Source organism: Pelodiscus sinensis, chromosome 2 (genome assembly GCF_052426305.1).
Source record: "Pelodiscus sinensis isolate ZL-2025 chromosome 2, ASM5242630v1, whole genome shotgun sequence".
NCBI lineage: Eukaryota > Metazoa > Chordata > Testudines > Trionychidae > Pelodiscus > Pelodiscus sinensis.
The window spans coordinates 132,587,128-133,163,843 of NC_143053.1; the positions used below are offsets into that span (position 1 = coordinate 132,587,128).

Below are 576,716 nucleotides of genomic sequence, written 5' to 3' on the forward strand. Positions count from 1 at the left end.
ACTGGGGTGGCTCTGCGGGCTCCTCTCCTGCAGCCCCCCGATTGACCCCCGTCCCCGGATGGCAGCCTGCGGCAAGTGCAGCCGGACTGATGGCCGAGTGCTGTGATGCGCCGAGTGTGGGCATTCAGAGCACTCCAAGACAGGACTGCTTTGCTGTCCCTCATCGAGTTAGACAAGCTAGCGGGGAACCCCTTAGAACTGTCTGTCCGGGGTGGGGGTTGGGTCCCTTTAAGCACAGCCCTTGGCTAGCCTGAGACAGCAGCTCCACGCTCTAAATCCTAATCTGATGCCCTGCCGGCACTGCTTCCGGCCATCCTTAACCTCGGTTCAGGGTCCACTCAATGTGGACATGCTAGTTTGAATTAGCAAAACGCTAATTTGAACTAGTTTTTAGGTCTAGATGCGTTAGTTCGAATTAGTGCTGTAGTGTAGACATACCATTATTTTCAAAAGATCCCCGTCTAAACTGACATTTTTCTATTGAAAAGCCATGTTTCAGAAAAAAATGCAGCCGCCATTATGCAAATGAAGCACGGGAAATTTAAATCCTGGCTTCATTTGCAATTTCAAAGTGTCTAATTTACATCCCTTTTCCGAGAAAAGGGATGTAATCTAGACACACTCTTAGGGTATGTCTACACTACAGCACTAATTCGAACAAAGCTAATTCGAACTAACGCATCCAGACTAAAAAACTAGTTCGAATTAGCGTTTTGCTAATTCCAACTAGCATGTCCACACGGAGTGGACCCTTAGCCGGGGTTAAGGATGGCCGGAAGCAGTGCTGGCAGGGCATCAGATGATGACTTAGAGCGTGGAGCTGCTGTCTCAGGCTAGCCGAGGGCTGTGCTTAAAGGGACCCGACCCCCACAGACAGTTCTCAGGGGTGCCCCACTTGCAAAGCAGTCCTGGCTTGGATTGCCCGGAGTACCCACACTGGGCACATCACAGCACCTGGCCATCGGCCCGGCTGCACTTGCCGCAGGCTGCCATCTGGGGAGAGGGGGCAATTGGGGGCCTGCAGGAGAGCTTCCACCCCCAGAAGCCCGAAGAGCCAGCCCAGTCCTCCCCATCGGGGGCTCGTACCCCATTCCTCCCTCACCTCCTTCCACTTACCCCTCCCTAGCCCCCCTTCCTGATGTACAAAATAAAGGACACGTGTGTTCAAAAATAGAATCTCTGTTTATTGAATAAAACTGGGGGAGACTGGGAAAAGGATGTGGGAGAGGGGAAGAGAGAGGGTGGAAGAGGGGAGGGCAACTACAATGATGAGGGGTTTGGAACAGGTCCCATATGAAGAGAGGCTAAAGAGACTGGGACTTTTCAGCTTAGAAAAGAGGAGATGGAGGCGGGATATGATAGAGGTCTATAAAAGCACGAGTGGGGTGAAGAGGGTGCATACAGAAAAGTTCTTCATTAGTTCCCATAATAGAAGGACTAGAGGACACCAAAGGAAAGGAATGGGTAGCAGGCTTCAAACTAACAACAGAAAGTTCTTCTTCACAAAGCAAATAGTCAATCTGTGGAACTCCTTGCTGCAGGAGGCTGTGAAGGTTAGAACTAGAACAGAGTTTAAAGAGAAGTGAGATCAAGTCATGGAGGTTGGGTCCATGGAGTGGTATTAGCCAGGGGGTAGGAGTGGTGTCCCTGCCCAAAGTTTGTGGAAGGCTGGAGAGGGATGGCACCAGACAAATGGCTTGGTCACTGTCTTCGGTCCATCCCCTCCAGGGTCCCTAGGGTTGGCCGCTGTCGGCAGACAGGCTACTGGGCTAGATGGACCTTTGGTCTGACCCACTATGGCCATTCTAAGCTCAGGGCTCAGGGTCGGGGGTCTCAGTGGACCACCTTGATTTTTATGCAAACCTGCTCCTGGGTGGCCAGGCTGGCAGCTCTCCTGCCCTAGACGACCACTTTCCTGTGCCTAGTGCGGAGGTCGTGGACGAGGTCCACGATGTCTGCACTGGACCAGGCGGGTGCCCGCCTCTTGTGGTCCTGGGCAAGCTCCCGGGAGCTGCCAGCCTGGTCCCAGGAAGAGGTGGAGGGCTGGGGGGCATCGGGTGGCTGTCTCGAGCAGTGCCAGGTGCAGGGTCTGCTGGCTGGGTGCTGGCAGGCTTGCACCTGGCACGGGCACCGTAGCCAGCTCTTGCCCCTTTAAGGAGTCCGGGGCCGGGAGGGGGGCAATAGAGTTTCCCTGGTGTTGGCCAGAGTGGCCACCAGGGAAAGCTGGGGAGGGCTAGCCTCCCACTAGTTCGAATTAAGTGGCTACACAGCCCTTAATTCGAACTAGTAAATTCGAACTAGGCGTTAGTCCTCGTAGAATGAGGTTTACCTAGTTCGAACTAAGCGCTCCACTCGTACGAAATAAGTTCGAACTAGCGGAGCGCTAGTGCAGCACCTATCAAAGTTAATTCGAACTAACTTCCGTTAGTTTGAATTAACTTTGTAGTGTAGACATACCCTTAGAGAACAGTGTAGCAGAAATGAAACATGCCCTTTTCACACCCACTCAGTAAGTAGTAAATACCCTATGAGCAGTAATTGAATTTGTCAGCAGTTTGGAGACTATTCACTTGCTGAACACACTCTACTGTGTCAGACTCACAGGGCTGAGAAGAATCAATCTGTCTTCTAGCCTGAATTGAGTCTGTTTTCAAATAATCTGTCTTTGCATTCCAGCAACTGCAATTTCTCTTTACACTGTGCTTGTGTGTTCACCTTTGAGCTGTTTAGTTTATAACCAGGGCAATAAAGTGCATTAGCATTGTTGTGCTCCTTATTACCTTTCCTTATTTTGATTTATAAAATTTGCCCTCACATTGAACTCATGTCACTAAGACGTGTAGATATGCACTACCAATGGAAACACATGCGGCTGGGCGTGGGCACTGTGGGAGCTCTGTTAATCAGCTGGGTAGCATTCAGTAATGGCCCAGGTGCTCCTCTTACAAGGGACACTGAATCAGGGCACTTTAGGCTTAGACTACTATCATTTTGTCCTCTATAATTTTAATTGTTTTGCCTTGGATCACAGATCTGCTAAGATCGATCTTGGACACTAATAATAAATACATCCTAAATCAAGATACATGTTTTAATTGTACCTATGGCTGCATGTGCCATAATTTTAAAAAAAAAATCCATAACTGTCTTTTATTAAGTCATTTACAAATAGCCAAGAGTCCCCAAACTTAGACTTTTTAAAAAATAAAAGTGGGTTACAATATTTTAATAGTGAAAGAAGATTTTGGTCATTTTAACCTTTTTTAAAGTTTAAACAATCCTTTTGGTACAGGGGACAATTAGATTTATGCATCAAGTGAGTTAGTTTACTATATATTTGAGAGAGTTTGTCTGTCCATCTGTGTGGATGTTTGTTCAAGAACTCCTCCTAAATGGTAAGAGCTGGGACCACCAACTTCGGTATATAACTTCCTCTTATAATTTAAGGCAGTGGTCACCAACCAGTAGATCGGGATCTACTGGTGGATCTTGGAGCTTTTGACAGGTGATCCTGAGAGGTTTGGCCGGTAGGCTGTCAAGTACTGGCTCTTCACTTACCCTTCTCAGTACTACTGCGCTGTTCCTGCCCTCTGCCTTGGAGCTGCCCCTCATTCTCAGGAGCCTCTTGCTTGCTGTGCAAGGCACAGGAAGAAGAGGAGGGTGTGCGGATGTCAAGGTGCCCCTCCCCCACTCTGTACCCCATCTCCACAGAGCAGAGAGGGGCAGGGATAGAGAGTTTGCTGGCTGCTTTTGGGAGTGGTAAGGGTGAGCCTGCCTTAGCCTCCTGCACCACCACCCAGAAGCCACCTGTGGTAAGTGATGCCAAGCTAGAGCCCACATTCCAAAACCCAGCCCCAGTCCTGAACTCCTCCCACACCCCAAACCCCTGCCCTAGGCCTGAGTTTCCCTGCACTCACACTCCTTCCCAGAGCCTGCACCCTGGACCCTCTCCTGCACCTCAACTCCCTGCCCCAGGCTCAGCTCAGAACCCTTCCCATACTCCAAATCCTTTAGCCTAAGATCAGAGTCTGCATCCCCCTCCCCTGCATCCCAGGCCTCTGCCCCCAGCCTGATAAAAGTGAGTACTGATGGGGGAAGAAAGGAGGATGGAGTGAGCAGGAGTGGGGCCTCAGAGAAGGGGCAGGAAGGAGGTGGGACAATGGTGTTTGGGTGTGAGGTAGATCCTGGATTGCACTTCAATTCAAAAAGTGATTTCATGCTTAAAAAGGTTGGAGACCACTGACTTAAGGCAAGGGTTTGGCTGTGCCAGGGCAATGGGATGTGCCTGGAATGGGACCGATTCTCATAAAACCATACAGAGGAGAGACAGAATCCTCAGCCAAGTGAAAGGGGCTGCCGGGGGCACCTCCCACTCTGGGCCAACCAAAGTCTCCCACCCCCAGGTGCCCTTTAGAGAGGAACATTGCTGGCTGTTCCCCTTTGTCAGGGAAGAAGGGGAAGTACACAGTTTGCTGCATTCCTCACTCTCCTCAGGGAGCTATGGGGGCAGATGAACCTGGACCTACCCCAGCTGAGGGACATGCACCCCTCCCCCAGTTGTGCCTGCTGGAGTTGCCGTTTCCATGGACAGGCACTTCTAATCTGGCACCAAGTTATTGTGGTGAGAGAGGGCTGAGGTTAGTCCTCTCTCCCCAGGGTAGCCTGCATACTGAACCCCTCATCTCAGCCCCACCCCAGGGCAGTGATTTAAATGAAGCATGGGCATTTTCATTTTATTTTCAAAAAAAAAAAACCCAAAACCCAAAACCCACACCCACAAATTGAGTTAAGGGCCTGAGAATTGAAGGGTAAATCTTCTAGTTTTATATATTTAAAAAGGCATCAGAGTCTGCTTATGTCTATGTAATGTATCGTCCTAGTGTTTTGTCATGATTATGAGGGTTAGCCAGCAGCCTGGGAATTAAGGGGTTAACTACACCTAGCTAGGTGGAGTGACCAGTAGGAATGTAGGTGGGACTTTTCCAACTGGGACAAAGGAATTTGGGTTTTTTTTCTTGTCTCCTTTTGTCTCTCTGAGAGAGTTCTCTGCAGCTACAGAGAGGGACAAGCATGTCTCTCCCTCTCCAAGACACCATTCTTCATTTTCTGTAAGTAGGGTAAAGTTTAGGTAGTTTTGTTAGGTTTTATTGTTTTAAGGATTGGGTATGGGATCTGAGATCTGGCACTGTTTAAAAGATGTTTTGGCTTTTCTTTGTAACTAAGTTCTAGGCCCATGGAGTTTCTCCATGAGTATATTTTGTTACCCTGCTATCTAGTCATTATGCTTGCAACAGGAATATTGTTGTAATAATAAAAGTTCTTTCTTTTCTTTATTAACCTGGCAGTGGTTAATTGTGTGCCTTGATTTTTATTTTAGGGGTAAGATTTCTCAAATGATCTTTCCCCTGATTTCTTTATCAACATTTGGGTGGTGGCAGCGGAAGTTTTATTCCCAAGATCTAGGTTTTTAAGATTTTGGGGGAAGTTTTATACCAAAGCCTGGTAGATAAGGCTTTGGGGTACACTTGCTGGCCCCCACTTCTGCATTTATCATGCCAGATTGGGGAAGGAGCCATGACACTAGTGTTTTAAACTTTGTCCTTTCTTACTTTAATCTCATCCTATTGTATATTATTGCCACTCATAGGCATCATGGGGCATGCCATGCTACTGTGGAAAGCCAAACTCAAGTGAACGAGGGTCTGTGTGGATGCATCTATTTGCTTACACAAATTTAACTGCATGATGGGGGCCATAAATGGGTACCCATTCTGCATAGAAAAACTACACACACATCCTTATACTGGTGAATAGCCCCATCAAGGTCACATATGTCAAGGAGACTGTTTAAGTCTTGGTAAGATTGGGGACATGGATTGTAAGCACTTTCCTTGTTACTGTGGTTCTGGAGAGCACTTGCATCTTCTCAGGGATGCTGATGTGGAGAACTCCCATAGGGTGCTTGATTGCCTCACCCAGGCCTCATCCCCACTCCACCCTTTTCCCAAGTCCCCACTGCTGTTCCATGGGTTCCTACATCCTCCCCCTGCCCCATTTAGTCTCCTTGCCTTCCAGCATCTCTTACCTACTCATGGGCTACATCTACACTGGCCCCTTCTCCGGAAGGGGCATGCTAATTTCCAACTTCAGAATAGGGAAATCCGCGGGGAAACTTTGAAGTAGGAATAAGAGATCCTCCAGAAAAGGGCTTTATTCCGGAGGATCGCGCCAGTCTAGATGCTTTTTTCCGGCTTTTCCCCAAGCCGGAAAAAAAGCGGCGGCCATGTTTATTTAAATCCCGCGGGGGATATTTAAATCCCCCGTGGATTTCCCTATTCTGAAGTTGGAAATTAGCATGCCCCTTCCGAAGAAGGGGCCAATGTAGATGTAACCATGATGAGCTGTTGAGCAGCAGGTGGGAGGTGCTAGAGCAGGGAGAGAGCTGGGTCCAGAAGGCCCACGGGATTGGCGCCTATGCAATGCATAATTAATATTGAGAATCAGAAAACTGGCCAGTCTAGCTTTATTGTTCAAGCTGAATGACATGCAAAACCCAAACAGCATAAATGACGAAAAGTAAATTACTGTTTTAAAAGCCTTTCAAGTTTAATAACTTCAGGTAACATTCATAACACAGGTCAATGTTACCACACAAAATACTCACACTCTAGCGGCACCTACCTTTACCTGTTCCTAGGGCTCAGATGTAACCTTTCCAATATAGGCACTCACCCTCACCTATCTGCAGGTTCAGGTATAACCTCACAGTCCGCACACACTGCAGTTTTGTGAGGATCTTTTGCCAGTGAAAGAGCCTTACACAGTAATATCCTACTTCATCTCTATTTATTAATTATCAATACCAGAATGCACACACCAAACATACAGTTCTCACCACTCCCAGTGAGACAGATGAACTTCTCTTGATGGCTAGTCAGAATCAGGTACATTGTGGGGGCAGGGGCTCAACACAGTGTCATCGGCATGGGGTTAAGGCCTGGAAGCTTTGATCTTGGAGCTGTGTCCTGGAGTTGATTCCCAAAGAACTTTATTGTAAAAAGAAAAGTTTCCAAGCCTGAGCGCTCCAACCTGCAGCAGACAGGGAGCTGGGCAAGACAGGCCAGACATAAGAAGTAAAGCCTGGTATGACACTATTTTAATTCAATTTAGATGGAATGGGATTACATGACTCCAAGTTTTACAGGTAATGGCTCTTCAGTCTGGCTGCAGAGGGAGGCTTTAGGCCAAGGCTACTCAACACGCAGTCCACGCCCATTTATTTGCAGCCTGCAGTGCAGTCTGGATTTATGTGGGGCTCAACACGCAACCCATGGGTGGGATTCTTTGAACATGGCCTCCACTGGGAACATGCTACACAATGGCGAGGCATCTCCCAGGCAGGGTGAGCATTGAAAGACACATGCTGATGGGCTGACTAGAACAGACAGGTACTGGGTGTCAGCATTTCTAACCCACCACTGAGGTGGTGCTGGGAGATCCAGGGTATTGTGGGAAGTGCTGGGTGTTTAGCCTTGCATTGTGGGCAGAGCCTGAGAGGTGCTAACTGGCTTAGACTGGCCACAGTTGGGTCTGGCGCCACAGCTGGGCAGCCCTGCTCTGTCCCACACAGAGCGACAGACTCCTGTGTGGGGACATCAGCCCTGCTGGGAATCCAGGATTGGGCTCCTGAGCACTTGTCCTTTTTTACTTCTTATGTCTGGCCTGACTCGCCCAGCTCCCTACCTGCTGCAGGTTGGAGCACTCAGGCTTGGAAACTTTTCTTTTTACAGTAAAATCACTCCAAGAAATGCACAACCTGAAGCTTCAAGCTAAACATCCAAAACACTGGTATCCAATTATCTTTGTAATAAGAAGCAGTTTGCTTGGTTTGTTAAAATTGTGAAGCCAAAACAAAAAAGTAGTCAATATAACAGTCTTTTGCTGATATGCATTTTAGTAGTTAAATTCCTGGACTGTCGTTGCTCATTAAAAGTGCTGTCATATAGGTGCAAATCAGGTAAATGTTGCATTTTATTAATATCAGCAGAACTGACTTACATGGGGCCTGCGTGTTGTATAGTCTTGCCTTAATACAAAGTCTTGTAGTCTTTGTATTCATGCCTTTCAAAGTGAAAGAAGCTATTTGCATATATATTTGCATGTATATGCAACCACACTTAAGTTGCAGCCCTTGGCATGTGCTGCGAGTATCACTGTGGCCCTTGGGGCTTTCAAAGTTGATTTGCCCTGCTTTAGGCCTTCCAATATGGCTACAGAAAAAACCATATTATTACAATATTACAACCTAGCCCTGCAATCAGCCACAGTGCCAACTCTGCCCATATATCTATACAAGCGAATTCATTAACGGAACCAACAACATAAGCTACCAAATCAGAGGATCATTTAATTGCACATCCAGTAATTTGATCTATGCCATCAAATACCAACAATGCCCCATTTCTATATATACTAGCCAATTAGCTCGTCATAAGATGGGATTTTCAGGTCTCTCCTCCACTTCGGTCTTCTCTCCTAAGTCTCCGGTCTCTCGCTCCGTCTCTCTCGCTCTCTCTCTCCTCCTCCTGCCTCCTTCTCTCTCTCTCAGCTCTCTTCCACCTCCTGCCTTTCTCTCTCTCTCTTTCTCTTTTCCTCCCCCTCCTGCCTCTCACTCGGGGGACCGCAGAGCCCAAACGGTCACTTGCGCCTCTTGCTCCCACGGGGCAGCCCGGCTGAGCGATGCAGAAGTCAACTGAGCACCACGGCGGGAGGTGAAGGAGGCAGGACAGTGACGTTCACGGCCAGGAGGTGGGGCCTGGAGCCGCTGTCACACCGCACGTCTCCGCCCCACCCCCTTCGCTTCCCACTATGGCGCTCGGCTGACTTCTGCACCTCTCAGCCTGGCTCCCGCGGGAGAGCAAGTGGTGCAAGGCACCATTTGGGCTCCCCCGTGGCAGCCCAGCTGAGCGGCGCAGAAGTCAGCCGAGCGCCATGGCGGGAGGCGAAGGACGTGACTCAGGCAACAGTGCTGCACAGAGGGAACAGCCAGGGAGGCAACAGCACCCCCCAGAGGGAACAGCCAGCATTTCAGGCAACAGCGCCCCCCAGAGGGAACAGCCAGCATTTCAGCGTTACAGACTTACAGACACTGGGCTACTATATATATGATTGGACAAACTGGACAGTCCCTATGGGAAAGAACCAATGGACACAAATCAGATATACGTAAAGGGAACATACAGAAACCTGTTGGGGAACACTTCAATCAACCTAATCACTCTTTAAATGATCTTCAAGTGGCTGTCTTGTCACAAGCCAAATACACAGAGAAGCATTGGAATTACAGTTCATCCACAAATTCAATTCTCACACTGATGGCCTCCCCAATCAAGATAACAGACGGCTGAGACATTCCCAACCTAACATTCAATGAAGGTGCCAACAGCTCTTTGTCTGTGTAGATTCTTGCATTACTACCCTTCCTCTCTTGGGGTATGTCTACACTATCCCCCTAGTTCGAACTAGGGGGGGTAATGTAGTCATATGGAGTTGCAAATGAACGAGGTGTACAGCTAGTTCGGATTAGGAAGCCTAATCCGAACTAGCTAGTCCGTGCCGCGTGTAGCCACGCGGCACGGGGTCCGACATAGCCGGCATTTAAAAATGGCGCCAGCCGGCTTTATGCAAATGAAGCCCGGGAAATTCAAATCCCGGGCTTCATTTGCAACTCCGTATGGCTACATTACCCCCCCTAGTTCGAACTAGGGGGTAGTGTAGACATACCCTAAGGGATGTGGGTGTGGGGACATCGGGGGGGAGTGGGTGTGGAGGGGGGTAGGAGGGACAGGGGGTGCAGAGGAAGTGGGAGGGGGAGCAGGGGTGGGAGGAGGAGCGAGAGCTGGGGCGGCTGCAGGGGCTGGAGCAGGAGGAGGCAGGAACCTGTCCACCAAGATCTGGAGGTGATCTCTGAGGGCATGGATCTGCTCCTCCAGCACCTCCAAGCTCCGCTGCCGCAGCCGCAGCCACAGCTGCAGCCACAGGTCCTCCCGGACCCAGTGGTCCTGGATGCAGATCTGGTGCTCCAGTAGGTGCCGCCGCTGGTAGTCCTCTAGGTTCCTGGTGCACCTGCTGGCCCGGGTGCGGGTGGCTGTTGCAGTTGGGGTGGTGCACCCTGCAGTCCCAGGTGCTGTGGCTGTGGTGAAACAAGAGCAGTGGTCAGTTCTCCGTGGGGACATGGTGGGTGAAACCCAGCCCCCCTCTGCAAGGTGAGGTCGGCGTTTGGGGAACAGGCCAGGGCCCCTGCATGACACCCAGCTGCTGCTCCATGGTGGGCAAAGCCCAGACGCATGGTCCCTGGGCTCCTTCTCCCCCCACACCCTCCATACACATAAGGGGAGCCCTCCCTGGCCTTGGAAGAAACAGCCAATGTGCTCTATGGGATTCCTCGGGGATCCTCAGTCCTGGGCAGGCTCCCTGCAGACTCCTGGCTCTCAGCGTCCTCCTCCTCCGTGTCCAGGACAGGTCCCTCTGCCCCGGGATCGATCACCACCCAGGAAGCATGGATGGCGTGAGCCCCCAGGATGCGGTCCAGGGCCTCAAAGTGGGGGCAGGCCTCCGGGTCGGCCCCTGGCTAGCAGGCCCTGGAGTAGGACTGCTGCAGGTCCTTGACCTTGCAGCAGACCTGCTTCTGAGTCCGCATGTGGCCTCTGGTGGCCAGGCTGTCAGCCATGCGGCTGTAGACGGCCGCATTCCTGTGGCTAGTGAGGAGATCGTGGACATTGGAGGCTTCCTCCCAAACCTCAATGAGGTCCACGATCTCCACACTAGACCAGGCGGGCCTCTTGCAGCCCCGGGCAGGCTCCTGGGAGCCATCAGCCTGGTCCCGGGAAGAGGTGGAGGGCTGGGTGGCAGCGGGTGGCTAGCTCATCCCGTGCCAGGTGCAGGGTCTGCTGGCTGGGTGCTGGCAGGCTTGCACCTGGCACGGGCACCGTAGCCAGCCCGTGCCCCTTTAAAGGCTCTGGGGCTGGGAGGGAGGCAGAAGAGTTTCCCTGGTTGTGCCCAGAGTGGCCACCAGGGAAAGCTGGGAAGGGCTAGCCTCCCACTAGTTCGAATTAAGTGACTACACAGCCCTTAATTCGAACTACTTAATTCGAACTAGGCATTAGTCCTCGTAGAATGAGGTTTACCTAGTTCGAATTAAGTTTGAACTAGCGGTTTGCATGTGTAGCGCCTATGAAAGTTAATTCAAACTAACGGCAGTTAGGTCGAATTAACTTTGTAGTGTAGACATATCCTAATTGCTATCCTATGATCCTTATTTGCTTCTTTTAACTATCCAGTCTTTAGGTGCTTATAGATAACCAGCTCTGCCTATTTGGTTTTCTCCTTGATATTTTCATGCCCTCTGCTCCATGTTTCCCACTCCCTTCCTTTTTTTTCCTTCCCCCTCCTCCCTTCTCTCCTATTTATTTTGAGTCTGCACATCTTAAATTCAAAACTCTGGTCATCTGAAGAAGTGGGCTGTGCCCACAAAAGCTCATGATATCATCTCCATGTCTATAGAGTACTACCAGACCATTTGTTGTTTTTTAAGTTTATCCTGTACAGACTAACTTAGCTACACCCAAAACATATTATTACAGTCAGGGCATTTTTAAAAGGCACTCTCATAGCAGATGCTCACCCCATTACATTCAGACAAAGGCCCAGGGGTGTGTGGATGCTATTTATACAGCTGTCGGTCCATGGACTGATTTGAGTCACCTGTCACCCTGAGGCAATGTGGCCTAATGGCTTACAGAGCAACACAGCCTAATGGCTAAAGTCTAAGGCATTGGGGCAGTAGCCCCACTGGGGCAGGAGAAGGCCCACCGTACTCCACTAGGCCTCAACACAGGGCCCTGTGAGTGGAGGAGTGATCCAACACAACACACTGAGTTCACTTGGGTGGGAGATACTGCTCACACACTCTCTCTGGGTCACTTCCTACCAGTTTTGGCATTGGGTTGATCCACATGTCTTCCAGGTCCTCAGGCTCAATGGCACCAGTCTCCCCTGGAGGCTCCACAAGGTCTGGAGGCTCATTGCAGTCTCCAGCTGCCAACATCTGGGTCTCTGGCTGAGTTCCCCCTGAAGCTCTTGTAGCAGATACTTTCCCTCTGGCAGTCTGAGCTAAGCTGCTCCCTTTTATACTGCCCCACCACTTGGATCATTCCCTGTCTGGCGGGAGGGGAAGAACTTCCTCTGCCCACAGGGTTTTGACCCCTCCTTTGCCAGTTCAGGGTATGCTCACCCCATCACAGAAACTTAGAGTAATAACACCAATATTTGCAAGGGAATTACTCTATTATGTTTTAATTACCTTTGTGTAATTAAAAGATAAATCAAAGTCTATCTTGAATGGTTGGGCAATACACTGGACAAGAAGTGTAGTTGGGAGCTATCCCAGATAAGGCAATGAATCATAGAATCATGGGGTTGGTAGACCTCAGGAGGTCATTGAGAGTCCAACCCTTTGCTAAAAGCAGTACCAATCCCAAATAAATCATCCCAGCCAGAATTAAAAAACCTCTAGGGATGGAAATTTCTCCACCTCCCTAGGTAACCCATTCCAGTGCTTCACACCCTCCTAGTGAAATAGTTTTTCCTAATATCCAACCTGGACCTCCCCCACTGTAACTTGAGACCATTGTTCCTTGTTCTGCCATCTGTCACTACTGTGAACAGCCTCTCTCCATCTTCTTTGGAACCTCCCTTCAGGGAGTTAAAGGCTGCCCTCAAATCCCCCCTCACTCTTCTGTAGGGATGTAAGCAAATGCTTATCAGATAGTTGACTAGTAACTCAGGGTATGTCTACACTACCCCGCTAGTTCGAACTAGCGGGGTAATGTATGCATACCGCACTTGCTAATGAAGCCCGGGATTTGAATTTCCCGGGCTTCATTAGCATAAGCGGGGAGCCGCCATTTTTAAATCCCCGCTGCTTCGAACCCCGTGTAGCGCGGCTACACGGGGCTCGAACTAGGTAGTTCGGACTAGGGTCCTATTCCGAACTACCGTTACTCCTCGTGAAACGAGGAGTACCGGTAGTTCGGAATAGGCACCCTAGTCCGAACTACCTAGTTCGAGCCCCGTGTAGCCGCGCTACACGGAGTTCGAAGCAGCGGGGATTTAAAAATGGCGGCTCCCCGCTTATGCTAATGAAGCCCGGGAAATTCAAATCCCGGGCTTCATTAGCAAGTGCGGTATGCATACATTACCCCGCTAGTTCGAACTAGCGGGGTAGTGTAGACATACCCCCTGCTAGTTGCTTCCCCCCTCCTCTTTGCTGCTTTTATCAGAGAGAGGCAGCAAAGTGGGGTGAGACCAGGAGCTGGTGCTGGGTGGAGCTTTCTTAAAAGCCAGTTCCTCTCCAGCACCATCTCCGCAGGGGAGGCAGAGGTGTAGCAGAGGACTGGGTGCGAGCTGGGAATCAGCTGGGAACCCCCTGCTGCACTTGTGCTTTTAAAATGCATTAAGAGCCACTCAGGGGTGCAGCAGGGGGGCTGAGGTACAAGTTGGGACAGTCGATTTCTGGCTTGTGCCCAGTCTCCCCTGCTGTGCTTCAATCTTTAAAATCTATTAAGAGCCTGGTGGCTCTTAATACATTTAAAAGGCAGTGTCTCCTAAGGCCAGGAGCTAACCCTGCTGCAGCTCTGCAGCTTCCCCCCTTATCAGCCAATCAACTAATTGATGGGAATTCCATCAACTAGTCGATTAGCTGATTAAACTCAATTTGCCGTCCCCACTCTTCTGCAGACTACAAAAGCTCAAATCTTTCATAAGTCATGTGCTCCAGCTCCAAAATAATTTTATTGCCCTCTGATGGACTTTGTCCAATGCGTCCACATCCCTTCTGTAACCTGCACAGGGAAACCCAACTGGATTTTGATTCCAAGTCAATGAAGTAGTTGTAGAGTTGCTCTAGAAAAGGCTACTTCAGTCTAGTGGCCTCTAAATTCTCTTTAACACAGCTCCTATCATAGATTTGCACAAGCATTTGCATTTTTGCCTCTTTCTGAGGCCTGCCTATCTAGGAGTGGCCCTACCTGTCCTGGTGCCCTACCCAGAACAGTACCAGCAGTTCACTGAGCTGAGGAAGGGGTGCAGCTGCTCCAAGAGGTGACTGCAGGGTGAGAGGGGACAGAAGGCAGCAGGGGGTGCCAGCTTCCCCAGATTGGATGGTCTGAATGTCATTTGTTGAAATGGCATCTAGTCCATCTGATCTGAGAAAGCTGGCAACCCTAGAGCAGGGCAGGGAGGTTCACCTGCAGCCTCACGGCAGCAGGCAGAAGACATGGGCAGTGGTGGGTAGCACAAATGTGGGCTGGCGGAGCAGAAGACGGCCATGCTGCTGTCTGGAGAGAAGCAGCACGTCAAGGGGAAAACACTGCTTCTCTTCAGCCACTGGTGAGTGGATGCCCACAGCTCCTCTGGAGTCCTCCAGCTTGGTCTGTAGAAGAAAAAGCATCAGAGACAGAACATCTCCAGATACTTAATGATGCTCTGTCTCCCACCCCCCTTCCTCTTTCTTTCTCCCCCCCGTCCCCTTCCCCTCTCCTATTTATTTTGAGTTTTCATATCCCCAACTCATAACTCCGGTCATTTGAAGAAGTGGGCTGTGCCCACGAAAGCTCATAATCCCATCTACATGTTTTGTTAGTCTATAAAGTGCTACCAGACCATTTGTTGTTTTTTTCAGTAACAGACTAACTCAGCTACCCCCTAAAGCTCAAACTACCCAAACTCTACAATATGTGGCATATTCGGAATGCTCATAGGACATGATCTGACGACAAAGGGTGCTGGGGTCAGCTGATCCCCGTCTAGACTACAGCACTGTGCTGACAATCAGCTGATTGGCACAGTGCGGCGGCCATTCTGATTTAAATCGCCGCTTCATTTTGCTATATCTAGTAAACTCATCTACATGGCTCCGTCGACGGAGCCATGTAGTCTAGACATGCCCCTAGTGACAGATGATGTGGGAAAAGCTGAAGTATTCAATGCTTTTTTTGCCTCTGTCTTCACAGAAAAGGTCAGCTCCCAGTCTACTGCACTAGGTAACACAGTATGGGAAGGAGGTGGGCAGCCGTTGGTAGAGAAAGTATAAGTTAAGAACTATTTAGAAAAGCTAAACATACACAAATCCAGGGTACTGAGGTGGTTGACAAATGTCATTGAGGAGCCTTTGGCCATTATCTTTGAAAACTCGTGGAGATTGGGAGAGATCCTGGATAAGGGGATGGATTGCACACTCAGCAAGTTTGCAGATGACACTAAGCTAAGGGGAGAGGTAGTTACGTTGGAGGGCAGGAACAGGGTCCAGAGTGACCTAGACAGATTAGAGGATTGGGCCACTACTACTTTCCCGCTTGTAACTATGCTTGGGATTCTTCCGTCCCAAGTGCAGGACTCTACACTTGTCCTTGTTGAACCTCATCAGATTTCTTGTGGCCCAATCCTCTAATTTGTCTAAGTCATTCTGTACCCTATCTCTGCCCTTAAGTGTATCTACCTCTACCCCTGGCTTAATGTCATCCGCAAACTTGCTGAGGTGCAATCCATCCCCTCATCCAGATCATTAATAAAGATATTGAACAAAACTGGTCCTAGAACCGAATCTTGGGGCACTCCGCTAGAAACCGACCGCCATCCTGACATCGAGCCATTGATCACTACCCGCTGGGCCCGGCCTTCTAGCCATCTTTCTATCCATCTTACTGTCCATGTATCCAATCCACAATCCCTTAACTTGTTGGCAAGAATATTGTGGGAGACCGTATCAAAAGCCTTGCTAAAGTCAAGGTATATCACATCCACTGACTTCTCCATGTCCACCGAGCCAGTTACCTCATCATAGAAGCTAATCAGATTGGTCAGGCATGACTTGCCCTTTGTGAATCCATGCTGACTATTCCTAATCACTTTCCTCTCATCCAAGTGCCTCAATATGGATTCCTTAAGGATCCCTTCCATGATTTTTCCAGGAACCGAGGTAAGACTGACCGGCCTATAGTTCCCTGGATCATCCTTCTTCCTTTTTTTGAAGATGGGCACTACATTTGCCTTTTTCCAGTCATCCGGATGTCTCCCTATCTCCACGACTTTTCAAAGATAATAGCCAAAGGCTCCACAATGACATTTGCCAACTCCCTCAGTACCCTCAGATGCACTAAGTCCGGACCCATGGATTTATGTAAGCTTAGCTTTTCTAAATAGTTCCTAACCTGTTCTTTACCCACCACGGGCTGTCCATCTTCATCCCATCTTGCGTCACTTGGGGCAGAAGTTCAGGAGCCGACCTTGTCCGTGAATACAGAGGCAAAGAAAGCATTGAGTACTTCAGCTTTCCCCACATCATCTGTCACTAGGTTACCTCCTTCATCCATTAGGGGCCGCACACCCTCTCTGATCACCTTCTTCTTGTTAACATGCCTGTAGAAACCTTTCTTGTTATCCTTCACATCCTTAGCCAGTCGCAATTCCATTTGCGCTTTCGCCTTCCTGATAACACCCCGGCATTCTCGAGCTATACCTTTAAACTCCTCCCTGCTCATTTGTCCAAGTTTCCACTCTTTGTAAGCTTCCTTTTTGTGCTTAAGTTCACCAAGGATTTCCCTTGTAAGCCAGTCCAGTCTCCTACCCTGTTTGCCTCTCTTGCTATGCGTCGGGATGGTTTCTTTTTGTGCCTTCAATAAGGCTTCTTTAAAATACTGCCAGCTGTCCTGGACTCCTTTCCCCTTCATGTTAACATCCCAGGGGATTCTGCCCATCAGATCTCTGAGGGCGTCAAAATCTGCTTTTTTGAAGTCCAAGGTGTGTATTTTACTACTCTCTTTTCTTCCTTTGGTCAGGATCCTGAAATCTACCATCTCATGATCACTGCTTCCTAGGTTGTCACCCACCTCCCCTTCCCCTATTAGTTCCTCCCTGTTTGTGAGCACAAGGTCAAGCTGCGCACGGCCCCTGGTCGGATCCTTCAGCACCTGTGTCAAGAAGTTATCCCCAACATTCTCCAAAAACTTCCTGGATTGCCTGTGTACTGCCGTATAGGTTTCCCAGCAGATGTCAGGGTGATTAAAGTCCCCCACGAGAACCAGGGCCTGCAATCTGGAAGCTTCGCTCAGTTGTCCGAAGAAAGCCTCATCTACCTCATCCCCCTGATTCGGTGGCCTGTAGCAAACACCAACCACAACATCACTGCTGTTGTTTGCTCCTTTAAACTTAACCCATAGACTCTCAACAGGTTTTTCTCCCTCTTTATACTGGAGTTCAGAGCAATCGTAGTGCTCTCTTACATATAGTGCAACTCCTCCTCCTTTTCTCCCCTGCCTGTTGTTCCTGAACAGTCTATACCCTTCTATGACAGCGCTCCAGTCATGCGAGTCATCCCACCAAGTCTCTGTTATCCCAATTAAATCATATTTCTTGGTCTGGGCCAAGGCCTCCAGTTCTTCCTGTTTGTTGCCCAGGCTTCTCGCGTTAGTGTACAAACACTTCAGGTAACCAGCTGATCGTCCTATCTTCTCCATTCGAAACATGGGTCCTCCTTTCTTGCCCCTTCCTCTCTGCATTTCTTCCCGGTATCCGACTTTCCCACTCCCCTCAGGGTTTTGGCCACCGTCCCCCGACGAACCTAGTGAACAGGTGATTGCTAACAGGGAGTTTTGAGAGGGAGTTCTCCAGGTGAAGGAGAAGCAGATACAGGACTCTTGAGGGAAGTGTGTTTTGTTATTGGGGCTTTCTTACTGTGTGCTGAGCTTGTGTTTGTTTGGTGTGTGGTGGTGGTGGTTTCTTTTTATTATTTATTTATTTATTTTTCTTTCCCTGTTTGAGTGAGGCTTTAGAGAGAGAGTTCTCCAGGTAGAGGAGAAGCAGATACAGGAGTCTTGAGGGAAGTGGGTGTTGTGTTTGGGGCTTTCTTGCTGTGTGCTGAGCTTGTGTTTGTGAGTGAGGGTTGGTGTGTGTTCTTTTTTGTTTGTTTGTTTATTTATTTATTTTCCCCTGTGTTTGAGAGTGAGGCTTTTCCCCTCCCTCCCCCCCTCCCCTTGATTGGTTGTGATTGGCAGGTGGAAACTGTTGGCTTTTAATTAAAGTTTGAATTCTAGAAGCCTCTGCTGATTGGCTGAGCCTTGGTAGGGGGAGGGGATTTATAAGGCAGTGGGCAAGCGACCAAGTGATTGCTAACAGGGAGTTTTGAGAGGGAGTTGGGAAGGGCGGGAGGTTCTCTTGCCTTTCTTTTTAAATCCCTTTTCCAGGACAGCAGCGATGGTTGGGGATGGGTCTGCTGTTGTTACCTGCACAGCGTGTGCCATGTTTGTCTTCCTCCCGGAAGAAAGAACGGATTTCATCTGCACCAAGTGCAAGCTGGTTGACATTTTGGAAGAAAAAATTAGAGGACTGGAGGCCCAAGTGTCGACCCTACGCTTGATCAGAGAGGATGAAGACTTCCTCGATAGAAGGCAGCATTTAATTCTTCAAGCACGGCAGGCAGAAGAGCCAGAGAGGGCAGTACGTGACCAAGAAGAGAGCTGGCAGCATGTAACTTCTAGAAGGGGAAAAAGGCCAGTACGGGAATCCCCCGATGCTATAGAGGTAAGCAATCGCTTTCAAGCTCTCTCCACAGGCTCTGCAGTGCTGAAAGCTCTGGAAGGGACCTCACAAGGAAGAAACCAGAAGGGAACACCATCTACTGGAAGGCATGGGATGCGTAGTCCTATGGATGGGGGTTCCACGGCCACCACCCCCAAAAGGAAACGATGGGTGGTGGTGGTCGGGGACTCCCTCCTAAGAGGGACTGAGCCATCCCTCTGCCGTCCGGACCTGGAATCTCGACAGGTGTGCTGCTTACCGGGAGCTCACATTCAGGATGTCACTGAGAGGCTTACCAAGCTGATCAAACCTTCGGATCGCTACCCCTTCCTGCTTCTCCACGTGGGAACTAATGATACGGCCAAGAATGATCTTGAGCGTGTTACTGCGGATTATGTAGTGCTAGGAAGAAGGATCCAAGAATTTGGAGCGCAAGTGGTATTCACCTCCATCCTCCCTGTTGAAGGGAAAGGACTGGGCAAGGATTGTTGAATTGAGGACGTAATGCGTAGTTGCGCAGATGATGTCGCAGAGAGGGCTTTGGTTTCTTTGACCATGGGACTCTGTTCTGGGCGCAAGGATTGTTAGGAAGAGATGGGATCCACCTAACGAAGAGAGGAAGGAGCATCTTCGCGGGCAGGCTTGCCAACCTAGTGAGCAAACCTAGATTTCATACCTGAGATCTCCTTAACATGTATACCTTAGCTCCAGAGGCAGTTCTTAATTAACAGTTTCCAGCCTTTGCCGCTGGGGCAGGGAGCTTGTTTATAAACAGGAGGTGGCAGGGTGATTAAGACAACAAATGGCTTGTCATTCAAGTAATTGAAGGATCATCAGATCAGCATGAAAACATTGCTGGGGCTATGTCTATACTATGTGTTTTTTCCGGGCTAAAAAAACTCCACCCCGTTCTGGGAACACATCTGCTTTTCCGCTTTTTTTTGCGGAAGAGCAGTCACGCTCTTTCGGAAATCCTATCTTCCTCCTCCCATGAGGAAGAAAAGTGCTTCCGAAAGAGGGGTTTTTTTCCAAAATTTGGCCCAGTGTAGACAGACCAAATTTCAGAAAAGCCTCTTCCAAAAAAAACTGTCAAAAAAGGTACGCAAATTGTGGAGTGGTGGAGTGCAATTTGCGTACCTTTTTCCAATAAAGCTCCATAGTGTAGATATAGTCTGGGTACTCCACTTAAACAACAGGGGGAAAAGAGTAGTAATAAATAATGCTGCAGGGATCTTTATTTGGACACTGCTGTAAAACTGCTCATAAATGTTCTTGAAAAGGGACAAAGATTGACGTGGCAAAACCTGCAGATGCTACAAAATTACTCAATAGTTAATCCAAAACTGACTGCAAAGGGATCTCCTAAAGCTGGGTGATTGGGCAACACAAGAGCAAATGGACTTCAGTGTTGATAAGTACAAAATAGTACATATGGGAAAACATAATTCTAACTATACATACAAAAATGATAGGGTCTAAAATAGCTGTTACCACTCCAAGGCTACGTCTACACTGGCATGATTTTCCGAAAATGTATTAACGGAAAAGTTTTCCGTTAAAAGCATTTTCGGAAAAGCGCATCTAGATTGGCAGGATGCTTTTCCGCAAAAGCACTTTTTGCGGAAAAGCGTCCGTGGTCAATCTAGACGCGGTTTTCCGCAAAAAAGCCCCGATCGCCATTTTCGCGATCGGGACTTTTTTGCGGAAAACAGTACTGTGCTGTCTACACTGGCCCTTTTGCACAAGTCTTTTGGAAAAAGACTTTTGCCCGAACGGGAGCAGCATAGTATTTACGGAAAAGCACTGACAATCTTACATGAGATCGTCAGTGCTTTTCCGGAAATTCAAGCGGCCAGTGTAGACAACTGGCGAATTTTTCCGGAAAAGCTGCTGATTTTCCAGAAAAACTTGCTAGTCTAGACACTGCCCAAGAGATTTTGGAGTCATTGTGGATAGTTCCCTGAAAATATCTGCTCAATGTGCATTGGCAGTTTCAAAAGATAGCAGAATAGTGAGAATCATTAGGAAAGGGATAGATAATAAGACAAAAAACATCACTTTGCCTCTGTATAAAGTCATGGTACATCTTGCATACCGCATGCGGAACTAGTCACCCTATCTAAATAACGATATATTGGGTTCGTAAAAGGGCAACAGAAGTTATTAGGGGTAAGGAGAAGCTTCTCTGTGAGGAGGGATTAACAAGACTGGGATTTTTTTCAGCTTGGAAAAGAGATTACTAAAGGGTGACGGGATGTATCAGAGGTCTAGAAAATCATGAATGGTATGGAAAAATAGAATAAGGCAATGTTATTCATTCCTTCACTATCATAATACAGGATGGTTACTGTGACGGACCCAGCGGGGTCCGCACTAGAGGCTGGGACGGGACTCCCCCTCCCGCCGGGGAAACCGCACGCCGCAAGCAGCGCGCCTACCAGCACCGCGGCCCCAGAGCCAGGGCAGCGGGAAGCCCAAGCCGGAGTGCCCCGCCGGAAGCGCGGGAGGGCGCGGACCGAGCCGAAGCGGCCAGCCCGCTCGCCCCGGCTTGCGGCCCCGATCCCAGCGTGGGCCCACGCCGGGGCGAGCGCGGGGGCGGCAGCGCCGTGCGGACGGGGCGGATCGCCCGGACGTCATTCCCCGGCGCCAATAAAGATGGCGGCCGGGCTGCTAGAGAAGGGGGTAGGAATGAGGAGGTGGTGGCCCTGGCTTCCGGGGACACCAAGTTCCCGGCCCCCCGGGCGACCTGGAAGGACGGCGTCGGCAACTGGCGGCTCGCCTGGGGACGGACCCAGAGACTCCGGCGCAGTGAGTGACCCTCGACCTGCCCCGTCACTGGGGCGGGCCAGCTTGGAGTGGAAGTAGCCCGAGGCAGGGCCCTTTTGGCGCCCGTGGGCGGATGCGTTGAGGGCTGCCGCCCCGTCCGCCGTGGAGGGCGACGTCTAGGCGCCAAGCTCCACTTAGGGCCTCGGGCTGGGACCCGGTGGTGAGGGAGGGCCCGGGTCCCCCACTCCCCCATCCTCCCTGTAACCCTCGAGAGTCAGGACCTGGGTGGACGGGACCACAGGAGGAACCACCCAAGGACCAGAACCCCCTCCCCCTTTCCCGACCACGCCAGAACCCGCCCCCTCTCCCGGGTGGGAGAAGGGGGCCCGGACTCGGGGTTCGCCGAACCCTCTCTGCCGTCAAGGGCCGGGAGGTGATCGCACCCTCAGCAGACCCTGCCGACGAACCCTGGGGCCAGGGACGAGGAGGGCAAACGAAGGCGGTGGGTCCGCAGAGCCCCGCCCCCCCCCCCGTGGCTCGGTGCGAAGTCAAAAGGGGGGGGGGGCGCGAGACGCTCGCACCCGTAAATCTGCCACAGTTACCCAATGAAATTTATAGGCAGCAGATTTAATACAAACATAACAAATTATTTCTTCATGGTCAATTTGTGGAACTCTTTGCCAGGAAATGGTGGAAAGTCCCAAACTATACAGGCAGTCCCCGACTTACGCGGATCCGACTTACGTCGGATCCGCAGTTACGAACGGGGGCTGCCCCAGAGTACACGGACTGCGGGACCTCGCGGTCCTGCCGCCCGTGTACTCTGGGGCTTTCTCTGCGTCTCCCTGGTCTGCAGAGGGGGGCAGCGAGGCAGCCCAGGCGCGCCTGGGCTGCTCCGCTGCCGGCTTCCCCGAGGCTTTGCAAAGCCGAGGGGGGGGGGCTCGGGCAGCAGGGCACCCCAGGCGCGCCTGGGCTGCTCCGCTGCTGGCTTCCCCACGGCTTTGCAAAGCCGAGGGGGGGGCTCGGGCAGCGAGGCAGCCCAGGCACGCCTGGGCTGCTCCACTGCCGGCTTCCCCGAGGCTTTGCAAAGTCGTGGGGGAAGCCGGCAGCGGGATAGCCCAGTCGCCCCGCGGCTGTCCCACTGCCGGTGTCCTCAGAGGCTTTGCTCCCCGTCTCCCTGGTCTGCTGGTCTCCAGCAGACCAGGGAGACGGGGAGCAAAGCCGCGGAGGACCCAGGTGGAGGGACCGCGGTGCGTCTCGGTCCGCCGCCCGTGTCTTCCTGGTCTGCTGGGGTGGGGGGGGGGGCGCAGCTAGTACGCCCCCCCCCCCCCAGCAGACTAGGTTTTTCTCCGGACGCCTGTGGCAGAGCAGCTGGGGTGCTGCCGGTTGGTCCCGCAGCGCTGCTCTGGGCGCTACTGGTCCAACCCAGCAGCACCCCAGCTGCTCTGGTCCTGATTCAGCCGCTGCTGGTCAGTTTCAGCAGCGGCTGAATCAGGACGCCTGGGGCAGAGCAGATGGGGTGCTGCTGGGTTGGTCCAGTAGTGCCGAGGAGCGGCGCTACTGGAGCAACCCAGCAGCACGCCAGCTGCTCTGCCCCATGCGTCCTGATTTAGCCGCTGCTGAAACTGACCAGCGCTGACTACAGGAAGCCCGAGGCAGAGTTGCTCTGCCCCAGGCTTCCTGGAATCAGCTATTGATCAGTTTCAGCAGCAGCTGACTTGGGGACGCTTGGGGTTCTTAAGTTGATTCTGTATGTAAGTCAGAACTGGCGGTCAGTTTCAGCAGCGGCTGAATCTGGACGCCAGTTCCGACTTAGATACAGATTCAACTTAAGAACAAACCTACAGTCCCTATCTTGTACGTAACCCGGGGACTGCCTGTAAAAGGATTCCAATAAGAACAAAATGAGTTAAAGGAAGCTAGTTCATCAAAGGCTAGTAGCCAGAATGGGCAGGGGTGATGTCCCTTGCTTCTGTTTGCCAGAAACGGGGAATGGGCGACAGGGAAAGGATCGTTTGATTGCCTCTTTTCATGCTTTCAGAAGCACCTGGCATTGACCACTGCTGGAGAACAGGATATTGGGCTAGATGGACCATTGGTCTGACCCAGTATGGCTATTCTGATGTTCTTATGTATTTGCCCCTACTGTAACCCACTAGACCCCACTCCTCTTTCAGAGATGAGACAGAGCCCAGCAGTCCTGACTGTATCTGTCTCAATCTCTCTCTGTAGAGTTAGTCAGAATATATATATAAAAATTGTAAAGCTAACCAGTGTCCCATTATTGTCTTGCCTGAGATGTCAGAATGTTAGTGTTAGAGCTAAGTGGCTCTAATTATTTTTCTTACATTTTATAGGAATTATATACAGTACTCCTGTCAGTTAGTTACTAAGTTATCTGCTAAAAACTCTAGAGTTTTCTAGTGCCCCTGGAAATAGGTGAGGAGTGTGTGTGGGGTGGGGGAGAAGGATAGATGGGGTTAGTCTCCCCCAGTTTATGGTTTGCTTGTACTGAGCATGCTCACTAATACTGCTGAAACTGTTGTCCTCAGTCTGCCCCCGATGCTCTCACTCTCTCCCCCACATACACAGGTCACCCCCACCCCAATCCGAAATGGTGTCCCTGCCTATTAAGTGTAACATTCCCCTGCCACTGTGCCATAACTGGGGAGGGGATCATTGCTGACACAGGCAAGCTGCATAAGGGCCAGGTCGGAAGCTGCAGTCACACTAAAGACCCTTCCTTGCTTTCCTTCTCACTCTCAGCAACAACATATCTTCCAGAATTACCACAGGCTGTAGAAAATGTGTGGGCACTAGTGATTATAGGGCCTCTCTGCAGTGTTGGCTCACCCCAAAAACCTGCTGACACAGCAGGAAGGCCCTACCACAATGAAATCCACTACCCCAGTAGTTAACTCACCGTTTTGGGAGTCTCATGTATTATGTGTGCTCACTCTGGGACAGCCAGGCAGTGATAGATACGTGATCAGTGCTTGTGCTTAAGAAGGATTGTGTCTGTGCTCTGTCTGGTGTTAACAATGGTCTCTCTGTAAAATGTAGTATTTGGGGTTCACAGATTTAACCTTAGGATCCCAGCCTTCCCCATTATCACCTGCTGATAGCCTGCACAGGGCAAGGAAGTTTCCTCAGAAGTAAAGATGACTTCATGTGTGAAGTTATGTTACCGGCTGCTGCTGAACAGAAAGAATTGGAGTGGAGGAACAAGGAAAGAAGGGAGCGCTGAGCTAGTAGCATTACAGCCATTGCTTGGCAACAAATATTTCTGATTTTCATCATCCAGTTGTCACCTCAAAGCAAGGCTGCTCCCTAGGGGAGCGCAGGGCCCAAGGCAACCTCCACTGCCCTAATCCTGCCCATGCTCTGCCTCTACTCCACTCCCCATTGCACCCTTCTGTGAAGCTTCCTCCTCTGAGCTACACAACCCAGAGTCTACTGCAAGATGGCAGCAGGGGCTGGGACCCTTCTGCACTCTACAGCAATGGGAGCCAGTGTACCCAGAAGCCGGCTCTGCTCCTCCATCCATCTCCCAACCTACTGCGTTCTGCTTTACCACAAAGATAGGGAGCAGAACCACCTTCCTCTCGCCTGTACCCCTCTGCTTCACTGAGTCCTGCATTGCTCAGGGGAGTGAATTGGGATGGGATGAGGACAGGGTCATTTCACTTCCTGCCGTTGTGGTCAGTGTGTCCTATACCAAGCCTCCAGGTAATCCCCTGGGCTGCCTTAGGCATTTCAGGCAGCCGCTATGAACGACCACTAACCATCCTGGGGAGGGAGTGGCTTTGCTCAAGGCTCCCCTGATCTTTATAGCCCCATGCTGTGCTCCTCTGATAGGCCTGGTCTCAGGCTGTTCAAACTCAGCCTGCAGGCACTGAGCCTCAGCAGTCAAGCCCTAAGCGTAGCTTTCACACTTCCCTTCACAAATATTACGGAGGGTACAGCACATGGCTATAACCAGGGCTCGCTGAACCACGGTGAGCCCCGCTTGCCAACCACGCTGTCCGGCGATCTGCACATGCACAGATTGTTCTGCGCATGCACAGATCACCTGAACCCAGCTCTTCCGGGCTGTAATCTACTCACCACAGGTGAGTAGATTACATAGTTTGTCGAGCCCTGGCTATAACTATAGCTATAACTATGTTGTCATAAACTAGGTCAGCTTCCCATACAAACATCACCAGTGAGCTTTTACATGGCCAAAATCACACTTCACAGTTATTCTGCACCTGCTTAGACTGTTGAACAGCTCCTTGCTTCTGTCAAGGCTCTCAGTATATGGCTTCATGAACCATGGCATTAAGGGCTAGGTGGGGTTTCCATCCAGACTGATATTCTGGTTCAGGAAGAAAGTCCCCTGCTTGCAGTTTCCTGAAAAGGCCAGTGCTCCAAAAGATGCCTGCATCATGCACCTTTCTGGACCTGACTGTGTCAATGTCTGTAAACTGCCCACTGTGAGGCACAACCCCCTGCAGAACCATGTAGAAATGCCCCCTTCTGATTAAAGTACACAGAGACTAAGTGGTCCAGTGCCAGAATTGGAATATGGATGCCATCTATCGCATCTCTGCTGATAGGGAAATCCATCTGCAAAGCCATCCACAATTTCACGCAGTCTTTCAGAGCAGGATGGACCATCGACACAAGTCCAGAGGTCTACTTTCCCACTTCACGCTGATTGGCAACAGATCAGTAGCTGTCTGGAGTAGCCAGCTTCCCCATGCGCTTCTCCACCAGCAGGACAGTTCTCATTCTTTGGTCATTGTGCAGCAGGGTGGGAGCTAACTCAGCATATTGTCCCATGAAAGTGGCTTTCCTCATCCAAAAGTTCTGCAGCCACCACTCATCATCTTCGGCTTGCCTGACAATGTGATCCCACTACTCGGTGCTTGTTTCATGAGCCCAAAAGAGGCATTTCACTGTGGTCAGCCCCTCTGTGATTGCCACAAGTAATCTTGTGTGCAGAGGCAATGCATGGGAGGCATGAGGGATCACGTATGCTCCCAAATGTGGTGGGTGGGGCCAGCTAGTAGCTGGTGGGGAAACTTGCAGGTCATAGGGTCAGTGCTAGCAGCTGGAGTCCGTCCCCCCCCAGCTCACTGGCATTGGAGGAGAAAGTGCAGCAAAGCGGCCCCAGCTCACATTGCTCTCCAGCTGCTCTGTTGCAGGAAGGGGGTGGGATTGCTCCTGCAACTTCCTGCAGGGAGTGGAGTGGCCAAAAAGCAGTGTGAGCTGGGGCTGCCTTGCTGCACTTTTCCTGCCTCTGCCAAGGAACATGGGGGTGGGAGTGGACTCCTACAGTTAGCGTCAGCCCCCCAATCCCATTAATTGCCTAGGCTACCTCAGTTGGGAGAAGAGGGGTTGTGGAAGAGGGCAGGGATGGGGCTCAGCAAGGATAGGGTCAGGCAGGAGGAGGGCAAAGGCGAGTGCAGGAAGTAGGGTCTGGATGGAGAGGGGTTGTCCCAGCCCTTCCCTGGGCTGGGCTGGGGAATGTGGCCAGTGCCCTGTCCCAGACCCCCCTTACCAGTCACTTCTGCTTTTGTGGTAGGTACTGTGTGAGCGAGGCAAGCGGTTTCTGACTCATTGTCATTCTGCAGCTTAAGGAATAACTCAACTGCCATTTGTGATGTGTTAATGAGACTTATCAGCATTTTTTTTTCAACCACTGTGGATCCATTCCTGCAGACTGAGAAGGCAGAGTGTGCAGCACAAAAGTTATTGAGAGATGGTGCCAAATGCAGATGGAAGCACAAGTGACTTTGGGATGCGAAGCGATGCACCGGAAGGCATTCGGTCAGGACTGAGGATGCTTTGCAACTCCCCCGCTTCACATTCCTGTCAGAATTTCATTTTTTATTTCTGTGCATTATGACACCAAGAATGTGAAACTTCAAATGAAGTTGAAAGGTAACTTTTTACATTTGTGTTGAATAAAAGAGGCCATGTTATTTTAAGCTTGTGTGGTAGTGTTTGTTGTGCACTTACATCTGAGTTTTGTTAAGGCGAGACCCACATTGTAGAGGCTCCTTTCTAGAAATACTTAGATGCTTGATTCTTCCCGACCTTTGCATCTTGCATAGTGATTTACAACAACATAAAGCAGGTGTAAAATGATACTAAATCAAAACAGTAACATTGTACATTCCCTGTGTACCAATGTAAAAGCTGCAGGAGATATAGGCCTAGAATACTCCAAAATGACTGATTCCCATGTTGAAATAAAACAATTTTAATATGTACTATTCTGTCCTGGAGGAATTCTGCAATTTTAGTATGGTGCCAAATTTGAGAACTATGCCTGTAAAATACTGAATACTAGAATACAGATAGGTAGTTGTGCATAGATAGTTTCATAAGGGCAGCTGTTGTATCTTGGTGAAGTAGATGCTGCATACAAACTTCTTAGACTTTAAGCGTTTGTTATATGCAAACCCCTACCCCCTCAAGGATGTATATCCTTTAAAACAGGTGTAAACCTGATCCCTAGTAGCTTTGATGGTAAACCTTCACAGTGGCTTTGTATTTCAAAATAAACAGACCCCTTTCACTAGGAACTAGGGGAGTAAGCTAGGCCTAGTATTTTTATCTCAAGTGTCTGTGTTTGTTGGTATTTGTGTTTACATTCTGAAAAGGCTTTTTTAAGCATCCAGGCGGGATTTAAAGTAAAGTGTCATTTCATGTCAATTCAACTGGTGATTGATAGGAATACACTAACAAGATCAAATATATATTTTATTTTTTCCTCTGACACGGCTCAAATGAAGCACAAAAATAGAAATACAAGAGAATTTAACAACCCTTAGCCAGCAGTGACAACACAAAATCCAGGTAGGTGTGAAATTCCATTATTGCATTACCAGGTAGGAAAGTGCACAAGAGCCCAAACAACTCCAAGTAAGCTCCTTGTGACCGCTACTAGCTTCATTTCTGGGTCCTAGGCGACACTAGCACTGCGGGTGCTTAATAAACAGCGACGTTCCTGAATCGCTTACTGAATACGGCTCCAAACAGCGTGGTTGGCGTTTGCGTCTCCCACGAGCTTGTTTCGTGTGTGCCTGCCTCACGGAGTCCCCGCAGGGGTGCAGATGAAGCCAGATGTCTTCACAACCAGGCCACAAATCAAAGCAGTGACCCCAATTGCCTGCGTTTCGCCCCATCCCTTGCCCCGTGTGGGCTGGTGAACGCGGCTCCTTCTCTCGGGACAAGCAACCGATTTGCTGTGCGTGTGTGTACGGAGGAGGAGCCCAGCGACGCCCAGGTGAGCTGGCTGGAGCGCGGCGGCCGCCCAGCCTGCGGGCAGAGGAGGGCTCATGCCGCCAGCCGCCCCGGGATTCCAAAGAGGCGCGGGGCTGGGATTGGCGGCGCCTCTCCTGTGGGGGCGGGGCCTGCCAATCCCCGGGGACTCTCCGCGAGTGACCCGAGCGGCCCTGCTGGCGCCTTGCGTAGGGAGCAGCCAGAGCGCGCGTGTCTCTTCGGCGCTCTCTGCAAGTCCTTGCAGGCGCTGCACGGCTGGGGGGCACTTACGCGGAGCAGACACGTGCTTCCCGGCGTCCGGAACCCCTCTCGCCTCCTTCTCTTGTATATTGTAGTTATTTGCTTCCCTCCCGGGGCTCCACGACAAGGCAGCAATGGGCCACCAAGGTTTCTGGCTCAGCCACTTGCCACGGATCTGAGCACTCTGGGGAGAGAAAGAGACAAAGGGCCTGTCTGAATGAATGTGCTCCTGACTTGCGGGAGAGGAAGGAGTCGAGAGGGGGCAAAAGTGATGGCAGCAAGAGCAGGGCTGTGAAAGCTGAAATTCCTCAGCCCTGCCGGGAGTACTCGCCCTGGCTACTCAGGGTTTGCAGCTCAGCCCTTTTGCTAGACTGACTTCCTCAAGTTGCATTCTCCACTTCAACAATGGATAACTTCTACGCAGAGGTGAGTACGGGGCGAGGGAGCGGAATGGGGGAGGGGGCAGGTCTTTGCGGTAGTGATCAGCTCTTTTTAAAGAGCAGGTTTCTGAGGTCTGTTCCCCTCCATTCTTCCCCGTCTGGCTCGCTTTGTTACAGGAACCCCTTAAAAAGGGAGGGCAGGTTTTTTCCAACTACTGTGCGACTAGCCCTTGAGCTGAAAGTTTTCTGCGTTTAGTATGGTTTAAGCACATTATTTTTGTAGTTTTGTGAGGCTGACACACTTTGGAGCATATCAAAAGAAAGTGAGATATATTTTTGCATATATAATTGAAACGCCAGTGGCTCAAATATTAAAGTATGACAAGCGGGATATAAAATATGAGTCTTGGCTGGTCTGCAGTGAGTGTGATTGCCTCTTCTCCACATTGTACTGTAGGTAAGTTTGCTTTGTGTGGCACACATACACACCGTACACTGTATTAGGTTAGCAAATAGTGAGACTTTTGACCCATTGACTGCATTTGTGAGCTAATGCTAGAAGAGTGCCGGTTTTGCAAGATCACCCTTGAAGAGAAAGCCCACTAAAACTTTAAACAAGGACGTGGCTAAATGCCTGGTTTCTCACGAAGAGGTCTGGTATTTCCTTTCAAAAACTTGTTGGCTTCCTGTGAGAGGGGTGCAGTAGTGACTGCAGGGGTCCGTGCACTCATTGCCAGACCAGAAGAGGGGCGGGGGGGGGGGGGGGGCAAAGGGGAAAGAGAAGGATTTATTCCACGTCTGTTTCCCCTGCTGACTTCCAATAACTAAGTCATAACATTGGCCAGACGTTGGTTATTTGTATTTTGGGATAATTGCAAACGATGCAGTTTTAAGATTGTGATTTATAATTCTGAGTTAGGTCAGTTGATGGTTGATATTAATTATGTTCTGATTAAAGTTCATCTAAGAACACTTTAAAAAAAGTATAATAAACATTATTGGGGGGGGGTTAGCCCCTGTCACAGAGGTGCTTAGAACTCACAGCTCTACTGAAGAAGTCAATGGGATTTGTGGATGCTCTGTACCTTTTGAAAATCTAGAGCTAATGTCCTAGTCCTGCACAGATCTACACATGTGGACATCTGCATTGCCGGTAGTGCCATCCAGATCCCTGGACTTGCTCACTGCATAAAGTAAGAACACATGAAATTCTTTACAAGATTGGGGGCCCAAGTGTGTTACTGATTGTTAACCGGTTTCACATTCACACGTATTTAGAGCAGATGTGGACTAGGTGATTTGATGTGGACTAGGTGATTTTGCCATTTGCAAAATAGTTTTGGTTGCTGTTTCTTTGACTGACTCTACAGATTTCAGTATTCTTGCACAGTACGGAAGTGGGTCTGGCCCACGAAAGCTCATCATCTAATAAACCATCTTGTTAGTCTTTAAAGTGCTACATTGTCCTGCATTTTACTTCTGTAGGTAATTTTATATTCAAAGGAGATTGTGTGTAACAGTTCTCCTAGCTTTTTTGTGTGTTGAGCATTGTACTTTTAGCACACTTGCAATGTCCCCACCATTAGAGTGCTTCTGTATCTTTGCCACAAAGAGAAAAATGAAATATATCTGAGGATAATAAGGAATAAAAGGATACAGCTTTGATCATCAGAATATCTTTTGGGCACTGCCACTGAGCAAAGGCTGGTAACTGAGGACTTTCTCAATACAATATATATTGAGTGACATGATTCTGTTTTTGGATAACTGGGATGGTATTAATAGAGAAAGGGGGAAGCTGTTACGTGTGATTAAAACAGGACCAAGTCTCCGGAAGTCTGGTTTCTATTCCTGGCTCAGCTGCCAATTTGCTCAGAGACCTTTTGGAAATCACTCTGCTTCTTTGTGGCTTGATTTCCCCCCCCCCCCCCCCACCATTCCATAAAAGAGCCTGCCCTTTTTACCTGTCAAAGGGGATATCTATACAGTGCATTATGACCTCAGAAGAAAGATGTTATGGAAGCATGAAATAGTATCATTATGAATGGTAAAACACAGTGTCTTCTCCTGAAATAGAAGGGAAAAGCAAATGGCTTGTATTTTAATATGGCTGAATGTAAACGTACACCTCCAAGGAACAAAGGAAGTAAATTGTACCTACAGGATGGGATACTCCATATTGAGAAGTATACCGGTGCAGAGGTGGACAAATACTGGCCTGTGGGCTGGATATGTCAGGGTTTGCCCCCACCACTATATTTATCTGCGCTTTCACAGGTATAGGCGATCATAGCTCCTGTTGCTCCATAGCTTTCTGCCACTCCCATTGGCTGGGAATAGTGATCCATGGTCAATGGGAGCAGCAATCACCAGTACCTGCGGAGGCACAGGTGAATATAGCGGCAGTGGCCTCCAGGGACTACTCTGTAGAACTGCTGCCATTTTATTGCTCACCCTTGATATGGGAAAACAGTCGTTACTTGCCTATAGTTATGCAGGGAGTCTCTGTTGTTGCTGGAAACAAGGCATGTTTATGTTACCTGCCAGATCGAGGGGCAGCGATTGATACAGCACAGGTCAATTTTTATCACATCTAATAAATGTCATTTGTCAACACCAGAAAAAGAAGTGTAGATGGAGTCAACAGGAGAGCATCTGCCATTGACTCACCACAGTGAAGATACTGTGGTAAGTAGCTCTAAGTACGTTGACTTCAACTACATTATTCATGTAGCTGAAGTTGCGTAACTTGGATCGATGGCCCACAGTAGTGTAGACTAGGGTAGAAACTGAATCCTCTGGCCTTGTCTAAACTAGAAAGTTGTATCACTTTAACTATACCAGTATTTCCTAGTGTTTGTGGCTATAGTTATTACTGATCATTTTTGTTGTATGGCTGTTCCAGTACAGGAATTGGAACAACTATATTGGTATAAACTTAAAAAACAAAAACTAGTCTGGTAGTACTTTATAGACTAACAAAACATGTAGATGGTATCATGAGCTTTCATGGGCACAGCCCACTTCTTCAGATGACCATATATTGGTATAAGCACAACTGCAGTAGGACTTCTACCAGTATAATTATTGCAGTTAAAAAAAAAAATCACACCGCTAACTGAAATAGTGATGTCAATAAAACTTCAGGTGTAGATTAATCTCTGTCTTCCAGTCCTGTGTTTTAGCCGCAAGACTGTCATGTCTTTATGAACTAGCATTTTCATGTTCCTGGTGCTGCTTCCCTTCCCAACAAAACTAAACAAAAAACGGATCTGTTTACCAACATTGTAATTAGTCAGATAAAAGAAGGTTTTATGTGGCACTGCATACAAAACACCTTCTATATGTAAGGCAATGTGCATTCTATAATGTGCCATAAGAGGGAAATTTTCATGGTGGTCTGGCAAGAATTGTGAGTGATAAATACTAAATAATATTGGTTTTTCTAAAGTGACTAGTCCCTTATCTTTTCAAAAGTTAAGAGTAAGCCTCTCTGTAACATATTTCAGTGTAACTTTGCCAAAATATCGTGAAGTCACCAGTCCTGACACAAAATACCCTTGTTAATCCCGAAGAAAAGAACTAATGGTATTTACTTGTCCATTAGCTGAAATTACTTGCCCCAGGCAACTGATTGAGTAAAATTATGCCAGGCTGCATTAGCATTTTAATGTATATTTATGTTAATTTGTAATTCCTAAATGTAACTTTGATGTGTCCTAAGAGCTTTTGCAACATGTTGATATTACTTTAAAAGATCAGTATATAGAGCACCTTGGCTTTAATCTATATCCAAAGTCCCACCCATAAGTATAAACATTTTTCTTTCTTTGAACTTGTGAATATGTAGGTTATATATTTAGCTCAACACATAGTAAAGTAGAAACACATTAAGGGCTTGATCCAGCTGCCACTGAGTTCTGCTGAAGTCATTTGAATGACCTGTTAGCTAAACTTGATTGAAGCAAACATTCTGTAAATGATACCTTTAGAGAATTTAATTGTCCCATTATATTAGTGCCCCATTGCACCATGTGAAAGAAAGGAGCTGTGTAAAAAAAGTGTTCATCTCAATAACAGCCCTGGCTCCGCTATGTTAACAGTATTTGCATTGAAATCAATGGAGTAAAAAACCGGAATGTGAATTAGGGATGTAAATGAGTAGTTGAGTCCAAGCTCCCTGGGGACAGAGGCTACTTCACATCCTGCAGACCCCCCCTCCACAGCCTCTGTCAACAGTAGCCCGGGCTGGGCTGGACAGAGGCTGCTTGGCAGCAGCCACTCCTACTTTCTCGCAGCAGCCTCTGCCATGAGGAGCTTAGACCCCTGTGGACAGGGTCTGCTGTCACACATGCTGCTGCTTCTCTGTGAGGCAGCAGCATGGGTTGGCAGGGGGCTACCCAGAAGTGGGGCTGGGAGTGCACTGGCTTGTCAGCCCTGCCCCCAGAAATTATAGAATAGTTGAGTAAAAAATAAAAATTCATGTGGTTACTCAACTATTCTGTTACCTGCTATCTAACATCTCTAAATAAAACCTAAATTAGTCCTATTTAAAAATAAAATTAGCGTGCACCTCATGATGCCTGCTTATTACCAAAGAAGCCTCTGTTTGTATTCTGAAAATATTTTAAGCCAGGTTATGCACAAAACTCTCCTTGTGGTATCATAGAATCATAGAACCATAGAGCTGGAAGAGACCTTAAAAGGACATCAAGTCCAACCCCCTGCCCTAGTCAGGACCAGTCCCAATTAAATCAACCCAGCCAGGGTTTTGTCAAGCGGAGACTTAAACATCTCTAGAGATGGAGACTCCACCACCTCCCTAGGTAACCCATTCCAGTGCTTCACCACCCCCCTAGTGAAATAGTTTTTCCTAATATCCAACCTGGACATCTCCCACTGCAACTAGAGACCATTGTTCCTTCTTCTGCCATCTGTCACTGCCTTGAACAGCCTTTCTCCAGTGTCTTTGAAACCTCCCTTCAGGAAGTTGAAGGCTGCTATCAAATCCCCCCTCACTCTTCTCTTCTTCAGACTAAGTAGACCTAACTCCCTCAGCCTCTCCTCGTAGGCCATATACTCCAGCCCCCTAATCATTTTGGTCGCCCTCCGCTGGACCCTCTCCAACGCATCCACATCCTTCCTATAATTGGGGGCCCAGAACTGGACACAGTACTCCAGATGTGGCCTCACCAGAGCTGAGTAAAGAGGAATAATCACATCTCTGAATTGACTGGCAATGCTCCTCTTAATGCAAGCTAATATGTCATTAGCCTTCTTGGCTACAAGGGCACACTGATGACTCATATCCAGCTTCTCATCCACTGTAATTCCCAGGTCCTTTTCTGCAGAACTGCTACTTAGCCATTCCATCCCCAGCCTGTAATAATGCTTGGGATTCTTCCGTCCCAAGTGCAGGACTCTACATTTGTCCTTGTTGAACCTCATCAGATTTCTTGTGGCCCAATCCGCCAATTTGTCTAAATCACTCTAGACTCTATCCCTGCCCTCCCTACCTCTCCCCCTAGCTTAGTGTCATCCGCAAACTTGCTCAGGGTGCAATCCATCCCCTCATCCTGGTCATTAATGAAAATGTTGAACAAAACCGTTCCCGGAACCGAACTTTGGGGCACTCCACTAGAAACCGACTGCCATCCTGACATTGAGCTGTTGATCACTACCCACTGGGCCCGACAGTCTAGCCAGCTTTCTATCCATATTACCGTCCATTTATCCACTGCATGCTCCCATAACTTGCTGGCAAGAATGTTGTGGGAGACCGTACCAAAAGCTTTGATAAAGTCAAGGTATATCACATCCACTGACTTCTCCATATCCACAGAGCCAGTTACCTCATCATAGAAGCTAATCAGATTGGTCAGGCACGACTTGCCCTTCATGAATCCATGCTGACTATTCTTGATCACCTTCCCCTCTTCCAAGTGCTTCAAAATGGATTCCTTAAGTATCCCCTCCATGATTTTTCCAGGGCCTGAGGTAAGACTGACTGGCCTATAGTTCCCTGGGTCATCCTTCTTCCCTTTTTTTTTTTGAAAATGGGCACTACATTTTCCTTTTTCCAATCATCCGGGATCTTTCCTGATCTCCACGAGTTTTCAGAGATAATGGCCAAAGGCTCCTCAATGACATTTGCCAACTCCCTCAGTACCCTTGGATGTATTAAGTCCGGCCCCTTAGATTTATGTACGTTAAGCTTTTCTAAATAGTTCCTATCTTGTTCTTTTGTAACCAAGGGCTGTCGACCTTCGTCCGATATTGCATCAATTAGTGCATTAGTTTGGGAGCTGACCTTGTCCGTGAAGACAGAGGCAAAGAAAGCATTAAGACAAGTACTTCACCTTTCCCCACTTTATCTGTCACAATGTTACCGCTCTCATCCAGTAGGAGCCCCACACCCTCTCTGATCACCTTCTTGCTAATATGCCTGTAGAAACCTTTCTTGTTATCCTTCATATCCCTTGCGAGTTGCAATTCCAATTGCACTTTTGCCTTCCTGATAACTCCCCTGCTTTCTTGAGCTATACATTTGTACCCCTCCCTAGTCATCTGTCCAAGTTTCCACTTTTTGTAAGCTCCCTTTTTGTGCTTAAGTTCACCAAGGATTTCCCCGGTAAGCCAATCCGGTCTCCTACCATATTTGCTTCTCTTGCTGCGCATTGGGATGGTTTCTTTCTGTGCCTTCAATAAGGCTTCTTTAAAATACTGCCAGCTCTCCTGGGCTCCTTTCCCCTTCATTTTAGCATTCCAGGGGATTCTGCCTATCGGGATTCTGCCCATCAGCTAGAATTGTTATAGGTTAGCTAACTGATATTATGGGAAAAATTTACCAGTGTTTGCATAAATTATTTTCATAAATGCCTAGATAATGATAGGTGCTAATTGTAACAAGCTTTTAATAAATTTTGTTACTTGTTGGTGTGAACACATCAAGCATTTGTCTAATTGTATTAATGCGCGTGTACATGCCTTAAAGAAAAAAACATTCTTGTTGGCACTTGTCTGTTTTAAATAAGATCTGGAATCCTGATGGTGAGTGTTAGGAAGTTTATGCCACTCAGCTGACATACTCACTACAAACTGATTTTTGGAGAGAAAAAGCTGAAGGCACTAAACTCACAATTGAGTTTCTGTTTCTTGCTGCCTACCTTCATTAGGCAGTGCTGTAACAAAACTCGTGTCTCGCCTTCTATAGAAGCCTTTTTTTCCAGGGGTTTATAATTCAGCTATTTAAAAATTGCTTCAGGGAGAAAATTAATCTAGAAAGTCTCTGTTCAGGAATCTTTTTCTTCTCCCCTTTCTAAAATCCGGTTAAAGTTATAGTTTAGTTATTTCTCTAAAGTTATATATATAATTAATTAAAAATTGATTTTAAAATACTTTTTCAAGCTAGTGGTTAACCTAAATTAAGACCTTGGTTTATTTTAACTTTCACTGCATAATCATCTCTGAGGTGTTGCTGTGTTAGTCTGTAACTGAAAAATTAAAAAAAAAAATGGCAGCACCTTGGAGACTACCAAAAATGTAGATACTATGTATATTAAAAATATGCTACTATTTTAATATTTTTAAAAACTGTCTAGCATCCTAAGGATAAGCAGATTCAGATTTTTTCATTTTTAATTCTTAATGGAGCCATTATGAGCCACTGAATAAGACAGCCCAAATATTTCTCATCCTATACAGTCAACTGGTTACACAGACTGGCTCAAGAAGAGACATTGTTATCTTTTAGCTGAAGTCTAAATCAGTGGTGGACAGTCTGCATCAAGGTTATTCGCTGGTCGACTGCAAGACACTTGGTTTGCATTGAGGATCTGTAGGAATGCAGGATCTAGTGTCTGTGGTTCATTGTTTCCAGCCAATGGGAGCTGTGGGAAGCGGCAGCCAGCACGTCCCAGTGACCTGTACTGCTTCTCACAGCTGGGAATGGGCAAACTGTGGCCACTTAGAGCTGTGAGGGGGCCATGGCTGCGGACGTGAAATGTCTTGCAGCTCACCAGAGTATAACTTAGATGGGCTTCAGGTTGCTCACTGCTGATGTAAACCTTGGGATTTCAATACAAGTTTTGCTCAAATAAGGAAAGTGGGTTGTAAGATATAATCATGGCGATGAAGGAACATAAGTAAATACTGTGTCTGCACAAAAATAGAGGAATTGGGTGAGGGGGCAAATAAAACTGCCTCCTGTAGCCCTGAAACTTGCAGGCCACATCACAAGGTTGCAGTTTTGAAAGCCATGTAGCAAGGTTGGAGAGGATGAGACTAGAAAATTTGATCTCCATTAGTATTCATCCCTTTTAATCCCATGAGGATGTTGCAATATAACGCTTGTAAATGCTCACCCAGTGCTCCTTCACATCATTTGAGATTCCTATTGGGTTGCATCTGAGGTTCTTGAGGGAGCTATGCTAGCATGGGGGCAGAGATACTCTGAAAACAGCTTTCCCCTTTGTCATGGTAGTTGCATGGGATTCCCTCAGGCTCACTAGAGCATTCTGTGCTCCTGAGCTATGTCTACACTCGCAGCTTCTTGTGCAAGTACGGCCGTTCTTGTGCAAGAATCTGCAGAGTGTCTACACTGCCTGCCCATTCTTGTGCAAGTAAATTTACAGTATGGCTTGGTAAGAGAGGGCTCCTTGTGCAAGAGCTATGCTCTTTTTTTAACAGGTGTAAGCCCTCTTGCGCAGGAGCTCTTGTGCAAGAGGGCAGTATGGACGCTCATCAGGGATTTCTTGTGCAAGAGATCCCTATGGCTAAAATGGCCTTCAGAGCTTTCTTGCGCAAGAGAGCATCCACACTGCCATGGGCGCTCTTGCGCAAAAGCACAGCTCGCACATGGCAGTGTGGACATTTTCTTGCGCAAGACTTCTTGCACAAGAACACTTGCGCAAGATGTTCTTAGAATCATAGAATACTAGGACTGGAAGGGATCTTGAGAGGTCATTGAGTCCAGTCCCCTGCCCTCATGGCAGGACCAAATACTGTCTGGACCATCCCTGATAGACATTTATCTAACCTACTCTTAAATATCTCCAGAGATGGGGATTCCACAACCTTCCTGGGCAATTTATTCTAGTGTTTGACTACCCTGACAGGAACTTTTTCCTAATGTCCAACCTAAACCTCCCTTGCTGCAGTTTAAGGCCATTGCTTCTTGTTCTATCCTCAGAGGCCAAGTTGAACAAGTTTTCTCCCTCCTCCTTATGATACCTTTTTAGATATCTGAAAACTGCTATCATATCCCCCTGAATCTTCTCTTTTCTAAACTAAACAAACCTAATTCCTTCAGCCTTCCCTCATAGGTCATGTTCTCTAGACATTTAATCATTCTTGTTGCTCTTCTCTGGACCCTCTCCAATTTTTCCACATCTTTCTTGAAATGTGGTGCCCAGAACTGGACACAATACTCCAATTGAGGCCTAACCAGCGAAGAGTAGAGCGTGTCTTGCTCACAACATGCCTATTAATGCATCCCAGAATCATGTTTGCCTTCTTTGTAACGGCATCACACTGCTGTCTCATATTCAACTTGTGGTCCACTATAATCCCTAGATCCCTTTCTTCCGTATTCCTTCCCAGACAGCCTCTTCCCATTCTGTATGTATGAAACTGATTGTTCCTTCCTAAGTGGAGCACTTTGCATTTGTCTTTATTAAACTTCATCCTATTTACCTCAGACCATTTCTCCAATTTGTCCAGGTCATTTTGAATTATGACCCTATCCTGCAGATTAGTCGCAACCCCTCCCTGCTTGGTATCATCTGCAAACTTAATAAGCATACTTTCTATACCAATATCTAAATCGTTGATGAAGATATTGAATAGAGCCGGTCCCAAAACAGACCCCTGCGGAACCCCACTTGTTATGCCTTTCCAGCAGGATTGTGATCCATTCATAACTACTCTCTGAGTATGGTTATCCAGTCAGTTATGCACCCACCTTATAGTAGCCCCATCTAAGTTGTATTTACCTAGTTTATTGATAAGAATGTCATGCGAGACCATATCAAACACCTTACTAAAGTCTAGGTATACCACATCTACCGCTTCTCCCTTATTCACAAGACTCGCTATCCTATTAAAGAAAGCTATCAGATTGGTTTGACATGATTTGTTCTTTACGAATCCATGCTGGCTGTTCTGTATCACCTTGCCACTTTCCAAGTGTTTACAGACAATTTCCTTAATTACTTGCTCCATTATCTTCCATGGCACAGAAGTTAAACTAACCGGTCTGTAGTTTCCGTGGTTGTCTAATTTCCCTTTTTATAGATGGGCACTATATTTGCCCTTTTCTAGTCCTCTGGAATCTCTCCTGTCTCCCATGATTTTCCAAAGATGATAGCTAGAGGCTCAGATAGAGGAGGTATTAGCTCCTTGAGTATTCTAGGATACATTTCATCAAGCCCTGGTGACTTGCAGGCATCTAACTTTTCTAGGTGATTTTTAACTTGTTCTTTTTTTATTTTACCTTCTAAAACTACCCCCTTCCCACTAGCATTCACTACGCTAGGCGTTCCTTCAGACTTCTCGGTGAAGACCGAAACAAAGAAGTCATTGAGCATCTCTGCCATTTCCAAGTTTCCTGTTATTGTTTCTCCCTCCTCACTGACCAGTGGGCCTACCCTCTCCTTGGTCTTCCTCTTGCTTCTAATGTATTTATAAAAAGTCTTCTTGTTTCCCTTTATTCTGGTAGCTAGTTTGAGCTCATTCTGTGCGGGTATGTCTACACTACCCCGCTAGTTTGAACTAGCGGGGTAATGTAGGCATACCGCACTTGCAAATGAAGCCCGGGATTTGAATTGCCCGGGCTTCATTTGCATGAGCGGGGCTCCGCCATTTTTAAATCCCCGCTCGTTCGAACCCTGTGCCGCGCGGCTACACGCGGCACGAACTAGGTAGTTCGAACTAGGCTTCCTAGTTCAAACTACCGTTACTCCTCATTCTACGAGGAGTAACGGTAGTTTGAACTAGGAAGCCTAGTTCGAACTACCTAGTTCGTGCCGCGTGTAGCCGCGCGGCACAGGGTTCGAACGAGCGGGGATTTAAAAATGGCGGAGCCCCGCTTATGCAAATGAAGCCCGGGAAATTCAAATCCCGGACTTCATTTGCAAGTGCGGTATGCCTACATTACCCTCCTAGTTCGAATTAGGAGGGTAGTGTAGATATACCCTGCCTTTGCCTTTCTAATCTTGCCCCTGCATTCCTGTGCTGTTTGCCTATATTCATCCTTTGTAATTTGTCCTACTTTCCATTTTTTATATGACTCCTTTTTATTTTTAGATCATGCTAGATCTCGTGGTTAAGCCAAGGCAGTCTTTTGCCATATTTTCTATCTTTCCGACACATCGGAATAGCTTGTTTTTGGGCCCTTAACAATGTCCCTTTGAAAAACTGCCAACTCTCCTCAGTTGTTTTTCCCCTCAGTCTCGATTCCCATGGGACCTTACCTATCAGCTCTCTGAGGTTACCAAAATCCGCCTTCCTGAAATCCATTGTCTCCATCTTGCTGTTCTCCCGTCTACCCTTCCTTAGAATTGTGAACTCTGATTTCATGATCACTTTCACCCAAGCTGCCTTCCACTTTCAAATTCTCAACCAGTTCCTCCCTATTTGTTAGGATCAAATCTAGATCAGCTTCCCCCGGTAGCATTTTCAACCTTCTGAAATAAAAAGTTGTCTCCAATGCAGTCCAAGAAATTACTGGTTAGTCTGTGCTCTGCTGTGTTATTTTCCCAACATATATCTTCTTGAGCACGAAGCTGCCAGTGTAGACAAAGCCCTGGTGTTTCTTCAGTGGCCTTGTGTGGCCACATCCCCCTTGAACACTTATGGGCTGGGGGGCAGAAAACACTGCGGCCTTCTCTCTTGAGAGACTGATGAGTAGGAGACTGAGAAACTTCACATGCATCAGGATGTATTTCCCTGATTATGCCAAATGGGTCCAAATTGTCACATAAATAGTCATATGTGGGTGCTGCAGCTTAGCAAGCCCAGGATGGATGTTTCCATCCTAGCTGTACAGAGGCAAACACAAACAGCAGCTGGGCTTTATCAGCTTTAACCTATGCCTTGAGCTGAGAAACTACTAAGCGGTAAACAATTGTAGTATAACTAGTGTAGGGAGTCCTGGGCCCAGTGAATCTCACCAGGGTCCTAGACCTCGGAGGGTACCCTGGATTTTCCTATCTGGAGCCACGTCCACTGTGGCCTGGTGCGAGGTGATGGAATGGGATTCCCTGCAGATTGAAGGGGGCGTAAGCATTTCTAAGTGCCTGTTACTCTCTCGTATGCATTTCTCTGTCTGTGCTTATTGATGGGTCACTTTGCAGTAGCTGTGTAACCATCTGGCAGTATTAAGCCTGTAATAGTAGTGAAATTAATAAATGCAACTATCCCTAATCGACTCTGTCTTGAAGCAAATCAATAATCCTGTTTGGCCATGGCCCCCTGAGTTGACAAACGTATACCATGTTTCCGTGACAGAAAAACAGGTGTGTTAACCAGATAGGCCCAATCCCTTGATATCCCCATGGCCATCAAGTTCTGTGGGGCTTACACATACAGAAAAGCTGCAACACTAAAACTCTGGAACAATATAATGCCAAGGGACTGTTTTCCCTAATTCTTGTAACTGCTTGGCCAGTTTTAGCCCCTACCCTATATTCAGATACTGCATGCACCCTAAAGGCATTGCTGCTGTCTGAAGGGGAAAATGCTCCCCAGTGCAGGAGCAGTGTACAACTGCTATATGCAATTCTACTTGGGCCCCATTGCAGACTTCTGGAGAGAGAATGACCTGAGGAATCTCCTGTGTGCTACATTGTAGAATAAATGTATGGCACGTCTTTGTGGCACATCTGTTTAGTTTCTGTTTAAAACTAACAATCAACAATACAGATTTCTCCAGTTTTGAGGGACATGTCCTGAATACAAATATCATATTATAATGTCAGAAAGGACAATTGATTGACCTTTTGTATAACACCGGTCATAGGATTTCCTTGAATTAATTCATGTTTCAACTAGAGTGTATATTTTAGAAAAACATCCAATCTTGATTTTAAAATTGTCAGTGACAGAGAATTCACCACAACATTTGCTAAACTGTTCTAATGGTTGGTTATCCTTGCTGCTAAAAATCTATGTCCAATGAGCCAATCAAATTAATCTTGTCTCTTGAAGCTATGCTCCCTTTAAATGATATCTTTAGAAATGCTGAAGACTATATAGGAAGGGGGACAAAATTTCTAAAATGTGGATAATGTCCTGGACCGCTCTGTATCTAAATGCTTTCCTTAGCATGGAAATACTTAAACTATCTTCTAGCTCGATATCATAGTATCAGATCTCTCTTTATCCTAAACTTCAAAAGGTTACCTCCTTAAATTTCAGAACACTGAAACTATTTAGCAGCTTTCCTGCAATAATGAAAATATTGTAAACCTGTTTTAACAGGGGGAGGGGAGTTGTCTGAAACAGAGCTATTGTTGGGTATTCTCGTCCATTTATTACCATATCTTTATTCTTACACTTCAGGGGTACTCAGAGTAAATTTTAACTACAGGCAGTCCCCCGGTTACGTACAAGATCGGGACTGTAGGTTTGTTCTTAAGTTGAATTTGTATGTAAGTCGGAACTGGTACATATTGTAGGGGAAACTCTAGCCAAACATTTCTCCAGAGCTCAGTTTTATTCTCCCACACCTCACTTCCCTCAGTCCTTTATTCTCAAGCTGAGGTGTCTGCTGAGAAAAGCTGCTCCGCGTCTCCCTGGTCTGCTGGGGGGGGGGGGGGCGCTAGCTTCGTGTCTCCCTGGTCTGCTGGGGGGACGCAGCTAGTGTGGGGTTGCCTCACCCCGTTTGTGTAGGGATCCGATGTAAGTCGGATCCATGTAACCCAGGGACTGCCTGTATATTTAATTCAGTCAAATATTAGAACAGAAAAACCAAATGGATACTAGTTCAGTGAAAATTACTGTCCTTGTGCCTACCCGTCCTATTGTGTATTGCCTCTTTACTGGCAAAATTCAGGGTAATGAGAAAACAGAAGAAAAATTTGTAGAAACTGTAACACACAAATTGTGATATTTCCATGGAATTTGAAATTGTGATCTGCTGTGGGAACAGCCTTGAATACTTTACAAGCAACTAAGTACATATGCAGCAGTGGCTACAATTAGTTGAAGGGTGGTATTACTTTTCCCCCAACAGTCTATTGATTCATAAAGTCTTCCTCATCTCCTGCCCCTTTCACCATGACTCCACCCAGAATTATGGCTCTGCTCCGACCACAAGTGGGAACTATGATTCAATAAGGAAAATACAGCTCTTGTGGCCAGTTTTATCTGCTGAATGTTTCCAGCCATTGAAACCTTCTCACAGAGTTCTACAAAAAGAAGAATACAGAATGTTAGTTTCTAATGCAATTATATCAACATCTGCTTAGGAATAGGCATTTAATAGTCACATATTTAAAAAAACACATACACATACTTAACAGGAACTGGGACTGTCTGTTTGTTTCATGGAACTACAGTAGTTTATACAGAAAACCAGAAGTATCAGTTTTCATGGAAACAACTTTTCAAAGTTAAATAATTTAAGAGCTTCATAAAAAACTATTAGGCTTTCACCAAGCATAAACCTAAGATTCAGCAACAATATTACAATGACAGAACAATCTATTGAAGGACTGACCTAATTAACATTGTAATTATGTGCCATTGTGGGGCAGCAACCCCACTGAAAGTCATGGAATTTGTCAGTGACACATACATACTGCTGTTGCACACATGGTTTTTGACAGCTGACTTTATTAAACTACACTGTTTTCAAGTGAGTTCTGCTAGCGTTGTAGAGAATGAAACAGACTTTTTGAGCTGTTTCCCCGTGTAGATAGACATTGAGTCTCTCACTTTCTAATCTACATTTTAAATGGATAACAAAATAATCATAAGACACATGTCACTGGTCAATAAATTGTACCTAATTTATTTTGCAAAATTACTAGTCTGTCTCTTTTTAAAATAAATAAGTTGCCTTATAAGAGTGGCCTCTTACATGTGCACCTCACTTAATATTTCTAAAGCAAATCTTTTCTGCCTTCTGGATAGAAAGAGCAATGAATATACTTGGCCCAGTTGCAGGACACTTAATTTTGAAAAATAGCTATTTTGGATTTGCTATATTTTCATCTGTGACCTACATTTCTTTAAAACAGATTATCACATAATGGAACTTTGAAACTGGCATTTAGCTATGTCTACAATGCAAGCAGTTGTGTACGTTGCAATTGTGCAAAAATACCCATGTTAGCTTTAATCAGGTAGCTCACTAAAAAGAGAAGCCAAGACCACAGCAGCATACTTCAGACTAGTAGGCAGCTTCAGTAGAAATCCAAGGGTCTGGGTAGACTTCACAGACCATGCTGCTGAATTCTCACTGCAATTTAAGTGAGCTAGCAAGATTAAAGATAGTTCAGGTACAATTACAGGAATTGCAAACAAACCTCACCTCCAGTTGCTCTCCCACCTAGTGGTATCTGCATTTTAGTTGTGTGTGTAATAAGTAAAATTATGGGTGATGGTCTTGAATGAAAGATCTAGATATTATACTTTACATGTATTTAATTTTGGTAATGTTCAAGTAGATAGACATATTAGAAGTCAGATGCTGGTGTCTATCAGAGGCAGCTGGTCCATGAGGGGAGCCAGTTTAAAAGCCAGCTCCCCTCGTGGACTGGCTGCCTGCCACCCCATGCTGCTGGCACTGATATAGAGGCAGCAGCCCCTGTCCATGGGGGTCCAAGCTCCCCACAGACAGAAGCTGCTGTGGGGGGTGGGAAGGAAGGCTGCTGTGAAGAAGCCTCTGTCTGTGGCAGTCCGATACTTCTATCGGAAGAGGCTTTTCCAAAATTTGTCTAGACTGTGCCAAAGTTTGGCAAAAAAGCTCTTTCGAAAGCCCCCTTCCTTATGAAATGAGGAATACAGGGATTTCTAAAAGAGCGCATTTGCTCTTCCTTAAAAAAAACAAACAAAAAAAAAAACGGAAGAGGAAATGTGTTCCCTGGACGTGGCAGTCTGGTGGGTTTGAGTCCTGCTCCCCCTTTGCTCACTCTAGGAAAAGCAGGTTAGCCAACACTGGCTAATAATCTCAAAGATTCATGGCATTTTAGAAAATGGTATATTTTACCAATGCCGTGTGCCATCTCTAACAGTCTTCCATCTCAAAATTTATTAGAGTTTAGTGATAGATTCCTCCTTGCAAATATAACTTGTAGTGAAATTGGAGGGATATTCTGTCTGCTTCTAACAGAGATGTCAGATTTCAGAAACATGATCTTCACCAACTGGTGATTCTTTCATTAGTGTTTTCCCCAAGTAATAAGCTCATTATAATTCACATCACCAGAAGGATTCTTCCAGTCACAGATGTATTCAGATGGGTACATAAATTGTAGCATAGTCTCCTTTATAAGTGTATTACATTTTTTGTCTGTCTTTCCTATGCCATCCCCCTGAAAGAACAAGGAAAGCAGGAGGGAGAGAAGCTTTGCGGCATATCCAAGGAGTGTAAGGGCTTGCGTACATTGGCAAGTTTTGTCACCAAATCCCCCTTTTTTTGTGATAAAACCCAGGGAGAGCATTCACATTGCAGCATGACAAAAGTAGCGAAAAACACCCAGTTTTGACAACAAAAAACTTCCATCTCAGTGAGGAATTTGTGTCTCTCCCTTGTCTATACTGTTGACATTCATGCATTGTGTACCACAGGAGCCTTTTTTTCCAGTTTTATTGAACTTCAGGGTGTTTACCTGCCCCAATGCTGATTAGCTACTCTGGACAGTGCTTTGAACTCAACTACTTGGCATCCAGGTAAACAGAAATGTTCCCCTCCCTCCTGTAAGCCCAGGGAGCTAGCTGGCTCAGGGTGTAGTGCACCTCCTAGCATCTTCTCAGGGAAACAGGGGTGGCTGTCACTCAAGACACTCCTGAATCCGTGCAGTCATAACTGTGAGTGATCCATAGGACCAGGGACACACACTGTCACATTTCTCAAGCCCTATGTGCTATGGGATATTGATTGAGGCCCCCTGCAATGCAGAGCCAAGAGAAAGGAACTCCAGAAGACTTACCGGAAGGTGAAGGATGCTAACTGCTGGTCTGGTGCTGGACCCAAAACGTCATTTTTATAAAGAACTGGATGCAATCCTGGGGACCCCACACCTGCAGGCAAGAACCCTGTGGATGCTTACCATAACACTGAGTTAGCAGAAACAGGACTTAACCCGGAGGCAGAAGTTCTTGATTAAGAAGTGGAAGCAAATGAGGTGGAGGGGCTCAGTGTAGGGACAACCAGTGTTGCAGGAATTGTTCTCAAGTCCCTGAGCGTCTGAGCAGCCTGGAGTCAGCCGGACTTCCCACTGGCCCTGGGCTGCATCCAGCATGCCAGCTTTGAAATGTGCAAGAGACCCTAGCGGGGGCTCTTGTTCATTTCAAAGAGGAAGCACCCACGTGGAGCTTGGGGTCAGTGTGGACTCAGAGTCCCCCACTAACCCCAGGCTCTGTGCGGTGCTGCTGATTTGAAATGCCACGTGGAGCCGGGATCAGCTGGGGACTCTGAGTCCGCGCTCGCTCTGAGTCCAAAGCTGGCTCGGAGTGCTTTGAAATGAAACTGAACCGGAGGAATATTTTGCAATTTGACCAGTTCCCCTTCACTGGGTAATGGAGTGGAATAGCACATCTTGACATGGGTTATTTATGTTGTGTAGAAAACAAAGCTAGCAGGATTGTGGAGTTCAGGTCAGGACAAATGGTAGATTCTCTTCTGGTCTTGTTTGTTTTGGGTTTTTTATGCTTAATGTAGATTGTAGTTTTGCTGTAGGTTTCATGTTTACCTACTCACTAGAGCTTTTTATTGATAGGCATGATTAACAGTTTGCTTGTGTTTTGAGATGTAGAACACATTTATTATTTTTGTTCATAGAGAAGGTCGGTTTGACTTTTATGGCAAAGCTGGCATTTCCGGTTTCTTTTCCAAGTGTAAACCAGGCAGAATATCTGATGAAGCAAGCTTTTGTTGTTTTAAAGTCTGAGAATCATAGTCTGCCATGTGATACTTAAGTCTGTTTTCAAGAATAAACAAGTCAAGGAGCTGTTTGTCTATGCTGCATAGCATAATTTTTGCAGCTGCCTTCTTTTATGTGGTATCTTTCTGTTTCCAATATTTTACACACTGAATAACACATGACAGGCAGTTCTTTAGGACACGGAAGTACAGGGAATGTGGAGGTTGTGTTTTTATCTTATTTCATTAAGTTATAAAGCAGTTGCAATAAAGAATGGTTTATTATTTATTTTTTAGATTGCAACAGTAAGGGCCAAATTCTCATCTCAGATGTGTCATTGTTTTGATGGAACAGCCACAGAATCTGCCTTGCTTATTCATGACCTAAGTCTTACACAAGATCCAGGGGGTATAGGTCAGACAGGCCCCACCCCTGCAAGAAGGTGTCGGCAAGATCGCTAAGGCACGCTAGCAGATTCCCTTGTCCATACCACCAGTGTCCAAACAAGTGGAAAGGAAGTGCTTTGTGCCACCAAGGATAATGACTATCTGTACAACCACCCACTCCTTAAGTCCCTTGTGGTAGAATCTGTGAATCACTGAGAACCCCAGGATCAGCCCTCCCCCATGCCAAAGAATAAAGACTTCAGACATCTAGACTTATTTGGGTGAAAATGTTATTGCCTGCCAGCTTCCAACTCCAGGTGGCAAACCAACAGGCTCTATTTGCCCAGTATGACCTCAATACGTGGCAGATGGGACATGTCCAAATCTGAGGCTTACTCCTGGAAGCATCCAGGAAAGAATTTAAGGCTGTGTCTCACAAGAGAGCCACTACAACTAAAGCTGCCCTGCAGACAGCATCAGATGTGGTGAACTTGATGGCACGGTCCATAGTGTCCACAATCTCCATGTGAAGGGCCTCTTGGCTGCTTTTGTGAAGCCTGCCCCCAGGGGCTCAGAATTCCATCCAGTATCTCCCTTTTGATGGCACCGCCCTGTTTGCAGAACAGATACTAAGTTGGATGGGCTCGACTCCTGCACAGCCCTAAAGACTTGGGGTTGTATGTACCAGGCTATGAGTGTAAAAAGTTTAAGCATCTGCTCCCACAGTGAAAAGGGCCATGTGCTCAGCAGGACCTGGCCCAGGGGCACCCAAAGCCTTTCTGCAGAAGGCTTGACCATCAATCCCAGTTCACTCCTCAGCCTTCCTCTACCCAGACCAAACCTTCTGGCAAGCATACCTTTTGCCCAGTTACAGAATTCTCAGGGCACATAGCAGCCATTCTGAATCCTCCCCATTTATTTGCTTCCCGCTTATGTCCCTTCTTTCTGGCCTGGGCCAGATATTACCTCAGGCTGTTGAATCCTGGTCACCATACAGGATGGCGATATATTTCAGCTGTCCTCTATTCCCCTATCCCTCTGCAAGGATCCCTCTCGCTAGCAGCTTCTCATGAACCAATGTCTCAATCCAGGACATCTGCTGTGCAGCAATGTGGTCCTCAGTGCATACCTTCATGCCCACTATGCGATCATGCGTTATGCTAGGAATGACATGAAGTTTAGTAGAGTGGTGGTGGTTTCTTGTTTTCACTATAAATATCCATTATCAAATTAATAGAGATTCAGGTGATTGTGAGTAAGAATGTTGGAAATGAATGGTTAGAAATAAAATAATCATAACATACTTTCTAGAGACCAAACTTAACTTAAACAGAAGTATTTCTTAAACAGAAGTATATCTCACCCAAAATTGCCAGGCCTAGATGTGATGCCCCATTGTTCATTTACTTTCTATCTAGATGAAGGATATCAGAATGCCTTTTTCAGGAAAAAATACTACAATGAAGCTTTGATATGTACCTAAACATAGGGTTTCCCGAAGTCGCTGCTCTTTTTCCTCCCTCCTCCCACCCCAAATAATAATTTCTGCTTGTTACCTTTATTTTGAATTTTTCATAGTCCTTCATTAGCATTTGGTTCAGACTGATAAGTGGAGGCCCACTGTGTACCACACCCTACTTAATTTACATATAAATAGACAAATGTTTTTGCCTAAACGAAAGTGTGTTTTTACCTTTCCTGGTGACCAGTCCTTAGACATGTACCTTAAGAATATAGCTTTCAGTGTACATACATCACTCATAAGAATTGCCATATAGAATGAGTTCAGTAGCCCCTCTAGCATGCTGTCCAGCAGTGGCAAGTACCAAGTGCTTTCAAAGAGAATCAACAAAACAGGGCAATTCTCAAGTGATCCATTTTGTTGTTTAGTTCCTGTTTCTGTCAGTCAAAGGTTTAAGGCAGTGGTGTGCAACCCATGGGTCGTGACCCCCCCAAGGGGGTTGCAGATGTCTTCCTGGGGGGCCTGACAACGGCTGGACCCAGCTCCCGGCTGCCCGGAGCTAAGCGCCGCGCTGCTCAAATTATCTTGGGGGTCGTGAGATGAGTATATGGGGATTGTGGTTGAAAAAAGGGTTGTGCACCACTGATCTAGTGCAGGGCTACTCACATGGCCCATTTGTTTGCAGCCTGTAGTGTGGGGTTTATGCGGGACTCAACATGAAGCCCACAAGTGGGATCCTTCAAACATGGTCTCCACTGGGAACAGGCTCCCAAATGGCGAGCCACTATAATAGTCTTCTGTTAATATGTGTTTTAGTAGTTAAATTCCTGGGCAGGCCATTGCATGTTAAAAGTGCTGTTATATGGGTGGAAATCAGATAATTATTGCATTTCATTAATATCAGCAGAACTGACGTATAAGGGGCCTGCGTGTTGAGTAGTCTTGCCTTAATCTTTGTATTCATCCCTGTCAGTGTGAAATGTGCAAATAGCTTCTATATGCAAACACACTTAAGTTGCGGCCCTCAGCATGTTCTGTGAGTATCATCGTGACCCCAGGGGCTTCCAAAGTTGAGGAACCCTGATCTAGGGAAAGGGGTAAACAGTGAGGTGGTAAAATTGTTCCCTTGTCTACATGTTTGTTGACCCCCTCAAAGACCTCTAATAGATTAGTAAGGCATGATTTCCCTTTACAGAAACTGTTGACTTTTCCCTAAGGCTGTGTCTACACTGCACCCCTTTTCTGGAAAAGGGATGCAGATTAGACCAGTCGGAATTGCAAATCTGCGGGGGATTTAAATATCCCCCACAGCATTTGCATGGCTGCCGCTTTTTTCCGGCTTGGAGATAAGCTGGAGAAAAGCGCCAGTCTAGACGCGATTCTCCAGAAAATAAGCCCTTTTCCGGAGGATTTCTTATTCCTACTTTCTGGAGCACCAGAGTAGGGAGGTATTTCAGTTTGGGGCCAGATCAGTGAGGAGGGTGCTGGAGGGTTTTTTTGCTTCTCACTTGTGTGGTTCCCAAGTGATTTTTGTGTGAGTCAGTGCCCCGGACTCAAAAAAGGCTCCTCAACCCAGCCATAAATAAAGACAATGTTGAAGGCTTGTGTGTTGGACGTAATATTTTACTTTGTTTAAAAATGAAGCCTGGTCAACAAGCTCCAAACTGGGGTCCATTCCCCATCTGGCTGCAGCATTATCCCACACCTGCACCCCTCTTCCACACACCAACCCTGAGCCCATCGTACACCTGAACCTCCTGCCTTGAGCTCCTCTTACCGCTACATCCCCAAATTCATGCATCCACCCACATCTCCAGTCCCTTGCCATAACACTTCTGCAGCCCCCACACATCCCAATCTTGTGCCCTAAGTCCATCATATACCACAGCCCAAACTCCTGCATCCCCACATCTCCTGTACCCTGCCATAAGATTGACAGAAGACAGCTTGAATGCATGCATGAAACTGGTCAAATCCAGCTATGGTGTAAACTTCAAAGAACTGTGCAAAAAGATGCAGCATCTGAAGTGTTTTTTAATAAAGTCTGTGAGTACAATGTTTCATTTGTGCTATCATTAGTAATCATGTCATTTATCAATAATATTAAATTGTATATTTTCAGTCATGCAAATGGGCATTCTCATATGGCTCTTTGTTGACCACTTGGTCTGAATTTTGATGTAGTTTGGCTCTTTAGTTTGAAAAGGTTGCCAACCCCTGGTTTAGGGACTCCTAGCATAGCCATTGACAGACTTACCCTCCATAAACTTTTAGCTATTCTTTTAACCCAGTTATACTTTTTTTGATCTTCACAACATCTTCTGACGAGTGACACAGGCTTAATTTGAAGGCTTAATTTCTTTTTTTTTTTTGAATAAATATTTCCTTTTGTTTGATTTAAACTTACTGCTTATTAATTTCATTGAGTGAATCCTGGCTCTCGTTTTCTGTTTGCTTATTCATGCTTTAGCAGACTTCTGTCATGTCCCCTTTAGTCATCTGAACAGTCCCAATCTTTTTAATGTCTTCTCATATGGAAGCTGTTCCATAACTCCCAATCATTTTTTTTTTTTGCCCTTTTCTGTACCTTTTCCATTGCTAATATACAGGCAGTCCCCGGGTTACATGGATCCGACTTACATCAGATCCCTACTTACAAACAGGGTGAGGCAACCCCGCACTGGCTGCTTCCCCCCAGCAGACCAGGGAGACACGAAGCTAGCGCGCCCCCCCCCCCAGCAGACCAGGGAGGCTTTTCTCAGCAGACACCTCAGCTTGAGAATAAAGGACTGAGGGAAGTGAGGTGTGGGAGAATAAAACTGAGCTCTGGAGAAATGTTTGGCTAGAGTTTCCCCTACAATATGTACCAGTTCCGACTTACATACAAATTCAACTTAAGAACAAACCTACAGTCCCTATCTTGTACGTAACCCGGGGACTGCCTGTATTGGTTTTTGAGATGTGGTGACCAGAACTGTACTCATTATTCAAAGTATGGGACTAGTATGGATTTATAAAGTGGCCATATAATATTTTCTTTCTTAATATCTATCCCTTTCCTTATGCTTCTGAACATTGTTAGCTTTTTGGCTGCTGCTGAACATTGAACAGATATGTTCAGAGAACTGTCCGTGGTGACTCCATGATCTCTTTCTTGAATAACAGCTAATTTAGATTCCATCATTTTGTAATTATAGTTTGGATTATATTTCCCAGTGTGCATTAGAGATGTTAAAATGTTTATTTCTTAAAAGTGTGTGTGCTACCTTGGGTAATTTAGTGTCATCTGCAAACTTTGCCACCTCACATTTTATCGCTTTTTCAAGATCATTTATGAATATGTTAAACAGAGCAAAGCCAACATGGTTTCTGTAAAGGAAATTATGTCTGTCTAATCTATTAGAGTTCTTTGAAGGGGTCAATAAACATGCGGACAAGGAGGATCCAGTAGATACAGTGTACTTAGATTTTCAGAAAGCCTTTGACAAGGTCCCTCACCAAAGGCTCTTAAGTTGTCAGGGGATAAGAGGGAAGGTCCTTTCATGGATTGATAACTGGCTAAAGACAGGAAACAAAGGGTAAGAATAAATGGTCAGTTTTCAGAGGTGGCAAGAGGTATATTCCCAAAGGGTCAGTCCTAGGACCAATCCTATTCAACTTATTAATAAATGATCTGGAGAAAGGGATAATCCGTGAGATGGCAAAGTTTGCAGACAATACTAAACTGCTCAAGGTAGTTAAGACCAAAGCAGCCTGTGTAGAACTTCAAAAATCTCACAAAACTAAGTGATTGGGCAACAAAATGGCAAATGAAATTGTATGTGGATAAATGTAAGGTAATGCATGCTGGAAAAAATAACCCCAATTATACATACAATATGATGGGGGACTAATTTAGCTACAGCTAATCAGGAAAGAGATCTTGGAGTCATCATGGATAGTTCTCTGAAGACATCCACGCAGTGTGCAGTGGCAGTAAAAACAAACAGGATGTTAGGAATCATTAAAAAAGGGATAGAGAATAAAAGGGATAGAGAATAATATGGAGAATATCTTATTGCCCTTCTATAAATCCATGGTATGCCCACATCTTGAATACTGCATACAGATATGGTTTCCTCATCTCAAAAAAGATATACTGGCATTAGAAAAGGTTCAGAGAAGGGCAACTAAAATGATTAGGGGTTTGGAACGGGTTTCATATGAGGAGAGATTAAAGAGATTAGGACTTTTCAGCTTGGACAAGAGGAGACTATTTTCTTATGTTGTTTTCAAGAGAGTGTTCATGCTGACAGAGCATAATTATACTCTGGGAGCGGGGGGGGGGAGGTAAATGTCTGTGAGCTAATGATATTAGAAGTGATAATTGGGGAAGCCATCTTTGTAATGGGTAAGGTAATTAGCATCTTTGTTGAGACCCCAGCGTAAAGTGTCAAATTTAAGCATGAATGACATGAATGAATGGCATTGTCTCAATGACTTGATTACTTGCATCCTGCTTCAAAGACATTTTAACACCAGACTTGAAAGAGAGACCTCTGAACCGTCATTCATGCTTAAATTTGACACTATCACCTCTAATATCATTAGCTCACAGACATTAACCTCCCCTCCTCATCCCCCCTTTGTTCTGAAATTTGATTTGTCCCCTGTGTGTGTGAACAGGCTTCTGTGAAAATTTCAGATACTTTGTAAGAATGAGATTTTGCATAAAGATATATAATTATTCATGCAATTGCAAAAAAGGGTATATTTATTGATATACAATTAATATACATTGTTATTTTATTTAGGAATCAATAAATAAAAAACAAAATATTAACAAAATAACCCCTTCATCTCCCCCAGAGCCAGGCACTCCCATATCACTGTTCTAACCCAGTCCCCCTCCACTCCCTCAGAGCCAGCCCCCCCCAATCTAATGCCTTCTCCCCTCCTTCAGAGCCAGGCACCCCCAACCTAATGCCTTCCCCTCCCCCAGAGCCAGGCACTCCCAGCCCCCCCAATCTAATGCCTTTCCCCTGTCCCACAGCCAGGCTTCACCTCACTCCAATGCCAGCACCCACCCATCTCCTCTTTCCCCCACCTATCCCATGCAGTCAGACCCTTCTCTCCATTCCCAGGAAGTTTTGAGAGTGCGGAGTTCCTGCCTTTCTCTCATGCAGATGGGACTCCTCCAAATCCTCCCTCCCCTCTGATCCCCCTCAGCCAATCATTCACTCTCTCCCTCCTTTCCTTCCCCCTTCCCCTCCCCCTCTTCTCAGCCACTTACTGTCTCCATATCTCACTTTTTACCTGTTCTAGCTGCTGCTGGGTTTCAAGCAGGCAGCTAGCTCTGCTTAGCTGCTTATTTGGTGAGAGGATACCCCACTTCCTGCTGGTCAGCTGAACTCCCTGCCTACATAGGTGCTTTGAACTTCTGAGCAGAGCTTAGAAAACAACTTTTCATTCATGCAATTTATAGGGAACATAGCTGCAACCCCTCCTAAAATAACGTGGCAACCCCCTGTTACTCCATTTTGGGTCAGAATGCCCAATTTGAGAAACATGGTCTCCCCATGTGCAATCTGTTCTCTTTTGTACTTTTAACCTACAGATTTCACAGGAGAGGACAAGATTTAATGGTCTGTGACAGAGTTTTCATGCTTGTGAATTTAGTAGGGCTCTACTTATCACCTTATGATCTTCTACATGTTTGCAATTATTTTCTCTTTTATCTTTCCAGGTACAGAAATTAAGCTCTGGTCTGTTAATCCCTGGGTTGTCCATATTTCCCACTTTGTAGATGGGAACTCCCATCTTCTATGACTTCTCAAAGATAATAGCTTATGGCTCCAAGATCTCTACAGTCAAGTCCTTGAGTATTTCAGGATGCATTTCATCAGGCTTGGTCTACGTAATTTTTATCATGTTCTTTCCCTATTTTAGCCTTTGATGCTATCTCATTTTCATTGGTGGTCATTATGTTAGGCATCCATTTGCCACCAACCATCTTGGTGAAAACTGAAATAAGGAAGTTATTAAGCACCTTTGCCATTTCCACATTTTCTGTTATTGTTCCTCCTCCACATTGAGCAATGGGGCTACCCTGTCCTTGGTCTTCCTCTTGTTTGTAATATATTTGTAGAATGTTTCTTGTTACCCTTTGTCTCTCTCTATTTTGAAATTGTTTTGTTCCTTAGTGTAGCGGCTTCCCGCTCATCACAGCGCCACCTGCCGTCGAGTTGGGGAATTAGCACTGCTGGCAGGTGGCCGGATCCCTTTCAGGACACTGCCCTCCGGCAATGTCAACAACAGCCTGAGCTTTTCCCCCTTCCGGGGGCTAATGGGTTTGTGATAGGCCGGTAGGCCTTCAGGAGGCGGCTCCTCTGCCTCCAGCACGGGGGGGAGAGGAGGGACGTGCCTGCCTCCCTGCATTACTGCGCCCTAAAATAGTAGGCGAGTCTCTCCCCGGCCTTCCTTCAGGTCCGGGCCATAGAGGAATAAGTCCACCACTTATCCGTCTGTCATTGCACAGTTATGGGCAGGGCATCCAGTATAGTCCTGCCTCATCAGGAGGTCCCGCCCAACGCATGGTCGGTCCCAGACACACCGTAGGTAAACCCGCGCCCTCGAGCAGGGCGGGCAACAAACACAGCAAATGGAGGCCAGGCCCTGAGGCGAGGCATGGCCGCAACCAGACACAAGTTTGTAGGAGCTCCTCATTCAGGAGCGGGCCCGGTAGGGCATCTGCAGCAGCGCTGAGGGGGAGACTGCCACCCGGTTAGGGGATGGCGGGGGGGGGGGGCATGCAGGCCCACCCATCTCACTGCGCCCCGGCCCAGGGCCCCTGAATGCAGCAATGCAGCTGCGACTGGCTCAGCAGGGCTCTGGCCCGTAACTTGCTGGCCGTGGGCCGCTCTCGGCCCGGGCTACCCCTGGGCCACTTCTTGTCTCCCCCTTCCCAGGTAGCTGTAGCTCCGTCAGGGAGTTGAGGCGCTGCTGTCCTCGCAGTGTCCAGCCGGCCCAATCCAGGGGTTAGAGCTCTGCAGCGTCCCGTGCCCTCCTCTGGCCCGGCGTTCCAGTACCCATCGGGGGTCCAGCTGGTCCACCAGGTCGGGCCCATCCTCTGGGTCCACGGGTGGTTCTGCTGGCAGGCTTGGCCTGGCCTCAGTAGCCCGGGTAGGGAAGCCTTGGCCAGCCTCCGTGGAGACAACTGAGGGTGGCCTAGCCTGGGTCTTAACCTCCCCAGGCAGGCGCTCCAGACAGGCCTCCAGCTCCTTCAGAGGCTGGCGACTGACTGAGCTCCCCGGCAGCCTTCTTATAGTCCTAGCCCCGCCCTTTGACTTCCGGTCAGGTGAGGGGGCAGGGCTAGGCCGGGCCCAAAATGGCTCCCGGAGGGGTTCCTCTGCCTCTGGCTTTGCCCGCCACCCTCCCATGATTTCCAAATAGGATGCTCCTGAGAAGGAGGAGAGGCAGCAAGGTGTAGGGGCTGCTCTGTTCCTTCTCCCCCCCACCCTGTTCCTGGTCCTACTGCCTGCACCAGCTGGAGCCCTCCCCACCCAGCTGCCTGCCTGCTCCCCTGGATGCTGCTGCTGCTCCTCCTCCTCATCACCACCAGCTGCTGCTGCCGCCTGAGAGGGGAGGGGGGGCTTTGCTGGCTGTCCCCCCCCCCCCCACCGCTCCAGAGAAGGAGGACCACCCCACCAGCACCACCACCTGGAGGCCTTCCCCTGCTGCTGCTGCACCCTGCTGAGGGGGAGAAGAGGAGATCGCCATTGAGAACTGTGGAGGGGGTTTGTTTAAAAAGACTGAGTTTTTTTCATCTGCCTCAGGGGTGGTGGTGAACTGAGCTATTAAAAGCGGGGCTGGGGGAGAGGCTCAGCTGCCCCCCCCTGCTGCCACCACCCCCAACACCCGCTCCACTACCCCTCACCACTTGGACTGTCTCTTCTCCCCCTTGCAGGGGATTGCTGCCCCGCCCTCCATCTGGGACTCTGCTGCAGCTCTCATGGGTGTGCTCCCTCCCTCCCCACCTCCTTGGACTTGGCCCCCCTCCTTCAGCTACATTTGGTTGGGGGGCCACCCTCACCCCTGGTCACCCACCCTACCCCAGCAGCTTGTGTCCTTCCCCATTGCCTGCCCCTCCCCTGCTAGCCTAGTTTTTCATTTCCCCTCCCTCCCCAGTCACTTACCCACCACACCCGTTCCCAAAGTCTGTTACCAGCCACGCCTCTACCCCAGCTAGCCCAATTGTGTGTGTGCCCCGCCCCCTCAGCTGCTGTTCCACTTCCATTTCATCCTCCCCCCCCAGCCGCCTGTCAGCCCTTGAGCACTGCCCGATGTGCCCTGTCCCCCCTGCCCCGAGCACTTGTGCCCCACCCCTCCCCTTTTAGTTAGCCCCCCTGTTCACTGCACTCCCCCAATGGCCCCATAGTCCCCCCCCCATTGTATCCCAGTGCAGCCGGGGAGCTGGCCCCCGCCCTGTACCCGTTACCTTGCCCCCCTGTCTGCCCTGCCAGCGCCCTCCTCCACTGTCTGCAGCCTTACAAGGAGGAGTGGTTGCTGGCCCCTCGGTGTCCCGTTTTTGTCCCGCCATTCCTGGTGCCCTCCCTCCCTGCAATATTCCCCCCCCCCGCCCAATCGCGCCCCCCCTTTTTTCCCCACGTCCCTCCCCCTACAATAGCGCCCTCCTCCTCTGCCACAGTCTCAGCAGGGAGGAGAGGCTGCTAAACGTCCCCCTTTCCTCAGTTGCCCTTCCCTGAAACCAGTGCCCTTCCTCTCTCCCCCTCCTTCCCCTTACTGACGCCCTCCTCCCCTGCCTGTTGTTCGGTGGGTAGGAGTGGTTAATTCTGCCATTTGAAAGCCCCTTCCCCCTTCATGATGGAGGAAGCCCCTGCCCTTGTCAGTCCCACGGTCCCCCTGTTGCCACCGGGCCTAAAGAATGCCGCGGCCGACCTCCCGATCCCAGGTCCAAGCTCCGCCGCTGCCACGGCTGATGCTCCCTCACATCTGGGAGCAACCACCACCTCAGCTGGGAAAAAGGGCGGCGGGAAGAAAAAGGTTAAAGGCCCGGCCCCAAAGGCCAAACCCCCCACGGTCGAGGCTGCCCCGTCCCCTGTGGCCCTATCATCTACCACTGCCCCTCCTTCCCCTGCTGTTCCCTCCACTAGCTCTGGGGGAAATTCAACCAAGGCCCTCAGAGCGTACGCCCAGGTGGCCGCTGCCGCCCCCTCACCTGCCGTGTCATCAGTCCCGACTGCTGCCTCCAGCTCCAGGTGGTGGAGAGGGGCCTGGTGGTGGGGGGCGTGCACGTGCCCCTCGAGCCATTGGAGGACCTGGGTGTACGGGTGGTTCTTTCCTCCGTCCCGCCCTTCCTCCCCGATGCCTCCCTGCTGCCTTCCCTCTCCACCCTGGGGAAACCCATTTCGATCATCAGCCCTCTCCCGTTGGGCTATAAGGACCCCGCCCTCCGCCACATATTATCGTTCCGCTGGCAGGTGCAATTGCAAATGCCGCCGGCGGCGCGTGGCGGGGTGGCACTAGAGGGGTCCTTTATGGTGCCCTACCAGGGGGCCCTCTACCGGGCCCACTATTCGACGGGTGAGGCATCTGGCGTCCCGTCTCGCTCCTCAGCACGGACTACAAGGTCGTAGCAAAAGCCATCTCGCCGCAACTGCGGTCCGTGCTGGCGGACGTGATCCATCCCGACCAGACCTACACCGTCCCGGGCCGTAGTATATTTGACAACCTGTATTTGGTCCGGGATCTCTTAGAGCTCGGGTGTAGGGACGGCTTGTCGTTCGCCCTCCTGTCCCTGGACCAGGAGAAGGCGTTCGACAGGATGGACCACGGGTATCTCCTGGGCACCCTGCAGGCCTTCGGCTTCGGGCCCCGGTTTGTGGGTTTTCTCCGGGTGCTGTACGCCCTCGCGGAGTGTTTGGTCAGGCTCAACTGGACCCTGACCGAGCCGGTCAGCTTCGGGTGGTGGGTACGTCAGGGGTGTCCACTGTCGGGCCAGCTGTACGCTCTGGCAATCGAGCCCTTCCTCTGTAGGAGGTTGACGGGGTTGGTGCTTCGGGAGCCGGAGCTGTGGCTGGTCCTGTCGGCGTATGCCGATGACGTGCTCCTCGTGGTCCAGGAACCGGGCAACCTGGCGCGGGTGGAGGCTTGCCGAGCCGTCTACTTGGCAGCCTCCTCCGCCCGGGTCAACTGGATCAAGAGCTCTGGCCTGGTGGTCGGGGACGGGTGGCGGGCCGGCTCCCTCCCACCTGCGCAGGGTCCGCTGCTGTATCTGGGCATCTATTTATCCGCCACGCATCCTTCTCCGCCGGAAAACTGGCAAGGTTTGGAGGTCAGGGTGGGTGAGCGGCTGCGGAGATGAACGGGACTGCTCTGGTGTCTCTCCCTTCGCGGGAGAGCGCTGGTGCTAAATCAGCTGGTCCTGTCCATGCTCTGGCACCGGCTCAACACCCTGCGCCCGGCCCCGGAGGTCTTGGGCAAGCTCCAGAGGGCAGCTTTGGGGTTCTTTTGGCCAGGACTGCACTGGGTCTCTGCAGGGGTCCTGTCCCTCCCCCTGGAGGAGGGGGGTCAGGGCCTGGTCTGCGTGCACAGCCAGGTCCGGACCTTCCGCCTCCAAGCCCTGCAGAGACTCCTCTTTAGTGCAGGTAGTCCGGCATGGGGCACCTTGGCGCGCACCTTCCTCCGCTGCCTCCGAGGGCTCCGATACGACCGGCAGCTCTTTTTTATCTACCCGAGGGGTCTTCCGCGAGACCTCTCAGAGCTGCCGGAATTCTACCAGGACCTCCTCCAGACCTGGAAGCTGTTTTCGGCGACCGGGTCCATTGTGGCCTCCGAGGGAGCAGACCTCCTCGCGGAGCCCCTGCTCCACAATCCAGCCTTCTGTGTGCAGTTGGCGGAATCTTCCTCGGTGCGCCTGAGTCTGATCCTGGCAGAAACCACCATGGTCGGAGACCTCCTGGACTACGACAGGGGGGACTGGGTGGACCCCCGAGCGCTCGCTTGGCTCATGGGGCTTTCCACTCCCTGAACCCTCCTGCGCCTACTCCAGGAGGTGAAGGCGGCTTTGCCGCGGCCCGCTCTCGACCTCCAACAGAGAGCCCTGTGAGAGAGGACGCCCCGCCCCTCCCTTCCTGCAAAGCCTCCGTCCCTTATTGTCGGGCCCCTGTTCCGCGGGCCCCCCCTGACCTCCCCATCCTTGGACTGGGGTGCAGAATCTGCAGCCGGTCTGTTTTCAAGCTGCGCCAACACAACATCTGTACACGCTCATGCTCCACACTTTGCATCTCCCCACCCTCGTGTCCTGCCCCGATACCAAGTGGCGGGACTACCTAAGACCCATAGAGAGTGGGGAACCCCGATGGGCCAGCGTCTATTCTGATCTAATCCCGCGGCCCATCAGGGACATCAGTTGGCGGCTCCTTCACGGAGCCGTGAGCACGGGCGTGTACTTGGCGCGGTTTACCCCAGTCCTGGACACCTGCCCGTTTTGCGACGGAGGGAGAACCTGGCGCACGTTTATCTGGAATGCGCCAGGTTGCAGCCCCTATTCTGGCTCCTCCAGAACCTCTTATTGAGGTTCTGGCAGCACTTTTCCCCTCACCTCTTCATTTATGCAGACCCTATCCGTGGCCCCACAAAGTCGCGAGACCTCCTCATCAACCTCCTCCTGGCTCTAGCGAAAGCCGCTATTTACAACACCAGGAGTAGGATGTTGGACGGGTGGTTTCTCTACGACTGTGGGGCCTATTTCCATTCCTCCCTAGCTTCATGTATCTGGGCAGAGTTCCTCTGGGCGGCGTCCACTGGCCCCATCGACAGCTTTGAGGAGCAGTGGGCACTGTCCGGGGTTCTCTGCTCGGTGTCCCCTTTTGGTTCCCTTATTTTAAACCTGTGACCTGCACTCCTTGCCCCTTTTGTCATTATTTGTCCCCCTGAATTAGTTGAAAGTGGGTCCAGCTATCCCTCCCGAAAGGCTGGGGAGGGGCTTTTAGGCGACCAGGTCCATTGTGGACCTTCCCACGATTTCAAATAGGACCCCACTACACTTGGCCTTTCAAATATTGTTCCTACGTACTTGTGTTATTTGTTTATATTCATCCTTTGCGATTTGACTAATTTCCACTTTTTTAGAACTTTTTTTAAATAATTTTTTTATATAATTGAAGATCTCCTGATGAAGCCAGGGTGCTCTCTTGTCATATTGCCTATCTTTCCTAGACAGTGGGATAGTCTGCTCTTGTGATAATGTCCCCTTGAAAAACTGCTAGTTGTCTTCTGTTGTTTTCCCCTGAGACTAGTTTCCCAAGGAAACTTGCCTACCAGCTCTACTATGGGCTTTGTTCACCTGTCCCTTTCGAACCCAGTTTAAAACTCTTCTCACTAGGTTAGCCAATCCGTATGCAAATATGCTCTTCCCCTTCCTTAATAGGTGAACCCCACCTCTGCAGTGCTTAGCAGATAAAAGCACTACTAATATAAAGTAATTGCTACATTTATTTAAAACAAAAACAAGGACGCACCTGGACTCATCAAAAACCGTAAGGAAGTTTTTGTAATATATAACTATATAGAAGAGGAAATATCCGGTTCATATTGAGATTAAGGCATTGAAATGGGATGTCAACAAACCTACATCCAGTTACTGACTTTGATACAGACCTCTGGTGTTATCATGACCGTGTACTTTAATCTCTGCCCGTTGGTTTACCCATCCATGTAATGGGGGATAACTGTTCTTTTCCTCCCCTATTTCTGTCTGTCGTCTTTATGCAAGATAAGTAAGCTCTTCTGGGCCTGTGCCATCACTTGCTGTGTTTTTTCATAGATCCTATCACAATAGTGCCCTGATTCTAACTGGGCTTCCTACATGCTTCTGCAATACAGCAAATAAAACAATTCTGATAATGGCTAAATCATTTTTGCAAATAGATCTACTGCTGTTACTTGTTGCAGTAACTACAGTTACAACAAAATTCCAACATGGTGGACACATGCTGTTCTCCGTTGGACATGATCTTGAATATAGAATGTTCCCTATGCAAATATATTTAGTTCTTAGATAAACACTGATCCCCCTTCCATTTAAGTTAATGGGAAGGCTCCAGTTGATTTCTGTAGTGCAGAAGCAGGTCCATCATCATGGCCATATAAAATGATAGTAGTGTGAATGAAGGGAAAGAATAGATTAAGAAACACTGTCAAACTCTTCAAGTTTTCAAAAGGTTATGAAAAGAGAAAATGTCTTTTATCCCTGGTAGGTGAAAGATTTTATATGCTACATGGGATTTTAAGTTATTTTGTTCTGCAGAAGGTGGGGGATGGCTGAACAAGCCATTATCCTACATTTAAATTATTTTTATTAGGTGCTTTTGGAAAGCAAGTCATGTTGTTTGAAATGGACTAGTGTTTTTGACTAGCAGTTAAGACAGGCTAATATGGAGCTGGCAACAGATGAGCATGGAGCTAATGAAAGGCTTATCTGTGACACAATATAAGCAGGTTTTGATAGCTCCTGCTGTTGCAGCCCGAAGAAGCACTTCAAAGACACCACATTTCACTGTGTTGCCATGGCAGTTTGATGGTTCATAGACTCCTAGAGCTCGAAAAGACCTCAGGAGGTCATCAAGTCCCGCCCCCTGCCCAAGGCAGGACCAATCCCAACTAAAAGACTGGTTAACAGTAGTGTGTACGATGCTTCTCAGTTTCTGTGTATCTGATGTAAATATTTGTGGAGCGTCTTGATTAATGTTTACAACAGCCTTTAATTGATGGCCAGTTAATTGCACTTAGCTAAAGGAAAAGGGGAATGAAACCTGCATAGATGTATCTTGTGTGTTTATAGGACATCACTCCTTCTAGGAAAATACATGTTTAGGAACATTGTTCATGAAAATTCCTTATTGTTCAGTGCTTAACGTTTCCTACTAACTTTCTCTGGAGGTGAAGAACAGGGATTTACCAGCTCACTAAGGTCTGTATTAATTTAGATGGAAAATATGTGCCAAAGGCATTGACATAGCTCAGAAAATAGAAGTTAGTAGGGTTGGGCTGGTGTTGTACTTGCTGTTGTTAAAGTCTGATCTTGTTTCCTAAGAAGACCAAAACAAAACACACACAAATGTGTGTGAAATGTGAAAAAATAGCAAAGATTTTAAAAATGCAGCTTCTGTCTTTGGTGTTGACTGTCACTTGCAGCTTCACTCCTGGGTGGGAAAACACAGGCAACAGTACACAGACATATCAACCACTCTGAGACATGATCAGCATTGCTTTAGCTGCTACTTCCTGAAGTAGCTCATAGCTAGGTTACAAAATACAGTCTTGGTTGACTAACAAATTCTTATCAGATAGAAAGAAAAAGGAGAGGCATAGAAAAGGGAGAAAAAAATAAGGTTGGGAAAGATGGCGATTGGAATTTAACCAAAGCTGATGGAGGTCGTGGTGTCGTCTGGGTCCACCGGGGATCAGGATATCTTTCAGTATTAAATGAAGAAGACCCAAGTGTCTGGAGATGGTGAGGGTGGCAGTCGTGGGGGTAAAGTTTGCACTCAAAATCAGTTATTCTCCCTAAGGAACCCCAACAGGAAGTGAGAGAGAGAATAGCCCATCCTGGTATTTTTGTGACTGCTGATAGGCCTAAGTAGCTGACACCCAATTTTGTCTCTCTTTTTTTTTTTTTTGGTTAGTCTTTAAAGTGGTACAGGACCATAGTTGTTTTTTTTAGTTACAGACTAACATGGCTATGCCTCTGAGACCCCCATTTTAATTAATTGATTTTTGTTTCCATGATCTTAACACAGTCCTTGAGTTACATTAGTGAACCTCTTTTGGAGGCTAATTCAATTGTTTTTTGTCTCGTTTTCACATCTTTTCCCATTAACACTTTGCTATGATAGGTTACTTCAACTGCTTAACATCTTAACTTACTTTCACTTTTTGCAGTTTAGTTTGCAATTAGAATATAACTGTAGGCACATTACCATAACAGACTTTGCCTTCATTAGGAAGATCTATATTTTTTTAAATGTTGAAAAATCCTAGTATTGACAAGGCAAGTTGTGGTTTAATGTACAGCTGGTTAAGGGAAAACCTAAGTTTTTCTTCGAGTTATATCCCCATGAGTGCACCACTATTGGTGTTGAGCTTGTCCCGGATCGGAGACTTTTACAGAAGTGATCAGTCGGGCTGTGAAGTTGCAAGAGGCACGTGGTGCTCCCGCCTTTGAAGTTAGTGTGTGCAGCCCAACTCCTCTCAGTTCCTTCTTCATCACCCTTGGCTGCAGACAGAGTTTCAGCCCCTCTCCTCCTCATGTCACTTCTGTGAAGCAAAAGAAATAAAATTAGATATTGCAGACGTTCCAGTTAGGTTTTCCATTGTTAAACAGTTGATAGTTAAAAAAACAAACAAAAAAACCCAAACCCATTCTCTTGCTTCAGCTTGTATCTAAACAGTTTACTCACTGCCATACAGTGGCAAGCTGTGACGAACCCTCCCAAACCCAAAGAAAGAAAAAAAAAAAAAAAAAAAAAAAGGGCGCTTTTACTTATAAATAAGAGCCACAGGAGTGGCATGACAGAGTCTGCCACTTGGTGAAATGCCAGGCTCTGGCTTCAAAAAACATGAGAAATGCTGGGACTCTATTCCAGCCTCTGATGGCCACAGTGAATGCTTATACTGCCTGGAGGAGTTTCATGTTTCACAAAAGTGCGTTCATTGTCGCAGCCTGATGGTGAGAACTTGTAAGGATAGAAAGCTCAGAATACTCATGCTGTCCTTTGACAAAGTCCCCCATCCACATAACGGGTGCAATAAAGGCTCAGACACAGCGTCCTTTTGGGAACCTCTCAAGCCCCTGATGGCAAAAAGTGCTTTAAAAAACAAAGCCCTCCCCATCCCGCTCCCTCCCATCGCTAATTAGCAAGGCAGATGAAACCAGGCACCTCGAGCATTCAAAAAGCACAAGCCTCCTCACTAAACAGGCTCAAAAACACATGCTAAAAAGCCTGCAAAGCCAGCTCCCTAGCCACTTAAAAGGGCACCTACTAAGGGCTCTGAATCAGCAAAGGTACTGGTGATATTCCTGGCACCATGTGAATCTCCAGAACCGAGAAAACACTAGACAAACCTCAACCCTCCTCTAATGGCGCAGACTGACCCTGGATCTCCCGGGGTTCCAATGGCACCCATGCCTTCACCACTGGTACCGGCAGACTTGGCACCAAGGCATAAACCACCACCGTTCCCCAACATGCAGCATCGGCAAAGTACACACTCCATCAATGATTGACAGGAGACCAAGAACCAGGTCCCTGAATGAATCTTTGGCACGGCATCACTTGCACTCCCCCCATCAATGAGAGGCTTTTTGCCCTCACCATGCTCACGTACTTTATCGCAGCTCAGTGCATACAAGGGGATACAAGGAGTCTGTTCTCTTCACAACACTCATCCCCAAAGAGAGCACATGCATCATACGGAGCACACAGACCATGACAATATCAATACGCCCCATGACACCCTCTCTGGCACTACTATCCTCAGCATCATAGCTACTGGTCCCCCTATCGTTATTGAGTGCCTTGACACAGCTCCACTGCCCCTCCCACACCAGTGCAGAGATTGCGGTCTTATACACACTTTAACCTCTCATGCTTTCCCACAGAGAGCATTGACCCTGAGGAAGAGCAGACTGAGGATGATCTCACCATCCGACAAGCAGACATGCCACCAAATGATAACTCCATGTTCTGCTCCTGATGAAGCAGTTAACCCAGATGATTCCTCACCAAGGGTGTGTCTAGACTGCAGGCTTCTTTCGAAAGAGCCTCTTTCGAAAGCATCTTTCGAAAGAGCCTCTTTCGAAAGATCGCGTCTAGACTGCAGGCGGATCTTTCGATAGAGGAAATCCGCTTTTTCGAAAGAGAGCACCCAGCGAGTCTGGATGCTCTCTTTCGAAGACAGCCTCTTTACATTGAAGAACGCCTTCCTTCGAAAGAAAAACTTTCGAAGGAAGGCGTTCTTCCTCGTGAAACGAGGTTTACTGCCATCGAAAGAAAAGCCGCGTTCTTTCGAAATAATTTCGAAAGAACGCGGCTTGAGTCTGGATGCAGGGGAAGTTCTTTCGAAAAAAGGGTACTTTTTTCGAAAGAACCCCTGAGTGTGGACACGGCCCTAGTGAGGACCTAAAACAATTTCAAGATTTGTTCAAAAGATTGGCTGTCAGTCAGGGGATTGTGATATCAGAAGCACAGGAGAAACATCACAAGCTTATAAAGAACCTCCAGCCCTCTACAAAATCCAAAATTGCACTGCCTCTAGATGAGGCAATACTTCAAGCAGCCCGTGGCAAGTAGATTTTAGCCCGGCGGGGCCGCGCAGCACAGTCAGCGCATACGCAGTGTGGTCTGCACATGTGCAGCGTGCATTTCCGCGTGGCTGGCGAGAGGGGCTCGCCACCGCTTGGCGAGCCCTGGACATAAGGATACAACTTTTGGTAGATAGCAGCAGCATTGACCATTTGACCAAACTCCATTCTGACCATGAAACCAACATCGAAGAGCACCAAGCACATGCTCTTCCATGACTCAGGCCTCTGGACAACAGGTTTCAGAAACTGGTCGAGGCTCTGCCCAGCCTCCCCTCCACACCAGTGCTAGGTGAATCCAACACTTGCACGCCTCCAACCACTTGCACGCTTCTTAAAACCATTAGGCAGCAATCTACCACAGGTAGGTGGGTTTTAGAAATCATCAGTTGTGGGTACTCTATCCCTTTCATATTGATCCCCTCCCAACCTCCTCACCCTCTCATGCCCTCTTCAGGGACCCTTCTCTTGAATTCTTGCTCTGCCAAGAAGTTAAACACCTTCTCTACACAGGAGCTATAGAATGGATCCCGAACAATACCAAGGGAGATGTTTCTACTCAAACTACTTTCTCATCAAAAACAGAACAAGGCCTTGGAGGCCTATTTTAGACATCTGACAACTAAATGAATACCTTCACCAGCAGTGCTTCAAAATGGTTACACTCGCCATGTTTATTTCTGCACTGGATGGGGGGATTGGTTTGCAGCCCTCAACCTCCAACATGCATACTTCCAAATCACAATACAACCGGCACACAGATGTTTCCTACACTTCACAGTAGCATCAGCAGCAATACAGAGTCCTTCCTTTCAGACTCTCCTCTGTCCCCAGAGTCTTCTCCCAGACTTTGACAATTTGCAGCAGCACACCTCTGATGAAAAGGCATCATAATCTTCCCTTATTTGGATGATTGCCTCAACCGAGGTCCCTCCCAACAGACTACAACGGACATAATCAGATTCACAAAGGCCTTCTTTCAGTCTCTAGGTTTCATTGTCAATGAACAAAAATCTACTCTTTGCCCTACACAATCCCTAGAGTTCATAGGGGCTCACATATATTCTATACCCACACGCGCCTATCTCCCCAATCAAAATTTTGAAACTATAAAAAGCCTGGTCACATTAATGACTTCCAGACCAACTGTTCCCATTGTAACCTATCTCAAACTCAGGGAGTATATGGCAGCTACCACATATGTTGTCCCGCATGTCAGACTGCGCTTTCAATGTTTTCAACACAGAATTGCCTCAGTCTATACACCAACAAGACACGTCGTCCACAGGCAAATTTCAGGGCATCAGAGGAGGACTTAGAGCGTGGAGATGCTGTCTCAGGCTAGCCGAGGGCTGTGCTTAAAGGGTCCCGACCCCCACCCCGGACAGACAGTTCTCAGGGGTGCCCCGCTTGCAAAGCAGTCCTGGCTTGGATTGCCCGGAGTACCCACACTGGGCACATCACAGCACTCAGCCATCAGACCGACTGCACTAGCCGCAGGCTGCCATCTGGGGAGAGGGAGCAATTGGGGGGCTGCAGGAGAACTTCCACCCCCAGAAGCCCGCAGAGCCAGCCCAGTCCTCCCCATCGGGGGCTCGTACCCCATTCCTCCCTCACCTTCTTCCACTTACCGTTTCCTAGCCCCTCTTCTTGGTGTACAAAATAAAGGACAATTGTGTTCAAAAATGGAATCTGTCTTTATTGAACAAAACTGGGGGAGACTGGGAAAAGGAGGTGGGAGAGGGGAAGAGAGAGGCTGGGAGAGGGGAGGGCAACTACAATGATCAGGGGTTGGGAACAGGTCCCATATGAAGAGAGGCTAAAGAGACTGGGACTTCTCAGCTTACAAAAGAGGAGACGGAGGGGGGACAGGATAGAGGTCTGTAAAAGCATGACTGGGGTGGAGAGGGTGCATATAGAAAAGTTCTTTATTAGTTCCCATAAAGAAGGACTAGAGGACACCAAAGGAAAGGAATGGGTAGCAGGATTCGAAGTAGTAACAGAAAGTTGTTCTTCACAAAGCAAAGAGTCAACTTGTGGAACTCCTTGCTGCAGGAGGCTGTGAAGGCTAGAACTAGAACAGAGTTTAAAGGGACGTGAGATCAAGTCATGGAGGTTGGGTCCATGGAGTGGTATTAGGCAAGGGGTAGGAGTGGTGTCCCTGCCCAAGGTTTGTGGAAGGCTGGAGAGGGATGGCACGAGACAAATGGCTTGGTCACTGTCTGCGGTCCATCCCCTTCAGGGTCCCTAGGGTTGGCCACTGTCGGCAGACAGGCTACTGGGCTAGATGGACCCAGGATGGCCATTGTAAGCTCAGGGCTCAGGGTCGGGGGTCTCAGTGGAGCCCTTTGATTCTCTTGCACACCTGCTCCTGGGTGGCCAGGCTGGCAGCTCTCCTGCCCTAGCCGACCACTTTCCTGTGCCTAGTGCGGAGATCGTGGACGAGGTTCACGATGTCCACACTAGCCCAGGCGGGTGCCCGCCTCTTGCGGTCCCGGGCAAGCTCCCAGGAGCCGCCAGCCTGGTCCCGGGAAGAGGGGGAGGGCTGGGGGGCATCGGATGGGTGGCTCGATCCGTGCCAGGTACAGGGTCTGCTGGCTGGGTGCTGGCAGGCTTGCACCTGGCACGGGCATCGTAGCCAGCCCGTGCCCCTTTAAGGGCTCCGGGGCCGGGAGGGGGGCAGACGAGTTTCCCTGGTGTTGGCCAGAGTGGCACCAGGGAAAGCTGGGGAGGGCTAGCCTCCCACTAGTTTGAATTAAGGGGCTACACACCCCTTAATTCGAACTAGTAAATTCGAACTAGGCTTAATCCTCGTGGAATGAGGATTACCTAGTTCGAACTAAGCGCTCCGTTAGTTCGAATTAAATTCGAACTAACAGAGCGCTAGTGTAGCGCCTATGAAAGTTAGTTCGAACTAATGTCCATTAGTTCGAACTAACTTTGTAGTGTAGACATACCCAAAGTCCTTACCTCTTTACAGTGGTCAACACAGGCACAAAACCTCTGCAGTGGGGCGCCCTTCCACCAAGATCAGCCACCCAAACAAATTACTATAGATGCATCACTGCCAGGTTGGGGTGTCCACTTCAGGCATAATATGCCCAAGGAAAGTGGTGCAGCAATGAGTCCAGGCTAGGGATGTAATAGTGTAGTTGATTAACCAGTGAGTAAAAGCTTATAGATTAATGCTATAGACTGCATGCATTCCCCTCTTCCCCCTTGCTAGTAAATTTTTTAGCAGGCTGGCCAGCAGCCTGGCTCAGTCCTGGCTTGTACTGGGTCCAGGATCTACCCCTGCATTTAAAGTGTTTTAGGAGGCAGGTGGACAGGCAGCCCAATTCAGTTCCAGCTCATGCCACATCCGGTAGCTCAGCCACTACCCTGGACAGGGACTGCTGCCACCCTGCGCTGCTGCCTCTATATTCAGTTAACCAATATTTAACATTTCTAGTCAAGGCTCCAAATCAACCTGCTCGAGCTTTGAGCAGTTCACAATGTGTGTAAGTACTTCCTTCCTTCCACATATCTAGGGATCCTTGGTACATATCCTCGGTACATATCCTCAGTGCATATCCTCACTGACAATATGAGCACAACGTTCTATATCGACTGCCAAGGGGGCACCAGGCCTTTTCCCTATGTGCAGAGATGTTTCAGTTCTGGAATTGGTGTATCCACCACAACATAGCCATTACGGTGGCATACCTACCTGGGGACAAGAATACCATGGCCAATACCCTCAGCCACCACTTTGTCACAGAGCATGAACGGAAACTGTACAATCAAGTCACCCACGATCTATTTCAATGTTGGGGTTGACAGCAGATAGACCTCTTTGCAACCAGCTAAAATTCCAAATGCCCTCAATCCTGTTTGAGAGTGGGCATCAGGCACAACTCATTGAGAGACACAATGCTATTCCCATGGGATAGTCACCTGCTACATGCCTTTCCTTCAATCCCTCTCATCCCCAGAGTTCTCTGGAAGATAGATACAGACAGAGAGGGCCCATGTAATTCTAATAGCCCCAAGGCTGGCCTCGGCAGATGTCTTTACCAACTGCCTCTATGACCTCCCAGACCTCCTAGAGCAAGAGTGTGATCCTTCACCCCAGCTATAAACACTGCACCTGACAGCATTGTACCTATCTTGTTCTTCTTGCAAGCACTGTTACTCTGCTTCCAAGTAAGAATGGTACAACTTCATAGCAGAAGACAAGCTACATGTAATACTTACCTGTACAAATGGCAATGATTTTCACAGTGGTGCACCCAGAAGGGAGTCCAACCATCTATGGCTCTGCTACATTTCATCCTGGAATACATCACGCACCTGAAACAACAAAATTTAGCTCTTTCATCACTCGGAGTGCACCTGGCTGCAATCATGGCCTTTCAACCTCCTATAGAAGAATTCTCCATATATGCCCACCCCATCCCTAAGAGGTTTTGGAAGGGCCTACCGCACCTTCACTCACCACATGCACCCATACCTCCCATGTGGGATTTAGAACTGGTCCTCCACTCACTCACAAACCGTGACTTCGAGCCAATGGCAATTTCATCACTTACCTTTCTCACCATGAAAAGGCTGTTCCTGTTGGCAGTCAAGTCTGCAAGGAGGGTTAGTGAACTCGTAGCTCTCACATCTTCACCTCCATATACAACCTTTCACAAACATAAAGTTAGTCTATGGTCCCATTCCTCCTTCCTACCCAAAGTTGACCCCAAATTTCATATCAATGAATCCATAGTCCTTCCTATTTTCTATGCAAAACTGGGACGAAGCTATATTACACATGCTGGATGTGAGAAGGGCCATTGCCTTCTACTTAGACAGGATGCAGTCTTTTCGACTATCACAGAAACTGCTCATATCTATAGCTGAAAGGGAAAACCACTTTTTTCCCAGCGCGTATCAAAACTAATAACATCCTGTATTACCACTTGCTACACACTCCGGAATGGATGACTCCCAAAGCTCATTTTGCCAGACCAATGACAACATCAACGGCCTTCCTCAGGGAAATACGTCAAGCATCCACATGATCATCTAACCACACGTTCATGAAGCACTATGCAATTCCACCATGCTCGACAACGGACACCACAGTAGCAACGGCAGTCCTCTCTCCGGCCTGCAACAACTAGACTAATCCGACCTACCATCTAACTGGTCACTGCTATGCCAACAGTGGAGCTCCCATGGAGTTATCACTTGAAGATGACAGAGAAGTTACTCACTCTGTGCAATAATGATGGCTCTTTGAGGTGTGTGTCCCCATAGGTGCTCTGCTACCCATCCTCTTCTCTGCTTTTTTGGGCACTAACAACTTTCCAGGAGGTCATCAAAGAAGAAACCGAGAGGAGATGGGCTGCATGCACTAATTTCAAAGGTGGGAACACCATGCGCCTCTCGCGCCTGCGCAGCCCGACTGGACAGTACTCTAAAAGTCTCCGATCCGTGGCACCGGGACAAGCTCGACACCAACAGTGGAGCACCCACGGGGTCACACATCTGGTAGAACGATCGTTACCGCACAGAATGAGTCACTTCTCTATCTGTAAAGGGAACATACAGAAACCTGTTGGTGAACACTTTAATCTGCCTGGTCACTCATTAAGAGATCTTCAAGTTGCTGTTTTATTACAGGTCAATTCCACAAGCCAAATACACAGGGAAGGGTTGGTACTACAATTCATTCACAACTTTAATTCTCATGCCAATGGTCTGAATTGAGATACCGGATGGCTGGGACATTATCAACCAACCAAACAATGAAGGTGGCAATGGTTCTTTGCCTCTGTAGAATCTGGTGTTAGTACTCTTCCTCTCTAAGTGCAAACTAATGGTTCTTATCTGCTTCTTTTAACTATCTAGTCTTTAGGTGCTTATAGACTATCAGTTTTGCCTGTTAATACTGCTCGGCTTTCCCGTTGATATTTATATACTGTGGCCGGTTGGGGTAAGCCTCTAGGTTCTGCGCTTCTTGGTAGGGTTTTCTTCACGTGCCTCAGAGGCTTACAGTGTCCCTAACATTGCCACGAAGGAAAGGGTATCCTGTTTTCCGAGCTCTTTTCATCATAGGCAAGTCCAGGGTATGGGAGGTCAACCCCTACGTTAGACCACAGGGCCTCTCCTGTTTCTTGCAAGCAGCCCACCAGCTAGGAGGAGGTTGGGGGGATCCCGGTCCCACCCACTTGCTCCGGGTTCCGGCCTAGGCCCTATGCAGGGGGTAGACCCAGGTGGGCTGTGAGGCCTGGCTCTTGCCCCATTGAACAGTGGCTTCTCCCTGGGCTACTTCCCCAACCCCTCCCAAGTACCTCCTCCCAATGCCTTGGGTCAGGCTTTGTTGCAGGCTGTCTAGGGTCAGTCTCTTGTGCTGGGCTGCTCTGTTTGCCTTCACTTCTCTTCTGGTCCATCCCGCCACTCCTTCCCCTCGCCTTGCCTGAGAGAGGGTTATTTATGGTGCACTCATCAGCCTTAACTGGCCTCAGGTGTTCTGATTAGCCTTCCCTTCAGGCTGATGACACACAGGCTTCAGGCATTGAACTGCTCTGCCACAGTCTCTGGCAGCATATAATGGAAACATAAAACTGCATACCCAGCTCCCCGTGTATCTGCCTTCCACTAGACTTCAGCAGCCTCCTGTTCTCAGGCTGCCACACATCCTCCCCCCACCCCCTCAACACCTGGGGGTTGGGCAACTTGGGTCGTTAGGCAGTGCATGCGGGATAAACCATCGGCATTCCCTTGGTGGCTTCCTGCCCTATGTTGCACTTGGAACTGGTAGGGTTGGAGGGATATAAACCAGCGAGTCACCCTGGCATTTTTTCCTTATTTCGTTGCATCCACTGGAGTGGGGCATGGTTTGTTACTAAGGCAAACTTGTGTCCCAACAAGTAATATCGTAGTGCCTCCATGGCCCATTTTACGGCGAGGCATTCCCTCTCTACCACAGCGTACTTCTGTTCTCTAGGTAGCAATTTTCTGCTGAGGTACTGTATTGAGTGGTGTTTTTCCCCTACCATCTGGGATAAGACTGCCCCCAGCCCCACCTCAGATGCATTCGTTTGCAGGATAAAATCTGGGGCTATTAGTACCGGGTTGTTGCAGAGGGCTGACTGCAAATTGGTGAATGCCTTTTCTGCTGCATCCGACCAACTGATTACATCAGGGCTTCAAGCTTTTATTAGGTCTGTCAGAGGACTGGCTTGTGAAGAAAAATGTGGGATAATACGATGATAATACCCTATAACCCCTAAGAACGCCCATACCTGCTTTTTGCGTTTTGACTGGGGCCACTGTTGGATAGCTTCTAGCTTATTCAATTGGGGTTTCAACAGACCTTTCCCTATCATGTACCCAAGCTGCTTGGCTTCGGTAAATCCTACAGCACACTTCACTGGATTTACCGTGAGGCCAGCATGCCTGAAGGTCTCCAGTACTGCCTCTACCTTCTGTAGGTATGTCTCCCAGTCTGGGGTATGGATGACCACGTCATCTAGGTAGGCAGCTGCGTATTTGGTGTGGGGCCGCAGCAGCTTATCCATGAGTTGCTGGAATGTCGCTGGGGCCTCATGGAGGCCAAACGGGAGTACCGTGTAATAGAATAGACCTTCTGGGGTGGAGAATGCGGTTTTTTCTTTAGCATCTTCTGCTAGGGGAATTTGCCGATATCCCTTAGTTAGGTCTACTGTGGACAAATATCTGGAATCACCTAGCCACTAATTCATTGATGTGGGGAATAGGATAGGTGTCAAAGTGGGAGATCTCATTCAGTTGTCTGAAGTCGTTGCAGACATCGAGCACTCCAGTCATCTGAAGAAGTGGGTTGTGCCCACGAAAGTTCATGATACCATCTGCATGTTTTGTCAGTCATTAAAGTGCTACCAGACTATTTGTTGTTTTTTAAGTTTATCTTGTACAGACTAACTCGGCTACCCCTCCCCCCTCGACACTTTATTTTTTATCCTTAGCAAGTTTGTGTTAACTAACAAGCGCTGAAAACACAACTTGTTTTTAGTGAAGAGAAGGCCATAGAGGGAAGGGGGGAAGCCCTCCAGAAACATGCCCATGTCCAGGGGTGACTGATGAGGAAGGACACAAGGGGGAGGGGTGATGCTGGCTATGTGACCAGCATGCCCCCCCTTCCTCATGTGACTTCTCTCCATGCTGTCTCTAGCTCTAGGGAGGTATGGGATAAAGTCCCCTCCGCTGCAGGCACCGCCCCTGCCCCACCTCTTCTCTGCTCTGTCCTGACCCTGCATCTTTCCCCAAATCCCTCCTCCACGCGATGTGGGCTGGAGAATGGGGAGGGCCTGGTACTGGCAACAGGGGTTGTATCTCACCCACCCCCGTCCCTGAGCTCACCAGCAGCATATGGGGGAGTGGATTTTACATCCCTGCTTCCAGCTGGTGAGTGTTGTGTTAGTCCCACCCCTATCCCAAGTGACACAGCTGGGGGTGCGTGCGCACACACACACACACACACGGATCCATCCTGACACCCTAATTTTCAGACTCGGAGACAATGTTAAAACAGTCAACTTGAAAGTCTACTGGATTTTCTTGTGGCAATCAGTTTCATGAGTTTGTTGGTGGATGTAATATTGCTGGGTTAAAAAAGCTCTTTCCCTGTTGTATCCCCTTCTGATTTAACACACAATATCTCACTTCCAATCCATAGAGCCGCTCACCATCCAAACTATACTCACTGGTGTTTCCAGGATCCTGGGAGGAGGAGTATGCTGGATTGTCTTGCTTTCATGTTATCTTTTTTTGCTTATAGGGGTATTTAACAGGTCACTACACACGTACCATATTATCTCCCCTTTTGACTTTAGTGGAGATTACTCTGGATTTAGACCAGAATTAGAATCCAGGCCTCAGCAAAGTGTGTTGGATTACGAGTCATTACTTAGGGTATGTCTATGCTGGCAGTTATAGTACTGCTCACAGACCATATTTCACTTGTGAATGTTCACTGTTGTGTGCCCACAGTACCAGCACAGTAGCTTGGCCACACTTGCAGTGGCATTTGGAGTGATACACCCTGGGCACCTATCCTGCCAAAAACATCTTTCTCTTCTGTTGAGGCTTGTGGTAAGGCCAAGGGGTGTGTGTCACAGGGCATCCTGGGTCTTGTCCCAATGCTCTATGGTGCTTTGCTTTGTATCCTAGCAATCCCTGTGTTTGTCTAGCATTTGGCGCCATATTACAGCAGCTTTTGTGCTGTGCACTTTGCAGGAATGGATCCCAAGCTGAAGGAAACATTGATAGGCCTCACCAACACTCCAGGAATAGCAGTCGAGTTTTTCCTTAAACTACTAAGTGAGAAAGCGGAGTCTGACTCTGAGCTTGCCATGAGAAGTAGTGACAATGTAAGATTGCTTATGGTTTTCATGGAGGTGCTGACCACAGTGTAAATGCTGCCTTTGGACTTGTGATCCCACCACTCAGTGCTTGTTTCATATCATGCAAGCCTGGGATGACTAACAGTGGCTGCAGAGCTTTCGGATGAGGACAGCCATTTTCAGGAGACCGTGTGCTGAGCTCACCCTCACCCTCTGGCACAAGGAAATGTGAATGAGAGCTGCCCTGCCAGTGGAAAAGCACATGGCGATCACACGGCGGAAGCTGCCTGCTCCAGACAGCTACTGATCGGTTGGCAATCAGTTTGGAGTGGGAAAGTTGTCCGTTGGACTGGGGTTGAAGGAAGTGCACAGGGCCATTAATCACATCCTGCTCTGAAAGACTGTGACTCTGGGCAACATGCATGATGGAGGCAGGATCACTTGAAATTGTGGATGGCTTTGCACAAATGGACTTTCTTAACTGTAGAGGGGTGATAGGTGGAGTGCATATTTCAATTCTGGCACCAAACCACCTAATCTCTGAATACAAGCATGAGCTATGAGGGAAAGACTGAAAGAATTGGGTTTGTTGAGTTTGGAAAAGAGAAGACTAAGAGGGGACATGATAGCAGCTTTCAAGTATCTAAGTGGGTGTTACAAGGAGAAGGGAGAAAAATTGTTCTCCTTGACCTCTGATAGGACAAGAAACAGTGGGCTTACATTGCAACAAGGGGGGGGGGGGGTGTTGGTTGGACATTAGCAAAACCACTCTAACTGTCAGGGTGGATAAATACTGGAATACATTGACTAAGGAGGTTGTATAATCTCCATCATTGGCAGGGCTCGCCAAGTGGCGGTGAGCTGCACATGCGCTGACCGCAGCTGTGCCAACTTGTAATCTACTCGCCATGGGCGAGTAGATTACAGTAATTGTTGAGCCCTGCACAGACATTGGAGATAGACAGACATCTATGAGGAGCCTTCCCCAAGCTCCTACTGCTGTGACTGGCTACTCTCCTCTGACATAGAAAAAGCTCCTGACTGCATGCAGTGCATCCCAGTCATGGCCCCTTTTAGTCATGCATCTTGCTTTAGGTATCATAATTCTTACGGATGGAACAGAATTGCTGTGACTGAACAGATTCCTCTCCCCAAAAGCTGATGAAGAAGCTAGTGCATAGAGCAGGCACAGCCACCTAGAAAGAGGCTCTGAGAGCATTCCACGTGTGGCCGAATAAACCAGGAAGAGGACTTTCAGAATTTCCAAGGAGTATAAAGGGCGGGTTTGGTGATAGGTCACCTGAGAGGTGAGCAGTAGAGTTCAAAACAATGACCAGAGAGGCGAGAGCAGGCCTTGTGAAACATGTACCAGGGGCCAGTCACAGCACTGTAGTTCACCAGGGGTCCACTCTGGAACCTCAGCGCTGTAGGCACTGCACAGTAAGCTCTATGCTTCCTGAAGTTAGTGAACACTAAGTGGCTTGCCAGTGTGAACACTCTGGGAGTTAGTGTTGGAAATGTAGCTTGCCCGTATAGACAAGACCTCAGCTTCAGCATTCTACTCCGCTCAGCAGGGTTCAATTCAGGATAATGTTTGGTCTGGTAATGCCAATTGAATAGAGATGAGAATTGATTGTATGTGCATAGAACTTCATCAAAGCTCTTTGGTTGACAAAGCACTGTGTCACCTGAAACAAAAATGAGAGTGTGTTTTAAATCAGTTAAATGCCTTTTGCTATTTGAGGCATTCCACAGTTTAACCTTTCACCTCCGCTTCATAGTGTGTCTATCCTTCTACACTGCTTTGTGGTTTAGTACTGGATTATATATTGTAGTACAGAATGACACACACACACACACACTTAAAGAAATAAAGTTAGCAATATATTTTTTGTTCTTCTCCTGCCACAAGAACTATGCCCAGGAAGGTGTTCTTTGTCAGTTGCTGCAAGTCTACATGTAGCAGGGCCATAGCACTTGGAAATGTTTATAGCCTTACCATAGTGGACAAAGAAGGAAGTATGAGAATGAGTCACATCTCAAGGTGTGCCTAGAAGTGAGGAAATTCACATGCCTTTTTATATTGGAAGGTGAAGTGCAAATGTCTTTTTATTTAAAAAAGAACCCTTTTGCCAAGGGGGGGCGTACTGCTACATACCTTATAATGCTGTGAGTTGCTGAATAACTCTTTATCCTGATAATTGGGCTCTAGCCGGCTGTGTACAAATGATCCATGAAGACCCTACGGATGCAAACTAACAGTTTACACTTAAAACGCTTCATTGAACATACTGTGATGGGAGGGACTGTCCTGTCTGTGTAAATAATTCACTTCCCCAAGGGGCGATAGCCACATTGTAGGAAGAATTCTTCCATTGACCTAACACCATTTACACCAGTGGTTAGGTCAATTTAACTTCCTTGTTCAGGAGAGTGGATTTTTCACACCCCATGACAGCTATACTGACCTAATTTCCTAGTATAGACCAATTGCTTTGATGCATCTCTGCTCTGAAACTATTCAGTTCATTTTTAGTAAACAGGAGGCTAGTACAGGATAGAGCAAGGGTTGGCAAACTTTTTAAACCAAAGAGCCAAACTACATCAAAATTTAGAACAAGTGTCAACAAAGAGCCATATGAGAATGCCCATTTCATGACTGAAAATATACAACTTAATATTACTGATAGTTGACGATGATTAATAACAGTATAAATGAAACATTGTACTCTCAGACTTTATTTAATGGGATGGACTTCTGCTGCTGCATCTTTTTGAACAATTCTTTGACGTTTACATCATAACTGGTCAAATTCAACTTCATACATGCATTCAGGCTGTCTTCTGCCAGTCTTATGGCAGGGAGCTGCGGATGTGGCAGTGCAGGAGTCTGGGTTGAATGTGAGGGGTTCAGGAGTAAGGATGTGGGAGTGCATGAGTTTGGGGACATGGGAGTATGAGAGGCTCAGGGCAGGGGGTTTAGGTATATGGTAGGCTCAGGGTTGCCGTGTGGGGTGTGTGTGCAAGAGTTTTATGATGCTGCGGCCAAATGGGCGCTGGGCCCAATTGGGGGCTTGTTGGCCAGACTTCATTTTTTTAATGAAGTAAAACATTATGTCCAACACAAAAGTTTTCAACATTGTCTTTATTTATAGCAGGGGTGGGGAACCATTTTTGGGTTGGGGCTACATGAGTGAGAAGCAAAGAAAAAAAACCCTCCAAAACCCCCCCAACCACCACTGATGTGGTCCCAAACTGAAACACCTCACGCCCATGTATGGATGTAAGCGACTGCTCGACTATCTGATAAGCAAAAGCTTATTGGATAGTCAACAAATTAGTTGATTAGTAGCCCCCTCCCCCCACTGCCTGTATCACAGGGGTGCTGCAGCGGCGCTGACCCCAGGCTCCACATGGTGTTTCAATCTTTGTCGGTTTCTAGCAGAGTGCCCTAAGGTTCGGTTCTAGGACCGGTTTTGTTCAATAACTTTATTAATGACCTGGATGAAGGGATGGCTTGCACCCTCAGCAAGTTTGCGGATGACACTAAGCTAGGGGGAGAGGTAGATACGCTTAAGGGCAGAGATAGGGTCCAGAGTGAATTAGACAAATTGGCGGATTGGCCCACAAGAAATCTGATGAGGTTCAACAAGGACAAGTGTAGAGTCCTGCACTTGGGATGGAAGAATCTCAAGCATAGTTACAAGCTGGGGACCAACCAGTTAAGTAGTAGTTCTGCAGAAAAGGACCTGGGGGTTACAGTGGATGAGAAGCTGGATATGAGTCAACAGTGTGCCCTTGTAGCCAAGAAAGCTAATGGCATATTAGGTTGCATTAAGAGGAGCATTGCCAGCAGATCCAGTGATGTCATTATTCCCCTTTATTCGGCTTTGGTGAGGCCACATCTGGAGTATTGTGTCCAGTTCTGGGCCCCCCACTATAGAAAGGATGTGGACGCATTGGAGAGGGTCCAGCGGAGGGCAACCAAAGTGATTAGGGGGCTGGAGCATATGACTTATGAGGAGAGGCTGAGGGACTTGGGTCTGTTTAATCTGCAGAAGCGAAGAGTGAGGGGGGATTTGATAGCAGCCTTCAACTTCCTGAAGGGAGGTTCCAAAGAGGATGGAGAGAGGCTGTTCTCAGTAGTGACAGATGGCAGAACAAGGAGTAATGGTCTCAAGCTGTGGTGGGAGAGGTCCAGGTTGGATATTAGGAAAAACTATTTCACTAGGAGGGTGGAGTAGTGGAGTCTCCATTCCTAGAGGTGTTTAAGTCTCAGCTTGACAAAGCCCTGGCTGGGTTGATTTAGTTGGGATTGGTCCTGCCTAGTGCAGGGGGCTGGACTTGATGACTTTCTGAGGTCTCTTCCAGCCCTAGGATTCTATGATTCTAAGAGCCCCTGCTGGGGATCTTGCACACTAATCCTTATCGACTAATTGCATAGTTGATGGAAATCCCATTGACTATTTGATTAGTTAATTAATCAATATTTAAAATCCCTACTCTCATGCTGGGGGGATGGACAGGGAGGACTGAGGTTCAATGAGGGGGCTGGAGGCAAGTTGCCTGCCCAGGGAGCAGGGGCAGGAGTGGGCTGGGTACAGGGTGTCTGACCTGGAGGAATGGCCTCTCGCTGCTACCATGTGCCATGAAGGATTCGCAGGGGAGGCCTCCAGGAAGTGTTTCTAGGGGAAAGAAAATAGCACAGTGCTATTTTTGATTCTGCTTGTCTCTTGCGTGCTGGGGGAAGAGAAAAGGCAGTGCACAGAGTCATTTTTCACTCCGCTTGCTTCCTGCATGCCAGATCTGGTGGGAAGGCTTGGGGTTTTCTCTCTCTGCCCCTCCCCGTGCAGGAAGCAGGCACTGGCATTCCAATCTTGCAGGGGCTGTAAGACTCTAGCGCCAGTCCTGGCTCCCTGCTGCAGGAAGAGCCACATCTGGTTTCCTAATGAGCCATATTTGGCTCACGAGCTATAGGTTCCAATCCCTGGGATAGTCGCACTCCGGATTGCTGTAAACTACGTCTTCATCTAGAGAAGCCGATGGTGAATTTATACAGGGATAGAACTAGACTGAAAGCAACGCTGAATTACCAATTTCAGTCAACCCTATGTAGTTAGCTGGAGTGTTTGCCTGTAATAAGGTCAGGAGTGCTTTGAAATAAATCTTGTTATTGGGTTCCCTAGTGCGAGGTGTTATTGCAGAGGCAAGCAAAATCCTGTCTACAGGTTGGATCTGTCCTGCTAAACTTCTGAGTCTGGCCCATCACAGTACTCTGGGCTCCCAGTGTCCCTCAGCCGAGCAGGAACCTTAATCAGGTTTCCTGCCTGCCATGCCCCCACACGCAGCTCAAAGCAGCCAATTTCTGGGCCATGTGCAGTTCTGTGCTGTACGCCCCATGAGAGGTGGGGGCTTTGCATTCTACTTCTGGCTCCAGCATAATCCTTGCAGTTCCCAATGGTGGCTAATGGGGACTGCCTGCAGCATGCTTGCGGTGCAGGTATCATGCAAAGTCCTGGCACATGGCACAGAAACACACATGGCTCCAGCAGCCAGCTTTTTTGAGCTGTGTGTGGGGGCGCAACAGGCAGAAAGCCTGCCTGAGGGTCCCATTAAGCTGCTGTCTGGGAGCTGCCTAGGTAAGTGCTTCCCTGTCAGAGCCTTCACCTAGCACCCCACTCCTTCTCCTAGGTCATTACCCCTTCTTGCCCTCTGCCCCAGATCACTGCCCAAACCCTCAACAACCCTTCCTGCACTCCTGCCCCGGTCACAACTCCCTCTCAGACTCTGCACCGTCTCGTACAAGCTTCCCCTAGGTCAGAATCCTCTCCTGCATCCATACCTCCTGTCCTGACCTCACTTCCTTATTCTGAGCTCCCTTCTGCATCCAATCTCTATCCCAGATCCTGCCCCAGTAGCACAGAAGAATGCGGCCCTTAACCACTTATCAAATTCTTGGAGTGCCCTCCCCACATCAAAATTATTGCCCACTTCTATGTTAATACATCATTGCTTAATGATGAGCAAGTATAAAGAAGAATTAGTAACCATTATCTGTAACCTTGATAATAGACTCCCAATAAAAAAAATACTCATTAAGGTATACTTCCTGTTGGATACGTCATCTTACAGTGGTACATTTACAGAAAAATAAAAATACCATCTGCTAATAGAGTGTAGAGTTACCAAAAGGAAATGCTTTTGGTTGGCGGGAAAGGAGGGAGACTAAGCAAAAACAGGAGATTGCTTTTCAGAGGGCTGTGACCTTGAGGGATTGATTAGACTGAATGCAGTGTTTCAAAACCTCTTTCTCTCTTGGAATTTGTGCATACTGTTGGAAAGTTCATCGACAGTGATGAGGCTTTGCTGTAATAATCATTTTGTCACAGGTTGAAAGCTTGCAGAACGTGAACAGGGAAATATTTTGCACAAACCAAAATTCTCATTTTACCAAAGTTAAATCCATGAATGATTTAATTAAAATGTATCCTTAAAAGGTTTAATACACAGGAGACCATGTTGCATTGCTTATTTGTGTTTATTACAAATCTTGAGCCAGAATAATTACTTCCTTGCACATTGTGTTATTTACACCTGTGTAAATTGCTGCCAAATACCCTAAAGTCACTCAGCAAATCATTGGTAGGTCTGGGATTAGCCCTGATTCTCATGTTCTCTCCAATAAACCACATTCTTTCTCTCTCTACTTGACTGTTTAAATTAAAAGTGAGACCAAATCTTGAGATTCTTCGTTTAATATATTCATGAAGGTGCCATTCTCTCTGAGGACACGTGGATGTGAGTTGAATATTTTTTTGAGATCATGGTACAGTTAATTTTTTTTAAATATTGTACTTAATTTTTAACAACTCTTCAGAAATAACCAGTGACCAGTGTTCCCTCTAAGATTTTCCAACCCTGAGCCGAGTGAGTTTTGTCTTGTGCACCAATATTGAGTTCATGTCGTCTTGTAATGCGTGCCGCTGTGGCACCCAAGTTATAAATAAATATCTTATAAACCTCTTCCTTTTCCCTCTGCTGCCATGTCTCCCACCCTCCCCTTGCTCCATCTGCTCCTCTGGTGCTTGCTGCTGCTGCCCTCCCGTCCCCCTTCTCTGCTTTCCTGTCTCCTGCCCTTCTGACTCCCCTCAGCCCTTTGGGGACCTGTTCCTCTCCCCATCCTCCTTGATCCTTGCACCTGCCTTTCTCTTTCCCCTGTGCCCATCCGTTCTCTAGTCTCACTCTGATCATCAGTTGCTACCCTCCCCACCCCCTCTCCTAACACCTCCCTCTACCCATCTGCTCTGCCTCTCTCTTCTGGTGCCCATCCCTCCCCTCCACGTGACTGCCCTTCTGCATCACCTCTACAATCTCCCTGGCCCGTGCACCTTCCCTTACCCCTGCACCTTCCTGGTGCCTCTCCCTTCTCTCACTGCTCCTGCCCTGATTGGCCTCTTTCTCCCTAGTGCCCACCCCCTCATCACCCTCTGCCCTAGTTCTTCTAATGTCCCTCTCTGCCCTCACACATGACTTGTTCCATCAGAAAAGGGTGTGTGTGGATGCAGAATAGGGAGTTTTGTCGAAAAAAGAGGCCTCCAGGAAATAACACAGGTGTCTTGCTGGCCACTCCGTCCACACTCACCACAACTCTGTAGTTTCTGTTCCCTGACAGCTCTTAAAGCTGCAGACTCAGGAAGCCGGCCCTCACAGCTTCCAACGCAGCTGCCAGTGCCACCTGTCTGGGCAATATATCTCAGCCACAAGCCCCCCAAGAGCCTCCTGCATGTCCCAGGGAGCATGCACAGGGCTCCCAGAAGCCTGCCAGGAGCTGCAAGAGGCATGTGCCGTTCTGGTCTGGGGCGGATATCCTGGCACTCTTGGAGGTGTGGAGCAACGAGAAGAACCTCCAGGATTTCCACTCCAGATGGTGCAATGCCAGTATCTATGGCTGGCTGGGTGAGAGCCTGGTCACAAAGGGCTATACCAGAAGCCTGGAGCAGTTCTGCAGCAAGGTCAAGGAGCTGCGGCAGTCCTACGCCAGGACGAGGGAGTGCAGCTCACACTCCAGGGCAGGACCCCACTCCTGCCACTATTATGATGAACTGCATCCTGGGGGGTGGTGCAGCTCCTTCCCCACCCCTGGTGCTGGACTTGGGGAGAGCCCCAGGCGCCAGATGATCCAGGAGGACCTTATGAAGGAGCACACGTCCATTCTCTGGGACATGCAGCAGATGCTGGCCCAGAAGGTCTGGGACGATGTATAGTGGTGGACCCAGATGTGGACCGAGCTGCTGCAGCAGGATGCAACATGTGTGCAACTGTCCGGACTCTGATGACCTACCCGGCACCAGTCCCAGTCCCTGCTCCAGTCTCTGCCCCTCTTCCCATGCCTGACCCCGCTCCAGGCCCCCTCCTGCCGAGATCCCCCTATCCTCCCAGGACCCCCCCCACCCCTAAGGTCGCCGGAAACAAGGAAGAAGCACACGAGCCACGCACCATTCTCAGCCCCAGCTCTGAGCCTCCCCCCCCAAGGTTCTCAGCCCCCCCACCCCCTCCCCATTTCCAGGTTCCATCAAAAGCCCTATGGCAGTTGGGGAAATCCAAGGGGGGAAATCCGCGACAGTGGGGTTCAGGTCGCCTAGGTGGATGACCCTGCGCAGCAGGGTGGTGTTTTTATGGCCCTCACCACTTGCAGAAGGAGACAAACAAAAAAACCCCAGAGACTCAAAGGGAGTGCCCGAGCCCTTGGGAGGTTCCTTCCCCCTGCCCCCCCCCCCCAAAAAAAACCCCCAGCAGCCATCTCCTATGAACCCTTCCTCCCTCCCCTCCCTCCTCAGGGCAGTATGTGAGACTGCAGAAACTCCTGGGGATGGGGCTTCTTCCCCACCACCCCCAGTCTCCCCGCACCTCCAACCTCGCCCCCCATCTCCAGTAGTCTTCCCATCCTCCAGGGACTGCAGCCCGAGAGTGCTATACTTGCATGAGGAGGTCCCCAATGTCGACTTTCCCATGCTGAACTGGTTGTCCACAGAGTGGTAACTGTCTGGCGTGGCGAGCTTCTGGACAGCAATGGCAACCTACTTCTCTAGAGGGATGGTGGGTTGCATCTGGGTGTCATGTTGGTGGTGGGCAGGGGCGAGCCAGGCACACAGCTCCAGGAATGTCTCCTTCCTTATGTGGCAGTTGTGGAGCCACTGCTGATCATCCCATTGCTCCATCACAAGCCGGTCCCACCAATTGGAACTGGTGTCCAGCCTCTAAAAGTGTCATTCCACCACGGGGTGCCACTGCAAGGGCATTGCTCCTACACACAGGCAGAGGTTCTCAATGATGAGCTCAGGGTCAAACTCATGCAGGGCCAGGAAGGCAGCCTGCAGAAACTGCTGCAGAAATTGCAGCATGGCAGCGTGGGGCCATCATATGACCAGAGGCAGCTCCGGCTTCTTGGCAAGGAGTTCTGTGGTGTCCTGAAGCAGGGCAACCAGAGCACGCAGAGGAAATGCTTCGTTGTCCTTCAGAGGTAGGCAGGTAAGCAGAAGAACCTTAGAAATGGCTGTCCAGGGGAGCCTCTGTAAGCACGGGTCTTGGATAGCCTTAGGCAACAGCTACCGGAAGCAACTGCTGCTCTAATGCCCTACCTGAACTAGTTCCAGGTGGCCTGAAATGCGAGATAGAGTCCACACTGATTGGACTCTATCTTTTGAAATAGCACATCGCTATTTCATTGCGCTTTTTGTGCGTGGATGCTCTATTTTGAAATAAGATTTTCCAGAAGACATCTTGCAGTGTAGACGTATCCTGAGACTTTTGCTAACCTAAGTGCTATGCCTATATAGGTGACTTACACCAGTGGGAGCTAGGGATGTAAAATCCCGGTTAATCAGTTAACGGGTCATACCTTCAGTTTAATCGGTTAACCGATGAAGTGGGACCCTGGTTCTGCCCTTCCCATCCTGTACACTTCTGATTCTGGCCCTGGTCCCCCGGTGCAGGGAGTAACAGGCTCCTGGTCCCGGTTCTTCCCCAAATGGGGGTGCCAGCTCCTGACCCCCTACAGGGATGGAGTAGTCCTTTTCCCAGACTGCTCCCTGGTACTGGTTAAATAGTACCCGTTCACATCCCTAGTGGAAGCAAGATTTAGTGTAGAGTCTTAAGGTGCATCTATACTGCATCCTTAGCTTGGAATAAGATACGCAATTTGATCTACGCACTTTGATCTATGCAAATTGCATATCTTATTTTGATCTGATTTCAAAATAGCTTATTTTGAAATTTGGCACTATTTCACAATAATAGGCTGGTCCAAAAGAAACGGAATAGCTGTTTCAGGATATCTCCAGTATCCTGAAATAGCACTGCAGTCTAGAAGTACCCTCACAGAGTAGTGTAGATCAGGCATTGTTGATACATCACTGTAATTTCCAGTTATCGAAGTACAACAAAAGAGACAACAGATGGATATGAACTGACAGACCAGGGAATACAAGACACCAAGGAGAAAATGTCTAAATAGACACTGCAGACACAGGTTAGGGGAAGGGGTGGAACACATAAGAAGAGTGTTGATGGAAGGATAGTTCCTTGAGGTTTTTTCATTTTTCTGTAGTCCGTGGGTGGGTTTGAAAAAGGGTAGGGAGACAGGACAAGGGGGATAGATGGTAAAAGGGACAGGTGTGGAGGGAAGCTGAGAGAAAGCAACTGTGAGACAGGACAGGCAGATTTGGTGCGAACTGCTAATTAGCATAGGGCAAAAACAGGTTTTTTTGAGCTTTGACAGGAATGTCCAAAGGTCACAGTAATAGAAATGTAGCGCGGCACGGGGTTCGCACTAGCCGGCTTTTAAAAATGGCGGCGCCGGCTTTATGCTAATGAAGCCCGGGAAATTCAAATCCCGGGCTTCATTAGCAAGTTCGGTATGCATACATTACCACCCTAGTTCGAACTAGGGGGGTAGTGTAGACATACCCTAAGTTAGTTCGAATTAGCGCTGTAGTGTAGACATACCTTTGGAGAGAAGTGAGGGGGGCCAGGGAACAAGAAGAGGCAGTGGGTAAAAAATACCAAGGGGAAATCTATTAAAATAGTTTTGCAACCCACTTTGGGGTCCTAACCTAAAGTTTGAGAAACACAGATATCTGGTGATGTTAGTAATGTAAGCAAAACACATGTTTGTTAACAGTGTTCAACAGTATCCCCTTATTTTTATGATATTGGGAAATATAGTATTTCTAATACAAAGTACTCAGAAATCATGAGTTATGAGCCAAGAAATCCCGAGTTAAAATCATTTAAATGATTTTAAAAATCAGAAAGCTCTTTAAAATTTGAGGGTTTTTTTGCCTTTGATGTTCACACTTTTAAATTTATTCTCTGCATCCAGGAGGCTAAATTTTTTTTTTAAATGAAGAGATTCTCATGTAATCAGATATTTCCAGGAGCTGGCACATAAGGAAAATACCAAATATTGTTAGCCATATAGTAAAATCAGGAAAACGGGCAGTGTTAGGAATAGGAAGCTTTATTTGATTATAGTAATTGGCAGGGCTCACCGAACTGCAGCGAGCCCCGCTCGCCATCCGTGCTCTCCGGCAGTCTGCACATGCGCAGATCGTTCTGCTCATGCGCAGATCACCTGAACCCGGCTCTTTTGGGTTGCAATCTACTCGCCACGGGGAAGTAGATTGTATTATTTGTCGAGCCCTAGTAATTGGCAGAGATGGAGCTGTGGCTTTCTTACACTGGAAATACTGTTTTTGAATTTGCCTATCCTTTTGTGCAATGCAATGTATATTAAAAAAAAAAAAGCTTGTACTTCAGAAGTATATTATTGAGCCGAGTAGATGAGGGACAAACTTCACCAGTGTTGGGAAACTGTGTCTCTCACTCAAGCATACCTCTACTTTCAGATTCAGCACTGATATCGTGTATTGTGATGTTCAGGGCTCGACAAATAATGTAATCTACTCGATAATGTAATCTACTCACCCGTGGCGAGTAGATTACAACCCGGAAGAGCCGGCGCAGAGCAATCTGCACATGGCTGGCGAGCCCTGTTAGAGCTTCTTTTACCTATGCAAATCTTAGTCTGGCACACTCCACATATTAAGAAAATAGAATGTCTGGCAAATTATAGTTAAATAACAGAAGATTTTAGCTATAGCACGAAGTTACCCCAGCGTAACCTAAGAGGTGAATTAAGCTAAACAGACAAAAGATCATTTAATTCAAAATAAATGTGTCCATATAGACAAGTACCAATTTAACTAAACTGATTTGAAAATTGATTTTAAGTTGAATCGGTATGAATCCCATGCATAGCTGTGGGATATTATGTTTTATTTTGAAAAGTAAACCGTATAATATATCTCATTCAGTAGAAAAATGTTCAGAAACTGATGCAGCTTCCTAAGTAAATAGTATGTGCTTTCCACTCAAATCTTGAAGTGAGGTAATTTTCTTCATTGTTAAATCAGTTGAAAATAATTGGCTTAAAGCTGTTTGATCTTTGCCTTTTTCTGCAAAAAAAGTATTTAAAAATGAGACTATTTATCCCTTGCAAACTGAGAGATTCTCTTTGCAGAGGATTGTGTGCAAGCCTCATAAACAGCAAGACACATATTTATCCTGATTAGATCTCCAGTTGAACCTGGGGCCCATTGCCTCACTTTCATCTCTACAGCTCACATTCCATCTGTTGCATATTCTTGTCTACTCAGCCAGGTGGCAAGCAGAAGAATAAAACAAGTTGGGTGCTAGGAGATACTCTAGCTCTGTTGTGAAAAAGGTTGAGGTACTGCGGAGGAGCAGGGGTGAGAACAGGCAGGGCTTGGAGCATTGGGGTTTGCCCCACATCCTGTACCCCCGGGAATGGCCCTGTAAAAAGCTCAGTGTAGAATTGTCAAAAATGCCCACTAAATTTGGTTGCATTTGTTCTTAGATGTCTAACCTAATATACACCTGGAAACTAGGGATATTAGTGTATTGTTGTTTATGTGGGCTTATCAATTAATCTTAGCGACTACAAGCACAATTGCCCCCCATCAGCTGCCTCTGAATTAGAAGCAAAATGCAGGACAATGTAGCACTTTAAAGACTAACAAGATGGTTTATTAGATGATGAGCTTTCGTGGGCCAGACCCACTTCCTCAGATCAAATAGTGGAAGAAAGTAGTCACAACCATATATACCAAAGGATACAATTAAAAAAATGAACAAATATGAAAAGGACAAATCACATTGCAGAACAGAAGGGGGATGCGGGGGGGTGGGAAGGGGGAGGAAGGAAGGTAAGTGTCTGTGAATTGCTGATATTAAAGGTAGGGAGAGTGGGATGTTTGTGAGTTAATGGTATTACAGGTGATAATTGGGGAAACTGTCTTGGTAATGGGTGAGAAAGTTCAAAGACTTGTTAAGTCCTTGTTGGTAAGTGTCGAATTTTAACATGAATGACAGTTCAGAGGATTCCCTTTCAAGTGCAGATGTAAAAGGTCTTTGTAGCAGAATGCAGGTGGCTAAGTCATTTAGAGAGTGTCCTTTCTGGTTAAAGTGGCAAGAAACTGTTTTCTCTTTGTGATCTTGTCTGATATCTGTTTTGTGGGCATTAATCCTTTGGCGAAGTGTCTGAGATGTTTGTCCAATGTACATAGCAGACGGACACTTTCGGCACATGATAGCGTAGATTATATTTCTGGATGCGCAGGAATATGTGTTCTTGATCTCACTTGGTTAGGTCCAATAATGGTATCAGCAGAATGAATATGTGGACAAAGCTGGCAACGGGGTTTGTTGCAAGGGAAGGTACCAGGGTTGGTATTAGTGTGGTATGTCCTGTGGTGGTTGGTAAGAATCATCTTGAGGTTAGGTGGTTGTCTATAGGAGACTATGGGTCTGTCTCCCAGAGCCTCTTTGAGTATGGTATCCTGTTCCAATATAGGCTGTAGTTTATTGATAATGTGTTGGACAGGTTTAAGTTGGGGGTTGTAGGTGATGACAAGTGGTGTTCTATTGTTCTGAATTAGAAGCAGCAAGGGGCAATGCTGGCTCCCCATGTGTGCTGGCTCCCACAACAGCATGGTGGGGAGGGAGACAGACAGGCGTGGATACGCATGGAGAACCAGCTTTTAAGCCTGTTCTCTGCACATGCTGGCTCCACAGAACCGCCTGCCTGATATAGAGGCAGTAGTGGGGGGTATGTGGATGGGGGAGCTGTGTGTAACAGTGAAGGTTAATCGATGAGCTGTGTACGCATTTACACTTTTACATCCCTACTTGTAACTTGACCCAATTACAGTGGCATAATTTCTCTCTCTCTCTGATTTAGCATTTGTAGCCAAGTTATTATATGGTGTATAAACTAGAAGTTTCTCTGTGCCTCTGGCATATTAAGGCTGTTCCATTTTCTTTGCCAAGAATGAAAAAAAAAAGGGCACTTGGCAAATATAGCTTAAAGTATGTTCATCACCAGCCTTAATTTAAATATATATACCATTTTAATTACTATGTACGCAAAACACAATGTAACAATCCATGTCATTACTACAGACCAGAGGATGACAACTGTTCAGAAGTGGCATGCCAATATTTAACTTATTCACTTGTAAATACATATCTGTGTGCTGGAGGGAAGGGGGGCAGGAGCAGGCTGGGTATGGTGACCGTATTTTCTGAACCAGCTGCAGTTAGGGAGAATGGTTTAATTTAAATTATGAAACAGATTAAGCGTTTTAACTTTTTCATGTTAGTTTATCAAACTTCATTTTAAATAAAGTAAAATATTAATTTATGTCCAACATAAAAGGTTTCAATAGTTTATTTATGGCAGGGGTGGGGAACCTTTTTTGGGTCAGGAGCCACTGAGCCACAGAATAATTAGCTGGGGACTGTACAATTGTGAAGCAAAAAAACCTTCCTCTATAGATCCCTAACCCTCATTGATATGGTCCCCAAATAAGACACCTCACTCCTGGTGCTCCAGCCCCACAGGGTGAGGGAAAGGGACAGGGAGGACTGAGGTTCAGGGTTTCCCATAGGCCAGATTTACTTTTCTGGAGTTCCGGAGATAGTAGATTTTGTGGACCTCCTTAGGCTCTGGGGTGAGGACAGAAATGAGGGGTTCAATGTGCGGGACAGGACTGCCAGCAAATGCGATAGGAATGCAGGAGATGGAGTGTAGGAGGGGATGAGGAGAGAAGGGTCTGGAAGGGAGTTTGGGGGCTGGAGAGGGAGTGGGGTGGGAGTACGAGAGGGTTTTTGGGGGCGGGTGAAGGTTGGGGGAGTAACGCAGAAAAGGTGAGAGGGTGAGAATGCATCCAAATAGCTAGTTGGGGAGGGAAGCAAGTAGTGGGGAGTTAAGGGAAGTACAGCTTTTGAAAATAAAATTGTATCCCCCTTCACATCTTCCTTTTGCTCCAGCCTTGCTCCCTTCATTCCCATGATCCTCCCCCAGCCTGATCCCTTGCATCGCCCCATCCCCCTCAGTGCAACCCCTGCTTATCCTCCCTCGTCCTCTGCTCCTACCCCCGCATGCCTGGGCCCCCAGCATGCACACGGGCAGGGCAGCAGTGCTGGGACTTGCAGCCCCCTGGGAGCTAGAGTTGCCAGGTGTCTGGTATTTGCACTCTTTGTCTGGTAAAAATATCAGAGAATACCGGACATGTACAATGTCCGATATTCTCTGATTTTTTCCGGCTGTGCACTGGATGGAAGCCTGGCGTGGGTGGGGGGAGCGGCTGGAAGGCGGGGCCACGATTGGCGCTAGGAGCCTGTGATTGTGGAGAAGCCTGGCGGGGACAGGGGGTGGGGCTGGGCCATCAGCACTGGGAGCCTGTGATTGCGCAGAAGCCTGGTGGGGGTGGGGGCGGAGTGGCTGGGAGTCTGCCCCGCCAGGCTTCTGCGCAATCACAGGCTCCCAGCACCGATCATGGCACCGCCTCCCAGACTGTGAGTCCCACCTGGGAGACGGGGTTGCGATCGCCACTTATCCCGCGTTCCTTTTTTTTGCTCGACCAAAAAATACCTGGTGTCCGGTATTTTTTGGGAGACCATCTGTCAACCCTACTGGGAGCAGCACCGTGGCGAGGAGGGGCCTGGTGGGCAGAACAGAGTCACTTTCCTGCCTGGTCTGGCCCTTTGCTGGGGCTCACCTCTCACCTTCAGGCTGTTACTCTGGGGCTGGAGCACTGCTCTGGGCTAGTTCCAGTCTGATCCCCAGCTCGCTCTGGGTCTTCCCCCCTCTCCCCACCACTGTGCACCAGCCTTAAATTTAAAATGGGTGTTGTGCAGTGGGGGGATCTGGCGTGAGCTGGGAATCAGCTGTTCTAGCTCGTGCCTAGTCCCTGCCCACTGCGCTTCTGATTTTTGAATGTAATAAACTCTGGCAGGCTCCTAATCCATTTAAAAAGCAGAGGAGCAGTGTCTGGGACTGAGCACGAGCCAGGAATCAGCTGATTCCCAACTTGCATCTGGTCTCTGTCCCCCCCCTCCCCTCCGCCTCCTCGGCCCTCCATGGAGATGGTGCTGGGAGGAGCCAGCTAAAAAGCCAGCTCCCCCCGGTACCAGCTCCTGCTCTCTCCTTTCTTTGCTGACTCTATCAGAGGGGAGGGAAGGGACTAGTTGACTAGTCGCTTACATCCCTAATTCTGAAAAAAAATTATAATTTCACTTAACTTGAAATAAAAAAGTATTAGGTTCTAGTCATGTGAGTAATATCTGTAATGCAAATGTATGTTTCATTGCTTTGTTTTTCCAAATGCCATATTAGACAGCTTTTCAGTAACAAAGTTATCAGTTTTTCCCCTCTAAAAATAAGTTTGGAACAATAAACGACAGTATGTGCGTTCACCGGCTCCCTTCCTCATATGAGTCAGTTGTTTGAATACTAACATGAGACTGGCCAATAGAATGTGAGAATAATATCACAACTGATACAGAAGTGGGCTGTTGCTAGTCACCAGCATTGATTCATACCTGTCCAAAAGACCTTTGGAATACAGTAGTTTGTATTTCTGCTTTTTTCCTCTGGTAGGGTAAAATATTCCTTGTATAGACACGCACAACTTTTCCTTCACGCTCTTCCCCTGCCACCCCCTTCTCCTTCCCCTTTTCCTTCCCCCACACTTCAGCCTTGGGTGTTTTCTTTTTCTTATCATAGTAAGTGAGTACCCATGGTCTTGAAATTGTTATTCTGAATGGAGTTGCCAAAGATATTGGCAGACACCTACCCATTGTTCCTTAGGGTATGTCTACACTACTGCACTAATTCGAACTAACTTAATTCAAATTAGTTAATTCGAACTAGTGGACCCATTGAGTGGACCCTGAACCGAGGTTAAGGGTGGCCGGAAGCAGTGCCGGCAGGGCATCAGATTAGGACTTAGAGCGTGGAGCTGCTGTCTCAGGCTAGCCGAGGGCTGTGCTTAAAGAGTCCCGACCCCCACCCCGGACAGACAGTTCTCAGGGGTTCCCCGCTCGCTTATCTAACTCGATGACCGACAGCAAAGCAGTCCTGTCTTGGACTGCCCTGAATACCCACACTCGGCACATCACAGCACTCGGCCATCAGCCCAGCTGCACTTGCCGCAGGCTGTCATTCGGGGGGGGGGGAGTAAATCAGGGTGCTGCAGGAGAGCTTCCACCCCGAGGAGCCCACAGAGCCACCCCAGTCCTCCCCATCGGGAGCTCGTACCCCATTCCTCCCTCACCTCCTTCTACTTACCACTCCCGAGCCCCCCTTCCTGATGTACAAAATAAAGGACACGTGTGTTCAAAAATAGAAACTCTCTTTATTGAACAAAACTCGGGGAGACTGGGAAAAGGAGGTGGGAGAGGGGAAGAGAGAGGATGGGAGAGGGGAGGTGGAAACCTGGGAGGAGGGAGCTGGAAGGGGGAAGCCAGAGGAAGAAGGAGGAGGGGAAGTATCAAACTATGGTATGCCATATCTTCAGTACTGTGTGCAGATGTGATCTCCTCACCCCAGAAAAGATATTTTGGCCTTGGAAAGGGTTCCGAAAAGGGCAACTAAAATGATCAGGGGTTTGGAACAGGTCCCATATGAAGAGAGGCTAAAGAGACTGGGACTCTTCAGTATAGAAAAGAGGAGACTGAGGGGGGATATGATAGAGGTCTATAAAATCATGAGTGGTGTGGAGAGGGTGCATAAAGAAAAGTTCTTCATTAGTTCCCATAATAAAAGGACTAGAGGACACCAAATGAAATGAATGGATAGCAGGCTTCAAACTAATAACAGAAAGTTGTTCTTCACAAAGCAAATAGTCAACCTGTGGAACTCCTTGCTGCAGGAGGCTGTGAAGGCTAGAACTATAACAGAGTTTAAAGAGAAGTTAGATAAATTCATGGAGGTTGGGTCCATGGAGTGCTATTAGCCAGGGGGTAGAAATGGTGTCTCTGGCCTCTGTTTGTGGAAGGCTGGAGATGGATGTCACGAGACAAATGGCTTGGTCATTGTCTTCGGTCCATCCCCTCCAGGGTACCTAGTGTGGGCCGCTGTCATCAGAAAGGCTACTGGGCTAGATGGACCTTTGGTCTGACCCAGTACGACTGTTCTTATGTTTTTATGTTCTAAGCTTAGGGCTCAGGGTCGGGGTCTCACTGGACCACCTTGATTTTCATGCAAACCTGCTCCTGGGTGGCCAGGCTGGCAGCTATCTTGCCCTATATGGCCACTTTCCTGTGTCTAGTGTGGAGGTCATGGACGTTGGAGGCTTCCCCCCAAACCTGGATGAGGTCCACGATGTCCACACTAGACCAGGTGGGCTCCTGCCTCTTGCGGCCCCGGGCCGGCTCCTGGGAGCTGCCAGCCTGGTCCCGGGAAGAGGCGGAGGGCTGGGTGGCAGCGGGTGGCTGGTTCGTGTCGTGCCAGGTGCAGGGTCTGCTGGCTGGGTGCTGGCAGGCTTGCACCTGGCACGGGCACCGTAGCCAGATCGTGCCCCTTTAAGGGCTCCGGGGCCGAGAGGGGGGCAGAAGAGTTTCCCTGGTGGTACCCAGAGTGGCCACCAGGGAAAGCTGGGGAGGGCTAGCCTCCCACTAGTTCGAATTAAGTGGCTACACAGCCCTTAATTCGAACTACTTAATTCGAACTAGGCGTTAGTCCTCGTAGAATGAGGTTTATCTAGTTCGAATTAAGCGCTCCGCTAGTTCGAATTAAGTTCGAAATAGCAGTTTGCCTGTGTAGCGCCTATCAAAGTTAACTTTGTAGTGTAGACATACCCTCAGTCTCATCTAAAAATAATTCTAATTTAACTAACTTTCAAGTAGAAATATGCCCAAACACCTTAAATTATGCACACCTCTGGCAAGTTTTATTTAAAAACCTCTTTATTTAAAAAAATATAAACCACTGAGTTTTCTCTGTCACCAACCACTTCATATCATGGGCTATTCTATGCTAAGGTCTAAACCAGGGCTATTCAAGCTGGGGAGAGGAAGCAGGGATCAGGACACATGACCTTGGGACTGCAAACTAGTTTCAGAAGATTAGGGACATCCACCTTTTCTTTGTGTGTGTGTGTGGGTGTGTGTTCAGAACTTTTTTTAAATTTCTATTTGAGCATGATGCCATGGGATAGAAATTTTTGTGAAATATTTGTACGAATAAACAATATAGAGGTGCTGCTTCCAAAAGAATATGAGTTGTACTTAGTAAATGATTTTGACTGCATATGAATGAGTTACAAGTGTTACATACCTTTTTAAACCTGATTCCAAAATATTACTTTCTGAGTGTACCATATTTCGCCAGGTAATCTAAAAATACAATAGGCAGCATTGCAGGTTTGTGTTTGTAAGTCAGACAGTAATCCTTTCAGAGGAAATGACTAATCTGTAGTGTAAAGGATCATGGTCGTAGTTCACCATTGCATTACTCCAACAGTACATGGGTGTGACTTCAGTTGATTTCTGCAGAATCATGCTAACTAAAACTAGAGCAATCAGAGATGGATCAGGCTGTACAGTTGTATTTACATAACATAATTTGTGCTCAAAAGCTTCTTTCACAGCAGTGTTATCCGTTCACTTTCCTGACATTAAGCCTCACAGCACTGCTGTAACCTAGGAAGTATTCTCTGTATAGGCAGGGGAGAACCTGAAGTGGAGAGGATAATGAGATACCCAAAGGCATGCACACTAGGGTTGCCAGATGGTTTCAACAAAAATATCGGACACACTTGACATTACATCACAATCTACATTACATCTTATTTAGAAAATACCGGACACTTATATTTTCTCATTTATAGTTTCTCAATTTATTTCCTCAACAGAAAGCTCAAATACTGGACTCTCCGGTTCAAAACCGGACACCTGGCAACCCTAATGCACACAGATAGTTGCAGACGAGTTCATGCTCCCAATTCTCACCCCTGAATTGGCTCTCTTTAATGTATATTACATCTTAATTATGTATAAATGTGACCAGATTGTGTATTTCATTCACTGGGTTACTGCTAAATTACACATTGCCATGGGAAACTTGTGGAGTCTGTTTGTGTTAGGAGGCATAACCCTTCACAGATTTATAGCAGGATTAGGGGAAATATGTTTATTGCACTGTCCTTCAGGGAATATGGGTATGTCTACACTACAGCATTATTTTAAAATATCTAATTAAAATTAGTTATTTTGAAATAACGTGTATACACACAAAATGTATTTTGAAATAGCGTGTCCACACTGGGTGGATACTGAATTGCATTTAAGGCTGGCCAGAACCAAGTTCGGCAGGGCATCAGGTCAGGAGTTACTTTGTGTGGCTGCTGCCTGAGGTTATCTGAAGTTATCTTAGGTTACCTGTGCTTAAAGGGACCCCCCATGACAGCCAGTTCTCAGGTTTCCCTGCTTGCTTGCCTACCTCGATGCTCTGGTTGCCCTCACTTGGGACACTACAGTGCTCTGGTTACCCTCACTTGGGACACTACAGCACTCTGCAACATGGAGCAGGAGCTGCTGATGGGCACTCTGCTGCTTCTCTTTGACACGTTGCTGTAAGCCTGGCTGCACTTTCTGCAGGCTGCCATCCGAGAGGTCCATCGGGGGACTGTCAGTACGCAGGAGGCCCTGCGGGAGAGCTTCCACCCTGAGGAGCACTAAGAGCCTCCCTGGTCTGCCCCACTGGGGGCTTGTGCCTCATTCCTCCCTCACGTCCTTCCACTTACCCCTCCCTAACCCCCCTGATGTCAAATAAAATACATGTATTTTCATGAACACAACCTCTCTTTATTGAACAAAACTGGGGGGGGGGAATGAAACTCTGGTGAGACTGGGGAAAGGAAGAGGGAGAGGAGAAGAGAGAGGGTGAGAGAGGGGAGGGGGAAACTTGGGAAGAGGGAGCTGGAAGGGGGAAGCAAGAGGAAGAAGGGGGAGAGGAAGCTCAGGGCTCAGGGTTGGGGGTCTCGCTGGACCAACTTGATTTTCATGCAAACCGGCTCCTGGGTTTGCATGTGGCCTTTGGTGGCCAGGCTGGCAGCTATCCTGCCATAGATGGCTGCGTTCCACTGCCTAATGCGGAGATCATGGACGTGGGGGGCATCCCCCTCCAAACCTAAATAAGGTCCATGATCTCCACCCTGGATCAGGAAGGCGCCCTCCTTCTCCGGGCCCTGGCAGGCTCCTGGGAGCTGGCAGACTGCTCCTGGGGAGTGGTGGAGGGCTGGCTGCCAGTGGCTTGCTGGCTCATGTTTTGGGGCCACTGGGTCAGGGGCAGTGACTGCTGGCTCTGGGCTGGCAGGCTTGGAGCTGGCACAGGCACTGTGGCCAGAGTCTACCCATTTAAGGGCTCTGGGGAGAGGAAGGGAGAGGAATGTTCTTGGTTGAGGCCAGAATGGCCACCAGCGCACCCTGGGAAGGCTGGAGGCTCCCTATTTCGAAATAAGTGTCTATACAGCACTTATTTTGAAATTGAAATTGGCGTTATTCCTCGTGGAATGAGGTTTACCAATTTCGAAATAAGCCCTCTGCTATTTTGATTTAATTTGGAAATAACAGAATGGCTGTGTAGACTCTAGGGCAGGCATGTCCAAAGTCCGGCCCGCGGGCCAATTGTGGCCCGTGTTCCGGTTTAATACGGCCCCACAGGTAATTTGGCAATATCTATCTTTTAAGGCCCCCAACGAATCCATATGTATTGAGATGAATACATTGTAAAATCTCAGTTAATGTCAGTTGGTCTAAATCAGTTATAAATATATTTGGACACAACATGTATACTTGGTGTTATGTTCCTGTTCATATTTTTTGAACTTAAAAGTTGACAGACAACCTTTATTACCAATAATATGTAATGTACTTTACAATGTTCCTGACATATATTTCAGCTTCCTGGATTTTTTTTCATCTGGCCTTCAGATATGAAAGGCAGAGTGATTTAACACCTGGTTAGATTTGTCATCCATGTGACGAAATGAAAAGTATGCCGTTTGCAATAAACGTTGCATAAAATAGTTAATTTGCATTTAATTTTAATGGTTCAAAGAATGTCAGGCAAAATGGTCGGCCCTCACGCATGTTCACTTCATCAAATCTGGCCCTCTTTGAAAAAAGTTTGGACTCCCCTGCTCTAGGGGTATGTCTACACTACAGCACTAAATCGAACTAATTTAATTCGAATTAGTTAATTCGAACTAAGCAAATTCGAACTAGTGCATCTAGAACTAAAAACAAGTTTGAATTAGCGTTTTGCTAATTCGAACTAGCATGTCCACATTGAGTGGACCCTGAACTGAGGTTAAGGCTGGCCGGAAGCAGTGCCGGCAGGGCATCAGATTAGGACTTAGAGCGTGGAGCTGCTGTCTCAGGCTAGCCGAGGACTGTGCTTAAAGGGACCCGACCCCCACCCCCCACACACAGTTCTCAGGGGTTCCCCGCTCGCTTGTCTAACTCAGTGACGGACAGCAAAGCTGTCCTGGCTTGGAGTGCCCTGAATGCTCACACTCGGCACATCACAGCTCTTGGCCATCAGCCCGGCTGCACTTGCCGCAGGCTGTCATTCGGGGGGGGGGGGAGGGCTTCAATCGCGGGGCTGCAGGAGAGCTTCCACCCCGAGGAGCCCGCAGAGCCACTCTAGTCCTCCCCATCGGGGGCTCGTACCCCATTCCTCCCTCACCTCCTTCCACTTACCCCTCCCTAGCCCCCCTTCCTGATGTACAAAATAAAGGACACGTGTGTTCAAAAATAGAAACTCTCTTCATTGAACAAAACTCGGGGAGACTGGGAAAAGGAGGTGGGAGAAGGGAAGAGAGAGGATGGGAGAGGAGAGGAGGAAACCTGGGAGGAGGGAGCTGGAAGGGGGAAGCCAGGGGAAGAAGGAGGAGGGGACGTATCAAACTATGCCACGCCATATTTTCAGCACTGTGTACAGATGTGATCTCCTCACCCCAGAAAAGATATTTTGGCCTTGGAAAAGGTTCTGAAAAGGGCAACTAAAATGATCAGGGGTTTGGAACAGGTCTCATATGAAGAGAGGCTAAGGACACTGGGACTTTTCAGCTTAGAAAAGAGGAGACTGAGGGGGGATATGATAGAGGTCTATAAAAGCATGAGTGGTGTAGAGAGGGTGCATAAAGAAGAGTTCTTCATTAGTTCCCATAATAAAAGGACTAGAGGACACCAAATGAAATGAATGGGTAGCAGGCTTCAAACTAATAACAGAAAGTTGTTCTTCACAAAGCAAATAGTCAACCTGTGGAACTCCTTGCTGCAGGAGGCTGTGAAGGCTAGAACTATAACAGAGTTTAAAGAGAAGTTAGATAAATTCATGGAGGTTGGGTCCATGGAGTGCTATTAGCTAGGGGGTAGAAATGGTGTCTCTGGCCTCTGTTTGTGGAAGGCTGGAGATGGATGTCACGAGACAAATGGCTTGGTCATTGTCTTCGGTCCATCCCCTCCAGGGTACCTAGTGTGGCCCGCTGTCATCAGAAAGGCTACTGGGCTAGATGGATCTTTGGTCTGACCCAGTACGGCCATTCTTATTTTCTAAGCTCAGGGTCGGGGTCTCACTGGACCACCTTGATTTTCATGCAAACCTGCTCCTGGGTGGCCAGGCTGGCAGCTATCCTGCCCTAGACGGCCACTTTCCTGTGCCTAGTGCAGGGGTCGTGGACGTTGGAGGCTTCTCCCCAAACCTGGATGAGGTCTACGATCTCCACACTAGACCTGGCAGGCGCCCACCTCTTGCGGCCCTGGGCAGGCTCCTGGGAGCCGCCAGCCTGGTCCCGCGAAGAGGCGGAGGGCTGGGTGGCAGCAGGTGGCTGGTTCGTGCCGTGCCAGGTGCAGGGTCTGCTGGCTGGGTGCTGGCAGGCTTGCACCTGGCACGGGCACGGGCACCGTAGCCAGATCGTGCCCCTTTAAGGGCTCTGGGGCTGGGAGGGGGGCAGAAGAGTTTCCGTGGTGGTGCCCAGAGTGGCCACCAGGGCAAGTTGGGAAGGGCTAGCCTCCCACTAGTTCGAATTAAGTGGCTACACAGCCCTTAATTCGAACTACTTAATTCGAACTAGGCGTTAGTCCTCGTAGAATGAGGTTTACCTTGTTCGAATTAAGAACTCCGCTAGTTCGAATTAAGTTCGAACCAGCAGTTTCTATGTGTAGCGCCTATTAAAGGTAATTCGAACTAACATCTGTTAGTTCGAATTAACTTTGTAGTGTAGACATACCCTCGGATAGTTATTTCGAAATACCTTTGCTGTGTATACATACTCTATGCCGCTTTCTTTGTGTGGGCTATTTTGCAGTAGGGATGTAAAATCCTGTTTAATTGGTTAACTCAGGGGTTCTTAAACTTTGTGATACCGCGACCCCCTCAGGGGGTCAGGACCCACAGTTTGAGAAATGCAGGGTTAACTGGTTAAATATTATGTTTAACTGGTTAAACTGATTAATGGGTCTGTGCTTGAGCAGTTTCCCCCCCCACCCACACTGCTGTTGACCAGAGTTGTCCTGGCCAGCTTGCCATGGACAGGGACCACAGTGGACCAAGGGGGTGAGTGGCTGGAGTAGCCTCTGCCTGCTGTGTACCGTCTGGGCTGGGTCTGCCTTGGACAGGGACTGTGGTGGGCCCCATGGTGCTGGGAGAAGCTCCCTGCCTGCGGCAAGTGGGGAGCTGCTTCAGCCCCACCAGTAAGTCTCACTGATTTAGGGTAAGGGCTACCGGTTAACCATTCACATCCCTGCCTTGCAGGTCAGCACTGGTCCTGGGATATGGTCTGTTGATCTTCTTTCTTGCTCCCCTTTTGTAATTTTGACCTCTGGTGACAGAGAAAAGTCCCTTTTATTTTGTGGGTAAAGTGGACTGCAATTATGAATGGACCGTAGTGGGGAAAACACTGAGTGCTCTTATTTTCCTTGTGCCCTTGCTTAGGGCAAGCATAATCCAGGTGTGTGCCTATTACTATCTTGTCTCTGCGTACATGCAGTTTAAAGCAAACAAAACTATGAACGTTAAAACACCACACTTAGTCAATTGGAGAAAATAGGCATCCTTCCTATGCAGCAGCTGTCTGCTAATAACTGAATCATTTAAGCCAACAACCAGCTGCAAGTGTCAGTTGTATCTTTTGAGCTTCTGCTGTCTCACATCACAATGTGAACAGTCAAGATTGTTTCGATCCAAAGTGTGTGAGCCTGTATGAAAACAATAAGCATGTGTATGGGGAGGTGTGGTTTGAGGGAAGCTGGCTATGTGGGGTAGTCATGTTGGCAGAACCTGTTCTTGCTGATGGTAACTAATGTATTTATAGCAATTGTGTCTTTGGTAGTTAACATAAAAAGGCCTTTCTTTGTCTTTTGCATTTAGAGTGCTCCCATTTGTAGTAATGATGAGAAATATTGCTCAATGCCTGTTTTCTTCTAAGTGTGTCAGCACTCTTGAATCAGAATGAGCATAATTCTGATCTGTAGGAGAAAAATAACTTTGGGTGTGTCTAGACTACAGGGCTTTGTTGACAAAAGTGGCCTTTTGTGGACAAAACTATACCTGCGTCTACACTACTGTCGCGTTCTGTTGACAGTAAGTCAACAGAAAGCGGCATTATTGTCGACAGCAGTAAACATTCTATGAGGAATAACACCTTTGTTGACAGTTCTGTCTACAAAAGGGTGTGTGTGGACACAGGGAGCCAGTTTTGTCAACAAAAAAGGCCTCCAGGAAGAAGCCCTGGTGGACAGTCCATCTGCATGCCTGGCACCTCTGTTGTTCCTGTCGGTAGCCATCTTTTACAGGGATAGACACCCTGAAAGCCATTAGTGGCAGGAAACCAGCCACGGCACAGGGCCTTTCCTGTCCCACAGGATCACAGGCATGTCCCAGCCCCAAGACCGTCCTGGCCCTTCCAGGGTCCCTTCTGAGGACCCACCCAGGGGCTCCAAACGCTGGGTTCTTACATGGTTTGGGTCAGATATAAAGAACCTCCTGGAGGTGTGGTCCAAGGAGGAATTCTACAAGCCCTCCACACACACCATAGGAATGTGGAAATTTATAGCCGCATGGCCCAGGGACTGGCCAGGAGAGGGCACCCCCTCCGCATCCTATAGCAAGTGCTGGCCAAAGTTAGAGTTGCACCATGGGTATGTGAAGGCCCGAGATGAGAGCTCCCACTCTGGGGCAACCCCACACTACTGCCCATACTATGCGGAGCTGGCACACATTCTCAGCTGTGGGGAAGCCCGGACACTGCTGCGTCTTGTGCAGTCTGGGTTATCGGAGCCTGTGGTGAATGAACCAGAGCAGGAGCACGAGCAGTCCAGGGAATCTGGAGAGCGAGACCTGTTGCTGGAGGAGGAGGACGATGACAACACCGTGACCCTCACCCTGGAGTCGGTCACCCAGACCCCAGAGGCCTCCCACGTGTCTTCGGATGTCGGGGAAGAACCAGCAGGTGAGTGCTGTGAGGTTGTGCCACACACAGGGTGGGGGGAGGTGGGAGCACAGTGGGTGATGCACAAGAGAAATGTGTCATGCTCAGCCTGGACATCATGCAGCTGGCTGTACATGTGCAAACACGTGCAGTGGTAGAGTGTGACACATGGGTGTGCGTCATGTGGTGCCAGGAGCTATTTCCACAAAACACACGGGTGGGTTGGCAGTGTGAGGGGGCATATGGTACCACTGGCACTTTGGGACCCGTGTGATGCTCAGGCTGATGCCCAGCTCACGCATGGTGTTACTTTCAGAACCTCTGAGTCCCCTGTCTGAAGGAGAGTCCCTTACAGCGAGGGCATGCCCTCAGGAACAGCTGCTGCACGTGTGACTGATTGTCTCTTCCCCTTTTCCTCCACAGCCAGACCACCTGTGCAAGAAGGCTGCAGCACCCCAGCCCCACCTCCATCTCGGGGACACGGGAGCCTCAGGCACTGGCGTGCTTATACAGAGGTTCTGAAGACATGTGGTGACCCTGCAGGATCTCAACAAGACCCTGAAAGAGAGGACGGGGGCTCTGTGGCATGATCACCTGCTGGAAGAGCTTGTACATCAGTGCACTTCAATTTGTGCCACAATCCGTGAGGTCTGTGGCTTGCCTGCTCCTGTCCCTGGTACCGCTCCTCCAGCACGCCATGACCCTGCCCCACCAAACCCCCCTTCCCTACCACCACCCCTTCTCCCCTTGCTCCTCTCTCTCCCCAGCCCCCACTGTCCCTCGGCCCTCCTCTCCCCCAGCTCTCCCAGACCCAAGTGTGCCTCCCCTCTCCTGTCCAGCACTCTGTCAGTCGCCCCACCCGACACAGAGGCCATGGTGGTCCCCGCACATGAGGCGGCAGGAGATTGCGAGCAGGGAAGCACCATCCCACCTGAACCCCCTCCCCCCTCCAGGTTTTAAGCACCCCCACCACCCCAGTTACAGACAATGTTGGTTACTTAAGAAAATGTTTATTTTTGAATCAGAAACTGCTTTGAGAGAAAACTATGTACAATGAACAAAAGATTTTATTTCTAGATACTTTCAGTTAATGATATTGATAACAATAAAACAGAACTTATTCTTTTCAAACAAAACCTGGTGTTTATTATTTCTAGAAAGAGAGTCAGGGTGAGGGTTATGGAGGGAAAGTTGTATTGGGCCAGGGCCAAGCCCCCATAGAGGAGAGCCTCGGGAGGCTCAGTGGGCTCCTTCAGAGAATCGCTCCCTAAGGGCCTCCCGGATGCGAAGTCCAGACTGGTGAGCTTGGTGGATGGCAGCTGTCTGGGGCTGCTCAAATTGCCTCTCTGTGCCATCAGCACCTGTACCCCACCCTGGGAGGAAGGCCTCCCCTTTTCTCTCCTCAAGGCTATGGAGAACGCAACACGCGGCCACCACCTCAGGGATGTTGCGTTCCCCCATGTCTATCCGTGTGAGCAAGCAACGGAATCTCCCTTTTAAAAGTCTGAATGCACATTCCACCTGGATGCGAGCTTGGCTAAAATGAGCATTAATCTGCTCCTTGCTCGCATCCAGGTGGCTGGTATAGGGCTTCATCAGACACGGCATCAGGGGGTAGGTGGCATCAGCTACAATGCACACCGGCATGTGCACGTCCCCAAGGGAAAAGTCCCGATGCGGGAAAAATGATCCCGCCTGCAGCCTCCAGTAGAGGTTGGAGTTCCTGAAGATGCAGGCATCATGTGCCCGCCCTGACCACCCAACACAAATGTCGGTAAACTGTCTCCGGTGGTCAACCAGAGCCTTGAACACCATTGAAAAGTAGCCTTTCCTATTAAAGAATTGGGCTGCTCGATGGGGCAGTGCACAGATTGGGATGTGTGTCCCATTGAGCGCTCCTCCACAGTTCGGTAAGCCAAGGGCAGCGAAGCCGGCCATGATGGTGTCCAGGTCTCCCAGACGGACGAGCCTGTTCAGCAGCTCGGAATTGATGGCCATCACCACCTGCAGAAAGAGACAAATAGACAGACAAAACAAATGTTAGACAGGATGCCTGAGCCCTTGGGAGGAGAACACCCCCTACATGCCACCCCAAACACCCCGGGAATCCCCTCCTCAGGAACCCCCCCAGAGCAGCGCAGGGTGAGTGGCGGAGCTCCCTCCCACTCTCACTCCACCCCATCCCCCACTTCTCCTTGCCCTTTCCTGACAGTCCCACTTTTTCACCCCCCCCCCGGCAGTGACTGTCCCCCTAGAATGATGTACCTCCATCAAGACAGCCCCGAGAGTAGACCTACTTATGCCAAACTGGTGTCCCACGGAGCGATAGCTGTCAGGCGTTGTGACCTTCCAGAGGGCAATAGCAACCCTTTTTTCCAGGGGGATGGTGGGGCGCAGGTCTGTGTCCTGTCATTGGAGAGCAGGGGCGAGCCCGGCACACAGCTCCTGGAACGTGGCCTTCCACATCCAGAAGTTGCGGAGTTACTGCTGGTCGTCCCACAACTCCATAGCGAGCCGGTCCCACCATTCGGAGCTGGTGTCAAGCCTCCAAAAACGCCTTTCCAGGAAGAAGTTTGGAGGCAAGGGCATTGGTCCTGCATCCCGGGCAAAGCTTTCAAATCTCTGGTCTGGGTCCAGATGGGGAAGGAGCATCATGACTGCATCCTGCAGATGCAGCAGAACTTGCAGAATGATGGTGTGGGGCCATCGCCTGCCCAGGGGCAGCTGACAAAAAAAAAGGGATCAAAATGAGGAAAACCTCCAAAAAAACCCCAAACTGCTGTTGTGTCCCAGGAAGCAGGGCACTCACAAAAGCCTGTGAGTCTAGACGTACCCTTTCATGGGAATACTTTAGATAGATAGATAGTTTTTTACTTACCTCGTTATGTTAAGTTGGCTCTTATGGAAATGTTAACAGTGAGAGAAAATCTTGAAATAAATGCCTGTTATGCTGCAGTACTAAAGTTGGACATATGTAAATATTATGCAAACTACATAACTTTCAAGTGTCCAGAAACGTGGCTGTTACCATACAGGAAAATAAACTTTCCAGCCTCCCCCGAAAAAGCAAAATATAATTTACTCTCAAATCAACATTTCAGGGCCCTAATCCTGCCAGGGATAAACATACTTGAGCACTTGTAAGAGATGCCCAACACACCACAAAGTTGGGCTATTATAGAGCTTTAGGGCCTAATCCAAAACCCATTGAAGTCAGTTGGAGTCTTTCCATTTGTTGTCTCTGTGAGGTTTGGGTTAGATCAGGGGTGGGCAAAGGACCTCTGTGAGCTGGATCCAGTCCCCCAGGTGGGTTGATCTGGCCCACAGAGGTCCTGCTGCTCCCCTGCCCCCAGGCTAATCAGGGCCTAGGGATGGGGTTATGCACGGTGCTTAGAGTCAACCTTAGTGCCATGTGCCAGAGGGCAGGGAACAAGAGACTTCACTCTCCCCTGCCCCAGGCCAATCAGGGCTTGTGGGTGGGGGAAAGTGCACAAAATCAACTCCCACTCTGCTTCTGCCCTGCAAGGAGTACGTGGTGCTTAGAAGCGCCGTGCGCTCCTTGCAAGATGGAGGCAGGGCAGGAGGAGACTTCGCGTGCTCCCCTCACTTCCAAACCCTGATTGGCCTGGGAGTGGGAGGAGTGCATGAAGTCTCCCCCCACCCGCAGTCAACTGCCAGTTGCTGCTCAGGTGGTGGGTGACTCTTAAGCATGGTGCTCCCTTGCAGGGCGGGGGCAGACTTCGCATGCGGCCCCCTACCCCCGGGCACTGATCGAACTGGAGGCGGAGCACATGAAATCGCCTCCTGCCACCAGGGGCTCAGGCACCTAGAGTGAACTGCCAGCAGTTCAGAACAGCTGGCAGTTCTCTGTAGGGAGTGCAGGGGCTCCCCCACATCCCCAGACCAATCAGGGTCTGTGGTGAGGAAGCTCAAAGGTGTCCTGGTCCTGCCATTTCCCCCTGAGGTCCCGCCCCTTTCGGAGCAGCCCAAATTTTTGAAGTGGCCCCTGGTCAGAAATTATTGCCCACCACTGGGTTATATCTGACAGTTACTTAGGGCTTGTTTACAGCTGAAATTCAACAGCAGCACTGCTGCAATCTAACAACTGAGACACTGTCTACACTAACTGGACAGTGTCCGTGTAAGCAAATCCACTTCCCCTAAAGGTGGTAGCTAGGTCAATGAAAATGTTCTTCTGGCAACTTAGCGCAGTCTTTGTTCGTAGTGAGTTTGACCTGGCTTCCATTGCTCAGGGGTATGGATTTTTCACATCCCTGACCAACATAGATCCCTGGATTGACCTAACTTTTTAGTGTAGGTCTGTTCTAACTCTCCCTATCACCATCCTTTTGCTTTCCTTTGTCACACTCCCTTCTAATCCCCTCAAAATAAGGAGAGATGGAAATGTCTAAAATACTGTTGAATTAAAAGCTTCTGCAATAGTAGTGCTTTTAGGAAAGATTGAAAATGAATGCACAGTGGGTCTGCCATCTCTGAGAGAACATTTACATTGGGTGATAAACTTAAAACCGCTTTGATGTAACTTCATATAGTATATGTTAACCCATAAGGCATAGGACTCAACAATTTGCCTGCAGCTATTTTTGCTGACAATAAAGGGAGCATTGTAGTCTAAATCTCTCACAATTGCTTTTTTAGTAGAAATTGTCAAATGTTCATTGGACAATGATCTTACACCGTTCTCTTATTTGCTTACTTTGACTAGACTTTTGCTTTGTCTCTTGTGTTTGTTTCCAATGTACACCCACCTTTTAAAGTCTGAATTTGTTTGTTATAGGGATCACGGGTCTGGTTACGAGAAAATGGTCAGCGTTATCCAAGCACAGTACATTCCTGTGCAGAGGGAGTTGTTGTATTCAGAACAGATTATGGTCAGGTAAGAAGCAACTTAATCTTTTCTATCACTATTTAGAAAATAAAAGAGAGACCCTAAGTTTAAAAAAAATATATATAGTGTTAAGATGAATGATAAATAAAATTTGACTTTGGATAATTTGATATAAAAATGTTGCTGTTTTTAATATATCTTCTTGTTGGGTTGTTACACAAAGCTGAAGAAATGTTGTCAACATTTGTGATATTTAGAGCTTGATCTCCTTTGAAAGTTGTCCAGGTCTGTAAGGCTGAGCACCACTCACCTACAGAATGGGAGAGCCTCGTGATCTGAAGATTGTCAAAACAGGTGCAGTAATATCTGTACATTGATACCTCACAGCACAGAATCATCACTGATGCAATGCACACCTCTCAGAGTGGGAACAGGACTTGATGCTATAATTATTGCTTTCTGTGACTCCATTAATATCCTTCCCTTTTTATTTCCAGGGAATGCAGAGAGAATGGGGGCATAAATCCTGTTTTCCTACTCATCCCTGCTATCAGATACATTTCTGGCTGCTTAGAGGGATGGAAATTGATTAGTTTCTCTAATCTATTTGCTAAGGTGACCTTGCCTATGTCTGGTAATGTGAGAGCTCTTCTGATACAAGAACTTTATTGGCTTTGCATGAGACCTTCTAGAATTAGAGGAACTCACTCAAACCCTTGCAGTCAATGTGATCTGCATGCAAAACTTCAGATAGCTGCAAGGAGCGCTAGAATCACAGGTTAATACTCATTGCTGTAATCTGCAGGGGGTAGCCGAGTTAGTCTGTAACAGAAAAAAAAAAGAACAAATGGTCTGGTAGCACGTTATAGACTAATGAAACATGTAGATGGTATCATGAGCTTTCGTGGGCACAGTGTAGTTTACTTCTTCATGCTGAAGTCCACAGATCTGTTAAAATGGATACTTCAGTCTGCCTACAGTATGAGAGCAGAATCAGACCTAGCAGCAGAGGAATGTCTTGCATCTTGAAGTTCCTCCAGGCTTTTTGCTTCCATAGCAGCCAGCTCCGGACCTCAGCCAGGCCTCTTTGCTTCCCAGCTTTTCTGAGGAAATTCCAAACTGTATTTCTATTTTTAGACCAACAGTTCAGCTCTTTATTGTGTCTGACTCTCTGCCATAGGTTAGGGTTGCATAAGAACATAAGAGCGGCTATATTGGGTCAGACCAAAGGTCCATCTAGCCCAGTATCCTGTCTTCTGACAGTGGCCAATGCCAGATGCCCCAAAAGGAAATGAATGAACAGGTTATCCATCCACTGTTGCCTATTCCCAACTTCTGACAAACAGAGGCTAGGGATACCATTCCTACCCATCCTGGCTAATAGCCACTGAGTGACGTAACCTCCATGAATTTATCTATCTAGCTCTTTTGTGAAGCCTGTTAAAGCCCTGGTCTTCATAACATCATCTGGCAAAGAGTTCCACAGATTGAGCCTGCACAATGTGAAGAAAAACCTTCCTTTTATTTTAAAGGTGCTGCCTGTTAATTTCATTTGGTGATCCACTAGTTCTTATGGGAACAAGTAAATAATTTTTCCTTATTCACCCTCTCCATACCTATCATGATTTTATAGACCTCTATCCTATCCTCTCTTAGTCTCCTCTTTTCTAAGATTAAAAGTCCCAGTCTTTTTAATCTCGTCCTGTATCACCCGTTCTAAACCCCTAATAATTTTTGTTGCCCTTTCCTAAACTTTTTCCAATGCTAAGATATCTTTTTTGTGACGAGGTAACCATATCTATACACAGTACTCAAGATGTGGACGTACCATGGTTTTATATAGAGGCAATAGATATTCTCTGTCCCTTTTTTAATTATTCCTAATATTCTGCTAGCTTTTTTGACTGCCGCTACATATTGAATGGATATTTCCAGAGAACTATCCACAATGACTCCCAAATTTCTCTCTTAAGTGGTTATAGCTAAATTAGTCTCCATAATTTTGTATTTATAGTTGGGATTATTTTTTCCAATGTGCATTACTTTGCATTTATCAACATTAAAATTGATTTGCCATTTTGTTGCCCAAGCACCTACTTTTATGAAATCCTTTTGAAGCTCTTCACTGTCAGATTTTGCATTTGATTTTTGGGGAGATTGTTCCTTTAGTTCTGCTTCCCCTTTTACAGTGACTGGTGTACTTGCTGGGAGCGAGCTAGGTTGAAAAGGTTTGATTTAAAAGGAATGGCCTGTATTTCCTGTTCCTCTTTTTTCTGGGTGGGCCTCAGTCCTCTCTCTCCCAGCAGAAAAGTAGCCAGGCAGGATTGGACAAGAATTGTTTGTGTGGTAAGTAGTCTTCACATCTCTCTGTGAAGGCAGAAGAGCAGCATACCAAATTTAAGTTTGCTTCTGAATCTCTTTTAGGGTTGTCAGAGTGTAGCTGTTTAAACAGGTAACCAATAAGCAAGAGCTTATTGGTTACCCAAATGGCTACATGTGGCTGCTGGTGCAGCTCCTGGGGAGCTGCCTGCTGCCCTGAACTCCTGCCTCTGTATCAGGCTTCAAAGCTGGCTCCTGGGGAGCTGGCTGCTTCCCTGCATGTAATTGCTGAAGATTTCAGTGGTTACAGGGTTAATCGATTACACACATTTTAACATCCCTAATCCCTTTGTGCCTTTATGCCTCAAACTGAGACCTCCAGGAGAAGCACAGACCCCTATGGCTCATGGGAGTCACAAGGAAGAGAGAGGGAAAGAGCTTCTATGGAGCCCATCCTTGAGCCACAGGCCAGTACTTGTCTTGAGAGACCAGGTAGGAGCTCATGAGGCAGAAGGAAGCCAGTTTTGCTCACTTCTTCTGCTCTGAAACAGGATGACTGGGTGATGAGAAAAAATAAAACCAATTCTGTTCAACCTTCTCTTCTGAACAGAATGCAACAAGGGGCGCGTAATGAGTGCTGGGTTCTGCAGTTGACCCTCACACACAGTACAGCATGGTAGATCAGTGCAAAGATGATCAGGCCATAAAAACCTGAATCAAACATACAGAGTGCTACAGTTCCTGGAGTACTGGACTTGGGACAAACACAGTCATGTACCAGGGAAGTCAGTCATAGGCATGAGCTGAGAGCGCATGTTTTCCAGTTAAAGATCTCATCTCAGAAGAATGTTATCAGACGCTGAAGATTGCCAGAAAGGAATACAAATGGCTCTGCTCTCATAAGATCAATACTATGGTGACCCAGAATTCCTATGATATCTGTCCAGTAATTCTAAGTACCCCTGCTTCATTTCGCCTTGTTTTATCTGTTGACGGAGATCTAGAGTTGCCGGGTGTCTGGCATTGACCCAGACAGTCCGGTATTTTCGCCTCCTGACCAGTAAAAAAATTCAGAAAATACCAGACACCTAAAATGTCCAGTATTTTCTGATTTTTTTTCCCGGCCAAGAGGTGAAAATCCCAGTGCTTACCTGGTTCTTCAGGGGAGCTGTCTGGCCCGGAGCAGGAAGACAAGATGGCGGACGGCCACCAGCAGCTTGTTAGGGCCAAAAAGCCTCAAAGGCATTTCTTAAAGGAGCCATGCTGGGTTTTTTAAATTTATTTAATTTAATAACTCTCGGGGTCTTTTTTGGGGGGAGGGGCTCAACAACTTTGGTTTCTCCCTTTTTCTCAACAGATTTTTTTCCCTGGTGTTATATTTTTTTGAGGAGTGGTGGTGTTCAGTAATTTTGGTTAAACCATCTGGCAACCCTACAGAGATCACACTCTAGTTGTATGTGCCAGTTCTACAGCAGTGGAATGTGGAGAATCAGATATTCGTAATGGTAGTCAGGTTCTCTCAGGAAACATCTTTGCATTAGCTTGTTACTAAAAAGTAATAATTGTAGTAAGATTAGGGCCTAAAGCATAAGCCCATGCAGCACAGACCTGGTTTGAGGCCTGAGGTCTAGCTAACAATGGGCAAAACATGACTAACATAAAGCAAAGCTAAGCTGTGAGAAAAAGGCAGGCCCCAGCTCACAGAACTTGGCACGAACAGGGCTGAGAGTACAAAGCACTAATTGGTGCTAGGTACTGACTGCAGAACAAATTGGTATTGGTTATAAGTGGAAAGCACATGAAATCACTAGCACATTAAAAAAGAATTTGGTACCCTCTCCGCACAGATACAGACTCAGGTTCAAGAAAGGGTCTAAAATGTCCGAATGATGGATAGAGATGAACTAATCAAACTACGAGGTTCAGAGTGATGGGTGGTATCTAAGTAATGTCAGAGAGTGGTAACCTGACAACGTGAGAGGGTGGCAACCTGATACGTCAGCAGTGAGGTGTGACTTGTACATGTATATAAGGTGGTGTCTTGGGAGACAGCCTTTGAATGACCTAGGGGGCAGTGGGACCTCCCACTGATTGAGTCATTACATGTGGGTAGTGTTTGAGTAGAGTCTACTGAGAGCTATTACTGTACTTCGCTCTACAATAAACCTGGCCTGGCACCTTTGATTCTTATCTGGTTTGTGGTCTTTGGGGGCTCTCTTGGGGTCGGCTGTGGAGATTAAGTGCACAGATCAACATGGCACACACCACTCAGCACACATGCAAGCAGCCGTCTGGTTATCATCAATGGAGATCTGTGAGGACACCTCGGCAGTAAATCCTGACCAGCCCTCCCTGAAGAACTACATTAATAATAAAACAAAAGTATGTGTTAATATAAATGGACAGGCACATGGGTGTCCAGTTGGGTCGGAAATGGGAAGGACATGGACTATAATAACAGAGGAAAAGGAGGGACTAGACAGAACAGGGAGGCAAAATCAAATCAGTATTTTAGATACCTGTATACAAATGCAAGAAGTATGAGTAATAAACAGGAAGAACTGGAAGTCCAAATAAATAAACACAACTATGACATCATTGGTATCACAGAGACTTGGTGGGATAATAAACATGATTGGAGTATTTGTATAGAAAGGTACAGCTTACTCAGGAAGGATAGACGGGGTTAATAGGGAGGTGGTGTTGCCTTATATATTAAAAATGTATACACTTGGACTGAGATGGAGATGGATGTAGAAGATAGACGTGTTGAGAGTCTTTAGGTCAGGTTAAAAGGAGTTAAAAATGGGTAATGTCATGCTAGGGGTCTGTTAGGGTATGTTTACACTACCACCTTAGTTCGAACTAAGGTGGTTAATGTAGGCAACCGGAGTTGCAAATGAAGCCCGGGATTTGAATTTCCCGGGCTTCATTTGCATATTGCTGGGTGCCGCCATTTTTAAATGTCCGCTAGTTTGGACTCCGTGCCTGCGGCACGAACTAGGTAGTTCGGATTAGGCTTCCTATTCCAAACTACCGGAACACCTCGTAGGTGCTTAATGATTTCTTTGTTTCAGTCTTCACCAAGAAGTCTGATGAAAGAATGCCTAACATAGTGAATGCTAGTGGGAAGGAGATAGGTTTAGAAGATAAAATAAAAAAAGAACAAGTTAAAAATTTCTTAGAAAAGTTAGATGTCTGCAAGTCACCAGAGCCTAATGAAATGCATCCTATAATATTCAAGGAGCTGATAGAGGAGGTATCTGAGCCTTTAGCTATCCTCTTTGCAAAAAATCATGAAAGACGGGAGAGATTCCAGAAGTCTGGAAAAAGGCAAATATAGTGCCCATCTATAAAAAGGGAAATAAGAACAATCCAGGAAACTACAGACCAGTCAGTTTAACTTCTGTGCCAGGAAAGATAATGGAGCAAGTAATTAAGGTGGTAGGTTACAGCCAGCATGGATTTGTAAAGAATAAATCATGTCAAACCAATCTGATAGCTTTCTTTGATAAGAATACAAGTCTTGTGGATAATGGAGATGGATGTGGTATACCTAGTCTTTAGTAAGGCATTTGATACGGTCTTGCATGATCGTCTTATTGATAAGCTAGGCAAATACAATTTAGATGAGGCTGCTAAAAGGTGGGTGCATAACTGGCTGGATAACTGTTCTCAGAGAGTTGTTATTAATGGTTCACAATCCTGCTGGAAGGGCATAACAAGGGGGGTTCCACAGGGGTCTGTTTTGGGACCGGTTCTGTTCAATATCTTCACCAACGATATTGATGAATACACTTATTAAGCTTTGCAGTTGATACCAAGCTGGGAGGGATAGCAACTGCTTTGATGGATAGGGTCATAATTCAAAATGATCTGGACAAACTGGAGAAATGGTAAATAGGATGAAGTTTAATAAGGATAAATGCAAATAGGTAGAAGTTTAATAAGGATAAATGCAAGGTACTCCACATAGGAAGGAACAATCAGTTTTACACATACAGAATGGGAAGTGACTCTGTAGGAAGAAGTACTGCAAAAAGGGATCTAGGGGTAAGTGGTCTTCACATCTCTATCTCTGTGAAAGCAGAAGGGTAGCATGCCAAATGTAAGTTTGTTTCTGAATCCCTTTTAGGGTTGTCAGAGTGTAGCCAAACGGCTACATGCACCTCCTGGTCATAACGGACCACAAGCTAGATATGAGTCAACAGTGTGACGCTGTTGCACAATAAGCAAACGTGATCCTGAGTTGCATTAACAGGAAAGTTGTGAGCAAGACACGAGAAGTCATTCTTCCACTCTACTCTGTGCTGATTAGGCCTCAATTGGAGTATTGTGTCTAGTTCTGGGCACCACATTTCAAGAAAGATGTGGAGAAATTGGAGACAGTCCAGAGAAGAGCAACAAGAATGATTAAAGGTCTAGAGCACATGAGCTGTGAAGGAAGACTGAAAGAATTGGGCTTGTTTAGTTTAGAAGAGAGAAGACTGAGGGGGGACATGATAGCGGTTTTCATGTACTTAAAAGAGGAGGAGAAGTGAGAAAAATTGATCTCCTTGGCCTCTGAGGATAGGACAAGAAGCAATAGGCTTAAACTGCAGAAAGGAAGGTTTAGATTGGACATTAGGAAAAACTTCTTAACTGTCAGGGTGGTTAAACACTGGAATAAATTGCCTTGATGGTGGGTTGTGGAATCTCTATCATTGGAGATATTTAAGAGCAGATTAGCTAGACATCTATTAGGGATGGTCGGATGGTGTGTGGTCCTGCTGTGAGGGCAGGAAACTGGACTCAATGACCTCTCGAGGTCCCTTCCAGTCTAGTGTTCTATGATTTTTTGTGTTATCATAAGAAAACCCTTTATTTTTTGGCTTGTGTATACTGGTACTCGTGTTACGTTAGTTATTGAAGCTTCAGCTACACGAGTTAGTCTGCACAGGATAAACGTAAAAAACAACAAATGGTCTGGTAGCACTTTATAGACTAACAAAAGATGTAGATGGTTACTGAGTATAGCTAAAACATTAAATGTCAAGCTGTTTGCATGTTTGTTTCTTCCTTACTCTCTCTCTTTCTGTACTGATTTGAGATATCGAATATAGAAACAGTGCACAAAACATTTTTTCAAGCTATTTACCTTTGATTGTTCCTATTTGATCCATTTATGGAATATTGATCCATTCCGCTTTCCAACCCTTTGAAAATGTAAGGCTAGATCATCAGTTGATGCAAAATCTGTCACTGCATACAGACTGATATTCGAATCAGATCAACCAGAAAGGAGACCTCACGAGATGGGTGATTAAAGCACTGTAACTTTATTTGTGTTTATGGAATAAATTGATTGTCATGACATACACTAGCCATCTAGTTTAATCACCCTACAAATGAAAAATGTGCCCAGTACTACTTTTGTGAATTTGAACAATTGTTCTGTACATCTAATACCTGAAATGTAGTGGTGCTGTCTTTTCAGCATGTATGTATTGAAAGGCTGAACTGAACAGGACTTGAAGCAGGATTCATAGTATTAACTTTGTAAAATATGAATGATTCCATTTCCTCCAGGAGCCTCACAATTGATAGTAAATGGCCTGTCAGTGTTTTAATTGTTGTTTTAACAGGTTCTCTCACTTACAATAAGATGAAACCTAAGATGTGAACAACAACTTGTGGAACCATTAAGTAGCATTAGTATAAATAATATGGTTTACAGCTTTATTGGCTAGCATATAGTTAGTGGGATAAAGCAATTTACTACGCTGAGTAACCCTTGTGTTTTCTGAAGAATGCTTTGGGGCAGTACCACACCAGTTGACATTTAACATTTTGTTCTGAACAAGTACATTCTCATGCATCTATTTGAAATTTCCCCTTGGTGTGTTGTGTGCTATGTAATGTACCAAATATATGGCTTAAATTTTATGAGTTTGGAAACTAATTACTGAGCTCTTCAGAAAATTCCAAGCATGGTACTTTTGTCTATCAGCAAATTGTGGAAGCATTAAGATCTTTACTGAGCACAGAACTACGTTATTATTCTTGTTTGCTGGCAACTTTTCCATATCTGCTGCCCCATATCTACTGCCAGAACATGCAGGTATTGCCACACTGGTAGTTTTCAATTGTATATCTAGTCATGTGAATGGAATGTCAAGATGTAATGAGATAACACTAGAAGGCATGTTTCTTGTGGTTGTTCTTGCATCGTTGTTCATTCAAGAGGCTCATGTTACCTTAACACAGGGGTCTCCAACCTTTTTAAGCATGAGATCACGTTTTGAATTTAAGTGCAAAGCAGGATCCACGTCAAACCCAAACATCCTTGCCCTGCGTCCTTCCCACCCCTTCTCCAAGGCCCCACCCTGCTCACTCCCTCCTCCCTCCTCCCTTATTCTCACTCACTTTTATCACGCTGGGGTGCAGGGGTGTCATATAAAAAGCCATATGTAGGCCTTCAGGGTTTAAATTTGTTTTCTTTTAGGCCAGCCACGAGCCCTGCTTGCAAAAATACCAGGTGTTCTTTATCAGAAATCCTTCATCAGCCGCAATTCCCTATGCTTGCTGAAAGCCAAGTATGGGATAAATAACATGACCTTGGTTCTCAGCCCTGTGGGAACATCGAGAGTGGCATTGGGGCCAACTCGTGCACACTCAGTAAACAGATAAAGTATAAGCTCATTGTGAGTCCTGCTCTTCTGTGAGTCTCACCAGATCTCGAAGGGTGCCCTGGATCCCCCTAGCTGGAACCCCACCCTCATCTTCCCCAGCCAGCTCCCTGCCCCCAACCTCGCACCTCCCCGGTAGCCCTGCTTCCACCAGCCCCCCAATCTCCCCAGCCTGCCCTGATTCCCCCGTCCAGTTCTGCTTCCGGTGACCAGCTCTCCCCTCCTTCTCACCCCAGAATCCCCTGGCACCTTCCCTTGGCCCTGCACCCTCCTGGTGCCTCCCTTTGCCCTCTTTTTCCCTAATACCCACCCCCTCACCAGTCTCTGCCCATTCCCCTCCTGCCCCTCTGTGCCCTCTCACATGATTTGCTCCATCCTGACCTTCCTCTTGCCCAACCCTTCTCCTAGCACCTCCCCCTCCAGCCCCCAGTGCCCTTCCCCTCCCCTCTCCTCTCCTCCCACAGCATCACCCTGTTCCCCCTCCCACTGACACTTCCCCTCCTGCCCTTTCCCTCATGGTCTGCACTTGGCCCCCTGGCATTTGTCTCTCTCTCCTGCACCCCTGTCCCTTGGTGCCTTCCCCTCCCCTGCCCAAGCCCCTTCTCCTTCCAACCCTCCCCCACCCCTCCTCTCCTCCCCTCTCCTCTCTTCCCCTCCCCTCTCTTCTCCGCCGCTGCATGAGCCAGTTCCCCACTTTCTCCTTCCATGTTGCGGGGCCAGAGTCCGCACTCAGGCCCCGGAGGCCGAACCCGGAGCCAGCCAGGCCCCGCCATGTGCCTCCCGCGGGTTTCAAAACCCCGGGCCGTGACGTCACGTCACACCCTGGCGTCCTCCCCGCCCACGTGCAACGCCGCGCATGGGCAGCAGGCAGAGAGGAGGAGCCGCCCACGGCAGGGTCATCCGGGGCCAAGGGGAACACTCTGGGGGCGGGGTGGGAGGACGCGCGGGGAGGCTTATCCCTGAGCGGGAGTGTCAAAGTATTTGTGCAAGAAGCACTGAATTCTTACATTAGAACGTCAGTGCTCTTCCGCAAATTCAAGCGGCCAGTGTAGACAGCTGGCCAGTTTTTGCGCAAAATCTTGCCAGTCTAGATGCACCCTACATGTTGGGAGGGATAACACTGAATGACTTCTTAAAGGTATTCAGAAGATTCATGATTGAAGGGACAATTCTTTCTGAGACCAAATCAGTCGCACAGGGTTTTGACATTTCATCTGAGTTTTCCACCAACTTTAGCTTAACATCTCAATCTGATGCAGAAAGGCACTATCGAGTCCATTTTTTTTTGTTATTGTCTCCATCAAATTTGGTCTTACAGATTGATTTGAGTCACTGTGACAAATTTGTACCCTTTTTGGATCTTTTGGGGAGTTCAGAAAACTAAGCGATGAAGATCTGTATTCAGCAGCTGAACAATTTCAACAAAGGTAAAACAAAGAAATTTCAAGAGATTCTCTGTGACAAGATCATCTTCCTGAAATGTGTACATTCCACCAACTTTAAATCAGACTGCAAGCCAAGAGGACTGCTTCAAGAAATATTCAATTTGGGCCTGTAGACTGTATTTCCTAATATCACAATTGCATTTATATTTTTGTCAGTCTCCCTGCATCAGTGGCTTCAGGTGAATGTGTTAAAACAAGTGAAGAACTATCATCATTCTATGGTAGTTCAAGAGCGTTTGAATGGGCTTGCAATGCTTAACATTAATAGTGATGTTGCACGTAAATTAGATGTTTCTTCATTATAAGTGAGTTTTCACACAACAAAGCCAGAAAAGCATTCCTAAAATGAATGTTTTTGCTTGCAGTGGAAACTCACAATTGAAGTTACATTTTTAATATTACATGTTATTGGTATAATGACTTAATTGTTAATAAATAAATGTCTCAAATGTTCATTTTCATATATTGTTTTAGTTTTAGTATGACTCTGTGGGTGAGAAGTGAGATACTTTGGGGGGCCTGAGTCTGGGTCTGGGCTGGAGCCTCTAAACTCAAAGTGGCCCGGGTCTCTGTCATTCTCTGAGAGGGCCTGCTCATCAGTACCTTCATATGCCCACTTTTGAGGATAAAATATGGTATTTTCTCCTTTTAAAAAAAGCTTTTAGTTATCTAATGATAAAACAGGCATTTCCTTATCTCCACATTCTATACATTTTCATGTAGTTATGTGAGTTTATAAAATACTCAACTGAATGTGAAGTAAAACCTCAAATGCACTACTGTCACTGTAAGCTCCATTTGAAATGGGTCCCTTGGACACACTCAATAAAGAGTATGAATGGTTTTATTTATCAAGGTCCCACAAGAGATCACAAACAGCTGTTGAAGTTGGACCCTTTCCTGTCTATCCTTTTGCACTTATTCAGATAGCATGGATTTCACTCTTACTGTTATTACCACTTTGTTTTTTTACTACAGTAGTGCCTAAAATATCTGCTGAAGATCAGGACCCCATTGTGCTAGAAGCTGTACATGTCCATAATATGAAATTAGTCTCTGCCCTAAAGAGTTCAAATCTATATAGATAAGTCAAAGGGTAGGGAAGTAGATAAACTCAGACCTGTTGAGACCCAGTTTCGTGATTTAACCACAAGACCATCCTTCCTATTGTAATCAAGATCCTTCTCTAGTACTTGCATATCAAAGGGCTGGTCCATGTATAAAAGTGCCCAGAACCTTATATAAGCTATGTAACTGCATCATGGGGATTGAGTTTTTAGGTAGCTGTTCCTGTTTGTAGAAGTTATATAATGTATTTGAGAGGGATAGCTAGCAGTCCTTGTGAACAATCCCATGAAAAATATAGTTCCTGAACATCCCTTTTCTTTGCCTTCCTGAAAAACTGTCCTGTAAGTTTTTAACAAGACTTGACACAAGGTTGGGTCTAGACTTTGTTCTGGTATGAAGAAACTTGCACAGATTGTAAAAGCTGAAATGATTGCTACAAACCGATTAGCATTTCTGACTTTGAAATTGCATTCTCTTTGTCTACTAACAGAGTAACTTTTTAAATCAAAATAGATTCTAAATGGAACCAGCTGAGATATTATATCCCTAACGTGTAGGTTTTTAAAAACACAGATGGTAAATATCACTAGCAAAGACCTCCTCAGTCAGAACAACTTTCTTTGAATTCTCTTTACAGAGAAGTAATTCATAGTGTGATATTATTGTCAGCAAACAGGACATAGCTTAGTATCCTTGGCCTCAAATAAAAGGCACCTGTAAATGGTTTGGTCTGCGTTTTCTGTACATTTAACTTAACATGACTCTGCTGGAGTAACTTATGCACAACAAGAATGGTAAAACTACATATGTTCTGTGTTAAATACAACTCATATATGTTTTCAACAGGGGTTTGCACCTTCCTTTTTTCCTCCTCTGTCTGGAGGCTAGGAGATTATGAGCTCATCTCCTAGCTTCCAGGGGTTCTGGAACAGTTTGGGCAGTGGAAGTGCTGAGAGCCATTGAACCAAACTGTAAACCCTGTGTCTAAAGGAAACCACTTCAAGGCAGAAGGTGCTGCAAGAACCTCTGCACCTCTAGTTCTCCCATGTATGCTAACCTCCATGATGAGCTTATTCAGAGAGGTTAGATCTGAACTTTACTGAAAAATATGCTTGTCCATATACATCTAAATAGATAACATGTAAGTTAATTAAAACATATCCCCACAATGTTATGACAAGCATCCTGAGTCTTATTTTTGTATAAATACTCTTTCTGTGCCTCATGTCATCCAGTCTTGCATCATAATTTAGGCCCCTGTTCTACAAACCTGTACTACTTGGTGTACTATTAATACATAGAGTAATTCTTTTGGGTCAGATTCTGTCATCTATACTTCATGTGGCATACTCAATAGTGTAGGCAGAGCTGCGGGGGGATTGGGGGCTGTGGGGCTGGAGGGGAGGATGGGGTGGGCCTGGAGGAAGGGGGAAGGGAAGCAGCGCTGGCGGGGGAAGGGTAGTGTCCGGGGGGCCATGGGGCTGGCTGAACCGCCACGTCGGGAGGGAAAGGGGGGCGGGGCGCTGACGTACACGGCCAGGGGGTGTGGCCGTATACGTCAGCGTTACAGACTCACAGACAATGGGATACTATATATATGATAAGTGTTCAGTAAATAAACCATAAACCATATTTTATTTATTATTCAGTGTCACTGCTGAAGCATACACACAAAAAGTCTCTGCTTTTTAACACTCCCTCATGGTGTTCCTTTTTTCTGCAAACTTGCTTAGAAAATATACTTGGATACTTAGGTGATTTTTTTTTCTCAAAGCTACTTTTCTTAAATCTACTATAGGTTGAAACTTTCAGATCCAGGACTCTCTGGTCTGGCAACATCCATGGAAGCCTTGGTGGTCTTGGGGCTGAGCGCAGAGCTGGGAGACCAATGACGGGCACCAGAGGAGCCCTGTTGCCAAGAGGGTAGCCCTGTCCACTCTGCCAACGGATCCCAGGAGAGCCTGGAATCTGTCAGCAGAGGGGTGGAATTGATTTCCCCTCATCTGGCAAACTTGCTCATTTGTGGTTGGTCAGGTCCCAAGGGAGATCCAGCTTCTATATATTTGAGAGAGTTTGTCTGTTCAAGAACTTCTACTGAATGGTAAGAGCTAGGACTGCTAAATTTGGTATACAGCTTCCTCTTATTCTAACTTGAACAGCGTAAGGCTTTGGTTGTGCCACGAAAATGGAATTTGCTGGTATGGGTTTGCTTCTCATAAAAACATACAGAAAAGAGTCAGAATCCCCAGGGAGGTAAAAGGGGGGATGGTGTGTGTGTGGGGGGGTGTTGCCTCTTTCCCCATCCAGGACTGCCTCAGTCCTGAGACTCCCATCCCCCAGGTGTTCTTTAGAAAGGGTGTGGGGGGCTGAAACTCTCCCCCTCCCCACCCCCATTTAGATTTCTAAGGGGACATTGCTGGCTGTTTGCCTTTGAAAGGAAGCGGAAAAGGCACAGTCTGCTGCATTCCTCACTGTGGCTGGGGAGTGCAGGGGGCAGATGAGGCGTGCACTTTGCTCTCGCTCCCCTGACAGGAACAGGAAGGGGAAGAGCAAGCAGCCCTGGTATGAATCTTGGGGGGGACCTTTGCCTCCGGTCCTTCCTGTCCCCCCCCCACTATCCTTCTCATAGCCCCTCCAAATCCTCCAACCATTACTCCTGCACCCCCTGCATTCTCAGCGTCATGCCCTGAGGCCCTCAAAGACCCAAGCAAGGCTGGGTAAATGTGATAGTTTTGCATAAAGACTTGAGTTGTTATCACTTGTTATGATTTCTCCAGGATGCAATCATTATTATTATTATTATTATTATTATGTAATACTTTGCAGGACTATTGGCTCTCACCCCCTGTAGTTTTACAGAATCTCTCATATAGCAGATAACAGAGATTTCCAAATCAGTAGCTTATGGGGCTAATCTGCTTGTGTGTCTTTATATATAAAGGTTTATATTAAAGTAGCTTGGCTGTTACATATGGAGCATACAGACCTATGAGAAAGTAAGTATACATGTATCTGGGTTCTTTTATCCAGGTAGCAAACTTGGCTCAAATATGTTCAGGACCTCTCACTTAAATAGTTGATGAGCTAAAGCTTAAGATCCACGTATAATGTTTCAAAGCAGGTTGTCGTAGGGACTTTCCTAAGTTCCCACCCTTTTAAACTTCATAGATACAATTTGGAAAGAACAAAAGTAATCTGTTAGGATGGGAATAATAAATTGATACCTAACCACAAAAGGGCCATAGTAACTAACTTACGTGATGATAAGTTACAATCCTAACATACAGGAAAAGGACACTGAAAAATTAGTAAGAAGAAAATACAAATAAAGAAAAGGGGAAAAATACCCTACAGAATATGCAACAAACATAATAGAATCAGTGTTACATATTGTTGAAGTGGCACCCCAGCCCAGAGGCAGTAGAAGAAAGAGCTGTAGCTTGAAAGCTGCCAAAATAATGTCACTAGTAATAATGGGGAAGGTAATGTTAATGAGAAAAATAATGGTTAACACTTCAGGTTGTTCTAACAAGGGATGGCATGAGTATATAGAAGTGAAAATGTACATTCTGTACCATCCATATCATTAAGTTGGGTTGTTTCTGACTATGGATGTTAAAGCAGTTATTTGTTTAACCGTTTTCACTCTGGGCTCACCGTCTGGCCTGCTACATGGCTCTGCTGCAGTCCTGGGGCCCACCTCTGGTCCTGCTGACCCCTCTGAGGCTGGGGCTGCCCCTGCTTAATGGTTAACTGTTTTAACATCCCTATTTGTGACTGTGCTAAATGTATTAATAAACTATTTTTGTAAATATAAAGAGTTCCTATATTGTAAGTGTTGCAACGGTGCACATCAGGGTTCCAAATATACAATAATTTAAATAATACTGGGCCTAATATGGGAACAAGGACCTGTCAACCCTCAAAGTGATAACTAGGAATTTTTCAGTAATCTACATAATTGAATCATAATCTAAAAATCAGGCAACAGACACCATCTGGCTAAACACTGCAATGTTAGGACTAATTCTTCAATGAGTTGATATTGGATAATATATATAATAATTCCTGAGAATACTTGCAACAACTACTGCTGTGATTATTGGGATCTTGGTTTCTCAGAAGTAAGATATGGCAATATTAGGAGTGAAGGGAGGAAAAGCACAAACTCAGATTGTGTTTTCTGTACTCTGGTTTTACCTTGTGTAGAGTAATGACTACATCTGCATGCAGAATGTCAAAATTCAGTGTCTTTTATGCCAGACATCGTTGGTACCCTTATAAACAGCTAGGCTGTGTCTACACTGCACCCCTTTTCCGGAAAAGGGATGCAGATTAGACACATCGGAATAGCAAAATCTGCGGGAGATTTAAATATCCCCCGCGGCATTTGCATTTACATGGCTGCCGCTTTTTTCCGGCTTGGAGATAAGCCGGAGAAAAGCGCCAGTCTAGACGTGATTCTCCGGAAAATAAACCCTTTTCCGGAGGATCTTTTATTCCTACTTGAAAGGAATACTTGAAAAGGGGTGCAGTGTAGACACAGCCCTAATGACAGATGTTAACTTGAGTGATTTTTAGGGATGCATAGCTGTTTAACAATGGGTTAGAACATGTGTTGCTCAGTGAACAAGTGCTTGGCCAGTTTTTGTGCAGATATTTTAATGTTCTACAAACAGCCTTGCAGAGTATAAACGTGAAGTTGGCAATAAGCTTTTTAGGTCATCACTTCCCAGCTTGTGAGTCATGACATCTAAGGGGTCACCAGAAGTTGTTGGAGTGAAGTGGGCTGCGTGCATAGTCTGTGCTCCTTTGAGGCTGATTTGTTTTAAAAAGTTCAGTCCACAGATGCCAAAGGTACCTCATGGGGACTATTGTGCTGAATCTCATAGTGCCTCCTATCAAGCACACAGTGAACAGTTGCAAAAGATCCTGGGATTCAATTAGCACCCTAAAGTGAAACACAAAAAAGTCTGCATCCCCACTTCAGTACAAAGATTTGATAGACTGCTGCCATGAGCTCTTGTATTGCTAAAGCTTTCCTTACTTTTACAAATATATGTTTTAGAACACTTTCTGATATAATAATTCAAACTAAATTACACTTGCAGAATGAACAGATTATATTTTTGATTAATTATCCTTGCCTTTTGAGTACATTGTTTAATTACTTGCTAATTTGTACAATTCAGTAATTTGCAACTTGTGTTATAGATGTTCTCTTGTATATAAAAGCTAAAAAGAAAATGAAAACATTCAACACAGCCGTTACTTTAAAGAAAAATGTGATTCCTTTGTTTGCAGTTGAGCTGATACTAAAACTATCTAGTTACAGATTGAAAGACCAGACAACATGCATTGATGCTGTGTGCTTAGCACCAAGTGTGATGTTTTTACACACCAATATTAAGTCCTTGAAAGCCTGTTCAGGGCTAATTTAGTTCATAGAGGGTTTTATTTGGCCTTGCTCAAGACTAACCTAATGTTTAGAAAAACAAGCCGTGTTTGTTCATATCAAAGACTGAATGGAGCCATTACCACTAAGAAATACCAGTGGGGTTTTTTTAATTGCTCCCTCTCCAATGTGCTCATTCCTTCTTGTCCTAGTGGGCATTTATTGTAAAATGTGTAAAATATCATATGCTGAGTCATACTTTTGCCTTTTATTTTCCAAAGGCACAGTCTCTTGTTATTTGCCTTCTTTGCTCTCTTCAGGAATTTTTTTTTTTTTTACAAGACCACAAAGTTAAACTAATTGTTTCTTCAAGAATTATATTTTTAGCTTACTGAGTATTGTTAGGTACTATTTTTTGTAACTGCTGAAATTCATTGTTTTGGTATTTATTGCAGCTATCATTGTTGGAAAAATTAGTGTTTTAGTGTAGTATGAATTAAAGCTTTCCTCTCACCTCTGTGCAATGTAGAAATTGGTATTTTTAGTCCTGTGAGATGAGGCTACTTTTTTGTCTTGTAGAAATTCTTGACCTACTGTGTTCGCCATGATCTGTCTTGGCTATGTACACGGTTAAGATGTCAGTCTTTTCAGTTGCTTTCTGTAAAGAAAATCTAAACCATCTGTGCTTTTATTGTGCCTGCACTAAAGAGCAAAACTGCTTTTGTTTTAAGATTAAAGCAGATGTACACAGACTGCCATTTTAATTTCTTCTGTAAGGGTTACACTGTATCTCAGCTGTTAAAAAATGGAAGGGAATTCAGGCTACTTTGTTCATAAAAATGGAGTATTGTGATGAGTAAGCTTGTCAATTCAAATTTTTAGCAATGATTCCAAACTTCTTTGGATGTGGAACTGAGTTTATTGTTTGGTGTTACCAGTGCCTTGGGAACATATGGTTTGGGTTAAACAAAATATATATTACTTTGTCATTTTGCAACAAATAGATGTTTCATATTGCTCAGTTGAAGTGTTGTAACCATTCGTCAAATCCTGAGGTTCTTATTCAAATCAAAAGTCCTCTTGGCTTGTATGGGTATTTGCCGGAGTAAGAACTGAATAAAAATGTAAGGATCTCCAGTGGTTCATCCTGCAAATTTCTAATTGTAGGGGGACACTGAAGCTACTTTTTGAATAAAAACTCTTTATATGTGTCTGGGTTTGCAGGTGCACTTTAAAGACAAATGTGTAAAGAAACTAAATTAGGTAAGCTTTTTCTTGGGGTCATTTAATTGCATCAACTTTTCAAATGGATAAAAATATATTCTCTCCCCCTCAGAATAATTTGCACCAAACGTTGTACAATGACTATTGCAAGCTGCAGTGTTTTGAGCCACTGCTATAGAATGCTGTTGGTCTGTTGCACTGTCCTTTATTTAACCATTGACGCATGATGGAATACCACTACTATGTATGAAACAGGACTGGGGAAGACAACTACAAGAAATAGACTGAAGTTAAGGAAGCAGTTGTATGGCAGGAACTTAACCACCTGTAATCATATAAGGAGTAGCTGCTGTCCTATGAAAAAGGAGAGATCAACAATTCCTTTCAACATTCAGGCTGGGGTCTCCAATAATTGGCTGTTGAAAAGAATCTAATAGCAAGTATAAGAAAGTAAGAAACACTCTGGTAACATGTAATTTATACTTAGTCACTATATATTAGTGTCAGAGTGAGCCATATCATTTCATCTGTTTCTGTGCTATATCCTTTTGTTTTGTACATGGTTTCTCCATGTAGCTTCAATTAAAAAGTTCCAAACTCAATAATACTAATAGCCTGGTTTCAATTTTCTGAAGTTAATGGGTGAAGTTGCTGCTCTATTTTTCTAATCTCTAAGGGTATGTCTATACTAGCCCCAGAGTTCGAACTAGGGAGGCTAATGTAGGCATTCAAACTTGCAAATGAAGCCCGGGATTTAAATATCCTGGGCTTTATTTGCATGTTCCCGTCTAGTAGCCATTTTTAAATTCCACTAGTCCGAAGTAACTGCCCGCGGCTACATGCGGCAGTGAAACGGTAATTCGAACTAAGTCCTTAGTTCAAATTAACTGTTACTCCTCATGGAATGGAATGTAACTGTTAATTTGAACTAAGGACTTAGTTCGAATTACCATTTCACTGCCGTGTGTAGCCGCAGGCAGTTACTTAGGACTAGTGGAATTTAAAAATGGCGACCAGACGGGATATTTAAATCCCGGGCTTCATTTGCAACTTCGAATGCCTACATTAGCCTCCCTAGTTCAAACTAGGGGGCTAATGTAGACATACCCTAGGTTATTGGTTCAAATCCAACCAACTGGGTAGTTAAAAAAAAAATCTGTAAACAATCTCATCTGAGAGCTATTTGGGGCCTATGTAAATGAGTTGTTGATCTCAGTCCAGTCCTTACTGAACAACTAGCCAGGTAGTAAAAAACCAAAAAGGTATGGTCACAACTGGCATTCTTTGACACTACAGTTGGCAAGTTCATCAGATAGGCTAAATTAGAAAGTTTGGATATTGTCACCTCTTCTGTGCCTGGCTTGTGGATTAAAAATGGCATTGGTTTCCACTGTGGGCAAGAAAATGATTTCAAGAAAAATTAACTTTCTAGTGTTTCAAAAGAAAAAAGGAATAAAGAAACGTGGACATGACATGCACTTAACTTCTTTTCTACACAAATTAGCATATTTTGGTTATTTTAAACTTTTCTTTCAGGACTTCCAATAACATTAATATTCATTATGGTTAACATACATAGGTTTTTTTTCTTGAAACCCTCTCTCCTAGTTTTTGGAAAGAGAAAATCAAACACATTTTGTAATTTTAAATTTTGCTTTGAACTTATGGAAATATATATTGAATCATGGAAATGTTGTTTGCTAGCTGCAATAACTTCAGTAAGAAATATTCAAGTGAGAGGTAACATACGCTATTCATATGTATAGGTAAGCCCTAACTAAATACAGTAAAACTCCGATGGTCCGGCTTCTGATGGTCCAGCACTCCTGATGGTCTGGCACCATCAGGAACCTGGAAGTGCTCTGGGCAGCCGGACCATTGGAGCTGCTCTGCCCCGGGATTCCCCGATTCAGCCGCTGCTAAAACTGACCAGCGGCTGAATCGGGGAAGCCGGGGGCAGAGCAGCTGGAGTGCCGCCGGGTAGGTCCTGTAGCGCTGCCCCTCGGGGCTACGGGACCAAGCCGGCAGCACCCAAGCTGTCCCCGATTCAGCCGCTGCTGAAACTGACCAGCGGCTGACTCCAGGAAGCCAGAGGCAGAGCTGCTCTGCCCCAGCTTCCTGGAATCAGCCCTTGATCAGTTTCAGCAGCAGCTGACTTGGGGACACCTGGAGCAGAGCAGCTGGAGTGCTGCCGGTTGGTCCAGTAGCGCCGCTCCTCGGCGCTGCAGGACCAACCCAGCAGCACCCCAGCTGCTCTGCCCTAGGCGTCTGGATTCAGCCGCTGTTGAAACTGACCAGTGGCTGACTCCGGGAAGCTCGGGGCAGAGCAGCTCTGCCTCGGGCTTCTTGGAGTCAGCCGCTGATCAGTATCAGCAGCGGCTGACTTGGGGACACCTGGGGCAGAGCAGCTGGGGTGCTGCCGGGTTGGTCCAGTAGCGCCGAAGAGTGACCAACCCAGGTGTCCCCAAGAGCAGCTGGGGTGCTGCCGGGTTGATCTCGCAGCGCCAAGGGTTGGCGCTACCGGACCAACCTGGCAGCACTCCAGCTGCTCTGCTGCAGGCATCCCTGATTCAGCCGCTGCTGAAACAGACCAACAGCGGCTGAATCAGGGATGCCTGGGGCAGAGCCGGACTATCGGAAGGGGGTGTTATGAGGGGTCTAGGGTGGCATCCCCCCAACCCCACCCCGACCCCTCATAGCCCCCCCTTCCGATAGTCCGGCATATCTGATAATCCAGCACCCGCTGGGGCCTAAAGGTGCCGGATTGTTGGAATTTTACTGTACAAGTGTTTTGGAAAATTTCTAAAGTGATATTATATTATTTAAGGATATTAAACTACATCATGAATGAGAGGAATATCTGTGCAATATTTTTCCCCAAATCGCTATTGCAACGTGACAGTGAAGCTAGTTTGACATTATTATTTTAAGTGGGGTTTCACAGGGATCAGTTTTGGGACCAATTCTGACAATCTTGTCATATTCTAGTTCTAGTATTCTAGTTCTAGTATTCTATGATTCTACAATTCTATGATTCTACAATGTTAGGAAGAGATGGGATCCACCTAACGAAAAGAGGAAGGAGCATCTTCGCGGGCAGGCTTGCGAACCTAGTGAGGAGGGCTTTAAACTAGGTTCGTCGGGGGACGGTGACCAAAACCCTGAGGGGAGTGGGAAAGTCAGATACCGGGAAGAAATGCATAGAGCAAGGAGCGAGAAAGGAGGACCCCAGTTTCGAATGGAGAACATAGTGCAATCAACTGGTTACCTGAAGTGTTTGTACACTAATGCGAGAAGCCTGGGCAACAAGCAGGAAGAACTGGAGGCCCTGGCCCAGACCAAGAAATATGATTTAATTGGGATAACAGAGACTTGGTGGGATGACTCGCATGACTGGAGCGCTGTCATGGAAGGGTATAGATTGTTCAGGAAGAATAGGCAGGGGAGAAAAGGAGGAGGAGTTGCACTATATGTAAGAGAGCACTATGATTGCTCTGAACTCCAGTATAAAGAGGGAGAAAAACTTGTTGAAAGTCTATGGGTCAGGTTTAAAGGAGCAAACAGCAGTGATGTTGTGGTTGGTGTCTGCTACAGGCCACCAAACCAGGTGGATGAGGTAGATGAGGCTTTCTTCGGACAACTGAGCGAAGCTTCCAGATCGCAGGCCCTGGTTCTCATGGGGGACTTTAATCACCCTGACATCTGTTGGGAAACCTATACGGCAGTACACAGGCAATCCAGGAAGTTTTTGGAGAATGTTGGGGATAACTTCTTGGTACAAGTGCTGAAGGATCCGACCAGAGACCGTGCGCAGCTTGACCTTCTCCTCACAAACAGGGAGGAACTAATAGGGGACGTAGAGGTGGGTGACAACCTGGGAAGCAGTGATCATGAGATGGTAGATTTCAGGATCCTGACCAAAGGAAGGAAAGAGAGTAGTAAAATACACACCTTGGACTTCAAAAAAGCAGATTTTGACTCCCTCAGAGATCTGATGGAAAGAATCCCCTGGGATGTTAACATGAAGGGGAAAGGAGTCCAGGACAGTTGGCAGTATTTTAAAGAAGCCTTATTGAAGGCACAGAAAGAAACCATCCCGACGCGTAGCAAGAGAGGCAAACCTGGTAGGAGACCGGATTAGCTTACAGGGGAAATCCTTGGTGTACTTAAGCACAAAAAGGAAGCTTACAGAAAGTGGAAACTTGGACAAATGACTAGGGAGGAGTTTAAATGTATAGTTCGAGAATGCCGGGGGGTTATCAGGAAGGCGAAAGCGCAAATGGAATTGCGACTAGCTAAGGATGTAAAGGATAACAAGAAAGGTTTCTACAGGCATGTCAACAAGAAGAAGGTGATCAGAGAGGGTGTGCAGTCCCTAATGGATGAAGGAGGTAACCTAGTGACAGAGGATGTGGGGAAAGCTGAAGTACTCAATGCTTTCTTTGCCTCTGTATTCACGGACAAGGTCGGCTCCTGGACTTCTGTGCTAAGCGACGCAAGATGGGAAGAAGATGGACAGCCCTTGGTGGGTAAAGAACAGGTTAGGAAATATTTAGAAAAACTAAACGTACACAAATCCATGGGTCCAGACTTAATGCACCCAAGGGTACTGAAGGAGTTGGCAAATGTCATTGAGGAGCCTTTGGCCATTATCTTTGAAAAGTCGTGGAGATCGGGCGAAATCCCGGATGATTGGAAAAAGGCAAATGTAGTGCCCATCTTCAAAAAAGGGAAGAAGGACGATCCAGGGAACTATAGGCCGGTCAGTCTTACCTCGGTTCCTGGAAAAATCATGGAAGGGATCCTAAAGGAATCCATTTTGAGACACTTGAATGAGAGGAAAGTGATCAGGAATAGTCAGCATGGATTCACAAAGGGCAAGTCGTGCTTGACCAATCTGATTAGCTTCTATGATGAGGTAACTGGCTCAGTGGACATGGGAAAGTCAGTGGATATTATATACCTTGACTTTAGCAAGGCTTTTGATACGGTCTCCCACAATATTCTTGCCAGCAAGTTAAGGGAATGCGGATTGGATAAATGGACGGTAAGATGGATAGAAAGATGGCTAGAAGGCCGGGCCCAGCGGGTAGTGATCAATGGCTCGCTGTCAGGATGGTGGTCGGTTTCTAGTGGAGTACCCCAAGGTTCGGTTCTAGGACCAGTTTTGTTCAATATCTTTATTAATGACCTGGATGAGGGGATAGATTGCACCCTCAGCAAGTTTGCAGATGACACTAAGCTAGGGGGAGAGGTAGATACGCTTAAGGGCAGAGATAGGGTCCAGAGTGACTTAGACAAATTGGAGGATTGGGCCACTAGAAATCTCATGAGATTCAACAAAGACAAGTGTAGAGTCCTGCACTTGGGACGGAAGAATCCCAAGCATAGTTACAGGCTGGGGACCAACCAGTTAAGTAGTAGTTCTGCAGAAAAGGACCTGGGGGTTACAGTGGATGAGAAGCTAGATATGAGTCAACAGTGTGCCCTTGTAGCCAAGAAGGCTAATGGCATATTAGGATGCATTAAGAGGAGCATTGCCAGCAGATCCAGAGATGTCATTATTCCCCTTTATTCGGCTTTGGTGAGGCCACATCTGGAGTACTGTGTCCAGTTCTGGGCCCCCCACTACAAAAAGGATGCGGACGCATTGGAGAGGGTCCAGCGGAGGGCAACCAAAATGATTAGGGGTCTGGAGCATATGACCTACGAGGAGAGGCTGAGGGACTTGGGTCTGTTTAGTCTGCAGAAGCGAAGAGTAAGGGAGGACTTGATAGCAGCCTTCAACTTCCTGAAGGGAGGTTCCAAAGAGGATGGAGAGAGGCTGTTCTCAGTAGTGACAGATGGCAGAACAAGGAGCAGTGGTCTCAAGTTGTGGTGGGAGAGGTCCAGATTGGATATTAGGAAAAACTATTTTACTAGGAGGGTAGTGAAGCATTGGAATGGGTTACCTAGGGAAGTAGTGGAGTCTCCATCCCTAGAGGTGTTTAAGTCTCGGCTTGACTAAACCCTGGCCGGGTTGATTTAGATGGGATTGGTCCTGCCTAGAGCGGAGGGCTGGACTTGACGACCTTCTGAGGTCTCTTCCAGTTCTATGATTCTATGATAAGGGGATGGTTGGATGAAATAACATGATCTTGGTAACTAATTGACCATTCATTATAGGGAACTTTCTGGGTGTCTGGCTGGTGAGTCTTACCCACATGCTCAGGGTTTAGCTGATCGCCATATTTGGGGTCAGGAAGGAATTTTCCTCCAGGGTAGATTGGCAGAGGCCCTGGAGGTTTTTCGCCTTCCTCTGTAGCATTGGGCACAGATCACAGCTGAAGGACTCTCTGCATGTTGGGGCCTTCAAAGTATTTGAAGGCTTCAATATCTGAGACATAGGTGAGAGGATTATTCTAAGAGGGGTGGGCGAGATTCTGTGGCCTGCGCTGTGCAGGGGGTCAGACTAGATGATCATAATGGTCCCTTCTGACCTTAAAGTCTATGAGTCTATGAATTCCCAGTTTTTTCCCCTTACTTCAGCTATTTAACCCCAGTCTCCTTGCTCTGCCAGTCTCTGTTCCTTTCCTCAGCTTCTCATCCAATCTTCCTTCTCTGCAACTTTCAGGCCTTGTCTACACTACCACAGGCTGTTGAGCTAAGTTACACAATGTAATAAATAACATAGCTGAAGTCAATGTATTTAGGTCTGCTTACTATGGTAGATTGACAGCTGATGCTGTCCCATGTACTCCACTTGTTCTTTTAATTTTGGTGAAGTACTGGAGTTGATGTGAGAGCATTTGGTGGTCAGTTTGTGTATATACTAGATGATCCAGCTTGTAATGTAGACATGCCCCCAGTCACATAGCCTTGCCCATTTTCCCCATTCCCACCATCTTCCCTGGTTTCTAATGAAAAAGAGGACGGGGAGAATGACTGAACAGATTTTTTTCAAAATTATTGATCAGAAACTGCTTGGTTTGATGCATCCTGAACAGCAAGACACTTGCATTGAAACCCCCGCAAACTAAACAAATGGAAGTTACATTAAGCTCTTAGCCATTTAAGCTGCTTGAAGGAGCCAAAGTTGTTAGTTTCTTAAACTGCTTAAGAAACTGTAACAAAGTACTTCAGTTGCTGAAACCACTGTACAAATATTGGACATATCTATGCTTGAATGTTTAGTGTACATTAATAGGGTTGCCAGACAGTTTAACCAAAAATACTGAACCCCCTGCTCCCCCCCCCAAAAAAAAATACTGGGGGAAAAATTCTGTTGAGCGGGAAGGGGGAGACCAAAGTTGTTGAGCAAAAAAAAGGACCCTGAGAGTTATTAAGCAATAAATAAATACATACATACAAAATAAAACAGCATGGCCCCTTTAAATGCATGCAGAGTCAGGACAGGGAGAGGTTGAGTACTAAGACCCAGGGAAGGCATTGCTTCCCCTTGGTTGCTTTTTGCTGGTGGCCATCTTGTTTTCTTGGTCAAGCCAGAAAGCAGCTTCCCAGCAGAACCAGGTGTAAGCAGGGGGGCTGAGGTCCGGAGGCTGGGCCCGGTTGCTGAGTGTGTCGTAGGGTTGCCAGGTGTCTGGTATTTTCACCTCCTGGCAGGGGAAAAAACCCAGAGAATACTGGACATTTTAGGTGTCCAGTATTTTCAGATTTTTTTTTCCTGGACAGGAGGCAAAATACGGGACTGTCCAGGTCAGTACCGGACATCTGGCAACCCTGTAAGTTAGAATCATAGAACCATAGAGCTGGAAGAGACCTCAGAAGGTCATCAAGTCCAGCCCCCAGCTCTAGGCAGGACCAATCCCAACTAAATCAAACCCAGCCAGGGCTTTGTCAAGCTGAGACTTAAACTTAGCTGCTATAATAACTACAATAAATGTTTTGTTCAGAGTTGGATATCTAGGAAGTGGCTGGTTACCAACAGTTGAGCATTTTAAAACAACAACAACTAGCCAATCAAACTGCAACCCTAATTTCATTTTGGGTGGAGAAGAAAATATGGAAAATATTAGCACAAAGGCTCTCTATCTTGGAAATACTTAAATGGAAATGAGATTTATTATTAGGGTTGCCGGATGGTTTCAACAGAAATACTGGACACACTTGACATTACATCACAATCTATATTACATCTTATTTAGAAAATACCGGACATTTATATTTTCTCAATTTGCTTCTTGAACAGAAAGCTCAAATACTGGACTGTCTGGTTCAAAACTGGACATCTGGCAACCCTATATATTATGGAAGATTGGAATTCAGCCTTAAGTACTATATATAGATAGATAGATAGATAGATAGATAGATATAGATATATATATATAGATATAGAATTCAGTCCTAAAAATCAAGGTGCAAGCTGAGCCCCTCTACATACCACTGAGTAAATGGATATTGCTAGACCATGAAAAAGAGAGTTTAATCTTCCCCCATGATTGGTGTGATGCAGGTTTACAACCTGTGCTAAATTTGCATTCAGGCCTACTTGCATTAGGATTGGCTGGCACTGTAAAAACAATTTAGAAGCATAAGACAGACCTGCTAGGCCCAAGCCTACAAATTAACACAGCACTCACTTACTTGTGGTTCCATTCACAGAAGAATTGCAGGGTTGAGCCCTGTGTTTTCATTAAAACAGCAAGTCAAACAGTTAAGTTTGTAGCTGAAGTGGCAGGCGTCAGTTTAGTGCATATTTGGGACTTATACATCCTTTTGCAGGCTAGGTAGATCTAAGGGGCAGAATGCTATATGTTTCATGAGAAGACATAACTTTCATCATTCCTTTCATATTTAGTCCAAAGTACACTAGGATTTTTAACATTTTTGTAAGGGTTTGTGGAATTGAAATGCAGTCTAATTCTGGGTACTAATCTCATAGTTGAAGAATATCTCTGTTACAATTGAGCCCTGAACACTTGTATTTTTATTGAGTCTGTGCTTTCTTGGAAGCTAATTTAGATTATAATCTGGTGGGAATAAATAATTCCCTGAAGTCAGTTTTTGTTTAGCATTCCTAGTTTAGTGCTTAGTTACAACATGAATAATATAGGGTGTCTATCTATCCCTAGAATATTGACCTAGTTCTAAAATTATACACCTATCAAGTGTTTGTCTCCTGGGTGAGTAACAGTCTGCAGAGCACAATGAGTAAATATTTACATTCTAGTTCCCTCCTTTTTGTTAAAATAGTCTGTTTTTATGTATTACAATGAAAAGCACAGTGGGCATAAAAATTAGATTGATTTTTGTTTTTGTTTTGCTAGGGTGATGAATTTATTTAATAAAGGGCAATTTACACACGACATGTGTTTTTTTTTCCAAGTCCTGCTTTCATCCAATTTCACAGCAGTGTTGACAGATTTACTAGGAGGTGATGGACTTTCTCAAGGTCACAGAGTGGTTGATTAGAGAGAACTCCAGATCATGCTGGCTCCAGTACTATGCTTGCTTACTAAACCATATACCTTCCCTCCTCCACAAGTTATTGCAACAAGTAACCAGTGCTCTGCAGTTAATGTTTGTGATTAAACATTGTCTTGGACTGTATAACCCTTACCGAAGGGTTGGTAGGGTCCAAAATGGTTTCATTTGAAGTTGGAGAGAATTTTGAACATTATTTCAGTGGGATTTGGTCCTGAATTATCAAAAAGATGAAATTTTGGCAGCTTTAAATTAAAATAACCAAATGTAGCTTTTTAGATGAACCAAGTACATGTTTGTGGCTTTGATCTCATGACTCTTCTTCGAGTTTTTGTTCATGTGTATTCCAATTAGGTGAATATGTGTGTGTGTGTGTGCATGGTGTCCGGAAGATTTTCCCATAGCAGCATCCAGGTCAGCCTCGATGTCCCCGGGAGTTGCAGCTTTCTAGGGCCGGATATATAGCTCTGCTAACCATCCCCTCCTCAGTTCTTTCTTACCACCAGTGATGGCAGGTGGGAACCTGCCATAACTCTTGTTTGTGCCAGCGCTGCTTCTCTTAGCTTTAGTGTATACAGTTTCTAAGCTTCTTAGTAGTGTTATGTATAGTTACAGTTAGCTTTCATGGGGGGGTTTCTTCCCTCTCTGTTTCCTTAAAATCCATGGAGCAATGTCATCCTGCAGTCTCCAGGGTTTAAAAATTGTCAGGCCTATGCCAAGTGCATCCCAAAAAGTGACCCTCCCTCCTCCTGCCTGAGGAGCCTTTGTGTTGGTGAATGTCATTAAAGAGATTGCTGCTGTGTTTACCGTGAATTCTGTCCCAGGACATTATAGGACAGTGCAGCATCTCAAAGTGCTCCTAATGGAGGCAGCGTTGTGCCAACAGTTAGACCTGTGACGGGATGACTGGCTGACCTGATGCCAAGCACTTCTTCACCAGTGTGGAGTGCCCAGGCCCCGTCAGATCCGTCAACGCTGAAAAAGGACTCATCTCAGCACCACCATGGGTCCGCAAGAGGTACTTCTGAAAGGCATTGTTTGCGCTCAGCGGTGCCTCAGAAGTGCAAGAAGCCTGAAGGCAGAACTTTGTTTGAAGCCCAGGGAAGTCCAATCCCGAGATGGCCATGGTACCAATTCCCTGCAGAGGTGCGCATCAACCCCTACCTGAGAAGGGAGGTTGAATCCGCAGCATCAGGAATCTCTGGGCCTGGTAGATCAATCTCTTCCCCTTCCCTTGACATCAGTGGCTTTTGAGGTGGCAAGCAGCTTAATGCATTTCATGATGCTTTTCTCACCATCAAAAGGGAGAAAAGTCCATGGTAGCCTTAGTGCCAACCCATCCTCTGATGCAGTCCAGGGTAAAGCCTGCAATGATGTCCCGGCGAACCCCGTTGACAAGCGCACAGGCACTGTAGAATTCTGCCAGGCTGATCACCCAGTTCTCACCTAGAAGCTTTGTGTCTCCTTGGTCTGACCCAGTACGGCCATTGTAAGCTCAGGGCTCAGGGTCGGGGGTCTCAGTGGACCACCTTGATTTTCATGCACACCTGTTCCTGGGTGGCCAGGCTGGCAGCTCTCCTGCCCTAGACGGCCACTTTCCTGTGCCAGGTGCGGAGGTTGTGGACAAGGTCCACGATGTCCGCACTAGCCCAGGCGGGTGCTCCCGGGAGCCGCCAGCCTGGTCCCGGGAAGAGGGGGAGGGCTGGGGGGCATCGGGTGGCTGGCTCGAGCCGTGCCAGGTGCAGGGTCTCCTTTTTTGAGAAAGTAACAGATTTTTTAGATAAAGGAAATGCAGTGGATCTAATCTACCTTTATTTTAGTAAGGCATTTGATACAATACCACATGGGGAATTATTGGTTAAATTGGAAAAGATAGGGATTAATATGAAAGTTGAGAGGTGGATAAGCAACTGGTTAAAGGGGAGACTACAGCGGGTCATACTGAAAGGTGAACTGTCAGGTTGAAGGCAGGTTACTAGCGGAGTTCCTCAGGGATCAGTTTTGGTGCTAATTTTATTTAATCTTTTTATCGCTGACCTTGGCACCAAAAGTGGAAGTGTCCTGATAAAATTTGCGGATGATACAAAGTTGGGAGCTATTGCCAATTCAGAAAAGGATCGGATATCATACAGGAAGATCTGGATGATCTTGTAAATTGGAGTGATAGCAATAGGATGAAATTTAATAGTGAGAAGTGTAAGGTTATGCATTTAGGTACTAATAACAAGAATTTTAGTTATAAGCTGGGGACACATCAATTGGAAGTAACGGAGGAGGAGAAGGACCTCGGAGTCCTGGTTGATTATAGGATGACTATGAGCCTCCATTGTGACATGGCCGTGAAAAAGGCTAATACGGTCTTGGGATGTATTAGGCGAGGTATTTCCAGTAGGGATAAGGAGGTGTTAGTGACATTATACAAGGCATTGGTGAGACCCCATTTGGAATACTGTGTGCAGTTCTGGTCTCCCATGTTTAAGAAGGATGAATTCAAACTGGAACTGGTACAAAGAAGGGCCACTAGGATGATCCGAGGAATGGAAAATCTGTGGGTATGTCTACACTACCACCCTAGTTCGAACTAGGAGGGTAATGTAGGCATACGAACTTGCAAATGAAGCCCGGGATTTAAATATCCCAGGCTTCATTTGCATCTTGCCGGGCGCCGCCATTTTTAAATCCCCCTTAGTGCGGACTCCGCATGGCCCCAAACCTCCAAACCTATCTCCCTGGCTCTTGGCTACAACACTGGCCAGGTGGGCAGCCGCCTTATTCCAGGAGCTGCCGGCAAGCCGGGTGGAAGCGCTGGGCCAGGCAGCCCAGCTCCATCCCTTCCTCCCATAAAGATCTGCAGTCTGGCCAGGGGGCTCAGGGTAGAGGGTGCAGGATTCAGGCAGGAGGGAGCTCAAGCTGGGGATCTGAGAAATCGGGGAGGTGGCAGCTCCTCCCTGGGGAAAGGCTGGAGCCAGGCTGCCCATTGCTCCAGCGGTTCCTTGCTGGGGGTGGGCCCAGGACTGAGCTGTCCGGCCCCCCAGGAAGCTGCTCACTGAGGGTATGTCTACACTACCACCCTAGTTTGAACTAGGGTGGTTAATGTAGGCATTCGAAGTTGCAAATGAAGCCCGGGGATTTAAATATCCCGGGCTTCATTTGCATCTTGCCAGGCGCCGCCATTTTTAAATCCCCCTTAGTGCGGACTCCATGCCCACAGCTACACGCGGCACGGAGTAGGTAGTTCGAATTAGGCTTTCTAATTTGAACTACCGTTACACCTCGTGGCGGCACCAGCCCTGGCTGCTGGAGCTGCCACCGCCACCGCTGGAGCTGCCACCTCCCCAGCCAGGGCCGCTCCCTCTTGCCATGTGGCTCCTGCCTCCTGCCACATGGCTCTGGCGCAGCTGCCGCTCACCATGTGGCCCCGCCCACTGGGCAGCAGTATCCTGCCCACCGTAGCTGAAGCTGGGGCCAGGGAGGCTGGCCCGGCAAGGACAACCTCTCTGTGCCCCAGCTCCAGCCGGAGCAAAGGGGGGGTAGAGCAGCCGTTCACCGTCATGTGGCCCCAGCAGAATCTACCAGTCTGCTACCACCACCACTCACCTTCTGTTCCAGCAGGAAAGTGAGTGGTGGTGAGTGCTACTGCACACCTCAGCAGGTGAGGTGGGCAGGCCTGACATTTTTTGTGCGGGCCATGCCAGCGCGCAGCTTAGTGGGAACCTTTTACTTATCCTTTGTCTGCTAGTCAATCTCATGGGGCAGCTAACGTTCTTAGTTCTTGTGCAGCTTCAAATAGTTGCCTTTGTTTTTGTTTTTTCAAGTAACCTGAGAGAAGTCTGCTCCGTGATAAACAATATACAGACCTTCACCAAGGATGTGTTCAAAATTGGTAGCTTGCAATCCAGGCGGAATAGAAATTGGAGAGATGAGATTCATGGCTCTCCAGTAAGATGAACAGCATTATTTCTAGATGTATAGGATGGAAGTGGTAACGTCGTAAGATACAGAAATGTTATTTTAAGTGATTCGGTGGGTGTCAGTGGTTCTCTCCAACTCCCATATAATTGTGCTCATTACAAGTGAAGAACCTGGTTTTAGAAGCACAGAGATGCAAACAAAGAATTCCTTATAAAGTCATTTTCTCATATTGCAAGTTATTATTTGTATTGCCAGTTATGCTTGGCTCTAAGGGGCTTAGCCCCACTGTACCAGGCACTGTAGAAAGAGATGGTCCCTTCCCCAAAGAGCTTTCATATTAAGTAAGAGGTTACTGTGGTATGCCAAGGAATAAATGATGGGGTTTAAAGCTTTATTGGCATTCATTTGGGATGACCTGCATAATATGTTCATGGCTGCACCAATTGTGAGTTAGTCAATTGTCCTTACAATATGTTGCTAACACTAGTATTTCACACCGTGTCACCATGCACGCTGGAAGATCATATTGAATGAAGCCTGGCTTCTGTGGTTCACTAGCTTCATCACCGTGTGTAGTGTACAGCCAGGGTACTTAGGCATGTATCGGCTGTGCTTCCTTCATCTTTTACTCTAGCTCATTGATGGTGGTTAAAAATACCATTCTTAATTTTACAGTTGTGCGTATGTGCACACAGGCTCATACCGCAAGTCAAAACCAAGAGCTCTCTTCTTCCACAAGGGTTGAATTTCCTTAGTTGTTAGATTTGTTCAAAATAAGGTTGAGATAATCTACTATATGTGTGAGTTTGTGAGTGAGTATATCTGCCCATCTGTCTGTCTGCGCAAGAACTCCTCCGAAACGTAAGAGCCAGGGCCACCTCATTTGGTGTAGGCAGCTTCCTCTTACCTTAACTTAAAGCAAGGTCAGGGTTTGATTATGTGTGTATGTGTGGCGGGAACTGAAGCCTCCCCCATGTGTACGGGAGCGCATAAATGCATGAAACCACACAAAAGAGACAGAATCACAAGGCTGGTGAAAAGGGCTGGCTGGGGTGTCCCTCCCCCTGCCATCTGTGGATGCCCCAGTCACAAGCCTTCAGCCCCCCGCCCAGGGGCCCTTTAGAGAGGGCGGGAAGGGGGCTGCAGCCTCCCCCATCATTCGTAGGGGAACATTGCTGGCTGTTCCCCTGTGTAAGGGAGTGAGGGGAAGGGCACAGTTTGCTGCATTCCTTACTCTGCCTGGGGAGTGCAGGGGTCAGATGAACCTGAACCTGAACCTGAACCTGAACCTGCACCAGGTGGCAGGCATGCACCCCTCCCCCAGCTGTGCCCACTGGAGCTGCAGTGACCACGGAGAGGTGCTTCTCACCTGGCTCCAAGCTGCTGCGGTGAGTGAGTTCTGGGGAAAACCTCTCTCCCCAGGACAGCCCCACACCAGAGCAATGATTTACATGAAAAACAAAAAGTAATTGACCCAAGCAAGGCTTTCATAATGGGGAATTGGTGTCTTTCTCCCCAGTTCTGGAAGACTGCTCAAATGAGAAACAAACACAAATGGAGCGAAAGAGAGAAAATCATACCTTAGGGTATGTCATAGCTTAGGGTATGTCTATACTACAACGTTAATTCGAACTAACTTAGTTCGAATTAGTTAATTCGAACTAAGCTAATTCGAACTAACGGATCCAGACTAAAAAACTAGTTCGAATTAGCGTTTTGCTAATTCGAACTAGCATGTCCACATTAAGTGGACCCTGAACTGGGGTTAAGGATGGCCGGAAGCAGTGCCGGCAGGGCATCAGAGAAGAACTTAGAGCGTGGAGATGCTTTCTCAGGCTAGCCGGGGGCTGTGCTTAAAGGGTCCCGACCCCCACCCCGAACAGACAGTTCTCAGGGGTTCCCCGCTTGCAAAGCAGTCCTGGCTTGGATTGCCCGGAGTACCCACACTGGGCACATCACACCACTCGGCCATCAGACCGGCTGCACTTGCCGCAGGCTGCCATCTGGGGAGAGGGGACAATTGGGGGGCTGCAGGAGAGCTTCCACCCCCAGAAGCCCGCAGAGCCAGCCCAGTCCTCCCCATCGGGGGCTCGTACCCCATTCCTCCCTCACCTCCTTCCACTTACCCTTCCCTAGCCCCTCTTCTTGATGTACAAAATAAAGATAACGTGTCTTCCAAAATGGAATCTGTCTTTATTGAACAAAACTGGGGGAGACTGGGAAAAAGAGGTGGGAGAGGGGAAGAAAGAGGCTGGGAGAGGGGAGGGCAACGAAAATGATCAGGGGTTGGGAACAGGTCCCATATGAAGAGAAGCTAAAGAGCCTGGGACTTTTCAGCTTAGATAAGAGGAGACGGAGGGGGGACAGGATAGAGGTCTCTAAAAGCATGACTGGGGTGGAGAGGGTGCATACAGAAAAGTTCTTCATTAGTTCCCATAAAGAAGGACTAGAGGACACCAAAGGAAAGGAATGGGTAGCAGGCTTCAAACTAGTAACAGAAAGTTGTTCTTCACAAAGCAAAGAGTCAACCTGTGGAACTCCTTGCTGCAGGAGGCTGTGAAGGCTAGAACTAGAACAGAGTTTAAAGGGACGTGAGATCAAGTCATGGAGGCTGGGTCCATGGAGTGCTATTAGCCAGGGGGTAGGAGTGGTGTCCCTGCCCAAGGTTTGTGGAAGGCTGGAGAGGGATGGCATGAGACAAATGGCTTGGTCACTGTCTTCGGTCCATCCCCTCCAGGGTCCCTAGGGTTGGCTGCTGTCGGCAGACAGGCTACTGGGCTAGATGGACCTTTGGTCTGACCCAGGACGGCCATTGTAAGCTCAGGGCTCAGGGTCGGGGGGTCTCACTGGACCCCCTTGATTCTCATGCACACCTGCTCCTGGGTGGCCAGGCTGGCAGCTCTCCTGCCCTAGACGGCCACTTTCCTGTGCCTAGTGCGGAGATCGTGGATGAGGTCCACGATGTCTGTACTAGCCCAGGCAGGTGCCCGCCTCTTGCGGTCCCGGGCAAGCTTCCAGGAGCCGCCAGCCTGGTCCCGGGAAGAGGGGGAGGGCTGGGGGGCATCGGGTGGCTGGCTCGAGCCATGCCAGGTGCAGGGTCTGCTGGCTGGGTGCTGGCAGGCTAGCACCTGGCACGGGCACCGTAGCCAGCCCGTGCCCCTTTTAGGAGTCCGGGGCCGGGAGGGGGGCAGAAGAGTTTCCCTGTTGTTGGCCAGAGTGGCCACCAGGGAAAGCTGGGGAGGGCTAGCCTCCCACTAGTTCGAATTAAGGGGCTACCCACCCCTTAATTTGAACTAGCTAGTTCGAACTAGGCTTAATCCTCGTAAAATGAGGTTTTCCTAGTTCGAACTAAGCGCTCCGCTAGTTCGAATTAAATTCGAACTAACAGAGCGCTAGTGTAGCGCCTATGAACGTTAGTTCGAACTAACGTCCGTTAGTTCGAACTAACTTTGTAGTGTAGACATACCCTTATTTATTTAAAAAAAGAACCAAAAAAGGAGCTTTAAAAGAAACGCTTGAGCTTCTGTAAAAAGCTGAAAACAGCACACCAGCTCTAATGAGTTAGCTGACATTGCTTTATCCCTATTCTTAGAGGCATCATTTCTGTAGTCGTGAGTTGTTTGTGCTTGGAGGGTGTCGAACATGGTTTCACAGTCCCAGTGAAAAATATTCAGGCCAAATTTTTGCTATTATGAGACACACAGCTTAGTTTCATGCATGCTCAGGCCTGCCTCTTTGGCTCTTTCAGTAAAGATTTTTCCTACTTTGACTAAAAGTATAGAAATGAAAAGCAGCCTTTAATTACGCATGCTGTATAATACGTTCACATCCCTCCGTTGACAAAGGCTGGCCGTGTAGTGGCTGTTTAAAACAACAAGCTTGGCAGTGGGTGTGGTTCTTGCAAAAAGTCAGTGGAATCAGAAGACTTCTTACAAGAGCAAGAGTCGGGCATTAATTATTTCATAATCTCAGTCCTTCCCTATGCGCAGCGAGGTGCCCAGTGTGCAGACTGAAATGAGATGAAGTGGGCAGAGTGACACGAGGCAGCAGTGTTGCCAATCCTGGAGTGCTCTCTTGGTGAAAGCTGCAGCTGTTGGAGGAGTCTGCCTTCACTTGGGCTTGAATACATCTACTCTGCAGTGAAGATGCAGTTTTAAATCACTTCAGTGCTGATTGCCATCCAGGGGAATCCCACAGTTCTTCTTCAGGTGCTTGCTCATGTCCTTTGCACAGTAGGTGTGCATGCTCACCATAGGCACCGGTGCCAGATGTTGTTCCCTTAGCAGTACCGGGGGCAGCCAGGGGCTGCTCATCCCCATCCTAGAAAAAAGGGGACAAGGTGGTGGATGTGCACAGGCCTGTGTTGGGCAGTCTCTGTTGAGCTCACAGGGCCTGACTCAGAGTAGAGCATTTTGGTCCATTCCGTCCCTCCCTTCCCAGACATGAGCAGAACTCTGTCATATTCAGGTGCCCTCCATGCCAAAGGTCCTGCAGGCCACACAGGAGAGACTGTCTCTGCCAATTCCAGCATTCCAGGTCTCCATGGCTCCGCATTTCTGGGGCAAATCTGTGCTCAATACAGTGGGCTTCCCTCTGGGGCAGCATTGGACTCTGCAGAAGGAAAGTTTCTGGTGCCGCTTACCATCCTGTGATCACTGGGGCGGGCCAGCCCCCCTAACCCTCCTCTGACCATCGGGCTGGGTTTCAAGGCACAAGAGCTCATGGCATGGCTCACTGAAGCAGGAGTGCAGACTCAGAGGCACATCAAGTGAGAGAATATGCACTGTTGGGACACTAGACCATACATGCAACGTGGCATCCTTCAAGAGCACCTGTTTCCAGTTGACAGTCATTACAGGTATTGGTCGTGCTCTGCTTCACTGTCCAGTTTGCAGTCTTGGCACTGCTTGAAAAGTGCTAGGCATAGATCACTTGCCACAGGCTACTGTAGATTCACTGTCCATAGCCGTTCCAGAAGCAGCTGGGCTCAGAGGGAATCCAGATACTCAGTGCTGGATTTGTGGTGTTGGGCTCCCTGCCAGTGCTGGACCATCTCCTCCCAGTGGAACCTCCAGCATCAACGGCCCTGCAGCTGGTGCAATGGCACCAGGGTCCATCTCCATGGTATCACTGGCCTCTCTGGAGCTTCGTTCACCTGTTTCACATTATCCAGTCTGTAGCCAGGGTTTAGGACAAGCATTCCCAACTCCCAACACCATGCAGAGCCCTTGGTGGCAGTGTTTCCTTCAGCCCCAAAGTAGAGGTGTCACCAGCAGTGGTGCTCACGGTGTTTGGAGGGGCACCAGAATGGGACCCTCTTCCTTCTCATACCTGGGTGAGGCTGTCATGGCCCCCACTCCCTCCCATCCCACAGGACACCAAGGCCCACCAAGAATGACTGAAGAGGGTGGCCTTCACCCTCAACTTGGGGGCAGAAGAGCTAATGGAGTCCTCTGATACCCTACTCAACATACTATTGGCTGTGGCACCAGCAAGAATGGCCCTGCCACTCCATGTGGGATGACATGCATATCACATGTCATACCCCATCCTCCCTAAGCCCAATCTCAAAGCAGGGAGAACACAAGTGTTTTATCCCCTCCAAGCATCACAAACACTTGTGCTCCTGCACGGCCCTCAATTTCTTGGTGGTGGAGGCAGTGAACCACTGCGAGGCTCAGGGAGAAGCTGCAGTAAGCCCTAAAAATAAAGATACCAGGAGACTACCTCTTTGGTCAAAACATGTATTCATCTTTTAGTCTTCAGCGGAGAGTGTCAAACCATCAGGCACTTTTGGGGAAGTACAACTTCAGCTTGTGGCAGAAAATACCCAAGTTTGAGACCTCCCTCCTGGAGGCAGATAGAAAGGACTTTAAGGCACTCGTGGAGGAGGGACAGCCTACCGGTCTTCAGGATAGATTCAGGTTCTCTGCCCTGCTCTAATCGCCTTTCCCATTTTTTCCCAGAATCAGTGTCCGTGACCACAGTGGTCTTAGGTATCAATATGGTCTCCAGAGGTTACATCCTCCAATAATTCTCAACCCCTTCTACTTGCCCCCTCCTGTGCCTGTGCTGTGCCTTAGGCCTGATGGTGAGTGACAGAAAGTCCACATTAGTGGCAATAGAGAAGCTGAAGTTCATTGGTGTTGTACTGGATACCACACCTGCCACGGCATCTCTCCATAGGGAGAGGTTCCAGCCTCAGACAGATCTTGTCATGGGTGTTTCCTGGTTCTCAGTAACGATGCCAGAATGTGTCTGCACCTGTTGAGGCACTTTGTGGCATGCACTATGTCATCTGACATGCCAGACTCCATATATGTCCCCTGCAAATCTGGCTGGCATCAGTCTTGCAGCAGTTCAGAAATTGTCTGGACAAGGTCCTCACTGTCCCATGCATCCCTCTTCCATTGGTGGACAATTCCAGGGAATGTGCTACACAGAGTCCCATTCCAGAACTGTCCTCTTCCCGTCGTGCTGGTAGTGGATGCATCGGATCTCTGCTGGGGAGTCCATCTCAGCGATGCCAGGACTCAAGGCCTGTGGCCCCCAGAAGAGATGGGCCTGCATATCAGTGTCAAAGAACCCAGGACTGTGTATCTTATGTGCAAGACCTTCCACCCCTATCTAATCGGACATGTTTGCAACCAACCAAGGCAGAAGTGCCACTGCCCCTTGTTCCGTCCTAGGTGGGACCTGGGTGTGGGCTCTTTTTCAGACATTTTCCTTTTGTCATGGATGGGAGGTCTGCTCTCCACGTTTTCCCCATTTCTACTCATAAGCAAGGTCCTACAGAAAATCAAGAAAGACGAAGTCATGGTCACTATGATAGCTCTGGCATGGCACTGTCAACATTGTTTCGGGGCCCTCAGGAACCTGCAGTGCTCCACCATGGCTTCTACTGTTCCAACTTCTGTCCCAAGACCATGGCTGTCTCCTTCATCCCAACCTCATATCTCTTCACCTCACGACGTGAAAGCTCTGTGGTTGAACTTGGAGGAACAGGCCTGCTTGTAGGATATTTGCCAGGTCCTCCTCAAGAGCAGGAAACCCTCAACCCAACAAAGTTAGATGGGTAAATGGGCTAGGTTTGTGCATTAGGTGGTGTTACCACAGCATCTCCCTAACAAAGGTTCTGATCCAATCGATCTTGGATTACTTGCTTCATTTGAAGAATCAGGGTTTGGTGCATCCCTTCTTTAAGTCATTTCCAGCTTAAAGCATGAAGCATCATGGAGCATGGCGCATCAGGGAAGCACTCCCCTATGGGTGCTGCCCCAACACCCATCAGTGTGAAAACACTGAGGGCACAATAACAAGAGTGGGACTGTACTATCACACCCAGCCTAGAATAACTCAGTGGGCTTTTGCCTGTGGGCTCATTGCCCAGGTTAATCCTGCAATAATGTCATACTTCAGAGTCCCTCTGTTGGAATGGTATTGACAGGGGCCTTCAGAGCGGTGTGTGTGCGTGTGTGTGTGAGTATGGGGGGGGGAGGTGTAGTTTGGGAATTAATACTGCATAGAGATGAATGGGACAATTCAGACCTTTCTCAGCTATTCTGTCAGTCTGTCTGCAGACTCAGGCAACCATCATTACTTTGGTCATTTGGATAAGCTGAAAAAGCTGCAATCCTGAGGGCTAGAAATTTTCCAAATCAAAAGGTGAAATTTTGATGTAATCTACATTAGGGATGTTAGTTATTGGGTAACAGAATAGTCGACTAACTGCATGAATTCTGAGTGGTTAGTCAACTATTCTATAGTCCCCAGACATGGGGCCAGCATCCAGTGCAGTCCAACTCCCCTCCCGGGGTGCCAGCCAGGAGCCAGTACATGAGGGGAGCCAGTTTAAAAACCAGCCCCCTGCAGACAAAGGTTGCTGGTTGGGGTGAGGGAGAGGGGGAGGCTACCTCAAAGCAGCCTCTGTCTGCAGTGGCCAAGGCTAGCTGTGGACAGAGGCTGCTCCAGCAGCAGCCCCGGACCCCAAGGTCCCCTGGTGCCCCATCCCCCCCATGCTGCTGCCTCTGATAGAGGCAACAGCGGTCAGGGGCAGGCTACACTGCCGAGACTGTGCTGGGGGGAACGAGCTTGTAAGTTGGCTCCTCGCAGCAACAGCTCCTGCTTCTGCCCTCTGATACAGAGGCAGCAAGGAGTGGGAGGTGGGGTGGAATCCTAGTCATGCTTGATATTTGACACAGGGAAAAAACCCTATCTTGTCATAGACCCCACCTGTGTGTTTGAATGCTAAGGAATGGTAAAATGAGAACTAATTTGGACAGGTCTGAAAAAGAGAGATGTAGGACCCAAATGGATGCTCATCTGACACTGCCCAAACCCCTGGGCATGTCAGAGCAAATGATAGAAAACAGATAATTGAAAGGGGAGTTTATCCTTTGCTTTCAATGACATTTGGATTATGTCTTGATCATAGTTTAGTAAGGTGATGAACTGTGGTAGTAGTGGGAAGAACATCTGTATGCTTTTCTTGGCTGGCCCCTTTCCTAAAGGGCTGACTCATTGTTTCAGACAGGAAGTCAAGATAAGACTTTGCTTTGAAATAACATTCACCTTTGCCATTTCCTAAACAAAACCACCATAGTAACAGCATTATATGCCCAGATTAAAGTAACAGATTTTGGGAAAATGCCTTGATTCATATTTCGTATGTATCCGTGGTTGTGCTTGACAAATCCTTTAAAATGGTGCATGTGCAATCCCATAAAATATTTGCTTTCTTATAGGGACGTGAGTGACTTGTCAACTATCCAATAAGCAAATGCTTATCAGATAGTCAATATTCCAGACGACTCGTGGCTTCCCCCCCCTACTTTGCTGCCTCTATCAGAAAGAGGCAGCAAGGGGGAGGAGAAGGAGAGAGTGCTTCAAAGTGGCAGTGTTGCATGGAGTCCGGGGTCAGCTGGGGACTCAGCTGCCCTAGGCAGGTTGCTACACTTGAAAGGCAGAGGCGCCTTTATCAACTAATTGAATAGTTGATGCAGATTGCATGGACTATTCGATTAGCCAATTCATCTATATTTTACATTCCTACTTTCTTTATATGGTTATCCCTTAGGAATTCATCAGACTTGGGTCTTGAAATTATTTTTACTGTAGTTAGTTTCCATTGAGCAAGGTACAATACCACCTCAGATGGGGTATTTACATTCTTGTGGAGTTCCTGTTGGTGTTCCCCACTAGCCTAATGGGATTTTTGATCCCCAAATTAAATGTCTTAGCATGTAGTTAGCATTATAATAATCTGAAAATCTCAAAGTACAGTCATTCTGTGAAGGCAGTTAAAATATACTGCCCTACATGAAAAGGCAGCCGCAGTCATGGCTTTAGAAATTGTGACTCCAATCAAGGTTCAAACACCGTACCAGTGATTAAGAAGCTAACCAGTTTCCAATCTCTTGGTCTGAACAAAGGTGTGTAGTGATAGGTGTTACGAGTAGGAGCAGTTGCCAGAAGTGCATTTGTTTGTAGGGATGTAAAATCCTGTTTAATCAGTTAATCAGTTAAACATTATGTTTAACTGCTTAAATGGAGCAGCTCCATCTGGGCTGGCCCCTACCACTGTGGGCCCCTCTGGACTGGAGCAGCCCCCTGCCTGTGTCAGCTGTGGGGGCTGCTCCCACCCCCGCTGGTTAACGATAAAAGTTAAGCATCACTCGGTTAACATTCGCATCTCTAGTTGTTTGTTGTCAGTGCTATTGCAGAAGAGCATAAGATGCTAAACACAAACAAGGTGTATTTGATATAGTCAGTTTGACAAAATCTGATACGTTGCATTGAACGGTCCAATTCATAATTGTGTTTATATGAGGTACAAAGAACAGAGTCACTAAACTTGCTAAGAATGCAGTGACATTTATATGTACTGGTGCAGTTGCATAAGTCATTGTTTCTCAAATTTAGAAAAGCTGAACTCCCCTTCAGGAAAATGAATCCCCCTTATTTCTTTTTACATGAGACGATGAACAATAGCTATAGGGGAGGAATTGCAAGGGGTATGTGTGCTTTTTTGGTAAACGTGGATCACAATTTGTTTAGATATAAAGGAGTTTCAGAATAGTTATGCAATGAGTGTGCATAAAAGAGGTTAATGAAAACATTGAATGGAAACAGCGATTGGTAAAATGATTTTGTGATAACATACTAAAACGTACACAGTAACAAAGGTTTGATAGAAATTACCTTCTGGGATCATGGCAGGCAGTGCAGCCACCATGGTCCCCTGCTCCCTCAGTTACTTCTGCCTGCTCCTGCCCTACCTGTTTGGCAAGGCCAGTGTTGGACAAGTGCGGGCAGGGCTTCTAGCCAGCAGGGCTGGGCCCCGGCTGCTCCTCACAGGTGAGGGGTGGTATTCCCCACCCCTGCCACGCTGCCACCAGCCCACCCCTCCCATCCTCCTGCAACACAGCACTCTCCAAAATACTGGTTCTCAAACTTTTTGGCCTTTGGCCCACCTGGCTCAATGCAAACCTTTCTATGGACCACCAGTTGCTAATGAAAACTCTGTTAATGACATAATTATGCCCGAGCCATTTTGCTAGTGTGGCAGATTAGGGAGTATGGTTTAATTTAACCAGTAAGAAAGGAAATATTAATATAAATTATTAAACAGACTAGGTGCTTTAACTTTTTCATGTTAGTTTAACAAACTTCATTTTAAATAAAGTGAAATATTAATTTATGTCCACAAATGGTTCCCATGTTTTCTTTATGGCAGGTGGATGGGGGCTCAGGGCAGGGGGTTCAGGTGATGATGGGCTCAGTGTGTGTGTAGGGGGGAGGTGCACGAGTATTAAGGCAGGAGACTAGTAATGTGGGGGTGCATGAGTTTGGAGACATAGAGTATGAGGGGCTTCAGGTGTATGTTGTGCTCAGGGTTGGGATGTGGGGAGTGCAGGATCCTGACCAAAGGAAGAAAAGAGAGTAGTAAGATACACGCCTTGGACTTCGACTCCCTCAGAGACCTAATGGGCAGAATCCCCTGGGATGCTAACATGAAGGGGAAAGGAGCCCAGGACAGCTGGCAGTATTTTAAAGAAGCCTTATTGAAGGCACAGAAAGAAACCATCTCGACGCGTAGCAAGAGAGGCAAACGTGGTAGGAGACCGGATCGGCTTACCGGGGAAATCCTTGGTGAACTTAACCACAAAAAGGGAGCTTACAAGCCAATGGAAACTTGTACAGATGACTAGGGAGGAGCATAAATGTATAGCTCGGAATTGCAACTCACAAGGGATGTGAAGGATAACAAGAATGGTTTCTACAGGCATGTTAGCAAGAAGAAGGTGATCAGAGAGGGTGTAGGGCCCGTACTGGATGAGGGCAGTAACTTAGTGATAAATGTTGTGGGGAACGCTGAAGTACTCAATGCTTTCTTTGCCTCTGTCTTCACGGACAAGGTCAGCTTCCAGACTAATGCGCTAAGTGACGCAATGTGAGACAAAGGTGGACAGCCCTTGGTGGGGAAAGAACAGGTTAGTAACTATTTAGAGAAGCTAAAAGTACATACATCCATGGGTCTGGACTTAATACATCCAAGGGTATGGAGGGAGTTGGCAAATGTCATTGTGGAGCCTTTGGCCATTATCTTTGATAAATTGACAGTAAGATGGATATACAGCTGGCTGGAAGGTCGGACCCAGTGGGTAGTGATCAACGGCTCGATGTCAGGATGCAGGTCGGTTTCTAGTGGAGTGTCCCAAGGTTCGGTTCTGGGAATTGTTTTGTTCAACATCTTTATTAATGACCTGGATGAGGGGATGGATTGCACACTTAGCAAGTTTGCGGATGACACTAAGCTAGGGGGAGAGGTAGATACGCTGGAGGGCAGGGATAGAATCCAGAGTGACTTAGAAAAATTGGAGGATTGGGCCAAAAGAAATCTGAAGAGGTTTAACAAGGACAAGTGTAGAGTCCTGCACTTGGGATGGAAGAATCCCAAACTTTGTTAAAGGCTGGGGACGGAATGGCTAAGTAGAAGTTCTGTAGAAAAGGACCTGGGGATTACAGTGGATGAGAAGCTGGATATGAGTCATCAGTGTGCCCGTGTAGCCAAGAAGGCTAATGACATATTAGGTTGCATTAAGAGGAGCATTGCCTGTCGATCCAGAGATGTGATTATTCCTCTTTACTCAGCTCTGGTGAGGCCACATCTGGAGTATTGTGTCCAGTTCTGGGCTCCCAATTACAGTAAAGATGTGGATGCATTGGAGAGGCTCCAGCAGAGGGCAACCAAAATGATTAGGGGGCTGGAGCACATGACCCTACGAGGAGAGGCTGAGGGAGTTGGGTCTGTTTAGTCTGCAGAAGAGAAGAGTGAGGGGGGATTTGATAGCAGCCTTCAACTTCCTGAAGGGAGGTTCCAAAGAAGCTGGAAAAAGGCTGTTCTCAGTAGTGATGGATGGCAGAACAAGGAGCAATGGTCTCAAGTTGCAGTGGGAGAGGTCTAGGTTGGATATTAGGAAAAACTATTTCACTAGGAGGGTGGTGAAGCACTGGAATGGGTTACCTAGGGAAGTAGTGGAGTCTCCGTCCCTAGAGGTGTTTAAGTCTCGGCTTGACAAAGTCTTGGCTGGGTTGATTTACTTGGGATTGGTTCTGCCTTGAGCAGGGGTCTGGACTTGATGGCCTTTTAAGGTCTCTTCGAGCTCTATGGTTCTATGATTCTATGGGTGGGGAACCATTTTTGGGTTGGGCGCTACTGACCCACAGAACAATAAGTTGCAGACCACACCAGTGAGATGTGGGAAAAAAACCTCCATAAACCCCCAACCCTCACTGATATGGCCCCTAACTGAGACACTTCACTCCTCTGGTGCTCCAGCCCCACTGGGGGAGGGGAGGGACAGGGAGGACTGAGGTTCAGGGCTTCCCATAGAATCATAGGTTTGGAAGAGACTTCAGGAGATCAAGTCCAACCTCCTGCCTAAGCAGGACCAACCCTAGATTTAGTCTTCTGGGGTTTTAAGGTTAGTGGATTTTGTGGACCCCCGTAGGTTCTGAGGGTTGGGGAAAAATGGGGTGTGCATTCAGTGTGCAGGACAGGACTGCCAGTGAGAGGAATGGGGGAGAGGAAAGAGGTGGAATGTAGGAGGTTGTGAGGTCTGGATGGGAGATTGGGTGCAGGAACAGGGTGGGAAGGTGTCTGGCCTGGTGGAGGGAGTAAGGTGTCTGGCCTGGTGGAGGGAGCAAGAGAAAAGGGTAGGTGCTTTGTGTGGCCAGGAGGAAGGGTATAAGAGGAAGTGTGGGTGCAGGAGTGGGCTGGGGCCAGGGTATCTGGCCAGTGACCAGGGTTCAGGAGCAGGCTGGGGGTAGGTCTCTAGCCAGGGAGGAGGGTGCAGGGTCTCAGTAAGGGGCTTGAGTTTGTGGGGGTACAGGGGTCTTGGCGTTGAGGGATGGGGGAGCACTTACTCGCCTTCATGCCCTGTGCTAGTCCCAGGGATGGCCTCCCGCTGCTTCCATTGGCTGGATTTTGGCCAATGGGAGCAGCAGGAAAAATCTCCAGGCAGATGTCCACGCACTGCTGTTCCCCCTACCGGGGGTGGGGAAGAGTGCCTCTTCCCTGTGAGCCAAATTGCACAGCAAGGCTCAAGGCTTTTTCTCCCCTTCCCCTCTGCAAGAAGATGACACTGGCACTCCAACTTTATGCGGGGGATGGAAGAAGGGTGAGGCTGGAGCACCAGCACGGGATCCCCATTGCAGGGGGAAGAAGGGGAGCTGAGTTTGAGCCGCGGAGCCCCTACCACTTAATTGGGGCAGCACTGCTGGGGTAGGTGGGCATGGGGAGCCAGCTTAATAGCCAGCTCCTTGTGGGTACCGGCTCCGACTTCTCCACCCTTGCTGCCTCTGATACAGATGGGGCAAGATGAGGGGAAATGCATCTAGTCGTCAGGATTAATTGATAAGACCAGGCTTGTCGGTTAATCATGTAATTGTCTACATGTGGACACTCCTAGGTAATACAAATAATAAATATTCATAGAATCATAGAACACTAGAACTGGAAGGGACCTCAAGAGGTCATCAAGTCCAGTCCCCTGCCTTCACCGCAGGCCCAAGCACCATTCTAGAACATCCCTAATAGATGTTTGTCCCACCTGCTCTTAAATATCTCCAGAGATGGAGATTCCACAACCTCCCTAGGCAACTTATTCCAGTGTTTAACCACGATGTTTTTCCTAATGCCCAACCTAAACCTCCCTTGCTGCAGTTTAAGCCCATTGCTTCTTGTTCTGTCCTCAGAGGCCACGGAGTACAATATGTCTCCCTCCTCCTTATGACACCCTTTTAGATACTTGAAAACTGCTATCATGTCCCCCCTCAGTCTTCTCCTTTCCAAACTAAACAAGCCCAGTTCTTTCAGTCGTCCCTCATATCTCATGTTCACTAGACCTTTAATCATTCTTGTTGCTCTTCTCTGGACCTTTGCCAATTTCTTCACATCTTTCTTGAAATGTGGTGCCCAGAACTGATATGCAATTGAGGTCTAATCAGCACAGAGTAGAGCAGATGAATGACTTCTCGTGTCTTGCTCATAACACTCCTGCTAATGCATCGCAGGATCAGGTTTGCTTTTTTTGCAACAGTATCACACTGTTGACTCATATTTAGCTTGTGGTCCACTATGGCCCCTAGACCCTTTCCTGCAGTACTCCTTCTTAGACAGTCACTTCCCAATAATAATTGAGCATTTATATGCAAACACAATCTTCATTCACATATCTTTTTCAACTAATGTAATAGGTATTTTTTCCTATTGCAAGCCCTAATCTCCTAAGTAACACCTTCCGGTATTTCATTGCTAATTTTTATTGTTATGAGGGTCCAGTGCATCTTTGATAACTTTGACTTTATATTACATAAGCTTCTTATGTATGTACTTAAGTAATTTAGTCAGCACCCATGTATTATAGATTTTTCCTTTCAACTAAACCTCTTCCTTTCTTTGGTGATATATAGGGGACGAACTAGTTAACTATAAATCTGATTTGCCAATGTTCACATGTGAGGTACAGTCTTCTGTTGTTGCAGCTCTGGGAATGAAGTTGTTAATAACAAAGCTAAATTAATACTACATGTGCTATGGGATTGAAGTTAAGTGCTTCAGGGGCTAATCCACCTCCCTGGCAATGCTGCTGACTGGAATAAATCCAGGGGCCCACTGAAAAAAATTCTCTCAGAGGGTATGTCTAGACTACATGCCTCTGTCGTCAGAGGCATGTAGATTAGGCTACCCGGCATAGGGAAATGAAACCGTGATTTAAATAATCGTGGCTTCATTTAAATTAAAATGGCTGCCGCGCTCTGCCGACCAGCTGATGATCAGCTGTTTGTCGACAGATCGGGGCAGTCTGGATGCACTGCAGTCGACAAGGAAGCCTTTGTTGACCGGCGTAGGTATGCCTCGTGAAACCAGGTTTACCTGCACCGGTCGACAAAGGCTTCCTTGTCAACCACGGCGCGCCCAGACTGCCCCGATCTGCTGACAAACAGCTGATCATCAGCTGGTCGGCAGAGCGCATCAGCCATTTTAATTTAAATGAAGCTGCGATTACTTAAATCGCATCTTTATTTCCCTATGCCGGGTAGCCTAATCTACATGCCTCTGATGACAGAGGCATGTAGTCTAGACATACCCTGAGAGAGGAAAAAAGTGGAGAAGAAAGGAGGAGGAAAAAAAAACTGTAGTGGGGGGAGGAGGTAGGCAGGAGGGAAGTAGCATTTTGGCTGGAGTGGCAGAGGAATGATGACAGTGGGCATTTGTGGGATTAGTCACTGCAGTTGGAATAGCCAGCAAGGGAAAGAGGTGGGAAGGAAATTAGTAAATCAGGCTGGCTACAAGGTTCACTGTGTGAAATTGTCACATATACACTTCCAGGTAATGTAGGGCGATCCATGGTTATATAGTAACATGTTCATTAGTCCATAAGCATAGTCAGGAACTAGATCACAGTGGGATGGGACTTTTCTGACTTGGATTTTTCTCACATAGGTTCATTGAGTGTGTTTCATTTCCCTATATGACAGAGAAAGCCTGGGAGCTAGTGGCTGTCAGCACTCTCTTTTACATCAGCCAGTTAGCACTTGGCTCTGTATAGTGTGAAGTTCTCTTGGCACTATCTATTCAGTTATCTTCCAAGCTGTGCAGGCGGGTGTGACGTTTCTCACTTCATCAAGTCAGGGAAGGAGAAGCAAAATGCAGGACAATGTAGCACTTTAAAGACTAACAAGATGGTTTATTAGATGATGAGCTTTCGTGGGCCAGACCCACTTCCTCAGATCAAATAGTGGAAGAAAGTAGTCACAACCATATATACCAAAGGATACAATTTAAAAAAATGAACAAATATGAAAAGGACAAATCACATTGCAGAACAGAAGGAGGATGCGGGGGGGTGGGAAGGGGGAGGAAGGAAGGTAAGTGTCTGTGAATTGCTGATATTAAAGGTAGGGAGAGTGGGATGTTTGTGAGTTAATGGTATTACAGGTGATAATTGGGGAAACTGTCTTGATAATGGGTGAGAAAGTTCAAAGACTTGTTAAGTCCCTGGTGGTAAGTGTCGAATTTTAACATGAATGACAGTTCAGAGGATTCCCTTTCAAGTGCAGATGTAAAAGGTCTTTGTAGCAGAATGCAGGTGGCTAAGTCATTTAGAGAGTGTCCTTTCTGGTTAAAGTGGCAAGAAACTGTTTTCTCTTTGTGATCTTGTCTAATATCTGTTTTGTGGGCATTAATCCTTTGGCGAAGTGTCTGAGATGTTTGTCCAATGTACATAGCAGACGGACACTTTCGGCACATGATAGCGTAGATTATATTTCTGGATGCGCAGGAATATGTGTTCTTGATCTTATAACTCACTTGGTTAGGTCCAATAATGGTATCAGCAGAATGAATATGTGGACAAAGCTGGCAACGGGGTTTGTTGCAAGGGAAGGTACCAGGGTTGGTATTAGTGTGGTATGTCCTGTGGTGGTTGGTAAGAATCATCTTGAGGTTAGGTGGTTGTCTATAGGAGACTATGGGTCTGTCTCCCAGAGCCTCTTTGAGTATGGTATCCTGTTCCAATATAGGCTGTAGTTTCTTGATAATGTGTTGGACAGGTTTAAGTTGGGGGTTGTAGGTGATGACAAGTGGTGTTCTATTGTTGGTTTTCTTGGGTCTGTCTTGAAGTAGATGGTTTCTAGGTATTCGTCTGGCTCTTTCAATTTGCTTTTTTGTTTCTCTGGGTGGGTAGTTGAGATTTATAAATGCTTGGTAGAGATCCTGAAGCTTCTGGTCTCTGTCAGTGGGGTTAGAGCAGATGCGGTTGTATCGAAGGGCTTGGCTATAGACGATGGATCGTGTGGTGTGTTCTGGATGGGAGCTGGATGCATGTAGGTAACTGTATGAGTCAGTGGGTTTTCTGTAGAGAGTGGTGTCTAATTTTCCATTGTTGATTTGTACGGTGGTGTCCAGGAAGTGGATCTCTCGTGTAGAATGGTCCAGGCTGAGGTTGATGGTGGGGTGTAGGTTGTTGAAATCTCTGTGGAATATCTCCAGTGTTTCTTGGCCATGTGTCCAGATCATAAAGATGTCATCGATGTACCGTAGGTAGAGGAGGGGTGAAAGGGGACGGGAGTTGAGGAAACGTTGTTCTAGGTCAGCCATAAAGATGTTAGCATACTGTGGGGCCATGCGTGTACCCATGGCTGTGCCGCTGATCTGGAGGTATAAGTTGTTCTCAAACCGGAAATAATTGTGGGTGAGAACAAAGTTACATAGGTCTGCTATCAGGTTGGCAGTAGTGTCCTCTGGGATAGTGTTTCTAATTGCTTGTAATCCGTCTTCATGTGGGATGTTGGTATATAGAGCTTCTACATCCATGGTGGCAAGGATGGTATTATTGGGGAGGTTATCGATGTTTTGTAATTTCCTTAGGAAGTCAGTAGTGTCTCGGAGATAGCTGGGGGTATTGGTTACGAAGGGTTTGAGAAGAGTGTCTACATAGCTGGATAGACCAGTAGTGAGCGTGCCAATACCAGAGATGATGGGACGTCCGGGGTGCCCAGGTTTATGGATCTTGGGAAGTAGATAGAACAATCCTGGTCGGGGGTCAGAAGGTGATTCTGTGAGGATTTGTTCCCGAGTAGCTGTGGGGAGGCTTTTAAGGAGACAGTGTAGTTTCTTTTGGTAGTCCAAGGTGGGATCAGAGGGGAGAGGTTTGTAAAATGTGGTGTTCGAGAGTTGTCTGGTTGCCTCCTGGTTATAGTCGGCCTTATTCATAATGACCACAGCACCCCCTTTGTCAGCTGGTTTGATTACAATGTCCAGGTTGTTTTTGAGACTCTGGATGGCATGGTGTTCAGCGCGGCTAAGATTGTGTGTCGCTTGTTGTCGTTTGTGAATAATGTCAGTCTGTGCGTTGTTGCGGAAGCTGTGTATATAGAAATCCAGATTGTAATTCCGACCGTCAGGGGGAGTCCATATAGAATTATTTTTCCTTTGGTGTTGGTAGGGGGGATCTGGTAGATCAGATTGATGTTCAGTGGTGGTTTGGAGGCACCCACCAGTGCATCAGATTACTATGCTGCATGATCCCTTTGCACAGCTACTTTGATGCAGGATGCAATTCTCCCTAGCCAGTGTTTGATCAAGCAGGCAGTAAAACAGGTGTTTAATATTATGGTTTTGAGTCACAAATGACTGAAATACTGTGGGACTGGCTTATAACTAAAGATTTTGTCATGCCCATTTTTACTAAAAGTCATGCACAAGTCCCAGGCAATAAACAGAAATTCATGGGAGCTGTGACTTGTCCATGACTTTTAGTAAAAATAACAGGGATAGGAGGGTAATAGAGATGTAGCCGTGTTAGTCTGGTCTAGCTGAAATGAAAGACAGGACTATGTAGCACTTTAAAGACTAACAAGGTGGTTTATTAGGTGATGAACTTTTGTGGGCCAGACCCACTTCCTCAGATCTAATTGTGGAAGAAAATTGGCATGACCATATATACCAAAGGGATACAATCAAAAACAGTGAACACATATAAAAAGGACAAATCAAATTTCAGAACAGAAGAGGGGTGAGGGGGGGAGGTTAATGTCTGTGAGCTAATGATATTAGAGGTCATAATTGGGGAAGCTATCTTTGTAATGGGTAAGGTAATTAGCATCTTTGTTGAGACCCAGTCGTAAAGTATCAAATTTAAGCATAAATGACAGTTCAGAGGTTTCTCTTTGAAGTCTTGTGTTAAAATGTCTTTGAAGCAGGATGCAGGTAGTCAAGTCGTTGAGACAATGCTCTTTCTGGTTGAAATGGCAAGAAACTGTTTTTTCTTTGTGACACTGTCTGATATCTGTTTTGTGTGAATTGATTCTTTGGCGAAGTGTCTGAAACGTTTGTCCAATTTGCATAGCAGACGGACACTGTCGGCACAAGATGGCATAAATTATATTTCTGGATGAGCAGGAATATGTGTTCTTGATCTTATAACTGAATTGGTTAGGTCCAATAATGGTGTCAGCAGAGTAAATGTGTGGACAAAGCTGGCAACGGGGTTTGGTGCAAGGGAAAGTTCCAGGGTTGGTATTAGTGTGGTATGTCCTGTGGTTGTTGGTAAGAATCATCCTGAGGTTAGGTGGTTGTCTATAGGAGACTATGGCTCTGTCTCCCAGAGCCTCTCGGAGTGTAGTATCCTGTTCCAGTATAGGTTGCAGTTTATTGATAATGTGTTGGACGGGTTTAAGTTAGGGGCTATGTCGGGGGGTTCACACCCCAGTGTGCCTCAGTGCCCCCTGACTGTCCTCATCTAGCCCCTCTCAGGGCAAGTTACAGTCTGTACGGGTTGCTCATCATAGGCACAAAGCAGTATATAACTGGCCCTTTAAGCAAGGCCGAGTCCACAAAGCAGTTTATAACTGTTGTAGCAGGGCGCACCCCAGGTAGGGGGACCCGGGCCCACCCTACTCCACCGGGTCCCAGCCCAGGGCCCTGTGAGTGACTTGGTACCGGGTCACTCCCTCGGCGGCCGTCCCGCCGAAGCGCACCGAGGTTCTCGGGCCGGGAGGGGCGACTCCCGCTCCTGCCCTGAGCTACTTCCTACCTGGATCCCCGGGGTTCCTTCCCTGGACTTGCCCGGCTGGCTGCGATCTCCAGGCCGGCGTCCCCTCGATAGGCAGTCTCCGGTTGGCACCAACTTGCCTCCGCCTTCCTCCGGCCTCTCCTGGGGTCCCTGGCAACCGCTGAGGGAGAGCTCCCAGCTCCCGTCCCTCTCCTTCGGCTGTCTCCCTCCAAGGAGCTCCTGCTTCCCCTGCCGTCAGCCCTCCACTGGCCTCCCTAAGCAACCGGTGCTTCTCTATTTATACAGGCCAGCTGGGCTGTCACTCCCCTAATGGGTTCAGCTGGTTTCCACAAGCCAACTGGGCTGCCCTAGATAGTTGTCAGCTGGGCTTTTTCTGTCTAGCCCCAGCTCCAGGCCTGAGTCCTGGTCTTAAAGGGCCAGTGCAGGGCAGGCGCCCTGTCACAGGCTACAGGTGATGATTCTCGGAGATAGCTGGGAGTGTTGGTTGCGTAGGGTTTGAGAAGAGAGTCTACATAGCTGGATAATCCAGTAGTGAGCGTACTGATCCCTGAGATGATGAGACGCCCGGGGTGTCCAGTTTTATGGATTTTGGGAAGCAGATAGAACAATCCTGGTAGGGGTTCAGAAGGTGTTTCTATGTGGATTTGGTCCCGAATAGATGTAGGGAGTGCTTTAAGGAGACAGTGTAGTTTCTTTTGGTATTCTGAAGTGGGATCAGAGGAGAGAGGTCTGTAAAATGTGGTGTTGGAGAGTTGTCTGGTTGTCTCCTGCTTATAGTCCTATAGAACATTCCAGGAGGAGTAACAGATAATTTGAACTAAGGACTTAGTTCGAATTACCATTTAACTGCCATGTGTAGCCACAGGCAGTTAGTCCGGACTAGTGGCATTTAAAAATGGCGGCCGGACAGGAACATGCAAATAAAGCCCGGGATTTTTAAATCCTGGGCTTCATTTGCAAGTTCGAATGCCTACATTAGCCTCCCTAGTTTGAACTAGGGGGCTAGTGTAGACATACCCTTATAGACTGACAGACGTATTGGAGCATAAGCTTTGCTGGGCAAAGATCCACTTCGTCAGATGCATGAAGTGGAAATTTCCAGAAGCAGGTATAAATATGCAGGCAAGAATCAGGGTAGAGATAACGAGGTTAATTCAGTCAGGAGAGTGAGGCCCACTTCTAGCATCTGATGTGGAGGTGTGAACACCAAGAGAGGAGAAACTGCTTTTGTAATTGGCTAGCCATTCACAGTCTTTGTTTAATCCTGAGCTGATGGTGTCAAATTTGCAGATGAACTGCAGCTCAGCAGTTTCTCTCTGAAGTCTGGTCCGGAAGTTTTTTTGCAGCAGGATGGCTACTTTAAAATCTGCTATTGTGTGTCCAGGGAGATTGAAGTGTTCTCCTACAGGTTTTTGTATATCGACATTCCTAATACCTGATTTGTGTCCGTTTATTATTTTGCGTAGGGACTGTCCAGTTTGGCATAAGAAAAGAGTTCCAGTCAAGAGTAAGGTTAGAGATAACAAGGTCAATTCAGTCAGGGAGGATGAGACCCACTTCTAGCAGCTGATGTGGAGGTATGAATACCAAGAGAGGAGAAACTGCTTTTCTAGTTGGTGAGCCATTCACAGTCTTTGTTTAATCCTAAGGTATTTCTTTTGTTAATATCTCTTGAAGTGCCTTGCAAATTTCAATAGCATCAGTAATTTCACTGTAGTTTAAGGTTATGGATGATATGATGATGATGATGGGTGATCACTCATTGCTGGGTATAATCATCTTCCATAGGAACTGTGGACCCTCAGGTGGCTGATAAAGTCGATCCTTGAACTACAAGTTCAGATAAAGTGAGGACAGGTGTTTCCAGATACAGTAAGAGGATGTTGACCATGACTAGAAGCCAGTCTCCCCTTCCTCCTGCACTTCTTCTCTTCCTTAGCTTGTCGGCAGGCAAATTCAAAATGCAGCGAGCCATTGCGTAGGGCTTGTCTCCATTTTGAGTGATTCTGGGCTAGTGTCTCCCAAGTTTCAACTTCAATGTTGCACTTCTGTAAGTTATCCTTTAGGAAGTCCTTTCAAAGCTTCTGCTGTCTTTCCCACATTACGGTATTCTTCTTTCAGCTGAGAAAACAGGACCTGTTTTGGGAAGCGATGGTCTGGAATCTGAACAACGTGACCAGTCCAGCAAAGTTGCTATTGGATGATCATTGCCTCGATTGTCTTTACCTTTTCCAGAACATTAATGTTAGTGTTCCTGTCTTCATATTCAGTCTTCAAGATCTTGTGTAGGCAGCATTGGTGATACCTCTCAAGGACTTTCAAGTGATGTCTGTCAGTTGCCAGGTTTCAGACCCATACAATAGTGTTGTGAGAATGACAGCTTAATAGAAAAGAAGCTGGGTGTCTGTTCAAATGTTGTGATCTTCAAAAATTCTGTGCCATAAAGGATCAAAGGCCGCACTAGCATAGCCCAGATAATGTTGGATTTCTACATCAATTTCTGCCTTGGATGAAAGATAACATCCAAGGCAGAGAAAATGATGGACATTCTCCAGTGCCTCTCTGTTGATTTTAATAGATGGGGTGCATTGGAGAGTGCTGATAGAGCACTTTGGTCTTCTTGATGTTGAGACTCAGACCAAGACATGAGTAAGCATCAGCAAACATTCAAGATAGTCTGAAAATCTTTCTCAGAATGGGCAAAAACTGCATTGTCATCAGCATACTGAAGTTCCACGATAGATGTGGTGGAAGTCTTACTCTTAGCTTTTAGTCTGGTAAGCCTAAACAGCTTTCCATCCATTCTGTAGAAGGTTTCAGTGCCAGCAGGGAGCTTCCCAGCAATTAGGTAAAAAATGACGGCAATAAAGACCACAAACATAGTTGGGGTGATGTTACAGCCCAGTTTGACTCCTGTTTGTACTTTGAAAGGTTCACTCTGGAAGCCAGTGCTACTCAGAATAGTTGCTTTCATTTGGTCATGAAGCAACTTTAGAACATTGATGTATTTATCAGGACAGCCAGTCTTCAAAAGAACAGTCCAAAGGGCATGGTGATTTACTAAGTCAAAGGCTTTAGTTAAATCATGGTCAACAGCCTCCTGCTGTACCTGGAAACATTTGTTCTCTTTGTAATAGTACGTGTGGTTCAGGGATAGGCCGTTGTGCAGTTATCCTCCATCTGCTCTGCTGCTGAGGACTTCTTGAATCACACTTTGTCTGGAACCTCTCCCTTGACAGTTCTGCCATGGGCAATCCTAAAGGAGTACATGACTCCAGGAAGTGTTGTTCTCACTGTCATTGGAACACGCAAGCATCTCCACCACTACCAGGTGATGATCTATGGAGAGAAATATGGATATAGGCAGGGTTTGACAATTAGGGCAATCTACTCACCCGTGGCAAGTAGACTTTAGCCCGGCATGGCGCCGCAGCACAATCAGCACATGTGCAGCACAGTCTGTGCATGCGTAGGGTTCAGTATACCGAGCATATCTTCTCCATTCCTCTTTAATCCAATGTTGGATACTTTGGATGGGATACTTAAATAAATTAAGCCATTTTTGTTGTGCAGTTGGGCAAAGATTGAAACACCTTTCCTAACAAATTGTATTCACTGAGGGCAAGATTATCACTTGCCCTTTGCTATTCCAGACAATGGGCCTGAGGGCTCCAGCTCCTTTCCCGCAGTCTGGATCACCACTCTGAGCATTAGGGGAAGAGTCAGTGGATGGGGTGGACTCAGAGTGGGGACAGCCACTGGCTCCATCCACCCCCCATATATCTTATGTTGCTGGCTGAAGCTAGTGGAGGAAATGGGGGGAGAACTCCATTTTACATTTAAACTTAAAGTAAATTAAATTATGGATTACAACAGCATTGATTAAAGAATAATAAGTCTTGAGCCATAGCAGACTGTGTTTCATGAGGATCACATTGTTCCGTGTGGTACCATAAATGTTAATAGAATGGAAGTTGAAGGTCAGGTTACAAGTATGGGGGGGAGGGGAAGAGGGGAGGATAAGGAATCATGCCACAATGTTACAATGGTGTGTAATCTTATTGAAACAAACTTAAAGAACTTTTAAATTCTTCACTTACAGTTTGTTGTCTCCCCTTCGTTAAATTGTTTTGATTTCTAAGCACTGCTCTTCATCCTACATTTTAAGTATTTACATTTTATTTGATATAACTAGAAAAGATAAGAGCTGGAAAACAACTTTTTTTTTAATCTTTAGGTCCTTGAAGGACTTCTCCTTGGGATATTGCTTTCCATAACTTGTAACGTGAGCTCAGGGCCTCTGTTCCCCAATTGGATTTATGTATAGAATGGTTTTATAAGATTTATTACATTAAATCTTTTAACTTCTAAGCAGAAGGAAAACATGAATGACTACCCTCCAAATGGACCAACAACAGAGAATGCATACAGTTATTTTAAAGTGGATGTTCTGATTGTATGCATACAGTTATTTTAAAGTGGATGTTCTGGATTTTCCCTACATCATGTAATGATATAATATTCTCCAAATTTGCAGTATTAAGGCTGGAATTTTAAAAGAGGTCATCTAATTAAAAGCCATAACTTTATAAAATAATACAGACTTTACCTGAGTTTTCTTTAGAGTTTTAATAATTTTATAATCTAATTATCAGTTAGGCTTCATGTTTACTTTTTGTATCTCACGTAGGGGACTCATCCCACATGGAAAGTTAAACCCTAATAGTTATATCAGTATAGCTTCCTGTGTAGGACTGAGCCTCTGTGAGTGCTTTTTTCTGCTTTAAAACAGCTTCCAAACCAGCATAAGCTAAATCTAAAAGGACGCTCACATCAGGGTAAGAGTTTCTACATAGAAACTTATACAGGTATAACTATAACATTTTAAAAATATGCCCTTACTTTATAGTGGTATGACTTCCCATATACAGGCAGTCCCCGGGTTATGTACAAGATAGGGACTGTAGGTTTGTTCTTAAGTTGAATCTGTATGTAAGTCGGAACTGGCGTCCAGATTCAGCCGCTGCTGAAACTGACCGCCAGTTCTGACTTACATAAGGTATGTCTACACTACCCTCCTAGTTCGAACTAGGAGGGTAATGTATGCATACCGCACTTGCTAATGAAGCCCGGGATTTGAATTTCCCGGGCTTCATTAGCATAAGCGGGGAGCCGCCATTTTTAAATCTCCGCTGCTTCGAACCCCGTGCAGCGCGGCTACACGGGGCTCGAACTAGGTAGTTCGGACTAGGGTGCCTATTCCGAACTACCGGTACACCTCGTTTCACGAGGAGTAACGGTAGTTCGGAATAGGAACCTAGTCCGAACTACCTAGTTCGAGCCCCGTGTAGCCGCGCTGCACGGGGTTCGAAGCAGCGGGGATTTAAAAATGGCGGCTCCCCGCTTATGCTAATGAAGCCCGGGAAATTCAAATCCCGGGCTTCATTAGCAAGTGCGGTATGCATACATTACCCCGCTAGTTCGAACTAGCGGGGTAGTGTAGACATACCCATACAGATTCAACTTAAGAACCCCAAGCTTCCCCAAGTCAGCTGCTGCTGAAACTGATCAGTGGATGATTCCAGGAAGCCTGGAGCAGAGCAACTCTGCCTCGGGCTTCCTGTAGTCAGCGCTGGTCAGTTTCAGCAGCAGCTGACTTGGGGACGCCTGGGGCAGAGCAGCTGGGGTGCTGCTGGGTTGCTCCAGTAGCACCGCTCCTCGGCGCTACTGGACCAACCCAGCAGCACCCCAGCTGCTCTGCCCCAGGCGTCCTGATTCAGCCACTGCTGAAACTGACCAGCAGCGGCTGAATCAGGACCTGGGGCAGAGCAGCTGGGGTGCTGCCGGGTTGGTCCAGTAGTGCCCAGAGCGGGTGCTGCAGGACCAATCCACAGCACCCCAGCTACTCTGCTCCAGGGTCCAAAACAAAAGCCTGGTCTGCTGGGGGGGGGGACACACTATCCGCGCCCCCCCCCCAGCAGACCAGGGACACGGGGAGCAGAGCAGCAGCGGCAGCGGGGTGCCGCGCCTCTGAGGCTTTGCCCTGGCAAAGCCTCAGAGGCGCGGGACCCCCCTCCCCCCCGAGGCTGCGGCTTCAGTCCCGGTGCCTGTGGTCTGCTGGGGACCGTCCCCAGCAGACCACAGGCACCGGGTCTCAAGCGGCAGCCGCGGGGGGGGGGGGGGGGGGGGCGCGGCACCCCGCTGCCGCTGCTGCTCTGCTCCCCGTGTCCCTGGTCTGCTGAAGACGGCCAGGGCAAAGCCTCAGAAGCGCGGGAACCCACCCGGTGCCCCAGGTCTGCTGGAGACGGTCTCCAGCAGACCAGGGGCACCGGAGCAGCTTACGAACGGGGCTTTCTCGCCCCGGAGCTCGCAGGTAGCAATCTGCTACCTCGACCTCCGGGGCGAGAAAGCCCCGTTCGTAAGTGCGGATCCGACATAAGTCGGATCCGCGTAAGTCGGGGACTGCCTGTAAATGTGCCTTCAGTTTGGGCAATGAAAGGAAGGCCTGCCAGTTTAATTTTTGTTTATACTTGTAGTTAAATTCATTTTCTGGCTTCCATGTGTTAAAAAGATTCTGTAGGTCTTGGGTTGCATACACTTCAGGGAAGTGATTATTACCAAATGTTTCTGTAATAATAATTTCTGTAAAACCCATTTCTCCGCCCTACATCTCTTTGAATTTTAGATCTAAACTACAGTACTTTGTAAAAACCTTCTAATTGCACAAATTCATAACATTCAACTGAAAGTTCCTAAATAGACTTTGGTACTGATTTCTTGTACTTAGAATTTCAGTTATGCCACTGATAACACCATATATGTCACATGCATACTTAACAAAATAATATAGATTTACCTTTCAGATATGAGAAATTCTTGCCATTCGTGGTGGATGCATTTAGGATTGCCAGATGGTTGAAACAAAAATACCAAATATCCACCCTCACTCCCCTCCGCCAAAAAAAATAAAATAAAAATAACTCTGGGAAAAAATTCTGTTGAAGGAGAAAAAAAAGGGGGAGGACCAAAGTTGTTGAGCCAAAGGACTCCAAATAAAATAAAACAGCATTAAAAGCATGTCCCCTTTAAGAGTTAGTGCAGGGATAGAAACGGGATAGGTTGAGCACTAAGACCGGGGGAAAGCATTGCTTCCCTTAGGTATTTTGGCTGGCAGCCATTTTGTGTTGGCAGCTTTGGGGAACCAGGTAAGCATGGGGGCTGCGGTTGGGGGCCTGAGGGTGTTGGGAGCTAAGGGAGGGCTTGGTGGGAGGCCGGGCGCTGAGTGTTTGTAGGGTTGCCAGGTGTCTGGCATTTTCTCCTCCTGGCCAGGGAAAAATTCAGAAAATACCAGACATTTTAGGTGTCCAGTATTCTCTGAATTTTTTTACCACACAGGAGCCGAAAATACCAGACTGTCCGGGTGAATACTGGACACCTGGCAACCCAAAATGCATTCCCGGCACCACCGCAAATGACAAAATTCATAAATACTGGTAGCCACAGCTCCTGGCCCCTGCGGTAAGCTCTCTGTGGCACCTGAACTCATTGCGTGGACTGGGAGCTGCAGGGAACTCACTACTGCTGCAGGCAACCGTGGGGAGCCATAGTTAGTTCTCTGTGGCTCCCAGCCTCCGCCCCTTCCCCAGGCTAGGCCAGGAGACCCCCCGCAAATACATGGAACCACAAATAGCCATTCCAAGACTCCCAGAGGTCTCCTGTACACAGAAAGTTACAGCTTAAATAGATCAGAATGATAGCAAAGAAAAATTCAGTTCCTATATTTTATCCCACTTACAAATATTTCTGTATTTCCATACTGCAATCCAGATATGAAAAAACATTGGCATCCTAAATTAAGACAGCCTGTAATCTTGACATAACGCTATTCTACAGGCATTAGCCCACTGCCACCATAATAATAAACTATACCAACACATTAATAGCCTTGAAAACATATTTTTACTTAAATACTGTCACCAGCACTGGCACCCAAACTGGGAGGGAAATCAGAAGGCCATACCTCCCACGCCTTTTTAACAAAAGAAACCTAAGTGCAGAATTCATGTGCCTTGGGGATTATTTTTCCCGTCTGCAGAATCTGGTCTGCTGGGGAGATGCTAAAATTACACCTGTTGCCAACCAGGAGCTGCTGTCACAAATGAGAAGACAACTGGCTTACTTACTACCAAGTAGCCCACTGCAGAGAGGGAGGGACACTTTGGTCTTGTATTACGCACCCCACATGTACAGAGGTTCCAGTGCCATTGGTCAGCACCCTCAGGGCGCACAGTGCTGAATATTACCGTTAAATGATTAGTGGTGAAACAGTCATAAACAGGGTTACATTTAAATTGTACTTGTCTCCATTCAGTGGGATTGCTGGAGTGCTGCATCTGCACAGAATGAGATCCTACTAGTTAGTGCGTTTTTCCTGTCCCACACTCCATGTTGGGAGGCAGAAATGTAGCTGATTTGACTCAAAGCGAGTATAAATAAACATTAATAGAAAAAGTGAGTGTGTGGAGGTGGGATGCTATTAGCATGGCATGCAAATAACTGTGATGTCATCAGGAGGCAGAGCCTAAGCCCTTCCATTTTTTTTCCATGAAAATGATCGTGGTGGTAGGATAGTGGTCTCCATATAGTGATCTGGTTGTTTGATACCACATCATGCGGCAATATGGATGAAGAGAGAGAGAGTATACTCCAAAGTTTACCAGTTGAAACTTATCCTATGTCCCTGACATCCCAAATTTAGACTGTAGAAGTACCATAGTATTGGTCCTTTAGCATCTATACACTGAGGTTACATGTAGACTGCAAGCCTCTTTTGAAAGAGGCTTTTTTTGAAAAAGAGCATCTAGACAACCAGTACTTTTGAAAAAGGAAGCCACTTTTTCGAAAGAGCACCCAGGCAGTCGGATGCTCTCTTTCAAAAAAGCACAGTTTGCATTACATAGCGGCTTTTTTCAAAACAGCACTTTTGAAAAAAGGCATTATTCCTCATAAAACAAGGTTTTCCGTGGTTGAAAAAACTGCCACATTCTTTCAGTTTACTTTTGAAAGAACGCGGCAGCAGACTAGACGCAGGGGAAGTTTTTCCGAAAAAAGGTCATTTTTTTCGAAAAAACCCTGTATTCTAGACACACCCTGAGGGTACGTCTAGACTACAAGCCTCTTTTGAAAGAGGCTTTTTTGAAAGAATCTTTCGAAAAAGCCTCTTTCGAAGGAGAGCGTCTAGACTACAGCCAGTACTTTCGAAAAAGCAAGCACCCAAGCAGTCTGGATGCTATTTTTCGAAAAAGCACAGTTCACCTTCAATAGAGCACTTTTGAAAAAAGGCGTTATTCCTTATAAAATGAGGTTTTCTGCGATCGATTTACTTTCAAAAGAACGCAGCAGCAGTCTAGATGCAGGGGAAGTTTTTTCGAAAAAAGGCCACTTTAAAAAAAACCCAAAAACCCTGTAGTCTAGACACACCATGAGTTACTAGGAAATTCTGCTATAATCATATTTTTCTATTTGTTCTTTGTTTTAAGAGCTAACAAAAAAAGTCCTCACTATTTTTTTTTAAGATGAATCACTGCAAAATAAAGTGGTTCACTACATATAAAGAAATAGGGAGGGGCAAACTGGTGGAGAGTCTATATGTTCCTTTAAAAAGTATCTGAATTATTTTCTTTATAATGCTTTTGAGGGGTAGCCAAGTTAGTTTGTACAAAAAACAACAAATAGTCTTTAAAGTAGCACTTTAAAGACTAACAAAACATGTAGATGGTATTGTGAGCTTTTGTGAGCACAGACCACTTCTTCAGATGACCGGAGTGTTGGATGTGCCAATGGGCTGTGCCCACGAAAGTTCATGATACCATCTACATATTTTGTTAATCTTTAAAGTGCTACCAGATTATTTGTTGTTTTTTCTTTATAATGTAACACTTCAAATCCATGGCTTGTTTACTTGCTATAATTAATGAATTTATGACTAGATTAAAAAGGACACGATGACTTAAAATAGACAAATATTATATTACAAATGTCATGGATAGATATAATTCATAAATGCTTGTCTTCTAATAATGTCACAAGTCAGCCCTCATTTTCGGTCTTGAACATAAGGGGTTCTCAAACTTTTTCCTGGTCTTGCATGTCTTAAGAGTGTCACTTGTTGAATGCCCCCCTTAAGTACATAACATTCCTGCATTATAGTACAGGCAGTCCCCGACTTATGTGGATCCGACTTACGTTGGATCCGCACTTACGAACGGGGATTTTCTCGCCCTGGAGCTCGCGGGCGGCGGGACCGCCCAGAGCGCAGCGGTCCCGCCACCGCGTCCTCCGGGACGAGAAAAGCTGCTCCGGGTCTCCCTGGTGTGCTGGGGAGGACTCCGCCCCCCCCCCCAGCACAGCAGGGAGACAGGAGCAAAGCCGCAGAGGGGGCGGGACCTCTGCGCCTCTGCGGCTTTGCTCGGGTCTCCCTGGTCTGCTGGGGGGGAGGGGGCGCAGCTAGTGCGCTCCCCCCCAGCAGACCAGGCTTTTGTTGCGGGACGCCTGGGGTAGAGCAGCTGGGGTGTTGCCGGGTTGGTCCTGCGGGGACCTAGCCGGCAGCACCCCCGCTGTTCTGTCCCAGGAGTCCATATTCAGCCGCTGTTGAAACTGATCAGCGGCTGATTCCAGGAAGCCGGAGGCAGAGCAACTCTGCCTAGGGCTTCCTGTAGTCAGCCGCTGATCAGTTTCAGCAGCGGCTGAATCTGGAGCCAGTTCCGACTTACATACAAATTCAACTTAAGAACAAACATATAGCCCCTATCTTGTACGTAACCCGGGGACTGCCTGTAGTGGGTTATTTGGAAAGTCATTCTGAGGAAAATATAGGTATTGCTGTGGTAAACACAATCATGCCCATATCTTTGTACATTCCCTTGAAGTATTTGCATACCATAACTGGATTCCCTTTTCTAGCTGTCTTTTCCTTGGCTGACTATATTGAGGTCACAAAAACATTCTCTGTAGGATCTTGCTTCCACCTCCTCAATTATTTCCTGTGGTCTGTACTACTTCTAAAAGAGATGTATAATTTTCACACTGTACTCTCAGAACAGCATGTGACATTTCATGGGAGGCCTGGCAAATGGAAGGCTTGAGATGTCATAATCTTTTGAGTGGAGTTTTTTTTTTATGCACTGCACACTGATATGCTCTAAATGAAATCAGTGAAGCTTTATCATTGACTCAAAGTAAGTAAAGTTAGGCTAACAATGAGCATGCTTGAAAACCCTGTGGTGTTGGATTTCTAAACAGAAATGAGCCCAAAGGCTGAGGTGTAAGGCCATATGCTGTTATGTTGTGAGGAGATATGCCATGGCGCCCACGGGCACTGTGTTGGGGACCATTGAACTAGAACAAGCCCAAACTAGCTGGGCTGACCCCAGTGACCTAACTCAGTTACTATAACAACAAGATCTATATCTACAACCCAATACACAACACATGCCATTTCTCTTGCAAGCTCTGATGAAATCAGGGCATGTTGTCCACCATTTTAACCTCTCTTATCTTTATTCCCTCTTCTCCTCACTGCCTGTGTCACCCTCTTGCTATAGTTAACATTTATCAATGCATCTTAACAACAATTAGAATATTTAGCTTAGGGAGAGGTCTGTCTTAGTGGTCTGTATTTATCTGCTTTCAGTCATATTTTCTACCCTTCTCCAGGTTTGGCACTAACCAAATTTTCCTCCGATCCTCAGACTTATGTTCTCTCTTTTTTTAGCAATGTAATGGTATCTGGGGTTTGGCAGTGCCCTTCTAAATTCCTTTAGAACCCTGAAATGTTCCCACTGCTTTTTCTTTCACACTTTGTTCCCTCCTGACCATGGTTTAGAATTACCTTTCCTACTATGGTCAGGTCATTAGTCATCTTTATCTTTGCTTTATTTATGGTGCGTTTTACTTCTTCAGGCTAGTCATTAAGCATTTCATTGTCCTGCCAGGAGAGGGGTGCCCTTTTGTCCTTTAGGGGGACCTGTTTTCTTCCGGTGTATTTTCAGATAATTTGTTTCCCTTCTAGTTATTCTTCACTCTGTTCCCTGCTATTTTAACCTCTGATTTTCTTGCAAGATTGAACCTTCTAATTGAATTCCAGTATTGCTGCCTCTCCCTGGTAATTTTCAGACCTCTTACTTTTATTTTGCATACACTGTCTTCCTTAGCATTTAGTTAAATTGTATACATTCCGTATGTACAAATGATCTCCCTGGTATCTTGAGAGGAAATCATTTTTGCTGAATCCTCATTTTAAATCTTATTACAACCTTCCTGTGTGTTTTGTGTGACCCTCCCAATACCACTGCCCAGTTCACAGAGTGTGCCAGGTACTGTATTCTGCCAAAGTTTGTTGCTTTAAAGTAAAGAAATCTGCTTGTTGTTCATCCCTCTGTGTATTTGCATTAGTTCTGTAACTTATATTAGTGGTCTCCCCACCCCTTCCTGTGCTACAGTGTCTCACACTGCGACCTTTAGATTAGTCCCTGCAAGGTTTAAGTTGTTTTGGGTCCCCCCACCAATTTAATTCTTTTATTTGTTACTCCTGCTAATAGTGTTTGTGCTTAACTATTCAGGAACTTCTTGCTCACCTGTGTGAGGTGCCTAGATTTTGAGCAAAGATGAAGGAAATTGAAATCCCCTATCCTCCTTTTAGAAGTGAGTTTGCTTATTTTCATAGCTGGTGCTTGCTCTCTTCACATGACCCATACCTACAGGACATTAACCGAACACATACGCATGCCCACTCCCCAGACTCTCTCTCTATCCCTTCTTAGCCCTTCTTAACAGAACCCATTTTGTTTTCATTTCATCTCCTTCCTCTTTCATATAGGGTTACCAAATGGTTTAACCAAAAATACTGAACCCCCGCCCCCACGGCAAAAAAAGGAAAAACAGCCAAACACTGGGGAAGAGCAGAGTTGTTTGGGGAGGCGGGGGCGGGGGGGGGGGGGGAGGAGGACCCTGAGAGTTGTTAAGCAAAAAAAAAAAAAAAAAATTAAAAATAAAATAAAATAAAAAAAAAAAACAGTGTGGCCACTTTAAGAAATGTTTTTGAGGCTTTTTGGCCCTAAAAGGCTGCCGGCGGCCATCTGCCAGCTTGTCTTCCTGCTTCCTGAGGAACCATGTAAGCACCCAGCATTTTCACCTCCTGGCTGAGGAAAAAATCAGAAAATACTGGACATTTTAGGTGTCCAGGTCAATACCAGACACCTGGCAACCCTACTTCCATATTCTCTAATGAAGTTGCTCATTTCTCTTATAATGCTATTACTTTTCAGTCATTTCTGAGGGCCAAGTGGGAGGCAACAGCGCCACCCAGAGGGAACAGCCAGCGTTACAGAGTCACAGACATTGGGCTACTATATATATGATGGGCTGTGGCACTGCTTTGACTAATGTTATCTGTGGTCCCTCTGTAAAATATGGCAGTTTAATCTTCACAGATTTAAGGTTGGGATGCCAGCCTGCCTTGCTATTGCCAGGCAGGGCAAGAAAGCATCCTTGTAAATGTCAAGAGGACTTTTTGCCTGGTGTCATGATTCAGGCTGCTGTTGAAAAAGAAAGAATTGAGAGTGGCGGGACTGTGAGAGGAAGAATCACACGGAGCAGCTCTTAAACATGATTCAGCACCATGTGGTCACATTCCTGGTGCTGTAGCACTTCAGATGGAGCACCTGCAAACAGCCGTACCAGTGTCCCAAAACTGTTTTCCATACACACCTGTCATTGCTCAAACATTTTGACCACAGCCCTGTCCCCGGCTGGCACTCACCATACTCCATACCTTGCTCCTTTACTGTCCATCTCTGCAGACTCCCCAGGCATCCAGTGCACTGTCCCCCCATCTCTGTGCAGTTTAGCTCTGATGAACTGCATCTCCCATTGCACATCACATTTAATGTCAGGGTTGCATCTGAAACATGGACCAATACAAATCTGTACACTTTTTGGGGCTTCACCTCCTCTCTTCTTCTTCTTCTTTCTCTCTCAAAGTGCAGATGTGTCATGCTGTGTGTGTGTGTGTGTGTGTGTGTGTGTGTGTGTGTGTGTGTGTGTGTGTGTGTAGTCTATGGTCATAGGTTTTAATAATGAAATTCTAGTTTTTCAAAGCAATCTTTATTCCATTCCATCAAAGCACACCCCAGCAAAGTGACTATCATTTTAGCATTAAGTGTATCATATGGCCCAATCGCAATACAGGCAGTCCCCGACTTACGCGGATCCGACTTATGTCGGATCTGCACTTACGAACGGGGCTTTCTCGCCCCGGAGGTCGGGGCGAAAAAGCCCCATTCATAAGCTGCTCTGGTGCCCTGGTCTGCTGGAGACCGTCTCCAGCAGACCAGGGGCACCGGGCGGGTTCCCGCGCTTCTGAGGCTTTGCCAGAGCAAAGCCTCAGAAGCGCGGGGAACCGCCGCTGCTGCTGCTTCAGTCCGGGTGCCTGTGGTCTGCTGGGGACCGTCCCCAGCAGACCACAGGCACCGGGACTGAAGCTGCAGCCGTGGCTGGGTCCCGCGCCTCTGAGGCTTTGCCAGAGCAAAGCCTCAGAGGCGCGGCACCCCGCTGCCGCTGCGGCTCTGCTCCCCGTGTCCCTGGTCTGCTGGGGGGGGAGGGGGCGCAGCTAGTGTGCCCCCCCCCAGCAGACCAGGCTTTTGTTTTGGACCCTGGGGCAGAGCAGCTGGGGCGCTGCCGATTGGTCCTGCAGCGCCGCTCTGGGCACTACTGGACCAACCCGGCAGCACCCCAGCTGCTCTGCCCCAGGTCCTGATTCAGCCGCTGCTGGTCAGTTTCAGCAGCGGCTGAATCAGGACGCCTGGGGCAGAGCAGATGGGGTGCTGCTAGGTTGGTCCAGTAGCACCGAGGAGCGGCGCTACTGGAGCAACCCAGCAGCACCCCAGCTGCTCTGCCCCAGGCGTCCCCAAGTCAGCTTCTGCTGAAACTGACCAGCGCTGACTACAGGAAGCCCGAGGCAGAGTTGCTCTGCCCCGGGCTTTCTGGAATCACCTGCTGATCAGTTTCAGCAGCAGCTGACTTGGGGACGCCTGGGGTTCTTAAGTTGATTCTGTATGTAAGTCAGAACTGGCGGTCAGTTTCAGCAGCGGCTGAATCTGGACGCCAGTTCCAACTTACATACAGATTCAACTTAAGAACAAACCTACAGTCCCTATCTTGTACGTAACCCGGGGACTGCCTGTAACTCCCTAGAAATGCAGTGACTGCTCTCCTGTGCATGGGAACACATATTATTTACTTTCATCATCAAATTGCTGCCTCAAGGCATCCCTGATCCTTATAGCCCCTTGCTATGCTCTTCTGATAGCCCTGGTCTTGAGATCATTTTCACTCAGCTTCTAGGGTCTCAGTGGTCCAGCCCTGAGTGATGCTTTTGCCCCTCCGTTCACAAATATTATGGAGGGCATAGCACTTGGCTATAACCACAGGGATGTTGTCATCTGCCATTACAACTTCCTGAACAAACATCGCCAGCAGGCTTTTAAACAGCCCAAAGTACACTCCACAGTCATTCTACACTTGTTCAGCCTGTTACTGAAACACTCCTTGCTGCTGGCCAGGCTCCCCCATGTATGGCTTCATGAGCCACAGCATTAGGCAGGGTCTCCCAGGATAATGATGGGCATTTTGACTGCCCCCACAGTGATCATCTGGTCCAGGAAGAAAGTTTGCAACTTTCTGAATGGGCCTGTGTTTCAGAAGATGCATATGTCATGCATGTTTCCAAACCGGCCTGCATTAATGTCTGTGAAATGCCCATGGTGTTCTACAAATCCCTGGAGAACCATGGAGAAATACCTCTTCCAATTAATATACTCAAGCGAGGTAGTCTGGTGCCAGAATTAGAATGTGTGTGGCATCTATTCCCCTCCTCATTTGGGGAAGCCCATTTGTGGAAAGCCATTCACAGTTTCATGCATGTTGCCCATAGTCATGGTCTTTTGGAGCAGAATGCAATTAATGACCCTGCACAATTCTGTCAACATGTATCCAACAGTTGACTTTCCTGCTGCAGACTGATTGGCAGTGGATCAGTAGCTGTTTGACTAGGCAGCTTTCATAGTACAATCATTACATTCTTCTCCAACGGCAGGACAGTTCTCATGCTCGGGTTATTGTGCTGCAGGGTAGGGTGAGCTCATCACATGGTCCCATCTGAAAGTTCTGCAGCCCCTGCACGTCATCCCAGATTTACATCTTGATGCGATCCCACCACCATTCAGTGCTCATTTTGTGAGCTCAGAAGTGGTATTCTACTCTGTGAGTGCCATGAGAAATCTTGTATTGGAGCTTCTGCGTGTGGCGAGATCAGCGTCTGACTCCTCATCAACACTTTGTAGCTTAAGCAGTACTGTGACAGCCATTCATGATGTGTGAGTGAGACCTATCAGCATTTTTGTCATCAGTCGCGGATTCATTCTTGCAGACTGAGGAGGCAAAGTATGCAGCACAAAAGCCGTTGGTGGCACCAAATGTGGATGGAAGTTCAGGGGTTTCTATGCGCTATGGGACATTGGGACAGAACCCAAACTGCCCTGCAAACTCCCTCTCCTCCCATTCCCACAAGCCTGAGCAGCAGAAGAGGAATAGATGCTCAGAGTGCACTGCACTAAATGCTGCTGCAAGTGCTCCAAGTGTGGTCAGGTTATTGCACTTGCAGCTGACAGTGTGGACACTGGCTTCACTCTGTGAGTAGTGCAGTAATTGACAGTGCTTCATATCTTCCAGACATAGCCTCAATTTCTTCAGCAGTACAACCTATTTCTTCCTTGGTTCAGTTTTGGTCCCCTTCCTCCCTCTGTTTTTGTTGCAGAAATTACATGTTTGTTATAACCAGTAGTGGCAGGCTTCTGTTTTTACAGAGAGCGTTCCTATACTTCTGAACTTTACTGTACCTGTTCAGCTCCTCGCTAGAAGAAATCTGTTCAGTGTTTTTCTCTAGATAATGTTTGGTTTTAGAAACTTTACTGTTCCTGAGAAGACTTGTCATCTTGCACCGTATTGTTCCAATCTACAGTAACATGCAAATCAGAACCCATATAGGCAACTCTGAAATGTTCTCCGCTAGTTAGACTGACAGTTATCATAGTCCTTAAGTTAGAAGAAAATCTTTATTATTTCAGAAGGAAGGCTTTGAGGATTTTTTTATATACAACAGTATTAAAATTTCTGCATTATCGCAGTGTCTGGATCGCTCATCTTTTAAGGATGATTATATTACTGGTGAATAAAATTGCCAAGTAGAGTTGGCAACTTCTACAAAAATTATTTTTGATATAGTCTGCACCTTTTAGAAGTTAGCTACCAGGAATGTGAATTAAAAACGAAACAGGAAACTGAATTCTGAAATTATTGAATATCCTTGGTAATTGATTTTTTTTCTACAAGAACCAATATCAGGTGATTTGGATTCTACATGTAAATATCTTCCAGGCAGATGGATAGAACGACTGTATAGAAAATGCATGAACTCATTTAATGAGTAAATACTCAATACATTTTCATCACAGTCTAACACCTGCTCTGGCACCACATAGTATGCAAACCTGCACATTAATATTGGATTAATAACCTAATGTTATTGATCCTGGTCATAATGCACAATTGAAAGATTTAAATGATCATTGCCCATGAATGTTTATTTTGCTAGCCATGATTGAATCAATTTCTGACACTTGTTAATGCAAAACATGTTTCTTTCTCAGCGTAATTTCATTGAAATAAGTGGAGTTCCTTTGGGGAGAAATATGTCCTGGTTAATGAAGTCCCAAATACAGGAGACCCCTGCGATTCACAGAATTGCTATACATAGTACTGTAGATTCATGAGAGTCTCCCCTCCCTGTGGGGAAGAGGAACAGCGGAGGCTGAGAGCTGCGGAGAGCTCACCAGGGGGCCAGGAGCCATGGCTCCCCCTATTCACAAATTTTGCCATTCATGATCATGCCAAGAATGCATCCAACATGAATGCTGAGGATTTTGTGTAGTGCCGTGTGAAATGATGGGACTCCATTCACCCGAAATTGAACCACAGTTCTTTGACTACGCATTGGGTAGTAACCAGAGGATCAGTGTAGGTCTACAAGACTTTAGGTCTCCTGTAAATCCTCATAAGAGGTGTACATGGGACTAATTTGGTGCAGATGCTTTTTCTGATCCCCCTGAATTTCATCTCTCTGTCCAGGTTATCAGCTTGAACAGTACTTTCTTGTGTAACCATGAGACTTTAATGCACTGTTTTTCCTTCTTCAGGTATTCACTTACAAACAGAGTACAATCACACATCAGAAAGTTACAGCTATGCATCAAACAAGTGTGGAGAGTGTAGAAGACATGGCAGCACTTGTAGACCTCCACGAGGGCTCCATCATGCACAATTTATTCCAGCGATATCAACAAAATAAAATCTATGTAAGTTTGTTTTAAAACAAAAACTATGAAGTTTATCCTGCATTTAATAGCAATATTTTACACTGATTTAGCACCTCCCTCCCTTCCCCTGAGTTCTTCAGATTATATACATCAATATGATTTGAAATGCATCTGTCTATGAGGTAGAGGCTGACTTCCCACCTGAAGAAAATGGAAGGAAAGTTGGGTCAAGGGCTCCTGGGGAAATCCATGCAGTTTTTGAAATATATTGCAACAGATGAAGTTGACAAAAGATTTTCTGAGAGGACACAGTGGAACAATGCTTCTCTACCTACCAAGTCCTCACCTGGCCAGGATCTAGTTGAGGTGCTTCTTCTTTTCATCAGTATAGATAGGAAAGGGTGGTCATGACTCTGCACGTGGAGAATCCATGCCATAGAAATTGGGTGGTTTTAGGAGCTTACATCTATGGAAGCAGCTGGGATTTTTCTGAAAATCTGGCCATTAGTCTACATGGAGTTTTAATTTTTTTGACTTTATATTGCAGATTTCTATGGCTAATAGAGCTTAAATTTTACTTTTTCAGCATCGATGTTGATCGCAATCTAACATTATTGTGAGCAACATAATACAGAGAGCAATACTGTCTTGTAGGCTTTTTGAATGCTTGTTTTTCATTTTGTAATAAAGTAACGTGACATGCAGAAAATGTAATTTAACTTAAATTTTCTTTCCAGTTTTTTAGAAGTACCACTATAATGTTAATTTCTGCCAAGATGCATCTCTTATTTATAAATAGCTTGAATTTAAACAAACACAGAATTAAAAACCAAAGAGCCATTACCTTTAGGGATTTCATTATCCACTGTAAAGAAACACAAACGGGGACAAGGCTGTTTTTGTTCTTTTGCATGTTGCTGCTAAAGGGAGCATTTTAAATGGTGAGCATCTTAAGTGGTCAGCATCTTAAATTTTGAGCTTGTCTTTTTAAAAATTTGTTTTGTGAAGGCCTCATAATGTTTATGTCTTTTTCACAAAACAAATAATTTTGTCTAAAAAAAGATAAATCAATAAAAAAAACCCAATGCCGATGGCCCAGCAAACTTGAATAATTCTAAAGACTAATAAATTGATTAGAGTGTTACTCTAATCAGTTTGTTAGTCTTTAAAGTGCCACTGGACTTCTTGTTTTTGTTGAAACAGACTAGCACTGCTATGTCTCTGAAATGAAAAACTCTGTGTATGCAAGAGAAGTAGAAGAAAATAAGGAAATTCTTTTGAGTCTTCCTTGGGATTTATTAATTTTAAAAGAGTAAAAATAAATAATTGCCTAATCATTTCCCAGTGTGAATAGATGGGATGACATTTAGTTTCTGCTGAACTTTTGAGGAGGAAAAAAACCCTTGTGGAGAATCAAGAAATAGCTATATTTAAAGAGCTGTGTTCTAATTTGTTCCGTGTCTTGTGGAAACTCTTGGATTTCTAAATATTCTAATGAGCAGTACAGGATAAATTCTTAGACAGAATTGTGTACTGTTGCTGGTAATATAGCACCTTCATTTGCTAATGCTTTTCTTTCTCCCTACAGTATTGTTTATTTTACTGTTTTGGACCTAACTGTGTGTCTCAAAACTCAGGCTTATTCATAGACTCATAGACTTTAAGGTCAGAAGGGACCGTTATGATCATCTAGTATGACCCTCTGCACAATGCAGGCCACAGAATCTCAAATGCAGTTCAGTAAAATTTGTATTGAAGTAAATAACTTGGCATATATATGGAGCCAGGTTCTGATACAGGAAGTAGTGCTATTCCATCCCAGCTAGAGCACTGTTTTAGTGTTGAGGATAATGAGGTAATGGGATAAGGCCTTCAGGACTGGTGGCACTTCAGATAGCAAAACATGCAGCATGAAGTTCTTTGTTGTGTGGAATGGCCAGTCACAATGTGGACACTATATGCTTCATTAGCGACGAGGAGTCCTGTGGCACCTTATAGACTAACTGAAGTGTAGGAGCATAAGCTTTCGTGGGCAAAGACCCACTTCGTCAGATGCATGCATCTGACGAAGTGGGTCTTTGCCCACGAAAGCTTATGCTCCTACACTTCAGTTAGTCTATAAGGTGCCACAGGACTCCTCGTCGCTTTTGCAGATTCAGACTAACACGGCTACTCCTCTGATACTATATGCTTCATTGTAATTCTTGCTTTGGACTGGATTGTTCCTTGCACAGAACCAACAAGGAACATCCTCTTTACGTTTAAATTCTTTCTACAGGGGCCAGAGGAAGCCATAGCCTTCCTCCTCGTCCCTCCTCCCTCCTGGGTCAGGAAGGATATGGAACCATTAATGTGACTAGCCACTAGCTCAACGGTCAGCAATCTTTTCAAACCAAAGAGCCAAACTACGTCAAAATTCAGAACAAGTGGTCAACAAAGAGCTCTATAAGAATACCCATTTGCATGACCGAAAATATACAACGTAATATTATTGATAATTGACATAATGATTAATAATAGTACATATGAAACCTTGTACTCACAGACTTTAATGAGACTTCTGCTGCTGTATCTTTTCACATATTTGTTTCAAGTTTATATCATAACTGATCAATCCAGCTTCATGAATGCATTCAGGTTCTCTTCTGTCAGTTTTATGGCAGGGGGATAGGGATATGAGGGTGCAGGAGTTTGGGTTGGGTTGAATGAGAGGCTCAGGTCAGAGGGTTTGGATGTATGATGGGCTTAGGTTATAGGGTTGGGGTGTGGGTGGGGACAGGAGTGTTCTGCCAGGAGACTGGGGTCGTGGGGGTGCAGGAGTCTGGGGATGTGGTGCTATGAGGGGCTCAGGTATATGATGGGCTCAGGGCATAAAGTTTGGGGAGTGTGGAGGTGCAGGACTGTTATGCCAAGGAACTGGGGATATGGGGGTGCAAGTGTCTTGGTTGGGATGTATGAGGGGCTCAGGGTTGCCGTGTGGGGGGTGTGCAGGAATATTATGACACTGTGGCCAGATGGTGGCTGTGCTCCAAGAGAGGTCTTGTTGGCCAGGCTTAATTTTTAAATAAAGTAAAATATTATGTCCAACACAAAAGTTTTCAACATTGCCTTTATGGCAGGATGGGAAACTTTTTTTGGGTCGGGGGCCACTGAGTTTGGGTGAAGGAGGCAGTTGTGACCCAAGGCATGGGATTGGGGTACAGGAGCTTGGATTGTGAGCTAGGGCAGGAGGGGATTGTGATCTGTGGCATGGGATTAGAGTGCACAGTCTGGAAGGAGTTATGGGCTCAGGAGGGGGGGCACAGGTTTTGGGTTATGTGGAGTAGGCAGAGGGCTGGAGTGCTGGAGGCAGGCTCTGGCCAAGAGACTTAACAGTGAGACTCCAGCCCGCTCATGTTTCTTAGGAGTCTGCCCTTCTGGGGCCGGGAGCAACCATGAAGCACCACTCCCCCCTTCCCTCCGGGCTCACAGTATATGGAACACAAATGGCCTCGCAGCAGCTTTTCTGAGCAGGGTGTGGGGCAAGCAGGGGAGTCTATTTGGGGGCTCCCTGCTGCGTCCGTGGCTTGATTTGTTTTGCACAGGCTTGTTGTAGTGCCAGCGCGGGCTTCCTGCTGTGGGAGAAGTAAGAGGGGGCTGGGCTCAAGATTCAAAAGAGCCATATCTGGCTCCCTCACGAGCCAGAGGTTGCCAACCCCTGCACTAGCGTAAGAAGGTGGCTGGCTAATGAAAGTGTAATGCATTGTACAAAAGGGAAGAAGGACAATCCAGGGAACTACAGACCAGTCAGCCTTACCTCATTTCCTGGAAAAATCATGGTAGGAGATCTCCAAGGAATCCATTTTGAAGCCCTTGGAAGAGGGGAAAGTGATCAGGAATAGTGAAAATGGATTCACGAAGGACAAGTCGTGCCTGACCAATCTGATTAGTTTCTCTGATGAGGTAACTAGCTCTGTCGACATGGGGAAGTCAATGGATGTGATATACCTTGACTTTAGCAAAGCTTTTGATACGGTCTCCCACAATATTCTTGACAGCAAGTTAAGGGAGTATGGATCGGACAAATGGACTGTAAGATGGATGGAAAGCTGGCTAGACTGTTGGGCCCAATGAGTAGTGATTAATGCTCGATGTCAGGTTGGTGGTCGGTATCTAGCGGAGTGCTCCAAGGATCGGTTCTAGGGCTGGTTTTGTTGAACATCTTTATTAATGACCTGAATGAAGGGACGGATTGCACCCTCAGCAAGTTTGCAGATGACACTAAACTAGGGGGAGAGGTAGGTACATTGGAGGGCAGGGATAGAGTCCAGAGTGACCTAGATAGATTAGATGATTGGGCCACAAGAAATCGGATGAGGTTCAACAAGGACAAGTGTAGAGTCCTGGACTTGGGATGGAAGAATTCCAAGCATTGTTACAGGCTGGGGACTGACTGGCTAAGTAGCAGTTCTGCAGAAGAGGACCTGGGAGTTACAGTGGATGAGAAGCTGGACACGAGTCAACAGTGTGCCCTTGTAGCCAAGAAGGCTAATGGCATATTAGGTTGCATTAGGAGGAGCATTGCCAGCAGATCCAGAGAAGTGATTATTCCCCTTTATTTGGCTCTGGTCAGGCCACATCTGGAGTATTGTGCTCAGTTCTGGGCCCCCACTATAGAAAGGATGTGGACACATTGGAGAGGGTCCAGCGGAGGGCAACCAAAATGATTAGGGGTCTGGCGCTCATGACCTACGAGGAGAGGCTGTGGGATTTGGGCTTATTTAGTCTGCAGAAGAGAAGAGTGAGGGGGGATTTGATAGCAGCCTTCAACTTCCTGAAGGGAGGTTCCAAAGAAGATGGAGAGAGGCTGTTCTCAGTAGTGACGGATGGCAGAGCACGGTCTCAAGTTATAGTGGGGGAGGTCTAGGTTTGCTATTAGGAAAAACTATTTCACTAGGAGGGTAATGAAGCACTGGGATATGTTACCTAGGGAGGTGGTGGAGTATCCATCCCTAGAGATTTTTAAGTCTTGGCTTGACAAAGACCTGGCTGGGATGATTTAGTTGGGATTGGTCCTGCTCTGGGCAGGGGGCTGGACTCGATGACTTCCTGAGGTCTCTTCCAGCCCTATGGTTCTATGCAGGGCTTGACAAACTGCGGCCAGAGCTACTCACCAGCCCCGCACTGCGCATGCGCCACACTGGCACTGCGTATTCACGCAGCGCTTGTGAATGGGGCACATAGAGCGACCTGCTGAAATCTACTCGCCATGGGTGAATAGAATCAGCGGTTTGTTGAGCCCTGTTTCTGTGTGTGCAAATCAGCAAGGAATCGTGCCTCACTAAGCACCATCCTGTTTTTGGGCTGAGCTATCTCTGGACCACATCCTAGCTCAGGCCGTTCTGCAGATGCCACAGCCTGGCCTTTAGGTTGCAGATCTGTAGTTGAGTCTCTGCTAACTTTATTTCTCCTGTGGAAGAATGTGCATTCTGTATATTAATACAGTATCATTTAATGTATGTATCTTTTAAAAAGCATCAGAAAAATTATATTTAAAATAACACAAATATTATGATTTTAAAAACCTAAAACTTTCTGGCTCACATTGCAATGAGAATAGGAATTAGCTTGTTCCTCATAATAGTCAATGCAGTGTAATGGCATATATACTTGTTTGTTAAAATTTCCGGCTACGTCTACACTGGCCCCTTTTCCGGAAGGGGCATGTAAATTTCACCAGTCGTCGTAGGGAAATCCGCGGGGGATTTAAATATCCCCCGCGGCATTTAAATAAAAATGTCCGCCGCTTTTTTCCGGCTTTTAAAAAAGCCGGAAAAGAGCGTCTACACTGGCCCCAATCCTCCGGAAAAAGCGCCCTTTTCCGGAGGCTCTTATTCTTACTTTGATTTTTAAGTCTTGGCTTGACAAAGACCTGGCTGGGATGATTTAGTTGGGATTGGTCCTGCTCTGGGCAGGGGGCTGGACTCGATGACTTCCTGAGGTCTCTTCCAGCCCTATGGTTCTATGCAGGGCTTGACAAACTTACTTTGAAGTAAGAATAAGAGCCTCCGGAAAAGGGCGCTTTTTCCGGAGGATCGGGGCCAGTGTAGACGCTCTTTTCCGGCTTTTTTAAAAGCCGGAAAAAAGCGGCGGACATTTTTATTTAAATGCCACAGGGGATATTTAAATCCCCCGCGGATTTCCCTACGACGACTGGTGAAATTTACATGCCCCTTCCGGAAAAGGGGCCAGTGTAGACGTAGCCTCCATGTATGATGGGCGGGATCAGAGAGGAGTTATCACCTGATGTGCTGATCATATTACTAAACCTGCCTACCTGCACCACACCACCTGTCCTGCTGCGCCAGAAGCTCTGGTCTCCCCAAGGAGAAAACAGAGTTGGGGTCCCCAACAGAGCAACACTGATGCTGAAGCAGCTCAGTTCTGAGAGGGCTCAGTTATAGGGACTTGCCAGCACCCAAGAGCACAGCCCTCAAGAGGGACCAATCCCCAAATAAATCCATCTTACTCTATAGAAGTTTTACACAGAGATAGCTCATAAAGATGTTCGCTCTCTTTATCAATGAAAGAGAGAGATGCACGGCTATGTCTCTCCCCCAGGTAACAATTATTTACCCTGGGTTTGATGATAAACAAAAGTGTTTTTAGTAAGTATAAAATGTAGGATTTAAGTGACTGCAAGTGAAAACAGATCAAAGCAAGTTACTAAGCTAACATAAACAAAAGACTTCAATTAAGCCCAATACACTAAGATAAATTGTTACAGACCACAATTCTCATCCTAGTCTTTATTTCAGTTAAAATCCTTCAAACCAGAGCTGATCGTTGCTCTGGCTTGGCTCTTCTTCCTGTGTCATTACAGTTATTTGTTTTTGAGCTTTCTTCATGTATATCATTTTAGTGTGGGTGATGCAGTTTTCCAAAGCCAACTAAAGATGATGTTGATTGTGTCCTATTCCTTAAATTGAATGTCCACAGGGCAGGAACCTTTTATTTCATTCTCTCCATTCCCATGGAAAATTACCAGATTCAGGATGGATTCTAGCACCCGGTGGGATGGTCACTTGATTTTGTAGGACCAACCACAATTATGGCATACAGGAAAAACAAACCAATCATAAATTGTTACCGTGAGCCCCATAATGTCTTTCACTAGAAATTCTAGATTAATAAGCAGGATTATATTTCCTATTTCTAACTTCACATACAAAAATGATACATGCATACAAATAGAATATACACATTCAGGGGAATCACAGACTCTTGAATGATAGGTTACTTGCCCCGTTTTTCATAAAGCATATTCAAGTTGTGAATATTCATATTAAAAAAACCTATTTCCATAAAAATATGGCAATGAAGTGTCACACCATCTCTACATACCTAAGTGGGGGCATGACCTGAAACACACACTATTAATTTTTAAATTGTAGGTAGAAAGGCCTGTGAGGATTATCTGAAAAAGTACAAGGGAGAATAAATATAGATTTTGTCAGAAAAATGTTAACATTGTTGCTTTTCAATGAAAATATTTTAAATGTAGGTCTTTTCCCTTGATAGTTCATTTGTTGCAAACAAGTGTCCTTCTGTCTTGTATTAAAGCAATCTTATTCCTGTAGAGCAAACATAAGTAAACATCTGAAGATTTATGTCCATTTTCAGTTTGCATTTCACTTCAGTTAATTTTGCCTTTTATGCCTTTTTTTCTGGCATAATGATACCCTTATCCCTAGGCCTTCCATTCTCTCTCTCTAACAAATTTCTGTGAGACAACAAAGTGATGTCATCACAGCGTCTACAGGCTGTAGGGGGTAAAGCCCCGCCCTTTCTTCCCCAGGCCTTGTCCCTGGAGCTAAGCCCCACCCACTGCCAGCCCAGTCCTCTCCCGTAGCCTTGTGGAAAGCCAGGCCTGGTGTGCCATGGCCTCGGCCAGGGTGTGGTTAGGGTTAGGCCATGGACCTGGGGTGGCGGGGGGAGAGAGGGGAGAAAGGGCTCCAGCTGCCGAGGGTGGGAAGGGCATGGGGTTGGGGGGGGGGGAGAATGAGGAGTGGAGAAAGGGCCCAGGCTGATGCAGGGGGAGATGGGGAGGACATGAAGGAGAAGGGACCTGGGCTGGCACAGCTGGGGGTAGTGGAAGGGGGGGAGAAAGGGCCCTGGGCTGGCACAGCCGCAGCCCAGCCCAGCCCTCACCGGTAGCTGTGGGGGAGAGCCGGGGTTGCCTACCCCTGTGAGAGGAGGGTTGGCAAGCATAGTGAGCAGGGGGTGCAGACCCCTAGTTTTTTCATTATAAAGATATTTGCTATGCATGCTAAGGCTTCTTAGGCTTCTTATTGATTTGCTTAGCCTCAGCCGCCAACTCCAACAATGAAGACCAGTACAAAGTATAAGCCTTATTATTTTTTCCCTATTTCTGTTCAGGGAAATATTTCTGCCAAGCTTTGAAATACTTCTGCACTATCAAAAAGCCATCTAACTCTGTAGTCAATGTTCTGAAGCAACTACTGAGGTCCTGATTAAGGTTGGAAGAGATGATAATATCCATTCTAATTTGAGTTGAACCATTTTGATGTTTCAAATCAAAACTGAATATACTTATATTTGTTTTTTATTTAATGCCTTTTCTTGGACCTGCTCCCCTCCCTCCTTGGCTGAATTTCCACAAGGAAAATAAACATGTGCTATTCCTCTCTCACTTCCTGATTTGTTATAGACATGTCCCCAGCTGCTCCAGGCTCCCCGCAGTGCCTTTGCTTTTGCAATGTAGCAGGAGCCCAGCACTTGCTACATTTCAAAGGTAGAAGCACCACCAGTTCTCTGCTGTGCCCCTACCCCTTCTCCCCACGGAGACGATGCTGGAGGAGAACCGTCCGGCTCCTCCCTGCACCAGATCCTGCTCTCCCCCCTCCTTGCTGCCTCTCCCTGATAGAGGCAGCAAGCGTGGGAGGGGGGGAGTGGAGGGTGGGGGGAGGAAAGCGAATTGTCTAGTCACTAGTCAACTAGTCGCTTGCATGCATCCCTAGGAGGTACCCACCCTTTTAAATGATTGGTACAGGATTGTTACTTCAGTATTCAGGCCCTAAACTTAATACTAAAAGCAGGAAAACTGCTAATGCTCCTTCTTCATTTAGTCTACGTCTGCATTGGCAAGATTTTGCGCAAATACTTTTAACACAAGAGTTTTTGCGTTAAAGTATTTGCACAAGAGAGCGTCTACACTGGCATGTGCTTTTGCGCAAGAGATGTGCTTTTGCACAAAAGCATCCATGCCAGTGTAGACGCTTTCTTGCGCGAGAAAGCTCCGATGGCCATTTTAGCCATCGGGCTTTCTTGCGTAAGAAATTCATGTTGCCTGTCTACACTGGCCTCTTGCACAAGAACAGTTGCACAAGAGGGCTTATTCCTGAGCGGGAGCATCATAGTTCTTGCACAAGAAGCACTGATTTAACATATTAGAACATCAGTGTTCTTGAGCAAGAACTTCCCACCAGTGTAGATAGGCAGCATGTTTTTGCGCAAAAGTGGCCTCAGGGTGTATTTTGTTTTGGAGTAAGTTATCTAGGGAAAGGGACAATCTTTTTAGCTCTTCTGTAACCATTCTTGTGACATATTGCTCCATAGAAGTATGCTATAAGTTGTGCACTAAAAGAGGAGACATGAACTCCTCCTTATCTCTGGTGATAGGGAGCTTTGTAGTTCAGAGGTCTCCACGTAATGCATTCTTCTGACTGCTGAGAGTTGCATGTTGGGCTCCGTCTATTATAAATTTGCTGAGGGTGGTAGTCTTTTCTAGTATAGACGTGAGGAAGGGGTGGATGTTGAGGTAAGCAAGCCCTAGTCCATTTATGGAACTGAAGATTAGTAATTGTCCCTCAATTGGGAAATGCACAGGGAGGGTACATCTACACTACCACCCTAGTTTGAACTAGGGTGGTTAATGTAGGCATTCGAAGTTGCAAATGAAGCCCGGGATTTAAATATCGCAGGCTTCATTTGCATCTTGCCGGGCACCACCATTTTTAAATGCCCGTTAGTGCGGACTTCGTGCCCGCGGCTACATGCAGCATGGAGTAGGTAGTTCGAATTAGGCTTTCTAATTCGAACTACCGTTACTCCTCGTGGAACTTCGAATGCCTACATTAACCACCCTAGTTCAAACTAGGGTGGTAGTGTAGACATACCCGGAAGGAGTAGTGAACATGTGTCCCCTATCTCTCCTAGAAGGGAGGTGAATTGTCTTGTTAGATGAGCTGAAACTTAAATATGGCTTTTTCAGACAGATCCAAAGAGATCATGTAACAGTTGCCTACTCTGGCGGGGATGAAGGCATGAGTCACTATGACTAGGACTGCATTTGACAGGAAGAAGTACAGTGTTCTTGATAATCAAATATGGAAGGATATGTTTGTGGCTACTGAGGCATTTGTATAAAGAGTAAAACTCTGCATTAATGCATGACTTCAGTAACCAAAGAGCAGAAGTTTTGGGTAGAGTGAATAGTCATTTCTGTCATTAGTGTTGTCTGTGTACCCTTTGCAGATCTGAAGCCTTATGAGAAAGCATTTAGGCACCTATGGAGATTGTTTCCTCTCATCTTTTCCATGCATGTGCAGAATACATTTTTACATGCATTGAATGTGCAACACCAGTAGAAAAAACACCTAGACGTGGGCACTCTGCTAATCAGCTGGGTGGCATTTGAATCTCTCCTGAGTGGCTGCAGAAGCACACAGCTTATAGGGAACACTTGTGGAGGTCAGATGCTGTTGAGGTGATTATCTCTACTGACTTCATTACTTTGCCATGGGGAAAGCTGGGGTTAATTTCACGTGAGAAATCCAATTTTGTGTGAGCCTAAATATGAGGTCAAGACTCCTGTATTTGAAAGCTCAGATCACCACTCACAGTAGGTATGTGAATGGCCTTTAAAAATATCTAAATGCCAGTATCGACATCCAAATACTAAATATGAATATCACATTAAGGTGCCATGCTTGAAAATGTGACCTCTTTGGTGAAGGCAAAGCAGGAATTGAGACAGTCTTTTTAAAACCTAAGCCAGCGGTGGGCACATGATAAAACAGAGAGTTAAAGTATGTAATTTCTATTTCATTTGTATGTTGATTTCCAAAAATAGAAGTGTCAAGCAGTTCAGCGATGTTTAGTGGTTATTCTTGTTGCCATATCAAAGGGATAAATGTCCATAAGTGCAGTTCAGACTGCCATTCCTTGGGTCAGTTTCAGTTAATCACACATCCCAGAAGAGACTAGCTCAGTCTTGGGGAAGATGCTATAAACCACATCACTTGGAGAGTACTGCGGACAGGTCATTTAAATTATGGTGTTAGAGTTGCCACTGAAGGGAACTGCCTCTTTTTTTTTGTCCCAGCCAGTCAAGTGGTTAGTGACTGGTCCAAGCAAGCATATTTTGTAGAAATTGGAGTAAAGAAGTTTTTTTAAGTCAGAAAATATTTAAAAATAAAATTAATATTCATGCACATGTCCTCTTGTATACTTTATAAAGACTCTCAAAAGCTTCTACATTTCACTTATTTGCCATTTTAAACACAATCCATAAATGTGTTTGATTTTCCTTTTGAATTAAACTGTGAAGTAATAATTGGCTAGTTCTTGCTCTGAAATAACGATCTCTTTGAATTGTGCACGTTTGAAGACATTGGGAAAACTTGAGTAGCCTATTCTCGCTCACTTAAACAGTTGTTTTTAAAAAAAACATGCTTTTGATGCCCAGTATCAGGTGCTCATTCCATCACACGTTCATTGCCTTGGATTTGCAATTTTGAATCTGTGTTTCATTTCCTTAGCTCAGTTTACTCAGAGTGGGCTTTCCCCTGCCCCTTTTGCCGCAGCTAAGCAAGTGCCAAGCAGCAGTTTATCTATAATTGCTGCATGTTCTTATGTGAATAATGGGCTGAAGACTGTGAAAAAAGGTCAAATGGCCGCTGCAAATTTGGCAGACAGTCTGTAGTGGGTTTGGGAGGGCTAGGTGAACAAAATGGGTTATTTTCTAGTCCAAATTAAGATTGTAACCGCCTACAGGTGATTATAACCGTATGTTAGGGTGTGTGCGTGTATATAATTCTTTTACCAAGAACTTAGCTGCAAAGTGCTCCACCAGCCTCTTCCATATCAGAAAGGGACAGTGGTATCAGAGAACTCTATTTCCTTTATTTGCTCTTTTTGCCTCCACTCATTCTCCTATAGATGAGGAAGCAAACTTATAATAACCTGGGATGGGATAGCAAAAGCATTCTTAATTTTAAAAAGCTCTGAAACTGGGTATTAGTTCCTTTTTGATTCTTTGTTTGACTGAAAACATCTCAGAAACCGCACCAGAATCAGTACTACGTAATTGTCTTCAGAAAAGTGTATAAAATTGCTTCAGTCTTATTTAACTCTGCTTTCCTTTCATATTATTTCTTTTAGGTGTGTGTACTCTGCTGGTAATAATTATAGCATGTTTTTTCTCTTATTTAGTTTGTATGGGTACCCTGAAGGAACTGATTGATGTTTGTGCATAATAATCAATGCTGTCATAGAGCTGGAAGAGACCTCAGGAGGTCATCAAGTCCAACCGCTACCCAAAACAGGACCCAACCCCAACTAAATCAACCCAGCCAGGGCTTTGTCAACCCGGGATTTAAAAACATCTAGGGGTAGAGATTGCATCAACTTCCTAGCTAACCTATTCTAGTGTTTCACCACCTTCCTAGTGAAATAGTTTTTCCTAATATCCAACCTAGACCTCTCCCACTTTAATTTGAGACCATTGCTCCTTGTTCTGCCATCCGTCACTACTGTGAACAGCCTCTCTCAAGCTTCTTTGGAACCTCCCTGCTGGTAGTTGAAGGCTGCTATCAAATCCCCCCTCACTCTTCTCTTCTGCAGATTAAATAAACCCAAATCCCTCAGCCTCTCCTTGTGGGTCATGTGCTCCAGCCCCCTAATAATTTTTGTTGCCCTCTGCTGGACTTTCTCCAATGTGTCCACATCTTTTCTGTAACGGAGGCCCCAGAACTGGATGCATTACTCCAGCTGTGGCCTCGCCAGTGCCGAATAAAGGGGAATGATCACTTCTCTAAATTGGCTGGCAATGCTCCTTCTAATGCACCCCCAGTATGCGATTAGGCTTCTTGGCTAGAAGGGTGCACTGTTGACTCATATCCAACTTCTCATCCACTGTAATCCCCAGGTCCTTTTCTGTCGAACTGCTGCTTAGCCATTCAGTCCCCAGACTGTAACAATGCTTGGGATTCTTCCGCCCCAAGTGCAGGCCTCTGGAATTGTCCCTGTTGAACCTCATCTGATTTCTTTTGGCCCAATCCTCTAATTTGTCTAGGTCACTCTGGACCCTATCCCTGCCCTCCAAGATATCTATCTCTCCTCCTAGCTTAGTATCACAGTTGTTCTGTGCCATGCCAATGTGTCCAACAGGGCACTGATATCAATGCTTCTCCACCTGCTGGCCAATAAAACTAGAATTCCTTAGGTTGAGTTTAACTGAAGCACCAGTACTCTTCTCATCTCCTCTGGCATATGTACAAGTTTAAAAGAGATGTGGAGGTGAGGGAGAATGGGATGACATGGTCAAAAAAATAAGATGCCACTTTACAAAGCCAAAACCCTTAGGGTATGTCTACACTACAAAGTTAGTTCGAACTAACGGACGTTAGTTCGAACTAACTTTAATAGGCGCTACACTAGCGCTCCGCTAGTTCGAATTTGAATCGAACTAGCGGAGCGCTTAGTTTGAACTAGGTAAACCTCATTTTACGAGGATTAAGCCTAGTTCGAACTAGCTAGTTCGAATTAAGGGGTGTGTAGCCACTTAATTCAAACTAGTGGGAGGCTAGCCCTCCCCAGCTTTCCCTGGTGGCCACTCTGGCCAACACCAGGGAAACTCTATGCCCCCCTCCCGGCCCCGGACCCCTTAAAGGGGCACGGGCTGGCTACGGTGCCCGTGCCAGGTGCAAGCCTGCCAGCACCCAGCCAGCAGACCCTGCACCTGGCACGGCACAGAGCCACCCACCCGATGCCCCCCAGCCCACCCCCTCTTCCCGGGACCAGGCTGGCGGCTCCCGGGAGCTTGCCCTGGACCTCAAGAGGCGGGCACCTTCCTGGGCTAGTGCGGACATCGTGGACCTTGTCCACGATCTCCACATTAGGCACAGGAAAGTGGCCGTCTAGGGCAGGAGAGCTGCCAGCCTGGCCACCCAGGAGCAGGTGTGCATGAAAATCAAGGGGTCCACTGAGACCCCCGACCCTGAGCCCTGAGCTTACAATGGCTGTCCTGGGTCAGACCAAAGGTCCATCTAGCCCAGTAGCCTGTCTGCTGACAGCAGCCAACCCTAGGGACCCTGGAGGGGATGGACTGAAGACAGTGACCAAGCCATTTGTCTCATGCCATCCCTCTCCAGCCTTCCACAAACTTTGGGCAGGGACACCACTCCTACCCCCTGGCTAAGACCACTCCATGGACCCAACCTCCATGACTTGATCTCACTTCCCTTTAAACTCTGTTCTAGTTGTAGCCTTCACAGCCTCCTGCAGCAAGGAGTTCCGCAGGTTAACTATTTGCTTTGTCAAGAAAAACAACTTTCTCTTACTAGTTTCAAGCCTGCTACCCATTCCTTTCCTTTGGTGTCCTCTAGTCCTTCTTTATGGGAACTCAGGAAGAACTTTTCTGAATGCACCCTCTCCACCCAACCCCTGCTTTTAGAGACCTCTATCCTGTCCCCCCTCTGTCTCCTCTTTTCTAAGCTGAACAGTCCCAGTCTCTGTAGCCTTTCTTCATCTGGGACCTGTTCCCAACCCCTGATCATGTTAGTTGTCCTCCCTTCTCCCAGCCTTTCTCTTCCCCTCTCCCACCTCCTTTTCCTAGTCTCCCCCAGTTTTGTTCAATAAAGACAGAGTCAATGTTGGAAGAAACGTTATCTTTATTTTGTACATCAGGAAGGGGGGCTAGGGAAGGGTAAGTGGAAGGAGGTGAGGGAGGAATGGGGTACGAGCCCCCAGTGGGGAGGACTGGGCTGGCTCTGTGGGCTTCTGGGGGTGGAAGCTCTCCTGCAGCCCCCCAATTGCCCCCTCTCCCCAGATGGCAGCCTGCGGCAAGTGCAGCCGGTCTGATGGCCGAGTGCTGTGATGTGCCCAGTGTGGGTACTCCGGGCACTCCAAGCCAGGACTGCTTTGCAAACTGGGCACCCCTGAGAACTGTCTGTCCAGGGTGGGGGCTGGGACCCTTTAAGCACAACCCTCGGCTAGCCTGAGACAGCATCTCCACGCTCTAAGTCCTCCTCTGATGCCCTGCCGGCACTGCTTCCGGCCATCCTTAAGCCCTGTTCAGGGTCCACTCAATGTGGACTTGCTAGTTCGAATTAGCAAAACGCTAATTCGAACTAGTTTTTAGTTCTAGACGCGTTAGTTCGAATTAGCTTAGTTCGAATTAACTAGTTCGAACTAAGTTAGTTCAAATTAGCGCTGTAGTGTAGACATACCCTTAGCGATTTTATGCAAAAGTTTGGGATGCAAGCCTTTGCAATATGTGTAAACTGTCCAAACATAGTCCTATTGAAACACAGTCCACAATACACTAAAACCACATAAGCAATTTTTGTGCCAGTTCTTCACAAATCATCATAGCTCCATTGACTTTGGTGCAGCTGTGCCAGATTATACCAGCTGATGACATGACCCTTTGCCCCTTATCATTCTAAAATTAGTGTAATTAGGAGTAACTCTGTGAAAGCAAGTTTCATTGCTGTGAAACTCTCGTAGATGAAATGATAAACAATTATATGTTAACATCAGTTGCACCTGCACTTTTGTCAGTAATTTGCATTAGAAGTGATATGGCAGTTTTTCATGCACAAATTGGCCAGGTCATCAGTGCCCCAGAACAAATATCTAGAATGCAGTTAATTCCTTAGTCTAAACCCAATCAGACTTTGTCTTGGTCCAGTTATTTGTAAAATAAGATGCCGCATCCAAGCTAATATTTGTATACAGGCAGTCCCCGACTTACGCGGATCCGACTTATGTCGGATCCGCACTTACGAACAGGGCTTTCTCGCCCCGGAGGTCGAGGTGGCGGATTGCTACCTGCGAGCTCCGGGGCGAGAAAGCCCCGTTCGTAAGCTGCTCCGGTGCCCCTGGTCTGCTGGAGACCGTCCCCAGCAGACCACAGGCACCGGGACTGAAGCTGCAGCCACGGCGGGGTCCCGCGCCTCTAAGACTTTGCCAGAGCAAAGCCTCAGAGGCACGGCACCCCGCTGCCACTGCGGTTCTGCTCCCTGTGTCCATGGTCTGCTGGGGTGGGGGCGGCGCAGCTATTGTGCCCCCCCCCCCCAGCAGACCAGGCTTTTGTTTTGGACCCTGGGGCAGAGCAGCTGGGGCGCTGCCGATTGGTCCTGCAGCGTCGCTCTGGGCACTACTGGACCAACCCGGCAGCACCCCAGCTGCTCTGCCCCAGGTCCTGATTCAGCCGCTGCTGGTCAGTTTCAGCAGCGGCTGAATCAGGACGCCTGGGGCAGAGCAGATGGAGTGCTGCTGGGTTGGTCCAGTAGCACCGAGGAGCGGCGCTACTGGAGCAACCCAGCAGCACCCCAGCTGCTCTGCCCCAGGAGTCCCCAAGTCAGCTTCTGCTGAAACTGACCAGCGCTGACTACAGGAAGCCTGAGGCAGAGTTGCTCTGCCCGGGCTTCCTGGAATCACCTGCTGATCAGTTTCAGCAGCAGCTGACTTGGGGACGCCTGGGGTTCTTAAGTTGATTCTGTATGTAAGTCAGAACTGGCGGTCAGTTTCAGCAGCGGCTGAATCTGGACGCCAGTTCCGACTTACATACAGATTCAACTTAAGAACAAACCTACAGTCCCTATCTTGTACGTAACCCGGGGACTGCCTGTAGTTCCCCTCTGTTGGTATTTAGTGTCCTGTACTATTTCATATTAGTATTTTCTACACAGAGGGAACCAAATAGGATTACTCATTACTCATTAAGTAAACTGCTGTTTATCTGGTTTCTGCAGTTAAATCTCACATGCTATAGAAATTAGGACTCTACACTGATAAAGTGGATTGCATGGTTTGCATTTAGGTTTCTTCCATATCAGCACTGAGCTAAGATAATTGTTTCTGCCAGTTGTGTAGGTCTGTACTAACGAGAGATAGGGCATGTGGTAAAACATTGCATGAAGTATGCACAGAGATCAGTTTGCCTGGTTGGTGGGCATTTTGTGCACTTATATACCATGTAAACTTTTGAAAATGTACATCAGTGAACTCCTGTCACAAAGTATTTATTTCTCTTTGCATTTTCCATTCATTACTAGAAGTCAGGATCAGAAAATATTTTAAATCATTGTAGACAAAGATCTGTATAAATCAGTCTATTATATATTTGAGAGAGTGAGCAAGTGAGACAGATGTCTATCTGTTTGTTCAAGAACCCCTCCTAAACGTAAATTTGATATGCAGCTTCTTCTTATCATAACTTAAAACATAAGGGTATGGTTATTCCGGGGAGGAATGCATCTCTCTACCTTCCTCCTCCCTCTGATTCGTATGGGCACGAATAAAAGGAACACCTCCTAAATGGTAAGAGCTAGGACTACCAAGTTTGGTGTACAGCTTCCTCTTATTTAAAGCAAGGTAAGGGTTTGGTTGTACTGCATGGGAGGGGGAGGCTGAAGCTCTCCCCCATGAGTATTGGGACACAGAAAGCCATACAGAAAAGAGATTGAATCACCAGACAAGTGAAAGGGCTGGCTGGGGCAACCCTTACCTGTCTACCCCCAGCTGGGACTGCCCAAGCTTCTTCCCCCCCACTCCCTCTCTCGGGCACCTTTTAGGAAGGGTGTGGGGGGGGGGGGCTGCATGCCCCTTTCCCATTGGTACAGGAACATTGCTGACTGTCCCCTTTTATCAGGGAGGCAGGGGAAAGTGCACAGTTTTCTCCATTCCTCAATGTGATTGGGGAGCACAGGAGACAGACACACCTGCACCTGCCCCAGGCGGGGGACGTGCACCCCTCCCTTGACTGTGCCCACTGGAGCTGCAGTGGCAATGGAGAGGCTGCAGTGAGAGAGTGCAGGGGTTGCTCTCTCTCCCTCGGGCAGCCTGCATACTGAGCCCCTCATTCCTAGCCCCACCCCAGAGCAATGACTGAGTTAATTAATTAATAGAGAATAATGCCAGGAAAATCTTTTAGTGAATTTATAAATTGAATTCTAGTGCCATTTGCTTTAATGATCTCCATTTCTAGTGGTCATTCAGTTACATGTACCTTTATACTCCTCAAGGGGTGAAATAAATTTGAAAGATTTATCTAGAAGTACACTTGTGGGTTTTTTGGTTTTGTTTTTTTAATTTTCAAAGTAACATTGCACTTCTTTGAATGCCTTTTGGCAACAGGTAAATTGGACCCTTACCTAGATTAGTATAAAAATGTGTAGCTGAATTTATTCCACACTTGCTGTTGGTGATAAAGATTTTGCTACTTTGTACGTGTCTCTTTTGGGATGTATGCAGTTTTTTGTATCTATGTGTAGTAATTAATTTTGATAACTGGGTTACACTGTACCATTTAGAAAACAGAAGACAGACCATCTCATTTTTCCTTTCAAAATATTTTACTGATAATGATTGATCATTACAAGTTATGTCCATGTTGCATCCAAGAAGATCCACCTCACCATAATACTCAAGCATTTCATAAAGAATAATAATCACCTCTAAACACTCCTATGAGGAGGCAGGTATTGTTCTCATTTTACACATCGGGAATTGAGGCACATAAATATTCAGGCCTTATCTAAAACCCATTGGACCAACAGGAATCTTTCTGTTGAACTCAGGTTTTGGATTAAGCTGAAAGTGTCACAGGAAGTCTCTGACACAACTGGGAAATGAACCAAGTGTTCTAGTCTCAGTTCTGTGCCTTAGCAAAATGGTTATCTATCTGTCCTTCTTCATAAATACAATATTCCAAGTGCAATGCATGAGTGTGGCTCTCATTGGGAAGGAGGGAACTAGCAAAGGTTGTCCCTCATCTCTTCCATCCAATAGTGATGTATGACAAGAAGGCTTGTCTGCCCCCCACACAGCATCTGAATGCAAAGTCAGGATAATGGATTGGTATGAATAGTGTTTGCTTTTCATTCTTGTGCCATCAATTTTGTCCACTGTAATTTTGATTTCAATCTTCTCCCAATGGTTGCATTTCTGAGGCATTAGAAAAATGTTCATTGGACATGTGAATCTGGAACTCAAGTAATTCCATTAGGGTATGTCTACACTACAAAGTTAATTTGAAATAACAGCAGTTAAACTGCTATTTCGCAAACAATGGTTTTCGAAATAGTGGAGCCCTTATTTTGAATTTGGTAAACCTCATTCTACGAGGAATAACACCAAATTCGAAATAGCTAATTCGAAATAACTGCTGTGTAGACACTTATTTCGAATTAGGGGGCCTCCAGCCCTTCCCAGAGTGCCCTGGTGGCCACTCTGGGCACAACCAGGAAAACTTGTCTGCTCCCTCCCCAGCCCCAGAGCCCTTAAAGGGGCAGACTCTGGCCACAGTGCCTGTGCCAGTTGCAAGCCTGCCAGCACACAGCCAGCAGACCATGCACTTGGCACAGCATGAGCCAGCAACCCGCTGCCACCCAACCCTCCACCACTCCCTAGGACCAGGCGGGCGGCTCCCAAGAGCCTACCAGGGGGCGCAAAAGGCGGGCACCTTCCTGGTCTAGTGCGGAGATCGTGGACCTGATTGAGGTTTGGGGGGAAGCCGTCTACAGCCGCATGGCTGCCAACCTGGCCACCAGAGGCCACATGCGCAGCCAGGAGCAGGTGCGTAGCAAAATAAAAGAACTGCGGCAGGCCTATGCCAGGGCCTCCCAACCAAGGGCTGACCCGGAGGTCTGCCCACAGTTCGAGGCCCTGGACCACATCCTGGGGGGTCAGATGGTCTGTGCCCTCTTGGTCGTCATCGACCCCGGGGCAGAGGGCCCTGTCCCTGACACAGGAAGAGGAGGACGACGGCAGCCAGGAGCCTGCAGGGAGCATGCCCTGCACCCAGGACCCGCGAGCCAAACTGGAGAGCCTGTAAGCAGCCTCATCCATGGCCGGGGAGGCCTCCACATGTGAGTGACATCACGGTCCCCTTATGCGGGGCGGGGGAAGGGAGGGGAAGCCCAGGGATTGTGCGTGTCGACCTAGACGACCACGGAGCAGGCAGCAACTTGTGCCTCTGCTGTTCCATCCAGGATATGTGGCCCCAGCTGTGTGCCGTGCAGGGGCCCTGGCCTGTTCCCCACACACGTCTACGCATGAAGGCACATGATTCCTGACCCCGAGGAGAGTCAATGCACACTGCCCTCCCTCCAGACACCCCCTCTACACAGAGGCAGGGCACATCCCTGCCCCCAACACAACTATAGGCAGCACAGGGGCTGGGTTGCAGTCCTGGGCCAGCTCTCACTCCCAGGGATAGGACGTGATGGTGGGGAGACCTGCCGTCCTCGCCTTGCAGGGTTTCACCCACTGTGTCCCGAGGAAGAACTGACCACTTCTCTTATTTCACCACAGCCACAGCACCTGTGAGTGCAGGACACACCATCCCGCCTGGACCATCTACCCGCACCTGGGCCAGCAGGCGCACCCGCAACCTGGAGGAGTTCCAGAGGCAGCAGCTGCAGTTATAGGGACGGCAGGTCCACATCCAGGAGCAGTGGCTGCAAGAGGACCTGCAGCTCCGGGGGGAGAGCTTGAGGGAGTTGCGGGAGCAGGGCCGTGCCCTCCGCGAGCACTTGCAGGTCCTGGTAGACCAATTGCTGCCTCCTGCTGCTCCAGCCCCTGCTGCCGCCCCAGCTATCACTCCTCCTCCCATCCCTGCTCCCCCTTCCACTTCTTCCGCTCTCCCCCCCCCCATCCCTCCTGCCCCACCCTCCATACCCACTCCCCACCCCGGGAACGCCGAGGCCCCCGCACCCACAGTGCTGCGAGACAGGAGGGCTGGCAAGACCCCTGACTCTGAGCTTCCCCTCCCCCTTCCTCCCCTTGCCTCCCCCTTCCAGCTCCCTCCTCCCAGGTTTCCTTCCTCCCCTCTCCCACCCTCGTTCTACCCCCTTCTCCCAACCCAGTTATGTTAAATAAAGAGATTTTTTTGTGGCAACACAGGTATTTTAATATATATCTGGAAGTGGGGTTAGGAAGGGGAAAGGGGGTGGAATGTAAGGCACAGGGCCCCAGTGGAAGCTCTTCTGCAGGGCTTCCTGGATGCAGACAGCCCCCTGAAGGGCCTCCCGGCTGGCAGCCATGCAGGGCTGTGCATACTGGCCAGCCAGGCAGTCAGCCTCTGCAATCCAGGCTGGCAGGAAAGCCTCCCCCCTTCCTCTCACATAAATTGTGCAGCACACAGCACGCTGCCACCATGTGCGGAATATTGTGCTGGGAGAGGTCGAGGCGGGTGAGGAGGCATCTAAATCATGCTTTCAGTCGGCCAAAGGCCTCCTCGACTACAATGCGGGCCCTGCTGAGCCTCGCATTGAAGGCCTGCTAGGAACGGTTGAGGTTTCCTGTGTAGGGTTTCATCAGCCAGGGCTGTAGGGGGTAGGCCCCATCCCCGAGCAGGCACACTGACATGTCCACGTCCCCGACCCTGATGTAGTGGTCGGGGAAGAAGGTCCCTGGCACATGGAGGAGTTGCATACACCCGCGCGTCGTGTGCCTTGCCGGACCAGCCCACATTGATGTCCGTGAACTGGCCCTGGTGGTCAGACATAGCCTGCGGGATGACGGAGCAGCACCCTGTTGATGGCTTTGACCACCTGCAGAGAGACACACAAAACCGAGGGTCACTGGGGTGCCCTGGTGGCGTGGAGTGTTCGTTCCCCACCACTGCCCCGCGCCTCACTCCCAGGAGCGACTCCCGCTGCAATCCTGGCCACCGCGGGCTGTCTGTAGCGCAGCTGGGACAGACCGAACTCTCCTGGGGAGGACACTTACACCACCTCCCCGTTTTCCCTGGGACAGCCCATGTCCTCCTTGCAGCCCCCTCTCCTGGCCCAGTGGCCGGTGAGTGCCGTACCTGTATGAGCACCGCTCCGACGGTGGATCTCCCCATGCCGAATTGGTTCCCCACGGAGCAGTAGCTATTGGAGAACTTCCAGAGGGCGATGGCCACCCGCTTGTGGAGGGGAATGGCGGGTGGCCATTAAATAAGTTAATTTGAAATAGTGCTGTAGTGTAGACATACCCTTAGTTATACTCACAGTCCTCTAATTTTCTGAAGGTAGCATCTGTACGGCTAGCATAGTAGCAGATTTCACTGTTATTGGGCTGCCTAGTGAAGTCCATTGGTTCAATTTATTCATCCTTGTGCATGTGGAGATGGAATTGCTCAAGAACTGCTGTGAGTTCCTTTTTTATCAAATATATTTTCACCTTTCACCCTCAAAGGTTTTGATTATCCTTTAAAGTGAAGTAACTCATAGATGCAAACACTTCTTTCTCTTGTGGATTGTTACCAACAGTCTGAATAGCAAATGGAAGTCTGGAGGCTATTTTTCCAAACCTGGATTTTGAGTATATGATTCAGTGGAATTGTTTCCTATTGTTTAGAAGCTTGTCTTTGCTACATTCTAATTACTTATTCCAGCTATAGAAGAAACTGCTGTACTTCTGCAAGTATATGCTTGTATGATTAACCATTTATTTCAAAAATATTAAAAAAGGTAACACAGTAAAATTTGCAAAAGTGCCTAAGGTTCATCAATAGGATTTACTCTCCTGATTACCTACATCCCCTTTGAAAAAAGGGAGACGTGGCTCCAAAGTCTCTTAGGCACTTTTGAAAACTGTATCTACAGTATTTACCCTATTTACCCCAGTGAACGTTGTATCTTGTGAATCATTTAAAGTTGAACGCAACATACAAAGCTGAATGGGTCTAGCACATTAGACATCAAATGATGAAATATTTTTACATCATAAATGATAACCCTGATTACCTGTAATTTTGTAATAACTGTCCCTATCACATCCTTATGGCAGATTTTCATTCCAACATTGCACTTTCTTGACATCTTCCCTTGACATCAGTGGCAACTCTGTGAATGTGCCCTAAAAAGCAGAATAGAAGAATGGAGAGCTGCCATTCAGATCTGAGAGAAGAATTTTTCCCTTACTTGGTTGGCTATAATGCAAAAAATCTCACTGGGTGCTGTAGGTACCTGAACTGTTATCAACCATTGTTTGCTCCTTTCTATAATTGCATTGAAGCAGTGTTTAGGACCAGTTCATCTATACCACTGCCAGGAATGGAGTAATTCTACTATAGCAAAGCTTATTGTACTATTAGCTCAGAAGAACAGAGGAGTCTCAAGCAGCTTACACATGGGAACCCAAACTTTCAACTTGAGTGAATCTAGCCAAGACTCTGAACCTTTTGTGACTTATTGCCAATATGAATATTTTAGCCTTTTAACAGATAAGACAGTTCAGTGGCCCACATTATTTTTGGAGCTGCTTTAGTTTAGTCAACTGTCTGCTTTTTTTCCCATGATGGATGTGATTTGGACTATACTTCGATTGATTTGGGATTTTTATTTTTCCTTTTCATGGTCTGCATAAGGAAAGCAAAAAAATCCTCTTTTATAGAGGAAGTTTTAAAAGACTGAAGAAATATGAAGCATGTAAAAATCCTTGGGCGGGCCTACAAAATAATCTTAGACAAAATAAGAGCGCAGAACTTCAAACTTTACAGTGCTTGTGGAGTTCTCCAACTCTTTTCATTTATCATGTCTCAGAATGTATTTTCATTTGCATGGGACTTTTCTAGGTGGCCAAGAAGCTTCTTGGCCCTGGCCTACACTAGGAAGTTATTTCAAAATAACTCCCCTTAGTTCAGAATATCAAGTGGACCATCCACGCTACTAAGCCTGTTATTTCAAAATAACTAGCTGGTTATTTCGAAATAATAACTTCTGCTTGTCATGAGGAATAATGCTTTCTTCTTCGAAATTGTTATTTCAAAATAGTATTAATGTCAATGTTCAGCTGCTTCCATTTCAAAATAATTGGCCTCCAAAGACCTTTCACAGCTGCCTTTGTGGCCATTCTAGTCCACCCCTGACAACTCCACTGCTCCTCTTCTCCTGCAGACTTTTAAAGCTGCAGGCAGAAGGGAAAGGGCTTGTGGCACCAGGTGAGCCCTGCTAGCCCCATACCACGCAGCGCCCTTTGTTGGAGCCATGCCCGACCCCAGTGCACCCTCTGCGCCCTCCTACCATGCCCACTGCACCATCTGATGCCCCTGGCCAAGGCGAAAGAGTGCACTGGCCTGGACTGGTGCGGAGATCCTGGATCTCATCAAGGTCTGGGGGAAGGAGACGAACATCCAGGATCTCTGCACCAAGAGGTGCAACACCGAGGTTTACAGCTGGTTGCCTGCCAGCCTAATGGGCAAAGGGCATGGCAAGACCCTGGACCAGGCCCAAATGAAAATTAAGGTGCTCCGGCAGTCCGACACCAAGGCCAGGGAGCTAAGTTCCCACTCCGGGATGGCACCACACACCTACTGCCTTTATAAGCAGCTGGATACAATCCTGGGAGTGGGGGCTGGTCACCTCCCCCACGCCCTCCACGCCCTGTTGTTGATTCTGGCCAGGACACACGCAGTGTCAGCCTCCTTGTGAAGGAGGAGGAGGTGGTGGAGGAGCAGCAGGTTAGCTAGGACACTATGCCCACCATCCAGAAGGTCGTCATCGTCCTGGAGCTGGTGTTTTGTCGTCACCCTCCCTCCCCCTCTCCCCCGAACTCCCCTGGATGTCTCCCAGAGCTCGGACAAGGCTGGGGAAGTCAGATCAGGTGAGTTCCATCACTTACCCTACCTACATGTGGTGAGGGGCTGCATGCTCCTCATTTGGCGTTCTCAGCCTGGGGCTCGCACAACAGACTGTGTTTGTGAGTGCACATGGAATGCCAGTGTGGAGCACTCAGCCCCATGATCCTCTCACACAGGAACCCTTTGCTCCTTCTCACAAGGTTCTTGGAGAGCCTGCCTTACTCTGGCCTCTGTGGTGGGACTAGGGATGTTCAACTGTGTTTTATCAATTAATCGACTAGACGATGGAATTTCCATTGACTAGTCAATTAGTCTATAAGGTGAGAAACTGCAGGTTAGCTCCCAGCTGCCAGGCTCTTAATACATTTAAAAGGCTGAAGTGCAGCGGCAGGGACCAGGTCCAAGCCGGGCCAGCTGATTCCTGGCTCACACCTGGTCTCTGCCCCCACACTTCAGCCTTGCCTCGCGGCTCTTAATACATTTTAAAAGTGGGACTGGGCACAAGTCGGGAATCAGCCTGGTCCCCCGCTACACCTATGCCTTTAAACAGACAAAAACTGTGTCCCTCTAGGTTTTTGCACCATTTTGACTAATATTGAAAAACACACCCAGAATTAAAATGGGTTTTCAATTTTTTTTGTAGATAAATCCTTTGACTTATCTGCCGCTCTAATCTTTCCTGGTGTTGCTGAAGGACTTTTTTATGGGCTTCTGAAAATCTTACTAGATTGGAGCATGGTAGCTGAAGGAGTTGGGTGTTGGGTCTTTAAGAGAGGTTTCCTTTCTCCCGCATGTGGATTGGTCACTGAAATTAATTGTTAGCAAAAACAAAGAAACAAGCAATAAAAGGGTTTTAGAAACTAAATAAAAATCTCTTCCTCACATTTCACTTTCTTGACTTTTGTTCATCAGTCTTTATTGAGTCTTCTGAGCTACTCAGGAGATGAATTTCTAATCTAAAAAGATCTTTTGTTACAAATTAAAAAAATATATATAATTTACTCTTTCTGGCTCATAAAGAAGTAAAGCCAAGTTATCTTCTACTTTTCAGGCTACCTTTTAAGTTGACTGACTTCTTTTTGATTTATTAGTTCATTTTATTAACTATTGTTGTTTTATATTTATATTACAGTGGTACCAAAGCCTCCTATTAGGATTTGGGCTGCATTGTGCTACGTATTATTTTTGATTGTTTTATACCATTAACCACATTAAATAGATGCTTAGCAGCCATCTAAAAAGGATGAATTATTGTTCTTGTTTTTGTTACTTCTCACTGCACAGTTAAGCAGCAGTTCGACAGAAAAGGACCTGTGGAGGTCTAGGTTGGATATTAGGAAAAACTATTCCCCTAGGAGGGTGGTGAAGCACTGGAATGGGTTACCTAGGGAGGTGGTGGAATCTCCATCCTTAGAGGTTTTTAAGTCTCGGCTTGACAAAGCGCTGGCTGGGATGATTTAGTTGGGATTGGTCCTGCTTCTGGCAGGGGGCTGGACTCGATGACCTCCTGAGTCTCTTCAAGCCCTGTGATTCTGTGATATTCAGCAATTATGTGGGGTTCTGCAGTGGGAGGTAGAAATGTAATTGCATACTTGATTAGAAAGGCAAAGGCACAAAATGAGATCAAACTAGCTACAGGCATAAAGGGAAACAAGAAGACCTTTTATAAATACATTAGAAGCAAGAGGAAGACCAAGGACAAGGTAGGCCCACTGCTCAGTGAGGAGGGAGAAGCAGTAACAGGAAACTTGGAAATGGCGGAGCTGCTCAATGACTTCTTTGTTTCGGTCTTCACCGAGAAGTCTGGAGGTGTGCCTAACGTAGTGAATACAAGCAGAGAGAGGGTAAGTTTAGAAGATAGGATACACAAAGAACAAGTTAAAAATCACTTAGGAAAGTTAGATGTCAGCAAGTCACCAGGTCCTGATGAAATGCATCCCAGGATACTCAAGGAGCTGATAGAGGAGGTATCTGAGCCTTTAGCTATGATCTTTGAAAAATCATGGAAGACAGGGGAGATTCCAGAAGACTGGAAAAGGGCAAATATTGTGCCCATCTATAAAAAGGGGAATAAGAACAACCCAGGAAACTACAGACCGGTCAGTTTAACGTCTGTCCCAGGGAAGATAATGGAGCAGGTAATTAAGGAAATCATATGCAAACACTTGGAAGGTAATAAAGTGATAGGGAATAGCCAGCATGGGTTTGTGAAGAACAAGTCATGCCAAACTAATCTGATAGCTTTCTTTGATAGGATAACGAGCCTTGTGGATAAGGGAGAAGCGGTGGATGTCATATACCTAGACTTTAGTAAGGCATTTGATACGGTCTCGCATGATATTCTTATTGATAAACTAGGCAAATATAACTTAGATAGGGCCACGATAAGGTGGGTGCATAATTGGCTGGATAACCGTAGTCAGAGAGTTGTTGTTAATGGTGCTAAATCCTGCTGGAAAGAGATAACAAGTGGAGTTCCGCAAGGGTCTGTTTTGGGACCCATACTGTTCAATATCTTCATCAATGATGTAGATGTTGGGATAGAGAGTACGCTTATTAAGTTTGCAGATGATACCAAACTGGGTGGGGTTGCAACTTCTTTGGAGGATAGGGACATAATTCAAAATGACCTTAGCAAGTTAGAGAAATGGTCAGAGGTAAACAGGATGAAGTTTAATAAAGAGAAATGTAAAGTGCTCCACTTAGGAAGGAACAATCAGTTCCATACATACAAGATGGGAAGCGACTGTCTAGGAAGGAGCATGGCGGAAAGGGATCGAGGGGTCATAGTGGACCACAAGTTGAATGAGAGTCAACAGTGTGATGCTGTTGCAAAAAAAGCAAATATGATTCTAGGTTGTATCAACAGGTGTGTTGTAAGCAAAACTCGTGAAGTCATTCTGCCGCTCTACTCTGCACTAGTTAGGCCTCAGCTGGAGTACTGTGTCCAATTCTGGGCGCCACATTTCAAGAAAGATGTGGAGAAATTGGAAAGGGTACAGAGAACAGCGACAAGAATGATTAAAGGTCTAGAGAACATGACCTTTGAAGCCAGGCTTCATGAACTGGGCTTGTTTAGTTTGGAAAAAAGAAGATTAAGGAGGGACATGGTAGCGGTTTTCAAATATCTAAAAGGGTGTCACAAGGAGGAAGGAGAAAATTTGTTCCTCTTGGTTTCTGAGGACAGGACAAGGAGTAATGGGCTTAAAGTGCAGCAAGGGAGGTTTAGATTGGACATTAGGAAAAAATTCCTAACTGTCAGGGTGGTCAAATATTGGAATAAATTGCCAAGGGAGGTGGTGGAATCTCCCTCTCTGGAGATATTTAAGAATAGGTTAGATAGACATCTGTCAGGGATGGTGTAGACGGAGTTTGGTCCTGCCTTGAGGGCGGGGGGCTGGACTCGATGACCTCTCGAGGTCCCTTCCAGTCCTATGATTCTATGATTAACTGATAAACTCTTTATCAGAGGCAACAGCACAGGGCAACAGGCAGCTGGTCCACGAGGGGAGATGGCTCTCCTTGTAGACCAGTCCCGCCTGGCACCCCACACTGCTGCTTTTGATACAGAGTAAGCAGCGCAGAATGACAAGGGCTCCTCAGGAGTGGGGCTGGAGCTCACTGGCTGTTGGCCTCACCCTGGGGACTATAGAATAGTTGAGTAAAAGTTCATGAGGTTAATCGACTTTTCTATTAACTGATATTTAAAGTCTCTAATTTTTATCCCATCTCATAAAACCATGGATATTTCATTATCCATATCTAAGATTGTTTGAAACAATCTAAAATAATGCTCTCTCATAATTTGAAGCAATGAGTTCAACCAGCTAAATTAAAAATTTCCATTTTAAAAGCTTAAGGTTTATCTTTCCCTTTTCACTTAGGGTACGTCTAAACTACATGCCTCTGTCGGCAGAGGCATGTAGATTTGTTTGTTCAGCAAAGGTAAATGAAGCCGCGATTTAAATGATCGCGGCTTCATTTACATTTACATGGCTGCCGCCCTGAGCCGACAAACAGCTGATCAGCTGTTTGTCGGCTCGCCGCTAGTCTGGACGTTCCCCCTGTAGACATCAAAGCCCTTTGTCGGCAGCCCCGGTAAACCTCATTCCACGAGGAATAACGGGGCTGCCGACAAAGGGCTTTGATGTCGACAGGGGGAACGTCCAGACTAGCGGCGAGCCGACAAACAGCTGATCAGCTGTTTGTCGGCTCAGCGCTGCAGCCATGTAAATGTAAATGAAGCCGCGATCATTTAAATCGCGGCTTCATTTGCCTTTGCTGATCTGTCTAATCTACATGCCTCTGCTGACAGAGGCATGTAGTCTAGACACAGCCTAAATGTCCTTTGATCTTGTAGTTAGAAGATACAACATAAATAATATGCATTCCTTGTATATAATGCCTTTGTCTCTGTAATGTCCACTAACAGAGTCAAAGCAAAACAGAAGTACAGTGAAAGCTTTCTTATCCAGCTCTCATGGAGAATGGGGGATTGCTGGTTAAGTGAATTTGCCAAATAACAAAGCTTATTGCTCTGCTGACCCCCTAACAGCAGATCCTGCAGCTGGAGGCAGGCTGAGGGGGAAAAAGGCACCTACTGATGATTAGGGATGTTAGCGTGTAGTCATTCACACAATTAACCCATAAGCCCAATCTTAATGCTTAATCCTAATGACTACATGCACACGCACACGTGTGTCAGAGTCAGCAAGGGAAGGAGGCAGGAGCTGATGCCTGTATGGAGCCACTGCCCTCCTCCCGCCCCCGGTTGCCTTCCACAAAGGCAGCAACACGAGGGGGCAGGCGGGAGCCAAAGCTGGCACCCCATGAGCACGAGCTCCCACAGTGCCGTTTGCCCCCTTCCTCCTGCTGTCTCTGATGGAGGGGGAACAGCAGGGGGGCAGACCGGAGCTGGCTCATTCAGGAAGTCAGCTTTTTAAGACCAGACTTAGCGCAAGCCAGGACTGACCTGGGCTGTTGGCTTGCCTACTAAACAATTTACTGGTGGGGAGGATATGCATGTAGTCTGTAGCATTAACTGATAAACTTTTGCTTATCAGTTAATGGACTACACTATTACATCCCTAATAAAAATATGAGTATCAAGATCTCAGCTGCCCGGGCACAGGTCGAGGCTTAGTTTGGAGCAGGATTGATAACCTGTGTTCGGTCTATGGGGTTGTAGCCAGAAGATGCAGTCTGTACTAGGCTATGTCTAGACTGCAGGCTTCTTTCGAAAGAGGCTCTTTCGAAAGCATCTTTCGAAAGAGCCTCTTTCGAAAGAGAGCGTCTAGACTGCACGGAGAAATTTCGAAAAAGCGGCTTGCTTTTTCGAAAGAAAGCATCCAGTGAGTCTGGATGCTCTCTTTTGAAGAAGCCCTATTTACATTGAAGAACGCCTTCTTTCGAAAGAGGAACTTTCGAAAGAAGGCGTTCTTCCTCGTGAAATGAGGTTTACCGCCATCGAAAGAAAAGCTGCGTTCTTTTGAATTAATTTCGAAAGAACGCGGCTTGAGTCTGGACGCAGGGGAAGTTTTTTCGAAAAAAGGCTACTTTTTTCGAAAAAACCCCTGAGTCTGGACACAGCCCTAGTGTCACACCATAGGATCAAGTTAGAGTTGAGATTGATTGACCCAAAGCAGCTAGGAGCTAAATGAATCAGCTTAAGTAAGATTAGTAATGTAGAAATGTAGCCTGGATGGCATCAGGAACAGGCCAGGGCCAGAATAAGACAAGGTATCAGGAGCAGCATAGCAAGGTCTATTTGTAGTAGCAAATTAGGACACATCTACTTGCACAGGCAGTCTTTACTCCAGATGCTTTTCTTAGGACATAGAATCCTAGGGCTGGAAGAGACCTCAGGAGGTCATCAAGTCTAGCCCCCTGCCCAAAGCAGGACCAATCCCAACTAAATCAACCCAGCCAGGGCTTTGTCAAGCTGAGACTTAAAAACCTCTAGGGATGGGGACTCCACCACCTCCCTAGGTAACCCATTCCAGTGCTTCACCACCCTCCTAGTGAAATAGTACACTATCCTAGTGAAATAGTTTTTCCTAATATCCAACCTAGACCTCCCCCACTGTAACTTGACTTAGGATGCTTTTTACTGTATCTTGCCAATGCTGGATACAGTATAAAACCTTAGGGGATATTCTCCACAAAGAGAAGTTTCCTCTTTGGTTATTCCAAAATACTTGAGGGAATGCCACTAGGACATTACAGGGATGTTCATGCAATGCTGTGAATGACTAATGTTATTATCTTAGTTAGATTGTGCCTTTCCCCTAAATGTCACACGATTCCTAATGACTGATGCACAGAATGGGAATTTTTTTAAACCCCACAGATTATAAGTACACAGATGTGTAAAATATACACATAAGAATGATTGCTTTTCTAACTATGTATAATAAACCTGTAATAACATCAAGGGCTTTCTAGTGACATTAGAAAACAGAAGCTCAAGGCATCTGTATTGGGCCACTGTATAGAAGTAAAGACAGAAGGATTGAGGGGAAGGGAAATATGAGTACAAGAGAATAATGAAGAAGAAGAGCGGATACGAAGGGTATCTCTACACACATTTTAGGATGTGGCTGTGTAAAACTCAGGCAATGTAAACAGGGTTTGTCAGAACTTTTGCTGACAAAAAACATCCATCCACTTTAAGGGGTCTTTGCGTTGTCCTGCCAAAACACTGTTTACACTAGTATTAGCCATGGCAAAGCTTTTGTCTCTGGGGTTTAACAACTTGTGAATGACACAAGCTTTGTCTCTCAATTGCCAATGTAGACAAAGCCTAAGGGTATGTCTACACTAGGGATGTTAAAAAGTGCTTTTTTTTGTAAATGTGTAATTGCTGAAATTTTCAGTGGTTACACGTTTATATGGGAGGGAGCTCAGAGTTGGTTTTAAGGTTGTTCCTTATGCACTGACTCCTGTGTAGCCACCTGCCTTCCCACCCTGGCTGCTGCTTCTGTGTTAGAGGCAGCAGCATAGGGGGAGCATGTTTGCGGGGAATCTCCTTAAAAGCCAGCTCTTATCAGAGGCAGCAGTGCGGGACATCCTGCTCTAAGTGGGGAGGGACTTCTGTGTGACCATGAAGGTTAACCATTTAAATGTATACACTATCACATCCCTAGTCTACACTACCATGTTTTGTCGAGGAAACTTATATCGACATGTAAAAGTTGCCAAAAAAAGTTGCCAAACTGTGTGTAAACTTGCTCCCTCTATCAACAGATTGTATCTACATCTTTAGCTCCCCCATTGAAAGCAGGAGCAATGTACTGTGGGTATATGTGCCACAGTGCCTGGTAACACCATCTGTTGCTAGACCATAGAGCAGAGCACGGGGTATCTTGGGACCATGCAAAACATCCTGTCAGGCACCGTTTTTCATAGATTCATAGATTCATAGACTTTAAGGTCAGAAGGGACCATTATGATCATCTAGTCTGACCCCCTGCACAGTGCAGGCCACAGAATCTCACCACCCCTCCTAGAATAATCCTCTCACCTATATCTCCGATATTGAAGCCTTCAAATACTTTGAAGGTCCCAAGATGCAGAGAGTCCTCCAGCTGTGATCTGCACCCCATGCTACAGAGGAAGGCAAAAAATCTCCAGGGTCTCTGCCAATCTACTCTGGAGGAAAATTCCTTCCCGACCCCAAATATGGCGATCAGCTAAACCCTGAGCACGTGGGCAAGACTCATCAGCCAGACACCCAGAAATTCTCTATAGTAACTCCTATCATCCCTCCATTGACCTATTTCCCACTGAAAATGAATGGTCAATTAGTTACCAAGATCATATTCTCTCATCAACCCATCCCCTTATCATAGAATCATAGAACTGGAAGAAATCTCAGAAGGTCATCAAGTCCAGCCCCCCACTCTAGGCAGGACCAATCCCATCTAAATCAACCCGGCCAGGGCTTTGCCAAACCGAGACTTAAACACCTCTAGGGATGGAGACTCCACTACTTCTCTAGGTAACTCATTCCAGTGCTTCACCACCCTCCTAGTGAAATAGTTTTTCCTAATATCCAACCTGGACCTCTCCCACCACAACTTGAGACCATTGCTCCATGTTCTGCCATCTGTCACTACTGAAAACAGCCTTTCTCCATCCTCTTTGGAACCTCCCTTCAGGAAGTTGAAGGCTGCTATCAAATCCCCCCTCACTCTTCGCTTCTGCAGACTAAACAGACCTAACTCTCTCAGCCTCTCCTCATAAGTCATAAGCTCCAGCCCCCTAATCATTTTGGTTGCCCTCCGCTGGACCCTCTCCAATGCGTCCGCATCTTTTTTGTAGTGGGGGGCCCAGAACTGGACACAATACTCCAGATGTGGCCTTACCAATGCCGAATAAAGGGGAATAATGACATCTCTTGATCTGCTGGCAATGCTCCTCTTAATGCAACCTAAAGCCTTCTTGGCTACAAGGGCACACTGTTGACTCATATCCAGCTTCTCATCCACTGTGACCACCAAGTCCTTTTCTACAGAACTACTACTTAACTGCCAATCTTGGTCCCCAGCTTGTAACTATGCTTGGGATTCTTCCGTCCCAAGTGCAGGACTCTACATTTGTCCTTGTTGAACCTCATCAGATTTCTTGCTGCCCAATCCTCCAATTTGTCTAAGTCACTCTGGACCCTATCTCTGCCCTCCAGCATATCTACCTCTCCCCCTAGCTTAGTGTCATCCGCAAACTTGCTGAGGGTGCAATCCATCCCCTCATCCAGGTCATTAATAAAGATATTGAACAAAACCAGTCCTAAAACCAAACCTTGGGGTACTCTGCTAGAAACTGACCGCCATCCTGACATCGAGCCGTTGATCACTACCCGCTGGGCCCGGCCTTCTAGCCATCTTTCTATCCATCTTACCGTCCATTTATCCAATCCACATTTCCTTAACTTGCTGGCAAGGATATTGTGGGAGACCGTGTCAAAAGCCTTGCTAAAGTCAAGGTATATCATATCCACTGACTTTCCCATGTCCACCAAGCCAGTTACCTCATCATAGAAGCTAATCAGATTGGTCAGGCACGACTTGCCCTTTGTGAATGCATGCTGACTATTCCTAATCACTTTCCTCTCAGCCAAGTGTCTCAAAATAGATTCCTTAAGGATCTCTTCCATGATTTTTCCAAGAACCGAGGTAAGACTGACCGGCCTATAGTTCCCTGGATCGTCCTTCTTCCCTTTTTTGAAGATGGGCACTACATTTGCCTTTTTCCAATCATCCGGGATTTCTCCCGATCTCCACGACTTTTCAAAAATAATAGCCAAAGGCTCCTCAATGACAGTTGCCAACTCCCTCAGCACCCTCGGATGCATTAAGTCCGAACCCATGAACTTGTGTATGTTTAGCTTTTCTAAATAGTTCCTAACCTGTTCTTTACCCACCAAGGGCTGTCCATCTTCATCCCATCTTGTGTCACTTAGCCCAGAAGTCCAGGAGCCGACCTTGTCCGTGAATACAGAGGCAAAGAAAGCATTGAGTACTTCAGCTTTCCCTACATCATCTAGGTTACCTCCTTTAGCTATTAGGGGCTGCACACCCTCTCTGATCACCTTCTTCTTGTTAACATGCCTGTAGAAACCTTTCTTGTTATCCTTCACATCCTTAGCCAGTCGCAATTCCATTTGCGCTTTCGCCTTCCTGATAATCCCCCGGCATTCCTGAGCTGTACACTTAAACTCCTCCCTGGTTATTTGTCCAAGTTTCCACTTTTTGTAAGCTTCCTTTTTGTGCTTAAGTTCACCAAGGCTTTCCCCTGTAAGCCAATCCGGTCTCCTACCATGTTTGCCTCTCTTGCTACGCGTCGGGATGGTTTTGTTCAGGGGCTTCTGCTGTCCTTTCACGTCTTTTTTTACAACTGCCATTCTTCACTGTGCACTCTGGATTACAGTGAGCTTCAACATCCTGCTTGGTCACACAGGGCTTTGTGCAGCTCACAGAAACACAGCCAGCCTCCCACTTTTCCATGCCCTCATCCCTGCACACCACAAGCCATAACCGATTGTCCCTTGCTTCCCGGTCCCCAAAAGCGGTTGCTCAGACTGTCAGCAGTGGAGAACAGTTCCTGGCTGTCAGCAGGGGAGCTGACAAAGTTGCCGGGCACCTGGACCAGGTGGTGGGGCCCCAGCTCTGCACTCCTAGAAAGGGTGGGGCCTCAGGTGGAAAGGCCATGACTGGGAGCCAGCCCTCAGGGCCCTGCCCCCCAGTGTAGTGTAGCACTCAAGCATCGATTTAAAGGGCCCGGGGCTCTGATTGCCATTGCTGATGTCTCAGCAGTGGCAGATGGGAGACCTGAGTCCTTTTGAATCACTGGGCTTCTAGGGGCAACTGCCTCTTCCTCCTTCCCTCTTATCAGCAGGCCTGATTGCCAGAGACACTTGTCTACTCTGGAGGGAGACCCTGGTCCTTTTCTACCTCGGCCTCTTCATCTACAATTTTGTCCTCCATGTTATGTCCTCCATGCACTACCTCATGTCTCCAAAGTGTACAAGGGGCTCTTGGCTATGGAGGTGGAGTCACCGTTGAGTGAAGCACTGGCGCATCAGTTCGCTTCCTCAGCATTTCTCTCTTCTTTAATCTTTGCTCTGTACTGCAGCATGTCCTGCTCATGCCCCTTTTTACACAAGGACTGAGAAATGTGCCTGTAGGTTTTCTAGTTCCTACTGGTCACTCGCAGCTGAGACTTAACATACTGCTCGCCCCATATGCTGATCAGATCCAACAGCTTTGCAGCAGTCCAAGTGGGAGAGCGTTTAGTGCAATGGCCAGGCATGAGCTCCTGGGAAGACGTCATGAGACCATTGCATGATGAGCCAGCCTGTGGAGGAGCAGAGGAGTCCCGGTGCTCAAGCAGCAGGAAATGTGATTTACATTTCATGGGGCTTTCCAGCTGGGGTGACAGGGCAGTTGAGTTTTTAAAGTGATGACCAGAGAAGCTGATTGGAAATTGTGGGCAACTTCCTGGTGGCCAGAATCAGCGACAAAATGCCTCAAGGTGGCTACATTTCATGTTTGTTGACAACACAGGGAGGGGAAAAGAGAGCTGGAAGTTTTTTGTCGGGATATGTCTGTTTTACATGACAAAAGTTGTGTTGTAATGTGACTGTTCATGCAGTTTTGTCAACAAGACACTTCTCCTCAACAAAACTTGGATCAGTGTAAACCAGTGTTTCTTAAACTTTTTAAGACTGGGAACAAAAAACAATAATTTTTTTTATGAGAAACATGAAGGATTTTTATGTTGAGGGGGGAAAAAAAGTCTCCTGCCCCTTTAAGGGCAGCCATTTTGAATTCTGTTCTCCTTGGCACACCGGTATGCAACAGAACACAGTTTCAGAAACATTGGTGTAAACAAAGCCTAAGAAGAGCCTGAGATAAGGAACATGAGTACTATGGAGAGATGGGAGAGAATGGAGGAAAGAAGAAAATCTAAGGAAGTATAGCACAAACCTTGGGAAGAGGAAGCTTACGTTATTACATTTTATTAAATTGAGTCACATTTTCACAGCTTGTTAGAAAGGGACCAAAGAACCTGAAGTTATGCTGTTGGGGCCAATAGTGTGCGTGCTAGAGCAGCACTTTGGAACTTTTCCCAATTCAGGCATTGAATTAATGAGCTCCACGTAGCCTGTCACATCATGTAGGAAAAGTGGTCTGCTTGTGAAGTGCCTGTTGCAGAACTGGGGTTGTGCTATGCAAAAGATAAGTGTACCCCTCACCCCCAGTCCCCCCCCCCCAGCAATGATTTAAGTGAAGAAAAACAACATTTATTTGAGTTAAGGACTGAATAAAGTATAATAAATGAACCAGCTCCCCAGATGGGGTGAAATGCTCCTTCCTATTTTAGCTCAACTTTGAGGGGCCTGCTCATTGACAAGTGATCTCCGCTTAGCTCTGTTACTATGGAGAAGAGTATACCTATATGTGTCTATTTTGTGTGTTTGAAAGTATTCACACCACCATGGATAGGCTTAATTGCACTTGGAGTTGTGATGCACACTTCTTTCTGAAATATAGCCATTATAGCGTTATGCAAAATGTGAGGTAGACTTAGCAAACAGCAGTGATTTTTGTGCATGAGGGAGTTTTATGGTGTGAGTGAGTAAAAAGAGTATTTTTTGATACTTCACATCCTGTTTGCAACGTTAGGGAAGATAGATGTTATAAAAAGTTTGCCCTGAAAAATAGAGGAGTCAAAGGAAAAAAAAGACACCAAACGCTTTTTACACATGGAAGCTAATTTGTACTAAGATGAGGTTGTGAATTTAATATGCAATAGTTATTCTTACTTAATTTATGCGGACACACTTATTCTAGAACAAAAATGCCTTCTTCCTAATTAGCTTAATCCAAAATGGATTAAATTTATTAATTTAAAGAGCATCCACACAATCATTTAATCAGGAATTGTTATTCTGGAATTCCTTCTCTTAGCAAAGCCATAAGAATAGTTGAATGCTTGTTTTTGGGCTTGCTGACACTCTACGAGTAACTGCACCAGCATGTCAGTAACTGGCACAGCAAGAGATGCTTCTCTTCTAATATGGTTGTTTGATTTTGATGCAGCGAGCAGTTCAGTTCAGTTTTACAGCTGTTTTAGAGACCCATGTATATTCTGAAATATTAATAGATTAGATCAGGGCTACTCATCGTTGGAAGCCCCGGGGCCCACAAAGATACTCACAGCATATGCGGGCGACCGCAACTTAAGTATGGTTGCATATACATGCAAATATATATGCAAATATATTCAAATAGCTTCTTTCACACGGAATACAAAGTTTTAAGGCAAGATTACACAATACCTAGGCCCCCATTTAAGTTCTGCCTATATTAATAAAATGCAATATTGACCCAATGTCCACCCATATGACAGCACTTTTAATGAACAGTAACAGTCCAGGAATTTAACTACTAAAGTGCATATCAACAGAAGACCATTATATTGACTACTTTTTTGTTTTGGCTTCACAACAGTCCAGGAATTTAACTACTAAAATTACTAAATTTAACTATTAAAACACATATCATCATGTGTTCATCCAACAAGTGTTTCCTCTTCGTTGCCATTTTTAGTGCTTCTTATTAAAAAGAAAATTGTATACCAGTGTTTTGAGTGTTTAGCTTGAAGCTTCAAGTTGTGCGTTTTTGTAGTGATTTTACTCAGAAAACGTTTCCAAGTCAGAGCGCTCCAAACTTCAGCGGACAGGGAGCTGGGTGAGTCAGGGCGGACATGAGAGGCCCAGTCTTGGATTCCCAGCAGGGCTGACATCCCCACGTGGGAATCTATCGTTTCATGTGGGATGGAGGCAGGGCTGCCTGGCTGTGGCACTGGACCCAAATGTGGCCAATGTGAGCCAGTTGGCACTTCTGAGGTTCTGCCCGCAAGGCTTCCCATAATGCCCTGGCACTCCTGGCATCTCTTCCCTGGAAGCTAGAAATGCCAACACCCTGTACCCATTTGTTCCAGCCAGGCCGGCCGCTTGCATCTTTCAATGCTCAACCCCACCTGGGAGATGCCTTGCCATTGTGGAGTGTGTTCCTAGTGGAGGCCATGTTCAAAGGATCCCACCCATGGGCCATGTGTTGAGTCTCGTGTAAACCCAAACCCAGTGATTCTCAAACTTTTTGTCATGTGGACCACCAGGCTCAATGTAAACCTTTCCACGGACCACCAGTTGCTAATGGAAACTCATCATTAATTACATAATTATGCCCAAGCCATTTTGCTAGTGCTGCAGCTGGGGAAAATGGTTTAATTTAAATTATGAAACAGATTAAGCATTTTAACTTTCTTATGTTAGTTTATCAAATTTCATTTTAAATAAAATAAAATGTTAATTTATGTCCAACACAAAAGGTTTCAATTTTTTTTTATTTATGGCAGGTATAGAGATCTTTTGTGTGTCGGGGGCCACTGAACCACAGAAAAATAAGTTGGGGGCCACCCAAGTGAGAAGCAAAATAACTCCTTCAAAAAACCCCCAACCCTCACTGATGTGGTCCCCAACTGAGATACCTCACTTCTCTAGCGTTCCAGCACCAGAGAGAGAAGAGGAAGGGAAGGGACAGGGAGGACTGAGGTTCAGGGCTTTCCATAGGCCAAATTTACTTTTCTGGGGTTCTGGAGTTAGTGGATTGTATAGACCCTTCCTTAGGCTCTGGGATGGGGATAAGAACAAGGGGTTCAGTGTGCAGGTCAGAGCTGCCAATGATTGGGATAGGGATGGGGTATAGGGTCTGGGAGGGAGGTGAAATGCAGAAGGAGATGAGGGTGTAAGATCTGGGTGGGAGGTAGGGTGCAGAAGCAGGCTGGGAGTAGGGTGTCTTACTAGGGAGAGGGAGCAGGAGCAAGGGAGGGTGCAAGGAGCAACCGTGGATGCAGAAGCAGAGTGGAGGTAGGGTGTCTGGCCAGGAGGGAGGTGCAGGAGCAGACTGGTGGTAGTGTGTCTGACCACGGGCACTGAGATGGGAGCAAGGAGTGCCTAGGGCTAAAGCTGGGGGGGCAGAGTGGGTTCAGGGAGATGGGGGACAGGATGCCCCTGGGAACAGGGCTAGGGTCAAGGTGGTGCGGGGGGGGGGGTTCAGGGAAATGGAGAGGCAGAGGGCAAGGAGGCGGGGTGCGGTAAGGCAGGGGTGAGCAGGTAGGTGACCCCAGGGTGTCCAGCTCTGCAGGGGATGGCGTACTACGGGGTCCAGTCCATGGTGCTTTCGGGGGCCGAGCCGCTGTTCAGCTCCTCCCACCAGATTGAGTTTCCATGGGTGCAAAGCAGTGTTCCCTCTAACATTTTCTATCCTTGGGCGGGTTGAATTTTCTTGTGTGCACCACTAATACTGAGGTGGTGTGTCAATGTACACCACCAATACACACAAAACACACACACACAATATGGGGCCTATAAGGGTACTTGCAAGTAGGAATAAGAGATCCTCCGGAAAAGGGCTTTATTCCAGAGGACGCTCTGTCTAGACGCTCTTTTTCGGCTTTTCCCCAAGCCGGAAAAAAGCAGCGGCCATGTTTATTTAAATCCTCTGCGGATTTCCCTATTCTGACTTGCCTGCTTTGCATGCCTCTTCCGGAGAAGGGGCCAGTCTAGACGTAGCCTTACTGACTACAAAGGTGCTGTACAAAGATAGGGAATTAGCCTTCTTCCACCAGAGAAAAGTAGAAGCCCTAGAACAAATTAACATATGGCTTCAGGGTTTGTAGACATTTGCAGGTTTCAAAGAGCTTGCAAATAAGTCCTGCAGCACCTTAGTACTAGTCACTGTTCTTTTCAGCTACAGACTCTGAAACTGTTAATGGCTTAAGAAAGAAAAGATTCTTTATGCAAACTCTCACCTCACTGCAGGGATGCCAGCACTTAGTCACTCCCTCTTTCCCCCGCCTACCTCATGCAGTCAGCCCCTTTACCTCCCCCTGCCCAGCCCAGCCCAGGAGAATTGAAGAGACTTGAAGAGGGATTGAAAAGGGTCTCTGCCTCTTTTTCCTCTGCAGATGGGACTTTCCCCCATGCCAGTTATTTACTCCCTCCTTCCAGCCACTCATTCCCTGCCTAGCTGCTGATTGGCTTCCAAACAGTAGGCAGCATTTAGCTGCTGTTAACAGAGGCCAGTCCCCGGGGATCAGCTGATCTCGCTGCCCGCTGTGGGAGCTTTGAGTGGCTAAGACCGTGCAGCTTAAAGGGAACTTTAGTGCAAGGGCCCCACCTGTATCCTGCGTGTGCAGGGTCCTTAGTCCCAGCGCTGCCTCCTCTCACTGCTGCTGGCCAGCACATCCCAACCTGCTGCCTGCCCTGTGGGACCAACCTAGGGAGCGCTGCTCTTACCAAGGCGGCAGCGCTCCTCCACGTGTAACTTGCAGAGGAAGGGGGGAGTTTGCCTTACCTCCCTGCCTGTCGGCCGAGCTGCTTTTGCAGCCTCATAGCTGCGGCCAATCGCCAGGCAGTGGCAGTGGCAGCGGCAGTGGCATTGCTGGCTCCTCTGCATGGAGGAGGAAGGGTGAGCTCCTGCTGTGGACCCCACACTTTGAGAGCCACTGCCCAAACCGGGCCTTGAGCTGCAAACAAACAGATGGCATGTTGAGTAGCTGAGAGTTAGTTGAAATTTGCAAGGCAAGTAGAAATGTTTAACAGGCTGCTGCTTTGTCTTAAGCTTGATGTGCTAGTATCAGAGCAAGACACAGACAAAATACTGTATGCCTGTATCAGAGAGTGCCCCTGTCACATACTAGGCATTTGCAAAAGAGTAAGTTCTGTTTCTACTCCCAAAGAACTCCCTGTTCGTCCTTAACATACCCATATTTAACCCGGGGATACTGTTTTGTGTGCCTTTGCAGACGTATATTGGTTCCATTGTTGCCTCTGTGAACCCCTACAAAATCATTCCGGGACTGTATGACCACACTGCAGTAGAGCAATATAGCAAGCACCACGTGGGGGAAATTCCACCTCATATCTTTGCTGTCGCTAACGAGTGCTACCGCTGCCTATGGAAGCGTCATGACAACCAGTGTGTTCTCATCAGGTAAGTGTCTACTACATTCGTTATTACTGGTCCTACTGTTGAGCTTTAAAGGTAAATTGAAAATGAATGCTTGGAATGCAGGGGGGAAAGCACAGAGGAAGGGCATGCTTTGACCTGAGCCTTCGCCCTTAACCTCATTAATCATCAAGTCTGTGCAGATGTAGAATTATTACATGATCCTAATCTGCCTTCAAAAGATAAGGCATGTTTCTCATATATGCTCAGTGGTCATTTAAGGAAAAGAAGTCTGAACTCCACACACGTTGGGCTGCTCGCTTGCTTCCTTATTTCTCTCTAAATGTTTCACTTTCCTCATTGGTTTGTGCCTTACTGTGTAGCCTGATAATTTGTCATCATTAGTCTTGAAAATTGTATCCATAAAAAAAGACCTTTAGGGAACCTATAAATAATAAAATCTTCGAACTCGTTGACCATTTACTTCAGTGTAATGAATTGTTATGTGTCTCCTGTTGTTTAACCCAACTGTGTGTTAATTTGATGGAGATGCTCTGCTGTTTGTTACCGTTCAGAAGTACAGCTGGCACTTCAGTAGGGTACACAGTTCAACCCCTGCTTCCCCCTTCCTACGTGAAAGAAGTGAGCCCGCTCTTTCACCGAGGTAGATTACTTCTCCTGCTGACTGACAGGTTGGAAGGCAAAGCCAAGACTTCATTCCCTTTGCTTACCCATTCTCTGCATACCTACATAGAACGGGGAGCAGCAGCTTGGTAGCATCCATTTTCCCACTCCTCGGAGGGTTTAATGTGGTGGGGAGTCTGCTTTCAGGAGCAAGAGTCTCCTCAAACTGCCTTGGCTTATCACTGAGCCCTTTATTAATTAACCCTGAAAGCATTCTAATGTACATAAGTAGCTTATTCATCTTGTAGAGGAAAAAATGAAGGCATAGTTAAGTCAAAAGCCTTGTCTGGGATAATCTTTAAAGTTACATGGTAGCAGAGTTGGGATTAGAACCCTGGAGATTAATGTAAACTACTGATGTACCCCCCTCTGAAGCAGTATTTAAACTCACAAATCATTGGATTTCTTCCTCTCTCTTTCCTACCTTGTTCACTTTCTTAGAGGAAAATAATCTTTTGAAACAAAAATGACTCCTAGGCTAAGCCATGGGAGAGCTAGAATTGAAGCAGCAGTTATCTGATGTCATTTGAAAAGACAGGTCCCCCTTTCAGGATGGAAACTGGAAACAGATACTTATCATTCTTAATCCAAAAGAGAGGTTGCCTGGCCATTACCTGTGGGGAAGATGGTTCAGACAAGTAAAATACCCTAGGGCCTGACCATGGTCTCTGCAAACTAAAAGGTTACAGTTCTTGTGAGAGGGGATGTTTGAGTTTGAGAGAGCATCTTTTCTCCCTCCATGAAAGCCCTTCAACACGTGTGGGGCTCTCATATTCTAAGGTGCATTTCTGGGTTTAGATGGGAAGTGGTCTAGTGAAAGCCACTCGGTGTGTTAGCATTTCCCCCCGGTCAGCAGAAGTTTCCCTACGGAAGAGAATACTGATCAGCTGTGTTAGTTTTCTTGTGAAGGCCATGATATGGCTCATGTAGTTCAGAGCCATGCTCTTGCAGGAAATGTAAAATGGATTGAATTACACTGCATCTTAAATGTCACTAAAAATGTCTTAAATACCAACCCCATCATCTCCAAGCAAACACTGCCTAGTAATAGCACCAGTTTGGTTTACCGCATATTTCAAATGTGGGCAGAGAGAATCCCATTTCTTTTTTTAGACTCTGCATAATGACAGTGTAGTGTAAAGTCCAGATGGCACCTCTTAAAGCAATGATATACCAAAAGGTCTCCGTCGCTGTATATGAGGTCCCCACTTGAAGATGGCAGGCGAGAGGAAGCCACTGACGCTGCCCTTGGCACTGAGTCCTGACTTTGATGATAGGCCCAGGATGTCCAGAATGGTCCCAGCACAGGAACCTACCATTGCACAGAGCAAGATGCCTATGGTGCTCAGAGAGCACCCAATAGTGGTCCCAGGAGTGGAGCTGTGAAAGGAATGGTATTTTTACATTATTCACAATAATTATTTGGTCTCATAAAAGAGTTGGTAAAGTATAACTTACATGTTGTGTGTCATGTTGGCAGTAACTGGTTTGATGCCACAGATGGTAAAAACATTATAAGTCAATAGATTTAGCAATTTGAAAACTTCATACTCACTATTATCACCAATGTTTGTGACAAACCTGGTTAATTTACTTGTTCATCTGATTTCTAAACAAATGTGCCTCAAAACTGGTCTTTGTTTATTTGTTTGTGTTGAGTCTTTCTATTTTTCTTGTTCATCCCTCTAGCATTCTGTGCCTTAGGTCTAGCTGATGGTTTGGTTAACATATGGCCTGATAACCATGCAGATTTTTTAGAACAGGCATGCTACTGACCCATCTGTTTAAGACATGGACAGACTTCCTGTATAAGGAAACAATCAGAATCATGCCCAATTTTGATACTTCGTTGAGGTGCCCAGGAGTAACTTTGACTCCAGACCTGAGAATGGGATCATCGAGTCTGGGCTTATTGGACCCTCCAGTGCCGAGAGTCCTGAAGGAGGACCTGGACCTCCCATCCACTTCAGATACTTTTGAGGCCGCCAGGGGAGCTTATCCAAAAGATGGTACATACAGCACTGGTAATTACTGGCACACATACAGGCACTAGCCCCAGCTGTGGGGCGCTATTAGATGCCTATCCCAGAATCTACCTGGCCAGTGGCACTGCCAGCACCACAGCCCTCTCTCTCTCAGCACCAACTCTTGGGTTTATGCCAGCACTGGCTCCAGTTCTGCTCTGAGGCAAGCCAATCCTATTACAGTGCTGCTCTCCATCTCCTCGGCACTGTTCTCTGGCACTGTACCTCTGTGGTCCATCTCCGACTATATGTTAGAGTCGTAGTTCAAGTTGTTCTTCTACCATAGTGGCTGGTACTGTTCCCATTCCCGTTCACAGCACCGCTCCTGGGACTGCCATTGGGTGCTTCTTGCCCTTGTTCCTGTGCTGGGGCCATTCTGGACACCCCGGGCCTACCATCAAAGTCAAGACCCAGTGCCGAGGGAGGTGTCAGTGGCTTCCTCTCGCCTGCCATCTGCAAGTGGGGACCTCAGAGAGGACAAGGGCCAGGAGGACCTGGTTCCCAGGCCACCGTCGTCCTCTCTAGAAGATGCTGTTGTGGGCATGTCCTCCTCTTTTACTGCCTTTGATGCTAAGGCACATCAGGACCTTCTGAGGCAGGTGGCCCTCATATAATTGTGCCAACATAGGAGGTGATAGAAGATTCAGATCCAGTGATTAACATCCTGGCTTCTGAAGGTCTGTCAAGGGTGGCTTTGTCATTGATCAAGATTATACTCTCTACCATGAAGGTGGTGTGGTAGATCCTACCCTCTCTTTCACTGACAGGTAAAAGGGTTGAGAGACGCTACTTTGTTCACCAGCAGCGGTATGAACATTTGTTCACCCATCTCCCTCCAGGGTCACATATGGTCGACACAGTTAAACACAGGCAGTGGCAGGGACAGTCAGGGCCTGCCCAAAGAACAAAGAGGGAAAGAAGCTGGACCTCTTCAGCCGTAAGATGGATTTGATTGGGGGCTCCAGCTTCGCATATGAAATCAAAAGGCATTGTTGAGTTGATATACATAGAACTCATGGAGCACGTTAACAAATTCCAGGAGCTGCTCCCTGCAGATGTACCCCAAAAATTTGTTGCAGTCCTAGAAGACGGCAGAATGGTGGTCCACATGTCCTTCCAGGCAGCACTGGACTAGGCCAACTTGGCTACTAGAGCCATGACCTCTCCCATCAGGATGTAGCACACTGGATGGCTCCAAGTGTCTGGCTCCCCCAGAAGTCCAGAACATAATTCAGACGCTCCTGTTCAACAGTGTAGGTCTGTTCTCTGACAAAATTTACTCCAGGCTGAACAGTCTAAAAGACTCCCAGGTGACCCTAAAGTCACTCGACATTCACATGCCATTGCCTCAGCACAAGCTCTTTAGGCTAGGGATGTAAGTGACTAATTGACTAGTTGACTATCTGATAAGCTTATTGGATAGTTGACTAGTCTCTCGACTAGTTGCATCCCCTCCCTCCCCCCTCTTGCTGCCTCTATCAGCTCTTAATATATTTAAAAGGCTGGTGTGCAGTGTGGGGGAACCCAGTACGAGCTGGGAATCAGCTGTCCCCGATCGGGCCAGGTCCCCCCTGCTGCACTTCAGCTCTTAATACATTTGAAAGGCAGAGCTGCAGCGGGGTTAACTCCCAGGGCCGGGAGCCAACCGCGCTGCAGCTCCCTCGCTTATCGACTAATTGACTAGTCGATGAAAATTCCATTGACTAGTCGATTAGTTGATTAAATTTAACATCATCAGTTTAGGCCACAACCCCCCTTGCACTTCTTCACTGGTCCCCCTCATCAAGACTGTTCCTGCAGTCAGGGCATGAATTATCAACATAGACGGTCTTCACAGCCATTCTTAGGCTAGGGCCAGTGCCATTCCAAACTGCCCTCAGGCGGCACACCAAATTTTTGAAAGTGCTTCATCCTTGGGCTCTCTAGTTCTTTTCCTGAATCTGCTCTCTACCCCTTTTTGGAAATCACCTATCCCACTTCTGCTATGCTCATGCCCATATCACTATGGGCCACTGGGTCCTGAGCATGGTAAGGGTGGGATATTCCCTTCTCTCCCCACCCTATCAGCCCTCCAGCCTCAAGGAACCCTCTCACAAGCATCTCCTCAGTCAGGAGATGCAGTCGCTCCTCACAATGGTCCTGTTTACAATGAGAGACAGCAGGAAGTGTCACAGGTTCTGTTTAGAACAATAGCTGTAGCAGACGTGTTTCACATCCTGGTTGGACCACCTGCTTCTATGCATTCCCTTCCTTCCCACTAGTACATGGAGTCCTCAAAATTCAGAAGAACAAGGTAGACATCGTGCCTGCGTAGCCTTAGCAGCATTGGTTCACAATGTTGCTCAGCCTCTCAAAGTACACACCAATAGCGCTCTCACTCTACTCCAATGGTGGGGAAACTTTTTTGGGTTGGGGGCCACTTACCCACAGAAAAAGCTGTCAGGGGCCTCACCCAAGTGAGAAGCAAAAGGAAAAAACCCAATCAAAACAAATCCTCACTGACGTGGCCCCCAAACTGCAAATGAGAAGGACAGTCCCCTCATTCCCCTCACACACCAGTGTCTGGTGAAGCCCAGGCTAGTAGATTTTTGTGTGTTCCTGCCCTGAGGAGAGGTGGCAGAGGGCTGGAGTGTCAGCATAGGCTTCCCAATGCTGGGAGGGAACCCTGAGCCTCGGGGGCCAGATCCATGCTATCTGGGGGCTGCAGCCAGCTCTTGGGCCTTAGGTTCCCAGCCCTTGCTCTACCCCAACCTTCTTACCTGGAACCACAGCATACAAACCTCCAGTCCTTCCACCTCATGGCATGGAGACTCCCATGGCTGAATCAACTGGGATTTCAATGCTCTGACTTAGTTAGGGAGGTCTGGCTGGGTAGCAGAAAACCCTCCACTAAGGCAACATACTTAGACAAGTTGAAATATTTCTGACTCTGGTCCCTACTGATAGGCATTCACCCTTGTGAGGCAGCCTTGCCATTGGTGCTAGATTGTCTTTTGTACCTGAAGCACCAGAGACTGGCTCTTTTGTCCATCAAGTTCCACTTGACTGCCATGTTGACCTTCCATTCAGGGGTGGGAGATAGACCTCTTTCACCAACTCACTATACAGCACTTCCTCAAGGGGCTGGAAAGGTTATACCCCTAGGTTAAATACCCAATCCCTCAATCAGGTCTCAACCTGGCAGCCTGTCCCTTATATCCTATCTCTCTTGGAAGGTAGCCTTCCTAGTGGCCATAACCTCAGCCAGACGAGTCTCAGAGCTCTGAGCTCTCGCCTCTGAACCCCAGTGTCTCTCCTCATGGATCACATCCCACATCAGATCCTGTTATGACCTGGCCAAGGTTCCAGCTTCAGCCCTGACAGCTCACTCTACAAGGGCACATGCTTTCTCGGTGGTGTTCCTCACACAAGTTCCAATTCAGGACATTTGCAGAGCAGTGATGTGGTCCTCCACCCAGACCTTCACAGCGTACTACGCCATCACCCAGCAAGAAAGGGGCTGTGTGGCTTTCAGTAGAGCAGTTCTGTAGACAGTAGCACATTGTTCTCCAACCCCTTCTCCAAGTAAACTGTTTGGAAATCATCTATTGCAGTGGTCCCCAACCAATAGGCTGGAATCTACTGGTAGATCCTGAAGTGTCTGACAGGTGATCTTGACTGGTATGGCCAGGAGGCTGTCAAGTGCTGGAAAGTTAGCCCCTCTCCCCACTGCCATGCTGCTCCTGCCCTCTGCCTTGGAGCTGCCCCTGGGAGCCTCCTACTTATTGTGCAAGGAGGTTAGGTCCATCAATGGCTATTAGCCAGGATGGGTAGGAATGGTGTCCCTACCCTCTGTTTCTCTGGAGGGGGTGACAGGAGAGGGTTCACGTGAGGATTACCTGTTGTGTTCCCTACCTCTGGGGCATCTGATTTTGGCCACTATTGGCAGACAGGATACTGGGCTAGATGGACCTTTGGTCTGACCCAGTATGACAGTTCTTAGGTTCTTATGTGATGATGATGAGGCAGAGAAGGGGAGTGCTGATGTTAGGGTGTCCCTATCCCCTTCCCTGTACTCCATCTCCACAGAGTAGGGAGGGTAAAACCTCAGAGAAGGGGCTGGGAAGGAGGAGGGGCAAGGGTGTTTGGGTCTGAAGTAGATCCTGGATTGACTTCAAAGAGCGATGTTGGACTTAAAAAGGTTGGAGACCTCGGATGTATTGGAATGCACATGAGCAATCAAGCGAAGAAATAAAAACAGTTATCAACCTTTTGTAACTTTTATTCAAGATCTGCTGCTCCTGTCCATTCCAAATCCCACCCACCTCTCTTCTGTTGGAGTACTGGCAAGGAGGAACTGAGGGGTCGGAGGGTTGGCAGAGCCCTATATACCACACCATGCAGGTGCCACTCGTGGGGCTCCACGGCCAATGGGGACAGCTAACAGAAAAAACCTTCCAGTGATTGTGCACGTACCTATTGGAATGGATATGAGCAACATATCTCAAAGAGCAACAGTTACAAAGGTCAAGTACTGGAAAGTTAGCTAGGTTTTTTTAAGAGTAGGCATCACTTTTACAAAAAATACAAAAAAATGTTCTCAGGGCAATAATTTAAAAGAATCCAAGAAAATCAGTGCTAATTTCTGTGTTATAAAGTAATTTAATTTCTTTTGGGCGTGAGGCCCACCGAGCAGACTCATAGCAAGGGCTGTGACTTTTAAATGTGACTAGTATTTTTGAGTATCTCAGTTTTTGGGTGGAAGACTTGAGACCAAGTAGGGGCCTGATTTTCAGAGAGTGCTAAAGTCCCCCTACACAATAGTAGCCTCATATTGCTCCTTGCTGGCTGAGTATTGTGTAGCTCAGTGGTCTCCAACCTTTTTAAGCATGAGATCACTTTTTGAATTTAAATGCAATCCAGTATCCACCTCAAACCCAAACATCCTTGCCCTGCCTCCATCCTGCCCCTTCTCCAAGGCCCCGGCTCTGCTCACTGCATCCTTCTTCCCTCCCCATCTTCACTCATTTTTATCAGGCTGGTGCTGGATGGCTGAGGTGTGGGGGCGGGGGAAACAGACTCTGATCTTGGGCTAAAGGATCTGGAGTGTGTCAGGTGTTCTGAGCTGAGCCTGGGGCAGGAAGTAGAAGTGCAGGAGGGGGGTGCAGGGTGTTGGCTCTGGGAGGGAATTTGGGTGCAAGGGGACTCAGGGCTAGGGCAGAAGTTTGGGGTGTAAGAGGGGTTCAGGACTGGGGCCAGGGTTCGGAATGCAGGCTCCGGCTGGGCACCGCTTACCACAGGTGGCTTCTGGGTGGTGGTGCAGGGGACTAAGGCAGGTTTACCCCTACTCTGGCCCTGCACCACTCCCAAAAGCAGCCAGGAAACTGTCTTAATCCCTGCCCTCCACCCCTGCTCTGTGGAGATGTGGTATAGGGTGGAGGGAGGGGCACCCTGACATCAGCACCCCCTCTTCTTCTTCCTGTGCCCTGCACAGCAAGCAAGAGGCTCCCAGGGCTGGTGGTGGTGTGTGTGTATGTGGGGGGGTAGTTCCAAGGCAAAGGGCAGGAGCAACATGGAAGTGCTGAGAGGCGCATCTGAAGTGTCGGCATTTGACAGCCTCCCGGCCAAATCAGTCAGTATCACCTGTCAAAGGCTCCAAGATCCACCAGTAGATCCCGATTTACTGGTTGGTGACCACTGGTGTAGCTGAACACTCCCTGTCCCAGCTTCCTTCTCTGAGGCTAGTGTCCTCTGATTCCCAAACATCTTTCTGTGCTGGAGTTGTGACTTAATCCGGCAACCAAGTCACAGAACAATAAGTTCAAACTAAAAAGTCCCAACAAACGCAAACATTTTTCTGCTTTTCAGGGGCTTTGCTACCGCCTCTCTAGGGTCTATTCCCAACCCCTTTCTGGGCTACCTGTGAGAGTCTTTATGGCTGTTTATTCTAGACTACCCCAAACCCTGCAGACCCTGGCTCAGGACCTGCCCTAGAAGCCTGCCTCATTCCCTGTGCTTCCAGCATTCAGATTGGTCTTTATGGCCTTTTATAAGGCCCAGGTGAAGCAGGTAATTGATTATGTCCCAAGTGTGGCTGGACCCATAGCCCCTCAAAGGGACCAGTTATCCTGTGACACCTTCTGAAAATCAGATTCTATTAAAGTGTCTCATTTGGGTAACATAAAATTGAGGTGATCATAATTACTAGTCAATTTTAAATGCCTTGGCCATGCCTGAACTCTTATTTGCTTAGAATTTAAAGATGTGGGAGTGATTAATTTTGTCAATTTTATTAGCTCTGATGTCTGACAAAGGTAATGAAAAGGAGAACTCAGCTGCCATATGTCTGAATTAAGAGAGTTATGTTGCCTCCAAGAGGACCACAAAGGAAATCTTAGCAAATTCCATCTTGAAAGCTGTGATAAAAAACAAGTATTGTACACAGGTTAAGCTAAAATGAAGTGAGTTGTAAGCTTTTTGATCCTGGTGTATTGTTCTTCTTCATTGTTATGTTGTATCTAAAATTATAGGAGTTTAGAGCTGCATTAAAAAGCAGTTAGCACCATTTGTAATTGCCTAGGCATAAAGCACCCTCTAGCGGAGTTAATTAGTTTTACAATTTTTTGAAGGCATTCCTGTGAATATAATAGTTCAGAACATAATATTAAAACAGATGTGTGGGATTATATTTAAATACTATGAATGTTTCTCTGATTGGAGAATTAATGTGAGAAAATGGGCATGTAACGTTACCAGGATTAACTCACATTGGAAAATAAAACCCTGTATTTATTAATATATAGTCTTTAACTCATAACAGCCAGTGGAAGGCTGAGGAGGTGTTTTAAATGAGGTAGAAAAAAGACATAATTATGCAATCTCTGTTAATGCTCTATTATTGCATGATAATACTGAATGAAAATGATGCAGCTCCTAACATACCGATCTAATGCCATGCTGCAAACACTGCTCTCCAGTGTGCACAGCGTTCTGTGATTATCATGGAACTCCATTACTCCTTTGGAACTGGCGCTGTGTGAAATGCTCCTTGAGCTTTGCAAGGCTGAATATTACGGATGCAGTTTATATGCTTAAATCCTTAGGTAAACAGATGACTACGCTGAGACATGTTCATATTGCTTTATATTTTGTATTCATCTACACCTTATGTCACAGGATCATTTCATTCAAAACAATTAGCTATTATAATACAACAGACAGACTGCAAAAATATTAGGACAGTTTTTTTATTTTGATTAACATGTATGTCACTGTGGAAAGACAAACCACAGGCCTGGCACCCGGCCTGTGTAGCTGTACTGGACTCTAGGTATTTCTGTAGGGGTAGGAGAGGAATCCTCCCTTTTTCAGCTTGCAGGGAGTTCCTTAACTAGGAAAAGCGGTCGAGTTTAGGTCAGGCATAGGTAACACATGTTAGTTAAGACAGACCTAAACTTGATCTTTTTTCTAGTGCAGTGTAACCGGGTCCATTGCTCAGGGGTCCTGGGGCGCCCCCAGTTCACAAGCCCGAGCCTTGCTGGGTCCTGGGCTGCCCCTGCTCCCGGCCTCTATCTCACCGCTCCCACGGTCTTCTCCTCTTGGTCGGCTCCCCGAGCCCGCAGCTCCTGCCGTCCCTGGGATCACCGGCCTCCCGGCCTCCGACCGTCTGTCCAGCGTCTGCTGCCATCCCGGGCCCGCGCCGTCCCGTCCCGCTGCTCCCTGGCCCGGCCGCCCGCTTTGGCTGTTGGTATCCGGGCTCCGCGCGCCGTGCCGGCTCCTGCCGAGTCTTCCACGGGCTCTGTGGAGGAGGCTGAGAGCAGGACCTCTCCTGCTCTCTCCAGTCCTCCCCCCTCCCTGCTCCTCCCGGCCCCCTTTTGAATCCCCCGCTCGGCGTCCGGTCCGCCCCCCCGCTGGCCACCCTGCCGCCCCGGGGTCCTCGCGCCGGCTGGCTATCGCCCCAGCCGCCCTGCGCATGCGCGTCGGGCCCGCCGGTTTCCCCCGGCCCCTCTGCCGCCGCGCCGCGCCGGACTCCCGACGCCAGCTGCTCGTCCCGCTAGGGTGCGGGGCTTCAGCTCCAGGGGCCGAGAGTGCGGGGGTGAGTCCCCCCGTCACATGCAGATGTAAGGTAATACCATAGCTTGATTTTTAGTGGCCATATCCATGTGTATCCCTCTCCTCATATGTTAGTAGTTCTTATATTTTTTAAATTAGAAGCTTAAAAAAAAATCCCAAACCCTAAAACCATTGAAGAAATGGAAATAGCAAACCTGACATCACAATCCAATATCAGACTGTTTGCTTTATTATCAGCTGTTTATCTGAAACTCCTTTTGCTCAGCCTGAATATCAACATAAAACAAGCCATTCTTTGGACAGGTCCCAAGATTAAACTGTGAATTTGAAGAACCGTGTTTGTTGGGGGAGGGGGAGGGGGAGGGGGGGCTTAATTTCTTATCTCCATGTAAGTTATAAAGTCAAAAGACTGAACAGAGGAGTAGTGATTTAGCGTGTCAACTGAAGTGGTTCAGTCATTTCACATATGAAAGCCCTCGACATGAGAAGTCTATTTCTTTTACTGAGCCTCTGTCCCCGCAGTAGTCAAAAGTTCAGACTGGTTTGTCCTTCACAAAGCACTGCATCACAAGGAAAGATTAAAGATCTCCAAAATGCAGACCTCACAGACTTCTGTCAGACTTAATGTATATAGAGCACTGAATGTAATGAATTGGAACAGGCTTTGTGTTGAAAAATGCTTGGGTGAGAGGTAGTTGAAAGGTTGAGTGCACACTAACAAGAGTCTATTTCCATGATGATTTTATAATAGTGATCTATCACAACACAGTCTAACTATTTAAATAGTTGCAGTCATGCAAATGAATGGTAAGTTTGGAGTGCTTGGTGGTTTTTCATATTCTTTATTAATAATCATTGATTTATAAAACAACTTTCATTGTGTCAAAAAGCTGTAGAAAAAGCCGCAGCATAGTACCAATTATATTAGAAATAGGAAGGAAAAAACCTTTTTAATTCAAATGTAAAGGCACTTACTAGCTCAGTATAGCCAAATGCTGCTCCCAATTACTCTCTGTATAAATCCAGAGTGACTTTGGTAGAATTACTTCAGATTCATATTGGAGTGAGTTGGAACAGAATTTGGCCCATGCATAGGACAGAAATGGCAACTCTAATAATTAGTTGGAATGTGATCCATTGGCATAGCTCTGAGACCCAGATAACTGCAGTGAGGCCATGCTGGGGCAGGCAGAATATAGCCAGTAGGCCAGACCTTGCCTGCCAAGCATTTGGATCTGCCCAGTGAGACCCTCAGACAAGCTCCCTGCCTGCTGCAACCCATATGCAGTTGAAGTGGCAGGTTGCGGGGGCCAGTGTGTATGTCTCTGCATGGTGCTGCCTTGCTGGTAGGGAGATCTCTGCATGCTACCTCCACCCCCAGAGACACACACCCTGGCACCAGCAGCCAGCTGCTTGGGGCAGTGTGTGGGGCTATGGCAGCCAGGAAGCATATCTAATTATCCCACTGGACAATTGTCTTATCAAGACCAACTCGCAGGATGAGGTGATGGAACATGTGGCCTTAGCATGCAAAGTGTTCTGGATGCTGGATCTGAACCTCCGGACTCTCAAATCCACTCTAACTCCAACCCAACACGTAGAGTTTATAAGGACCTTGTTGGATTCAACGGCCAGGGTGTCGCTGCCAGGGAGGCACTTCCAGGCCCTCAGCCTCCTTGTCCAGGACCTCAAGCAATTCTCCACAGCCAGGACTTGCTTGAGGCTGCTAGGACACATGGCAGCATGCACATACATTGTGCAACATACCCACCTTTGCCTACAGCTTCTACAAGCCTGGCTGAGCAAGGATCGATTGCACAGAATAATATTCCTGCCATCTCATGTTCTGCAAGCACGTAGCTGTTGGCTACAGCACCAAATATTTTATGTGGTGATTCCCTTCTCCAGATGGAACCCCTCACAGTCCCTAGAATCATAGAACCATAGAGCTGGAAGAGACCTCAGGAGGTCATCAAGTCCAGCCCCCTGCTGTAGGCCGGACCAATCCCAACTAAATCAAACCCAGCCAGGGCTTTGTCAAGCCGTGACTTGAACACCTGTAGGGATGGAGACTCTACTACTTCCCTAGGTAACTCATTCCAGTGCTTCACCACCCTCCTAGTGAAATGGTTTTTCCTAATATCCAACCTGGACTTCTCACACCACAGCTTGAGACCATTGCTCCTTGTTCTGCCATCTGTCACTACTGAGAACAGCCTCTCTCCATCCTCTTTGGAACCTCTGTTCAGGAAGTTGAAGACTGCTATCAAATCCCCCCTCACTCTTCGCTTCTGCAGACTAAACAGACCCAACTCCCTCAGCCTCTCCTCATAAGTCATATGCTCCAGCCCCCTAATCATTTTGGTTGCCCTCTGCTGGACCCTCTCCAATGCGTCCACATCCTTTTTGTAGTGGGGGGCCCAGAACTGGACACAATACTCTAGATGTGGCCTCACCAAAGCCGAATAAAGGGGAATAATGACATCTCTGGATCTGCTGACAATGCTCCTCTTAATGCAACCTAATATGCCATTAGCCTTCTTGGCTACAAGGGCACACTGTTGACTCATATCCAGCTTCTCATCCACTGTAACCCCCAGGTCTTTTTCTGCAGAACTACTACTTAACTGGTTGGTCCCCAGCTTGTAACTAGGCTTGGGATTCTTCCATCCCAAGTGCAGGACTCTGTACTTGTCCTTGTTGAACCTCATCAGATTTCTTGTGGCCCAGTCCTCCAATTTGTCTAAGTCACTCTGGACCCTATCTCTGCCCTCAAGCATATCTACCTCTCCCCGTAGCTTAGTGTCATCCGCAAACTTGCTGAGGGTGCAATCCATCCCCTCATCCAGATCATTAATAAAGATATTGAACAAAACCAGTCCTAGAACCAAAACTTGGGGCACTCTGCTAGAAACCGACCGCCATCCTGACATTGAGCCATTTTCACTACCCGCTGGGCCTGGCCTTCTAGCCATCTTTCTATCCATCTTACTGTCCATTTATCCAATCCACATTCCCTTAACTTACTGGCAAGAATATTGTGGGAGACCATATCAAAAGCCTTGCTAAAGTCAAGGTATATCACATCCACTGACTTTCCCACGTCCACAGAGCCAATTACCTCATCATAGAAGCTAATCAGATTGGTCAGGCACGACTTGCCCTTTGTGAATCCATGCTGACTATTCCTAATCTCTTTCCTCTCTTCCAAGTGCCTCAAAATGGATTCCTTAAGGATCCCTTCCATGATTTTTCCAGGAACCGAGGTAAGACTGACCGGCCTATAGTTCCCTGGATCGTCCTTCTTCCCTTTTTTGAAGATGGGCACTACATTTGCCTTTTTCCAATCATCTGGGATTTCTCCCGATCTCCACAACTTTTCAAAGATAATGGCCAAAGGCTCCTCAATGACATTTGCCAACTCCCTCAGTACAATCGGATGCATTAAGTCCGAAACCATGGATTTGTGTATGTTTAGCTTTTCTAAATAGTTCCTAATCTGTTCTTTACCCACCAAGGGCTGTCCATCTTCATCCCATCTTGCGTCACTTAGTGCAGAATTCCAGGAGCCGTCCCTGTCCGTGAATACTGAGGCAAAGAAAGCATTGAGTACTTCAGCTTTCCTCACGTCGTCTGTCACTAGGTTACCTCCTTCATCCAGTAGGGGCTGCACACCCTCTCTGATCACCTTCTTCTTGTTAACATGCCTGTAGAAACCTTTCTTGTTATCCTTCACATCCTTAGCCAGTTGTAATTCCATTTGTGCTTTCGCCTTCCTGATAAACACCCCCCGGCATTCTCGAGCTATACATTTAATCCCCTCTCTGGTCATTTGTCCAAGTTTCTACTTTTTGTAAGCTTCCTTTTTGTGCTTAATTTCATGAAGACTTTCCCCTGTAAGCCAGTCCAGTCTCCTAACATGTTTGCCTCTCTTGCTATGCGTCTGGATGGTTTCTTTCTGTGCCTTCAATAAGGCTTCTTTAAAATACTGCCATCTGTCCTGGACTCCTTTCCCCTTCATGTTAGCATCCCAGGGGATTCTGCCCATCAGATCTCTGAGGGAATCAAAATCTGCTTTTTTGAAGTCCAAGGTGTGTATTTTACTATTCTCTTTTCTTCCTTTGGTCAGGAACCTGAAATCTGTCGTCTCATAATCACTGCTTCCCAGGTTGTCACCCACCTCCACTTCCCCTATTAGTTCCTCTCTGTTTGTGAGCAGAAGGTAAAGCTGCGCACGGCCCCTGGTTGGATCCTTCAGCACTTGTACCAAGAAGTTATCCCCAACATTCTCCAAAAACTTCCTGGATTGCCAGTGTATGCCATATTGGTTTCCCAACAGATGTCAGGGCGATTAAAGTCCCCCTCGAGTACCAGGGCCTGCGATCTGGAAGCTTCTCTCAGTTGTCCGAGGAAAGCCTCATCTACCTCATCCACCTGATTCGGGGGCCTGTAGCAGACACCAACCACAACATCACTGCTGTTGTTTGCTCCTTTAAACTTAACCCATAGACTCTCAACAGGTTTTTCTCCCTCTTTATACTGGAGTTCAGAGCAATCATAGTGCTCTCTTACATATAGTACAACTCCTCCTCCTTTCCTCCTCTGCCTGTTCTTCCTGCAGACCAGCTCAGCTACTCATTCTCTGGCCAAAAAAGGTGTCTCGGGGTGAACATTCTGTTACCCAGCTTCCAGAGGAGGAGCTGTCCCCAGTAGACCTGTTTGCAATGAGGGCAAGTGCCCAATGTATTGTTCCTTCCTGAGCAGCAGCCCGGAGTCCCTGTCAGATGCATTTTACTCCCCATGGACACCTCACACATTTTACACCTTTCTCCTGTTCCTCCTGATTCACGGAGTCCTTCTCAACAACGGGAAAGATAGGGCTTTGGTTATCCTCATAGTTCTGGGTGGCCCAGACAACATTGGTTCACCATGCTGCTGAGCCTCTGCAAAGAAATCCCACAATCCTTTCCTTCTGCAGGGGTCACATCACTCAGGACCATGTCAGGCTCTGTTACCCTAACCTGGAGTTCTTTTACCTAACAGCATAGATACTCTGTGGTTGAATCCTATGGAGCAGGGCTGGTCCATTCCAGTTCTGGAGATCCTCCTGGGAAGCAGAAAGTCATCTACCAGGGCTGCATATCCAGCCAAATGGAAACTTTTCTTCGTGGTACCAGCACAAGAATCTCTGGTCCCAAAGGTCCCCCATGTCTGTCATTCCAGACAGTCTCTTGTACTTAAGAGTCTCTTGTAAGGCAGGAGCAGGAAATAATATATTTACCTGCACCCCTGCAAACATGGGCAATTGCAGCTCTTGCTGGTTGTGGATCACCGTACCTAGCCAATGGAAGCTACAGAAAGAGGTGATGACTGGAACACTGCTTCCCACAGCTCCCATTGGCTGGGAATGGCGATCTGTGGCCAACAGGAGCTGCAATCGCCATACTCGTGGAGGCATGGGTAAATTTAGTGGTAGTGGCTTGCCAGGGGCTAACCCTGAGGAATTGGATCTGTCCCATGAGCTAGTATTTGCCTATCCCTGCAATAAGGGTCAGTGCTGGCCTCTCTAAGGGTTTATTTGGCAGCTGTTTCTGTATTCCATATAGAGAGTCGTGGTCCCATGGTAACCCATTTTCTCAAAGGGCTGGACAGACTATCCCCGCAGGTCAGACAGCCCATCTCCAGTGGGATTTGGACCTCATGCTCACTAAACTGATGGGACCCCCTCCCCCCTTTGAATCATTGGCCACCTGTCCCTTGTCATTCCTGTCATGGAAAGTAGTCTTTCTGGTAGCAGTAACCTGTGCCAGGTGGGTCTCTGGGCCCCAGGCACTCATGTAAGAACCCCAGTACACTGCCTTTTATAAGGGAAAAAATTATAGTTATGGCCACATCTGGCCTTTTTTCCTAAAGTGGCCTCCCATTTCCATATCAGCCAGACTCTCTGCCTGCCTATCATCTACCAAAGACTCCATGCCAGTGATGAGGGGGGCTGCTACGCTCCCTGGGCATTTGGCACGCACTCACGTTTTATATGGAAAAACAAAGCAGTTTGGCAAATCACCTCAACTCTTTTATTGCACTGGCAGAGAGGATGTAAGGTCTCCCTGTCTCCTCTCAATGATTCTCCTACTGGATCACATCCTGTTTCAGGATGTGTTACGACTTGATGAATGTGCCACACTTTCCTTTGACTGTCTTCTCTACCAGGGCCCTTCGTCAGTATTCCCTGAGAAAGTTCCAATTCAGGACATTTGCAGGGAAGCGATATGGTTGTCTGTACACACCTTCACGTCACACTACACCATCATGCAGCACACATGGGATGATGCAGCATTAGGCAGGGCGGTCCTCACTTTAGCCATAAGATGACGTTGGACCCCTCTTCTAAAGGGAACCTCTGGAAAGTCACCTATTTGAATGCACATGAGCAATCACTTGAGGAAAAAATGGTTACTTATCTTTCGTAACTGTTCTTCTTCGAGATGTGTTGCTCATGTCCATTCCACATCCTCCAGCCTCCCCTCTGTTGAAACATATTGGCAAGAAGGAACTGAGAGGGCAGGGGAGCGGCTGTGTCTTATTTGCACTGCCATAGCAATGCCACACTAGGGGGCTTAACAGATGACCCTACAGATATTGCTAAAGTAAAAACTTTCTGGAGACTGGGCATGCATGCACACACACACCTATTGGAATGGACATGAGCAACACTTCTCATACAGTAGTTACGAAAGATAAATAACTTGTTTTGTTTTTTTTAAAGAAGTAAGCTCAATTAAATTTTGCGTTAAATTATGCTCTGAAGCTGCTAACATGCAACATTATTGAAGGAAATGGGATTGAACAAAAAAGCAAAATGTGTCTCACTGTTTCTAGGTAAATGGCCTAGTAATGTAAATACGCTGTTTGTATCAGAACTGATTGTTTTTCAAGCATCAGTGTGTCTTTAACTGTATCACAAAGTCTCTGTATGTTTTACAGTTCTATTTTGGCACTAATTTTGCATACAACTTTACCAATTGGATAGTTGCTCTATGAGGTAATAGGTGTTTTAGATTCTATTTAAAATATAATATATATAAGGGTATGTCTACACATCAAAGTTATTTCGAAGTAATAGCTGTTATTTTGAAATAACTTTCCTAGTGTCTACACAAGCCAAACGCTATTTCAAAATTAATTCAAAATAATGGAGGACTTATTTCAAAATTGGTAAACCTCATTCCATGAGGAATAACGCCAATTTCAAAATTGCTATTTCGAAATAAGTGCTGTGTAGACACTTATAGGGGGCTTCCAGCCCTTCGTAGGGTGCCCTGGTGGCCACTCCGGCCTCAACAAAGAACACTCCTCTCCCTTCCCCGCTCCCCGGAGCCCTTAAAGGGGTAGACTGGCCACAGTGCCTGTGCCAGCTCCAAGCCTACCAGCCCAGAGCCAGCAGTCACTGCCCCTGACCCAGTGGCCCCAAAGCATAAGCCAGCAAGCCACTGACAGCCAGCCCTCCACCACTCCCCAGGAGCAGTCTGCCAGCTCCTGGGAGCCTGCCAGGGGCTGGAGAAGGCAGGTGCCTTCCTGGTCCAGGGCGGAGATCATGGACCTTATTCAGGTTCAGGAGCAGATTTGCATGAAAATCAAGTTGGTCTAGATCCCCAACCCTGAGCTTCCCCTCCCTCTTCTTCCCCTTGCTTCCCCCTTCTAGATCTCTCCTCCCAGGTTTTCCCCTCTCCTCTCCCATGCTGTCTCCTCCCCTCTCCTGCCTCCTTTCCCCAGTCTCACCAGAGTTTCATTTCCCCCCCCCACAGTTTTGTTAAATAAAGAGAGTTTGTGTTCATGAAAATACATGTATTTTATTTGACATCAGAAGGGGGGTTAGAGAGGGGTAAGTGGAAGGACGTGAGGGAGGAATGAGGCACAAGCCCCCAGTGGGGCAGACCAGGGAGGCTCTTAGTGCTCCTCAGGGTGGAAGCTCTCCCGCAGGGCCTCCTGGATACTGACAGCCTCCCAATGGACCTCCCAGATGGCAGCCTGCAGAAAGTGCAGCCAGGCTCGCAGCAACGCGTCCAAGAGAAGCACCAGAGTGCCCAGGGGCAGCTCTGGCTCCATGTTGCAGAGTTCTGTGGTATCCTGAGTGAGGGCAACCAGAGCACTCAGAGACAAAATGCTTTGCTGTCCCTCATCGAGGTAGGCAAGCAAGCAGGGAAAGCTGAGAACCGGCAGTCCAGGGGGGTCCCTTTAAGCACAGGCCTCAGATAGCCTCAGGCAGCAGCCACATGAAGTAACTCCTGACCTCATGCCCTGCCGGACCTGGTTCCGGCCGGCCTTAAATGTGATTCAGTATCAACTCAGTGTGGATGCGCTATTTCGAAATAACAAAACGCTGTTTCGAAATGCATTTTGTGTGTAGATACGTTATTTTGAAATAACTTATTTTGAATTAACTATTTCGAAATAAGCTATTTCAAAATAATGCTGCAGTGTAGACATACCCTAATAGTTTATATATAAAATAAAATGAGTGGAGATTAGGTAAAAGTATACTGAGTTGCTGTGGATTTATGCTGTTAGGATGATTAAGTTGAGAGTCTACCCCTGCATAAAAAATATTTATTTAAAAGAAACCTGTAGCAGTAGTCTCATCTTCATTATGAACAGTAATGATGATATCTAAGTATGCATTGCCAAACATGTGCCTATCTTACTGCCTATGCATTTACTAATGCGCTGTTTCACAGCAAGTAATCCCATGAATAACCATTCTGCAGCCTTACCCAGTCTCCCTTATGTGTGGGAAGACTCCTGGTTTTGGATTCACTTTACAACTGGTTTTAACATATCTGTTGGCACCTGACCATCTGGCCTTGTACTCTATTCCACTCTGAGATGGCTGCACTTCAGCGGTGGTGTATTATGTAATCTCTCTCTTGGTACCTCCCAGGAGTTGAAGGCGTGCTTGTCACATGTTAGTAAATTGAGATCCTGGCTGAAAGATGCTATAGAAGTGTAGAGCTATTATGAGTGTTGTACGAAGTTCCAATGTGACATTTACATTCTCATAGCATTTTAAATTTCACTCATTCAAATTGTCATGGTCTGACAGCCCTCACTAATCACTCCCTTCACTTTGACTTGTATGTGCCTTGATGTAGCCCAGACCAAGGAATTTTTTTTCAGAAACACTTTGGTGTGGGTTTTTTTTTCTTTTGTCTTTCAGTGGTGAAAGTGGTGCCGGTAAGACAGAAAGCACTAAGCTGATTCTCAAATTCTTATCCGCCATGAGCCAACATTCGCTGGAATTGTCCTGTAAAGAAAAGACCTCCTGTGTGGAGCAAGCGATTCTTGAGAGCAGGTACTATATGTTGTCATGCATGGCCTGTTGCACACAATACAGAACAACAGAGGTAGAACAACCATTGATGCTGAAGAGATTTAAAACTAGACTGCTGCACAAACACTGGAAAATGATCCTGTGCTGTCACTCAGGGAATAGACAGATGAACCACCATGTTTTTGCCTTCTCCAGTGTTTGTGGCTCTTGGGATATAAAATCTGTGTTGCTGGCATTTGTTGAACTAGGAGTTGTCGATTCACATTGCAGGTTTTTCCCACTGTTTTCCCACTGTTTTTTCTCCCCACATTCTTAGAATTTCATTATACACGGTGGCTGCATCTAGACTGGCAAGTTGCCAGCTGTCTACACTGGCCGCTTGAATTTCTGCAAGAACACTGACGATCTCATGTAAGATTATCAGTGTTCTTGAGGAAATACTATGCTGCTCCCATTCAGGCAAAAGCCCTCTTGCGCAAATGCTTTTGCGCAAGAGGGCCAGTGTAAACAACGCGGTATTGTTTTGCGCAAAAAAGCCCCGATTGCGAAAATGGCGATTGGGGCTTTCTTGCGCAAAACCGTGTCTAGATCGGCATGGATGCTTTTCCGCAAAAAGTGCTTTTGCGGAAAAGCGTCCGTGCCAATCTAGATGCTCTTTTCCGCAAATGCTTTTAACGGAAAAACTTTTCCGTTAAAAACATTTGCGGAAAATCATGCCAGTCTAGACGGAGCCTATGGGTTTTCCACTGTTTCCCAGCCTTAGAGCTCTAATTTTTTTTAAATCAAAACAAGTCAGGGGAGCTACATATATTCAAAATTTCTGTGTAATAAGCCCATTAAGAGTTTTGCTTTTTTCATTTTCCTTGTTCAGTAGAGAGGTGCTGCAGAAATAACTTTGGTATTTTTGTTTAGTGTTTATATTTATTTCTATTTGAAAAAACCTCCACATCTTTGTTTTACTGTAGTCTCAGTGATATTTACATGCTGGACAATAAATTAAAGTGAATTCAAAGTCAGTAAGTGTGGGGGAGAGTTACATGGTCGCTAATGGAATGGCTCTGTGCAATGAGTTGAAGCAGTTTTGTTCAAATTGGGCTTTTGTTTTCTAGGGGTTTTTTCATTTTTGCTTGGGACTGAATTGAGTGGATGGGAGTGAGGGAAGCCAACAGGAGGTGTGAAGGGGAGAACTGAATGGAGCAGAGAAATAAGTAAAATATATTATAAAAAAATTTGGCGGGCAAGAGAGAGGTTTGCGCGGCAGCTAAAGAGAAACAGGCAGTAATGATCTGCAGAGTTGCTGCAGGTAGCTTGATTAGATAATGAAAAATCAGGCCAGCTGATTTGAAAGATCTGCCCTTAAGCAAGTACCTTCCCCAAGCACTAAATTCATTCAACATCTTAACAAGTTGTGCACACAGCTAGACTATAAACAAATCTTCTGCTATTGCTTGTCACACATCTTCCCTGTCCCTTCCTACCTCTGTTTTGTGTTTCACCCTAAAGTAAGATTATATAAGCTCTTTAGGATGAGAACTGTCCCCTTATTTCCGGATGGCATACTGCATAATTGTATCCTGGTTTGACGGGGCCTTTTCTCTTTACTATAATGCAAACGCTAAACAAAAATTATAATATAGACCTTTTATAATAAATCTTATTTCAGTTTTGTATTTGGAGCTGAACATGGTTAATGCCTTTTTATTATTTAGTATTATGGCCACTTCACTACAGACATCCAGCCTGTGGTATAACTGAGTTGTTTCGAGCTATGGCAGTTATGGAGGACATGGACCATGGCTGAGGATAGTGTTAGAGCTGGGCTTTATGGAGATTATGCCTTTCCTCAAATGCTGGAGTGCAGTGCTCTTGTCAGTGACGTTCCTTTACAAGTTAATACTTTTGTTGTTCTCACTTATTTTCACAGCCCAATTATGGAAGCTTTTGGCAACGCGAAGACTGTTTACAACAACAACTCGAGCCGCTTTGGGAAATTTGTTCAACTGAACATCTGTCAGAAGGGAAACATCCAGGGAGGAAGAATTGTAGATTGTATCCTCTCTGCTTGCTGCGTGTCTTTGTAGTTCAGGGTGATATGCTCCCTTTAGCGCTTTGGTGGAGAATAGCAAGGGGCATACCAGCTTAGCCTGCCCCTCTGCTGATGCACAAAGATTCCAGGTTTAAAAAAAAACAAACCCTATCCTGAGTGACCTTGAAAAAGAAATCAGTTAGTCCAGATGCAGTGTGTGTGTCCATCTATCCATTCTGCTAACCAAATTCAAAATCATTAAACCATCTCATTTCTGGTATAATGACTAATGTGCGTGTTTTCTCGGAGTGAGTGAATAATGCCTTTTCATGGGAAAATCTCTGATTACCAGCTCTTCACCAGCCAGGTGAAAGTCATCCAAGGGCATAATAACCCAGGAAAGCCCAGTCCAGAGGTTCCATTTTATGAGAGATGTAGCCTCCAGTTGGTCACACTGCTTGCACTCAGCAGTGCTGGGCTATGCACCAGCTTCATATAGGATACGGAAGGTTGCAAATTGAGGAGTGTATTTAGAGAGCTGAAGTACCCATAAGCCCTACATAGGGGTGTTGTGTTGTGGTTGCTCTTTCTGCACTGTAACAAGATTATTGGCTGTGGAACAGCTGCATCTTGTCTGTGTGTTTTTTGAAGGGAGGAGGCAGTGATTCTGTCCCTACACGCTCAGCCTCCAAATCATGCCTAGGTCTTTGCACAAAAGTTACTTGTTTACATGTCAAGGTTAGTATCACTTCAAATCCTCATTTACTGCAGAACATGACAACACTTCAGTATGCCCTGTTGAAAAAGGCTTTGGGATTAGAAATGGCTGAATGTGTTAGTTATGGAAACTCCTCCTTTTGCTGTGCAAACAGGTGTAAAACATTAGATACAATGCTCTTTTTAGTCTCAAGTCAAACTATGAGAGAGTTATAAACAAATAGGTCTTTAACTTCACCATTTTATTCCTTGATGGATTACTTTGTTCCTCATGAAAGATTTATTAGAAAAAGTAAGTCAACATTTGCTGTCATTCAGTATTTTTGTTTTATTCATAGATTTTCTCAAATATTGCTGATGAATAGGTTCCCCTTAAAAATAATCCTCTAAATAGAAATCTTACTTGCTTTGACAGAACCGTGTGGTAAGGCAGAACCCTGGGGAGAGAAATTATCACATATTCTATGCACTATTGGCAGGGATAGAAGAGGAAGAGAAAGGTGAGTGGCAAAGCTCGTCTCACATTCCTGACACCAACTTTCAAAAGTGGTGGTGGTGGGAGGGTGCTTTTTAGCATAAGAATCCACCAGGCCACCTGGGATTTATTCCCAGCTCCTGCAAATTCACTCTGTGACCTGGGAATAGTTAGGAACAAACACGTATCACAGCATCCAGACTAAGTATCTTGGGTAGGCACTAGGAAAGTCAAAAGGGAAGAGAGGAGAAGGAATTGTACTCTCAGGCCTTTGTCCATGAAGACTAACTTCCTTGCAAGAAAAACAGCATTTGTGTAAAAATATCTAAGCTGTCTTACTGCCACCTTTTTCACCAGCTGTCTGTGTGCGATGCAGAGTACAGGTCATGGTGTTTCACAACTAGATAAAATGAAAATTATCCAATTAATGTGATACATTTTCTAATACTATAAACCAGTGGCTCAGCCTTTCTTTATTACTGTGTCCCTTTCAGGAGTTTGACTTGTCTACCCCCAAGTTTCACCTCATTTAAAATATACTTCTTTAAAGAATCAGACAGACATAAAAATACAGAATGTCACACAGAACACTGTTCCTGAAAAATTGCTTACTTTCCCATTTTTACCATGTAATTATAAAATTAGAGTATAAATATTTTACTTAATGTCAGTGTATAATATTTAAAGCAGTGTAGACAAGTTATTGTATGAAATGTTAGTTTGTACTGACTTTGCTAGTGCTTTTTATGTAGCTTGTAAAACTAGGCAAAAACCTACATGAGCTGATGTAACCCTCCTGGGAGACATCTGCGTACCCCAGGGATACATATTCCCCTGGCTGAGAATCACAACTATCAACCACTTGATTTTGTGTCCCTGCTCATGCATATTTCTAATAAATGAAACATGAACTAATTCTTTAACTCTTTAGGTTCTGACATGTTTTTTCTCTTTGCAGATGCATTTTACTTATCTCTACCAGAGCACTACCACTATTTGAATCAGTCTGGATGTATAGAAGATATGACAATCAATGACAAAGGCTCCTTCAAAGAAGTCATTGTGAGTTGTTTGATTGGTTCTTTATGATTCAAGGGTGATAAGATTCACATCTCTTTGCTTGATAGTGATACTGATGAAAGCTATCGTGATCTGCAGCTAACTAGGGTCCTAATCTTGCAGAAAGAGTTCATGGTCATGGCTATCTGCAGTCACTCTCAGTTCAGCATCACTCCACATGGGCATAAGGTGGCTTCTGCGTGGAGGGTCAGAATCTGCTATTGCTCAGAAGTGACTAGTTTTCTGTCATACACTTCACTATGATAGAGAGCATTTCTTTCCTTGTGTGCAATGCATGAAATCACTCTCCCACCATTCCTGGGAGTTGTCTGATTAAGAGAAATAATTAAATTGTGGGACAAAGAGGACAGTGGTGGAAGGCAATAATTCACCCAGCACGACTTACATAGAATTAACATTACAGTAGTTTATAACAAAGGATGTATTTATACCTAGGAGCAAATTACTCAGCACATGATGGCGGGGAAGGACTATTACAGAATAAATACAATATATGTATTTTTCTGTCATAGTAATACATATCCAAAATAGGACCCCACAGGATATAACAAGGGATGTACATAGACAGCAATGGAAGCATAAAGTGGCTTGTTTCACAGTTGGTTGAAAACCTGTATGTTTTCTGATTCATTCTCAGTTTTTAGACAAAATCAAACATTTATTCAGTTGCTTACCTAACTTATCCCAAGCATCCACTAGAGTACAGGGTAGCATTCCCATCCGATTGCATCTTGTGCAAGATTTTAGTATTTGGAATACACTAGATGGCTTTTTTCTTCATAACTATTGAATGTACAGTGCTGATTGTGATAAAAGGCTGATTGTGATAAAAGAGAAGCATCACTTTCTTATTTATCTGCTGCTTATCCTCCTGGGACCAGTTCATACAAAATTGTCAAATACTAGTACCAAGAAATCAGGAAGCAGCCTTTCTTTTATGAGAGTCTTAATGTTCTTACTAAAAGAAAACATTGTTTTACATAATCAATGTGCATATTTCTCCTGCTTTTCTCATTTTAAGGCTTCGTACACTTTCTGCATCATTTACTGAAATACAGAAATAGCAAATCCATGGTAGTATGTGGGCTTCTGCAGCTTTCCAGTGTCTTATAGCCATGTGTGTTTGGGGTAAAAAGGATGTGATGAAGATAATATGGAGTAATTGATCAAATATGATTATTAAATAGAATGCAACCACAGGTGAAATGGAAGCACTAACACTAGTAAAGGATTTCTCTTAACTTTCACATCCAAAATAGCTTCAGCAATTATCTGACTGACCATTGCCATAATGACCAATTTCTTTTCCTAGCACTGCCATCATTTTATTATGTGGCACGTATTCTGTGGGATTTAAAAATCAGTTAAAATGGTCAGGTGTAGCTTATTTAAAAGGTGCTTAGGTATGCATGTTTTTGCAGCTGTAAAACTACTAAAGTTTATTGGCAAAAATAATTTTGTGGAAGTGGGTGATACTGTCACTGCAGTCATATAGTTCAGGTTGATTAGTATGACATTTCATTTGCAGTAATCAGTGTGAGGCAGGTAGAGCATGAAATTAACTTACATTCTAAATAAAAAATGAAAAGTCCTGTGGCACCTTATAGACTAGCAGCTTTATTGGAGCATAACCTTTTGTGGGCAAAGACCCACTTTGTCAGATGTGTCATGTGGGGGACACAGTCTACCCTCTCATGCTGTGGCTGATGAAGCTGTACACCGGCCACCTGGACCCCAACAGGGACCAATTCAATGCCCACTTCTTTTGGCGCAAATGCAGGTGGAAGACGCCTGAAGGTGTAGTTCAGGTGCCTCCTGACCGATCTTGATGTTGGGGAGCACAACATCCTTGAAGTGGTCTCAGCCTGTCGTGGGGGGGCAGAAGCCAGCCGGGAAGGAAGAGCCATTGAGCAGCTGCGCACAGCTGCAATCTGCCAGGCCCATCAAGTGGGGGTACACATCCGGGAGACCCTGAGGGCGAAGTTCTCTCGAAGACCCTGGTAACTCTCCCCAGGGCCTCCCCACTAGGGGCCTGTGCCTTGCTCCACTATCCCTTTCCCACCACAACCTCTCCCTTCCCTGAACACTGAATAAACACCCCTGTTTTGATTTCAACATAACAAACTTTGTATTTTTCTTTCAATAAAATAAACTGGAGAGGACAGGGGCTGAGATCCTGAAGGGGGGACAGAGAAGGGGAGCTCAGGGCTGGGAGTGGCGTGGGGAGAGGTTGGAAGTGACACCTCAGGTCCGGGGTCCTTGGCAAATTTGAGGTTGGGTGGGGCTTGGGGCAACAGGCGGGTGAGCCGGAGGGGGGCTGGAGCAGGGTCAGGGATGGCAGGGAGAAGGAGCAGAGGCATCACTTGGGGGCTAGGAGGAAGGGGAATGGGCATAGCAGGGGGGCAGAGGAGTGCCATCAGTTCCCGCATGACGGCACACATATTATCGTCCTGCCGCATGAGCTGGTCCCACATGAGGGTCCGCAACTCTACGTCCTCCCGGGTCCTGTGTGTCAGAGTCTGCTGTGTGTCTCTCTGGACGCCCATATGCTGCTTCAAGAGGTGTTCGTAGACCCTTGGGCACTTTCGGGTCCCTCAGGCTCTGGCAGCTGGCTGCAGTGGCGTGAGTTGCCCCTCAGTCCTGGCTGGTCCAGCTGTGGAGAACACAAAGAGAGAGAGGTGGTCAGTCATCCATGCAGACACTGCCACAGAATCATAGAACTGGAAGACACCTCAGGAGGTCATCAAGTCCAGCTAAACTAAATCTCAACTAAGTCTCAACTAAATCAACCAAGCCAGGGCTTTGTCAAGCCGACACTTAAAAATCTCTAGGGACGGAGATTCCACCACCTCCCTAGGTAACCCATTCCAGTGCTTCATCCGTCCCCCCTCCAGTGAAATAGTTTTTTCTAATATCCAACCTAGACCTCTCCCACTGTAGCTTGAGACCATTGCTCCTTGTTCTGCCATCCATCACTACTGTGAACAGCCTCTCTCCATCGTCTCTGGAACCTCCCTTCAGGAAGTTGAAGGCTGCTATCAAATCTCCCCTCACTCTTCTTTTCTGCAGACTAAACAGACCCAAATCCCTCAGCCTCTCCTCATAAGTCAGAAGCTCCAGCCGCCTAATCATTTTGGTCGCTCGCCGCTGGACCCTTTCCAATCACCCACATCCTTTCTATAGTGGGGCCCCAGAACTGGACACAGTACTCCAGATGTGGCCTCACCAGAGCCAAAGAAAGGGGAATAATCACTTCTCTGGATCTACTGGCAATGCTCCTCCTAATGCACCCTAATAGCTCTCTTAGGTATGAGGGCACACTGTTGACTCACATCCACTGTGATCCCCAGGTCCTTTTCTGCAGAACTGCTCCTTAGCCAGTCGGTCCCCAGCCTGTAACAATGTTTGGGATTCTACCGTCCCAAGTGTAGGACTCTACACTTTTCCTTGTTAAACCTCTTCAGATTTCTTTTGGCCCAATCCTCTAATCTCTCCAGGTCACTCTGGACTCTGTCCCTGCCCTCCAGGGTATCTACCTCTCCCCTCGCTTAGTGTCATCCGCAAACTTGCTGAGGGTGCAATCCATCCCCTTATTCAGGTCATTAATAAAGACGTTGAACAAAACAAGTCCCAAAACCGAACCTTGGGGCACTCTGCTAGAAACCGACCGCCATCCTGACATCAAGCCATTGATCAGTACCGTTGGGCCTGACAGTCTAGCCAGCTTTCTATCCATCTTAGAGTCCATTTATCTAATCCATATTCCCTTAACTTGCTGTCAAGAATATTGTTGGAGACCGTATCAAAAGCCTTGCTAAAGTCAAGGTATATCACATCCACTGACTTCTCCATATCCACAGAGCCAGTTACCTCATTATAGAAGCTAATCAGATTGGTCAGGCATGACTTGCCCTTTGTGAATCCATGTTGACTATTCCTGATCACTTTCCCCTCTTTCAAGTGCTTCAAAATGGATTCCTTGAGGATCTCCTCCATGATTTTTCGGGGGACTGAGGTAAGGCTAACTGGTCTGTAGTTCCCTGGATTGTCCTTCCCTTTTTTTAAAGATGGGCACTACATTTGCCTTTTTCCAGTCATCCAAGATCTTTTCCGATCTCCACAAGTTTTCAAAGATAATGACCAAAGGCTCCGCAATGACATTTGCCAACTCCCTCAGTACCCTTGGATGCATTAAATCTGGACCCATGGATTTGTGTATGTCTAGCTTTTCTAAATAGTTCTTAACATGTTCTTTCCCCACCAAGGGCTGTCCACCTCCTTCCCATACTGCGTCGCCTAGTGCATTTGTCTGGGAGCTGACCTTGACTGTGAACACAGAGGCAAAGAAAGCATTGAGTACTTCAGCTTTTCCCACATCCTCTGCCACTAGGTTACTTCCCTCATCCAGTAAGGGCCCCACACCCTCTCTGATCACCCTCTTATTGCTAACATTCCTGTAGAAACATTTCTTGTTACCCTTTACATCCCTTGCTAGCTGCAATTCCAGTTGAGCTTTCGCCTTCCTGATAACTCCCCTGCATTCTCAAGCAATATATTTATACTCCTCCCTAGTCATCCTAGTCATCTATACTCCTCCCTAGTCATCCTAGTCATCTATACTCCTCCCTAGTCATCTGCCCAAGTTTCCACTTCGTGTAAGCTTCCTTTTTGTGTTTAAGCTCACCAACGATGTCCCCGGTAAGCCAAACTGGTCGCCTACTATATTTGCTTTTCTTGCTGCACATCGGGATGGTTTCTTTCTGTGCCTTTAATAAGGCTTCTTTAAAATACTGCCAGCTCTCCTGGACTCCTTTCCCCTTCATGTTAGCATCCCAGGGAATCCTGCCCATCAGTTCTCTGAGGGAGTCAGTCTGCTCTTCTGATATCCAGGGTATGTACAGTAATTCCTCATTTAACATGTGCCTGCTTAACACGTTTTCGTGATAGTACGATTTTTTTAAGGGAACATTTTTGAATTACACGACCGTCCCCTGAATAACACAATTTCCCCAGCCATCCTGTTGGTGGTGGCTGCGTGGGGCTTGCCCTGCCTCTCTGCAAAGCGGTGGAGGGTTCGCCGCTCGCTGTGCCATTCCCTTCTGACTCCTCCTCGCCGGATGCCTTGCCCCCTGTCCTCCGCCCCTGTTTACAGGCCAACGGCTGGGTTTCCCCAGCTGGCCCGTCGCTGGCAGCTGCGAGGGGCTTCCCCCGCCTCCTTGCAAAGCGGCGGAAGATTTGCCGCTCACTGCACTGTTTCTTGGTACACCCTCTTGCCAGACGCAGTGCGGGTCCCAGCAGACCCGTCACAGGGGCATACTCCCAACCCAATCCCCCTCCCCTCTCCTATGCTTCTCTTCCTCCAGAGACAAACACCTCCCCTCCCTGCTGTAACCCAGTCCCCTTTCTCCTCCAACCTTATGTCCCGGTCCCAACAGACACCACCACTTGAAACGCAACCCCCACCTTTTCCATTATTTTCAACTCGCATAACACGTTTTCACTTAACACGATCATTTTGTGAAACATATCTATAGTGTTAAATGAGGAATTGCTGTATTTTGCTACTCTCCTTTCTTCCTTCGGTCAGGATCCTGAAATCTACCATCTCATGATCACTGCTTCCCAGTTATCAGCCACCTCTACTTCCCCTGCTAGTTCCTCCCTGTTTGTGAGCAGCTGGTCAAGCTGCGCATGGCCCCTAATCAGCTCCTTCAGCACCTGTGTCAAGAAGTTATCCCCAACATTCTCAAAAAACTTCCTGGATTGTCTGTGTTCTGCTGTATGGGTCTCCCAATAGTCCTCGGGCCAGAGGAGGGGCACGTCCAGGGAGCAAGGCCATGTGTGGCCTTCACAGCACAGGGGCCCCGAGGTGCCCAGGGGGCCATGCTGGGGAGGGGGGCGGGCTGGAGCCTATAAATGCGGGAAGCTGGCTTTCAAGCAAGCTCGTCGTATGTGGCGGATCTGTAGAACCGTCAACCTCCTCCCTTGCTGCCTCGTACAGAGGCTGCGAGCGGGGAAGGCAGGAGCTGGTGCTGGGGGGAGCAGACTTAAAAGCCAGTTTCCGCACCAGCTCTGCAGTGCCCCGCCCCCCCCCATAGGCAGCAGCGCTGGGGAGGCTGCCATGAAGCAGCCTCTGTCCACAGCGGCCTGGGCTCGCTGTGGACAGAGCCTGGTCAGGAGCAGCAGACCATGTCTGCCGGGTGGTCCGAGCTCCCTGCAGAGAGATGCTGGTCTGGCCTCCCACTGAACAGCCTCTATCCAGTGAGCCTGGGCCTGCCACAGACAGGGACTGCTGTTGTGGACTAGCCTCTGTCCACAGGGAGCAGCAGTGCAGCATGTTGGGCCTCCCTGAGAGTGGGGCTGAAGCGCACTGGCTGCCAGCCCTACCTCTCAGGGACTATAGAATAGTGGTGAAACCACTAAGATTTCATGCAGATACATGACTATTCAATTAGCCAGTATCTAGCATCCCTCGAGGTGCCAGATGATTTCCTCTCCAGGCGGTTTTTTTGGTGGGGGGGTTTGTTGTAAAAGTTCTTCTCTGTTGGAATGGGGATCTGCAGTGTGAGCACGACACTTGCATTCCTAAGTGTTCTTGTCACATCTGTGATTACCGTGTCATGAACTTGATCCTATTAACAAAAATATCTTCAGCCTGTAGTCCCTTCAATAATTATGGCTGATAGGAGAAATTGGAATAAATTGGTTAACATTCTCAGGAACAAGTGGAGTTACTAGATGAAGTTTCATTAGTGTTATGCTAATGTCAAAATAGATCAGGGTTTCTCAGTCTGTGGCTCATGAACCAAAAGGCTGAAGTCATATGGTCATAGACTCAGAAGGTCATTGAGTCCAACCCCCTGCCCAAAGCAGGACCAATCCCAGTTTACTCATCCCAGGCAGGGCTTTGTCAAGCTGAGACTTACAAACCTCTAGGGATGGAGACTTCTTAGTGATTTACTCCAAAGGGGCTGGCTGGGTTCAGTTCTTCACTCCTGGTGTTGTGATTTCTGGGGTCGCAGTGCCACTTGTGTTGGACTGAGCAACCCCTCCATCATGATGGTGGGCAGGGTATGCAGCCACACCATTTGATTGAGTGGTACTATGATGCCCTTTGGCAACTCACAAATTCATTCACAATAGTTGGTGCTCCATGCCCCTTTTTAAGGGTGCAGGGTCAAAATGGATTGGTGCTGCCACCGGAAGAAACCCAGCCAATGTTGTAGAGCCGAAGTGGCAGGAGCTGCTGTTAAGGTGTAATGCAGTGTTTCTTAAACTTTTTAAGACTGAGGAACACCAAACAATATTTTTTTATGGGGAACCCCCAGGAAAAATGTGTCAATCAAAACAAAGAAAAAAAAACCACGGGATCAGGAGGGAGGATAGAGGAGGCGACTTGGGGCAGGGTGTCAGAGCAAGCTGGGAATGCGGGATCTTGGCAGGAGGAGGGGAGTGAGGGGGGTTTGGATGCAGGGTCTGGGCATGAGGGGGGACGTTTACCTGGCTTAGCACCCTGCTGCAGCAGGGAAAGCCTCCAGGGAGCACACTCTTGTTCTTCGGGGGGAGTTGGGGTGGAGAGCTCAGTCCCCTCCCCCCCCATGCAGCGGGGAACCCAGTGCAGCTGCAGCACCAGCCAGTCTTCCTGCTGGCAAGGTGGAGGGTGGGCGGGGGGGGGGAGAGTAGAACCCCCGACCATCCCCACCAGATTAAACTGCCACTTCCCCAGCAGGCTTGGGAGGGGTGCAGGAGAGAGAGAGCAGCACCACATAGGGGCAGCAGAGCCCACACGCGCCCCAAGGGGGGGGCAGCAGAGCATGAGCACACCCCAGGTGAGGGGAGGGGTGGCAGAGCTTGAGCTGGGTTCCCTGCAGGCGGCAGTTTTAAAATGCTGAGGTCCGGGAGTGGCTCCTTAGCTCCAGCCACCCCTCCCCCTCCCAGCAGCAGCGGCCACTGTAAAAGCAGCCGCCTGCACACGTGGAGGAGGAGGCGGAGGCTGCGCAGCAGCGGAGGCCCCGTGTGACGGGGAGGCAGCCGCAAGGGGAGCTGTCTAAGGGCTCTGCAGGCAGTGGGGGAGCAGAATTTTTCTGTTTTCTCCACGGCACACCTCTGACTGCATCGGAACACAGTTTAAGAAATGCTGGTGTACTAAATAACGATGCCATGCATTACCAGTTACATTAATATACATGTTCTATATCAGGGATAAGGAATGTTTAGTAAGTCAGGTTTTTTTTGGGGTGCACTAAAGCTACTTACTGACCATAAAATTATGAATCTTCCTAAAACTGTTGGTGGTCGTATATATTTATTATGCATTAGAAGAGTGTGCATTTTCTCAGATGAATGTTCTGTGGATTTTAATCGTTGTTATAATAGCTTTTCTGTGCAGACACACTAGAATAAATTCTCAGATCCTCTGCAGAGATCCCTTTCATTCTTATTTACTAAAAATGTTGTTGCAAGTCTGTGATTGGAGGACAGGTGAACAGGACAATCATCTACAAGTGAACAGAATGATCTCTTAACAGTACCTTTGAGAGCTGAAAGAGGAGAGAACAGAACAGAATTTCTTTCATAAACCCTAAACTGGCTCACTTGAGGTAGAGGTTCTTTGTGGGAAAGAAGTAATCCCGCTGCAAAAACACATATCAGTGCTGCTTGCATTTTGCAAAAAAGACACTATTGTCATTACTGGTTCAAAAAGATGATCTTTGGTCATAGTGTGCAATCATATTTGCACAGAAATACAACACACTGAAATAGCCCAATTCAAGTATATGTCACTCTCTGCATACTCCATGTCCCTGAATTAAAGTGTTTCATCAATGCAAACCACGAAATGCAGTGATTTTGCACAATCCGATTCAGATTGCAGCCCTGGTAACAGAGATGTTTGGAAAATACAAGCCATTCCAAAAAGGTTACATTTGTTTTTTGAATCCACTTCAGTCTGTTTTTCTTGCATTAATACAGGCAGTCCCCGGGTTACGTACAAGATAGGGACTGTAGGTTTGTTCTTAAGTTGAATCTGTATGTAAATCGGAACTGGCGTCCAGATTCAGCCGCTGCTCAAACTGATCAGTTTCAACAGTGGCTGAATCTGGACACCAGTTCTGACTTACATACAGATTCAACTTAAGAACCCCAGGCATCCCCAAGTCAGCTGCTGCTGAAACTGATCAGCGGCTGATTCCAGGAAGCCCGGGGCAGGGGCTTCCTGTAGTCAGCCGCTGATCAGTTTCAGCAGCGGCTGACTTGGGGACGCCTGGGGCAGAGCAGCTGGGGTGCTGCTGGGTTGGTCCAGTAGCGCCGCCACTCCTCGGCGCTACTGGACCAACCCAGCAGCACCCAAGCTGCTCTGCCCCAGGCGTCCTGATTCAGCCGCTGCTGAATCTGACCAGCAGTGGCTGAATCAGGACGCCTAGGGCAGAACAGCTGGGGTGCTGCCCGGTTGGTCCAGTAGCGCCCAGAGCGGCGCTACGGGACCAACTGGCAGCACCCCAGCTGCTGTACCACAGGTGTCCGGAGCAAAGCCACGGAGCACGGGGGCAGCGGGACAGCCCAGACGCGTCTGGGCTGTCCGCTGCCCGCGTGCTCCGCGGCTTTGCTCTGCTTTTCCCTCCCGTCCCCCTGGTCTGCAGACCAGGGGGATGGGGGGGGGGGCAAAGCAGAGTCAAGCCGCGGAGGACACGGTCAGCTGACCGCGCGCTCCGCAGCTTGGCTCTGCTTGGCTCTGCTTTGCCCCCCCCCCCCCGTCCCCCTGGTCTGCAGACCAGGGGGACGGGGGGGGGGGGGGGGCAAAGCAGAGCCAAGCAGAGCCAAGCCGCGGAGCGCGAGATCAGCTGACAGCTCAGACGTGTTCCGCCGCTTTGCTTCCTCTCCCTGGTCTGCTGGAGACCAAGGAGAGGAACGGCCCCGTTCGTAACTGCGGATCCGACGTAAGTAACTTGGGGACTGCCTGTACAATAATCAGGGCTCGCAGAACTGCGGCACAGATCGTTCTGCGCATGGGCAGATCGCCCCAATTCCAGCTCTTCCGGGTTGTAATCTATTTGCCGTGGGTGAGTAGATTACATAGTTTGTCAAGCCCTTACAATAATGCATTCCTTTACATTAAAATTTTTGTTTTGTTTGTTCCCTGTATACAGCAGGACAGTAGTCATTCTTATTTTGTCCATCCATAAACCCACTAATTTTTACAAAAAACTGCCTCATACCAGTTAATAGAGAACAATAATAAGTTTTACCACTAAGACTTTGTTAGTTTCTCAACATATAATGCAGAGTGAGAGTGTGATAAATAAAACTAAATTACAGTGCACTGACAAATTAAATTGCATGATACATGTTTTGTTGCCTCTATGACTAATCTGCAAATCTGGTTTCCTCCAGTTGCTAGTATAAATTAGGGGGCTTTTTTTACTATGGCCCTGATCCTACAAAGTATCCAAGCATGTGCATAACTTTAATCAAATTTTGTTGCAGTGGTGTAGCTCCTTAGAGGATCAGTGACAGTCAAGAAAAGGACATTTTAAAGATGTCATTGTGCTGCTCATGTGCTTAAAGTTTCATATATCGTGTGAAAATGCTTTTGTGGATTGAGGCCTAAAAGAAGAAATGCATTTGCTGTTCCTATTTCTCTGTTCTTATGTCTTTCAAATGCTAAAGGCTGTAAAACTCAGTTGTGTAATTCATCTCCTTCAGATTCTGGTTCACCAATAAAAATCAAGTTCAAACTGAAAGAAATATTTTCTTTCAGACTGCAATGGAAGTGATGCAGTTCAGCAAGGAGGAGGTGCGAGAAGTTCTTAGGCTGCTAGCTGGCATTCTGCATCTAGGGAACATTGAATTTATCACTGCTGGTGGGGCACAGGTGTCCTTCAAAACAGGTGAGATTGTTATGGGATGAGGAAATGTCCATTATTGATTAATAGCAGTGTTGGAAACCACACAGGACAACAAAGTCTCTGATTCCTTTCAGGGTCTGTGAAAGATGGTTTAAATGCCATTGTTTTATGTAAATTAAATGAATTACTATTTGGAGGGCAGAACTGTCACCGCTGTCTACTTTCCATTTTCTTTACTTTATGGATTTCATAGCATTCTGTGTTGTTTCACTCAGTTTTCAGTGTACAGTTAGTCAAGTTTCCCTTCTTAGTTGTGTGGGTGCTTCATTGAGTAATGGAGGAAATGAGCAAATTTTAAGAAATAGGAAAAAAGAGATGTTATATCCCTAACAAATTAGCAAGGATGTTCAGGGACAGATGAAAATCCTGAAAACATTTAACTGATAGAATTATGTGTAGTATTGAAGAGGAGCTGGTGGTTGTGGTACATGCAGGTACCAATGACATAGAGAAGGGTAGGAGAGAGACCCTGGAGGCCAAATTTAGGACCTCAGTGGTAGTGATAAGATATTGAAATCTAGGACCTCAATGGTAGTGTTCACTTAAATGCTTCCAGACCAACAGAATGCTTACAGACTGGCAGAAGTACAGGGTCTCAGTGCGAGGATGAGATGATGGTGTAGGGAGGAAGGGTTTAGATTGATTAGGAACTGGGGAAACTTTTGGGAAAGGGAGAAGCCTATAACAGGAAGGATGGGCTCCACCTAAACCAAAATGGAACCAGCTTGCTGGGATTTAAAATTAAAAAGGTTGTTGAGCAGTATTTAAACTAAGGGCTCGGGGAAAGCTGACAGGTGCAGAGGAGCACATGTATCAGACAAAGATGGTCTATAAATAGAGATTCCCTATGTCCTAGTGAAGAGAGAGGATGGAAGATGATAAAATATGGATAAGAGTTGATGAGAAACAGTCAAATGAAAAAACTCCATTCAGTCACATGATGTAATAGTTTTTAAAGTGCTTACAAGTCTAGATAAGAAGATGGGTGAACTTGTATTAAATGAGGATAGTGCTAAAATAGACATCATAGAAGCTTGGTGAAATGAGGATAATCAATGGGACACACTAATGCCAGAGTACAAAAGTTATCTGAAGGGCAGAACAGGTTCTGCTGGTGGGGGAGCGACATTGTATATGAAAGAAAGCAGAGAATCAAATGATGTAAAAATCTTAAATGAACCAAACTGTTCTATAGAGTCTCTATGGATAGTATTTCCATGCTCTAATAATCTGAATATAGCAGTAGGGACATATCACCAACCTTCTGACCAGGATGGTGACAGTTACTATGAAGTGCTAAGGGAGATTAGAGAGGCTATAAAATAAACTCAGTAATAGTGGGGGATTTCAACTATCCCCTTATTGACTGGGTGCACGTCACCTCCAGACGGGATGCAGAGATCAAATTTCTTGATACCTTAAATGACTGCTTCTTGAGCTGCTGGTTCTGGAACCTACAAGAGGAGAGGCAATTCCTGATTTAGTCCTAAGTGGAGTGCAGGATCTGGTCCAAATGGTGAATATAGCTGGCCTTGTTTGGAAATAATGGCCGGAATATAATTAAATTTAACATCCCTATGGTGGGAAAAACACCACAGCAGCCCAACACCGTGGAATTTAATTTCACAAAGGGAAACTACACAAAAATGAGATTAGTTAGAAATTAAAATGTACAGTGCCCAAAAGTAAAATACATGCAATCTGCATGGAAACTTTTCAGTCACCAAAATAATGGCTCAACTTAAATGTATACCCCAATTTTTAAAAAAACCCACACACACAAAGAGAAGCAAAAAAGTGCCCACCATGGCTTAACAACCAAGTAAAAGAAGCAGAGAGTGATAAAAAGGCATTGTTTAAAAAGTGGAATATAAATGCTAGTGAGAAAAATAGAAAGGAGCATAAACTCTGGCAAATGAAGTATAAAATTATAATTAGGAAGGCCAAAAAGGAATGTGAAGAACAGCTAGGCAAAAACTTAAGTACAGTAAAACTCCAATGGCCCGGCACTCCTGATGGTCCGGCACCATCAGGAGCCCGGAAGTGCTCCGGGCAGCCGGACCATTGGAGCTGCTCTGCCCCCAGGTTCTCTGATTCAGCCGCTGCTAAAACTGACCAGTGGCTGAATCGGGGACGCCTAGGGCAGAACAGTTGGGACGCTACCAGGTTGGTCCCATAGCGCTGCCCTTCGGGGCTGCAGGACCCAACCCGACAGCGCCCCAGGTGTCCCCAATTCAGCTGCTGCTGAAACTGACCAGCGGCTGATTCCAGGAAGCCTGAGGCAGAGCTGCTCTGCCCCGGCTTCCGGGAATCAGCCCCTGATCAGTTTCAGCAGCGGCTAACTTGGGTACACCTGAGCAGGTGGGGTGCTGCCGGGTTGGTCTCACAGCGCCAAGGGTTGGCGCTACCAGACCAACCCGGCAGCGCCCCAGCTGCTCTGCCCCAGGCATCAGGATTCAGCCGCTGTAGGAACTGACCAGCGGCTGACTCCAGGAAGCCCGGGGCAGAGCAACTCTGCCTCGGGCTTCCTGGAGTCAGCTGCTGATCAGTTTCAGCAGCGGCTGACTTGGGGACACCTGGGGTAGAGCAGCTGGGGTGCTGCCGGGTTGGTCCAGTAGCGCTGCACCTCGGCGCTGTGGGACCAACCTCGCAGCGCCCCAGCTGCTCTGTCCCAGGCGTCCTGATTCAGGCTGAAACTGACCAGAGGCTGACTCCAGGAAGCCCGGGGCAGAGCAGCTCTGCCTCGGGCTTCCTGGAGTCAGCCGCTGATCAGTATCAGCAGCGGCTGACTTGGGGACACCAGGGGCAGAGCAGCTGGGGTGCAGCCGGGTAGTTCCAGTAGCGCCGAGGGGTGGCGCTGTGGGACCAACCCGGCAGCACCCCAGCTGCTCTGCCCCTGGCGTCCCCAAGAGCACCTGGGGTGTTGCCGGGTTGGTCTCGCTGCACCAAGGGTCGGCGCTACCGGACCAACCCGGCAGCACTCCAGCTGCTCTGCTGCAGGCGTCCCCGATTCAGCCGCTGCTGAAACTGACCAGCAGCGGCTGAATCAGGGACGCCTGGGGCAGAGCCGGACTATCGGAAGGGGGGGCTATGAGGGGTCTGGGGTGGCATCCCCCCCACCCCAGATCCCTCATAGCCCCCCCTTCCGATAGTCCGGCAAATCTGATAATCCGGCACCCCCTGGGTCCTAAAGGTGCTGGATTATCGGAAGTTTACTGTAGTAGAAAAACATTTTTTAAGAACATCAGAAGCAGGGGCCCTGCTAAACAATCAGTGGGGCCACCGGACAATTGAGATTCCAAAGAAATGTTCAAGGACAATGAGCTTGTTGTTCAAAAACTAAATAAATTCTTTGCATTGGTCTTCATGGCTGAGGACACGAGATTGGTTTAGGTTTGGAAATCTTTCTTTTTAGGTGACAAATCTAAGGAACTGTCTCAGATTGAGGTGTTACTAGAGGAGGTTTTGGAACAACTTGATATGTTAACAATAACAAGTCACCAGGACCAGATGGTATTCTCCCAAGAATTCTGAAAGAACTCAGATGTGAAATTGCAGAACTACTCTTTGTGGTCTGTAACCTGTCCTTTAAATCATCTTCTGTTCCAAATGACCTGGAGGATAGCTAATGTGACACTAATTTTCTAAAAGGGCTTCAGAGATGATCTTGGTAATTACAAGATGGTAAGTCTGACTTCAGTACTGAGCAAATTGGTTGAAACTATAGTAAAGAACAGAATTGTCAGACACATAGATGAACATAATTTGTTGGAGGGAAAGCCAATATGTTTTCTGTAAAGGGAAATCATGCCTCACCAATCAACTAGCATTCTTGGAGGAGGTAAACAAGTATGTGGACAGGGAGGTTCCAGTGGATAAAGTTTAGGTGGATTTCCAGAAAGCCTTTGACCAAGTCCTTCACCAAAGGCTCTTAAGTAAAGTAAGCTGTCATGGGATAAGAAGGAAGGTCCTGTCATGGACTGATAACTGGCTAAAAAACAGGAAACAAAGGGTAGGAATAAATGGTTAGTTTTCAGAATGGAGAGGGGTAACTAGTGGTACCCTATTCAGCATATTCATAGATGATCTGGAGAGAGGGGTAAACAGTGAGGTGGCAAAGTTTGCAGATGATAAAAATCTTGCTCAAGATAGTTAAGTCCAAAGCCGACTGTGAAGAGCTTCAAAAGAGTTCAGAAAACTAGGTGACTGAGCACCAAAATGGCAAATGAATTTTAATGTTGATAAATACAAAGCAATGCACCTTGGAAAACATAATGCCAATTACAGGCAGTCCCCGACTTACGTGGATCCGACTTATGTCGGATCCGCACTTACGAACGGGGCTTTCTCGCGCCAGAGGTCGGGGCGAGAAAGCCCCGTTCGTAAGCTGCTCCGGTGCCCCTGGTCTGCTGGAGACCATCTCCAGCAGACCAGGGGCACCGAGCGGGTTCCCACGCTTCTGAGGCTTTGCCAGAGCAAAGCCTCAGAGGCGCGGGGAACCGCCGCTGCTGCCGCTTCAGTCTGGGTGCCTGTGGTCTGCTGGGGACCGTCCCCAGCAGACCACAGGCACCCAGACTGAAGCGGCAGCAGCGGCGGTTCCCCGCGCCTCTGAGGCTTTGCTCTGGCAAAGCCTCAGAGGCGCGGGACCCCCCGCGGCTGCGGCTTCAGTCCGGGAGCCTGTGGTATGCTGGGTACCGTCCCCAGCAGACCACAGGCACCCAGACTGAAGCCGCAGCCGCGGCGGGGTCCCTCGCCTCTGAGGCTTTGCCAGAGCAAAGCCTCAGAGGCGCGGCACCCCGCTGCCGCTGCGGCTCTGCTCCCCGTGTCCCTGGTCTGCTGGGAGGGGGGGGGCGCAGCTAGTGTGTCCCCCCCCCCCCAGCAGACCAGGCTTTTGTTTTGGACTCTGGGGCAGAGCAGCTGGGGCGCTGCCGATTGGTCCTGCAGCACCCGCTCTGGGCGCTACTGGACCAACCCGGCAGCACCCCAGCTACTCTGCCCCAGGCGTCCCCAAGTCAGCTTCTGCTGAAACTGACCAGCGCTGACTACAGGAAGCATGAGGCAGAGTTGCTCTGCCCCGGGCTTCCTGGAATCAGCTGCTGATCAGTTTCAGCAGCAGCTGACTTGGGGACGCCTGGGGTTCTTAAGTTGATTCTGTATGTAAGTCAGAACTGGCGGTCAGTTTCAGCAGTGTCTGAATCTGGACGCCAGTTCCGACTTACATACAGATTCAACTTAAGAACAAACCTACAGTCCCTATCTTGTACGTAACCCGGGGACTGCCTGTATATGTATAAAATGATGGGAATTAAATTGGCTATTACCACTTGAGAGAGATTTTGAAGTCATTGCACATAGTTTTCAGAAAACATCCGCTCAATATGCAGCGGCAGTCAATAAAGCAAACAGAAAGTAAGGAATCATTAAGAAAGGAATACAGAATAAGACTGTGACTCTTATTGCCTCTGTATAAACCCACACTATGCCCATATCTTGAATATTGTGTACAGATGTGGTTGCCTCATATAAAAAAAGATGTCTTCGCATTGAATATAGTGCAGAAAAGGGCAACAAAAATTATTAGGGATATGGAATGGCTGCCATATGAGAATAATTTAATAAAACTGGGACATCTCTGCTTGGAAAAGAGATGGCTAAAGGGGGATATGATAAGGTCTATAAAACCATGACTAGCTTGGAGAAAGTAAATAAGAAAGTGTTATTTACTTGTTCCCATAATTAGCCGGGATGGGCAGGGATGGTGTCCTTAGAAGCTGGAAATAGGCAACAGTGGATGGATCACCTTTTCATTCACTCCCTCTGGGGCACCTGGCATTGGCCACTGTCAGGAGACAGGATACTGAGCTGTGTGGACCTTTGGTCTGACTTGGTATGGCTGTTCTTATGTACTTAACTGTGAAGGGTGGCTGATGGGAGCCAGGTGTGGTTCCCTGATTAAGGGCTGCCGGCCTCCAGTGGAAATTAGAACAGGAGTGGAGCTCAGTGGTTAGGGTGACCATCCGTCCTGTTTTTACTTAAGGGCTGTTCCCGGCATCCCAACTTTTTTTTTTAAAGGGCACATTTTTCCATATTTCCCCCTCAGCAGGGGGCAGAGAGGAGCAGCCAGAATTCAGGGCTTCAGCCACTGAAGTCCCAGCACCAGTCGCTCCTCTCCCCGCCCCACCCAGCATGTTGCATGGTTGAACTTCATCCCTGCAGTGGAGGAAGGAACTGCCAGCACCTGAAGTTTCAGCTGCTGCAGCCCCGACTGCCAATGGCTCCTTTCGTCATCTATTCTGGGGCTATAGCCCCAAGCACCCCCAAATGCTGGTGGCTCCTTTCCCCCCACCCCACCCTGTGGGGCTGGAGCCCCGAATGCTGGCAGCTCTCCCCCCCCCCCCAACACGGGGCTGGAGCCCTGAGTGTGCCCCTCCCCTCAGGACTGAAGCCCCAAGCACCAGCAGCCCCTCTCTTGGTGTCCCATATTTGGCCTGGGGAAATACAGTCACCCTATCAATGGTACCCACAGTCTCTTCTCTTAAGCTGGAGATGAAAGGGGCTGATGTAGAAGGAACATACATCACCTCTGCTAGCACTTTGCACTTCAGCATGGTAGAGAATCCAACTCATATTTTTCTAATTTCTGTCAGAAGCAGCTATGTGGCTGCTTGTACTTATAGTAGGTTACAAAATGTTGAGAGAATTGTCTTTCCACATACCTGTGTGTATTTATTTTTGCCTCCTTTTTTGCTAGCTCTGAGTAGATCTGCAGAGTTACTTGGGCTGGACTCAACACAACTGACTGAAGTATTGACACAGAGATCAATGATACTCAGGGGAGAAGAAATCTTAACACCTCTCAGCATACAACAGGTAAAGATATACCATTCTGGATTTATTTTTAACAAAACAATTGAGGTGGACCTCCAGCTGATGTAAAACCAGCATAGTGTTCCATTGAGGTCAAGGACTACAATGAACTGATAGCTTGAAGCATGTATAAGGACTTGTCTGCTCAGGGGCACTGAGAAAAATTAATCTGAATTAACAAAATTTGAATGAAAGGGGTCTTCATTCTGTGTCCTAAAAGGAACTTAATTTGCTTTAACTAAACCAGTTTTAATTCTCATCTTTGGTCAGTGGGGATTAATGTTCTTCAACAACCCCAAGTAGACAAACCCTAAGAAGCTGATGTTAAAATTTTAGTCAGATACTTTGTTAGGGAGTATCGGTGGGGGAGTAGCCGTATTAGTCTGTATCTGCAAAAAATAAAAATGCCGGAAAAGAGCGTCTACACTGGCCCCAATCCTCCGGAAAAAAGCCCTTTTCCGGAGGATCTCTTATTCCTACTTTGAAGTAGATGAAGGTGCTTTGAAGTAGGAATAAGAGATCCTCCGGAAAAGGGCTTTTTTCCGGAGGATCGGGGCCAGTGTAGACGCTCTTTTCCGGCTTTTCTAAAAGCCGGAAAAAAGCGGTGGACATTTTTATTTAAATGCCGCGGGGGATATTTAAATCCCCCGCAGATTTCCCTATTACGACCTGTGAAATTAGCATGCCCCTTTCGGAAAAGGGGCCAGTGTAGACGAGCCCTAACAGATTTATTTGGGCATAAGCTTCCATGGGCAGAAATCCACTTTCTCAGATAAATCTGAGCATGGGGTTACATTCCTGACCATGCTGGCTAATGACCATTGATATTCTCCATGAACTGACCTACTTCTTTTTTAATGCAGATATATTTTCATCCATGGCAATGAGTTCCATAATTAATTGCATATTGTGTGAAAAAGTACTTCCTCTTTATTTGTATTAAACTTGCTGCCTGTTAATTTTATCGGGCAACTACTAGTTTGTGAAACTGTGGAAAAACACTTAAATAGCACTTTTCACTTTTTCCGCACTTTTCATTTTTTCCACACCATTCATGATTTTATAGATCTCTATAGAAGAGCAGGAAACCCTTCCTTTAAGGTTACATGACACTTTTCAGTATAACGACCGTGTTTTTAGTTGCCTATGACTTTGTCAGACTGAACCATTTGGATTAAAATTTCCCAAGCAAGATGCCTATCCATGCTCAGTTTATTCTGGAAAGTTTCAGCAAAATATGATTCAGTGATTTCTGAGAATGAGATTAGGGAAAAGTGTACATTCCTAAATATGTTAAATATAAAGGAGCCAAATTTAGGTAGCACAGGTACTCTTAATTGCATTATTTTGTAATTTTTGAATGTTTGACTTTGAAACCTTAGCTTATTTTTAAATTTAATACAAATACTGAATTATAACTCACAGTGGATCACAGTTAGTGATTTAATCGTAATCAATTTGATGAAAATATGAAACTGTATGGTATTCTTCACTGCACTGTGGAAAGGACGCTGTATAAAGGACACTGGTAAAATGTGATTTCTAAGTAAGTTATTATGCTGTGTATTACCTATCTAATGCAGGCGGTGGATAGCAGAGATTCTGTGGCAATGGCACTTTACTCCCAGTGTTTTGCATGGGTTATTAAAAAAATCAACAGCAGGATCAGAGGCAAAGAAGATTTCAAGTCCATCGGAATTCTAGATATATTTGGATTTGAAAACTTTGAGGTATGTTCCAAAAAATTGCTGAGAATTAATTCTTTAATTTGTATCTATGCCATTGTTCAACAATTCCACATAATTTCTCTGGAACTGGATTATCAAATGTTTTATGACTCAAAACAAATCAGTTTATCCTTTACAAAACAAATGTTTTTTGAAGTATTTACTTTTAAATGTCTGGTCTTTTAGGTTAATCGTTTTGAGCAGTTCAATATTAACTATGCAAATGAAAAGCTTCAGGAATATTTCAACAAGCACATTTTTTCCTTGGAGCAACTGGAATATAGCAGGTAAGAATTAAAGCTGGAGTTTGAAAGGTGCCTAGGGAAGAGAAATACTCTAATCTATGAAATTCATGTGCCCTAGTCCCATGAGCACCTTTTAAAAATCCAGGCCTATAGCTGAATATCATTTTAGAAACCAATTGATTTTAATTTTACTTGGCATAGCAAAAATATACCCTGAACATGTTTGTAATTAAGAATAAAATGCCCCCTCTTTCTTTATACTAGAGAAGGACTAGTTTGGGAAGATATTGACTGGACAGACAACGGAGAGTGCCTGGACCTTATTGAAAAGGTAATAAAATATTTGATATTGTGGGATGTCTGGATAAATGACTATATTCTCAAGGGCTGTGTCTAGACTGGCAAGTTTTTCCACAAAAGCAGTTGCGGAAAAGCGCATCTAGATTGGCACGGACGCTTTTCCGCAAAAACGCTTTTGCTCAAAAGCATCCGTGCCAATCTAGACGCTCTTTTCTGCAAATGCTTTTAACGGAAAACTTTTCCATTAAAAGCATTTGCAGAAAATCATGCCAGTCTAGATATAGCCAAGGTGTTTTCATTATTTGAGTGAGCAGGAGTTTTAAAGCAGTATATGATCTTAAATTTCTTTTCCTAAATGTAGAATTTTGCTTTTCGGTGTGTCTAGTCTTCTTTTATTGCCTATATTCCCCCCTGCCACAGTGTCTCCAGGTCACTTTTTCAATTTAGTTCTGTCTTGCTGTGTTTTTATTAGCACCTCTCCCCTAGATTTGTTTCATCAATAAAACTGATTATGATTTAACAAATACCAAAAGCAAAAACAAAAAACAAAAAGCCCTACACCCCACAGAACATGGAACGGCATGAAACAGTTTCAAGGAGTGTTGATATGTATGAATGCATATGGTTTTGATTGGGTCTAGAGAAAGGTGATTCAAGTGATCTATTCAAGTGCTTTCCTTGGAATCAGTAACTCATTATTTTCTGTCCCCGCTCAATAGTGACTCTGGGGCACAGGACAGGCTACTTAAACTCAGCATCCCATACAGTAGAACTATACCAGCTGCCCACTTCCTAAGGGTGTTGTGAGAATTAATCAATGTGTGTAAAGTACTTATAAAAGATTAGATGTGGTGGTGTTTATTATCATTTGTATTCAGCTGGTTTTAAAAGATTCTGGGAACCTTAAAAGAGCCTGAGATCAGGAGGCAATCATCAGTAACTGACTTAAAAAAGACACTGGTTTCACCACGGACAGAAGCAGCTTGGTGTACCACTTTGAGGTGTTCCTCAAACCTCAGGCTGAGAATACTTGTGCAAATACCACATGGCAATTTCTAGAGATTCAGAATACAGCTCCAATTGAACTATTGGCTCACCCAAAGCAAATAAATCCCCTTCACTTAAACAATGACTTTGTACTAAAAAAGTACTTCAGTGTCTGCTTTTTCCTCCATTGTTTTATCTTTACCTACTTTATGTTCCTTTTCTCTAACAGTGTTATAACTTCCTGTGAGAATTTTATGGTATAGTGGTTCATTTATGTTCTCTTGATGCATTCTGTTTGACAGTATCTTAAAGGCTATTTTCACACATATACAAGAACTTTCCAAGCTATTGGAAAGATCACGTAAATGCCGTATGAATTAATTCAGCTTTGTTCTCTTTATTTTTACTGATCTAGAAACTTGGTCTGCTAGCACTGATCAATGAAGAGAGCCATTTTCCTCAAGCAACTGACTCCACCTTGTTGGAAAAGTTACACTCCCAACATGCTGTATGTTGTATTCTAATTTATTTTGTGTGTCATTTGTAAGGTTTTTTGTTTCTACAGATGTTTGTGATTCATATGCTCGGATGTGTAATATTCCAATACATATTAGGCATAATTCTATTTCTGGTAAAATCAGTGACCAAGTCATTTGCTTTAGTGGAAGCAAGATGGAGTTTTTTATCTGAAAATTCACAATCTGGATGTAGGGTTGCCAGATGGTTGAACCAAAAATACCGAACCCCCTCTCCCCCCCAAAAAAACACCGGGAAAAAAATTTTGTTGAAGAAAAAAAAAAGAGACTTATTAAGCAATAAATAAATAAATAATAAAACAGCATGGCCCCTTTCAGAGTGAATGCAGTCAGAATAAGAATAGGAACAGGGGAGTGGTTGAGCACTAAGACCCAGTGGAGGCATTGCTTCCCTTTGGTTTTTTTGCTGGCAGCCATTTTGTGTTCTTAGAACTTAGGGTACGTCTAGACTACATGTCTCTGTCACCAGAGGCATGTAGATTAGGCTACCAGGCATAGGAAAATGAAGCGGCGATTTAAATAATTGCCGCTTCATTTAAATTTACATGGCTGCCGCGCTGAGCCGACAAACAGCTGATCAGCTGTTTGTCGGCTCAGCGCGGCAGCCATGTAAATTTAAATGAAGCGGCGATTATTTAAATCGCCGCTTCATTTTCCTATGTCTGGTAGCCTCATCTACATGCCTCTGGTGACAGAGGCATGTAGTCTAGACGTATCCTTAGCTCCCCTGCAGAACCAAGTAAGCATGCTTTTGGGGGGCTGGGAGTGTTGGGGGCCAGGCACTGAGTGTTTGTAGGGTTGCCAGGTGTCTGGTATTTTCGCCTCCTGGCTGGGAAAAAATCAGAAAATACTGGACATTTTAGGTGTCCGGTATTTTCTGAAGTTTTTTACTGGACAGGAGCTGAAAATACCAGACTGTCCGGGTCAATACCAGACACCTGGCAACCCTATGTGGATGTAGAAACTTTCATATGCATAGATAAGTACTAGTAGACTTACCTGGTGCTGCCCAGGTCCATCAGGCTGGCAGTGTGGGAGTTGCAGGACTCAGGGCATTATGGATGGGGTGTAGAGATGCAAGAGAGAGGGTTGGGAGGTGAAAAATGGAGCATGGTGTGGAGACCCATCCTGCACGGGCCTTTTCTTTCCTCCCCCAGCCCTCCCCAATGGCCAACAAGGGCCTTTTTTCTCCTCCCAGCCCCCTTCTCCAGCCACCAGGGTCCTCTTCCCCCAACACTATGGCCAAGGGCTAGGAGGGGTGAAAGGATTTGGAGCAAGGGGGCTAGTTACTTGGTATGCTGGTAGGCAAGATGGCAGAGCCCCAGCACTGCTGGCTACTCCTTTGTTTGTACTGTTGCCCTCAGTGGACACTCTGCAGCATAGCTCTCCCCTGCAGGCTCATTGCCTCCAGTGGCCACTATCATATCAGGTCCTTTGGAACAGTAACCCTCCCTTTGCATGTTATGGAAAACAGCTGGGGCTTCTGGTTGTCCTGGTACAACCAAAATTTTCTTGAAGTTAGGAAAAGAAGAAGCTGCACATCAAATTTACCTTTTGGGAGAAGTTCTTGAACAAATGGACACACAGACAGAAACCTTAAAATACACACATGTATATTTATGAAAAGGTAGTGAAATAGGCCAGATGCTAATCTCAACTATACCAATGTAAATCCAGAGTAACTCTATTACTTTTCCAGCGTTATTCCAGATTTGCAATGATATAACAGATTGGAATTTGGCCCACTGTCAATTATTTGACAATGTCTGTCTTCCATATTTAGATGATTATTACCTTTATAGTACAAGGGCCCCTTTAATGCTAAGTGAAGATGGGGGAGGTAATATCTTTTATTGGACCAACTTCTATTGGCAAGAGAGATGAGCTTTCAAGCTACACAGAGCTCTTACTCAGACCTTGGAAAGATGTGCCCGAGTAAAAGCTCAAAAATTTGTTTCTCTTGCCAGCAGATGTGGATCCAATAAAAGATATTACACACCCACCTTGTGTCTCTAATATCCTGGGACCAACTTGGTCACAACAAATACTTTGATACAAGAATAATGCTGTGTTCACAACCATCTAACCTCACAGCAGCCAGTTAAAACAAATCCTTCTTATCCACTGTGTGATCACTGATCACTTTGCCAAATGGTTTATGGTTAGTCTAATGTCTTTTAGTGTACTATAAATCTCCCATTACTGTGTTCGAAGCAGCTCCAGATTAACAAATCTTATTACCGAGCCTACATCAAGACTGCAGGCTTCTTTCAGAAGACGCTTTTCTTCTAGAAAAACTTCTTTCAAAGGAGAGCATCCACACAGTCAAAGTGCATTGAAAAAGTGATCTGCTTTTTCAAAAGATAGCATCCACATTGATTGGATGCTCTCTTGCATTTCAGGTGTGAGTACTATGGATGGAGTGGCCAGTAGGGCACTTGTACTTTTTCCTGGCGGCTTCTTATTTTGGAAAAAATCCCTTTTCCCCATCCACACACGCCTTTTTCGAAAGAGCTCTTTTGGAAAAAGGCTTCTTCCTCATAGAAAGAGGTTTACCACTGTTGGAAAAAATCCTGCGTTCTTTTGACTTTCTATATACTATATGCTTTCTGTATTGCAGTGTGGACATAAATGTAGTTTTTCCAGAAAAACTCGGCAGTGTAGACATACCCCAATATAGAAATGGTTGATTGTTCTTAGAGCATTGACTTTTTAGGATGTTCAATGTAAGACAAGTTTGGACAAATTTAGGTTGACAACAAATTGGCCCTTTACATGGATTTCATTTGCTTTCCCCACTGAATTCCTTAAATGTTTTTATTCTTCCTTAAATTAGAACAATTCCTTTTATGTGAAACCAAGAGTCGCTGTTCACAACTTTGGAGTGAAACACTACGCCGGTGAGGTAACTTTCTTTTTGTCATTTGGTAAAATGCTTCCAAATAGTGTGTCAGAATCACAGCCACTTATACATTAACTGAAAGATTCTGTTCCCTCAATGGTCTTTATGCTACTGCCTTTGTGAGAGCTACTTTAATGACTGCACTTTTTATTTGAGCCTGTTCTGCTCTTTACTAGGTCCAGTATGATGTCAGAGGAATCTTAGAGAAAAACAGAGATACTTTCAGAGATGATCTCCTAAACTTGTTACGTGAAAGCAAGTATGTTGGTGCATCCTGCAATGGTCTTGGGTGGTACCACATGTCTGGATTTCAATGAGAGTTGAGAGCAATGCATATAGCATAGGATGGGACATTTACTGAGGACAAGTGAGCATTATACAAGTGGCCAAGGAGATAGGAACTTAGTAAATGTCTCTTTTGAACAGTTCTAAATATAATACCACTTGACCATTTTGGGCCAGATTCTGATTCCCTTGTCAGAGTATCTTATTTCTAGTGATTGTAGTGTGTCTATTAGAGGAGAGAGGTACTACTCAGTCTGAGTAAATGTATTAGAATCTGGCCCATGATACTTCATGTTTTTTGGGTGCTTTACCAAACATATATGTAATTTTTTTTAAAGTGTGTCTCATGAGGCCTGATGTTGCATTTCTTGCACTTTCATGACCCCTACTTTCTTGGAGTTTTGGTGCACATGGAATTGAAGACTAGGCCTGTGGACTTTCTGTTCATTGTTTGTACAATGCCTACCTCTGTGGGGTCCTTGTCTGGGAGGAGGGTTCCTTGGTTATACAGTAGCACAAATAAAGACAACAGCAATATAGTAAGCGATTCACAGGGAGATTTCCAGGGATTTAATTGGATATGTCCTGTTGAAAGTTGGTGGGACTTGTGCTGCTCCTAATTCTCAGGTGCTTCAGAAATTCCCTTTTAATGAATTCCCTAGTTAATATGTTCTGTTTTCATGTTATGCCTGAGGTAATATGTGTGTGTCTCAAAATATGCAGACAAATGCAATAGGAAAATTATAGCCATAGGGTCTGATTGTCTTCTCAGTTACCCATGTCAATCAGGAACAATTCTAGTCAAGTCAGCGGTTATGTTGTCAAAGTGGTGTTAGGGGCTTCCTATAGTCCTCAGTTAATATACATATAACACCCAAAATTAAGAGCTGAAGCTTAAGTTCCCACACACAGTTATTTCTACGCTGGTGAAAAGCAAACAGTAAATATTAGTTGGTCTTCACTCTGATGTAGAATATATTACGGTCTATTGGTTGCATAATGATGAAGTAAAAAGTGATAAAGATGACAAGATTCCTATCCAAGGGGGAATGTCGAAAATGTAGTGTGTGGCATTTGGACTATTATTCCTTGATCTCACAGAACAAATGATACATTTGAAAGTCCTGTGGCTAATTGTTACTGAGAGTTAAAGGAGAAGCAATAGGAGTTACTTTTCTTTAAAGAGCAAAGCTTGCTCTGGATTTTACTGTGGTAAATTTTGTGGAGTCTTGGGATATTTCATAAACATTTTTCTTTCAGAATTGATTTTATTTATGATCTGTTTGAACACACTTCAAGTCGCAACAACCAAGACACCCTTAAATGCGGAAGTAAACACCGGAAGCCCACTGTCAGCTTACAGTTCAAGGTTCGTTAATATGTCCTTTCACCCGCTCTCAGCACCTGATAGATGATAAATAATCAGTAGTCAATCCAAATGCCAGTGGTTGGGCTGGGGGTGTATGTCCGTAGAAACTTTAAAATGTTGAAAATCTTTTGTACCAAAATGTTGCCTCTTTCTGTATAAAACTTCCATTACCTTGTGAAAAAGTTGAATTGACATGACAAAGAATTGTTGCTTCCCATTCATTTACTTGTTCTTGTTTTAACCTGCCTTCTGCTTCTCTCTCCCCCTCCTTCCTGGCCTCTTTCCCATATGCTAGACCCATCATACTTCATAGATTTTTGTCTGTCTTTCTCCCCATCTTGCTTAGTTTCTATTTCTGTCACTGGTTCCTTCGCTTTCACTTAGGCCTGGTGTACAGTAGAAAATTAGGTTGGTATAATTGCATTGCTCAGGGGCAGGGAAATATGCACGCCCTTGAGCAATGCAGTTAAACTGACCTAACCCCAGTATAGACAGCACTAGGTCAGTGGGAGACTTCCACCATCATCCAGGTTCCATGGCACCAGTCTCCCTTTGAGGCTCCACTGTCTCTGGAGACTTGATGCAGTCTCCCAGGTTACTTCTGGTGCTCCTGCAGCAAGTCCTTCCTCTTTGGCTTCCAGCCCAGACTGAGCTGAGCTGCTTCCTTTTATATTGCCCCAGCACCTGGAGCATGCCCAGTCTGGCTGGAGGGATGGGTCTTCCTCTGCCCACAGAATTTTAACCCCTTCTGTCCCAGGGCAGAGTATGTATAGGTCATGGTAAGGTAGGTCCTCCTTGGTGTACCTCTCAGATTCAATTCAGTTGTGAAACCTTTGCTGCCCTCTTTACCTCTGTCACTTGCCCTCTTATGAAGGAAGTGACAGAAGCCATAATGCTGGATGTGGAGAACCTCAGTGCGCAAGAACATCAAGTTCCTTCCTCCTTATAATCACACTGTCCACCTGCACAATCCTGGGTTTCATTTACTTCTGGGAGCTTGCGGGTTAGTCTTTACTGGGACTGGTCAGCAGCTGCAAGTTGTGATGAGTTAGTAGCTCAACAGCAATATAGGATCTTGAATCCTTGTTTCTAAACCAACTGTGCTTCCAGAAGGTTGCAAGAAAGGTGGAAAAACTCACTGGATTGCATGCCAGTTTGTTGGTTTGGGCCAAAATTCCTTCCTGAGCCCTTAAAACAGGCAGTTGGTAAGCCCCACAGCACCGTAATTGGCAAAACTGCTAATTTTCTACTAAGGGGAAAGAGGACAGGACAGCTAACCAGAGGTAAGCCCTGGCTCAGTTTTAATAGGCAAAGACCTAGGGCAAGGTGCACAGCAGCCAAACACCTGGTCCGTTTCCCTTTGCCTAACTAATTGCCAAGCAGAGAACTAAAGGGGAGAGTTGAGGAATGGAGGAGACAGCCCTTGCCCCCTCTCCCCCACTACATGTGTGTTTTGGATTTTCTCATTCCCTTCTACTCAGGGTTTATATATCAGGGTTTATTTATCCCTTGGGTTTAAACAATGCATTTTTTTTTTACTGAAAGTGATTATTCTTCTGTGAGGATTGCTCATGTCAATTCCAAGTAAGTGTGTGTGCACCACACGGACAGTTGTTGGTACTGCTAGGGGAAAAACCCTCCATCAGGCCTAGGAATTGTGGAGGAAATAGACCTGATTGTTGCCATCCTCTTCTGAGAGGAGCCATCTTGGATGTCATTGCCACTGATGAAAACAATTTCAAACTCCACAAGGGGATTGGAGAGAAAACACTTTGTGCCCTCTAAAGGCTATGAGTACTTATACACTCACTCACGACTGGGCACATTTGTTGCGGATGCTGCCAATGCTAAGGAGACACACTCCAAAATCAAAAGGCGAGAAAATGCTGGACCTCTTTGGCTGTAAGGTCTATTCTACTGGGGGTGCCAGCTTAGGTTCTCCAATCAACAAGTGGTACTCAGCCGCTATAACTTCAGTTCTTGGACCTGTTTGTCCATGTTTAAAGAGTTCCTTCTGAGTTTGGGGCTCTGATTGAGGAGGGGAAAATTATAACAAGAACCTCCTTAAATACCTTGTTGGTCTCAGCAGATTCTGCCATCTGCTCAGTGTCCATAGGCATTGTGATGAACAGGAGTTCATGGCCAAAGGTCTCTGGCCTCTCACTGGAGGTTCAGCAGACCATTTGTGTCTTGCCCTTCATTGGCTCGGGGCTCTTTGCCAAACAGACTGATTCTATGCCTGAAGGAGAGTAGGGCAACCTTGAAAACTCTGCACCTTCATATGCCAGCCTTATAGAGGAAGCATCCTTGGGGACCCTATGGGTATTCCTGGGTTAGAGTACTTGGGAGGGACAAGCCAGCATAGCCGGAAAATGAATATTACTGGACCAGAGCCCCAGTGGCTGGCAGCCCAGCGATAGGTTCCGCCGAGAGTTGGAGCCTGGAGGGATGGGGGCGCGGCAGCAAATGGAGTAGCATTGACTTCCCCTGGCCTGGCAAACTCCCCAGTTCTGGCACCATCAGAACCTGACTGGTCCTGAACAGAAATGTCAAACCAGTTTTATGTCCCTGCAAATATCTTTACATCCATCCTCCAGTGTCGCCTCTGGTCCTGCCTGCTGTGAAAGGGGAAACAGGACCACATCAGTAGGTGAGGATTTGCCTGTCTCCCCTGCCTTTAACAACTGTATTTTTACATCAAAAGCTAAGAATGGGACACTTCCAGCCCCCTTAATTAGTCTTATTTGCACCAGTCCTACAATTGACAGGTATTTTGTGCTGTTACATCTCTTGGTTTCTGTTATTTTTGTTAGTCTATAAGGTGCCACGGGACTACTCGTTGTTTGTTATTACTGAAAGAAGTTAGCAAAAATAGTATCACCTTCTCCCATTTTTCCCAGCTTTTCTGTTTTGTACATTTGCAAGCGCTTTGTATATCATCAATTTCACTGTTTTCCCTCTCTTGATGAAGAGACACTTGAAAGAAAGATTAGATCAACAAGTACACAGAAGAACCTAGATATTCTTCCAAAAGTTCTTTAAAATGTAACATTAAAAAGTTAAACATTAGAATTTCAGAAACAAGGTTTAAAAAGATCGATGAACAAAATTCATTTTGAGAGTTTATTTGTAACAAAGACATTCATATGTGTTTTACTAAGTGTAGCTGTATTTTATAGTGCATGCTTCTCCATTAAATAAAATTCCTATAGTATTTTTAGCAACAAAATTAGATTCTCAAGTTGATGGTTCTTTATAAACAGAGCTTTCTTCATGTTGATCAGTAACTCTTGTCATTACTTTTAAACTAAATGTCAAACAATAGAGCAGTATGTCACCTCTCGTGTATCCCCATGATCAACTCTTGTTCTGGAAAAAAAAAGTGTATGGTTGTGGTTGTAATTTCTATTCTGAATCACTAGGTGTTGCTCTAGAAACTACCTTAAATGCTTAGTTTTGAGCTAGATAAAGCATAGAATTTAAGAAAAATCAACTTATAAAGTACTTTTTTTCTACCTGTGTTTTAGGACTCATTGCACTGCTTAATGGCAACATTAAGTTCCTCTAATCCATTCTTCGTTCGATGTATCAAGCCAAATATGCAGAAGGTAAGTTTTAAAACTGCATCTATCTTGGTTGCAAGTACCTATGGTCCAATGCTCCATATCTTGTATGGTAATTTATACCTATGCAAATCATAATAATCATAATAATATCATTTTGGACTCACTTTCATGAGTGTAATTGACTCCAAAAAAACATGGCATGTTCTGGAGAAATCTCCAGACTTCTACCACTCTTGTGCCTGGTTTGGTTTGGTTTATTTATTCATTTATTTATTTGGGAAGCGGGTTATTTCACATGCGGGGTATACAACAAGTATAATAATTACTACAGTGAAATATGTTTAAGCAACTACCCAAAGAATGGACAAAAATCAGTTACAGTACTGACATTTTAATAAAAAAAGATAGAGCAGAATTGTGCTCAGTGCATTTGGGGATTTTATGGGAATAGTCTTTTATGACAGGACATTGTCAAATAAAGTCACTTGTAGATTTCACAGTTTGTGCTGTTGTTGTTCTGCTTGGTACAATTTAATTTTAAGAAATACTGTTTATTTCCAACTTGCAATCTAGTAATTTGGGAGCTTTCCTTTGCTGTATTTTTTTGACTATCTGACACTCAAACTTTCAATTTCTGCAAAATGCCAGGTGAAGTAATGTTTGGTTTTATGTTGTAGTTCTGAGACACTTATGTACTTAAAACAGGAAAAATTGTCAATCAGTTTAAAAAAAATTAATGTTCACTATGCCAAGTTGCCACATATGCCATGGCTAGTAGAAAGCAATAATGAGGCCTATCAAAACATTAGAATATGGGTCCTTCTAGGAAATAAAAAAGTTGGAGTCTTAGGAGTCATTTAATCTAACGTTGTTGCCCTGATCCTACAATGTCAAAGAATTCCTTTTCATTTGTCCATCATAGTGGGTTATCTAATGCTGAAAATGGAACAAGCAAAGACTTTAACTAATGCTAAGCCTTCACAGTGTAGTTTGGAGACTGTAGCTAAAGATACGCTACTTTGTAATACAACCCTGATTTTTCAGGACTATAAAACATCAAGGAATTTCATTAGATGCCACTAAAGATTCTGAGTATCCTTTAAGTTTTTCTTTAAGGGGAAAACTTTAACCTAGACTATCGGGTTTCAAATGACATTCTGTGATGCTTCCCATGTAATATCTGGGTGTTGTGGGGAAATTGTTCAGCCCTGTTAGGGGGGCCAGTTGCCTATATGCTGAAATGCCCTGATGCTGGCTCTGAGTACACATAAAAACCTCTCAGCTTGGCATATACGCCAGTGGCTTGGACCACTGGGGCCCACTTAGTCAAGTGCCTGCACAGCACTGCTCAGGGAGGTATTCATGCACCTAGGACTACTCTCCTTTGCTGCAAGGACCCACAGAGACCTGATCAAGCCCCTCTTCTATTGCCACTTGGGAATAAGAGGGACCCTACTGTATCTTCTTGCAACCAGGAGCCCTGAGCAAGCTCTGCCCAATGCCAACAAAAGTACGGGGACCCCAAATGGATGGTGCAAGGATGAGTCTCATTGTATTATGCTGCTTGCATCGCATGAGTGCATAATCCTTGCATTTTGCTAGCATGGCTTTTTCATCTCTTAGTGCTATTGCCACAAGGGAAGCGAGTACAAAACACTCTCTACTTCCAGCTCCTGCTGGGTATTGGGAGAATCCTCGGCAGTCCCCTTCTTTCCCTCTTGCTACCACTGTCTTGGAACAACAGGGCCTTGTGTGTAGTGCTCCCTCCTCAGTCTGTCAGTGACACTGAGGTAAGGTGAGAGGGAAAATAAATTAGGGGGAAAGAGTGGGAATTCCAAAGTTAGTAGTTGTTTTCCTTCCATCCTGAAGGCTCTTCCCACTACTCTGACCCAACCTGTACCTCTGATCCAGCATCATATTACGTCCTACACAGTCCTCAACACCCATCAGTCTTACCCTATCCTGCTCACATTTAGTAAAATATGCTGCCATCCTAATCTTTTAATGTATTTATTATAATTAAAAATCCTCACAAGAGGAGAGAGAGAGTTTATTCCCTGGTTTTCTTCTTGCCTTGCTGTGATTGTAAATTTAAGTTAAATCAATGTAAGATAACTTTGCCAAATAATAAGCCCTAGTTAAAGAACTAGATTGCAATTTAGGGTTAGTTAGTAAGAAAGGAGTTGAAACCAGCAGAGTGAATTCCTACAAGATTTCATGAAAAAGGGGAAGGGCAGGCAAGCAAAAATTTCTGGCAGTGGCACTTTCCATTCATTTTAAGGTTCCAAAATCAGTGTCAGGAAATTACTGTTTTTAAATTTAACCCATTGTATATTGGCTTTTATTAATCTTTTTTTCCCCTGTAGTAGTAGTTTCGTGAAAGAGTAAAATTGCGCAAGCTAAATTTAAGATTCTTTTTTTTTTTTTTACAAAAGGAAGTTGATTAATGTGTCACTGTAAAGTAGGGCTTTTATTATTTATAGTTCCTGAGATTGGAAACCTCAAAATGATATAAGGAATTATTTTGGTCTTACTTTCTCTCAGCTCTACTTAGCATGTAGTGGTGCAAACATCTGTGGAATTAGCAGTGTTGGGCTTGTCACTTATATTGCTTGTACATCATAAAACATAGAACACGAGAACTGGAAGGGACCTTGAGAGGTCATTGAGTCCAGTCCCCTGCCCTCATGGCAGGACCCAGAACCATCTAGACCATCCCTGATGGATGTCTGTCTAACCTGCTCTTAAATATCTCCAGAGATGAAGATTCCACAACCTCCTTAGGCAACTTATTCCAGTGTTTTGCCACCCTGACAGCTAGGAAGCTTTTTCTAATGTCCAGCCTAAACCTCCCTTGCTGCAGTTTAAGCCCATTGCTTCTTGTCCTATCCTCAGAGGGTAAGAGGAACAATTTTTCTTCCTCCTCCTTGTGACACCCTTTTAGATACCTGAAAACTGCTATCATGTCCCCTTTCAGTCTTCTCCTTTCCAAACTAAACAAGCCCAATTCTTTCAGTCTTCCTTCATAGGTCATGTTCTCTAGACCTTTAATCATTCTTATTGCTCTCCAATTTCTCCACATCTTTCTTGAAATGTGGTGCCCAGAACTGGACACAATACTCCAATTGAGGCCTAATCAGTGCAGAGTAGAGCGGAAGAATGACTTCTCAGGTCTTGCTCACAACACTTCTATTAATGCATCCCAGAATCATGTTTGGTTTTTTTGCAATAGCGTCACACTATTGACTCATGTTTAGCTTGTGGTCCACTATGACCCCTAGATCTCTTTCTGCAGTACTTCTTCCTAGACAGTTGCTTCCCATTTTGTGTGTGTGAAACTGATTGTTCCTTCCTAAGTGGAGTACTTTGCATTTGTCTTTATTAAACTTCATCCTATTTACCTCAGACCATTTCTCCAGTTTGTCCAGATCATTTTGAATTATTACCCTATCCTCCAAAGCACTTGCAACCCCTCCCAGCTTCATATAATCTGCAAACTTAATAAGTGTACTCTCTATGCCAGTATCTAAATCGTTGCTGAATATATTGAACAGAACCGGTCCCAAAACAGACCCCTGTGGAACTCCACTTGTTATGCCTTTCCAGCAGGATTGTGTACTGTTAATAACTACTCTCTGAGAACGGTTATCCAGCCTGTTATGCACCCACCTTATAGTAGCCCCTTCTAAATTGTGTTTGCTTAGTTTATTGATAAGAATATCAAGCAAGACCATATCAAATGCCTTACTAAAGTCTAGGTATACCACGTCCACAGTTTCTCCCTTATCCACAAGACTCATTATCCTATCAAAGAAAGCTATCAGATTGGTTTAACATAATTTGTTCTTTACAAATCCATGTTGGCTGTTTCCTATCATCTTCTTATCTTCCAGATGTTTGCAGATGAATTCCTTAATTACTTGCTCCATTATCTTTCCTGGCACTTAAGTTAAACTGACTGGTCTATATTTCCCTGGATTGTTCTTATTTCCCTTTTTATAGATGGGCACTAAGTTTGCCCTTTTCCAGTCTTCTGGAATCTCTCCCATCTTCCATGATTTTTCAGAGGTGATAGCTAAAGGCTCAGATACCTCCTCTAATCAGCTCCTTGAATATTTTGGGATGCATTTCATCAGGCTCTGGTGACTTGCAGACATCTAACTTTTCTACGTGATTTTTAACATGTTCTTTTTTTATTTTATCTTCTAAACTTACCCCCTTCCCACTTCTAAACCTACCCCTTTCCCACTTCAGTGAAGCTACTGTAGTTGATCCTCATTTAAACTGTTATAAGATTAGGATCACGCCCAATTAACCAAGTTTAATCCTGATATAATTCAGTTCAATTTAGTGGATTTTCACCTCACTTGACATTTTTAAAGTTATACGTAGGAATTTTCTGAAGACAACCACTCCCTAAAAACTGCCAGTTTTATTTCTTCAGATTCAGGTCCTTTATGTGTGCATACACACCAACTTCATGATTTATATTGTCTGAGAAAAGTATATCAGTTTGTGTACCTCCATGACAGCTTGGCTAAAAGAAAATTTAGCCTTGAGCTTGTATTACTATTCAGCTGATGACATGTATATGATTCAGACTGCATAGTCTGAAGGGTGGATTTAACTGCATGAACTATTTAGATTAGCTGCTGTTAGCAGAGAAGCAAGGGTTGGAAGAAAGCAAGAGCTTAGTGACTACCTGTCCTTGTCATTTAATAACTATGTATTGGTTCTCCTCCTACTTTTTACTCTAGATATGCAAATAAAGAAGCAAAAGGGATCTGGAATGCTAGATTTTCACTTTTTAAAGAATGATGGTATAAACTAAAGCTACTTTTGCTGCCTTTTGAGACAGTACATCCTTATGGAGAGAGGCACAGGAGAGAAACAGAGAGGTGATGATAAAAAGGAGAGAAATATTCCTAAACCGCTTGTTCTCCTTTTGATGAATTAGTAAGAGACGCTGTAATATTTTCAGGGGGCACTAGATATAGGAGCTTCAGTACAGTAAACATATATTTGGATAAGTTAGAAAAAGATGAGACAGATGGAAGATAAAATTCAAAGCTTTGAAAAACAAAAAATGTCAATGGGCAATACTTCTTATTGTGTACTGTACATTCAAGTTTGTTAATTAGACATGAAATTTGATCATCTGAAATTACCGGAGTTGTAATTGATTAAGACATTGATTTTTATCAAACATTTCAGAAATAGGCAAGAACAATCCAACAGATTCAGCAAACCACTACGTGTTTACATATCAGAGAAGAATCTGCTCTAATTAGAGCTACTCCCTAAAGGGAGCACTTGGAGTGCATAACCTTTCGTCCTGTGGTTCTTCCAGCCATAGATGGAAGAATAGAGTCCCATTCATATGTTTTTGAGTGACCTTTAAACAATCAATGTATCTGTGTTCATATTTTCAGTCTGGGTTCTGCTGTAGGCATAGCATGGAAGCTAATCTAGGCTGTGTGATTTAATTAATATTATCTGCTAATTGAGGGTCATTCTCCCTCGTTCTTGACCTCGGTGCAATTTAGAGTACTGTTCATCCTTTTGAACATTATCCATGTTGATTTGGTTGTCTGTTTGTCCCTCCTTGTGATGATTTCACTCCTAACTATTAAATTTGGCCGTACCATATTCTCGGGATATTAAAATGCGAGCTTTTTTTCTAAAGGTGTAACACATTGATCACATTAATAATCTTGCAGTCCCTCGCACTAGTTAAGGTAAGAATTCATGTGATTCCAGAAGAGGGGGACCTGAGACAATGACATATATGGGCAACATTTCAGAGGTCATGCTAGACAGATTTGCAGACATAGGGTTTTGAGGAGCAGCAGAAAAGCTGTGGGTAAGAAGTATGCCAACATTACAGATAAAGGCAAGTAGTAACCCTGAATTATGAAAGGAGACTGAGGGCATGTCTAGACTACCCTCGGCTTCCAAAAGAAGTTTTTTTGAGGAATAAGGTTCTTTAGAAAAGGGGGGGGGTTGCGCAAAAAACCCCATCTAGACTGCTTTTTTTTTTTTTTTTAAAGAAAGACTTCTTTTGAAAAGGGGATTGGAAAAAGATATGCAAATTAGGTACTAATTTGCATATCTTCTTTCAGAAGCCAGTTGTTGTCTAGATGTGCCCTGAGGAGATGAACCTGAGGTTAGACCTACCAGTATTCCTGTGTAGAAAATGGATGGAGACATGGTAAGCTAGACATGTGTATACAGTCTGTTTCAGGGCCGCACCTATGACAGCACTTTTAATGAGCAATGACAGTCCAGGCACATAACTACTAAAATGCATATCAACAGAAGACCATTATACTGACTACTTTTTTGTTTTGGCTCCCACCCATGGGCTACATGTTGAGCCCTGCGTAAATCCAAACTGTGCCATGGGCCGCAAACAAATGGGCTGCGGGCCGCATGTTGAGTAGCCCTGGTCTATTTAATGTTTTAAGATCTTTTTTATTCTCATTAAGTAATAATGTGCGTTACCAGTGCTATTAGTTACTGGACATTACTGGCCATTGCTCTAAGAGGGAACATAACACAGGCACTGAATGTATTAGGTGTGCTGAGGTAATCACAGTTAATACCAGGGGATTACACTAAAGCCAGGTTTGAGAGTGGGAGAATTGTGTGATTCCACCTTTAGCTGACAGCCTAAGACCTGAGAGGGATACTTGAAGACTGGGAAAAGTCAGAGTTACAGTTTGGTTGGGAGCTGTGACAGATTCCTTGTTCTTCTTCATTGTTTTCCTTCCTATTGAAATTAAATCAAGAATGTCATCTGGGTTATGTTCTGGTTAGGGAACCAAACCTGAATGTAGCCTAAAGGCCCACCTATGTTACATAGCTACTCTGAAATGTACTCATCTTTTCATGAGTTTATGCTATCTGGGTGGATCTTTATTTCACTCTGGCGACCTCTGAAATCTTTCAAGAGATATAGATGTTCTGATGATATTGTTGCTCATAACAGATTCTAAAAGCTCTGTCCTTACACTAGAAGAATTGCAGTTGGAATAAGTGTAGGTCTTGGTAAAATTCCACAATATTTGGGTAAGCTCACTTCCTTGAAGGATAAGTCAGCAGTTTTCCTAAAATGCAGCCAGGTGCATATCTTTTAGCAAAAATACATCAACCATGTATTCAGCTATTTATTCTTTCAAAATCATCCACTTACTCATATGGCTTTATTGTTCTTGGGAAAGTCATGATTAGGCATGGCATCCTGCCCAGCTAACATGCTGCTGAATTCAGCTACCTTCATTTTCACACCTTGAGTTTTGCAGAATTTTATTGTGTCAAAATCAATTCCTGTTCAAGGTCTGCGAAGTATGTCCTGCTGTATCTTCTGCTGATTATTCAAGGAACAAGAGTCCTCAGGAGAGGAGGTAGAGGACTCTTCTTGGTGTTGAGTGGCAACAGTACAGATCTGAGGCTGCTGTTGTAGTCCATATTTTGTAGGACCAGACAATATATCCAGTGGCATCTGTGCTGCACAGGTGCCCATCCCTTGCATAGTCTCCCAACAAGCTTGCTCCCTTCTTATGCAGCCACAAAAGCTGATGAGTGTCCATACCTCTGAATAATAGCTGCCTTGAGATGTTGAAGTAATCCAGTCTTCTTTCCAGAATGTGCTGGAAGTCAGGCTCCCAGACAAACATACTCTGTCTTTGCAGTTATCAAGGTTTATTGATTTCTGTTGATGATTGGAGTTTATTTTAGGTCCTTTTTGAGGAGTATTAGGTTTCATTTTGAGCATGTTTTTGAAGCAACTGTAGTCCAAAAAGTTCAGCTGAAATGAAGTTTTAAAACTCATGGCGCACACAAAAAAATAATAGTGATACTATAACTTAAAACTAAATTTCAGTCATGGCAGGCAGTAGATTATCTCTGTTTTACAGTATGAACAAGCACAACCTGCCAAGTAATCAAATTGCTCTATATAGAGAAAGTCAGTCCAATATTGTTGGGAATATTTTTCAGATACCAAAATCTGTTTTAGAATTATCATATGAAAAACATTTTTCAAGTGGGGAGGGACCGCAAACAGCATGCTATCCAGATTATACAACCATGCACAAGCGCTTTGTGGGGTGACAAGCCATATGTTATGTGTCTAAGTACCAACTGCAGTTCATTATGTGAGTAAATCAGTTTTCTTGAACCTTGTTAGTAGTAGCGCACTTTATTGTTGTGTACTATTTGAAAATGCCTTGTGGAATACATTTTACAATATTTGTTTATTAAATTTTCTGATAATGTTATCAATATATTTTCTGTATATGAAGTGTATTTGGGCAATCACACATGCAGGTCATGTATGTGCAATGCTTGCCTTTATAAACATCAAGCCAATGTTGTTTTTTATTTTTGTGTGCTATGCCAGTTATGTATGTATTTTATTGTGTGTGCATCAAAAAATTACTTTTTGAGAAACTATTCTCCTACCTCAAAAAAAAAAAAAAAAAAACCAACAACAATCAAACAAAAAAGCCAGTAAACCAACCCCCAGATCTCTAGATAGAAATTCAAATCCTGTTTACCATGTTGTCATGGTAATGGCACCAAGATAATATGCATGGCCCATGATAAATAGCTATAATGCTCAGAAGCACAGTGGGAGCACACAATATGTACTCCAGGAAAACTTTTAAAGGTTCTAAGTCCCTGCCTAAATGCCTGTGTCCCTGTTGCATTTTGCACAGTTCCTCTCTGAAAATCTAGGAGTCCACTGGCTTTGAAACATATTTGCATTCTTGATATTCATAAAGTGAGATTAGCCCTCATATACTGTTGGTCAGGGGAGTATCTGAAGTGATTCCTGTGGAGCCAATCCTTGCTAGGCATGACTTCCTGTTGAGTAGCAGCAGGAATGAATTAACCAAGCCTAGCCAAAGATATCACATGAATGACTTGAAATACCAGTGAGCCGAAGAAAGCCCTGTTTTGTGTGTCAATGGTCAGTGTATGCATGCATAGTTGCAACAACTAAAGATGCAGCCTTTCACAATGGACAAAAACTGAAGGGAGAAAAAGCCTCAAAGGTAGGGGGGTTTGTTTCAGCTGAGTTTTGTTTTGGGGTGGTTTTTTTTTTTAAGTTTTCATTTTGTGTGCTGGTGCCTCAGTGGATTTGTAAAGTGAGAACACAGAGGTAACCAGTTGGCTGCTGCAGACTATTTTGGAAATGTTTCTAGTCTTGCCATTTCTTTTAAAGAGGGTAAGTGCCGAATCAGTTTATAAATAACTAAGGTAATTGTATTTGTTAATACCAAGGTACCCAGACATTCAAACAGACAGTTTTGGCAAGGTTATTCCCTTTCTGGCTGAAAGGGCTGGTATGTTGTTTTTTAAAGCAGAAAATAAGTGAGCACATAGTTTTAAATTGAGCTGCAAATGTGGAAATGGATTGGGGGTGTGTGTGCTGCATACAGAAATATGTTCTTTCCTATCAAGTCAGTTCATTAAATATGAATAGCTAAAAGCAGATATGCACCTCATTAAGCATCAACTACTCTGTACAGTTTTGGAACACATTGTTCTGGCAGTGTATTAGAATATAAAGCACGTCCGTATTTTTGCTTTGATTGGCTTATGGTCCATAAGAAATCCAGAGGGAGAAATGGGAAGTTTTGAAGTAGAATGAGTTGTCTGCTGCATGAGTCTGTTTTATACAAGCACCCACAAGTCTATAATGACTTTTGCCATAGTAGTGGAGAAAACTGATGGGGCACATTTGGTGAAATGATCATTCTTTCTTCACTGGAGCAGAGGCAAAGCAACTTGCAGGAAAGAGAATGTGGGGCAGTAACAAAGAGGCAATAATTCAGTGCCTCTCCATATGACTCTGCCTTTTTAGTAAAGTTTATTTTTAACTTTTAACAGGGGTAACAGTGTTGCTGCTTTGGGGGCCTGATTCTATTGAGTACTGAGCACCCTGCAGTCTGGCTACAAAGATAGATGGGAGAGCTCAACCTCTGGCAGGATTAGGTCCTTTAGATAGCAGGAAGTAATGTTTGTACATTAAACTTGAAGAAAATCGTAAGGGAGAAAATGATATTTTGTAAGTTGTTTTTAAAGTATATAGGCTTCATCTTTCACCATTGAATTCAAAAGGAATCTTACTATGTATTCAACAGCAGCAGATTTAAATTCCCATTACAGATCTAGAGAAGCATTCTGGTCTGATGAATTGCATATGAAGCTGGAAAACAGGAGATTTCTAACTTGTAATCTTTGCTCTGCCACTGACATTCTACATACTCTGCGCATTCAACTGTGCCCGTTTACCCCATCTGTAAAAAGTGAAAGTTGTAATTGCTTATCTACCTCACTTGGGCTGCATCTACACTGGCATGATTTTGCACAAATACTTTTAACGGAAAAGTTTTTCCGTTAAAAGTATTTGCTCGAGAGAGCGTCTATATTAGCATGTGCCTTTGTGCAAAAGATTTACTTTTGCGCAAAAGCATTCGTGCCAGTGTAGACGCTCTCTTGTGCAAGAAAGCTCCAATGGCCATTTTAGCCATCAGGCTTTCTTGCGCAAAAAATTAACATTGCTGTCTACACTGGTCCTCTTGCGCAAGAATACTTGCGCAAGAGGGCTTATCCCTGAGTGGGAGCGTCAGAGTATTTACACAAGAACCACTGATTTTGTACATTACAAAGTCAGTGTTCTTGCGCATATACTCGCGGCCAGTGTAGACAGGCGGCAAGATTTTGCTCAAAAGCACCTGCTATTGCGCAAAATCTTGCCAATGTAGACACAGGCTTGGGGTATAATGAAACTTTGACAATGCCTGAACAGTGCCTTGATAATATAAAATGTGAAATGTTAGGTAGAGCATGATATATGTTAACTACATTTCTTTTGCTAGACATGGTTAATAACATATGACTAGATATTTTAGAGTTTTTTATATATATATATATATTCATTTTTGCATTTACTTCATTATAAATGCATAGTTAAGAGCCTTGCATGCATAGTTAAGAGCCTTGCACATGGATAGCTCACTACAAATGAAGCAAAATAAATAATTATGACAAGTAGGGTTACCAGGTAGCTTCAGAAAAAATACCGGACACACTTGATTGGAGGTGAGGAAGAGGGAAGAGACCAGCCGCGAGAGGAGCAGGGCTGGCTGGGGGAGATCGGGGGCGGGGGGGAGGGAAGAGAGCGGGGGAAGCGGGACTGACCTGGGCACATGCAGATCCCAGGGCGCTGCCTGACCCACACATGGTCCCAGCGAAGCATGAGTGAGTCCGGATACGACTCCACAACGTGCTTGAACAGCGCTCAGGAGCATAGACAGGGCTTCTCCTCCTCCCCAAAGCGTCACTCCTATGTCAGACGCAACCACAGGCTCCCAACGCTGATCACGCCCCGCCTCCCAGCCACTCCCTCTGCCCCCTCCAGGCTTCCGTCAGGCACCCAGCTGGAAAACCAGAAAATACAGGACATTGCACATGTCTGGTATTTTCTGAATTTTTTTACCGGACAGAGAGGCCAAAAATTGTACTGTCTGGTTGAATACCAGACACCTGTCAACCCTAATGACAAGGGTAATTTAGAATCCCCTCCCCCCACCATACAGCTAAGTTACATAGTATTTATCTAATAATTACAAGATTGCCAGCACTAAGTGCTTAAAAATCATGAGTCAGGTCCCCCAACAACATGTGTTAGATATAAAAGTCAGGAGGCGTTTTTCAAATATCAGTTTTGGTTTCTATCTATATCTGTCTTTTGATTTTTTGAGACTTTATAGTGTACTTTGGTTACTTTTTAAAGCTTTTCCTCTTCAACCATGAGGCTAGAAACTTATTTTTCTGTCTCATAAGCAAGTTAGGACTTTAAGAAGAACACCAATTACTGTAATTAAATCACAAGAGTTGGCAACCCTTCAGTTATTTTATGTGCACCTAATAATTTAGTCTAAGACAAGAACATTTTTGGGAATACTTCTTGGTATCCCTGAGAGCATCTTCAAGCATGTTTTTGTTACCTTACATAGTCTGTTTCCCTATCTCTAAAATTTCTGCAGAGTAATTTGCAAGTGATTTATACAATTTCCTCCAACACTGCGCCAACTTTAAAGATTAAATATTTGACCTAGTGTGGAAAAGATTTTGATTTTTGTTGTATCAAACAGAATTTACTAGGTGTAAATCTCCAGGTTTTTTTTCTTGAAGTTGGTAAAGTTATAGCTATGTGACTCCTCAGAATCTGGCAGAATACAGGCAGTCCCCGGGTTACATACAAGATAGGGACTATAGGTTTGTTCTTAAGTTGAATTTGTATGTAAGTCGCAACTGGCTCCAGATTCAGCTGCTGCCACTGAAACTGACCAGGGGCTGACTACAGGAAGCCGGAGGCAGAGTTGCTCTGCCCCCAGCTTCCTGGAATCAGCCTGATCAGTTTCAACAGCTGCTGAATCTGGAGCCTGGGACAGAACAGCTGGGGCGCTGCCCGGTAGGTTCCCACAGGACCAACCCGGCAGCACCCCAGCTGCTCTACCCGAGGCGTCCCGCAACAAAAGCCTGGTCTGCTGGGGGGGCGGGGGGGGGCTCACTAGCTGCGCCCCCGCCCCCCCAGCAGACCAGGGAGACCCAAGCAAAGCCGCACAGGCAGAGGGACCCCGCCGCCCGTGTGGCTTTGCTCCTTTGCCCCCAGCAGACCAGGGGGACAGGAGCAAAGCCGCCCAGGCGGCGGGGGTCCCGCTGCCTGGGCAGCTTTGCTCCCGGGCAAACGAGCAAAGCCGCCCAGGCGGCGGCTTTGCTTGGGTGTCCCCGGTCTGCTGGGGGGTCCAGCGGCTTTTCTGGACCCCCCCAGCAGACCAGAGGGACAGGAGCAAAGCCGCCCTGGTGGCGGGAGTCCCGCTGCCTGGGTGGCTTTGCTCCCGGGCAAACGAGCAAAGCCGCCAGACCAGGGAGACCGGGAGAAGCTTTTCTCGCCCCGGAGGACACGGACGGCGACCCGCCGCCCGTGAGCTCCGGGGCGAGAAAAGTCCCATTCGTAAGTGCAGATCCGACATAAGTCGGATCCGCGTAAGTCGGGGACTGCCTGTACTTTTTTTTTTGCCCAAAACGTGTTGAGTTCATCTATGCTAAGGCATTTCTTTCTCGTTATAGCTTTATCTGCTGTCAGATCAGTAGATTTTGGCACAAGAAGTACTGACTGGATAAGAAAGTCATAATGCAGAGGTCTTTAGGGTCCCATGGTTATGTCAGCCACCTGAATATTGTTTTCTGGTCTAATGATATAACAACTACATTGTATTGTTGTGTTCAGTGCTGCGAAGTTACTAGTTTTGTTGCACACAAGCCAAGAGAGTTGGAATGACTCACGGCACCAAGAAATTCCTATGTATTTATTATACTCCTTGACTGTCAAATATATCTTTGCATATTATATTCCACTGTGTTTCACTTCATTGACACCCACAGCAAGTTTACCAATAAATTACACGCAACATCATGTTATTGATTAATCATTTCTAGGTGCCATTATCAGTGATCTCTCAAATAGGTTTATGTTATCTATGGGTAGTGTAATTGCATGAATAAACAGTGGATTTCTAATTGCATTTCTGAGATTGTACCATGGTGACAAAAATGTTTTACATTAAAAAGCAATTTGAAATAATCACTTTTTAATATATTTCATGGCCATTTTGAAATTTCAATGCCTACAACTTTTTATAGTCAAATAGAGAAACAGTACAGGTTAAAAGAACTCCTTTGCTTTCAGAAGGATGCTGATGATTTCCAAATCCTGTGTGGTATCAGCTTGCTCAGATGAATGGCTGCCCCAGATTCAGCTTGAAAGGACAGAATAGCCATGCAAAATGTGCCAGACACATTTGTGCTTATTTCAGCAAAAAGAAGAACTGCCCAGGCTGAAAACGATAGTATCATAAGTTTGGAGCAGCCTTCCAAAGGAAGAAGCAGTGGGCTTTGTTAAAAATGCCATAACAGATATGTCACACAAGCCCATCACAGCTAATTGCAGACCATAATTTCCTTTAGCAAACAGAAACATGCTCTTGTGGAAGACAGAGTTTGCTTGAAACTTCTAATTCTGACTCTCCAAGGACTAAATTTTATTGCAGGAAAAACTGTTGAGGATAGCACATATTTGCATTACTCAAAGAATTTCCCTGGGGAAAGAATTGTAACTCAGGAAGCCAAATTACTTCCTTGCTTCTAATAGGTAGTAATTTGCCATTGACTTCAGTAAGGTCCCAACTCAGGAGTACTTCAATCCTGGTGCTTTTTACAATATAAAGGACAATAAAAATTATATTCTACATAGTTTATGAACCAATTAACTGTTATTATAAATCCTATTTTAGGAAACATACATTATCCTACATATTTAATTCTGTGCTCAAGCATTTTACCCACCCTGCTCCTGGTTAGCTGTGCTGGCAAGTGTATAGAGTGGGTAATAGCACTTGCTGTGAATGGGCAGACATGTAGCTCTGCTTATTCTTCCACTCCACAGCCAAGATTCATGTAAAGTGTGTAGAGATGCAAGACAGGTTTTTACTATCCCTTATTCCACTGATATTTGATCCAACTTGCCATCCAGCTCCAAGAGAACCCCCCATAAGTATGTCAGTAATCAAAATGCATGGAGATAACTCATGATAAAATGAAGAGTCTAATATTAAATCCTGCTGCAGGCCCTAAGAACAAAAATTCTAGAGCTGTAACAGAAAAAAACTTACATGGAACGATCAAGGCCCAAATTTTGTTATGCAAAGATGGGCCCAGAGATTTGTCTTCTAAAACATTATTTAAGGGAGTACCATTAAAAAGGACCGAACTTAGTGTTAAATAAGTCAAGATCATAAACTCTACTGGAGTAAATTGCTGGAGCGCCTTTGAAATGGACAGGCATGCCAATTTAAAACCATACAGGATATGGATATAGGAAATTTTAAGTAATTTAGGGTCTGATCCAATGCTTATTGAAATCTGTGGGGATCTTTCTGTTACTTCTGGGAGAATTGGTTCAGGCTAATAATGAAAAATGTATCCTTAACCCCATACTGAGAACAGACTAGGAATCTGGACAGGCAAGTAAGCTATCCAGTTTTACCTGGAAAATGCATAGTAATACTCAGTATTTTCCATTAAAATGTTAGCATTTACCAACAGTTATCCTGCTGTTGTATCTGACATTGCAATGCTTTCTTACAATAATAACAAATAAATAAAAAATCAATTCTGGTGGTGTTACAGATGCTATATTGTGGCAATTATTGTGGTAGACGGTTATCATTCTACTAGTTCGTTAGTGTCAAATTAAATACCACAGTCCGCTGAGCAGATGAATTTAAATTACTGTGATTGAGAAATGCTACAGATAAAGGTTTCTGGCAATAGGGGTGGGAGAAGCATGTGCTATTTTGTATGATTACACACAGTATAAATAAATCATGAAAAATTTGTCAATTTAGGGAGAGGTTTCAGTTGAGGAAGGGACTCTTGGTTTTTTCCTGGTATATTTTTACATTATCAGGTCTTATTTTTGATAGTGGTCTGACTGGAACACCAGAGAAATATAATGTGGGATGTTTCAGCTATTAAAGATGTTCTGAGTCTGGAATGGATACTTTTCTCTAGTCTAAACTGTTTGTCAGGCCTGGGAGTAATCTGATTTAAAGAGTTTGACTGAAATAACTCCCCTTTTCAGTTGGTCAGGTTGCACGTGAATCTCCTTGTTGTAGTTAAGGATGTTAAAGACTATCCGACTATCTGAATGCTTATTGGATAGCAAGTCGACTAGTTGATTCTTCCCCCATCCCCCTTGCTGCCTCTATTAATAGAGGCAGCAAAGGGGAAGAGGAGAGAGGGTACTTCAAAGGACAGCGCCACACAGCTGATCCCAGGATCAGCTATGTAGCACTGGCCCTTTGAAACGCTGAGGCACTGCTGAAATGCCGCACTGAGCCCAGGACCTGGGCTCCGTGTGCCATTTCATATTGACAGCTCAACATGGAGCCCGGGGTCAGCAGGGGACTCTGTGTGCCCCTGCTGGAGACTGTTGAACATTTCAAAGGAAAAATGCAGAAGTGCCTATCAACTACTCGAAGGAAATTCCATCGACTACTCAACTAGTAAATTAACCGCAATTTAACATCCTTAGTTCTACTTGTTCCCCAGTTACTGATACAGTCTTCCAGACAGGTCCTAAATTTCTAACATAAAAACAAGTAGGACAAAAAGTTCTGAAGAGAAAAGCAAGAGAGATTGTCTTTAAATATATGACTCCAGAGAGTCACCAACTACAGAAGAAGATTGGTTACACCTGAGAGGAAATTAGTTGGAAGGTTTTTACACATAGAGTAGCTATTATATTTATATTGGATAAAGCTGGATCATCTTCCAAGAGCACGGGATGAATCTTTTGCAGTTAGCCAGGTGGCAAAATGAAACATTTCAATACTTATCTAAGGGGTCAGTGCAATTGTTTGTATACTGAGTATTTAAGCTTGGAGCTAGAGAGGTCATTTAAAATATTTAATAGAACAGGCTGGCCACCATTAGTTATCTTAAACATCACTGGCAGTTACCCTCTGGGATCCCTCATAATGACGTGATTGCCCTCACCTGATTTATAAGTTGATTAGATTTCTTGAATGTGAGTTGGGCCCTCACTTCCATGCTATGGAAAACAGGCAGCATTTCTTGAGTCTCCAGACAAGGGAGAACCAGAGCATCCAGCCACCATACAAGTTCAGGGAGGCTGGTGTCATAGGACCCAGATCTGAATCACAATTACCCAGAGTCTTTGCAGTCAGCACCCACAGAGACAAGAATCTGGAATGAATAGAATCCTATAAGTTTACCAGGGATGGGAATAATCTGGCCTTTAAATGCTGCCTGACCTTTGGTTTCTTAGCAACACAGAGCTGGTCAGTGGAATATTTTGTAGTGCTTCTAATTTATACATCTCAAATATTAGCTGTGCTCTAAGTCTGGCTAATTTCCCCTTATGACTTTCAGACAACTATCTTAATATGTGAAGAAGTAAAAGGAAGGCTCCTAGGAGACAGACTTTTTTAATTGGCATTTTCTTCCTCAGAGTAAGAATTACCAGGAACATTAACCTGCTTGAGAAAACACTGAGAAACAAGCCTTCTTATTATAGTGGTCCTTTTGCAGAGATTTTTTTCCTGATCTATGAACGTAATACTGAAGTAAACTCACTGCAGGAACTGTTTCTATCAGAGAAAAAGAAGTAAATAATTTCCTAGTTAAAAAATGAACAGTGATCAAATATTATGATTTTAGCGCTACCAAGGCTCACAGTTTTATGAGCCAAGCATTAATTGATGTTTTCCTAGAATCTCCATCCACTGACACCCTGGGTGTGTCTAGACTACATCCCTTTTCTCGAAAAAGGGATGTAAATTAGACACTTTGAAATTGCAAATGAAACCGGGATTTAAATTTCCTGCGCTTCATTTGAATAATGGTGGTTGCGTTTTTTTTCGCCCAGTGTCGAAAAAAACCCCTTTCAAAAGATCCTTTTGAAAACCCCTTTTCAAAAGATCCTGTAAACCTCATTTTTTGAAAAGTACAAGATTTTTCGAAAAAGGGTTTTGTTTTCAAAAGATCCCCGTCTAAACTGCCGTTTTTCTATTGAAAAGCCCAGTATTGAAAAAAAAAACGTGGCTGCCATTATTCAAATGAAGCATGGGAAATTTAAATCCCAGCTTCATTTGCAATTTTGAAGTGTCTAATTTATATCCCTTTTTTGAGAAAAGGGATGTAGTCTAGACATGGCATGATTTTACGCAAATACTTTTAACAGAAAAGTTTTTCCGTTAAAAGTATTTGCGCAAGAGAGCATCTATACTGGCATGTGCCTTTGCGCAAAAGATTTGCTTTTGCGCAAAAGCATTCATGCCAGTGTAGACACTCTCTTGCACAAGAAAGCTCCGATGGCCATTTTAGCCATCGGGCTTTCTTGCGCAAGAAATTAACGTTGCCTGTCTACACTGGCCTCTTGCGCAAGAATATTTGCGCAAGAGGGCTTATCCCTGAGCGGGAGCGTCAGAGTATTTGCGCAAGAACCACTGATTTTGTACATTACAATGTCAGTGTTCTTGTGCAAATTCTTGCGGCCAGTATAGACAGGCGGCAAGAAAAAAATCATGCCAGTCTAGACGCAGCCTGAAAAAGAACTGTATCTTTTATTCTTAAATCTCATGGTTTTAAAGTAATCTTGTGATTTTTCTGAGCCATGATTCATGAATTTTTAAAGCATTTTTAAGCAGTGCTGTGTTTGGATCATCTGATGGCTGCGAGATGGTTTAAGTGAAGGTGTCAACATCCCAGTTGGCACTCTTCCTAGCATTGCCAAATATGCACGTAGAGAAGGAAGTAGCTAGAAATTCTGATCATCAGTTAATCTGATCTCCTATATAGCACCAGTTCATAGGACTACTCCGAATTAATTCCTGTTTGAACATGGACATATCTTTCTAAAGAAGGACAAAATGCAGTCTTGATTTTAAAAATTACCAATGATGGAGAATCTACCACAACTCTTGGTAAATTGTTCCAAGGATTAATTACCCTCACTGTTAAAAAATGTATGCTTTATTTTTAGTTTTACTTTGTTTAGTATCAGCTTCCATTGGATCCTTTTATACCTTTTTCTGTTAGATCAAATATTTGTTTCCATGAAAGTGCATGTAGACTGTAATCACATCACTCTTCAATTTTCTTTTTGATAAGCTAAGAAGATTTTTGATCCTTGAATCTAACAGTGTCCTACGCGTTTTCTAATTCTTTAATCATTCTTGTGGCTCTTCTCTGAACCTGCTCTGATTTTATCAACATCCTTGAATTATGGACACCAGAATTGGACTCGTATTCTAGCAGCAGTTGCCTCAGTGCCAAAGATGGGTAATAGCCTCTTTACTTTGTGAATAATGAAGAATGCTGAGCAGCCTCTGCCAGGTAATGCTCCAGGATGGAAGCCCATCAAATCTCAGACAGCATTCGAGCTTGCAATCCAAAAGGCCTAGCAGTGGTTCCCAAACTTTTTCGCATCACTCCCCCTTTTTGATTTTTGAAAAACCCTTTCGTTCCCCCCCCTCATACACACCCCGCAAAAAGTAGCAAAACTTGTTGAGAGAAAAAAAATAAGGAACTGAGCAGGGCAGCAAAATTTGATGGGGAGGAGGAGGCTGGGTCGCCTCATGCCCCCCCTGGAATTTCTTCACACCTCCCAGTTTGAGAACCCATGGCCTAGACAGTAACTTCATAAGCTGTTGTGCCCTAGGGGTGGCACGTTGCCACAATGTGCCAGGAGCAGACCAGAGAACAAATTATCTTTGACTATTATCTTTGAAAAGTCGTGGAGATCGGGAGAAATCCCAGATGATTGGAAAAAGGCAAATGTAGTGCCCATCTTCAAAAAAGGGAAGAAGGACGATCCAGGGAACTATAGGCCGGTCAGTCTTACCTCGGTTCCTGGAAAAATCATGGAAGGGATCCTTAAGGAATCCATTTTGAGGCACTTGGATGTGAGGAAAGTGATTAGGAATAGTCAGCATGGATTCACAAAGGGCAAGTCGTGCCTGACCAATCTGATTAGCTTCTATGATGAGGTAACTGGCTCGGTGGACATGGGAAAGTCAGTGGATGTTATATACCTTGACTTTAGCAAGGCTTTTGATATGGTCTCCCACAATATTCTTGCCAGTAAGTTAAGGGAATGTGGATTGGATAAATGGACGGTAAGATGGATAGAAAGATGGCTAGAAGGCCGGGCCCAGAGAGTAGTGATCAACAGCTCGATGTCAGGATGGCGGTCGGTTTCTAGCGGAGTGCCCCAAGGTTTGGTTCTAGGACCAGTTTTGTTCAATATCTTTATTAATGACCTGGATGAGGGGATGGATTGCACCCTCAGCAAGTTTATGGATGACACTAAGCTGCGGGGAGAGGTAGATACGCTTAAGAGCAGAGATAGGGTCCAGAATGACTTAGACAAATTGGAGGATTGGGCCACAAGAAATCTGATGAGGTTCAACAAGGACAAGTGTAGAGTCCTGCACTTGGGACGGAAGAATCCCAAGCATAGTTACAAGCTGGGGACCAACCAGTTAAGTAGTAGTTCTGCAGAAAGGGACGTGGGGGTTACAGTGGATGAGAAGCTGGATATGAGTCAACAGTGTGCCCTTGTAGCCAAGAAGGCTAATGGCATATCAGGTTGCATTAAGAGGAGCATTGCCAGCAGATCCAGAGATGTCATTATTCCCCTTTATTCAGCTTTGGTGAGGCCACATCTGGAGTATTGTGTCCAGTTCTGGGCCCTCCACTATAGAAAGGATGTGGACGCATTGGAGAGAGTCCAGCAGAGGGCAACCAAAATGATTAGGGGGCTGGAGCATATGACTTATGAGGAGAGGCTGAGGGAGTTAGGTCTGTTTAGTCTGCAGAAGCAAAGAGTGAGGTGGGATTTGATAGCAGCCTTCAACTTCCTGAAGGGAGGTTCCAAAGAGGATGGAGAGAGGCTGTTCTCAGTAGTGACAGATGGCAGAACAAGGAGCAATGGTCTCAAGTTGTGATGGGAGAGATCCAGGTTGGATATTAGGAAAAACTATTTCACTAGGAGGGTGGTGAAGCACTGGAATGGGTTACCTAGGGAAGTAGTGGAGTCTCCATCCCTAGAGGTGTTTAAGTCTCGGCTTGACAAAGCCCTGGCCAGGTTGATTTAGTTGGAATTGGTCCTGCCTAGAGCAGGGGGCTGGACTTGATGACCTCCTGAGGTCTCTTCCAGTTCTATGATTCTATGATTATGTTGCAGAATAACAATTACTTCCATGTACAGGAGGCCGTTGACTTGTGAGGCAGTCGGTTCTGGGGGAAGTGTTGCAAGTCGGGGGGCATCGTAACTCGAACCCAAATTTACGAAAGGCACCCTGAGTAGTTGTAAATGTGAGCTGAGGTTGTAATTTGGGGGTTTCCAGCCCCTTGCGCACTTACAAAAATGCAGGAGGTTGCATCTTGGGGGCCTCCTGTACTTTTCCCTGGCTCTGGGAAAGAAGTTTACTTTTTTGTGTGGGGCAGTGCATTGCCCATTTACAAGCATCCAGCTACTCTAGCTGGTGAAAAGGAGGGAGTGGAGCTAGAACTTTAACCACTCCCCATCCCTTTTCTTCCTCCTCTTTGCCCACTTGCTCAGAATAGGGACTATAAAATAATCAGTCTCATGATTAGTCTAGAGTCTAGAGTCAGTCTGAGCAAGGAGGCCTCATTTGCCATCATTCACTGCATGCAAATTAAGGGCTGAGACAGACTAGCCTAACACCATTTGTGCCATTGTGTTCATGATATGCTCCTGTTACAAGAGACACATATTAGCATCTGAATGAGGACTAGCACATGGGACTGTTTCACAGTTTAAAAATCCCTGAGCAGTAGTAAGTACTATGCTGGCCAATAAAGTGTTTGTAGGATTGGACTTTGTTATGTTGTTGTAGATAGAATAAATCATGTTCATTCAGAGACATGATCCATCTCAGGTTATGATTTTGAAACGTTTTAATTTGTGTGCCACACAAGCAAGAGTGTATCGTGTTATTGCCACCATATTTCAACATTGTTTTATTTTGTTTTTAAATTACGGTTGTGGTCTTTTAAAGAAAACTTGTATTAATATGTATCAATTGTAAACTGCTGAAAATGAATATGCCTTGATTTTAAAAACCCAGTATCGGAGGGACTGCCTTGGAAAAGTTTATGGGTGAAATCTTGGCCCCATTTAAGTCAATGGGAGTTGTGCCATAGGTTTCAACAGTCAGTATTTCACCCTATGAGACTAGTTTGTATGCAGCCTGAGGAGGTGTGTATCTGTTTGTTTTAACAGTAGCCATTATTCTATATATGGAATAGTATATGTTGCAGATACCGTTCTCTTGACCATTGTAATAAACATTGATGACCCTGATTCTGGCCCTCTTCAAAGGGAAGGACAGATGTCTTTTAATTAGTATTTTACAGCATGTTTTTTCATAGTAAGTCTGTAACTAACAAACAGCTTGCTTGATTTTTTTCTGGGGAAGACTGCTGAGGAATTACAATGTAGCGAGAAAGAGTGGCCAGACTGAGGTTTAGCCTCCAGGGACTGGAGTCTTTAATTAGGATGACTTTAGATAAAATGACAACAGGTAGAAAGGGGGGGGGGTCTATGAAGATTTCTAGCTGGGGTCTGTGCTGTCTGCCCCTTTTGTTGATTTTAGCAGGACTGACAGTGGTAGTGATTAATTGCTAGATTATTATTACAGTCAAGGCTGCTCCAAATCTCAAATCCCCTTTCCTCAAGTGCTCTTACTTATGGGTGCCTCACATGGGTAGTGATAGAAATGTAGCCGTGTTAGTCTGGGGTAGCTGAAGCAAAATGCAGGACAATGTAGCACTTTAAAGACTAACAAGATGGTTTATTAGATGATGAGCTTTCGTGGGCCAGACCCACTTCCTCAGATCAAATAGTGGAAGAAAGTAGTCACAACCATATATACCAAAGGATACAATTAAAAAAAAATGAACAAATATGAAAAGGACAAATCACATTGCAGAACAGGAGGGGGATGTGGGGGGGGGGGGAAGGAAGGAAGGTAAGTGTCTGTGAATTAATGATATTAGAGGTAGGGAGAGTGGGATGTTTGTGAGTTAATGGTATTAGAGGTGATAATTGGGGAAACTATCTTGGTAATGGGTGAGATAGTTCAAATTCTTGTTAAGTCCTTGTTGGAAAGTGTCGAATTTTAACATGAATGACAGTTCAGAGGATTCCCTTTCAAGTGCAGATATAAAAGGTCTTTGTAGCAGAATGCAGGTGGTTAAGTCATTGAGAGAGTGTCCTTTCTGGTTAAAGTGGCAAGAAACTGTTTTCTCTTTGTGATCTTGTCTGATATCTGTTTTGTGGGCATTAATCCTTTGGCGAAGTGTCTGAGATGTTTGTCCAATGTACATAGCAGACGGACACTTTCGGCACATGATAGCATAGATTATATTTCTGGATGCGCAGGAATATGTGTTCTTGATCTTATAACTCACTTGGTTAGGTCCAATAATGGTATCAGCAGAATGAATATGTGGACAAAGCTGGCAACGGGGTTTGTTGCAAGGGAAGGTACCAGGGTTGGTATTAGTGTGGTATGTCCTGTGGTGGTTGGTAAGAATCATCTTGAGGTTAGGTGGTTGTCTATAGGAGACTATGGGTCTGTCTCCCAGAGCCTCTTTGAGTATGGTATCCTGTTCCAATATAGGCTGTAGTTTATTGATAATGTGTTGGACAGGTTTAAGTTGGGGGTTGTAGGTGATGACAAGTGGTGTTCTATTGTTGGTTTTCTTGGGTCTGTCTTGAAGTAGATGGTTTCTAGGTATTCGTCTGGCTCTTTCAATTTGCTTTTTTATTTCTCTGGGTGGGTAGTTGAGATTTATAAATGCTTGGTAGAGATCCTAAAGCTTCTGGTCTCTGTCAGTGGGATTAGAGCAGATGCGGTTGTATCGAAGGGCTTGGCTATAGACGATGGATCGTGTGGTGTGTTCTGGATGGGAGCTGGATGCATGTAGGTAACTGTATGAGTCGGTGGGTTTTCTGTAGAGAGTGGTGTCTAATTTTCCATTGTTGATTTGTACGGTGGTGTCCAGGAAGTGGATCTCTCGTGTAGAATGGTCCAGGCTGAGGTTGATGGTAGGGTGTAGGTTGTTGAAATCTCTGTGGAATATCTCCAGTGTTTCTTGGCCATGCGTCCAGATCATAAAGATGTCATCGATGTACCGTAGGTAGAGGAGGGGTGAAAGGGGACGGGAGTTGAGGAAACGTTGTTCTAGGTCAGCCATAAAGATGTTAGCATACTGTGGGGCCATGCGTGTACCCATGGCTGTGCTGCTGATCTGGAGGTGTAAGTTGTTCTCAAACTGGAAATAATTGTGGGTGAGAACAAAGTTACATAGGTCTGCTATCAGGTTGGCAGAAGTGTCCTCTGGGATAGTGTAGAGAGACAGTCTTCATTTTGGGATGGATCCCTATGAACCTCACTGTGGATTTCAATAGGCTCTTCAAAATAACATAATCAAGCAGTAGGGCCCCAATTCAGCAACACTTGAGCACATGCTTCGTTGTAAGGATGTTTGTTGAATCAGTGCCTAAGAAATGATAGGTCCTGAACTTTTAGGAGACAGCATGTCTTAGGAGTTATTTGTCACCAGATTGAAGGCATAGCAGGCCAGATTCTGCCCTTGTACCTCTGTGGATCACTCACAGGTGTAATTGAGAATTGAATTCAACCCATTTCAACCAAATTGCTCTGAAATGTAGCATTCATGTATTACTATCTTAATTAAATTTAATTTTAAATAATAGCCAAGGGAAAATGTCTAGGGGGTTGTGAATTGATTGACCATTGTTGACATTAAAATAAGATCACAACCATTTTAGAGGCATCCATTTCCCTCCTCTCAAATTTGTAAAATCATTTCTAAACCACATATTTGCCATGGAAGCTATTATACACTCTGTAGAGCAGGCACTGTCACTACTTTATATGTGCAGTATCTAGCACAATGGGGCTTTGACCTGGTCGAAACCTCTTGGTGCTACTGTAATACCAATGTTGTAATACTAATAAAACTGCTGAACAGCTGCAGCAACTGTTTAACAGTGCAACATTTCATGCCTCTTAGATGTAGCAGTGTGTGAGAGAGATAAACATGCAATCAGTAAAGATTTGTAATGCAATTTGAAGGAAAGATATTATATGAATTCAAGACTTGTCATTTTGCTGTTTCCTCATTTAATAACTATTTTTTGTGAAGAAGACAATGTAAAGTTAAAGCACTCTTAGTGTTATTTTAAGCATAAGAGACTAGAAACTATAGTACAGTAATAATCAAAATGTTGATGTCCCTCAGATGTGTGACGTCCCTCTGATGCCCCAAAATTCTGATGTTTGAAATGTATCGAGGGAACAAATCAGAGAGTCGTACTATAGCATGTAATCACTGGAATTAAATAGATGAGCTAATTGCATATACAGTTATAAATCATTTGTTATTACTTGTAATTGGCAAATGTGGAGCTTTCATGCTTGTTCTTGTACCAGTTATACAAATAACTAAGGGTATGTCTACACTACCCCGCTAGTCTACACTACCCCGCCTAGTTCCACGAGGCGTACAGATAGTTCGGAATGGCTTGCTAGTTCGAACTATCTAGCCCGTGCCGCGTGTAGCCGCGCGGCACGGGGTTCGAACAAGCCGGCATTTAAAAATGGCGCCGGCCGGCTTATGCAAATGAAGCCCGGGAAATTCAAATCCCGGGCTTCATTTGCAAGTGCGGTATGCCTACATTACCACCCTAGTTCGAACTAGGGTGGTAGTGTAGACATACCCTTAGGGATTATTATTAATTTACCTATGAATTCTTGCCTCGAATATGGTACAGAATGTTTAATCTGAGTATTCATCTCTCAAATATTCACATGGCACTGCTAGATGTTTGTAACTGTCAATTTAATATTCAAACAGCCTCTTGCTGTATTGTTGCCTTAATCTAGCAATTAATCACTATCACTGTTAGTATTTTTCCAGTTTCTGTTAGGGTGGTGGGTTTTTTTGTTTTGTTTGTTTTTTGTTTTTGTTTTTTTGGTGGTGGACAGAATAGATTAGGGAGAGAAATAAATAAATAAATATATATATATATATACATATATATATACACACTCACTCACTCATTCACTCACTCACTCAAAGAGAGCCTCTTGATTGTTTCTTATGTATCCAAGTATTTCTACCTAACTGTGACAGACCAGGCCAGGTTTGGGCACAGCTGAGGGCATCTGCTCAGGGAAAATTGCTCGAACTTGGGGCTCCTTACAACCTCTGACTGGAGGCCTTTCCCAAATAGGCCAAAACCAGTCCCACAGAGCACTTCAGCTGCCTATCTGGCCAGCGAGAAGCCTCACAAGCAAAACCCCTCTGACACCCCAGCTCTCTCTAATCAGCCCCAGGCCTAACACACGGGTGAGGGGTTATAGGACCCAATCTCACCTACCCCGAACGGGTTCTCCTGTCCCAAGAAACCAGCCATAGTTCCCAGGTCAATTTACACTCTGGATCTTACCCACAAGATCACGCTGAGCCAATCCTTTAGAATCTAAAATCTAGAGGTTTATTATTAAAAGAAAGAAAAGCATGAGAGTAAGGTTGTTAAAGGATAATACATTACATGCATCGAATCTCCCAGTTCTCGATGCAGGCTCTTAGCAGAGATGTTATAAACGGCTATCTTAAAAGTCTCTGGGATACATCCTATGTCAGGATGGGTCCACAGTTCTTTCCGGCTCCTGGTTCCCTGAAAGGCTGCATCTGGGATCAAGAGCTAAGCTGAAGACAAAAAATGGAATCTCCCATGTGACATTTTATATCCATCCCTCTTCTTCCAAGCTGGAGAGGGTCACATGGTCATGCCAGGTGTGTCTTTGGCATTTGGAGATCCATTGTCCTTGGAGCCTTACCCATTAGCATATCCATTGGTTGAGCGTTCCTCACCCATTGCTCAACCACAGACAGAAAAGTTTCCAACCTCCATACAGAGTACATGTTTATAACTCCACATACAGACTTTATACAATTAACATGAATAGCATATAGAGAATCAGTAGAAGGTAAGCTTTTGTTTGACACCTTACATGGTCCCCTTTGTAACACTTTTGGGGCAAACAGCCCCCCATGGGTGCAGCAGTGATCTTGGCTGCTCCCCTTAAAATCCAGTAACATGACATGTTTCCTATGTTTCCAAGTATTTCTGCCTAACATTTTAGTCTAGTGGTGACACCATGTGAATTTCTAGCATTTGTGGTGCAATTTTGTGTCCCGGGGTTCATGTCTTACTCTTGCATGTTTATTGGAACAGAGAAGGAGCATCTCTCAAAATCAACAATGAACCATCATTTTTGCAGTAGTTCTGTTCAGAGCACCCAGGAAGTGCTGCAGGCTGCATGTTGGAGGACATCAGACACTTCCACATACTGTTTTTTTTTATTGTTGTCTTCAAAGTATGTTTTCTTGACGTCGTTGGGGTATGAGGCATAGGTAATAGCTTCCTCTTTTCCTTGGGTGCACTCAACAGCCCCACTCCACACCTTCCCCAAAGGCCCCACCTGTGCCCTGCCTCTTCCCGCCCCCTCCAGGAATTCTCCCCTTCCCCCATCCTCCTCCCAGTGCCTCCTGCATGTTGGGGAACAACTGTTCTGCTGTGTGGTGGAGGCATTGGGAGGGTGAGGAGGAGCTGATCAAGGGGTCTGGTGGGCAGGATATGCTGGGGACAGCTTAGCTGCCATTGGGTGCAAAATACCCCCTAATTTTTCCCCGTACACCCATGGACTCGGCACCTATGGTTTGAGAAGCTCTAACTCTAGCTGGATTTGCTCAGCGGTAAATAAGATTGGGCCTTCTATGCTGCCTAACACATGGTCTAAATTTGTTTACTCTCAGAACTTCTAAAACATTCATATTTTATTCTCATGTGCATTCAGAATTAACTTTGTGGATAGTGCAGTGCCATAGAAACTGACAAGAGGGCTCAGATTTCACTTCTTGTGGCCTGAGGGCGATGATTTTATAACATACAGGCAGTCCCCGGGTTACGTACAAGATAGGGACTGTAGGTTTGTTCTTAAGTTGAATCTGTATGTAAGTCGGAACTGGCGTCCAGATTCAGCCGCTGCTCAAACTGACCGCCAGTTCTGACTTACATACAGAATCAACTTAAGAAACCCAAGCGTCCCCAAGTCAGCTGCTGCTGAAACTGATGAGCACTGATTCCAGGAAGCCTGGGGCAGAGCAACTCTGCCTGGCTTCCTGTAGTCAGCGCTGGTCAGTTTCAGCAGCGGCTGACTTGGGGACGCCTGGGGCAGAGCAGCTGGGGTGCTGCTGGGTTGCTCCAGTAGCACCCCTCGGCGCTACTGGACCAACCCAGCAGCACCCCAGCTGCTCTGCCCCAGGCGTCCTGATTCAGCCACTGCTGAAACTGACCAGCAGCGGCTGAATCAGGATCTGGGGCAGAGCAGCTGGGGTGCTGCCGGGTTGGTCCAGTAGTGCCCAGAGCGGGTGCTGCAGGACCAATCGGCAGCGCCCCAGCTGCTCTGCTCCAGGGTCCAAAACAAAAGCCTGGTCTGCTGGGGGGGGGGCACACTATCCGCGCCCCTCCCCCCAGCAGACCAGGGACACGGGGAGCAGAGCAGCAGCGGCAGTGGGGTGCCGCGCCTCTGAGGCTTTGCTCTGGCAAAGTCTCAGAGGTGTGGGACCTTCCCCCCCCCTCCCCCCCCGCGGCTGCGGCTTCAGTCCCGGTGCCTGTGGTCTGCTGGGGACCGTCCCCAGCAGACCACAGGCACCGGGTCTCAAGCGGCAGCAGCGGCGGTTCCCGCGCTTCTGAGGCTTTGCTCTGGCAAAGCCTCAGAAGCGCGGGAACCCGTCCGGTGCCCCTGGTCTGCTGGAGACGGTCTCCAGCAGACCAGGGGCACCGGAGCAGCTTACGAACGGGGCTTTCTCGCCCCGGAGCTCGCAGGTAGCAATCCGCTACCTCGACCTCCGGGGCGAGAAAGCCCCGTTCGTAAGTGCAGATCCGACGTAAGTCGGATCCGCGTAAGTTGGGGACTGCCTGTATTTCAATTTCTGAGGGAGATTTGAAGCAATGTAAGTAGACTAATGCAAACACTAACTCTTCCCCTAACACAGAAGAGCTGCATCAGTGCAAAACAAGGCTTTCACCTGTGACTTGCACTGATAACTTAATCGCGGGGGGCAAGAACTTAAAAAACAATGTGGTTCTATTGTATGAGGGGTGGGATGGGAACGGGGCAGGTTTCTAAAGAAACACATGTAGTGTGTGGGAGAGGAAGGCATTTAGCCTTCAGTCTGTTCAGGGCCACATAGGTCTGGAGTAGCTTCCCTGGAGCCTGGAAGGATTTATCAGCCTGCTTTGTAGGCCCTGACTGGGATTTGAGCCCTACTGTACAAACACACAGGTAGACCTGTTCTACACTAGGAAGTTATTTCAAAATAACTCCCCTTATTTTGAAATAACAAGTGGAGCATCCACACTACCAAGCCTGTTATTTCAAAATAATGAGCTGGTTATTTTGAAATAATAACTCCTGCTTTCCACAAGGAATACAGTTTTTTTTTCAAAATAGTTATTTTGGGAGTTATTATTTTGAAATAAGTTATTTTGAAGTAATTTCTTATGTACACATTCCCAAACAGTCCCTGTCCCCAAAATGTTTACAATTTAAATAAACAAGACCAATGAAGGCTGGGGAAAATGGGCAAGAAAAAGAGGGAAAATGATTTTCCCAAAGTCATACATCAGCTCAGTGTGGAACAGAACCTAACTCTCAAAAAATGTTGGGCATAGATTTTTTTGTTAAGAAAAATATCTCCCTGTCTTGATTAAATATTCGTATATAACAACAAGCATACATTTTGATTTTCAAAGTGCTTAATATCTATTTTTATTGGAAAAACACAGGGATCCATCTGCAAAGAACTGGTATAAGAAATCCCTCAATGTAGAATTAATTTGTCTTTAAGCAGAAATCAATTTAGACTTAGGGTTTGGTACAAAAGCTTACTATATATTTTAGAAATATGTGTTTTTTGACTGTTCGTCCATGTGTTCAAGAACTCCTCCTAAACAGTAAGAGCTAGGGCCACAGAATATGGTATTCAACTTCCTCTTATCATAACTTAAAAGCAAAGTCAGGGTTTGGTTGTGGCAGGCCAATGGGATGTGCATAAAATGTAATTGTTTCATATCAAATGGACAAGGAGGGATATGATAGCAGGGACAGTTATGGATGCATGACCACATGGGTGCAGAAAGCATGAAGGACCTCTACTCTCATGAATGACCATAGAGGGACAGCAACCACCATAGTTAGCAGCTGCCAGCTGTAGCGTGGCCCTCGCCACCCTGGGCCACGGTCAGAGAGTGCTGGAAGACAGTCTGTGTAGCCCCCATCAGCACCAGGGAGTCCCAGCAACTGAGTGGGGCCAGGGGAAAAGCTGGCGGGTGGGCAGCCTCACACTCTGTTGGGCAAGAAGTTGGGCTGGGCAAGAAGCTGGTGGGTGGGCCATATGGCCTTCCCCTGCCTCAGGCAGAAGCCAGTGGCCACCCTCTCCCCTGAGCCCTTCCTCCTCCTACCGCCTGCACCAACTACTGCACTCTGAGCCTCTCACCTCCCTTGCTCTGACTCCTACAAGCCCCATCTCCTGGCCTGAACCCCTCCTTATCTCTCAACCCTGACTCCTGCCCGCCTCCTGCCCATAGCTCCCAACATCCCGAGTCCCTGCCCAGACTCATGCCCCCTCTCTCCAACAAACCACCAGCCCCCTACCCTGAAGGACCCATGCAATGCTAGGTAAGTCGTATAGTTTGCAAACTTTTTATTCTCATGACCCAGTTGAAGAAAATGGTTGATGTCCATGACCCAACGTCATTTGACTAAAGTGTGGGCTCCGTGGTGGGGTTGGGGATGAAAGCCTCAGCTTTGGGGATGGGGAAGGCTGAGATAGGATGGGCTGACCTTGAGCGACTCCCAGTCAGTAATGAAGTGGGGGTGCTAAGGCAGCTTCCTGCCTGTCCTGGCACCGCAGACCACGCTGTGCCCCAGAAGCTGCCAGCAGCAGGTTTAGGTAATGGGAGTGCACAGCTAGTGTTGAGGACATGGGCAGTGTGTGGGACCCTTCTGCCCCCTGCCGTCACCTAAGAGCTGGGTCTGCTGCTAGCCTCTTGTGGGGCACAGTGTGCCCAGGTCACCCTGCAGCAAGGGGAGCCAGCACCTGACATTTCACAACCCAGTGCTGGGTTGTGACCCTGAGTTTGAAAACCACTATTCAAGTCCACTATAAAACAAATAAGGAACCACTGAGCGTTTTTAATCAAGTTCATCTCCCTGAAGATAATATACTAAGATTTCTTTCCTTTGGATACAAGTAGGGAAAGACTTCTTATTTTAAATGTGTCTTGCCATGTCCCTTCAGTGCAATCCTTAAATCTCACTCTCTCTCTCAACTTCTTAATAATATTTATCATAGAATCATAGAGCTGGAAGGTCATCAAGTCCAGCCCCCTGCCCAAGGCAGGACCAGTCCCAACTAAATCAACCCAGCCAGGGCTTTGTCAAGACGAGACTTAAAAACCTCTAGGAATGGAGATTCCACCACTTCCCTAGGTAACCCATCCCAGTGCTTCACCACCCTCCTAGTGAAATAGTTTTTCCTAATATCCAACCTACACCTTCCCCACTCTAACTTGAGCCCATTGCTCCTTGTTCTGCCATCTGTCACTACTGAGAACAGCCTCTCTCCATCCCCTTGGAACTCCCCCTTCAGGTAATTGAAGGCTGCTATCAAATCCCCCTCACTCTTCTTTAGACTGCATAAGCCCAAATCTCTCAGCCTCGTCTCGTAAGTCATATACTTCAGCCCCCTAATCATTTTGGTTGCCCTCCACTAGACTCTCTAATACGTCCACATCCTTTCTGTAATACTCCAAATGTGGTCTCACCAGTGCCAAATAAAAGGGAATAATCGCTTCCCTAAATCTTCTGGCTGTGCTCCTAATGCATTCCAATATTGCTGTTAGACTTCTTGGCTACAAGGGCACACTGTTGAGTCATATCGAGCTTCTCATCCACTGTAATCCCCAGATCCTTTTCTGCTGAACTGCTACTTCTTCTTCGAGTGATGTCCCCATGGGTGCTCCACTGAAGTTGTCGGGCTCGTCCCGGTGCCGCAAACCGGAGAGTTTTTGCCAGCAGTAGCCCCCTCTGGAGGACCGCGCATGCGCAGAAGTGTCTCGCGCCGTTTTTCTGCGTTGAGCGGTCCGACGCCCACAAAAATTATTGCCCACCCCTGCTTTAGTGTCTTCTGACACAAATACATTGGAGATCCATGGATATGACAAACTGATAAAATGCAGGTTGTACTTTAGAAGATGAGGAGGAAAACAACAAAAACCCAGTATCCAACAGAACAGTTCTTACATGCAGCCACTAAAACCAGGGAAGATCCAAGTTGAGGTTCCCTCACTGCCTTAAATGTGATATTTTTATTAAAACAGTTTGGCCTGTTAGTGCAGTTTCATGTGATCCTCTGTCAGAGTAGCCCCTAGCACTGCTTACTTTGATCACTGATGAGTAATTATTTTTTCAACATGGACTGTGGGCTGATGGACTAAATATTTAATAATGGATCTTGTGTGCAGCATTGAATAGGTGCCAGTAAGTCAAGTTAAAGGGATGCACAGTTTAAAAATAAAAAAATGTGTCCTTTGGAAACTCTTAATATGCTATTGTTACAATAACTTCTAAGATTCCTGTAATGAAAGATGAGAAAAAACCATTTGCTTCACTTTATTTTATGAATTTTTTCAGTGCTTTATGCCAAATAATTGTCAAAGTTTGTCCTTTGACAATTATTTGGCATAAAGTCTTTTTCCTCTTTTGTTTATGTGGGTCTTTCACAGAGCAATGGGGGAGGGAAAAACATGATTACTAAAAAGGAAGGAAAGACAGTATACAGGCATACAGGGATGGTACAGAAGATGAAATAATTTTAATTCATTTTTGGAAATTGACTTTTTTTATGTTGATCATATCAGAATAAGGGGCTTTGAGAGCCTTAAGTTGAATCTAATTGCTTTTCTGAGTTTGCTAGAATGTTCATATTTTAGACTAGTTTTATTTTTAGTATGTTATTAATTTTTACTGTATTTTCAATACGGTGTTCTAGAATAAATGAATTTTGGTTCTGGCCCCTTTAAAATACTTCACAAAATCCAGTCTTTATGTGTGTGTTTATAAATTAAATTTTGAAAGCAGTAGTGATCAAAGAAGTCTCTCTCTCTCGCTCTCTTAGTCTACTGGCGTCCAGGGCCAAATCTGCCCTCACATTACCCTGATTTAAATCTGGAAGTACTCTACTCGTGTTATTTCAGACTTAGACTAGTGTAGGTGAAATCTGAGCAGACCCTCTTCAAGCTGGGAATCTAGCCCAATGCATGAAGTAAACACTGTTTACGCTCAAGTGAACATACTTTTGTAGTTCAAGTTATGGTTGGCCACCATTTTCAATCTCAGAACTGACTGCATTTTAATAGTAGTGTATATATATTATTTAGCATCCAGTTTCACAAGCACAAACAGCACAAATAATCCCAATAATTTAAGACGTAAGTGTTTGCAGGATTAGGGCTATAGTTTGTAAAGTTCTCTTGGCTAAAGAAGGAAATGAATTACCTACCTTGTCTATTGGTCTGTCTACAATGCCTACCACAGTGGCCATGGTCCATGACTTAGGATGCTAAATGCTACAACAATACAAATAATAAATAGTAAGATATATTTATTATTGTCTTATAAGATTTCGGTGCTTTATGTCTTTGAATAAGTTTTGAATGAGTCTGCTAGATAGTTAATAAGATTATGATGCTTAAAATGATACTTTTCTATGTATATGCTGCATTGTAATACATTGTGCTTAGGACTTAGTGTTTCTTTTAGCTGTTTTACTTCTAAATGTAAAATAGTGGATATGCTTAAATGTCTTGTCCCTCACCGGCAGTTTGAGAGCACCCCTGTCAGCTTCTTGTCTTGTCAAAGCCGATATTACTGCTTAGAAATGAAGGGGGGGAAATGTTCTGGAGAGCAGAATAGCCAGCAGCTCTCCCTCAGGACAATGAAGTTCACTGCTTCCACGGGCCCAGGTAGTTCATGTCACACAGCAGGCAGTTGCTTTATGAAATTTATTGACAAAACTAGCGTTATGTAATGGTAGAATCCCTTGAAACAATAACTATACTGTACTTTTTAACGGTTTAGTTACTACTTTAACTCAATTAATGTCAGAGGGACATTAACTCCAGGGATGAATTTGGCACCCAATGTTTTAGTAAATTCTTAAAAAATTAGTAGCATAAATTGAAGGAGGTTGTTATGTGATAAAATAGCTCAGAGCGCTTAGGTGCTGTTAGGGTTGCCAGCTCTAATTACATTTGGTATTTTTCTTAAAAGACCTTGCTGCTGGAGTCAGCTGATAACTTGAGAATCTTAGCTTTCTTTTTAAAAAAATACATGTTTCTAGCCCTCAGGGCTTCAGGAGGGAAAAAAAAGTTTGAATATATAATTTCCTCCCTAAAGGCTTAAAACTCAGAAGGCAAATTACCCCCCCCCCCAAATCACATTTTCAAACTACTTTTATGGCCTGATCTCATAAATGTTAAATACTTGGGTTTGGCAATACTGTAAATCATTGCAAGACTGTAGTTATTGTAAAGCAGTCTTGCAAAACTCCTCATATCCACATTATTTTGACAGATGAATTAAAAATCCTGTTTGTTGGTCTTCATGATTGTCAATCATCAGGGAAGATGAGGGCAAGCAGATTTTGTGTCTAGATTGATACATTTTAATGACAATTTTGCAAGACTAGTCCAGAATTGCTCCTGAATCTCAACCACACAATGCACGTGTCCACATCATCAAACCAGTGTATCTCGGATACTTCTGGAAAGCATACTTGGAAAGTGTGTAATGTTAATGCTGCTGTTAACATTTACATAGTGCTCTCAAATAAAAGACAAATATATAGGTTAAGAGGATACTGAAAATCAAGCTTGAGATGCAGTTACAAATGTGGCTGGCACTTTCAAAAGTCTATTTTCACCCAGATTATAGATCCTTTATTTTCAAGAACATTAAATTTCATGGGGATGAAGGAAGGTAAAACAGTGAAACAATCATACTAGTAGTAACAGGAATAAATTACTAAAATAATGCCTGGCATGATGAGAGCAATTTTTATAGATTCTTCATCCCACTAGGTAAATGGGTGTCAGAGTCATAGATATCCAATCTCAGTGCTGAAAGAGAAGTAGATTTTAGTGGCTGAATTTCTTACTGGCTCACTCTTCTCTCTCTAATGCCTTATCAAATCTTGCAGCCACACCACATTAATTATCCTGAGAATGGGAGGGGTTGCTATGGTGACCGAGCACTTTTTAAAGCATAGGAATGGTGTTCATTATTGTTCAGTGTCATAGGCTGTGGAGAAAAGGTGAGTGTGGCTGTTGTTTTTCATATTAATTTTGGCCTCTGTCTGGCATAGAGGAGGGTGAAATGTACTTACAATGTCTGTAAAATGGTGTTTCTGAACTCTATAAAGTTCTTTGGACTATGGAGTTTGGTTCAGAATATTTTTACTGCCCACAGATAAACATGATAAAATAGTACTATGTGAGAGGAAGGAAGGAAAGGAAGATTATTGTGGTATTCACTTATTTTTATTTTAAATGGTGATTGCTTTTTGTGGGAGAAAGAGGTTGAAATTAATATTTTTAAAGTTACTTTCTGTACCTATTTTGCTTTGTTTTAAACATCTAGTAAACACAACATAAAACTAATAAATTAGTTTAATTGTGAAGGAAGCAACAGAAGATATTTAATTGAATGAAGTAGTGCAGCTCTAAAATAATTATTCTGAGACTGTTTTCCTAAGAATACTGATGTCCATTAACTGCACTAGGAGCTGAATACTCTATCAGTTAGCTGTATGTGCCATACTCTGTACTCCAGGCTTACTCAGGTAGATGGCCTCTACCAGCAAAGCATTTGAGCAAGTGTTTTACTGTAAGCAAGTAGCTCCACTGAACTCAATAGAATTATTCGCCTTATATAGACAAGCACATATATATACTGGGACCAGGGTGCTCAGGTTCAGTTTGCAGGAGAGACACCTTATACTAGACCTAGACCAGATATGGCCCGTGGGATGGATCTGGCCCACCAACCCACCGGATCCAGCCTGCGGAATCTGCGAGGAGCCCAAGGCAGGCTGCTTGCTTGCCTCACCTTACCCATGCACTGCTCAGAAAATCGCTGCTGGGCCGTTTCTCTTAAAAACTTTGAGCCCAGAGGGGAGGGGGGAAGGCTTCAGGCACTGCCTGTGGACCCAGCACAATCTCATTGGCCCGTTTCTGGCCAGAAATGGGCCAATGGGAGTTGCCTGTTTGAATAACAGGCAGCACATGAAGCACTACATCCTCCTCCCCTCTAGCTCATAATTATTCACACGTGCACATGACCCTGCAACCTTTGCAGGGACAGGGCAGGCTCCCTGCCTGCCTACCTGAGAAATGTGCTGGGCTGCTGGTCAGGAGTCACTCAGATAAGTCTCCTGGCCACAGCCTGCCTTTGGCGCCTCAGCCCCTCCTTCCTCCAATCTTCTGCCCGCCATTCCTTCCCCCCCTACTCTACATACCCAAGCTCTCTGCCCTGCTCCTGCATTCATATATGCAAGAGCTCTCAGTAGTCATAAACCCGCAGTCCCTTATTTGTCCACTCAGCCACTTCTCTGTAATAATCAGGGCTTGAAAAGCAGCGGCGAACTCTGCTCGCCAGCCGCGCGGTTTGGCACGCTGCGCATGCAGAGATAGCACTGCGCATGCGCTGATCACGCTGCAGTGCCGTGCCGAGCTAAAACCCTCTCCACCACCCGAACTCCCTCCCAGACCCCACTTTCCCTTCTGCATGCCAGCCCCTTAAACCAATCTCCCTTCTGCACCCAACCGTCATCTCAGATCCTTCCCTTCCTCCATTACAAATTTGCTAGAGACCATGTTACTGTTGATTTTTGTTGTTGTTTTCATTTTAAAAATATGTTTTAGATGCCGGATCAGTTCGACCAGACTGTGGTGCTTAACCAGCTACATTATTCTGGGATGCTGGAGACAGTGAGGATACGAAGGGCTGGCTTTCCAGTGAGAAGACAGTTTCAAGATTTTTATAAAAGGTAAACGTGCTGTGGGACAGTTGTGTGAAACAAGCATAAATCCTGGACAGTGAGCTCATGCTCTCAGTGGAGGAGATTAAAAACCTAATGAAATGGAGGGGCGGGGGGGGAGGAGTTCTATTGTCAAATTAAGAGATAAGTAATTAAATTAAATTAATTAATTAATTAATTTATTGTGGTGGTCAGGTATAAAGTCCTAATGAGAAATTTGACTCTGCCTGAAGATTTAACAGAGAAATGTGCCGTCCTTCTTCATCTGTATGACAATACATGTACAGAATGGCAGCTTGGAAAAAATAAGGTAAAATAATTTTACTAGATAGTTGCCCTCTTTAATTCTATGGCTGTTGTTAATAGGCACCTGAGGACAGTAATTTGCTCCCAATTGTACAGCTGCAGATTCTGATGATGAAAAGATTTGTGTGTGCACATAGATTTATTCATAGAAAGTAGACCATTTGAGTCCAGTACCACTAAACATGTAAGTAAAACAATTCAAGTGCACATGTGTTTATGGGATCAGGGCCTAGAACGTTCATGCCTAGATTCTCTTACCCTCATGCATATATAGCAGTACCTTTCTCAGCAAGAAGACCTATTCATTCCTATGTTGTTGTTTACAGAATATGGTTCTTCTTAGTGGGTGAAATTCTGATCCGATTGACTTTACTCAATATTCTGAAGGGTGGGAAAAATGGACTTGATATTTATACTGTGCTGAAACTGGACATTCATATTGTTAGATAGCTAACTCTCACTTCTGCATTTTTTCTATGCCGGATCATTTCAAAAAAATGTTTATGAAACATTTCAGTTTGAGGAACCAAACCCCCACATTTTTTTTGTTTTTGTTTTTGTTTTTTGTTTGACTACAACACAGAGGAAAAAAGCTTGATCTCAAACAGGCCTTAGCAGAGATTCCATCCTTCCTGTGAATTGATGCCCCATGTATTCTAAATCACGTAAAAACCTCTTTAACAGCCGCACCACGTGTTCCGAGTGGGCTGCCGTCGGAACTCAAGACACACCTGGAAATAGGTGCCGGTAAACCAGAGGGGAATCCCATTCAATTAAAGTATGATGGGAAAATAGGTGCCGGTATGCCATCCCGGGGCGTTACATCGCTGGTATGCATAGATATTCCACATTTATGGGCATCCAAGAAACAATTAAAAGTATACTGGCAGAGTACTAGGGAATATACTATAAAGCAGTGTTTCTTAAACTTTTTTAAGACCGAGGAACACCAAACAATATTTTTTTATGAGGAAAACCAAGGATTTTTTGTTGGGGAAAAAAAAGTTGCCTGCCCCTTTAAGGGCAGCCATTTTTAACTCTGTTGTTCTCCGCAGCACACCTCCAACTGCCTCGTGGCACACCGGTGTGCCACGGAACACAGTTTAAGAAACATTGCTATAAAGTGTAACCTCCCACTGATGTAGGTGGGCCTTGTGCAATGAAATGAGGGGTTAACAGACTCATAGATAAAGTTGGCTGCATTGTCAATTGTCCATTAGAAATATTTGTGAAGAGCTTTGTTGTTGTGTTTTTACCTTAATGAATCTATTTCAAGGACACCATATACAAAAACTTGGAAAATCTCATTGATTTCATTGAGACTTTCTATAGTAAACATTTACATTTAACAGTGCTATCCATTCTGTAACACATCTAAGGAGCTTGAAAAGAAGTGAGTGGAAGTACTACGTTGTTTCTGCTTAACAGAGCAAAAATCTGCTCCTTAGTCAAGCCCCTAACCCTAAAACTGCTTTGATTTACATATGTGCTACTCCTATTGATTTGATTTGTGATCTGGCAAAAGAAGTCTGTAGAATGGGCCCTCTAAGAATTTGTAGTAATTTATTGTTGTTCTGAAGCAGTTTAAGACTCAAGGCTAAATTTTCTGGCTCTGTCAGTGTAAGTCAGGCACTTCACATTACTGAGCCATAATTCTTTTTTGTGTATTAATTTTCAGAAGGATCGCGCTGGTTAAAAAGAAGTCAGTAATAATCAGTCTAGCAATAATTATCTACTCATTAGTTAGTAGATAATTTTGGTAAAAACCTGGACCAGTTTAAGTCCAAGGGAAAATTACCATTGACTTTATTAGGATTAGGATCTCATGGGACGGAGGAGGAGGAGTTGCCATTTTGGGGGGTTTTCTTGTTTTTAAGAGAAAAGTGTTCTTTTCCTTTTAGGAAAATATGTATATATTGAATTCTAAATTCCTCCATCAATGTCAGCTGTGCCATCAGATTGTCTATATTACCTTGTATCCTAACAGTCCTTTACTATTGTCATTATTATGTTCATGTGGATTTGTAAGACATTCATCACTGTGGTAGCTGAATTCATTTACGCCAGCACTTTTCTTGCATAGGTCTTTCTTCGGGAGTCCTTAGAAAACAAGCTGGAGAAGCAAAGAGAGGTAGAAATTACCAAGGCAGCCATGATTATCCGTGCATATGTCTTAGGCTATATGGCACGGTAGGTAACAAGGTGGGAGTATTAAATATTGGGCTGCATATGCAGACTTGCTTCTTCATTGGGAACAATTTCCAGCACTGCCTGAGGAGCTTCATTAATTTCTGATAGGAATTGGCCACCCAAATCCCATACATTGTTTGGAAATCTCAACCATTTTGTCAGTCTTTTAATAAAACAGTAGGCTGTTTGAATTTTTTTATGTCAGAGTGTGGAAGATACACAGAGGAGCATGAAGTCCAGCATTCATATAGTATCATGGGTCCCAGTCCACACTTGGTGTAAATCAGTGTAGCTCCACTGAAGCCTATTGTGCTACACTGAGTTAGACTAGCTAAGGATCTGTCTTATCCTTTTTGCCTTGATAGAAAGAAGGAAGAGAAGATATAAACTGGGAACAACCCATTTATGATTGTCAAAGAACAATGAAATTAGGTGATTGAATTATGATTTTATTTGCTCACCTAGTTTCATGCATTATGTATTAAGGTGCTGTAGCCCATCTGTTTACTTATTGTATTTCTTCTGAAATACATAGAGGACAATTCAGTAGTTGTTTGCATAATGAGGTCATTTCTTTATGGACAAAACTAATATGCACTTGAAGAATCTGAACAATGTATCACTGTCGTGGGGCAGACTCTCCACCATGGTGCCTCCAGTCAGCAGTCCTGGGAATTAGCTCGCTTGCCTCACTGGACGCTTTGCTCTAAGTGGTGTCTCCCTGTATTTCTCTTTGACCCCAGCATCCTCTTCAGGACACTGCCCTCCAACAATTCCCACTCCAGTCTCTCTGAGTCCCCTTCCAGGGGGTGCTGTTTACCCAACTGCGCATTCCAGGGTCCTCCCCTCCCAAGGGCCACTCAGTTCTTTCCCCAGGGAATACCCAGTTCCCCGGTACCCACCTTGCATCAGTGACCCACTGTCAGTCTTCAACTAGCCACTGCCTCAGGGGCAAACTGTAGTCTGTAATGACCATTCATCACCAGCACTGCTCTACCTCCAGGCAGGGCCGGATGGAGGCATGGGCGAGCCGGGCAGCTGCCCAGGGCGCCAACTGATGGGGGGTGCCTGATGGCAGCTGTAAGGGGCACACGGCGTCCCTTACAGCTGCCATCAGGAGCTGCACCCCCGGCTTTCGCAGCGTCGGCCCCGCGGTGCCAGCCAGCAGCGCCCTTCCCCCCACGGCTCCTGGGCACTGCACCGCCCTGCACGTGAGCCGGCCGGGCCAGGCTAGGCAGCGCCTGTGCCGTGCATCCCGGGGGCGGGCCCCGGGCTGCACACCAGCGGCCGTGACCGGCCCGCGCATGTGCCAAGTGCCCCAGAGGCGGGCCCCGGGCTATGCGCCAGCGGCCGTGGCCAGCGCACACATGCGCCGTATGCCCCGGAGGGCGGGCCTGCGCACCCTTGGAGGGTGGGCCCGCACCCCGGGGGCAGGCCCGCACATGCGCTCTGCTCCCAGGGGCAGCGCTGCGTGCCCGGGTCCAAGGCGCCAAGAGGGCTTGGGCCGGCCCTGCCTCCAGGAAGCCTCCTGCTTCCCTGGCAGTCAGGTCCCTGCTGCTTTCTCTCCAGAGCAGCAGTCAGTTCTCCTTCTTCCTCCAGGAGTCCTTCTATATATAGCCCCCAACTGGGGCTTTGCTCTCAGCCCTTGCTCAGGGCTGGGGTTTTGCCTTAAAAAGGCCAGTGCAGGGTAAACACCCAGTCACAATCACATAAAACAAAAACAATTCTTTTTTAAGGACAAAGTTATCCAGCTATGTGTGATTTTTTTTCTTTTAATGAGTGTGGGATATATAAAAAACCCTGGTAGTTTCTAACAACATCTCCTTGTCAGGGGATATTAAAAATGTAAGGCTGGGTGGTATGTATTTACTGAGTCAAAATATAGCTAGCTCTCTCAGAGAAAGTCTTTGTTCACTTTTTAGGGAGAGATAACATAAACCATAATGGGAAATCTGTCACAAGACCAAAGTTAAAACCTCTGTCCTTTTTATTATCATGGACTCTTTAATGCAGGCCAGTTACACAGAAACATACAGTAGTTGTTAGTCTAACCCTGTTTATACAGAACCTCTTTCTGTCTTCTTTCAGAAAGCATTATAAAAAGGTGCTTTACTATGTGGTTGTGATACAGAAGAACTACAGGGCATTCCTTCTAAGGAGACAGTTCCTTCACCTGAAGAAAGCTGCCATAACCTTCCAGAAGCAGCTGCGAGGCCAAATTGCTCGACGTATTTATAGACAGCTCCTGGAGAAGAAACAGAAAGAGGAGGAGAAGAGGAGGAAAGAAGAGGAGGAAAGGTATTCAATGTATGCTGTTATTTGACTGGAACTGAAAGGCAGACATTAAGTGCTACACTAAATCAACTTTGATTCAAATAATCACAACAAATTTAGTAAAGCTTCACTAATGATGATGAGATATATGTATAGCCTTTGTGGGAGTTTCTCAGGTACACAAGTGGAGAATATACCCAGAAGCTACATCTAGACTACATCCCTTTTTCGGAAAAAGGATGTAAATTAGACGTATCGCAATTGCTAATGAAGCGGGGATTTAAATCTACCGTGCTTCATTAGCATAAAAATGGCTGCCGCTTTTTTTCGGCACGGAGCTTTGCCGGAGAAAAGCGCCAGTCTAGACGCTGATCTTTCGAAAAATAAAGCCTTTTCTGAAAGATCCCTTATCCCTTATTTCAAGAGGGATAAGGGATCTTTCGGAAAAGGCTTTATTTTTCGTAAGATCAGCGTCTAGACTGGCGCTTTTCTCCGGCAAAGCTCCGTGCCGAAAAAAAGCGGCAGCCATTTTTATGCTAATGAAGCGCAGGAGATTTAAATCCCCGCTTCATTAGCAATTGCAATACGTCTAATTTACATCCCTTTTCCGAAAAAGGGATGTACAAGCAGTCCCCGGGTTACGTACAAGATAGGGACTGTAGGTTTGTTCTTAAGTTGAATTTGTATGTAAGTCAGAACTGGTACATATTTTTGGGGGGGACAGGGAGCTGGAGTTAGGTGGAAAAGACCCTGATTCTCATTCAACTTCCTTATTCTAAGAAAAACACATACTGTTTTGATATGAAGGTTTTTTTGGTTGATATTTTAATTAAAAATTGATCATAAGTTTCAGTGTTTCATGCTATATCCATATCTTCCTTTTGGGGTACCCGAAAGATCCCAGTTATTCATTTAATAGTCAGAATCTTTGTTTTTTATAACTAAAAAAAGTTTATTCAATGCATATTACTGTTCCAAATAGAATTTGCTACAGATGGTTCAGTGAAATGGGCATTAAGTGTAATCAATAGTCATTGGAGAGTACAGTGAAATATTGATACAATCAAAGCTGTTGTTGTATTCTGCTGAGCAGAAAATGGAAATCCCTTCCTGTGAAGTGTGTGTGTGAATTTATCCACAGGATTAATTTTAAAGAAAAATTCTGTGTTGGGAACAGGAGTTTAGCCACAGGTGGGTCCTCATTGTCCACTCACCCACTTTGCAACCAGACCCATCTCCTCGGGGCTTACCCCGGTCCGCTCCAGCCAGGGTGTGGGGTTGGGGCTTATCCCCTCTTCCCTTCTGTCCTGCTCCTCCCCATTCTTGCCCACCCACACCACTGGGTAATTTTTCAGCTTCACCTCTGCCAGGCTGGAAGGGACTTGTTAATTTCACGTGACGCTAACAAGATACTTGCAGCTCTAGTGCTGAAGAGGGAAAGAGCTGTTGCTCCCAAGGTGGGGACTGTAACACAATGGGTCTCACTGCCTGCTGCTCCTGCTGTTCCCTAGGAAATTAATTTTTCCGCTCTGGGGTGCCCCCTTTTGGCTGGTGTCTTGTTCCCCCCAGCAGACCCACGTCCTCCGCGGCGACAAAAGCAGCTCCGCGTCTCCCTGGTCTGCTGGGGGGAAGCGCCCCCCGCACCGCCAGAGGCGGCGACAGTGGGGGAGGCACCCCGCACTATCTGCGTCCCCCCCCCGTTTGTAACTAGGGATCCGATGTAACCCGGGGACTGCCTGTAGTCTAGATGCAGCCAGAGGGTTTTCATTTTGAGTTGCTACTTGTGATTGACAAAACTCCTCTGAGAACTCACTACTGCCCTAGTGAAATAGCACCATCCCCTTATTCTTACTATTCTTTCTTATCATTGCAGAGAAAGGCAAAGGCAAGAAGCAGAATGGCTTGCCCAGCAGGTAAATTACACTGTTAATACTTTCTTCTGTCTTGTTTGTTTCTGTCTCTTGCCCTAACCAATTAAAAAAAGAAAGAAAAAGCACCCATGACATTTCAGCTAAACTTATTACAGGAGTTGGCAGGTGAAGCCAAAAGAAACTTGATATGGTTGTTTGCAGGGGTGTGTCTTTCACATCACACTTCATTTCATTCTTGGCACACATTTGAGCTTTCCAGTGTCTATGGATAAATGTAACAACACTTTATCTTTTTATATGGAGGGAGAAGGGTTCTTTAAATGAACAGTATGGAAGGGTTAAGGAGGTTGAATGACAGAAAGTAAGGAATCTTGCTGCTTTTTTTTTTTTTTTTTTTGAATGCAGGCCGAGGAGGAGAGGAAGCAGCAGGATCTGGCAGCCATTCAAAAAGCCCAGAAGGAAGCAGAGCTGAAGCAAGAACTTCAGAAGCAGAAAGAAAATAAACAAGTGGAAGAAATCCTGCGCCTGGAGAAAGAGATTGAAGACCTGCAACGCATGAAGGAGCAGCAAGAGCTATCCTTGACAGAGGCTTCCTTGCAGAGGCTACAGCAGCTCCGAGATGAGGAACTCAAACGGCTCGAGGATGAGGCATGCCGAGCAGCTCAGGAATTCCTGGAGTCTCTGAACTTTGATGAGATTGATGAATGCGTCCGAAACATTGAGCGATCACTCTCTGTGGGGAGTGATTATTCTGCCACGCTCAGTGAACTGACTGGGAATGCATGCAGTGAAAAGCCCAACTTTAACTTCAGCCAGCCATACCCTGAAGAGGAAGTGGATGAGGGCTTTGAAGCTGATGATGACACATTCAAGGATTCACCCAATCCAAGTGAGCATGGCCATTCAGATCAGAGAACGAGTGGCATTAGAACAAGTGATGACTCTTCAGAAGAGGATCCTTATATGAATGACACAGTGGTGCCCACAAGCCCTGCTGCTAGCAACACTATGCTTATTGCTGCCGGCCACCACTCTCTCAGTCTCCACAACTCTTCGAGTGGTGAATCCACATACTGCGTGCCAGAGAGTGTATCTTGCAGACCCCAAAATTCTGAAGAACTAATTTCTCCGGAAGGGGATTATGATTATGATCAAGATGACTATGAAGATGGTGCCATCACTTCAGGCAGCAGCATCACCTTCTCTAATTCTCAAAGTAGCCAGTGGTCTCCTGACTACCGCTGCTCTGTGGGGACGTACAACAGTTCCGGAGCATACAGGTTCAGTTCTGAAGGAGCCCAGTCATCCGTGAGTACTTGTTTTTCTTATCTACTTACACTGTGCATTTAGAAAAAATGGGAGTTAAATTTTACCTTAAAAGGTAAAAGTGTCAACTCCTATAAATAAGTGTGTCTGTGTCAGTTCCTATAAATATGTGTGTGCATCATATGCAGTTTGAATTTGCTTACACTGAACTTGGACATAGTTATCTACTGGCAATTAGATACCATTGAGATGGGTGTAGCAGAAATTCACAAACAGATGAGATGTGTGAATTGCATTCCTAATGAACCTCTGGTTACAGGATTATGTATCCTATTAGTTTTGATGCAGAACTTGCCATTAATTATAATCAGGAGTTACATGCCCTGACTAGGGAGTTCTGTGGAGAGGAGTGATTTCATTGTAAGAGGATTCAAACTACATATGCAGGATAGAATAATATTAAATCAGCAGTTTTCATAATGCCTTGAGAAACTAGACACACAAAACCTTTCTTTGTCAACAATAAATATCGTATGATAGAATCTGTATTTTGGGGCACATTTTTCTTCATAGGTGTTCCTCTAACGGGGTGTAGGCTTTCAGTCCTTTTATTTTTCTAACTATACATCTCCTGAAATAATTTGGTTTCATTTACCACATATACACCCAAGAGATTTATGGCTGGGAAAATAAAAGAACTGGAGCAGCCATTTGAAAACACACAAATATTGACTGGCTCTGAGGGCAGTAGCAGGACTAAAATATCTGTCTGTTTACTTCAGGCAGTACAATACAATGAGTTATTTTTACTCTTATTGCTCTTACCCTTGGAATAAGTTGCTATTTCTTAGAGTAATTTTAGGGAGGAGGAGTTTCTCATCAGCTTATCTTCTGGGGAAGTCTCTTCCTCTGCTGGACAAGAGCAGTCTTCAGGAGACATAACAGTTTTGTGAACAGAGGTTTAGGACCTGAGGATCTCTCCATATACGAATGTGTTTCTGGGAAAAAGAAAACCCTGGCACCCTTTCCCTCCTTGATATTTGAGAATTAGCTTAGGTGGTACTATTTGGGAACTTTTCTGTACCAGCTTTGCCTAGTATTTAGTGATCAATTTCCAATTCCCACCTCAGAGAATTAGTGAACAATAACATCTTCTATCCTACTATATTTCAACAGTTTGAACCAAAGACTCTTTCTAGCCTCTGCCTCATCCCCTATGCAGTATCCATGTACAAAACCAGATCAGAAACTTGGCAAACCTCTGAACATGTAAGAGCTGAGGGGTGGGAAGAGAATTTGGAGGTGGGAGGAGTATCCCATTCCTTAAGGATACTTTGTAGATTTTCCTTTTTGAAGGCCTTCTGAGCTGAGTGTTACACACAGTCCTTGAGGGGTGGGAGGAGGTAGTGCACTCTAGTTGCACCCTTCAAAATGATAACTCTCCTTAACAGTGTAAAGCAGTTGCATATATTTGTTATATAGGCAGTCCCCGGGTTACGCACAAGATAGGGACTATAGGCTTGTTCTTAAGTTGAATTTGTATGTAAGTCGGAACTGGCGCCAGATTCAGCCGCTGCTGCTGAAACTGACCAGGGGCTGACTACAGGAAGCTGGAGGCAGAATTGCTCTGCCCCCAGCTTCCTGGAATCAGCCACTGATCAGTTTCAACAGCGGCTGAATCTCGAGCCTGGGACAGAACAGCTGCCAGGTAGGTCCCTGCAGGACCAACCCGGCAGCACCCCAGCTGCTCTACCCCAGGGTCCACAACAAAAGCCTGGTCTGCGGGGGGGCGGGGGGGGGCGCACTAGCTGAGGATGCAGTGACTTTTCCAGTGTTCCAGCTGAGGGGGCTTCTTTCTCAGATGGGATATCTGAAAGGGTCACGCTGTTCAACACAGAGGTTTTCAAACAAGCCTAAGTGAGCTAATTATGCCAATAGGGTTTAAACAACAAACTCACAAAGTTTTTTTTTTAATTCCATCTCGTATTCCTGGCTGACAGCTCCAAAATGAAATTATCAGTCCAGGGGAAGACAATAACTAGACTGAAAGTCTACCTACAATGGCAATCAGGAGAAGAAAAAATCTTTGCCCCCCGAGTACTTTTCCTGCCCCACGGTAACAACCGGGGGGCTATTACCACCAAGTATAATGACTACGATGGGAAACATTATGTTCCCAGGTGGAAGACTTTAGAGATGGTAAAGATCTTCCAAGAGCAGTTTGAGATGAGTGAGGATGAAATTTTTATGTATTTTTCTCACCTCCTTTCACTCATTCCACCCCCCTAAATTAGCTGTACAATGCATACCTGACAGCAGAACATGTGTTGTTGAACTTGCCACATAATGTTATGGTATCAGACTTCAAAAAATCTGCTGTATAAAAATCTAAATTTTGCTTTCTCTTAAAATGTTTCTATTCTGCATCCATTAGCCATTATGGTATAAGCTCCTCTCTAGAAGGAGTTAACATTTGTCTAAGACACTTTGCTTCCTGCCTCCAAAGCCTGGCTGCTTATTTCATCTTTCTTCCCTTTTTCCACAGTTTGAAGACAGCGAAGAAGACTTTGACTCCAGGTTTGATACAGATGATGAACTTTCCTATCGGAGGGATTCTGTCTATAGTTGTGTCAGCCTGCCCTACTTTCACAGCTTTTTATACATGAAAGGTACAGAGCAGACCAGAGCAGGTCATAATCTGAAATGTTCAGAATTCTCTCTAGTATTTTCCTATTTTAAGGGTAAGAACTCCACTCCAGTACTGCTTGGGTTTTTTATTATTTTTTTTAAGGGGTGACAGAGCGACCAGGAGAGCCATTCTCTTCGTACAGTTTTGATTGCAAATTCTTGTATCAGGCAGATTTCAGATAGTTCCCCTTCTGCAAAGGAGCATGGACTGAGAAGCTCAGCTTCATTCCTTTTTATATTTAGCATCCACATCATATAACATCTTCACTGACTGGTGTACAACTGAATAGTGGATATGCCTTATAGAGTGGCAAGATAGCCCAGAAAACCAGATTGTACCAGAGGTAAAGGAGACCCACGAATCTTACAGTCTAAATAGATAAATAAAAACTTCTGACATCCCATATACTAGGGTGTGTCTAGACTACATGCCTCCTTCGACGGAGGCATGTAGATTAGCCAGATCGGAAGAGGGAAATGAAGCAGCGATTAAAATAATCGCGGCTTCATTTAAATTTAAATGGCTGCCCCGATCTGCCGATCAGCTGTTTGTCGGCAGATCGGGGCAGTCTGGACGCGATGCGCCGACAAAGAAGCCTTTCTTCATCGGCACAGGTAAACCTGGTTTCACAAGGCTTACCTGTGCCGATGAAGAAAGGCTTCTTTGTCGGCGCATCGCGTCCAGACTGCCCCGATCTGCCGACAAACAGCTGATCGGCAGATCGGGGCAGCCATTTAAATTTAAATGAAGCCGCGATTATTTTAATCGCTGCTTCATTTCCCTCTGCCGATCTGGCTAATCTACATGCCTCCGTCGAAGGAGGCATGTAGTCTAGACACACCCCTAGAGACCAGTACTAGAGACCAGTAAGGTCAGCAGGGAGGTCTCTCAGTGGACTTGGCATCAGTAATCCAAAAGAGGGCACGATGAGAGATTTAGCAAAGATATATTCAGGAGTTCTTTCATTATGATTCTTAGTTTTCCTTGCACATCATAGAATCACAGATTAGGGTTGGAAGAGACCTCAGAAGGTTATCTAGTCCAACCACTTGCTCAAAGCAGGACCAACCCCAAGTAAACATTCCATCTAGGATTTTGTCAAGCCTCACTTTAAAAACCTCTGAGGATGGAGATTCCACCACGTCCCTAAGTAACCCATTCCAGTGCTTCACACCCTCCTAGCAAAATAGGTTTTTTTCTGATATCCAACCTAGACCTCCCCCGCTGCAACTTGAGACCAGTGACATAGACTCCAGGAAAATCCTTGGGCTGTAATCCTTACTTACAAAAAAAAAATACTAACCAGCTCAGACATGAGTTCCAAACAAGGAAAACAATAAAACCTGATGGACTATCTAAGCTTTTCCCTACACATTTACACATTACAAAATGTCCATTCCTGGGAAAGCTCGTCTTCCTGCATACCTGGAAAAATGTCTCTGATATCAAACAAAGAAGAAAGACAATTTTCTCTCTCTCTCTCTGTCTGTCTGTCTCCGTTTGAAATTCCTATCTGCATTTCATTGGTTGAATGCCCAAGCCCCCTCCTCAGGTGCATCTCCAGTTGCTTAACCCTTTCCTCACTCTCCAGGTAAGTCAGACTCTCCTTAGCAGCTACTATTTATGACCTATGCCATTAGCCTTCTTGACTACAAGGGCACACTGTTGACTCATCCAGCTTCATATAATCTCCAGATCCTTTTCTGCAGAATTGCCTCTTAACCAGTCAGTCCCCTGCCTGTAGCAGAGCATGAGATTCTTCTGTTCTAAATGCACAACACTACACTTATTCTTCTTGAGCCTCATCAGATTTCTTTTGGCCCAATCCTCCAATTTTTCTAGGTTACTCTGGGCCCTATCCTTACCCCCCAGTGTATCTACCTCTCTCCCCAGCTTAGCACCATCTGTAAACTTGCTGAGGGTGCAATCCATCTCATCATCCAGAGTATTAATGAAGATGTTGAACAAAGCTGGCCCTAGGACTGATCCTGGGGCACTTTACTTGATGCTGGCTGCCAAATAAACATTGAGCTGTGTTTTCTATCCATATTATAGTCCATTCATCCAATGCATACTTCTTTAACTTGCTTGCAGGAATAGTGTTGGAGACCATATCAAAAGCTTTGCTAAAGTCAAAATACATCATGTCCAACACTTTCCCCATATCTACAGAGACAATTATCTCATGATAAAAGATGATTAGATTGGTTAGGCATGACATGCCCTTGGTGAATCCATGTTGACTGTTCCTGATCACCTTCCTCTACTCCAGTTGTTTCATAATCAGTTCCTTGAGGATCTGCTCCATGATTTTTCCAGGAGTGAAATGAGGCTGATCAGTCTATAGTTTCTCAGATTCTCTTTCTTCCCTTGTTTAAAGATGGGTAAGATATTTGCCTTTGTCCAGTTGTCTGGAACCTCCTCCAATTGCCATGAGTTTTTAACGATAATGGTAACAGCATATAGATGAGTGGCAACAGCATATAGATTTTATTCTATTCTGTATGTGAGGTTTATCAATGTAGTTCCCTCACATAAGAGGCCCTGGGAACTTACATGACCCACAGAAATTCATATATTTGCTGTACCTTTTACTTCTGACAGCAATGGTAAGTTCTCTACACACTATGGGTACATCTAGACTACATGCCTCTGTCGCCAGAGGCATGTAGATTAGGCTACCAGACATAGTAAAATGAAGCAGCGATTTAAATAATCGCCGCTTCATTTAAATTTACATGGCTGCCGCGCTGAGCCGACAAACAGCTGATCAGTTGTTTGTCAGCTCAGCGCGATAGTCTGGACGCGCGGGTGGTGACATCAAAGGTATTTGTCGACCACCCAGGTCAACCTCATCCCAGGAGGCATACCTGGGTGGTCGACAAATATCTTTGATGTCGACACCCGCGCGTCCAGACTATCGCGCTGAGCCGACAAACAGCTGATCAGCTGTTTGTCAGCTCAGCGCGGCAGCCATGTAAATTTAAATGAAGCGGCGATTATTTAAATCGCCGCTTCATTTTACTATGTCTGGTAGCCTAATCTACATGCCTCTGGCGACAGAGGCATGTAGTCTAGACGTATCCTATGTAACACCATATCATCTCTCCTTAGTAATTACAACATAATTTCATTCTCAAGTTCGATATTGCCCTCCAGAAATCCTTAAAACCAGTTAAAGTTCCAGAGGGCATATCACAGCCAAATTAATGAGTAACCATCCTTCAGGAACATAGCCATCCTACAATGGGAAGAGTTAAGGTTGTTTGGGTTTGTGTTAGCATTATGACTGTGACTGATTTGTGTTGATTTGCTCAGGGTTTAGCTGGTGAGGTATTTGTGCGCAGGTGTGGGTGTGTGTTAAGGTGATGAATGCAGAATGGCTTTGTCAAGGCTGTTCCCCTCTCTGGCACTCCAAGTGCAGAAGGTGGAGGTCCACAAGATACCTTAAAAATACCTTGCCTCTATAGGCTTCTGCTTAAGAGCTGCCCAACGTCACAGATTCCCTGGCCTTGGGAAATAGGCTGCCACCATCAAATGAAAACACCCTTCTTCTTAGACCCAGGAAGAAACACTTGAACTTCTTCCAGAGGGGTACCGCCAAGCTCTTTTACCACAAGAAAGCTTGAAGAAAAAAAAAGAGAAAACAAACTGCAATCTTTGATGGCTGACTTCTCAGTCTTAGTCATGCATACACAGACCTCCTATTATCTTCCAGGACACAAGAATCAAATCATTGCCTTAAAAAGAAAAGGTGATTTTATTAACAAAACAAAAAGATATACATGATAAAGCATACTTGGTTGGTAGGTGTTAAAGAGCAACTGAGAAAAGAACAGATTAAAACATAGAGAAATATGATATCTCTGGGCTACAGCTTAGATATAGTGAATGTGTCGGGGGACACATGGACTTAGCACAGAGAAGTTTAACCAAACAACAAAACCAAAGAAAATAACCTGATTGTGACTAAACATACATTTTCTTATCTACTCACGATCCGTGCTTCAAGTCCTAGTCCATTTCCATGCCCAGTATTTCTTGTAGGCATGTTAGTTCTACTTGGTTCATTTCATCTTGTTTTCCACAGCTCCTAGCTTAAAAACTCCTATAAAGAAAACAGCAGGCAGGTGTATCTTTTCAATTCACATTTCAACACCCTTTCCTATTGGCTCTCCTGGCTCCAAAACCCCCTAGCTAGCTGAGTTTAAACCTTTAGTCACCAAATGCTGGCCATCACTCCTCCTATCCATCACAGGCTAAAAGCCTGATCTATCTTCAAAAGTTTTAATACTGTAAGTATTTTGATGGGGGGGGGGGAGTTTGAGGGTTTTTTGTTATATTTTAGTAAAAATCCTAGTGGGGTTGCAGTTAGTCCCTGGTTCTCAAATCATAATAATCTGTATCAGTGTAAACACTTTTATACTGGCACTAGTAGCATTGTTCAGGTCTTTAACTCAGTTAATTTTTTTTTCTTCATTTAAATCATTTAAATCAGTAATCTGGGGTGGGACTGAGGATGAGGAGTTCAGTATGCAGGCTGACCCAGGGAGAGAGGATCTCCCCAATCATCTATCACTGCAAGCAGCTTGGGGCCAGGTGAGAAGGGCCTCTCCATGGCTGCTGCAGCTCCAGGCAGTACAGCCAGGGGAGGAGTGCATGTCTTGGGCAGGTGCTGGTTTATCTGCTCCCTGTGCTCCCCAGCCCGACTGAGGAAAGGATCAAACTGTGCACTTCCCCTTTGCTCCCTGATGAAAGGGAACAGCCAGTAATGTCCTTGTATGAACTATGGGGAAGCTGCAGACCTCTCTCGCCCTTCTTAAATAGTCTTTCGGGTGTGGGAGGCTCAGGGCTGGGGCAGTTCTGGATGGGGGATGATACCCCCAGCCAGCTTCTTTCACCTGCCTAGTGATTCTGTCTCTTTTCTGCATGGCTTTCTGAGAAGGAATCCCATTCTAGGTACAGCTCATTTTCGTGGCAAAAACCAAACCCTGACCTTGCTTTCAATTATGATAAGAGGAAGTGCTACATACCAAATTTGGTGGTTTAGGAGGAGTTCTTGGACAAATGGACAAATAGAAAGACTCACCTGCTCACAGACTAACTCTCTCAAATATATAATAGACAACTGCAGCCACACTATAGGTTCATCTACACAGTAGTGTTATTTTGGAATATCTGACGTTATTTTGAAATGAAGTGCGCGTTTACCCGGCAAGCCATTATTTCAAAATAATGTCAACATGGAGGGCTTCTTACTCTGTCTCCTGTAACCTTCATTTCACGAGGAGTAAGGGAAGTCGAAGGAAGACTGTTCTACCTTTGACTTCCTGCTGTGTAGGCAGTGCCTAAAGCTGAGTTAAGGTACTTCAACTTCCACCACGCAATTAACACAGCTGAAATGGTGTATCTTAATTTGACTTTTGCCCTGCTCTGTTGATGTACCCTATGAGAGTTATGGTGCTTCAGCTGTGCTAATATAAATAAAGCTGCAGAGTTTTCCATTGTAGAGTCCATTTCCTTAACTATACTTGCTCTTTAGGTTTTTAGTTTGCCATTATTTGCTCATTGCAAACTTAAATGCTTAAGGAGGCTTTTTGAAAGTTTGGATAGACTTAAATTTATTATGTTGTGGTGTCAGCATTGCTTTTGTTGGAATAAACTACTAGGGGCCTTATTTATCATGTAAAATAAGATCTCTTTAAATCATTCACCCACTTTAAAGCTGGTTTACAATGCTAGAAGATCATCTCATCTGAAGAGTGGGTTTTGCATCTATCTATCTATCTATCTATCTATCTATCTATCTATCTATCTATCTATCTATCTATCTATCTATCTATCTATCTATCTATCTATCTATCGTTTCTTGGTTCAAAGGCAGAAATACTGTCACTTCAGTGATTGCTCAGGAATTTCCCTATTTCAGTGTTGATTCAGTCTCCTGATTTCATTATAAATAAAAGTTATTTGCTTACTAGTTTATCTGAGATAGAAACACTCATTGGATTAAATTTTTTGAATTGGTGTTTTCTGTTTGTTTTTAAAGTCACTTTCTAAGTTAACCCTCTCTCTTTTCTGCCAGGTGGTTTAATGAACACATGGAAGCGTCGCTGGTGTGTCTTGAAAGACGAGACCTTTCTGTGGTTCCGTTCCAAGCAGGAGGCTCTCAAACAAGGCTGGCTGCATAAAAAGGGAGGTGGATCATCTACACTTTCCAGAAGGAACTGGAAGAAACGCTGGTTTGTCCTCAGACAGTCCAGGCTCATGTACTTTGAAAGTGACAATGAAGAAAAGTTGAAGGGCACCATTGAAATCCGAACCGCCAGGTAGGTTTACATGAGCATTTTGCTTGGACAGAGTTTTACATAAATACATGTCAAGGCTCAGCCCTGAAAGGTGCTGAGTGCCATCAACTCATCAGTTTGTGTCAGTGCATGTGTGCAAAAATACTCAACACTGGTCTAACTTGAGTCCAATTGAAGTCAATTGAGGCCTTACTGCAGTCAGATCAGTGCTAAGTATATTTGAAAATCCCAGCCCAAATTGGCAGCCTTACTTATTTAGTAGTCATTCGTCCAGGTCAATTTGACATATGCTGCCAAGTGTTTAGTTGTGGGGAAACCCGGAATGAAGAAGTTGGAAGAGGTATTGCCTAAAGTCTTTAGTAGTTTTTTATCTAGAGTGGGTCACAGTCAGATGTCTTCTCAGGGAGGTTTGTAACTGCACTTACATTTTCCTTTATCTTCAAAATAAATGCAGTAATTTCCTGGCCAAACCAGTTTTCTAAAATTACACAGTGGTTAAAAGAGGGCTTTATAATGGAAACTGATTGAAACCTTGACTGTCGAGTGGCTACCATCTCTCCATACTATGCCAGATTCTTGTAATAAATCAAAATGATTTCAGACTCTGGGAAGAACATTTTCACAACGCTATATGGGGCTTTAATTGTGTAACCTACATTGACTTTTAGTTTCTTGATTCCAGTTAAACTCCCACACAACATTTTAACAAACTGTTATCAGGTACACATAGTTCCACATGGTTCACAATTCTAAACCTCTGAAGGTATGTTTGAAAAAAGATTTTCTGTGTGAAAATGTTTTTACTTTCTCTAAATTTTCACTACATCTTACAGGTTTTGGTGGGTGGGGGGGTTCCAAAATGAATATGAAGATGAAAGACTGATAGTGCTGACTAGTCTCATTTCTCTGTGGAAGTATATGTAAATCTGCCCCATGTGGCTTCCCAGCTGCACATTAGAATTGGTTACAATGCCTTGTTCCTGTTCTTTGCCTCTCTTGAGCACAACCTATCATTTGTATTTTGGTATACTACTTTTTAATGTAAACGAAAGCACCATCAAGTTTTTCTTTATGGAAATGTCTGCTTTCTGCGAGCTTGATGCAATGCCTATTGAAGTGAATGGGAGTTCCATTTACTTCAGTAGGCTTTGGATCAGACCTTTTGAGTATGCACACATCTGTCACAACAGTAGTAATGGACAGCTGCTGTCATAGTAAATCCATGAATAACAATTCTGAATTCTTACAACTAGACTTTGGTTACTGCAGAATTAGGTATTCACATACACTGTATAGCTTGTGGTTGTTCTTATTACTATGTCTATCAATATCCAGATTTCTTGTTGCTACATTGTATCACTAATGGTAATCTTAAAAAGCTTTCTGATGAATTCATCTATTATCCTCTCTCTTTTAAATCTGAACCTTAGAGAAGTTGTTTAAAGCTAAATTGAACTCTTCAGATTTTTCTGATTAGTAACAATATATGCTTCTTTGAGTGATGTCCCCACAGTTGGTGTTGGGCTTGTCCCAGCCTCACAGATTGGAGACTTTGAGAGCAGTGATTGGGCGGGCTGCATATGAGCGAGCAGAGAGCGGTGCTCCCACCTTTGAAATAGAGTGTGCAGCCTACTTCTCCTCAGTTCCTTCTTCATCGCCCTTGACCACAGACGGAGCACTACTCTTTCCTCCTCAATGCACGCTGCAAGACAAAGCAGAACCACTTTATTAACATAGATAGTCAGTCCTGAGCCATACAGGACTCTCTTCTCTTTACAAAGAAAACAAACAACAACAAAAGAAGCTGCCGCAACCAGCTTTTACCGCTGTGCAGCGGCAAGCCGTGGCAAGTAAAAAAAAAAAAACAAAAAAAACCAGGAACTAGCAACCCACAAGCAGTCAGCTCTGCTTGTACAAGTACAGCTAGTTTCTGGGAGACATGCCAGACTCTCCTAAAGAGAAAAGATGAGGCAAATGCTGAGAATTTATGCCAGCCTCTGATGCCCACAGCGAGTGTATATGCTGCTTGGGGGACACATGTACCACAGAAATGTGTACATTGCCATAGCCTCACAAGAAGAGCTCATAAAGAAAGGGAGTTCACAGTATGCACACAGTGTATGGATAGATCCCTAGACCCCCATAATTATCAAGGGGCAATAAGGGCTCAAGTGCAATTTCTCCTCGGGGCAAACATCCAAGCCCTCCACCTCAGAGAATACAATTGGAAACTAAACCCAACCTACTCTCTCCCCTCGAGAATTAGCAAAGGAGATGAGCCAGGAACTTCAGGCATGGCAAAGTCTTGAGCCTCCTCAATAACAGGCTCAAAGACATGCTCTAAACAGCCCTCGAAACCTGCTACCACAAAAAGAGCACCTAGCAAGGGCCCTGTGGGTGACCGAGACACCACTCTCATTAATGGCACCTGGCTCGCCACGGCACACTCAAGATCCCCAGCACATTGCCAACCTACGGCACGACATTCACCTATGGCACCAGAAAACGGACAGGGCTAGCTCCAACTACCTTCCAGTATCCCATACTAACTCTAGATCACCTGGGGTCACGACTACACCCATGCCACGACCGCAGGCACTGACCCACACTGCAGTGGGTCACAAGCCTGCATCCCACCACCGTTCCCCACTTTGCAAAACATAAATGCCACCAAGATATGACAGGAGGACTGGGACCCTCCTGAGCCTTTGCCATGACACCATTCATGATCCCCACTACGAACAAAGGGCTCGCCACGGTCACTGTCCTCATCACAATTCAGTGCCTACCATGGGGATACAGGAAGCATGTTCTCCTCCCCAGATAGGACATGTGTGCGTTACGGGGCATACAGACCACCACTCAATCAATATCCTCTGTGGCACACTGATTGGCAGTACTATGACACTCATTGCAACCGTTGGTCCCTCTATCGTTACTGGGCACCTCGACACACCTCCACTGCACTGCCTACACCCACACAAAGGTCACTGCCTTCCATGCACTCAGATGCATCACATTCCCCATCTGAGGGCCTGGATCTAGAGGAAGGACAGATCAAGGATGACCCAACCGTCCACCAGTCTGATATAGCACCCTATGATAATTCATCCTCTGCTCCTGATGAAGCAGTTATTCCAAATGACCCAACACCTACCAATGATATCAAGCAATTCTAGGACCTATTTAAAAAGGTGGCTACAAGCCAGGAGGTAGTTTTATAAGAGGTTCAGGAGAAACACTGCAAACTAAAGAAGCTACAGCCTTCTGCAAAATCAAAAATTGCACTGCCTCTAGACGAAGTAATGCTTGAGGCAGCCGACAAAGTATGGCAAACACCAGCCACTTCCCTCCAATTAATAAAAGGGTCAATAGGAAGTATTTGTTCCATCTAAAGGTATGGACTTTCTCTACCTGCACCCTCAGCCAAACTACTTAGTGGTTCACACTGCCAATCAAAGGTTCAAGAACTCATAACACAAAGCACATACACAGGACAAGGACCATGAATGCCTGGATGTGTTGGGGAGAAAAGTGCACTCCTCATTAACCCTCCAGCTACGCATAGCTAACTATACAGCACTGCTTGCAAATCATGATTTTGACAATTACACGAAATTAACAGAACTCCTGCACAGTCTTGAAGAGGATAAAAGACCTATCCTCAAGGCGATCATTAAGGAGGGTCACACTATATCCTGTACGGTGCTGCAAATGGCCCTGGATGCCACAGACACCGTGGCTAGGTCCACTGCGACATCCGTCGTGATGAGACATTCATCTTGGCTGCAAGCAGCAGGAGTCCCTAAGGACCTCCAGGCCAAAGTCAAGGACCTGCCATTCGACAAAGCTAAATTGTTCGCTGCAGGTACCAGTGAAGCCCTGCATTCGAGCAAAGATTCGAGCACCCTCCTATGCACATTGGGGATCTATACTCTCCCTTTTCGAAGAAAGCGTTATACACTGTATCCAAGACACAGGGATACAACCTTCACTAGACAACAGCAATACTGACCCTCTGAGCAAAACCGCTTCCAACCATGAAACCAATGCAAGAGAACTCCAAACAACCACTCTTCTGCGACTCAGGCCTCGAGGCAGCATGTTTGAAAATTTGATCAAGGGTCTGCCCAACCTCCCCCCAATTACAGTACCAGGCAAGCACAATATATTTCACCACCACTTGCACCCTTTTTAAAATAAGTGGGCAGCAATCACTACAAATTGGTGGGTCCTAGAAATCATCAGTCGTGGTTATTCTGTCCCCTTCACGGCAATCCTCCCAACCTCCCCACCCTCTCCCTCCCTCTTCTTGGATCCCTCTGACAAGACACTGCTCTGCCAAGAGGTTCAGCACCTTCTCAGTATAGGAGCCATAAAACAGATCCCTGAAAAATATGAAGGGAGGGGGTTTTATTCAAACTACTTTCTCACAAAAAGAGAACAGGAGGTTAGAGACCTATCTTGGACCTGCGACAATTAAACAAATACCTTCACAGGCAATGCTTGAAAATGGTTATGCTCACCACAATAGTTCTGGCACTGGATGGTGGACTGGTTTGCAGCCTTCGAACTTCAAGATGCCTATTTTCACATCACATTGCACCCCACATACAAGGCTGTGTCTAGACTGGCAGGTTTTTCCACAAAATCATCTGGACCCAAAGATGAGTCCAGACTCCATATAAATCTGCTTGAGCTTCGAGCAGTCCGTAACGCATGCAAGCACTTCCTCCCTTACATCCAAGACTGTTTGGTGCATATCCTCACCAACAATATGAGAACTATGTTTTACATCAACCGCCAAGGTGGTGCAAGATCTCAGTCGCTATGTGCAGATCAGGCTTTCGAGTTGGTTCATCCACTACAACATTACCATCTCCGGAGATTACCTGCCTGGAGACAAGAACATTATGGCCAATACTCTCAGCCTCAGCTTCCTCACAGAACATGAGTGGAAACTACACAACCAGATCACCCATGAGCTGTTCCACCGATGGGGGTGACCACAGATAGATCTCTTCGCCACCAGATAGAATTCCAAATGCCCTCAGTACTGCTTGACAGTGGGCATAGGACACGGCTCCCTTGGTGATGTGATGCTTCTCACTTGGTGGGCCCACTTATTATATGCCTTCTCACCCATTCTTCTCATTCCCAGAGTTCTCTGGAAGATACAGATGGATGGGGCACACGTGATCTTGATAGCCCCCGCCTGGCCCCAATAGACATAATTTACATGTTTCTATCACCTGTCTCTACCACCTCCCTGCCCGCTTCCGAACCACCCAGATCTGCTCTTCCAGAACCAGGGATCAATACTTCATCCCCAACCGTAAATGCTACACCTGACGGCATGGTACCTATCTGGCTCTCGGAAGTGGAGCAACAGTGCTCCCAACAAGTGAAAAATGTCCTGCTGCATAGCAGGAAAGAAACAACACGCAAGACTTACCTATACAAGTGGCACTGGTTTACACAGTGGTACACACACAGTGCAATTGAACCGCACAGGGCGCTGCTCCACTAAGTTCTGGAATACATCATGCACCTGAAACAACAAAATTTGTCAATTTCATCATTCCGGGTGCACATATCCTTCCACCCTTCCATTGATGGGTTCTCCATATTTGCACATCCCATTTCTAAAAGATTCTGGAAGAGTCTGGAGAACCTTCACCTACCTCAAAAACCCATTCCCCCCAAATGGGACAACTGGTCCTACATTCACTCACAAGACCACCCTTTGAATCAGTGGCAACCACACCACTTGTCTTTCTTATCATGAAAACGTTGTTCCTTCTGGTGTTCACTTCTGTAAGGAGGGTCAGCGAACTCGCAGCTCTCACAGCCTTGCCTCCATACATGACCTTTCACAAGCACAAGGTCATTCTGAGGTCACACCTGTCCTTACTCAAAGTGAACTCAGAATTCCATATCAATGAACTAATAATCCTTCTGACTTTCTATCCAAAACCACAACATTCCAGAGAAGAAGCCGTCTTACACATCCTGGACATTAGAAGGGCATTAGACCTATCTGGATAGGTCTCAATCCTTTCAATCATCCCAGAGATTGCTGGTATCCCTGGCTGAAAGGTCCAAGGGAAAACCACTGTCTTCCCAGCACATATCAAAGCCGATAACATCATGCATTAATACCTGCTACTTGCTCCAGAATAGGGCATTACCAACAAATCCAAAGGCCCACTCTACCAGAGCTATGGCGACATCAGCTGCTTTCCTAAAGGGAGTCTCATTCCAGGAAGTATGCAGAGCAGTGACATGGTTGTCTAATCTCACTGTCATAAAGCATTCCGCTATTCCACCATGCTCCACAAGAGATACTGCAGGAGCCAATGCGGTTCTCTCCACAATCTTAGCAATTCATTGAAGCCCACCATCCATCTGAATGGGCACACAGTCTTCCCAGCACATATCACAAACTGTGGAGCACCCATGGGGACATCGCTTGAAGAAGAAAGTGAAGTTACTCTCCCTGTGCAGTAACGATTGTTCTTTGAGATGTGTATTCCCATGCGTGTTCCACTACTCGCCCTCCTCCTCATTTCTTCAGACAATAATAGCAGCCCACGAGGGCGTCAAAGAAGAAATGGAGGAGAAGCAGGCTGAGCGCACTACTTCAAAGGCAGAAGCACAACTCTCCACTCGCGCATGCACAGCCCGCCCAATCACTGCTCTGTGCCGGGACGAGCCCGACACTAACTATGGAGCACCCACGGGGACACATCTCAAAGAACAATCGTTACTGCACGGGATGAGTAACCTCTCTTTTATAAACACACAAAATAACAAAAGGGATTTGTATTTTCAAAGGTCTATGTGGAACAAAAAAATAAAGTGTAGTTTCTAAGCAGTGGAATAGGAATTTCAGAGATTTGTTTAATTAGTGATCAGATTCTTAATACATCTGAACTTTCTTCAAAGAGAATGAAATCTAGTGCTACTTCATTTAAAGGCAAATAGGATAACATCATAGTAAGGAGGAGAAAAATAAAATTCAGGAAAGACAAAACATGGGATAATATTCTCTTTCACTTAAAATTGCTTTTTGTTTTATCTGTATTTGGATGACAAGGGTACATCAGAAATGTCATGGGAAAGAGGTTTTAGTTAATTAACAAGGGGAAAAATAAGCTTTAGACTTAAATGGGTGGCAGGACAAAAAGCCAAAAAAAGTTACCATTTAAGCCTTGGGAAATGTTCAACAGTACATGGAAATAACTTAAGTTTCTATAATGCTTTAAACACACAGGGCAAGACTTTTAAAAAATGGCTTGTGATTTTGGGGGGACCTTGATATTTTCATGCCTGTCTTGAAACACTTCTGAAGGTTTGGTTTTGAGGGGGTGGGTACTTAGCACTTCTCTGAAATCAGGCCTCTTTAATGTGTCTTTTGTCAGGTTTTGGGTGGCCAGATTAGACACAATCACATTACATTTGAAAATCTTGGTCTGCATTTCTGGCATTTTCAACAACCCCTTGAATATTTTAAGGAGTCAGGGTCAGTCCTTATGTTTTCTTTTGGCTCTCTTCCCCCTCTTTAAAGTCCACTTTAGTAAGTGAAGTTTCGTAGTACTTTGAACATGGGTAACTTTGACAGCGGCTACAATGGCTATGAAAAACATTGTTTTGGTGAAATTGGAATCTGCATTGTACATCTTAAGTGAATCAGGGTAAAACAAGTGAACGCTATTCTGAAATAATAGTACCTAAGCCACTCTTAAGAAGAGCATTGTCACCGTGCTTGCAGTATCACTCCTGCTTTAATTTTGGCATTTCTGTCCATATCAGAGAGATTGTTGATAATACCGGTAAAGAAAATGGGATTGACATAGTAATGGCCGACCGGACCTACCACTTGATTGCTGAGACTCCTGAAGATGCTAGGTGAGATAATTATTAAACTTTTCATCTCCATATCATTCTAACTTTTGCAAAAAACAGCAGCAATGTATTGACATGTGGTCTCTGGAGATATTGGCCAGCACTATTAAACACAGTACATTAACTTCCCTTTGCAAAGATCTTCTGAGGCAGCTGAGGATTGCAGCCACCAAGGATGCCGATGGCAGTATGGTACAGAAAAGAGTCGTATTACCGATGATGAGAACTAGGATTTGGCTGTATGTGGCTTCCTATCCTGCTCCCTCTGGCTTCCTTTAATATTCTATTGCCTGTACAGGGTGATTTTCTTTGGCCACGTCTATTTTTTATGCTTCTCAGTCCCTTCTTCATCTGCTTAAAAAATTGATGCAATGCATCCACTCTCTACTGTCTGAAATAAAGCTCCAGTCTGGCAGGCTCCTATACTTTTTGCAGAATTAGAGTCTGAAAACTTTTCATATGTGAGAATTCATGAGATCACTGTAATTCGGAGGCGTCCACTCACATTCACAAAAGAGAAGACTGCTCTTCTCTTTTGTGAAAGCAAAGCACTTGATCTCCATCTGCTCAGCTGTTAAAGGTTTTAGAATCAGATACAAATCCTTGGCAGCAGCAAGGAAAACTTGATAACCATAGTTTCACTGGCCGAAACTGCTAGATCAATTTTATATTCCAAATCTAAAAATCTTAATTTAAAAACTACCTGCACTTCCTGAGTGACAATAACATATTTGCCAATCACAACATTTTCAAAAATACAAGCATTCAAAAGTAAGAGAATAATTAAGGTTCTTCTTCAACTACTTGCTCATGTCCATTCTACATAAGGTATGGGTGTGTTCACTACGTATACCAGTGCCAGAAGTTTTTCCCTCAGAAGTATCTGTGGGGGAGCAGCCCTAACGATCCCCGGAGTGGTGCCTCCATAGTGCATACAAGGAGCACTGCGTGCTCCCTCAGCCTCAGAACCTTCCTGCCGCCAGTGACTGTGCATCAGAGCTGCTGTGCTATTGACAGCTTCTTTTCTTGCTGCATAGGCAATATGTTTGTGTAGACACTGTTAGTCATTCTAGTTAGTGTCCTGGACAGAACTTAGCCTTGGGACGGGGAGATCCCCAGGTTTTAAACCATTTTAGAATGCAAAAACCTGATGCCTGTTAGTGATCCCCATAACTGCTGCTTGAGATGTTTGGAAATGTAGCACATTGGCGATAAGTGTAAATGTAGCACATTTGCAAGTCATTTAAACCTCAGACTAAAAAAGAGACGTTTGCCTCAAAGCTCTCCTGATGAAATCCAAGCTAGCTCTGACACTGGAGACCAGGTGAGATTCAGGCCTCTGTGCAAGGCACTCCCTCGGTGCCCTCATTGGGGCAATACCGTTCCCCCTTACAATCTCCGGCACGGGAGGTGAAGACACTGGTGAGGGGACAATCCCTAAGAGCCCATAGCAGTAGGGGGAAAATGGGAAGAGAGCCCAGGCCCATTCAAGGCAGATCATCAACCCCCTCAGGGAACCAGGGACTGGCTCAGGCAAAGTGGCCACACTCTTCCCATCCCACTCCAGCAACGCAGAGTAGTAATAAAGGCCACTGTCCTCGGCCAGTGCAGGACATATTGATTCTGCTAGTCCCATCTGCACCAGCACAGCTCTAGGGGTAAGTCCATGTTGGGCCTGATGTGGGCATCACCTTCCCAGCAGCCCCGATCTCCACCCAATGTGCTGTCATCCAGTACTTCTTGACGCACAGCCTTCAAGTATTGGACAATGGGAGAAGGGCTCCACATGCAATCCTAAGTGCAGGAGGCAGGACTCAGGGCTCCAATGAGTGACACCTTCAGACAACATCCTGTGAACAGGCCATCTATGGATCACACCGAGTTCAGTGCCCAGTATCCCAAAGACCTCAGTATCACTCTTGAGGCTGCCCAGTGCATTACCGACATTCATCATCACGCCGACACCAGTACCCTTCTTGACTTCCGTCTGGGTTGAGAAGGTCTTCGGATTGGAGATCTTTTTTCCGGGTCTGATCCTGATCCTGGTACTGAGGGAGCATTGGAAGGTGTTGATCACTGGATTCCTGTTGCAGATCCTAGGTGATCTCTGCTCCAAAGCGTGTGGACCCTGGAGGACGCAAAGCTCAATATAAATGTCAGAGAGCTCAGAGCAGTTCGGCTAGTCTGCGCAGTCTTGCTCAGGTGTTGGGCAAGGTGGTGAGAGTCTACATGGACAATACAGCCTCCATGTTTTTCATCAACAGATGAGAGAGCTGGGTGCAGTCCTTGGCTTTATGCCAAAGCACTTCATCTCAGGGACTTTTGCATCAGTTACGATATCCATCTGGAGGCCAGCCATCTCCCGAGAGTCAACAAGGCTCTAGTGGATTGAGATGATGTGGCCTTTGGCAGGCTGGTCCTACAAGCAGCAACCAGGTGATCTCTGACCCCTCCTCCATGGAACTAGCTGGTGAGTCACCTATTGGAATGCACATTGAACAATCACTCGCAGAAGAAAACATGATTACTTATCTTTCATTACGGTTGTACGTTAAGATTAGTTGCTTGTGTCCATTCCAAATTCTACCCACCTCCCCTCTGTTGGAATAATTGGGCAAGAAGGAACTGTGAGGGGTCTGCAGTATTCTGTGTAATGTTCCATAGAGGCACCGTGCTAGGAGGGGATCCACAGCCAACCTGACCTCTAAAGAAAAATTCTGTGAGAATTGTGCATATGGTGCATACTCACATCTGTTGGAATGGACATGAGCAATACATCCTGAAGAATTTATGAAAGGTAAGTAACCGTTTTTTTTCAGAGTCCTTTAAAATTAAACCCACAGTTTTTCATAGAAAATGTTCATGCATACACAACTTCTGCACCTGAAAAACTGGAGGTGCAAAAAGTGTGAAAATGTAGTATTGGAAGCTGGGATCGAGGCCCTTTGAAAGTTGGCCTTTACTCATAGACTTTAAGGTCAGAAGGGACCATTATGATCATCTAGTCTGACCCCCTGCACAGTGCAGGCCACAGAATCTCACCCACCCCCTCCTAGAATAATCCTCTCACCTATATCTCAGATATTGAAGCCTTCAAATACTTGAAGCCCCCAAGATGCAGAGAATCTTCCAGCTGTGATCTGTACCCCATGCTACAGAGGAAGGCGAAAAACCTCCAGGGCCTCTGCCAATCTACCCTGGAGGAAAATTCCTTCCCGACCCCAAATATGGCGATCAGCTAAACCCTGAGCATGTGGGCAAGACTCATCAGCCAGACACCCAGAAAGTTCTCTATAGTAACTCCTATCATCCCTCCATTGACCTATTTCCCACTGATAATGGAAGTTCAATTAGTTACCAAGATCATGTTATCTCATCAAACCATCCCCTTCATAAACCCATCTAGTTTAATCTTGAAGCCAGATAGATCTTTTGCCCCCACTACTTCCCTTGGAAGGCCGTTCCAGAACCTCACTCCTCTAATGAGGCCCTTAGATAAGTATCTTTAGAATGGCAAGCTAATATCTCAAAGAATTACTGAGGCGTAGTTGTGTTAGTCTATAACACTGTCAAAGAATGATGTTTAGGAAACCTTCATAACAGGTCAGGTTCAGTGTTCATATTTCAGGGCGATTGAACAAGGTATGCAAGTTCTAACTGTGCGGGGACTAGAAGTAGATTAAATATATCCCAAAGACAGACCACATGGCTGAACTTCATCCCTACTGTAGTTGCTACTCAGGATTGCCGTTTGGAATAGCAACTCTTGCTATTTGGAGATACCTGGCTACTGGATTGGAATAAATTGATACTGGCCCACCTTCAGAGCTTTTTTCCAAAGCAATGTAGCATAGGCTGACTTTTGCCTAGCTACTAACTACTGTCAAAGTTGAGTCAGGACTCACGATTTTTGTAGACCACTCTGTCTTATTAGCAAAGCGCTTCGCTAATACAACCAGAAAAAGTGAGACCCCCACACAAACCCAAGTCACCTTATTTATACAGATAAAAGAGTAGAGCAGACAAAGGATTGAAAAAGGGCGCTAATTGACAAAGTTACATGGGGTCAGTCAAGTATCTCATTTCCTTAGTAACTCTCACCAATCTCCTGTTAATGTCCCACTATCACCCTTAATAAGTGAAACCATTGTCCTCTGCCTTAACATCCTTCTTCCTGCTTACACACAAACAACTTTACCTTTACATCTCTCTTCCTGCTAGAAGAACAAACAACATTTCTTTAATTCATTCTACTTTTATAATACAGTTTGGCCTACTTTCACACTACGGAAAAGTGTGTGAAGTTTTTTGTCCTTCATCTTCCCATGCCAGATGCATAGAGGATTTAAATACCAGATTATATAAAAAAAAATTAGCTGTATAGTAATAAGAAGTGTCCAAACACAGCATTACTACATCAGGATTTTGGGAAGTCATTTGAGATGTGAACATCCAATGTTGTAAAACAAACAAAAAACAGAGAACTACAGTTCATTCATAAGTTTAATTCTCATGCCACATTATCAATCAATCAAACAATGAAGGTGTCAATGGTTCTTTGTCTCTGTAGAATCTGGTGTTCGTACTCTTCCTCTCTAATTGCTAACTAATGGCTCTTATTTGCTTCTTTTAACTATCCAGTCTTTATATGCTTATAGACTATCAGTTTTGCCTGTTACATGCTGCTCTGCTTTCCCGTTGCTATTTATATAGCCACTGCCTCTTCCACCCTGTTGGGGGGTACGCCCCTGACGTGGGATGCGTCCCCCTTCTAGGGTCCCGCGTCTCGGTCCTGGCACCTCACTCGGGGCGTCTACTGTACCAGAGTCCCAGTACAAAAGTCCAGGCCCCTCTCTCAGGGCATATATGGTACCAGAGGCCTAGCTCGGGAAAAAGCCTCTCCTTGTCGGGGTGATTTCCCCGGGTGCGGAAAGGCGTGGTAGGGGGACCCGGGCCCTCCCTCTCCACCGGGTCCCAGCCCAGGGCCCTGTAGGCAGGGACTCTTGCCGCTGCCTGCTTGGTGGGGACTCCATCCGATACACACCGAGCTGTGGTAGCAATCCCATGCCCTGGGCTGCTTCCTACCCCCTGGCGTCCCTATAATCCGTCTGCCTCAGCGGCGGTTCTTACCGGGGCCAGGGCTGGAGGCGTAGGGGTTCCGGTCCCTCAGGCGGAGCTGGTTGCTGTCAGTACTCCTGGCACCAGACGCGGGCCCTCGCTCTGGCGTCAGCTGCTGCAGGAACACTGGGGATGCGGCCTCGGTCCTTCTAGCCTCCAGCTGCCTTTCCTCCTGCTGGGCTCCCTCCGCCTTTATATGCTGGCTCTGCTGGGAGTCTCAGCCAGTTGGGCCTGGGCTACTCCCAGCCCTTTAGTGGGGGGCCTGCTCGCCCCGTCACACCCTCCCCTTCCATTTTTTTCGTCTCTCCTCCCCGCCCCCCCCTTCCTTATTTTTGGTTTTGGACATCCAACACTCCGGTCATCTGAAGAAGTGGGCTATGCCCACGAAAGCTCATGATACTAGCTACATATTTTGTTAGTCTATAAAGTGCTACCAGACTATTTGTTGTTTTTTAAGTTCTTTCTGAGGCAGTTCAGGAAACCTGTAGAACCTGTTGCTTTTCTACAGGCCATAAAGGTGATAAAGAGGTTTCTTGGTTGTGAGCCTTTTGTCATGCTGGTGTTTACCTTTTTCTTGCAGCCATTGGTTCAGTGTGCTGAGTCAAGTCAATGGTTCCACAGAACAGGAGATCCAGGAGATGCATGATGAGCAGGCAAACCCACAGAATGCTGTGGTGAGTCAAAATTAAATGGCAGGTTGAGAAGCATATTTAAAGAAAACAAAAGAACCAAATTGTGACCGGAGTTCTGTCAATCACTCAAATTGTGACTGCACCTCTGTCAATCACTCATAAGTTTCCTTGTATATGTTACAAATGTGCTTGTGGTAGGGGCTAGGATGCCCCAGTGAGTGGTCAGGACCCCACTGTGGTAAGTACTATGTGCATATACATAATGAGAAGATCGACCCTGCTCCAGGAAGCTACGTCAATATCTAGATTTTAACATTTCTTTTAGTAAACTAAATTTCCTTTTCATTTTTTATAGTCCTCTTGATTTTCTTGCATTTTACTGACTTTGAGCAAAGAAAATATATTAGTTGGCCACTTCTTTCTAATTAGTTTCCTTATCAAATTTTAATGCTCCAACACAGTAGTGAAGTATTTGGAGTTAAAGTACTGCAAAACCATGATTGTTTTAGTAAATTAAAAAATACAGTTATCTGTTACCTAAAAATAAATCCTGGAACATTTTCATTAGTTATTTTTACAAGAATGTATAACTGGAGGGCATATTTAACCCATTTAGGTGATAGAATGCTAAAAAGGAAACAAAGAAAAATAAAAATCTAGATTGTTCTTTGAATGATCAGTCATCTCCATCCCACAGTTGATGTGTGCATGCTCATCACATGCACCGATGCTGGAAGTTTCTCGCTTAGCAGTACTCTATAGGAGAAGGCCTCTAGCAATCCCTGGAGTGATGCCTCCATGGCATGGTCTAAGGGGAGCTGTGCACTCACCCCACCCTTGGTGCGTTCTTGCCACTGGTGATCGTGCTGGAACCTTCTGCTGCCTCCTGCAAGCTGGTGTGTGTCATTTGGCAGAAAGTCTCTGTAGGAGAAAGAAAGAGCCCAAAGTATGGGCCTAGTCTTTGCACCAAAGTAAGCAAAAGTTATATTATGAGTAATAGGCAATGTCAAAAACAGATGTTTGCCTGCAAATCAGTAGTTCTCAGCACTAGAACTGCTAGCACTGCTAAAAGCACATGAAATATGTAAATTTACTACATTGCTGCCCTGACCTACTACATTGGTGACCCCGACCGCTGATCTGGTAAGTTAGCGAGCTGTCCACTGTAGGAATAAAATAATACAATAAAATGTTTTATAAATAAAAAACTAGACAAATGCATAAAACATTTAAATTGGCAATCAGATAGGAACATGCAGTGGACAGCTCACTTACTTACCAGTAGTGTCCTGACAGGTCTTCTGCTCTGTCAGTGATGATAAACATTGAGCTGTGTGCATTTTTGTATGGTCCCTCAGTATACCATGCCAGCCCTGTGCAAGTAGCTAGCATAGTAGACTTCACGAGAGCCCCCCAAAACCGCAAACTCAAATAAAATACAAAGGCACTCAAGTCAGGTTTTTAGTCAAAGTACTTTAATAGTCATGGGTAGCCAGATGGTCTCCAAGCCCCTTACATATCATCTAAGTGGTATGCCACTCTTGACTTAAAGGGCACATACTTTCACATTGCAGTTTTTCCTGGGCATAGCCATTTCCTTAGGTTTACAGTGGGACCTGATCATTCTCCTTCGAGAGATGTCTCTGAGGGTGCTCCACTCAGGTCAAGGTGCATCCCAGTGCCTTTGATCGGAGATTTTCTCAGCAATGCATCCCCTTCCTCCCCTCCGGCTGTGCGTGCGCTTTGCCTGCCCGACAAGCTGTATAAATAGCACATGCACGATCCGGGCTCTTCAGTTCCTTCTCTACTGTCCTCGGCCAGAGATGGAGTATAGCAGTCACGCTGCCCACCTCAGCAACATAGTTTTTTAGTTATACACAGTTAGGGTATGTCTACACTACAAAGTTAATTCGAACTAACAGACGTTAGTAACTTTAATAGGCGCTACACATACAAACCGCTAGTTTGAACTTAATTTGAACTAACGGAGCGCTTAATTCGAACTAGGTAAACCTCATTCTACGAGGACTAACGCCTATTTCGAATTAAGCAGTTTGAATTAAGGGCTGTGTAGCCACTTAATTCGAACTAGTGGGAGGCTAGCCCTCCCCAGCTTGCCCTGGTGGCCACTCTGGGCACCACCAGGGAAACTCTTCTGCCCCCCTCCTGGCCCCGGAGCCCTTAAAGGGGCACGGTCTGGCTACGGTGCCCGTGCTAGGTACAAGCCTGCCAGCACCCAGCCAGCAGACCCTGCACCTGGCACGGGATGAGCCAGCCACCCGCTGCCACCCAGCCCTCTGCCTCTTCCCGGGACCAGGCTAGCGGCTCCCAGGAGCCTGCCCAGGGCTGTAAGAGGAGGGCGCTCGCCTGATCTAGAGCGGACATCGTGGACCTCATCCACGACCTCCGCACTAGGCACAGGAAAGTGGCCGTCTAGGGCAGGATAGCTGCCAGCCTGGCCACCCAGGAGCAGGTTGGCATGAAAATCAAGGTGGTCCAGTGAGACCCCCGACCCTGAGCTTAGAACATAAAAAAACAAGAACGGCTGTACTGGGTCAGACCAAAGGTCCATCTAGCCCAGTCGCCTGTCTGCCGACAGCGGCCCACACTAGGTACCCTGAAGGGGATGGACCGAAGACAATGACCAAGTCATTTGTCTCGTGCCATCCACCTCCAGCCTTCCACAAACAGAGGCTAGGGACACCATTTCTACCCCCTGGCGAATAGCACTCCATGGACCCAACCTCCATGACTTTATCTAGCATTTCTTTAAACTCTGTTCTAGTTCTAGCCTTCACAGCCTCCTGCAGCAAGGAGTTCCACAGGTTGACTATTTGCATTGTGAAGAAGAACTGTCTGTTATTAGGTTGAAGCCTGCTACCCATTCATTTCATTTGGTGTCCTCTAGTCCTTCTATTATGGGAACTAATGAAGAATTTTTCTTTATGCACCCTCTCCACACCACTTATGCTTTTATAGACCTCTATCATATACCTCCTCAATCTCCTCTTTTCTAAGCTGAAAAGTCCCAGTCTCTTTAGCCTCTCTTCATATGGGACCTGTTCCAAACCCCTGATCATTTTAGTTGCTCTCCCCTCTCCCACCCTCTCTCTTCCCCTCTCCCACCTCCTTTCCCCAGTCTCTCCGAGTTTTGTTCAATAAAGAGAGTTTCTATTTTTGAACACACATGTCCTTTATTTTGTACATCAGGAAGGAGGGCTAGGGAGGGGTAAGTGGAAGGAGGTGAGGGAGGAATGGGGTACGAGCCCCCGATGGGGAGGACTGGGGTGGCTCTGCGGGCTCCTTGGGGTGGAAGCTCTCCTGCAGCCCCCCGATTGACACACCCCCCCCGGATGGCCGCCTGTGGCAAGTGCAGCCGGGCTGATGGCCGAGTGCTATGATGTGCCAAGTGTGGGCATTCAGGGCTCTCCAAGCCAGGACTGCTTTGCTGTCCCTCATCAAGTTAGACAAGCGAGCGGGGAACCCCTGAGAACTGTGTGTCCGGGGTGGGGGTCAGGTCCCTTTAAGCACAGCCCTCGGCTAGCCTGAGACAGCAGCTCCATGCTCTAAGTCCTCATCTGATGCCCTGCCGGCACTGCTTTGGCCAGCCTTAACCTCGGTTCAGGGTCCACTCAATGTGGACATGCTAGTTGGAATTAGAAAAATGCTAATTCAAACTAGTTTTTAGGTCTAGATGCACTAGTTTGAATAAGCTTAGTTCGAATTAACTAATTCAAATTAGGTTAGTTCGAATTAGTGCTGTAGTGTACACATACCCGTACATAGCTACTTAGTTTCAGTTAACATACAGCATGACATACTTTCTTCTTCCTGTTCAAAAAACCAAAACAACAACAACAAAATCCCTCCATTTCAACATGTCAGGCTCTCCCAGTTTCAAGAGGTCCTTGTGAAGAGACCATAACATAAGAACAGCCGTACTGGGTCAGACCAAAGGTCCATCTAGCCCAGTATCCTGTCTGCCGACAGTGGCCAGCACCAGGTGCCCCAGAGAGGGTGGACCAAAGACAGTGATCAAGCGATTTGTCTCCTGCCATCCCTCTCTAGCCTCTGACAAACAGAGGCCAGGGACACCATTTCTATCCCCTGGCTAATAGCCTTTTATGGACCTAACCTCCATGAAATTATCTAGCTTCTCATTAAACTCTGTTATAGCCCTAGCCTTCACAGCCTCCTCTGGCAAGGAGTTCCACAGGTTGACTACACGCTGTGTGAAGAAGAACTTTCTTTTATTAGTTTTAAACCTGCTACCCATTAATTTCATTTGGTGTCCTCTAGTTCTTCTATTATGGGAACTAATAAATAACTTTTCTTTATCTGCCCTCTCCACACCACTCATGATTTTATATACCTCTATCATATCCCCCCTCAGTCTCCTCTTTTCTAAACTGAAAAGTCCCAGTCACTTTAACCTCTCCTCATATGGGACCCGTTCCAAACCCCTAATCTTTTTAATTGCCCTTTTCTGAACCCTTTCCAAGGCCAAAATATCTTTTTTGAGGTGAGGAGACCACATCTGTACACAGTATTCAAGATGTGGGCGTACCATAGTTTTATACAGAGGCAGTAAGATATTCTGTGTCTTATTTTCTATCCCTTTCTTAATAATTCCTAGCATCCTATTTGCCTTTTTGACCACCACTGCACACAGTGTGGAAGTTTTCAAAGAACTGTCCACGATAACTCCAAGATCTCTTTCCTGATTTGTCTTAGCCAAATTAGCCCCCATCATATTGTACGTATAGTTGGGGTTATTTTTCCCGATGTGCATTACTTTACACTTATCCACATTACATTTCATTTGCCATTTTGTTGCCCAATCACTCTGTTTGGTGAGATCTTTTTGAAGTTCTTCACAGTCTGCTTCTGTCTTGACTATCTTGAACAGTTTAGTATCATCCGCAAACTTTACTACCTCACTACTTGCCCGTTTCTCTAGATCATTTATGAAAAAGTTGAAAAGGATTGGTCCCAGGACTGACCCTTGGGGGACACCACTAGTTACCCCTCTCCATTCTGAAAATTTACCATTTATTCCTACCTTTTGTTTCCGGTCTTTTAAACAGTTCTCAATCCAAGAAAGGACCTTCCCTCTTATCCCAAGAGGGAACTTGTCAAAGGCTTTCTGAAAATCTAAGTATACTATATCTACTGGATACCCCATGTCTGCATGGTTGTTAACCCCTTCAAAGAACTCCTAATAGATTAGTAAGACATGATTTCCCTTTAAAGAACCATGTTGACTTTTGTCCAACAAATTATGTTCTTCTATATGCCTCACAATTTTATTCTTTACTATTGTTTCAACTAATTTGCCCGGTACTGAAGTTAGACTTATTAGTCTGTAATTGCCAGGATCACCTCTAGAGCCCTTTTTAAATATTGGTGTCACATTGGCTACCTTCCAGTCATTAGGTACAGAAGCCGATTTAAAGGATAGGATAATAGTTCAGCAATTTCCCATTTGAGTTCTTTTAGAACCTTGGATGAATGCCATCCGGTCCCAGAGATTTGTTAACATTAAGTTTTTCTATTTGTTCCAAAACCTCCTCTAATGACACTTCAATCCAGGACAGTTCCTCAGATTCATCTCCCACAAAGGATGGTGCAGATTTGGGAATCTCCCTAACGTCCTCAGCCGTGAAGACTGAAGCAAAGAAATCATTTAGTTTATCCGCAATGGCTTTATCATACTTGATTGCTCCTTTTATATCTTGATCCCTGTGTCTGATGGCCACTCTCAGTGTGTCAGGTGTTTGGGAGAGTCCCATGTCCCCCAAAAATGTACTCACCGTCAAAAATTAAAAGCACATACCTGGAAGGACAGGTAGTTGTGTCTGAAGCTGTCATCTCTCCAGGACCCTGCATCAGACCCTGGATAAAACTCTGCACAGTCTCAGCAAACAACCTCCAATCCAGGAAAAGACCTGCTTCCTGCGCTTTCCCAGGCAGAGTGAAGAAGCACTGACTAAGCCACACTCTGTGTCTGAGCACTTTTGACTCTGCAGGCACCTCCGCTACTGACTATTGAGTCGGCAGCCGCTTTACAAGGTACCAAGGCAAAGGGCTTTCAGCTGCCTGCCTCTCTGAATGCACCCATGCTGCCCTCAGTGACTCTGGTGCTGAACTCAGAGTCACAGCAGCCTATTCAAACAGCAGAATCGGCACTTCCCTTTGATTCTGCCACTCCACTTGAGCCTTAGAAGTTGTCACACAGCACTGACACTCTCCTCAGCTTCCACGGTGCCGTCGCGAGCTCACCTCAGCATGGCACCACAGTCCTACTTTGCCCCAGTACACACACTGCAGTTTGGCTCTGCTCAGCACCAGTTCCACAGTGCAGCTGATCTCACGGTCTTCCCCTCTCAAGGTTCTCCTATTCTGGAGCGGGATTTTTCACCAGAGCCACAAACACAAAACTGCCAGTCTCCTGCAACCCCTCCCCACCTTTCCAACAGAGGAAGATGACTTGGAGAACAAAGACCTTTCTCCACCCTATTAGTATAGGGATCCTATAGGGCAAAATACATCTGCCACACAATACCCATGGTATGCCCTTCCCTGGATGGCACCAGTCATACCATTCCCTGGCTACCTGCCATAGTAGGGTAACTGGGAACACTACAGAGCATGACATACTAATCGTCCTGCTACATGGAGGCAAGTTCACAGTCCTCCCCTGCCAATCCTTCAAGTAGAGGAGGACTGTAATGCTGAATCTCTACCAGACACATACAAATGGTAATTGCAGGGGATGATCATCTATGGCCACTGGGTCACCTCCTTCATCCCAACAGGCCAAACTGCCCACCACATCCACATCTACGGATGAACTCTCCCACTTTCAGGACTTCTTTAAGAGAGTGGTGGATGACCTCAATATTGCTTTGGAGGAAGTCTCAGATAACCAGCATGAGCTCACAGACCACGGCTACCTCCAAAATAGCACTCCCCATTAATGCAGCCATCTTGCAGCCTGCACAAAACTATATGGCAGACTCCTGCCTCCATCACACCTGCAAGCAAGCACATGGACGGGAAGTACATGGTTCCCTCTAAGGACACCGAATTACACCACACCAGTGGTTCTCAAACTTTTGGCCTGTGGACCACCTGACTCAATGTAAACCTTTTCACGGATCACCAGTTGCTAATGGAAACTCACCGTTATTTACATAATTATACCCAAGCATATTGCTAATGCTGCAGCTAAGGAGAACCTCCCCCCTACTCTTGCACACAACACAGTGGCCTCTGTGTGAGTGCATGGGTCCTGTGGGGCAACGCCTCCTCCCTGACCTGGGCCGCATCTTGCTGAAGTGCATGGCCCAAGGACACACCCTACAGCACACACACAGGACGGGCAGGTCCTCATCAAAGCAGGCACAGTGCAGAGGGAAGTGCAGGGTCAGCACCTCCTCACTTGAGAATCTTGCCTCCAGGCCAACTCCCAGCAACAATGATGACTGGAGGTGTGTGGCGGGGGATGCGGCAAGAGGCTGCTGCTGCAGACTTCGAGCACAAAGAATGAGGTGGAGCGGGAAGCTTCATCTGAGGCACGGGGACATGGACAAGCCCCCATGAGAGTCTGCCATGTCCCATATTGTGCAGTGGAAGAAGGGGGACTAAGTTTGAGCCACAGACCACCTGGGAGGTGGTCATAGACTGCAGTGTGAGAACCATTGTACTATTCAGTGAATGTAACTAAAGCCGATCTGTTACTAGATCTATTTATCTGAAACCTTTACTCCCTTTCCCCTAAATTTTGGTGATGAGAAGAAATGGTCACCTAGATTTGTATAGTTTTGTATAACCAAAATAATTCTCAGTTTGCTTATATCTAAAAGTAATATACTGAATAATGTATTCTGGTGATATTTCAATGTTTGCCTCTTTTTGGTTGGGTTTTTGTTACATAGGGCACATTGGATGTTGGACTGATTGATTCTGTATGTGCTTCTGACAACCCAGATAGGTAAGTTCCACTTTTATTTTTGATTGGGGTGGATGTTTCTTCTTTCACAATTTGAATTTTTTTACACTGATCTTTTTTTTTTGCGCATACAGTTATTACACTGCCTCGCTTCTGTTAGCGCCAAAAATTGCGATTTTTCCAACATGATATACAAAGTTGGTGAGGAGGGAGCTTCTGTCATTTCTAGTGTAGGTTCTGTTAATTTGTCGGACACAAAGAGATTGAACATCTCTCGTTTGGGTCAGCGTGTGCATCAGTCAGCACTTTTGTTTCTCAGGAGGCCAGAAAGCAGAGGAACAATAATGAGTTTATTTGCACGCACTACTTTTAAAGAACACTACTTTTAAACTCACTACTCCTAACTATATTGCAATCCCAGAACTCTAGCCAGGGTGTACTTTACTATGAATAACAGTGAGTAATGAGGAGGAAAAAAATGACATCATCTTGGAACACAGATTCACAAAGAAATTTAAGCATGCCTAACTTTGTCACCTAAAAAAACACTGAGTTTCACAAAAAGCCAGAATTCAGGGCCTAGGCTCCCTATACAATGAATGGGGAGAAATGGGTGCTTAAGAATGGGATTCACAAAAGCCAGCATGCTAGGAGGTTCCTCATCTAAAGTAACCAGTGGAAGATGCCAACCCATAGGATGTGCTCAAAGCTCCATCCCTCTCTTTGAGATGTGTTGTGGTACAAGGGTCCTATGCTTCCTGGCAAATAGTATTTGCTTCAGAGGTTTGCTGTGAACCTCCACACAGCCTCTTCTTTTTCTAGAGGCTAGGGTTGCAGCCTATTGAGTCATACTCATCATAGGCTAGTCCACAGTTTGGGGGGGAATCCCCTCCATAGTCCGGGTCTCTCCTCTTACTACTCACATGGGTAGTGGCATAAGGAGGGTTGGGGGGAACCCAGGCCCTCCTACTAATCTGGGTTTTGGCTCAGGTACCCTAAGGCAGGAGCAGGAAGCAGGGTTTCTTCTACTCCCAGTCTGGCATCTTCTTCCCTGGGTCACTTCCCTAAATGATCCCTCCCAGTACCTTTCCTCTGGTATCAGGGCAAATCTGTCCTCCTCCTCCCCAGCACTCTGCCTTACTCGGAATCCTCAGCTCTCACTCTCAGATCTTGGGCTACTCTGCACTCCCTGCAGGGAGGCCTTATAAACAAGCTCCAGCAGGCCTTCATGGGCTATAGGTGTCCTGATTAGCCTGCTGCTTCTGGCAAGCTCTTAATTGATTATGCTGCACTAGGTTCAGCCGTTTACTCAGGGAAGAGAAAACTATTCACCCAGAGCCCAGCATACCTTCCTTACATTAGAGAGTCTGTCACAGTGCCTAAGTCTCAGTTGCAGGGAGGCACTTCCCTACTTGGGATTCTCAGCTACAAACCTGTTGTGTTTACATGCCTGTGCCATTTTAGCTGGGGAGGGAGGAGGGAGAACAGCAGGAGGAGAAGTTTCCAATTTTGTGTCCAGTGTAGGTGCAGGAGATCTCTGATTCAAGTCCTTCATCTGCTTTAGTGATTGAAGCTATTGTACTATCACCAAATTATCACTGGGCAGGAGAGAGAGCAAGTATGAAATGATGCTCTAGCTAGCGGTTAGTCCCACTGCTCCAATGATGTGATTAATTATCCTAAGAATTTGGCTAAAAGTTATGAAGAAAGTCATCCTTCTTCTCGGGATAGGGGTGGGGTCTGGGCAGGAGGTGGAAGCAGGAGTGGGCTCTGAATGCAGGGTCTGAGTGATGGGGACACTTACCTGGTGCAGCTCCCTAGGGACTCACATGACTCCATACTCTGTTGTTCCTATTGGCCGTGATTATGGCCAATCAGAGCAGCTGGGGGTAAAGCCTCCAAGCAATGCTTTGCTGCGCTCCTGTTTCCCCAGTCATGGAGTGGAAGTGGCAGCCAAAGCATTTGTGGGTGGGGTGAGGCATAATTGAAGCACCTCTCAAGCAGACTTTATCTGAAGGGGATGTGCATTCTGTGCGCGCCCAGTGGTGTAGAATTCCCCAAAGAAGTAGCAATTGCATCCTCACTTGGTTCTCTTTCCACCTCCTTAATCTGATCTTTATCTGTTCTTGTAAATGTCTGACCTCTCCAGCTTTCCCAGAGGGTGTTCCCTGGGCTCTATCCTAGACCTCCTTTTCTTCATCCTCTCTCCAGTCTGTTCTACTCATGGGGCTTCATCTTCCATCCAGTTCGAACTCTCCACTTATCTCCTGAATGTTTCTGACAATGTGTTAAATGTAACCTACCCAAAACTGTGAATGACTGCTTATTCGGCCTGAAGTTCTACTTTCCTGTTTTTGTTACTGTTGAGTTTTTGATGTAGAAACCTTTTTTACTTTGACACAGTTCCAGCCCTTTCAACACATCTAGACAGTGGCCAGATCTTGACACTTATTTCTACATAATATTTCTCTGTCTGCACAAAGCTAAAACTAGTTTAGGCTCTTCATTCTCTCTGATTTTGACTACTATAACCTCCTTCTCACTGACCTTCCCAATACGTACATTCTCCCTCTTCAATGCAAAACACTTGCCTACGGTCACCCTGATCACTCTGTAGGTTCTCTTTTCCTTGCCTTGTACAGTTTGTTCCTTTGTGTTTGGAATGTGCCCATTCCATTAGGGTTGAAGTCCAGTAACTAATTTTTGCTGCTCTTCTCTGAATTGTCTCCAAGTAATTTTGCTATTAAAACGCTCAATTCCGAGTGCAATATTCCTAATGTTGTCTCACTAAAACTGTGAAGTGAAGGTCTGTCATGTCCTTCCTTCCTTTATGCTGATGATCTGCTCATGTGTCCCATAATTAAATGTGTTTGTACATCCGATAAAGGCTTTCTTATATAATTCTTGCAAACTGGTATCATGGTGGGGGAAACGGATTTGAAGAGTTCAAAGCACATAGCTTTTGGAGACAAAAGAAAGTAACACTATATTCTAATCCATGTGAAGCCACCAAGACTGTCCACTTGTATGATCATATGCAAGCAGCCCAATTTCCTGATGCTTCAGCGAATATTGGGGTAGGATTGGATGAAAGCCAGAATCTCATTTAAAAATAGATTCTGCTGTCTCAATTTTACTGTACAGGCAGTCCCCAGGTTACGTAGAAGATAGGGACTGTAGGTTCTTAAGTTGAATTTGTATGTAAGTCGGAACTGGTACATATTGTAGGGGAAACTCTAGCCAAACATTTCTCCAGAGCTCAGTTTTATTCTCCCACACCTCACTTCCCTCAGTCCTTTATTCTCAAGCTGAGGTGTCTGCTGAGAAAAGCCGCTCCGCGTCTCCCTGGTCTGCTTGGGGGGGGGGGGGGGGAGCGCTAGCTTCGTGTCTCCCTGGTCTGCTGGGGGGAAGCAGCTAGTGCGGGGTTGCCTCACCCCATTTGTAAGTAGGGATCCGATGTAAGTCGGATCCATGTAACCCGGGGACTGCCTGTATTAAAAATAAAGGGAACTGTGTTCACATGCTGTTTCATTATACATTTTCATAAATTACAGTTGGTTTTAGCTAAATTAGCAACTGAATCAAATATTTTTAAATGGAGATGACCATGAACTACAGGATCTAAATCCAGAGCCAAACTTCTTCAAGGTGTTTTTTTTTTTCTGGAGCAGGGAAGATTTATGTTGGGCTGATAGAAAGATGGGGCCTGAGTTGTAAAATCTGGATAGACGTTTCCCTAAAGTTCAGGGCTACATAGAGCCAGTATTTGGTACAATCCCATCTTTACAGTCTTTTTTAAAAGCTTAACATTGTATAAGGCTACAGTTCTTAAAATAAATGGTGTAGAAGTGAGGAACACTTGCCCGGTTATGAAATAAAAATGTGCTTAGGGCAAGTAAGGTAAGTCAGTCATTTAATCATAGAATCACAGAATTCTAGGGCTGGAAGAGACCTCAGGAGGTCATCCAGTCCAGCCCCCTGCCCAAGGCAGAACCAACCCCAACTAAATCATCCCAGCCAGGGCTTTGTCATGTTGGGACTTAAAAACCTCTAGGGATGGAGATTCCACCACCTCCCTAGGTAACCCATTCCAGTGCTTCACCACCCTCCTAGTGAAATAATTTTTCCTAATATCCAACCTAGGCCTCTACCACTGTAATTTGAAACCATTGCTTCTTGTTCTGCCATCTGTCACTACTAATAACAGCCTCTCTCCATCATCTATGGAACCTCCCTTCAGGAAGTTGAAGGCAGCAATCAAATCCCCCCTCTCTCTTCTCTTCTGCAGACTAAATAAGCCCAAATCCCTCAGCCTCTTCTCGTAGGTCATGTGCTCCAGCCCCCTAATCATTTTAGCTGCCCTCTGCTGGACCCTCTCCAATGCATCCACATCTTTTCTATAGTGAGGGGACCGAAATTGGATGCAATACTCCAGAAATGACCTCACCAGTGCCAATTAAAGGGGAATAATCACTTCCCTGGATCTGCTGGCAATGCTCCTCCTGATGCACCCTAATATGCCATTAGCCTTCTTGGCTACGAGGGCACACTGTTCACTCATATCCAGTTTCTCATCCATTTATCTATGGTGCAAACAGTAGGTATATTTACTTTTCAACCTTCGTTTTTTCCATAGACCCAATTTATTTGTGATCATCACCGCTAATCGTGTTCTCCACTGTAATGCTGATACCCCTGAAGAGATGCATCACTGGATAACACTGCTGCAGAGATCAAAGGGAGATACCAGAGTGGAGGGTCAAGAATTCATAATAAGGGGTAAGAATTAATGGGATAGCAAACTGTTGAATTGTATTGATAAGTGGTTCCCAAAATGTGGTCTGTGGAACTCTTGCTGGTGGTTTGCAGAGAGCTCTCTAGTTGCATGCTTCTGGATTTATTTTTTTTGCAAATTCAAGGGATACTACAAAAAACACATTCAGATTTTCTTAGCATCATTTTGTCCATGTAAACAGTTGATCTAGCTTCCACACGGGTATTTTGTGATTGTGAATGGATGAGGATCCCAGAGTCCTTTTAATAAAATGTGGTTCATGCCATTAAAGACTGAGCAGTCCCAGTATAGATAAGATGTAGTACAGGTTGAGCTTCTCTTGTCTGGAATCCTTGGAACCTGACTGTTGCCGAACCAAAGAATTTGCCGAACCACAGGAAGTCAATATTGTCTAGCAGCGTTACCAATACTTCCACTACTTACTGGGTTCTTAGAAGACATTTACGGGTAAATTAGAGCTAAATAACAGCACAGTACAGGACTGGTGGCTCTAAACAAATTTTATGGAACCATGGGAAACTTGGCCCCACCCATGCATGATAAGTAGCAATCCGGCTAATTAAAATCATGCCAGACTATAAGAACATAAGAATGGCCATACTGGGTCAGACCAAAGATCCACCCAGCCTAGTATCTTATATGCCAACAGTGGCCAATGCCAGGTGCTCCAGCAGGAGTGAACCAAACAGGTCAATGATCAAGTGATCTCTCTCCTGCCATCCATCTCCACTCTCTGACAAACAGAGGCTAGGGACACCATTCCTTACCCATCCTGGCTAATAGCCATTAATGGACTTAACCTCCATGAATTTATCTAGTTCTCTTTTAAATCCTGTTGTTGTCCTAGCCGTCACAACTTCCTCAGGCAAGAATTTCCACAGGTTGACTGTGAGCTGTGTGAAGAACTTCCTTTTATTAGTTTTAAACCTACTGCCCACTAATTTCATTTGGTGGCCTCTAGTTCTTATATTATGGGAACAAGTAAATAACTTTTCCGTATTCACTCTCTCCACACCATTTTTATATATCTCTATCATATCCGCCCGTAGTCTCCTCTTTTCTAAGCTGAAATGTTGCCACATCAGAGAGTGCTGGAATGGAAAGGTTCAATCTATATTTCAACCTCTCCTTTGCTTGACAGTTAATTTGACACTTAACTTAAACAAAAGTTACTTATTAAGAGGATTTGGCAATCAATACTTAATGATACGTTTTGTAAATTGTATTAATCATGCTGCCAACAGGTAAGCACAGCTTTGCCTACTTTGACGAAAAGCTTTAATTCAAGGGGTATCTGTTTAACAGGATGGTTACACAAAGAAGTGAAAAACAGCCCAAAGATGTCTTCGTTAAAGCTAAAGAAGCGCTGGTTTGTCTTAACACACAATTCTTTGGATTACTACAAGAGCTCAGAGAAGAATGCCCTGAAATTGGGTACCCTAGTCCTGAATAGTCTCTGCTCTGTGGTACTGCCTGATGAGAAAATCTTTAAAGAGACAGGTAATTTGTTTGTAAACATTAAGTTTTTGGGTGCTCTGAGTTGCATTCCAGCCTACCTGGAAATATAACAAGTGTTATAGGAAAATAATTAAGATCCACTATTTGGGTTCCACTAATGCATATGGGTAAACAGAAGGTCAGAGGAATTTTGGCTTTTAAATCCCTGAGGTGGTACTTATAGAATTTTGTCATCTAAACTCATTTGGCAAAACTGCAGAGGTGATGTGCAAGGTATAATTCATTCTTTCTAAAATTCCTAATACTGCTAACTTTATGTATGGTAGTTTATATGTAAACGATTTGGAAAAAGGTATACATTAAGGCAGCCTTCATCCTATTTTCTAACTTTTTTCTAGCTTCTCAGCATGTATATTAGAGCAGCTTAGACTCTATCAGTGTTTGTGTCTAAATAGATCTACAGTAACAGAGTCGAATTTACACCACCTTCCATGTCACTCCTGAATTTGATCAATGGCATTTTCTAAACTGGTTTTCAGCTGGGAGTCAGCCATTTTCAAGCAAGAGGCCCCCTTTTCATATTTGAACTCTTTAATGCAATCTTCACTTTGTGCCCTTGACCTACAAACTTTTTTTTGCCACCCAAAGAGTAAATAAGCTTTCTTCAGGCTCTCCTTTGTCATAAAAATCCTATATTGGGATATAAGGAAGATAATGTCTAAAGATATCCTGCTTTCCATTGGGAGTGAATCAGCAGTGCATTTTTATATTGTTAGAAAACTGAACAGATGAGAATACATTTTGGTCTTACAGAATGAGTAACATGTGTGTTAATGATCCACATTTATATACAAATGCAGGCTAGTAAAGAATTTTTCTCTGTAAGACAGTGTTGTCCCAGTATCTTCTTGTACAGCTATGATGAGACAAGCCTATCTTTACAATGTGGCTTGTGGACACTTTCAGCGTTACCAAGTCAATGAGGCCTGAAGAGATTGTGCATGTATGGATCAGGATGGAGTGATGCATTCTGGCACTGGTAGTCTCAGAGCCTTGTGCCTCCCTAACAGAAACATGGATGACTGTAGTTTGCTCTGTTTTAGACTACTTAGAGTTTGGGTTTCAGAGAAATTGCCAGTCAGATTCAAGCCTCTGAGACTACCAGTGCCAGCATGCAACACTCCACCCTGATCCACACATGCGCAGTCTTCTCAGGCCTCATCTTCTTGGTAAGGCTGAAAGGAACCACAGGCCACGTTGTAAAGACAGGCTTGTCTCACCGTAGCTGTACAAGAAGATACTGGGACAACATTGTCTTACAGAAAAAATCCTTTAATAGCCTACAATTTTATATAAATGTGGATCATTAACACACATGCCACTCATTCTATAAAAACTGTAAATCCGTTTAGCTGTGCCTAACATGCAGTTTACATGTTAGTAGAATATTGACCTCTATTCTTACATTAGAATAAGCTCATCCACAATATATCTTGTGATAATTAATCTTTTCTATTGTTATAGGCTTCTGGAATGTAACTGTGTATGGGCGCAAGCACTGCTACCGTCTCTATACAAAACTACTCAATGAGGCCACCCGCTGGTCAAGTGCCATCCAGAATGTGACTGACACAAAAGCACCAATTGATACACCAACTCAGCAGCTTATTCAAGATATTAAGGTAACAATAAGTTTCTGAAGGGGGATGACAACATATGCATTTGGAGTCTGAGCCCTTTATGTTCCCTGTGTTATGTGGTACAAAGCGTAATAAAAGTCTACTGGCCAATTTTCTAAACAATTAGATGCTTGATATTAATACTCTCACACGTATGTACACCATCCAGCTTCCAGAGAAATCTCTCCTCTCACAAGAACAAAAACATGGGATATAACCTTTGGAAGGGAATGAGTCAGGGAAAACCTACCAACTATGTTTGTTTCCCTTGGAAATCAGTATAATTTTTGTCTTGTTAATTTTGTAACTTCATTTATTTATTTATTTATTTTTACCTTGCCTCTCTATTTAAAATATTCAAGGCAGCTTACAAAAATGTTGAAATACAATACAAATATATATAAAATGTAAAATACGAGATCCAGAGGGACATAAAACCTGCTAAAAAATATAGAGAAGAACATACATATACAGATTCCAACACCAATAAAAGCATGAATAAAAAGGACAGTTTTAGCCTGACACTGAAACAATGCTAGCGTTGGTGCCATGCAATAACCCGAGGAAGAGAATTTCACAGCCTGGGAGCAAAAGCTGAGAAGGCCCTGTTCCGTGTTGATGTTAATCTTATCTCCACAAGTGGGGGAACACTGAGCAGAGCCTCCCCAGCTGACCTCAATCCCCGGGCAGGTTCACATGGGAGAAGATGGTCCTTCAGATACCCAACCCGTTTAGGGCTTTATATGTTATAACCAAAACTTTAAATTGTGCCCGGAAACATACCAGAAGCCAGTGCAGCTGCCAGAGCACTGGCAATAAGGTGTCCCATATAACGGGTATTAGTCAAAACTCGAGCCTCCGCATTCTGGACCAGTTGAAGTTTCCGAAGGCTTTTTAGAGGCAGCCCCACATAAAGCGCATTAAAGTAATCCAGTCTGGATGTAACAAGAGCATGGATCACTGTGGCCAAGTCATGCTTGTTCAGGAAGGATCGCAGCTGGCAGATCAGACGAAGTTGCTCAAAAGCACTCCTGGCCACCGAAGAAATCTGTTTCTTAACTGTTAAAAACGGGTCAAGGAGGACTCTCAAGCTGCGTACCTGTTCTTTCAGGGGGAGAGTAACCCCGTCTAGAACAGGTACCACGCCACATTCCCAAACAGATGGCCTCCTGATGCACAGAACCTCAGTCTTATCTGGGTTCAACTTCAATTTGTTTGACTTCATCCAAACCATCACCGCCTCCAGACACCGATTTAGATCAGTCACCGCCACACCTGGTTTTGATGTCTCAGAGAAATAGAGTTGCGTGTTATTTGCATATTGATGACACTGTCCTCTAGAACTCCTTATGACTTCTCCCAGTGGCTTCTTGTAGATGTTAAACAGCATAGGGGACAAGCTGGAACCTTGCAGGACTCCATATTGCCATGGGGTCAAATAGCAGCCCCCTTGCGTTCCAGAAGGATACCATGGTTGCAGGGTATCAAAAGCTGCTGAGAGGTCCAAGATAATCAACAGGGATGCACTCCCCCATCTATCTCCCAGCGTAGGTCATCTACCAGGGTGACCAAGGTGGTTTCAATTCCAAAACCCAGCCTAAAACCAGACTGAAATGGATCTAAATAATCTGTTTCTTCCAAGAAAGCTTGGAGTTGCAATGCCACTGCTCACTTGAGTACCTTGCCCAAGAAGGGAATATTAGCAACTGGGTGATAGTTATTTAAATCATGTGGGTCCAGGGAAGGCTTCTTGAGTAACTGTTTTATCACTGCCTCTTTCAAGGTGGTAGGAACCATACCAGATCTAAAAGACGCATTAATAATCCCGTGGACATTGTCAGTCATCCCTTCCCGGCTAGATTTAATAAGACATGAAGGGCAGGGGTTGAGCAAGCATGTGGTCGGTCACACTCCTCTAAGCACCTTGTCCACATCCTCAGTCTGCAGTAGCTGAAACTGTTCCAAAGAAAAGCGACTGGGTGTTGCGCTCAACACATTTTGTGCCCCACTTACATAGCAGCCAGAGTCCAAATCAGACAGAATGCGAGCGATCTTATCTGAAAAGTACTTCAGGAACAGATCACAGTGGGGAACCAAGAGCTCCTCCATTTGATCATGAGTGCCAGACTGTAACAAGCCCCGCACTGCTTAATGTAGCTTTAGGCAGTATTATGCACTTTTTGATCCCATTAGAGGGGCACATGCATGGGCTCTCACCATCTCTCCCTGCGGATCTCTGTTGGTCTCATTTCAGGGGATGAAGTGGGGGATCTTCAGAAAAGCTAAAAACTGCAGGATTTTGCAGGTTTTTAAAGTCTAGGGCTGTCCGACTACTCTTGACCAAAGAAAGAGAAAACCTGAAAATCTGATCTTTTTTATTAGAAAACACGTTTTAAACATAATTCCATTTTGAAAAAAAAAATTAAAATTTGTTTTCATACCAATGGGAAATGAAAATAAATTTTGAAACCTTAAAATTCTTCTCAAAATGGATTTTCCATCTTCTGCACAGTTCTTTGTGTAACACGGACATTAAAGTATGGTTCATTCTGGGCCTCATCTTAGAAATTGCTGAGCACCTATAATTCCCTTCAATATCAATAGGAATTGGGAATACCAAGCACTTCTCACGATCATTACTTATAGTAGAGATATTAAAATGTATGTACTTAAGTAACCTTGTAACTGCTGAAAATTTCAGCGGTTATGTGTGGGACAGCAGGTGGCTTCCTGGGATCCAATGCGCACTGCACATACCAAGAGTCTGCGTGTAACCATGAATGTTAACCGATAAGCCCAGGCTCAGCAGTTAACCATGTGCACGGTTACACGTTCATATCTCTAACTTAAAGTGGTGTGTTTTTGAGAATAGCTGCTTGATCTTGTCTATCACTCTCTGCAAACATCTTGCCATGCATTATTTAAATAGGGAAATAGGCAGGACTATGAAGTGCATAGGATTTAGGAGAGTCACAAATAGCATATGCTTCTTTGGGCATCAAAACAAGATGAGAATGCCACTGTGCCATGATACAACTTCATACATCTTCACTGTGGGGAAAAATGGCTGGCACTTCTCTATCATTCTGAAATGATGACTGAGCACTTGAAGAAATAATTTTACATTTCAGTTTTTATTGCTGTATCTTAAACAACTCAATATGAGCAACAAGTAGTTTTACTTACAGACTTTGGGTATGTCTACACTACCCCGCTAGTTAGAATTAGGAGGGTAATGTAGGCATACCGCACTTGCAAATGAAGCCCGGGATTTGAATTTCCCGGGCTTCATTTGCATAAGCAGGGAGCCGCCATTTTTAAAACCCCGCTGGTTCGAACCCCGTGCAGCGCAGCTACACGGGGCTCGAACTAGGTAGTTCGAACTAGGCTTCCTATTCCGAACTACCGGTACACCTAGTCCGAACTACCTAGTTCGAGCCCCGTGTAGCCGCGCTACACGGGGTTCGAACCAGCCGGGATTTAAAAATGGCGGCTCCCCGCTTATGCAAATGAAGCCCGGGAAATTCAAATCCCGGGCTTCATTTGCAAGTGTGGTATGCCTACATTACCCCGCTAGTTCGAACTAGCAGGGTAGTGTAGACATACCCTTTTTGACATGATACTGCATTGAATAATTGTTTTGCCATTACTGGATTATCACACTGAACAAGGAATTATGCTTTTTTTTAACCTACCAGGAGAACTGCCTGAACTCAGATGTTGTCGAACAGATTTATAAGAGAAACCCTATTCTCCGTTACACGCATCATCCACTGCACTCTCCATTACTACCATTGCCATATGGCGATATTAATCTAAACTGTAAGTTGTTGTTGTTTTTTCCAGATATGTAAACTTGAGCTCTTTCTCCCAGTACTGTACTCTAGGGCAGGGCTACTCAACATGTGGCCCATAGGTCACATGCGGCCTGCGGCCCTTTTGTTTGTGGCCCATGGTGTGGTTTGGGTTTACGCGGGGCTCAACATGCAGCCTGCAGGTGGGGTCCTTTGAAAATGGCGAGGTGTTCTGCCAGGCGGGGTGAGCATTGAAAGACGCAAGTAGATGGACTGGCTGGAACAGACAGGTACAGGGTGATGGCATTTCTAGCCCCCAGGGAAGAGGTGCCAGGGAGCACCAGGGCATTGTGGGAAGTGCTTTTTACTCAGCCCATCAGTGTGCATCTATATTTGCATGTACAGGGCTCGACAAACTGCGGCAAGAGCTACTCGACAGCCCCACACGTGCGCGCAGCGCCAGTGAATGGGATGCACGGAGCAACTGGCTGAAATCTACTCACCATGAGCGAGTAGAAACAGCGGTTTGTTGAGCCCAGTGCATGTATATGCAACCACGCTTAAATTGCAGCCCTCGGCATGTGCTGTGAGCATCATTGTGGCCCCCAGAGCTTCCAAAATTGAGTAGCCCTGCTCTAGGGAGCACAAATTTAATTTGCCACGAGGGGCTCTGTAGAAGTCCTGTCTTTGTGAAGTCTGCAGCAGGAATTAGTTAAATTATTTAATTCCATTAGCCCCCGGACACATCTTCCTTGATTTATCACTGTGAACTTTAGAGGCTCTATTCAGGCCCCCTCTTTTTGAGTATATGGGGAATTGCATTTGCCTTAAACCACTACAACCTCCCGTTTAAGACACTTTCATATTTCATCATTTGTATATGGAGAATATGGAATCCAATGTACATATATTACTTTTGAGGATATTTAATTTGAAAAGTCTCAGTTAATACAGATGAATATTGCAAACAGATTTAAAAATACAGGTTTCTGGGGCACTGCTGAGCATTCACATCAGGGCAAATTGCTTAGAAACAGGGCTATGTACAGCCCAACATTGGGGGTCTTCCACTATAAGGCACACCAGACCAGTCACAAAAGAGCACTTCTGTTTGCCGCACTGGCCAGCAAGAAGTCACACAAGCAATCCACTCCAGCTTCTCCAGTGCAACAACCAGTACCCCTCCTTACACAGATGAGAGATTATGAAAACCAATCTCAGCAAATCCAAACAGGTTCTTCTGATCCCAGAGGACCAGCCACATTCCCAGATTAATGTATACCTCAGATCTTACCCAAAAGATCACACTGTTTCCGTCCTTTAGAATCTAAAATCTAAAGATTTATTAACAAAAGAAATAAAAGGTTGTGAGTAAAATTGTTAAAAGAAATATATTACATACACCAATTACAAAATTCCTGATACAGGCCCATAGCAGAGATGGAATAAAGTGCTCTCTTAAAAAACTCTGGAATATATTTTTGATGAGTTGAGTCATCAGTCTTTTCAGGCTCAGTTCATAGCAAAGATGCTCCTGAGGTAATGATCTGGAATGAAGACAAAGTTGGAGAAAGCCATAGGGTCCTTTTTATGACCCTGTCCATATGGATGTAATTCTGTTGTTCCCAATGGCTATGTCTATTCTGCACCCTTCTTCTACAAAAACTTATGCAAATGAAATATGGAGCAGAATATCGCCATGCTTCATTTGCATAATTAATTAAGGGCCGTTTTTGCGCAAGAGGCTTTTGTGCAAAAAGGAGCTGTGTAGACGGCTCCTGTTTGTGCAAAAAACCCCTCTTGCACAAGAGCCATTCTTCATTTTTTCAGTACGGACGTAGCCTTTGTGTGCAATTGGAATTTGTCACATGAGCAAGTCACCTGTCCATGTCCATTTTTTAGGTAAGCAGCCATGGTGTACATGCTGGTCTGTAGGTTCACAGCACAGTTCCTCAGATGTCCACTGGCATTAAGGTCCATTGTCAGTCAAGTACTCCAATTCACTTGACTCTCCACCTTTTCACAATATGTGTGTGAAGCCTGATGATAGCTCCCAGAAGCAAATACTTGGTGGAATGCCAATACATAGCCAATACTTATAACTTTAAATACAAAAATCACACATGCATTATGAATAGTACAAAGAAAATCAGCAAACATAAGCTTTCAATAGACATCTCACTTGGCCCACTGTGTACAAAATTTGGGGCAAAAATATAAGAGGGTTTAATAATGTTCTGCATGTCCACATCAAAAATCCAATAATGTCACATGGGCAGTTTTTAATTTTTATTTGAGCCCCAAGTTATTTTCTATAATAACAAACAGTAAAGAAGTATCAGTGACTCACCATTCATTAAAATAGACAGCTCCCAATCTTTCCAGAGGGATTCAGTCTAACTATAAATCAAACATAAGGACTACACATCAGTGCAGTGTAGTCCTTTCCATTCCTCAAACCTAAATTGTATGCAATGCTTTTAGCTTTATTGAGCAAGGCACTAGCGAACATTAGGTAATACAAAGAGTGATTAATTTTCCTGCATTCAAAAGCAAGTTTCAGCAATCAAGGCAATAAGCTAATTTGTTAGGCTACGTCTACATTTGCAAGATTTTGCACAAATACTTTTAACACAAGAGTTTTTGCGTTAAAGTATTTGCACAAGAGAGCATCTACACTGGCACGTGCCTTTGCGCAAGAGATGTGCTTTTGCGCAAGAGCATCCATGCCAGTGTAGACGCTCTCTTGTGCAAGAAATTAACGTTGCCTGTCTACACTGGCCTCTTGCGCAAGAACAATTGCGCAAGAGGGCTTATCCCTGAGCGGGAGCATCATAGTTCTTGCGCAAGAAGCACTGATTTAATACATTAGAACGTCAGTGTTCTTGTGCAAGAACTCCCCACCAGTGTAGACAGGCAGCATGTTTTTGCGCAAAAGCAATTGCTTTTGCGCAAAATCATGCCAATGTAGACACAGCCATAGAGTTTCATCGATATGCTAAACTTACACACAAAAAAAACAATTCCATGTATACAGAAAATGAGGAAATTGCAAGAATTCATTAACAAACTTGTGATCTCTACTTGTGTAGAAAAAACAGTAGACATTTCAAAGTACAAATTCTAAAGCTGGTCAGAATGTTTCTAACAATGTTTTTATGTTGAAAAAAGATTATTCATTTGGAGGAAAAAGGAAATCATTTTGACAAGGTCACTTCAACACTTTTCATTTCCATTGTTTATATTATAAAATACTAAAAAGTCAAAATCAAAACAAAATGCTTCAATTGACATGAAATGCTTTTTTGAAAATGTTCTTTCATGGGAAATTTTTGTTGTTCTCACAAAACAAGCTTCAGTATGGAATTACCATTTCTTAAGAACCTAATTTCAACACGTGTCTAATAGATTCATAGACTTCAGAGTGAGAAAGGACCACTGTAATCATCCAGTCTCGCCTCCTAATTAACACACCAAGTAATTCCTGTTACAAGTTCATAGTTTCTGGTTGAGCTACATCATCTGTTTTGTAAGAACTTCCTATGTCTTACTCACTTTTTGTAGTGCTGAAAGACAAAGGCTACACAACACTTCAGGATGAAGCCATCAAGATATTTAATTCTCTGCAGCAGCTAGAATCCATGTCTGATCCAATACCTATAATCCAGGGTATCCTTCAGACAGGGCATGATTTACGACCCCTTCGAGATGAGCTCTACTGTCAACTTATCAAACAGACTAACAAAGTACCTAACCCAGGAAGTGTGGGGAATCTGTACAGCTGGCAGATACTCACCTGCATGAGTTGCACATTCCTGCCCAGTCGTGGTATCCTCAAGTATCTGAAATTCCACCTCAAAAGGTAAGAGGCAACAACACATGCTTAAGATATAACAGGAGTAACAGTTAATTCGAGTGAAGGGTTTTGGATTGGACTAACGCTTCTACACGTGGCAAGTTAAATCGGGCAACTGGCATTTTAAAATGACGACCGGCCATGAATATGCTAATCAAGAACACGATATTTAAATCCCACGCTTCATTAGCAACTTCGGTATGCTTCATTTGCCTCCCTAGTCCAAACTAGGGGGCAAGTGTAGACATGCCCGAAGATATTATGTTAAATATTTTTTCAAAATATTTACTTTTCTGACGTTTAAAGTCAGAACTTTACTATTTAAAAAGGATCTATTTACTAACTTTGCTACTTAGAAAGGGAAGTGTTTTTAAAATTTACGTTTCATCACAATTTTTGTTGTCTATTTGGACAATGAAATAGAATAGTTAGTTTCACTCTGGATTGTACTATCATTAGGTTCACTTTTGATTCTAATATTGTAAAAGGTTAAAAAGTGACTGGTTCATTGGAAAAGTTATTCCTTTAAAAATAAACTGTTTCTGTTGGAATTTAGATCATGTCAACATTCCTGTTGATGTTTGTATTGGTACAAATTCACATTTTACAAAATCAAAGTTTTGCATCTGAATTACATGATTTCCTTTTAACTGAAATTGTTCCTTGAGTGTTTGTGAAGCATTTAGCGATCACTAGCTAAAACTTATGAATGCAGATTTATTATTTTAAAACAGTACACATTGATGTTTATTTTTAAGCATTTTTCACAATACAGGGTGAACCTCTCTAGTTGGGCAACATCTGTGGTACAGCATGGTTTTAGTTAGCTGTCCACTTATCATGGGTGTGGCCAAGTTTCCTATGGCCCCATAAAGTTTTTGTACAGCCACCACTCCTGGCTCTCAGGGTTCTGTGCTGTTATTTTGCTCTAACTTACCCAAAATGTCTTGTAAGGGCCCAGCAAGCAGTGTAAGTGTTGGTAATGCTACTAAACATTAGCATGGTTTTTATGCTTAATCTACTTATTTCCTTGTGCCAATATAATAAAATGGTGTAAAAACACTAACACTTTGTTATAGGGACAGCTAATAAGCCTTGGCTAGGCATAGGCTTAAATAGGGCATAGCAGTATAGTGATACGTTATTAAGCAGTATTGCAAGCATTGTTATTTTTATTCACCTCCGTGAAATACAAATAAAAAAAGACCCACTCGCTATAATATTGACCTCCTGTGGTTTGGCAAATTCTCTAGTTCAGCACAGGAATTTTTAAATGCAAGTATTTAACTAATTGAGTGGTCGATAGAATTTTTATCAGCTGCTTCAAGGCACTAGCCCCTGTTCCTTTCCCCCGCTTCTGTTAGAGGCAGTAGCAGCGAAGGGGATGGATGGAACTGTGGAGATGGTGCTGGGGGGAACTGGCTTCTGCAAGGAGAACAATTTTTCTCTTTCCTTCTTGTTACACCCTTTTAGATGCTTGAAAACTGCTATCATGTCCCCTCTCCATATTCTCTCTTCTAAACAAGCCCTATTCTTTCAGTCTTCTCTCATAGCTCATGTTTTCAAGGCTTTTAATCATTTTTGTTGCTCTTCTCTGAACCTTCTCCAATTTTCCACATCTTTCTTGAAATGTGGTGCCCAGAACTGGACATGGTACTCCAATTGAGGCCTAATCAGCACCAAGTAGAGTGGAAGAATGACTTCTCATGTCTTGCTAATGCACCTCAGAATCATGTTTGGTTTTTTTGCAACAGCGTCACACTGTTGATTTAAATTTAGCTTACGGTCCACTATGACCCCTAGATCCCTTTCTGCAGTACTCCTTCCTGCACAGTCACTTCATATTCTGTATGTGTGAAACTGATTGTTCCTTCCTAAGTGGACTACTTTGCATTTGTCCTTATTGCACTTCATCCTTTTTACCTCAGACCATTTCTCCAGTTTGTCCAGACCATTTTGAATTATGTCCCTATCCTTCAAAGCACTTGAAACCCCTCCCAGCTTGGTATCATCTGCAGATTTAATAATCGTACTCTCTATGCCATCATCTAAATCATTGATGAAGATATTGAACAGAACCGGTCCCAAAACAGACCCTTCTGGAACCCGACCTGTTATGCCCTTCTAGCATGAGTGTGAACTGTTAATAACTACTCTCTGAGAATGGTTATCCAGCCAGTTATGCACCCATCTAAGTTGTATCTACTTTATTGATAAGAAGATCATGCGAGACTGTATCAAATGCTTTAGTAAAGTCTAGGTATATTGCATCCACCGCTTCTGCCTTATCCACAAGACTTATTATCCTATCAAAGAAAGCTATCAGATTGGTTTGACACGATTTGGATAAATGGACTGTAAGATGGATAGAAACCTGGCCAGACTGTCGGCCCCAACGGGTAGTGATTAATGGTTCTATGTCAGGTTGGTGGTCGGTTTCTGGTGGAGTGCTCCAAGGATCGGTTCTAGGGACGATTTTGTTCAACATATTTATTAATGACCTGGATGAGGGGATGGATTGCACCCTCAGCAAGTTTGTGGATGACACTAAGCTAGGGGGAGAGGTAGATACTCTGGATAGCAGGGATAGGGTCCAGAGTGATCTGGACAGATTAGAGGATTGGGCCAAAAGAAATCGGATGAGGTTCAACAAGGACAAATGTAGAGTCCTGGACTTAGGATGGAAGAATCCTAAACATTGTTACAGGCTGGGGACCGAATGCTAAGTAGCAGTTCGGCAGAAAAGGATGAGAAGCTGAATATGAGTCAACAGTGTGCCCTTGTGGCCAAGAAGGCGAATGGAATATTAGGTTGCATTAGGAGGAGCACTGCCAGCAGGTCTACACAGTGATTATTCTTCTTTATTCAGCTCTGGTGAGGCCACATCTGGAGTAATGCATACAGTTTTGGGCCCCCCTCTATAGAAAGGATGTGGACTCATTGGAGAGGGTCTAGCGGAGAGCAACCAAAATGATTAGGGGGCTGGAGCACATGACATATGAGGAGAGGCTGAGGGATTTTGGTTTAGTCTGCAGAAGAGAAGAGTAAAGAGGGGGATTTGATAGCAGCGTTCAACTTCCTGAAGGGAGGATCCAAAGAGGATTGACAGAGGCTGTTGTCAGTAGTGACAGATGGGAGAACAAGGAGCAATGGTCTCAAGTTACAATGGGGGAGGTCTAGGTTGGATATTAGGAAAAACTTTCACTGGGAGGGTGGTGAAGTCAAACTGACTGGTCTTTAGTTTCCTGGGTTGTTCTTATTTCACTATAAACAGTACTTCTATAGTACCCATGGGTATGTCTAGAAATGTAATTTTCAGCTCAGGTAGATTTACAAACATTAGCTTTGATTGAGCAAGTATGCTAAAAAGAGCAGAGTAGGCCTGGGCGAAGCTTACCACTGTAAAAAGTTACCTAGGATCTCTGATGGGAGCGTTGTACAGGCAGTCCCCGGGTTACATAGATCCGACTTACATCGGATCCCTACTTACAAATGGGGTGAGGCAACCCCGCACTAGCTGCTTCCCCCCAGCAGACCAGGGAGATGCGAAGCTAGCGCCCCCCCAAGCAGACCAGGGAGACGCGGAGCGGCTTTTCTCAGCAGACACCTCAGCTTGAGAATAAAGGACTGAGGGAAGTGAGGTGTGGGAGAATAAAACTGAGCTCTGGCGAAATGTTTGGCTAGAGTTTCCCCTACAATATGTACCAGTTCCGACTTACATACAAATTCAACTTAAGAACAAACCTACAGTCCCTATCTTGTACGTAACCCGGGGACTGCCTGTACTTGAGCAACTAGCCTCCCACACTACTTTTGCAGCCAGTGCTATTTTTAGCATAGTAGCTAAATCAAATCTACCAAATGTACACCTGCTCAAGCAGGAACTTGTTCCTCCACTGTAGATTTACCCTCTGATTCAGGGATCTTGTAGCCCTTTTCACTCTTTAATGAATTAAGCCTCACAGTGCTCCTGTGAAAAAGGTGGTATTCTGTTTTACACATGGGCAGAGCATGGAATTTGCGCTACAAGTTATCTAAGGTTACAGAGGGACAGATTGTGCAAGGAGTATATTGTGTGAATGAATACAGGCAGTCCCCTACTTACGCGGACCCGACTTACGTCGGATCCGCACTTACGAACGGGGCTTTCTCGCCCCGGAAGTCGGGGCGAGAAAGCCCCGTTCGTAAGCTGCTCCAGTGCCCCTGGTCTGCTGGAGACCGTCTCCAGCAGACCAGGGGCACCAGGCGGGTTCCCGCGCTTCTGAGGCTTTGCCAGAGCAAAGCCTCAGAGGCGCGGGGAACCGCCGCTGCTGCCGCTTCAATCTGGGTGCCTGTGGTCTGCTGGGGACCGTCCCCAGCAGACCACAGGCTCCCAGACTGAAGCCGCAGCCGCGGCGGGGTCCCTCGCCTCTGAGGCTTTGCCAGAGCAAAGCCTCAGAGGCTCTGCTCCCCATGTCCCTGGTCTGCTGGGGAGGGGGGAGGCAGCTAGTGTGCTCCCCCCCCCCCCCAGCAGACCAGGCTTTTGTTTTGGACTCTGGGGCAGAGCAGCTGGGGCGCTGCCGATTGGTCCTGCAGCGCCCGCTCTGGGCACTACTGGACCAACCCGGCAGCACCCCAGCTGCTCTGCCCCAGGTCCTGATTCAGCCGCTGCTGGTCAGTTTCAGCAGCGGCTGAATCAGGACGCCTGGGGCAGAGCAGATGGGGTGCTGCTAGGTTGGTCCAGTAGCACCCAGGAGCGGCGCTACTGGAGCAACCCAGCAGCACCCCAGCTGCTCTGCCCCAGGCGTCCCCAAGTCAGCTTCTGCTGAAACTGACCAGCGCTGACTACAGGAAGCCCCAGGCAGAGTTGCTCTGCCCCGGGCTTCCTGGAATCAGCTGCTGATCAGTTTCAGCAGCAGCTGACTTGGGGACGCCTGGGGTTCTTAAGTTGATTCTGTATGTAAGTCAGAACTGGCGGTCAGTTTCAGCAGTGTCTGAATCTGGACGCCAGTTCCGACTTACATACAGATTCAACTTAAGAACAAACCTACAGTCCCTATCTTGTACGTAACCCGGGGACTGCCTGTACTCACCATCATGAGTAACTGTTATACAATATAACCCAGCCATAAGGAGAAATCAGAAGTCTGGACACTCTGCTCTAGCTGGTAAACTACACCCTCTCTAGTGCCACTGTTGCAGTATTGAATAATTGAGACACATTTTGCTGGATTTTTTTTCTTAATATTGGTTCTTGGGGGGGAGGGGTGAAGGAGAAACACTGTCATCAAAATAGAACATATTAAGGCTATCTCTTTGCTGCCAGGAAGGTTTGGTTCTACAGCGGGATATCTTATATAATTGTTATCTTGCTGTACAATCCTAGTGGAAACAAGACACCTGTCATTCTTATAAGGGAGCAGGGCAAGATCAACATTAATGCCCTCCCTTGCCCTCTACTCCTGCAATGGTTCATCTCAACTACATTTTCTCATGATGTAAGCTACAGTGTCATCTCCACTAGAGATTTTACAACAGGATAGCTAATAAGTATTAGATGTTATGCAGGGAAAAGGGGGGAGGCTAGCAATGAAGACAAGCCTCTGTGTGTCAGTACACAACTGTACTGATTTGCAGTAACCACTAGAGAACTTTGTATATCAATTCCTCAATGTCATTAAGTCCCTTGGGCTCCCCGCAAATCTTCCATTTTATTATCAGGTGATTTGAGTTCAGTGTTTTGTCACACAGGATTCGTGACCAGTTTCCAGGAACAGAAATGGAAAAGTATGCCCTCTTCACTTATGAATCTCTCAAAAAAACTAAATGCAGAGAGTTTGTGCCATCGCGGGATGAAATAGAAGCCTTGATCAGAAGACAGGAAATGACATCTACAGTTTATTGCCATGGTGGTGGTTCCTGTAAAATCACAATCAACTCCCATACCACAGCTGGAGAGGTGAGAAGAGGTTGTGACAGAGCAGGGTATCATAGAGATAAAGTGTTAAAGTCTTCTTGTGGGCTCTACAATTTTAGCCATTAATTCTCTCAGAAACTCTGGAGGTGCTGCAGAGTTTATAGGGCTGCCTACTTTATTGACCCAGGTGATGGCCATGCTTTTTTGCCTTACAGAGACTTCATCTTAATTTTCCTTAAACTTAATTACCCTCTAAGATACTAACATTATTTTATGATTTTGTTTGTGTGCTTTTTTCATTAGGTTGTTGAAAAGTTAATCCGAGGCTTAGCCATGGAGGATAGCAGAAATATGTTTGCCTTGTTTGAGTATAATGGAACTACTGACAAAGCAATTGAAAGCAGGACCATTGTGGCCGATATTTTGGCAAAGTTTGAAAAGTGAGTGTCCTTCTTTGTGCTAATAAGCATCAATTAAAAAAGAAAATTTCCTAACATCAGCAATATGCTAAATTCTCCCTTTCTTTATTCATTTGTGGTGAGACAGCATATACAACTGCATTCCACATACTGTTGTTTCTGAAACAACAGCATCTTTTTTAGAATGATAAATTAAGTGCTTGATTTCCTCAGTCTCATGACAATGAAATACATATTTTCCATCATGGTGGTTTTTGCATTCTGTTGTTTCTTTTTCTGTCTCCCCAACTCCCATTCTCTTCCCACCCCCAACCCTAGTCACATCTATGCTTGCCTTTTCTTCGCTAAAGTTTCCCACATTACTGGTTCTGATGTGGCTCCATGGATGGGAGCAGTGCTAGAAGCAACAATATAAGCAGGATTCAAGGCAGTCACTATTTCACTTAAGCTTGCTCAGAGCTGGTCTACATGGCATGATGCTTAAAATACTAGTGCTCTCAATTATCGCTACTGCCACTGATAGCAATGGTGGGAGATTTTAGGAAAAATCCCACAGTGTAATTCAAGTTTTAAATCCATATTTCTCTCATCTATGGCTACTGTGCATGGTGTTCAACTATTTGTAAATACACTTATAGTAAAAATATTTGTAGTAGCTCCTACAGAGATTCCTTACATTTCAGTATTATTAGCCAGTCACACTTTCTAAAATCATTGGTGTTTTTCTCTCATTACACATTGTTCACAATTTCGTTCCTTGGATTATTAATAGTTTGTGGTGGAAACAATCCTGATTTGAGGCAACTAACATTTGTAATACTAGACTCTCTTTGTAGACTGACTGAGCAAAGTAATTTTTTAAAGCAAATTAAAAATACTAGGCCAAATTCTTTATATGTTACCAGTGTCAGTAGAATTATTCCAGATTTACACTGGGTATAACATAGAGCAGAATGTGGTTGCTATCTTGTGTGGAATCCTCAATGTCTTATCAATTTAGAAAATAGTTCTGGTCACTGCTGTCTGCTCCAAACTTCTGTTTCTAGGCTTGCTGCCACTTCAGATGCTGGGGACGTGCTATGGAAGTTCTACTTCAAGCTTTACTGCTTCCTGGACACAGAAAATGTGCCAAAAGACAGTGTGGAATTCGCATTTATGTTTGAGCAGGTAAAGAATGGGGGAAATGAATGGGGGAAATGAAGTGTGTGGAGTTGGGTTGCAACTATATATGTAATTTTGTCCTAGAATTGACTTCATTATTGCAGAGGACAGAACTGGAGGCATCTGTGGGTGTAAATTGATCTTAAAATAGTGACAGGAAAGTTTTAATTTTGCTTGATAACAAGCCCTCTATTATAATCAGCAAAGATTCTCACCGTTGGGATTTCTTCTTTTCTTGGAGTGCTTACTCATGTCCATTCCATAAGAGGTGTGCATGCTAGTCATGTACACCACTGCTGGAAATTTTTCCCCTACCAGTACCTGTAGGGGAATGCCTCTAGAGACTCCTAGAGTGGTACCTCCATGGCATGGTATAAGGGGTACTGCATACTCCCCACATCCTCAGTTCCATTTTGTCACAAGTGCTGGTGCATTGGAACAGCTTTGCTCCATCCTCGGCTGTTGTCTTCTCCCCGCTGATATTTTTGTCCCTAGTAGTTAATTAGAGAAGCTGGTCCCCCGACAGGACTTTGACCTGGTTTGGGGGCATACCTTGGTCTTCAGGGTTTAAGCCTTGTGACTCATGCAAATGGTCCATACCAGTCAGCGACCTGCACAGAAGCTGCCTGCTTTGTCATAGCAAAATACACATCAGTGTCAGGTGCAAAATTTACAAATCCTTCCAACCTAGAACTAAGAAAGAATCTGGCTTAGTGCCTTCATGATGGAGTCAGCCTTAATCCCATCACCAGTGCACCAACTAATATGCAGGGTAAGGAAGCTAAATATTGACTGACTAATCAAACAGTCAATGCATTTTGCATCATATATTCGATTAGTCAATGGGGCGATTCTGCCTTTGAAGTGTAGCAACAGCCCTAGTCCTGGGCTCCATGTGGCACTGCCACTTTAAAACACCACGAGGAGCCTGACACCGGGCTCCCCGTGGCGTTTCAAAGTGGCAGCACTGCATGGAATCCAGGATCAGTTGGGGACACCCACGCTGATCCCGGGCTCCACGCAGCACTGCCGCTTTGAAACGCTGCGTGCATCCTGGAGACACTCCAGGTGGCCATAGGCTGCATTCCAAAGCGGCAGCACCACATGGACCCCGGGGGGCTGGTCCCAGGCTTCAAGCAACACTGCTGCTTTGAAATATCCCATCCCCGCCCTTGCTGCCTCTTTCTGATAGAAGCAGCAACAGGGGAAGCAACTAGTCGACTAGCATGTTGACTATCTGATAAGCATTTGCTAATTGGATAGTCGACTAGTCCTTCAATCCCTACTGTAGGGCTTGGTGTGTAGTGCCCCGGCAGCACGATCTGCCTGTTGGCACCGTCCTCTCTCCCCAGCCCTGTTGAAGAAACCAGGGAGGGCAGCAAAGGGGACAAGGTGGCAGACAAGCGCTGGCCTGTGTTGAGTGGCTCCTACTCTCGGTTGAGTTCACGGGACCTGAATCGGAAGTTCATGGGACCTGACTCAGAGCAGAGCACCCCGGTCCACTCTCTCTCTCCTTCCTCAGACATGAGCAGAATACTAAGTCACATTCAGGTGCCCTCCATGCCAGAGGCCCTGTAGGCTGCACAGGAGATACTGTCTCTGCTGGTACTGACATCCCAGGCCTCTGTGACTCTGTTCTAGGGGCACAGTGGGCTCTCTTCTGTGTTAGCATCCAACTCTCTGAAGGGAAGGGTCTAGGCACCATTCCCCAGCTTGTGATGGCTTGGAGTCAACGCGGGAGAGGTCAGCCCTGCTATTCCCCTTTTGACTATTGGGCTTGGTTCAAGACACAGAGACTTACGGCATGGTTCACTGATGCAAGAGTACGGACCCTTGGATGCATGTGCTTCATGCATTGAACTGAGGATCCATAAGCCCTTGGCACCATCAGGGTGCCAGTGTGAGCCAACTGTGTGGCCCCTTTCAAGGGCGCCCCTTCTCATGGGTTGTCAACAAGATCACTGATAAGAGCTTCTTTATGTTCCAGGTTGCAGTACTGAGAGAGAAGTGCTAGGCATAGTTAGTAGGCCACTGGCTGCCACAGATCCACTGACCGCAGCTGCTCTGTGAGCAGTTGGGCTTGGCGGGAACCCAGATTCTTGATACTAGACTCAGTCTCGAGCCCAGTACTGCTCCCAGTACACCTTGACAACTTCCCGATCACCAGGTTGTGGGTGCTTGGACTCTAACCAGTCTTCAGTCCAGAGTTCCCTACTGGTGCCTGACAAACCCTTCCCAGTGGGGCCTCCTGCTCCAATGGCATGGCAGCAGGTGCAATGGCACCAGGGTCCATGGCTGCCACCATGGTACAACTGGCCTCCCTGAATCTGACTTGTCCCAGGTGACCCAGTCAGTAACTGGGGTTTGGACAGGCATATGGTCCTGAGCCCTGTGCAGAGCCTTATATTGAAGAGTCTCCTTCAGCACAGGAGGAGGCACTAGGACTAGATTAAGGTCCTACTGTGGCACTGGGTCTCTCATAGGTGGGTGTAATCTGTCCTGTCCTTTGAGGAAATGGATCACCAACTGATGTACAGTAAAATCTGTGTTATCTGGCACGCTCGGGAATTAGGGCATTCCGGTTATCTAAAAATTCCTGTTATCAGGGTCCCATCAACCTACAAAAAACCAATGGACAATAATAGTAAAACTCAAGTCTTTAATATTGTTAATTTTGTAGTGTGAGGCAGCTGGTCTCATATTTCTAATTTGAGTTAAAGATTATTAGTACTTCTTAAATAAAAAATTGTTAAGCCAGGCCTGTGCGCCTGAAGATGTCACAGTATTGTCTGGGGCAATGCTGATTAACAAAGTTTTCTGGTTAACAGAGTGCCGGATAACAAAGGTTTTATTGTAGAACACTGATCAGCCTCTCAACCCCAGATGGAACATGGAGATTACTGCCAGATGCATGCTCATGGATGCTATCACTAGCCCCTGCTGTTTCACGTACAAGAAATAGCCCAAAATCAAGGGAATCAGTGCCTGCAAGGGCTGAATGATCTTTTGTAGGGACCAGATGCAAAAATCTCTTACTGCAGGGTTCAGGGAGGGTGCCTCCCCCTTGGAGTCAGTGGGCAGCCACTCCCACCCACTACACCAGTGTTTCCCAACTTTATTTGGCTGAGGAACCCTTTTCAGCTTTTCAAAATTTCAAGGAACCCCTAGGTTTGTCGAGCAAAAAAAAAGGGGGGGGGGAGGAGAAAGGGACCCACCAATTCATGAAATTCACATTCCTTCCCCAAGAGCCTCCCCCCCATCTCCCTTCTGTGAGGCCTCATCCGCTCTGTTCCCCTCCTCTCCATCACTTGCTATACCCAGCCCTTATACCTGTCTCAACCCAGTGAGAGTGAGGTGTGGGGTGGGAATGAGGGATTTGGGTGTGGGAAGGGGTGAGAAGTACAAGCTCTAGGAGGGAATTTGGATGCAGGAGAAGGGGCTGTTGACTCAGGGAGGGGGCTCTAGGCTGGCGAGTGTTGGGTTCAAGTGGAAGTTTGGGGTACTGAGCAAGCCAGGGCTTGTGGATTTGAGGATGCAGGAGTTTGGACTGGATATGTGAGGGACTCAGGGCAAGGAGGCTGTGAGTATGATGGGCTCAGGACACAGATTTGTGGTGTGTGGATGGTGGAGGAACATTGTGGCAGAAGACTGAGGATGTGGGGATGCAGGAGTGTGGGGATATAAGAGGCTCAGGACAGGGGGTTCCAGTGTATGATAGGCTCAGATTTGGGGTCAGGTGGTGTAGGAGTGTTATGATGCTGCAGTGAAATGGGGGTTTGGTCCCAATTGGGGGCTTGTTGGCCTGGCTTCATTTTTAAATAAAATATTATGTCAAACTCAAAAGGTTTTAGCATTGTCTTTATATATGAGAGGGGTGAGGAACCTGTTTTGAGTCAAAGGTCACTGACCCACAGAAAAGTCAGTTGGGACCACACAAGTGAGATGCAAAAAAAAAAAAAGCTCCTCCAAAACCCCCCAAGCCTCACTAATGTGGTCCCAAATGTGCTGGTGGGGGTAGGGGACAGAGTGCTAGTGGGTGCTGGGGCTGGGGAGAGGGTGCTGCTGGGTGGAAGGATGCTGGCTCAGGTGGCAGGGTGCTGGGGCAAGGTGCTGGGACAGGCAGGTGGCAGGGTGCTGGGGTCAGGGACATGGTCCTGCTGGGCACTATGGTGACTGGCAGGGTGCTGGGACAAGGAACAGGGTGCTGCTGGGTGCTAGCGTGGATGGCAGGGTGCTGGGGCCAGGGTGGTGCTGAGTCCTGGGGTGTGAGGCAAGGTGCTGAGGCCAGGGAGGTGCTAGGGTGGATGGCAGGGCTGCCAAGGAGCAGGATGGGGATGGGGTGCAGGATCTGGGAGGGAGCTGGGGGGCGGAAGGGGACAAGGTCTGGGTAGGGTGCAGAAGCAGGCTGGATGTAGGGTGTCTGGCTACGAGGGAGGGTGCGAGGAGGGAACTTGGGTAGGAGTTGGACCTCCCTGATCTGGCACCCTCTAGACCTGACTGGTCCCAGATGAGGAATTTTTGGACCAGGGGAGGTCATTTCAGGGCTCCTGGTCCCCCCACTTCTTCCCCACTAGGCTTCTTTGCACCTCTATCCCCTGCAACCGAACTAAGCTGCCCACCCCTGCTGGTTCCCTGCACTTCCCCCAAAACCATCCCTCACAATCCAAGGGAGTGCAGCACCAATTCCCTGCAGCCCCTCACAGCCCAGCTGAGCTGCCCGTCTGTTCTGTATGCCCTCCCCGATCCACCTCAGCCCAGCTGAGCCCTGCACTGGTTCCCTGCATGCCTCCCCCACAGCACAGCTGAGCCCCGTTCCCCTGCACCTCCTCCAAGCCCCACAAAACTGCTGAGCCAAGAGCCGATTCCCTGTCCCTCCCTCCCCTTGAGTCTAGCCCCGGTTCCCGGCACCTCCCTCCGCCTGCAGTCAAACCGAGCTCTGAGCTCCACACACACACCCCACCCCACAGCCCATCCCCCCAGACCTCCCCACTCTGCAACCCAGCTGAGCTCAATTTCCCTGCACCTTCCCCCAAACCATGTAGACATGCTGAGCCAGTGCTGATTCCCTGCCCCTGCCTTCCTCCCTCCCCTTGGCTGTGTCTACACTGGCACGATCTTGCGCCAAAGCGGCCGCTCTTGCGCAAAAATTTGCTGCCTGTCTACACTGGCCGTGTGTTCTTGCGCAAGTACACTAACGTTCTCATGTATGAAATCAGGGCTTCTTCCACAAGAACTACGATGCTCCCACTCAGGAATAAGCCCTTTTGAGCAACTTCTTGCTCAAGAGGCCAGTGTAGACAGGCAACATGAATTTCTTGAGCAAGAAAGCCCTATGGCTAAAATGGCCATCGGCACTTTCTTGGGCAAGAGTGTCCACACTGCCATAGATGCTCTTGTGCAAAGCACAGCTCGCACATGGAAGAGTGGATGTGTTCTTGCACAAGAAACAACCAGTGTAGACATAGCCTAAGAGTTTCCTCACATGAGCAAAATGAAGTTTGTGTTGTGCACCAGTATTGAGTTCATGTGGATTGTTTGGATGTGCCACCCAAGTTATTAATAAATATTTGTAAACCTCTACCTTTTCCCTCTGCTGCCCCGACTCCTCACCCTCCTCTGCTGTCCTGACTCCTGCTCTTCTCACTGTCCTCAGACCTCCTGCAATCTGCCCCCCTCCACCAGCCCTTCTCTCCTCCCTGTGCCCACTTCTCCAGTAGCCCCACTCTGATCATGTGAGCTACCCCTCCTCATCCCCTCTTCTAACACCTCCCTCTACAAACCTGCCCTGCGTCTCTCCTCTGAAGGTGGTCCCTCCACTGGGCAGGTGTCTGCCCAGAATCCCCGGACACCTGCACCTTCTCTTACCCCTGCACCCTCCTGGTGCCTCCCCCTTCCCTCACTTCCCCTGCCCTCTTTGCTCCATTTTTCCCTGATGCCCACCCCTCACCACCCTCTGCCCCCATTCCCCTCATGCCCCTGTGCCCTCTCACATGACTTGCTCCATCCCAGCCTTCTTCATGCCCACCCCTTCTTTCAAGCCTTCTCCCAGCACCTCCCCTCACCCCTCTAGCCCCCAATGCCCTTACCCTCTCCCCTCCCAGCATCACCCTGTCCCCCTCCCACTGACACCTCCCCTCCTGCCCTTTTCCTCATTGTCTGCGCTTGGCCCCCTGCTATTTGTCTCTCCTCCACCCCTGTCCCTTTGGTGCCTTCCCCTCCGCCTCTACACAAGCACCTTCCTCTCCCAGCCCTTCCCCTTTCCGTCTGCACAAGCCCCTTCCCTTCCCCCTCTCCTTCCCCCTCCCACTCCCGTACCTTCTGCCTTCCACTTTGTGGGGCCAGAGTCTGTGCTCTGTCTCCGGACTTCGAACCCGCAACTCAGCCATGCGGTGCAACACAGCGCCCAGCAAGTTTAAAATCCCGGGCTGTGACGTTCTGTCATGTCCGGGCGTCTCTCCACCCACTGGTTTGAGCCTGTGGCGCAGGGCAGCAGCAGCCAGTGAGGGGGAGCTCAGGGAAGGTTGCGCGCGGCAGGGACGGGTCCGGGGATGGGGGAGAGATGCTCTGGGGCCGGGGTGGGAGGATGCGGGCGGGGGGGGGGCGGGACCCGCTCCAGCTCCAATTATTGTGGGAGCATGGGCACCACAAGCCCACTGTGACCGCCTCGGGGGTGCGATCACCCCCTCCCGCCCGGGAGGGGGGTTCAGCGAACACCGTCAATGGCCCTCGGTCTGTTGGTCCCGGAGTTTAGTCGGTATTGGCATCTTTGGGCGTGATCACCCCGCTCGGCCGAGTCCGGAGGATCTGCGAACCCAGGGGTCACCTGTCCCCTTCTGCGGGGCTTCTCCCCACGGTCTCCGTTGGAGGTTCTCCCTCGCCGGCGTTGGAGCAACTTTCACCCCTGACGATGGCAGGGAGGGAGGAGGGGGACCCAGGCCCACCCTCTCCACCGGGTCCCAGCCTGGGGCCCTAAACACAGGGGTCCGCTTGCTCCCTGTGCGGTGGACATGGGATGCCTTCCCGAAACACACCCACACACGGGCGCCAAAAGGGCCCTGCCCCGGGCTGCTTCCTCCCCCCTACGAACCCTGTTGCCCTGCCCGTGGGGTCCCCGTGGCCTACCGGTTCGGCCGCTCGGTGTGGGAGGAGTCCGTTCTCCGTCATAGGGTCCAGGTCTGGCGGCAGCCCGCGGCTGCGGGTATCTTCGAACTCCCGGCTCCAGGAGTCCCCGTTGGGGGCTCCGGGCTTCCTGGAGGTGGCACTGCCTCCTCCCGAGCCCCCCGCTCTTCGGGAGCCGGCCTCCACGACTGTCTCCCCCTTCCTTGCTGGCGGACCCTTTTTGAATGGCCTGCCGGAGGTGACATGCTCCCGCCGCACCCTGCCCCGCCCTCGGCAGACATGCGCCGCCTGACGGGCTGGCCGCGGCTCGGCTTTGCAGCTGCGGAGGGAGTCTCTGCAGCTGGCGTCTGCCGCGTGCCGGCTCCCCCCAGCCGGGCATCGCGGCGGAGGACCCCGCCTCTCCCTGTCCCCCTTCGGGCTCCTCAGTGCGGGCCGCTGCTTCCAGCTGAAGGAGCAACTGTATCTCCTGATAAAGGAGTTGCTCTAGAGAGGTCCCTGAGGAAGGACAGGGAAGGAGGGTGTGAAGGAGAGGTTAGAGGAAAATTGGAAAACCCCAGTTGCACTGTATCTACCCATCTGTCATGGTAATTTGGGTCGTAAGAACTTATCTCTCCAGGCTTTTGTATGAATCTTGCCCCCAAAATCCTAAAAACCAACATTTTGGCAATAAAAAAAATCCGCTGCCACCATCAAATGCTTTTGAACTCACAAACGGGTGGACACTTGAAACCAACCCCACGGCACCCCAAGCTCTCTTCCCCAAAGAGCTTGAAAAAGAAAAGTAAAAATACAAACTTCAGTCTGTGGCTGCTATCCCCTAGTCAGAGGCATGCAGATCCCATAGACAGATTTTCCAGGACACAGAACTGAACCAATAGCAGGTTAATAAAAAAGAAATAACTTTTAATATCAAAATAATACTCCTGTTGCAAGCGTAATAACTAGATGGAAAAAGTCACCAATTAATATACTCAGGGGGACTCCCATGGGCCAAAATTTAGTTACAAAAGAGAGGAAGCCCCATTTCTAAATGCACAGACATCAGATCCAGTCCCAAACCATAAAACAATAAAACCTAACAGATTTATTTAAACTTTACCCTACTTACAGCTGGTGAAGAGTCTTTTCTTGGAGAGAGAGAGACATGCTGACTCCCTCCCTCAGTATCTAGAGTACAAACTGGCCCAGAGACAAAGGAGGGGGAAAAATTCCTTTGTCTCAGTTTGAAATCCCTATCAGCATTTCTATTGGCTGACTGCTACCTGGCTAGGTACAGTTAACCCCTTGATCCCCAGGTTGCTACCCATCCCTCATGAGCATGACAGATGGTATGTCCACATCCCCTATATGGTTTTCCCTGGCAAGGGAGCCCACCAGAACCAGACTCAAAGGAGCAAGTTGTAGCACTGGAGTGGATGGTACCAGCGGGTCTTTGGCTCCAAAGGGTGTCCCAGTATGGGATGCACTCCTTTAGATTTAGTCACTTTTGGAGTATGTGACCTGCCTTGTGCATATACTATCCGACTGGCACTGCTGATTGTGCAGGCTTACTTGACTAGGATACAGGCTTCTTTGTGGGCATTACCTGTACAGGCATATGTCAGGAGATTATTATGTTGTCGGTGCACACCTTCACTGCACACTATACCTGTGTCTTCCAGACCAGGGATGATGCTGTCTGAGTAGTCTTGCATCCTTCTTATTCATGATTACTACCCATCTCTGTGTGGACACTGTTGGTAGTCTCTTGTTGTGCAATGGACATGAGCAAGCACTCCAAGAAGAAAAGACAGTTACCTGTTTGGTAACTGGTATTCTTTGTGATGTTTTGCTCATGTGCATTCCACATCCTGCCCTCCTTCCCCACTGACAGTCTCTATCAAGAAGGAACTGAGGGTGGGAGGAGCATGCATTGCTACATATATTTATAGCATGGAGACAGCAATCCAGGGGTCACTAGAGGTGTTCCCCTGTGGGTACTGCCAGGAGACAAAACTTCCAGCACCAGTGCACATGGGGACCATGCACACTTATTGTGGAATGGATATGAGCAGCAAATCTTGAAGAACACCAGTTATGGAACAGGTACTTGTCTTTTGCAGAAGATTTTAGCTGTTGTTTCATTTTGTGCCACAGTGTGAAGAAGCACAGAAAGCCCTAGCCTTCTCTAATGACCACTTTTTATAATGACCCCCAAACTTTCAGAGTGTTTAACCTTTTGTTTCTTCTGTTGACCTCGTACTGTGTACAGTAGCTCAGTCAACTTAATGCTTTACAGAGGCAGTCCTTCTGGTCTATCCGGGAGCTCCCTTCAGAGCTCATTGACACACTCCTTAATTACTATTCCTTGTTCATTCACACTGTGCACACAGGCTAAAAAGGCTACCACAGCAGTACTCCAAACTCCTTCCAGTCTAGAGAGATTTTTATTAATCAGTCATTAAACAGCCAACCCAAGTTTATATGAAACTTAAACAGAACTGTTAAGAAAATTCTATAGACAATATAACTTAGCAGAGCTGTAGAGCACTGAAGTGCTGTTGTCTGAAACATCACATTGTAGTACTGAACTGAACTGCAGACAGGTGCTGGGAGAGTTTGTAATTCAAATGAGTGCAGTTAAAGGAAAGCAGTTTTTTCAGAGAATCTACCTCTTCACTATCTTATGGCAATTATTAGCACACCATGGTCACTCAAGTACTCTGTATATTGCCATAGTTGGAAGCAAGACCTTTCAATGACTAAAATGAGTTTCATGAATATATCTTAAGGATGTCACTGTGATATGGTATCAGCTATGCTGCTACTTAAAAAAAAAATCTGCTAATGTGTTTGCTACCGAGTAACTGGTATCATTTTATCAATTAAAAATAAGTCTCTCCAACTTGAATTTTTGTATCTCTAAAGCTCTGAACTTTTTGAATATTTAAAGGTTTTAGCCCTTCAGCTTCTTGAACATGAAGGTACTCTTTCACAACTTAACCCTACTGCACATGCAGGCACACATACAAATGCGCACACATCAATGCAATCATCCATCTCTTTCCTTCCCCTCTTTTCTCCTTGTACCCCTAGTTAGAAAATAATTTCGTTTTTTCCCCCCACCATAGAAAATTTTGACTAAAAAATTAATTGTAATAAAAAATTGACTTTTCAGTAGAAAAAAATGTAAACTTTTGGCTGAAAATTTTAAATTCAGAAATGTCACCATAGTGACAGTGAGTTGTAGTTTGGCTTCCTCTTGCCTTCATTCTCCTTTATGGGCTGGACTACATCTCCCATAATCTACCATGAGCTGTCTTTCTGATGCACTACTGCAGCGCCTCATGGAAAATATAGTGGGGAGCTCAACACACAGAGGAGAAATGGGACCTGAACTATAATTCCCATAAAGCACCAAAGCTGCATTTCCAAACTGAAAATTTCTGATTATTTTTGTGGTCAAAATACTCCCCAAAAAACCGACACTTTTCACAATATTTGTTTTGTCAAACAAATTCTATTAAACCAATTGATGTACATTTCTCAACCAGCTCTGTAGCCCAAACTAATTTAATAGAATCCTAGGGCTGGAAAAGACCTCAGGAGGTCATCGAGTCCAGCCCCCTGCCCAAAGTAGGACCAGCCTTAACTAAATCATCCTAGTCAGGGCTCTGTCAAGCCAGGACATAAAACCTGTAGGGATGGAGTTTCCCCCACCTCCCTAGGTAATCCATTCCAGTACCTTCACCACCCTCTTCCTAATATCCAACCTAGACCTTCCCCACTGTAACTTGAGACCATTGCTCCTTTTTCTGCCATCTGTCACTACTGAGAACAGCTTCTCTCCATCCTCTTTGGAACCTCCCTTCAGGAAGTTGAAGGCTGCTATCAAATCCCCCCTCACTCTTCTCTTCTGCAGACTAAATAAGCCCAAATCCCTCAGCCTCTCCTTATAAGTCATGTGCTCCAGCTCCCTAATCATTTTGGTTACCCTCCATAGGACCTTTCCAATGCATCCACATCCTTTCTGTAGTGGGCAGCCCAGAACTGAATGCAGTGCTCCAGATGTGGCCTCACCGGTGCCGAATAAAGGGGAATAATAACTTCTCTAGATCTTCTGGCAATGCTCCTCCTAATGCACCCTAATGTGCCATTAGCCTTCTTGGCTACAAGGGCACATGGTTGACTCATATCCAGCTTCTCATCCACTGTAATCACCAGGTCTTTTTCTGCAGAACTACTACTTAGCCATTCGGTCCCAGCCTGTAACAATGAGTGGGATTCTTCCATCCCAAGTGCAGGACTCCACTTGAACCTCATCAGATTTCTTTTAGCTCAATCCTCCAATTTGTCTGGGTTACTCTGGATCCTATCCCTGCCCTCCAATGTATCTACCCCTCACCTTAGCTTAGTGTCATCCACAAACTTGCTGAGTGTGCAATCCATCCCCTCATCCAGGTCTTTAATAAAGATGTTGAACAAAACCGGCTCTAGAACCGATCTCTGAGGCACTCTGCTTGGAAGCAAACCACCAACCAGACATTGAGCCGTTGATCACTACTTGTTGGGCCCGACAATCTAGCCATTTATCCAACCCATATTTCCTCAACTTGCTTGCAAGAATACTGTGGAAGACTGTATCAAAAGCTATGCCAAAGTCAAGGTATATCTCATCCACCAACTTCACCATGTCCACAGAGCCAGTTACCTCATTGTAGAAGCTAATCAGATTGGTCAGGCATTACTTGCCTTTGGTGAATCCATGCTGACTATTCCTGATCACTTTCCCCTTTTCCAAGTGCCTCAAAATGGATTCCTTGAAGATCTCCTGCATGATTTTTCTGGGATGGAGGTGAGGCTGACAGGTCTATAGTTTCCTGGATTATCCTTCTTTCCTTTTTTAAAGATGGGCACTTCATTTGCTTTTTCCAATTGTCCGCGACTCTCCCAATCTCCATGAATTTCCAAAGGCTCTGCAATGACATTTGTAAACTTCCTCAGTAGCATTGGATAGATTAAACCCAGACCCATGGATTTGTGTATGCTGAGCTTTTATAAATAGTTCTTTCTCCACCAAGAGCTGCCCACCTCCATCCCATACTATGTTGCATAGTGTAGTAGTCTGAGACTGACCTTGTCTGTGAAGACAGAGGCAAAAAAGCATTGAGTACTTCAGCTTTTTCCACATCATCTGTCACTAGGTTACCCCCCTCATCCAGTAAAGTCCCCACACCGTCCCTGATCACCGTCTTATTGCTAACATGACTGTAGAAACCTTTCTTGTTACCCTTCACATTCCTTACTGTCTCCAATTCCAAATGCACTTTTGCCTTCCTGGTTGCTTCCCTGTATTCTCCAGCAATATATTTATACTCCTCCCTGATCATCTGTTCAACTTTCCATTTCTTGTAAGCTTCCTTTTTGTGTTTAAGTTCACCAAGGATTTTCCTGGTAAGCCACCCTAGTCGCCTACCACATTTGCTTTTCTTACTGTGCAATTTCTTCTCCCTAATTGCTGCCTCCAGTACTGCTGCCTCATTCTCTCTCTGACTCCACTGTATTCCCCACTTAACTCTTGCTGTTCTTTGCTTACTAGTCCAGGATAGAAAGCATATTGACCTACCCTACCTCCTTAGTCTGCTAAAGACAATCTCTCAAATCCCCACATTAGCTTTCCATACCTGCTCCTGGGAAAAAGCCAGTTTGCAGGCAATATCTAGTTTCCAAAGAACTGAGTTCTACTACCTGTGTGTAAAACTAAATCTCTTCTTCCTTTCCATTAGGCTCATGAAGCAGTGATTAGAGGACACTACCCTGCTCCTGAAGAAACCCTCCAGATCCTTGCTGCCTTGCGACTCCAGTATCTACAAGGAGACTACAGTCTCCATACCACCATCATGGAAATAGAAGAAGTCTATCCCTTACAAAGGCTAAAATCTCATATTATACAGTCTACTAAAATGTTTACCCCAACAGAGAGGATTGAGAGGAAGCGAGCCAGCTTTCTTGAAGGAACATTGAGGAGGAGTTTCCGGAGTGGTTCCATCAGTAAACAGAAGATGGAGGAGGAGCAGATGTTGGATATGTGGATCAAAGAGGAAGTCTCAGCTGCAAAGACTAGTGTTATCGACAAGTGGAAAAAATTTCAGGGAATGAACCAGGAACAGGCTATGGCCAAATACATGTATCTGATGAAGGAGTGGCCTGGCTATGGGTCAACGCTCTTTGATGTGGAGGTGAGTAAGACAGACGAAGCAGTCAGTTGCCAATTGGCAAGTTGCTACTATTCTAGACTACAAACTCAATGCCAAAGTGTCCCCATTGAATGTAACAATATATTACTTCAAGGAATAATACTCTCTTTCTCTTGGAGGAGAGAAGGCTGGCATAATATGAAGTATTTAGTCAAAAGGAACTCTAGTTATAATACCCAATGTAGACATGAATATGTCTATTAATGAACCATAATATTTTCTACAAAATCAAATAACTGCCTCCCATAAAAAAGTTGGCAAGATGAAGAATAGAAATTATTGCACAGAATATTAGATTACCTTTACTTGAATTGATTTAGGGAACACCCACTACCTCAGCAATAAGCATTTTTTTCAAGTTTTACCAACTGTTCATTTATACTCTTTCCTTCATTAGTGTAAAGAAGGAGGCTTCCCACAAGAACTCTGGTTGGGAGTCAGTGCTGATGCAGTTTCTGTGTACAAGCGTGGGGAAGGCAGGCCTTTGGAAGTTTTCCAGTATGAACATATCTTGTCCTTTGGGGCACCACTAGCCAACACGTACAAGATTGTGGTGGATGAGCGAGAACTACTTTTTGAGACCAGTAAGGTAAGTAAAGAGTAAGAGAAACTGTAGTACGTTTTTCTTGTTAATTTACAAATGACACTAAGCTAGGGGGAGAGGTTGTTACATTGGAGGGCAGGGATAGGGTCCAGAGTGACCTAGACAGATTGGATGATTGGGCAAAAACAAATCTGATGAGGTTCAACAAGGACAAGTGTAGAGTCCTGCACTTGGGACGGAAGAATCCCAAGCATTGTTTCAGGATTCAACAGAAAAGGACCTGGGAATCACAGTGGATGAGAAGCTAAATATGAGTGTGCTCTTGTAGCCAAGAAGGCTAATGGAATATTAGGATGCATTAGGAGGAGCACTGCCAGAAGTTCTAGCGAAGTTTATTATTCCCCTTTATTCGGGACTGGTGAGGCCACATCTGGGCTGCGTCTAGCCTGGCATGATTTTGCATAAAAGCGGCTGCTTTTGCGCAAAATCTTGCCGCCTGTCTACACTGGCCGCGAGTATTTGCGCAAGAACACTGACTTTGTAATGTACAAAATCAGTGGTTCTTGTGCAAATAGTCTGACGTTCCCACTCAGGGATAAACCCTCTTGCGCAAGTATTCTTGTGTAAGAGGGCCAGTGTAGACAGCAACGTTAATTAATTGCGCAAGAAGGCCTGATGGCTAAAATGGCATGGATGCTTTTGCAGAAAAGCAAATCTTTTGCGCAAAGGCACATGCCAGTATCAATGCTTTCTTACGCAAATACTTTTAATGGAAAAACTTTTTCAGCGGAGGGCAACCAAAACTATTAGGAGGCTGGAGCACATGACGTATGAGGAGAGGCTAAGGGATTTGGGCTTATTTAGTCTGCGGAAGAGAAGAGTGAGGGGGGGGATTTGATAGCAGCCTTCAACTTCTTGAAGGGAGGTTCCAAAGAGGATGGAGAAAGGCTGTTCTCAGTAGTGACGGATTGCCAAACAAGGAGCAATGGTCTCAAGTTACAGTGGGGGAGGTCTAGGTTGGATATTAGGAAAAACTATTTCACTAGGAGGGTGGTGAAGTACTGGAATGTGTTACCTAGGGAGGTGGGGGAAAACTCCATCCCTACAGGCTTTATGTCCCATCTTGACATGTACTCTGACTGGGATGATTTAGTTAGGATTAGTCCTGCTTTGGGCAGGGGGCTGGAGTCGATGACCTCCTAAGGTCTCTTCCAACCCTAGGATTCTATTATTCTAATCTCTCATTACTTTTTCCAGGTAATACTTTTAACTCAAGTATAATAGGGAGTCCCATGGCACCTTAAAGATTAACAGATTTACTTGGACATAAACTTTAACGGGCAAAGACCCATTTCATCATATGGGTTTTTGCCCACAAAAGCTAATGCCCTAATAAAATAAATCTTCAGTGGGGTAGTCGAGTTAGTCTGTAACAGGTAAAACTTAAAAAACAACAAATAGTCTAGTAGCACCTTAAAGACTAACAAAACATGTTAGTTGTTATTGTGAGCTTTTGTGAGTGCAACCCACTTATTCAGATGACTGAAGTATTAGAAGTCCAGATCCAAGATTAAATAAGGGAAAGGAGGGTGAGAGGGGAAAAAGAGAGAAAAAAGAGAGAGAGAGATTGAGTAGATGCTTCAAGTAGTTATAAGAGGCTGATAACCAACCAACCAAAAATGGAGGTGCTAATTGTTCTTAAGTCATTAGGATGTGGAAGGTAGTTAAATCATTTAACTGCACATCCACTAAGGTGATCTATTCCATCAAATGCCAGCAGTGCCCCGCTGCCATGTATATTGGCCAAACTGGACAGTCTCTACAGGAAAGAATTAGTGGACATAAATCAGATATCCAAAAAGGCAATACACAAAAACCTGTTGGAGAACACTTTAATTTGTCCGGACACTCATTAATGGATCTCCAAGTCTCCATGTTGTTTCAGGCCAATTCCACAAGCCAAATACACAGAGAAGGATTGGAAATTAACTTCATTTACAAATTTAATTCTTATGCAAATGGCATGAACAGGGACATCAGCTGGCTCGCAGATTACTTTCCATGAAAGCTCATGATACCATCTATGTGTTTTGTTAGTCTTTAAGGTGCGACTAGATTATTTGTTGTTTTTTTAAATAAATCTGTTAGTCTTTAAAGGTACATCTACACAGCAGCGTTCTTTCAGAATAACTGAGATTATTCTGAAATAACAGTGCGCGTCTACACTATAAGCCTTTATTTCAAAATAATGTCAAACTGGAGGACTTCTTACACCGACTCATGGTAACCTTCATTTCATGAGGAGTAAGGGAAGTCAAAGGAAGAGTGTTCTTCCTTCAACTTCCTGATGTGTAGACAGAGCCAAAAGCCGAATTAAGATATTCGACTTAAGCTAAGTAATTGATGTAGCTCAAGTTGTATGGCTTAATTTGACTTTAGTGCTGCTATGTAGACGTACCCTAAGATTCTACAGGATTTCTCATTACTTTTAACTCAATTTTTAAAGATTTAAATACAGTTTTGTAGACTTTTTTTTTTCATCTAAAACACTGATTTTTAACAGTAGCCAAAGTAATTGTTGTTCTGTAGCAGAGGCATAGAGTCGAGGCAAAATAGAAATAGTGTAAAACATGGCTACTTAACTTTGAAAGACCTAGGGGCCACAATGATACTCACAGTACATGCCAAGGACCACAACTTAAGTGTGGTTGCATATACATGCAAAAATATATGCAAATTGTTTCTCTCACACTGATGGTCATTAATTACAAGCACTTCCCATGATGCCCCAGTGCTCCCGGCACCTCCTCCCTGGGGGCTAGTAACGCTGACACCTTGTACCCATCTGTTCCAGCCAGCCCATCTGCTTGTATCTTTCAATGCTCACCCCTCCGGGGAACACCTTGCTGTTGTGGAGTGTGTTCACAGTGGAATCCATGTTCAGAGGATCCCACCCACGTGCCGCGTGTTGAGCCCTGCATAAACCCAAATGGCACCATGCGGGCCACGTATTGAGTAGCACTTATGTAGAAGTTACTAAGTTTATAAGTATTTGTGTTAACTAAAATTAAGAAGTTTTGGTAAGGGGTTAAATAGCGGAAGTCATACTGCTGTTTTATGTGCCTAGATGCATTATTGTATCATGCTAAAAGGTTTGGGTTATTTTTACTCTCTCGGCAGGTGGTTGACATTGCAAAATTGATGAAAGCTTATATAAGTATGATTGTGAAAAAACGTTACAGCACCTCTCGATCAGTAAGTAGCCATGGGAGTCAAAACAGCTCCAGATGAAAACAGAACCAGTCTCACTGTGCCATTATCATCAGAACATATCACTCGTGGCCTATAGATGGCCTGAAAATACTGATCAGAGTTGTCAACAAGCTACCCAAGAAACAGAATTTTTGGGAAAATTGCCAAGCAAAGCTTTTTCCAAGAGGCCTCTGTAAAATATCAACGTTAATAACAACATACTAAAAACTTCTGACTAACCTTCTTCAAAATTCTGAAGCTTTATTACTTTTAGATGACATATTGTATGCCTTAAAACTTAGTACACTGCCATTCAAGCAGTAAGAAGTGCCTTAAGATATTAAAACCACCTTGTATTTACATAAATTGTGTTGTTGGGGAGCAGGGATATGCTTTCTTTCCCTATTTAGAATTCTAAGAAAAGATGGAAGAGGAGGAGTTAATTTAGCCATAATGAATATACACTAACCTACTGGCCTGATCTGTGTGTGGGGGAGAAAGTATTTTGTCGGAGTGCTGCTGGCAGCCTTCCTTGTAGACTTAATTGACAGTGTGTATTGTTTTTCCCCTTGTTTTCCTGGATGCATGCTTATGTGTGCATGCATATGTCCAACATAGACTCTAATTTTATTCCATATCTCACAAGCATTTATAGCAAAGGGAATAATGATGTGCAATGGTGTAAACAGTCTTTCTGTATATTTTAATAGTCCACAGAGTTATAGTTGTTTCCATTTTATAGTTACTTTTATAAACCAGTTTTATTAAAAAATCAAAATCTAGAATTTTCATACCTTTTTTCTGCATTTTACCACGTAAATAGCACGTCTTCATTTCGTATGTGCTGTATTATAGATATGAAGCTATTTATAAACTGCTCTAATAAGGAAATACAGTTATCCATACAATATTCTTTAATTTGTTTCAATTTAAATTTTTACATATTAAACATTTCTTGTAAAGATATTATTCTTATAAAACTCTGATTGGATGCTCCAAAATAAACCAATCAGAAAAGATTAGAACCCTTTAAAGTAGAAATTAGACAAGAGAGAAATTATATATAAACGATTGTTATAAATACCTCGCAATATTTACCCTGATGCCTAATGATGGTTCTTGATAAAGGATCTGTAAATAAGTCAGTGCTATCAGCCAATAGTAAAGCTGATTTGGGACTTTTATTTTTGTATGGAAGACTTGTAATATAAGGCAAAACTTGAATTTATTATGTCTTTTTGTGTATAGCAAAGAACAAACAGACATGTACTAGCCCTTATTGACAACCTCAGCCTTTAAGAAATATTATGTGCTCAAAGAAGGTCCAGCAATAAAAGATCCTAGTTAATATGTTTGTTTCCTATTTCTGTTGAAACTGGTTATCTTCCAGCTTTTTAGGGGCAAACTGGAGTTATTTTTACATTTGTGATGGTATTTGTCTTTTACATTGAGTAAAAAAAAGTACAGCAATATATAATGGCTTCTAATATATTCAGTTTCTCAAAGCCTTAGTGTGACCCCAAACCACCTGCTTGGTACAAAGCTTTATGGATTACCCCAAAATTGGTATTACACAAACAATCCACAAATAGCAAAAGATAGGGATGCAGCCTGAGGAAATATGAGAGAAATCAGGGAAATGCTAAAGCATGAGAATTGAGTATTACTGTATAATATAAAATCTCTCTGGAAACAAAATGCAATGTTGTCCTAGCAATAGATAATTTAATCAGGAAACAGAAACACCTTAGAAATGCACAGTATACATTACAGCAACTTTCAGCATACACAGGTCTGATAGGTGCGTGGCCAAGAGGTCTTTATCACAAGCTACCTGGTATTTTAAAAAAGCTTGTCATGCAGGCTATGTCTACACTGCAGGTTTCTTGCACAAGAACTGTTTTGCACAAGAGTTCTTGTGCAAGAGCGCGTCCACACTGCCATGTGCTTTTGCGCAAGAGCATCAAAAGAGTGTGGACACTCTCTTGAGCAAGAAAGCTCTGCTGGCCATTTTAGCCATAGGGGTTTCTTGCGCAAGAAACCCCTGTTGCCTGTCCACACTGCCTTCTTGCGCAAGAGCTCTTACACAAGAGGGCTTATTCCTCGTGGGGAGAGGAATAACTCTTGTGCAAGAAGCCCTCTCTTCTGATGCTTTACTGTAAATATACTTGTGCAAAAACACGCGTGCAGTGTAGACGCTCCATTAGTTTTTGCGCAAGAACTGTTCTTGCGCAAAAAGCATGCAGTGTAGACCTAGCCAAACAGTATCCTTCTTTCCCTGTGCAGGCACATGTAGCTACTTACTCGACTAGCAAATTAATCACAATTTAACATCCCTATATAGGGCCCCATGAAATGAGTGGATTTTCTGATTTCATTTTTCCATTAAAAAAAATAATTTCACCATTATGTTTTTTAATCAAAATTGTTTGATACATTGACAAGTAGCTTTACTATACATCAGTGTTTCTCAAAGTGGTCTGCAAATCCACTCTGAGAAACCTGCTAACTGGCAGCTCTGGTTTGTTTATATTTTGGCTCCGCATCCACGGATCCTCGTAGTTCCCATTGGCTCCTGTTCATTGTTTGCAGTCAAGGGGAGCCACAGGAAGCGGCATGGGCTGGGCCGCTGATTCCCGTGGCTCCCCTTGGCTGTGAACAGTGCACTGGAGCCAATGGGAGCCATGAGGCTCTGTGGCTGTGGAGCCATTAAATAAACAAACCACAGTGGTCATTTAGCAGCTTCTTCAGAGTGGATCTGTGGACCACTTTGAGAAACACTGCTATACATGCATAAAATGTTCAGAATTGGATTACAATGTGAAAAAGTGATTTTATAAAAAAAAAGTGACAATTTAAGCAAAGTTTACTGCCTCTACAAAGTACATGATTAATTTTAAATCACTTTTTAAAGTCGCATTTGTTAATATGACCAAACTGACATTGCTGAACTGTAAAACAAGGCCACAGAAATAAAAGCCTCTTACAATGTCAATTTTAACTTAATTCATATTTGATTAAAAAAGCACTAAACATAAAATAATTCATACTTGCAGCATTCTTTGTCTTTTTAAACTCAGTACTTTCATATTTCCTATATTCTGAAGGATTGCTTAAATTAATTTCAAATTTGATTAAATAATTCAAACTACCAAATCAACAGTTTTTGTCATTATTTTTGCCATCTCTGGCAGACATCTCCATTATGGTAATTTATGCATTTTCCTCAGAAAGGAATTCCCTAATGTCTGTAAGTAGATTTTTATATTTACTAACACACCTCTCTGTGTCTACAGAGCTGACAGAGATGATGATGTTAAATAGGGCAATCTCAGGCACTCTTCCCTTCAGAACACATATATATTCTCAGTGTGTATATGAGGAGTGAGACACTGATATTACATAGAGGAGCATGAAAAGGTTCTTTTAAAGGCACCTGTGCTTTCTTGGGCACTGAATACTTTCACTGACATAGCTTCTCCCGTACTATGATGCCAATGTCCCAGAAGAGTACCTCAGCTGCATTACAATGCCTGGCATGAAATTGACACAGCAAGGAACTGAGTTCTCAGAAGCTGCTCTTAAATCTCAGATGCTGCCTTCTCTCTCCTAACCCCTACACTTTTTCATGGTCCCTCACTCCCTGCGCCCACTGATCTCTTTCTGCCAGCACCTGCTACTGTGATCCTAATGCTGGGCAGATCCTGGATTCTATTACATCATTCATGTTCTCATTAATATGAATTTCATAGGGCCCTATACTTAGTGCTAGACAACTTGCCAGAGGTGTGACCCTCACCTCCTGAGATTTGTTGAATCTTTTTCTCAAAGAATCCACAACATAGCATGTAGCAAACTTACTGTGCTGGAGTTTCTGATCTCTTCACACATTTCTCATCATTCCATTCCTTTCCCCCCTGGAGCGAAAGAAGAGCATATCTTAAAGCAGGTTTCCTGTAATGTTGTTTGTCTCACCGTCATCTTATGTTATTGTAATGCAGGGCAGCAAAAACATTAATTTCCAATACCTTGGGCCCATGGTAAGATACAAGACAACAGTCAAACTATGGTTCTAGTGATTGTCCACATGTGTTCCACTCCTGGTGTGTCTGTGCGCACACCCCACTCTGTGAGATTGGAATAATTCTGAATGTCAGTTGGACCCTCCATAGCAGAGTGAAAAAAGAGTAGGGCAGCTTCAGCTGCTCTATCCATTCCTACTTGCCACCCATAACTGCAAGATGGAACACTAGCAGTGTCTGCATATCCACATTCGGTGCAACTTTATTCTTCTAGTTCAGGGGTGGCCAACCCGTTCCAGACGAAGAGCCAAAATAGCAGTGGAGAATTGGAGACAGCGTGAAGAGCCAGGGAAAAGTTGTTGAGGAAAAAAAAACCCGCCGTGCTGAGGGAAAATAGGTGCTGGTACAATCATCACAGGGTACGGCTCCCCTCCCCCCCCCTTTTTTTTTGCTCAATAACTTTGCCCCGGCTCTTCATGCTGTCTCCACTGCTATTTTGGCTCGCAAAAATAACAACGGGAAGGGGTGTGAGGTGCAAGTTCTGGGAGGGAATTTGGGATGGGATGGGGTTTATGAGGGGCTCGGGGCAGGGAGGCTGGTAGTATGATGGGCTCAGGACACAGGTTTGCGGTGTGTGGATGGTGGAGGAGTGTTGTGGCAGAAGACTGGGGATGTGGGGGTACAGGAGTGTGGGGATGTGAGAGGCTCAGGACAGGGGGTTCCAGTGTATGACAGGCTCAGGTTTGTGGTCTGGGGGGGTGTGCAGGACTTTTATGATGCTGCGGCCAGATGGGGGCTTCTTGGCCAGGTTTCATTTTTAAATAAAATATATCAAACACAAAATATTTCAGCATTGTCTTTATTTATGAGAGGGGCAGGGAACCTATTTTGAGTCTGGTCACTGATCCACAGAAAAGTCAGTCAGGGCCATACAAGTGAGATGCAAAAAACTAACTACTCCAACCCCCCCCAAGCCTCACTAATGTGGCCCCAACTGTGCTGGTGGGGGCAGGGGACAGAGTGCTGGGGCAGGGTACTTGTGGGGGTGTCTGGCCAGGAGGAGGGGACAGAGACAGCTGGGGCCAGTACCTAGGGATCCCAGGCCTCAGGAAGCTCACTGGCTGCTCTTCTCCTCCTCTCCCTTCCCCCTCCCCCCCAGGCACTCCTCCCTGCTCTAACCACTTCCCCAGAGCCAGGCACACACACAGCCTCTAACCCAATCCCCCTCCCCTTCCCCAGAGAAAGGCACATACCCCCCAACCCAATCCCCCTTCCCCAGACTAGAGCCAGGTACACTCCCTCCTCCCCCCCCCCCCCCACTCTAACCTAATTCTCGGGTCCCAGAGCCGCCACTGCTGTGCGTCTCTCTCCAGGTCCTGGGGCACGTGCGCTGAGCGGCCGGCACACCATGCGCACCGCCTCCCCCCACACCCGTGTCCCCTCCACTTCCTGTTACCCACCAGCTCTGTGATTCTGGGGAAACCAGAACATGGTCACCTGTCAGCCTTGTGCTCTTGGGGAGCCAGGGAGTGACATTCATGGAAAACCATTCCCCTCACTCAGGCATCTGCTAGAATCAAAAACAAAGCAAAGAAAAGGCCGGGGAAGACACACCTAAACTGCTTCAGACCAGGGTGATATAATTAAGGAAACACCCCAGCCTCATTTACATTAAAGATGGAACAGAGGGACATCTCATTAGCATACAGAATGGAGAGCAGATCTTCCAAGGCAGGAACCGCAGTGAACTATGGGACATCGAAAGCAGAGAAGCACTGCCTGATGGGAAATCCCTGCTCCAGATGCTAATGAACCTAGGCCTGCTCACACCCAGATTAGTCATTATCAGACCAATTCTAGTAACGATCCTATTGACATCTAAAATACTGAAACTGCCTAGTTGCATTGTGAGCTCGTTCAAGGAACATCACCCATAACCAGGGGTGATCAATCTCTATTGTCTCTCCTCTTTCTCTTTGAACTATCCCTATAAAAACTCCTATCCTTGCCCCAAGAAAACTGTTCTGATACCTGGACTTAAACTACATCAGTTCCATTGAGACTTCATCTCCTGTCTGATTGTGCTGGGGGCTCTGTCCTGCTTTTCTCCTGCCCTCTGGACCCCCGGCTACCATCATCATCTGGGAATCCCGATCAGTGCAAGCTCCGTGGAGTGGTGAGGTCTCTCTCTCTCTTTCTCTCTCTCAACTATCTCTCTAAGCATAGCCTCCTGACCCTGCCCTGTGTAAACTGTTATATGGTTACCTAACATTTGTAATCAGCTTCAATTTAGATTTAATATTGTAATTGTTAGATTTAATATTGTAACTGTTTGATATCTATTCACTACTCAGAAATAAATCACTTTCATTGTTAAGCTGGTTGCTTCTCTCTCTTTCTTTCTCTTTTGCTCACTCTTCCTTAAGGGGTGTTGTTTTGGCTTCCCCATTCGCTCTGCAACAATGCCTCTTGTACCCAAGCAAAAGATCCCTGTAGTGCCCAAAATCCTGTGGGGTTTGCTCATTGTGTGGTTTACCTGTGAATGACTGTGGTGTGAAAGTGGGGATAGAGGGTGCTGAACCTGGGGGCTTATGAGGATGGCAGCTTAAAGTGCTGTTTAATCTAGCCCACAGAGTCCAAAGGCACATGGAAGTAGGAATAAGAGATCCTCTGAAAAGGGGCTTTATTCCGGAGGATCGCGCCAGTCTAGACGCTTTTTTCCGGCTTTTCCCCAAGCCAGAAAAAAAGCGGCGGACATGTTTATTTAAATCCGCGGGGGATATTTAAATCCCCCGCGGATTTCCCTATTCTGACTTACCTGCTTTGCATCCCTTTTCTGGAATTTGGGGCCAGTGTAGACGTAGCCTATGTGTGCCCATCATAGACAGGAATGGCTCCTGCACAAGAGAGGCAGATCTCAAATCCTCATACTTGGACTCCACTGTGTTCAAGGGCGGTGGCCTGGTGCAGAAAGCACTTGAGTTTAGCTTCTGTGATGAGGTAACTGGCTCTGTGGACATGGGAAAGTCAGTGGATATGATATACCTTGACTTTAGCAATGCTTTTGATACAGTCTCCCACAACATTCTTGCCCCCAAGTTAAGGGAATGTGGATTGGATAAATGGACGGTAAGATGGATAGAAAGATGGCTAGAAGGCCAGGCCCAGCGGGTAGCAATCAACGGCTCAATGTCAGGATGGCGGTTGGTTTCTAGCAGAGTGCTCCAAGGGTCAGTTCTAGGACTAGTTTTGTTCAACATCTTTATTAATGACCTGGATGAGGGGATGGATTGCACCCTCAGCAAGTTTGCAGATGACACTAAGCGAGGGGAGAGGTAGATACGCTGGAGGGCAGGGACAGAGTCCAGAGTGACCTGGACAGATTAGAGGACTAGGCCACAAGAAATCTGATGAGGTTCAACAAGGACAAGTGCAGAGTTCTGCACTTGGGATGGAAGAATCCCAAGCAATGTTACAGGCTGGGGACTGAAAGGCTAAGTAGCAGTTCAGCAGAAAAGGACCTGAGGATTACAGTGGATGAGAAGCTGGATATGAGTCAACAGTGTGCCCTTGTAGCCAAGCAGGCTAATGGCATATTAGGGTGCATTAGGAGGAGCATTGCCAGCAGATCCAGAGAAGTGATTATTCCCCTTTATTCGGCTCTGGTGAGGCCACATCTGGAATATTGTGTCCAGTTCTGGCTTCCTCCCTCCCTCCCACTATAGAAAGGATGTGGACGCATTGGAGTGGGTCCAGCAGAGGACGACCAAAATGATTAGAGGGCTTGAGCGCATGACCTATGAGGAGAGATTGAGGGATCTGGGGGTATGTCTACACTACCCCGCTAGTTCGAACTAGCGGGGTAATGTATGCATACCGCACTTGCTAATGAAGCCCGGGATTTGAATTTCCCAGGCTTCATTAGCATAAGCGGGGAGCCACCATTTTTAAATCCCCGCTGCTTCGAACCCCGTGCAGCGCGGCTACCCAGGGCTCGAACTAGGTAGTTCGGACTAGGTTCCTATTCCGAACTACCGTTACTCCTCGTGAAACGAGGTGTACCGGTAGTTCGGAATAGGCACCCTAGTCCGAACTACCTAGTTCGAGCCCCGTGTAGCCGCGCTGCACGGGGTTCGAAGCAGCGGGGATTTAAAAATGGCGGCTCCCCGCTTATGCTAATGAAGCCTGGGAAATTCAAATCCTGGGCTTCATTAGCAAGTGCGGTATGCATACATTACCCTCCTAGTTCGAACTAGGAGGGTAGTGTAGACATACCCTGGGTTTGTTTAGTCTGCAGAAGAGAAGAGTGAGGGGGGATTTGATAGCAGATTTCAACTTCCTGAAGGGAAGCTTCAAAGAGGATGGAGAAAGGCTATTCACAGTAGTGACAGAAGGCAGAACAAAGAGCAATGGTTTCAAGTTACAGTGGGGGAAGTCTAGGTTGGATATTAGGAAAAACTATTTCACTAGGAGGATGGTGAAGCACTGGAATGGGTTACCTAGGGAGGGGGTGGAATCTCCATCCCTAGAGGTGTTTAAGTATTGGCTTGACAAAGCCGTGGCTGGGTTTATTTTAGTTGGGATAGGTCCTGCCTTAGGCAGGGGGCTGGACTTGATGACCTCCTGAGATCTCTTCCAGCTCTATGATTCCATGATTCTATGAATATTTAAAACAATTTTCACTTGTCTGCCATGATAAATATCCCTGTGTAACGCCAGCTTAGCCAGAGAGTGAGGATGATGATGTCACTACTCAGTGCTGCACACGTAGTCAGTGGTGTAATCACGTTATATACCTCCATAAATTCCCATACTCAGCAATCTGTTACCGCACTGATGGAAACGATGAGTGATTCCTCCACGATAAGCAAGCACTGCCCGATTTCACTCAATTATCATCAAGTAATAAGAACCGCAGTTATACCAAGGACTATTTGTCATTTGCATTCTCAAGCAGTGGAAGTAAAGATGCTCCAGATGCCCAGTGTGTACTATGCAACCAAATATTATCTCATAGTTCTTTAGTACCTGCTAAATTGCGAAGACATTTCAAAAGAAATCACTCAGAATACAAAGATAAAGACTTTAGGTTTTTTAAGCAGAAGCTTGAATTACTTGAATAAAGTAAACTCTTCATGTTACAAATTGCCAAAACAGATAATGAAACACAACAGAGGTGTAAAAGTTAGCTATCATATGTCACTAGACGGAGAAGTATACACAGTTGGGGAATCACTCATAAAACCATGTACCAATATAATGCATATTAGTTTTTGAGTTTTATTTTTTGTACATATTGTGATTTGTTTTTAAATATGTGCAATTAAACTAAATGTTGACGTCATGACCTTGCTCAGCATTTGTTTATTAGTATCCTTACTTACTTTGAGGTCTACTTTTTAAGCTCCATATATAAGACTGTTTTTAGGAGTTCCGCAAAATTATTTTGAGTTTAATAGGGTGCTGTGGCCAAATCTAATTGGGAAACACTGCAGTAGGCCAACTCAGGAGCTGAAGCCATCACTGTTGGCTCTTCCTGCAGCCACACAGAGCCCACCACATGAGGGAGGAAGGACAGGAGTAGCACAGACCCTGCAGTCTCCCCAGGTCCATAGGCTAGTTTGGGGGTGGACAAGAGGCACCTAGCAGACCACATCTTGCCTGCCAACCACCAGATCCAGTCCCCAGCCAACTCACTGGCATCCGCACCACACAGCAGCTGCTACTTTAAAGGCTGGCTCTCCATCCTCTGTATGCTGGGGAGGGACTGAGAGGCTTCAAGCACTTTCCTACCCTCTAGCAAAATCCCTTAGCTTCCATTGGCCAGTTTCCAGCTAATAGGTGGTCAGAAATTTTGCTGGAGGCAAAGAGTGATACCTCCTCCTTCCCTTACTCACCCCTCTGTGCTGGAGCCATATGGAGCAGCCATCTCAGCATGCAGGTATGGACCTGTCTCAGGTTCCTGTAGGGCTGCTGGCTAGCAGTTGCCTAGGTAAGTATTTCCGACCTCCTCTTCCTGCTCCACGTCACTACCCAAACCCTCTGCACCCACTTTCCCCCTTCTCCCAGGTCACAATTCCCTTCAAGACCATGAAACCCCCACTGACCCCTCCCAAGGCCAGAATCCTCTCCTGCATCCATACCACCTCCTGGACCTTGCACCTCAAGCCCCCACTCATGATCATAACCCCCACCTTCATACAAACTTCTTCTGACCACATAAGAACATAAAAACGGCCATGTGGCGGTGCGTTGGAGTTTCCCCGACTCCTGCACCCCCGTAATGGCACGAACAGACTCCACCAGCCAGTAGAATAGAGGGAGTTTATTGCTTCTCCAGGATACAGCACAGCATAGATGTAATCTGGTTACAGGGCAGGCCTAGGATGCCTCAGCCCCCCTTCAGATGGGGGAGACTGGGCCCCTAAACCCCAGACCCTTTCCTAGGCTGCTTCCTCCATGATACCAGACAGAAACTAAAAAACCTCTATTCCAGCCCTGTCCCCCAGCCAGGTGTCGGCCTCTGCCCTCCTTCCTTTGTCTTCTTCCCTGGGAGGCTGAGCCTGGGTTAATACACATTTGGGAGAGTCAGTGAGAATCTCCCAACACAGCGCAGGGGGATCCCGGGTCACAGAGTAGACAGCACCCCCACTATGCCTCAGGCCGTACTGGGTCAGACCAAAGGTCCATCTAGCCCAGTAGCCTGCCTGCTGACAGTGGCCAGCACCAAGTGCCCCAGAGAGGGTGGACTGAAGACAATGATCAAGCGATTTGTCTCTTGCCATCCCTCTCCAGCCTCTGACAAAGAGAGGCCACGGACACCACTTCTATCCTCAGCCTTTTATGGACCTAACCTCCATGAAATTATCTAGCTTCTCTTCAAACTCTGTTATAGTCCTAGCCTTCACAGCCTCCTTTGGCAAGGAGTTCTATAGGTTGACTACATGCTGTGTGAAGAAGAACTTTCTTTTATTAGTTTTAAACCTGCTACCCATCAATTTCATTTGGTGTCCTCTAATTCTTCTATTATGGGAACTAATAAATAACTTTTCTTTATTTGCCCTCTCCATACCAGTCATGATTTTATATACCTCTATCATATCCCCCTTCAGTCTCTTTTCTAAACTGAAAATTTCCAGTCGCTTTAACCTCTCTTCATATGGTACCCGTTCCAAATCCCTAATCATTTTAGTTGCCCTTTTCTGAACCCTTTCCAAGGCCAAAATATCTTTTTTGAGGTGAGGAGACCACATCTGTACACAGTATTCCAGATGTGGGCGTACCATAGTTCATACAGGGGCAGTAAGATATTCTGTGTCTTATTTTCTATCCCTTTCTTAATAATTCCTAGCATCCTATTTGCCTTTTTGACTGCCACTGCGCACTGTGGGGAAGTTTTCAGAGAACTAGCCACAGACTCTCCTGCACCCCAGTCCTCTATCCCAAGCTCCGTTCTACAGCCCACCTGCTGCCCCCCCCCCCCCACACACACACACGTTCAGCCCTTGACCACATACCAAAATCTTGGTGCGTCTCTGCATTACAAATTATTGCCCAACCCCAGCCTAAGTATAAGTGCTGCAATCCTGTAACACCTCACTGTAGCTAGTTCTGTATGATCCCCTTAGCCACAGGTGGGGAACCTAAATCCTGGGGCCTGGATGCAACCCCCAGCTTGCCTGGATCCAGCGCCTGAGGTTAGGGCTCCCACAGCATTGGGAGTCTTGTGCTGCCACTCTAGCACCCCGCCCTCCCCCACAGGGTGCTGGAGCACTCACACTTTAGCCTGGGCCCCACTAGGCTCTGCTGTGCCAGGGGGATGTGGGGGAACCTGCTTTCTACTTCTCAGTCCAGGCCCACGCTGGTGAGGGGTTTTGTCTTCTCACTTGTGTGCAGTCCCTGGCTGATTTTTCTATGGACAAGTAGCCTCCGACCCAAGCTTTCCTAGCTCCTGCCCTAAGTGCTACTGGGCCTCCCTAAGTGCCCCCTTCACCCATTGTGGGGGCATGGACCTGGCCGCTCCGTGTCGCTGCTGCCCGTCAGCCCAGGAACTGCGCAGCTGCCCAGCGCGCTCGGTGGGTCTTGCGGGGCTGAGGCGCCCCGACGGGAGGCCGCTTCCCTTCACCCCCGGCCCAGCCACGGAACCGGACGGGCCAGCTTCGCCGCGGCCTCCCGCCCACTCCCCGCGGAGCCGGGCTTCGGCGCGGGACGTGGATTCACGACCCAACCGCTGCCCTGTTGACAGCGGCCCCCTTACCCCGGCCGGCGCGGGGGCGGGGCCGGACACGCCAGAGCTCGCGCTCGCCTCAGCACCTGCCTCACGTAGCTCTCCTCCCCCAGCGGTGGCAACGGCTCCCGGGCCCGCGCTGACGTCAGCCGGTGCCTGTCCGAGGGAGCTGCTGTGCGCGCGGACCCCCCCCCCCCGCGTCCTCGCCCCGCCCCTTCCCAGCCCGCACCCAGCAACCGCCACCGAGACATGGCGAGTGCGGAGCCGCGGCAGCAAAAGCAGCAGCCAGAGCAGGGCGGCGCCGAGGCTGGAGGCGGCGGCCAGGAGGTGCCCGGGGCTCGGAGCGTGGCGGCGGGGAGCCTCCAGCCGCCGCTTCAGGAGACAGCGGTCGGGGATGCGGCGCCGGAGCAGGTGTCCGGCGGGGCCGCGCCCGCGCTGCTGGGGGAGACCGGGCTGGCGCTGGGCGGCTGCATCGCGGCTGCTCTGAGCTGGGAGAGGCCGCTCCGCAGCCTGGGCGGGTTCGTCTGCGCCAACCTGCTGTTCTGGTGAGAGCTGTGCCCCGCCCTGCCCCCGGAGAGACTCGACACCTCCCGCCAGTGACCACAGACCTCAGCCCTCCTCCCGGCCCCGCTCCATGAGCGCCTGTGCCCAGTGCACCCCGTTCTCTGAGATACCCCCACCCCCTCTCTGCCCGCGGGGCTCCTCCTAGTCTCCATCTCCTCCCTTTGGAAGGGACCCATCCTTGCCTTCTTATCTGCCTCCAGGAGACATCTCTGACCACTTTATTCCCTTCCTCGTTTCTGCCCAACATCCAGAGCTGAAGAGAGTACAGTGTGCCCTCCCTGCACTTGCATTCGTTACTTTTGCATATTTTTGGCCTTTCCCTTCCCCACCAACAAATCCGTACGACGGGGATTTGCCCAGGCGCCAAATATCGTCCTCTGGATTTGAGATGGGGGGATGGGGAGCACATGAGCTCCAGAACGGTTGTGGAAGAGGAGTTGTACTCATTAAATTAGACCCAAATCATGAAATGAGCAGTACACAAATGAGTAGTCCACTCATGTGGAGTTGGTAACAAGGGGAGTGAGGCCATAAATGGGTGTAAAGTTAAGCTTGCTTTATAAAATAGGTAGTCTTGCAGGAAAAGGGCTTTCTGTATTTTGTGTTGTGTGCAGCACCAAACATACCATCTGTGCTTGACTCAATCATTTCTAGTTGGTTAGGTCAACTTTGTGAATGAACAAGAAAGATTTAAAATTGACATGAATATGTTAGCATTGTGTTGCAAAATCACCCTGCACTCACCAACCAAAATCTTCAATATATTCCTATAGGAATATTTTATTCTCTGTGTTTCAATTTTTCTTTCAGCCATGGCTGTGCCAAGATATAAAAAAAAAATCCACACCTCCATCATCAGATTTTACATGTGTTCTTTTGTGTCCATACATACAGTATTGTATGTACACATATTTCAGTCCTGATTCTTTTAATACAAGTGAAAATAGGGCACCAAATTGTTTTTGGTTTTTTTTCACCATAGCATGGCCCCCTTTCTTCCTCAGTAAAGAAAGGAAGGCTACGTCTAGATTGCATCCCTTTTTCGGAAAAGGGATACAATCTAGACATAGGCTAAGAGACAAAGCAAACAGGTGGATTACTGACAATTGTGTTCAGTGTTTTATGACCTTTTAAATGTTAATTTTTAAGTAGTATGCAGTCTAAATCATAAGGAAAGAACTTCAATATTTTCTTCAGCATCACACTACACAGGAAAATATATGTCGTATACAAAAAAATAACCCTGAGCTCTTTAATTAAAATGGATGCATTTTCATTTGCTGACTTGAAAGGAGAGATATTTTAATGCCTAGGCTTGACAAAAGGGTCCTTTCCTTGTTTGCAAGATAGGTGATATGTAACTCAATTGAATTCCAACCTAAAAACTCCTAATTCATAACAGACATTCCTATATTTGCTATAGAAGTTAAGATTCTTGGATTAAGAAAATAGAAGTGTGCCATTGTTTTCTAGGTATGTCAGATCTAATCAGTTTCTGCAATAATGGTTTCTTAAAGTTTGGAGGGGTCATAATGCCTTATAACCTTTTTTTAACAAAGCCATGTAATGAAATAAGGATAGAGTATTGATAAAAGAATATTAAAAGCTAGTTAGGCTATAATATAATTGTATTACATTCTTCATTTCAGGTAGTGATAGTTGCATTTATTTAGGGCATCACAGGACTCCTCCCCATTTGTCACTCATTTTGAGCATAACATCGAGCCAAAAGAATAGTCAGTCACAATAAGTACATTGTCTGTCCAGATCTGAGCTGAACCTGTGTATTAGTAGATGGGTGTGACCATTGTTATTTTTGCTCCTTCAATTAAAAAACATTTTTCCTGTTATGTTCATGTATATACTGTTGACTTTGGTGGTCTTATTGGCAGCTCACTATATGTCTACTGATATTTAAGTGAAATTACTTTGGAAGAATTTCAAATTCATGCTATGTGCCTAATGCCAGAGAGTGCCAGGATGAAGAAAACCTGGCTTTCACTGCAGAGCTCTTCTTGGAGCCTTTATCCACCTTACTGTGCAGAGAGAATTGATGGGTGAGGGAAAACCAGGAAAGATTCAGGGATGTAAATGATAGCCTATGGAACTATATTATCAATGGTTAAAGTAGATTAGAACAGGATGGGGCATCAGGTTCAGCCAAAGTGTTGAATGGGAAATTTGTTGCACATGAGTGCAATTGGGGGTGAAGAAGCAGTCAGGGAGAACAGTAGGAACTCTTTGTCTAGTTCTAGCTAGGGGTGTAAAATCCTTTTTAATTAGTTAACTGCTTAAATATTAAAGTTAACTGGTTAAATAGTGGAGGGTGGAAGAACTGCTCCAGCCCGGCTGTTCCTGGCCCTGCGCTGGGCTGCTGGCCCATGTCAACTAGGAGCCATCAGCCCCTTGGAACTGAAGCAGCCCTCTGTTAACTGACACTCAGTAAGCATCGTCTGGTTACCCATTCACATCTCTAAAGTTCTGGCAGACAGAAGGAGCCATGCTTCCCCCCCCCACCTGCCTTTAACCTCTGCATGTCATCACATATTTTAAACCTGCATGGAAGGTGTGTGTAGGCAGAGACTGGAAGCATTTGTAGCTCAACTATGTTCTGTTGCCTGGTGGTATAATCTTCCCTCCCATTCTTGATCATAATGATCACACTGTGCAAAGTGTGCTCCCCTGTACAAAGTAAGAAGAAAAAGATATTAGAATTTCTTTTTGTAAACTCCTTAGTTTGACCTCATTCTTATCTCTGTTTAAAAAATCCTTAGATTAAATATTTTTATGGATCACCTTGGATTATATTTTTATGGATCATCTATAGTAAAACTTAGCTCAGCTTCTTTTTCTGACTGTGAATAGTGAAATGTGTGCTAGGAGCCACCTTCTGAACCTTGAAACTGCTTTGAAGTATATCCAAGATTTCTTATGGTGGAAGTTTTCTTGACTTCTAGTTTAAGGCTCCTTGAAGGCCTCAGTCCTGCAAACACTTATGCGTATGTTTATCTCTCCTACTCTGAGGTGTCAGTAAATTAAAAAAAAAACCTAGCATACATACAACTTAAGTTTGTGTACAGGCAAATTTTGCAAAAAATTAAGAGTATTAATATGAAAGTATTTTCAAATTGAATGTTATTTTTAAAGTCTTAGTTTTTATACAATTTTTAAAATATTTGTATTACAATAGCACCTGCAAGTCTCAGCCCGTATTTGAATCACATTTTTCTGTCCCAAAAGAATTTACATATTAAACAATCAAGGCAAAGATTGGGTCAAAGGAAGTGTTATACTGATTTTACAAATAGGGGACTGAGATATTGAGTAGAGAGATTTGCCCAAGATCACACATGAAGCCAGCAATGGCACTGGGAGTTGAACCTAGATTTACAATTCCCAGTCCAGTGTTTTAATCACAAGACTTTCCTTCTCGGTGTCACTTCACAGTCAGGTTTTTTTCGGGTTTGAATGTATGCTTCTCTCATTCTGAGAAGAGTGAGACCTGTATGCAAGAAGGTGATCAAAGATAATTCTAATTTATCTTACATGTGACTGTTTAACCCAGGGGTGGGTGGGCAGGCAGGCAGGCAGACTCAGGCCCAAGGTCCAGATCTGGCTTGCTAACCATTTCTCTCCAGCCTGCCCTCCTGATTAGCAGAAGGGCATACTTACTAAGGATGTTGAGGACAAGTCAACTACAGAGAGTCCCTGACTTATGAACGAGTTATGTACCAAACACTTGGTTGTAACTCAATCTGTTCGTAAATTGGGCCCCATTCTTTTACATGTTACCGTGCTGTTCATAAGTGCTGATCTCGTTTTCGTAACTCGGGGATGCGCTTAATGGGAGGTTGGCCGTAAATACGAACGGTCGTAAGTCGATGCATTCATAACTCAGGGACCACCTGTATCTGATAAGCAAATGCTTATCAGATAGTCAGTTGACAAGTCAATTTCCGCCCCTTGCTACCTCTATCAAATAGATGCAGAAAAGGAGGAGGGGAGGGGTACTTCAAAGCAGCAGCGCCGCACAGCTGCCTCGGCGTTTCAAAGTGGCAGCGCCACGCAAAGCCCTCCCCAGCTGATCCCGGGCTCTGTGCAGCATTTCTGCAGAATCTCGGATTAGCTGGGGAATCCCCAGCTGATTCCAGGTTCTGCTGAAATGCTGGCGGAGCCCGGGATCAGCTGGGGAGTCCCCAGCTGACTATGGCTTCACATGACATTTCAAATACAAGGTAACATGGACCCCAGGCTCTATGCTGCACTTCTACTTTGAAATGCATATTTCAAAGCTGGCATGCGATATGCAGCCTGGAGTCAGCGGGACTTCCCGCTGGCCCCAAGCTGCGTGCAGAGTTCTGCATTCCTCCTCTGCATGCGGGGGCTCTTGTACATTTCAAAGGAGGAATATGGACATGCCTATCGACTAGTTGAATAGTCAATGGAAATTCCATTGACTACTCGACCAATAAATAACTGAGAGTTAACATCCCTAATACTTACAGCCCCCAGTCTGCAGTGTGTGTGCCCCTTCTCTCCTTTGCCCCCCCCCCCACACACACACACACTGTGCTCTGTTCTGCCTCCCAGTTGTTTTCAGGATTCTCCTGCTAGCTATGCAGGCGTGTGGAAGGGAGAGGGAAGTGCTGAAGTCAGGATGTCCCTATGCTGCTGTACCGCATCTCTGCAGAGCAGGGATCATAGAAGGAGATACATGGTCAGCAGAGCTGCTCGAATCTAAAGCATGTGACTCAGGAGTTAAGAGAGGAGGTGGAAGGAGACAACAGAGCAGGACGGATTTCCCTTAGAGACAGAGTGCAAAATCTCTCAAACATAGCCAACACACCCACTCTGTGTCACTGTCTCTCACACACCCACACCCACACAGTCACTGTGCCATACATACTCTTTGGTCTCTGTGCCACACACACTCAATTTGTGTCACGCACACAAAGTGTGTCTTTCATACACACGCACTCTCTTCCTCTATGTAACCCTAGCCCCACTTATTCCATTCAAGTCCCTGCCCCTTCCAGGAGGCCTGTAACCAGCCTGCAGCCACATACCAACATTGGTAAAGTGGACCCCCTGCAAAAATTATTGCCCACCCCTGGTTTAATCACTACTTCATTTGTAGTCTATCCCTTTATCACATCATCCTAACTTTTTATTTGAGATTGGGGAGAATAGTTTACTTATGATACCAGTCTTTTGAGTGATTGCAGATATATGTTTGTAGAAAAATTAATTAAGGGAAGCAAATTCTACCCCACTAACTGCATGGGATGTGAGTTAAAGAAGAAATTAGAGTTTTCATATAACCTCTGAATTCCTTTTCTGGTAAGAATAATTCTACATGACGGTTGTGTTTCTTAAGTGTTGTCTATTTCGCTTGATGTCTTTAAACCCAGTAGTACACAGTTTACATAAAACTGAATGTCCATCCTAACATAATTGCACATTTATCAAAAGTAGTTAATTTTTTTAAATAAGCTTATAAGTGTAAGCGGCATACACAATCTTTGCATAGTCTTCTAGATGTGATATTCTCACCCAAGTATTTTACATTTTTAATAAAAAGAGGTACTAATACCAAACCCATGAGGTAGCCCACAAATAATTTTTGTCTGGAAAGATTAGCATATACTGTAACTATCAAACACCCTACCTCTTAACTTACCCTTGTTTTCTTGAGCGTAAGTTTCTAGTAAATTCTAGTAATCTTCAGTGTGGAACTTGCTCAAAAAAATCTTAGTTTTCTTATCAAATACGTGATCTCATAAAACACTGTTTAATGCAGGGTTGGAGAACCTTTTTTCGGTCAGGGAAAATCAGTCAGGCCCAGGCTAGAAGATGTTGTGTGCTCCATCCCCTCCCCTCCACCCCAGAAGAAGTAGTAGGGGGTCTGGAGTGCCAGCGCAAGCTCCCCAATGTTGAGGGAAAGCCCTAAGCCTCAGGGGCCAGATCCAGGCAAGCCTTAGGTTCCCTACTTCTGCTTTAATGTTTCATAATGCTCCAAGTTGATATCTTGGATACTGTAGGTTTTGGTGCCTTTATAAATACTGTTACGTAGATTGGTACCTGCTATCAACTGTATCATCCAGTTCAGAGTGGCAAGAAAAAGATGAATAAAAATTGTTAATATCTTTTAATGAGTTTAAATGAGTATTGGAGTTGTTCTTTTCCTTCTCTGAATTGTCCTAAACCATGTCATTTATATGGACTTATATTGTCACAATCAAAAGAGACTGCCATTTAGAAACACTACTCTAACAATAGGGCTAAAATTGTTTGTGACAGCTTAGTCTCTGAAAATATGCATGTTTTAATATACATTTTAAGGGGGATAGAATGATTCTGCACAGATGTGTGTTTGTATGTATTAAAAACACTTCCCTACATTATTTTATTTGGGTATATGTAAAATGCATTCTATTGCTGCAGTTATGGCTTATGTTATCTGGAGGCATGCCAGATAAGGATTTATGAGGTTTACAGTCTGCTGTGGAATACAATGATCTGCCTCAGTATGGCTTTGTGTACTGTTCAGAGATGAACAAGATTCCATGAAAGATGTTCACAGTAACACTACATTAATTCACATGAGGAAGGACATCTGCATTTACATAGCTTATATATTGCACCTTGTGGCGGGTGGGTGACCTGGCTAAACTTATAACAAATGTATGCTTTTCTTGGGGCGGGCAGAGATTTGTCCTTTGATTTTTTTTTTTCATCATTATGTGAAGCCTCTTGGTTCAAGCACTGGAATGGGTTACCTAGGGAGTTGGTGGAATCTTCATCCCTAGAGGTTTTTAAGTCTCAGCTTGACAAAGCGCTGGCTGGGTTGATGTAGTTGGGATTGGTCCTGCCTCGGACAGGGGGCTGGACTTGATTATCTCCTGAGGTCTCCTCTAAGTCTATGATTCAATTTGTTCTTGACAAATCTGTGCTATTACTTATTATCTTCTAGTTATATGTATTCTAAATTGATTCCTTAATTATTTGCTCCATTATCTTTCATGGTACAGAAGTTATATTGACTGGTCTGTAATTCACTGGGATTTCCTTATTTCCTTTCTTCTAGATGAGCACTGTAAATGCCTGTTTCCAGTCTTTTGGAATCTCTCCTGTCTTCCATGACTTTTCAAAGATAATAGCTAATGATTCAAATATCTCCAGAGTGAGCTCCTTGAGTATTCTAGGATGCATTCCTCCAGGGAGTGGTGGCTGCAGATCTCCCAGCCTTCAGGGGTACATTGCTTCTTCTCCTTCATCTCAGGAGGTGGTTCCATGTTTCTTGTCTCCAGGACAGCATAACAGTTCTCCATCACCATGGTGGGTGTTTGGAAATAGGGATGGAATACTGTCTCCAGCTTTCATTGACTTCCCTGTGACAGAGGTGCTGCTCCTGGCTCCTCCCTGGGGCTGATCTGAATCAGTGGAGGCTTCACGGCACAGTAGGCAGCTGCTCCCCTGAATATAATTGTCCCTAATATCACATCCCTCCCATTCTGCGTGATACAAAATATTCTCATTCCATGCACCTCCCATTGTCCTGGCACATCCAAACCTTGACCTTGCTTTAAGTTGATAAGAGGACACTGCATACTAAATTAAGGATGTTAAGGTCTAGTCGACTATCGGATAAACACAGTCTCTTCCTTTTCCTCCTCCCCTGCTACCTCTATCAGAGAGAGGCAGCAAAGAGAGGAGAAAGGAGTACTTCGAAGCAGCAGCGCCACACTGAGCCCAGTAAGGGCTCTGTTCGGCACTTCCACTATGAAATGCCAAGGCGGTATTTCAAAGGGGCAGTGCTGCACAGCTGATCCCAGGCTCTGTGCAGCGGTGTCCCTTTGAAACACCACCACGGCGTTTCAAAGGAGGAGCACCATGTGGAGCCCAGGGTTAGCTGAGGACTCCCTAACTGACCCCAGGCTCCATGCAGCATTTCCGCAGAACTCGAAGTCAGCTGGCGAGTCCCAAGCTGACTTGGGGCTCTGTGTGGCATTTCCATGGAACCCGGGATCAGCTGGGGACTTGCCATCTGATCCTGAGCTCCGCATGTGGCTTTTCAAAGCATGTGGAGCCCGGGGCCAGCTGGGGAGTTCCCAGCTGATCCAGGATTCCCTGGAAATGCCGCACGGAGCCTGGGGTCAGCTAGAGACTCCCCAACTAACCTGGGCTCTGTGGAAATGCCATGTGAAGCCCAGGGTCAGCTGGGGATTCCTGAGCTGAACCTGGTTCTGTGCGGCATTTCAAAGCGGCATCGCCGCATGAAGCCTGGGGTCCCTGGCTGAACCTAGACTCCAGGCGGGCGCTTCCCCTGAGGAATTTTTGAACATTTGAAAGCTGGCATGCTGCATGCAGCCCAGGTCCAGTGCGAAATCCTGTAGGGGCTCTTGTACATTTCAGAGGAGGAATGCGGAAGTGCTTATTGAGCATAAATGGTTGAGGGAAGAATGGAAGAGGAGAGTGTGGCAAAGAGTTGTCTTTGTGACATTTCCTACTAGCAACACACATGCCAGCAACTCTGTGGAAGGGTTCACAAAGTCAGGTTGTGAAATGTCAGAGTTGGGACATTGTTGCGGACCCCTGTGGATGATTTGGCATGCTACTTAATACTGACCCTGTCAATGTTAATGCACTTGGTTTTCCACACCACAGGGGTTGATGAGGAAGGATTATATGTAGGTATTTCAGGCACTCTGGCTTTAGGAGAGATGCCTTCAAGATGTATCGCAAACTAACGGCAAGTGTAGAATAACAGATCCTTTCCATCCAGATGGTCCTAACCAATCTGCGTATACATTGAGATTTGGATTTAGTGGGAAGAAGCTTTGTTTTCATTGAAAGCAAACCAACCATAACAGCAACCCTGCCTCAAAAGAAGAATAATTTATAGAAAATTTGGAATTGCTGTTCTCTGTGAAAGAGTAGCCAGTATAATCAATAGGAAAGCCCTAAATTAAAAGTAAACTTTGGTAGCTAAAATATCAGAATTACAAAAATGCTTAAATGATGCTAACAGTAGTTGGCATTAGTGGAAAATTGAGGTCCTTGACACCTCAACGGATTTGGCCTTTGTATAGGTAATTGGACAGGGCAATGCAGCATAATGGTAATATCCTGTATTAAGCATTGACTTAGGCAAGAACTTGTAAAAATCTTAAATGCAGAATAAAAAGTTAAGTTGTGCTTTTCAAGCTTAGTGGGTGAGGGACAACGATAAATAAAGATAGAGTTGTGTAAAGTTCCAAGTCTACAAATGAATAAAAGCAAAATAAAGTTTTAGAGGGGTAAGAGGAAGTCAGCTTTAATACAGATCAGAAAACAAGTTTTTGTTTTTTAATTTTACCAGTTGGAAGTTGTCAAGTTTGAATCTTACTTGTGCAATGTGCTGTGCTAGTTTAGAAGCAATAAGTATATAATCTGACCAGGCACAAGAAGCTATTGTGGCTTAATATGCTAAATTTAGAATGTAACATGGATTTTGCAGAGTTATTTTTATTACATAACTAGCCAATTAGCCCGTCATAAAACAGGATTTTCAGATCTCTCCTCCACATCAGTCTTCTCTCCAGAGCCTCCAGTCTCTTGCTCCGTGTGTCTGTCTCTCTCCCTCTCCCTCCTTCCCTTTCCTCCTACTTCCTTCCTCCTCCCCCCTCTCAGCTCTCCTCTGCCTCCTGCCTCTCTCTCTGTCTCTCTCTTTCTCTTCTCCTCCCCCTCCTGCCTCTCACTCGGAGGACCACGGAGCCCAAACGGTCGCTTGTGCCACTTGCTCTCCCCTGGCAGCCTGGCTGAGCGGCACAGAAGTAAGCTGAGAGCCACAGCGGGAGGTGAAGGGAGATGGGGTGGTGACGTACACGGCCAGGCCCCACCCTCTGGCCCCTAACTTCTGCACCGCTCAGCTGGGCTGCTGCAGGGGAGCAAGCGGCGCAAGCAGCCGTTTGGGCCCCGTGCTCCCCATTCAGGGGAGTGCTTCATGGGGAATGCGGACCCCAAACAGCCGCTTGCGCCGCTTGCTCCACCGCGGCGGCCCAGCTGAGTAGCGTAGAAGTCAGCTGAGCGCCATGGCAGGAGGTAACAGCACCGCCCAGAAGGAACAGCCAGTGTTTCAGCATTACATAGTCACAGACATTGGGCTACTATATATATGATGCATGTAATTGGTTTACTTTTTCCCTGTTTTTTGAAATAACATATGGCCTTCCCTCCCTTCCACAAAGCCCCCAAAACTGAAAAGCAGTTCAAATTTTACAAATACCAAAATTTGTTTTTAATCCCCAGGGTAATTGATTGCTGTTTTCAAGCTATCTACAAGACTGATGTTTTAATTAAAATTAATGTAAAATGTTTGTCTAGAGTACAGGTTGAACCTCTCTAGTCTGGCACTCTTTGGTCTGGCAACATCTGTGGTCTGGCATGATTTTAGCTGTCCAGATGTCAATTTACCATAGGTGTGGCTGAGTTTCCTGTGGTCCTAGCTACCAGTCCTGACTCTCTGTGTTTTATGCTATTATTTAGCTCTAATTTATCCCAAAGTGTCTTGAACCCAGTAAGCAGTGAAAGTGTTAGTGATTCTGCTAGACAATATTGACTTCCTGTGGTTAGTAAAATGTTATGATTTTGCACTGGTCAGGTCCTGAAGGTGACAGACTAGAGAGGCTCAGCCTGTAATTAATCTGCTTTGAAAATTGCAAATAGTATGGCTTCTGTGCATGGCTTAAAAAGAAGCTATTACAGTCGGTATGTAGTTTTCCTACTAATCATCTGTGTGTTTTACCCAGTAAATGGTATTCTGTCCTTTTGGTGGTGCTGCATTTTGTCGTGTGTGACTAGTATTTTAGGACATTTTGAACAGGAAGGTGTTTTTTGTTTTTGTATCGATAATCCCTATGAGATTTAAAAATCAAACAATTATTCAGCTAGAATATAATAATTTTTCAAACCTTGCAATATTAAACTAAACGTTTGATGAATTTACATGCCAAATGTGCATCTCAACACTACAGAATGAGTCCACCAGTCAGTGAAAAATAATCACTATAAGAGTATAGAAGGCATGACATTGTGTATAAGCAAGAATTTGCTGACAGGTTGCTTCATTGTTAATCCTTGTCTGCATTTAGGACAATTATTTGTTACTGATAATGGATGACAGCGGTGTTAATGTGGAGCACAGCTTAACTGCAAATACCAAAATGATATCACCTTCTGCATCTTTTCTGAAACAGTAGTTAAATTTCCCAATAAGGAAAGTGTCTACCGCTTCCACTCTTAAATGACAGTTTCGACAATATTTTAAAGACATTAAAAGTTGTATATGGAGAATTAAAAAATTTCTGTTAAACTGGGACTATCAAGCAGTTAAAATTAATTATGATTAATCACGGTATTAATAATAGAATACCATTTATTTAAATATTTTTGGGTGTTTTCTACATTTTCAAATATATTGATTTCAGTTACAACACAATATAATGTGTACAGGGCTCACTTTATATTTGTTTTTACTACAAATATTTCCACGGTTAAAAAACAGAATAGAATTTTTCAGTTCACTTAGTACAAGTACTCTTGTGCAATCTCTTTAACATAAAAATTGAACTTATAAATGTAGAATTACATAAAAAAACTGAATTCAAAAATAAACCAATGTAATACTTTAGAGAAGTGGTGGGCAACCTGCCATCTGTGGGCCGCATGAAGCCCATCAGGATTATTTGCTGGCAGGCCACAAGACTGTTTATGCTGAGCATCTGCAGGCATACCCATCCCCACAGATCCAAATGACCGGGAATGGTCAACCACAGCCACTGGGAGCTGCGGGGGACCATGCCTGCTGATGTTCAATGTAAACAATCTAAGGATGTTAAATACCAGTCGACTGTCCGATAAGCAAAAAGACTCTCAGAGGCAGCAAAGCAAGGGGGAAATGGGCTACTTCAAAGGGCAGCACTGCACAGCTGATCCCAGCTCAGCTGTGAGGCGCTGCCTCTTTGAAATGCCACCTCGGATCAGTTGTGCGGCGCTGCCACGTGTGGAGCCCCGGGTCAGCATGGCATTTCAAATCCGCATGGCATTTCAAATCAGCAGCGCAGTATGGAGCCTGGGATACTCTGAGTCCCACACTGACTCTGGGCTTCATGCTGCACTGCCGCTTTGAAATGTACAAGAGCACCCGCTGGGGACTTGTGTACATTTCAAAGCTGGCATGCCTGTGTGCAGCCCGGAGTCAACAGGACCTGCTGGGGCTCTTGTACATTTCAAAGGAGGAATGCTGAAGTGCTGGTCGAGTAATTGATGCAAATTCCATCAACTACTCAACTAGTACATTAACCGCAATTTAACATCCTTAAAACAAACCGTCTTGCAGTCTGCCAGCAGATAACCTTGATGGGCCCCTGGTTGCCTGTCATTGATTTTAGAGTCTACAGGGGGGTTGTGCAGAATCTCTCTGGCGTAGTTTTAACCCCACTACACAGACAATACAGTTCTTCCCTAAGGAGTTCACACACAGATGTAATTTTTTTAATAAACATAGTTTTTTTAAATAAACATAATCTATGTGGAAGCATGGCCTCTAAAATGGTGGCCCAAGTGTGAAGGGGCATACAAATGTCTAGCATATTTGCAATGCCTGCTGCTAAAAAAGCTATGAAAACACCTATTCTCCCTTTCAGGTGACATTATAAAATAACAAATGTTACCTCTTGTGAATATAAACTAACTTGTTTTTCTTATCGATTGGTTGAACAAGAAATAGGATTGAGTGTACTTGTTTGTGCTAAAGTTTTACATTGTTTTGATTTTGTGTGCAGTTATGCAATAGTCTACTTTTTGATTTTGTGTGCAGTTATGCAATAGTCTACGTTTGTAAGTTGCACTTTTGTGATAGAGATCACACTTCAGTACTTGTGTGAGGTAAATTGAAAAATACTTTTACAGTTCAAATATTTGTAATAAAAATATAAAGTAATCACTGTGCACTTGTATTCTGTGCTAATTGAAAATGTAGAAAAACATCTACAATACTTAGTACATTTCAACTCGTATTTTATGTTTGTGGTTTTATGTGTGATTAAAAATGTGATTAATTGCAATTATTTTTAATCAAAATTGTTTGAGTTAATTACATGAGTTAAATGCGATGAATCAACAGTCACACTTTAAACTAAAACTTTCTATTGGCACAACGTTATTTCATAGCAAATGATTGGAAAATATTAAAATAGTGGCTCTGAACCTTTCCAACCTACTTTCAGGAGTCTGTTGTGTTTTGTGTACCTTGAGTTCCATCTAACTTAAAAATACTTGCTTACAAAATCAGACATAAAAATACAAAAGTTTCAGAGGGGTAGCTGAGTTAGTCTATAAGGTGCCTCCTTATAGACTCCTCGTCGCTTTTGCAGACTATTTGTTGTTTTTTAAGTTTTTCCTGTTACAGACTAACAGATTTATTGGAGCATAAGCTTTCGTGGGCAAAGACCCACTTCATCAGATGCATGTAGTAGAAATTCCTGAGACAAGCATAAATATACCGGCATAAGAAAAGAGTACCAATCAAGAGTAAGGCTAGTGATAATGAGATCAGATCAGTCAGGGAGGATGCAGAGGTATGAACACTGAGAGGAGAAACTGCTTTTGTAGTTGGCTAGCTATTCACAGTCTTCGTTAATCCTGAAATGATGGTGTCAAATTTGCAGATTAACTGTAGCTCAGCAGTTTCTCTTTGAAGTCTGTTCTTGAAGCTTTTTGTTGCAGGATGGCTACCTTTAAATCTACTACTGTGTGTCCAGGGAGATTGAAGTGTTCTCCAGGTTTTTGTATATTACCATTTCTGATATCTGATATCAGGTATGGTAATATACCCCTCTGATATTTAACAAATAGTCTGGTATCACTTTAAAAACTAAAAAAACATGTAGATGGTATCATGAGCTTCCTTCATCTGAAGAAGTTGGCTTTGCCCATAAAAGCTCATGATACCATCTACATGTTTTGTTAGTCTTTAAAGTGCTACCAGACTATTTGTTGTCTTAAATATAGAAGGGTCACAGCACACTATTACTGAATCTGTGCTTATTTTCTCATTTTTACCATATAATTATAAAGTAAAGCAATTGGAATGTAAATACTGTACTTACATTTCAGTGTGTCTGTAGAGCAATATAAACAAGTCAATGTCTGCATGAAATTTCAGTTTGTACTGACTTCACTAGTGATTTTTATGTAGTCTATGTAGACAGTTATCTAAATGAGTTGATGTACCCCCAGAGGACTTCTGTAACCCCTCACTCCAGCGGTACGTGTATCTCTTGTTGAGCACCACACATACAGGGCTCGACAAATACACTCGCCCGCTTGCCCGTGGCGAGTAGATTTTACCAGCTGGCAAGTGCAGGGGCGGACTGGCCCGGTGGGCCATTGTGATGGGCTGGTGGAAGCCCGCACTACGGGCGGTGTGGCCCCATCTAATCTGCCGGCCAGCGGAGGAACAGAGTGCCACTGGGAAGGGGCAAGTATGGCAATTCTCACTGCCGGGCTGCCTGCATGCAGCTCCAGCACGAGGAGGCGGGGCGGGATGTCAGGGCGCTGGCATGATGTGGCCCCTCTGATTTTAAAGAGCCGCGGCAGCTCTGCTCTGGCCACGTGTCCCTGGGAGCTGGCTGTGGTGCACGGCACAGCCAGGGCCCGCCCCACTGGCTCCAGTCCTGCCACGGCCCCAGCCCCCCTTTGTCACTGCGCCGCCCATTCCCCACGCTGCCCCTGCTCCCTGGACCTCCTGCTCTCCCTCTTCCCTGCGACCCTCTAGCTCTGCGCTGCCCTTACACCCTGCACCCTGCTCCCCACCCCCCCAGCTCTGTGCTGCCCATTCCCTGCACAATCCCTCTGCCCCTCCCATTCCCCACGTCCCATTCTCTGTGCCTCCACCACACCCTGCTCCCTCCGATCCCTGCGTCCCTCTGGCTCTGTGCCTCCCATTCCCCACACCACCCCCATACCTCCCCACTGTTCCCTGCACCCCTCTGGCTCTGTGCTGTCTCTGTACCCTGCTCCCCCCATGGGTCGGGAGGGAAGGGTCCTTGTCCATAGGGAGGAGCTGGACAGGGCAGGGAAAAGTCTGCTGTGATCCAGCAGCGAGTGAAAGGGAGAGTTCAGCTGAAGCGCCTTTGCCTTTATGGAAAAAAATGAATGAAAATGCTATTTGCTATTTATAGGGCTAAAATGTCGGGACTAAAATGAAAGCAACAAAAAAAAACCCATTGCAAAATGCAAACTGTAAAAGACAACAAAAAAGGGGAGGTGGCGGCAAAAAACCTAGATCTGGCCCTGGGAGAGGGGGAGGGGCTGGACTGTGGTGAGGAGAGGGGAGGGGAGGGGAGGAGGTCAGGAGAAGAAAAAGAAGGAAGAGGAAGGCACCAAGGGACAGGGGTGCAGGAGAGAAAAATGCCAGGGGACCAAGTGCAGACAATGAGGAAAAAGGCAGGAGGGGAGGTGTCAGTGGGAGGGGGGACAGGGTGATGCTGGGAGAGGAGAAGGTAAGGGCACTGGCGGCTACAGGGGGTAGGAGGAGGTGCTGGGAGAAGGCTTGAAAGAAGGGGTGGGCATGAGGAAGGCGGGGATGGAGCAAGGCATCTGTGAGGACACAGGGGCATGAGGGGAATGGGGGCAGAGGGTGGTGAGGGGGTGGGTATCAGGGAAAAAGAGGGCAGGGACAGTGAGGGAAGAGGGAGGCACCAGGAGGGTGCAGGTGCCAAGGGATTCTGGGGGTGAACCAGAAGGGCAGACACCTGCAGGGGAAGGACCAGCACCAGAGGGGAGAGGTAGGGCAGGTGTCTAGAGGGAGGGATGAGGAGGGGTAGCTCACATGATCAGAGTGGGGCTACTGGAGAAGTGGGCACAGGGGGGATAGAAGGGCTGGCGGAGGGGGTCAGGTCTCAGGAAGGTTGAGGGCAGTGAGTCAGGACAGCAGAGGAGGGTGAGAGGTTGGGGGGCAGCAGGCACCAGGGGAGCTGATGGAGCAAGGGGAGGAGACATGGCAGCAGAGAGAAAAGGTAGAGGTTTATAAGATATTTATTAATAACTTGGGTGATATTTATGAATAACTTATTAGTAATTACTGTTCTTATTCTTACTAGGAATTTGTCATTAAAAAAAACACTTCTTGTGGAGGAGGGTGGCGAGTCCCTTTTTTGTCTGGCGAGTAGGGTTTTCCATAATTTGTCGACGTACGTGTGTGTGTGTGTGTGTGTGTGTTTTCCATAATTTGTCGACCTCTGTGTGTGTGTGTGTGTGTGTGTGTGTGTGTGTGTGTGTGTGTGTGTGTGTGTGTGTGTGTGTGTGTTGTCTCAACCCTGCATACAGTAGTTCCTCAGTGTTATGAACATCAGAGTTACAAACTGACTGCTCAACCACACACCTTGTGTGGAACTGGAAGTGCACAATCAGGCAGCAGCAATGACAAAAACAAACTGTACTTTGTTAAACTATTTTTTTAAAGTTTTGCTTTTTTAAAGGCAGCATTTTTTTTTCTTTGTGGTGCAGTTTCAAAGTTGTATTAAGTCTGATCGATTATAAACCTTTGAAACAATACCCATAATATTTTCTTGAGCATTATGAACATTTTGGCATTACAAACAACCTTCCTCCCCAAGGTGTTCATAACTTCCGACTTATAAACCTCTTGGGGAGGGAGATTGCTTGTAACTCCAAGGCTACGTCTAGACTGGCATGATTTTCCGCAAATGCTTTTAACGGAAAAGTTTTCCCATTAAAAGCATTTGTGGAAAAGAGCATGTAGATTGGCACGGACGCTTTTCCACAAAAGCACTTTTTGCGGAAAAGCGTCCGTGCCAATCTAGATGCGGTTTTGCGCAAGAAAGCGCCTATTGCCATTTTCGCCATCGGGGCTTTTTTGCTCAAAACAGTTTTCAGCTGTCTACACTGGCCCTTTTGCTCAAAAGCATTTCCGGAAAAGGGCTTTTGCCCAAACGGGAGCTGCATAGTATTTGCGCAAGAAGCACTGATTTCGGACAGTAGAACGTCAGTGCTTTTGCACAAAATCAAGCGGCCAGTGTAGACAGCTGGCAGGTTTTTCCACAAAAGCGGCCACTTTTGTGGAAAAACTTGCCAGTCTAGACACAGCCCAAATGTTCATAGCTCTGCGGTTCTATTGTAGTTTAATTTGTACCTTCACTATGGAGATTAGGGATGTTAACAACTAGTTGACTAGTTGCTTCCCTCCCCCCTGCCTTGCTGCCTCTGTCAGAAAGAGGCAGCAAGGTTGGGGGGGAAGAGGAAGAGATGCTTCATAGCGGCAGCGCCACATGGAGCCCAGAACCAGACCCTGAGCTCCACATAGCTCTGCCGCTTTGAGATGCTGCGTGCAGCCTGGGGCCAGCTGGGAGTCCCCAGCTGGCTCCAGGCTGCATGCAGAATTCCCAAGCAGTAGCGCTGCATGTAGTCTGGGGTCCCCAGCTGACCCCAAGCTCCATGTGGTGCTACTGTTTTGAAACACCATGGGGTGCAAGGGGCCTGCAGGGGTATCCCCCACTGGCCCCGTGCTCCCCATAGCCCTTTTGCCTTTGAAATGTAGCAACAGCCCTGGGGTTGTTGCTACACTTCAAAGGTGGAACCGCCTTATCGACTAATCAGATAGTCGATGCAAATTGCATCGACTTTTTGTTTAGTTAGTTAACTGAACTTTTACATCCCTATTAGAGATCATAAAATAGGGAGAAACTAAGCTGGAGAAAAGAGTCTTTGGGTTAAGTTTAGAGGTGAGAGCAACAAGGATGATGGTGTGATGGGTGTCTACTATAGACCAGAAGATCGTGTGTATGAGGTAGAGGAGGCTTTCCTAAGACAACTAACAGAAACTTCCAGATCACCATCCCTGGTTCTAATAGGAGACTTTAATTACCCTGGCATCCCTTGGGAGACTGATACAGCAGTACACAGACTATCAAGTTTTTGGAGAATATTGAGGACAAATTCCTGGTAAAAGTGCTGAAGGAACCTACCAGGGACCATGCCCAGCTTGACCTGCTGCTCACAAACAGGAAGGAAGGGGAAGTAGATGTGGGTAACAACCTCTGCAGCAATGGTGATAAGATGATTGAATTCAGAATCCTGACCAAAGGAAGAAAGGAGAGCAGCAAAATACAGACTCTGGATTTCAGAAAAGCAGACTTGGCTTCCTCAGGAAACTGATGGGCAGGATCCCTTGGGACCCTAACATGAGTGGGAAAGGAATCCAGGAGACCTGGTTGTATTTTAAAGAAGCCTTCTTGAAGGTGCAGGAACAAACCAACCCGATATGCAGTAAGACAAGCAAATATGGTGGTCGAGAAGCTTGGCTTAACAGTGAATTCTTCTTCAATGGTCCCCATGGGTGCTCCACTTAGATACTTCAGCCCCGCTGTGCACAGAGCCCTGGAAATCTTTCAGTAGCAGTCCCCCAGCCGCTGGCGCGTGCTGCTCTACTGCGCAATCACTCAGAATGACAGGCATGCGCCGGCGGCAGTTCCCTCAGTTCCTTCTCCACCACCACCAGCATCAGTCACACGTAGCACAGTCTTTTCAAAAGCACATGTAGCTTTTGAAAAGAAGAAAAAGAACGTGAGGATTAACAAAAGTGCCACAGAATGTAAACAACAAATGGAGGATGTGCCAGTGCTGCTGCTGCATTCCACTCACCCATGGCATCTTTAAAAAAAAAAAAAAAAAAAGCCTTTCATGCCAGCACCTTGTGATCTTAAAATGTGAGGACGTGGCGTCTTTATTTTGGCAGTTGGGTATTGCCATTGCCTAGGACAAGACCATCTGAGGAGCTGCTGCCCTGGCTGTTAGAGACTTGCCCCTAGCTCTAAACGGGGCAAGAAACTCACTGCAGCCTGGTTTAATCCCTCCCAGAGACAATTACCTGGGATGGAGGGAAATGGAGCACTCCCTCGGAGGGACGTGCTGGAGAAAGCTGGACCAGGAGCACAGAACAAAACGCACAAGGTCCCCCCACTGATGTTCTGTCACTGAGCGATTAAAGTCCTCCAGGCAAAGAGGCAGATGGTGCTTGTCCCGAACAGGGCACATCAAGCAGGTGAAGGGATCCTGCTTAGAAAGAGCCAATGATTCTGAAGGAAGCACTAAGCCCCTGACCACGTTTCGAGCTCCCCCCCAGAACAATCCTGCAGTACCGCTGGTGAACCTGGTACCGGCAGCGGATAACATAGCAAGATGGCTACATAGCAGCGGAATGCTGCTCCCACGTACACTCACTGTACCATCAGTACCGGTGCGCCCCAAAGTGCCATATATACTGCTGCATCCAGACATGGCACACTGCATAGGGAGGCCACCACTGCCCATGTCAGAGTCAGACATAGTGGTACCATCGGTACCAGGATGCGGTATGGCAATGCGTTCCAGAGCCAGTCCTCACAGTACTGTCTGTAGCAGTGCACCCTAGAGCACCGAATCATAGAAGCATTCAGCTATGGCAGGTTTTACAGGTTGCCATCGCTGCCCCAGTACTGAGATCTGGGTCAGGACAGATCTAGCGATACCAGGGCACAGTGCTGTGCTACGGAAATGAGGAAGACCTCATGATACTGTCGGTACCAGTGCACCCTACAGCGCCGAATGCACAGAGGCATTCAGCAATGGCAGGCTGTATAGGATACCATCACTGTCCCAGTACCAGGATACGTCATGGAGGTGGACCTTGCAGTACTGTTGGTACCATGCTAACTGTTATCTGGTACCAACTCACACCGGGTATATCGGTCCCGTCCTATCATCCACACCAGCCTCTCTCATATCACTGACATTTAGCAGTGACAATGAGAAAATAAGGGGCCAGCATAGAAGCTGTCCCTATGCTGTTCCAGACTTGGCAGGTGACACAGTGTGTACCCCAACAACCCCTACCTCAGTGGCCCTATGGGAACCCATAGGTACCCTGTGGACAGATGCACCTACCACAATCCCTCTGGGTACTAAGAGCTCTGTCGGCCAACCCACGCAGGCGGGGGAGTGCTGACTACTACCTAGGCAAACATGACAGTAAGTTGTTGATGGAGGAAGCAACACAAGATTGCTTATCCCTCCTAATACTTTCAGTGCAATGATGGATTACCATAGTATGCCTTCGCCCTGATTAGAGGGGTGGATATAGAAGGGTTTAAGAACTATTCCACGGGATTGCAGAAACTCTACACATACAACTCCCGGCTGTACAGCAGAGCAAACACACTAAATTGTCTCTGCAGCTGAACGAGACCCCAATGGCTAGGGCCATATTCAGGTCCCTGCCTAGGTACTGGTGACTTCCAAGCGCACAGATAAGTAATGCTATTCATCCTTCACTGTAGGCATTGGTGGTCAAGGCTGATACTCTGAGGGGGAAGCTATAGCAGTGCCCCAGAGTGTAGTTGGGCAACGAGATAAAGAGGAGGGATGCTATTGGGAAGAAGGTATACTCCTTAGCCCCGTCAACCCAGAAAGGCTTTCTTAGCAAATTAGTCACAACAGACACCTGGGACCCTCAATCCCTTTATTCAAGAAGAGATACAGGAACAATGTGAATCACAGGTGATGGATGGGTTTCTGATAACCCGCACAGCATTACATGCAGAGTTGCTCGCTGCAGATACAGTAGCCAGGTTCACGCCGAATGCCGTGCTGCTGCAGAGCATGGCAGGGCCTGCCACTGTCAGGTTGTCCCACAGAGGTACAATCAAACAGCAAGGATCTTCTATTCGAAGGAAAGAGTCTCTTGGTTGAGGCAATGAATGCATCGTCCCACACCCTTAAGGGGTCCAGGGCACTGCTTCGCACGATAGGCATTCAGCTGCCTATGCCAATGAACCTAGAAATAATATGAACCGGATACTGCATACTGTTCACAGCAGTTCCACCAACTCACCCACCCCCTCCCCATCCCTCTTCAGGGACCCCTCTCCGAGAGTATCCTCTCAGAACGGGCATAGCACCACAGGGAGCTAGGCACCATGGAGGAACTATCCAGCCAATACAGACTTCCTCCCTATCAAGAAATAGGGGGTTGGAGTAGAGACCCATCCTGGATCTTCGTGGTCCCAACAGGTGGGTTCAAAACCAGAGGTTCAGGAGGGTTACGTTGGCAGAGGTCAGCCTGGCCAGAGTAGAAATAGAGCATGTCTCTACCCTCAGCCTCCGGGACACATACTTTCATGGGTCAGTTCATCCGTCACACACATGGTTCCTCAGGTGCACCATCAGGTAATATCAATGTCGGTACAGGGTGCTCCCCTTTGGTCTGTAGACAGCACCTAGAATATTCTCCAAAGTCCTTGATGAGGTGGCAGCACACCTATGGAGAAAGCAAATAAACATATGTCCATATCTCAGCGACTGTCTGATCAGGGCACCTATGTATGGAGCATGTAGCAGGTGCTATACCCATTAAGGCAGGTACTTGACACGCTCTGGCTCCTACAGCATGAGGACAAATGTTCCCTCATTTATTATGGAGTGTACAGGAGCGCAGTTGGACAGCACCAGAGTATAGCAGCAATGCCAATCCACTGGGGAAAAGGTTAGGCGATGTCATCACATCAGTACACAGTGGCCCATGCGCTTCAGCATGTACAGGCCTACACCTACTTAGACACATGGCTGCGCACCCGTTGGTAGTCCCACGCACTCGACTACATATGAGGCCCTTCCAGGCCTGGCTCACCTCTGTGTATCAGGACAGATGCCAACCATTCCACAGAGCACCCCATGTACCAGGTCGGGTCAAGGCCACCCTAGACTGGTGGACAGGTATACACAATATATGCAGAGGGACTTCTGTTTCAGCCACCAATGCCATCCATCATTATCACAACACAAACGCCTCACTTCTGGGATGGGGAGTCTGCATGGGAGAGTGATACCACAGTGACAAGGGTTAGGTCAGGAGTCCAAGCTCCATGCTGATAGGTTGGAGCCTCGGTCCATCAGACAAGTGTGCTCCCAATGGCACAAGTACGTACAGAACAACAGCAGTGAGCATTATGTCGAACACTGCGGCAACAACATAGGTCATAAACAGACGGGTAGGGGGTGCATGTCGTCATTCACCCTATGTGTGAAAGCAATGGAACGGTGCAGATTGAGACTCACTCCCAAGATCACACCTACTGCAATGCATTTACTGGGCATGTGCAAGGGCAATGTATTAGTGCATGCCCTTGGCAGACAATTCCTGCAGAACCAGGAATGGGCAGTCAATAAATCCATCATGAACAACCCTTCCAAGGAAGAGGGTTATCCAGTCGGGGCAGCGTTTGTGACACACGCCAACTCGAAGTGGCCCTGTACTGTTCCAGGGTAGGTGTTGATCCATGATCCCTTGGGGATGCATTAGCAGTCATCTGTGGCTTCATATTGGCATACGCATTCCAGCTGTATCTCTTACGCAACAGACCATATGGAAACTCACTCAGGAGGCCATACTACACCTCATGAGAGGACGCTGTCTTGTAGAGTTGGAGATATCCTGGTGAACTCTCGGAGACCCACTGCGAGATGGACTTATCTGCAGAACTGGGCCCGATCTCAAGCCTGGAGTTTAGCTCAGGCACAGGATCCACACACAGTGGGGATAGCGGCTGTACTTTAGTATATTCTCCACCTGTGTGGCACAGGACTATCATTTAGTTCTATCAGTTTACAGTAGGTAGCTATATTCGCGGTACGTCCAACCATAATGGGGTACTCTGGTCTCACTAACCATCAGTAAACAGATGCCTTGAAAAGGATACAGAACTTCTATCCACCACGTAGAGGCCCAGAACCATTATGGAATTATCTCTAGTGCCGGACTTACTCATGAGATGGCTTTTCATGCCACTCACAACTTGCCCGCTAATTCACCTTCTACTGGGAGTTTCTCTTGTACAGATACCATATGGTAGGAGGGTGGGACGGATAGTAGTATGCACCGTACAGGGAATTCCACAAGGACAGAATCATCCACCCAAAATTCCTGCGCAGGATACCTACTGTGTTCCATGGTAATGAACCACTGTTCTCCTCTGTGGGTTTTTCCTGAAACCATATGAGGACAGATATAATGCAGGGCTGCACACTCTGGAAGTTCGCAGGACATTAGCCTTTTACCTTGTAGGTACACGAGATGTCTGGTGTACTCCCACACTGGTCGTGCACAGCCAGGTCCAGAGCATGCCTCGTTTCCAACCAATGAATAGCCAACTGGATTTCTACATGCATACAACTGGCTTACCCTTAGAAACACAGGCAGCAACCAGCTGTCATACGGGCGCATTCCATGACAGCAGTATATACCACAACTGTTCTTCACAGGGGAATAGCCATAATTTGCAGACCTGCAATGTGAGCTTCGGCCACTGCCTTCGCACATCATTCTGCTATTCAGTCCTTTCAGTACTCTGGCACTTGCTTTGGACGTACCATACTATCCAATTGCCAATCCAGCATAACGGAGCACCCACCGCCAAGCAGGAATACTGCTGTGGAGTCACCTAAGTGGCTCACCCACAGGGACCATCCAAAAGAAGGGACAGTTACTCACTTTGTGCAGTAACTGTATTTCTTCAAGATGTGTGCCCATGGTTGCTTCACACCCATCCTCCTCCCCTCTGCTCCGGGCTGACAACTGTCCAACGTAGAGAAAGAATGGAAGGAATTGCTGCCAGTGCATGCCTGTCATTCTGAGCAATTGCGCAATAGCACAACACGCGCCGGTGGCCGGGAGACTGCTACTGAAAGATCTCCAGGGCCATGTGCACAGCAGGGAGCCTAAGTGGACCGCCCACGGGGCCACATCTCGAAGAATTCCAGTTACTGCACAAGGTGAGAAACCATCCCGTCTGTGGTGAACTTAAACGCACAAAGGAAGCTTACAAGAAGTGGAAAATTGGACAGATGATTATGGAAGAGTATAAATATATTTTTTGAGTATGCAGAAAGACCAAAGTGCAACTAGAGTTGCAGCTAGCAAGGAATGTGAGTGGTCCCTGTGGGTGCTCCATTCTTGGTGTCAGATCCCATCCTGGCGGCTCAGAGAACTGTCATAGCCGTGCTCCGCTGGACCGTGCATGCACGGCTTCTCTGCAGTGCCATTCGCGCCTTTGATCAGCCACACACGGTCTGGCACCCGCTCAGTTCCTCTCAACCACCTCCAGTGACGGACTGAGCTCCCTTTGCTCTTCTAGTCTTTCTCTTGGGAAAAACTAAAAATCATTCTCTATCTGTAAATAGTTTAGAAGTTCCTTGTTAGTCGTGTTCTTGTTCTACAGTTATCTCTTGTTCAAAAAAATTTTTTTCTTCAGAACTACATAGGAAGCCGCTACGGCTAATCATTTTAAAAAACAACAACAAAAACAGGCAGCGGAAGACGGGGACTAAGGGGAACGTCAGCACTCAGCTACCTTTACCAGCCCTTGAGAATGCCGGGGTCTCCCAGTTTTAAAAAGTGTTCACTCTGCTGTGAAGCCATGCCGGCTTCTGACGGCCATGATGCTTGTATTGGGTGCCTGGGCGAATCACATGTCCCTCAGAAGTGCACCCACTGTTGCAAGTTCATGACAAGAGCTTGGAGGGAGTAGGAAATGAGATTGAAAATGTTAATGTTTGGGAAGGCATTGCAACCTGACAGCATGCCTGCCTCAGCCGTTACCAAGCACTCTGACCATAAGTGCAGAGCGGCTTCTCTCGGGGCGGCCATTTCAAAGAGGACCAAGCCGTCTCCAATGCACTGCCTCCCGCCAGCATCTTCAAAAAAGCCAGGAGCCTCTAACGTGACCAACGCAGGGTCCCAACACTCTGCAGGCTCTTGCACAAGGGGGTCACCAGAGCTCGAGCCACATCGGCACCAACAGCACCAGTGGCGCAACTGATGAGCCAATCAGCACCGGCTTCAGCGGCACCGACCCCTGCGGCACCGGACATTGCTGCGCCACCATCGACACCGGCAGCAACATCGGCATAGGGCATACTGCCAGCACCGGCAACACCACCGCCGGAGCTAATCTCCTCGGCACCGGGCTGCCCTCAGTCAGCACCGAGCTCCCCAGTTGCCATGGAAACAGAGTGCTTCAGCACCTAGGAAACCACTGGCAAAAACTCATGCAAGGGAGAGGTCTGTCTCTACATTTTTTTCTCCAGGACCATCCCCCTCTCTGCCAAGGCATCAGCAGTACCATGGGTGTATTGTCTCTCTTGTCCATGTAACATACAGGCGACGCAATTATAGACAAAGTGTATCTAGAAGCACGACGGTCCCACTCATGCTCTCGCACACCTGGATGATCATCAAGGCACGGATCTACTAGATGCTCTCCATGCAGTGTTTATTACGTATGTCACAGTAGTGCACAGTTCTCATGTCACTCCTCCCCGACATGCTCAGAACAGTACTATGGGCACCATCGTAAGTCCTACGATTGTCCTCATCATAACCACACTCCACTGTCTTATAAGGGATCTTCCTGCAACTGTCAATCACCGAGTGTGCAATACTTACCTCAGGAATCACAACAGTTACACTCACCTCCTCCATCGAAGAGTCCAACCATCCAGCATGACCAATCCAAACCGGAAGAGGGGGCAGCTGTCTGAAGCAGAAGACCCTAAGATGGAAACTTCTCCAACTGACTGTTCCTCTTCATCACCGGATGAGGCGATATTCCCAGACGACATCTCTCCACCGGATGACCTGAAGCAATTTTAGGACCTGTTCAAGAGGGTAGCAAGCACTCAAGAAATACAGTTGGGAGACATCCCGATTAAAAAACACCGCCTCCTAAAGAATCTGCGCCCACAACAGCGTGCGAACATCGCCTTACCGATTGACGAGGCAATTATGGAAGTGGCGGACGAGATATGGCAGACCCCAACATCGGCTATACCTACAAGTAAAAAGACCGATACAAAATACTTTGTATCAGCTAAGGGGTTGGATTTTCTAGTCAGTCAACCCCAACCTAACTCGATCGTAGTTGACACGGCGCAACGTAGAGCTAAAGCGCCGCAGTACAGAAACACACTTCCAGATAAGGACAATAAAAAATTAGATATATTTGGTAGAAAGATTTATTCTTCGGCCACACTACTGTTACGTATTGCAAATTATTCGGCTCATCTATCGCACCATAATTTAGATAATTATTCAAAACTAGCCGAATTATTACATCATCTCCCAGATACTAAGAAACCACTGCTGAAGGCAATAGTGCAAGAAGGGTATGCATCATGTAGTACTGCACTGCAGATTGCCATGGATGTGGCTGACACAGCTGCATGAGCCACTGCTACGGGTATGGTCATGTGAAGATCGTCATGGCTTTCTCTGCAGGAGCCCCAAGAGAGCTCCAAAGCAAGGTCGAGATCTACCCTTTGAGAAGCATAAGCTCTTCGCTGCCAACACCGACGAAGTCCTTCATTCGGGCAAAGATTCTCAGACCACTCTAGGTACACGAGGGATGTACACGCCTCCCTTTAGGTGTAGACGCTACTACACTTATTAACGAAGGTAGGATTACAGTTTCCAAAGGCAACAGTCTTGTGCCCTAGAAAATCTGCGTCTCTGACGATGCCCTCAATGAAAGCGGCCCCAACAAAACCGTTCATCCAATCAATTGTCCAACCACAGTCCAAGCACAGTTTCCATAATCAACACAGAAAACAAATCTTTCCATCTTTCACCATTGTCTGAGCTCATATCACCACCATTGGTCCAACATCACTTCAGACAAATGGGTACTAGAAGTTATGGAGTCTGGTCTCTCCATCCCCTTTGTCTCCATTCCCCTTACTACTCCACCTACCCTGTCCCTTTTCAGGGACCCCTCTCACAAGCAGCCGCTATGGCAAGAAGTTCAGCGCCTGCTCACTATCGGGGCAATAGAGAGAGTGCCCAAGCAGTTTGGGGGAAAAGGTTTTTACGCCCGATACTTTCTCACCCCAAAGACGACAGGAGGATGGAGACCTATCTTGGACCTTCGCAAATTAAATCTCTACCTTCGAAAGCATCGTTCCAAGATGGTGACCTTAACAACTATTATTCCGTCGTTGAACAAAGGCTGGTTTGCAGTCCTCGACTTGCAAGACGCTTATTTTCATATTGCTATTCATGTGGCACACAGATGCTTTCTCCGATTCCAGCTGGGAGATAAGCATTTCCAGTACAGGATACTACTCTTCGGCCTGGCGTGTGCCCTCAGGGTTATCACCAAAACTTTAGCGGTAGTAGCGGCCCACTTACGCACCACAGCGGAGATGATATTCCCTTATTTAGAGGATTTCCTCATCGGGGGCCACACGTATATGGAGGCATGTCAGATGGTAGCAACAGCGTCCAATGTATTCGCATATATGGGCCTTCTCATAAATGCAAAAAAATCATCACCGGTACCGTCTCAGGATCTGATCTTTATAGGGGCACGACTTGACTCAATTGCGGCACGTGTTTACTTACTGAGGGAACGTTTTGCAGCAATCCAGGATCTTGTACACACCTTGACGCACGCTCCAATGATTCCCACACACATTTGCTTACAGCTAATGGGCCACATGGCTGCCTCCACCATCGTGGTACAAAACGCAAGGTTACATTTTCGCTGCCTCCAACATTGGTTAGCCACGATTTACATTTCAGCGAAGCACAGCATTCACAGACCAGTAGTGCTACCGCAGTACGTACAAGAGTCTCTTCAGAGGTGGACTGAGCCAAACAATCTCTTGGTGGGCATCCCGTTCCATCGCCCAAAACCTACAAAGCAAATAACCACAGATGCTTCCCTTACCAGCTGGGGAGCACACATGGGGAACCTTATGGTCCAAGGTCGCTGGTCTACACAGGAAATGCTGTTACATATCAATGTACTCGAGCTACGGGCAGTATGCCATGCTTGCAAACATTTTCAGTCCCAGATAAGGAATACAACAACCAGAGTCCTAACAGACAACATTGCAACCATGTTTTATATCAGCAGGCAGGGGGGTGCCCAATCTCGTTCTCTTTGTGCGGAGAGCATCCGGTTACGGTTCTAACAGCCTCCTATCTTTCAAGGGCTGACAACTCTATAGCAGACTCACTCAACAGGCGATTTCCCCATGATCACGAATGGGAGATCCGCACGGACATTCTGAATCGTATATTTTCCGGGTGGGGATTTCCAACAATAGACTTATTTGCAATGGAATACAACACGAAATGTCCCACCTATTGTTCCAGAGCAGGAATAGGACGTCACTCATTGGGGGATGCTTTCCTTCTCCATTGGGGAAGGTCGCTGTTAAACACCTTTCCCCCAGTGGTTCTAATGCCCAAGATCCTCGAGAAGATCAATATGGAAGCAGCTTGAGTAATCCTTATAGCCCCAGCATGGGCTCGCCAACCTTGGTATTCAATGGTATATCAGATGTCGGTAAGGGCACCATATTCCCTGTTGCTCCTCCCGAATCTTCTGACCCAGGACAGTGGATCACTGAGCCACCCGAGATCCTGCACCTCACTGCAGGAATGTTGGTTGGTTCAACGATACCAAACAACTCTGTTCACAACGGGTCAAGCAAGTGTTAATGCACAGTAGAAAAGATTCTACACGAGCAACGTATACAGCTAAATGGGCCAGATTCCGGGCATGGTGTGCGAGCAATAATCTAGACCCCCACTCTGCAACCTTATCTCATATGTTGGATTACATCCTACGGCTCCATGACAACGGGCTGGCAATAGCCTCCTTATGGGTGCATTTAGCAGCAATTTGCGCTTTTCACCGTATGGACGAGCGGGTCTCCTTATCCGCTCACCCCACTACAAAAAGGTTTCTGAAAAGGCTCACAAACCTCAATCCACCTTGGAGGCTGCCTCCGCCCTCGTGGAACTTGGACCTAGTTTTGGAGACTTTGATTCGCCCTCCCTTTGAACCCCTAGCCACAATTCCATTACACATACTTTTCGTCAAGCTTTTGTTTCTTCTAGCCCTTACCTCAGCTCGTAGAGTAAGTGAGATAGTGGCCTTCATGGCTTCGTCCCCTTATACAATTTTTACTAAAGAATCAATAATGCTGAGATCCCACCCAACGTTTATTCCAAAGGTCTCTTCTGATTTTCACATCAATGAACCGGTTGCCCTTCCATGCTTCTTCCCTAAACCTCATACTTCAATGCAAGAAGCAACGCTGCACACACTCGATGTAAGGAGAGCTTTGGTGTTTTACATCGACAGAATGCGGGACTTTAGGAAAACGGACCACTTGATAGTGTTATTAGTGGACTATTCAAAAGGTCAACCATTGACTTCTCAGTGCATTTTGAAACTGATAGTTTCATGCATAACTATGTAACAAACCTTTACTGAATCCACTTAAGGCCCATTCCACCAGAGCGGTGTCAACTACTACAGCCTTTCTAAGAGAAGTCCCATTTCGTGACATTTGCAGAGCAGCAACCTGGTCCTCTAATGGCACCATTATGAAGAACTATGCTGCAGATGATCATTTTGCTTCAGACTCTGCAGTGGCTAGGGCAGTACTGAATTGTAATTACAATCTTTAATTCCGGAGCCCTCCGGAAGTTTGGGTACTGCTCCGAATTCACCAAGAATGGAGCACCCACGGGGACCACTCGAAGAAGAAGTTACTCACCCTCTGAAGTAACGATTGTTCTTCGAGATGTGTCCCCATGGGTGCTCCATGACCCGCCCTCCTCCCCGCTCTGGAATTGTTTTTTTTCTCTTTCAGATGAGCGGGTGAGAGGAACTGAGCGGGTGCCGGACCGCGCACGGCTGATCAAAGGCACGAACGACGCTGCAGAGAAGCCGCGCATATGTGGTCCGGCGGAGTATGGCTATGAAAGTTCTCTGAGCCGTGGCGCGGGGATGGGTCCTGACACCAAGAGTGGAGCACCCACAGGGACACATCTCAAAGAACATTTGTTACTTCACAGGGTGAGTAACTTCTTCTTTCTACAGGCATGTTAGCAATAAGACGGTTCTCTGGGAAGGTATGGGACCCTTATTGAATGAGGGAGGTAAGCTAGTGACAGATGATGTGGGAAAAGCTGAAGTACTCAATGCTTTTTTTGCCTCTGTCTTCACAGACAAGGTCAGCTTCCAGACTGCTGCACTGGGCAGCAGAGTATGGGAAGGAGGTGGGCAGCCTTCAGTGGAGAAAGAACACATTAAGAACTATTTAGAAAAGCTGGACATACTCAAATCCAAGGGTGCTGGACCTGATGCATCTGAGGGTGCTGAGTGAGTTGTCCGGTCTGATTGCAGAGCCATTGGACATTATCTTTGAAAACTCATGGCGATTGTGGAAGGCCCCAGACTATTGGAAAAAGGTAAATATTGTGTCCATCTACAAAAAACAAAAGGAGCAGAATCCAGGAAAGTACACATCAGTCAACCTCACCTCAGTCCCTGGAATAAACATGGAGAGGTTCCTCAAGGAATCCATTGTGAAGCTCATGGAAGAGAGGAAAATCATCACGAAAGATCAACATGGATTCACCAAGGGCAAGTTATGCCTGATGAACCTGATAACCTTCTATGACAACGTAACTAGTTCTGTGGATATGGGAAAGACAATGGATGTGATACACCTAGAATCATAGAACCATAGAGCTGGAAGAGACCTCAGAAGGTCATAAAGTCCACCCCCTGCACTAGGCAGGACCAGTCCCAACTAAATCAACCCGGCCAGGGCTTTGTAAAGCCGAGACTTAAACACCTCTAGGGATGGAAACTCCCCTACTTCCCTAGGTAACCCATTCCAGTGCTTCACTACCCTCTTAGTGAAATAGTTTTTCCTAATATCCAACCTGGACCTCTCCCACCACAACTTGAAACCATTGCTCCTTGTTCTGCCATCTGTCACTACTGAGAACAGCCTCTCTCCATCCTCTTTGGAACCTCCCTTCAGGAAGTTGAAGGATGTTATCAGATTCCCCCTCACTCTTTGCTTCTGCAAACTAAACAGACCCAACTTCCTCAGCCTCTCCTCATAAGTCTCTGCCTTCCGGTTTCTTCCTTGTGAGATCCCTTCCAAAGCATTCAGCACTGTAGAGCCTTTGGAGAGAGTCTGAAAGCGATTACTTACCTCTATAGCATTGGGGGATTCCCACGCTGGCCTTTTTCCCCTTCTAGAAGTATTTTTCCCCTTCTAGAAATTTGCACCTTGACTTGAGGAAAGCTTTTGATATGGTCTCCCACAATATTCTTGCCAGCAAGTTAAGGGAGTATGAATTGGATAAGTGGATTGTGGATAGAAAGCTGGCTAGATGGTTGGGCTCAGCAATTAGTGATCATCAGCTCGATGTCTGCTTGATGGTCAGTATCAATCGGAGTGCCCAAAGGGTCACTTCTCGCTCTGGTTTTGTTCAACATTTCTATTAATGACCAGGAAGAGGAAATGGATTGCACCCTCAACACGTTAGCACATGATACTATGCTATAGGGAGAGGTAAATACACTGGAGATTAGAAATAGGGTGGCCTAGACAATTGGAGGATTGGGCCAAAAGAAATCTGATGTGGGTTCAACAAGAACAAGTGCCCAGTCCTCCACTTGGGACAGAAGACTCTCAAGCACTGCTACAGGCTGGGGACTGACTGGCTAAGTAGCAGTTTGGCAGAAAACAACCTTGAGATTACAGTGGATGAAAAGCTGGATAAGAGTCAACAGTGTGCCCTTGTATTCAATAAAGCTAACAGCGTATTGGGGTGCATTGGTAGGAACACTACCAGCAGATCCAGGAAAGTGATTATTCCCCTTTATTCAGCACTGTGAAGCCGCATCTGGAGTATTGTGTCCAATTCTGAGCCCCCCACTACAGAAAGGATGTGGATGCATTGGAGAAGGTCCAGCAGAGGGCAACTGAAATGATTAGGGGGCTGGAGCACATGGCATATGAGGAGAGGCTGAGGGATTTGGACTTTTTTAGTTTACAGAAGAGAAGAGTGAGGGAGTTTTTGATAGCAGCCTTCAACTACTCTAAGGGGCGTTCCACAGAGGATGGAGGGAGGCTGTTCTCAGTGATGAGATATGACAGAATGAAGAGCAATGGTTTCAAGTTGCAGTGAAGGAGGTCTAGGTTGGATATTAGGAAAAATTATTTCACTCTGAGGCTGATGAAGCAATGGAATGGGTTACCTAGAAAGGTGGTGGAATCTCCATCCCTAGAGGTTTTTAAGTCCTGGCTTGACAAAGCCCTTGTTGGGATGATCTAATTGGGATTGGTCCTGCTTTTAGCAGGGGGTTTATCTCGATGGCCTCCTACAGTCTATTCCAACCCTGTGATTTTATGATTCTGAGTGAGTGGATTGTGGCAGACCTGCCAGAAGATACCAAGGATCAGGGGAAAGTATGGTAAATGACTCATATCAAACTATAATGTTTCTGCATACCCCTGAATAACCATCTCCAGGGGAGCTGTTTCTTTCTTTATTGGATCAGAAGATAAAAGGTAAGGACCTTAGGTTTCATGGAAATCTGCAGGATATCTGCATTAATGAAGCAGTGAGCTACACCTGAGTCAGTTAGGGTAAGATGGGATTTTGTAGGAGCACCCCAGGTATGTGCAATTGAACTGACAACTAGAAGAGGAAGCCCTTGGGTAGGATTATGAGTGCATTCCAGACAAAACTGAAATGTGAGGGGGCTCTTCTCCCTGACTCCTTGAAGTTCATAAAGGGCAGAAATGGAGTGACCTGATTCATCAAAGCAGAAGCACAGTACCTGGACTGCACAGTTGCGAGGAATCAATTTTTTCCTCTTTGTTCCTGTAACTGATTGTCTATATAGATGACAAGATCCATGAAGGTAACCCAGAATCATGGGAATGTCTACCTAGGCTAATTTGTCCTTAAATTTGTCTCTTAGGCTATGTCTAGACTGCAGGCTTCTTTCGAAAGAGGGTCTTTCGAAAGCCTCTTTCGAAAGATCGCGTCTAGACTGCAGGCGGATCTTTCGAAAGAGAAATCCGCTTTTTCGAAAGAGAGCACCCAGCGAGTCTGGATGCTCTCTTTCGAAGACGGCCTCTTTACATTGAAGAACGCCTTCTTTCGAAAGAGGAACTTTCAAAAGAAGGCGTTCTTCCTCGTGAAATGAGGTTTACCGCCATCGAAAGAAAAGCCGCGTTCTTTCGAAATAATTTCGAAAGAACGCGGCTTGAGTCTGGACGCAGGGGAAGTTTTTTCGGGAAAAGGCTACTTTTCCCGAAAAAACCCCTGAGTCTGGACACGGCCTTAGATATTCATTCTGGTGGTGCCTATCTGCTGCCTTGTTCTAGTCTGTGTCCTACATGAGATGGATAAATTGTGCAGCATAGGAGACTACTGTTCCCTGTCAGAGCTTCCTTGATGTAGCCTCTGCTGTTCTTGGTGTGGAACTTCAAAGAATACTGACATACTTTGAAGGAAGACCTTCCAGTTGGACAGTACTGGATTATCATACTCCAAGACAGAAGAGGCAGAGTGTAAGGCAAGGCCACACAACTACACTAGTATTTAGAGGGAGAAAAGACTGTTGAGAGTCTATGGGTTCAATTTAGAGGTAGAAGCAACAGCAGTGATGTTGTGGTTGGGGTCTGCTATAGACCACCGGATTAGGTGGATGAGGTAGAAGAGGCTTTCTTTGGACAACTAAGAGAAGCTTCCAGATCATAGGCCCTGGTTCTCATGGGGGACTTGAATCACCCTGACATCTGTTTGGAGACCAATACAGCAGTACACAGACAATCCAAGAAGTTTTTGGAGAATGTTGGGGATAACTCCTTGGTAGAAGTGCTGAAGGAACCAACCAGGGGCCATGCCTGTCCTGAACTAGTAGGGGAAGTAGAGGTGGGTGACAACCTGGGAAGCAGTGATCATGAGATCGTAGATTTCAGGATCCTGACCAAAGGAAGAAAGGATAGTAACAAAATACACACCTTGGACTTCAGAAGAGCAGACTTTGACTTCCTCAGAGAACTGATGGGCAGGATTCTCTGTGATGCTTACATGAAGGGGAAAGGAGTCCAGGAGAGCTGGCAGTATTTTAAAGAAACCTTATTGAGGGCACTGGAATAAACCATCCCGATGGGCAGCAAGAAAAGCAAATATGTTAGGCAACCAGGTTGGCTTACCGGGGACGTCCTTGATGAACTTACACACAAAAAGGGAGCTTACAAGAAGTGGAAGTTTGGACAGATGACTAGGGGGGAGTATAAATATATTGCTCGAGAATACATGGGAGTTATCAGGACGGCGAAAGCGCAATTGGAATTGCAGCTGGCAAGGGATGTGAAAGGATAACAAGAAAGGTTTCTACAGGCATGTTAGCAATAAGAGGTTGATCAGAGAGGGTGTGGGGCCCTTATTGGAGGAGGGAGGTAATCTAGTGATAGATGATGTGGAAAAAACTGAAATACTGAATTCTTTCTTTGTCTCTCTTCACAGACAAGGTCAGCTCCCAGACAAATGCACTAGGCAACACGGCGTGGGAAGGAGGTGGACAGCCCTTGGTAGGGAAAGAACAAGTTAGGAACTGTTTAGAAAAGCTAAATATACACAAATCCATGGGTCCGGATTTAATGCATCCGAGGATACTGAGGGAATTGGCAAGTGTCATTGCGGAGCCTTTGGCTATTATCTTTGAAAACTCGTGGAGATTGGGAGAATTCCCAGATGATTGGAGAAAAGCAAATGTAGTGCCTATCTTTAAAAAAGGGAAGAAGGACAATCCAGGGAACTACAGACCAGTCAGCCTTACCTCAGCTCCCGGAAAAAATATGGAGGGGGTCCTCAAGGAATCCATTTTGAAGCACTTGGAAGAGGGGAAAGTGATCAGGAATAGTCAACATGGATTCACGAAGGGCAAGTAGTGCCTGACCAATTTGATTAGCTTCTATAATGAGATAACTGGCTCTGTAGATATGAGAGAGTCAGTGGATGTGATATACCTTGACTTTAGCAAAGCTTTTGATACAGTCTCCTGCAATATTCTTGCCAGCAAGTTAAGGCTAGACTGTTGGGCCCAATGGGTAGTGATCAATGGCTCAATGTCAGGTTGGCGGTCGGTTTTTAGCGGAGTGCCCCAAAGATCAGTTCTAGGGACAGTTTTGTTCAACATTTTTATTAATGACCTGTATGAGGGGATGGATTGCACCCTCAGCAAGTTTGCGAATGACACTAAGTTAGAGGTTGAGGTAGATACACTAGAGGGCAGGGTTAGGGTCCAGAGTGACTTGGACAGTTTAGAGGATTGGGCTACAAGAAATCTGATGAGGTTCAACAAGGACAAGTGTAGAGTCCTGCACTTGGGACGGAAGAATCCCAAGCATTGTTACAGGCTGGGGGACCGAATGGCTAAGTAGCAGTTCTGCAGAAAAGGCCCTGGAGATTACAGTGGATGAGACGCGGATGAGAGTCAACAGTGTGCCCTTGTAGCCAAGGCTAATGACACATCCAGAGATGTGAATATTCCCTTTTATTCGGCTCTAGTGAGACCACATCTAGAATATTGTGTCCAGTTCTGGGCCCCCCACTATAGAAAGTATGTGGACACATTGGAGAGGGTCCAGCGGAGGGCAACCGAAATGATTAGGGGGCTGGCGCGCATGACCTATGAGGAGAGACTGAGGGATTTGGGTTTGTTTAGTCTGCAGAAGAGAAGAGTGTATGGGGGGTATGGATAGCAGCCTTCAACTTCCTGAAGGGAGGTTCCAAAGAGGATGGAGAAAGGCTGTTCACAGTGGTGACGGATGGCAGACCCAGCAGCAATGGTCTCACGTTACCGTGGGAGAGGTCTAGGTAGGATTTTAGGAAAAACTATTTCATTAGGAGGGTGGTGAAGCACTGGAATGGGTTGCTAGGGAGGTGGTGGAATCTCCATCCCTAGAGGTTTTTAAGTCTTGGCTTGACAAAGCCCTGGCTGGGTTGATTTAATTGGGATTGGTCCTGCCTTAGGCAGGGGGTTTGACTTGTTAACCACCTGAGGTCTCTTCCAGCTCTGTGATTCTGTGATTCTAACTTTGGAAGCACCGGGGGCCACAATGATACTCCCAGCACATGCCGATGGCCGCAACTTAATTGTGGTTGCATTTACATGCAAAAATATATGCAAACAGCTTCTTTCACACTGACGGGCATGACTATAAAGATTAAGGCAGGACTACGCAACATGCAGGCCCCATGTAAGTCAGTTCTGCTAATATTAATAAAATGCAACATTTACCCGATTTCCATGCATATGACAGCGCTTTTCATGAGCAATGTGTGGAATAAAATGTAACCCCCTTTTCCCTCCCCAGGTTACTTGGGAGCAGGTCACACTCACAGGTGTGCCTGGGTGCCTGATGGTTTTAACATAAAAGGAGATCCTGAGTACCCCAGTGGTGGTCATGATTAATTGGGAAACCCAATCCACCCCATTGCTGTTGTCCCTTGCTCATAAAGAACATATAATGGCTATGCCTCCACCTGGCTGGCCCTGTAACACACCTACTGGTGTACCTTGGGAACCTCCAGGAATAAACTTATTCCAACAATAAACTGGATCTAACTCCAGAACAACAATTACAAATCATAAATAATATACATCTAATAGATTGCATTAGAATGAACAACCTTTACTTAACTTAAAGAAACAGGATTGAACAAATTAACAGTGAATCACATTAATTAACAAAGTACACCGAAGTAAAAGGAACTTATCTAGCTGCCATTTGCACTGCTAATATTTATCCCACCCCAGAGTGTGCACACCCCTGGACTCAGAGTCCAGGACTCTTGCTTGCGTGGGTGCGCTTGAAGAACTGCAGCTGTAATGGAGATTCTCTGTAAGTATGTGGGTCCAAGCTGTGCAGCAGCTCTGGTTCACTGGGTTGGCCAGGCATCTCTGCCTCTCTTCAAACCCAGAGTTAGTTTATATCTCTGAGATCGGTCCCAGGCAGCATTTTCCCAAAGATGTCCAGTTACTCACAGTCTCCTGTGTGCTGGATGCAGAGTAGCTTCTAGCCACAAGTACAGCCAAAGGGCCTCCCCTCTAGGGCAATCAGAAGCAGCCTGCTAGATCTTAGTTCCAAAGGCTTACTGTCCCAGTCTGTAACTGCAACATAACAGCTTCTGAACTGGATCAAACTCCTCCACAGCAGCCTGGCTCCTTTTCTGCTCCATAAACAGAGGGAAGAGTCCACAGACTGCTGAGTCTTCCTTCACGCATGTGGAGAGACTCAGATCTCCCAAACAAAATATCGATAATATTGATAATATTTTTTCTTGGACAACTGGCTCATGAGACTCCATTTTCTCAGTGGATAATGTGGACTATTCCCATGGTATACTGGGGTAGGTAATAATTTTTGATGGGGGGGGGCATTCCAAGAATTTGGAAAGTGGTCAAGAGCCATACTCTTCCATGATATTAATGGAGGAGGTGAGGGGTATGTGATGGAGACTGGGTGCAGAAACGAACTTGTGGTAAGGGATTGGGGTACAGGGGAGACTGTGGGGGCTGGGAGGGAGTTTGGGTTATGGAGGCAGTTGTGACCTGGGTCAGGGGACTTGCGGTAAAGGGGTTTGGATTGTGATCTTGAGCAGGAGGGGTTCTGACCTGAGACAGGGGACTAGGAAGGATTGGAGGGGTTTGGACTATGAAGTAGGGCGGGAGGGATTGTAATTTTGGGCAGGGGTTTGTGGTGTAGGATCTGGGAGGAGATATCAGTGCAGGAGAGGGGGTAGAGGGTTTGAGTTATGTGGGGTGAGGGGGCAAGGGGTTGGGGTGCCAGAGCCCGGCTTTGGCTGGGAAACTCACCTGCTTGACTCCTGGCCAGCAGCCTTCTCAGGCAGACTCTCTGCCTGCCCCACCCCTGTACTGGCTGCAAGGGCTGTGTGATCTTTGAACAGCTATGAGCCTAAGGGGAGGTGGGGAAGAGTGCTTTGCAAGCTGCCTGTTGACAACAGGCAGTTCCCACTGGCCAGAAACTGGCCAATGGGATTGTGTTGTGGGTGGGGGCAGTGTGTGAAGCTTCTCCCCACTCCCTCAGGCTCGCAACTGTTCAAACAGGATCTCACAGCAGCTGCTTTTCTCAGCAGCATGTTGCGGGGGTAAGCTGGGAGCCTGTCTGAGGCTCCCTGCTGCATCCTTAGGTTGTATCTAGTGGCTTGGCAGGCTAGATTTGGCTTAGAGGGCACACTTTACACAGCCTTGCTGTATACAGTCTCTTCAACAAGTTAGGCTTCAGGGCAAACAAAGAAGTCTTCACTACAACCAGATTACATGCTCATGTCTAAATCAACTCTGTTTTGATGGTACAAAATGTTGTTTGAGGAAATATTAGGACAACATATATTTGGAGTTTTGAATTAAGGAGATCTGTTACTTGCATGTGTTCCTCATGGCATTATTCTCTGTATGCTTACCTGTTTCTGAAGTACAAAGCATGTATGTTGAAGCATTCAAAATGCCAGTTTGACCTTTAGATTGTCTCTCAAACACACACATACACACACATATACTCACACACTAAGTGTATGTCTAGACTACATGCTTTTGTCAACAGATACTGTCAACAAAGCTTCTGTTGACAAAGAGTATCTAGAGTACAGCCAGTTCTGTTGACAAAGCAAGCCAGCGTAGACGCAAAGGACAGTGTACATTCAATAATGCCTTCTGTCGACAGAAGGCATTATTCCTCGTAGAATGAGGTATACAGCTGTCGACAAAACTGCTGAGTTCTGTCGACATTATGTCGACTGAACTCAGCGGCAGTGTAGACGCGGGTATAGTTTTGTCGACAAAAGTCCACTTTTTTGATAAAACCCTGTAGTCTAGACACAGCCATAGTGTTAACTCTGTAGGATTAGTTTTCTTGTGAATAGGAAAAATTTGAATTATAAAAATTAGTCAGAGTCAAATACTGAGACCTGGTGTATACTGTACTAAGAAATTAGGTCAATATAGCTACACTATTCAGGGGTGTGAAAATTCCACAGTACTGAGTGACTCAAACAGACCGAGGGGTCACTCTGTTGTATACAGTGCTCGGTCAATGGGAGAATTCTCCCCTCAACCTAGCTATTGACTCTTGGGCAGTTGGAGTATCTATGCTATTGCAAGAAGAGATGAACACTAACTTCACATGCCTGTAATCACTAGGTAATGTAGCATATTAGGTTAATTTTGGTTGAATCATCTCCTTGAAATACTAAGGAATTGTTTTGGGCAGGTGGGATAACTTTTTTAAAGAACCAGAATGTGAATTTACTTCAGAACTATATATTGTTCTCTGTTTTGGGCCTAAGTGGTTAGCCAGTATTTGGGGCCTTATCAGGTTGCTTCCATTAGGAGGCGAAATAGATTATATGAATTAGGAATTTTGTTGGTGCAGTGCTGTTTGTTTACAAAAAGTGCACAAAATCCTGTCTCTGAACATAATAGAAACAAACATCAGGCAATTTCCATGGTCAGAAATCCAGTGTGCTTTTCTAGCAAGTACTGTGCCCAAGAGCTTTGTGTGTCTGTTCCCTCCTGGGGTAAACTCACCAAAGCCTGTTTTCTGCTGCTTGCATACAGATTTGAACAGCTGCAAGTCACTAGTCCACTAATCCCTGCATTTGAAACTACTCTAAGGTTACTTCTGCACTGAAGCGCTATTTCAGGATACCTCTGGTATCTCGAGATAGCTATACCGCGTCTTAACAGCGAACCCATTATTTCAAAATATAGCAAGCTCGCTATTCCAACATCACTGTAAAACTCATTCCACGAGGAATAAGAAATTTTTCGGAATAGCAGGTTATTTAGAAATTTGGCGCTGTGTAGACAGCACCAAATTACAAAATAAGCTATTTTGAAATTCACTCAAAATAAGCAATGCAATTTGCATAGCTCAAATTTTGTAGCTTATTTAGAGCTACAGGTGCAGTGTAGACATAGCCTAAGAAACCCTTTGTATATTTATTTCCTCTTTGTCCATGTGATGTGGGCCTCTGTTTTGGATGGTGGCTTCCTTTGTTTCAGCTACAAATACTTAAAGTAGTTTTAAAATCCTCCTTCCATTTATACTGAAAAAGGTGTTTAGCATACCCCATCACCTTTAACGAGATCTGTTATTAACCATAGATAAAAGATCTGCATGTGGATCTATGTTAATTTGGATCCTGTCAACCTTCAGATCATTTCTTGTAGGAGTAATGTTAGCGGGGGAAAAAATCTGCCAATGAAAGAGAGAAGATTAATAATTTGAGACTTGTTTTTATAGATACTTGCATGCCAAGATCAGCAGTAGTGTGATAAATCATATACATTCGCTCTAGGTCCAACTTTTTTTGAATGGACATGGTTAACATTTCGTTATAAAAAGAAAAATAATTAAAGCTTGACTAATTTCTTTAAAATAAAATTGTGCTATACCATGAACAATATAATAGTGAGACCTTTTTCTATAAAGCTCGAACAATCTACATTAAGTAATTGGGCTTAGTTTTATACGAATTTAGTTTGATGATAGATTAAATATTTAGAGTTGCTGCTGATGTAAGCAAACAGAATTGCTTGTTTATGTGGTTAGTGTGCATCAGTGGCACATGAATGCTAATGCACATGAGTATGTCACATGCTAATTGACCTATATAGACCCTGCTTGTGTTACATTAAAAGTTCATTAAAAGGTTACATTAAAAGTTCTCTGATACCAGTTAGTGTAATCTTGTTCAAATAGCCCTGTTAATGCACACTAAAAGTTCTTTAGTGTGTACTAGCAGGGTCTGTGAGACCAGTTAGTGAGTGCTCAGCATGCAAGTGTTTCTTAGAATTCACATTGCTCTGAGGTGTACCATGTCACCAAGTAAACAAGCTCATGCAGTTCTGTTTTCCTTCTTACCTACCCTTTGTTCATGTTAATTAAAAAAAAAAAAGACTCCCTAAGATCCTGGGGAAACTTGAGTATGGAACACGTGAACATACTTTGCTTTTTTTGCCTGTTGCTGCTTAGCTAAAATGTTGATTCATGTTTTTTTTGTTGAAGAGTATTTCTGCTGTCAAGCTCAACAGATGTTTAAATATAGCTTTTTAAGTCAGCGTAAAATGGCCATATTATACTATTATTCGGTATTTGCTTCTTGGAAATGACAATGAGGAGCTAATTCAATGGAGTTATTAAAGCAATGTAAATATTCATTTATTTTGTTTATTCTTGGTCATTCAGGTTGGGTTACAGTCATGGTCCTATATAAAGTAAGTCTGTACTGTAAGTTAAAACATTTAGAAGATTTTTTTTCTATTGACCCTAGGTTCCTTGCTTTGACCCCTTGGAGAGTATATCAGCTAACTTCTCTTGCAATACTTGGAGTTGTAATTATGCAGATAATGAAGGATATGGTATTGTCTCGGATAAAAGGTAAGGCAAATGTCAGTACAGAAATTATCTTTAATCTACAAATGCATGCCTCCCATCTACTGGTGCTCCTCTTTTTTGTTTAATTTTTGTGAGTGTATAACATATCATCGTAAAAGTATTAATCATAATATTTTGAGACAAGTGACCACTAATTTCTGAAGAAGTTTTAGAAAGAAATTGTACTGTGAAAAATCACTTTAAAATAGAGTTGTACTTGTTATGCAATTTCCCATTTTTTTTCATGACTCTGTTTCCTGCAAAGTATCAGAAAAGTCTCTGAAGGCACGTCTTCCCTACAGTGGAAACCCAGAGTTTGAACTCAGAATCAAGCCTAATCCCCTCTCCCCTTGCATCTACACACACATAACTGTAAGCCAGGACTCAGACCCAATGCCCCAGGACTCTATGGATTAGGAATGTAAAAAATGTTTTTTAAAAAGTAACTGTGTAATCTTAGCAGTTACATGGTTACACTTGCTGCGAATACTGTAGATCCTTCAGCACACCCAGCTTCCTGGAAGCAGGGCTAGGAGCTGGAGCTTGTGCATGTTGGGAGCTAGTTTATACTATAATCCAGTTTCTGATGTGCACTGGTTCCAGCTGCTGGCTCTGCTCCATGGAACCACCTGCTACCCTCTGCCCCCCACTGTCTCTGTATTAGAGGTAGCAGCATGGGGCAGTAGGTGGGAGCCAGTCTGTGCAGGGAGGGCACTTCTAAACTGGCTCTCCTAGCGAACCAGTTCTGCCTCCCTGATACAGAGACAACAGTGTGGGGTGGCAGGAGGCTCCTTGGGAGTGAAGCTGAGATCTGGGAGTGCACTGGCTGCTGCCCCTGCCCTCAGGGAGTAGTTCAGTTACTGTGAGCCACTACAAATTGTTTTGGCTACACGATGACTAAAATACACAATATCTAACATCCCTAATGTGTATCAGTTAAATGGTTAAACTCTTACATCCCTACTGTGGATATATCTATATACCAAAGAAGATCCTACAGGTGGCCCATGCCAGCAGTCCTGGGGTATGACTGCAGGGCTGTTTCATTGCTTTGCAGACTTTCAGACAAGCTGGAGCCACAGCTGTGAGACCCTCCCCACTGCAGATTCCTTGAGACCAAGCTGCAGCCTGAAGCTGAAAGTCTATGCAGCAATGAAACAGCCCTGGAGCTCAAGTCAGCTGGCATGGGCCAGTCCCAGATTTTTTTTTTTTTTTTTTTTTTTTTTTTTTGCTATGTAGATATACCTATGAGAGTGAAGCGTGTGAACCTGAGTTAAGCTGGACCAAAGGTTCAAGCCCTATTTGCTGTGTAGATTCAGTCCCAATTAACTTGTGCTATAGAAGTATGCTGAAGGAATTCCACACTTCCATACAACTATGATATCATTGGTATTACAGAAACCTGGTGGGATGGGACGCATGATTGGAATGTTGGTATGGAAGGGTACGGCTTGCTCAGGAAGGACAGACAGGGAAAAAAGGGAGGAGGGGTTGCCTTCTATATTAAAAATGTACACGCTTGGACTGAAGTGGAGATGAACGTAGGAGATAGCTGTGTAGAGAGTCTCTGGGTTAATCTAAAAGGGGTAAAAATGAGGGTGATGTCATGCTAGGAGTCTACTACAGGCCACCTAGCCAGGTGGAAGAGGTGGATGAGGCCTTTTTTAAACAATTATCAAAACTATCCAAAACCCAAGATTTGGTGGTGATGGGGGACTTCAACTATCCAGACATATGTTGGGAAACTAACACAGCGAGGCACAGGCTATCCAATAAGTTTCTGGACTGCATTGGAGACAACTTTCTGTTTCAGAAGGTTGAAAAAGCTACCAGAGGAGAAGCTGTTCTGAATTTGATTTTAACAAATAGGGAGGAACTAGTTGAGAACTTGAAAGTGGAAGACAGTATGGGGGACAGTGATCATGAAATAATAGCGTTCATGATCTTAAGGAAAGGTAGAAGGGAGACCAGCACAATTGAGGTAATGGATTTCAGGAAGGCTGATTTTGATAAGCTCAGAAAACTTGTAGGTAAGGTCCCATGGGAAGCAAGACTGAAGGGAAAAACAACTGAGGAGAGTTGGAAGTATTTCAAAGGGACGTTGTTAAGGGCCCAAAAGCAAACAATTCCGCTGTGTAGGAAAGATAGAAAATATGGCAAAAGACCAGCTTGGCTTAACAAGGAGATCTTGCATGATCTCAAAATAAAAAAGGAGTCATATAAAAAAATGGAAACTAGGACAAATAACAAAGGATGAATATAGGCAAGCAACACGGGAATGCAGGGGCAAGATTAGAAAGGCAAAGGCACAAAATGAGATCAAACTAGCTACAGGCATAAAGGGAAACAAGAAGACCTTTTATAAATATATTAAAAGCAAGAGGAAGACCAAGGACAGGGTAGGCCCACTGCTCAGTGAGGAGGGAGAAGCAGTAACAGGAAACTTGGAAATGGCGGAGATGCTCAATGACTTCTTTGTTTCGGTCTTCACCGGGAAGTCTGGAGGTGTGCCTAACGTAGTGAATACAAGCAGAGAGAGGGTAAGTTTAGAAGATAGGATACACAAAGAACAAGTTAAAAATCACTTAGGAAAGTTAGATGTCAGCAAGTCATCAGGTCCTGATGAAATGCATCCCAGGATACTCAAGGAGCTGATAGAGGAGGTATCTGAGCCTTTAGCTATGATCTTTGAAAAATCATGGAAGACGGGAGATTCCAGAAGATTGGAAAAGGGCAAATATTGTGCCCATCTATAAAAAAGGGAATAAGAACAACCCAGGAAACTACAGACCGGTCAGTTTAACGTCTGTCCCAGGGAAGATAATGGAGCAGGTAATTAAGGAAATCATATGCAAACACTTGGAAGGTAATAAAGAGATAGGGAATAGCCAGCATGGGTTTGTGAAGAACAAGTCATGCCAAACTAATCTGATAGCTTTCTTTGATAGGATAACGAGCCTTGTGGATAAGGGAGAAGCGGTGGATGTCATATACCTAGACTTTAGTAAGGCATTTGATACGGTCTCGCATGATATTCTTATTGATAAACTAGGCAAATATAACTTAGACAGGGCCACGATAAGGTGGGTGCATAATTGGCTGGATAACTGTAGTCAGAGAGTTGTTGTTAACGGTGCTAAATCCTGCTGGAAAGGGATAACAAGTTGAGTTTCGCAAGGGTCTGTTTTGGGACCCGTACTGTTCAATACCTTCATCAATGATGTAGATATTGGGATAGAGAGTACGCTTATTAAGTTTGCAGATGATACCAAACTGGGTGGGGTTGCAGCTTCTTTGGAGGATAGGGACATAATTCAAAATGACCTTATCAAGTTAGAGAAATGGTCTGAGGTAAACAGGATGAAGTTTAATAAAGAGAAATGTAAAGTGCTCCACTTAGGAAGGAACAATCAGTTCTATACATACAAGATGGGAAGCGACTGTCTAGGAAGGAGCATGGCGGAAAGGGATCTAGGGGTCATAGTGGACCACAAGTTGAATATGAGTCAACAGTGTGATGCTGTTGCAAAAAAAGCAAATATGATTCTAGGTTGTATCAACAGGTGTGTTGTAAGCAAAACTCGTGAAGTCATTCTGCCGCTCTACTCTGCACTAGTTAGGCCTCAGCTGGAGTACTGTGTCCAGTTCTGGGCTCCACATTTCAAGAAAGATGTGGAGAAATTGGAAAGGGGTACAGAGAAGAGCAACAAGAATGATTAAAGGTCTAGAGAACATGACCTTTGAAGCCAGGCTTCATGAACTGGGCTTGTTTAGTTTGGAAAAAAGAAGATTAAGGGGGGACATGGTAGCGGTTTTCAAATATCTAAAAGGGTGTCACAAGGAGGAAGGAGAAAATTTGTTCCTCTTGGTTTCTGAGGACAGGACAAGGAGTAATGGGCTTAAAGTGCAGCAAGGGAGGTTTAGATTGGACATTAGGAAAAAATTCCTAACTGTCAGGGTGGTCAAATATTGGAATAAATTGCCAAAGGAGGTGGTGGAATCTCCCTCTCTGGAGATATTTAAGAACAGGTTAGATAGACATCTGTCAGGGATGGTGTAGACGGAGCTTGGTCCTGCCTTGAGGGCGGGGGGCTGGACTCGATGACCTCTCGAGGTCCCTTCCAGTCCTATGATTCTATGATTCCCGAGGCTGACTTTCTTAGTCTTTCTGAACAGTGAAGCTTGATGAACAGGCATGCTGAAGAAAGAACAATGAACAATCACATTTTGGAAGGGCTCTAAGTCAACTGGGATACGAGCAGTTGGACTTAGGGCTACATAATGCAGCATAGGAATTGAAGTTCTATATTAGAACCCATAGTTCAATAGTTTCTAATCTGTGTTTACAAATGAGTAACGAAGTGCTTAAGCCCTACACTGTAAAACCTGCTAACCCAAGTTCTGTTATTCCTGGACTTACATTGTGATATAGAATAGTAATAGAGAGGTAGCTGTGTTAGTCTGATCTTGGTAAAACAAAAGAAAAAAATATGTAGCGCTTTAAAGACTAACAGGATGGTTTATTAGGTGATGAACTTTCGTGGGCCAGACCCACTTCTTCAGATCATATTCTGAAAGAGAATTGGCATGACCATATATAACAAAGGAATACAATGAAGAAAGTGAACACATTATAAACTAATAAATCAGATTTTAGAACAAAAGGTGGGGCGAGGGAGAGGGAAAGAGGAAATAGCTTATTGTAAGTCAATGAGTGGCTAATCCGGAATTACTAGGCCCATCAATATTATAATACCTATTGATAAGCCTAATGCTACATATTTGTTCCTTTTATTGTGATATAGACATACTCTAAAAAGTAGCAGAAGATTAAGCAAGTATACGTCCTATTTGTGCTGCTGCTTCAGTTCAGATTGCTGAGGCCTATTTGTTTCCGTTAGGTAATTAGTTTTATGTGATCTTTAGTAATGAGTACCACTAATATTTTTGGCACCAAGTATTAGTGATCTGATTGAAAGTGCAAAAATACGCTCCTATTTTAATGTTTGGCAGTTCAGCAGTGTTACATGAGACTAATAAATCTATATGTTTTTAAGTATGAAATCATGGGCTAATCATATTTCATCTGAGCAAATATAAAATGTCTCAAGTGATCTCAGAAGAAGCGTTCAGGAAAGTCCAGAACTACTAATTGAGTTTTGTCATGAAGAATCTCCTTTAATTTGAACCATATACCTTTTCACATCAGAAAACAAATTACCATTTAAACTAAAAGAGAAAATGTGTTAGCTCACAGTGGGAGAATTACTTTTATTTAACTATAGCCACCACTAGATGGCAAGATTGTTATACTGACAAATATAGAAAGTGGCGGTCAGAGGCTTGGATTAGAAAATTAGATTACATTTGGATAAAAAAAGTCATATTGGGTATCTAATCATTCTAGTTTAAAGACAGACCATATTAAATAAGTACACTGATTTGTCATGAGTATTTCAAACTGTTCTGAATAGGGATGTCAACATGTAGTCGACTACACAATTTACCAATAAGCTTCGGTTTATGGGTTAATCCTATAGACTATATACATTCCACCCCCCCCCCCCTTACTGCCTGTGTATTAGAGGCAGCAAGTTGAGAGGGAGAGAAGGAAGTGGGAGTCAGCGCCGGTGGGAAGCACTGGATCCCATGGAGCCACCTGCTACTCCTCCCTGCACTGCTGTCTCCTGATAGACACAACAGGGGAAGCTGCTTCAGAGCAGCCTGTGTCCACAGCGGGCTCACACTTGTCGCAGAAAAAAGATGCTCCGTGGCATGCCAGAGCAGCCTCTGTCTATGGGGAGCTTGGACTTGCCACAGATAGAGGCAGCAGTGAAGGGTGACAGGGGAGGGACTATCAAATAATCTCATAACTGCTAAGTTTTGAAGTGGTTACACAATTATTCAATTAATTGATATCTAACATCCCTAGTTTTGAGATATAAAGTTTACAGAAAACCATTTCTTCTTCTGAGAGAGAAAGAGAGAGAGAGATGTCCCTGGGGTACTCCACAGCAGGTGTTGGTCTGTCCCAGCACCACAGACTGGATTCTTCTTAGCAGTGCACTGGGTAGGTGGCCCACACATGTGCGGCATGCAGGCATTGCTTGGCACTACCACGCATGCACAGCCATCCTCCTCTCAGTTCCTTCGTACTGTCCTCAAAACGAACCTCCTCAGTGCTCTTCGTTCCTCAATAGTTTTAATAATAAGTAGTTTAGTTTAAATTCCAAGATCTCCCCCTTAAAAAAGCCAACAACCCCTGTTCATTTTCTCCAAGTTGTTTTTCCCACTGCTTATGGCTACCCACTTGAGATGATGGGCTCACCCAGTTTTAAATGCTGCTCAGCCTGCAGTGAGGCAATGCTGATCTCAGATAGCCAGGCCAAGTATGTTAAATGTCTCGGGGACTGCCATGCTGAACGGGACGGCCCACACTGAGCTAAACTTAAGGCACATACTCCGAGAGATAGAAACCTTAATTGAATAATGCTGATGCTCAAAAAAGGGCAACACTCTTCCTCCTTCCCACATACCCAGGGGATTCCAAAAACCAAAGAGGACAAAGTTAAAAAATCCTCAAAGACATGATTGTCAGTTGACTAAACGGCGTTTAACTGAGAAACAAGCAACAGAGTCTGAGAAACCACCCTGCCTCAGCATGTACAATACCCCAGGTATTTCTGGTGCTGACCGGGCTCTCCCTAAATGTACCACACATGGTGCTTGTATGGAGGCTACAGGCTTTTCAGTGCCTGCCGCACAGACTTCGGCACTGAGTATGGTGCCGACTGACGCAGCACCTGAGAGCACCCACCGTGGCACGATAGCAGTCTATTGGCACCATCCCACGTGGCGTTGCTGATGGCAACTACTCCAGCTGTGATCTCTATGCCAGAAATACAGAAAGCATCAGCACCGAGCATGGTGCCGTTCACTCCTACACCTAGCTACTGACACCAGAGACACCTTGTGGTCTCATCAACTTTTTAATTCTCCATTCCAAGGCACAGACATATTATCCTACTCAATACCATCTTAATACATGTCATCACCTACGTTATCCAGTGATTATGACAATGCACCAGGAGTTTTCTCACCCCAGCTGTGACCTGGCACAGAGACATCAGGATGTTTGTCCCATACTAGTATTGCCCACCCTACCAATGTGGGCATGCTCCCCCCTCCCGCCCCCGGCTCCATATCCAGAGATACCACCACCTATGCCTTATCCACTACAGTGGCAATATTGGAACTCATCGCCTCAAAATCATAAAAAGAAACAATTAGAGGAAAACTACTATAAATACACTTTCTCCCCTGTCCCAATCTCCCCTGATTCAGAGGGAACAAAATGAAATTGATGAACTGCAGCTATGTGACTTAGGTCCAGACACATCATTAGATACAAATTCATCATCTATGACAGATGAGGCTCTCATACCACCACCCCCAGCAACGACTGAGGACTTTACCTCTGTGGCAGGGTAACTCTGGGGTCCCAGTACCCTGCTCAGTCCTTAATCTTGCAGTCTGACAGGGTTTAAGCTCTAGTCCCTCAGCTACAAAGGGTTTTGGGGTCAGTGTTACCTACCAGCTCTGTGTTCTTGGGGAACCAGGGCATGGCCACCTGTCAGCCATGTTCTCTTGGGGAGCCAGGGAGTGACAATCATGGAAAACCACCCCCCTCCCCCAGGACTCTGCTTGTATCAAAGAAAGCAATGAAAAGGCCCGGGAAGACCCACCTAAACTCCTCCAGACAAGGGTGATAGAATTTTTCCTGCCCAGCCAGGCTTTGTATAAAGGGCTGAGGGGAGTGTGTGCGTGCCCCACACACCATGCATATGCAGCCCCCCAATGCACTGCTAAGAAGAATCCAGTCTGTGGTGCTGAGACACACTGATGCCTGCTGTGAAGCACCCCTAGGGATGCTCATCTCGAAGAACGTCAGTTACCGCTAAAGGTAAGTCACTTCCTCATTTTTCTGACGCATGTTACTCTATTTTTTCCAAATAGGAACAGTGAATGATTTTTTTTAACTAGCAATGGGGATAATGTGACTTGTATATAAAACAGATACTTTTAGTGTAATTTTTCTGTAATTTGGAGTTCTCCTGAAAAATTGAAGGAAAAAATCCAGTGCTGTTTTTTACCTTAAGCTTTGCTTATTTCAGGTACACAGGTCTGGAGGAGACTCACTGACAGGTAGGAATATTGTTTCTAAGTTCTGGTAATTAAGATGACATTGAAATTATTTTCTATTACATCACAAATTCTGAATTTTACAAATGATTATCCCTAAAAGCCAACAAAATAAGAACTACGTTTTTGTGACTACAGTGTAGTCACACTCTTAATACCACCAATTATTGGCTATTCACATGATGCCTCAGCTTTAAATATATTTTTAAAATATAGGTTGGACCTCCTTGGTTTGGCACCCTCAAGACCTGACAGGTCCCGGATGAGGGATTTTGCCGGATCAAGGGAGGTCATTTCTGGCCCCTGCTGCTGGTGCCCCCCCGCCTTCTCCCCTTCCCTGCAGCCCAGCTGACCTGCGTACCAGACTTTCCAGATCCCGTCTCTGCCCAGCTGAGGTGCACGCCTACTCCCAAGCCCCGCAGCGCAGCTGAGCCACATGCTGGCTTCTGCCCCTCCAACCCATCTGGGACACTCTTCTCACCCGCTCCTCCCCATGTCCTGCAGTGCAGGGACTCTGATTCTGGAACATACGTGGTACTGCTAGACCATGGATGTTGCTGGACCAGAGAGTTCCAGTTTATAGAGGTGCAACCTGTAGTATTGTTTGTGAAAGTCATAACATTTTTATTTGAATTATACCACAATATATTTTTCAGTCAAGTATCAGATTTTGCAAGAACAACCAAAATGTTTACTTCAGAGTTACAAACATTTCAAAGTTACGAATAACCTCCATTCCCGAGGTGTTCATAATTCTGAGATTTTGCTGTAGATCAATTCAGTGCTCTGTCAATGGCTAGTGTCTCTAAAGTAGCTATTGTGGATACCAATTAATTATAGTGGTGAAACCTGTTACAGGTCATTGGGCTGTCATAGCTGGCTAATTTTGTCTGTCTAAACCAAGGGTGGGGAACCTCAGGCCTGGGGGCCACAGGTGGGCCCCTGCTTGACTGGATCTAGCCCTTGAGGCTTAGTCTCTCCCCTAGCACTGGAGAGCTGATGCTGGCACTTCAGGCCCTGCCTCCCCCCGCTGCCCCACTGCAGGGGTAGAACATACAAAATCTACTAGGCTGGGCTCCCCTAGCTCTGGTGTGTGAGGGGAAATTGGAGAGTGTCTTTCTCCTGCTCAGTCAGGGGCCACATCAGTGAGGGGGGTGGTTTTATTTTTTTAATTTTTTCCTCATTTGTGTGTTGCCCCTGCTGAGATTTCTGCGGATCAGTGGCTCTTAACCCCAAAAAAGGTTCTCCTTTCCCCCCCTTCCGAAAACCTTCTGCATTTATTTTCCACACAAAAATGTTTGTATAGTGTTACTGGGGTAGATTAGCTATATTTCATTAGTGGATGAAATTAATGTTATTGTCTATAAAGTAATTTGGAAACTTTCTGAATAAAAATGCTATAGAAATGTAAGGCATCATTACTTATGTAGGCCACCAAACAGATGTTGGATGGTAATGATTTTCAGTTACCTTGCTGTTGACAATATTTGAAACCATGGTCTTGAAGGGTAAGTCACTGACTTAGTGACATCATTTAAAAAATCCATTCAACTGTAGTACAAAACTACTGTATACAAGATAGCAATCCATAATGTGGACATAGAAACATAAGACTTAGCCTTTATATTTTTCTAAATTGGTATTTGCCTTTCTCGTTCAGTGCTGTAGTATCTAAATGCTTCCAATGGTCTATTAGGTAATATAATATGGGTCTTCTTTTTTTTTTTTTTGGTCATCCTCTTCCCATGAAGAAAATGTATGGGCTATGATGTGCTTTGCTTTGGTAGTCTTTTAAAAAACATATATGCAGCTGTGTGCTTAGTGTGCCTGGACTAGAAAATATTGAAGTAGACTTACCAGGGAAATTTTGGACCCTCATCCAATTTAATTTGCAATGAGAGGCTTTTAGGTTGTAAAGGAAAATGACTCCTTAGAGAATCAAGGTAGTTCAAACATCTTTTTGACAAACATTGTCTTCTGAAAATGACAGGCAAAAGGGATAGCTATCCCTGGCAGTTGTCAGCCAGAGCATTAGAGGATAATCACCATTGGTAAATCTTTAAAAAAAAAACTTAGCTCTATGTATTTTTAATTTATGTACCTATAATACTTTACTGATGAATGAGAAAACCAATTAAAATGATCAATAATACAGGTTTTTATTCTGAACCACATATTTAAGTGTTATGTTCAGACCTTGCCATGTGATCATTCATGGATTCCTCTTTTCTTTAGTGAGAATTTTTCAGTATTGCATTATTTAATATTGTGGTATTGGTTAAGGGCTAGATTCTAACTTCTTTTGTGATGGTGCACAAGTTAGGGAGAGGGAAAGAAAACACAGGGAATTTCCTCCTCTCTGTGCAGGACCTTTGTCTAGGGCTGAAGCCTGTGTGGAGTTGAATACCCAGCTTGTGAGTAGCACTGCACACTGCAACTTTAGAGGACCACTAACTGCTAGATCAGTGGTCCCCAATGCCAGGCCCGCGGGCGCCATGGAGCCCGCTGGGGCATTTATGTGCGCCCACAGAATGATCTGGACCAGCCCTGCCCCTGGACGTGTGGCGCATGTTCGGCCCTGGGCATACGGCAGCCCCAAAAGGTTGGGGGCCACTGTGCTACATAGAAGGTGTGTCTGTTGCCCACAGTCAGCCCCCCCTTATAACTGGTTGATGGAGCATATACTTGTCCACAGTACTTGCTGCTCCAATGAAAAGAAAAAAAAAAGTGTCTAACAACACATTGGCAGTAGTGTTGCCTTGCCTTTGATGGCATTATGTTTAAGCAGGGGCTAAACTGCTGCTTGCTATCAGCCAGCTACAAGGAGAGAGCTGCCCTGGGGTGGGTGTGCCCATTACAATTGTTTAGCTGTGCAAGATAATTAACTGTTAACTGTTGATATGTAAATACAGCTCATGCCAGGATGGAGAGGGAATTCGAGGTGTGGCTATGTAAATCCCATTTAGCCAGGGCTGATGGAGGATCAGTGTTGGAATGAATGTGGTGTATTATAAATAATTTGGGGCTGTTGTGAGGTCACTAATCATGCTACCCCTAAATGTGGGAACTGTAAAACATGCCACCAGTGCTCGCAGGAGAGACATCACCATCATGGGAAGGAGTCTCTGAGGAACAAGCCTCCCCCCTTCCAGAGTTGAGTGAACCAAGCTGGGGGAAAGGGTTAAAGGGCTTGAGTCAGCCTGCTTCACACCTGCCAGGTATGAGCTGTAAGACTGGCCCAACCTGCCCCTTTCCCCCTTTGTTTTAAGGACAGACCTAAAGCAGACTCCATGAGGATTCTTTTTGCTAGTCCAGTGGAAGCTGGAATCCTTTGCCAGTCCAGGTGGTGGCTAAAGAGTTGAAATCATTAAGAGCTGAAATCACTTGTTTGGCTGGGAGCCAGACCCATTGCAGCCAGCGAAGCGGCGGCAGGTGAGGAGCAGCGACCAGTGGCATGGCGCAGAGCGGCGGCAAGCGAGGAGCAGCGACCAGCGGCGTGGCAGGTGTGGAGTGGCGGCAGGTGAGGAGCGGTGACCAGCAGCATGGCACAGCTGGTAGGAGTGGCGGCAGGCAAGGAGCAGCGGCAGGTGACCAACGGAGTGTCCAGTGGCGTGGAACAAGACAGCTGGTGGAGTGTGGCGGAGTGGCTCGTAAGGTTCTCCCTATTTATCCCCCACCCCCATTTCTATCCAGGTTGGGAGGTGAAACCCTACGGGTGAACTTTTGGACTCTGGGTGACACTGACCAGGGACAGAGACTTTTGGGGTGTCAGACTTTGGGTGATTCTTGGCTGGGGGCAGGGGGCTTAGCTCATGTTTGGGTATGAACTCTGTTTGTGGTATTTTCCCAAGTTAATGCCGTATGACTTCTCTTTATGTTTCATTAAATGTTTCTTTCCTATACTCAGACTCTGTGCTTGTGAGTGGGGAAGCATTGCCTCTCAGAGGCACCCAGGGGTGTGTGAATTTCCCAGGTTACTGGGTGGGCGCTCGAGCCAGTTCTGTGTGAGATGGACCCCGAGATATTGAACCCGGCCCTGGTTGCTGGCAGGCCTACCCGGCAGAAGGGTTACATATGTAAGGTGCTAAAGTGGCACCTCTGTCCCCTAATCATGTGCCTTAGGAAAGGGCAAGATTTTCCTTTAAGTATTTGTAGTTATTTTCTGATTTAGTGGCTAAAAAGAGTTTAAAAAAAAAAACACAAAATGCTGAAGAACAAAGTAATGTATATAATCTTACTGAAATACATTTTAAAGTTTTGATTTCACATATGCAACTTCAGATTAAATTACATTTGTCTATTTAATAATATGCTTCTTCTTCGAGTGGCCCTGTGGGTGCTCCACTCTAGGAGTCGGGTCCCATCCCAGCGCCGCGGCTCGGAGACTTTTCATAGCCGTGCTCCGCCGGCTCGCGCATGCGTGATTCACCAGGACAGCGTTCGCGCCTTTGATCAGCTCCCTGATCTCTTCTTTACTGGTGGTTTTAGATCGTTCTCTATTGTAAATAGTTAGAGTTAGTTGAAGTTTAGTGTTAGTCGTGTTCCCCTTACTTGTTCTTCTGTAAAAAAAAAAAAAAAAAAAAGTTTCTCTCAAGACTGTTTAGTGAAAAGTGCCGCAGCAAGACGCTAAGCTGGTGAAATTGACTACCCACACGGGGATTACACAGGCATTCCTTAACTGTGGTGACAATGCCTGGATCAACTGGTTTTAAAAAATGCTTAAAGTGCCGTGAAGCCATGCCAACGGCTGATGGCCATGACACTTGTATCAGGTGCCTGGGGGAAACTCATGTCCCTGACAAGTGCACCCATTGTCGAAAATTAACCTCAAGAGCCCGGAGGGAGCGGGAGATGAAGACAAGAATGTTGATGTTTGACAAGGCATTGCAGCCTGATCCGATCCCTCCTGCGACCACAAAAACCTTGGGGCATAAGAGGAGAGCGGCTTCTCTGGGATCGGCTCTCTCCAAGACAGCAAAGCCATCCCCGGCGCGCTCTCTCCCTGAGGCAACCACAACGTTGGCAGGAGCTTCCAAGGTGACCCCGGGGGGGTCTGGTAACCTTGCTGGGGCTGGTAGGAGAGAACCCCCACCGCCCAGAGGGAGATTGGCTTCAGCGCTGACATCAGGAACGATGCCGCTGCTGGCCAGCAAGTCTGCATCGGCTTCAGCGGCGCGCTCCCTGAAACTGACAGACACACTGGTGCCGCAATTGACCAGCCTCTCCGCACCAGCTTCAGCGGCATCTAATGCATCGGTGCCTATCCTGCCTGCCCTGGCGTCGGCACCGTCCCTTCCAGCACCGGTATCTGAGGCGGAACATGTTGATGCCTCAGGCGCAGCACCATCGTTAACCTCGGCACCGGGCGTCATACCGGCACCGACATCACTCCAGCAACAGCTGACTTCTCCGGCATCGCTTCACTTTCATTCGGTGCCTGGCTCCCCCATGCCTCTGGGGATGATTCGGACTTCTACACCTAGAAAATCATTGTCCAAGACCCATTATAGGGACAGGTCCCTTTCTCCAGCTGTTTCACCAGGAAGACATGATCGCTATCGTGGTTATGTGTCTCCTTCGCGGATTATGCACAGCCGGCATGACTATAGAGATGCAGTGTACTTAGACACACATCGGTCCCGTTCATGATCCAGTTCACCCTCCCGGTTTTCGAGATACGGGTCTGTTAGATGCTCTCCATGTCGCGTCTATTATATCCATCATGGTAGTGCACGTTCCTCTCGGCACTCCTCCCCATCGCGGTCTGAGCTCTATTATGACCGCTATCATGGATCATATTACGATCGTCCCCAGCGTGACTATACTCCATCAACACGCAAGGGATCTTCCTGCATCCGCCAGTCACCGACAGCAAAATACTTACCTCACCGATCACAGCCATTACACTCACCTTCTCCGACTAAGAGTCCAACGATCCAGCTAGACCAGTCCGAACCAGAAGAGGGGCAGTTGTCTGAAGCAGAAGACCCTAAGCCGGAAACTCCTCTAGCAGACTGTTCCTCGTCTTCCCCGGATGAGGCGATATGCCCAGTTGACATCTCCCCACTGGATGATCTGAAACACTTTCAGGATCTCTTCAAATGAGTGGCAGGCACGCAGGAAATACAGCTGGCGGATGTTCCTCCTGGCACCGGCATGGGCTCGTCAGCCTTGGTTTTCAGTGCTCCACCAGATGTCAGTGAGAGCGCCGTATCCTCTGCCTTCTCTTCCGAATCTGTTGACCCAGGACAACGGATCTCTCAGGCTTCCGAGACCCGAAGTTCTGCACCTCACTGTATGGATGCTTGCTGGTTCACCGACTCCGAACAATCATGTTCTCAGTGAGTCAAGCAAGTGCTGATGCATAGTCACAAACAATCCACACGAACCGCTTATGGAGCTAAGTGGTCGAAGTTCCAAGCATGGTGTACGGACAACAATGTGGACTCGCGTTTCGCAACCCTACCTTGTATATTGGAATACCTCTTGTAGCTACATGACAATGGCCTGGCACTTGCATCTCTACAAGTGCATTTGGTAGCAATCAATGCCTTCCACCACAAGGATAGCGATTTTTCCTTGTTCGCTCACCCTACTACAAAAAGATTTCTGAAGGGGCTCTCGAATCTCCATCCCCCGCGGAGGCCTCCTCCGCCCTTATGGAATTTGGATCTAGTCCTTCAAACTCTGACACGTCCCCCCTTCGAGCCCTTAGCTACAGTATCATTACACCTACTTACTATCAAACTGGTATTCCTCCTAGCCCTTACTTCGGCTCGCAGGGTGAGTGAGAGAGCAGCTTTTATGGCCTCACTGCCCTATACAGTTTTTTCAAAGGAATCGGTGACACTGAGGACCCATCCGGTGTTTATTCCAAAGGTTTCCTCTGAATTCTACAGAAACGAGCCGGTGATTTTGCCATGTTTCTTTCCAAAACCCCATACCTCAACACAAGCAGCACAGTTGCATACGTTGGATGTAAGAAGATCCTTAGCGTTTTACATTGACAGAACATGGGTTTTTAGGAAAACAGACCATTTGCTAGTATCATTAGTGCGCCATTCAAAAGGGCAACCGCTAACTTCTCAGCGTATCTCGAAACTGATAGTTTCATGTATATCCATGTGCCATCCGTTACAGGGGAAGCCTCTCCCTTCTCTTCCAAAAGCTCATTCAACTAGGGCAGTTGCTACTACTACGGCCTTCCTCAGTGGAGTGTCCTTTCGTGACATTTGCAGAGCGGCAACATGGTCTTCTAATGTGACTTTTATGAAGCACTACGCTATAGTCAATCAGTTTGCTTCAGATTTTTCTGTGGCTACAGCAGTACTGAATCGTGCCGGTAGTCTTGATTCCGGAGCCCTCTAATTCTGTTCTGTGTACTGCTCCGGAGTCAACTAGAATGGAGCACCCACGGGGCCACTCGAAGAAGAAAAGGAAGTTACTCACCCTGTGAAGTAACGATTGTTCGTCGAGATGTGCCCTGTGGGTGCTCCACAACCCGCCCTTCCTCCCCGCTCTGGGATTTTCTTCTTAATTTGTCTTTCAGATGAGCGGGTGAGAGGAACTGACGGTTGCCGGCTTGCGCGCAGCTGATCAAAGGCACGAACGCTGTCCTGGTGAACCACGCATGCGCGAGCCGGCAGAGCACGGCTATGAAAAGTCTCCGAGCCGCGGCGCCGGGACGGGACCCGACACCTAGAGTGGAGCACCCACGGGGCACATCTCGAAGAACAATTGTTACTTCACAGGGTGAGTAACTTCCTTTTGTGTGCTATTCATATGATAACATTTCCTGTACAATTTAATACTTGCTGATACAATTTAATACATCACTATTAATTAATCCCTCTGTTGGGAATTATTCTTACATTCCAAACTCATGAGAGACTTCAAATCTCTGATATTTATTGCAGGTCACTCTGCCACAAAAACATTTCCTCCTTTTGCTTCCAAATATGGCAATTCCATCTCTCCTGTCTCAAATTACCCTTTCCTGAGTTCTGCGATAGGTGGGATTCAGTTATGGGCCAGTCAGGGTTTTTTTAAACATAAAGTACTATAAATTTACTCTTCACTGTCTTGCGGAGATAGGAATAGGAATAATTATCCCTTTAAGCAGGGGAGATTCCTAGCTTTACATTGGATTACGGAATTTTCACGTAACAGAGTGACCAATTTTTGCATAGAAAGACTATTAAGGCTATTTTGAAGCTAACAGTTTTAATTTTTCTTCCCTTTTGTATAGCTGCACTCATGACAAATGAGGCATACATCTTTACAGATGGAGAAATAAGAATCCCAATAGAATTTTTAAACCCATATAAAAACTATTAAAATGTGCTTTCTTTAACATATGTAGTGCATACAGAACATATCCTGGTTTGTTGTGACATAAGTTTTATCAGCACATATTTGGAAAAATCCATATGATTTGCTTACGGTTTTGCCACTAGTGAATGACATGATCATCTCAAACTCATGCCAGTAAAACCTTCATTCCTCACAACACCAGGTATTCTAAGGGGGAAAACAGTTTGAGTTGGCAGTTTTTTTGAAGAGACATTATTAATGGCATGAGAGCAAACTATGCCACTGCATAGGAAAGATAGGAAGTATGGTAGAAGACCATCCTTGCTAAACTAGACTTTCAGTGAACTCAAAAAGGGTCCTATAAGAAGTGGAAACTACTTCAAATGACAAAGAACGAAGATAAACAAATAACCTAATATTTAGGAATGAAATTAGAAAGGCCAGGGCGCAAAATGAGATTAAACTATTTAGATAATGTAACAGACCCAGACTAGCTGGCTGTCACACTCTAATAGAGGGCAGGTATGCAGAGCACTGGATAAATAGTTTTCTATTCCTTAAATCAACTCCTAGAGTCTGCTGCCTCATAATTAAGGCAGGCAGACACCTGAGGCTAATAAACAGCTAGCCTGAAGGAGTAGGCTAATCAGACACCTGAAGCCAATTAAAGCCTGGGGTGCCGTTTTAAAAGGTTTCCCCCAAGTAAAAAGGGGGAAGGAGAAGAGGGATGGACCAAGAGGAGGAAGTGTGATTGCGGAGAAACTGAGAAGGGAAAGATTCAGTCAGGTACCAGAAAAGGCATTTGGGGAGCATTTGGAGAAGTGGCCGAAAAGGCTGCTGTCTTGGGGGTTGAGCAGTTGCCACTGCCTTCCCACATCACAGAAAACATCTAGTTCTGAGAAAACAAGATCCGGGATTATGGAGGGATTTACCTCTCCCCATTTATTAACTTTGCCAGTGTTGAAAATGTCTCTATAAGCTGTAAGCCTGACCTCTAGAAAAACACAAGAGACAGCATAGAGGGTCACAGCGAGGTTCTTCTTCAAGTGATGTCCCTGTGGATGCTCCACTACAGGTGTCGGGCTCATCCTGGCGCCGCAAACCGGAAAGTTTTCACCAGCAGTAGCCCCCTCCGGAGGACCGCACATGCACAGAGCGTCCTGCGGCGTTCGCGCCTTTTCTGCGTCGCGCGGTCCGACTCGCCAGTTCCTCCTAACCGTCCACCGCCACACATGGACTTGGAACACGCTCCTCTCCTGAGGAGAAATCATATCGTTTATTCGTTTGTTCTTTCCCAGTTAGCCCCTTCCCACATAGTGTTAGTCAGTTATTATCTTAGTTAGTTAGTTAGTAGTTAATAGTTTAAAAAAAAAATTCTCTTGCCGTTATAACCTCTGAGGGCCGCTCCGACCAGCTCCTCAAGTTCTTTCTTCCCCCGGAGACCGCCGCACTAAACATGCCCGGCTCTCCCGGCTTTAAGAAATGCGCTTCGTGCGGGGACGCCATGCCGGTCTCCGATGGCCACTCCTGCTGTATTCGCTGCCTGGGAGAGGGCCACATCCCCCAGAAATGTGGTCACTGTTCCAAGCTGACCGCGCAGATGAGGCGGGATAGAGAAATGCGCCTGAAGATGCTACTCTTCAATAAGGCACTTCAGCCCCTGTCAGTAGAAGAACAGGAAGCTCCAGCCCCGCATAAGTCCAGGGACGGAAAAAGCTCCGCTCCGTCCAGGAGCCTAAGTGCAGGAGAGACACGAGGCTCATCGGGCTGCCCTCCCACACAGGGAGTGGACAAGTTACCCAAAGCCCGTAGTACGTCGGCGCCAAGCCCCGCACTCTCAGTGCTCTCGGTCCCGCCAGGTCGCCCGGAATCGGCACCATCATTCGAGTCTCCGAGCGGCACCGCAGCCAGATACGGTGCAGTCCTCGGCACCGAGACACTCGACACCATTGCCTCATGAAGACTCTCAGACTAACCCGGCACCGAGAGTCGACCCGGCACCGAAGCCTAAGCAGGCACCGAAGACTAAACCACAACCAGTGCAGACACTGGAGACGGCATCGAGGAAGCACCCAGGTCAACCCGCCCCCATTCAAGACCTGCCCACACCAACCACCCATTGTGTGTGGCTGAACCGACACCGTCCGTTGTTTTGGCGCCAGCCCCTACGGGCCCACAACCCCACGGCTCGGGGGACGATATGGCACCACCATCCCCATCCTCTGCACTTCGGTTACCATGCCTCCCGGAGGAAGTTTCTGACTTTGCCTCGGTCGTCTCCATTCCGGGTAGTACAATCCCCAGGGCTCTCCCATCCACGGGGGTACCGACTAAGGAGCAAAGGAAGACTCACCATCCCCGTATGCCTTCCCCCAGTCCCGACAGGGCGGCTTTTTCCCCTGAGCCATCGCTCTCACCTTGCCAAAGACGGTGGGACCACCATTACCGTTATTCTCCTACGCACCGTTACTACAGATCCCCGAGGCGATCTATTACACCGCCACATTACCACCGTATATACTACTCAAGATCTCCATATCACCATTCACACCACTCACGATCCCCGCGATCTCCTCCTCGCTCCCGTTACTATCGCCATAGGAGCTTCGCTTCTTACTCTCCGCAATATTCACACCGTGACTCTCGTTATCATATGTACACCTCGCCCCATCATGATCGTTCATGTTCAGTCTCAAGACGCTCATCCTCGTCTCCAGAGCGGCAGCAATTATTCTCACCACGACCAATGACTCAGGACTCTATTCCGCCAGCTCAACGCCAACCAACGCCTCCTGGTGATGCGTCAACAGCCTCTGCCCCACATGACGATATCACTCAGTCGCCTGTAGCAGAGCAACAGCCCACGGCTTCTCCCACAGATGTCTCTTCCTTTTCCCCGGACAACGCAGTATTCAATGACGAACCCTCTCTCGTGGATGATTACAAACAATTCCATGAACTTTTTAAACGGGTAGCATATTCACAAAACCTACGTACCTCCGAGGTGCCACAGAAGCAGCATGCCCTCCTCAGAAACTTACAACAGTCCAACAAATCGAAACTAGCTCTCCCTTTCGATGCCACTATCCTTGAAGTAGCTAATGACATCTGGCAAACCCCGGCATCTGTGCCCCCTACCAATAAATGCACAGACAGGAAATACTTTATTGACGCCAAAGATGCGGAATTTCTTTTTACTCAACCCGCCCCTAATTCCATCGTCGTCGACGCAGCCCAGCAAAAGGCGAAGTCCGCGCAATTGAGAAACTCTGCTGCGGACAAGGAAGCTAAGCATCTGGACTTGCTCGGCAGGAAGGTATATTCGTCGGCAACAGCCACACTGAGGATGGCCAACTACTCTGCCCAACTTGCTAACCACGACTTCGATAATTACTCGATGTCGGTGCCTTTGATACAACATCTGCCAGACTCCAAAAGGGATGTACTGAAATCCATTGTGCAGGCGGGTTATACAGCAGCCCGTAATGCGCTCCAGATATCTCTGGATATTGCCGACTCGGCTTCCCGAACTACGGCGACATCGGTCGTCATGCGACGTGCCTCTTGGCTCCACCTTGCTTCTGTGCCAAAAGATCTACAGCCCAAGGTGGAGGACCTTCCATTTGATCGAGCCTCCCTGTTTGCCCAGAACACGGATCAAGTGTTCCATTCCGGAAAAGACTCCCGAACTACGTTAAGAACCCTCGGGATGTACACTCCGCCTTTCAGGCGCAGGAGAGCATGGCCGTATAACAGACAAAGGCCTTCTTATTATTATTATTCCACCCAACGTTTCAGGCCCTATGACTAACATAAACAAAGGCAGCGCCCCTAACGTCGCCGCCAGCAGCCTAATAAGCATCAGAATCAACAACAACCTCGGCAGCAAGTTTGACGCCCTTGTCGAGGGTCTGTGTACCATCCATCCCCCTATTGGAGTCTCCATCACGAGTAACCAAGCTTTTCCACGGCCGCCTGAACCCTTATTGCCGCCGTTGGTTCGCCATCACCACGGACCGTTGGATCAGGGAGATCGTAACCTCTGGACTCACCATTCCCTTCTCCACTCTACCTCCCACAAACCCCCCATCCCCGTCCCTTTTCAGGGACACCTCTCACGAATTTCTGTTACGTCAGGAGGTCATGCACCTACTTACCATAGGTGCGGTAGAAGTAGTTCCTTCCGAGTTCCGAGGCAGAGGCTTCTATTCCCAGTACTTCCTCACCGAGAAGAAGTCTGGCGGATGGAGACTGATCCTGGATCTTCGCGGCCTCAACCGCCACCTGCGAAGACAGAAATTCAAAATGGTTACCTTGGGCTCCATCATCCCGGCACTACACAAAGGGGATTGGTTTGTGTCCCTTGATCTACAGGACGCATACTTCCATATTGCCGTCCATCCAGCTCACAAGAGATTTCTACGCTTTACCGTGGGCAACGATCATTACCAATACGCGGTGCTCCCCTTTGGCCTATCTGCAGCCCCAAGAGTGTTTTCGAAGACCCTGGCAGTCGTAGCCGGCATCACCATCTTTCCCTACCTCGACAACTGCCTCCTCACAGCCCCCTCGATGGAAGAGGCCGAGACCGCAGTTACCACTACAAGAGGTATCTTCGAGACTCTTGGACTAATCATCAATTTACCAAAATCTTCTCTAGTCCCGGCCCAGTCCATCGTTTTCATTGGAGCCAGACTAGATTCTACAACCGCTATGGCGTACCTACCCATAGACAGAGCCCACGCCATCCGAGACCTATCGAGTGTCCTGCTTACTGCCCCAGCAGTCTCATACCTCACCTGCCTGAAACTGTTAGGCCACATGGCCTCCACTACGTATGTCATAGCCCACGCTTGCCTTCGCATGCGGTGCCTGCAACATTGGCTTCTCGCAACCTACAGACCCGGTATTACCAATATCAACAGGCTCACACCTGTCCCTGCCCGCGTCAAGGACTCGCTTGCATGGTGGCTCCACCCTGCCAATACTCTTGCTGGTGTCCCCTTCCGGGCTCAACCCCCATCGATCCAGCTTACCACGGATGCGTCCCTTGTAGGCTGGGGAGCACATATACTACAACACCGGGTTCAAGGCTTGTGGTCCCACCAGGAATCCCTACTCCATATAAACTTCCTGGAGCTCAGAGCAGTTTTCAACGCTTGCCGCCACTTCGTCCACCAGATCCAGGGAACCACACTACAGGTCCTTACAGACAACATATGCACTGTATACTACATCAATCGACAGGGCGGAGCCAGATCCAGGACCTTGTGTGCGGAATCAGTGTGCCTTTGGAACTGGGCGATTCGCCACAGTGTCACTCTCACAGCCTCCTATCTCCCCGGCAAGGTCAATACAATTGCAGATGCACTCAGCAGATCCTTCCAATCTGTTTCAGTTATGGGGCTACCCAGAAATCGACCTCTTTGCCACTCGTGACAACAAGAAATGTCGCGCTTACTGCTCAAGAGCGGGCATAGGCGACCAATCTTTGGGTGGGTGACTGCTTCATACTCACCTGTAGTGGAGCACCCATGGGGACATCACTCGAAGAAGAAGAAATTGTTACTCACCTTGTGCAGTAACATCTGTTCTTCGAGATGTGTGTCCCCGTGGGTGCTCCACGACCCGCCCTCCTCCCTGCTTCGGAGCTCTGTCTTTCTCTGTTTCAGATGTTCCGGCTAGGAGGATTTGGCGAGTCGGACCGCGCGACGCAGAAAAGGCGCAAACGCCACGGGATGCTCTGCGCATGCGCTGTCCTCTGGAGGGGGCTACTGCTGACGAAAACTTTCCAGTTTGCGGTGCCGGGACGAGCCCGACACCTGTACTGGAGCACCCACAGAGACACACATCTGGAAGAACAGATGTTACTGCACAAGGTGAGTAACAATTTCCTGTAAGGCATATAACCACTGTCTAAGGAGTGCAGGACCTATGGGGCACAGCCAGAACTTTGCCATAATACATACAAGAAGACATTGTACAAATAAATTAGAATCAAGAGAAAAACCAGTGATGGAAGGCCTGTTACTCAATGAATGGGAAAAACTAACAGAAAATGGAAAATATGTCAAGTGAGTTTTTGTTTCAATTCTCACCAAAAAATCGAATAGTGATTGGACAGCTAACATATTTAAATGTCAGTGAAAATGAGGTAGGATCAGAGGCTAAAATATGGAAAGAATAAGTTTAAAATTACATAGAAAATTAGATTCCTTTGTTACCAGGGCTTGATGAAATACGTCAAGAAGCTGACAGAGGAGCTATCCGAGCCATTAGCAGCTATCTTCAAAAAGTCATGTAAAGCAGGAGAAACTCTAGGGGACTGAGAAATTGACCATATTTGTCCATCTGTAGAAAGGTGAATAAAGAACAACTTGGGGAATTACAAGTCAGTCAGCTTAACTTCAGTAACCAGAAAGATAATGAAGCAAATAATTAAGATATTAATTTTCAAATATCTAGACATTAATGTGATAAGTAATAGCATGGATTTGCCAAGAACAAATCATATCAAACCCACCTAATAGTTTTATTTGACTAGTCTTGTAAATAGTGGGTGGTGGCTTCTTGCATTACCTTCTCCTAAACAAACTAGGGAAATACAACTTAGGTGGTTGGAAAACCATTCCCAGAACTATCAGTGGTTCACAGTCAAGTTGAAAGGACATACTGAATGAGGGATCAGTTCTGTGTCCAGTTCCATTCAGTATTGTCATCAGTGATTTAGATACTGGCAAAACGAGTACACTTATGTAGTTTGTAGACAATACCAACCTGTGTGGGATTGCAAGTGTTTTGGAGGATAGAATTAAAATTCAAAATGACCTGGAGAAATGGAATAAAGTAAATGGGATGAAATTCATTAGGAACAAATGCAAAAGTACTCCACTTTAGGAAGGAACAATCATTTTCAAACATACAAAATGGGTAATGACAACCTGGGAAGAAATAATGTGGAAAAGGGTCTGGGAGTGCTAGGGGATCACAGACTTAATATGAGTGAAGAGTGTAACACTGTTGCACAAATAGCAAACATTCTGGAGAGTTATGAACAAGAGAAGAGAAGTAATTCTTCCGCTTAGCACTGATTAGAACTCAGCTGGAATATTGTGTCTAGTTTTGGGTGCCACATTTCAGGAAAAAATTGGACAACTTTGAGAAAATCCTCAGAAGAGCAACAGAAAGTCATAAAGGTCTAGAAAACATGACATATGAGGGATGATCGAAAAATGGGGTTTGTTAGTCTGGAGAAAAAACTAAGGGGAGACACAATTTTCAAGTATATGGAAGACTTGTTACAAAGAGGAACATTAGGAAAAACTTTCTGTCAGGGTTAAGCACTAGAATAAGTTGCCTAGGGAGAGTATAGAATCTCCCTCATTGGAAAATTTTTAAGAGCGGGTTAGGCAAATGTCTTTCAGAGATGGTCTTGATCAGCGGTGGACAATAATTTTTGTCTGGGGCCACTTCAAAAAATTTTGAAGTCGCATCGGGCCAGGCCAGAAGGGGAGGAGCCAGAATGCTTCTGGGCTTTTTCACCCCCAGACCATAATTGATCTGGGGGTGGGGAAGCTCCTTTGCCCCCCCTTCCTACTAGGGACCCATGCCCCTGGCAGAGTAGGAAGAAGTTTCATACACTCCCCCGCCTCCAGGCCCTGCTTGTCCTGGGGACAAAGGGAGTGCGCGAAGCTTCCTCCTGCCCTACCCCCACCCTGTGAGGAGCATGTGGCACTTCAAACTTCCATGTGCTGCTTGCAGGGTGGGAAGAGATGTCACATGCTCCCTTGCCCCCAAGTCCTGATTGGCCTGGGGTCAGGGGAGCTGTGCAAAGTTTCCCTAACCCTGCTCCCACTTTGAAGTGTCATGCACTCCTCACAGGGTGTGGGGGGCGGGGGGAGAGGGGAGGAAACTTCACACCTGCGTGCTGTTCACAGGGTGGGAGGAAACTTTGCACGCTCCCCTGCCCCCAGGCCCTAATTGGCCTGGGGGGCGGGGGAGTGGCAGGGCCTCTGTGGGCTGGATCAACCCACTTGGCGGGCTGCATCTGGCCCACGGAGGCCCCTGGTCTAGATAATACTTAATCCTGCCTTGAGTGCAAGGGACTAGACTAGAAGACCTCCCAAGGCCCATTTCAGTCCTGCACTTCTATGATGGTACATCTGCCTATACCCATGTACTTAGAAATGTGCATACTGTTGGTTAATAGCATTCTCTTCAGTAGGTACTTCCATATTTGAAGTTTATTTTTATCTGAGTTTTTCTCCTTTCCTTTTATTCCCTTTTTTTGTGTGTGTCTGGATTGTTCATGACATGAAAGGAAAAGCAGTCAGTGAATTGAATACATTAATTAAAAATGCAGCTGCTGCTCGAATAGGAGAGACCCTGGGGAGGGAATTTGTGTGTGAGATATAGAGCCATTTGTTGGAGTACTAAAGACCTTAATCCTGCCCGTACTACCAGGAGCTCCACCAGATTCTGGGGGGATGGGGAAGCCCTGTCTCCACGCGTCCTCATGGAGTTGGGGTTGGAGACACCCATGGTCACCCAGCCGGAGAGCTGCAGGAGGAGGAGGAGGACACAGGCAGAGTTGTCACCCTCAGCCTGGAGCCAGTCTCCTAGGCCAAGGACGCCTCCCAGGCATCATCTGACGGCGGGGGGGGGGGAACATCAGGTGAGTGCTGTGAGGTTGGCACACACACATGGTAGGGGAGGCAGGTGCACAGGGGATGGGGCACAATCGTCGCTCATCCTGGATAGTGTACAGTTGGCTGTGCATGTTCAAACACGTGCAGCGGCAGAGTGTGACACAGTCTCAGGAGCCAGTCCTGGAGCGCACACAGGCTGCTGCTCACTGCCTGGGCAGAGACCACACACACATCCAACCCCTGGGAAGGCTGTCCTCCCCACTCCAGGCATTGCTGGAAACAAGGGCGCATGCGTGACCCCACACAGACCGACGAGTGTCGCACATAGCACATGGCCATGTGTGCACGCACAAGGTACCACCCGCTACCGCAGATAGCGCTGCCAGGTGCAGGTGGGGGAAGGGGCAGGGCAGGGCGGGCCAGGCCCCTTTCACATACCTGGGAACCCACTGTAGCCAGACACTTCCCTGTCCTGCTTGTCCATGGATGGAGGAGGGGAGAGAGCAGGCAGGATGGTCCCTTGAGCACCTCGGGACCCCTGTGAGTCTGGGACTGCTGTGCAGGCCACACATGGCCTTGCTCTCCAGACACCAGCGTCCCCTCTACCAAGGACAGTTGCTCACTGCTCACAGAGGAGGGTACGCTCTCAGGGCCAGTGTGTGCAGGGATGACTGACCACCTCTCCCTCTTGTCCTCCACAGCCGGACCAGCCATCGATGAGGGGTGAGCCAGCCCAGCCAGCAAGCCAAAGCTGTGGGAGCCACAGGCGCTGGTATACACATCAGGACCTGATGCACCAGCATATCGTGGTCATTCGAAACCTGCCACAAACCTACACCCAGAAGTTCCTTAAGGAGGCTGAGTGGCGCGAGCGCATGTGGGGCAAGCTGGTGAGGCTGGGAGATAATATGTGTGCCACAATCCGGGAGGTCATGGCTGACCGGGTCTTCTCCCCTGCTCCTGCCCCGCCCCCGCTCCTACCACCCCCAATTCCCCTTCCCCCTACTGCCCTGCCATTCCCAAGGCAGCTGCAGCCCCCTCTCCTGCCCAGCCCTCTGTTGTCCCAGGCCCCACCCAACCCCGAGTCCATTGAGGTCCCCAGACCTAAGGTGGCAGTTGCAGGCGCTGCAGGCAACACTCCCAGCCCTGAGCTTCCCTCCTAATTCTCAGCCCCCCTCCAAGTTCTGAACCCCACTTTCGCCTCTTCCTCCAGGTTCTGAACCCCTCTCCATCCCAGTTATTTACAGTTTCTATAAGTTAAAACGAAGTTTATTTTGAAATAAAAAATGGTGTCTTTATTGATTGTCTGGGGAAGAAAGGGGTTGTGTTGGGAACAGTTTTGGGAGGCAAGGCACAAGCTCCCATTGGTGTGTCCTCGGGAGAGTTACTGGGCTCTTTCAGAGAACCTCTCCCGTAGGGCCTCCTGAATGTGCACCCCCAATTGATGGGCCTGGCAGATGGCAGCTGTCCCGGGATGTTCAAACTGCCTCCCCTCGCCACGAGCCAGTGTCCCTTACCCCGGGACGAAGGCCTGCCCTTTGCTTTTCACCAGGTTGTGGAGCAAGCAACATGTAGAGACCATCTCGGGGAAGTTGCCCTCCCCAATGTCGAGGTGGGTCAGCAGGCACCTGAACTGGCCCTTCAGGCACCCAAAGGTGCATTCCACCTCCAGCCGAGCCTGGTTCAGGTGCACGTTAAATTGTTCCCTGCTTGGGTCCAGGTGGCCAGTGTAGGGCTTCGTGAGCCATGGCATCAGTGGATAGGTCGTGTCGCCCACGATGCAAGTCGGCATCTGCAGGTCCCTAAGCACAAAGTCCTGCTGTGGGAAGAATGTTCCAGCCTGCAGCCTGCATTTCCTAAATATGCAGGCATCATGTGCGTGGCCAGACCACCCGACACAAATGTCTGTAAATTGTCCACGGTGGTCAACCAGGTCCTGAAGCACCATCGAGAAGTAGCCCTTACTATTAATAAACTGGGCTGCTCAATGGGGCGGTGTGCGGATCGGGATGAGTGTCCCATCAATCACTCCTCTGCAGTTCTGGAATCTAAGGGCAGCAAATCTGGCCACAATGGAGTCCACATCTCCAAGGAAGATAATCCTGCGCAGCAGCACCGAGTAGATGCAGAAGAAGACACAGAAACACACAAAACAGAGAATGAAAGGGGTTTGCCTGAGCCCTTGGGAGGAGCTCCACCTCAAAGACCCCAGAAGGCTGCCTCCCCAGCAGCAGGGCTGAGTGAGGCTAGGACGCCAACCCCCTGGACCCGGGCCTTGCCGTCACTCCCCCTGCCCTTTCCCAATGGTCCCCCTTTTCTAGCCCCTCTCCCCGCAGGGACTGTCCCCCAAGAGTGCCTTACCTCCATCAAGAGGCCCCGACGGTGGACCTCCCCATGCCAAACTGGTGTCCCACCGAGCCATAGCTGTCGGGGGTGGCAAGCTTCCACATGGCATAACCGACCCTCTTCTCCATGGGGATGGCAGGCTGCAGGTGGATATTCTGTCATTGGAGGGTGGGGGTGAACCAGGCACACACCTCCATGAAGGAGGCCTTCCTCGTGGAAGTTTTGGAGCCACTGCTGGTCATCCCACTGCTCCAGGACAAGGCGGTCCTGCCAGTCGTAACTGGTGTTCAGCCCAGAGGTGTAGTAAAGGGAGGGCAGAGGGAGGCAGTTGCCCCCGGGTGCCACGCTAGGGGGGCACCGGGCTGGGCTGGGAGCAAAGCGCACGCTGCTCAGGGCCACGTGATGCTTTTGAACGGAGACTGGGACTTGGCTAAGTGCTCTACACACTGCGAGCTGAGGCAGCAGGGCCGGGTGGCAGCAACGGCCACTTTAAAGGTTAGATTCCCTTACCCGGCCGTTCCGTTCCTCCAGTGCCTGGCTCTGGGGGAGAGGGGAAGGATTTGATGGTGGGGAGGCACATTCAGGGGGAGGGGTGAGTGCTTTGGGATGGGGGGGCTGGGCTCTGTGGGGGGCCTGAGTGCATTGGGATGGGGGGAATGCTGGTGAGGGGCTGGCTCTGGGGGGGAAAGGTGGGTGTATTGGGGTTACTTATAATTTTTTTAAATAAAAGATACTTTATAACGAAAGGAAAACTTTAAAAAAATAATCTGGTTACATTTTAACAACTAACAAATATATCGATCAGGCATGTCAAACCTGAAGCCCACTGAGGGCCACAAATGAAAACTGATAGCTTTTAGGGACACCAAAGAAAATGTGCTTCCTTTGGAAAGTTGTAATTATTTATTATTATAGATTATGTTTTAGGTATATTTTATAATATTTTTCAGGTCTTGTTTTAATATAATTCAATAATGTGATGTGTAAAATTGTTATTTACTCATAAAACAATTTTTAATTTAAATATAAATGTAAGGTACTTTTAAATTTTGTACATGATACATAACTTGTTTTGTTGAAATAAAAACAAGTATAGACCATGGTCAATCAAATAGAACAGGCTTCTGTGAAAATTTCAGATACTTTGTAAGTTTGAGATTTTGCATAAACATATAATTATTCGTGCAATTGCAAAAAATTGACAAATATTTGATATAAAATTAATACACATGTTGTGATTTTATTTGGAAATAAACAAACAAAAATCAAAACATAAACAAAATATCACCCTCCACTGCCCCAGAGCCAGGCACTCCCATATCCCCGTTCTAACCCAATTTTCCTCTGCTCCCCCAGAAAACCCCCCTCTAATCCAATGCTTCCTCCCTCCCTCAGACCCAGGCACTCCCAGCCTCTCCCCCCTCATATGTAATGCCTGGGTCCCAGAGCCAGTGTCACTGCTGCCACACATCTCCTCAGGAGCTGGGGAGGTGTGACCACAGCAGCCAGCTGTGAGCAGGCACTTGATGCCTGTGCAGAGCAGCCCAGCCAGCCATGATCTGCACTCGGCCACATGCGCCGAGCGGGCAGCGGGCCACACGTCATTCTTTTATAAAATGTAGTGGCAGGCCACAAAAAATTTCGATTGGGCCACATGCAGCCCACCAGAAGCCTGTTTGACATGCCTGATGTAGTTGGTATCATGAACTTTTGTGGGCACAACCCACTTCCACCCATGAAAGCTCACGATACCATCTACATAAAGAGTAGGCAATAATTTTTGCCCAGGAGCCACTTCAAAAATTTTCGAAGTAGCCCTGGGTCACCATGGAAGGGGCAGGGACTAAACAGGAAGGGATGGGGCTACCCAGACGATGATTGCTCTGGGATGGGGGAACCCCTTTGTCTCCTTCTTCCCACTAGGCACCCATGTCTCTGGTAGGGCAGGAAGAGGCTTTGTGCGCTCCCCCATCCCAAGGCCAATCAAGGCTTGAGGGCAGGGGAGCACGGGAAGCCGCCTCCTGCCTTGCGAGGAGTATGTAGTGGTTGGAAGTGCTGTGTGCTGCTCCCTGCGTGGGGGCAGAACAAAGAAAGCTTCACATGCTCTCCCATCCCAAGCCCTAATTGGCCTGGGGGTGGGGGAGCAGCAGAGCCTCCGCAGACCGGATCCGTCAGGCCAATTAGGGCTTGGGGCGGGAGAGTAGCAGGGCCTCCCCAGACGGTCTCCATGGCTCAGATCCACTTTTGCCTACCTCTGATCTACATGTTTTGTTAGTCTTTAAAAGTACTACTAGACTGTTTGGGTTTTTTAAGTTTTTCCTGTTACAGACTAACTCAGCTACCCCTCTGAAGCTTATAAAAAAGGTTCTATATTAAACCATTCCTTTTTGCCTCCCTGTTTCCTTTTTCCCCTTGTGAGTTGGGCAGGCAGGAGTTTTGGTAAAAAATGTATCAGACGTGCACACAGTGCCTGCTCTGCCTCAGCTGGTGCTGGATAATCAGAGCCTCAATTCTAAAGGGGTTGGCATTACTGAAGTGATAGATCACCCCACTTTTTGTTGCCAGTTTTCCATCTCCCAGTCGTAGCAGAGACTTGGGATTAACGTGGATTTCTCAACTAAAAGTCGTACACATGTTTGGATGTTGTGATTGTGAACGCCTGGAGAAGTAGTCTGCTCAAGGCAAAGTTGGCCTTGAATCTTTATATGGCTTCAGTTGAATGGCTTGTGTGAAATTTCAGCTACTTACTGCTTCAAGTGCCTTCAAGAAAGTGAGGGTGATTCCTGTTTTGTGTGTTAGTTTTATTGAAAAGTTTTTTGGAGCGTTATTTTAACAGGTAAGTTAATCTCTAACATTCATAACTCTCGTGTAGTTTTTCGCTGCGCGATAATGTGAAAAACAGTTAGATTAACTAGGTAAGTAAATGGGCAGTTAGGAAGCATTACAGATTGCTTACAATAAATGTATTCGGTATCTTGTTAGTCTTTATAGTGCTACATACATTTTTTTATTTTTGTTTTACCAAGGTCAGACTAACACGGCTACCTCTCTATTACAATAAATTTGATATGCTCAAAATCTTTTTTACTTTTTATTCATTAAAGCAATGTGTTACTCATTTGCTTTAAAAGTGGTTTTAAATGCTTGAATGAAATATAGAGATGACATTCATATTTAGGTTGTATAGCATTAATTTCTCTCGTGTTTTATAAAACTTACATATTTAAGAATTTGACATTTTTTATGTAAAAGACATGAACCTAATGGGATATAAACAAATTAAAGAGAAAAAATATTTAACAGAATGTAAACCACAAAACATTATAATTTATATGTCTGTCGTTAGTAAAATAAGTAATTCATTAAACAATAAATATCCTAAGAGGTGGATTATTTACAGTGGTGTAGTGAGGTGGGGGGAAAGTGAAGTGGCCCTTGGGTGCCACACTAGTAAGGTGCCAGTATAGCCCCCTACACTCCCCCTGTCATCCCTCTGCTCGCCTGCTCCTCCTCTGCCTGCCACCACCGGCTGGAGCTACCTCCTACTTGCCTCTCTGCCCCCAGCCCAACCTCCTCTACCTCTGTCAGAGGGTTACTGCATGCAGGACCCAGCCCCAAACTGGAGGGGGTTGGGGAAGACACGGTAGAAGCTCCCCACACTCCTCCCAGGTTCGGGCTCAGCTAGCCTTAAGCAGCAGCATCCGGAAGTAACTGCTGCCCTAATGCCCTGCCGGAAGTGGTTCCGGGTGGCCTTTTGCAACAGATCGCTTTTTCGATCCGGTTTTGAGGTCTAGACGCTCTTTTTCGAAAGAAGCTTTTTTGAAAGAGTTCTTTCAAAAAAAGCTTCATTCTTCTTTGAGTGGCCCCATGGGTGCTCCACTCTAGGTGTCGGGTCCATCCCGGTGCCGCTGGTCGGAAGATTTCAGAGCCATCTTCGGCCAGTCTGTGCATGGCCCCTGCAGCCTGTGGCTTTCGTGCCTTTGATCACGAGTTCCTCTCAACCATCCTTGGTTGCTGGCGGAGCTTTGCAATCTCCTCAGATGCAGAGCAATCCTGTCAGAAAGAAGTGTAAAATAGTTAATCTTTGTTCAGTGGTTAGTTTTCCTGTTAATTAGTTACTTAGTTTTGAAAGAAAAAGAAAAAAAAAGAAAGATGTCGTTCTAGTCAATTTCTGCGAGTGCAGCAGTTCGCCTAGTCAATTTCATCATGCCTAGAACACCAGGATTCAAACTGTATTCCCAGTGCAAAGAGGCTATGCCAGCCTCAGACGGTCATGCAGTCTGTGTCTGTTGTTTGGGGGAGTCCCATGTGCCCCAAAAATGCGCTCATTGCTTGAAATTAACCCCTTGGGCACACAGGGATCTCCGGCTCAAGCTTCTTCTCTGTGACAAGGCTCTTCAGCCTGTACAAACTTCACAGGAGCAACTAACTGCTCCAAAGAGAAGAGTGCTATCATCAGGAGTGCCTAAAACAAAAAAGAAAAGGGCTTCTCCTGCCCGCTCCCTCCCCGCCGTCCCCCTGCTGCGGGTGAGTCAGGACAAGTTGGATGCAGCAGCAGTAGGCACTTAACTGACATCTAAATCACTTTCCCGGTCTGTGGCAGAATCATCCAAGCTGCGCACGGCTTCGGCTCCTGCAGCAGCTTCGCCTACTTATAGGGAGCATATGCCAGAACCCCTTCGAGGGATAAGCTGGCCACGCCACTAATGCCACCAATGATGCCACCTGACAAGGAACCGTCCCTGAAGCAGCGGGACGAGTCAGGAGCGGCACCAGAGTCTGCACCGCTGAGGGCACCTCCGACCCCTCCACAGGAGCGAGCACCGGCCGCTCCAGAGAAGAGATGGCGGCACCGGGAGACCACAGCTCACCACGCCGCAGAGAAGGTGCCTTCTTTCAAACTCCTTCTTAAACTCCCCTGTCTGCAGCCCCCTGTCCACCTCGCTCTCCTGGTTGCTCTGCCTCTGGCTTTTAAAGCTTGCTCGCCTAGGTCAGGCCTGCCCCCTTGTGAGTCACACAGAGGAAGGCTGACCAGAGACAATCAAGGACTCCGTAGTCTGGACGCAATGTTACAGGGAATAACACCTTCTGTTGACAGAGTTCTGTCGACAGAAGGTGTTATGCCTCGTAAAATGAGGTATACCAGTGTCGACAAAACTGCTGAGTTCTGTCGACGTTATGTCGACAGAACTCAGCGGTAGTGTAGACGCTGGTATAGTTTTGTCGACAAAAGTCCACTTTTGTCGACAAAACTAGGTAGTCTAGACACACCCTCTGACTTCAGCAAAAGGGTGAGTGACCTGAGAGCACTCATGGATGACTCCCTCCGACCTCCATACACCATATTTAATGAGGAGAAGATTTCTCTTCACTTTCACCCAAAATTCATTACTAGGATAATTTCAGAGTTTCACAGAAATTAACCTAGTCACTTATATGGTTACAATGAGGAGAGGAAACTTCACTCTCTGTATGTCAGATGAGGTTTGGTGTTCTACCTGCAAAGAATGAAACAGATATAGAAAATCCCCATGGTTATATTTTGCTATACCTGAATGAGTACAAGGGCAAGCAATATCTACTCAGATATGCTTTAGTGGATCTCTGGTTGCATTATTTTTTGCTCTCAATTAGCATGCATTCCTCCCCTGGATGGAGTGATGTCCATTCCACTAGAGCACAGGCAACCTCAGCAGCACCTCTTCAAGAGTTACCTATACTGGAAATCTGTAAGGCAGCTACCAGGAGCTCTAGCCAAACAGTCACAAAACATTATGCATTAGTTCAGCCTCTTTGCAGATGTAGCAGTTGGGACAACAGCATTATAGATATCTATACCAACTGCATCTTCACACCCCCCTCCTGTTTGAAAAACAGGGATCTGTTTTCAAGGAATAAAAAGGGAGTTTACTTACCTGTAACTGGAGATTATACAAGATGTCTGCCCTCTTTCCCCTCTGCTTTAAATATTTATGATTCACAGTAAGAGCAGAGACCCAGAGAGGTGTTGATCTTCATTGCCTGTTATACCTTCAGTCCAGAGCAAAAGGAAGGCAACTTGCATGGACCAATGGGCATTGCTTGTGAAATCTGCAATCCCGTGAGCATGGTATACATGTGGATGACAGAAAAGGACCACAACTTTGCAAGAACCTACAGTTATAGATAAGTGATTTCCATATTTATTCTTCTCTTGTCAGAAAATCTTAAATTAGTAGTGAACATGGAATCATTGTTAGAAAAAGAATCCCCAAATTGTATGTATTTGATCTTGTTAGGAGATGAAAAATAAACTTGAATTTTAAGAGTTCCACAGTATTAATTCTGTGTGCTTCTCAGAAAGTTGATTCTGTTGTACACATAAGTTTTCAACATTGGCTTTTTTTTTTTATTTCCCTCCCTGTGTCCTCGCTGATTGCCATTTTAGTATTTGAACAACTGGTAGAGAGAACTTACAATCCTTCAGTCATTTGGCTTGTCTTCTTAGAGGGTATTTATAAACTATATTGTTCAGAGAGTCTTGTAATATCACTTGCAGCACAGGGAGTATGTTCAGTATTAAAGAAAAATTACACTATTTAAGTGCCTTTTCTTGATCATAATGAAAGTGCCAATTTAATGAGGAATTTTCACAGAATCTAACTTATTCCACAAATGAAAACACTGCTGTGTTAGGGAAGTGTTTAATCCATGCTGAGTAGATTAGTGTCCAGCCTAAAATCTTGTCTTGTTATTAGACATGTTTGCTTGGAGCATGTATCTCTTATTTTCAGGGATCATTCACTACCAGACACAATATCAGTCCTTCGACATGAAGCTGGTGAGCAGCAATATAGTTACAAAAATATACATGTGGTCCTGTACAGAGATGGTGTAATAAAGCCGTTTTTCTAAGCATTGATACCTTACTCATAAACTCAGTGACTGATCATAGTTCAGATGCCTTGCTATGTTTTTTGGGGGTTAGCACATGGGCATAGAACCTCCAGGCATCTTAATGCTGCTCTGGCATCATCCCGCTTTTCCATGCTGTTACATTTTGTTTCATAAAGCTAGTAATTTTAAACACTTTCTCTGTACCTATTTTGCCTTAAGAAATAGGCTTGTAAATTCTGTATTGTCATAACATTCAGCAATAGGCAGCATACAGTATATATAGTTTCAATTAAGGCTATTTTCCTGATATCTGTGACTTGGGAAAATATTTTCAGCACTTACAACAAACCAAAATTTCATGATTATAAGCTAATTACTATTAATTGTTTCTAACTTCAGTTTGTAAACCACATTGTAAATTTCATAAGGGAGAAATTTTAGGGTCAAGAGAAAAAAGAAAACTGGTTTTGGTTAATTTGAGAATTCCAGGAATGTTTTTTTCACATTCCTGTTACAGTGAAAAAAATGAGACACCTGGAAACAATTATTAAAATATTTTTGTTGCTCCCAAATGAAGATGATTTTAAAGCTTACTGCCCGTGGAATAGGGTGAGAGAGAGGAAGTAATGAGAGAATGAACATGAAAAGTGGTAGGTTTTGACCTTTATATTTGTATCCTAGTTCACTAAATACAAGCATTAGATTACAAAATGTTATATGGAAATTATTTACAGAAGGCACAAGAACCAACAGTGACAGCTTTTTTTCCTCTGAATGTCATGTGCAAACATCCAGGTTATGACGACACTCGAGGGTGTGCTTTCCAGCACAGCATCTGATTAGTCACTTAACTTAGCAAGGAATGTCCTGGCACATACCTTATCAAAGCATGTGAATATATCTGCAGAATAACATGTTTATTTCTTACTACGCATTTTGAGACACAGTCTAGTGAAACAACTTGGTATTCATATACTGTTCATAAACAAAGTGCTATGATACTTTGAATTGGTCTTCCGTATGACAAGATATCAAATGTGCTTATCTGTTGAAATATATTTTACTCTTCTTAAACTGTTTCTCTAGTGTTTTAGTCAGAAATGTGTCATGAAAATAATTGAAACTAATGCATTCAAGCTTTTTTTATGCTTTTGGTTTATTTATTATTTCTTGAAACCAGGTGACCAAAAGTATCCTTGAGATCAGTCTATTGCAAAGTTTCACTGTAATTAATATGTTACATAGGGGAGAAAATTAAAGTATAAAATTCCTTTTCAGTCCATCCAGATGCAACATTCATTCTTTTAAGCTTTATTATGTGACATCACTCCTGATTGGGAGATTGAGAGTTAAGTTTTGTCTAATAACAATGAAATCCTTTAAAAACCTTAAACTTCCTTTCACTGCATAGTTTTTATAGTAGCACATGTGAAATACTTCACTGAATTCAGCTGTTAGCACTTTAGTCCTTGTTTTCTGTATAGTCAGAATGATACTCTGGCCATGTTCTACACTAAGTCCCTCTCCAATCTACCCTACCAAACTTTAGTATGCAAATAACGTAACTGAAGTTGATACATTTACTGTGGTGTCTTCCACATATCAAGATTGGCAGGGGCCTGCTCTCCTGTGTATTCCAGGCACTCTTCTCATCCTTGTTGAGTACTAGAGTCAACAATGGAGTGTTCAGAGATCGATTTATTGCAGTTAAGCAGACATGATAAATTGACTGCTTATGGATCAATCACTTCAGTGTCCTTCCACTGCATAATGGAGATAAGGCTTTAGCGAAGTTATTTCTGAATATTCATTAAATCATTTATTTCTGTATCTTCCAAATAGGTGAATTAGGGTAAAATACATGTTAATTTCCTTATTCTTTAAGACACACAAGTAAAGCATTTTCAACAATCTGCAATAAATTTTTAACTTTCAGGGGCTTTCAGAGGTTAAATTCATGATTCTGCAGTAAAGCAAGACTAAGTAAAACTAAATCATCCCCGAAGGTTGTTTCTCCAGCCTGTTATTAGAAACTTCTAATGGTGGGGATTCTATAACCTCCCTTGCAAGCCTATGCTAGAGCTTTCCCTCTGTTGTTGGGAAAATCTTTTTAACTTTACCTAACCTGAATCTCTATTAGCCCATTATTTCTTGTTTTGTATTCAGTGGACATGGAGAATAAATAATTGCAGTCCTGTGTGTAACAGTTCTTAAGAAATTTGAAGTCTGAAACCTTTATCGGTGCCAAGCAGAAGGAGACTCTTTTCTCCTTTTCTTACATACAGCACTCCTCTTAATACATTGCAAAATATTAGCCTTTTTTTGCAAATGCCCCAACATTTTGCAAGTGTTGACTCTAGTACTTCCACCTACCCAGTTTTCCTCCCTATGTGCTTGTGCATTTATTTTTTTCTAAGCGAAGAACTTTTTGTCTTTATTGAATTTCATTATATTTATTTTGATAGTTTCCGTAATTTGTCATGGTTGTCTTGAATTCTAATCCTCTTTTCCAATGTGCTTCAGACCCATCCCACCTTGATGTCATCTGAAGATTTGCAACATATCTAGTGTTCAGGTCATTAATAAAAATATTGACTAGGGCTAGCCCCAAGACTGACCTCTGTAGAATCACAATAGATGTGTCCTTTAAGCTTGACAGTGACTGAGCTACTTTTTGAGTATGTTCTTTCAATGAGTTGTGCACCACATTTTAGTAATTTCATCTAGACCACGTTTCTCTAGTTTGCTTATAAGAATGTAATGTTGGGACTGCATTAAAGTCAAAATATATTGTCTGTTTCATTCCCCCATCCAGTAGTCCAGTAACCATTGTCAAAAACAGAAATTAGGTTGGTTTAGCATGATTATTTGTTGACAAATCCATATTTCCTATTTCTTACAATCCTGTTGTCTTCTATGTGCTTACAAATTATTAAACAATTTGTTCCAGTATCTTTCCAAATATCAAAGTAATTGTCCAGTAATTCTCTGGGTCCTCTTTATTCCATTTAAAAAATAGGTACTATGTTTTTCCTTCTCCAGTCTACAGTTTATGTGGGCTACCTGTTGAGAACCACAGTGGCTGTCAAAATCACCTACAGTCTCCTGTCATCAGTGCTTTCCTTCCTTCTGCCCAGAGACCCCTCCACAGAGCAGGGCAAGGAGGGGAGCTCTGGGCACTGAAACACCGTAGCATGGGCCCAGCTGGACTCTGGGACTCCAGTGCTGGATGAGGAGCAGAGTACTGGGCACGGAGCAAGCCAAGCCTAGCCAAGACCCTAGGCATTAAGTCCCACATAAAACTTGGCAATCCATTAACCCCTGGTTCCCAGGGGCTCCCCTCGCTACCCTGAGCCCCTTCCTCCTCCACAAACCTGTCCAAAGACCCACTTTCCTGCCCCCTGCGGGCAGGCAGTCTGATGCTGTCTCCCCCTCAGCCATCCATGTCAGAACAGAGTGGTAACTTTTTTTTAAACACGCAGCTGTGTGTTGATTGTGGGCTATGGTTTGAGAACCACTGCTGTACAAGAATGGAAGATAGGGTTTCTTGCTTCCACCATAGTGTTTGAAATGCCATTAGCAGGCCACTTTTATATGGTTAATGACATTATTAGTCTTTATGTTTTTAGCAGTTGCAAATGTTTTTAGTATAAGAAGTTGCAAGCTAACTTTGCTAATGGAATGCCTCTTCTGGGATTTCAGGAAATGTGCAGGCTGCTCCTCCCTCCCCCAAACAGCCGATGTGTTTCCTGAAACGCCAGGTCTGTGGCGCGCTGGCAACTTCTTTCCCCCAATTTTAGTAAGACCCATTATAGCATCTGGCATAGAGCACTGAGCAACAATATAGTGTTTCGCAAAGGTGTGCTCTGATGCCTATGTGGCAGTTCTGCATATATCTGTTAGAGAGAGACACTGTTCAGGATTGCTAGCAATGTATACATGGTACAGGTATAATGGATTTGAATGCCTGGTGGAGGTTTCTTGTTGTGCAATTGATAAAGTTGGATACAAGTAGAGATCTATTTAGAGCAGTGGTCACCAATCAGTCGATCCGGGGGACTCTCCTACTCAATTGCAACCTCTCAATGTAGTAGGGCTATCACTAAGGCAGGGTTCTACGTCCCTGCCTATCTCAGCTGCACACCGCTCCCAGAAGTGGCCAGCATAGCCACTTGGGGGCGGGGGGGGAAGGGGCAGTGGCAATGGGATTGGTATGTTGCTTCTGCCTGCAAGTACCATGCCCACAGCTCCCATTTTCTGGGAACAGAAAGATGATTTGTAGAAGTGCTGAGCATTCACAGTTGCCACTTGAATCAATGGGAGTTGTGCTTTGAAACATATAAAGTGCTAAATAATACTAAGTAACCTAGCAAACAAAACAGGTTGAAGTCATCTCAAATTGGGCATTCCAAATTAGTGGGCACTTTTGAACATTTCTCAGTGGCTCAACTCCATGTCTGAAAAATGAGAATAATAACTGACAGGGATGTTGAAAAGATACAATTTTTGTGAAGCATTCAGTTAATATAGAGATGAACAACAAAGAAAAGCTCATGGTGAAATTAATAATTTCATAATTTAATAATAAATTAAGCAGGGTTTGAATAGTGTGCAATAAACAAGGTCACATATTAAACAATGAGGATAAAAATACTGAATCATTAAGTGCATACCATCCATCCTGAGCACTGACTCAGGCCAGGGTCATATGGAAAAATAGTGTATAATCATGTGTACATGCATTATGAAACAATCTTTAATTACAAGGGAGGAATAAAAGATGTGAAGCAACCTTGATTCTGGCATTTCCTAATTTTGGAGTGATTGGCTTTACGGTCTTTAATGTTAGTTTAATAGGGTGGATGGACAGGTAGCTATACACTCGTTCTATATAAGAAAAACACTTATTTTATAATTGATAAGCCCACAAACTCAAAGTTAAACTGGGTTCTTTCTGTGTTGCGTATCATTATTACTTAATAAAGATTATGTTATGTAATTAACAATTTTGTTGAAGAGTTGAAAGCCAGAATGGAATACTCTCTTATTTAGGCTAACAGGAGCAAAAAGCAATATACTTTTTGATCATTGAAGTAAGCAGGTGTGACTGAATATTCATAGCCAACAGATCTACTTTGCAAGCATCACTTCTGCTAGTGTGTGTGTACACTTAAAGTGGCTTATTGACATGCCATCATCACCTATGTCTGCTGTACCCTCAACATCTGTAAAGAGGGAGGGAAGGAGTATTGGTTGGAAGGAAAAGTTGGCTAGCTGAGAACTGAGAGAGCGGGACAATGTAAAAGACTGGCAGTGGGAAAGAAATGGAAATTGGCTGAAAAGTTGAGTACAAGGGAAAAGAGTAAGAAACTTCCCTTTCCTACAGACTTCCGACATGCATATTTTCTGAGACTTTTACATGGTCTCTAATTCAAATATTTATACAGCCTGCTTAGCTTTTGTGATTAGAAATAATTGGTCTTTGATGGAATGACCTATGAGACCTATTTAGTTTTTCATGAATTTAGATAATTCTTGGTACAAGAGTGTTCCTCTTTTTATTTAGGAAGTATATGATTCTTTTTTCCTTAGTTTTGGTTTTTTAAATTAAGAAATAGTTTTCTGGTCAATATTGTACTACATATAATAAACACACATTATAAAATTCAGAAGTGTTAATAAATAGAACATAGAGCCTGACTTTGGCTTTACCCATTATCCCTACTTTGATCAGATACTTAACATGATATGTTTTTAAAAGACTTGTTATTCCCAAAAACATTTGAATAATTTATTTCAAGTAGGGAATTTCTAAACTTATTGCTTTCCCATCTAGAAAGCAGCTTTTTGTGTAATTATATCCATAAATAGTGTTGGTCCATAAGGATATTATAGAGATCATATGCCTATGTCAAGCTGTTGTCTTATGGAAAGAAACAACCCCGTAAGGAAGCAATTTCACTGACTTGACAGACGCTCACAAGTAATATAGACTCAAGAAACTTGTGTTTATTTCACAAGAAGGAAATGACCTAACTGGAAATACAGATGGCCCAATTCATTTTCCCTACTGAACTGCTAGTGTTTCATGGCATTTCTAGATGCAGGAGGGGGGAAGATAATAGTATATAATGTCTACCAACTGTGCAGCAGAAGCAGCCTCTAAACAAAGTTTTTAGATGTTATGACAGTTAGTGATTTTTTTCTAACCAACTATACAGTATTTTCTAAATGATTTTTAGACTGCGGAGAAGTTCTTGGTAAACTTCCATGTACTGTAGCTCTCTATCATTTTGGTTTGCACTTAGTTATAGCCAAGAAAAGTAGAGAGGAAGCAGAGAACCTTCAGTGGTGTTTGACAAATAAAGGTTACTTGCTGGTTAGTGATTCCTTTTCACATGACCATAAAAAAATATTTGGTTTTGGGCTGTGCTTGAAACCCAACACCTTGTCACTCTATTTGTAGTAAGATGTAACCTATTTATTTATAGAATTAACAAATCAAAATAGAACATTCTGAACTTCATTCAAGACAAGCAATTGCTTCAGATGTGTGTAAACACATACTCTGAACAAGAAGCACTTTATTCGGAAGCACACAAAGTACAGTCCTGGGCTGTTTTTTTTTTTTTTTTTAAAGAACACAAAGAATTGAAAGTCTTTGGATTAACTAGTTTGGTGTCATTTAAAAAAAAATCTGAAATGTCAGGAGGTGAGGACTTCGGACAAGTTAAAAGGTACTGTAATTATCTGTATATCTTTTTTCATATATAATTATATATTTTGAAGTAGCATAGAAGTAAAAACCTAGAACTCCTAAATTCTGATCCCAGCTCTTACTCAAACCTGCTCTGCAATTATTGCAAGTCACTTCATCTTCCTTTGTGGTTTTTTAAATGGGCCTATGGATACTTAATTCCCAGCAGCGTTGGAAATTTAGTAAATGGTTTTAGATATATTTTATGTTGGAGAATGCTATATTAAGTATTAGTGTATTTTAATTTTTTTAAGTGAATGACGCAAAATAATTTGATTTGTAATAAGTTACTTCTCCTAGCTATAATCCTGGCAATAACATAAACCTCAAAATGTCAGAGACACAAATAACTTTTATGGAGTCTGTTCCTGACAGTTCCAGAATTCCTACTGCTACAATAGGGCACTGTGTTCCTGTGAGGTATGCTTGTGAAATACTTTCTTTCTATGATTTGGTGTTTGTTTAAATTAGATTGTAAAATTGTACGAGAGGGATTGAGAAACGTACTGATCTAAAATGTAGTTTTAGAAGTAACTAGTTTATTACATTTTCATCAGTGAGAAAAAGGGTAGTGACATTTCTGCAGAGGCCAAGTGTTCTGCAGAGAACTAGGACGTTGAAGATATTTTCCACTGGTCATATTCAGTCCATTCAAAATTTAAACACTAAAGATGGAATTTTCAAAAGCAGTCAGGCTGCGTCTAGACTGGCATGATTTTGCGCAAAAGCAACTGCTTTTGTGCAAAATCATGCCGCCTGTTTACACTGGCCATGAGTATTTGCACAAGAACACTGAATTTGTAATGTACAAAATCAGTGGTTCTTGCGCAAATACTCTGACGCTCCCGCTCAGGGATAAGCCCTCTTGCACAAGTATTCTTGCGCAAGAGGGCCAGTGTAGACAGCAACGTTAATTTCTTGTGCAAGAGAGTGTCTACGCTGGCACGGATGCTTTTGCGCAATAGCAAATCTTTTGCACAAAGGCACATGCCAGTATAGACACTCTCTTGCACAAATACTTTTAACGGAAAAACTTTTCTGTTAAAAGTATTTGTGCAAAGTCATGCAAGTCTAGACGCAGCCTACCATTTACTTCTGGAAGAAAAGTGTTAGGCCAAAGCTGAGCATTTTTAAAATCACGTCCCAGATTCGTCAACATTATATGGCCTGCCTTGTTTCTAATTGTATTTATATGTTCTGCTCCACTCATGACACTCTCTTATCTAGTTAAACTGTCATAGATAATGTTAAATAAAATTAGACTACAAGCAACTAACTTTTACTCCACAAAAGGACTGCATAGAGCTGCTTCCACAAGCCAGTAGCCATGACAACTTTCTAATCGATGCCTACACTTCATTACCTAGTATTTTATCCTCTGTTAGCAGTTTCAATAAGATCTTTCTAAAAAGTCATTAAAGTATTAACTCCTAAAAGATTCACCAGTGTTACTTGGGTCCTTCAGAGCAGGAGTCTTGGGGGGTGGAGGAATCAGGGCATGGGCTTGGAGTTTTAGGGGTTCAGAGCAGGGAGATGGGGACTGTGTGGAGGGTGCAGGAGTCAGAGTTGGGGATGAAGAGGGGCTCAGGATGTGGGGTGTGCAGGAATCAGGGAAGAAGATTAAAAGGGGCTCAGGACAGGGAGCTGGGGAGTGTGTGTGGGGAGGTTGCCGAGTCAGGGTTGGGGGGTGAGGAGATACTGAGAGAAGGGTGAATGCAGGAGTCTGGGCAGGCGGTTGAGATGTGTGGGGACTAGGGGAGGAGCAGGGACTCAGTGCAGGTGGTAAGGATAGCCAGTGGTTGATATGTGGGGATGGTTTAGGTCAGTTAGGGCCCAGCTTCCAACTGCTCCCCTGGACTTCCCCAGGGCATTGTGATGCCTAGCCGCTGGCTACTCTCTGGGGCTGGCTTGGTTTGGTAGGTGTTGTGCTGTCCAGCCTGGCCAGTGGCTGCTGCCCTTGCCCAGGCTAGTGCAGCAGGGGCTCTGTGAGGCTCTGAGTGGCAGGGATATGCTTGCTTGCTTGCTTCTGCCTTGTGGTCATTATGGAGTATAACTGTCTTTGCTATCACAGCCCTTCCTTTTCATTTGATGAGGAACAACTGCATTCTATGTGTTGTCCTGGAACAACCAAACCCTTAACCCTGGCTTTAAGTTATGACACGAGAAAGCTGCACACCAAATTTGGTGGTCCTTGCTCTTACCATTTAGGAGAGGTTCTTGAACAGACTCAGACAGATGGACAGACTGACAGAGAGATGCACAAATGCTCTCAAATGTATAGTAGATCAAAGAGAGTTCTAGCGGATGATTCGTAGCAAGAACTAATAAAAGATGGTAAAAATAAGTTGTAATTCCACTTGTGGACAGAGGTCAGAGGATCCAAAGAAAATTCCAACACGGAAAATGCATTCCCCCCACCCCATTACTCTTCTGCATGTAACCCAGAATTTGTGGTTTGATATGGTATAAATGAAAACTGAGAGGTGCTACTGATCGGGAATTCTTTGTATATTAGCAGCAAATAGGAAGGAATGTAAGCCAAAAGAGGGAAATAAAAGGTTTAAAATAATATATAGATAAACTAGATATATTTGATTGGACAGCGCCTCGTGAAAATTATCTTTGAGTACTTTGTTTCTGCTAGTTTCTACGTCAGAATCATTTTAGCAATTGTCTTTGAAAACTGATAGAGTACAGGGGCCCAGAAACCTGCAGAAGAAGAAACATAATATCTATCTTCAGAAGGGGAAGTAAAGAGAATCAGGGGACTTATAGTCCAGTTAGCTAACCTCCAGTTCTTGGAAAGACATTGGAACAAATTATTAAGCAATCAACTAGGGAATAACCGTCATGAGTTTGTCTAGAACAAATAAATCCAAACCAGTCTAAATTTCTTCTTTGACAAGATTACACACTTACTGGCTAGGGAGAAAGCAGGTATTAATTTCAATAAGACTTTTGATGCGATTGTGTATATGTTTAAACAGTTAACCGATGGGCCTGGGCTCATTGGTTAACCTTCACAGTTACACACAAGACCTTCCCCCTACACACTGCTGCCTCTATATCAGAGGTGGCAGCGCAGTAGAGAGCAGGCAGGAGCCAGTGCTCATGGGGAGACAGCTTTGAAGCAGGTTCCCTGCAAGCACTGGCTCCTGGGGAGCTGCCTGCTGCCCTCTGCACCGCTACCTCTGATATAGGGCAGGTGCCTATGCAGAGGCTGGTATGCGTGGGGAGTTGGGAAATTTCAGAGGTTACACATTTACCAACCCCCCCCCCCACATTTTAACATCCCTAAATCCCATACAAAGAGCTGAAAAAGCCAAGCAATAACTAACATTCTGAGTTATTAAAGATATTTTAGGAATTAAATAACTTTGTTTGGCAATTGAAGACCTGAGTGTTCTCTGTTGAGGAGCAAATTCACAAAAGCAGGATAGATGCCCCACTCACCTTTCAGAATCATGATATTGGTGAGCAGTCTTGGACTAATGGTCTCCCAGGTGAAAAGTGTGGAAAACTGTTCAAGGAAGCAAAACTTCTATACATTTTGTAAATACAGATTTGTTTTAGTGTAATGTATCACAAATTTATGCTCCAGTTGAAAAATTCAACTTTAAGGCCATAGATTCTGTTTGGCAAAATGCAAAAATTCAACATATTAGAGCAAGTTGCATATTGTGGATGTATAAAAAACAAGTTTCTAATTATTTCAAAATGTTTATATTGTGATTTGGCAGAATTAGGACTTCAAATGTAAAACATTTGGCCAATGTCACATCATACGTTATTTTTTAAATTACCTCAAAACCAGGAGCCTTGTATTGTTGGCCATCCTCCTCTTTGGCAGTCCAGAGCGAGAAGATTGACTATGTAAGAGATACTGGCAGCACTTGGAACTGTTGGCCTAAAGCAACCTTTTATGCAAGGGCTGGCTCATCAAAATTTACTCCAAAAAGTAGGACTGTGTTGTTAGACAAATGGGATGGTAATGGAAACGCTCAAAACATTTTAACTCGAATGTATGTACAGGAAACCCCCACCTTACGATGGCCCGAGTTAAGACCCTTTCTCTTCCTCCTCCCCCCCCCCCCCCGCAGTTACGACCATTTTTGTAAATGTGGAAGGGGCCAAAACCCCCAACTTACATTCTTGACCCACATTTATGATGGCGCCCAGCGTCCCTTTGTTTTGTTTTGCTCGAGCAAAAAATACCGAGTGTCCGGTATTTTTTGGGAGACCATCTTGCAACCCTACTCACGCAGGGTCCAGCAGCCCCTGTCTGCAGCAGCCTGGGCTGCCAGCAGTGAGCCTCAGCCTATCATGGGCAGAAGCTGCTTTGCGGTAGCCTCCTCCACCCTGCTGCTGCGCAGTGGGGAGCAAGCAGCACTGCAGGGAAAAGCCAGTTCCCTCCAGCCCCAGCTCCTGTTTCCCCCACCCCTTGTTGCCTCTGATACCGAGGCAATAAAGGGGTAGAGGAGAGTAGTTGAGATTCAATTCGACTACTTGCTTACATTCCTAGTTAGCAGATGCCACTCTCTAGCTGCCCAGCTTTGAAGACAGTAGTGCAGAAGTAAGAATGGCATGGTGTGGTACTGCCACCATTATTTCTGTGCTAATGCTGGTGGGGTGTTATCTTAAGACCTAGCCTCCTAACCAACAGCTGCTGTTCTCCAGCCACACAGCTCTGAAGGCAATGGAGAAGAAAGGGTAGTAAAACTGCAGCCTTCCTAAAATAACCTTGTGATCCCTGTTGCAATTCCCTTTTGTGTCAGGACTCCCAACTTGAGAATTACTGGAGTCCCTTGTAAAATCAGCATAAAATAGCACACAAAAATCCAAAACAAATACTTTGGAAACTTGCTTTCATTTTAGATTCTGTAACTATTGCTTATAACCCTTGAGAAAAGTTCTTAGGCCTCTAAGTTATTTAGTTGTAATATTTGTTAAACTTTGTAAAGTTCCTATCTGATAAATTCTAAGTAACATTTAGAAAATCAGTTCTGCGAGCTCTGATTTATGATTTTTTGTAAAGACTGAAATTATATTAGTTCTGATTTATATTTCTGTAGGAATGTAACTTTTAACTCTACCAACTTGAATAATAGGTCCTAACTGGCATCATCTAGTCTACAAAACCTGCAGAGGCTCGAAGCAGATGTGATTATGGTTCTTGGAAAATCAGGAAGTCTTAAAGCTGTATAATTTATTAATTCTTTGTTTATCTGTTTATAATTCTCCAGTTGTCACATCATGTTCTGCTTTGTCATGTCTGTAATTCTGAGTGGGGTTTGTATGTGTACATATATGTAATATGTACACGTGATTAAATCATTCCAGCACAACTCAGAAATTTTTAAATCAGTAATATGAGATCAGCTGACCTTTCTGAGAAGAACTTAATGGGTCTTTGCTTGAGCAGATGTCTAGATACAAACTGAGAGCATGAGACCATTAGTCATTTTCAGAGAACACGGTGCTACTAAATCTCCTGGCCAGATTTTGTGACCGTGATGGGTTGAAGCATCTGTTTTTACAGCTGCTGTGTGACAGCTTGTGCATTCACTTGCTGCAGTTTTAGAAATGATGCAGCAGTTTGCCAAAAGGATGAGAAGAATAAATAGTAGTTTAGAAACAATGGTTTGGTTCTTTTTTGTTAATTTTAGACATCTGGCAACATATACCAAAAAGGTAAAACTTGCATAAAGACACTGACATGAAAGGATTCATAGGATAGGACATATATAACTCTATTATATAAACCTAATGGTAATTTCAGGCTCAATCCTGCAAGTTGCTGAATGCTATTGTGTGCCCCAATCAAGTAAAGTGATTAAAATGGGCAACATGTGGCCTGTGGGCCCACATGCGATTCTGCTGGGTTCTATGTGTGACTCATAAGACATTTTGCAATGTACAGGGTTGCCAGATTCCACTACTTTCCATCTGTGTAGCTTATTTTTACTAGTATTCCTAAACTGACACACACATAAAGCAAGGGCACCAGAAGTAAGTTGCATGCTGATTGCATGCAGCCTGGATGGTGAGAGCCGTGTGCTCGCTCTACATCCAATCAGAGTACTGCTCCACTTCATTTAGCACACCCCTCAAATTCTAGGTATTCGAGCACAGTTAGCAAAACTACCCTATCCCAGAAACAAAAAACAGGATTATGTAGCACTTCAACAAGATGGTTTATTAGGTGATGAGCTTTTGTGGGCCAGACCCACTTCCCAGAAGACTGTCTTGGTTATGACAGTCTTATGGCTCATTGAGATGGAGGGCCATCCGTGCGGCCCACTCACTAGCTTAGGTTGCCTATTGCTGGATTAAAGGCATGCTTAACTTTGAGCACTTAGGTAGTTCCATTGGATTCAGATGGAACTACTTACATGCTGTAAGTTGGTTATTTAAGGTGTTGCTGAACTCTTTAAACCCTGCTCAGATTCTGATAAGGAAGGGTACTGAGAGCTGGGAGTTGGGTTCTGTGTTATAGGGGAATACTAGACCAGATACACATGGCAAGAGAGAGCAAATACTATAATGGATAGGGAGAAGAAGAGCCCCTTTCAGTCAGATGTTCCTAGAACTCCGTGTGCATCCCGGGGCCAGTAGGAAGTCTTATAGAGGCAGCAAGTGGCGGGGAAGGGGGGGAAATCGACTAGTCGACTCGACTAGTCCCTAACATCCTTAGTATAATTGTGTGGACAGAGTTGGCACCAGGATTTATTGTGGGGGTAGGTTCCTGAATGAGTATGATGGAGGTGTGTTGCATGGTTACTGGAAAGAATTTGAGGTTAGGGGGCTGTCAGGTGAGGATTGACCTTTTCCCCCCAAGGCCTATGAGTGTGAGGGATTGTTTTCCAGGATAGGTTGTAGATTGTGCATAATGTGTTGGAAGGGTTAGGGTTGTAGGTGATGACAAGTGGTGTTCTCTTCTTTTCTTCTCTTGGCCTGTCTTGGAGTAGTTCATGTCTGGGTATTCTTCTGGCTGTATCGATCTGTTTTTTTAATTCTCCGGGTGGGTATTTCAGTTTTAAGAATACTCTAGTCTATATAGATTCTGTAGGTATTTGTGTCTGTCTGTGGGATTGGAGCAAATCCAGTTGTATCTTAGGGCTTGGCTGTAAACAATAGATTGATCTGACGAAGTGGGTCTTTGCCCACGAAAGCTTATGCTCCAACACTTCAGTTAGTCTATAAGATGCCACAGGACTCCTCGCCGCTTTTGCAGATTCAGACTAACACGGCTACCCCTCTGATAATAGATTGATAAATGTGTCTTGGATGGAAGCTAGAGGCATTAAGGTAAGTGTAACTGTCAGTAGGTTTCCAATATAAGGTGATGGAAATGTGTCCGTCATGTAATTGTACTGTAGTGTCAAGGAAGTGGATCTCTCATGTGGACTGGTACAGGCTGAGTTTGATGGTGGGGTGGAAGTTGAAATCCCTGCGAAATTCTTCAAAGGTCTCTTTCCCATGATGACATCTTCATCATATGAACCCAGTGTAGTGTACGTAGAGTAAGAGTGCTATGGGACGAGAGCTGAGGAAACGTTCAAGGTCACTGTAAAGATGTTGGAATATTGAGGTGCCATGCTGCTGCCCATGGCTGTGCCATTTACTTGAAGATATAAATTGTCTCCAAATTAGAAACAGTTTTGGGTGAAGACAAAGTTGCAGAGTTCTATAACTAGGAGTGCAGTGAAGTCATCAGGGATGGTATTCCTCACAGCCTGTAATCCATCTTTGTGTGGAATGCTGGTATAAGGAGCTTCTATATCCATGGTGGCCAGGATGATGTTTTCAGGAAGATTATTAATGTTTGTCATTTTCTCAGGAAGTCGGTGGTGTCTCGAAGATAGCGTGGTGTGCTTGCAGCATAGGGTCTGAGGAGAGAATCAGTTTAGCCAGATAATCATGTTGTAAGTGTGCCAATGCTTGAGAGGATGGGTCATCCAGGATTTGCAGGTTTGTGTATCTTGGGTAGTGGATAGAAAACTCCTGGCCGGGGATTGGTGGGTTATTTGTATAGTTTTGTTCCTGAGTAGTATTAGGGATATTAAATTTCAATTAGTCAACAGTTGGCCTGGTGCTCCCTATGGTGTTTTAAAGCGGCAGCACCCTGTGGAGCCCTATATCAGCTGGGGACTCCCCTGCTGATCCCGGGCTTCATGCAGTGCTGCTGTTTTGAAATGCTGCAGGGAGCCCAGCATCAGGCTCCACATGGCATTTCAAAGCAGAAGTGCCACACGGAGCCCAGGGTCACTGGGCGAATCCCCAGCTGATCCAGGCCTTCATGCCGCGCTGCCACTTTGAAGTGCTGTATGCAGCCTGGGGGCACCTTAGCTGGCCCCGGGCTATACGCAGTGTTTCAAAGAGGCGGTACCGTGTGAAGCCTGGTGTCTGGCCCCAGACTGTACGCGGTGCTGCCACTTTGAAGCACCCTCTCTTCTTCCCCCCTTCTTGCAGCCTCTTTTCTGATAGAGGCAGCGGGGGCGGGGGGAGGTCTAAGCGACTAGTCCACTAGCCTGCTGATGATTCAATAAGTTTTTGCTTATCGGATAATCAACTAGTTCACATCCCTAAGTAGTATCAGGGAGCTCCATGGGCAGTTGTTTTAGTACATAATTCAAATAATCGAATTTATTTTATTGGGATATACTTTGAGGTACAAAGACTGTTGGTGAAGAAAGTTCAATACAAAAGACTCATAAAGGATACATAACTTTGGAAGTGCGTTTAAGGAGGAAGTTTCAGGAAGAGAAAGTGGAAGACTGTTCCAAAAATTCAGGCACCTGAGCAGGGCTGTCCCGAATGGGTGCAGGGCCTGGGGCAACCTCCTCTCCAGTACCACAGGTGCAGGGTCTGAGGCAACCCTCACTGCCACAGACCCTGCCCCACTCCACCCCTTATCCCTTTCCCAGGCTCTACTCCTGCTCTGCCCCACTGTGCACTCTCCCTCGAGCAATGCAGCCTGTAGTGTTATGAGGCCCTGGCGTGATGGTAGCAGTGGTCAGGGCCGAACGAAGGGGTGGGTGAGCCAGGCAGCTGCCCAGGGCGCCAACCTATGGGGGGGCGCTTGATGGCAGCTGTAAGGGGTGCACAGTGTCCCTTACAGCTGCCATCAGACGCCGCGCGCCCGGCTCTCGCAGAGCCAGGCTCCCGTCCACGCTACTGCTTCTCTATCAGATGGGTGTGGAGCAGGTGTCTCCACAGAAGCCGGTGCTTGCAGGGAGCCAGCTTGTAAGCTGGCTTCCCCCAGACCACTGGTGCCTCCTGCCTGCCGCCCACGCTGCTGTCTCTTTGAGATAAAGCAGAGATGGAGAAAAAACAGTTACTTACCTTTCATAACTTTGAGATGTGTTGTTCATGCCCATTCCACATAGGTGTGCAAATGCCATGTACACAGATTGTGGGAGAGTTTTCCCTTAGTGATACCCATCAGGCCAGCAGGGGAGTCCCCTGGAATGGTGCCGCTATAGCGACACATATATGCCCTTCCTGGCTCTCCACCCCCTCAGTTCCTTCTTACCGGAATCCTCCAATGCAGGGGAGGCGGGTGGGATGTGGAATGGACATAAGCAACACATCTCAAAGAAAGGTATGAAAGGTAAGTAACTGTTTTTTCTTCTTCGAGTGGTTGCTCATGTCCATTCCACATAGGTGAGTCCAAATCCAAACTCAAGGAGGCAGGCTTAAAGCCTACAGAGAGATGGACTGCAAAATTGCATGCTCACCATCGTGTCCTCCCTGTCATCCTGTGATATGGCTGTGTAGTGGCTCGCAAAATTATTCACAGATGACCAGGTGACTGCCCTGCAGATTTCTACAATGGGCACCTGGGCAATGAAGGTAGCAGAAAAATCATGGGCCCTGGTTGAATGGGCCCTGATGAGCAGAGCTGGCATATGTGCCAGCTCATAGCACACCCTGATACAGGAAGTGATCCAAGACGAAATAAGCTGGGCTGACACCGGCAAGCCCTACATCCTGTCAGCTATTGACACAAATAATTGGGGGGGGACTTACAAAAAGATTTTGTCCTATCCAAATAAAAAGCTACAGCTTACCTAACATCTAAGGTGTGTAGAGCCTGCCCGTTCCCAGAACCATAAGGATTCAGATTGAAAAAAACTTTGAAAATGACCATGTACGGAGGGTTAATCAGGATATATTTCTAAGACAAGTTTACACTTCTCCCCCTCGGGCAAAAATGCAGGATGGGGGCAAAGTCTAACTTTGTCCTTGACTGTATATGAAGGGTGCACTGTTAATGCCCACACTTCCAAGACCTGCCCGGAGGAGGTGATGACCAAGAGGAAAGACACCTTCCAGGAGAGATGCAAAGAGAGCACGTTGCCAGCGGCTCAAAGAGAGGGGTCATGAGCCTAGTGAGCACTAGGTTAAGGTCCCAGGGGGGCAGGGGCTTACGTATCTAAGGGTCTACCCTGTCCAGCTCCTTAAGGAAGTGATTCCCCTTGTCCCCCAGCCAAAGGACAAAGCGCCTCCACCTTGCCAGGTAAGAGGCCCTTGTAGGTGGTTTATGACTCTCCAAAAGGACCACCGAAACTCATTCCGCACTGCTTCTCCATGGTGGCCAGCCACAGAGATACCAAATTATGAGGTGCAGCGACAGGAGATTTTGGGTTGCAAAGCCTGCTGAAATCCTGAGAGATCTGGTCTGGTTACAGGGGATAAGGCCAGGAGCCACTGCACTCAGAGATTGAACAGGGCCAGGAACCAATGCTGGTGGGGCATTGGCATAGTACCAATGTTGGTATGGAGGCATGGAAATCCCTGACCCAGAGGATAATCTTTTGAATCACAGGGAATGGAGAGTAGGCATACAGCAGGCCCAAGGCCAGGGAACCAAGAGAGCATCCCCAGAGACCCCAGACTGTGGTTGAAGAGGGAGCAAATGCAGGAGCACTTCCTGTCGCCTTGATTTGCAAACAGATCCAAGAGGGAAAACCCGCATGTGCGGAAGATGGACAGAGCCATATCCATCTTGAGGGACCACTTGTGCCCCTCGAAGGACCTGCTGAGGTGATCCGCCAATGCATTCTGGCCATGGGGAGGTAAGAGGCCACAAGGTGCATGTTGTAAGTAACAAAGAACTCCCACAGGAGGAGGACTTCCTGGCACAGGGGATAAGAGCAAGCACCATTCTGTCTGCTTCTATAAAACATTGCTGCCGTGTTGTCCGTCAAGATCGAAACACTCTTGTTTCAAAGCTGTGGCAGGAAAACAGTCCACATGAGGTGAATAGTCCTCAACTCCATAATGTTGATATGGAGGGAGAGATCTTTGGATGACGACATAGCTTGAGTTTGTAGTTCCCCAAGGTGGGCTCTTTAGCCTGTGTCAGAAGTGTCGGTCACCACTGGATGGACAGGGAAGGGCTGTGGAATGGCTTCCTTTTACAGACCACCTCCTCGCACAGCCACCAGTCAAGGGACCTCAACATGTCAACGGGCACTGTCACCATGGTATCAAATGGCTGACATGCTGGGTTGTGGACCTGCGCCAGCCAGAGGTGGCGCCGTCACATCCTGAGCCTGGCAAGTAGCATCACAAGGGTGTATGCCACCATGAATCATAGCATCCTCATGAAACACAGGGCTGAGGTGATGGAAAAATGACTGGAGCCACAGAACGGCCTCCTTTATCACCAGGAAGCGAGCCACGGGTGAGGAGACTCTAGTCCGTATCAGGTCCAGACAGGCCTCTACGAATTCTATCCTTTGGATGGGGGTCAGAGTGGATTTGACCTCATTTAAGATGAGGCCCACTCTGAGAGAGGTCTCCCTGACAAGGTTTATATATTTCAAAACCTGGGCAGGGAAGGAAGCCTTTATGAGCCAGTCATCCATGTATGGGTAAACCTGGACCCACCTTTTCCACAGGAACGTGACAACTGCCATATGTTTTGTGAATACCATAGGAAGGCCAAAGGGGAGGGCCATAAATTGATGATGATCCTGACCCACTATGAATCATAGGAAGCACCTGTGAGGAGGTGCAATCAAAATACAGAAATAAGCATCTTTGATATTGAAGGCAGCATACTAGTCCCCTGGGGCTAGGGATGGAATGATCAAGGCCAACATTGACTTGACTATAAAGGCATTGAGGCCCCTCAAGTCCAGGATGAAAACTGCTCTTGACCTTCTGGATCAAGAAATAACGGGAGTAGAACCCCCTGCCTCTGAGGCCTGATGGAACCTCTTCCACAGCCCCAGATCAAAGAGCTGTTGCACCTCTAACCTTAGCAGATATTTGTGAGAAGGGTCCCTGAAGAGGGACAAAGTGGGCGGGCAGGGGATTGGAGTGGAATGGGATGAAGTATCCACTTTGCACTGTGCCCAGGACATAGCAGTCTGCCGTGAAAGGGGATAAATTGTTGGCAAAGGGTCACTGACCTGTGGCTGGTATGCTGTCCCTGCTTGAACTTTCAAAGACTCAGCCTGGGGTGCTGGGGCTTGTTTGTGGGGCCTGCCCCTCTATCAGATGAGGAGCAGGACAGACACCTGCCATTTCTGTTATTGTTGCAGCCCCTGCACCTTGAGAAGTCTGGCCTGATTCCCTGCTGGAATAGATAGGAGGGGGCTCTCGAGAGAAAGCATCTCTACAGGGCTGGGGTATGGATGCTGTGCGATTTAATGGTTGCCCTAGTGCCTTTCAGCCTGTGAAAGCTAGTGTCTCTGTGCTTGGAAAACAGGCCTGCCCTCTTGAATGGCAGATCCTGAATAGTGTTCTGGATCTCTGATGGGATTCCAGACATTTGAAGCCAGGTTCCCCTCTGTAAGACAAGATTGGCCACCATAATACAGGACGCTGCATCTGCAGCATCCGAGGCAATGTGGACTGCTGCTCGGGACATGACCCTTGCTTTTGTACTCCTGCCTGGAGTCCTGGGGCAACAGCTCCCTAAATTCGTCCATCACTGCCCACGAATTGAAAGCATATCAGCTCAGGAGCACCTTTTGGTTGGCAATACTGAGTAGAAGAGCCACAGAAGTATAGGTATTATGACCCAAGAGGTCTGACTGCTTGGCCTTCCTATTCTTGGGGATAGGCCCGGGTTGACCCTGGCAATTTGTCAGCCGACGGTCAGGGCAGTGTGTGTGTGTGTGTGTGTGTGTTTCCGATACAAGGTTTAACGTCCGTGTCTTTACTGCTAGGACCGGGGTCCCATCGCAGAGGGTGGCCAGCAGGCCAACAGACGCCCCGTTATATAGGAAGAGCTTATTACACCTTAGATTTTAGCTGCTAGAACACAGGGGTTCCTTCGCAGCGGGCAGGCTAGGAAAGGCTCTTGTCACCTGGGAGTGACACAGATCCAAACGCCCAAGCTTTCCCTATGTCTGTCCCTTTATGACCGGCTGAAGTTCTTTTAAATTGTGCTTGGTTCTGTTATAGCAACTGGAGGAGTTCAGGTTAAAGCTTAAACAGTTACAGGTTTATTAAAAGACTTATAAAAGCATATGGTTACAATGGCTATTGCTCTATTTCTTAAATGCTAGCAAATATATATGTCTTAAAAATGATCACAGGAAAAAGGTAAAGATAGAACATAGAAATAATGGCACCAAATGACAGCTTAATCTTTAAAGAGCTCTAACACTATGTATATATATACTTAAGCAAAGGACCACATCCAGGTACAATTTTTACCCCTTTCTGTGCCTCTCGACTCCAGCGTGTCAGGCCAGGGCCAGTCTCTCAATTCCTAGGAAAGACAAATACGGGGTGGGCGTCCCCTCTGGAACCTCGGGAGATCAAACACCTAACCCGACCAGCAGACAGATGGTAGATTGACACTCAGAGAAAATGTGCTGCTGGACCCGTCTATATACCCCTGGGGGCCTGTATCCTCTTTCTTATCTAAGAGGCCAAATTCTACTGGTCCATTTTGTGGCGCCAGTTCTTACAAGCAAGTTTCAAATTAATTTACACTTGCAAGAGAGATAACTAAATTGTGAGTACTAGACATTTTTTTACTGGGCGAGAGATTCCTCCCCCCGTGGATGGATGTGTGTTCGTATCAATATGGGTTTGAGTCAAGGGCACTCCTTGGCAGCCTCTTGGTCAGCAATTGGCATATCTCTGTTTACAGCCATTCATGGTCACAGCAGCCTGGGCCTTCTGCTCTGTGTGCCCTGTATGCTCCAGGCAAGCAAAAATGGATGTTACAAGGGGGGTTCCTGTCTGGCTACACAGTTGCACTTGTTAGTAGTCTGCACCACAGTCAAGCCTGGTCATGGCTGTGAAAACAGGTGTTTATGCCCTGCCTGTGGGGAAAAAGTACCACCGGTCAGCCTTCTTATCCATGGGCAGCATGGAGAAAGGTGTCTGCCGGAGGGCTTTTGTAATTTTGCCCATCATCTTGTTCAAGGGTAGGACCACACAAAACCAGGCCTCAAAGTTGAGAATGTCCACCATCAGGTTGAAATCCTATAGCACCTGCTCAAGCTGCATGCTAGACTGTGCCAGACTCTTGAGAAGGTCCTGGTGAGCTTGAGAATCCATTGTTGCCATTGATGGAGAAGTCAACCCCAGGGCCTCATCCAGGGAGGATGACGAATACTCACGTACCATCAAGTCCTCATGCCCTGAGGTCACTCTGAAGCCTAGGATGGAGTGCAGTGGCTTAGAGGGCCCTGATCTCTAGCCCTTTCCAGCGAGGGCCTAGTGGAATTCCTCCAGTTTGACGTCCCCATGTCCAGTGCCAGTGATCGGGGCAGTGGCATGACCAAGGGCAGGTCCCGAACACAAGGAGCCCGCAGTGGATGGGGCATTCCTCTACACTTGTTGAGAGACCCACGGGGTCCATAAAGGTCACTGGTCCGGATGTTGCCTTTGAGGTGGCCAGGTCTGCTGCTCCAATTGGCCCAAGGCACTGTGGCGGTGTGAGAAGTGCTGTAAGCAGGAACAATGCCAGGACCTGGAACTGTTGCCGGGATCTGGAGCAGTGCAGAAACCACCAGTGGCACCAGGAGTGTGAGGCCGAAGCCCAGGATCGCACCAACTCCTCATCAGAGAGCATGGCGGTGCCAAGAATGGGGCCGCTGAGCTGTTCTGCGAGGAACAATGGACCATTGCCGCCAGATTGCCTGGGTGCTAGATAGGTGGCATGTCATCAAGTGCTCTGGTGCTGCAAGTTACACCACCAGATTAGGGGTCCTGGAAATTGTGCTCTTCCTTGAGTCCCAGGAGTGCCTCACTGCCAGTGCCATGGCCACTGTCAGTGCTGTTACTGGCCTCAATGTGTGCACTGGCGAATGCAACACCATATGTGCTGCTGGCCTGAGGCTTTTGTTGAAGATGCAGCTGTTGCCAGTCTTAATGATCATCTGCCCGGGTCCTGTGCCGACGTCTCATTGCGGGCATGGGACCGATCATGGTGCACCAAGGGCAGTGAAGGCAAGCTTGAAGTCAATTGTATCAGCTCTCATGCCATCTCAAAAGTGTCCTGAATGGAGAGCTGATCAGTGAACACCAGCTCCTCCTCTGGGCTATGCTCCTGGGCTGTGCTCAGTTGGCCACTCGTGGGCCCAGGAGCAGCAGGCTTTGTGGCCAGCACCACTGCAACAGGGTGCCCTGACTGGGGGGTGCACCACGGACGCGTGCCAAGGTGGTGATCTGCCTTTTTCCATCCTCTTCTTACGGGGCACAAGTATTTGAGAACAGTTCCAGGTAGAAGGGCATCTCATTAAGGCCATAGAGGAACCCAGTGCCTCATGCTACAGTGTGCTACGGGACTCCAGTGCCATGGCCAGTTGGAACGCTGACTCCATCAGGAGTATTTTCAGGCACGAGTCTCTCTCTTGCTGGGTCTGTGACTTAAAACTACAGCAAATCTTTCAGCTTGCCGGGATGTGAGCTTCATCCAGACACTTCAGGCAAAAATCACATAGGCTTAGCAGAGCCTGCAAAGGGCTTATAGCTGTGAAGCCCTGGCATGCACCAGGGGCAGGACGGTGCACAACATGAACACTAACTATACAGATAAAGCAATGACTTAATAACACACTGACAGGGAAAGCAACTTGGAGAACAATGAAACTCAGCTAGGTGCTAACTAACTGCAAATACCACTGGGAGCCCGCTTGCAAACAAGTGAGAGCAGAGCTCCAACAACCGTCAGGAGCAATAACAAGGAACTGAGGGGTGGAGAGCCAGCAGGGGGTATATATGTGCTACTATAGTGGTGTCACTCCAGGGGATACCCCTGCTGACCCAATGGGCACTATTAAGGGAAAACTCTCTAACAATCTGTATATGGCATGCACATATCTATGTGGAATGGACATGAGCAAGCACTCAAAGAACTTTTTTTGGGTCAGAGGCCACTGACCCACAGAAAAATCAGGGACTGCACAAAAGTGAGACTCAAAACAACAACAAAAAACAACATCACTGATGTGGTCCCCAGCTAAGAGTGTTAAGTATTGTTATAACCAGAGCTCGACAAACAGCTGTTTCTACTCGCCCATGGCGAGTAAATTTCTGTTGGTTGCTCCGTTTGCCCCTGTTTGCATGCGCAGTGCAGGGCTGGCGAGTAGATCTCGCTGTGGTTTGTCAAGCTCTGGTTATAACCAAGAGTACAAGTAGTTCATTATTCCAAAAAAAAAAAAAAAAAAAAAAAAGATTTGATTTTGGAAAACACAGCCAAACATTGGAAATATTCAGAAGTCAAGTAACCTGCATGTGTTTGACAATTGTACCTGTATCTAGTGTTTTCCAAAATGTTTTGCTCGGGCTTTTCATCATCATGTCCAACTGTTATTAATTGCTTGTCTTCCAATATCACCCAAAAGACTCTAGCAAGATTGAGGTTTCATTGTGCACAATACTAATATAAAATAGGAGACAATAATACCTCCTCTCTGAGTTTAAATCTAAATAGACAAGGCAGACAAAGGATGGGGGGAGGCGGGAGAAGAATGTAACTGGGTAAATAGAGTGGTGGTTTGCAAACATGCTAAGAAAGAACGTCCAGAGTTAAAACCTGTAGAAAATAGTTTGATGATATGATTGGTGCTTGCCACCTTGTAATCTTTAAATTGAGTGGTTTGTACACAAGAAAATACTGTGATTATATATTTAATATTTAACAATATAACAATATTTAAATATTCTTGACTTGTACCTCACTTGGCAAGGAGACTTAATGAGATTGTTTTGTAATTCATTAACTAGAAAATAAGCACTGTAGATTTCTATGGAGTAGCAGTAGGACAAATCAAAGACATCAGTTTTCAAAATGTTCAGGTTCTGTTTAGCTTTTTTCAGATATAATATGAAATATTCATAATGTGAGCAAAATATTCCATTCAGGGTAATACTTTCTCTGTTTTTTTGTAATTAAAATTTTTCTTTTTCTATATTCAGCTGGGAGGTCATTAATTCCAAACCTGACTACAGGCCCAGAATAAACCAATGTATTGCAGATGCATTGGTGAATTTATTTGTATTTCTTCAAGAAATGTCACATTTCAAAGAGAAAAACCCTGGCAAGGTAAGTTCAAAAAAGTAAAATCAATATTTGTATCCTGTTTTATCAGGAAGTGTTATATCTCAGCAAACTGGATCCATGTAGAAGAAATGTCGCCAAAGAGAAAAGTTTATGGCAGCAGAGTTCCCTCCCTCCCCCACATAGCTGCTGGACTCTCAGCCAGCCACTGTGTAACACCAGAATTGGTGCAGTGGTCAGATCAAAGGTCCATCTAGCCAAGTATCCTATCTTCTATTAGTGACCCATCTGTAAAAATTATTGCCAGTCTTCTTTGTCTTGGCCTTCCAGCCAGGTCACACAGTCAGAATGAACAAGTGTCCAACAGAACAGTCTGTCCACCCTCGTGCTTTTGGCCCTTTAAGTTCATCCCTTTGCTCAAGCTTCCAAGAAGGACTTGTCCCCTTCTTGGGGCTTAAGTTAGTCTTCTTTCCCCCACTCTTCTCATTTTCAGAGTTTATGCCGTTTTATTGGTGAGGGAACTTGAACTCACCACATTACTAGAGACCCTTTAAACAGCTACCACATACTATTCAGTTAAATGTATTGCTGTTACTTCTCATCTGGCCCCTTTATCTTTATCAATATTTCAGGGCCAAAATTTTCAAGTTCAGTTTTCCCTGCTAATTCAGCGATGCAAGTGGGGCCTGAATTGTACCCTGGCTAGTCCTCAGACTCCCTTGGCCACAAACGAAAACTTTCCCACCCAGCGACTGCCCTACTAAGGCTCTGCACAAAATATTATCTGAGCCTGCTGGGCTTAGGTTGTTACTATACCTTCTAGTCAGTGGAGGACCAGATCTTTCTAGTTTTCAAAATGGCTGCTTCCAAGAGGCCTCTTTAAGTAGGCCTGGAAGGCCCATCTTCATTTGTCTTTTCCTTGCATGTTGCTCCTTCCTCGGGCAAGGTGCAGCAAAGCAGTGGGGCCTCCAGCAGAAGGCCAAAAGGTCCTGGTACATTGTCACATCTGTCATTAAATATTGCTGGGGTAATTTTGCTCAACTGTTCACATGCAGAATTTGCATCCCACAGAACTTTTTCCTCAAAAAATACATTCTGCCTAAGAAGTGCTACTGTTTCTTATTTCACCCACCAGAGGCTGCTGTGGTACCAGAACAGTCAGCAGCATGAACACAACCATTTGTTCTGGCACCACAGTGGTCTCCAGTGGGCAAAAGGCAAACATGCAGTACCTTTTGAGTATATTTAGTATATTTTAGTTTTTGAGGGCTCAATTTAGCCAAAACTGATTTTAAAGGTACATTCAATTTTTCCTCCTCCCCTTTCTCTGACAATGGCACTATATTGTTGTTAAGAGCATAAGAGATTAAATATGATCTGATATTGGGTGCTTCTCCTTCTTAATTAAATGAGGAGATAAAATTAATTAACAGGCTTGTAAATTCTCAATTTTCTAAAAATAAGTGCTTTAGTTTGGGGGAGGATACATTCCAATTTGTAAAATTCAGTTAACCTATGGAGCAGTAACTGGGCTATCAGAGCCGGGCATAATACAGCCAGTGCGCTGGATCCAACCAGCCCAGCCTCTGGATCTAACCTGCCCTGCCCACCTCAGTTCACTCAGAAAAGAGGCTGTGGGCCCCTGTTTGTCTTTGAACAGCTACAAGCCTAGGGTAGGAGGGATAGCTCAGTGGTTTGAGCACTGGCCTGCTAAACCTAGGGTTGTGAGTTCAATTCTTGCAGAGGCCATTTAGGGATTTGGAGCAAAAATTGTCAGGGATGGTACTTGGTCCTGCTGTGAAAGGCAGGGGACTGGACTTGATGACCCTTCAAGGTCCCTTCCAGTTTCTAGGAGATAGGCAATCTCCATTTATTTATTTATTAGGGAGAAGAGCCTACGCACTCTGCCTCTGCTCCCAGCACAATCCTGTTGACTGGCTTCTGGCCAATGGGAGCTGCCTGTTTCTAGAATAGGCAACACACAAAGCAGTCCTTTCCATTACTCCGTTAGGCTCATCACTGTTCACGTGGCCCGGTCGGCAGGGGCAGGGGCAGGGCAGACAGGGAGCCTGCCTGAGAAATCTGCTGGTCTACTGCCCAGGAGAAACCCAGGTAGATCTCCTGGTCAAAGTCTGCCTTTGGCATCCCTCCCTCCCTCCAAGCCTCTGCCCCAGGTCACAACAGTTCCCTTTACCCAAACTCCCTACCAGATCCCATGGCCCCTCCTGTACCTCATTACTTTACCCAACCTCCATCTCAAACCCCACTCCTTCTCCATTGATACCATGGAAGAGTGCAGCCCTTGACCACTTTCTAAACTCTTCAAAAATCTCATAAAAAATGATTGACCACACCTACACTATATAGTGTTGACAAGTGCCCAGGTTTAGCGCTGTATAAGATGTAACTATATCTAGTTTTAGCTAGACCTTGTCAGTGCCTTCCTTTCATGATCATCAAAATCAGCCCCAAGTCTTAAAAAAATCCAACCAAATTGTAGTTTTCAAATTGCTTTTGAATATGGTGATCTAAACCAGGCTCGCACAACATACGGCCTGCGGGCTGCATGCAGCCCGAAGGGGCTCACTGTGTGGCCTGTGACGACTTTCGGAAATAACTTTCACTCTCCTCTGCCTCCCTCCTCTCTTCCACTCTCCTCTACTCCCCTTTTGAATGTGGCACTCTCTTGTGCCTCTCCCCCTGACATCAGGGACGTACGCATGCTCTGGCCCCACCCTACGCCTGTGTGCGGCCCTGCCCCCACTTCCAGCTCCCATCCCAGGACTCGGCCCCCCTGCATGCCTCTCGGCTGAGCAGCTGCTTACGCAGCGCAGACCGCTGTCAGAACGCCGTGCTCCCCGTGCAGCACGGGGGTCAGCATTGTTGGAGTGTGGGGCGGGTCGCCCTCACCGCCACGGGGTGGCCCTGCCCCATCACAGCTCGCCAACTGATAAAATCTACGCCCCATCGATATTATAACGTGTATCAGTTATTTCTTTTCTTTGTGTGTGACTGTGAGTCTTTCCCTTGTGTGTGAATTTATTCAACAAAATCTTGACACGCATGGTGGGTTTTCTTGTTTTTCTTTTTTGGCTTGACAAAAATTTTTAGCCTGCGTTTTCGGTATTTTTTGGGAGAGGATATGGCAGCATTACTTGCGGCCCGCAGCTGTTTTCTTTGGAGTAATTTGGCCCTCGCCGCTTTCCGAGGTGTGCAGGCCTGATCTAAACCATTGTATTCACTGTATCCAGCTTTTATCAATGGTGATGACCAGAAGGTAATTAACGGAAGGAACGAAGGAGGAAGGAAGAAACCTTATTTTTATACCACCTGAGACATAGCCTAATCTCTGAAAAATATTTTATTTAACGTTTACTTTAATACTTGTATTGAAATTATAATTGAAAAAATCTCCAATTTTGTCCTTTTAGACTAGATTATTAGCCTGCTTGGGAACTGTTTGTATAATAAAGTATAAATATTAAATGTCATAGTAATAGACATTTTAACTGTCATCTCTGATCTCTTCTGTTTTCAGTTCTGCCTTTTGATCTGCAGTTTGTGTACTTTTTTCACTATCGTGGGTAGTTACATTCCAGGAGTTGTACTTTCCTACTTTCTATGTAAGTATAGTCTTTTTCTTTTTTAGCCATGTCATATGCATGTTGTATGTTCATTATGCAGTGTAACATGCAGTCTGTTTTAAAAAATAGCTCTGTATATGGATCTTGACCAATGATGGTTTTGTATGACAATCAGGTTAAGTTTGTTAGTTAAAGTTCTGGTGAAACATTTGCACAACACTATAGTCTCTTTCAGATAGTGATGTAGACAGGCACATGTTTATGCCAAAATAAAACATGATTATGAATAAAAATAAATGCTACCATAACACATTTTCTGTTAGAACTTCTGCAAACACTTAGTCATTTGGTGTAAGTATCATAAAATCATAGACCACTAGAATTGGAAGGGACCTTGAGAGGTGATCAAGTCCAGTCCTCTTCCCTCATGGCAGGACTAAGCATCATCTAGATCATCCTTGACAGATGTTTATCTATCCTGTCCTTAAATATCTCCAATGATGGAGATTCCACAACCTCCCTAGGCAATTTATTCCAGTTTTTAACTACTCTGATATTTAGGAAGCTTTTCCTAACGTCCAACCTAAACCTCCTTTACTGCAATTGAAGCCCAGTGTTTCTTGTCCTATCATCAGAGCTCAAGGGGAACATTTTTTCTTCCTCCTTCTTGTAACACACTTTTAGGTACTTTAAAGTGGCTATCACGTCCCCTCTTGGTCTTCTCTTTTCCAAACTAAATAAATGCAGGTTTTCTTCAAGTGCATGCTCATGACCATTGTATGTAGATGTGTGTGCACTGCATGCACAGATTATTGGAGACTTTCAGTAGCAGTACCCGATGGGCCAGCAGGGGAGCCTCCTGGAGTGGCGCCACTAGAGCGGCACATATTTACTCCTGCTAGCCCTCCACCCCTCAGTTCCTTTTTCCCACCTGTGACAATTGTTGGAGCTCTTATCTTGGTTGCTTGCTAGTGTGGTCCCAGTGGTATTCACAGTTTAGCACTTAGTTGAGTCCATGGTTCTCCAAATTGCTTTCCCTGTTAGTCTGTTATTAAGTTGTTGTTATATATTTATAGATCGTAGATGTCTTCATAGATAGTGTTAGTGTTGGGTCAAGGTTCACCCAGTGCGCTCCATTCCGCATCTGGGGCATGCCAAGGCCTCACAGCTTTAGGCCCAGTGTGGACTGTGCTAAGCCTATGCCCTGTGGGGACATGCACAACTTCTGCCTGAAGTGTCTGAATGAAGCTCACATCCTGGCAAACTGCAATATTTGCTGTAGTTTTAAGCCTCAGATTCAGCGAGAGAGAGACTTGCACCTGAAAATACTCCTGATAGTGTCAGCGCTCCAATCAGTACCGGCCATGGCACCCGACTCCCACTGCACACCAGCGTTGGTGTGGAGGCGCTGAGTTCCTCTGGGGCCTTGACGGGATCAAGACGCGCTTCTACCTAGCTCCGTTCTCAATCACCATTCTGCCCTGGAAGAAGGAGAGAGGGGCAGATGGCCACCTTGTCATGTGCCCGTGGTGTGCCCCCAGTCAGGACACCCTGATGCACTGGCATTAGCATCAAGGCCTGCTGCTCCTGGGCCCATACGCGGCCAGTTGAGCCCGGCCAAGGAGTGTAGCCCTGAGGACGAGCTGGTGCTCGTTAATCAGCCCTCCACGCTGGACGCTTTTGAAGCAACACAAGATCTAATGGAATTGACTTTGAGCACACCTTCACAGTCCTTGGCGCATCATGATCAGTCCCATGCACATACTGAGATGTCAGCACCAGACCTAGGCAGATGATCATTGAAATAATAACCTGCTCCTTCTTTGCCAAAGACCTCAGGCCGGGCAGCAACACATAGACGCCTGTACCAGCACTGGCTGTGTCACTGGCTCTCCTTGAAAGTCAAGGGAGCGCTCATCTTCCAGCATCCCTATCCCAGCAGCACAACCTGCGACACAGGAGCACCTGATGCCACTGCAGCCTGTCCAGCACTGGCACAAGCCGGCGCCAATGGTCCATCACTCCTCCCAGCACTGTTCATTGGGCCCATCTTCAGCACTGCCATGGTTGGAGTCCGAGTACTCTTCGGACTATGATGTGGAGTTGGTGTAGTCCCAGTCCTTGGCCTCACACTGCTGCACTGCCCCCAGTTTTGGTGCCACTCCAGCTCCCGGCACTGTTCCAGCTCCCAGCACTGCTTGTGCCACTGAAGCACCTTGGGCCAATCAGTGAAGTAGACATAACCGCCTCAGCGGCAACTCTTGGACCAGTGGCCTTTCTGGAGCCTATGGGCCTACCATCAGGTGCAGGAGAATGCCCCATCCATTGTGGGCTCCTGGCGCTATGGGCCTCAGGTGCTGCCATCACCCACGCTGCTGCCCTGATGATTGGCACCAGGCAAGGCGATGTCAACCTCAAAGGATTCCCCTTGTTGATCAGGGCCCTCCGAGCTACCTGTCTCCATTCCAGGCCTCTGAGCAACCTCAGGAGTATGAGGACTCGATGGTACACGAGTACTCCTCATCCTCCCTGGATGTGAGGTTGGCTTCTCCATCGATGCCAATGATGGATTCTTGGGCTCATCGGTGCCCGCATAGATGCAATCGCCGCAAGAGCATACTTACCCATCCAGATGTTCCAGGCCATCCAAGACCTCATAGAAGTTGTTTGAGACAATCCGTCCGTCCATCCAGATACTCACTTGTTTAAAACCCATGGGTCACATGGTTGCTACAACTTACGTGGTCTGCTATGCCAGACTACACTTTCACAGCCTTCAGTATTGGCTAGCGTCCGTATACAACCGCACAAAGCACGACCTCTACAGATCAGTGACCCCTCTGCCGTCTGTTATCCAAGCTCTCCATTGGTGGACAAACTACATGAATCTTCTTGCAGGCATGCCCTTCCACTCACAACAACCCTCGTGTCACATCACCACCGACGCCTCCCTTCTGGGGTGTGGAGCACACTTGAACAAAATTTCAATCCAGGGCCACTGGTCACTTTCCGAGACACGACTCCACATAACTGAGATATTTCCTCAGTTACATCCGCAATACCTTGGTAAGAATCTTCACAGACAACATCACCTCAATGTATTATGTGAACTGCCAAGGTGGAGCCCGCTCCTGCTCCCTCTGCACGGAAGCAATCTGCTTTTGGAACTAGTGCATTCGCCACGGCATAACACCTGTGGCATCTTACTTGCCTGGCATCATGAACATTCATGCAGACTTCCTCAGCAGACATTTTGCTCTAGAGCACAAGTGGGAATTGCACGATGGAGTCCTCCATATTCTTTTCCGACGCTGGGCCACTCCCCTAATAGATCTTTTTGCCACGTGTCAGAACAGCAAATGCCAGAAGTACTGTTCTAGAGCTGGACACGGCCCGGGCTCCCTAGACGATGCATTTCTCCTCAACTGGAGCAGACCTCTCCTCTATGCTTTCCCACCTACAATTCTCATTCCCAAAGTTCTGCAGAAGATCAAAATGGATGGCGCCACAATCATACTGGTAGTACCAGCATGGGCGCGTCAGCACTGGTTCCCCTTCCTTTGATGCATGTCACCATGCAGACCATATCAGCTACCAACCCTCCTGAACCTCCTCACTCAGAACCAAGGGACACTGCAACACCTCCAAATACATACCTTGCGGCTCACCTCATGGCTCCTAGTTGGCTGAACCCTTTTGAATCCCTCTGCTCTACTCAGGTTCAAAACGTACTAATTCACCGTAGAAGGCAGACAACCAGAAATACTTACCTCTCAAATGTGCGCAGGTTCGCCTCCTGGTGTGCCACACAGCAGCTGGTCCCATATTCTGCTCCACTTCACCTTGTCCTCAACTACCTGCTACACCTAAAACACACAGGCCTAACCTCAGCTTCTCTCAGAGTTCATCTAGCGGTGATTTCTGCCTTCAGAAAACTGATCGAAGACACCTCCCTTTTCGCCCACTCAACTACCAAGAGATTCATGAAAGGCCTTGTGAACCTAAGCCCCCCTCGTAAACCTGTTCCCCCAGTATGTTCTTGGAACGTTGTTCTTGGGGCCTTAACCACATCACCATTCAAACCATTGGCCATCATACCTTTGCGCACCTTAACTATGAAGGTAGCCTTCCTTCTTGCAATTACATCAGTATGCAGATTCGGCGAGTTATCAGCACTTATGGCAACACCACTGTACACTACCTTCAATAAAAATGGGGTAGTCCTAAGGCCTCATCCAGCATTTATACCTAAAGTTTGTTCGTCCTTTCATATCAACGACTCTATTATCCTGCCGTCCTTTTATCCCAAGCATCAGTCCTCACTTCATGATACATCTCTCCATACACTTGACATCCATAGAGCCCTCGCCTTTTATATAGATGGCACGAGATCTTTTAGGAAAACAGACCACCTAATCATCTCTTTAGCTGGGAAATAAAGAGCTAAAGAGATAGCCTTTATTGTCCCAGTGTATTTCTAAACTCATAACCACGCGCATAACCCAGGCCTACCAAGGGCTTATCACTTCCAACACAGCCCCAAGCACATTCTACAAGAGCAATGGCAGCGTCAACAACCTTCCTCAAGGGCATTTCCCTGAAAGACATTTGCAGGGCAGCCACCTGGTCATCCCATGGTACGTTTGTTAAATATTACGCAATCCAACAAAAATAGCTCTCAGATAAGAACATAAGAACGGCCGTACTGGGTCAGACCAAAGGTCCATCTAGCCCAGTATCCTGTCTACCGACAGTGGCCAACACCAGGTGCCCCAGAGAGGGTGGACCGAAGACAATGATCAAGCGATTTGTCTCCTGCCATCCCTCTCCAGCCTCTGACAAACAGAGGCCAAGGACACCATTTTATCCCCTGGCTAATAGCCTTTTATGGACCTAACCTCCATGAATTTATCCAGCTTCTCTTTAAACTCTATTATAGTCCTAGCCTTCACCGCTTCCTCTGGCAAGGAGTTCCATAGGTTGACAACACGCTGTGTGAAGAAGAACTTCCTTTTATTAGTTTTAAACCTGCTACCCATTAATGGGTAATGCTGCAGTAGTGTCAGCGGTACTCTCATCAGTGGACAAGTAGGGACTCCATTTCCACCTTCCTGCTCATGGGGGTACTGCTGCTCAGTCACTTACTGTAGAGCACCCATGAGGACTCCACTCGAAGAAGAAAGCTAAGTTACTCACCTCGGTGCAGTAACTGTCATTCTTCAAGATGGTCCCCATGGATGCTCCACTGTCCGCCCTCCTCCCCGCTTCGGAGTCTCTGTCTCTTTCTTCTGTCTCACAGATTCCAAGGCGGCCTTGAGGAACTGGCGGGGGCCAGACAGCGCGAGCATAGAAAAGAGCGTGCATGCTGCGAGACGTTGCCGCTCATGCGCGGTCCGGCTGAACACTGCTATAGAAGAGTCTCCATTCTGCGGCGCTGGGACGAGCCCAGCATCTACTGTGGAGTACCCATGGGAACTATCTCGAAGAACTACAGTTACTGCACCAAGGTGAGTAACTTCGCTTTCTTTGAGATGTGTTGCTTATGACCATTCAATTCAATGTTATTTGGAGCTCACCTAGACTCAATGTCAGCTCAGGCCTATTTACCCCATTATCTTTTCACCATTCTTCAGGATCTCTTAGCCATACTTTCCATGAGTCCTCCTACTACAATACTTACCTCCCCTTTCTCGGAGCCTCCGGCAAGAAGGAACTGACTTATGCTTTGTTATAGCGGTGCCACTTCAGGGGGCAACCTTCCGGCCCAACGGGTACCGCTGGGGAAAAAACGCTCAGGGAACCGTGCACATGGTGCGCGCACACCTCATTCGAATGGGCATGAGCAACACATCTCGAAGAACAACTGTTACAGGTAAGTAACCATCTTCTCCACATCGTCATCCACGCTTGCGAAGAGACATACACCAGTCTCACCACCCTGTACCTTCTCCTGACGGAGGTATCAGAAGAGGAGGTGGGCCAGATCCAAGAATAGGATCCTGGCCCCCCAGACCCAAGACACTTAATCGACAGATAACTCCTCTTTGTCTCCTGACAAGGTAGTGATTCCTACAGATCCATGCCCAGCTGATGATCTCAAGCAATTCCAGGAGCTTTTTAAAAGGGTGACTGCTAGTCAGGAGGTCCCTCTCCAAGAAGTTCAAGAAAAACAGCACTGACTCCTGAAAAATATCCAGCCCATATTACAGGAAACCAAATGACTTCTGCATTTATGAGTGGTAGAACGGGTTCCTAACTAGTATCAGGAAAGGGGGTTTTATTCAAAGTACTTTCTCACTGAGAAAAGGACAAGGGGTTGAAGAACAATCTTCAATCTCTGCAAATTTAAAAAATTTCTCCACAAACAACATTTCAAGATGGTCACTCTAGCCACAATTATTCTGGTACTGGATGAAGGGAACTGGTTCGCAGCCCTCGACCTATAGGGCTCATACTTTCATGTGGCTATACACCCCATTACACAGACACTATCTTCATTTCACAGTAGGCACAGACCACTTCCAGCACAGGGTCCTGCTCTTTGGCCTATCCTCTGCTCCCAGAGTTTTCTCAAAGGTCCTAGTGGTAGCTATGGCCTACCTCCAATGGCAGGACGTTGTGATCTTTCCATACCTCGACAGCTGCCTCATAAAAGGCTGATCTCATGAAGAGATGGCCACCATGGTATTCAAAACCAGGCGTCTGTTCCATCTCGCAGACCTTCTCATAAACTAACAAAAATCAACTCTAAAACCCGTTCAGGACATAGAGTTATTTGGAGCTCACCTAGACTCAATGTCAGCTCAGGCCTATTTACCCCATTATCTTTTCACCATTCTTCAGGATCTTTTAGCCATACTTTCCATGAGTCCTCCTACTACAATACTTACCTGCCTTCAGTTAATGGGCCACATGGCGGCAACTACCTATGCCATCCAACACACCCGCCTCCACTTTTGCGTACTACAACATTGGCTAGCATCCGTCTACACTCTGTGTCATCATCCTCTGCACAAGCTGGTCATTGTGCCCATGGGTGTTCTCATCTTCTTACACTGGTGGACATCCCCTGACAGTCTTCTTGTGGGAATCCCATTTCACCAACCCAAGCCTTAGGTTCAGATCACATCAGATGCCTCCTTACTGGGTTGGGGCACTTATCTGAATAATCATGTCGCTCAAGGCAGGTGGTTACCACACAAGACCTCATTGCATATCAGTTTCCTGGAGCTCAGAGCAGTAAGGAATGCCTGCTTCCATTTTGCCTCCAACATTGCCAACTGCCAGTCTGAATACTCATGGACAATAAGACACCATTTTATATAAAAAAGACAAGGGGGCACATGCTCTCGTTCTTTATGTGTGAAGGCTATCTGTTTATGGGACTGGTGCAACCACAACCAAGTCTCACTAGTGTCATAGTACCTACCTGGCATAACAATACCATAGCAGACTCTCTGAGCTGCAGTTTTTCCACTTGATCACATATGTGAGCTTCATTCTGGGTCCTTGACTTGATCTTAGTGATGATGGTATCCATCCATACCTGTTTGCATCACACCTCAATGCCAGATGCTTCTGGTTTTGGTCCTGGGCCGGTCTGGACAAGGGATCGCTAGGCAATGCCTTTCTGATACAATGGAATGTCCCACTACATTATGCTTTTCCACTAATTCCTCTTATTCCAAGAGTTCTCCACAAGATCTGCTCGGATGACACTCAAGTCATCTTGATAGCTTCCTTGTGGTCCAGAGAGACTTGGTTCCCATACCTTCATTGAATGTCCATCCAACCCCCATATTCTCTGCCGCACCATTACGAACTCCTCTCACAGGATCACAAGATGCTTTTACACCCACAACCTCACATCCTTCCCCTCAAAGCATGGCTTCTGTCTTGTTCCAAGAATCAGAAGCCCACTGTTCTGATCAGGTGAAGGACATTCTTCTCCATAGCAGGAGACTTTCCACACATACAATTTATCTGCATAAATGAAATCACCATTCACATTAAGTACTGCTTTGTAGTCATCAACAGTGCAGTACCCACAGAACCATCACTTGGAGAAAAGGGAGTTACTCATCTCGTGCAGTAATGATTGTTCTTTGAGATGTGTGTCCCCATGGCTACGACTAGACTGCAAGCCTCTTTCGAAAGAGGCTTTTTTGAAAAAGAGTGTCTAGACTACAACCAGTACTTTTGAAAAAGCAATATGCTTTTTCAAAAGACAGCACCCAGGCAGTCTGGATGCTCTCTTTCGAAAAAGCACAATTTTCAAAAGAGCACTTTCGAAAAAAAAGTGTTATTCCTCATAAAACAAGGTTTTCCACGGTCAAAAAAACTGCTGCGTTCTTTCGATTTACTTTTGAAAGAACGTGGCAGCAGTCTAGACGCAGGTAAAGTGGAAAAAGGCCACTTTAAAAAAAATCCCTGTAGTCTAAATGAAACAAAAGACAGGAGTATGCAGCACTTTAAAGACTAACAAGATGGCTTATTAGATGATGAGCTTTTGTAGGCCAGACCAACTTCCTCAGATCCATATGTGGAAGAAAATTGACACAACTATATGTACCAAAGTGATACAATAAAAAAAAAGTGAGCACATGTAAAAATGACAAATCAGGTTTAAGAACAGAGGAAGGGTGAGGGGGAAAGGTTAGTGTCTGTGAGGTAATGACATTAGGGGTGATAATTGGGGAAGCTGTCTTTGTAATGGGTGAGATAATTAGCATCTTTGTTAAGACCCGTACGCAAAGTGTCAAATTTAAGCATGAATAACAGTTCTGAGGCTTCTCTTTGAAGTCTGGAGTTAAAATCTCTTTGAAGCAATATTAATGTTTTAAGGTCATTGAGAGAATGGTCAGTCTGGTTAAAATGGCAAGCAACAGTTTTCTTTCTTTCTTTCTTTCTTTCTTTCTTTCTTTCTTTCTTTCTTTCTTTCTTTCTTTCTTTCTTTCTTTCTTTTTTTCTTTCTTTCTTTCTTTCTTTCTTTCTTACCTTTACGTAACTTTTGCTTAAGTTACGTAAAGGTAACTCTATTAATGAAATACATATTTCTGTTTAAATCACTAACTAAATATTACCCCTAAAAATTAGTGTAAGTAATCTTTCTCTTTATATCTTTGTTCTGTGTTACAGTACTGTGTGCCTTTTTATGTCCACTGTTCAAGTGCAATGAACTTGGGCAGAAGATATACAGCAAAATCAAGTCAGTTTTGCTAAAACTGGATTTTGGAATTGGGGACTATATCAACCAAAAAAAGAGAGAGAGATCTGGTAAGTAACTAATGTGAAGGGGTGGTTTTGTTTTTCCCATATGCTGTCCCAAATTCACTGGTCGCCTCATTTGCCTACCTAGCTCAAATTAACAAGCTAGTGTAGACATACTCTAAGAGTTTGGTTGTGCCAGGAAAACAGGATGTTTTGGTTCATAAAACCAAACAGAAAAGAGACAGAATAACCAAAGCAAGTACAGTCCTCAAAATTGACCTAACTGAGCAAATATTGAAAGAGATTGAACCAAGATGAACCAGAAAAATAGGATGAACCTGGAATAGGATTTTTTTTCAATAAAATTTACAGAAAAGAGATAAAGTGGAAAAATGTTGGGTTAGTACTCTGTTTTGGCAGACTGGGCAATGCTGGGTAATCTGCCAGTATTTTATATCTTAAAATTAGGCAAAAATCTGCTCATACTGTAATCATCACAGTTCCTCTTTTGAAACCAAGTAGGAGTATACTTATTATTCAAATTCTAAGCTAAAAGGTGGGAGCAGAGTTTAAACAGTGTATATCAGACTGACCAGTTAGGATGGGATGAAGAGTTTTCTCCTCTCATTAGACTTGATCTGCCCCATCACTGCATATATTTAGGAAAACTGCTAGTCTTAAAATATGAAACATATTCTAGCCACCTTACTGAGAGTTAACATTTACTTCCAAATGTATATGTTCTATTCACATGAAAGCAGCTAGTGATTAAATTGTGGTTTATGAAATAGACTCCTAGGGTATGTCTACACTACAAAGTTAATTAGAACTAACGGACGTTAGTTCGAATTAACTTTGATAGGCGCTACACAAGCGCTCCGCTAGTTCGAACTTAATTTGAACTAGCGGAGCGCTTAGTTCGAACTAGGTAAACCTCATTCTACGAGGACTAAGCCTAGTTCGAACTTACTAGTTCGAATTAAGGGGTGTGTAGCCCCTTAATTCGAACTAGTGGGAGGCTAGCCCTCCCCAGCTTTCCCTGGTGGCCACTCTGGCCAACACCAGGGAAACTCGTATGCTCCTCTCCCGGCCCCGGACCCCTTAAAGGGGCACGGGCTGGCTACGGTGCCCGTGCCAGGTGCAAGCCTGCCAGCACCCAGCTAGCAGACCCTGCACCTGACACGGCTCGAGCCAGCCACCCGATGCCCCCCAGCCCTCCCCCTCTTCCCGGGACCAGGCTGGCAGCTCCCGGGAGCTTGCCCGGGACCGCAAGAGGCAGGCACCCGCCTAGTCTAGTGCGGACATCGTGAACCTTGTCTACGACCTCCGCACTAGGCACAGGAAAGTGGCAGTCTAGGGCAGGAGTGCTGCCAGCCTGGCCACCCAGGAGCAGGAGTGCATGAAAATCAAGGTGGTCCACTGAGACCCCCGACCCTGAGTCCTGAGCTTACAATGGCCGTACTGGGTCAGACCAAAGGTCCATCTAGCCTACTAGCCTGTCTGCCGACAGCGGCCAACCCTAGGGACCCTGGAGGGGATGGACCGAAGACAGTGACCAAGCCATTTGTCTCGTGTCATCCCTCTCCAGCCTTCCACAAACTTTGGGCAGGGACACCACTCCTACCCCCTGGCTAATACCACTCCATGGACCCAACCTCCATGACTATCGCACTTCTCTTTAAACTCTGTTCTAGTTCTAGCCTTCACAGCCTCCTGCAGCAAGGAGTTCCACAGGTTGACTCTTTGCTTTGTGAAGAACAACTTTCTGTTACTAGTTTGAAGCCTGCTACCCATTCCTTTCCTTTGGTGTCCTCTAGTCCTTCTATTATGGGAACTAATGAAGAACTTTTCTGTATGCACCCTCTCCACCCCACTCATGCTTTTATAGACCTCTATCCTGTCCCCCCCTCCATCTCCTCTTTTCTAAGCTGAAAAGTCCCAGTCTCTTTAGCCTCTCTTCATATGGGACCTGTTCCAAACCCCTCATCATTGTAGTTGCCCTCCCTTCTCTTCCCCTCTCCCACCTCCTTTTCCCAATCTCCCCCAGTTTTGTTCAATAAAGAGAGATTCTATTTTTGAACACAATTGTCCTTTATTTAGTACATCAGGAAGGGGGGCTAGGGAGGGGTAAGTGGAAGGAGGTGAGGGAGGAATGGGGTACGAGCCCCTGATGGGGAGGACTGGGCTGGCTCTGCGGGCTTCTGGGGGTGGAAGCTCTCCTGCAGCCCCCCGATTGCCCCCTCTCCCCAGATGGCAGCCTGTGGCAAGTGCAGCCGGTCTGATGGCCGAGTGCTGTGATGTGCCCAGTGTGGGTACTCCGGGCAATCCAAGCCAGGACTGCTTTGCAAGCGGGGCACCCCTGAGAACTGTCTGTCCGGGGTGGGGGTCGGGTCCCTTTAAGCACAGCCCTCGGCTAGCCTGAGACAGCAGCTCCACACTCTAAGTCCTCATCTGATGCCCTGCCGGCACTGCTTCCAGCCATCCTTAACCCCGGTTCAGGGTCCACTCAATGTGGACATGCTAGTTCGAATTAGCAAAACGCTAATTCGAACTAGTTTTTTAGTCTGGATGCGTTAGTTCGAATTAGCTTAGTTCGAATTAACTAATTCGAACTAAGTTAGTTCGAATTAGCGCTGTAGTGTAGACATACCCCTAGATTCTAATCCAGCTAAATTATGCTAGTGACTGTGCGACTTCAGGCAATGTACATAACCTCAGCATGTCTCTGTTTATCCATTGACTTATTGTATCAAGTAAAAATTGCATTTGAAGAGGCTCTAAAAAAAGTGGAGGATAAGACTGTATTTGATAGAACGGCAGAAAAGGCAAAATGTGTGTTGTTCATATGTTTGTTGGCAATACCTGGTACCCAACAAAAACTACCAGATATATTTAGTCACTTTCAATGCAAATGTTAAGGTGTGTAGTGTGAATGCAGAGGAAAGTTTCAGGGATGTATATTGTCAAAGCCCTTCACACACAGCAAGGAGCAACCAGTTCTTAAAACAAATAAATACAATATAGGCATATGAGTATGCGGGAAGATAGTGCATACAAATGTTGTCTCTTCAGCTATAGTTGTTACAGAATAATAATACCTTAATATCCAGCTTCCGAGTCAATTTACATCCCCAGCGTATTGTATCTCTCTCACTATATAAAAATTTTACCTGCAGGATGACAGAGTGACGTCATCATATCATTCTGTGTCCTGCCACCCTCAGCCACCCTGCCTCCTCCCTCCCTCCCCCCAGCCTCTTCCCCAGTGCTCCAATGAGGTAGGAGCTGCAAGGCCTCCCTCCTCCCCAGTGCTCTAGGAATGGGCAGCAGGTGGGCGTTGCGCAGCCTCCCCATCCCTAGTGCTCTAGGGAGGCAGTAGCCATGAGCCACATGCCCTCCCCCCACCCTCAGCCCATTCACACACCCTCGGCCAAGACCCTGCACACCCAGCCCCCTCACTCACACCCTCCACCGAAACCCCCTCACACACACCCTCTGGAGGTGTGGGGTCTCAGTGGAGGTGTGACGAGTCTGGGGGTGTGGGGTCTTGGCATTTACTCATAGCACAACAAGCTAAGACCCCGCACCCACAGCTCCCTCACTCATCCTCACAAGATCTCACACCCCCAGCCTCCTCGCACACCCCCTCCACTGAGACCCCGCACCACCAGCCCACTCCTACTCCCTTCTCCTGGCCAGACACCTGCCTCCAGCCTGCTCCTGCACCCTCCCCTCAGCCAGACACCTACCCACAGAGAGAGGGGGCTGGCAAGTGTAGCAAGTAGGGGGCGCAGCCCTCTAGTATAATATATGAATAATTCATTGTGTTAACAAATGAAGCCCATAATACAATTACATCATTTAATGAGCTGTAGCTTAACCTGTTGTACAGAGATAATAGAAATAACTTAGAAATGCTTTGTCATAAGAGTAGGATTAGACAATAACTAACTGTAATTTTCTTTCAGAAACTGCAAAACCAAAGTCCACAGAAGATGACAGTGAATTAGACATATCAGCCCTGTGTCCTAAGGTGACTGGATTTTAGTTAACTCCTTCCATTTATGTAAAAAAGCACTGAAGAGCATGAAGACTTCTCAGGGTCTCTATGCTCCATGAAAGAGTAACTTCTTTCCCATAATTCCATTGTGACCAGGAACTCAGCCATGTGCATCACATCATGTTCTAAGAGTATGTCTAGAGTACATGCCTCTGCCGACAGAGGCATGTAAAATAGGCTACCCAACATAATCAATGAAGCAGGGATTTAAATATCCCCAGCTTCATTAAAATAAAAATGGCCACCGTGCTGTGCTGGCTCAGCTGATCGTCCGCATAGCACACGAGTCAAGACACGGATCGGTCCACAAGGGAAGCCTTTGTTGACCGCTCTTGTAAACCTCATTTCATGAGGCAAAAGGGAGCGGTCGACAAAGGTTTCCTTTGTCGACCAAGCCATTTCTTGACTCACGCACTGTGCCGACGATCAGCTGAGCTGGCACAGCGCAGCGGCCATTTTTATTTTAATGAAGTCGGGGATATTTAAATCCCTGCTTCATTGACTATGTCCGGTAGCCTATTTTACATGATTCTGTTGGCAGAGGCATGTAATCTAGACATACCCAAAGTGACTCATTATCTTCATCCTGAGAATTTGAACCAGAACCTAATTACATCTATGACTACAAGTCTCCCAAATGTCTGTGGCTCTCTGAGTTATTTATCTGGGGAAGCTACGTCTGTTCTAACATGTTACCACCCCTATGGTATTTGCAGCATAAGGACTATTCCAGAAATTCACAGCAACTGACTTTATGCCACTTCTCTGGGGTGCAGATGCAGATTCTTCTTATTACAGTAACTCTAAAGGAACAACTGACATCATTATAAAGCAAATTAAGTCTGCTATTTGCAGTGCCCCTTCTCTAACTTCAAAATAAGATGAGAAACATTCTTCTTTCAGTAGTGTCCCTGTGGGTGCTCCACTGTAGGCGTCTGCATCCCTGCACTGCTGGTCAGACAACTTCATTTGCAATGTCTGTTCAGTCTGCACATGCCCTGTCTTTCCTCACGTTGTGCCAAGAGGCTAGCAAGTGTGCCTGAGCTATCTGTCCTCAGTTCTTTCTCAACCACCCTGGCTTTTAGCTGTCTATTGACAGATCATTAACTGGTCTACAATTGCTGATTTTTGGCTTCCTCTGAAACCTCTTATTTGCTTTCCTTTGGTTATTGGAGGGAGGGAGGGAGGGAGGAAGGAAGGACTTTGTTCTTTTATCAACCCCAGTGTGTGAGAAACCCTCTTCCAACTTCTCCCCTCCGAAAAAAGGGTATGCTCAACTCCTTGGGATTCAAGAAATGCCACATTTACCCCAGTGTGATCCCTGTTGCAAACAGTTTCAGTGCATCCATTACCTCAGCAAAATGTATCCTCTGCCAGCATCTGTGACTGAGATCTCTCAAGGATAGAGACCTTTGCCAAAACACGTCTTCATGAAGGCAGCTCTTCAACTTCAGCCTTCCGGTGAATGTGAGTCTTCCCCACAGTCTTCAACTTCAAAGGACAGTGGGTTGAAGAAATGGACTGGTAACTCCTCTTTCAAGTGAAAAAGGAGAGTGGGAAGTCCTCTCAGAACACACCCTAGGAAAACACCCTCTTGGTCAACCTCAGTACTGCCAGCAGCAGCAGTCCGCCTGGCACCAGAGAGACCAGTACAGATTAAGTCTCCATCTCCATCAGCACAGACACCAGAAGGAGACTGACATGGAGGAAGATGTAATGTGTTCTCTAAAGACTTATTTTCTTCCCCCCACACAGTGGTCTGCTTTCTCGATTGTCCATAGTAGACAATTTCCATCCACTGGAGGAGGCCACCTTCTTGATATTCTCCTTTCCTCATCTTTCTTCAAGATTGCCCTCCCAATTAATTAAGCCATCTTGTCACATCCTGATTGGACTACTGCAATGCACTTTACCTGCCTTTGAAGAGTCTTCGGAAACTTCAACTGGTACAGAATGTGGCTGCTTGAGTTTTAACTTGCTATATGGAGCACATTATGCCAGTGCTCCAGCAGTTGCTCTGCCTTCTGATATGTTTCCAGGCACAATTCAAAGTCCTGGTTATGACCTATAAAGCCCTAAACAGTTTGGGACCAGGGTACTTGAAGGACCATTTCTTCCTGTATGAACCTGCCTGGGGATTAAGATCAGCTGGGCAGGTTCTGCTCAGTGGAGTCTGTGTATTGCATAAGGGATACACCTGCAGGCGATCTACCTTCCAGGTTCCTGCAAAACCCTAGCGGACCGCCTCAGCTGGGCCTTCTCGGCACACGAATGGTTCGTCAAAACAGAGGTGGTATGCTCTCTCTTCCACAGGTGGGGAACTCCCCTACTAGACCTCTTTGCTTCTCAGGCCAACAAGAAATGCCCCAAGTTTTTCTCTTACAGGGTCCAAGGCAGGGGTTCAATGGGAGATGCCCTGGTAGAGAGGTGACCAGTGGGCCTCCTGTATGCCTTTCCCCCCTTCCCCTTAATTCACTGCTTGGAAGTCACCTAGGGTATGTCTACACTACCACCCTAGTTCGAACTAGAGGGGTAATGTAGGCAACCGGAGTTGCAAATGAAGCCCGGGATTTGAATTTCCCGGGCTTCATTTGCATCTTGCCGGGCGGCGCCATTTTTAAATGTCCGCTAGTGCGGACTCCGTGCCACGTGTAGCCGCGCGGCACGGAGTCCGCACTAGCGGACATTTACAAATGGCGGCACCTGGCAACATGCAAATGAAGCCCGGGAAATTCAAATCCCGGGCTTCATTTGCAACTCCAGTTGCCTACATTACCACCCTAGTTCGAACTAGGGTGGTAGTGTAGACATACCCTATGAGTGGTAAGAAGGATTTGGTAGGGACCCTTTCACCTGGGTTCCAGGGCAGTCTTTCGCTGGTGAACCTAGCTTCCTGGTTGTAGTTTAAGGCACGGCTCAGTCAGGGACTCCTAGAAGGCGTCCTTAATCTGTGAATGATAAGACTATACACACACCTCATAAGTTCCTGACAATACTTGACTATGCTTCCTTTAACAAGTGTGGCATCAGCCAGGTTAATGTCTGGGCTGCTTAACAGTCTCATAGGTCGGCCACATGCAATCTCATGTGGACTGAGTCCAGTTTTCTGATTAGGAGTGGCTCTCATGCTCATTAGGGCAATCAGGAGTGCTTATACCCATGTTAAGCCAGAGTTCTTGCATATTTTTGCAAGTTTGTTCTTTAAAATCCTGTTTCATTTCTTTCTTGCTCCTGCGCTCTCCAGGTGTCACACACAGTGCAGTGCTTGTCTGAAAGAGTAGTACTTTGCCAGTTTTTTAACAATTTGTCCAGTAAAGTGGGTACCTCTATCACTGGAGATCACAAGGTGTATTCCCCATGATGGGATGTAACGATTTAGAAGTGTGGGGTTTTTTCCCCCACTGTGATGGCATCAGTTTTCCTGCAGGGATAAGCTTCTACTCATTTCAAAAACAAGCAAACAATAACCAGCACATTATTAAAAGATTGACATTTAGGCAACTGAATAAAGTCCATTTGTAAATTCAGAAATGGTCCCAGAGGCGGAGGTCTGGTTGCCGGAACTGTCTTTACAGGTTTACTCACATTGTAGGCTTGGCAGACAGGGCAAGCCAGACAGTAATCTTTGGCTGCTTGAGAGAATTTAGGAGCAAACTAATTTTGTTTTAGGGTTGCTACAATCCCCCCTTTTGCCAACGTGCGACAATTTAGGGAGCACGGAGGCAAGGTGAGGTAGCAAGACCACTGGGGCAACAATGCGCTGTCAGAGCTGCACCACAAGTGGTCTGGGTGCAAGGTGCACCCTGCCAGTTTCCACTCCTGCTTTTCCGATTCTGGGGCTTGGTCTTGCAGGAGGGCCAGTTCTGAAAGAGACGGCGTAGGAGCTGGCGATGGTAGGAGAGAAGGGAAAAACAGCAGGTAGAGGAGCAGATTTCACTACATTCTAGACAATACAAACTGTATAGCCTGCTACTAAAACTCCACTAGAATTGTAAAAGCAAGAACCGTTTGTGTAAAGCACAAAGTTAAGATTATTCAAGGGACTTAAATTATTTTCATTAAAACAACAATATTGTACACACAACGTTTGAAATACATATATCAAAATCAAGACCCACAAGACAAATCTGGACAGAACACAGAACACAAACTTATTATGTCATGACACAGAACCATGGGTTTTTTTTTTCCTCTTCAGTTAATTTTCAGCTGATATTAGCGCTTCTTGATGATCTGAAAGACAAAGAAAACACTTGTACCCCCATTGGGGTGGCCCATTATAACTTAAAATACTGCCTAAGATCTGCTAGGGGAACCGGTTACAGCTAGCTACTTACCACTTCTATGGGCAAGTGAGCTGCAACTTTCCGAGAACAAGGGCGTTTCATCGGTACTTGTGACTTTCCACTCCCTTGAATTACCTCAGAGATGCTAGCCTTCTCCAACAGGCATGCCTCAGTTTCCCTCTTGTACTGCAGACTAGGCTTTTTATTTATTTATTTATTTTTCTTTAATGTGAAGCTTCAAATGATTTACTGCCATAGAAACTCTTAGAACAAGGTGCTTGCTAGTTACTATTCCTGTAAGCAAAAAGGTTTTCTTTTCCTGAAAAGAATCACATGTAATGTTACAAGTTTACTTATGGGGGGACAGTGCTCCTCCCCCTTCCACAACAGACAGGCAGTTTGCAGACACACACAACATTGGATCTGAAAGCAAGCTAAAAGTGCTATCAACTCAGCTTTGAACAGAAACACGGTGAAGTTTCTGGGCTTGGATTTTTTTAAACAATAATTAGTTTCCTTGGAAGACACATTTAACCCTTAGGGTGCAGGTTTTACAAATTTACAATTTATAGATTCTATTCTTTTATGCGGTTAACCAATTAAGTTTCAGTAGAATTCCTTACTTTCCCTTTAATAGATTTAACAAAGTGTCTGTAGCCAAATGTTTAACTTGACTGTTTCTTTGCTGAGATGACCAAAAGAGACTACAAGAAACAAGGAGTCATTTCTTAAAGCAGTTTTTTTCCCCTCCTTACACATTACTATATTGCTTAATTTTTTTCTTCCTTAGGATTTCAAGGAACACTTCCCTTAAACTGTTAAACTTATTTTAAACTTGGTGTTTTGCTTTGGATCGGGCAAGTTTGTTATAGGAGCACGTGTTTTCAAAGGGAAGAGCTAATTCCTTTCAGTTATTTTTCATGTTTCCTCTCTATCTGTGTATGCATTATAAAGAGGGATAGAGGGGTGATGTTGTGCCAAATTTCTCCCCCAATCTTGGTTGATACGGGTGTGCCAACTGAGAAATCTCTTCTTTTTTTTCCCAACTTCTTGTGCATTATTTTGGCACAGAGGTGCTGCAGCAACTTTTAAGTTACATATCTTACTGCAGGGAGGATTTTTGCTTTTCTGAGCTTTACTTTTATCCCTCAGGGCTTTAATTTTTTCCTCTTTTCCAATTTGTTAAATGCTTACAGGTCCTTGGACCATTATGCATGTACATGTAGTACACAGGGGTGCCTTTTGGCAGTGTGGAGGGTGTTTAGACTAACCCCCACCTCATAGACTCATAGACTCATAGACTTTAAGGTCAGAAGGGACCATTATGATCATCTAGTCTGACCCCCTGCACCGTGCAGGCCACAGAATCTCGCCCACCCCTCTTAGAATAATCCTCTCACCTATGTCTCAGATATTGAAGCCTTCCAATACTTTGAAGGCCCCAACATGCAGAGAGTCCTTCAGCTGTGATCTGTGCCCAATGCTACAGAGGAAGGCGAAAAACCTCCAGGGCCTCTGCCAATCTACCCTGGAGGAAAATTCCTTCCTGACCCCAAATATGGCGATCAGCTAAACCCTGAGCATGTGGGCAAGACTCACCAGCCAGACACCCAGAAAGTTCCCTATAGCAACTCCTATCATCCCTCCATTGACCTATTTCCAACTGGAAATGAATGGTCAATTAGTTACCAAGATCATGTTATTTCATCCAACCATCCCCTTATCATAGAATCAGAACTGGAAGATACCTCAGAAGGTCGTCAAGTCCAGCCCTCCGCTCTAGGCAGGACCAATCCCATCTAAATCAACCCGGCCAGGGCTTTGTCAAGCCGAGACTTAAACACCTCTAGGGATGGAGACTCCACTACTTCCCTAGGTAACCCATTCCAATGCTTCACTACCCTCCTAGTAAAATAGTTTTTCCTAATATCCAATCTGGACCTCTCCCACCACAACTTGAGACCATTGCTCCTTGTTCTGCCATCTGTCACTACTGAGAACAGCCTCTCTCCATCCTCTTTGGAACCTCCCTTCAGGAAGTTGAAGGCTGCTATCAAGTCCCCCCTCACTCTTCGCTTCTGCAGACTAAACAGACCCAAGTCCCTCAGCCTCTCCTCGTAGGTCATATGCTCCAGACCCCTAATCATTTTGGTTGCCCTCCGCTGGACCCTCTCCAATGCGTCCGCATCCTTTTTGTAGTGGGGGGCCCAGAACTGGACACAGTACTCCAGATGTGGCCTCACCAAAGCCGAATAAAGGGGAATAATGACATCTCTGGATCTGCTGGCAATGCTCCTCTTAATGCATCCTAATATGCCATTAGCTTTCTTGGCTACAAGGGCACACTGTTGACTCATATCTAGCTTCTCATCCACTGTAACCCCCAGGTCCTTTTCTGCAGAACTACTACTTAACTGGTTGGTCCCCAGCCTGTAACTATGCTTGGGATTCTTCCGTCCCAAGTGCAGGACTCTACACTTGTCTTTGTTGAATCTCATGAGATTTCTAGTGGCCCAATCCTCCAATTTGTCCAAGTCACTCTGGACCCTATCTCTGCCCTTAAGCGTATCTACCTCTCCCCCTAGCTTAGTGTCATCTGCAAACTTGCTGAGGGTGCAATCTATCCCCTCATCCAGGTCATTAATAAAGATATTGAACAAAACCGGTCCTAGAACCGAACCTTGGGGCACTCCACTAGAAACCGACCTCCATCCTGACATCGAACCGTTGATCACTACCCGCTGGGCCCGGCCTTCTAGCCATCTTTCTATCCATCTTACCGTCCATTTATCCAATCCGCATTCCCTTAACTTGCTGGCAAGAATATTGTGGGAGACCGTATCAAAAGCCTTGCTAAAGTCAAGGTATATAACATCCACTGACTTTCCCATGTCCACTGAGCCAGTTACCTCATCATAGAAGCTAATCAGATTGGTCAAGCACGACTTGCCCTTTGTGAATCCATGCTGACTATTCCTGATCACTTTCCTCTCATTCAAGTGTCTCAAAATGGACTCCTTTATGATCCCTTCCATGATTTTTCCAGGAACCGAGGTAAGACTGACCGGCCTATAGTTCCCTGGATCGTCCTTCTTCCCTTTTTTGAAGATGGGCACTACATTTGCCTTTTTCCAATCATCCGGGATTTCGCCCGATCTCCACGACTTTTCAAAGATAATGGCCAAAGGCTCCTCAATGACATTTGCCAACTCCTTCAGTACCCTTTGGTGCATTAAGTCTGGACCCATGGATTTGTGTACGTTTAGTTTTTCTAAATAGTTCCTAACCTGTTCTTTACCCACCAAGGGCTGTCCATCTTCTTCCCATCTTGCGTCGCTTAGCACAGAAGTCCAGGAGCCGACCTTGTCCGTGAATACAGAGGCAAAGAAAGCATTGAGTACTTCAGCTTTCCCCACATCCTCTGTCACTAGGTTACCTCCTTCATCCATTAGGGACTGCACACCCACCTAAGCTAACTCTACACACTCTAAAGAAAGAGTCTGCTGGGTCTAGAATGTCAGACCTTAACAGCTCATGAAATAAGGGGAGTCATCACTCCCTCACATATCCGCTGAGTCTCAAGGTTCATCTGGCCCCCCTCCTTTGTGTTCAGAGCTCCCTCTTGGGAGAGCCCTGGTGCAGCTGGGATCAGCTCAAGTCTCAGACCTATGCAGCAGCATTCATTTTTCACTCATTACATTCATACTCATTTTTCACACACAAAATTTTTCTCCTTTTTCACATTTTTCCTGCAGTTTCCACATTTAGATGCATCTTTATTGTCCAATTCCCATGGATGTTTCTATTAAGTGGCGCTGCCCTAAGACACTTAATATCAGACTTTGTTAGGATCCTATACCAGAAGGCACTTATCATAAAGGCACTGGAATTCCTGTAGACTGACCTATTCCAATTTTCTGCGCGTGCTTTAACAGAGTTTGTAAAGCACCGAACCAAAAGTCCGCTTGCTTACACTATTTTCTTGCGAGTCACTGAATCAGAGTCACTGAATCAGAATCGCCTGCTCGCTCTGTGAGTCACCGAATCAGAATTCGCCTGCTTGCTCTGCGAGTCACCGAATTAAGAAGAATTCGCCTGCTCGCTCTGATCCCTCCCCTTTTTTTGTTGTGAGACGCTGGACCAAAATCCACCCACTCACAGGGGTTTCCGGCACCCACCCCAGCCCGACAGAACACCACGTCCTGGTGCCTGGAGACAGCCTGGCAGAATGGGGAAATACTATGGCCTTGGGTTAGCCTCAGAGGTCAGTACTACGTCCACAAATAACAGAGAGACAACAAAGCTTTCCCACAGTTCCATGTGCCGAGAGAGTGTAATGGCACCACACCAGCTTTTAGCGTCCGAACACAGAGGGTCCAGTGCATGGCTGCCTCACTAGAGACACCAGTGTGCCCTTTTGGAACTGTGATACATAAGACAGGCCTAATAGACAAAGACAGACACAGACAGACAAAGTGTTAGCCGCTCCACAAAATTGAATTCTGTAACTCCTCTTACCCCAATGGCCGGCCGTCACTCCAAATCCTAAGTCCTCGCCAGGAGATTTCATAACAAGTATCCCCTTACCTTCTATTGAGCGTTCTGAGAGGTTTGGGAGTGGAGTGCTGGTCCGTCCATACGGGCAAGTGGCACGTTAGGAATCTCGGTGGAACCTCCAAATTGTCAAAGCAAAAGCCTCATTCAGTTTACGCGGCTAAACAGACAGTTTTATTGGCCAATAAAAGCAAAGTGAGCCAGACATGGTCCAAGCAAAGCCAGGCTGAGTGAGGCTGGCTAATACAATCAATTCTAGTATTTTATACCCTTAACCAAACAAGTCTGACATCAGGGCAAGAAATCAAAGCGAACTTCAAAGAGGAATTATTATCAGAGAAAAACAGGTTTAGAGGGAGTTCGAGCTTCAGCTCAAAATAGTTCAACAACACATTCCAACAGCGCATCCTTCTGGCCTCTCCCCACCTCGGTGAAGGCCATTTCACTCCCTCTAGTATACGTGCAGACACAGAGAAACTGAAATGGCTTTTGTTATACAGAATGGCTTCTAGCTAAATATGAAATGGTTTCTACAGGTGTTTTCCCATTCTTGCTTAACATAGTCTGATTTCAAGTGGTGGGGAACGAGGCTGAAGTACCAAGGAGTGATAAAATCAGAGGCCTCAAAATGCGTTATAAAATTGCATAACTTCAAACATATCACACCCCTAGATATATCTACAAGGGAGCTTCCTAACTCAGGTAGACAAATATACTAGCTCTGCAGAAGCTAGTCTCTAAAATATAGAAGTGTAACCAGGCAATATCTTGGGCTAGTAAGCCTGAGTACAAACTTGCCCAGCCCCCTTCTGTACCTATTTAGGTAGGTAGCCTAAAATGCCATCAGTGTTACCCCCAGCTATTTATTTGAGTACATTAGCAGTGAATCTACACAACAGGGTTTAACTCAAAATAAGATATGCAAATTGAGTTATGTCAATTGTGTAGCTTACTTCGAAATAGCTTACCATATTTTCCGGCGTATAAGGCGACTGGGCGTATAAGACGACCCCCTAATTTTTTAGTTAAAAGATAGGTTTTCGTCTTATACCCCAGCGCCCCTCCACCTCCCCGGCTTTGCTCCCGGTGTCCCTGGTCTGCTGGAGACGGTCCCCAGCAGACCAGAGGCACTGGGAGCAAAGCCGCAGCAGCTGTGGGGTCCCGCACCTCTGAGGCTTTGCCAGGGGACCGTCTCCAGCAGACCAGGAACACCGGGAGCAAAGCCTCTGAGGACGCCCCGGCAGCGGGACAGCCCCGGCGCACCTGGGCTGCCCCGCCGCCGGAGCCCCTCCGCGGCTTTGCAAAGCCTCGGGGGAAGCCGGTGTCGGGGCATCCCTGGCGTGCCCGGGCTGCCCCGCCGCCGGAGCCCCTCCGCAGCTTCCCCCGAGGCTTTGCAAAGCCACGGAGGGGCTCCAGCGGCGGGGCAGCCGGCTTCCCCCGAGGCTTTGCAAAGCCGCAAAGCTGTATACCCGGCGTATAAGACAACCCCCGATTTTTGGGGGATGTTTTTTAACATCAAAAGTCGTCTTATACGCCGGAAAATACAGTATTTCAAAATTGGGAGCATCTACACAGCACTTATTTTGAAATAGAGCACTCTTATTCTGACTTCCCTTACTCCTCATTCAATGAGGGTTACTGGAGTCAGAGAGAGAAGTCCTCCAGCTTGACAGTATTTCAACTTTTTTTTTAAATAACTGCCTGGTGTGTAGGCATGAACTAAGTTATTTCAAAATAACGTTGCTGTGTAGACGTAGTTGGCTGTTGTCAAGCTAGGCATGTGTTTGTCTACCTAGGCTGGGAAGCCTGCTCCCAGCAGCAGCATATATATGTTATCTACGTGTTTCTACGTTTAGGGTTGGGAGGGCATGTGACATCACATACAAGATGTATTACACTGTTTCCTTTTTAGTGTCCAGGCATTAACTATAAAATGAATTCTCTGAATGTCAAAATGTCACATTTCATGTTTTTTTAATATAGATTAGTCCTACGGTTGTTGCCAAAGAGCTATCGGTATCTGATACGGATGTATCAGAAGTATCTTGGACTGATAATGGGACCTTTAATTTATCTGAGGGATACACTCCACAGACAGACACATCTGATGGTATGTCATGGTTTCATTATCTCTGCATTTATTATAGCACTGAAAATTATCTAAAATGTGTGGGGTACGTCAGGACGTGACAAATTCCTTGTAAAAGCTAGCATTTTTTATTCAGCTATATTGCAATGCAATACATTTAACTTACTGTGCTTTGGGGACATATGCTGGACAAGGATCATCTATGTCTTGTGCAGCATGGTAATGCATAACTTAAATAGTAGCAGCAAAGACTAAACAAAATGCACACAGAGAGAGCAAGACCCAGCTATCTCCAGTAGAGTTCTCGGACTGGATGGAAAAATAGGATTTATCCTCGTGCTCTCTCTGCATGTGCCATGTTGATGCAAAGGGAAGCAGAGGAAGAGTTACCTTGACTTGTTCAGTAACCATTCCAGCACCAATTAAAAAAAAACAGCATGAATGGGCTCCAAATAATAGAATCTTGGGAGAGATGGGCAGCATTCCAAATCACAGGCCCTGGTTCTCATGGGGGACTTCAATCACCCTGACATCTCTTGGAAGACCAATACAGCAGTACACAGGCAATCCAGGAAGTTTTTGGAGAATGTTGGGGATAACTTCTTGGTACAATTGCTTAAGGAGCTGACCAGGGGCCATGTGCAGCTTGACCTGCTGCTCACAAACAGGGAGGAACTAGTAGGGGAAGCAGATGTGGTGCAACCTGGGAAGCTGTGATCATGAGATGGTAGATTTCAGGAACCTGACCAAAGGAAGAAAGGAGAGTACCAAAATACACACCCTGGATTTCAGAAAAGCAAACTTTGACTCCCTCAGAGAACGATGGGCAGGATCCCCTGGGATACTAACATGAAGGGGAAAGGAGTCCAGGAGAGCTGGCAGTATTTTAAAGAAACCTTATTGAAGGCACAGGAACAAACCATCCCAATGCGCAGTAAGAAAAGCAAATATGGTAGGCGACCAGATTGGCTTACCAGGAAAATCCTTGCTGAGCTTAAACACAAAAAGGAAGCTTACAAGAAGTGGAAACTTTTACAGATTACTTTAAATATATTTATTGAGAATGCAGGGGAGTTATCAGGAAGGCGAAAGCACAATTGGAATTGCAGCTAGCAAGGGACGTGAAGGGTAACAAGAAAGGTTTCAATAGGCATGTTAGCAATAAGAGGGTGATCAGAGAGGGTGTGGGGCCCTTACTGGATGAGGGAGGTAACCTAGTGACTGATGTGGGAAAAGCTGAAGTACTCAATGCTTCCTTTGAGTCTGTCTTCACAGAAAAGGTCAGCTCCCAGACTATTGCACTAGGCAACACAGTATGGGAAGGAGGTGGGCAGTGCTCGGTGGAGAAAGAACAGGTTAAGAACTATTTAGAAAAGCTAGACATACACAAATCCATGGGTCCAGATTTAATGCATCCAAGGGTACTGAGGGAGTTGGAAAATGTAATTGCAGAGCCTTTAGCCATTATCTTTGAAAATTCATGGAGATCGGGAGAGATCCCAAATAATTGGAAAAAAGTAAATGTAATCCCCATTTTTAAAAAAGGGAAGAAGGACAATCTAGGGAACTACAGACCAGTCAGCCTTACCTCAGGCCCCTGAACAGCTGAGCACACACATCATGAAGGGGATCCTCAAGGCATCCATTTTGAACCACTTGGAAGTGGGGAAAGTGATCAGGAATAGTCAACATGGATTCACGAAGGGCAAGTTGTACCTGACCAATCTCATTAGCTTCTGTGATTAGGTAACTATCTCTGTGGATATGGGAAAGTCAGTGGATGAAATATACCTTGACTTTAGCAAAGCTTTTGATATGGTCTCCCACAATATTCTTGCCAGCAAGTTAAGGGAATGTGGATTGGATAAATGGACTAAGATGGATAGAAAGCTGGCTAGATTGTCGGTTTCTAGCGGAGTGCCCCAAGGATCGGTTCTAGGACCTGTTTTGTTCAGCATCTTTATTAATGACCTAGAAGAGGGGGTAGATTGCACCCGCAGCAAGTTTGCAGATGACACTAAGCTAGGGGGAGAGGTTAATACATTGGAGCGTAGTGATAGGTTCCAGTGTGACCTAGACAGATTAGAGGATAGGGCCAAAAGAAATCTGATGAGGTTCAACAAGGACAAGTTTAGAGTCCTTCATTTGGGACAGAAGAATCCCAAGCATTGTTATGGGCTGAGGACCAAATGGCTAAATAACAGTTTGGCAGAAAAGGACCTAGGGATTACAGTGGATGAGAAGCCAGATATGAGTCATCAGTGTGCCCTTTAAGGTGAATGGAATATTAGGTTGCATTAGGAGGAGCACTGCCAGCAGGTCTAGAGAAGTGATTATTCCCCTTTATTCAGCACTGGTGAGTCCACATCTGGAGTATTGCATCCAGTTCTGGGCCCCTCTCTATAGAAAGGATGAGAATGCATCAGACAGCATCCTGTGGAGGGTGACCAAAATGATTAGGGGGCTGGAGCACATGACCTGTGAGGAGATGCCAAGGGATTTGGGCTTATTTAGACTGCAGAAAAAAAGAGTGAAGGGGGATTTGATAGCAGCCTTCGACTTCTTGAAGGGAGGTTTTAAAGAAGATGGAGAGAGGTTGTTCACAGTAGTGATGGATGGCAGAACAAGGAGCAATGGTCTCAGGTTACAGTGGGAGAGGTCTAGGTTGGATATTAGGAAAAACTATTTGACCAGGAGGGTGGTGAAGTACTGGAAAGGGTTACCTAGGGAGATGATGGAATCTCCATTCCTGAAGGTTTAAGTCTCTGCTTGACAAAGTCCTGGCTAGGTTGGTTTAATTGGGATTGGTCCTGCTTTGGTCAGGGGCTGGACTCGACGACCTCCTGAGGTGTCTTCCAGCCCTAGGATTCCATGATTAAGCCAGGATTCATTGGGGGAGTTTAATAGGCTACATGGAGATACTCAAAGACACCTCCTTTCAAGGCCAAATCATGAGATTCTTACCCTCTTTTTACTCAACCAAGCTCGCACTGGAAATTTGTCTGTGTGAGAACTGAGTAAAAGCAAGGTAAGGAGTTCAGGATCTGACCCTCTAGATTAGTTATGGAGAACTGCCGCCTAGCCAGATTGAGAGAACACATAGTATTGTAAATGTCATTGATATTACATATGCTGTATCTGGTGTCATTACAGTAATCTTTATGTAATTTAGTCAGGCAGTGATTCACTCTGTTTTCCGGCCTTTTCTTCTAAGCCGGTGATTACTTAACATTACCGGTGGGATAGTATTGCCGGCCAGTAATAAATGCCAAATCAGCATCATTTCATTTTTTCTTTTTTAAATAAAGAAGTTGTAATCAAACAGAACTATTTGGTAGAAAAATTAAAAGTTAATGATAGATATGCATGATGCATTTTAATATTTGAAACTTCAGGACCTTATCAGAATGCATCATCACTTGTTCCTATGAAGCAAAATAAATTCAGACTCATTTTTTAAATTATCAGTGCACATTCAAACAAAGTCTTGTCACATACATTCTCCTTAGTTCACTTCCTTAACACCTGTCAGTTGGATTTTTTTTAAGACTATGGATAGCATCCATTCCTAAGGCACACTGTGAAGTTTTAATTTAAAAAAAAAAAACTCATTACTAATAACACTGAGTTTATTAAAACTAAAATATTAGAAATCAAATATACTTTAAGAGAAACTACACTGGTCAGTTTTGTGAAGGTTTTCTGTTTAAAATATGTGGGGGATATTTTATGTACAACTTGAATATTAACAAAATGTTTTCATATTTTTCATACTTTAATGAAAAGAGATTTGATAATGGGTGCAGACATTCACAATCAGATTTTACAACTGACACCCATAGTGTGGTTCTTGTTCATGAAATAAAACATGTTTCATCAGGCAGTTTCATTCTGTAGCCACAGTGAAATGTAAAAAGTAAACAATGTAAATAGTAAAAAGATTTGTTTACATTTTTATAATATAAGGAAGCTTTTAATTTACTTTTAACCATACTTTCTCCCATTGTTGTCTCACTGAAGCAGTATCATCAGATTTGGTGCACAATGTTCACATCTTTGAAATACTGAGAGTATAAATTGAGAAACATCTAATTTGAATGGTGCCAGAAATCTCTCTCTCTTAAATCACAAAGTTGTGATAGAGAATAAACTTCACTAATAATAGTTTATGTTCTTTCATTCACCCATGTTTGCTAACATTATTTTCTGCTGTTGATCACTTAATAGATTTTGACCGACCTAGTGATCATGAAGAAGCTTTTGCCAGAGATCTTGCAGAATTTCCTTCTTTAGAAAATGGAGTAGGAACAAACGATGATGATGACTCAAGCATTGGCATGCCTATCCAACAGAAGAGAAAAAGGGAACAGATGCCTTCCAAGGTGGCTCATTCTCCTAGACAGAGGAAAGAGAGGCAATCTGCCACAGGCCTTTCTCTGCCTTTGACCAGTGACCAAACCTTTAACTTAGTGAGTGGTATTGCTGGTGATGTTATAGCAGCTGCAGTGTCTGCTGCCATCAAAGACCAGTTGCAGTCCACACAGCGAGCAGCACCCTCACAGGTTCCCAGTTTGAGTGAAGAGACAGACACAGAAGAAGCTGATGATTTTGAACTGCTTGACCAATCAGAGCTTGAGCAGATTGAGAGTGAACTGGGGCTTACACAAGGCCAAGAAGAAAAGACACAGGAAAAAAAGAAATCTTCAGGCTTCCTTTCAAATCTGCTTGGAGGTCATTAACCTGGAAATTGGAGCTAGTATCATAGCAGAAGTGAAACTAAAAAATGCAAAAATAAAAAAATAAAAAGGAAAATGCTGAGCTGTAAGCTTTTATCTATTACTTCAGATGTGTGTAATCATTTCCCTTATGCAGAATGAATTAATTGCACATGTATCAGCTGACTCTGTAGGTTAATGTTTTTGATAGTTATGCCTCAATGTAGTAGCATGATAAGGAAGCATATAGACATTCTTTGGTCACTGATGTGTTAGAGGTTAGTTATTTAAGAAAAAAATTGAATTGCCAAATCTTGATTTTGGGGTCCTCAGCCAAATTTGCTCCATCTTCATTTTGTTTACACTTAATTTTCAACTATCCATAGTAGTTAACTATATGTACAGTGAAAAGAAATAATTAATAGGATGCAGTGAGATTAGCAAAATCTTCTTATCTGTCCTGATTATAATGAATCACCTAGATCATTATGGTTTGTGTGTGACATTTGGTGTCAATGAACACTTAATTCAATATAAACTCCTAGCTTAAGGATGTGTAGAACACCATCAAAATTAACAAAAATTGTATTGAGTTTGTAAACTTTCAAATACCTTTTTGGTAGGCTGATACATTTCCATGTTATCTTTGATATTTTAGGCTTCTAGAGTTATGAAATGGCATGCTACTAAATTGACTGCTTGATGTATCCTCTGCTAGAGTCTGGTACTGGTTAGTACTATCCATAAAAGTAAGACAAAAACAATGTTATACTTGAGATTATGAATATCATGTAAACTAAAGGGTTTTTTTTTTATTTTTGGGGGGCTAGGTAAACCAAAAATATTCAAGGTGAACAGAGAGGCTTTTTATATGCCAATTCCTATTGTAAAGGTTCTGTTTTTCTTGTGAGATAGCTGCCATCACTGATAATTAGTCATTAGAGAGCTATTCTTTAGTCTATATCTGGAGTTCATTGAGGCCAGATGTTTCTGTTTCTTTTATAACTTCTTGGCATACAATTAAAGGAGGAAATTGTTTAAAAATATTTGTAATTTTTAACTCCATATATACTGAAACTGGATTGGGTAACTTACTCAGTTTTTTCAAGATTTTTGGCTCACCTTTAAACAAAGGTAAAAGGTAAACAAAGATAAATAGGAAGAAGTAAAGCTAGTTTTATTAATGTGCTGTAAATTGTTAACAGGGTTGAGGGACCATGTCAGCTGTTTTCACTGGTCTTTACGTGATCTCCTATTTGCTGGCATTTTAACAGGTGAATGTTGTTATCTAGGACCGTTGGAAAGAACAGACCAAGCTTATCAAGGTCAGCTTTTCTTCCATAATAAAATATTTTTAGGAAAAAAACTTGTTTCAAAGTAGCACAATTTTACATTTGATTTTCTTTCTAAGGCATTTAAAAGCTAGACAGATTGCCAAAAAGTTTTAGGTAAAGGAAAGCTGTTCAAGACTGTTGACACTAGCTTTATTGTTGCTTGTGCTTGTGTGTCAGTAATGCATATTTAACTGTGTTTGCTGTCCTTTATCAGTACAAAAGTGAGCCTGTGCCTTCATTATCTAAACCATCCTGAAACAAGTGAAAACTGGATACAGAGCCCACAAAATGTAGTTTAAATTACAGCATCCTGACATTTAATGCAAGTTTCTGAAAAATACATACAACAGAGCCACATATTTTATACAGTGTTAGCTGTTAAATGTTGTGTATGACTTTCCCCACCCTGTTCATCTCCATTTAATAACCAAATAAAAACAAAGGCAGTGGCCACGAAATTAGTGAGTATAAAAGCCATTTCAATTTCTCAGATGAATGAAGAACACTGTTTCCTTAATGCGTATTTAAGACAATCTGCATAGTCAGAAGTTGCAAGTCACCGCTGAAGCTTTACAGAACATCTTGACAATAGTATGCTTCCCTTGGGTGATGATACAAGTATCAAGAAGCTTAATAAGTTTCAACCCAGAAACTGGATGGGCATTGGCTGGCGGGGGAGGTTTAAACAAGACTGATAAGGCATGCTAGCTTGGTGTTGATGGTGTCATTGTAACAGTGTGCACTTTATTGTTTTCTGAAGAATATTTGTGGTTACAAAAACTATATAAAACAGGGGCACTCGTATATAAATGCAAATTACATCAAGGATGAAAAGTAGTTGCATGAGGAGCTGCTCAGACTTTTTGTAAATGATTCATTTTCTGGTTTCAGGATAGAAAAGTAAATAAATTTGACTATGAGTTAGTGTAGAATAAGTTCTGCACTGTCTATAATGAAGCCAGTCAAACCAAAGCAGAATACGGAACATATTGAAATGTGGAAGCACAATTGATCATTAGCCTGTGTTTGGCTTTTTAAAATATTTTACGCTTTTGTTTTTACAGTGGTTAATTATACTTTAACTTTCTGTTCAAGACCCCAAATACTGCAGGATTAGAAGACTACTTTAAAAAATTAATAGTAGTTGGTATTACTCTTTAAATTACTGAGGGCTGCTCTTTATAGCATATCCTGTCATATTTATTAGTGTCGGATTGACCTATAAAATCATAGAATCATATATCACTAGAACTGGAAAGGACCTCATCATCAAGTCCAGTCCCCTGCCCTCACGGCAGGACCAAGCACCATTAGATCAGGGTGGGGAAAGGGCCTCCACGGGCCAGATCCGGCCCGCCATTTGGGTTGATCCAGCCCGCAGAGGCCCTGCCGCTCCCCTACTCCCAGGCCAATTAGGACCTGGAGTCGGGGAAAGCGCACAAAGTTTCATCTGTCCTGCCAGGAGCACGTAGCAATTTGAAGTGCCACAAGCTCCTGGCAGGGCGGGAGGAGACTTCACATGCTCCCCTGCCCTAAAGCCCTGATTAGCCCGGGGGCAGGAGGAGTGTGCAGTTTTCTCCGCCCTACCCCCACCCTGTGAGGAGCGTGTGGCACTTCAAAGTGCCGCATGCTCCTTACAGGGCAGGAAGAGGCTTTGCATGCTCTCCCACGCCTAAGCAATCAGAGCTTGGGGGTGGGGGAGTGCACGAAGTTTCCTCTGCCCTACTAGGAGCAAACGGCACTTTTCTAAGTACCGCATGCTCCTTTCAGGGCGAGGGCAGGGCTGAGGAAGCTTTGCATGTTCTCCTGCCTCCAAGCCAATCAGGGTTTGTGGGTGGGAGAGTGCTGTGAAGTCTCCTCCTGTCCTACCACAAGCACGCAGCACTTCAAAGTGCTACATGCTCCTGGCAGGGCGGAGGAAACCTTGTGTGCTTCCCCTGCTCCTAGTCCCTAATTGGCCTGGGGGTGGGGGGAGTGTGTGAAGCCTCTTCCCACCCTTCCAGGGGCATGGGTGCTTAGTGGGAAGGGTGGGGAAAAGATGCTCCCCCACCTCCAGGTCAATCATGGTCTATGGGTGGGGAAACCTGGAAGCATCCTGGCCCCGCCCCTTCCAGGGCAGCCCAGGACCACTTCAAAAAATTTTGAAGTGGCCCCCTGGCCAAAAATGATTACCCACCCCTGCTGTAGGCCATCCCTGATAAATGTCTGTCTAACCTGCTCTTAAATATCTCCAGAGATGGAGATTCCACAACCTCCCTAGGCAACCTATTCCAGTGCCTAATCACCCTGACAGGAACTTTTTCCTAATGTCCAACATAAACCTTCCTTGCTGCAGTTTCAGCCCATTGCTTCTTGTCCTATGAACATCTGTGGGAACTGCAAAAGAAGGCTTTGGATTCTGAACAATAATTAATTGAGTATGCCACACAAAAAAATAGCACAAGTCAGATGTGCTTGGTTCAGAAATAAGAAATATTGGTTATACATTCCCTTTGCATTAACTGAACAGCTGAGCACACACACAAAAATGTCTGTACTTCTCAAAGATCTGTCTAGAGGAGGATGTAATAGAATAACTGATTACCAGTAACTGTTACATACAGGCTCTTGCCCCTACTCCAGGAAAGCTAGCTGCCGGCCCATGCTGCTGCCTCTATCACAGGCAGCAGCACAGGGCAACAGATGGGAGCCAGATACACAGTTATCTAAATAACCACTTTAACATCCCTAGTCTAGAGTGCATTCAGTTGGAATTTGTATTAGGGATTGTAATTTTGCTGCACTCAGTAGCAGCAACAAAACAAGTTACTTAAGAATTACAATATTTTACAGTCTTGCAATAATTCGCACAGCTTCATTCATACCAAGAGTTACTCCCACCTTCCAAAAATGAATGCAATTACAGAAATAATGCCATGAGAATAAATTAAACATTGTAAAAGTGTATATTAGCTTAATAGAAAATTTGTTTTGACATGATATATTGTTAAAAAAAGATACTCACATTGAGCTAGATGGTGATTTTATCATTAAGGTATCTCTCCATTTGTTAGAAGAATATATATGGACCCTAGTTCAGTTCTCCTTACTCAATAAAATTCCTATTGACTTCATTGGCCCTGTTGCCCTTGTAAGGATGACTGAATTGGGAGCTTAAATTATGTTACTCCTGTTTCTTGAACAATATGTTAAATCCAAAATAAAAGAAACTTTTGAAAACTTAAACGTAGATATAGAAGACTTTTTGGCACACACAAACATAAATGTATACCTTTAATCGTTTAGTGAGCTTCATTCTGTTTTAAACTGAGTCTACAATGAAGAGAGATATCTAAGGCTATGTCTACACTGCGGGGGTTTTCCAGGATACTGGATGTATCCCAGAAAAATTCCGCTGCGTCCAAGGAACATGCTTGTTCTTCCGCTTTTTTTGCGGAAGAGCAAATGCACTTTCAGGGAGCCCTGTATTCCTTGTTCTTCGAGGGATAAGGGCTCTGCCGAAAGAGGAGGCTTTTCCACCATTTGGCCCCATATAGGCTACGACTAAACTACACCCCTCTGTCAGCAGAGGGATGTAAATGAGATGTTTCGAAAGTGCAAATGAAGCAGGGATTTAAATATCCCATGCTTCATTTGCATAATTGCGTAATGCGCTCTTTTGAAAAAGCACCATTCTGAAAGTAAAACTGCAGTCTAGACAGTTTAAAGGTTTAGAGGATCTTTTGAAAAAGCTCCCCGTTTTCGAAAAAACACATCTAGACTGTGGTTTCATTTTCAAAATGGTGCTTTTTCAAAAGAGTGCCATTACGCGATTATGCAAATGAAGCACGGTATATTTAAATTCCTGCTTCATTTGCACATTCGAAATGTCTAATTTACATCCCTCTGCTGACATTTACATGCCGACAGAGGGGTGTAGTCTAGACGTAGCCCTAGACTGTGCCAAATGGCAGAAAAGCCTCTTCTGGAAAAGTGATTGGAAAGGACTGTGGTCTAGACCTAAGTTTTTTTTGAACACAGATAATAGGCCATTACTAAATATGAATACAGATTTTACTTGCTTTTTGTTCATTTTGGACGTATTCCAGACTAATGCGCATTTAACTAAGCCCTCCGTTGAACAGACGTAGCTTGGTCTCCATTTATTTAATATTAAAGCAGTTAATTTCCTATAGATACAATCTATCCAGGTAACCAGAAACTGGAAAATTACAAAATGTCTTAAATTTATTTATCTAAAATATTTTGCAGCACTTTACTTAATATGATTACTATTTTAAAAACATGGAATAAGAATTACGATAGAAACTGTTTGTAAATCCATTTAATAAATATGGTAGTTTTATCTTTCATTGTATAAAATTGTATGTTTGTTATTCAAAAAAAAAAAAAAACCCCAACCCAAACTCTTCTCAAGTTAATACCACTTTTTCCCTAATCTGATGTGAGCTACTGTTTAATAGTGTGGAGGGTTATACTAAATAAATAATTTTAGTTCTTAGTTACAGCCTGATAATTTTAGAATTTTATCTATGTAAGCAGGATCTGAGTGAGCTCTCCCCTGATATATTGTGATGACCTGGGGAGAAGGACTTCAGAAACAGACTGTATTTGGATAGACAAACCTGCAACAGAGTAACTCGGCTCTTCCTGAAGCTCCTATTCTGCCTTGTTACCCAGCAGAAGGAATTGCTCTGCCAAAATGATTAAGTGGGGCTGGTGTTGGGTTACAAATCACTCTAGTATGTGAAACCCTGACCGCACCGGTCAGCTTCGGGTGAGGAGTACGTCAAGGCTGCCCGCTGTCAGGCCAGCTGTATACTCTGGCCGTCGAGCCCTTCCTCCGTCTCCTTCGCAAGAGGTTGACGGGGTTGGTGCTCTGTGAGCCGGAGATGTGGCTGGTCCTGTTGGCGTACACCAACAACATGCTCCTCGTGGTCCAGGACCCAGGAGACCTGGTATGGGTGGAGGCCTGCCAAGCTGTCTACTTGGCGGCCTCCTCCGCCCAAGTCAACTGGGTCAAGAGCTCTGGCCTGCTGGTAGGGGCCGGGTGGCAGGCAAGCTCCCTCCCACCCGTGCTTCAGGCCATCAGGTGGAGCGCGGGTCCACTGCTCTATCTCGGCGTTTTTCTCTCTACCACACATCCCTCTTTGCCGGAGAACTAGCAAGGTTTAGAGTCCAGGGTGGCTGAGCGATTGCGGAGATGGACAGGACTGTTCTGGTGCCTCTCCCTGCATGGGAGGGTACTGGTGCTTAACTAACTAGTCCTGTCCATGCTCTGGCACCATCTCAGCACCCTGGTCCTGCCCCCGGGTTTCCTGGATCAGATCCAGCAGCTGCTGCTGCGGTTCTTCTGGCCAGAACTGCACTGGGTCTCTGCAGAGGTTCTCCATCTTACCCTTGAGGAGGGAGGGCAGGGCCTGACGTGTTTGCACACGTGGGTTCATGTCCTCTGCCTCCAGGCCCTGCAGAGTCTCCTATTTGATGCAGGCACACTGCTGCACGCTTTCCTTCACCGTTTCCGAGGGCTCCGATATGACCGGCAGCTCCTTTATTTGAGAGGTCTTCCGCGAGACCTCTCCGAGCTGCCAGCCGTCCACCAGGACCTCCTCCGGGCCTGGAAGCTGCTAGAGGGGACCAGGTCCTTGGGAGCCACCGTCAGGGCAGACCTCCTCGCGGAGCCCCTGCTACACAATCCCCATCTACGTGTGCAGGCGGCGGAGTCCCCCTCGGTGCGCCGGAGGCTGGTCCTGGCAGAAGTCACAAGGATCAGAGGATCACAAGGATCAGAGACCTCCTGGACTATGACCGGGGAGACTGGGTGGATCCTCGGGCGCTCGCCCAGCGCATGGGGCTCTTTACCCTACGTACTCCCCGGCGCGTACTTCAGGAGGGGAAGGATGCTTTGCCGCCCACTGCTCGGGTTTATCTTGACAAGGTCCTGCGAGAGGGTGCACCCCGCCCACCCCTCACCCCAACCCCTCCTGATCCCTCCATTGGCCCCCAGCCCTGCGTGCCTTCCTGACTGCCTCCCCCTCGTCATCCTAGCCAGCTGCACGCGATGCAGCTGGTCCCCTTCCGAACTGTGCCAAAGAGTCACATGTACACGCTCGTGCTTCACACGCTCCACTTCCCCACCCTTGTGTCCCGTCCAGACACCAAGTGGCGGGACCTCCTACCACCAATGGAGGGTGGAGAGCCCCTGTGGACCAGCCTCTATTCGACCTTGGTGCCATGGCCCACCGGGGACATCTGCTGGAGAATCTGGCACAGCACGGTGAGCATGGGCATGTAGTTGGCACGATTCACCCCCACCTCCGAAACGTGCCTCTTCTGTGGCGTGAGGGAGACCCTGGCACACATCTACATCGAGTGCGCCAGGCTACTGCCCCTCTTTCGGCTCCTCCAGAACCTCCTGTTGAGGATCTGGCTGCACTTTTCCCCCCACTTGTTAATTTACGCACATCCCATCCGTGGCCCCACAAAGTCGTGGGACCTCCTGGTCAACCTCCTCCTGGCTATGGCCAAAGTGGCAATCTACAAAACCAGGGAGAAGAGGTTGGCTGGGGGAGGGGCCTGCGACTGTAGGGCCTATTTCCGTTGCTGTATCCGCTCACGTATCCAGGCAGAGTTCCAATGGGCAGCGTCCACTGGCTCTTTCGAGACCTTCGGGGGGCAGTGGGTACTGTCCGGGGTTCTCTGCTTGGTATCCCCATCCGGTTCCCTGGTTTTAACCCTTTGACCCTCACACCCGTACCTGTTTTTTCATTATTTGTCCCCAGTAATTAGTTGGTTCTTCCAGGTTCTGTGGACCCTCCCCGCAGGCTGGGGAGAGGTCCTTTAGATGTGGGTGGGCTAATGGAATGTTGTTATTCTCTTGATGGATACTCCCCAAACTGAACCTCACTTGCGGAGAATAGGGAGGCCAAATTTCACTTGAAAAACGGAGAACTTGGGTTCTCCCTAAAGATCCTTCCCCTCTCCTCTGTTTAAAGACAGAGCTAATTATATTCATTGAGAGTCTTTAAGTGATCACTACAGCTGAAAAACATGAACAAATAGTCTAGTAGCACCTTAGGGTACATCTAAACTACATGCCTCCGTCGACGGAGGCATGTAGATTAGCCAGATCGGCAGAGGGAAATGAAGCCGCGATTAAAATAATCGCGGCTTCATTTAAATTTAAATGGCTGCCCCGCTCTGCCGATCAGCTGTTTGTCGGCAGATCGGGGCAGTCTGGACGCGACGCGCCGACAAAGAAGCCTTTCTTGATCGGCCCAGGTAAACCTGGTTTCACGAGGAGTAACGGTAGTTCGGAATAGGAACCTAGTCCGAACTACCTAGTTCGAGCCCCGTGTAGCCGCGCTGCACGGGGTTCAAAGCAGCGGGGATTTAAAAATGGCGGCTCCCCGCTTATGCTAATGAAGCCCAGGAAATTCAAATCCCGGGCTTCATTAGCAAGTGCGGTATGCATACATTACCCCGCTAGTTCGAACTAGCGGGGTAGTGTAGACATACCCTGACTGAGGTGCACTAGAAGGAGAGGTCACTGGCAGGTTAAAGGAAAATTTGTAGGACTTTCACACCACAAGGTGAAAAACTGAGGCAAAGGACATTACCAGTGTAATCTGGGGTCTATGTTTAACGTACATAAGAGTGGCCATAATATGTTAGGCCAGTGGTCCATTTAGCCTAGTATCCTGCCTTCTAGCAGTGACCAATGTCAACTGCTTCAGAGGGAATGAACAGAACAGGCAATCATAGAAGGATCCATCCCTTATTGTCCACTCTGGTAATCAGAAGCTAGGGACACCAGAACACAGGGTTGTATCCCTTATCAGCTTGACTAATAGCAAGTGATGGATCTGTCCTTCATGACCTTATCTAGTTCTGTTTTGAACCCCATTACAGTTTTGGCCTTCACAATATTCCCCCATACTGAGTTCCACAGGTTGACTGATGTGTGAAAAATGTTTGTTTTAAAATTGTTGCCTTTTAATTTCATTGGGTGGCATGGGGTCAGCTCCAGCGCCCACTGGTATGGCATGCATATGCCATGCTATAAAGGACACTGCTGGACCCCCCTTCATGCTCAGTTCCTTCTTGTCACCAGTGACCATGCTTGTAACTGCAGTGCCACTGCCCTTGCTGTCGCTTTTCTTGTAATAGTTGTTTGTAAATACTCCCCTCTTAGCAGTTAATTGTTAGTAGATTAGCAAAAGTGTCAGCCTCCCGATACTCTGGCATATCTGATAATCCGGCACCACCTAGGTCCCAAAGGTGCTGGATTATCGGAAGTCTACTGTATTATGCCCACACAGGGTTCCAAACCTCTTACCCCCTTTCACTTGCTTTTTCCCTTTTTATTTGTCTGTACCTGATTCTGCTTTTCCTGCTAAATGGCTCCTTCCCGGGGGGCACAGATTTGTCCATTACTAATTTAGTAAGAAGGGTGGGCTTTTCAGTTAGCCCCCACACCTTCTGGTTCCTTTCATTGGGTACATTCAAATGTTTATTTTTGCAGTCAGCTAATAAAATTTTTTAAACTCCTCAGTACAGGTTTTCATAACAGCCAGACAACAGCAGTGTTTCTTTTGACTAAGATTAAGGGTTTGTAAACCAATAAATAGGTCACCAATTTTAGTCTTATTTGTCATGTACTTTTAAGATTCTTTATGAGGGAAGAACAGAAACACTACCCTTAATTCTTTTGGGCTTGCCCCTCCTATGATTGTGGTTGGAATACAGTGGACCCCATTTAATCTTTTACATTTGCCAGGGCCACCTTTTCTATTTGTCCCCACTTTTCAAGCACACTAAAAGTGCTTTCAGTATGTTTACAACAGGGGACAGTACTTCATTCCTTTTCCAGGTTTTTAACAGTTTTTGTTTAATTTCCCATTTTCCTGCTTTACTTGTTCAAGCAAATCATATGCCTGGATAGCCTGTTACTCTGCCTGCAGAACAGCTTTCCATTGCTTGACAGTCCGTGTTGTTTCCTCTATTTTTCTATTTCTTTTTATTTAGGAAGCTAGTATTGTGGAATTCTGTTTAAGCCATGTTATATTATTTGCAAATTCTAGCTTCTTACTTTTATTCCTTTTTAAATCTCCTCTGGATCTTTTTCCTACTCAGGGATGTTGTCCCACTCCCCAGAAGCCACTGCAGCCACTTGCTTATTGGTGAACTCTAACTTTTGTTGTGGGTTCTCAATGATTATATCACAATGGCTATGATCCAGAGGGGCTCTACCTTACTTAAGGGTTAATCTTTTTATCATGCCCTGTAAAACTTGATTCTCCTTTTTAGTTTTCCCCTCACTTTCTTTAATTGTCCTGCAGCTACCCTTAGATGACTCTTTTATCTCAAACTCTTGTTTATATGCTCCCAAATTAACCTGCTACAGTCCAAATTAGTCCCACTGCTGCCCCTAGATTTTTACCATTCTGCTTTTCATACTTGGCATACAGGTCTAACAAATCCTGCCAAGTCTGCACTCTTTTCTGAAGCTCTGCCACAGAACCCTAGGGATTATATCCTACCTTGGTGAGACCCCTCTCCAACCGGGAGAGGTCTTCACTCCCCCCTTTGAAAGAGGCAGCAGTGTCCTGTCCCTCTTTGCTGCCTCCTCCATGGCTCGGGCATCAGGTCCACCTGCCTCCCGTGATGCCAGCTGACCGGGCACCCGGACTACTGTGTCCACGCTCCCTAATGCCCGTATGTTCGGCCTTGAACCCCTCGATGCCATCGCCCATGACTGCGGGACTCCCAAGTCCTCAGCTGTATCCTTCCTGTTTCCTGAATATGTTGTTACGATCCCTTAGTACAACTCCTTTATGCCTTTCCTCCCATAGTACTCATAGTGAGAGTTTTAGAGAAGGCCAACATGGAAGGAGCCAAATTAATCCTAGTGGCACCTACATGGGCTCGTCAACACTGGTTTCTGTTCCTGCAACGAATATCTCCCTGCCCTCCATACCTCCCTCACAGACCTCCTGACTCAGGACCGGGGGTCCCTCCTGCACCCCCAGCTTCACACCTCATGGCCTGATTCCTAATTGGCTCAGCCCATCCAAAGACTTTTGCTCAACACAGGCCAAAGAAATATTAATTCACAGAAGATGACAAAACACTCGATCTACCTACCTTTCCAAATGGAAGAGATTCATATCCTGGTGTTCCCTGCACCACGTAGACCCAAACACAGCTCCCATGCATGCAGTCCTTGACTATCTGTTACACTATGCCATTCAACATTAACTGACTGCGGATGCTTCGTTGGCATCAGCAGTACTCTCATCAACATCGAAATTGTGACCCTGAGACCCTCCTTCCAGTCTTCAAGGTACTTCTAGTCAGTCACCTACAACCCCCCTTGGAGGCCTGGTCCCCCATTATGGGATTTTGATCTGGTGCTTGGAACATTGTTCAGACTGCCATTTAAGCCTATGGTGACTACTCCCCTTCAAATTGTTACCTTGAAAATGGTTTTCCTACTCACCATAATATCTGCATGCAGAGTTAGCGAGATGGCATGCCTGATGGCAGTTCCACCATATACAGTTTTTACTCCGGAAGGGGTAGTACTAAGACCTCACCCAGCCTTCATCCCCAAAATCTCCTCTGACTTGCACATCAATGAGCCGATCATATTGCCTTCCTTCTATCCTAAAGCACACTTCAGCGCATGAAGCAGCACTTCATTCTCTTGATGTTCGCAGGGTATTAGCTTTCTATATAGACAGGACTAAACCTTTTCATAAGATGGACCAAGTAATAGTCTCAATAGCTGAGTGCTCCAAAGACAAAGCAATATCCTCTTAACGAGTTGCAAGACTAATCATGTCGTGTATCACCACGTTACTCTATATGTAATATACAGCTCCCAGCTCAGCCAAGGGTGCACTCAAGAAGAGCAGTGGCAGCCTCAATAGCCTTTTTGAAGGGTGTTCCCCTCAGGGACATTTGCTGCGCAGCCACACGGTCATCCCATGATACATCCATCAAACACTATGCCATTCAACATCAACTGACTGCGGATGCTTCGTTGGCATCAGCATTACTTTCAACGACATCTAAATTGTGACTCCAAGACCCTCCTTCCAGTCTTCAGGGTACTGCTACTCAGTCACCTACAGTGGAGCACCCACAGGGACATCACTCAAAGAAAAAAGCAAAGTTACTCACCTTGGTGCAGTAACTGTCATTCTTCGAGATGTGTGTCCCCGGGGGTGCTCCACTACCTGCCTTCCTCCCTGCTCTGGAGACCTTTTTCTTATATCTTTCAGATTCCCAGGGCGGATTCGAGGAACTGGCGAGAGCTGGACCGCGCACGTGTGCAAAAGGTTGTGAATGCAGCAAGGGGCCAACAGCGCATGCGCGATCCTGCTGACTACCGCTATGGAAAAGTCTCTGATTTGCAGTGCCGGGATGAGCCCAACACCTACAGTGGACACACATCCATGGGGACACACATCTCGAAGAACGACAGTTACTGCACCAAGGTGAATAACTTCACTTTTTCTTTGGGTAATGTCCCCATAGGTGCTCCATGTATGGTGATGGACATCCCCAGAGCCACAAATTGGAGCTTTTTCTAAGCAGTTGCTAGTCAGGCTGCACATGCACAGCAAACATCTCGTGCTGCCAGCAGTTTGACAGTTGAACGCAGCCCGACTCCTTTCCCTCAGTTCCTCTTCAACCACCCTAGGTCACAGATGGAGCTCTCTGCCTCGTGAGGCACTTAATCTCCTCAGAGAAACTTTCACTTTCTAGCTGCCTCTCATTGTTCAATTAGAGGTTACTTCACTAGTTACTTTCTTTCATTTTCTTAAAAAAAAAGTTAATTAAGAACAACAAGTTGTTCTCCCAGTCCCCATAGACCGCTTTGGTGGCAGCAGCTCCACTCTCATTCAGCTGCTTGGGGAGAAAAAAAAATTTCAACAGGAAAAGAAGAAGATTACTGCCCTGAGTGGGTGGAGGCTGCAGAGACACTCTTATCTCAAGCCCACAAATTGAGGGCTCCTTCAATCAAAGCAAGAACCGCCCCTTCTCCCCCCACATAATCAGCCATTAATGGCTTGTCATGCCAAGCTTGCAAGGCTTCAAGAAATGCCTATCCTGCGCTGACCTGATGCCTGCTTCTGATGGGCACAGCATCTGCATTCACTGTTTGAGGGAGACACTTGTCCTCTAGAAATGTGACCACTGTTGTGGTATAACAGTAAGAGGCAGGAAAAACCGGGAGCTCAGGCTCCATATGCTGCTTTTGTAAAGGGCTTTACAGCCTAATGCAGATCCCGACAGTAAAGTGGCAGATCTCCCTATTCAGAGATCGGCTTCCCTGACCCCTAAGAGGCAAAGGGTGTGCAGGCTGTCACCAACAAGGTCACTGCCACCTCAGCTGTCCACAAGTGCTGGCACCAGTCTCATGCCAGGGCATCTCAACATGAATCACATCCTGCATTAAGGTATGCTATGATGTTTCAGCCCCTTATCTACCTCTCATAAGTATTGATCTTTGAGTAGGGTTGCCAGATATGTTCACAAAAAATCCTGATCATGGCAGGAAAAAAATTGATTGAGGAAAAAACAAACAGGGAGCTTAAGTTGTTGAGCAAGAAAAAAAAAGGGAGGGGGGGGGACTCCAAAGTTGTTGAGAAAAAAAGTTACTGCAACTTTAAATATCCCTATGCTCCCCTCGCCAGATGCAGCAGGAAAAAAATGTTCCTGATGGCCTTCCGTCCAAGAGAAACATTTTACATGTCTGGTATTTTCAGGGGGGCTTTACCGGACAGGGGCCAGAAATAATGGACTGTCCAGACGAAAACTGGACACCTGGCAACCCTATCTTTGAGATGTTGTTCATCTCTGTATTCCAACAAAAGGGAACTGAGGGGGTGGCCATACACAGGCATCCATAGAGACACCATTCTAGGGGGAAAACTTTGACAATCATACACTCTGTACACTCACACCTAAATGGAATGGATATGGGCAATACCTCCTAAAGAAAAACAGTTACAAGAGGTAGGTTGCTGCTTTTTTCATGTGGTTTCCTTGGATCCAGGAGATTGGTATGCTACCCTAAATCTCAAGGACACATAGGCTGTGTCTACACTGGCAAGTTTTTCCGGAAAATCAGATGATTTTCTGGAAAAACTTGCCAGCTGTCTACACTGGCCGCTTGAATTTCCGGAAAAGCACTGACGATCTAATGTAAAATCATCAGTGCTTTTCCGGAAAAACTATGCTGCTCCCGTTCGGGCAAAAGTCTTTTTCCGAAAGACTTTTGCCCAAAAGGGCCAGTGTAAACAGCATAGTTCTGTTTTCCGCAAAAAAGCCCCGATCACAAAAATGGCGGTTGGGGCTTTTTTGCGGAAAAGCGCGTCTAGATTGGCCACGGACGCTTTTCCGCAAAAAGTGCTTTTCCGGAAAAGCGTCCTGACAATCTAGACACGCTTTTCTGAAAATGCTTTTAACGGAAAAGTTTTCCATTAAAAGCATTTCCGGAAAATCATGCCAGTGTAGACGTAGCCATAGGGTGTGTCTAGACTACATGGCTCCGTCGACGGAGCCATGTAGATGAGTTTACTAGACATAGCAAAATGAAGCAGCGATTCAAATACTTGCCACTTCAATTACATAAAAATGGTCGCCGTGCTGTGCCGATCAGCTGATTGTTGGCACAGCGCAGCAGTCTAGAAGGGGATCAGCCGACCCCAGAACCCTTTGTTGCCAGATCCTTTATGCCTCCTGACGACAAAGGGTTCTGTGGTCTACTGTTCCCTGTCTAGACTACAGCGCTGTGCCGACAATCAGCATTTTTGTCTCAGCATTTTAGCCCTATAAATAGCAAGTAGCATTTTCATTCATTTTTTTCCATAAAGGCAAAGGCGTTTCAAGTGAACTCCCCCTTTCACTTGCTGCTGGGTGACAGCAGCCTTTTCCCTGCCCTGTCCAGCCCCTCCCTATGGGCAAGCACCCTTCACTCACACCCCACAGGGGAAACACGGTGCAGGGACAACACCAAGCCAGAGGGTTGCAGGGAACAGTGTGTGTGTCGGGGGGGGGGGGGGGGGAGAGTGGGCCAGGCGTGGCGCGGGGAACAGGAGGCACAGAGCCAGAGGGATGCAGGGACCGGGGGTAGCAGGGTGCGGTGGAGGCGCGGGGAACGGGAGGGGCAGAGGGATCGGGGTCTAGGGGCGGTGCAGGGAACGGGCAGCACAGAGCTAGGGGGTGCGGGGTGCAAGGGGGGTGCAGAGCCAGAGGGAGAGCAGGGGATCTGGGGTGCAGGGGCAGTGTGGGGAATGGGCGGCGGGAGCCAGATGGGGCGCGGGGCGGGCGCAGCGAGCCGGGCGCTCTGCAGGGAGGGTCTCTCGCAGGCGAGGGGCTGGGGCCGTGGCAGGACTGGAGCCGGCGGGGCGGGGCGGAACAGGGTCTGGCTCCACCGCGCGCCGCAGCCAGCTCCAGGGACACGTGGCCAGAGCCGAGCTGCCGCGGCCCTTTACAATCGGCGAAGCCAAGTCACACCAGCGTCCTGGCGCCCCGCCCCGCCCGCCCCCTCGCGCCGCAGCTGCACGTGGGCAGCCCAGTGCTGAGACTCGCCACGGTTCCCCCGCCCCCGCAGCGCTCTGCGCCTCTGCCTGCCGGCGGGTCGGATGGGGCCGCGCTGCTCGTAGTGCGGGCTTCGGCCAGCCCATCACAACGGCCCACTGGGCCAGTCCGCCCTGCACTCGCCAGCTGGAAAAATCTACTTGCCGCGGGCGAGTGTATTTGTCGAGCTCTGCCAATGAGGAACGGGGTCTCCATGCCCAAGACATCAGCAGTGCTCTTGTCTTTTTCCTAGATCAGACAAAGCCCTTTCATTGGTATCATCTCTGCCAAAAGGGTGAAAACTGCCCTAATGTCTGCACGCAGGATCTCTAAGTGAACAAGCTCTTGAATCTGGACATTCTATGAGCTGGTAGGAGTAGACAGGAGGTACTGCATCTCCTGGGCATGAAGAAAGAACCTGCTGTGCAAAGGGGAAAGAGAGGATGAGTCTGCCCTCTTCCTCAGCAATTTGTCCTGTATCTGGCATCCTCCATTACAAAACTCTTATGGAGGCATGACGACTCCTTTTTTCCCTTCTCCCCTTTTTCTCTCAAATACTCACTGTAACTAAGACTGGAGAGCAGTGCTGTAGAGAGGCACTCCAAAGCTGAGATGTCAATAAATATTCATTATTAAAAATATTATTGAAAAAGGAAAGGGAGTATTGAAACTTACTTCTCCTTTTCCATTGTGGCTGTAAATCCAATTATACATCTGTTCTACCAGCAACAGCTACAGTTGCAACCATGAGGGGTGCCCCTTCCACATCCATAGAATGCCTGACTGTGCTGAAAAAGGGGAAAGAAGTCCTAAAGAAGATATGGTCACTAAGATCCTGCATATCAATGCTGCATTGAACTATGAACAAAATGCCTTATTGGCCAACATGCCAGAGGTCCTGGAGTGGGACACAGGACAAAATGGAAAAAGTCCCAGGAAGCTCAACAGGAAAAGGAGAGGGAGACCTAATGGCACCTCTCAGGTAGCAAATACAAATGCTATAGACCCGTGGTCCCCAACACGGTGCCCGCGGGCGCCATGGCGCCCACGGGAGCATTTCCATGCACCCGCCAGGTGCTTGGGGCTGGCCTGGCACCGGGCGCATGGCGGGGGGAGCGCCGGCCCCGGGCGCGCGGTGCTGGGCGGGGGGAGCGCCGGCCCCGGGCGCGCGGCGATGGGCGGGGGGAGCGCCGGCCCCGGGCGCGCGGCGATGGGGGGGCTGCCCCTGGGGCGCAAGTGTTCCCGCCCCCTGGCGCCCGGCGGGCGAACGGCCCCGCCCCCTGGTGCCCGGCGGGCGAACGGCCCCGCCCCCTGGCGCCCGGCAACCTTGAAAGGTTGGGGACCACTGCTATAGACTCTAGTTGACCAACAGGACTAAGCCATCCCAATGGGCAGAAAGAATAAAGATATTGCTTGAGCATGCAGGGGGCAATCATGAAGGTCAAAGCACAACTGGAGTTGCAACTAGCAAAGGAAGTGAAGAATAACAAAGTTTTTTATGTTAGCAACAAGAAGGTGGTAAGGCAAAGTATGGAACCCTCCTGAATGGGGAAGGCAGCCTAATGGCACATGATGTAGAAAAAGCTGAAGTATTTCATGATTTTGCCTCAGACTTCACAGACAAGGTCAGCTCCCAGTTTGCTACACTGGGCAGCAGAGTATGAGGAGAAGGTAAGCAGCACTCACTGGTGAAAAAACAGTTTAAGGTCTATCCACGCACAGGTAAAGGAAGCTCTTCCGGAACCTGCCTCAGAACCGTGCCACTCTCTGGAACAAGGAGACTGGATCTACATCAAGGTACATCAACGAAAAAACGCACTCCAACCTCAATGGAAAGGACCCTACCAAATTCTTTTAACCACTCATACCACTGTAAAACGTAAAGGACTTTTAAGCTGGACACACGCATCACATTGCAAAAAGGTCCCTCCTCCAGCGGACCCGGAACCACCTCCAGTGGTGAACGCCCCAGCTAACAAGAATCAAAAAAATAGAGTTTCCAAGGATAAGACCTCTCAGATATAACTTACGACCACGGAACTGTACTTAACGAAGGATGGTACTTGGTCCTGCTGTGAGGGCAGGGGACTGGACTTGATGACCTCTCATGGTCCCTTCCAGTTCTATGAGATGGTATATCTCCATATAATTCTATGAATCTTCAATTCCTGAAACTAATCATTGGTGTTAATGTCTGCACTTTTTTGTAAATTCTTAATGTGAGATTTTATAATTAGATTTCTGTTATATGGCGCTATTAATGTGTAAGAATTGTTATACTGTAGGGCCTTGAAGAGAATGAATCATACGGATCCTTGGGCAACTCTTGATAACTATTGGGATCTAGAAAAACCACAGGGGGTATTATTCTTTTGTATAATTGTAAACAAAATTCTTTTGTTAATGCTCTGGTGGAAACCAAAATTTTGAGAAAAAGGAATCCAGTGATTGTGCTAGTAACCTCTCTCTCACCTGAAGAGGATTTGTCACTCCAAAACACCATGACATTTCTTTTGTTTCTGTCTTGCTTAGCAATTTTAGACTTGGCTTTTACCGACAACACTTGAACTATATAAACCTACTCGGACAAGACTTAAATGTTTCTCACTGTTGGATTTGTAGTCACACTCCCATAGATTCTAAGAGAGGAATACCCATGTGTGGCGGCTTCCCGCTGGCCACTGTGCCACCTGCCGTTGAATTGGGGAATTAGAACGGCTGGCAGGTGGCCGGATCCCTTTCAGGACACTGCCCTCCGGCAATGTCCACAACAGCCAAAGCCTTTCCCCCCTTTCGGGGGGACGGAGACAAGCCTCTTCCCCGCCTTGCTCCAGGTCCGGGCCGCAGAGGGATAAGTTCAACCCCTCTCAGCAAGTCTATTATCGCACAGTTCAGGGCATGGTGCCCAGTTTAGTCCTGTCCCTTTAAGAGTTCCCGCCCGTCGGTAAGCCCGAGCCCTCGAGCAGGGCAGGTAACACATACAGTCTATAAGGCCTGGCCCTCAAGTCAGGCAGGCCAAGCAACACATCCAGCCAAACCCAGGCCCTAACTCCGGACGGGGCAGCAACTGGCAGCCAGGCCCTGGGGCAAGGCGTGGCCACAAACATACACAAGTTCGTAGGAGCTCCTCATTCAGGAGTGGGCCCAGTAGGCCACCTGCAGCAGCGGTGGGGGGGGAGACTGCCACCCGGTTAGGGGGTGGCGGGGGGGGGCGCAGGCCCACCCGCCTCACTGCGCCCCGGCCCAGGGGCCCTGAATGCAGCAATGCAGCTGCGATTGGCTCAGCAGGGCTCCGGCCCATAACTTGCTGGCTGTGGGCGGCTCTCGGCCCGGGCTACCCCTGGGCCATTTCTCGTCTCCCCCTTCCCAGGTATCTGTAGCTCCAGCAGGCCTGTCGGGGAGTTGAGGCCCGTGTCGTCTCAGCAGGGGCCGGGCGGCCCAATCCAGGGGTCAAGAGGTCGGAGCTCTGTAGCGTCCCACGGGCTTGTCCGGCCCCAGCGTTCCAGTACCCACCGGGGTTCCAGCTGGTCCAGCGGCTCTGTCCCGTCCTCTGGGTCCACGGTTGCTTCTGCTGGCAGGCCTGGCCAGGCCTCAGTAGCCCGGGCAGGGAAGCCTTGGCCGGCCTCCGGGAAGGTGGCTGAGGGTGGCCTAGCCCGGGTCTTACCCTCCCCAGGCAGAAGCTCCAGGCAGCCCTCTGGCTCCTTTGGAGGCTGGGCCCTGACCGAGCTCCGCGGCAGCCTTCTTATAGTCCTAGCCCCGCCCTTTGACTTCCGGTCAGGTGAGGGGGCGGGGGTAGGCTGGCCCCAAAATGGCTCCCAGAGGGATTCCTCTGCCTTCGGCTCAGTGGGTGCCCATTCCCTGCCCCCACTCCACTCTTGAGAAGGAGAAGAGGCAGCAGGGTGCAGGGGCTGCCCTCTTCCTTCTCTCCCCGTTCCTGGTCCTTCTCCTGCCTCTGCACCGGCCGGAGCCCTCTCCATCCAGCTGCTCGCCCGCCCGCCCGCCCGCCTGCCTGCTCCTCCTGGAGAACGCTGCTGCTGCTGCTCCGGCCTACCACCACCACCACAACCACAACCACAACCACCTGCTGCTGTAGCTGCCACTGCTGCCTGTGGGGCGAGGGGGGCCTGCTGGCTATCCCCCTCCCCTGCTCCAGAGGAAGAGGACTCCATTGCCAGCACCCACCACCTGGAGGCCCTCCTCACCTGGCTGCTGCCTGCCCGCTGCTGCTGCCACCCTATCGTCTGCACCCCTCCGAGAGGAAAAGGATAAGGTCACCATTTGGACTGTGGAGGGGGTTTGTCTCTAAGAACTGAGTTTTTTCCATCTGCTCTTGGGGTGGTGGTGGACGGAGACACCGAGAGGGAGGCTGGGGGAGAGGCGCAGAGCTCTCCCCCTGGTCCAGAGGGCCCCGCCCATACCACCACCCCCCACAACCTCCTCCACCAACCCGTTCACCATTTGGACTTGCCACTTGGTGGGGCCAGCTGTCACCCCACTGCAGCAGCGGGCAAGGATTGTGTCCCCCTTCCCCCCACAAGCGCTCGTGGGTGTGCCCCCAGCACCCCACCCCCCCTTGGACTCGGCCCCCCTCCCTCACTAGTGTATGGTTGGGGGGCCTCTTCATCCCTGCTCCCCTGCCCTGCAGAAGCCTCGCCCACCCCGCCCTGTTATCCAGCTTTCCTTCTCTCTCCCCTCCTAAGTTTGCTGATCCACCCTGCCCAGCCTAGAGTTTGTTTGTTCGCCACCTGCCCCGCCTGAGCTTAGCACAGCCCCGCCTGCCCTGCCCTGCCTTTGCCCCTCCTGCTATAGTGTGTCCCACCCTCCAATCCCTGTTTGTTTAGCCCCACCCGTGTTTGCCCACCATTATCCTTTCCCCGAGCCCCCCGTAGCTCCCTGCCCCCACCCAGCACACCTAGCCCTCGCCCTGAGCGCTTTCTACCGCTTTCCTCCCCCCCTTTTTAGTTACCCCCGTTGCACATTGCACTCCCCCCACTTGATGTTCTTGTAGCCCCCCCCCCTTGTTTCATACCCCAGTGCAGCCAGAGGAGCCGGCCCCCATTCTGTGCCTGTTCCCTAACCCCCTGCCCACCCTGCCAGCACCCTCCTCCTCTGCGATGGGGCACGTCCAGAGGGACTGTCCCTTGGCCCGGTCGGAGGAGGCGTCTGGGCCCCCCGGGGCCCGTAAGGGCGCCAGCCCCACCACCGCCGGCCCCCCTGGTAGTCCGGGATCCGCGGCCGCCCCTCCTCCAACCGACGGCCCTGCTCGGGAGCCAGAGGCACCCCCTCCGGCATGCCCGAGCGGGCAGGCGGGCCCCACCTCTATTCGGTCAGTCACTGCGGGGCCCGAGGAGGAGAGGGTGGCGCGGTTGCCGCAGGGCGAGGGAGAGGGCCCTCCCCGGGTGGAGGTATCCCCTTCCTTCCCACCCTTGCCACAACGCCGTCCCCGAACCCCAAAAGTGCCCCCCGGCCTTGCCCTCGCTGACCGGCCCTCCACTTCCACTTCGGAGGGCTGGACGCTCGTTGGGGGCAAGCGCAAAGCCCGCCGGTTGCGGGCCCAATCTCCCCCCTCCGATGAGGAGGGCGGGAAGGCCCCCCTCCGAAAGATCCCGAGGGGGGCCGGCGCTGCCCAGAGCGCCCCCGACGAGCATCAGCGGGAGGCGCCGGCCGAGGAAGCCGTGGCAGCGAGGGGGGACGACGACGCCCCCCCTGCGGAGCTTTTCCACGAGGAGGCCTCGGGTGGAGCCCCCCCGACCCCGGTTCCAACTGAGACCCCCTCCGTCCCCGCTGAGGTAATTGTTGCCTCGGCGGCCGGAGGGGAAGGCTCCGGGGCCGAGGGGATGGAGCTTAGCTCCATCTTCGAGGAGATCGAGGCCCTGGGTCTGACCCCGCTCACCCAGGGGGAGGACGACCCTCCGCCAGCGGGCCTCGGTCTGGGCGGCGACTCTATGGCGCCGCCCCCTCCTCTCCCCGATCCCGTGTCCCAGGTGGCTGACCCCGTCCTCACGCTCGGGGCGCCCCTGATACTGCCCTCTGGCCCGGCCGACTCGAACGCCGGAACGGATGCCGCCGAGCCCTCAGGGGCGACGGCTGGCGCCGAGCGGCCGGGTCCCGGGATTGGGGGTGCCCCCTCTCCAGCTACCGAGGCGGGGCAGTCATCCCCCTTTCCCATTGGGGGCCCAGCAGAAAATGCCATCCAGGCCGACGCCGAGGCATTAACACTTGCCTCTCCACCTGAGCCCGGCGTCGGCGCGGGCCCCCTTCCTGTTCCCGACCCCCAACTTCCCATTCGGGAGGCGCCGCAGCCTGGTGGGATTGCCACAGGGGACCCTTTCCCAGACCCCGTCCAGGATCCCGATTCCCTCCCATGTCCCGATCCTCCCCCTACTCCCGCTTCCGCCCTTTATGAACCCATCTCCAGTCCCGAAGCCTCCCCTTTTCCCGATCCCTCTCCTACCCCCATCTCTGCCCCATTCCCTGTCCCCGACCCACTGTCCGGCCCTGAACCCACCCCTCCCGCCGTCCCCGCCATGGAAGAAACCCCTCCCCTGCCGTCCCCCCCTTCTTTTCCCATCCTGGTCCCTGTTGTGTTGCCCGATCCGTCCCTACCGCCCTCCCAAACATCCGCCAGTGCCACCCCCACAAGGGCCGTCTCGTTCCCGCTAGCTGCGGGCGGCCCTTCGGGGGTCGCTTTCATATCCCCGGTCCCCAATCTGTTAGGGGCTGCCTTGTTCCCTCCGCCACCTCCTTCCCTGCCGGGGTCGGGGGCGGGCAGCGTGGCACCAGCGGTAACGGCGCCGCGTCGGGGGAAAACCCTGGCTCCCCCTCGGCGCTGAGGAGTGAGCTGCGCCAATTCCTCGCGGACAACCGCGGGGCTAAAGGAAAGGCGCAGCTCGCCCTCCAGCACTGGGGGGACTTTCACTCCATCCTCCAGGCCACTAGAGCCTTGTTGCGGGAGGGGAGAGGGACAAATAGGCAGGACAGTGCAGCCTACCGCCGGACCCGCAGGTTTTGGGACGCTCTCCTGACCTTCGGGTCGGGGAGCGGTCTGCTGCGGGGCCTGCGTGAGGCCGCCGACTCGCCTGTCCGCGAGGATCTACCCCAGCCCTCACTATGAATTCTACCATCTTCGCAACATTGAATACCCGGGGCTGTAGGGCGGGTCTCCGCAGGAGCCGGGTGCTCTCCTTCCTTCGGGAGGGGGGGTACTCGGTGGTTTTCCTGCAGGAGACCCACACGACTCCAGCCGTCGAGGCTGGCTGGCGGCTGGAGTGGGGGGACGGGGTGTATTTTAGCCACCTCGGCGCCCACTCAGCCGGGGTGGCCACCCTGTTCTCCCCTGCCCTACGGCCCGAGGTGCTGGGGACCGCCGAGGTTGTCCCGGGCCGCCTGCTGCACGTCCGGGCCCGCGTGGAGGGGCGGACGTTGAACCTAGTCAACGTCTATGCCCCGAACGCGGGCCCGGACCAGGTCACCTTTTATCGGCAGGCGGCCACCTTCCTCGGCACTCTGGATCCTCGCGAGGGCCTGGTCCTGGGCGGGGACTTCAACACCACCCTCGATGACCGGGACCGTGTAGGACTCGCGAACTGCCAGGCCGCGGTGGACGTCCTCAGGGAGATCGTGGAACATCACTCCCTGGTGGACGTCTGGCGAGACCACCACCCGGACGACAGTACCACCTTCACTTACGTCCGGGTGGGGAAAGAGCGGTCGAGCCACTCTTGGATCGCAAATGTTGGATCGCATTTACCTGTCTCGATTCCATCTGGCACGAGCCCACTCCTCCAGCGTCCGGCCAGCCCCGTTCACAGACCACCATTTGGTGGCTGTGAAAGCCTCGCTAACTTCAGAGAGGCTGGGGCTGGCCTACTGGCACTTCAACAATAGCTTGCTGTAGGACGTGGGCTTTGTGGCGTCCTTCCAGGAGTTCTGGCAGGCTTGGCTCTGGATGTGGGGAAGGTGCATGCCCGGCTCTTCTGCCGTGACTACTCCCGGGGCGCCAGCCGGCGGAGGGATGTGGCGATAGAGCAGTTGGAACGGGAGGTCTTGAAGCTTGAGAGGCGCCTGGCGTCCGCCCCCGAGGATCCACTCCTCCGCGAGGCGTACCGCGAGAAGCGGGAGGAGCTGCGGGCCCTGGAAGATCACAGGGCCCGGGGCCCTTTTGTTCGATCTCGCATCCACCTCCTCCGGGAGATGGATCGCGGCTCCCGCTTCTTCTATGCCCTGGAGAAAAGGAGGGGGGCTAAAAAGCATGTTACCTGCCTCTTGGTGGAGGACGGCGCCCCCCTCACGGATCCGGCGGAGATGTGTGGAAGGGCCAGCGTCTTCTACGCCAGTTTGTTCTCCCCGGATCCGACCAAAGCCGACGCCTGCTGGGCGCTCTGGACCGAACTCCCGACGGTCAGCGCAGGCGACCGAGACCGGCTGGAGCTGCCTCTCACTCTGGCCGAGTTCTCGGAAGCCCTCCGTCTCATGCCCAACAAGAAAACCCCGGGCATGGACGGGCTGACCGTGGAGTTCTACCGCGTGTTCTGGGACGTCCTCGGCCCGGACCTCGTCACCGTCTGGGCCGAGTCCCTGGAGAGCGGGGTCCTCCCTCTGTTGTGCAGGCGAGTGGTGCTCGCCCAACTGCCGAAGAAGGGGGACCTCTGCGACCTACGGAACTGGCGTCCCGTCTCGCTCCTCAGCACGGACTACAAGGTCATAGCAAAAGCCATCTCGCTGAGACTGCGGTCCGTGCTGGCGGACGTGATCCATCCCGACCAGACCTACACTGTCCCGGGCCGTAGTATATTTGATAACTTGTATTTGGTCCGGGATCTCTTAGAGCTTGGATGTAGGGATGGCTTGTCCTTCGCCCTCCTGTCCCTGGACCAGGACAAGGCATTCGACAGGATGGACCACGGGTATCTCCTGGGGTATGTCTACACTACCCCGCTAGTTCGAACTACCTAGTTCGTGCCGGATGTAGCCGCGCGGCACAGGGTTCGAACGAGCGGGGATTTAAAAATGGCGGAGCCCCGCTTATGCAAATGAAGCCCGGGAAATTCAAATCCCGGGCTTCATTTGCAAGTGCGGTATGCCTACATTACCCTCCTAGTTCGAACTAGGAGGGTAGTGTAGACACCCACGGGCACCCTGCAGGCCTTCGGCTTCGGGCCCCGGTTTGTGGGTTTTCTCTGGGTGCTATACGCCCTCGCGGAGTGTCTGGTCAGGCTCAACTGGACCCTGACCGAGCCGGTCAGCTTCGGGCGGGGGGTACGTCAGGGGTGTCCGCTGTCGGACCAGCTATACGCTCTGGTGATCGAGCCCTTCCTCTGTCTCCTCCGTAGGAGGTTGACAGGGTTGGTGCTTCGGGAGCCGGAGCTGCGGCTGGTCCTGTCGGCGTACGCCTCGTGGTCCAGGACCCGGGCGACCTGGCGCGGGTGGAGGCTTGCCAAGCCGTCTACTCGGCAGCCTCCTCCGCCCGGGTCAACTGGGTCAAGAGCTCTGGCCTGGTGGTCGGGGACGGGTGGCGGGCCGGCTCCCTCCCACCCGCGCTTCAGGCCATCAGGTGGAGTGCGGGTCCGCTGCTCTATCTGGGCGTCTATTTATCCGCCACGCATCCTTCTCCGCCGGAAAACTGGCAAGGTTTGGAGGTCAGGGTGGGTGAGCGGCTGCGGAGATGGACGGGACTGCTCCGGTGTCTCTCCCTTCGCGGGAGAGCGCTGGTGCTCAATCAGCTGGTCATGTCCATGCTCTGGCACTGGCTCAACACCCTGCGCCCGGCTCCGGAGGTCCTGGCCAAGCTCCAGAGGGCAGCTTTGGGGTTCTTTTGGCCAGGACTGCACTGGGTCTCTGCAGGGGTCCTGTCCCTCCCCCTGGAGGAGGGGGGTCAGGGCCTGCTCTGCATGCGCAGTCAGGTCCGGACCTTCGGCCTCCAGGCCCTGCAGAGACTCCTCTTTAGTGCAGGTAGTCCGGCATGGGGCACCTTGGCGCGCACCTTCCTCTGCCGCCTCCGAGGGCTCCGATACGACCGGCAGCTCTTTTTTATCTACCTGAGGGGTCTTCCGCGAGACCTCTCAGAGCTGCCGGAATTCTACCAGGACCTCCTCCAGACCTGGAAGCTGCTCTCGGCGACCAGGTCCGTTGTGGCCTCCGAGGGAGCAGACCTCCTCGCGGAGCCCCTGTTCCACAATCCAGCCTTGCGCGTGCAGGTGGCGGAGTCTCCCTCGGTGCGCCTGAGTCTGATCCTGGCAGAAACCACCATGGTCGGAGACCTCCTGGACTACGACAGGGGGGACTGGGTGGACCCCCGAGCGCTCGCTTGGCTCATGGGGCTTTCCACTCCCTGAACCCTCCTGCGCCTACTCCAGGAGGTGAAGGCGGCTTTGTCGCAGCCCGCTCTCGACCTCCAACAGAGAGCCCTGTGAGAGGGGACGCCCCGCCCCTCCCTTCCTGCAAAGCCTCCGTCCCTTATTATTGGGTCCCTGTTCCGCGGGCCCCCCCGGCCTCCCCATCCCTGGATCCCCAGCCGGCTGCAAAAATTGCAGCCGGTCTGTTTCCGGACCGCGCCCAGAGAACAGCTGTACACGCTCGTGCTCCACACCCTGCATTTCCCCACCCTCATGTCCCGCCCCGATACCAAGTGGCGGGACTACCTAAGACCCATAGAGAGTGGGGAACCCCGATGGGCCAGCGTCTATTCTGATCTAATTCCGCAGCCCATCGGGGACATCAGTTGGCGGCTCCTTCACGGAGCCATGAGCACGGGCATGTACTTGGCGCGGTTTACCCCAGTCCTGGACACCTGCCCCTTCTGTGGCATGAGGGAGAACCTGGCGCACGCCTATCTTGAATGCGCCAGGTTGCAGCCCCTATTCCGGCTCCTCCAGAACCTCTTATTGAGGTTCTGGCTGCACTTTTCCCCTCATCTCTTCATTTATGCAGACCCAATCCGTGGCCCCACAAAGTCGCGAGACCTCCTCATCAACCTCCTCCTGGCCCTAGCAAAAGTGACCATCTATAATACCAGGAGGAGGATGCTAGACGAGGAGGATCTCTGCGACTGTGGGGCCTATTTCCGCTCCTCCCTTGTTTCACGAATCCTTGCAGAGTTCCTCTGGGCGGCGTCCACCGGCTCCCTCGACAGCTTTGAGGAGCAGTGGGTGCTGTCCGGGGTTCTCTGCTCGGTGTCCCCATCCGGTTCCCTAGTTATAAATCTTTAGCCTGCACTCCCTGATCCTTTTTTCATTATTTGTCCCCCGAAATTAATTGGACATGGGTCCAGTGTCCCTCCCGTAAGGCTGGGGAGGGGCTTTGCCCGCCTACCCTCCCTCCCATGGTTTTCCAAATAGACCCTCCCTCTCCCCTCCACCGCTCCAGAGAAGGAGGACCACCCCACCAGCACCGACCACCCCACCAGTACCCACCACCCGGAGGCCTTCCCCTGCTGCCTGCTCACTGCTGCTGCTGCACCCCGCTGAGGGGTAGAAGAGGAGATTACCACCATCTGGAACTGTGGAGGGGGTTTGGTTAAAGACTGAGCTTTTTTAATCTGCTCCAGGGGTGGAGGTGAACTGAACTGTTGAAAGGGGGGCTGGGGGAGAGGCTCAGAGCCCTCCCTGTAGTCCAGCTGTGCCCCCCCCCTGCTGCCACCACCCCCAACACCCCCTCCACTGCCCTTCACCACCTGGACTGGCTCTTCTCCCCCTTGAGGGAATTGCTGCCCCGCCCTCCACCTGGGACTCTGCTGCAGCAGTGGGCGAGTTCAAGCCCCCACAGCGCTTGTGGGCGTGCTCCCTTCCCGCCCCCCTCCCTCAGTTACATTTGGCTGGGGGGGGCCACCCTCATCTCAGATCACCCACCCTACCCCAGCAGCTTGGTTTCTCCCCACTGCCTGCCCCTCCCTGTTAGCCTAGTTTGTTTCTTTCCCTCCCTCCCCAAAGATACTTACCCACCACACCTGTTCCCAAAGTTATTTGCCACACCCCTGCCCTAGCTAGTCCAAGTGTGTGTGCCCTGCCCCACCCAGCTGTTGTTTTGCCTCCGTTTTATCCCCCCCCCCCCCAGCCACCCGCCAGCCCTCGAGCACTTCCCAGTCTGCCTTGTCCCCCCCTGCCCCGAGCGCTTGTGCCCCATCCCTCCCCCCCTTTTAATTAGTCCCCCTGTTCATTGCACCTCCCCAATGTCCCCATAGCCCCCCCCCCTTGTATCCCAGTGCAGCCGGAGGAGCCGGCTCCTGCCCAGTACCCGTTACCCTGCCCCCTGTCTGCCCCGCCAGCGCCCTCCTCCTCCGCCTCCAGCCTTGCGGGGAGGAGTGGTTGCTGGCCTCTCGGTTTCCCTGTCCCTATCCTGCCCTTTTCTGGGTCCCTCCCTCCCAGCAACCAGTCGGCGGGAGGAAGTGGTTGCACCCCCTTCCTTTCCCCCCCTTCCTCCCAATTGCACCCCCCTTCCCTCGTGTGTCCCTGCCCCCGCAATAGCGCCCTCCTCCTCTGCTACAGCCTCAGCAGGGAGGAGAGGCTGCCAAGCTCCCCCCACATCCTCAGTCGCCCCTCCCAAAACCAGCGTCCTCCCTCTTCCCCACCCTCTCCCTCACGGACACCCTCCTCCCCTGCCTGTTGTCCGGTGGGGAGGAGTGGTTAACCCTTGCTCCCCCCTCTTGTTACCTGCGCCTCCTTCCCCCTCCCCTCCGTGATGGAGGAAGCCCCTGCCCCTGTCAAACCCATGGTCCCCCCATTGCCACCGGGCCCAAAGAATGCCGCGGCCGACCTCCCGATCCCAGGCCCGAGCTCTGCCGCTGCCACGGCCAATGCTCCCCCAGATTCGGGAGCAGCCACCACCTCAGCCGGGAAAAAGGGCGGGGGGAGGAAAAAGGGCAAAGGCCCGGCCTCAAAGGCCAAACCCACCATGGCCGAAGCTGCCCTGCCCTCCGCAGCCCTATCATCTACTGCAGTCCCTCCTTCCCCTGCTGTTCCCTCCACCAACTCTGGGAGTGACCCAACCCAGGCCCTCAGAGCGTACGCCCAGGTGGCCGCTGCCGCCCCCTGACATGCCTCGTCATCAGCCCCGACTGCCGCCTCCAGCTCCATCCCTGGTGGCCGGGGCCCCTTTACCACCATGACCAGGAGGCACTCCGTTGCCTCCTGGTAGCCGCCTCGCCCCACATGGAAACGTACGTGCGGGCGTTGGCGAGGGTGGTGGGGGCCTCGGCTGTGGTGGCAGCCTCCAAAATGTATGGCAAGGCGGTGTGTTCTTCCTTGCCTCGGAGGCCGCCACCCAGGAGGCGGTGGAGAGGGGCCTGGGGAGGGGCTTTTAGAAGGTGGGCGGGCTTTGCCCGCCCACCCTCCCATGGTTTTCCAAATAGACCCCACTACACCATGATACCAGTACCCTTAAACACCTCCCAATTAAACACCTCAGCTAGTTTTAAAGGAAATGAAACCTGGCAGGACATATGACTTAATGGTTCTGATTATGTATGGTTGGCCCATCCCATTTCAGGACAGTATTGTTGGGCTAGTGATGGTTCAAGTATGGGCATAAGTAAAATTGTGGGTGTAAGTGAATGTAACAATATGACTTTCACGATACATGGGACAGAGTTTTCAAATGGTACCATTGTTTCCAGAAATCAGTATGGTCCTTCTGAGGCAGGCATTTATGGGTATTATGAGTATTCGCTATTTTTGAGCTACAGTGATCTATTAGGAACCACTGCATTATCCGGTCACTCTTTTGTTTGTGGCTATAAAGCCTATAAATACCTTCCCCTAGGATGGAATGGGATTTGTTATATAGGCATGATTTATCCAGCTATAATGGTCAGGCAACAATTACCCAAAGGAAAAATACGTAATTACAGAGAAATTTCTGAATGGAACAGATTTTGGAGCATTGTTGTTTTTCCTTATGGAACTGGATTGGCCATAAAGGAGATTAGACTTGTTTCCACTACTCTGGAGAAAGTGGCTAACTCCACAGCCATAGGTATGAGTGACATAAACACTGAATTGCAAGCCATATGCCAAATAACACTGCAAAATAGAATGGCATTAGATTATGTGCTGGCCAGCAAAGGAGGGGTATGTGCCTTGATAGGAAAAGAGTGTTGTGTTTATATTCCCGATAAATCGCAAGATATCCTCGACCAAGATGATCACATACGTAAAACTGTGGCTAGACTCCACGAAGAAGAAAAATGGCCACTATGGTCTTGGGCTAGTAATCTTTTTGGATCAGTAGGATCCACAATAATCCACGGGTTACTTATAGTATTCTGTGCTTTGCTTATGCTGTATATTCTTTTCTTATTAATCAAATGCTGCTTACAATGTTTTGTTAAAGAAATGTGAACCATGAAGTTAAGCCCAGAACAGTGACAAGAAGTTTGGGTCATGTACCTGAGTATGGACTTGTGTAAGAAGGAAAGAGAAAAAGAGATACAGAAGTTAATGATGATGGAAGAACAGGCCTAGAGGCAAGAGCAGACGACAAGACAGCATGGTCCATTCAGTGACTGATCTTCAGATGAAGAGTCAGGAGAAAGACGTCTGCAGCTTGTCTACTGCACTCTAAGACTGCATGGTATAGTGAGACCAAAGGTCTCAAAGGGGGGAATGTGAATCAAGCTTTATGTAGTTTGAGAAGTTTGGTCAAAGGACTGGGGCCTATACGTGGGGTCTGCTGCGTCAGAAGTGAGCATTCCTGAAGACAAAGAAATTGCAAGGCTTGCAAAAAGAGAAAATGTACTAACAGATGTAACCACTTAAGCACATATGGTTCTGGTTTTCTGCTGAATTCCATTATATGCTCATGGGAGTTAAAAATGTATATAAACCCTGAAGCTTTCTTTGTCTATAGAGTCTTGTATCATTAGATGCTAGACCTCTGTTTGGGCATTGCTCTCCTATGATCATAGAAAAAAATAAATCATTTCTGCCTGACCGAAACTTATAAATCAGACTGCGTGTTTATTCCGCTACACATCCGCAAACAAAACTAACTGTTGGGTGTGTGCCTGGGCACCACAAAGCGCGCATAGTGGATAGCCAATAAGTGCCCTTCTGTTAAACAGAACTGAACTAGTAAGTGACGCATTACTGGAACAAACTGTGTGGTTCAACCAGACTGGGTGCATCCAATTATCATTTAGTGGCACAAGTCCCCTATATAGGAACCTTACAGGTACCACCTTTGTAGGGAAATCAAGCTGTATACACATTATAACAAAGGTGGATGGAACATATGTATGGCATAATGGTTCCACTATGTCTACCACAAACCTTTGGTGTCCTCTATTCAAACCAGAAATAACAACCATATCGGGAGGGACCACTAGTGCAGACCTTTGCAAGGAAGGTAACACCCCTTTTGCAAACTGAGCCATGATGATATATCAGTCTGACTCATGGAACATGTATAATTATTGGTGGATATGTGGTAAATTTGCCTATAAAAGGCTTCCGCAAAATGCCTTAGGGTTTTGTTACCTCGGTCTCATGGCACCAGCTATAAGGATTGTTAACACTTTGCCACCAGGGCATATCAGGAACAGGTGGGACGGGTCTTGGGAGAAAGCATGGAACTGGATAGAACAAACTGCCCTTGCAGTAGCTGAAACTACCATTCCATGGGTAGGGCAGGCAAAAACAAATCATGATTTGAAAACAATGTCCCTGCTTATGGAGAAATTCATGAAATTCACTGTAACCTAATCCCCTTCCTCTCCCCCAGAGCCAGGCACTCCCAGCCCTCTCCCCTGTCCTGCTCTAACCCAATCTCCCTTCCCTCCCCTAAAGCCAGAGCCAGGCTCCCCATCCCCCACTCCACCGCTCTAACCTAATGCTGCTCACTTCTCCCTCCAGGTGCGAGGCACGTGCGCAGAGCGGCTTGCCGTGAGCAGTCTGGGCATGCGGCTCAGAAGCAGCAGGAGCTGCAATTCCTTAATCAAAGAGCCACGGGTTGGCCACCCTTGATTTAGTGCTTTGCCCGTGCACTTGTATGTGGGAGATGCCACCAACCCTCTGCAAATGTATGAGGACCTTATTAAATTTTACTACCCTAATCAGAACCTTATAGGCTTCAGGGGGTAGCCGAGTTAGTCTGTATGGAATAAACTTAAAAAACAACAAATGGTCTGGTAGCACTTTATAGACTAATAAAACATGTAAATGGTATCATGAGCTTTTGTGGGCACAGCCCACCTCTTCAGATGACCAGATAAATTCCAGTCATCTGAAGAAGTGGGTTGTGCCCATGAAAGCTCATGATACCAGCTACATGTTTTGTTAGACCATAAAGTGCTACCAGAATCTTATAGGCAAATATGATTCATGAGAAATCAGAGAGATATTTAGGAAGGAAGAGGCTGCGGTATTGTTTAGCAGGTGTTCTCTCATGTGATACAGCAGAGTTCCAGGAGGGATTGATACCAACCCTCTGTACAGCCCTTGGACATGTGGATTTTCAAAACACCTCACTACAGGAGTTAGAGGATCGTATTAGGGAAATCTATGAACTTCAGCGGGAAGGCTTCCCAGCTACAGGGCTAGGAAAAGGATGGCAGCTGTTACAAACAAGGGCAGCAGCAGAGGCAGAGAATCCCCTAAACCCTGGAAGCATCAGCAAAAGGGGAAAGGATCTTCTCCACAGCAAAGGACAAGAAAATCCCCTATCCAGCTTAGGAAGAGTAAAGCCTGGGAAGCTTAAATCACGAGGAGCACAAGACCTTCCGGAATGGAATTTAGAAAAGGCTGTTGCAGTATGAAACCAGGGAAGCTGTAGTCAGTGGTCTCCAACCTTTTTAACCACAAGATCGCTTTTTCAATTTAAGTGCAATGTAAGATCTACCTCAAACCCAAATACCCTCTTCCCCACTTCCTTCCTGCCCCTGTTTGAGGCCCTGCCCCATGCCACCCCTTCTCTGAGGCCTCACCCTGCTCACTCCATCTTCCTTCCTCCCCCATCCTAACTCACTTTTACCCGGCTGGGATTAGGAGTTGGGATGCAGGCTCCAGTTTTGGGCCAAGGCATTTGGAGTATGGGAAGGGTTCTAGATTTGGCCCACGGCAGGGGATTGGGGTTCAGGATGCAAGCTCTGGGAAGGAGTTTGGGTGCAGGGAGACTCACAGCTAGGGGAGGAGGTTCAGGGCTGGGACAGTGGTTCAGGAAGCAGGCTCTGCCAGGACACTGTTTAACTGAGATGGCTTCCGGGTGGTGGAGCAATGGAGTTAAGGCAGGCTTACTCCTGCGCTGGCCCTGGCCCTGGCCGTAAGCAGCTGGCATGTACAGCACTGGCTCCATGGTGCCATGTGCTGCCCCTCATCTACAGGCACTGAGCCCACAGCTCCTATTAGCCACAGTTCTCCATTACTGACCAATGGGAACTGCAGGAGCGGTGTCTGCAGGCAAGGATAGCATATGGAGACCCCCTGCCCTGCCCTGCCTCTCTCAGGGGCTGCAGGAACATGCCAGGAACTTCTAGGCACTACCCTGGTGTCCTTGTAACCCTCTTTTCACAAGGGTTAAGGGACTTGTCAGAATAGAGCTTTAATTTCAAAAGAAGCAGGTAAGGAGGGGCGGGAGGGATGTGTAGATGCACCTTGTGTGGGCTCTGTCTCCCCCCCTCCTCCATTTGCCCTTTTACACCATCAGGGCTACATGGGGGGGGAGGGGCTCTTTAAAAATCATCACACTTGTCCACAGGCAATTCCTAGTAATGGACTAAGCCAGTGGCTTCCGCAGTCAAAATAAAGGGTTGTAAGCGGCTATTACACAGGAGTGCTGAAGCCTGCGAGCCGGGCCTGAGCCCCCAGCACTGAAGGGCACCTGGGCTGCGAGCCTTCCCTTGCACCGCACTAGCTCGCGAGCCCGGCTGTGGCAGCCCCAGCAGAGGGCGATCAGGCAGAGCAGCGAGAGGCGCCTCCCTGCGGCCCCGGCCGGCGCGCGTCACTGGGGTTGGGGGGCGGGGCCTGGCGGGGGCGGGGCTGTCGGGATTCCTTCCTGCTCCATTTTGGAATCCTCGCGGCTGAGTCGATTGTCCTCGCGTTCCAGCCCGGCGAGTAGCTGCGCGCCCAGCACCTGGGTGCCGGGGACCCCAGAGGTGAGGGGCCCGCCCGCTCCCTGCGCTGCGCGGCTGCCTGGGCCTTGCCCACGAGCGGCCTGTGCCCCCGGGCCTGTGGGGCGCCGCGCCGGGGAGGCCCGGGAAGCCGCTCCCTGCGCTGCAGGGGGGTTCGGGGAAGGTGGCTCAGCCCGGCCCTTCTGCAGCCAGCACCACGTGCCTGCGGCTTTCCCAGGGAGGGCGCAGACGCGTGGCAAGGGCCCGGGGAGATACGCAGCGTCCGGGGCGCTGTGGCAGCTGCGCGTCCTAGGCAGAAACTGGAGCGAATTGTGGCCCCTCGAGTTCAAAGTGGGCTGCTCCATCCCCGGGCTCAGCTGCGTGAGACAGGCCTGGCTGCCGGTCGCTGAGGGCAAGTAGCGTTGGAGCGAGTTAGTTGACTAAGCAGCCTGTCAGGAAACGAATCCTGCCAGCCCTGTTTTTAATGCTCTTTATGTTGTGAAGTGTCTACATCTCATGCCCAGTCACCTAAGTTGATACCTATTGTACGCTCACCTTGTAGTTTCCTCATAGATAAGGGGCTTTTTCTGACACTAAACTCTACCTACAGTGCTTAAAAGTAACTGTGGGGCCTATCTAATTTAACACCACCAAAACGGAAATGCAAAGTGACTGTAGAAATTGATTTTACTTGTCAGCCCATTTTTGCACAGGTATTCTAGTTCCTAGCTTACATAGCAGAAGCTCTTATGTTCTGCTAACTCTCTGCTTAGTAGCAGTTGTTCTAACAATGTTGGAATGTGAAAAGGTTCAGAAAATGGAAATAAAATGACTATGGGTTGGACCTCCCTGGTCCAGTGTGGTTGGGACCTGGCAGTATTTGCCAAACCAGGGGAGGCATCCCCTGCCATGGGCCTGGAGCCAGCTGGCCCCCTGCCTCCGGCCCCTTCTCCCCTGCCCTGCTGACACCAGGCTGTCTTTGGTGGCTGGGGTTCTCTGGTCCTGGCCTGTGCTGCTGCATGAATCCAGATTTCCTCAGCTCTGCTCTGCGGCGGGCAGCCGGGCTTCTCTGGCCCCCTACCTCACATTGCCACTGGCTGTCGGGTTCTCTGGTTCCACATTGCCGCAGGCTGCCATTGGCGGATGGGCTTCTCCAATTCCCTGAGCCCATGCTGCTGGAGGCACTGGGCTTCTACTGCTTCTGGCCCCATGCTGCCATAGGTGTCTGGGTTTCCCCAGCCTCTTGACTCCACACTGCCAGGATTCTTCAGTCCCTGACCCCAACACAGCACTCCTCCAGCTCCACTGTCCCTCGCCGGGCTGCTGGCCCTCCTGCCATTAGGCTCTGGGGCTCTCTGGTCCAGGAACATCTGTAGTCCTGCCAGACCACAGATGTTGCCGGACCATAGAGTACTGGTTTTCAGAGGTGCAACCTGTAGTCATATGGAACAGTTTTTATATGGGGAGAAAGGAATAAGCCTGGAACTTCTCATCTTAGAAAACAGATGACTAAGGGGAATATGTTAGAGATTTATAAAACCATGCCAGTTTGGAGAAAGTAAATTAGGAAGTGTTGTTTACTTCTCAAGAGCACAAAACCTAAGGGACACCAAATGAAATTAATGAGCAGGAGGCTTGAAATGAACAATAGGAAGTTTTTCATCCTACAATGCACAGTCAACCTGTGGAACTCTGCAAGAGGATGTTGTGAAGGCCAAGTCTATAACAGGGTTTTAAAAAGAACTAGATAAGCTCATGGAGGATAGGTCTATCAATGGTGGTTATCCAGGATTGGCAGGAATGCAAAACGATGCTTTGAAGTGTCCCTAGCAGCCAGAAGTTGAGAATGGACAATGTCCGATGGCTCACTTGTTGATTCCTTCTGAAGTGCCTGGCATTTGCCACTGTTCAAAGACAGGCTTATGAGGCTAAATGAACCTTTAGTCTGAGCCAGTATGTCTGTTCTTGTGTTCCTAAGCTGTTGATTTGATGGCATGTTAAAGTAGCAGAAATCAGATTTGATAGAAGACCAATAGCAAATAACCTAACTTTCAAAAATTAGATGAAATCCAATAACAGACTTGTTTCAAAAATTCAGCTATATCTCAGTGTTTGCCCCTAAGCCACACACAAGAGAGAAAATTTTCACTTTAGCTTTTTTAAAGTGAAAGCTATAGATGAAAGTAAGTGCATATAACAGAAGTGCTGGCTTAACAGCATATGATCCTACAGTTAGTTGAGTGAACTATTTCCCACTGAAGAATGAGTGACTTTTTTTTCTCTTCTAAATTAAATGGGTTATGTATAATAATGTAATTCTTTATTTCTGTGTTTCTTATAAATGAGCATTTTCCATGTTTTTTTTCCCTTGTGTATATGAATTTTTTACTTTGCATTTACCGATAAGAAATGCAGGAAAGGCAAATGCTGGCTTCCAAAAGGAAATGTCAGTTCTGAAATTTACCCATCCTCTGCTTAAAATCCACACCTTTTAGTCTCTTTTAGTGTTTGTGGGAGTTTTCTAATACTGAATTCTGCATGTTAGTACCCTTGAAGGGATTTCAGTTTTTGTATGCTGGAACTTTTGGGACTTTTTTCCTCTCTATTATAGACATTTTTCTATGCTTTAGTTTAGTCACTTCTGTATACAGGAATGGTGGGTGTGATCTCAATTTGTGAACTTTGTGTCCATCCTGGTTTTTATTTTTATTATAAGGGCTCGACAAATAATGCAATCTACTTGCCCGTGACGAGTAGATTGCAATCTGGAAGAGCTGGGTTTGGGCGATCTGCGCATGCGCAGATTGCCGGACAGTGCGGCTAGCGAGCAGGGCTCGCCGCAGTTCGGCGAGCCCTGATTATTATTATTATTATTACCATAGCAGTATCACAAAGAAGAGTTAATGATAACTTTTGCCATTGTTGGTATGTATCTCCAATCAAGCAGAGGGACTCATGCTGGGTGTTTTACAAACATAAAATATGTTCTCTGCCAGCTTTTGTTGTTCTGCAGTGACATCTTCCTATTTAACTCTTCCAGTTGATATTTAGGAGAGTCTTGCCTATGAATGGGGAGAACTGATTCTAATGGATAACATGTGTCATTGATTGTACACAAAATGCTGAAAATCAACTGAAAGCTTTCTCAGTCTCTTGACTCTAGTCAGCATGATGCTTCAGGAGTTTGCTCTTTGATGAAGAATGAAAAGATCTATAAATACATCATCTTGGAGTAAGGGCCATCTTTTTGCTTTCCTAGCACAGTTGGGGTCCTTGTTCATTAAGAGAGATTTTAGGTGCTATGATAATACAAATAGCACATTTTTGATAGTTGTGACTAATTTTATATCTTTGTTTATCCCTTCCATTGTCTAATACATTATCAATGTTTCTTAAACTTTACTAACACTCTTGCCCCAGGATTGCATCAAACGTGCAGTTGTTCAAAAAAGCGGGGACCTGACACTGGCTTCTCTTTCATGTTTCCTCCTCCTGCCATCTTCTGATAATTTTCTTTTGACATGCTGCCTTTCTTTACTTCCTAGTAATGGCATCTTTTACCTGCATCACTTGCCGTGTGGCTTTTAAAGATGCTGACTTTCAGCGTGCCCACTACAAAACCGACTGGCATAGATACAATCTAAAGAGGAAAGTTGCTGACATGCCACCTGTCACTGTTGAGAATTTCCAAGAGAGAGTTCTAGCACAGCGAGCAGTGGCAGAGGAACAGAACAAAGACACTGCAACCTACTGTACAGCTTGCAGCAAGAGGTTCTCTACTTTTAATGCCTATGAGAACCATTTGAAGTCCAAGAAGCACCTAGATCTTGAAAAAAAAGCTGTCCAGGCTGTCAGCAAGGAAGTAGAAACCTTAAATGAGAAGAATCTGGAAAAGGGACTGGGCCAGGAGAGTTTAAACAAAGATGCAATGAATACAGCTATTCAGCAAGCCATCAGGGCCCAGCCATCCTTATCTCCAAAGAAGATACCATTGCTCCCAACTGATACAGTCAGCTCTGCAACTTCTGCTGGAGGTGATTTGTCACAGAGCAGAGAGAGATTGGAAAAACCTCCAAGGCTACAGTGGTTTGAACAGCAAGCAAGGAAGCTGGTGAAACAGGGTGCAGAGGATGGCGAGAAAGATGAGGATATGGAAGGTAAGAAAACCTGCAAGGTGGTAAAGTGGTGGCTCTGGCTATGCAAATTTGGTTATTGGTTGTGGGTAGAAGTCCCATGTTGTAGTTTTTTTAAAAAATATAGGGGAGGAAGGAAAACACAATTCCATGGGGGTGGCTTTTTTTCCTAATGAGATTCATCAAAAGAGAACCTGCTATGAAGAGGGTAGAAAGATTAAAGTCTAGCAAGGCTTAGTGTCCAGTAATCTCATTCATCACTTTTTTTCTTCTATAAAAAGGTCCTAATTATTAGACATTAGATCCTCATGTTTGACAGAATTGTGTTATTTACCGGTTATGCTTTGTTTTAATGTTACATGGTACATTAATAATTTTGCTTCCAAACAGCAAGAGGATTTTCATGTTCAAGAAAATTGTACCTAAATTCTTAGATCTGGTGAACCTTTTCCTGAGCAATTTTCAGTTTTGCCTTAAGTTTCTGTCATTTCTTTGTAAGTTAGTTTTATTGATAGCAGTATGGGCTCATCACTTGATTTTAATTTCTGTATAGTAATTAGAACTAGGGATGTAGTAATAATCATTTTGCATGAGCTTATTGGTTACCATAATGGTTATACGCTAGCTCCCAGCCCCACTCCTGGAGAGCCCACTGTTGCCTGCACTGGGGGGTTCCATATCAGACCCTGCAATGAGAGGCGGCAGCCAGATCCCTGGGAGTGGGGTCGGGAGCTGGAAGACACCTTGCATTATGGGTTCTGAAGTATAAAGTTTATATTGCAGAGCCCACAGCGCAGCTGGCTCCATGGGAGTGGGGCTGGGAACTGGCTCCAGGCATGCCCTGGTTGCCAACTCTGCCATGTAAGCTTTATACTGCAGAGCCCGCAGCGTGTAACCACTGAAAATCTTAGTGGTTAAATGGTTACCTAATTAACCACTTTTTAATATCCCTAATAAGAACACGTAACATTTTGTATTAGTTTGTAATTTATATTGTAAGCGTATTCTGTACTAGAGCATATAGATTATGATTGTTTGGGGGGAAAAATGTAAATAAACTTAGTGTTTTTTAAATTGTACTGAAAGGCTGGGAGGACATGGATTCTGATGAAGTTGAGTCTGAAGATGAGCAGATGGAAAGTGCAGTGGATGAAGATGAGAAACAGACTTCTGCTGGTGCAGTGCCATTCACAGACTGCTTGTTTTGTCCTCACCATTCAAGCTCTCTCATGAAAAATGTGGCCCATATGACAAAAGCCCACAGTTTCTTTATTCCGGATATAGAATACCTTGTGGATCTCAGGGGACTGATTAAGTACTTGGGTAAGTATGACCACCCCCAACAGTTAAATACCAAGGGTAGGTATATTTTAAAAGTGACTCAAAAAATGAAATGAAACATGCATCAGTCCACTTTGCTTTGCATAGTTATTGAGCAGAACCTGTTGTCAACATGAATGCATGTCCTTTGAAATGGTGGTTGAAGTATGAAGGGAATACAAGAATTATTAGTGCATCTGGCATGTAAATATCTTTCAGCATCAGCTACAACGGTGCTATGAGAACACCTCTTCTCACTTCAGATGACATTGTAAACAAGAAGTGGGCAGCATTATCTCCTGCAAATTGTAACCAAACTTATTTGTCTTAGGCCAGGTCTACACACCTGGAAGAACATCATGCAAACATAGTAGATGTAGCTGGAGTCAGCTTGCCTTAAGCCAGGCTTGGCACCATCCCCACTGCAGGAGGCTGATGGGAGCAAATGCTCCCGTCAGCTTTCCATGACTGCAAGAAGTACAAACTCCAGCCAGAGCTGCCTTCCATGTTCAATTTATAGGTCTATGCTAGACCCGGTCGAGCTCAGCAAGTGAGGACTTTCCCTGAGTGACTGAACAAGAAGTAGGACTGAGTGGACTTTATAGCTTAATGTTTTACTTCATTTTATTTTTGAACGCAGGTGTTTTGAACATAGTTATTTGTAAGTTCAACTGTTATGATAGAGATTACACTATAGTACTTATATTAGGTGGCCTGAATTTTTGTTTGTTTATAGTGCAAATATTTGTAATGCAAATTAATATAAAGTGATGCCTATATGCATTTTACTCTAATTAAAATCAATATATAAAAATGTAGGAAGCATCCAAAAAATTTAAATAAATGGCATTCTGTTTAATTGTGATCGGTTTATTTAATTGCTTGATAGCCCTAGTTTAAACCATGCAGCATGAGGTTTATGCAAAAAACCTCAAGTTCTAAAATAGTTACACTGGTTGTGCCTATTACTCAACCAATGTAAATGATGCAAATATTTTCAGATGTACGAGAGAGTAAATATTCCATTTGCAGTGGAACTGCTGTAACAAAAGTAGATTCAATATTATTCTATCCTTACTAAAGCTCTTGCCACAGGATGAGAGAGCACCTTATTTTGTGCATTTTCTATTTTATAGCATTTCACAGAGAGCTTTTGTCCAGAGTGTATGCTGCCCTTTGTTCTGTCATTGTAATTATTCTTTAATTCTTTAGTTCGGAGGGACCAGAGCCTTAATTCAGTTCCAGCCAGTGATTCTCTAATTTGGAATGACTCAGGTCTCCCATTTGCAATGAATGGGAGACCTGAGTCATGGATGTCAGGGATGTTGAAACTGATAATTGAATGGAGTGTAAACTCAAAATGATACCCTTTTTTTCCCCCTAGGAGAAAAAGTTGGTGTTGGGAAAATCTGCTTGTGGTGCAATGAGAAGGGGAAATCCTTCTATTCAACAGAAGCAGTGAAGGCTCATATGAATGATAAAAGCCACTGCAAGCTCTTCACAGATGGGGATGCTGCCTTGGAATTTGCAGACTTCTATGATTTTAGGTATGATTTTAGCTCAGTGGGGAGCTGGCTGGTCATATATTACTGGACTTTTTTATATGAATAGCATTTAAAAGTTTGTTGCAACATTGATGCGGTAGAATTGAATTGAGAGGGGAAGGGGAGGTGCTCCCAGAGAACTGTCTATATTAAAACATAGTGAAAAAGATTGGTAACCCTGATATCAGTGGAGCCTGTCACTATGCTGAGACTTAACAAGTTTACAGCATGCTTGGTTTAGATAGGACAGTTTTGAAATGGAGCTGCTATTCATGTGTATTTTAGCAGCTGCTGCAATTGTTCCATAGGAGCAGTTACCCTGATCACAGGGAAGGGGAGGATGTGACGATGATGACTGAAGAGTTCCCAGCAGGGAAGAATTTAGAATATGATGATGAAAGTATGGAATTGATTCTCCCTTCAGGTACGTAGAATAGATACTTTTTGTTGTAGCATTCATCTTAGTGATGGACAACCTAGGCTAATGAGCGGGCCACACAAGTGGCCCCCCTGCATCTCAGTGGGCTGCATAATGTGAATAAAAACAAACAGAATCTGGTAACCTTTTATATGGGCAACAGTAAACAAATGTCAGGAGGGTCACACACACAACCTCAATGGGCTGCAGGTTGCCCACCGCTGAGCGATATTCTTGACTTTACTGTAGTTTAAATTATTGCCAACAATTCCTATTTTTGTTTCATAGCACGCAGTTTGACATTCACTTATCCTTCATCTGCTTTGATCTCAAATTCTGTTCTTCCAGTTTTCAAACTGAAGACTTGTTTTCATTTTAAAATGCTCTTATTAAATTTGCTCAAATTGAAATTTACAAGACTCCTTTTTCTTGTCATCCTCCTGCATTGGCGTGTGTTTCTTTGGACGTCACTTTCTCTTATTTGCCCTTGACTGACTTCATGCATGCTAGACTGTAATGTGCACTTTGTTGCAATATATCTTACGGAGATAAGTTCTTCCAGTGTAGTAATACACAATGGAACCTGCTCATAAACCAGTTTTGACAACCTGTTACTCATATTAATTTCATTAAACAACCACATATTGTTCTTTGTGTATTTAATTTCTACACTAAGTCTGGATGCTTTGAAAATGGTGTGAGGTTTGACACACAAAGATCCCTTGTATAGGCTTAATATCAGCATATCCCTTGGATCCTGTAAAGTGCTGACAAATATGCAGTGAAAAAGGGTGAAATAAAATCTTTCCTCTGATCTAAAGACAATGGAGAGGCTGTTCTAAGTAGTGATAGCAGAACAAGGGGCTATGGTCTCAAGTTACAATGGGGGAGGCCTAGGTTGGATATTAGGAAAAACTGTTTCACTAGGAGAGTGGTGAGTTACTGGAATGGGTTACTTAGGGAGGTGGTGAAATCTTCATCAATGGAGGTTTTAAGTCCTGGCTTGACAAAGTTCTGGCTGGGATGTTTTAATTAGGGTTGGTCCTGCTTTGGGCAGGGGACTGAACTTGATGACCTCCTTGTGGTCTCTTCCAGCCCTAGGAATCTATTATTCTAATCTTAGTTACAATAATCTTGTGTGTATCACGTGAAACAGTAGTAGGTGCTATAGGAAATGCATGTGGAAGTGTGAATAAAGGTTATCTGCAATGATGGAACCCCCTTGCTTTTGTAGTACTCTCTTGGGGTTTTTTTATGTTACATAGGGGTAAAAAACAAGGCTGATGTCATGTTAGGG

The 576,716-nt window shown here is 46.1% G+C and overlaps 5 protein-coding genes and 1 long non-coding RNA gene across 10 annotated transcripts in view; 5 read left to right on the forward strand and 1 right to left on the reverse strand.

Annotated features, from left to right (window-relative positions):
• Positions 1 to 28,524: 28,524 nt before the first annotated feature.
• On the forward strand, positions 28,525 to 241,331 carry LOC149525337 (unconventional myosin-X-like). Its single transcript, XM_089776428.1, has 6 exons — positions 28,525 to 29,343; positions 107,615 to 107,713; positions 177,512 to 177,670; positions 218,868 to 219,055; positions 238,985 to 239,119; positions 241,023 to 241,331. The coding sequence occupies exons 1-6, from the start codon at positions 29,323 to 29,325 to the stop codon at positions 241,177 to 241,179; spliced, it is 759 nt and encodes a 252-aa protein (XP_089632554.1). The 5' UTR covers positions 28,525 to 29,322; the 3' UTR covers positions 241,180 to 241,331.
• Positions 241,332 to 241,993: 662 nt separating this feature from the next.
• On the forward strand, positions 241,994 to 393,275 carry MYO10 (myosin X). The gene is made up of 35 exons (XM_006135809.5): positions 241,994 to 242,133; positions 242,257 to 242,341; positions 243,275 to 243,378; positions 254,156 to 254,285; positions 261,055 to 261,173; positions 262,754 to 262,900; positions 263,084 to 263,184; positions 263,407 to 263,473; positions 264,845 to 264,937; positions 267,802 to 267,870; positions 268,044 to 268,126; positions 269,413 to 269,521; positions 273,049 to 273,129; positions 309,866 to 309,990; positions 310,177 to 310,291; positions 312,371 to 312,477; positions 314,566 to 314,775; positions 316,625 to 316,664; positions 317,028 to 317,930; positions 320,434 to 320,557; positions 326,663 to 326,906; positions 334,701 to 334,796; positions 340,492 to 340,585; positions 348,484 to 348,539; positions 353,134 to 353,276; positions 354,598 to 354,792; positions 356,275 to 356,432; positions 360,128 to 360,251; positions 363,788 to 364,085; positions 369,810 to 370,017; positions 370,279 to 370,415; positions 371,441 to 371,561; positions 384,440 to 384,892; positions 385,308 to 385,499; positions 388,635 to 393,275. The coding sequence occupies exons 1-35, from the start codon at positions 242,113 to 242,115 to the stop codon at positions 388,743 to 388,745; spliced, it is 5,463 nt and encodes a 1,820-aa protein (XP_006135871.3). The 5' UTR covers positions 241,994 to 242,112; the 3' UTR covers positions 388,746 to 393,275.
• On the reverse strand, positions 383,332 to 394,300 carry LOC142827211 (uncharacterized). The gene is made up of 3 exons (XR_012901788.2): positions 394,189 to 394,300; positions 392,568 to 392,623; positions 383,332 to 383,629 (listed from the first exon to the last, which is right to left on the reverse strand). It is a non-coding gene; the product is annotated as an uncharacterized LOC142827211 (long non-coding RNA).
• Positions 394,301 to 401,176: 6,876 nt separating this feature from the next.
• On the forward strand, positions 401,177 to 539,873 carry RETREG1 (reticulophagy regulator 1). 3 transcript variants are annotated; one of them, XM_075921450.2, is made up of 9 exons: positions 401,177 to 401,500; positions 442,813 to 442,919; positions 451,091 to 451,121; positions 501,459 to 501,585; positions 505,079 to 505,163; positions 514,263 to 514,400; positions 518,303 to 518,367; positions 529,218 to 529,344; positions 533,551 to 539,873. In XM_075921450.2, the coding sequence occupies exons 1-9, from the start codon at positions 401,205 to 401,207 to the stop codon at positions 534,060 to 534,062; spliced, it is 1,488 nt and encodes a 495-aa protein (XP_075777565.2). In that variant the 5' UTR covers positions 401,177 to 401,204; the 3' UTR covers positions 534,063 to 539,873. The 3 variants fall into 3 exon arrangements, with proteins under 3 accessions (XP_075777565.2, XP_014435364.1, XP_006135869.3); XM_014579878.4 differs by lacking the exon at positions 401,177 to 401,500 and adding an exon at positions 436,391 to 437,714; XM_006135807.5 differs by lacking the exons at positions 401,177 to 401,500; positions 442,813 to 442,919; positions 451,091 to 451,121 and adding an exon at positions 483,719 to 484,038.
• LOC149525338 (uncharacterized) lies at positions 454,417 to 467,888 on the forward strand. The gene is made up of 2 exons (XM_089776429.1): positions 454,417 to 454,768; positions 458,668 to 467,888. The coding sequence occupies exon 2, from the start codon at positions 461,632 to 461,634 to the stop codon at positions 463,240 to 463,242; it is 1,611 nt and encodes a 536-aa protein (XP_089632555.1). The 5' UTR covers positions 454,417 to 454,768; positions 458,668 to 461,631; the 3' UTR covers positions 463,243 to 467,888.
• Positions 539,874 to 567,891: 28,018 nt separating the features above from the next.
• The window catches only part of ZNF622 (zinc finger protein 622), an 18,505-nt gene continuing 9,680 nt past the window's right edge, over positions 567,892 to 576,716 (forward strand). The window contains exons 1-6 of one of the 3 annotated variants that reach the window (XM_075921452.2): positions 567,933 to 568,049; positions 571,045 to 571,236; positions 571,550 to 572,161; positions 573,224 to 573,460; positions 574,842 to 575,004; positions 575,310 to 575,425. In XM_075921452.2, the coding sequence (XP_075777567.2) occupies positions 571,206 to 571,236; positions 571,550 to 572,161; positions 573,224 to 573,460; positions 574,842 to 575,004; positions 575,310 to 575,425 (1,159 nt within the window). In that variant the 5' untranslated portion in view covers positions 567,933 to 568,049; positions 571,045 to 571,205. The other 2 variants (XM_006126101.5, XM_025186135.3) reach the window with 2 other exon arrangements.

Excerpts from the sequence above, each read along its gene's own strand:
- LOC149525337 (XM_089776428.1), top strand. The coding sequence starts at position 29,323 with ATGGATAACTTCTACGCAGAG. Across the intron at positions 219,056-238,984 it reads AACCAGTGTGTTCTCATCAG|TGGTGAAAGTGGTGCCGGTA; the intron begins GTAAGTGTCTAC and ends TTTGTCTTTCAG. Across the intron at positions 239,120-241,022 it reads CAAGCGATTCTTGAGAGCAG|CCCAATTATGGAAGCTTTTG; the intron begins GTACTATATGTT and ends TTATTTTCACAG.
- MYO10 (XM_006135809.5), top strand. The coding sequence starts at position 242,113 with ATGAAAGATTTATTAGAAAAA. Across the intron at positions 309,991-310,176 it reads TTTCAAGATTTTTATAAAAG|GTATAAAGTCCTAATGAGAA; the intron begins GTAAACGTGCTG and ends TGTGGTGGTCAG. Across the intron at positions 364,086-369,809 it reads CTGAAATTCCACCTCAAAAG|GATTCGTGACCAGTTTCCAG; the intron begins GTAAGAGGCAAC and ends TTTGTCACACAG.
- RETREG1 (XM_075921450.2), top strand. The coding sequence starts at position 401,205 with ATGGCGAGTGCGGAGCCGCGGCAGCAAAAGCAGCAGCCAGAGCAGGGC. Across the intron at positions 505,164-514,262 it reads TGTACTTTCCTACTTTCTAT|TACTGTGTGCCTTTTTATGT; the intron begins GTAAGTATAGTC and ends TCTGTGTTACAG. Across the intron at positions 518,368-529,217 it reads TATCAGCCCTGTGTCCTAAG|ATTAGTCCTACGGTTGTTGC; the intron begins GTGACTGGATTT and ends TTTTTAATATAG.
- LOC149525338 (XM_089776429.1), top strand. The coding sequence starts at position 461,632 with ATGGCACCACCATCCCCATCCTCTGCACTTCGGTTACCATGCCTCCCG.